Source organism: Hippopotamus amphibius, chromosome 17, assembly GCF_030028045.1.
Source record: "Hippopotamus amphibius kiboko isolate mHipAmp2 chromosome 17, mHipAmp2.hap2, whole genome shotgun sequence".
Taxonomy (NCBI): Eukaryota; Metazoa; Chordata; class Mammalia; order Artiodactyla; family Hippopotamidae; genus Hippopotamus; species Hippopotamus amphibius.
Window position 1 is genome coordinate 38631887 of NC_080202.1, and position 567116 is coordinate 39199002.

The window sequence follows — 567116 nt, forward strand, 5'->3', positions numbered from 1 at the left end:
TTCCTTCCAGAAATCAGAACAGCTCCCATCGGGAAGAAGCGTGCTGGAGTTTGGGAGTGGGATCCATGATGCTGTGCAAGGCATTTGGCCACAATGGGAACTGCCCCACTGGCCATGTAGACACACAAGGGTCATAGGTGCTCTGCGGGTCGGGCAAGGGCAAAAATCACCCTCCTGCCAGCCAGCAGTGCTGGGAACCCAGAGTGTTTCAGTGCCTGGCTGCCTTCTCTCATTAAGAGAGCTCCATAATGGACCTTTCTGTCCTTCAGAAGCTTGAAAAGAACGCTGCTCCCTTTGCTGCATTATCTTTTTACTTTCTCAAAATCTGATATGATTTCTCAAAATCATAGCTCTTCCTTTCCTGGTGTGTGAAGGATGCATACAGACAGCTGAGGGCCAGCATGTCTCCCACTCTATTATTAGCATCCTCACCAAGGATAAACCATGAAGCATCTGGAAATCCATGGTCCAGTGGTTGAATGTGCCTGGTTATTTGCAGACTCCCTACCCCCACCTCAGGAGGCCCTGTACTTAAACTAATTTCCGCATTGTGCGCACACGGGATGAAACCCGCGCCCCCTGCAGTGCAAGCGCGGAATCCTAACTACTGGACCACCGGGGAAGCCCTAAGCTAACGTCTTTCTTTGACCGCTTCTTGGTGACATGCATAAAAGGACATGACTAAGCGGAGACTGTGATTTAATATTTATTTGCTGCTGATATTTTTTACTTTGAATGAGGGTGAACTATAGGTTTTCATTTGAAATGCTCTTCAGAAGCAACCCCAACTCATTCCAGGACAGAACTCCCTTAAAACCAGGTTAAGTCTGGGAGCCTAAACTCTCTGCCCCAAGAACTTCCGGCAGAGCTGGGGAGATGCAAGCAACTTTCTAGGTCAAGGTCTTAAGTATAAAGTCCCTCCTTCCCGCACCAGCTTCCTCTGTCCCAATCCTTCTGGAGGCTTTGCTTTTCAACAGAATCCAACTGAAGTTCCCTGCTGGGTATGTTTCAAGAAGCCCTCTCTCCACCTTGTTTCTCTTTAATGGCTATTAAATTCCAGCTCAGACTGAGGAAAGATATTAATCAGGCAGGCCCCGCCTTTGGAGGTAACTACTGGCACTGACAGAAGACCAGGCCAGTGAATACAATGGACATCAAATGTGCCATTGGAATGAAGAGCCTGCACGGTAGACGTGGCCACGCACAGCACGGCTTGCCAGGCCCAGGCTGGGCCGCAATTGGATAAAGCCCGTGACACGGGCCTCACATGTGTTCGATGCAGAAGTACCGGTTCTCAGCAGAAAGGGCAAGTTGGGGGAGCGAAGCCTAAAAATGCAAAAATGCAATCTGCCCACGAGTTCTTTCTTCGCCTCTCATTTGGCTTTCTTCTGATGCCAGCATGCCAATCAGTGGCTTGCCAAAAGGGCTGGGAGCAGCCGTACCTGTGTTTAACAGATGGAAAGAACTCCTTCTTCAGACTTCCAGAGCACAGAGGCTGGGGCAAAATATGCTGAATCCATAGCCTTGAGGACCAGCTCTTGAGTCTATGGACCCTGGAATACAGCAGCCCCAGTCTAGAGCTCCGTTCTCTGGTGTCATATACAGGGGTGTAAGGGGACCCGAGAAGGGCCTCTGGCTGTCTCCAGGTGGGAGGGGACCTCTGAGGCAGCTCCAGAGTAGACCATTGAGAGACTCAGAAGGGGAGACCTCTGGCATCAAAACAGGATGAAATTAGGTTATTATTCCTTAAACACTCAGTGTGGTTGCTTTTCTGCCCCTGCTTCAATATCTGGTGTGATGGCCAAACTGTAGCTCTGACACCACAGACCACGGGCTCCTCCTCCCAGCCAGGGTGTGTTCAGAGGAAGTCAAAGAAAGTCACTTCTCTGTTTTGCTTCGACTCGTGTTTTTTGAGGTCCCCAGGTCTTCCTTCCTGTCCTTCCAAGGGAGACTTGGCGCGCTCAGCACTGCTCAGCCTCCACGAAGCCTTCCTTCTCGTGGCCTGAGGGCTCGACTTCTGTGTAGGTGGAGTGGTTGGGGTGGTTGCGGAACTTCATGGCCGGCCAGTGGTGAGGTCTCCGCTGTGGGGACACAGACGCAGAATCAGCGGGCACGATCCCACCCACTGGGGACCCTCCTCCCAGGGGGACAGCTCTGAGCACTTTTCAAGGGTGCTGGGGGACAGCTCTGACTCTCTTCTCAAGGGCGCTGGGGACCTACTGTGAGCCGGGTGAATTTAGGGCCTTTCTCCGAAGGCCCATTGGGAAACCAGCTGGGAGCCCCAGGAATTGGGAAGGAGGAGGTCATTTTAACCCTTGCCATGTGGACTGCAGGACACAAGGTGAGAAGCTCAGCAACATACCAAGTGGAGCCCTGAGACTCTGGAAAGTGAGGGAGTGGGTAAGAGATGGAATGATCTGGGAGGCTCTGGAAATGCCAAGAGAACCCTCCAGACAGTACAGGTCCTGCATCAGAGCTGAGGAGCTGATGAAAATGCAGGTTCCCGGGCCTGCCTCAGACCTTCCCGTCTCATCCCTGTGGCTGGGGATCTGCTGGTTCCCCGGGTGAAACCAGGTTGGCCTTAGTAGGTCTTAGTCTTAACTTAAGAATGGTTAGAATTCATAAGAAACAGGCGCATCTAACAGAGAGGAGGGAACCATCGAGGCTGCTGGGTGCTGAGGTCGGAGGCTTGTGACCCACGTGGAGCCCTGCCGTCCCAGAGGCCCCGTCGCTGTGGGATTCAGACAGCTGGTCAGATGCCGAGAGTGGGGGGCTGGGGCAGGGGCCGCTGAGCCCTGTGGCCCAGAGCGAAGGGGCCCAGGCCTCACTTCCCATGCCGCACCTCAGGCTGGCTCTTCTGAATCCTGAGACGTTCCAAACTGCAGCATCCTCAACAGAAGCTCCCAGGGAGAGCAACTCTTACGATCACTGTGGCCTGTCAAGTCTAATCGAGAAACGCATATGGCAGGCCAAGAACTGATGTAGACCTCAGTTCCATCGTGGCTTTGAATAAGCACCAGGCCTGGAATTTAGGTGTACGCGACCATAAATCCCTGGGGATGGTTGCACACCCACTCAAGGGGCGTGTGAGGCATTTTTGGCCTCTTTCTTTCCTCCGGGGACTGTTTTGATTTCACAAATGGGGGAGCAAAAGCAGAGGCCCTTCAACAAGACAAGGGGGCCAGAGGAGTCTTGAGAGGCCAAGCCCTGGGGGGTTAGGGACGCAAAGGGCCCCCACCAGTGCGAGGTGCGCCCAGATGGAGACGATGAAGTCCCTCAGGTGGCAACAGGAGCCTGGCATGTGGCGGGTGAGGGACAAGATGGGGAGAGGCAGGTACCCTAAGGCTGGGGGAACACGGATGCTGATGCAGATGCCAGAGAGGCGGCCCGGTCCTGCACTGACCTCGATGAAGAAGAGTGCAGCGTTGGAGGTGGGGTGGCCTTTGATGTAGATCCCAGCCAGGATGATGGCCGCCACGAGGAGGACGGCCAGCACGATGCCCACGATGGTGCCCAGGTGCACGGGGGGGCCCTTTGTCTTGGGGGACAGGTTGTTCTGAAGGCCTGCGGAGAGACCATCAGGTCAGGGGAGCAAAGTGTGGGTCCACGGAGCCCTGGGTTCTGACAAAGTCCCAGAGATGAAAGCCGACAGGAGCTTCAGGTCTACTTATCAAATACATGAAAAGGTGGAGCCGGTGGAACCATTATGAATATGACATTAACTTTGTTCTTAGCACGGTTCAGGTGGTTTTCCAAAATCACTTAAAAGTTGCCCAGATGTCTACTAAGGGTCATAAACATTCTCGCCAATACCCATCCCATGTACGTCCTTTTAAGGAATTCACAAAGGGCGTGTGATGGTTAAGAGCTGGGATCTGGAGTCTGGCTGCCTGGGTTCAGATCTAGGCTCTGCTGCTCACCCGCTGTGTGACCTTGGGCAAAGTGTTTAACTTCTCTGTGTCTCAGTTATCATTTCTGTAGAACAAGCATAATAATGAACTACCTAATAGGGTTATTATGAGGGTGAGAATGAGGTCATTCATGTCAATCGCCGAGGACCGTGGCTGGTATCTGGGCAACTTTAATAAGTGTCAGCTATTATGATAGGAAAGTGACCACATTTTCACCTGTCACTGTCCCCTACCAGATTGTGACCTCCTGGAGGGCAAGGACGGGGTCTTATTCAGCTCTGTGTTTTCAACTCTTAGGAAAAATGGCAGACCCATCAGAGGAACTCAATAAAAGAAATGAACTAGATCCTCTGAGGGCTAATAAACCAGCAGACACTCTTTGAGAACATCCCAAGCATTTGAAATACACCCCAGGAGAAGACTGGGTATTTTCCATAGACTATCAAGCTGGAGGCTCATTCAGTCCAACCCCTTTCTCGTCTGGCTGAAGGAATGGAAATACAGAGAGGTGATTTGTCCAAGGACACAGTCAGTGCCAGCCACCAAGAAACCTAGTTCCCCGATATCACCTGGGGTGGCTTTTTGCTTCTTCTGCCTGCCGCAAACGGATGTGGAGATAATGACATAGAGAAGACAGATGAGCGTGTAAGCAACAGAAATGTTGAAGCCTTTTTACATCGCTGGTGGGTGGAATGGGAGTCAACAGGGGGTGGAGGTTTTTAATAAGATGTTGCGTGCAGCCAGAATCATTGTGTTCCGCACCCCCTTTCCACTGCAAGCAGGAAAAAAACCTAGGGGAGAAACTACCCCGAGGCACTCCTGTGCGTGGTTCGTGCCTCTGTCTGCCAAGAGCTGGAGGAGTTGCGAAGACACGCCCCAAGCTGGCCTCTCCTGAGCTGGCCATCAGCCCGCAGCCTTCAGTGACCCTGCTGATCTGAGCGGCAGAGCTTGGGCTGATGAGCACATGGTGCGGAGTAAGGGGAACGTGCCCCAGCGCCCCCTACGTCCCCCCAGCCCAACAGACACACATGCACACTCACACCCACTGCCCCCAGGGCAGCAATGGCTCCGTCTCCAGTGGGAGACCCCATCAAACTGCCCCTGCTCTCCTGCTGGAGGCCAGATAACAGTCTCCCAGCCCCTGGAGCTGGAAGGCTCTTCCATCTCCCCTTTGTGGTAGTTGCAGCAAGGGCTTAAGCTGGCTCTGGGCAAAGGGTAGGGGAGCTGGGGTCATTCCTCAGTCACCAGAGAGGAGATCATCCCCCCCAGGCAGTCCTGGGGGCAGGGGACCCCACCTTCTGGCGCCCTGTAAAAATTGTGGTGGACAACTTTTGTCTACTCTCTGCCAACACAGGTTGGGAATCAAATGCAACATGAGTGAGAGAGGCCGTTCTCCACCCCTCATTGTCTGAGAGGCCCCTGGGGACGGAAACCAAGGCCACGCCTGCCCTAGCTCAGCCCTCACCTCCTCCTCTCACTCACATCAGGGCAGTGGATACTCAAGAACACAGACGCCGGGAGAAGAACTACAGGAGGTTCCTGGCTGAGATGAGAAATGTCTAGGTGTAGATTTGTCCCTTCAGTCTAGGGGATCTGTGCCCAGAAGCCCCCTGCCCTCCCACCCAAGCAGGAGGTCTGGGAAGCTCAGGCTGCCGTGTTTCCCCCTCCCCTACTTGGAGTGAAAGCAAAGAGGCCAGGTGACCGATGAACCCTCTTGCAGGGTGGGTCCAAGGGGCAGTGGTCTGATGAAGAGGGGCAGGTAGTTCTGTACTCACCGTCTTCTCCTGCATAGGGATTCAGCTTGGTGTCATCTTCAAAGGGAAAGGAGAGAAGGCACAAGATTAGTGGAATCATGATGGCCTCTGTCACTTTAGGTCTGGATGAGACTTTAGGGAGGTTCAGTCCAACCCTTCATTTTGAAGGCAAGGAAACTGAAGAACAGAGAGGGGAGGTGACTTGCTCAAAGTCACACAGCACTGTAAAGGTAAAAGGCCACAGAGAAGCCAACTTTTCCTAGTGTTCATTCATTCAACAAATATTTATTGAGTGTTTACTAGGAGTTGAGCATTGGGAGTAGGTGCTGGGTGTAGATGTGATCTCTGCCCTCAGGGAGTTCACAGGTGCAGGGAGGGACAGAGGGACAATGAAAATTCAGCACAGTGAAGTTCTGACTAGGGGCCTCAACCAGAGGAAGGGAGTCAGGAAGGAGGGATGAGATATGAGGCAGAGGAAAAAGGGTCCCAGACAGAGGGGAGAGCAGGGGCAAAGGCCCAGAGTCAGCAGGAGTGGCCAGTAGAGAAATGAGAAGCAGTTCAGGGACTTCCCTGGTGGCACAGTGGTTAAGAATTCCCCTGCCAATGCAGGGGACACGGGTTCGATCCCTGGTCCGGGAAGATCCCCTAAGCCCGTGCGCCACAACTACTGAGCCCACGCACAGCAACTACTGAAGCCCTCACGCCTAGAGCCCATGCTCTGCAATAAGAGAAGCCACTGCCATGAGAAGCCTGTGCACCACAACACAGAATAGCCCCCACTCTCTGCAGCTAGAGAAAAGACTGCGCAGCAATGAAGACCCAACACAGCAAAATAAATAAAATCATTTTTAAAAAGCAGTTCAGAGCAGCTGGAGGGTGGTGAGGATGTGAGTGGGGGCTGCTGAGAGTGAGGCTGGGGGCACGGGGATAGCTGCCTGGAAAGCCAAGTTGAGGGATTTTCACAGTCTCCTAAGGGGCAGTGGGAAGCTGAGGAAGGACGTGAGGAGGGGTGTGTGTGCCGCAAGATCGAATCTGTTTGGAGACTCCCCAGGGTATAACACACTCCCTCTACACCTCAAGGAGTGTATTCTGCAGCCTCCTAAATAAGGTCCAATGGTTAACCCTTCCTGTGGTTCTTCCCCACAGATTCCTATGGGGAAAGGACAGCAAGAATTCCATGTCAGGATAATGCTCTGGATGACTGGAGATTACTGCTTCAAGCACCAAACGTTAAACCAATGGAACCTTCCAGAATGTAGGGCCTGCAACATGCACTTCGTTCCTCCTCCCTCTCCAGCACCTCTACCATCCTCCACATTTTAAAGGCTTCCACTGGCTCCCCTATGTTCACAGATGTTCAAGGTCCTTCTCAGTTTGTCCCAATCTTTCCTTCTGTCACTCGCCACCACTCAACAGCATGTCAGTGGCCCAAACAAGCTACCCAAGGCTCTCCAGACCTGGGAGCCCTCTCAGGTCTGTGAGCTGCTGCATATACTGTTCCTCCCGCAGAGGATGCCCTTCCTCCCCTTCCTCTTTCAAAAGTCCCACTGCTGAAATGCCCCCTACGGGGCTGGGGCTAGGGTGACACAAGTGACACAGGTTCTGATCCTTTTTAGAATTTTTTGAAATTTTGTTTATTGTGGAATTTTTGGTACTAATTTTGATTTTTACAAGTATTGCATGAAAAGATTATTTCTCTGAATTATTCCTTTTTTTTTTTTTTTTTTGGTGCCTCTTAATAAATTTTATGCCTGCATTGAGTGGCTCACTTGCCTCAGCCTAGTCCTGGTCCCGGCCCTGTCACTTCCCAAAGGACAGCTAGGTGTGTCTTCCCCTGTGTCCCACTGCATTTGGTATCTGTTTCTGCAGCATCTTGGGTCCCATTGATTCCATAGGCTGTGGGCCTCTCAATACCCAGCCTATTCACACTCCCAGCGCCTGCACGTGGCATCCTGCTCTGCTGTCCATTTCCAATAAATCTTCAAATATCAAAAAATCACATTAGATAATGAAAGAGTAAACCATAAGAAAATTTAAAAATGGTCCCCCATAGGGCTTTCTAGGTGGTACAATGGTTGAGAATCCGCCTGCCAATGCAGGGGACAGGGGTTCGAGCCCTGCTCCAGGAAAATCCCACATGCTGCGGAGCAACTAAGCCCTTGCGCCACAAGTATTGAGCCTGCGCTTTAGAGCCCATGAGCCACAACTTTTGAGCCCATGTGCCGCAACTACTGAAGCCTGCATGCCTAGAGCCTGTGCTCCACAACAAGAGAAGCCACAGCAATGAGGAGCCCGTGCACCACAACAAAGAGTAGCCCCCACTCATTAAAAAAAGCTCGCACGCAGCAATGAAGACCCAACACAGCCAATAAAAAAAAAAAAAAAAGCTCCCCCATAGAGGAAAGAGGGAATAAGGTGGAGGGGAGAAAATTAGAAACTAAATTTCTTTGAATACAGCTGCTTTTGTAGATTTGACTTTGGAACCATGTTAATTATCATTTAACTGTTACATAATTATAAAAAAGTTAAATTTAAAAAGCACCGCCAATAATTCAAAGTAAAATAAAACAGAGTTTAGGCATATAATAGAAAAATACGTTTTCTTCAGGAATTTCAATACACAATGTATTTATATATGCCTCTGATTTATTTTGTGACTGCAAGTGAGTTTATTTCATGACTGCAAGTTGAAATGATGAATTGCTTTCTCTAAACTGACCAAAGTAACCCTAAACATCATTGGACAAATTAACTTGATTGGAATCAACTTGTTTTGAATCTACACCATTGGAAATCCATTGTAGCCCAGTCCACATCTACCCTTGCAGACAAGACCTACAGCCAGTCCCTCCCACAAGGCGACTGAAGGTGACCATGCTGTGCCCACAGCAGCTTTTCTCCCACTCACCGAGGCTGGGCGTCCACGGAAAGCAGACTCATTCCCTAATTAATGGATCGTGGTCCAGGCCCAGGAAAACTCACAGAGAGAAGAAAGGCGTGTGATGCCTAGTGAACGAGTGGTCATTTTCTCTAGTTAGTGGTCACTTCTTGCTGCTACCAATGTGTTCTCTTCAGCCGCTCATCAGATGAGCCATTCTACTGCACAGTTATTCCAGGTCAGCGCCTGTCTGTCCTTTTAATAAAATGCATGGGCTTTGTGGCAGCTGCTTGCCACTGCGAGGTCATTCTGGCTCAGTTAAGTGGGCAGCATTTAAGCACGTGAACAGCTCTTAAAATCCAGCCCCCGTACCTCCTGCTCCCAGGCCCTCTCCATTCCTCTGGCTGGCTGGTGACAGAAGGGGTCCACGCACCCTCCCTCAGCCGCTCCCACTAACTCCTTTTTTCTCCAACTCTGCCCTGACCAGGTGGGTCCCCCTGGCTGAAGCACTGTGTCCCCTTCATTCACAACATCTTCCTGGACCCCAAGATAAACGGTGCCTCCAGCAAGTCTCCCTGTGTGACCTATAATCACACAGGCAGGGGGTGACCCAAACCTGTCCTCCCAACACCTTGAGAGTTTGGGATGGGAGGGAAGTCTTTATCAAATTTTCTTTTCTTTTCTTTTTGGCCACACCACGTGGCTGGCAGGATCTTAATTTCCTAACCAGGGATGGAACCTGTGCCCCCTGCAGTGGAAGCATGGAGTCCTAACCCCTGGACTGCCAGGGACGTCCCCCCTCCCCAATTTTTTTTCCTATGGAGGTAACTCGGCAACCTTTACCACCCCCTCCAGGACGGGAAGGACATGTTTTTCTGTTGGAGGCTATCACACAACACACAAAAATGACACATTCCTGGGCGGATAGACGACACACACGTGATCAAACTAACAGAACACGCTGCCTCTGTGCAGGGACGGCCCATGAGGGCCATAACCCGGGAGGAATGGGGACTACATCCAAGTCAGGCTTTGGATCCAGCCCCCGGATGCCCTGTGCTGGGCTCTGCACGCCCACCACAGCCCCCCTTCCGGCCTCAGGCGCGGCGGCTCACCCAGACAGAAACCTCTGAGCGAAAGGCTGGGTTCTGACATAGGGGAGGCGGCGGGCGGCCCCCAGCCCTCTGGGCCCCGACTGAGCCCTCGGGAGCACATAGGGTTAACTCAGGGGTGACTGGCCAGGGGTTATTCCTTTTAAGTGGAGCTTCCTTTAACTGGGACGTTCTCCCCTGGGCTCCATTATTAACTCCCTGAGGGCAAGATCGCCTCCTGCTCCTTTTTCATTTAATTTATTGAATCCTCCACAGCAACAGCAGAGGCTCTGCTCTCCATACGTGCGTCTTAACCAGCTCCTTGTTAGTCCCGGGCAACTTCCACTGGAGGGCCCAGAGTGCTGGGAGCTGTCCGAACCTGCCTCACTTGCTCACCCTTCCCTATTTTTCCACCCATGGAATCCATGAAGACATGCTTCTATTTTCTTTTCAGCACTGAGAAAGGCAGTGGGGTCAAGGGGCAAGATTGCTGCTTTTGGAGCTCCATGAGACCTGACTCCACCTCTTCCTGGCTGTGTGACCTTGGGCAAGCCATCAACCTCTCTGAGCCATAGTGTCTCCTCTGTAAAATGGGGGTCAAACAGCATCAATGTACAGGCTTGTTAGGAGGAGTGAGTATTAATGGGTACATAAGGTCAGCAGCCCACCTGGCACATGGTCAGTCCCCGTAAATGTCTGCTCTTTCTATCAACGGTTCACTTCTCTCCAGCCAGGTCCATGGGTTCCTGTTCTGCAGTTCTCTAGGCTGCACTTAGAAAGGCAGGGGGGCACCACGGAAAAAACATTCCACCACTGAGCAACCTACTTTGCCCCTTCTGAGCCCATTTCCTAGTCTATAAAATGAGATTGTGGATGAATAATGTTTAAAAATATTAACTTTTTTCTCCTTTCCTCCTTTCCATTTGCCCCTTTCAAACAGGTGATCTGGCTCAGGGGAGGCGGTAAGAGCCCACAAGTCTTTCAGTCTTAGACTCAGGGCAAGGGGCTAAAACCTAGATGTCATGTGTTGAAAAAGGATTAGGTAGGAATTTCTTCTCGGAAACAGCCAAAGAATCCAAGGAGCCTGCACGGGCTTCGGCCGCAGCATGGCTGGACCCCTGGGAGCTTCAATAAGACCCCAGGCCTGGGTGAAATGGAGCAGAACCCTATGGTCCTTTGCCCCCCATGTCCTCAGCCTACCTTCTGTCTGTGGAAAAACTTTAGCCAACGAGTAAGTTTAATCAGAGATGTGAGAAAATGTGGACACAAGGGAAAATACTCCAACAAGACTAAATAATAATAGTTTGGCCAGTAAGCATAGTCAAAGACCTTCAGTTCCTCTTCAAGGGCTACAGATAATATTTTGAGCCATATCCTGTGAGCTGTCTTATAGACACTGAAACCCCCACCAGGTGGAAGAAATGAACAACATGATGACCAGATAGTAGCCATGACATAAGCTGCCACAATTCTGAGAACTGGCCTCAAAGAAATGGGAACAAACCGACCCTGGAACTAAAGACTGTGTTAAGTAGCTACTCAGACATGAGCGGGTCCCTGGATGGGGTCATCTTCCCCTCCCCACCTGGCCACTGGTGACCATTACCTGCCCAGAGAGCCTTCCTTTTTGTGGTTAAGGACCGCTAAGTTTCCAGCCTTATCAGGACCAAGCAAGATATTAAAAACCCAGTGGGGTTTTCCAAACCACCAGTACCAGTTGGCGCAGGTGCACCCAGACCTAAGAGGTGGCTCAGACTAATGCAGGGTTCATTATGCGGTATTTATTACAAATTAGCACTGTGGTTCCCCACCCCCACCTCCATTTCCACTTGGGTGCTTATGGGCAAGTGCCTGCACACAGGGAGAAAAGTTATATAACCTAAAGCCGTCAATCAGCTTGTCGATCCAATGGTGCAGGACACAGGGAGGAACCTTCCACCGTTTTGAAATACCCAGCCCTCACTGTGGGGCCGCTTCTAGTTCCTAGACAGTCCACTGTCCTCCCTTCTTGAGAGTGTACTTTTGCTTTGCTTAATAAAACTCCTGCTGCTTAAAACTGCTCTATGTCTCTCGATCGAATTCTTTCCCTCGAGAGGACAAGAACCCAGGAACCACCGTTCCACTGGTAACACGGGGATGGCAGAGAAGGCCCCGGGGACAACCAGGCCTGAAGAAGCAGAGATGGATCGGCAGCAACCCAAGATGGTCAGAGCTGCCCCACCCCACCCTCTGCCCACTGGATGTCACAGGAGCGGGGAGCCAAGCCCTAGGATGGCAGGGGTGGAACTCCCTACCATGCCAGCTCAGCAAGGGGTGGGAGCCAGAAGGGAAGTCAGAAAAATTAGGCAGGATTTCCCTGACGTCCGAGAGTGTGGACTGAGTTCATCCTGCTACAGGGATGCTAAGATCTCACAGGTTCTCTGAGGATTACTATTAAGATGAACTGAGATAGTACGTAAAATACCCGGCAGTGTGCTAAGACAGTAATTTTTCCCCTCGACACAGTGAATTCCGTCCCACAGCCCTGATGTGGGCGTGGTGCCCACTGGATCTAAACCTGGCTTCTGCCTCTCACCAGCAAGTGCGGTAATCCCCTCAGGGGCAGTGATGCTCCAGGGTGGCGGCCCCTCCCCTCCCTTACCTTCCGTGGTGAGGCTGTCGATGAAGAGTGAAGGGGAGGTGGTGGTGAGGTCTCCATCAAAGGGGCTGAAGGAGCTGTCGGGGGAGGACGAGGAGGAGTCCTCCTCCTGGAAGTCCTCACACGTCCTGCCCTCTGCCTGCAAGAGAGACCCCCTGTTGCCCTGGACAGAGGCCTTGCTGGCGGCCACGCTGCACACAGAAGCATGGTGGGGCGCTTTCATCCCTCAGCGGCCAGAAGATTTAAGATTCCGGTGCATGGTCCAAGCATGGTAATCTAACCAAAGCTGGGCTCTGAATGCATTGAAGATTTCCACTTTATCCTGAAAGCGTTGTATCTTACAGGGCAATTTATCTGTCAGCTGCTTCGAATCCTTTCTGAAGGAGGGAGCTGAGATGCCCATCTTAAATAAATAAAGTGAATCTGTACAGTCACCAACAGCCAACATCAGAAGTAGGCTGCAGGATGGACAAGGGTTTTTTTTTTAAGGCCAGAAACAGCTCACTCAGCCTTACTGATAAAACAGATGGTGGTGAGCGGATAGTATTAGTCCCGGGGGTTCACATTTAAATGCTGGGCCTGGCACCTTCACCATCTCACCAGCTGTGAGCTGCAGGCCAAATCACTAAGGCTCTCTGAGCCTCCGTTCCCCACTGTGATCAGTGGGGTCACTGGCCCCCAGCTCCTGGGCTGTGTTAGGACTAAGTCAGAGCAAGTGCAGGGCAGTGTGCGGTGAAGTGCTGGGCAGCGTGCCACGTGCTTGCACTGCAAGAAGGGACGGAGGGCGGAAGGGAGGGGGAAGGACGCATGGATGAATGGGTCTGTGTCAGTATAAGGTGTGAGAGTTGGATGCTCCCCACCCAAAGTGTTGAGCATCCTGGAAAATTCCAGCAGTGAGAAGGAACCTGTATGGGATTCTAAATGGGAGGCGCCGGGAACAACCCTCCTCGCTCCCAGAACCACTGCCTTCCTCAAATGCCGGAGGGCTGGAGCCAGGACAGCTGCTTCATGGACATCACCAGGTGCACAGCCTCCTGGAAGATCCTCTGTGGCCAAGGCCACACCCAATGTACCCTCTGTAAGGACCAAAAGAGCTCCTGGAGAGCTGCCGCTCCAGGCCGAGTCACCAGAAGTGCTGACTCAGGGACCCATCGAGCCCTCGAAAACCTCCCATGTGGGTCTAATTGGCTCCGAGCAGACAGGGAGACAAGCCCCAGGCGGAGGGGAGAATTTCACCAAGAGCCAAAGATGCCGTGAGAGGAGCTACCAGGGCTAGTTGCGCTTCCCCACACCTGGCTCACTTAAGCCTCTCACCTCCTGGGCACAGCCGTAGGACAGCCACTCCTGGCGGTAGCGGTCAAAGCCACTGGAGCATCTGCAGGGGAAACCAAAAGGCCAGAGGTGTGATGGGACTGACAGCGAGGCCCCCCGCTTCGCCTCTCCCTGTGCAGTTACAGCTCTCTGATGATAGCGAGGAGGCGGCAAACCTCCCCAAGACCCTGGGTGGGTGCCCCGGCACCAGGTGGCCATGGGAACAAGAGTCAGACCCTCCCGCCCCCTCTGCTCCTTTCCCGCAAAGGAGGGGAAGCTATCTGTGGCATCCCCACCCTCCTCCTGACCCAGCTCCCCAGGACCAAGGCCACATCTGCCCAGATGTGGTGTGTGTAGGGAGCTGACAGAGGGTATGACCTCTAATGACCTTTAAGGCCCTCCTGACTCCGGGCGGCCATGAAATTACTGAGAATCCAGGGAGTTCACACACATGTTCTCATCAGGGGAAAGTCTTACTCATTCACCAAGCCCCCCCTTCTTTTGTGGAGGAGCCTAAACTTGTCAAGGAGGGGCAGGTCCGAGGGTGGACATCAGCCAGTCTGGCCAATACCCCCTGTGTGACCGCTGAAGGGCAGAAGTGAGGGTCCTGCCAGAGACTGGGAGGCATTAAACACTGGCTAACAAGGGTCCCCCGAGAGGACGTTGCGCAGCTCAGCTGGGCTGGAAGACGTCAAGTGCTTCCCCAGGGAAGGGGTGGGGTGCGAGGATGACCAGGGAATGTTCTCCATGGCATCATGCTGAAAGTTCCCCTCGTCACTCTGGTTCCAGGAGAATCCACCAGGCCCTTTGCAAGCGCAGGGACCTCTACACAGGAAGATAATATCACCAGCCTCCAGTGCTGAGAAAGGATTCGTGGCTGGTTAACTCTGCACCAGCGACTGCCCTCCCATCTGTCCAAGACCTGGTGAGGCTTTCAGGAGCTTTCAGTCTTTCCATCTAAAGATGCGTCTGAGCTGCTCCTTCGGCAGCAGGGATGCTGAGACGAGCCACCACACCCCCCTCTCTCTCGGGTCCTCCATGTGCTCTACTTCGAGGGATGGAAGATTAGGGGCACTGTTGGGAGTAGGAACTAAAGTTTCTTTCAAGCTAAACTAACTGGTTCTTTCAAGGACTGAGCCTTCGATAAATGTCTAAGAGCATCCCATTCCAAGCCTGGGGCCAACCAACCCAGGTGCAAAGGAGAGGGCATGAGAAAGGGCCATTGTCTGAGCGCCTCCTGAATGCCAGGGGCTGCCCCAGTCACACGCTGCTCCTACGCTATGCCACGGGACCCTCACGACGACACTGTAATAAGGCAAGGGTTATGCCCCTCATTTTCTGAGTCAAATCTTGGGTCAAGGTCCCCCGTAGACTCCAGGGTGGGCCATGGTGGGGCAATGTGGGATGAAAGAAAAGTACCTGCATGATAAGTGAAATCATCTAAATCAGATTCAGCCCCAGTGCAGGGAAGGGAAGCTCTGGGAGGCTGCAGAGAGCAGAGCAGGTGGAGGGGAAGCCGAGAACCCATGTGGTGGCTTCAAGCAGCTGTTGGTGGGAGAGACCATGGTGGCTGCCCCCCTGCGCCAGCCCTGACCTCTGGCTTTTTAGGAACCTAGAGTCAGCTCTCAGGTGAAGCTGAGGCTCCAGAGATCTATCAAGAAGGGGCCTGCGCCTGGTGAGCCCAGGCCCGCGGGCATCCGGGGACAGGATCCCTGATAGAGCTTCTATGTCTCGTAGCTGACATACCCCAGCAAAGGCAGTGTCTACACCCAAAGCCCTGCTCTCCCCTGACCAACCCTCATTAAACTGTCACAGTTTTCTGGGTTTGGGCATATGCATTAAGTGGGGGTGTATCGAGCCAGGGTTTTGCTTTCATCTGACCCATTTTGCAGTTCTCATGGCTCAGCTGCTGTTGACTGCTGAGTCACGCAGTGGCAGCTGCCCTGGCGTTCCAGGGCTCATCTGAGGTCATCTGGATTATCTCCTCACACTCAGACAGTGGCTCTCAAACTTGAAAGTGCACAAGAAGGACCACACCACAAAGCCCCACACCAGGAAGAACCAACCCGGGGTCCACCCTGCGTGCCTTTCATATGAAGGGACCTGAACGCTTTGCAAAAATACTATTTGGTATTTGAGGAGTTAAAATAACAGGGATGTTCCTCACCCACATCTCCCTGAATCACATAACCCCAGCCCATTTTACAGGGAAAACAAACTGAGGCCCCAAGAGAGTGAATAAGAGCACAGCTGGTGGGAAGAACAGCTGGGAGGTCTGATGAGGGTCCCTCTCTCCTCCCAGTCCAGAGCGGTGTCTTATGTGCTAGGCACGCTGCCTATAAAGGCAATGGCTTCTATTTCTGCACCAGGATATTGGAAAGGGGCAAAGGAAACACTGACAGAGGCAGGACAGCTGCATAGAACTCAGAGCCCCTGTAATTTGCAATTTTTCAACATTGCCTTAAAGGCTCTTGGAGTTCACAGGTTTTCCCACTCTCATGGGATCCCTAGTCCCCAAAGAAATTCTCTTTTTTTCCCCTTGTCATTTATTTATCTTGGACAGGAGAACAGGGCTCAGATTCTGAGTCTAATCTGTGAGGAAATGATTTCAGAACAAGGAGTGGAAGATGAGTCGGATGTAAGAACTTTACCCCTGAACTTGAATCTCATCCAGAATTTTCCCTGCTTCCAAAACCAAGCAAACACAGCTTTGTAACTTGCCCCAGCTTCCCACAGATGCCTGCAATATCCACACCCCTGGTTTTCAGGAAACCCTGTTGTTGCGGCCTGAGAAAAAGCTTTAGGTGGTGATGTGGGGTCATGGAGCAACAGGTCTTAGGCTCATCCCATCTCTGAGCTGGCGGACCTCATGCTTGTTTGCAGATGAGGCACCACGTTAAAATGTAGGCTCTTGGGCTTCTCTCCCCCCTGCATCAGGGGGCCGGGGGTGGGCCCCGAGAATCTGCATGATTAGTGTAAGCCCTAGCTGATACTGGGATGCTCGCAGCTGTGGACCACTCTTTAAGAAGGCCTGCCTGAGGATGAACCAACCCTCCCAGGTGTGCGGAGGGAGCTGCAGTAGCTGGAATCTCTGAATGGTCTTCCAGAAGTCTAGCGTCACCACGGAGTGACACGGTCACCTTGATCGGTCACAAGCCTCAGGGAAACACTCCCTTCCATGATATTCTTGTCCTAAGCAACACAGTAGCACTGGCCAGAGATATCCTCATGTTGGCAATGAGGCCCTAGGCAGGGAGGGGGGCCGTGCCACCATCTGCCCCGCTGCACAGTCTGCCTGTGGGAACCAGAGGGTGAGCCTGGTACAAACCTCTGGAGGACATGGCACCAGCTGCAGTTGAAGGTCAGGTCTGAGGACACGCAGGCATCACAGCTCCGATGCTGCAGGCAGGCTGCAAGAGAGAAGGCAGCGACCCTCAGCACCAGCCCCTCCCCAGGCCTCCGAAAGGTGTACCTTTCCTGAATGCTGCGTCCTTGCAGGACTCTGGAGGCTCTGTTCAGCAGGGACCCTAGAAGTTTTTAATGCCACCCTCACTTGAGTCCAGCCTTGATCCTCCAGCTCGCCCTCTCTACCCTCCCTTCCTCCCTCCCTCCTTCCCTCCCACCCTTCCTTCCTTTCTTCCTCCCTCCCTCTCTCCCTTTCTTCCTTCCATCACCAGGGAGTCAGGCCCAGAGCTGGTGCTGGCAATTCAGCAGTAAGACCTGGTACCTGCCTTCTTGGGCCTTACAGTTATATGGGAAGACAGACACTAAACAGATCATCAAACAAAAATAACTACATCATTATCACTGTGATGAGGTGTACAAAGGAAAATCACAGAGTGCCATAAGCACGTACAAAGGAATGGCACCTAGTCTGGAAAGTTGTACTGCTGGCCCGTTGCCTACAATTACAGGGTTGCAAAGGGTTTTTTAAAATCGAGATATATTTGACATATAACGTCGCGTAAGTTTAAGGTGTACAACATATGGATTTGACCCACTGATACTGCTGTAGATCGGCACTGTAGCATTCACTAATGCCTCCATCACTTCACTTCAGTACCATTTCTTCCAGTGTTGGAAACAATTAAGGTCGAGTCTCTCAGCAACTTTAGTGTTTGTAATACAGTTGTGTTGCCTACAGTTCCTGGAAGGGATTTAAGATGCCCTGGTTTGAGCAGCTAGCACTCCCTGCTCCTGAAGACGGTTTGGGTGGCAGGACTGCCGTCAGAGGCCCGCTCTTGGCCTCTCCAGCTCCATCCAGGGACGTCTGGGGACTGAGTTTTTGAGAGTAAACCAGGCCAGGGATACAGAATTCCAGTCCTTTCCTCTCCCTCTCCTCTTGGAAGTGAGCTACTCCAGGGGGTGTGCTGACCTCTGCTGATCTAGGCTTAAATCTTCCCTGGAGAGGGACCCGACCTCTTGGTGCCTCATTTGTAGAGGAGGGATCGGGATGCTGTCTGTGCGGCAGGCCAGCTGTGAGAGGGTTTAGGACAGTGCTGGCCACACGGGGAGCCAGGGAATGCGACTTGTTATCAATGCTGGTCCATCATTCCCTTCAATATACTCATCAGGTGCTCATTCTTTCTTTTTTTAATCAATTAATTAATTTATTTATTGGCTGCGTTTAGTCTCTGTTGCTACATGCAGGCTTTCTCTAGTTGTGGCGAGCAGGGGCTACTCTTTGTTGTGGTGCACGGGCTTCTCATTGCAGTGGCCTCTCTTGCTATGGAGCACAGGCTCTAGGCGCGTGAGCTCCGTAGTTGTGGTGCATGGGCTTAGATGCTCCGCGACATGCCGGGGCTCGAACCCGTGACCCCTGCATTGGTAGGCAGATTCTTAACCACTGCGCCACCAGGGAAGTCCCTCTCAGTCTTCCTTTCAACAAATATTTATTGAATGTCTACCAGGGGCCCAGCACTGTCCCGATGCTGGCGATGCAGCGTGAACAGGAAAAGACAGAAGCTCTGCCTGCACGGAGCCTGCAGTCCAGTGGAGGAGACAGCCAACAAATAGATCCACCTAGGGTTGCCAGTGGTGAGAAGGGCTGGGAGAGAAGTGGAGCAGAACAGGGAGGTGGAATGACGGGGGCAGGAGGTGTGTTTATTCAGGGAGGTTGGGGAAGGCCCCTGAGGAGACTGAGAGAAGGGAGGAAGCCAGCCTGGCAGCTCTCCTGAGAGAAGTCCAAGCCAAGGGGCCCCTGTGTGTGGAGGCCCGGGAGAGGCACATCCCAGCGATGCTCCCAACAGCAGCCAGAACATGAACCGGCCAGGCAGAGTGGAGAGGGGGAGGGTGGTAGGCATGGGGAGTGGTGGCAGCTGCTGGAGGGTGCGTGGACCCCTAGCAGAGAGGGCCGGGAGCAGGAGGTATGGGGGCTGGATTTTAAGAGCTGTTCACTTGCTTAAATGCTGCCCACTTAAGTGAACCAGAATGACCTCGCAGTGGCAAGCAGCTGCCACAAAGCCCATGCATTTTATTAAAAGGACAGACAGGCGCTGACCTGGAATAACTGTGCAGTATAAGGGCTCATCTGATGAGCGGCTGAAGAGAACACATTGGTAGCAGCAAGAAGTGACCACTAACTAGAGAAAATGACCACTCGTTCACTAGGCATCACATGCATTTCTCCTCTCTGTGAGTTTTCCTGGGCCTGGACCACGATCCATTAATTAGGGAATGAGTATGCATTCCGTGGACGCCCAGCCTCGGTGAGTGAGAGAAAAGCTGCTGTGGGCACAGCGTGGTCACCTTCAGTCGCCTCGTGGGAGGGACTGGCTGTAGGCGGCACTGTGTCCTCTTGTCTACCAGGGCTTTGCAGGCTTTGGAAGGGCGGAGGGAAAGCCATCGACAGGAAATAAGCAGGGACTGGCTGGGCCCAAGAATGAGAGCGCTCTGGCTTTTTTGTCCTCTGGTGCATCTGGAGGGTCTAGAACAGTGCCCATCGTGTGGTAGGCAGGTAAGTAAAGTTTATGGACTCGATGTACAGTTGTTTTTGGTATTCCCATTTTACAGAGGAGGAAACTGAGGCTTGGAGAGAGTCACAGAGCGACGAGTTGGGTTTGTACCAACGTCTGCCTGAGCCGAGAGCCTGAGCTCCTAGCCTTGAGGTCCCCCTGTGGGAATCCCCCTCCCCAGCTCCCACCTTCACCCCAGGCCACCTTTTCATGAGTCTCTTGAAACAAACAAAAAAAAAGAAGGAGAAGAAGAAGAAGAAGAGGGACGAGCCATGGATTGCAATAGCTTAAAGATAGACCAGCCACACCTCTGGAAGAATTTTGACTCAGTCCTCCCCTACCCAAAGGTAAGGGAGAAAGCCTGGGGCTGTGGGGTGCAGAGTTTTCTGAAGACAAAGCAAACTGGCCTCCCAGGGGCTCAGATCACAGGCTTGGTAGCACTGTGCCCCCTCCTCCATGGGAGCCCATGGCCTGGTCATTCCCAGCAACTCTGGAGACCCCTTAAATGGCTCCAGTCAAACTGGGAAAAAACCCTGGGAGCCTCGTGGGGTATTCATAAAACCCACTGACCTTTATTTCTCATCTGTATTTCAGATGTCCTGTGTGCTATTAAACGCTCACAGAATTCACTGGAGGGGTGGGAAGTGGCTTAAATGCATAGACAGTGTCCTAGAAACACATTCCTATGATGTTTCACTTCTTCCGCCCAAGCAGTGAGCCCCGCCCGTGGATGTCCTTGCTCCCAAATGCAGTTTATTCATTCCTGGGACTCGAAGTTTGCTCTCACCAGTCCTTGAGGGAGCCCTGCCTAGGGGGAGGGTGACTAGGGTGGGGACAGGGCTGGAACGGCAGGTGTCCTAGCCCTGTGACTAGGTGTCAGGGACGGTCCTCTTTTCCAGGGGAGGATACCTGCTGGGACATGGCCTAGCATTCGAGAAGACCCTTCCTCCTCCTCTTTCTTCACCCCCCCGTTCCCAGAACCTCCAAGGAAGAGGTAGAGGAGGAAAGAGAGGCAAGAAATGCCCCAGGTGATAGGGAGAAGGTCATGGCTTCAGAGGGAAGCTGGGAGGTACCACGAAACAGGAGAGGAAATTAAAACTCTCTTTAAAAATACAAGAACGAGAGTGCTGTCCTTCCCTCCCTCTCCCCAGCCGCCCTGACCGTATCCCGAAGGGCATCCAACCCCTATCCTGCGGCGTCCACAGCAGCAGCTGGGGCCTCGGCCACGGTGTGCCTTCAATGGCAGGTGAGCGGGGTGCAGAAGAGGGACAGGCCTGGGCCCCCTGGGTCTTGGAGAGCTGCCGGCTAAATCTCTCTACTGCCTTCTGCCTGTGGACGCCAGCATCGTGCCTCCTCTAAGGAAAATACAATGCTAAACTTAGGGACCCATTCGGTTCCTAGATTATCTTTTCTAGGAGCTCAGTCTAAGTTCTCAGAGGCACCTCTCTCCTGGGTTTCAATTATGTTTTGGTAACAATAACTGTCACATATCAAGCACAAGCATGACCTGAGCCTGGAATGTGCCAATTAACGTCTGAGCTTTCGTTTACATCCCCAGCTCTACCTGCTGTAGTCCTAACCCTTATCGTAGCCCTGGGAGGAGGGTGGTGTTAGGCCCATGTTACAAATGAGAAACGGAGGCCCAGAGAATTAGGTGGTGGTACCCAGACTGGGGACAGTGGTGGGCCTGGGATGGAACTCAGTCTCGCTCCAAAGCTCTTTCCAGGACGACAGAATGCCTCCCCCCATCAGTGGGAACAACCCCTACTTACTTGGCAATGGGGTGAACTCCACGGCAGACGTGCTCGTGACCTTCCTGGGGTCCAGCTCCACACGGTGGTATTCGAAGATGGTCCTTCGCCGAGATTCTGAAACAGAGGCAGAGCCTGTCATCAGGAGTAGCTCATGGCCAGAGGGCTTCGGGCCCTGGACCTGGAGCCTGATGTGTGGGCAAGAGATTATAGTGAGTGGAACTGGGAGTTAGTATGCAGCCACTGAGGGCAGGAAGTAAACCCGTCATCCTGGGATAACTGTGTTGAAACTGTGGGGAGACAGGAGAACAGGAGTTGACCTTGAGGGGAGAGCTTTGTGTTATAAGCAGGTTAATACCACAGAGGCCCAGCTGTTCCCGGGGTCAGGACACAGGGGGTCCACACTTTCCCATGCCTCTGTGCCTTCACAGCTGCTGTTCCCTTGACCCATAATGTTCTTCCACGCTTTCTCTTCTTGTCCAGCTCACCCTTCCAGATCCAACTCAGGGCCACTTCCTCTGAGCAGCCCCCCTTGACCAGCTCCCTCTTATAACCCTGCTCTGCCCCGTGCCCTCCTCCCACTGCACTTGCCACATTGTGTGGTCATTAGGGTCGATTTGGAGGGTGGGGACCATTTGACTGTGATCATCTGGTCCTGAACTTGACCCACAGTGAATACTCTGCAAACATCTGCAGATGGGCGGGCTGAACTTGGAGAACTTCTCCCCTCCTTGATGGAGGGGACAGCAAGGTTCAGGGCCTGGAGCCAGGCTTATGTCCTGCCTCGGTCCCTGCAGAAACTTCCTACAGGACCTCAGAGTCAAGAGACCTGAATTCTGAGTCGAGTTCTGCTCCTGACAAGCTGGATAACCTTAGGGCCTCAGTTTCTTGTCTGCGAAGTAGAAAGACATTAACATCTGCCCCAACACCTTTGGGAGGAAAAAGTTGGAATTGTAGATGAAAAGCCTTTTCCCAAAATGGCAGTCTGAGACGCTCTGATATTTCCCACCAAACCCCCGTGACCACCTAAGAACCATGACTTGGGGATGGTTTCCTTTAACTCCAAAAGGCAAGCAGCCAGCCACTGAGCTTCGTCAATGAGTTTTCCCACGAGAGGAAAGGGCCACTTAGAATTTGATCTGCCCAACACCCCTTCTTCCTTCTGGAAACACAAGGAACTGCCCCCAGCTCCTTCCTACATGTGGTCTGTGCTGCATTTTCTTTCATGACTCTGCCTCCCTGGCTGCACAGGGATTGGTCCAGGGCTGGGCACCTGATGAAGTCAGACCAATCAGAGATATTCCCTGGGACTTTTTAACTGTAACCAGGAGGCCCTTTGCTCTCTAGTAATAATGCTGAGAAGATGCAAGCTCAGGGTCCGTGAACGGCCAGTGTTCCAGTCTCAAAGGGAAAGCCAGAGGCTGAAGCCACCTTGTGGAGAGAAACATGGAGTACTGGTGGCATTCCAGGCTCTGGACCTTTCCTGGTCCTATCTTCTCAATTGTTCGCTCTTCCTTTGGTTCTTTGGGCTACTTTGGTATCCCCAATGCACCCCTTTTCACTTAGGCTAGTTTCAGTTGGGTTTTTGTCATTAGAAGCCCAGAGTAGATGAGGATATAAGTTTCTTACTCAGCTGAACGTGATTTGGAGGAAAGTTTCCCGAGGTGGTAGCAGAACTCAGTAGGGGCATCTATGAAAAGGAGGGTGTCCTGTGTAACCACTGGGTGCCTCGTCCTGAATGAAGAATCTAGGGGAGCATCCATTGCGCAAAAAAAAAATCTCAGCTACGTTTCTATCATTTATTTATCCTCAGTCTTGGAACTGTTCCCTCCTACTTAACCCAGGATTGAACCCTGGGTGGTCTGACCCCAAAGCTTGCTCTCTTCCCACCAGAGCCCGCTGTCCTGCTGCAGAGCCTGGGGACATCTCAGCCCCGAAACATCCGCTACCACAGAACATCCTTGAAATATTCTGTGCAATGAAAAGGAAACTGTTCTGGCGCTGGTGACCACAAAGCTACCCTGGAACTAAACAGGAATCTGCTGCCCCACCTCAGAGGCCTGCACTTGAAATGTGAGCACTACACACACACACGCACACACACACACACACGCACACACACACAGACACACAGAGACACACATACATGCACACACAAGCACACACACACACACACATGCACACAGAGACACACACATACACACACATGCACACACAGACACACACACATGCACATGCACACACATACACACATATGCACACACAGACACACACACATACACACACACACACACATGCATACACAGACACACACACACATACACACACACACACACACACACAGAGGTTTCTTTTTTTGATACAAGAAAAGCCACCAAGCAGGGGTGTGTCTGAAAGAGATTGGGGTGAGGGAGGGCACCTTTCTGTAATTCAGCTACCCAGAAGAGGCACCAATTTTCAATTCACCCGAAGGCCTATATGTGCTGCAGGGCCCTCCCTGTGTGACACCAACTGCTGTGTGAAGGTGGCGTGGGCTTTGAGTGAACCTGGGGGATGTGAGACATTAGGCGGCGGATGGGGAAGTTCCAGGCAGCCTTTCACAGCTCCATCCTACCCGCTACGCCCAGGGGCCACCTCTCCTAAAAAATCACCGCTTTTAACACCGAAATGGAATAGGAGAAAAAATACACGTGAAACTCCAGGTCTTCCAAGGTGCCTGAGGCCATGGGGATCTAGACTCTGCATAAACATTTCTTCCTTTTTTTCTTGGCTGCACCATGTGACTTGTGGGATCTCAGTTCCCTGACCAGGGATGGAACCCCTAGCCTCGGCAGTGAAAGCAGGGAGTCCTAACCACTGGACCGCCAGGGAAGTCCCCCATTTCTTCCTTAATCTGCCTCATCCTTCAAGGCTCAGCTCAGGCCCTCCTTGAAGACATCCCCCACCCTCGGGCACAGTTAGCGGCCCCTCCTCTGAGCTCCACAGCCCCCTGCGCACTGTCCAGTGTCAGCGGTTTCACAGCTCAGTCGACATTTACTTTGCTGGCCACGTGCCCTTCCCCACCTGCAGGCTGTGAGCTCCCCAAGGGCAGAGCCTGCAAGTTATTTGTCTCGGTCCCCCAGCCCCTCACACCAGGCCCTGCACAGAACACAGTCTCAAGAAGGGACTGTGAATGAATGAACGGCTTACAAATAGGAAAACCCCAGCAACTTATTAGAGCTTCAGCCCGCAGCACAAAGGAAGAACGCCCTTCCTCCCCAACCCACCACAGATTACGGCCTTTCTCAAAAGGGCAGCCCTCGACAGGCCACAGAAAGCCAGACCCTTCTGAAGGTAGAGCTCAAAGCAGGGGAAGAATTGGCTTTCAGGGCTTCCCCACCCTGCAAAGATGTAAGGGCGGAGCTTGCCCTCGGTCAGAAGGAAGGTGCAATGGGAGGACAAAGGAGGTCGGGGTTGGGGCACGCACTTGTCGTGGGAGTCGATTGCACGGAGAGAGACACACACACGGCAGCTGCGGAAGGCGGGGCTCCCAGCAAGCCCCACATCAGAATCCAGGGCTAGGTCTCCCCACCAGCCAGCTGGAGAGCTGAGGTGCGGACGTGCCTCAAGTGAGGGTACGGCCAGAGATGATCAGACATCCTCCAAAAACCAACACAGCCCTGCCAGCAAGGGTCGCGGAGATGTGGGTGGTAAGAAGGGGGTGGAGGGTGGGTAGGCGGAAACATGTCTTTGATTAAAAATATTTGCTCACTTCAACTGCCAACTTGTACTTGTTTAAGTGTCTGGTTCAGCAATCTTGTATTTCTCGATAAACAGAACCCTTAACGTCCCTGGCTGTGTTATTTGCTTTCAGATTATCTCGCCAACATCTGGGGCTCGCCCGAGGACGATGACGTCCATCTGTGTAACCAACGAGATCCCTGCCGGAACCGAGCCGGTGGCCGCCCCAGAACCACATCTCTGGCAGTTTGAGCCGCTCTGTTTTATATCTGCTTCCACTCATCAAATATTCAGAAATACTAAGGTCCAGACATGGAAAGCCCTGACGTGCAATCAGGAGATGTTCATGGCTCAAAAGAGAGGTTGGCGTGTCCCGTTCTGTTTCCACACCAGACACCAGCGGGAGAGGGTTGGTTTGGTCAGAAGAAATCAGACTCACAGGTCCAGCCACAAACTTCCCTCCAAAATGGATATAAAAAATTCTAAGATGCTGGTTCAGGAAGAAGTTTTCACTCACTCGTTCACGTCTTTCTTTGCCCATTTGGTTATTCATTTCATAATCATGAATCGAGCCCCAGCACGGGACCCCAGAGATCTACACGATGAGGGTCCTGTACCCCCAAGGGGTTTTCAGCCCAGGATGGGAGGGAGGCAGGAGAGTCCTCCTCAGCACAGAAGTAAAGTAGAAAAGGGCAGAGAGAGGAGAGGGGGTGAGAAACAGCAGTGCTCACAGAGCAGAGTAGAGGGGAAAACAGAAAAGTGAAAAATGTGGCGGGGGGGGGAGGGCGGGGAGTGGGGGGGAGGGCCCCAGGATGGATGAGAAGCTACAGTGAAGAGCACTGTAAAGGATCCTTTATCAGGAGCGAGGAGAAGACAAAACGGGCCAGAACTGGTGATGACACTCTGCCCCCGCTGCCCGGCCACTTGGCTGGTCCTTCTCACTGCTCTGCAGCCAATTCTTCAGCCTCCTCCTTCCCCACCCAGCGGGCCAGCACCAAGGTACAGCACAGGCCTCTGCCACATTTCTCAAGGCTGCCTTTGAAAGGAAAGGAAAGTTCTGTCTTGGGCCATCCGAGGCCATTCTGGGGTTAGCCAAGGGGCAGGCTACACTTTAGAGCCCTGAATAATGAAATCCTCATTAACGGATTCCATGAATTCAGAATCTCTGTCCGTTTTGACGTTGGCCACCCTAAAGTTGCTTTCATAATGTTTATGAAAGAAAGAGTTTCTTAAACAAGTGAGGAAATTATATTGATTTCTGGGGGCCCCTCCAGTCAAATAAAGAGTGTGTTTTGCCTGCTTCTACAAACAGACGCTGCTAATCTGAATTTTTTCTCTGCATCAAAGCACACTCTGCAGACTCTCTGCTCCAAAGCCTGAGGAATGGTTTCTGCTAGGAAGTAATGGTAAGAGAAACTCTGGCTGTTTTCAGCATTTCCTTCTCTCAGCCCCAGGACAGAGACTGTGCAGAATCCTCTTCACCGTCAGACAGGAGTGGGAGGAAAGTGTTTGGAGCCTGCGAGGAGGAGAGAGTTCCCGAGACAGGGTTGGGTGGCTGGGGGATTCTTGAAGAGTGGGGAGTAAACTCACAGTGCCCCAGGCAGGGAGGAGCCACGCTGGGGACAAGGGCAGTGACATCACTCATTCTCTAGGCCGGGTGGGCTGGAACAACGGGAATATCTGCGGTGAATATCGTGGTGATAGGGTCTGCAGACCACAGGCCTCTACTTGAACTCCTATCATGGTTTTTTGGAATTTATTGTTATTTTGCAGCTCAACCAAATTCAAACGAATTCCCTGCTTGCTGGGTTGAATATCAGACCCAGAGGAATCTGGTCGCTCAGCCACATGAAAGCCATTGCTCCGAAAAGTAGTGGCTGTAGCCCATTTTAAAACCCAGTGGGGCTTCCCTGGTGGTCCAGTGGTAAAGAATCCGTCCTGCAATGCAGGAGATGTAGGTGCAATTCAGGGGGTGTAGGTTCAATCCCTGGGCAGGGAACTAAGATCCCACGTGCCAGGAGGCAGGTAAGCGAGGGGCGCAAGCGTCACAACTAGAGAAGAGAAAAGCCGCATGCCACAACTAGAGAGAAGCCTGCACGCCACGGCGAAGAGCGCATGTGCCAAAACGAAGACCTGACGCAGCCAAAATCAATCAATTAACTAATTTAATAAATATTTTTTAAAAACCAATGAAGGCCATGGATACTGCCCCAGAAAAACGCATGCATGTGATATGCTCCACCCGCACCTCAATGTTCCTTCTAAAGTCCATGACTGCATCCCCAAGCTGAAAATTCTCTGACAAAAAGATGCAATTATCAAAGCACTCACCCCCAAACTCAGATGTCAGGGTTATCTGCTTATTCTCACTTAGGGTCACCAGAGCACAGAGGACAGGGTCTCTGCTACACCCAGTCCCTTCAGCACTCACTCTCGAGCTGTTACTCATTTTTTTGAGTGCCTGCCCTGCTGCAGGCACTGAGCTAAGTGCTAAGGCCACGGTGAGCCTGCAAGGAGCTCAGAACTAGTTGAGGAAAAGATGGATGAGCAGGATGGTGGCATGAGTTCTATATTAAAGCTCTTAACAAAGTGCCAGGGGGACGGAGGAGGAAGCTATGAATTCTGCTGCATGGAGGAGGCAATATCTGAACTGGACCAATGGATGAGTAGGATTTTGCCAAGTGGTAAAAGGACGGGGGGTGGGGGGAAGGGGAGTGCATTTTACATGAGGAATTGCATCGAAAGGTACAGAAAGCCCTTGGCATGTTTGGGGAACATAGGGCATGCAGGCCAGTGCTGCCTGGACAGGGTGGTGGGTGACAGGAGGATTCGGAGACGAGCCTTTAAAGGTAGGTTGTGCCCATAATGTACATGAGAAATATAATTAAACTATTGTTAAGTTATATATGAAAGCGGTTAAGAGAGTAAATCTTGAGAGTTTTCATTACAAAGGATAAAAAATCTATTTTTTCTATTTCTTTAATTTTGCATCTATGTGAGATGATGGAGTTTCACAAAACTTATTGCAGTCATTTCATGATGTATGTAGTCAAATCATTATGCTCTAACACCTGAAAGTTACACAGTGCTGTACATCAATTATATCTCAATAAAAGTGAAAGAAAAAAAAAGTGGGCTGTGCCCAGCTGCACAGACCCCAAATGTCACCGTAAGGACTTTGAATTGATGCTTTGGGCTACAAAGAGCCAGAGGATGGCATGATCAGATTTGTCTGGCAGTGACAAGAAGGAATGGGGGACAGAGGGCAGGGAGACTGGAGGCCAGGAGCCGCTGGGCAGTGTCTGGGGGTCAGGCATGGGCTTCCCTCGGCTGGGGTGGACCCAGCACCTCTAGAACAGCAGCTGGAGTCACCGAATCCGGCAGCCCCCACAACAGAGCCCTTGCGTCACAGAACAGGCGCAGCTGTCCTCCTGTTGTTTCAGGTGGGCTCTGCTTCCTCCCCCGCCCCTTGTTACCCCACCTTCCCACATGTCCCTGGCTTGCTCTAAAACAGCCTTTCATCCCAGAATCACAGAGGAGCCTCAGATGCAGACACTCCCAGGGGCTCTGACTTCCTCTAATTCACCCTCATGCAACAGCTGGATCCAAAACACATTTCCTGAGACTCCGCCGCTGGGCACAGAGCCCTGTGAGCTGTGAGGGAGGCACAGACCTGCCCCTGAGAGGCAGTAATGCACGGGGAGGGGCATGCACCACGGACACCAAGAACGGTCCTTCCCGCAAAAGAGCCTGAGGGTGCGCACACAGGGCTGTGGGTGTCCGGGGAACTGAGGAGGAGAGGACTCACCTTTCTGGGTGGCACGGGAGTGGGTCAGAGTGAGCAAGTCTCAGTGGTGGACCCCAGGGTTTAAAAGACAGAAGACGAGGGTTTCAGTTCTACCTTTCATAGCTGTGTGAAAGGAAGTCATGCCACCTCTCTGGGCTTCCGTGTCCTCATTTAGAAAGTGACAAATACGCAGACTTCATTTACAATGCTGTGAGGATGATCCAATAAGATACTGTAAAGCTGTGTCTAGGGGTGGGATTGTAATCAGCGAGGTAAGCAGCCCCTAAAATGGCCCCAGCGATCCCTGTCTCCCGGTATTCACACCCTGAGGAACCCTGTCCTGGGCATGGGCTAGACCCAGTGACTTGCTTCCAACCAGCAGAACATGGCAAAAGCGACAAGGACCGCACGTCTAAGATGAGGTTACAAAAAGACTCTGGCTTCCATCTTGCTCACCCTCTGTTGCTGTCTTCCTTGCCTGCTCTAACGGAAGCCAGCTGCCACGTTGTGAGCTGTCCTATGCGGAGGTCCACGTGGCAGGAACTGCGGGGGAAACTGAATCTTGCCACAACCACGTGGAAGCTCTTGGAAATGGATCTCCCCGCAACAGTCACTGAGGTTACCCTAGCAAACCCCTCGAGGGCAGCCTGTGAAAGACTGGGAACCGGAGGACCCAGCTAAGTCATGCTTTCCTTCCTGATCTACAGAAACCCTGAGATAATGTTTTAAGCCTCTGAATTTCAGCATACTTTGCTGTGTGGCAATAGCTAACTAATACAACCAGGATGATACTCCTTAGCAACCAGCTCATCACAGGCCTTAACCAACCTGTTAGAGCAGATGCTGACTGGGGCAACAGAGCGGGGTTTGAGCTACTCGCTGGAGCACCGGAAGCTCAGTGGGGGACAGTGGAGGGGCAGGTGAAGTGCTGGGATTTCATCGTATGGAAATTCTCACAGAAGGGCATAAAAGTACCCGTTTGTAAGAATAGTCACTGTAGTATTTTTTTTTTTTGAGTTAACAATCTCTCCCCTACTTTTCTTTTTTTTTTTTAGGTTTCTTTTTTATGACTTTTATTGAGATATACTTGACATACAATAAACTGCATATATGTAAAGAGTACAAAAAAATTTAAAAAACTAAAGTGTACAATTTGATTTTTTTTTCTTGTTAGTAATGTATATATGGCAATCCCAACCTCCCAATTCATCCCACCCCAATCACTGCAGTATTACTGTGGTAGTGAAAGACTGAAACAACTGAAAAGTCTATGTCCAAGGGACTGGTTCAGTTAAGGTACATCCATGCAATGGGCTATCACACAGCCGTTAAAAAGAATGAGATGTGTGCCGATGCAGGATGATGGGCAAGACATACTTTGTTCAGGAGCAGAACAGAGGACATCATATGCCGTCATTTGTGTTAAATATATGTACGTACACTTACCTGGAGGCTTGTAGCTCTAGAAATACCCAGGTAACCCTGGTTGCCTCCAGGAAGGGGAACTGGGGGATGAGGATCAGGGATAGGAGAGAAACCCAATTTTCCTCTCTCCTGAAACCCCTGTGATGCTCCTTCTATCATCTGGGGTGGGGAGGCAATTATGCTTGTGTTCTGGGAGGACTCATAAACCCTAATTTGGTGTCTCTGGAGATTTTCTAAATGGAGGGTGTGCTGAGTGAAAGGGCCCTGGCTCCCCTCCCCCTCCACCACCAGAGCAGTGCCTCCCACTGGAGATTTTACTGGAAAAAGTAATTCCTCTGCTTGAATGAAGAAAAATTGGTGGGACTTCCCTGGTGGCACAGTGGTTAAGAATCCACCTGCTGGACTTCCTAGGTGGCGCAGTGGTAAAGAATCCGCCTGCCAATGCAGGGGACACGGGTTCAATCCCTGCCCTGGGAAGATTCTACATGTCACGGAGCAACTAAGCCCATGTGCTACAACTATTGAGCCTGCGCTCTAGAGCCCGTGAGCCACAACTACTGAGCCCATGTGCCGCAACTATTGAAGCTCATGTGCCTAGGGCCCGTGCTCCACAACAAGAGAAGCCACTACAATGAGGAGCCTGCGCACCACAATGAAGAGTGGCCCCTATTCGCAGCAACTAGAGAAAGCCCGTGTGCAGCAACGAAGACCCAATGCAGCCAATAAATAAATTAAATAAATAAATTAAAAAAAAAAAAAGAATCCACCTGCCAATGCAGGGGACACAGGTTCGAGCCCTGGTCTGGGAAGATCCCACATCAGCACAGCAACAAAGCCCACAACTACTGAGTGCGTAGCTACTGAAGCCCCTGCGCTTAAAGCCAGTGCTCTGCAACAAGAAAAGCCACCGCAATGAGAAGACTGTGCCCCCCATCGAAGATGAGGGCAGCAATGAAGACCCAATGCAGCCAAAAATAAATATGTAAAATTTAAAATAAATTAATTCTATTAAAAAAAAAAGACCTAATGCAGCCAAATTAAAAAAAAAAAAAAAAAAGCCAGAACTCACTCTGCTCCCCCTTTAAAAAAAAACTGTTTACTTATTTATTTATTATTTGGTTGCACAGCATCTCAGCTGCAACTCTGCCCCTTTTCTTCCCTTGGTTCCCACTCAAGTCTCTGCCACCCCTCCACTCCCCGCCACTGCCATCCCCCCCCCCCCGCCCCCGCCAGCCTGGTTCAATCTGAGCTGCGTCCAGTCCCATCCAGGGATCTCCATTGATCCCTGGGGTCTCACCTGGTACATCCGGGGATGGATTCAGAATCATGAAGGCATCTGACAGGCCTGCTTTGACGGGGTGCTGGGATGAGCTGATTTCCAGGATGGGCATAGGGATCTGCAGCAGGGAGAAGAGGCTCTGTCTACCCCCCAAACACTCTTGGACCCGCCTAGACTTCTCCTCCAAGCTCCGGACCCATCTGCCTGCTGGGCATTGCCTCTGGAGGACTCAGACATCTCAAACCCAATGGAACCCCAACCAAATTCCAAGTCCTCCCCACACCATCTCCAAACACATTTCCTTTATCTTTTGTGAATGGCACTTCCATGCAGGCCAGAGATCTGGGAGTCACCCTCGGTCTCCACCCCACTTATTTCCCTCCTCCCCCACCTACTGCATCTCCAATCCTGTTAATTAGCCAGCTGACTCTCAAATCTATGCAGTTCTGTCTGTCGCCCCCACTCTACCCCAAGCTGGCATCGCCTCTCTCCCACATCACCTCCCAGCATCCCCTCTGAGCTCCAGCCCTCTGCTCTCCACTCCAAAGCTAGAGTGGCCTTTTCCAAGGCAAATCCGGTTGTTCCCCCCACCCCCTCGCCCTCACTCTCTCCCCTCCTGCCAGGCTGCCTTCTTTCAGTGCTTTGTACCAGCCGTGCTCTGTCCTGCCGCAGAGCCTTTGCATGTGCTTTCCTCGTTCTTGGAATACACGTCACTCTCCTCTTGGCTTCCTTAACTCCCACACACTCTGCAGACCTCAACCCTTTTCCTCAAGAGAGCCTCCCCTGACCCCTGCTCAGGTAAAAAGCCACATAGAAGGCTTTCCTGGCTTCTCTATTTAGGAGCACATGTCACAGTGGCAATTCTACAGTCGTCCCCACCGTCACTATCTATCCCCCCAGCCAGACGCACAGCTCCACAAAGGTGGGGCCAGGGGCCACCTTATTAACTGCTGTGTCCCCGGCACCACACCCTGCGTCTGGGCACTTGGCAGGGTCTCGACAAATATTTGCCGAATGAAAGAAAGGCCGTCCCTGCAGCTGTGCTCACTCACCTCTTTGTAGCCGAATACAATGCGGCCGTCTTGGTGCAGAGCTGCCTGGAAGGTGAAGCTGCCCCTGTCCTCCCGGCCCTGGAGGTAGACGCGGTTCCACTGAACAGCAAAGACTGTCCCTGGTGAGGAGAGCAGAGACCTGGCTGGACAGGGAGGCAGTGCGAGGGGCAGGGCCTTGCGGAAATGGCGGCCAATGTGGGTGGGCCACCGGTTGGCTTCCTTAGGGATGATGGGGGCAGTTTGCAAATTTGACAGGAGGCAGGAGCTGGGCAGCCCACAAACAGTCTGACTTCCAAGCTGAAGAGGAAGCAGAAGACTCCGCTTCAGCCTCTCCACCCCTCTGCTCCAGGTACTGTGACCGACCATCTCCAACCCCCCGCACGCCCCCTCCTTCTTGCCTATCCTGACCCCTTGAGATGAAAAGGAGGAGAAATAAGAGAAACATCTGCTCTCCTGGGGTGGAAGGTAGGTGTTCAAGGGACAACCTGGTGAGAGTAAGAAACAATAAAGGTCTCTGATATTTGTTTCACCTCTACTAAGAGCCAAGAGCTTTCATTGCATTACCTCATCAGGTAGCAGGCATTTTGTCCCCATCTTACAGGTGAGGAAAATGAACACTGACAGGTAGGGTGGCTGCCTTGCTGTGTGACTGTGGGCAAGTCCCTTGCACTCTCTGGGCCTTGGGCTCCTCTAAAGGGGCTGGACCAAGGGAGCCCTGGAGCTGGGTGACTTAAACTCTGAGTTCTGATCTCACCATTGTCAAAGTAAGCAACTGTGGAGTTGTCGGAGTAGCCAGGGTTGAAGTTGGCCATCAGTGGGGCCACATACTGAGTAGCCGTGAGCATCCGATGGACCACGTCACCCATGAAGATGAAGCCTGCGGTGGGAAGAAGTGTAGATGAATTATCAGAGTTGGCCCAGAGGGGTTGCTTCCTCATGCAGGAATATCAGTGTAGACAGGGCTGGAAGCAAGTCTTGCACCTCTGTGCCCCAGCCTTACATGGTGGGCCTGGGTCTGGCGGGTATGGAGCAAAAGGGCCCCGGACCAGAGAAGGTTCTCTCTGCCCCTCCCACCTCTCTCTGTCCCTTGGAAAGTGCACAGGAATCAAAGACGTGCTCCTTATATCAATGGGGAGCCTGGTCCCAGGAAGCAGGCTCTTAGTGCAGTCTCCTCCCTCTCATTCACAGACTCAGAATCACAGGGGCCAAGGGACTGCCCACCCTGGCCTGCACTGACCCAGAGGGAGAGAAACACACACACACACGCAAGTCAGCCGATGTAAGGGAGATGGTCTCAAACACTCATGACCTCCCTCCTGAGAGTGGAGTCCCAAGAGAGCCACATGTGGGACCTTCCCAGTCCATCTATAAAACCATGTCTCCAGGGAGCCTTCCCAGATAGGTCCCAAGCTCTGGCTGAAATCTCCACACCCTCTCCCAGCCCCATAGATAAGGCCTTACCTCCGGTTGCTATGGTGATCTGCCGCAGAGGATGCCCATAGAAAGGGAAATCAAAGGACAAGACCACTCTCTGCAGGGGACGGGAGAGAGTCAGCATGGGCCAGCCTGCAGGCCAGGGGGCTGGGCACCCACACTGCCCCATGCTTATCTGGATGGGGTTGGGGGTGCAGGCATGTCCAGGGCAGGTCCTCAGGACCACAAGTGGGCACCCCAATTCTGGTCAAGCCCCCCATGATCCCCCAGAAGGCACTTCCCAGGCCACAGACCTCAAGCCACAGCCATGCCCACTGACCAGGTGGGGTGGGCTGGCCCCCAGCCTCCCAGCCCAGGGCAGCGCTGCCAGGGACTGGGGCACTCACCGAAGCCTGCCGGTGGGTGTTGGAGAGGATTCTGTGAACTTTCACTTGGCTCTGGTTGGCCTTGGCCACGTCCACCCACAACTCCCGGCTGCGGGGCTCGCTGGGACCGTAATGACGGGACACATAGTAGTTGTGGTTGTCCTCCTGTCATCATCCAAGACAGAGCCCACAGGAGCGGAGGCGTGAGGAATCAGGATGCCAGCTACCACCCTCTGTACCTCCCCAACCCAGATATCTGGATACGAGAATTCATGGCGCTCCCAGGGGGCCCAGAGAGCTGGTTTAGGCCTGGGAGCCCTTTGGCTCCCCTTGGCCCTGGATAGCTCAGTACCTGTCCCCTAGCCATGCTGCCAACAGCTCTGGCCCCAGCTAAATCCACACCTGCTGTATCCATGCTCCATCCTGCCGTCCCCAAGACAGGCCAAGAGGCTTTTCCTTTAGTCCCGGAGTCCCCCCCAGAGCACACCCAAGGCAGAACTCAACGTGGGACGTGAGGGAGCAACAGATAAGGCAGCCTCAAACAGAGCCCTTGTCTTCAGAGAGCTCCCAGACTGAGGGGGAGAGGAAAAAACTGGATCTCAGAAGCCGCCAGTCTAAAGATGGAGGCAGACCCTTGATCTTGGGGCATTGCTAGTCTGATGGAGGAGGTGGGACTTACGCAAACAGAATACACAGACACAGACCCCCCCCCCCCCAGCAGAGAGATAAGACAGAGCCCAAATTAGTCACTAAAGGGTTGAGAGAGAAAAAAGAAGCAGCAATGATGCCTTCGGGATGTATTTTGAAGCTTTACTATGTGCCTGATGGGGATGGAATGAAAGAACAAACCAGAACCCAGAGGGCTGGGGGTTAATTCTGTAAAGCCTCTCCTATACAGGAGCATTTAGGAGCCGGGTTTAAAGGAGGCTGGAAAATGGGCAGCAGGAAGAGTGGAAGAGCCCGGGGAGGTGGCCGTGTCAAAGCATTTCAGCCCATCCGGGAGCGCCAGCCGCCAGCCGTAGGAGGAGAGGAGGCAGAGTGGGCAGGTCCACTTGGCCGCTGCCACAGAAGTGGAGCTGCTGACCCGTGCGGAGCCCTGGGCGTCGCGGGTCACTAATCAGGCTGTCGAGCAGCCGTGGCTGCAGACACAGCAGAGCCGCCCATGTTCTTCCTGCCACACTGCCAGCTGTCCAGCCAGCCCTTGCCCTGCACCCAGCGTGAGCACGGCCGAGGGACGCCTGCCCTCTCCACCCGCCCGGAGGCAGACTCTGCTCTTCTGACAAGTGCCACACTCTGGGCACCTGGGGTCGGGGAAGGGCTCGGGGAAGATGAGCAGGAGACACATGGGGTTGGGGTCGATTTCCCACTGCCACTGCCTGGTTCCTCCCCTCCAGCCTCCAGATTGCTGGCCCCTCCACCCCATCCTTAGCACAGACGTCAAACAAAGCTAAACAAATCTAAAACACATACAAGGCCACAGCCCTCTGCTCTCAAGCCATCGGGGACTCCCACTGCCCTGGAGACAACACCCAAACCTCAGGCTCACACACAACGTCTCACCGTGGGCCACCCCGACCTTCTCTCTAGTTTCACTTCTCTCTCCCACTCTCCTTCACCTTGCGTACCCACTCACCGGACCCATTCCCCGACAGTCTGAGGCCATCAGTGGTCACTCATGCCTTTGCACACACTGATCCTCTGTCTAAAATGACCTTGTTTTCTCCCCCTGGCAGATCCCTACTTCCTTCAATGCTCAGCTTAAACATCACCTTCTCATTGATCTTCTTCCCAACTTACCCAATGAGGACCTCTACCATCCACGGGAGTCCTCAAGGGATGACTTGTGGGTGCTATTTGTGAGAGTCACGTGTCTGTGAGTCTGTTTCTGTTTTGTAGATAGGTTTATTTGTGTCATATTTTAGATTCCATATATAAGTGTTTTCATATGGTATTTGTCTTTCTCTTTCTGACTTACTTCACTGGGTATGATGATCTCTAGGTCCATCCATGTTACTGCAAATGGCATTATTCCATTCTTTTCTGTGGCTAAGTAGTATTCCATTGGGGGAAAGGTGGTGTGAGAGGGATGAATTGGGAATTTGTGATTAGCAGATGCAACCTATTATGTATAAAATGGATAAACAACAAGGTCCTACTGTACAGCACAGGGAACACTATTCACTATCCTGAGATAAACCATAATGGAAAAGAATATAAAAAAAGAATGTATATACATGTATAACTGAATCACTTTGCTGTACAGCAGAAATTAACACAACTTTGTAAATCAACTATACTTCAATTAAAAAAAAAAATCACCTGCCAAGAAACAAAGCCCCTTGCACGTGAACTCACGCAAAGACGTGAACAAAGATGCCCAAGAGAAGAGCCTGATGATCTCCAGCCTGCTTCCTGGGAGTCACATGGTGACTGGTTTTTATTCCACCTCAAAGCAAAAACAACAGGGGGTCCTGACCAACACCGTGCATCTGACAGTCTGCAGGACCCCAACTCTGAACCCAGTTTAGGGTCAGCTGCAACCACTTGCCACAGCCACGGCTACAGCTCAACTTCTCTCTCCACTAGCTCCAACGACGGAGTGGTTTATTAAAGGGTGTAAGTTAGCCTAAAATTTTGCCTGAAGAAAGGAAATGAAGTTTAGATGCTATTTGGAGCATCATTTAAATGTCTACTTCCACACACACCCCCACCCCCAGCTCTGAGCCCCTGACACACACAGACAGGCAAGATCAGCCCCGCACCCGTGGCTCAAGATCCCTGAAATCTTGATGCCTAAGAAGCGTTTGCCAAGGTGAGGCGAGGCCTGTGCAGGGGGCCCAGAACCTTCCTTTTGCCCTTTTATAGGAGAAGAAAGAGAGACCGGTGCCTGGCACAGTCAAAATTTTGGAAATAAACCTGCCTTCCTAATTCCTAGGCTTTTTATGATGTGTGGGGGAGGGGGACATGAGTGGCCAACAGAGCAAAGCAGCATCTAGGTAGCCTCTACTCCTTTTGAACACACAGAAGGTTTAATTGTGTCCCGCATAAAGCTCTGTTCACGTCCTAATCCCCCTGCACCTTGAATGTGATCTTATATGGAAATAGAGTCTTTGCAGATGTAATTAAGTTAAGATGAGGTCACACTGGATTAGGGTGGGCCCTAAATCCAATGACAGGTTCCTAATAAAAGAAAAGAGAGGGAGATTTAGATACAGAGACACAGAGGGGACACAGGGAAGAAGGCCAAGTGACAACAGAGGCAGCAACTAGAGGGATACAGTTTACAAACCAAGAAAACCAAGGATTGCCACCAGAAAGGGGCCACCAGAAACTAGGAATAGGCGAGGAAGGATTCTTCCCTAGCCTTCCTTCAGAGTGAGCATGGACTTGCTGACACCTTGATTCAGACTTCTGGCCTCCAAAACTGTGAGACAATAAATTTCTACTGTTTTAAGCCACTGAGTTTGTGATATTTTGTTACATCAGCCCTAGGAGGCTAATACACATGCCCAAAGGTGTGTGTTGCTGTGCCTCACGTGGGGCAACCCTGAATGTCTCCTCCTTCCATGCCACCACCATGCTTAGAACATTCTGCGGCTTCCCAGTTGCACTCAGATTGAAGGCCACGCTCCTTATCATGACCTACAAGGCCCTGTGGGGCAAACTCTAGACATTGCCTATCCAATATTCATTACCCCTCTTTTTTATTAATAGCATATTGATTTTGTAGCAAGCAAATTTGACTGCTTCTCCCTCTTGCCTTTGCCCTTCTCCTTATTGCTGCCTGGAATGCACATGTGATGACTGGAGGTTCAACAGCCATCTTGTGAGCATAAGGACAAGAGCCATATCCTAAGGATAGTGGAGTGGAAAGTTAGAACCTGGGTCCCTGAAGGGATGCTTGTTAAGTCCTCAGATTCAGGGCTCTGTCATACTCAAACCTGAATTCTTCCTGATGCATGGTAGTCTGGCCCCCACCCACCACCTCCACCTTCCCCCTTGCTCTCCATGCTCCAGCCCTGTTGGGCTTCTCTCAGTTTCCGAATCACTAAGTGCTTGCCTGTCTCAGGACCTTGGTTCTTCCTGTGTCTCAAAACCTCTCATTCAGTTCAGAAGCTGACTCCGTGCGGTCCTTCAGATCTCAGCTCAATGGTCACTTCTTCAGGAGTGCCTTCCTGATGCCCCTGTTACACTCTCACTGCACCTCAGGCTTCTCCCTCTCAATGCGTTGCACCCTTGTGATGACTGACTTGACTTTTTTTTTCTGGCCACTCCGTGCAGCTTATGGGATCTCAGTTCCCAGACCAGGCATTGAACCTGAGCCCTCAGGAGTGAAAGTGCAGAATCCTAACCACTGACCACCAGGGAATTCCCTCGACTTGACGTTTAGATTTGTTGTCTCCACACTTGTCTTTCCTGTAAGACCATGACTTCCCCACAGGTAAGGTCAGCTTTCACCTGTGGTGTTTAAGCAGAATATGTGCTCAGTTGGAGGCTATGATAACAAATGAATGACCATTCATAGTTTCAAAGCAGGACCATTCAAAGCATGGTTTGTCGAAAGCCTACTCATCCTTTGCTTAACTAGTGCATTCTAGTGACCAGGATGGGATGGTATTACCAAACAAAGCAGGACGGCAGCTCATGGGGAACAGATGCCGTCAGGTCCAGTGGGAGTCAGTACAGCTTCCACCAAGAAACCTGAGAGGCCTGTATTTATTTATTTATTTTATTGGAGTATAATTGCTTTACAATGTTGTGTTAGTTTCTGCTGTACAGTGAAGTGAATCAGCTCTATGTACACATGTATCCCCTCCCTCTTGGACCTCCCTCCCACCCCACCCCTATCCCACCCACCTAGGTCATCACAGAGTACCGAGCTGAGCTTCCTGTGCTCTATAGCATGTTCCCACTAGCTATCTATGTTACGCAGGGTAGTGTATATACGTCAATCCTAATCTCCCAATTCATCCCACCCTGCCCTTCCCCCGCTGTGTTCATGTGTCCGTTCTCTATGTCTGTGTCTCTATTCCTGTCCTGCAAATAGGTTCATCTGTACCATTTTTCTAGATTCCACATGTATGCGTTAATACACGATATTTGTTTCTCTCTTTCTGGCTTACTCCACTCTGTATGAGGTCTGTGTTTAAAACTGCTGCTTGAAAGCTTGGAAAGCGGTCTGGTTTCCATCACCTGATTCCTGGGACTCGCCTGGTCAGAGCATCCACCACGCGTTGGAAATGAGGGCCCCTGCACAGAAGCCACGCTCTGCAGTTGTGAAGCCCAAACTGACATTGACACGTCTCTTGCTGCCTCATCTAAGAGGCTTTAAAGGGTGGGGTGACTGGGGATGTGTCTCACCAGCCCATTGCTCTGAGTCCTCGGTCTATGAAGGACAAACAGTCCACCACCCCAGCCGGTGCTGCTCCACTGAGGAGCCGGGTTGTGTGCTGTGAGGGGATCCTGGGACAGCATCGTCTCATTCTTAGAGTTCCCAAGGAGCCTTCCAATGGCACCTCTTAAGTGACAAAAAGTCTTCATCTGTGCTGACACAAGGAGAGTCAGACACTAAAGCAGCTGCTGCCTCTAACTCCCAGGGAGGGACCCTCTCCAGTGCGTCAGCAGATCCCTGGGCGAGCACAGGCCTCTGTACCTATGGCTTCCCTGCTCAGGCCAGCTGGGCTGAGGCTCTGCTTCCGGCCTCAAAAGTGCCAGGTGCAGCTGGCCTGCCAGGGGAAGGACTGCCTCAGGGGACAGCGCCATGCAGAATCGGCCACAAGTCCCTAACAGGCCCCAACAGACCACCTCTCCTGGCACAGACTGACTCTACCTCCAGGACAGTGAGGCTGGGAGCTGTATCTATTCCGAGCCCCGGCCTCGGGAGTGAGGCTCTATGGTGATGGGTGAGGCCAAACCGCAGCCTAGAGAGCAGGCCACAACTTGGAGCTGCAGTCACTCCTGGGCAGAGCCGAGGACGAAGCTCTCAGGGGTTGGGGGCGGTGCTTAGGAAAACAGGAGGAAAGAGAAGGGAAGCTGGCCTCTGCAGAGCTGCGACTGCTGTGTGTGGCAACCCTGGGAGATGAGTGCTAACATTGGTCCCATTTTATAGGTGGGGAAACTGAGGCCCACATAACTCTCTGAAACCAGGTCAGTCTCACTCCAAGGCAGTGACTTTTCCTCTGTCCACTGTTTCTCAGGTCCTTGAGTGACTGCCCCACTGAAAGGCAACTTGGGCTGTTTATCAGTCATTAGTTAAAATTTCTCACATCAGAAGAACCAGGGTGGATCCATTCTGGAGCACAAAGCTCAGGGACCATGTCCCGTTCCTCTCCTCCCCCTCAGCACTTACCCAGCACAGGGCTGGCACCTGGTACATGGTAGGTACTAGGGATCTGCTTGCTGAGTGAATAAAATCACCAGGACCCCACAGCTGACGATGCTGAGAGTGTGCAGTGTGACGCCAACATGGACAGCATCCTCCCCGTCACTGATGGCAGGTGACACAAAAGCCACATGTGAAGGAAGCAGCTGCCTCCTCTGGGAATCCACGTCCGTGGAAAGCATTCCCATCGCTGGGACATCCTGCGCACAGGAAAGCACCTCCAGCTCCTCATCTTCTTTTCCTGAAATGCTTGTACCATCACCTTCGGCGGCCCTTCCAGTCAGAAAACTGGAATTGCTGCAGTGGTGGCTTGGAGCATGTCAGCTGGGCTCTATTCCTGGCCAGACTGGGGCAAAGTAGGAGGAGTTTGAGATTGAGGAAAGGGGAGAGGATAGAAAAACAGTTCTCTGTCAAAGGAGGAAGGAAGGAAGGAAGGAAGGAGGGGAGGAGGGAGGGAAGGAGGAAGGAAGGAGGAATCAGGAAGCATCTCCTGATTCCTCAAGCTTTTCTCCAAGGCAGTGAAGCTAAGAGGGGACAGGCCTTCAGCCCATGGAAGGGAAACGCTGGCTTCACCTGCTCAGACACGGAGGAAGTGGACTCGATCGTGTGGCTAAGAGTCCAGCAGGGCAGCAAGTGTGGAACACGGGGTCTCTGGTGTCATCAGGGCCTTGTCCTAAGTATGACTGCTGATCCACAGAAAGCAGAAGGAAGCCAGCCCTCACATCTGGCTTCAATAAACGTATGCTGGGTAAGTGAAAAAGAGACAGAATTGAGGAGGGTCTCGAAAGACAGAGAGAGCAGCCCTGGTTCCCAACAGCTTTCCAGGCCCCTGAGGTCAGGCTGTCCTTCATCTCCAGCCCTTGGATCCTGTGACAGCTCTCTGCACCCTCTCTATAAACCTTTCCCCTGAGACAGCTCGAATGGCTCCTTAGAACCAAAAGAGAGCTAACGAGAACAGTCTTGCTCATGGAGTGATCAGAGGAAGGACTGTCTGGGATACCCCAGACAGTCCTTCACCAGCACAGACAGCAAGAATCTGCATGAGATGGCCAACAAACACATGAAAAGATGCTCAACATCACTAATCATCAGAGAAATGCAAGTCAAAGCCACAATGAGGTATCACCTCACACCAATCAGAATGGCCATCATCACAAAGTCTGGAAACAACAAATGTTGGAGAGGGTGTGGAGAAAAGGGAACTCTCCTGCACTGTTGGTGGGACTGTAAGTTGGTACAGCCACTATGGAAAACAATTTGGAGGTTCCTTAAAAAACTACAAATAGAACTACCATATGATCCAGTAATCCCACTCCTGGGCATATACCCAAAGAAAACCATAATCCCAAAAGAAACTTGTACCATAATGTTTATTGCAGCACTCTTTACAATAGCCAGGACATGGAAGCAACCGAAATGCCCATCAACAAATGAATGGATACAGAAGATGTGGCATATATATACAATGGAATATTACTCAGCTATAAAAAGGGATGAGATGGAGCTATATGTAATGAGGTGGATAGAACTACAATCTGTCATACAGAGTGAAGTAAGTCAGAAAGAGAAGGACAAATATTGTATGCTAACTCACATATACAGAATCTAAAAATGGTACTGATGAACTCAGTGACAAGAACAAGGAAGCAGATACAGAGAATGGACTGGAGAACTCGAGGTATGGGAGGGGGCGGGGGGTGAAGGGGAAACTGAGAAGAAGCGAGAGAGTAGCACAGACATATATATACTACCAACTGTAAAATAGTCAGTGGGAAGTTGTTGTATAACAAAGGGAGTCCAACTCGAGGATGGAAGATGCCTTAGAGGACTGGGGCAGGGAGGGTGGGGGGGACTCGAGGGGGGGGCGTCAAGGAAGGGAGGGAATATGGGGATATGTGTATAAAAATAGTTGATTGAACCTGGTGTACCCCCCCCAAAAAAAAAAAATAAAAAATAAAAATAAAAAAAGAATCTGCATGAGAAGAGAGAAATGAGGAACCAAATTTCTGGGAGAATTTTTCCCTGGCAACACGCTGGCCACCGTGTTTTTTTCTTCTACAAAGTCAGTCACCACTGGCTTCTTGACGTGGTGGTGGCTTGGAATTCACCAACCTTGGGGGTTCTTCCCGTCTGCCACTGCAGGTCCCTGATCATGCTACCACTGGCACCCGCAGTTTTGATGGCAAAGTCCACCCATGGCAGAGACTGATAACTGTTTCAATAACCATTCTCCCTTTCTCCTTTATAGCAGAATCTCCCAGCTTTAGTTAGGCACATGGGCACCCAACTAAACCATGTTTCCCAGACCTCCTTACAGCTAAGTGTGGCTACATGACTATGTCTGGCCAATGGAAGATGAGCAGAATGACTGCCCTTAATAGGAACTGAGGGGCTCTCACCTTGCCCGGTTCCCATTGGCTGGGACGCAGATGTGATGCTGGGAGCTGAAACAGCCATTTTGGACCACAACATGCGAGGCACATGTTGTAGGAGGAAGCTGGGTCCCTAACATCATAGAGACACTACATCAACTCCTGCTTACTTATGCTCATGCTATTACATGTGAGAGAAGAATAAACTTCTTTCATGTCTAAGTGCATTGTCAGTTGGACATTTTTAACACAGCTGAATCTGTATTCTAATTAATACATGGTCCGAAGTGGCCTCCTCAGGGCGGTCAATCTGAAGCCTTCTTCACATATTCCGTATAGATATGTCTCTCTCTCTTTTTTTTTAAATTTATTTATTTATTTATTTTTTTGGGGGGGTATATGTCTCTTGAAAAGGATTTAGAGGCTGTGCCTGGCAGTGAACTCGCCTGAGGGGTTCACAGCCATCACCTCATTTGACCTGTTGTCTGTGGGGCAGTCCTGTTACCCTAGAGGGCAGCCCTCCAGGCACTGGGGACTGGAGGCTAGAAGCTGAGATAGGGGTGACCTGACATTACAGAGGGTCAGGGAGCATAGCACTAGCCAGACCATCTGGCAAGTCCACCAAAGGGAATTACGTTTCCTTGAAATGCCTGCAAGAAGCCCCAGTCGATAAACCACATTTATTTTGGAAGGCAGCATGATGTGGCTTTCAAACATTTTTGGCCATGGAATCCTTTCTTCCAATTAATCTTCCATGGAGGCGGAATACATAAATCACATCAAAGTAAGGCCACTCTGGGAGAATGAAAGAGAGGGCTTGGAGCCCAGCCTGCTGTGCTACTTCCCCACCACCCTCCATCCCACAGCAGCCCATGAAGCACCTCTGGGAACCCCTAGGGTTCCATGGGGTACAACTTGAAAATCACTGCTCTAGGATCAAGGGCAGGGGCTGTGGAGTTGGCCGACCCAAGTTCAAAAACTAGCTCCATGACATACTAGTTGGTGTGAAACATTCCTCTCCTCTCTGAGCATCAGTTCCCTCGTCAGAAACCTTTCTCACAGAGCTCTTGAAAGGATTAGACAAAACATATCAACGTAAAGCTCTTAGCCCAGTGCCTGGTCCACAGTAGGTGTTTGCAAAGTGGGAGTTATTATGATGATTCTGTTGGACCTTTCCAGGAAAGGTCTTGATGGTGGAGGCTGCCTCCTTAAAACCATCCCCAGCTCCATCTTCAGCGCCTGCTGTTACAATGTCTCTTCTGCCTCAATTATTCATGCCCTGTGCCTGCCAGGCACTTCATTTCTGACAGCGGGACAGCATTTACCTTGGCTGGGCTCAAGACGTTTCTGGGCAGGAACTCTGGCTAAGCTGTCACCATCAGCCACCACCTGCCAGCCAACTGGCAGGTGGAAATGCGGCGGCAAGCAACCAAGGGCACCCTGCAGGGGCTGTTGAAGAGGCCTGCCATGCTGGTTAGCATGGGGCACCAGGCAGCTGGGTCCAACCCAGGACGTGCTGAGGGGGTTACTGGGGGAAGGGGCATTTCCCTGCCTCCACTGTTCTAGGCGGCCTTACAAGGCCAATGGGAATATTTTCTTTTTTTTTTTCTTTTTTTAAATTAATTAGTGGTTTATTTATTTATTGGCTGTGTTGGGCCTTCGTTGCTGCACACAGGCCTCTTCTTCATAATGCGTGGGCTCCTCATTGCCATGGCTTCTCTTGTTGTGGAGCACGGGCTCTAGGCGTGCAGGCTTCAGTAGTTGTGGCACATGGGCTCAACAGTTGTGGCTCACAGGCTGTAAAGTGCAGGCTCAGTAGTTGTGGCACACGGGCTTAGTTGCTCGGCGGCATGTGGGATCTTCCTGGAGCAGGGACCTAACCCGTGTCCCCTGCATTGGCAGGTGGATTCTTAACCACTGCGCTACCTAGGAAGTAGGAATATTTTCTGGATCCCTGCTACTCAAAGTCTGGTCCAGGGACCAGCAGCACCAGCATCACCTGGAAGCTCACTAGAAATGCAGAATCCAGGGCCCAACCCCAACCCTGCTGGATCAAAATCCTCATTTGAACAAGCTTCCCAGGGGATTATTTTGCACAATAAAGCTTGAAAAGCACTGGTTAAGAAGCACCCTCTGTCTGGACCAACACATCACTCATTTTTGTCTCTGAGGACTCCGAGGGCAGAATGACCTGGGTTCTTGTCCTGGCTCTGCCACTCACTAGCTGTGCAACCTTAGACAAGCACTTCACCTCTCCGTTTCCAGATAGTACTAGAAACACCTGCCTCCTGGGGTAGTTGGGTGGATGAAATGGAAGACCATAGAGTGAGGCCAGCACTCAGGGAGGGTCCTTTAGTTTCCCTTACCTCATGCATCCACATAATAACCTCCATCTGCCCTCTGGAGGTATTCAAGCCTCGGGCTGATATAAACCACATGGAACACTTGCCATCACAGAAGTGCAGAAAACAGGTCTCCTGGACTAACCCGGGAAGGGAGGGACCCAGGCTAGACAAAGGGGCATTTGCATGGTGCGAGGGCCTGGGCTAAAGAGGCGTCAGGGTAGGTAAGGCTGACCTGAGAAGGTCCTGGAAGTAGGGGTTTGGACAAGGTTTGAAAAGAGGGCGTGAACTGACTTTCTAGACAAAGCATTTTTTAATACCCCCCCACCCCACTTGATGGAAATGGAAGAATCATCTTATCCTGACACTGATTCTACATGTGGGCTTTTAGAGGAGTATCAGTCAACCAGAGACTTTATTAGCATCAATATATATCATCTAACCACAGAGAATTAGGACAACAAGGAACAACAAAAATAAAAACAGGCCTCCCCCATCCCTCACCTCGTCCCGTTCTGCCATATTTCCTTCTAGTCTTTTTCATATGGCTGTAATTTCACGTGGTTATAATCTTGCGGACCATCCAGTTGTGTGGACTGCTCCTGTCATGTTTCATAACTGAAGTAGTTTTGATGTTGAACATGGTCTTTTAACCACCATTTGTAAACACATCATGGCCATCTACTCAGAAGAAAATCTACAATTTTATTAACTTTTTCCTTGTTGTTGGGCATTTAGTAGCTTCCAGTTTTTATGCTCTATTTTTCTACTTTTAAATACTACTGTGATGAATTTGTTGATACACTTTCCATACCCGGGATTATTGCCCCTGCTTCAAAGCCTCTGATACAAAGCAGCACTTCTCAAACTTAAATGTGCATACGAAACACCTGGGAATTAGATTCTGCTTCTGCAGGTTTGCGGGGGCCTGACCTTCTGCATTTCTAACAAGCTCTCACCATACGCTGAAGTGTCATGTGGATATGACAAGTAGCCCCTGAAGCTTCAAGGCCAGGAAATCCTCTTTTGTTGCTGGGATCCCATTTTTGTACTTCCAGCTAAGATCTAGGGGGGAAAGCGCTACCTTTTTTCCTAGACCTTTCTGGTTAACTTTTCAACCAAATAACAACCAATTTTTATAACAACTCTATGAGGCATTCTCAGTCCCACCTTACAGATGAGGAAACTGAGGTTTAGAGTGATGATGTGGCAAAGATACACCCTGTCTACTGTATTGGGACCAGAGTAAGAGGACCAAGTGTCCCAGTGTGCCTGAGACTGAGGGGTTCACTGTCAAAATCAGAACTATCCTGGGAAAAGCAAGATGGTTGGTCACCTTGACCAGAGCCTAATTCAGAGTCAGCTAATGTTTATCATTTGCAACCCTGGGCCCCTTTATGTAGATTACTGTATGACACCTTTGCAATTACACCTGGCAATAGCATCCCCATTTGACAATGAAGAAATGGGCTCAGAGGGGTTAAGAAATTTTCCCAAGACAAGGGAATTCCCTGGTGGTCTAGTAGTTAGGACTCCATGCTTCCACTGCAAGAAGGCACGTTGTTCAACCACTGGTTGGTGAACTAAGATCCTGCAACCCGCACAGTGTGGGCAAAATAATTTTTAAAGAAAGAAAGAAAGAAACTTTCCCAAGACAAATAACCCAATTTTTTAAATGGGCAAAGGACTTAGGTAGACATTTCTCCAAAGAAGATATACAAATGGCCGACAAGCACATGACGAGATTCTCAACATCATCAGTTATTAGGGAAACACAAAGCAAAACCACAATGAGATACCAGCTCACATCCACTAGGATGCTATAATTAAAAAAAAAAAAAAGGAAAATAACAAGTACTGGCAAGGACATGGAGAAATGGGAGCCCTCATACATTGCTGGTGGGAATGAAATACTGTTCAGTCATTGTGGAAAAGGGTTTGGCAGTTCCTCAGAGTTAAACATACAATTACCCTGTGACTCAGCAATTCCACTCCTAGGTATACCCCAAAGAGCTGAAAATATGTATTCAAGCACATACACGTATACATGTTCACAGCAGCACTGTTCACAAGAGCCAAAAGGAAGAAACCCAGATGTCTATCAACAAATGAAGAGATGAACACACAATGGAAAATATTATTCAGCCATAAAATGGATGAGCCTCGAAAACATTACGCCAGGTGAAAGAAACCAGACAAAAAAGGTCACATACGATATTTCATTTACATATGAACTATCCAGAACAGGTCAATTCATAGAAATAGAACCTATGTTGGTGGTTCTATTGGTGACAACCAGGGACTGAAGTGGGTGGGGAGCCTCTGCCTTAAAAGGTCCAAGATTTCCTTTTGAGGTGGTGAAAATGCTTTGGAACTAGAGGTGATGGTTGCACAACTTTGTGGGTATATTAAATGCACTTCACTTTAAAATGGTTAATTTTTTTTTATGTGAATCTCACTTCAGCAAGAAAGAAAACCAACCAACCAACCAACCAACCAACCAGCCGGCGGGAGGAAAAAGAGGTCAACAAGAGGGACCTGCGTGGGAGACAGACGGCCTGGACCTGAGCAGCCAGCAGAGGGCGCTGTGGCACTCTTACCGAGCGGGGCGGGGGAGAAAGCGGGACTGAGTACCCATCACGTGCCTCGCATTTAGCTCTCGTCTCAACTCGGTAAGATCAGCACCCATCCTCCCCTATTTGGGAAATCTGAAGCTAGTAGGGGCTTGAAACGCCAGGTTCATTAACGGAGGGTTTAAGTGTCCAGCCCAAGGTCAGCAGCTGGTACGTGCCAGATCGGAGGCAAGGAATGCGGGACTGTCCAGTGAAGACTGGACACGTGGACTCCACCTCCCATCTCCCTGGACACTCCTTCTCACAGAATCTCTTATCTTCTGTCGCTTCAAAATGCAGCTCACGACTTTCCCTCCACCCACCTCACCCTTCACCCCCAGGAGTCTTCCCCCACCAGCCTCCTTACCTCATTCTTGCCCCTTAGCACCGGCGCTCGCATGGGTGGGTTCTTCCACGAGCAGCGCCTGGGGCTCTTCATGTGTCGGTGCTACAAGTCTGTCTGTCCCATCTGCCCTAGGCCCTTCGGGAGGTCTCCTTTTGGGAACTGCCTCCTTTGGGAGGGTGTAGAAACTAGCCAGGCATTGCGCTCACTTGTTCCTCTCGCTACCCAACTGTCTTAGATGATGTGGTCCCTGTCCAGCTGCAGGGTCCCTCAGCACTCCTGGGCCTGCTGTGGTGGTCGGATGCGCTGGGAGGTTTTGCTTGGGCCACAGAGGAGAGGAATTCAGGGAAGCTGGGCCAGGGGGCAGACTCGGGTAAGAGGAGGGGAGTGAGAATTTTCTATTAAGGGGTGGACCTGTTCAGTTACGGGGGACCCTCCACATGTGAATGCTCTCAAACTTGGTTCCTGCCCAGCTGTGACCCAGCCATAAACCACAGAACCAAGAAAACCTTTAATTTGGATTTGGAAATCCCCAGCCTTGAAGACAGCCCCCTTCAGCCTCTTGGAGAATAAACTGTGGTTCTTCCCAGATTTCTGACTTAGCACTAGGACTCTCCCCAATCCCTCCCTCCCCCACAAAATTTCCAGGATCCCCAGGGCCTCAGGATTGGTCTTGGTGGAAAATCTCTGGAAAACTTGAGTCCAGACAAGAATCCTATTTCACGGGGATGTGGTGGTAGAGTGAGCGTGGGAAGAAAATCCAAGGAGATGGCTCTGACCAGGAGCCTCGGAGCTGCCAGCTCATCCTGGGAGCACAGGCCGGGTGCCTCAAGGCCTCCAAAGCAAGAGGATTTGAGCTGGGAGGAGCATTGTGGCGAGGTGGCCAGGCAGGAGATGCTGGGCAGAAGGGGTGGGGCCAGAGGGGCGACAAGGAAAGATGGGCAGAGGGGGCTGGGCCAGAGAAGGCCTGGGATGGAGGCTGGGCAGGGGCGCTGGGCAGAGGGAGCTGGGCTGGAAGGAAAGCCAGGGCCAGGAGGTGGGCTGAGGAACAATGAAGGAAGATGACGGGACTCCAGGGTGGGTGGTAGGGAGGCAAAGCAGATGGCAGCCCACCTGCCAGGTCCTCAGCCCCTTGATATGGCCCCAAAACAGGGGGAACCAGAGCCTGGTTCCTGTTGGCACAGATTAGACTAGGATATGGATAAACAGTTGAAAGCCAAGAAAACTTTCTGAAACAGACCAAACCAAACTTGCTGAAATGTCCCTTTCCTGCCACTTCCCTCTTGCTCAGCCCTCTGCTGCCAACATAGGGTTTCCTTCAGCCAAAGAGACCCCAGCTCTCAAGAGACGCAGACCAGAGACACAGGAAAAGCAGGCGTCTCTGGGCCCCTTCCCAGGGCACCTGCAGGGGCCCAGAGGGCCCACCACCCAGGGTAGGGAGAGCCCTCAGCCCGGAGGGTGTGGAGGTCTGGCTGTACTAAAGGGGGGCGATTGTCACCTTCCCCCACTGAGCGTGGCTCAGTGCAAGGCGGAGTAGGAGTGGAGCACAGGCCCCCGTGAGGATTCGGGCACGAGACCCCCCGCGTCGCAGCGTATGCACATGTGTCTATGGTGCGTATGCGCACAGACATTCTTTTACGTGTGTGAGAACACGCAAGTCAGTAGAGTTGGGTCCTTTGAGGCCACTAAGTCCAACAGCTCACCCCAGGCACAACCTCTTCTCTTCAACGACCCTGTCTTTCAAGGCCTCTGGAGATGAGGAAATCCCTACTTTCTTTGTTCCTTCAAAAGTGCAACACCCACCAGGCACCAGGCACGGCGACAGAGTGATAAGACAGTCTCAGGTCTCATGATGCCTCGGTTTCAGGGGAAGACAGGTGATAAAAACAAATAAATAGATAATTCAGTGCAGGAAGGGATATGAGCTATGAAGGAGAAGAGTCTATTCCTTCTGCCCCAGTCACAGCCCTGCAGCTACTAGAAAACAGACACATCTAGAAGCTTCACTATACCAGGCTAAATACCCCGAACTCCTTCAACTATTTTGGACTACTCTGGTCTCTAGAAAGCCATCTGAAAGGGGGCACAAGCTCCTCAGCTGTGGTCATGACAAGAAACACCCCGCAGGATCCCCAGAGCCCCAACCCTGGTCCCCGAGTTTCTGTGGGTTTCCGTGAACACAGCTGGCTTCCCCACCTCTGTCCTAGGCAGCCGCTCCTCACTCCTGACTCTTCCCGGCCCACGGGCAGTGAGGAGCCCCAAGTCTTTGCCTCATGAACCGCTGCTAAGTCACATCTCTCCCACCTTATTTCAAACTGAAGTGCCAGGATTTATAATTATCCCAGTAGTTTCATCTGGCCTGAGGCCAATTATCCAGCTGCCGAGGAGGACTTCCGGTTCCTAATCTGACATCTGAACTCTCTTCCAGCTAAGGGAGAAGGCTGATCTAAAAGTCAGATCCTCCAATCTTCTGGGCAGGGCTGGGGCACCCCTAGCACAGTCAGAGGGGCTTCCTGCCCAGGTGGCCTTGCTCCTTCACGTAGACTCGATGTGTGGCTGCTGAGGGGGCCACCAAGCCCCCAGGATTGTGGAAGTCTTGCGGTCAAGTACAGCCATGCAGTGCCTGAGAAAGCCTCACCTTCCGGTGATCAGTCTGGTAACCAATTCTAAAACTGGTTTGAAATGTTACAGCTCACAAGTTCCCACACCTAAAGAACCATCAAGATCACTTGGGGGGGGGGCGGGGGGACAGGGGGGTAACGTCCCTGGTGGCGCAGTGGTTAAGAATCTGCCTGCCAATGCAGGGGACATGGGTTTGATCCCTGGTCTGGGAAGATCTCACATCCCAGTGAGCAACTAAGCCCGTGCGCCACAACTACTGAGCCCATGTACTCTATTGACTGCATGGCGCAACTACTGAGCTCGCATACTGCAACTACTGAAGCCCGCGTGCCTAGAGCCCGTGCCCAGAAGCCACAACTATTGAGCCTGCATGCCACAACTACTGAAGCCCACACGCCACTGCAACATGAGAAGCCTGTGCACCGGAATGAAGAGTAGCCCCCGCTCGCTGCAACTAGAGAAAGTCCTCACAGCAGAAGACCCAATGCAGCCAATAAATAAATAAGTAAATAAATTTATTTAAAAAAAAAAAAAAGATCATATGGGGGCCAGTCCCAACTGCCAGCTTTAGGTCGTGGAGCCTGCAGACTCTTGAGCTCCAGGATGGTTCATGCTAAGAGCTGAACCCTGAAGAAGTACTTTGTAGGCTACCCTACTAATACTAACTTTGAATTGAAGACAGTCGAACTCCCGCCCTTAAAAAATGGAGAGGCCCTGCTGGAAGCTTTGTTCTTCACCGTGGATCCTTACATGAGAATTGTGGCCAAAAGTTTGAAGGGGGGTGATGTGATGATGGGAGAGCAAGTGGCCAGGCAGTTATTTCCATTTGTCCCAGTGCTTGGAAAATACATCTCCCATTTACCTCCTGCTGGGCCCTGTTTCTGTGCACCACTCCTACAATTTCTTCAGCCTGGGTGGGTCACTCACTGTTTGACCTTGCAAATAACTTGGGAAATCTGCCCTGTTCCTGACTAATTGAGAGGGAGGGGAGAATATGAACTTGTCATCATTTCAACTTCACTTTGCTACCCTTACTTTTAAGTACTAAAAAGATCTGTATTCATCCAGTTACTGATTATTGTAAAAATTCAAATGAAAATATATATCTTGGGGCGGGGCGGGGAGATCACATGGGGGACTTTTAAAGAAACAAATTCCCAGGCTCCAGTGTTTCTCAACCAGTCAGTCCAGGGTGGAGCCCAAGAATCTGTGCTGTTTTTTAAACTCCGGGGTTATTGAATCCATACTGGCTCTTAATGACCCCCGCTGCCCTTTCTGAACGCCCACAGACGATTGCTTCCAGAAGGCCACGTCTCTGTGGCTCTCTTCTGCAAGGGCCTCTCTGCGTAAGGATGGGGCCGTGGCCCTCTGACCGTGGTGTCTGGCCCAGAGCAAATACCAGTTCTCTACCCAGTGGCCCAGAAAAGCTGGGGATGGGGACAGGGTGAGTCTCCAAGTGTTCCCTTACTGGGGGTCCCTTTCCTGCCCTGGCCCTCCATTCCATCATCCCACCGTGGCTCTCTGGTTCTGCGGGACGGAGAAGCCAGGGCAGGATGGGAAGTCAGCGGCTCCACCTCAGCGTGATTAGGGTGAGGCGAGGGAGACACTGACCTGGGATGTAACATTTCAAGTGGCACCAACAAAAAGAACTTCTTTACCAAAGAGAAACAGACTCACAGATTTCAAAAGCGAATGTATGATGACCGAAGGGGAAACGTGGAGGGGGCGGGGGGGATAAATCAGGAGGCTGGGATTAACATATACCCACTACTATATATAAAATAGATACCCAACAAGGACCTACTGTATAGCACAGGAAACTCTACTTGATATTCTGTGATAACCTATATGGGGGACTTCTCTTGGTGGTCCAGTGGTAAAGAATCCACTTTCCAATGCAGGGGATGTGGGTTCGATCCCTGGTTGGGGAACTAAGATCCCACATGCCACGTGCCACAGACTACAGAGCCCACGTGCCTGGGAGCCCAAGTGCCACAACTAGAGAGAGGCCTTTTGCGCCGATGCAACAGAAGATCCTGCCTGCCTCAACGAAGATCCTGCCTGCCCCAATTGAGACCCGACGCAGCCAAAAAAATAAATAAATAAAAATAAGTGAATAATAAAATAACCTATATGGGAAAAGAATGTGAAAAAGAATGAATACATGTATGTACGTAACTGAATAACTACGTTGTGCACCTAAAACTAACACAACATTGTAAATTGACTATATGCCAATAAAATTTTTTTCAAAATTAAAAAATTTTTTAAAAGTGGCACCAACAACCTCAGTCATCAAGAGAATATTTTAATGCCATATATTTTTAAATCAAATGAATTTAATTAGTTAAACGGATGCAGAAAAATCCATGATGAACAAAAGATCAGCATTTTAAATAAAGACAGGATCAGGAATGGTGCCAAGCCACATTGGAGGCTGAGGTAAAAGGAAAAATAAGTCACAGAAATGATGCAGAAAGAGAGAGTTCAGAGCATGTGTTACCCTGCTCCCTCCCTACCAGGCTGCAGGCTGGCCCTGGTCCCTCTCCCACCCCCACAGCCCCTGTCCAGCAGCCCCTCCTGCAGGGACACCACAGCGCTTGCTACTTTGGGGAACCACCCTCCCTACCAGCTCAGGCTCACATGTGGAGGTCTTAGCTGCTCCATGCTGCAGCTTTTCCTAACGTCTTCTCTTCCTTCACCCTGCCCACTCCTGGCCCTCCCGTGTACACTGTCCCTGCGTTAAACTGTGGGAAAAAAAAAAGAAAGAAAGAGAGGGAGGGAGGGAAGGAGGGAGGAAGGAAGAAAGGAAGAAAGGAAGGATGCAAGAAAAAATATTAAAATTCTAAAAATATCCTTAAGAGAGAAAAGCAATTACATCCATGACACAAGAATAACAGGAGACTATTTTTTAAAGAAATGATCAGAAAAGAAGAAACAGATCTTGGAAATGAAAAATATGATAGTAGGAAAAAAAAAATCGGTAACATTAAGAAAATAAGGTTGAGAAAATCTCCCAGAAAGTGGGTCAACAACAACAATTACAAGCAAACTAACAGACAGACAACAAAAAATGCAAAAGGATGGACAACAGAAGAGAGAAGAAAGTTGGGGGATCTATGCCTGAGATGGACATCTAATCAAGGGGTCTGGTAGAAAGAAGAGAGTATGTAGAGAGAAGGTGAGCAAAGCAATAAAACAAGAAGACTTTCCAGAACTGGGGCAGGGAAAGCAGGTATCTACAAAGATCAGACCTCTCAACAGTGACATCGGAAGCCAGAAGACCATGTGAGATGCCTGCAAACTTGTGAAGGAAAATTATTTTTAATCTGGAATTCTATATTCAGCCAAACCATCAATCAAGTGTGAGGACAGAATAAAGGCATTTTCAGACATTCAAGTTCTCCAAAGAATTTCTCTTCTTCTGTAACCTTTCTCAGGAAGCTAAACAAACGAAGGAGTGATGTGGGAAAGAAAAGACACAGGGTCAAGAGAACAGGGCGTCCAGCAAGGAGAGAGACGAGGGAGTTCAGGGATGGAGGAGAGGGAGGTCCCAGGATGGCTGTGGGCAGGCAGGTGAGCACCGGGCCAGGCTGGAGAAGGATGACAATGGGAGAGAGGTTTTCAAGACAAAACAAAACAAGACCAAAAAAAAAAACCCTTATAAGTTTGACCACACCAAAAATTATATTTGAGGCCAATGGATGTTTAAGAATATATAGCCATGGGGACTTCCAAGCAGCAACTAAGCCCAAGCACCACAACCACTGAGCCCTTGTGCCACAACTGCTGAAGCCTGCACACCTAGAGCCCATGCTCTGCAATGAGAAGCCAGCAACAAACAGTAATCACCATTCGCCACAACTAGAGAAAGCTCGTGCGCAGCAACGAAGACCCAACACAGCCGAAGATTGATTAATTAATTAATTAATTGAAATATATATAGCCGTGCTAAGTACAAAAAACTAAGCAAGTAGGTAGGGCTGGGGGCAGGACGAGCAAAAATGATGCGAGAACATAAACAACGATATTACCCTGATTGGATTAGTGGTGGACAATATTTACCTGATTATAATGATAGAAAGCACAGCATATGGACCTAATAATAATATTGAGAGCCTTAAACCATGCTTGGCAGAGTGTATAAAAGACAAATCTTCATCTACACAACAGGCAATCAACAGATAATGTCTAAACGGATTTATCAAGAGGCAGCAGTGTAAGCGAATTACTTAGAAATATGGAGGTGACCGCCAGGAGAAAAGCCCAGAGTGGCTGGCACCTTCTGAGCGAGGGGTGGGCAGGCCCGGAGGGGAGGGGCAGACTGCTGTGTTTTATTTTCTGATTTTAGCACTATTTGATCTTTTTGACTGCATGCACTTCTTGGATTTAAAACATTGGTTATTAAAACATAAAATAAAGGAATGCCAAGAAGCCCGTCTTCTTGTTGCGTCTCCTTCCATTGTTTTTCTGCAACCTGAGAATCTACCCTCTTCAGTCGCAGCCGTGGGCACCTCTGCACTCAGTCATTGGCACACTCACACTCACATGATCACACACACACACACACACACACACACTCATCTCAGACACAGCAGCCCATGGTGACAGACACACAGGCAAATGGACATAATACAAAATAACCCGCAGACACACACATGATTACAGATTCTCCCACAGACACAGAGGCCCCCATCAACCACCCAGATAGCCAGCTGGGGAGCAGGGCTGGCGCTACAAGGGCGCCACTTTCTCCCTGCTTCACCACCCTCAGCACTGCCCCAGGCAGAGGAGGTTTTCTCCCGCAGCATCACCCTAATTGCTTTCTCCACTCAGAGCGCCCTGCCCTGAGGCTGAGCAGCCAGAGCCTCCACACCATTAACTCTTCGGGGCCACATGGTCTGTAGATGGTGCAGAAATGAGGTGGGGTTGGGGCCACAGCTGGCAGCCAGATGTGACTAGTAGCACCACCTTCATTCAGCTTTTAGCGGAGGCCCTAAGAAGTGGAAGAGTCCAGTGTCTGGAACCCTGTGGACATGCTGTGCATCCTTGAGCAAGTTACTTCACCTCTCTGGGTCCACAAGGAGGTAGGCAAGCCTATGAAGCTCTGAGATACTAAGATTTTATGGTCCAGGTGGGCCAGGTTTCCATCCCCTCTCCCTGGGAGCCCTCTCTCCATGCTGACCTTCAGGGCCATCCCCAAAGGATACACTTGTGTGTCTGACAAGTGCACACGGGGCACCTGGGGGGCCCCCCACCGCCACTTCCCTCCCCCTCCAAGTCCCTCCAGGACTTACCACCACCCTGGTTCCGTTATCCGGCAGTGTGTCAATGGCCAGGGTGCCCCCACCCAGGTCCTGGCTCAGCTGAGTCCTGTCTGGCTCCGACACCTGGCCGGGGCTCTCACGGGCCCTCCGATTCCAGCCCTGCATGCTGGTCCTCTGGGCGGCCCCTCCAGAGCCTTGGCCTGCATCCTGACCTGGGAAGAGGGGACAGAAAGCTGAGTCCTGACAGTCAGAGTGAAGGCCCGGGAGGAGCACAAGCCCGCTTACTCTGCAGAAGCCCTTGGCCCCCCTGCCATCGTTGAATCTAGGGACACTGACGGCCAGGGCAGGAGATACCCAATGCCACACGCTTTGCATACGTAACACTTTTAGTCCTCACTCTAGCCCTCCACCGTAGATATGGTGCTCTCCATGTTGCAGACAGGAATCAGCAGCTCCCAGAGGTAAAGAAGGTCACACAGCAAGTTAGGGATGGAGATAAGTTTCAAACCCAGGCTGATCTGCCCCCAAAGGGGTGATTATCCTCGACCTCACTGGAATCATCTGGGGAGCTTTAAAAATTCCTGGTGTCTGGGTTCCACCCCAGAGATTCTGATATAATTGGTCTGTAGTGGAGTCTGTGTGTGACGAATCTTAAATGATCCCCAGGGGTGCTTTTGAGAAGCCCTGGACCTAACACGGCAGACAAGGGTGAGAACAATTGCTCTGGAACATTCCAAACCAGTTCCCTATTTCTCTGCCAGAAATGGCACATAATCCCACCTTCCAGGGGACTCCAGGGACTAGAAGCCAGAGAGCAGAGTTCTTTTAGTTCAGGGCTTCTCATCCTTGGTACTATTGACATTCTGGACTGGATAATTCTTTGTTGTGGGGGACTGTCCTATGCATTGCAGAATTTTTTAGCAGCATCCCTGGCCTCTACCCACTAGATGCCAGTAGTCCCTCCTCCCAGGTTGCGACAGTCGAAGATGTCTCCATAGTGGGGACCACTGTTTAGTCTTATCACTACCTTCAGACACCTTGGGCAAGTCACTTTCCCCATGAAACAAGGAGCTTAGACACCAACAATGATTGCAAATAGGTTTCATCTCAAAAGCTATCTGCAATTGATTAGTGACAGCCAGGAGCACTGTAATTGTGAAGAATTCTGAGGTTCCATTTGTGGTGAGAAGGAAAGACTGTCCTGATCAATGAGCAAGGTCCGCCACGGGCACAGGATTGAAGAGCGGCTGCACGCAGGCCATCTAGCAGATGTTCCTCAACTCAACGTTCTCTCCAGTTCCCACTAGGTCATTAAATGTATTCCAAATGACACAGAAACCATGCTTTTCCATTTCAGAAAGATTTATGCCCCAAAGATGTATCTTATACTGTCTTTCCAATTGTCACACCTACCATGGACGTGTGTATGAGACACAGACCACCAGATGGGTGGAGCTGACTTTCCCTGTGATCTCCATCAGTTTCAGGCCTGCCCTGTGTCAGAGGCCCTTCTCCACCTCGGCCTGCCCTGCCCGCTCCCCAGAGCCCCTGGATATAGCCCTCTCTCCTAGAGCATCTGCTGGTGGTCTAACTATGTGCCTGTCTCCCTGGTAGATCTGAGTTCCCCCAGGACCCTCCTATCTTCTACAAATTGTATCCTCGGTGCCTCGCAAACAGTAGGTGCTCAATCCCTGCATAATTGAGGACACAATACTGGAGGTAACTTGGGAGCCAGCAAGGACAGAGGTTGAGAAAAGGCTTGGCCAGGACCAGGCCCGGGGCTGGGGCCAGCACTCTTTGCTGTGGGGCTCTAGTTTGTCATTAGACATTTTATCCAATTAAGTCATTCTTGGCTGCTGGTGTCTGCTGGATCCTCGCCGGCCCCCTCTCACTCCCCTGCCCCTAATCGCAACCAGATGCTCTGGAGAAGATGGGGAAAGGGTGGTCTCCAGACCCCTTCCCCAAGATGCCCACTGGCTGAGAGGGACCTGAGCCCAGTGCTGGGAAGGCAGTCTGCCTGTGGCCCAGCCCCCAAGCCAGGGCTGTCTTGCCCCTCTCGGGTGGGGCCCCTGCTGCCTCTGGTGACAGAACTGTTTGTGCTGGGCTGGTCTGCCCAGCTCCCTAGGTCCTCCTGCAAGAAGTCCTTGAGGCTGGGCAAGAGCCAGAACAGGAAAGGAGTGTGCAGAGCAAGTAGAGGAGCTCAGCTGGCCCGGAAAGGGATGCTGGGGATCTGCAGGCATCACAGTCCTGCAACTGAGACAGGAAGGTGCCTAGATGGTGGGGGCCTGAGGCCTGGGGAGAGAGCAGAGAGAGGGGCCCAGCCAGAGTTGGAGCCAGGGAGGGCACACCTGCCACCCACAAGCTGTGTGACCTTGGACGCATCAGTTTGCCTCCCTAAGCCTCAGTTTCCTCATCATGAAAATGGGGATGATAATCATGCCTATGGCACTGGCCACACCTTGAGCATCAAGGAAGAAACATAAATGAGAAGGTTTTATAAATAGGGAGGCTCGGGGCCAGGACCAGAGGCAAAGTGTCCAGGAAGGAGACAGGGGCAAGGGACAGAGAGGGAGGTCGCTGGGGAACCTGCCCCACCCCGGCCTAACCTGGAATCTTGCCCTCCCCACCCCCACCACATCTGCCTCCCTGACACCCTGCCCCCTCCCAGTTGGCTAGGATGGGACATCACCCCCTCAGCTTGCAGAAGGAGCCAACACAGCTGGCTGCTCACGTGTGTGTGTAGGGGCCCACGTGCACACACACATTAGCCTGAAAGCCTGGGCCCTCCTCCAGCAGGCTCACACACGTGTCACACACCTATCCAACCCTGGGCCACCCCCTGCTCTGCCTTCTGCCTTGCACTGGAGAACTCCCTCTTCCCAGCACCCGTTCCCTGCCCCTGCATGTGAGGGTACCTGCTGGTGAGTGATGGCGGGAAGCTTCCAGAGCACACGCTAGTCATGCATTCATCCATTCCACTACCGCTGACACCAAGTAGCATACAGTCTAGTGGGATGTCCCAACAGTGAGAGTAATAATAAAAACAACAGCTACCTTTTAGAGAAAGCTTACTCTGTGCTGGCACTATTCCAAGGGCTTTAAACCCACGAACACATTTAATCCCAACAGTCGCCCCATGAGAGAGGTACTAGTTTTAGATCTATGTTACAAATTGGGAAACTGAGGCACAAGGACATTAAGGAATCTCCCCAGGTCACACAACTAGTCTGGGACAGGATTTGCACTCAGGCACAGAAAGCACAGCCTCTGCTCAGACCACAGTATGTGCAAGAGGTGACCGGCAATGCCAGGCTGTGTCCTACGGTGCAGCCCCAGGGCAGGGGGCATCGGGTGCCATTGGGCCCGAACCTGAGAGCTTCCCCAGCAGACCGTACCCCCTGGAATGCAGGGGGACAGTCCAGTGGTAGTGCCCCAACCCTCTTCTGGTGCCCCTGCCCTGCTCTAGGGCAAGAAGCCACAGGCTGACTTCAGGAGGCTTCGTCACACCCGCCCAGCCCCTCGGCCAAGCCACCTTCATCCCACCTATCACCCAAGCTTGCCATTCCAGCCCCATGGCCGCCACTCAGTCCTGGCCACCGTCACCTCTTTCCTGGTGGCTACTTCAGCCTCCACCCTTAATGCCCTTGGGCCAGTCTCCCACCTGCCTGCCAGAGCATCCTATCCAGAGGACAAACTTCATTCCATCCCTCCCATGCTTCCCTCTCGCCGTGACCCTTCAGCTGAAAGCCTAGCTCCTCCACGCTGCACTTGAGCCCCTTTATGACCAGATCCCTGCTGGCTTCTCCAGCCTCCCGTCTTCCTAAAGCCCTTTCCAGGACGCAGCCCTACTCTCTCTGGCCACGGGGCTCCACACATGCAGTTTTCTCAGCCTAGATCACTCTGCTCCATAAATAAATCCTTCTCCTGATGAGCTCTTGCTCATCCTTCAAGTCTCACGAGATGTCACTTCTTCCCAGCACCTCCTCTGACGTTTCTGCCCCTCACCCCAAATGCTGCGTGCACTGTCCCAGCCCTGATCCTGACATATCGCTGCAACCTGTGCAACCACAGGCTCTAGGTGCCTGACATAGAGCAGATGCTCATCAAGCACACATGGACGATGGAAAAGACCCTTCCCTTGTAGCACAGCCTCACCTCCACGTAGTATCACAGCAATAAAACACAGGTTTGCAATCAGACAAGCTTGCGATTGAACTTGGAACCTATCGCTTACTGACTGTGACACTGGACAAATTGCATAATCTCTCTAAGCCTCAGTTTCCTCCTCTGGAAAATGGAAATGATGAAACCTACATCTGCCAAGTCATTCTGAGTCTGTAACAAAACAATGGGCACGAAGAACCCAGCAGAGTCCTCCTGCCTTTCCTGGGTTTCACAGGAGGACCAACTTTCTGAGGGGCCCAGGGAAGGCTCCAGACCCTGAGCTGAAATCCCACCTCTCAGTTACAAAGGTCCCTACTGCATCTTCTTCCCTCCTGCCGGCAGGCAGAAACCCATTGAGGACCCTGAGAGGGAGGCATGAGGAAGGGGTAGTGAGAGATGGCTAGTAGCTCAGAAGAAAAGGGGGGAAGCGAGGAGAAAAGAAGAGTTTGCCTCTCTGAGTTTCTCTCAAAGGGACAGACTGGGGTCTGTGACGCCCCTCCGATTTATCACTCACTCAATACATGTTTATTGAGACCCCACTGTGTGCCAGGCACCGGGCTGGGGCAACAACAGGGCACAGGCAGACACAACGCCTGTGCCCGTGAAGCTTCTAGTCCGGAAAGACACATGCAAAATGAGTAATTCAGCACAGGAGACAATGTGAGGTAGCGAGAAGGGTTGCGAGGGAAACAGAAGGACGAAAGGGCTGGGGGTTGTTGCTACTCTGGACAGAGCTCTCGGGGCGAGCCTCTCTGAGACGTGGCCCTTGAGCTGACCGAGACCTGGATGAAGAGAAGCGAGTTACCGGAAGATCCCAGGGGACAGCAGCCTGAGGGTGTTGGGGGACGGCCCGGGCAGAGTGTGAGCAGGGGTGGGGGTGGGGAGGGGCTGTCAGATGGCCACTGTGAGAAGTCTGGATTTCAGTCTCGGTTTGTTTGGAGGTCCCTGGTGAGCCGGGAGGAGGCTGGAAGCAGAGTCATGGTTACGAGGGGCCCTAGAGGCAATCTGGTCCAAACCTCATTTTATGGATGGGGAAACCAAGGGTCAGAGAAAAGAGGAAGCTGCCAGGATCACCAGGGGTGCTGGGCCTAGTCTCCTGACAGCCAGGAAGACATCTCCAGCTGCTTTTTCCTTCTCTGTCTGCTGTAGGCACTTTCGGTTTCACCCAGACCAGATCTTGAGTGCCTCCATCTCTCCCCTCAACCCGCGCCGTGCACCCTTTCTGTCCATCTGTCTGTCTGTCAGCCTCTGCTGGTCTCCCCCACCACCTGACTCATCTTTCTCCTGCTCCCGTTTTAATGATAGATGACGTTTCAAGGCTCCACTAAACAAGCCGATTCATCAAGAGGGAAGGGAGATTTCAGCTCCGTCCTGACCACCCCCAGCCGTCAGCGCAGAGGACTCGGAGCCTTGGGGCTGGATGGTAGCATCCCTCAGGTCCAACTCCAAGCCGCCCTTCCACCGGTCATCAAGGCTGCACCACCAATCGGCGCAGCCATCTCCCAGAATGTCCCATCCCCACATCTGTTCTCCCCAGAAGACAACCCCCTGCCTCCACACAGGGCCCCTCTCAAATCCAGCCTGGCCTTGTGAAAAAAGCACAGCACCGAGAGTCAATAGCTGCTCCTGCTGGCTTCCTAGAGCTTCCTTAGGTCTAACCAGTCTTCCCTGCTGCAGAGAAAGTCCATTGCTGCTGGCTGAATCTCTGTCAAAGCTGAGGAGACAGGATGTCCTCTACTGAGAGATGTGATTCAAGTCCCCACCTGCCCCCTCTTTTTGGCCTCCCAGGGTATCTACTCCTCCAACCCAACACTGAAGAGGCAGCCCTCAACCAGGCCTGTGTCTGGCCCCCATTGCCCAGCACATCCTTGTTTCCTCCCACTGCCCCCTTCCCCAACCTTCTCCATGGTTCTCCCAACTCAGTCAGGTTCAGAGCTGTCCCTCATCAACCCAGTCACACTCTAAGTTCAGAAGTTCCCACCAGGCTGGGTTTGCAAGGACCTCAAAAATTGACGTGTCCGACCCATTCCTTTTTCTACTGAGATTAAAAATTTTTTTTCAATTACCCCAGACACATCATAACAAATCTGAAAAGGAAAGACAAACATTAAAAAAGAAAAAAGATCTCTCATAATCCCATCACCAGGAGTCAAAGATTTTGCCCAAGCCTCAGAGGAAATAGGCCCAGAGAAGGAAAGTAACTTGCTCAAGGTCACACAGCAAGTGAGATGCTGGGACGAGAAGCCAAGTCTCTGGCCACGCTCTGTGTGGTCTCTCTGAAAACTGGTGGTTCTGCACCAGCAGCCTCTTGCCACATCAGCTTCCACTGCCCTCTGCCCACACCCTCCTTCTCAACAGGGACCCAGGCCTGTCTCAGCTACATTCAGGGATCATTAAAGTCAAAACACTGTCACTGATGCTGTACCTAATGCCAGCACACCCCTGAGACACAGCATCCCAACTACAGCATCCCCCTTGCCAAATCCTCCACCTGCTCCAGCCCATCTGGGGGACATCTACGCCAATGAGGCATGGAGCTCTATCTTCCCAATTCTCTCTGTCAAGAGGCTTAACAGCAATTACCCACCTCCCCAACTCCAGAGAATGTCTGTGTACATGCGGAGGAAAGTGGAGAATATAAAATTACTTGTTGAAAAACTGTTCTCCTTTTACAACAGGAGGGACTCAAGGTAGATCTCAGAAAGGACTTCCAGCTGGGAGCGATGATTGTAGAGAACTGCTGTGGGGAAGAGAAGTGTGCAAAATAGGACACCCCCTCCCCCAATCTAGAGCCAGAGCAGTTAAAGGCCAAGGGCCACCAGGGCAGAGCAGAGCAAAGCAGGAGTGACAGGAGGACCCTGGAGGCTAGGGGTGGGGGAGCGGCAAGTTGCTTCTTTCTGGGCCCAGGGCTGCTCTCCAAGGACCAAACAGAAAGAGGAAGGCATTAGGCCCCTACTGCCCTTGTTGGAGGAAAGGTGCTTGGTCTCCTCCATCGTCCTGGCTGCTCCCACCCAGCCCCAAGCCTGGGTCAGCTTGGGAGTGGGGGCAGGGAAGAGAAAAAGGAGGCAAAACTGGAACAGGAGGCATCCCAGACTCTGCATCCCGTCAGAATTCAGCCTCATCCGGTGTGACCAGGGGTCCCTATGACTCTCCCACTGTCCCCCTTGGGGCTAGAGCCCACTGCCTTATGGATCCCCCTCTCCTAGGGTCCCTCCGGTGTTCTTTCAGGGGGAAAGGAGAGATCCGGGCGTCAGTGTCTGATGCTTCCACCCTCGCTCATACACCCTGTGTGTTGAGGAAAGTGGGGTCCCTGTCCACCTGCCACAGTCCACAGGGCTCCTGGCCTCCCGGGGACACGACCCCCTGTGCCCCCAACATCGCCAGCCTGCCGGTACATGTCCCCCACCCCAGCCCCGCCCCCGCCCCTGCCCCACCCCCGCCAACTCCGGCCAGTCCTACCTGCTCCGGGCTGGGGGCTCAGCGCCCGGGCAGCCTCCCTGAGCACCAGCACGAGGAGCCAGAGCTCGGCCCGCATGGTGGGGGCCGGGACCCGCCCCCGGCCCGCAGCTGCCCCGGCCGGGCTTGGGCGGCGCGGTCCCCCGGGCCGGCAGGCGGAGGGGTGGGCGGCGGAGAGGCTGCGGGAGAGCGCGGCCGGCGAGCAGCGAGAGCGGCGGAGCGCCAGCGGGAGGCAAGCGAGCCGCGCGGCCTCCCGGAGCGGGAACCGGGGAGGGGGCGGGGCGGGGCGGGTGGGGGGGGCGCGGCGCCTCCGGAGCTCTCCCCGAGTCTTCCCAAGCCCTCCCAGCCCTGCCCGAGAACTCCCGCGGCCGCTCCCAAGGCGGGGGGGCCAGAGGACGGAGGAGGGGGACAGGGCGGGGGACCCTCGGACTGGGAGAACCCCCGAAGAGCATCAGCTACCTCCACACCGCACCTTAGCTCCTGCCTTCCTTCCCCTCCTCACTCCCCGGGGGAGAGCGATGGAGAGAAGGCTCGAGCGGCCAGACCCCAGGAAGGGACTGGCGCCCTTTCCTGGAACCATGGGCCCCTACCATCCACCCCCCGACCCAGCTCCACCAGGCTTCCCGACCTTCTGGGCTGTTCCACGGAGTTGTGTGGGTTTCTGATGCCCGCCCCCACCCCAGGAATCTCCCCTGGTAGCCGAGGCCTTAATTCCACGCCCTCCCATGGCTCCTCTCCACTTTATCCCACCCCCATCCCTCATTGCCAGCAACGTCGTGCCCCCCCCCCCCCCCCGCCCAGCAGACATGGGGGTGGAGGGGGCCTGGCTCACCCCTACTTTGAAATAACCAGGACCCATTCCCACCCCCAGAAGGTAACCGAGGCCACCCTCGTCTCTGGGGACCCCAGGCCTCCTTAGGGCCCGACCCAGTCAATCTTTAATGCCAGCCCCAGAGCAAGGAAACGTCTCACCAACTGCCACCACCTTATAGCAGGCTCTGGGGAATAGATCACTTTTTTTTTCCCTCTACCAGAACAGAATAAAAATACCCGCAATTTAGGAGATTTAATAGACGGCAGGGAATCAGGTCAGGACACGGAGGTGCCTCTTCCCTCCCCGACCTACTTCGTGCGATGGCAAAAACCTCGAGCGCTGGATGGAGGGAGGATGAGGGGCGAGGCGGGCGCCCTGACATATACGGAGTTGGGGTCCTAAAGACTCTCTAATCTTTCAGAATCCCAGTTCCTCCTTCCTCAGGACCCAGGGTCCCAGAAGTGACCTCCTCCAGCCCTAAGCCCTCTATTCACTTACAATGGGACAAGACAAGGCCTGTCTGTAAGTTCTTCTTGTTATCTCATTTAAATTGCGAGTTTAGCTGTGGCAAATACATCGCTATGATGCTGGGATGGTGACAGCGAGAAAGGCTTTGTGTGTGTGGGAGCAGGAGGCCTACGGAAACTCTCTGTACTTTCTGTCCAATTTTGCTCTGAACATAAAACTGCTCTAAAAATTAAGTTTATTAAAAAAAATCCAGTCCATCTGAAAAAAATAAATAAATAAATTGCGATTTTGCCGACTCTTAGGATGAAAAAAAAGACTGCTGCTTCCAACTGTGGCTTCTTGCTGCCCTCTAGTGGGCACGTGACGAGCTGCAACGCGCGTGTTTTGCGGTCTTCCTCACTTTTCCGGATCTGCCCCGGAACTGTCCGCGACCTCCCACTCAGCCAGAAGGGTTCACATCTTTTTGCCCCTACCTCCCGAGAGGTCAAGGTGAGAGGTCCCAGGACGGAATTCCAGCTCCGGCAGCCCCGCTGTCTGTTCTGAAAGGTCTCTTGGTAAGGACACAGGCTGAAACAGCAACGTGTAAATAATTAGAAGCAAACGACGTGTAAAATTTTTTTAATGTAAACTTATAGAACTTGAGGGTACATCAGAATCACCTGGAGAGCTTATTAAAACATAGATTTCTGGGCCACCCGCAAGTTCAATAGTTCTGAGATGAAGCCAAGAATCCGCATTTCTAACACGTTCCCAGGTGGTGGTGCTGTTCTCGGTACCACATTTTGAGAGCCACTGCTCTAGAATTCCTGTTTTGTACTCTCACCGCTCCTGATCCGCCCAAAATAGAAGTGGCGAAGGAAATGTCAACACAAAATTGTGAAAGAAAAAAAAGAAAAATCTATAAAGAACATTGTTGCTGGAAAATCTGAATTTGGTACGTTAAAACGACGCCAAGGGGGCACCCGGATTTGAACCGGGGACCTCTTGATCTGCAGTCAAATGCTCTACCACTGAGCTATACCCCCTCTGCCGATTGGCAGACGAGAATGAGTAGCTAGTGCTACTCTGGCGCACGCGCTGTGACACGTATGAACAGAAGTAGGGTTCAACGTTTGCAAGAGATGGAGAGAATATACATTTCAAGAGTTTATTCATCTGGTTGCAGGGTTTGTTTCCTGAAGCTCTGAACTAAAGAATTCTGATGACGTAAGAAAACTGCAGTTTGGGAATGTGGGAAGGGAAGTCCCTAGAGATTCCTCACTTCAGGGGCCTTCCTTTGGGCCTGAGTGTCCCTTTCCTGCCCTGCAAGAGTTCCCTTACAGTTTCTCTTGGCGTCCACCTCTTCCTCCTACACGTTCTCGAAGACTGCTGCCTCCAGGCCTTCCTACCCCAGTCCAAGCCCGGTCTTTAGAAACTCAGCTTCTCTTCCTCCCAACAGCAGTTGTGGTCCCCGCGCAGGCCGACCTGCACATGCTCCGGCCTCCTCCCTACCATTATGAGAATGGGAATTTGGGTTACAATCCGAGAGGCTGAGGGCGTGGTCTGGCAGGCCCGGGGATCCCACCCTCAACCGCATGCAAAACAGGTCAGCAGCGCTGGAGGATCCTTCCGCTCTCGCCTGTAAGGGAGCTTCAATTAGGTGCACTGCAGGACCAAGAAAACACGAAAGCCCTAGCGTACCGAGGGGGCACCCGGATTTGAACCGGGGACCTCTTGATCTGCAGTCAAATGCTCTACCACTGAGCTATACCCCCGTGACGCTGTCGAGCTCACAGTTAGAATGAACTTCAGTGGAATAAGAGAATAATATTAATTTCTACCTATTACGTTTCTCTTTGACAATAACCTAATGGAAGCAACATAGAATCTAAAAGGGGATATTTAGAATTCCTGAGTTCTTCCTCCACAATCATGCCTTATGGAAACCACAGGGTTAAGAAATCCTGAGCCCTCTATATCTGTGTCCAGACTCTCACAGAGATGTCAGTACCTGACTTGGGAAGGGAAGAGACCCACTGACCCCAGAACCATCCCAGGTCTAGGGTAACAGCACTGCTCCCTGTACACAGATGGGCAGCCTGGGTTTCCATCCTGTTTCCAGCTCTGCTTAGATAGGACCCCTGGGCTTTTCCAACCCCTAAGGGCCCCTCCTCCGTGAGTCAGAATCAGACCACTCCTTCCCCGAGGCCCAGGCAGAGCCCAGAGCTCTGAGTCCTGGCAAGTCCGGTGTCAGCCACCTGGCAGAGCCAGTCCCCTAGCCTGATAGACCCTTGAGGCAGGGCCCTCCTCCATTTCCAATGTGGATTTCCCCTGCCTGACAGCTTTGTATGAAAACCAAAAGCCAGTTTGAGGCACAGGCAGAAGGAGCAGGCAGATATAAGAGGTGAGCAGTTTTCAATGGCATTTACTACACCTTCATAAAATTCCTAATACAGTGTGAAAAAAATCACTACCAAAAGACAAGCGAAGCAAATGCTGTAGGAATCTGGGACATTTGGGAGGAATGGGATTCCCGCTGGAAGGACACTGGGAGTGAAGGTATGGCTTAAAGCTCAAAAGCTATGGTCAGAGCCAGCATCTCAGAGGGAATGGGAGGGTGGGGGAGGAGTGGAACGCCCTACAGTGTGAGAGACTGTCCCCGGCTGGGAAGTCCTGTCATCCATGCTGTGGTCCGAGCGCTGGTTGGAAAAGAATTTCCAGACACAAGGCAGAATGCAGGCAAGATAGAGTTTATTAGAGAGAAGGTCGCTGTTTAGAACAGCGGGCCGACTTCCTGGTAACCAGGGAAAGCTGACCCTGAGCATGGGTTGCTTGCCTGTTTTTACAGCCAGGGACCCTGCAGTTATCTGCTGACTGGGCAGAGAATGTATACTTTTAGTGTGCTGAGCTGGAGCAAAATGGGGCAAGTATCTTTCCTTATATGGGATGGGCAAGGGACATGGCACGCTGCTTGGGAAAGTGTGGGACATTGCAATTGTTGCATCGTACAGAGAGGAGCCTGTAGCTCTTTGTTCCGGCAATTTTGGCCCTTTGAGTCTATCTTGTTCTTTGTCCTTGGAGCACACCACACCCTCCACCCCCTCCCCTCCCAGCTTTTGGCTCTGCTCTCCTCCCCCTGAACCGACCCCTTCACCTTTCTGGAATCTCCTTTGACCAAAGGGTATGGGACAAAGACGGTTAAGGGGCCAGAAAGCTGGAGTGGGGGTGAGGGGGTTAAGGGTAGGGTCCTAGGATATAAAGAATGATGCCAGGGGTCTCTTACTTTGCCTTCCATTTTTCCTACAGAGAGGTTGAGGGCTGAGGGGAGGGGGCTCCACTTCGCAATCCCCCAGCACATCCAACAGCTTCCCCGGTGTCTCCAAGAAGGATACCCACTGCCATGGAGTGAGGGGCAGCTTTTACTGCTGTCCTGTCTGCAGCACTTCAGGGCACTCAGTCTAGCTCCTCAGTGGGGGGTGGGGTGGACGGCGGCAACCTCACTGTCCATAGCTGCCCCTGGTCCCACCAGAGAATCATAGAAAAATAATAAATAGTCACTGGGTTTTCCACCCACATAGTCCAGGCAAAACCCTCAAAGTTTCTGGTTGGCCTCAGTCTGGGCCATTAGTTGACAGTGGCCCGAGACTGCATCCACTGGAGCCCGGCAGGCAGCCTGCAGGGAGGGAGGAACAGGACAAGGATCAGCACATCCCATGAGGACATGGCCTTCCCACCCCCAGTCCCGCCCACAGCTAGCTGATGGAGCAACCACATTTATATCCAATTTTGTGTTCAGTTAAAAAATATAAACAGATTGTGTAACTCGCATGTATCAGGTACTGTGCTAGGGGTCACTGGTGAAAAAATAGACATGCCCTCTAGGGCTTACAGTCTGGCAGAGGAGATAGATATTAAACAAATGATCAAATAATTCTCTATCAATATGTACTGTGACAAAGGTTAGAAAGGAGAGGTACAGAGGCCTCTGGATGTCTGGGAGTTAGGGAGGGCTTCTTTGAGGAAGAGGCCTGGAGACCCACCTTAGCGATGTCTTTGGGCAGGGCTCCAATGCCACCTTCCCACCTGCTCCATCACTGGGTCAGTGCCAGGGTGGCTTCAAAGGCTTGGGAAGCGGCTCCTTAAGCAAGTTCTTCCCTTACACTGTGAGCAACCCCAGAGCAGGCGTGGGGTCTTGGTCACGTGTGTATCACTTGGCACAGTGCATGGCACGGGGGGTTACTTGGGAAATGCCAGTTGAATTGAACTGACTGTGGGTTGGGGGAATGGGTCCTCCCGATCCAGGAGTTGGCAAGGACACAGCCAGAAATGTGTGGTTCCTTGGGCTGGCCTACCTAAAGTCTCCCCTTCTTCAACTGGGCATCCAGGCCCCCACTCCACTGCGACTCCACTTGAGAGGGAAGAGGAAAGGGAATTCTCCAGGCCTGATTCGAGGCCCTTTCTGTGTGCCCATGACCTAGCACCTTCACATCCTTCAGGTGTTTAATCAGCAGAAAGCTTCTCGGCAGCCTCCCCCTGGATACCTTATCTAAAATTGCAACATGCCCCACAACATGCATCCAAGCTTCCTTTCCTATTGATTTTACCCCTTATCACTTTTTAACCTACTGTATATTTTTCTTATTTTCCTTGTTTATTGGCTATTTCCCCTCCACTAGAAAGTAAGTTCCACAGGGCAGGGATTTTTTGTCTGTTTTAATCACTGCTGCTTCTCGGGTGCCTAGAACAGTACCTGGCACAAAGTATAGTCATTTCTCCATATCCGTGGTGTCTGGTTCCACAGACACCAAAATTCTCAGATACTGAAGTCCCTTATCTAAAGTGGCATATATTTGCATATAACCTAGGCATATCCTTCCAATTACTTAAAATCAACTTCTAGATTACTTATAATACCTAAGAGAATGTAAATGCTATGTAAATAGTTGTAAATACAATATAAATGCTATGTAACTCTTTGCTGCCACATGGTAAATTCAAATTTTGCTTTTGGGAATTTTCTGGCGTTTTCTTTTCTGAATATTTTCCATCTGCAGTTGGTTGAATCTGAGGATGTGGAACCCACAGATATGGAGGAAGGACTGTAGGTGCCCAATGAATGTTAAATGAATGATATCATTTATTCTCTATAGAAACTCTGGGAGGGAACAGGTATAATCACCCTCCCCTTTACAGATAAAGAAACTCAAGGCCGAAAAGAGTCAGTAATTTCTGCTTGGAAGGCTTGTCCCCCAGGTCTTCCCATGGCTGTCTCTTCATTCAGGTCTCAGCTCAGAAGTCACCTCCTAGTAGAGGTGGTCCCTGACCAGCAGAGCTAAAGCAAACCCATCCCTGTTATTCAGTTTCACTTTCTTCAAGCACTTCTCAGTGCCTAAAATGTTTGTGTTTGGGTAGAGTGTCACCTCTCTCCTCTCTCCCCACTAGAGCAAACCCCTGGAGAGCAGGGACCCTGTCTTGCTCACCGCTTACCCACAGCATCTTAACCGTGGGGAGGTGCTCAGCTGTCTTGACCCAGGAACTAACTGGGAGCCAGATTCTGACAGAAGAGAGACAAGAGAAGGTTCTGACGGTCAGCACCACTGGGTGGGCCAGGCCCTGGAGGTCCAGGTGGGATAGCCACTAACCCTTCCCCGGTGAGGGCACAGCAGCCCTGTATGTGCCACGGGTGGTCTTTGATGGCACTAAGGGTGAGGAATTCGGAGATCTCCACTGTGGTCATGGAGTCCTTCATGTCTTGCTTATTGGCAAAGATCAGGACGGAAGCATCTCGTAGAGCCTGTGGACAGAGGAACCCAGTCCCGGTCAGCCTGCCAGGATTCAGCCTCCCTTCCCACTGCCCCATGAGTCCTCCCTGATTCCCCTGCTTTCCCAGCAAGAGAAGCCCATGCCCAGGCGGGGCAGGGATGGAGGCCCTGCCCAACAGTAACAACCACATTAAATGACACTGACAGCTCATGGAATGCCTCTCAACCAGCTCACAGAATCCTTAACAATGATCCCAGGAGGTAGGAATGGAATGATCCTCCCCATTTATACCTGGGGAAATCGAGGATTAGAGAGGTGAATTAACTTGCCTGGAGTCCCGCAATGAGTGAGAAGTGGGGTCAGAACCTGAACTTGCAACTCTGGCTTCTGTGATCAGTTGTGCTGATGCATTATTGCCCTTTACCTGGGGTAATCTTGCCCTGCCCAAGCTGCTGGGATAGAGGCTCTCAGAGACTAGAGCATCAGGAATGACGCTCAGAGAGGCTAAGTGAGCAGACTGAGGTCACACAGCTAGTACACTGGGTCCTCTCCCAACTGCAAGGGGCTTACCTCATGGGCCAGCATCTTATACAGCTCCTCCCGAGTGGTCAGCAGTCGATCCCGGTCTGTGCTGTCAATCACAAGGATGATGAACTGGCCGGCAGAGGAGAGTTATGAGTGATGGGCTTTCTCTTCGATGAACGTGTCTCCTGCCCACTGTGCTCTGTCCTGATGTGAGCCCCACAGAAAACAAACTGTCCAGTCTCAAGACCTCACTGCCCAGTCCCATTTGAATTCCCTTTTCTACCCAGACCCGGGGTGGACAGAGCACAACCTCTGATTGTGTGCCAGAGGTTATGCCAAGCACTGGGCATTCATGACTCCATCGAGGCCTCACCACAACCCTGTGGAACCGGAACTATTGCTATTCCCATTTACACCCTAGGAGACCGAGAGTCAGGGAAGTAATGCATCTCACGCTCGGCCACACAGCCTATGAGTGGCAGTGCTGGAGCTTGAAAGCAGCTCTCACTCCAGGAGTGAAACCACTGGATTCTGCTGCTGCCAGAATGAGAAAGGAAGGCCCCCAGAGACAAAGGGCCTACCCCATCCAGTGCAGCAACCAGTACAAGGCCAGCAAGCAGACAAAGCTGCCAGGAAGTATTCAAAAATTTTAACAGGCTTTGCGCTGCATTAAATACTTGACACATCTACAGTAGCTCTTGTTTTACTATTTAATTTTCACAACAACTCAGGGAGGTCGTTATTATGGTCTCCATCTCACCATGGGGGAACAGAGCCTCAGAGAGGCTTGGTTAAGTGACTGTCTAATATCACACAGCTCCTCTTGCCCAGGCACCTGCCTCACCTCAGTGTTGGAGTAGTACGTGTTCCAGGTGGAACGCAGAGTCTCCTGTCCTCCTATGTCCCACATGAGGAAGTGGGTCTTTTGCAGAACAATCTCCTCCACGTTGCTACCGATGGTGGGACATGTGTGGACCACCTCATTCGTTAGGCTGGGGAGGTAGGAGAGAGTACCAAGTGCTCAGCCCAGTCCACTCCCAGCTCTGCCTCCACCTTAAGTCAGGCTGAATCTAACTCAGAACAACTCAGCCCAGGTTGACAGAGCCTCTGCGGGCATGAGGGAATGCCAGCAGGAGTGAGACCAAGTCCTCCCTGGCTTGGGCCCCAGAGAGGGAAGACTCAGAGCAGTCTCCCCAAACTTTAATATGCAGCTGAATCACCTGGGAGCCTTGCTAAAGTGCAGACTGTGATCCAGCAGGTCTGGGCTGGGGCCCAGCATTTTGGATTTCTAACAACTTCCAGATGAGGCAACCCCTGCCAGCCTGTGGACCACACTTGGAGTAGCGAGGGATCCGAAAACGGAGGCGATGCAAGTGAGGGCCATCAGAGAGGGTCTCGGTTTAAAATGACTTAGAAAACACACACGTTTTTATCTGTAGGGAAGGCCTCTGGAAAATCTGGCAAGTCAAACTAGGATTTACGAGTGAAAGGGAAAATTACTTTTCACTATATATGCTTGTATTGTTTGAATTTCTCTTTTCTTCTAATTAAAAAAATTATATATATTACTTTTTCAGGGGAAACTTTTCCTAAGTAAATACTCTGGAGGTCCCAAACAGGAAAGAGGCCACCCAGAGAGTGAACATCGGGAAAAGATCCGATGGGTAATTACTCAGCACTTGTGCCCGGCTCTGCTAGACCAGGAGCTACAGAGCCCAGGCAGACCCAAAGCTGGCCCTGCCTTGGGTTTTGAGGAAGGGGGAGAAAATGAAGACCCAAGACTGGGGTGCAGGAGTTAGAGGGAGAGACCTGACGCCAGGGGGAGCGAAGAGCAAGGAGACCACCCGGCAGGTTCGGACAGCGTCAAGCCCGCAACCGGGTTTGGCAGGGGCCAGGGGGTAAATGGCGGGGAGCAGTGGGGTTGCTTATACCGAACCGGATGCGAATGCCTGGCCGAGAAGCCACTGAACTGAGGGGCCACTATACCAGGAAGGTCACACAGCGTTCCGCCAGTCAATCCTCCAGGCTACAAGGGAACCAGAGAACCCAGGGAAGGGCTCCGGTGATTGGTCCAAATGCCTGTCAGTCTGGTGGGAAGGCCCAGCTCCCCCCCCCCCCCGCCCCCGCCATGCTAGAGTCACTTACAACTGGTAGAGAATGGTGGTCTTTCCTGCATTGTCCAGTCCCACGATGATAACCTTGTGCTCTGGAGGCATCCGGGGGGAGGGCAGGGTCAGGGTCAAACCCGATGGCCAAGAGACTGTGTGCTCCACTAGGCCTCCCGAGAAGGAGACAAGTGTTCCCGGCAAGCCGGGGGACATCTGCCCACCGTACTACTTCTGCTCCCCTACCCCCTTCCCCCACAAAAAACCAACGGGACGGATTTCTTTCCCACCCGACCGGGACATCTGCGCCACTCCCGGACAGTGGGAATGAGAGCTGAGACCCACATTCTCCGCCTCACATTTCCAGAAAAGCGATTGTGCAAAAGGTCCGGGGCTCTCATGGCTTGCCAAGAGAAGGGGTCTAAGGAAGAGCCGAGAGCGAAGTCACAGTTGCAGGAAACCGGCGAAGGCGTTTAACTGGAGGAAGGAGGCTCGCCCAGCCCTGCGCCCCGCGGCGCACCGAAGCGCGCGACCGCCACCGCCGAGGAGTGGGCGGGGAGGGGGCAGGGGAGACTGCGGAGCAGGCGGGGAGCCCCCGCGCAGGACCCTCCGAGCCTGAGGTCCCCCATCGCATCCGCCCAGACGACCCCAGACTGGGGAGTTGGGGGGGGGGGGGAAGACAGGTGGGAGCCAGATCAAAGCGGCCGCTTGGATGCTCTGGGAGCCCCTTACCCTGTTTCCCGAAGATGCGCATCAACTTGGCGATCAGTTGTCCCATGGCACGTCCCGGGTCAGACAGGGGTAGGATTCGGGGGCCTTCAGGGGCCCGGGTCGAATCCGGGTGCTTGGAACCCCGCCCCCCTACACCCCCCGGGGGGGGGGAGGGCCGGGCAAGCTTTGCCTATGAGGTCATGGAAGCCCCATGAGTCCATCCCCTACGGGAGCCTGGGAATCCCTTGGGACGCTGGCCCTCACAGTGACAATGAGCTACCTGTCCAGAGCCCTGGAGGTGCAAGGAAAATGGGGTCTAGACTTCACATCCTCCCCATTACCCTGATAAAACCCCAGAGTTCTTTGGGTGGACTACTCCCCACTGCAAATCAAAGAGACCTAGCACAGGGGGCCACACCGGATGCCAGCTCTCCCTTCTCCAAGTGCCATGTCTGGGGGACTCGACAAACAAAACCCTAGGCCACCCACCTTCTGCACTTTACTAGCTGTGCGAGGCAGACAGGGCCCACAGATCCTTTCTGAGCTAGGAGAACATTCTAACCCTCAACAGGTCTCTAGTTGTTTCACTAGTGCGGGTCCTGTAGGCCTACTCAGAGTGAGTCCCTTTGGAGAGGAGGAAGGCGTCCCCTCCTTTTGCAGGTCCCCTGGTGATAGGCAACTTCTAGGAGCAAAGCAGTGCTGCGTCTATGGTTCACTGACAAACCAACTGCTCGGGCACAGCTTTCTGATTCCCAAGGGTGGGCATCTGAAAACAGGGATGGTGCAAAAAGAGAGATCTCTCAGCCAAAGACCCTACAAAGGGGTCCAGGATACTAAGACCCAGCTGAGGAGAGCCTGGGCCAAGAGAGAGCCAAGCTGGAGGTAGGAGAGGAAGGGGGAGCTGCTTGTCATTGTTTGTGAATTTCCTTCTTTGCTTAAACTGGGAAAAACCAGAAGACAAAAACAGAAGTGGGGAAGGCAAACCAACCTCGGACTGAGGGGGCGATTAAGAGAGATCAGTCGCCACACAGGAGACTTGGCTCCTTCCAGCCTATTACCACTGCCCTCCTACAGCCCATCAGTGCTCCCCTCCCCGAAGGGAGCAACTCTTTAACTGCTCTCCCTGCCTCCCCTTTACCCAAAGCATCCTCCTCACAGCCCTATTAACCTTCCTAAATCACAGCTCAGAGTCTGTTACTCCACAGCTCATAAACCTTCGATAGCTCCCTATTGCCCACTGGATTCAGATTAGTCTCCTCACCTGACATTGAAGAGCCTCCATGAACAATCCCCACCTGCCTCTGCAGGTTATCCCCGGTGCTCTGCATCCGTGGTCCTTGCCCACACATGTCCAACTATGATTTTTGCTTCTGTGTTTCCTCCACCTGGGTTCCTGAGTCCCTTTAGGTACCCACCATAAAAGCCACCTACTTACTTCCCAAGCCCTGGTCTGGTTCTCCAGCCAAATGACGCTTCTTTCTACACTGAGATGATAACTGGCATGTCTGCTTTCCCCAATCAACTGTGAGTCCTAGGGAATTCCCTGGTCCAATGGTTAGGGCTCTGCAGTACACTCTCACTGCCAAGGGGCAGGTTTGGATCCCCGGTTGGGGAACTAAAATCCCACAGGCTGCATGGTGTGGCCAAAAACGAAAGCAAAAATTGTGAGTCCTAGAGGGCAGGCTTATGTCATGCTCACCTGTGTACCTTGCCCCCCTCCCCACCCGACCCAGCGCCTGGCACACAGTGGGGATGGTTGCTATTGGACTGAAGGGCCGTAAGTTAAGTTACAGCCTGAGAAATGGTGTTTGGAATATCTAAAAGGAGAATGAGCACAAGCTGAAGAGGATTGATGAAGGCTGGGAAGTTTGTGGAGAGAAGAGGGAACAGTTCACTAAATACAGGATTTTCATCCCACCCAGAGTGGTGCCCAGAGTTAGAAGGAAGGAGAATTGACTACCAGAGCCCATCTGGGCTGATTCCATTTCAGCCCTAGGGAAAGAGGAGCTGGGGCTGCGCCTGGCTGGGGTAAGCTAGGGGCATAGAAGTGTGCTGGGGGAAGCAGCAACGTTGAACGCATTTTTACCATCTGTTTCCGGGGGGCGGTGGGGGGCCGGGGGAGGGGGGAAGGAACCTCTTCATGCACCCTGCCCCCACCATCAATTGCAGAATTGAAAGTGACGGTTCTGCTCTCTGGAGCACATTCAGTAAACAAACAAGAGCTGCCTCTGTTGTGAGGCCCAGAGCCTAGATCCTATGGGGTACTCGTTCATTCATTCATTTATTTGACAAATGTGAGTCAGGAATTAGGAACACGCCAAGCAGACAAAACAGACCCTGTCCGGGTCTTATGGAGTTTGCCATCTAGTTAGGGAGACAAATGCACACACCAAAAAACAAAAAACAACCCCCAAAATCCCCTGAGAGACACTAAGCCGGAAGGCCTGATTTAGAAGGGAGCCAAGCAAAGCACACCTCTCTGAGGATGCGATTACTGGGGCTAAGATTTTTCTCGAGGGTACTGGGCTGGAAACCACCCCAACTTCTGCCCCACTCCCAGGTCCTGGTGGCCTCAACTCAGCACATTTTTAGAATGGTGGAAACCTTCAGTCTCTCCAACCTCAGCTCTACTCCTCAGTAGATAGAACCTACTCAAAAGACAGAAGCAGCTGGTCAGGGAGGGAGATAGGAGGGGGCCCCAGAATCTCAGTTCCTGAGTCCCTGTGGCAGCAGCACCAGCCTTTCTGGGCCTGGTCCCAGCCGACTTCATGGGTATTGAAATCCTCACGTGTTGACAACCACCAGCGTGCTTATTGTGTGCTGGTTGAGAGCTCGTGGTTACCAAGAGACAAGAATCTCTCTCTCCTCATTTCTCAATATCTCCTAGCCACCTAGAAATGCCCCTGCCTGCAAGTTCTGGGCAAATGCAATTTCAGGCAGAAGGCATGTGGAGAAAAGACAGAAACATACTCAGACACCTGCCTCCTCCTCCCCCACACCCCTCCCCTTGCAAAAGCTGGGGCATCCTGGACCAAGGGAATTAGCACAAGACTTGGGGTCATGGACACTACAGAACTTGAAATCTGAAGATCTCAGTTCAAGTCCTTGCTTGATGGCTATGTAACGATGGACAAGCTGTTTAACCTCACTGACCTTTATCTGTAAACTGAAGCTAATGATCCCTGCCTTTGATTTAAAATACCAGGCTCAAAAAATAAAATAAAATAATAAAATAAAATACCAGGCTCCACTGCAGATGGAGTTCTCTGTGGAGTCCCAGACCAAGCCTGTTTTCTGCTCTTCCCCTCTTGGACATTCTCCCTTAAACCCACCTTGTCCAAAGCTTAAATCCACCTGGTCCAAAGCCAAATATCATTTCTGCCTCTAACCTGTTTTTTCACCTGCTTCCTCTATGTCTGGGAAGACCATCACCCACAGTCACCCCAGATGCCTCCCTTCTTCTCACTAGCCATCTCCACTCGCTCTCCAAGAAGTCTCAGTCGAAACTGCTAGATGTCTCTGGCAGCCACCACCTCCTTCCCCATTCCACAGCAAACCCTCCTCATCTCTCACCTGGAACAGTGCAGCTGTTTCCAAGCTAGGCCCCACTCCAACCTAGGCTCCAAACTGCAACTGAGGCAATCTTACCCATCGCTGCTTACAGTCCTTCAATTTCTGCACACGAGCTTCAGGACAAAGCCCAAACTCCCTAACACGACTCAAGGCCCGCTGTGACCTGCTCCTGCTGACCCCTCTCTTACCACCTTGAGAGCACACCTGGCTAGTGAAGTGCCAAGAACGTGTCATGCATGTCCCCTATTTCCTCTGCCTTGAACCCTCTTCTCCTTCTCTGCCCAGGTTAACTCCTAACGAGCCTTGTAGACGCCACTCAAGCCTCACCTCCTCCACGAAGCCCCTCCTGATCTCCCCAGGTTAAGGCAGGGACCCCTCGTCCAGGTTCCCCCAAGACCCACTGCTTTCCGCATCAGAGAGCTTGTTGTCCTGTCCTGAATTGTCTGGAGCTCCCACTTAAGACTTGTGCCTGGTACACAGTCGATGCTCAGTGAATGTTTGCTCAGTGAATAAACACAGGAAAGAAGGATCGATTCCACTGAAAGGCAGAGGGAAGAGCGCTGCGATGGGAGGCAGACAGGGCTCCAGTCCCAGCAGTGCTGACTTTGCCATCCCCTCCCTGTTGACTGTGGGCTAGTCACTCGACCTGTGGGTCTGCCCAGTTCCTCTTTCCTTGGGTTTGCTAAGCCCTCATCTGAAGGGTCTGGATGTCTGATGCCCTCTACACACACACACACACACACACACACACACACACACACACACACACACATTTTTGAGCAGGAGCATTCAGGTCCACTACCCTAAAAACAAGAACCAGGAGAGTGGGGAAATGGTTTGCGGGTGCTGTGTGAGGCACGACACACGTGACAGCAGTAAGCACCGGCCATTGCGAGCCCACATCCTGCCAGCTGATGAGGGAGGAACCGCCGGCACTGTCACCTGCTGACTTTCTTCCTGACTTTCAATCCTTCTCAGTCTGGGACTGGGAGAGTTCCCGCTTCTCTGCCCCTCCCCACAAACAGACCTCCCCCCCTCCCACAAGGCTGGTTAGCAGGGGCTGGCGGGTAGCTGTGGAGGCGTCCGTGGGGGGAGCCGGAAGCTCAGCCCATCCTTCCCTGGGGAGCAGCTGAGGCCACAGAAAAACAAGCACCTGCCTCTAAGACAATGTGCCAGTGGCTCTGGCTCCGACTCCCTGAACAAACCCCGGGACACCCCCCACTTTGTCTCAGCTTGCAGTTTTCCCTGGCTCTACTTATGGGGAGACTGGACGGGCATGAGGCTCTGGGCTGAGCGGAGCCGAGACTGGCCGCGCAGCTGCTGTCAGGCTTGGACAAGTCAAAGGGGCACAGCTTACTCCTGCACCCACCCCTTCGCTCTCCCTCCCTGCACATCGGCAGCTCCCACACACCTAGGCTGGCAACCGTGTGGCAGGAACAAAGAAGCAGGCTCAGGAGGCGGCCGCAAAGGACAGGATGGCTGTTTTATATGTGGCAAAATACTTCTCCTAGGGAAGTACAGACGAACAGACAGACAGATGGGGGCACAGGACACCAGACAGGGAAGGGGAAAAGTTGGGCAGTGGTCTCTTCTAACCATATGTGGAAGCTGCACCCCACCCTCGGGTGGGGGGTGGGGTGGGACAACATTGGCACAGGAGGTGGCGAGACAGGCATGAGGTGCCCATCCCTGAGGCGGGCAGCCGGGCAGGGCCCAGTCCTCGTTGGCACAATCGGCTCTCTCTGGCCCAGCTGGGTGCTGAGGGGTGGGGGGCAGGGCTGCTGGGCTATGGGATGCTAGGCAGAGGGACACTCCAGGGCAGAGGGGGTACCAAGGCCTCTCCTGGGGGGAGTGGACATCGGTAAAGGACAGGATCACAAGAGGCAGATACAGAGCAGCAGCAGCAGCCGCCAAGCCCCCCCAGGGGAAACCCGAGGTCCCGAGGCAGCCCCTGGGCTGGTGATTACCTCCGGGGCACCAACCCACAGGGCCTCTCCCCTGGGGCCTCAGGATGAGAGTGAAGGAGCAGTTTTTTGGTTTCAAAATGAGGCGGACCAGAGTGTTTCTGTGGGCTCCGCACCCAGGTGACGAAGGGACGGGGGGCTCAGATGCAGAGGGGCCCCCTCTTCTGATGGCAGCAGGCAAGGGATGTTGTAGGCAAAGCTCATTCCTGGGGTAGGCAAAGGCTTGAGGCATGGAGGTGGTGGGGCGGGTAGCAGCGTCTCGGGTTGCCCCCTCCTCAGGGTTCTAGGTCCTGGGCTGGCACGGGGCACAACCCCTGATGCCTGCCAGCTTCTCCTCAGACCTTCCCGAAGACGAGCTCCCCATGGGGCTTCCAATGCTGTAGCTTTCACCTCCCAGGCAATGCTGCCAGGAAGCTGGAGGGAGGGGTGGGCATGGTGAAGGGCCCTGGATCTGGGGTTTGGGGGAAGAGAGCCCTCATGGGAAAGAGTGTAGTCTCCCACTCCAGGAAGAGCCCCCCCCCACCCTTCCCAAATACTCCAGGTTGGAAAAAGAAAGGACCACCCCATTTTAGGACCCTCAATTAGAGCCGGGAGTGGGAGGAGTTAAGGAAGTGCACCTTTTCTCTGGGTGAAGGGAGAGAGCCCCCTGAGGTGGGGAAGGGGGTACTGCAGAAAGGTGGGCATCCCCCCACCCATCCACAGCAGGTAGGTAAAAAGCTACCGCTGAGGCTTAAGGGACTCCCAGGAGCTGGGTGGGATGCTACCACCAAAAAAATCCCAAACATGGAGCAAAGGCATCTGAAAGGAGGGAGACAGCGCCCCCTGGAGGCAAGATACATCCCCAGTGGTGAGCCCCCGCCCCTCCCCTCCCCTGGGCTGAGAGCCCTTCCTCCCACTGTGTGGCCCCTGCCCCTCAGCGGATGTAGACACCCCGCCCCCAGCCCTCCAGCTCATTCTTGTTGCGCCCCAGCACTGGACCCCTGCCCTCGGCGCAGTAGCGGGCCTTATTCCGGCCGCGGTTCCTGTTGTCGGTCAGCTCCTCTTCATAGTCTTCCTCCTCATCCTCCCAGGATCCCTGTCGAGCTGGTGGGGTGCCGCCCCCTGCAGGGTCTCCAAGCCCTGGCCCCTCGGAGGGGTCAGTCTCCATGTCCACACACGAGTCTCCCAGCTCCGTGTAGGCAGAGTTTCGGTTGCCAGGGGTGTCGGCATCAAACGTGTCTTGGCGGGACAGTGCCCGCAGGGTGCCCGCCCGGCCTGGCGGCTGGCTGCTGGGGTAAAGGCCTGGGGGCTGGCCCAGCTCTCCCGGGTACTCGTGCACGCTGGCGTGCTCCCCAGTGGCCCGTTCCAGCGACTGGTCCCCGGAAGCAAGGTAGGGTCCCTGGTTAGCAGACAGACAGCACACACCATGCAGATCAGGCAGGAGTGAGAGAAACACAACAAAGCAAGGCAGGTTAGTGAGGGCACCGAGACACCCAGCCTGGCTGAAGGAGGAGGGTGCTGGCCCTAGGGGATGGGCAGCCGGCAGCAGGCTCTGGAGCCCAGCCAGACAGCTAGAGGACAGAATTCAAGGCATTTACTCCTCCACTAGGAGAGCGGGGGCGCCCGACCTTCCTAAGGTGTGAGAAGGTGTGAACTCTCTCCTGGTAACCATGGTAGAGAGTCCATGAACAATTAGTCATCACTTCCTCGAGGCACTCATTAATGCTGTCTTAGGCTAAATCATCATTAACAGCTCATTAGTACTGCCACTCGTTAGTGCTTGATCGGGTTAGTCATTGCCCCAGTTTCCCAAATATACTAAGGGGGGATTTCAGCCAGCTCCTTCAGCCAAACCAAAGCCCACACTTCCCCCCACCACGTTCCCTAGCCAGATGACAAAAGTTGAAAGGATTCCTCCCCTTCCCCCAACTAAGACTCAAAGCTGCAGGCTGGGGAAGGCTGATGGTCTCTATCCCCCACTGGCAACGATAAGATGGCCCAACGTCCTCAACATCAAATGTCACATGAAGATGGCCATGGGGTGGAAAGAGGCCTGGGTTCTAGCCCCATCCCCTGCCACTTCAAGCTGTGTGACCCTGAGCAAGTGACTCCTGTCTCGTGGCCCAGTGTCTCTGTGGTGGTGTGATAGGGATTAGACTAGAGCAGCAATTTCCAAATTATTTCCTGGAGATCTGGGATCGGTGGACAGGGCACAGAGTGCTTCAGGGGTCCCCAAGGAGGTGAAGTGGGGCCAAGCCACTAGCTCCCTCTGAGCAGAGCAAGGATGCCTTATTTACATACTGAGCTTTCACATAAGTTTCAGAGAACAAATGGGCTCTGGTGCTGAAAACGAATTTGAAAAGCAATGGTCTAGAATGATTTCATGGCTTTCTTCTGGCTCTAATCTGGAACCCAATACTTTTGGTTTGACCTCAGAGATAGGCTCCCACAGAAGGAGTTCAAGGTAGGGTGGGACGCCCACAGGAGGGTCTTTCCTGGAAACTGTTTGGGAGAAGGGTGGAAGGTTCTGCTTCAACTCATAGAAGACGCTTCAATTTGGGTCCCTTCTGAGAAGCCTCCTGAGATTAGGGCTCTAGAGGATAGGGCAGTCTCTGGTTTTAATGGCCCTGCTCTGTAGGACTCTCTGGGTCTGAGGGCCCTTGGTCTGTTGCAACGAAAATGCTGTGACTTCTGTTGGGTCTAAAATGGGTGTAGAGTCCAGCAAACATACATTGGTTTTCCTGTTTCTTCCTAGTCACTTATCTTACAAGGCCCCCCAAGGCAGCAGATATAGTCCTATGGGACCAGCCCAGGGAGCTTGCCCCAATCCCATCAAAAACCACAGACACCAGAAGCTGCCGCTCACCACATTTTTTTACAAAATAAAATTCTTCCCTTCCTTCCCCATGTTCCCTGCCTCAGTTCGGAGCCCTGGGTGGGAGGGGAGATGGGCGGGGCACCTACACAGTGTGCTCCTGCTGCTGGGGCACGGCCCTGGCCCGCTGCGAGGCCTCCAGCCCGCCCCAGAAGCTGAGATTTCTCCTGAGTGAGGTGAGCACCTGTACCTGGAGGTTGGAGACAGGGGCAGGGCTGGCAGCCAGGGCTGCAGTAGCCATGGTGCGGTTCAGCAGCGGATTGGGCGGAGTGCTGCTGGGCGGATGTGTTGCCTTCCAATAGGCTTCCAAGTACTCGGCCAAATGCTCGCAGGCATCCTCCAATTGGTTCTCGTCCAGGATGATGTCAAACATTTCCTGTGGAGGCGGGGTTAAGGGCGGGGCTGGGATGAGCTGGGCGTGACCAAGGGGTGAGGGTGTGGCCTGGGGCAGTGGGTAGAGTCAAGGGGTTGAAGGACAAAGTTAAAAAGAAACCTCTGGATGTCCAGGAAGAGGAGCGCTCTCTTAGGTACATAAATCGACAGAACTAAAAGAAGTCTTGGCACCCAGATACTCCAACTCCCTCATTCTAGATATAAGGCAACCAAGGTGTGGAGAGGGGCTTACCTCCCCACAGAGGAGTGCTTTGGGGACTTGAATGTCCAACACTCTTTTGCCAGAAAACCCGCCTGCACCTCTGGCCCCAGCCCAGGTGTTCCTGGTCACTCACTCGTGCAGGCCATGGGAAACCCAAAGAACCCAGACGTCCCCCCTTCCCTTCCCCTGGGTCTGAACACTCACGGGGGGACACTGCGCCAGCTTCTCCGAGGCTGCTATTTGGACATTGAGGTGTTTGGACTGAGATTTCCCTCGAGACTTGATGAGCCTCTGAAGAACCTGGTTTGTGGGGGGAGAAGAGGAGCTAGAGGGTCCCTGCAATGCCCCAAGCCGGAGAGGCTCGTCCTGGTTGGCGCCAGTGCGGAGAGACACTAGCAGGGCCGGGGGATGTCCCATGACTCTCAGCTCTGGCCACCTCTTCAGAAATGACCTCACCAGTCCTGTGTCCATCCTACATAATGTTCAGGCTCTCTCCTGGGTCTCAGGCCAGCCCCTCCTGGGAAGGTCCAGCAGTGGCTGTATGAAGGGCAGTGATTGTCCTTCCCAACCCCTGTAACCTTCTCTGTAGGCTTCATTCTCTGGGCCAACTTCCCCTCCACGTTAACAGCAGTAGCCATCCTTTACAGGGACATGTGCTGTGTACTGGCACCATTCTGTGCTTTTTTACACAATCGATTCATTTAGTCCTGACGATAATGCCATCATGCAGCCCCTATTATTATTCTCATCTCAATAATAACAATAATAATGATGATAATAGCTAAACATAAAGCTACAACCTTAACTAAGTGATCAAAGTCAACAGCACCAATGATACAACAAACCGACATCCTGTGCTTCCCGATGCAAAGCACTCAGGAGAACACATGGCTTTGGTGATATCCCTACCTGAAATGCAAAATCTAAATCTCATCATGGGGAAACATCAGACAAACCCACACTGAGGAACAAGGTACAAAATAAGTGATCTGTACTCTTCAAAAATGTCAGTGTTCAAAAGAAAGAAAAAAAAGGTCAGTGTCATGAAAACCCAAGAAAGGCTGAGGAAATGTTTCAGCTTAAAAACTACTAAAGAGATATAACAACTGAATGCAACACATGATCCTGGTTTGAAGGGGAAATTGCTATAAGGGCATTATCGGGACAACTGATGAAAACTGAAGATGGAGAGTATTTTAGATAAGATTTCTTGAATTTGATAATTGTTTTGTGGTTATGTAAGTTAATGTCCTTGTTCTTAAGAAATACATGTTGAAATATTTAGGGATAAAGGCATATAATATCTATAACTTACTCTCAAATAGTTCAGGAAAAAAGATATATATAAGCACACATATATATAATACATATATACGTAAAGATAAAGTAAATGTGGCAAAATGTGCAAAATTAGTGAGTCTGAGGAAAAATTAAATTGTATACTTTAAATGGCTGAATTGAATGGCATTTTATTTCAATAAAGCTGTTAAAAAAGTAGTGAACCTGAGTGAAGGGTATTCAAAGATAGTCCTTTGTACTATTCTTGCAACTCATGTAAATTTAAAATTATTTCAACATAAAAATCTAAACAACAAAATAGAATACAGTGCTTAGTAGGTACCAGGCACTTCGCATGGTTAATTTTTTTTTTATTTAATCTTCCCAAGCACCATCTGAGGATTCCTATTTTGCAAATGAGGAAACTGAGGCAGAGAGGTTAGGTGACTTGCCAAAAGAGCACAGAGTTGGTAAGTGGTAGCCCTGGTACCGCAACTCAGGCTGTCTGGTTCCAGAGTCCCCACCCTTAACCTCAGTCAGTGCTCAGTGGGGGCGATGGAAATGTCTGTTACTTTCTAGTTCACAAAGTGTTCCTGCATCCATTATCTCATTCGATCCTTTCAACCACCCCAGGAAGTATGTAAATCCTATCACCCCCTTTATGCTCATTAGAAACTTAGGACTCAGAAAGATTAAGAAACGGGGTGCTCAGGGACTTCCCTGGTGGTCCAGTGGTTAAGACTCTGCACTCCCAATACAGGGGACCAGGGTTCCATCCCCAGTCAGGGAACCAGATCCCACATACTACAACTAAAAGATCCCGCATGCCGCAACAAAAATTCCACAAAGGGCAATGGAAGATCCCGTGTGCCGCCAAATAAATAAACATTAAAAAAAGAAAACAAGACAAAACTGGGTACTCAGCTCCCAGGGTGCTAGCATGAGATGTTAGCAGTTACCACCTCTGGTTGCTTTCATCTATCAGTCAGAACTCTGGGCTCTTTACATCGTTACTTCCAATCCTCTCAATAATAACATAAAGATTATAATTCCCATTTTGCAGGTAAAGAAATTGAGGTGTAAAGGCTAAATAATCCCCCAAGATCCCAAGTTCAATAAAATACAACAACCCAAAAAACCAACAAAAAAATTTTAATTAAATAAAAATAAGCCAATCAGAGCTAGGATTTGAACCTCATGCTGTCTTCTAATTTCAAATCCTTCACCTAAGCTCGACTTCCATGTTTCTCAAACCCCCACTAATGTCTAGGAGGGAAAACTAATGGAGCTGTTATATGACAAAGAAGTAAATCAACCCTCCTACCAATTTCATCTCTGTCACAGCCTACACGAGGGCAGTGCGGCAAAAAGGGCTGAAATCAAAAGACAGGCCAGGTCTTTTCCCAGCTGCCAAGCAGCTGGGTGCCACTGGGACAGAAAGCACAGAATTCTTTCTGTTTTCTGGACTGAGGATGGGAGGTCAACAAAGCAGAGACAGGGGACTGGCCTGCATGACCCTAATAGTAATACTTAAAATAGTTAATACATGACGAGGTATATTATACCAGACCCTTTGCTAAGTGCTAAGTATTCACATTAGTTGAATCTTCAGAGTATCCAGACAGTGGAGTTTGACAGAGACAATGGGCTGGAGGAGATTAAGTCACACAATGAGTAAGCAGTACCTGCGGGTGAAACACAGGCAGCCCAACTAGAGCGCTTCTGTCCCCAGTAGGGTCTGACTCCTGCACCCACCTTGGGAGAGGTGATCTTGATGTAAACAATGATGGGGGCCAGTGAGGTCTTGGAGAGCTGGGCTGGGTGGTTGATGGTGTCGGCGTCCAGAGCAACCAACTGAAGGGTCCGGGCTAGCTCGAAGATTCGCTCGATCTCGCTCTGAACCTCAGCTGGGGGAGTGGAGTCATGGGGAAGGGGGAAATGTAAGGGGGCCTCCCCAGAAGGAGGCAGTGGGCAAACAGAACATTTCTGGAGATGCCCCCCTCCCCTCCCTCCCACACCTGGCCCCAGAGCAGGGGTGGGGGGTGGAGTTAATGGGTGGGCTCACCCAGGCTGGAGCGTGTGTTTGAACGCTCAATGATGATGTGTTTGCTGGGGTTGTTGAGGACTGAGCGCTTAGCTAGGGAAATGTCCGCTGTCACACGAGTGATGGAGATCCTGGGGGACGGGGCGAGAGGAGTCAGGGGTCAGGGTGGGCTAGAACATCCTGCCAACTCCGCAGGCTCCAGGGCAGCCTCTTATCCCTCAGGGCAAGAGTTCCAGGATTGTCATCCAAGCCATCCTGCCCAACCCCAGCAGCAGAGAGTCATGGTGGGAGTGGAGAGCCAGCTCCCAGGGTCTTACCTGCCATCAAACCGATGCTTCAAGAAGTCAAATAAAGCTTTCTGCATCATGTCTGTAACCTGAGGGTGGGGGAAGGGGGAGGAGAGCTCAGGTGTTTAAAGCCCCTCAGCAAGGGTGGACTGCTAGGTGACATTGCCCCATGACATTCCGTTTTCTCCTTAAATCCCTGACATGAATGAGTCCCTGTTGCAGGGAGGGGGCAGCCGTTCTGAGTCTGAGGGGCCTCCACTGGGGTCTCTGATTCCAAAGATCCTTTTAGGTGGCATCTCTGGGAGGACTTTTCTGGGGTTTTTTTTGAAAGGACTAGACCTTTCTGGGGTCTCCCTGTGGGTTGGGCCCCCATGGAGCAGGGGAGTCTCTGAAGGTCTGTAGCCCTCTGGGGAGGACACTCTGGGAGGGCCCTGCTGGGGGAATCTCTCTGGGATCTGAAGACCTTTCTATGGAGTCTTTCTGGAGGTCTGGGCCCCTCTGGGTCCACTCCCCTCTAGGGGCTCCTACCTCATAGCCCTTGAGCGACGGTCCCACCAGGATGATGGGCCTCATGGAAGGTACCACGTCATAGGGGGGCACATGCTCTGTCTGGGGGGGAAGCAGGGAGGGGAAACCCCAGAGTGGAGATGGCATTAGCCCCTCTTCCCCCATCTCCAGGCTCCCCCATGCATCCTTTCCTCCCCTTGGTCCCAAAGCCCAGATGTGGGGATTGGGATGGGGGTGGGGACATATGGCAAGGGAGAACCAGGCAGGGTGGGGGAAAAAGGGGGGCAGATATGGGAATGGGTGTTAGAAGGTCCCCCTAGCTCATCCCAGCGGGCAGGGAGGGGAACACAGAAAGCTGTGATACTCACCGACTTCTGCTTCTGTTTGGCTGGGTCCAGAGATTGCCAAGAGGAGGGAGGGGGAGGAGAAAGGGGAAGGTACCCAGGCAGGGGCAGAGGGCAAAGGAGGAGCCGGGACAAGAGAGGGAGGGAGAGCGGGCAGACGAGGAGAGATAACAGAGCATGCGTGTTAGTGACAGACAGAGCCAGAGAGAGGGGATGGGACCCCATGCCAAGGGGGAGCCAGAGGTGGCCCTGGATCAGGGCTGGGAGCAGGACTGACAGCCAGTCCAGTGACCTTGGGAATATTCAGACATCCTCTACCCCCTTTCTGGGTCTTGGAAAAGAGCTGGGAAGAGTGACAGCCCCTAATTTGGTACACATCTTCTGGCCCCAGTGCAGGCCAACCTGCCCATTTTAAGGGTACCCTTAACTGTCCTGCTGTGCAGCCAGGAGATCCCTGTGTGCCCACCCCAGCCCCACGGAGTCTGAAAAGGGCAAAGAAGGGTCACCATTCCACTTTCCCCTTCACATGCGGGGGTGGGGGCAAACATGGAATATCCCACTGGTAGTGAGGGGGAAAGGTCAGGTTTCATTACCACCAGACCCTGCTTTCACTTAGGGGGCGGCGGCAGCCTCCTAAGAGAAGGGGTGCTTCCACTGCAAGAACCATCCCTTCTGGGGAAGGGGCCCAGGGTGGGGCTGTGTGTGGAGACAGACGTGCCCAATCTTGGTGCCATCCTACCCTTCCCTCCTCCTTGGCAGGAAGGCCTGATCCGCACAGAATCAGGCCAGTACCACATCTGAATCCACTGCAGCCCCCCTCCCCCTGCCAAAGCGCCGGGCTCTGACCTCCCCTCTTGCAAGAACCCAGTAAGAATTACCTTCTTGAAGAAGGGGATGCGTTTGCCGTGGGGAGGCGGGGTGGTGACACTGCTAACACTAGTCTTGGCAGAGCCACTCTGCTCGCTGAGCTCTGCCTCCTCGTCCTCTAACTCTAGGGGGTCTAGCTCAAAGGCTAAGTTAGTCATTTCATTACCTGGACCGGAGAATCAGGATGAGGGAGGAAGGAGGCGAGGTGGGGAGGAGTGAGATGGACATGGAGACACAAGTACGAAACGCAGGGATGGGATGGGGAAAAAAGAAAGAAGAAGAGGTGAATGGAAAAGGGCTGGGAGAAATGAATGGGGGGTAGGGGGTGGGGGAGTCAGGCAGAGAGATGGAGCTACCAAAGAAATGGGAGAGGAGAGACATGAGAGAATGGGCGCTGACTGACAGGCCCAGCCTGTGGGGTGTCCTGCTCTTCATGGAGAGGGTACCACTGGATGTGTCTGGAGGACTCAAGACTGGGGTACCCACGACTGCAGGGAAAGGAGGGGACAGGCAGTGGGGAGACCACCCCACCCAGGAGCTCCACCCCAGCCCCTGGGGTGGCGGCGGCTCTTACCACTGGCAGGGGGCGTGGGGCGGCGGGTGCCAGTCACCACGTCTCCCAGACTGGAGCTGGAGTTGTCACCTGATTTGCTGTGTAGGCAGAGAGGCAAATGGAGCCGTGAGCAAAGAGGTGGGCGCAAGGGTGCGGGATCTTGTTCTCTCACAGGCTGGCCCCCCGCCCCCCGCCCTCATTTGCCAGCCCCACTGGTGATGCCACAGGCAGCTCTGTGTCCTCAGGGCAAAGCATCAACCCTTTGGGGCCTACTCCTGGCTAGCCGGCCTCTCCCGGGGGTGCCCTGCCCCCAGCCAGACACCTGGAGCTGAGGCGGTTCTGGCGCAGCTTCTGTTCCTGCAGCAGGCGCAGGCTGTCCAGTTTGACAGGGCTGGGGATGAAGCCAACCTCACAGCCCTCCTTCACCAGGCGCCCGATCCACCAGTCATTATTGTATTTCTGCAAACAACAACGGCAGGTGGGGTGGGGGAGACCAAGAGGGAGGTTAGAGACACAAGCCAGCAGCCAGCTCCAGGGGACACCACCCCCAGACTTGCCTACCCTGCCCAGGGCATGGCGCCAGCCTCTGGTTACAGCCCTCGATTCTTAGGACTCTCCGAGACCAGCATCCTCTCGGGCCATGGACCACCCCCACCCCCAAGCCCATCCCTGTTCTCAGGGTCCTTCCTCCCCCATGCGCCAGCTCTACCCTGGAAAGGCAGGGAAAGAAGTAGATGCTCACACCGCCATGTGCCTGGCACACGGCCACCCCACTGACAGGCCTCAGCACAAACCCTCCCAACAGCCTTGTGACCTAGGCCTTACCATCCCATTTTACCAATGAAGAATTCGAAGCCCAGAGAGGTGGAAAGATTTGCCTAAGGTCACACAGCAGATGTAGCCCAGCTCTGCTTGGTTCAGACATCTTTTTCCACTAGAGCTCTGACAGCCCCTTTCTGGCACCCGCGACCCTGCCCTCCCTCCAGACGCCAACACATCCCCACCTCTTTGATATGCAGGAAGTCCTTGGGCTCAAAGGTGATGGCCACTCCCTGCACAGGCACCTCATCCCCTGGCGATGGGTTATAGCCAACATTTGTCCGCACAGCAAATGCCACTGGCTTGGTCTAGAGGGGAGGATGACAACCAGAGGGTTAAATCACAGTGAGATGTACAACTTCCTGGTGGGGGTGGTGACTATGGAGAGGTTTGTTTTGTAAATTGTTTTTTAAAACATATACTGGACACACTACTACACATAAAATAAACAACAAGGACCTACTGTATAGCACAGGGAACTATATTCAAAATCTTGTCATAACCTATAATGAAAAAGAATCTGAAAAAAGAATATGCATATATATGTACAACTGAATCACTCTGCTGTACACCTGAAACTAACACAACATTGTGAATCAACCATACTTCAAAAAAGCTTTTTTAAAAACAAAAGCCTATACTGAATGGCTTATGCAGTTTTCTTATGTGCATATTAAATTTCACAATTAAAAAAAAAAGAAAGCAAAAAAATAGAACTCATTCCTCTCAGGGTGGAGGAGGGCATCGGGGAATCATAAGTATAGGTGGTAGGGGAGCCGAGAATGACACCAAGAAGGAATAATAATAATACTAACAATAACGATGATAACAATAAGTAACAGTAATAATAATGATAGCAGCTACTGTTTAGGGTGACAGGTACTGTATTATACGTTTCACATCTACAATCTCATTTATTCATTACAAAAACCCTATGACGTTAAGTACTATTACCATATTACCATATTCATGGATTTTTTTTCTTTTTTCTTTTTTTCCCCACTGCACCCTGTGGCTTGCAGGATCTTAGTTCCCCGACCAGGGATTGAACCTGGGACCAAGGCAGTGAAAGCGCCAAGTCCTAACCACTGGACTGTCAGGGAACTCCCACCATATTCATTTTAATGAATGAGGAGACTATAAAGTTCAGAAAGGTTAAGGGATTTGCCTAAGATCACACAGCTAACAGGAGTCAGCCCAGAAAATCTGACTCCAGAAATGAGTGGAAAATTTTAGCTCTTATTATGTGTGGAAATTAGGCACTTATTATACTTTATAAGGAGGCAGGTATTATAGCTTACATTTTACAGGTGAAAGCGGCACATCGGAGGGGTACGTCAGCTAGGAAGTGGCTGGGCCAAGGCTTGACCCTGGGTCTGTCCAGGCTGTCTCTAAGGCATGGGGTAAGGGAAATAATGCCAGCACAGCCCCTCCCATCTTTCTCACCTTGGCTTTCTCGAGCTGGGCTAATGCCTGGCGCTCTGCCTCCTTCCTTAAGGCTTCCCGGTCCTCCTCCAGAGACACGTCAGAGTCCGACGGACGGCTGGTGTAGGACTCTGCTGAGCCCTGAAAACAGACAGGGCCAGCTCAGGGCCAATGCGGCCTCCCCAGCTCCTGGGCCTCGGCAGGTGCCCGTCGTGGATGTCTCAAGCCCCAGCCAGCGCAGCATGATACCACAAGGGCTAGGAGAAGGTGGTATTAGATGGGAAGAGCCAGAGAGTGAGGTCTGCAGGCCCCTGGGAAGAGTGTGGCCCTAGAAACGGTGAGAGCAGCAAGCAGGGGATTATGGCAGGTCCGAGGACAGCTGCTTGGGGCCCAGGGAGGGGTGGGAACCTGATAGGGGCACAGCACAGGGGAGGAGTGCCAAGGGACAGTCTCCACTCCCTGCTCCTCCTTCCCTCCCCTGCCCCTGGCACCGGCTGAGACAGACTCAGCACAGGCCCAGGGAGTCCTTCCAGGGGCCGCAGCCACCAGCTTAGGCCTGAGCTCTCTGCACTGGCGGCAATGGGCAGCCTGTCTCATGTGCTAGGGCCACACAAAAATGTGCTATTTTCTGCTCAAGAGTGAGGAAAGATAGACTCCTACCTCCTATGCCAGAAGCTAGGGAGCCCCAGCCCTCAGGCTTTCATAAGATACAAAAAGAACCCAAGATTCCTGGGGTGGTGCAAGAAGAAGAGGCAAGTTAAGAGAAGAGCACGCGCAGGTCTTTCCCCAATACTAGGGCTGCCGGCCGCCGGGGTGAAGGCAGAAGTTTGGGTGTGCCAGGAAGCAGGCCTTGACCACCCCGACCATCCCAGAGCACAAGCAACTCCCTCAGCGGTGCAGGCACATGTGTAAGACACACACAGCCTGTCCAGACCCAGGGCGTGAATGAACACGCTAGTTCACGGATGTGCTTGGATGTGCAACTTCAAGTGTGCTTGGGAGGGTATGTTCCATGGTATGTCCTAGTGTATATGACTGAATGCATACAGGTACACGTGTGTGCACATGGGGGGTGGGCACCCTTGGTGTCTGTGTCTCTGAGGGCACGTGAGGGCAGGAGCCAGGAGGTGTGGATTTGCGTGACTATGCAGTGGTGGTTGTGCTACAAAGGGCAGGAGGGGACGTGAAGAAAGAACAAGACTGCAGAGGTGAGGGGGTTCTTTCCTGAAGACAGGAAAGGGTCACCTGGCCAGGAATGCCCATTAGCTTGGTACGGAGGGAAGCTGGGAAAGAGAGAAGACCAAGTCCCACCTCCCCAGAGCACCCTGGTCATCAGAGAATGCAGCTGCCCCTCAGTTTCCCAGCCAGATCATGAAAATGGGAGATTCAGGAGGGGAAAGGCCGGGGGAGGAGGGGAGGTTACTAATAGAAGCTGGAAAAGAGATGCAAAGGAAAGACAGTGAAAACCAGTTAATCTGCCACTCTCCACCCCTTCTGACGGGAGCACACAGAGTCAGAGAAAGACAGATGCTGGGAGAGCCAGAGGAACAGACCCAGAGATGGAGTGGCAGAGAGGCACTTACTGACCCCAACACACACACACACACACACACACACATACAAACACACACACACCCCCAAAATGGCGGGAGACAAGGAAACAGTGAGGAGGCAGGGAGACAGGCTGGAGTGAAGGCCTCCCACCAGCTTTCCCGAGGGGCTGCTCCCCCCCCCCCCCACCTTCACTCCATCCCCAGCTCACCACTACAAGGGTCCGGTTGGGCGCCTCCATCCCGGCGCCCTCCGTGCCTGGCCCTGCTGGCCTAGGGGGTGGCCCAAACTGCCCGTTCCCCCAGGGGGCTCAGGTTACAAGCAGAGTTGCTACATGTGCAAACTGCTAGGGTATATTTAGCTCAGAGATGTGGCAAGGACTGCCCCCCCACTCCCTACCACCTACGGGGGGTCAGAGCTGGGGAGCTGAGAGGAGGAAGGATTGGAGACTGGGGTCTGATCCCCTGGGTCGGCAAACACTAACAGAATGAGGCACTTTTCTGTCAAGAGGGGCTCCATTGAGCACAGTATCGTTCTTCCTAGCCCCAGCCCTGGCCCAGTCCTGCAACACGAGGGATGAGGGAAAGTTCAAAGAAAGGATTTCCTGTTCATATGTATACTTAGGAGATGCTGGGATGAAGGGCCCCTTTCCTAAGCCTCTCAAGTCAGGCCTGGGCTCACATGTGCCAAGTGTTGTGGAGACAGAAGAATCAAAAAGAAGGGCCTCACTCCAATCTGTAGTGGATCTTCCTGGCATCACCCTCTCTCTCCTGGCCCAGGGGGGTGGACTTCCCTACTGTCCTCTGCCCTCATGTGCCTGCCCATTTTTCTTCAATGTACTCCTTTCCTTGTCTGATCCTAAGCCCCTCTCGCCTTTTTTTGGGTACCAGGCTTTGTTGAGATGCTCCGTAGTCATAGCAACCTCATGGCTCTGTCACTGCTTCTCCCTGAGCCTGAGATGGCCTGGGGTTGAGAGTTAGAACAGAGATGAGAACGGCACCTTCCTGACGGAGAACAGAAAACCCCAGAAAGCTATGTGGTTACACTCCCCCACTGCATTCAGGGGTGCTGGGCTAAAGGCCTCTCTAAAATCAACTTCCTCCTGCCTCTCTTCCACCTCCCTCAATACACTTTCTCTCTGCATATTAAAGAACAGTCACATCTGGATGTGAGAAGGGTGTTTCCCGGATCCATATCTAATCAGGGCTCCAGGGACCCAAACGTCCTGGCTCCTCATTTCTTAGGATCTGCCTCTACCCCATGCTGTCACAGATTCTGGGGGAGGACATGGAAGGAGACAGCCGGCAGGGGGAGTGGGTGACAGCCTGAAGCAAGCTAGAAGGAGGCAGGCCAGGCTGTCCCTGAATGAGATGACGCAGGCTGGTGCCTGGTGCTGGGGGAGGGGCTGGGCGGGGGCTGAGAGAGTGGGTGCAGCTGACAGTATATGCAGAGGAGGTCATGGGGTATAAGGGTGATGGGGTGGTTCTAGGCAGGTGACAAATGACATGTGGGAGGGTTCCTAGAGAAAGCCTCAGACCCAGCTCACCAATCCTGGTCTCCACCAACCAGCCACCTCCCTCCTCTCAGCCCAGCCTCCCCATTACCTGGCGGACAAAGCTGTTGGATGTTGTATCCGAGGATGTGCTCCCATCTGACCTTTTGAACCGCCCTTTCCTCTTGCTGTATTTGCCCTGGAGAAGCCAGGAAGGGACAAGAGTAGAATCAGAAAGGCCCTTTCCCAACCCTCATCCCATCAGGCCCAGAACTACAGCCAAGCCTTGGAAATAACATTCCCTGATCTCAACAGCCCGCCCCTCTATCTTCTTCCTGAGATGGTACAGCCCGAGAGGGAGGGAGGGCCCAGGCCACAGCCATGGGGTGGGGGACAGTGCAAGAGAACCCTAGGAAGCACACACAGAAGCCCCCAAACCAAGCCAGAGAGGTTGGGAAGGGGGAGGCGCTGAGAAGCTGGAGGCTCATTAGGCAGCAAAGCTAATTAAGATGCTGGGCAGGCTGCAGAGGCCTCAGGGGGAAGGGAGAGGCTGCCTGCAGCGCTGGGGGTGCAGAGAGAGCCCCCGGGAAAGTCCCCCTCCTTCTCCTCCTCGGCTGGAGCAGTGAGGGGCTGAGTGTGCCTGTGGCCCCCAGAGAGAAGAGGAATCGCCAAGCCAGGCCCAGCTTGGCTTTCCCCGTGCCCAACTCTTGCCTTGTTTTTCGCAGAGTGGGGAGGGGAGTTGCAGCTCTTGGAGACCCACAACTAGATTCCCAGGGAGGGGGAAGGGGCCGTGGAACAGTATTTGGGAAGCAAACATCTAACCCCAACCCTGACCCACGGGGGCAGATTTAGCACCCTCCCTCCCATCCTGGTAGGACTTTTTCTCAGTCTCCTCCTCACAATCACAGTGATCATAGCTCTCCCCAAGGAGGCAGGAGGGATCAAGCCCTCTAACCCTCAGCTGCCAAAGCCCGCGTTCTCTCCCCATGATACCCACCAGGCTCCATCAGTGTAAATGCCCCCTGGCCCAGCCCTGAGATGAGCCTAGGACACAGCCCCCACAGGGCCTCGGGGAAGCTTAGCCCAGTCCCACTGGCTGGGCCCCTGGCTTGGGTGGAGTGAACACTGCCTGACCTCTCAAGCAGCCACCATTCAGGTATTTCCAGGCCTCCTGCAAAGGAGGCTGCTTCTTTGCCCTCCCCAACTTACATACCCGCATTGGCTCCCAGCTGGTCTAGAGTTGATGGGGAGGATAATTGAGGATTCAGGCCTTCCAAGTGCCCCCCACCCCGCCCCCAGCCTCCATCCTGGAGTTTCTTTGCCAAAGAAGCTAGATAAGCCATGACCAGACTAGAGGCTCTGGTTTCTTGGGCCTGAGTACAAGGAGGAGGATGGATAGGTGGGAGAAAAGGGCACCTGGGGACCCTTTGAGAATCCTCCCTCCCATCTCATTCTCTCTAACCAGACATATATCCAACCCCTAGGACTGAGGATCCCTACAAATTTAAGTGGATTCCCCCAGTGAGCCCCAGACTCTCTTTCACACCACCACCACTATCCCAGGCTAGGAAAGGGAGTGGCACCCAGAGGGACAAGGGACAGCTGAAAGGAAGGCCCCAGTCAGCTGCCACCCAGGCTCCAAGGGGCCTGGGGTGGAGAAGGGAGGTATTTTTAGGTCTGATCGCCTCCCCCCCCCCCCCCCCCCCCCCGCAACGTGCCCATCAACCACATTACCATGGTGGTTAGAGCTGCTTAAGGTCCGCCACAGCAAAAAAAGAGTTAATGCTATCGTAGCCTTGGGGTGTTGCCAGATTGGAAAGGAACGTGTCCCAGAGAAATCCCCTGGCACGACCACCCTAGACCCTGCTGATCACTCCGTGGGCACCCTCCACACCCAAGAATACCCCTTTCTGGGAGTGACCCAGGGGCACAGGAAAAGTGCGAGTGGGGATGGGGCAGCAGACCTCTTCTACCCCAGGTAACACAGTTTCCTCCCCTCCAGGACAGTGAGTTGGCATCCATCCAACTTTCCAAACTTTGGAGGTTTTCTGGGGCTGGGGGGGGGGGGGAGGGATAACGCAGGTGCTGGGGGAGGGGAGGTGGTCCAATATCGGGGTGGACATGAAGTGGCTGAGATGGGGGCCTGGCCGAGCTGGCCCCTTCCCCACCCTCGAGGGCCAGCGTCTGCAGCTCTGAAGGCCTGCCGGCACCGCCCTCTGACCACCGCCTCGGCCATCTCCCAGTGCCACCCCCGCCCCACCCACACCGGCCAGGCGCCCCTGAGCATGCTCTGCGTCGCCCGCTTTGCCTGAGCTCGCTCTCTAGCCTCCCTCAACCCCCGGATCCCCCCGCCAGCACCCACACTCTCAACCCACTGGTGCCGGCACCCGAGCAGCAGAGACCCTGATGCGGGGGAGAGGAGGCGGCGAGGGTGACAGGCGGCCCAACCGCCCCCTCCCCGCTCTCAATACCGCAACAGAACTCCCGGCCAAGCGCCCGTCAATCATTCACCGGCAGGGATGGGGGGCGCGCAGCCCTCTCCCCTCCGCGCCAGGCATAAAACCCCTTTCTCCCCTGCCCCCCTCCATCCGACACCACAAGGTCCGCAGGAGCAGCCCCCTTCCCTCGATCCCGGCCACCACGCCTCACCTGTGGGCTGGGGTCGAAGACCTCCATGGGAATCTCCTGGGAGGATGGGTAAGGCCCCCGGGACATGCTGGTCTTCTGGACCATGGAGAGGAGCCTTTCCTCCGGCCGCCGGCCCGGCCCAGCCGGGCGCCCTCAACGCATAAGAGAGGCCGTCGGAACGGAGAGCAGCGCAGCCAGCACCCGGTGCAGCCACCTGGCCCGGCCTTCGGTTGCCCTCTTCCTGCCTTCGCTCCCTCCTCCCGCTCGCTCCTCTGCTGCCGCCGCCTCCTCCTCCCCTGAAGGCTCAGCATCTCCCCCCGCCCCCTCCGCTCCCACCCGCCCCTCCCTCCCTCCCTCCCTCCCTCCCTCCTCCGGCCCCGGCCCCGCCCCTCGCAGCCCCTCCGCTGGCTGCGCACAGACAATGGGAGGAAGGCGGGAGGGACGCACGGCTCTCCCAGCGCGCGCAGGCCTCCCTCTGGCCTAGGGTGAGGGTGACCCACTCTAGGGGAGATTAGAAACTCGCCAAGGGGGTTTGGCAGTGCGGTTTACCAGTGGATGCCAAACGCCGGATGGAACTGAAGCGCGGATTAGCATGGCTGGCGCCGCCCCCCCCTTCCGTCCCAAACCGCTCTTCCGAGCCGGTCTACCCATTCCATTCCAGCTTGGGCCACCGGAACTTCCCTTCCCTGGTGATCCTAGGACCCGGCTTTAACTCTTTTCTCCCCATTGTGCTCCCAGGCCGCCATGAACCAAGCAGAAAGGCCCGTCTCTCGCCAATATGGTGGTGCTGGCGGGTTGGAGGCTGAAGCTGAGGTGGGGAGGGTGTCCAAAAGGAGGCTCAGCAGAGACAGCAACAAGAAATCCCAGGGACTCAGGAGTCCTATTGCCCAAGCCCTTCCAAAAGGCCAGGGGTGGGTCTGGGTGAGGTCTGTGTTCTCGGAAGAGGAAAAAGGAGGAAGAAATGTGGAGCTGAGACAGGAGAGACTGACAAAAATCAGATATAATGACTTTTTTTTTTTTTCCTTCCCGGTATTTTGGCTGCGCTGTGCGTTCCCTGACCAGGGATCGATCCCAGGCCTCCGCAATGAGAGCTGGGAATCCTAATCACTAGGCCAGCAAGGAACGCCCAGATCTAGTGACCTTTGACCTAGAAATGCTCTCCCTTCATCCCTGATTTAGGGACAGATACCCAAGGCCTGGGCCCCACCCACCGTGATCTGCGGAGAGAAAAGTTAGAGATTCTGGCAAGAGACCTTAGTGCCAATTTGGTTCAGGCTCTTTCTGGTGGTGGCCCAGGACAGATCAGTACACCTCCCCTGTAAAATGGGTTTGCTGGTCCTGTGGTATCTTTGTCACCTGGGATTACTGGAAAGAAGAGGGAGAATTAAATGATGGATTGCTGGGGTGTTTGGAGATGCTGTAAGGTGCTGTGCAGGGGTCAATCATGACAGCAAAACCTGTTACCTCCTTTCTTGACCCCTTCCAGGGCTCCACAAAGAGGAGAGATGAGAAGTAGCATGAAGATTTGTCCAGGTTCAATGACCCTAAAATAAGCCAACCTGGGAATTCCTTGGCAATCCAGTGGTTAGGACTCCACGCTTTCACTGCCAAGGACCCGGGTTCAATCCATGGCCTGCAAGCCAGTGCAGCCAAAAGTAAAATAAAATAAGCCAAACAGCTGGGTTCTGCTGGAGGGGAGACTGGAATACACTGACTTCTCCTTCTTACCTTGGGTTTTGCAACAAGTAATGGCCAGCCTAAGATCCAACCCTGAGCAGGGCTCCCATCTTCCCTTTGGGCACAAGAGAGCCTGGCATGACAGAGAAGTCATGGGTTTGTAGTCAGAAAGACCTGGATTTTCAATTTATGCTACCTCACTCAGCTGTAAAATGACAATGACATTGTGTTGTGAGGATGTGGCATAAATTTTGCGTCCCTTCCTCTTTTTTTAGGGGGGGGGGAGCATGTGGGAGCAGCTTGTGGGATCTTAATTCACTGATCAGGGATGGAACCCAGGCCCTTGCCAGTGAAAGTGCAGTGTCCTAAGCACTGGACTGCCAAGGAATTCCCTTCTCTTTCTTTTTTTGACCTTCTCAGCTCTATTTAATAGCCAGGAAAGTTCAAATGATAGATATGGGGTTACCAGCTGGAGCAAAGCAAGGAGTTGGAGCCAGAACTCAGATCTGTTTCTTGGACCCCAGGAATGTTCTTGGGGTTTTGCCTTAGATGCTCCAGATCAAGAGGAAAGAACTATGAGAGGTCCTGTCATTCGATTTTTTTTTTTTTTAAGACTTTCACAACTATTCATTCACTCACTCGCTATATCTCAGGTGCTTACTATGTGCAAAGCTCCATGACCTCTTGAGTACAGTATGAGCTAAACCAAAGACTGGTTTCCCACTATCAAGGAGCGTGCCTTCTTTTACAAGTTGCAAACGTTAACTCATGTGATTTTCACAACTAGACGACGGATATATTAGAACTAAGTACACTATACATAAGAGGAAACTGAGGCACTAAGAGATTAAGGACCTCAGTGGCTCAAAAACATAAACTAATGTCTTTGGTGATCTGTTTTGCGTTCCAGGGGCTCCCAATTATTAGGAGAGTGAATAAAAGGTTGCTTTTCCCTGATATCTGCCCTCATTCTTCTCTGTTGGTTCATTTTTTCTTTTCCGGGTAATAAAACATCCTTCCACAGAATCCAGTACGCCTACGAAGAGTGGGCCACTCTAGCAAAACTACTTTATCGCGGCTGCGCAAGCCAGCTGACTTCCGGCTTCCACTACCCACGTGAGCAGGTACCCTTGCTGCGCATGCCTAATAGGAAGTCGGACTATACCACTTTGCCATACCGAAGGGAGATATTTTCTATGTTTTAAAGTTTAAAACCGATTCCTGATATTAGACTTCTATTATTCCGGGTCTTTACAGAATATATAAATAAGTTTATGGTGGCGGAAGATGAGAGAACCGGAGGGAAATACGGGCGAAAGCGGAGCAGGGGATGGGCTCTCCCCTTCACAGATAATGGGAGGAGCCTGGAGAGAGCAAGTTCTTTCCTTCCGTCGCTGCGGCCGCAGCCATGAGGTAAGGGCCCTCGGGTGTCTGATCTCGGATGATTGCTTTGATTCCTGCTGCGGGGGGACTGCGGGGCTCGGTACCGCGGCCCGTACTGGAAGAGACGGGGTGGAGGCGGCCGTGAAGCGGCCGGCCCCGGAGCTTGGAGTAGGCCGGAGAACGCTAGCTCCCGGCCTCGGGGGCGGGCGGGGAGCGTCCCGGGAACTCGAGGCCCCGGCGAGGGCGGGCTCCGCGCCGCACACGTGTCTGAGGCGACCCACGCGGGCAGAGGAAAGGCGGCGGCGGAGACTAGGCTGTGGCCCCCTTACTCGCTGGGCCCATCTGTGGCTCCGGGCCGATCTCTGCTTGCATGTGACGTAGGACAGACCGCGAGTAGGCCCCAAGCCTCTGACTGCCGAGAGTGAGGCGATCCGTAGCACTTTGATGCTTTGTACCCCGTAGATCTCTCATAAGAAAAATTTTAAGGCTAGTTTATTACTGGAATAAGAAGAGGAAAACGAGCCCAGTAAGCAAAGGACTAGACTGACCAGCAGATCAGGCCCACTAGCCTCGGATTCTTCCCGTTAAACACTTGTCTTTAGTTCTGGGTACCAGAAAGGGTATAAGCTCCCTCTTTTCATTCCAGTTTTATCTGTTAGTCTGGTTTCCGAGGGGAGAAAACTGAGACTCAGAGATTTAAGACATAACCTAGACTTCCCTACATCCCAGGGTGGGCTCTTGCCGCCTACAGGAATGCATAGCCAAGGCTTTAACAAAGATCTTTACGTAGGAAAGTTTCTTAATCTGGGGGTGCATTGTGGGTGGCAGAAATCTGAGGGGAACATGTTTGTATTTAGTACTAAATGCATATACACACACAGTCCCTCCCCCCTTATGTTTCACAACATTAGAAGGGCGGATCTTGCTGGGGGTGCTCATTCTTGCCCCGGAATGATTTCCAGGACCTGATAGTGTTTTCTGTTTGTCACAGTATGCTCAGGCTTCAGAAGAGGCTTGCCTCCAGTGTCCTCCGCTGTGGCAAAAAGAAGGTCTGGTTGGACCCCAATGAGACTAATGAAATCGCCAATGCCAACTCTCGTGAGTTCTTGGGTTCTAAGTCCCTTCTTCACCCTACCCCTTTCTCATGCAGTGGAAGGTGACAGTTGTGCAGTGGAAGGTGACAGTTGTGTTGACTGTTAATAAACCTATGAGAGCTCATAGTGGGGGGGCAGGGGGAGTGGTCTTATAAAATGGAGGAGTCACAGAAGTAGAATGCCAGAGGTTGTCTTCCTGCCATTTGCCAGAATGACAGGATGGAAGTTAATGGAACCAACCAGGGTTGTGTTCATAAATATAGCTAGAGTGGATGTTTTATGGGTATGTGAAGGGTATGTGAAGAAACAGTGCAGGGACTGGGGGGGCTGGGTAGAGATGGCCATGGAAATGTTGAAGTGATGAATTGGGAAGACTTGGGGCCTCAGATTTTATTAGAGGCCTGTTCACATATAATTCAAGGTAGTAAGACAAAAAAGTATTCGGTGACATTTGCTTAAAGTGGTAAGGCAGACTTTTTTTTTTTTTTTTTTTTGGCACACGGGCTTAGTTGCTCCCTGGCATGTGAGATCTTCCTGGAGCTGGGATCGAACCCGTGACCTCTGCATTGGCAGGCGGATTCTTAACCACTGCGCCACCTAGGAAGCCCAAGGCAGACTTTATTCAGGATAATTGCAGTAGTTACCAGGACCACTGCAATGGGGTTTTACTTTGGGGAGGGGGGGGGCGGGCGGAGTTGAGTTTAAATCAGAATACAGCTTAGGCAAGTAGGACTTTACAGCCAAGGAGCACGGTGTAGGGGGTCTACAGATGGAAAATTACTAAGAGGACAATAAACTATAATGGAAAAGAATGTATGTATATGTAGAATTGAATCACTGCTGTACAGCAGAAATTAACACAACATTGTAAATCAATTATACTTCAATAAAATAAAAATTTTTTTAAGAAGAGAGAAAATTACTAAGAGGAAACAGGGGTGAGGGGATTTCCAGCTAAACTGACCTGAAAGGATTCTTTCCGAAATCAGGCCTGGGTGGTCAAATATCAGGGGTAGGGGTTTCTTCTTAACTAACTTAAGTAGAGTTTTTGCTAAAACTAGAATTTCCAAGCAAGTGTACAAGATAGGCCTAGGAGAAGCTTCAGGAGCCTGATGAAAGTTTGGTCAAGCAGAAATCTTTGTCAATATCAGGGAAATTCTTTACCTGTTTGGGTTTGTGGTATGTAATGTGTTCTCATTAAATCCTTATTTTAGACTGGTTAGCTAATAGGTGAGACAAAGGATCTGAAGGACTAGGCTGTGTTTGTATACTATTTTGATCACATATCCCCAAATGTGTATATTTTGAGTGCTATAAAACATCTAAAAGGGTAGAGGTTTTATGTTTTGTTTTTTTAAGAAAGAAACAGAAATTCCCCAATTTCCATGATTTTTGAAAACTGGGGATATGAGCAACGTCTCTGGCATGTCCTCTTTGGACTCTGGGCTGTGATTGGTGTACTTGGGGCTAGGCCCCACCTGACTCACCAGGTGCATTGTGGTTTCCCAGGTCAGCAGATCCGGAAACTGATCAAAGATGGGCTGATCATCCGGAAGCCTGTGACGGTCCATTCCCGGGCTCGATGCCGAAAAAACACCTTGGCCCGCCGGAAGGGCAGGCATATGGGCATAGGTAAGTATGTTCTTCCCTGTACTCCAGAACTTAGGGAATGATAGATGTTTAAATCTAGACTGGGATATTTTCAGAATCTTTTCCCATTTTGACTCATTTTGATCCCTTTTCTTACTCCATGATACTTGGTGTGTTTTTCTCTCTGCAAATCAGAAAGTTGGCACTGGTGTTGGAATTGAAGGTATTGGTAGAAAGATGTCACATTTATTGAGCACCTGTAGCTTGCCAAGGATTCTACTGGATACTTGGGAAATGTTGTCCAGTAAATCCTAAGGTTTATTTCTAGGTTCAGGACGATCTAGGGAGGTGAAGGTCACACCACCTTTTAAGCCCTTCCAGCTTACTGCCTTGGTGCATGCCCTGTCATATCCACATTCTCTGTGACATGAGTGGGGAGTAATTGCCTTGTTTTGTGCTTCCTTAAAAATTGAGATACTTGGGATCTTCATCTGTGAAATAGAAATAATGCTACTTAAAATGAGGTACCACTCTTGGCAGGTGGCCCAATAAGTTAAAAAGTGTTTCAGAAATTGGTAGCTATCTGTGACCCGTCAGCTGGCTGCAGTAAACCAGACGCACTTGCAGTGGGCCTGACTTTATCTTCCTCATAGGGAAGCGGAAGGGTACTGCCAATGCTCGAATGCCTGAGAAGGTAACCTGGATGAGGAGGATGAGAATTCTGCGCCGGCTGCTCAGAAGGTACCGTGAGTCTAAGAAGATTGACCGCCACATGTAAGTACTTCTCTGGGGCCCACCCAGACCCATTGCTGCTTTGATGGCTTGTTCTTTACATGGATACAAGCTCTGTTTCTTTGGCCTTGGGGAGAGAGCCGTGTGTCTTGGGTTTTTCTAAGAAAGTTCTTCTCTTCTGTCCTGTTCACCTGCCAGGCGAGCTCTTCTGTCTAGATAGAAATTGTGTGCAAAAAGTCTTGGTTTGGGGGAAAAAAGTCCCTGCAGCAAGAAGACAGAGAACAGGAATCGTACATGCTTAGGGGCCTTGTGTAGAGGAGCAGATCACAGGCCAACCGCTATGTTGATCCCGTTGCTGACCAGAACTCTAATGCTTGTACCCTACAGGTATCACAGCCTGTACCTGAAAGTGAAGGGCAATGTGTTCAAAAACAAGCGGATTCTCATGGAGCATATCCACAAGCTGAAGGCAGACAAGGCTCGCAAGAAGCTTCTGGCGTAAGTTTCTTTAGGAATTGGCCTCTGACATGGGGGCAAGTTCTGAGACATTAAAATGTGCTAATGCCTAATTTGACTTACATGCAGTCAGTCTGTCCCGAATGCAGTTGTGTTAGAGGCGTATGCTGCTCTGTCCTGCACATGCCCTCACACCACCTGCCATCAGTGTCCGGGTAGTGTGGGGGCTGTGGGTTAATTGAGGCAGGAGCTCTTGGTGTCCCCAGCAGCTCACCCATCTTCTCTCTTCCGTTACCCAGGGACCAGGCTGAGGCCCGCAGGTCTAAGACCAAGGAAGCCCGCAAGCGCCGTGAAGAGCGGCTCCAGGCCAAGAAGGAGGAAATCATCAAGACTCTGTCCAAGGAGGAAGAGACCAAGAAATAAAGTTCTCTCCCTCTTCTCTGTACATAGTGGCCACAGCAAATTGCATAGATCACTCAATAAAAAACAAGCCTTTGTCTGCCTACCTCTCTGCTTCCAGAGTTTCTGGCTGCTTGGTGGGTCTTCACTGTTGACGGGGCCAGAACTGAGGACTGGGATACAGACCCTTCCCTGGATTGCTGCTTCATTCGTTGCCTCCTTGGCTCCTGGTCTCTGGTCAGGCTCATACCCCTCCATCTGTGGGTTGTGGGGCCTACTTTGAAGGGAGGGGAGGAATGGCTTCTACCTGGGCCTCAGAGACTGCTTCAGAACTGCCTTTTACAGCAGACATGGCACAGACATGGTCTTAAATGGTGGCTGGGAACCAGTATTCAGTTGTGACATGAGTTGTCATATTATTTAAAGACAACAGAAAATAGTATGCTTGCAGTCCTGAACTGCACTGAGGTTCAAGGTTGTGGTCCCCACTTCAGAACTCCAGGACAGTGGGAGTTTGAATCACCACCAGTCCAGAAGATATGATTTGGGCTTGAACTGCTGAGTGCTACCTAAGCTGTCTTTAGACAATCTTGAGATAGAACTGAAGTTCTCCTCTTGAGCATCCCAATTTCTATTTCTAAACATTTTCCTGCCCTTAGTATTGTTTTCTGTTTTGTTTTTTGGTTTATAACCATCAAAAAATAGCCCAAAGGAAAAAAGCCTCTCTTGGCAGAAATTGAAATGGAGGCACATCACATAAATACATGTCACAGCCATTTTGAGTTAACTCTTTACAAACAGGAAGTGGGTTTTATTTTTCCTCATAACTGGTAGTAATAACCAATGAATTTTTCAGTAGAGTCTGCTCTATGAGCCAAGTACTGAGGGACTTGACATTGACTTGTATTGATTCTTGATCTTCACAACATTGTAAAGTAGGGTTTTAAGCTCCATTTTGCAGAAAAGAGCTGAAGCCACGTGTTGAATTCAGCTGTTCAGCCTGAACTAATTGTTGCATCATTGGGGGTGGGGAAAACGGTTTCAAGACAAAGTAAAATAGGACTTTGTAGACTGATTACGGAGGACTCAGGAAGAAGGCTGCCTTGGTCCCCAGGTCTCAAGCTTTGGAGGACTGGGCAGCAGATGCCTTTGGCGATCAGAAGGAACCAGTTGCGGTGGGGAGAATGCCTGGAAGAGCTGAGTTGAATATTTTGAGTGGGTGGCAGTTTGAGAGACAGGTGTCCAGATAGAAGAGGTCAGCCGGTTGAATAAAGGAGTATCAGCTAAGGTAGCCCAGGTGAGAAGTCTGGGGGGGGGAATGTTGGGCACAGCTATGACTGGCATGTCCTCCTGGTTACCTCTGCCCTCCACCCGGCTCCTGAGGAACTTGTTTTTTTGCGGGGAGTGATGTGAAGGCCAATGAAGCAGGGGGTGTGGGTTCGATCCCTGGTCGGGGGAGCTAAGATCCCATGTGCCTCTCAGCCAACCAAAACATAAAACGGAAGCAGTATTGTAACAAATTTAATAAAAACTTCAAAAGCGTCCTGCATTAAATATATATATACGTGTATATATACATATAATTTTTTTATAATAAGTGATCCGTGGGGCAGCAGACCTGTCCCTAGCTCTGCCTGTAGTGTCCTCGTCCAGTCTGGACAGGTGGAGAGGTGGGTAGCCCAAGGCAGGGAAGCCCAGACGATACCCACCACCACCCAAGTGCATCAGAGCCTGGGGTGAGAGGACACTGATTTGAGGTTTCCCTGTTGCCACCACAGCAGCCTGTGCATCATGTATCCTTAGGCTCTAAGCCTGTCATTCCAAGCGGGGAAGCTGTGGCCTGGAAGGAGAAGGGCCTTGGCCAAGCTACTTGGAGTTATGAGACACCTTCTTCCCAGGCCTGGACCAGGGGAGGAAGGGCACTGAAGGCTGCCCACCTCCACCTCCTCCAGGCGGTAGAGGGTTGATGAAAAGAAGAGTAAGGACCTTTTACTGGGGCTCCTGAGCCGCCAGCACAGAAAACGGTTTCCACCGTGGACCAGGAGGTGGTGCTGTTCTCTCACAGGTCACTGAAGGTGTAGGAAACTGCCTCATTTTGGGGGGAATGGTTTGGAGGGAGGTCGGAGTGTGAAGGAAGTGTTGGGTTGTAGGAGCCTATCACTTGGGGAGTCTTGCGTGTAGTCACTTCTGTCTCACCCCAGGCCTAAGGTTACCTCTTTCCACTACGGGCCTCTGAACCTGCCCCAGGTCAGTGCCTGAGAGGGTCCCCTACGCAGGCAGATCCCCTAAAGTAACTGCTGGGTCTCTTCCAGGTCCTGGAGCCTTGTGAAATTCTGATGAAAAGACATGTCCATTCTCTCAAGGGCTTGCAACTGGTCCCATCATATAATTTTACCCTTTAAAGAGGCTCATGGCCCCCAGGTAGAGACTCCATGAGCAAGTCCAGCTCTATTTCTGGAGAAGGAAACTGAGGCCCGGAGGGGCCAATGACTCCCCAGAACCCCAGTGTGGCTTGAACACTAGCACCCACCTTTGATTCCTCCAGCCCAGACGTGGGAGGGAGTGACAGGGGGCTGCAGCCGAGGGGTACGGAGCACAGCTGCTGCTGCAGGGCCACGAGCTCGAGAAGGGGCACAGAGTCCTTGGTGCTCTCTCTGAGGCTGAGACGGACCACCTAGACTGGCTCCCCAAAGCCCAGGGAGGGTTGAGGCTGGAGGTACGCACTGCCTCCCCTGCACTCTTCAGCAGGTCCTAAGCATTGGGGAGGGGGTGTTAAGAAAGGGGGAGGGGTAAAAAGAAAGCTGAAGGGGCCAAAGGGAGTGGTGCTAGCAAGATGGGTGGGGTTGCATAGCGGAGTCCCTCCGTGTCTCCCCCCCACCACCACGTCTGATACCCATTTCCCTGCCCTTTTAGGCCTCTTATCTCTTGCCCCCAGACCCCCCCTCTTTTTGCATCTCCCCTAAACCTAGATAGCCTCAATCCCCACAGGGTACATGCCAGGTTAAGCTCAAGCTGAGGTGGGGGGATGCAGGGCATGTGTGGGTCAGACAACAGAGCCAAATGGTGGGTGGGCACCACCAGCAGGTTGCTGGGCATCCTCCGCCCCGAGCCAATGGTGTTGCTGGTCCTGCCACCCCCGGAGTTGGCATAGAGGAGGGCAGAGGCTACAGTGGGGGCACCAGCTGTACCCAGCCCCAGGCTGTGAGCATGCTGTCAGTGTTTCAACCGCCCAAAAAAGCTGCTGTGCTCAGCAGTGCAGCAAATGAGCTGGGGAGGAGGCGGGGGTCCAGGCCAGCTGCCGGCTGGTGCAGACACAAGTGGGTGTGCAGAAGGTTTGGCTGAAAGGCTCTGACTGTCTCCGGTGGGGTGGAGTCTTGATCCCTGGAGCCCCCCCGCCCAGCATCTCAAAGTGTCTCAGTTTCCATCTTGCTGGTTTAAGGCACTGAGTGACCCAGGGTCGAGTGGGGGAACAGCTGAACAGGAAAGCAAGAGAGAATTTCTGAGTCCAGCTTGACCATTAATTTACTGGGTGACCTTGGGCAAGTTACTAGTCTCCTCTGGGCCTCAGTTGCTTCATGTATAGAAGGGGCAAGGTTGGGCTGGATAATCTGTGAGCAAGCCACCTAATATCTCTGTGCCTCAGTTTCATCATCTGTGCAAAGGGAACACCACCACTTTCCTCACTGGGTCCTTAGAGGATAAAATAAAATTAAGTTCCCTGTATAGTTTCCCAGGCACAGTAGGTGCCTATTTGTGTGAGTTCCCCTCTTTTTAAGCCTTTGGACTGGGTTTGTGACCCCTTTATCCAGTCCCACAATCTGGGGCCCTGGGAAGGGGGGATCATCCTCATTCTCCTCCCCGCCTCCTCCGCACCACCCCCAAGCTCTAGAGTCAACCTTGGATGAAGCGGCCCAAAGGAAGAGTGGTAGGGTCCCCAGGGTCTGGTCCCACCTGTCCTACTTTTGGTTTGGGGGTGGGGGTCTGGAAGGCAGAACCGGATGGGTGCCTACCCGGAGGAGCAGGCCCCCACCCCTTCTGCATTCTGGCAGCGGCGTTGCCCTGGCACCCCCGCAGCCTGCCTCTAGCTCCCTCTGCCTATAAATAGCACGGGACGTGATCGCCTTGGCGATGACGCGGCGGGGCATGAGGAGGGGAAAGAGGCAGCTCTGCCGGAGCAGGTGGGCGGCGGGCACCCATGCGGGAGGGGCGCCTCCGCGGCCCCCTTGCGCCAGGCTCCCGATGACGGGCGTGATTGAGTCATCTCTGGGCCCCATCATCCGCGACTATCCTCGCCACCAACGGATCTGCCTCGGGCTTAGGGGGCTGCGGGGGCGAGACTGATCTCGGGTGGGTATTGAGCCCCTCAGACCCTGGGTATGGCTGGTCTCCGAGGGCATCTCTGGCTGGGCAGGGACGGTCCGGACGCGGAGGTGTGTGCCCGCCCCCTGCGTGACGCAGGTGTGGTGCGCATCGAAGGAGAAAGTGACCGCAGCCCCACCCTCTCTGTCTTCAGCGTCCCCCAAACCTCCTCCCCCACTTCCTCAGATCCCGCCTGCCTCAGGCTGCTTGGGTAGAAGGGAGTGAGGAGGCTTGGGGACCCTCATTGTCAGGTCCAGCCCGGCCCCCACACCCCTCCTCTCGGAGACGAACACGTTCTCTGACCTTCAGGCTGTCCCATTTTAGTACTTCCACTGCAAACCCCCCCACCCCACCCCATCCCTCTTCCCTTCCTCTAGCCCAAGCAGATAGATACACAGAGCAGACAGGTTGGGACAACAAACATTTAATTAAGGGTCTGGGGGCTCAGCAGTGCCCCAGCAGACCCATCATGCAGCCTCATGTACAGTGGGCAGTGGGCCCGCCCCGGGGGATGTTGCTGGGGGGGGCCTCATGGCAGCAAACAGGGCAGTGTGGCTTGAGTCCCCCCCTCTGCGAGGGAGGAGTGGGGCAGGGGCTAGTGGGTAGGAGGGTGTGTCCCTCCCACTGCATGGGAGGGTGTGCCCAGGATGGGGGGTGGCGTTGGCTGGCACAAGGGCACAAGAGGAGGCTCTGAGCTTGTGGGGGAGAGGGCGGTTGGCACCAGAGAAGAGCAACCTGCAAGGGAGGGGTCCTCTTTTGGTACCCTCACCCCACCCTCAGCATGCCTGCCCTCTTCCCTTCCTGGTGCTCAAACAGAATTCTTTGTCTGTCTCCCACTCCCTCTTCCTCCCAGGGCTCTGTGTCTGGGACAAGAGAACAGGTGTGGCCAGAAAAGGGATCCCTGCAACGGCAGCCCTAACCCTGCAGAGCCTGGAGAGAGGGGTTGAAGGAGGGCCATTGCGGGATCAGACCTGAGGGTGGGGTTCCTGGGGCAGGCCTGGTGAGGCCTGGGACAGGAACTGAGCTTTTGGAGTCCCGACAGTGAAATGGGGGTTGTTTTGACAAGGCGTGGGCTAGTCTTTTGTTCTCAGTTGGTTTTCTGTGTGCAGGCCGCTCTTGGGTGTCCTTTCCCAGTGAACAGGGAAGAGTGAGGCTGTTCTGGGCGACTGTCTTACTTGAGGGGACAGTTTCTGATTTACCACACCCTCCCCAGGCCTCAGCGCGCCTCTTCTCTGTCTACCCAGGTTTCAAGTAATGGGAGAGATAAACACAGAGCTTTCCTGAGAATTGATGGAGTGACCAGCATCCTCCCGCAGCCCTGAATTCCCTCCCCACCTAGAGCTGGGGCTGAGGGACTCAGGAAGGCACCTTCCCAAGGCCCCACTTCAGAAGGGGCAGCTGCAGGGTCACAGGCACAAAGACCCAAGCAGAGGCTCTGTGAGGAGAGAGGAGCTGTCAGGCCAGCAAAGGTGCTGTGGGCAGGAGAACGCTCTCTGGAAGAGGCAGCAGGGAAGTTTCCCAGGAACTTCCTTTCAGGGCTGGACTCAGCATGGCAACTGGACTGGGGGCGTCTGGGCACTGGGGAAACCCACCTGCAGTCTTCACATTCCCTCCCACTTTCTCCTCCTCCCCACCCCCAAGTCTCAGAGCAGCAACCTCCTCAGGGCACCCCAGGACCCAAGAAGGAACACCTTCCTCAGTGCAGAAGGCTCCCAAGTCATGGTGCATGGCCCCTAGGAGAGGGGCAGAGGGAGGGAGTGGGCAGATGCCTGCTCCCTTCCTGGGGCCAGAAGCGAGGGCCGGGCACAGGCAGGGGTGGCTTCTGGGTTCTCTTGGCTCCTCTCAGATCTCGGTCAGGGCATCAGCTGGCACCAGGCCCCGCTTCCTGCCACTGCTGACGCGAATGAAGCCGTCAGCATCCTTGCTCCTGCTCATGCCCACACAGATCTGAGCGGGAGAGACATGAAGCTGAGGCCTGGCCCTGCCTGCATCCCTGGCCCCGAGTCCTGCGGACGGCTCCCAGGGGGCCCATCCCAGCGGATGACGGGACCCGTATCAGATGTGGTTGGAGCCGGGGTGATGGGAGCAGATCCCATGAGGGTGCAGTGTGCAGCAGCAAGACCAGGCAGTCAGCAGACACCGAGCAGCACTTCGGGCCTGGCCTTTGAGATCCGCTGATCTAACGCCCCTGACAAATTCTCATTTCACAGAGGAGGTAACAGGGGAAAAGGACTTGCCCACGGTTCACAATAGCCCGAAGGCGGAGCCAGCATTCAAACCCAAGGCTCTAGACTCCTAATCCAGTGCTCCTCCTCCTCCCTGTACTGTCTCTAACATAACTCGAGCCCCCTACCTGTGTTGGCCACCAGCCCCAATTCCCAGAGGAGAGGACAAGAGGAACCTGCAGTCCCACTGCTGCCTTTTTTTTTTTTTTTTTTTTGAATCTGAGTTCCCCGACCAGCAATCGAACCCAGGCCATGGTAGTGAAAGCCCAGAATCCTAACCATTAGGCCACCAGGGAACCTCCCAGTCCCACTGCTTCTGGCCTGCTTTCCCTCCTGCTGCCAGGCTGCAAGCATCCTCCTCCAGGGCGCGCGCCCTCGCCGCCTCCCTCCTAAGCCCAGCTCTCCAGCCATGCAGGGCCTGGGCCCTCACCTGGTTCTCCTTGAGGCTCATGTAGCCTTGTTCCTTGTTCCCGGAGAAGGGTTGGCAGCAGCGCCAAATGTTCTCGCCTGGCCTCACCCGCTGCACAAAATTGGCTGGGAAGAAGCCAACCCGGTCGCCAATCTTGCCCTGGAGATGAGGCCGGCGGTGAGCGCCCATGCCACCCTGACCCCTGCTGCTTTCTCTAGACCTAATGCCCACTCAGAGCCAACGCCGCCATCCTCCAGATCTTGCGTTCTCTTTATCTGAGCCCCTACTGGGGTGGCTTCTGGGCTGGGAAGGGCACGAGGTGGGCAGAGGGACAAGGCCGGGGCGGGGAGGGGCAAAGTCAGAGCAAGACCTGAGGGTGGGTCTCGGCCTGGCTAGGGCCGGTGGAGGAAGGAGGGGAGGTCTTTGGGGCAGCGCCCTCTGAGAGTGGGGCCAAGTGAGGTACCTACCCCTCCCCAGCCTCCGCTCCCCACCCTGCCAGCTCACCTTCCACCAGTCCTCGTTAGAGTCATCCACCAGCGTGATCCGGTCTCCAGGCCTGGGACAGGACAGCAAGGGTAGCACACGGGGCAGGAGAGGTCTGCCTGCTCTGCATCCCAAGAGTCCTCGGCCCCCAGGTCCCCTGCCTGACCCCCTCAGCTGGGGAGGGGCCTCGATGCCCTCGGAGGATCCCGAGTGACCACAGGTACAGCAGACACTCCGCAGGACAGGGGCCGGGCAGGGCCAGAGACGTGACATCAGCACCAGTCCCTCTTGGACTCTGGCACCTCTGTCTCCTCTTTGGGCTCAGTAGCCTCCAGCGTACCAGGAGACGGTTCCTGAAGGTCCTCATCACACTCACATTCCCAGGACTGGGAGCACGGAGCCCTGAGGTGGGAGCCACGCAGCTGCCTGCGGGGGCTGGGCCGCTGGAGGACTTACTGCAAAGCCAGGTCGTTGTTCTCCTGGGGCAGAAACTTGTAGAGCGCGACGTAGGAGTACATGGGTCCCACATCCTTCCGTAGGGGGGGCCTGGGGACCTGTGGGAAAGTTCTGGGCCGTTGATGGGAGAGAGACACCTTTCTCACTCCACCCGCGCTCCCCTTGCCCTGACGTTGCCTACCCTGGGGGCTAGGAGACGGAACACAGTGCTCCTGGGTCAGTGACAGGGAGAGGTCAGACTCTCCTACCTGCTGTGCTCACACAGCGCTGAAGGGACTGGGCCAGGGATGCAGAAGGGGGATTCTCCTCTGCCTGCTGCACCCTAGAACTGCCCACCCTTGAGGGAGTAGGAGTGGGGTCCGTAGGCACTGGGTCAGTTGCGGGAGTGGTAACACCCCTGCTTCCTGTGCCTACTCACCCCGGCATTGCCCATCCCTGTAGACTGAGGATAAACGATGGAGCAGTGGTACTCCCACTCAGCATTCTCTCACCCACCTAGGGATCAGTGACAAGGAGAAGGACATCCCCTTCCCGCCTGGCTTGCCGGGGCTCGGTGCCAGCCCAGCCTCACCTGCTGTCCAGGGCTCTTCTCCTCTGGTCCTGACCCTTCACTCTCGGCCGGGGCTGTGAATACTGGAGATGCCAGGGTGGGGCCAGGGTGTGAGGCAGCAGGCAGCGGCACGCACTGTGCTCCATTCCTGCCCCTGGTCCCCAACCCCACTCACCACTGTCGCCAGGGCCCTCTTCTGAGCTGCGGATGCTGCCTTCCCCATCCTCGGTCAGCTCATCCCGCTCGCTCTGGGGACACAGGGAGGGAAAGTCTCGGCCCCTGGTCTCCCCCACCTTCTGGGACCCCTGACCCTGAGGCTCCCCTTTGGTGCGCCCCTTACCAGGCTCCGCGTGGGGGACTCAGAGGTGCTGCTAAAGCTGGAGCGGTTCATCAGGGCCAACGAGGTGCCATAGCGCAGGGTCTCATAGACAGGGTCCACCTTCCTGCTGGCCCCTGCCGAGGAGTCGCTGTCAAGGCCGGGTGCCCAGCTGCCAGCCTTGCTCTGCCCTGAAGCCCTGCATCTCAGCCCCAGCTGCCCTGCTCAGCCTGCCCGAAGCTGAACCCTGCATCTCCCCTCACCTGCCCCTCTCAGGTCTCCCTCATGGCAGTGAGAGCTCCGTGTCCTCCCACGGGGCCCAGGCACAAATTGGGAGCATCCTGGCTCCCTTGCCTCCACACAGCCCATTTTCACTCCAACACCTCATTCTACCTCCCAAACATGTCTAGAATCTGCTCACTTCTCTCCATCTCCACTGCTACCAGCCTGATCCAAGCTACCAAACTCTTCCCTGGCAACCATCAGAGCCTCCCAACTGGTCTCCCTGCTTCCACTCCAGCCCCTCCAATCCACACAGTAGCCAGAATACTCTTGTAAAAACACAAAAATTGACCTTAGAATAAAGTCCAAAGACTTGTGGTTACCAAGGGGGAGAAGGGGTGGGGGAGGGATGGATTGGGAGTTTGGGATTAGCAGATGCAATCTATTTATATAGAGAATGGATAAACAGCAAGGCCCTACTGTAGAGCCCAGGGAACTACATTCAATATCCTGGGATAAAACTTAATAGGAAAGAATGTGAAAAAGAATGTGTATATATGTATAGCTGAATCACTTTGCTGTACAGCAGAAATTAACACACCATTGTAAATCAACTATATTTCAATAAAATAAACTAAAAAAAGAAGAGAGAGAGAATAAAGTACAAAGCACACTCCTAAATTGGACCCCAAGGCCCTGCACCCAGCATCCCATCTCACCCTCTCACTCTTACTCCCAGGGCCCCAGCCTTGTCATCCTTTCTTTAACTCTCTCTCCCTTCCTGCCTCTGGCCTACCTTCTGCCCACACTGGTCTTCGCCAGATCCTTGCACTAATTCCCTACCCTTCAAGTCTCCCGGATGCCTTCTTTGTCTCTGTGGGTGAGGGCAGAGCCTGCTTTATCCTCTTTTTATTCCCTATCCTTCTGTTTCAGGCATAAGTGATGACGTGTATGATTGTCTATTTCATGTCTAGCTCCCTTACTAGACCATGAACTCCACCTTCTGCAGGGTTGTGTTCTCGTGTCTAGCACAGCACCTGGCACTTAAGAGATGCTCAGTTAAGTGTTTGTTGGAGGATGGATGAATGAATAAACTCTACACTCAGGATAGGAGCATCCAAAGAAGGAAAGTGGGAAAAAACAAAACAAAACAAAACAAACGAGCAAGAAGGAGAAGGAGGAGAAGAAGAAGAAGAAGAAATCTAAAAAAAAAAGGGAGTGGTAGCAGTGCCAAGAACAGGCAGTGCCAATGTGACTCAGGTGCCCATCTGTGGAGTGCGTGGGTCTCTCATCACACCACTGTGGGATCAGGGGCAGCAGTGGACACTCACCAGTGGGTGGGGACTCCTTGCTCATGGCAAAGGCTGGTGGCGGCTCATGAACCAGGAGCGGGGAGCTGAAGTTGCGGCGGAAGGAGGAGGACTGTGGCAAGAGAGGGCAGAGAGAGGGCACGGGGAGGTCACGGCCCCTTAAGAGCTTGGCCTTCCCCAAGCCCGAGCAACTTCCCACATGAGGAACCAGCCCTGCAGGGCACTCATTCCCCCACATGCCAGGCCTGGGAGCATCAGCCAGCCACCTCTGTGTGGTCTCCACTCACCGTCTTGCCTGGGCATTGCTGGTGGGAGATCTCCTCAGAGCACCAGAGGTGGACGCTGACTTTGCATGTCTTACACCGCAAACCCTGCTTGGAGTTTCCTGGGAAGAATGTGGGTTCGGCAAGAGGGAGTGGTCAAGAGAGGCTACATCCAAGGGAAGGAGCGAAGGAGGCAGGTTAGGGTGTGAGGGAGCATCCTCATGTCAGCCTGGGCCCTAAGCCCAACCCCCACAGTCGGGGTGGAGCTGGCTCTGAAGCCTGAGTTTTTAGTAAAACACAGCAACGCTGGGCTCCCACCCTCCCACAGGGGTACTAATGTGTCTGCCCGGGGGAGGGGAGCAGTTAGGATTGGGGACCCTGAATGGCAGGAGCCCAACATCAGGCAGTCTGTTCCTTGGGCCCACACCCCACACCCACCCCAGCCCCTTCTGTTGGGGCTACGACCCACAGGCACCTACCCACAATGAGCTGGTGGCACAGCTCACAGGGGCTAGCTCGCTTGAAGACGTGTTCCTGGAAGCTGTGCAGCCTCACTGGTTTGAGTGATGCCAGGGGTCGTGGGATTGGGCAGGGGGATGGGGCGGGGGTGGGCAGGCCCCTGTCAGCAGATGCCAGCGGTGGAGAGGGAGGGGGCAGTGGGGTCGGGGGCGTCAGCAGCACCTCAGTGGGGCACTTGAGCTCAGAGCCTGAGCGAAACAAGAAGTTCTCCATGCTCTTACTTCGGAGGATGGTCTTGAGGGAAAGTGAGCGCTTGAACCGCTGGAGCTGAGAGAGGAAGAGGGGCTGTGAGCCTGGAGGGGGCTGGCGCCCCAGGATCTCTCCTTGGCCAGCAGCAGCCTGAAGGCTGAGAGCCAGAGGTGAGACCAAGTACTGAGAGAGGCTGCCAAGTTCCAGAAGGTATGTCACCATCCCAGGTGCCCACAAGAGCCAAGCAGGGAACCACCTTGAGCAAAGGAGTTCTGGCTGGACAGGCATCTAATTAGGAGTGGTGGGGACTGTGGCAAATTGGACAGCCAGCGAGTAGCTGCTGGTCTCCTCTAGCCAGTTGAGGCTAGTCCGTATGGGCAGCCCAGCATCGCCAGGTTCCCCAATTTTTAAAAGGACATCTAGGGATTCCCTGGTGGCATAGTGGTTAGGAATCTGCCTGCCAATGAAGGAGACATGGGTTTGATCCCTGGTCTGGGAAGATCCCATGTGCTGCGGAGCAACTAAGCCTGTGTGCCACAACTACTGAGGTCCACGCGCCCAGAGCCCATGCTCCACAACAAGAGAAGCCCCCACTCACCACAATTAGAGAAAGCCCATGGAGCAACGAAGACCCAATGCAGCCAATAAATAAATAAATAAAACTTTTAAAAAATAAATAAAAATAAAGACATCTAGACTTTTTTTAATAAAAGTAATTTTAATAAAAAATATTAATCTATTTCATGAACTTTGAGATTTATAGTCAGTTAAGAGGGACTCCCTGGTGGTTCACTGGTTACGACTCTGCGCTTCCATTGCAGCCAAAAAAAAAAAAAAGGCAGTTAAGAAATCTAGACTTTTATGTGAAATTGAATATAAACAAATTCAAGAGGCCTTATTTCCTTTTTTCTTTGCAGAAATGGTAGTATACTATTTCTCCTATGCCTTGCTGTTTTCATTTAACAGTAAATCTTGGAAATGATTCCATGCCAACACACAGAGCGTTTCATCTTTCTTTTTTTATGCCTGCACAGGAATTTCGTTGAACGGCTATACCATTTACTTGAGTTAACAAAGGAATACTTTCAGGGCCAAACATAACACACCAGGTCCTCAGCTCTTGAACAGGGAGGGAGGGAGAGGTCGCCCTGGACCCTCATCCTCAGGGCTGATTCTCCCTCCACAACATCTCTCCGGCCCATCCACTGCAACACGTCAGCACCCCCAGAGCCCTGCCCTAGTTCAGGTTCCAGCACCCTGTCTGGTTCAATGTCACAGCTCTTTGCCTCCACCCTGCCCATCCCCACCTGTTCTCCATGCAGCTGCCAGAGAGGGGATCCCTGACCCTGCAAAAAACCTTTCATGGCTCCTCAGGACCCAGCCAAGGCCCCTGTTCCAGCCATGAAACGGCACCTTGGCCAAACCTGCTCTTCCACCGCATGCCTTCCACCTGAGCCCAATTGTGAGGACTTGAACTCATCCGTGTTTTATGCCTCTGAGCTTTTGACATGTTCGTCCTCTTGTCTGCTTTATCCAATTATTTCCCGCTTTCTCCTTCAGGGTTTCCTGTGACTCTTCCTCCTCTGGGAAGCTATCTGTTGTGCAGGAATTCCATTCAGTGGGATGGGCTTCTATGATACCGCAGATCAGATAGATGCTGTCATTTACCTCTCACTCCTCCAGGAGGCAGTGAGCCCCTGGAGGGCAGGGAAAGTTTCTTCAAATCCCCATAATGGGCCTCAGCACATAGTAGGTGTTCAGTCAGTGTTTGTTGAATAAATGATGAACAAGTGGCTGGAATCCTAAATGAAGTTCTGGAGTGCAGGGTGGATTCTGGGGTGAGGCCAGAGTTACTTCCACTGCTCACCCAAACACACACTTATTCTGCCTGGAGTGAGATCTGGACCTCTCTACCCAGATCCTTGCTCCGCTCCCCACTCCTGACCTGTTGAGAGCCCTTACTGCTTGCATTCCTTTCTACCAGTGATAAAAAAAACAAACAAATGGGGGAGGCGGGGGGGGGGGGGGCGCGGAGGGGCTGGACTTCCCTGGTGGCTCAGTAGTTAAGAATCTGCCTGCCAATGCTGGGAATACAGGTATGATCCCTGGTCCAGGAAGATCCCACACACCGCAGAGCAACTAAGCCCATGTGCCACAACTACTGAGCCCGCATGCCTAGAGCCTGTGCTCCGCAACAAGAGAAGCCACTGTAATGAGAAGCCCGTGCACCACAACGAAGAGTAGCCCCCACTTGCCGCAACCGGAGAAAGTCTGCATGTAGCAACAAAGACCCAACACAGCCAAAAAATGGGGGGTTGCAGAGGTCTGGCTCTAGGCAGGGAGATTTGGCCAGGGTTCCCAGCTGGGACACCAGACAGCCTGTGTGCCATGGATGCCAGCTTGGCAACCGTGCCAAGGGGATGGAGGTGGTGGCCCCTCTAGCCCAGGGGAGGCCAGCAGGCCACATGACAGAGGGGGAAGCAGAGGGGGAAATGTTTGTGCAAAAGGCGGGCCCCAGTATGCCAGCTGAAAGGCCAGAGCCCTGGGGTGACTGCCATGCTGAGCTGCTCAGCTTCTTCCAAATCCAGCTTCCTGGCCAGCACTGTGGGCTTCTTTGTGTGTCTCTGAGAAGCAGGGCCCCAGGCCCCAGCTGCCTGGGCATTGGGGGCAGAGGTGGAGGCCCAGAGAGACAATTAATTAGAACACAGATATGTTCTATGGGCCAAATATGGCTCTGGGGGCTCTGACAGGCCCAGAGGGGCGGGTGAACCACCCACTGCTCTGCCCAGGGGCTGTGGGCACAGAGCACAGGAAGTCTCTGGGAGGATGGGAGGGGGTGGGGGCAAAACGCAACCTGCTGCCTGAAGGCAAGTTTCTTTACTTCCTCTCTCTGAGCTTCAGTTTCCCCGCCTCCAAGTCAGGGTTAGATGCTCTCTCAGCAATACAGGCTCAAGTTCCCAAAGCAAAAACCTAAACTTATGAACATAATGAGGGGCTGTCATTGTCAGAGTCCTGGAATTGACATGCAGCATCTCATTAACCCTGGCACCACCCTGCGAGGTGGTGACAATTATTGTCCCACTTTTCAGATGAAGTCACTCACTCATGAGTCCTCAGCTGCTGAGTGGCAGAGGCGGGATTTGAACCAGTGGCTTTGGCTGTGGAGTCCAGGTAACCAGGAGCTCCCTGCCTTGGCCCTCACATCTGCCCCTTAGTTGGGCCATGGGCTTGCCATGAAATGTAGGATTAGAAGGGACTTGAAAGACTGGGCACTTAGAACAGTCCCCACCCCTCACTGATCTGGCCACATCCCTTCTGAATTGTTGTCTGACTCTGTTGGTCACCTCTTGTGACGGCAAGCACACCCTCTCTTGGGACAGTCATTCCATCTTTGGGCAGTTGCAGTCGCTGGAAAGTGCTTCCCTATATAGAGCTAAAACTGGCCCCCCTGCCTATCTGCCCTTGTTCCTCCCTTGGTTCCAGAAAGAGCTACTCCCATCACACACATCAGTTCTTCAAATATTTGAAGACATCAATCACGTTACCCCCTCCTGAGGCCATTATTTCCAACGTAATCCTCACAGGATGAGATTTCAAGCCTCCCTACTCTCCAGCCTGTGCCCTTTCCCGGTCCCCGTCTGGCCTCAGTGCCAAGAGCCACCTCTGCAGGGTACCAGAGGCCTCTGGAACAGAGTGTTCCCCAGCATCAGGGCAGCCCTGACTCTGCCCCAGATTCCAGGAGAGTGGAGAAGCAGGAAGGAATGCCACCTGGGGTGGTTGGCAGATGTCAAGAGCTATGGCTGGAGGGCAGATGGGGGCATCTCTGCCAAATGGCTTAATGCCTGCCCACTCCAGAGACATCTGGCTTGGCCACCCAAACCTCATTTTGGCTCAGCCTGGCCAGGTATTTCCACTCCTGGGACTCCTAGTTTCCAGAGAAGACCTCTCTCTACCTCCCCACCCACTATCTTTTTAGTGCTTCCGCTGTCCCAGGACCCATTCCCTGGCATGAAAAGAATTTGCCACACATCCTGGCGAGCTGGCCCACCTGGATCCCATTGCCTCTCAAAGCACCAGGAGCTTGTCTGGCTTGGAGCCTGGACCACCAGGCCTGTTATTCTGAATCCCCTCCTGGAGGCAGGGCCCGGCCTACCTGCCTGCTCCCCACCTCTCCACACCCTGGACAGTCCCTTCTTTCCTCAGTTCCCACCAGCTCCTGAAAGAGCACCAGGCAGGTGGCAGAGGGTGGTGGCAGATGTGACATAAGCTGACTCAGAGCACAGAGCTGGCATGGCAGGGGCTTCCCAAGGATGACACCAAAGGGAGTGATGGCAGGCCCTATGTAGTAGGATGGGATGGGGACACAGCGAGGTCGAGGCTGACATTGGGACGGTCGCTGTGTAGCTTGGGTGCAAGAGTGATACCCAACCTTAGGGTGAGCAGGAGGCTGGACTTGGGCTGGCAAGAAATCCCCAGGGGCCCCAAACACTGATGAATAAGTCTGGAATGTTGACTTCACTGCCTAATAGGCACCAGCCACTTCAAACTGAGCTGGGTGGACAGCAACCAACCCTCGCCCTTCCTTTTCCTCCGCCCCTACAGTCCAAAGACAGAAGCTTCTTTGGGGCAAGTGGAGGTGGGGGGATTGAAGGAGGCTGCCAAGTGTTCTGAATTCTCTCTCTGCCCACCTCTGCCCTCCTGAGTACCTTCCCCCTGGCCTGCAATCCAGCCTGTGTTGTTATCACTGAGTCCTTCATAAGTGAGGTACTGGGGAGTGGGGCAGAGGGGCAGGGCTCCAACTGGCCTGGCACAGAAGGACCAGGTCAGGTGTGTACTCCCCTTCCCTGCTCCTCAGATCTCCATGGCTCAGATCCAGAGGTGATGGCATGGGACAGTCCTTGGGCTGGGAGGAGGGCGGTACAGTCCTGCCAGGCCCTGGCTGCCCCCTCCCCACACAGCTGAGCTTTCAGCCTGCAGATTGCTGAGGCAGCACTGCCAGAACTCCTGCCTGCTTTCGGAGAGCTCTTACAGAGGGGGCTGAGTGGCCAGGCCATGATGTGGGAATCAGGGCAAGACCTAGGAGGCCCTCAGTCCCCTGGGAAGCAAGCAAGAGGTTTGTATGTGTCTGTCCAGGGTGACTAGAAGGCAACTAAGGTCAGGGGCATTGGAACTCAGGATGGGGCTCAGGTCCCTCAGGATGGGGACTCTCTGCTTGAAAGAAGCTGTCACAAGTATTCTAAGCAATATTCTGCCACCCCAGCACCTCATAGTTAAGTCTGTGGCCTGAGAGCCCAAGGTCTAGTTCTCAGAAGGGAGCAGAAGGTCAAGTGTGAATCTGAAGACTTGGTCATGGAGACCCACTGGGTCCCTCTGGTTTAGGGATGGGGAGCCTGCCTGGGGTGCCTCAGCCAGACACCATCCACTCTAGCCCTACTCATCTTCCCTTGGTCACTCCCTTGATGACCTTGACCTTGAATTAACCTCATATCCTTGCAGGGGGTGGAGGTCAAGACAGAATTAGGAGGAAGATGGGCATTGGAAAGAGCAATAGATGAGCTAGCGATACCAGGGGGAGCCAAAGACCCCACCCATTTCTGGTCCTGGCTGCCTCCCTCCTCATCTGGGTAACAGAAGCCTGGTGGCAACAATTTACCAGGGTGGAAGGGAGAGTAGTCTCGGCCTGAAGTCTGGGGATGGGGCAGAGAGAGCACTGCCCCTTCTTCTCTCCCCATCCGCAGGTCCCCCGCTCAGGTTGCTCCCCGCAGAACTTCTTGCGGGTCAGCACCTAGAACTTGGGGTTGTGGGGGGGCGCGCTGAATGTGAGCAGTGTTCTCCCCCGCCCCACCCCCTTCAGCGCCAGGAGTCTGGGCTCCGCCTGACTTCATTGGGGAATAATTTATTCATTGTGACTCCCGCAGGAGTAACACTCATACATAATTAGGGCTAATTGTGACATTCATTAATTATGATGACTTCCCTTTCTGCTTCTACCCGCTCGCCGCACCACCCGCCACCCCCACCCCGTTCCGCTGGCGGGGTGGGGGGTGGGGCTGCCTGTCTTTCTGCTCGGGAGCCGCAACCACAGTCCCTGGGTCCCCGCCCGTGATGGCCCGCGCTGCCGCAGCCCCCAGCGCGAACTCAGAAGCTGCGCACCGCACCCCCGAGCCTAACCCGGTTGGGAGGTGGGGAATGCAGGACTGCGGCGGGTCAAAGAGAGGCATCTAGAGAGACTCAGATAAACACACGGAGAGAAACGCACACAGAGAGATACCAAGACAAACAGGTTGTAGAGACATTTTCAGAGAGACACAGGCAAAGAGAGAGGGACACACTGAGCTACACAGACAGAGACTTGGCGGACACGGTAGGCGTGCGCCTCGCACTCTCACTCGGGCGCGCACACCGGCCCACACCCGCTACACACCTCTACGCACTCCCTCCGCCTTCGTTGCGCCGACTCCCTCCAACAAAGCCGAGTTACAGACATCCTCCCAGGAGGGTAGCGGTGGAGCGCCCGCTGATCACGCGCGCAAGGGCGTGTCGTGCTTGTGCGGTGGGGGCTCCTTGTGGCCCCTCGTCACGAACCCGCTGCCCCTGGGTCGCCGCGCGGAGCCTTAGGGACCACACGGGCCCCGCTCCCTTGACCCCAGGGCACCCGAGGCCACAGTGGCAACCGCGTCTGGAGGAGGGCGCCCGGGCTGGGGGCGCACCGGGCAGGGGTCCAGGCCTCGCGCCTCCCGAGTTACCTTGCTTTCCTGGAGGGCAGACACTGTCCCCGGGGGGGTGTGGGTGGCCGCGTCATCCGGTTCATTCTCCTTCTCGCTCATTTCGGTCATGGTTAGGGAAGAGGGAAAGAGAGGGTGCCGAGACCCGACGGCAGCTCGGCTGGAGGCAGGCGTCTCTCTGGGACCCTGAAGCCCTTCTCTAGAGACTGCCCCCCAGTGAACCCCAGGAGAAACCCGCCCGGGCAAAGCACACCCCTGCTCCCGGGTGCGGGCGGAGAAAGTTCCCGGGTTGGTGGCTGAGAGGAGGTAATTACACGGAGCCGCGGGAGCAGGACGACCCCAGGAGTGAGGACCAAGAAGCTGCTTGGAGAGAGGGGAGGAGGGAAGTGGGGACTCTGAGATGAGCCGAGGGAGGGAGCAATGGAGCTGTCAGGGTCCGGCAGGCTCCCGTGTCCTCTGCGCCCGCCCTCGACCCCCTCCCCTTCCCCCTCCCCCTCCCCCGAGCACCCGGTGGCCCCTCCGCCCTGTCCTCGCCTCCCAACTTTGATTTAGGAGGTCGCCTGGTCCCTCCCTCTTCCCTCCGCAGCTCCCAGGCGCCGCTATGCAAATCAGGTTCTCAGCTATTGGTTGCCGCGGTGGCCAGGAGGGCGAGCTGGGCGGAGCCTGGAGGGGTGCCACATGATGGGGAGGGGCTTGGAGGGTAAAGAAGTGGAGCGAGCAGTTTTACCCGAAAAACCCGGAATGGGGGGCGTGACAAGGTTGAAGGAAGTCTCAGGAGATCATACTAGAGTCTGGAAGAGTTGAGGGGAAGAGAAATAGATTGGACCTGGAGAAAGATAGCTGAGAGTGAGATGAAGGTAGGACTTCCTGACAGCAAAGTGAAGAATGGGGACACTTCGGCCCCATTAACTGGATGTCTCTTTGCCCTGGTGACACCCTCTCCAAACACACACATCCTTGGACTTGGACTATGAGGTAGGGGTTTCCTCAGCAGAGAATGGACAACTGAACATCATGAGTCAAAGGCCAGCCCTGTCCTGGAAAGCAGGACAGCTATGTTGCTTTCCAGTCTCCTTGTCTGGACTTCCGCAGAGAAGAGGTCTCAGTCCCCACACTTGAGGTTCCCAAACCTTTCCAAGACACACCCGCCCTAAAGATCCTACAACAAATGGAGTTAGATGGGGGTAGGGAGAGGTGAAAGGGAAGAGGGTTCTTCCCTCCAAGGTGTCCTCTGTCCACGTGATCTGAAGCTAATACATTTTCCTGCTCTTTTCCCAGCTTCCCCTCTTGCCCCCTCTGGCCCTGATCAAAAGGTCCAGCTTCATCTGTGGGCCTATCCAAGAAACTGGAGGTAGGTTGGAGGCTGAGAGAATCCTTCCCTGGGTGTGGGTGGAGAGACTTCTGGGTCTAAGTCTCCTTCCTTCTCATCTGCTCTGGGTGATGAGAGGTAGGTGGCACTCAAGAGGGTCCTGTCTTTATGCCAGCCCTGGAGGAGGGGCTGAACCCTGTGTCCCCCCTCCCTCCCACCCATGCACATAGCCATTCATGAGATCTCTCTCCTCCTGAGGGTGAGCTCATCATTGGAGCTGCTCAGGTTAGTGCTTCCAGGAATAGAGATTTGTTTGCCACCAGCAGAATTAGGACAAGGGCAGACAGGAGGGTTTGCGGTTGTGGGGGCTTAGGCCCCTCCCCCTCCAGATCCACACACTGCAGACTCTCTGAGTGCTAGATGTCCTGAAAGGAGTTTCAGTAGAACCTGGTCTCAGCCCTCAGACCAGTTTCCCCAAAGGCCCATTCATTACCAGCTGTTCCCCTTTGAGGGCCACTCTCCTCCCTCCTGCCCAGCACAGGTCAGCCCAACAACCCCTCCCTAGGCAACTCAGACTTAGGAATGCTTGGAGCACCCTGAGATGGGGTCATCAGGCCTCTATCTCTGTCTGTCTTGGGCTGGAACAAAGAGGGGCTTTGTCTGTGTTTGTGAGGCCTCCTGGGGGGAGGTAACCCTGTTTCCCTCCAAAGAGCAGAGGCTCTGGGTTCCTTCGAGTCCAGTACCTGTGTAGTCACTAACTCACTTGACCTTGGGTAGGAAACTGTTAAAGCCTTGATTTCTTCATCGCCACAGTGGAGACTGTGCCTACCTCACTGTCCCGAGACGGAATGAGATAGTGTAGTACACCACTTAGCTCAGGGAAGACACACACAGAAAGTTCATTTTCTTCTTTCTCTCCTTTCTTCTGGGAGATCTGTCTCTTCGTAAGTCTTTTTTCTGAGGTAGAAGAAACCGCCTCCTTCCTTCACTTTCCTCTGTTGTTTGCAGCCTGTTATTTCATGGGAAAACTGACCCAGAGGGAGACTCTGACTAGACATAGAAAAGAATTCCCAGGGGAATCAGTGGTACCGGGGACCAAGGAAAGGCAAGGAAGTCAGTGGGCCCTGGTGCCCATCTGGTCTTGGTGTTAGAAACGTGAGGTGGGGCGAATGTGGAGGAGGCAGGGGGCTGGATCCCATGACCTCCGGATGTCCTTTCTGGCCCGTAGCCTTCCTGGTTCAGAGCGGTCTTTCAGGAACCAAATCTGAGTCATTGTCTCAGTGCTGACAGTCCCCACTGCAGTGGTTCAGAGATGGGGCGGGAGCAACCGGGCTTGCTTCTCTTGGAGCAACACCGTCCATCTTAGAGTTGGAGGGCAGAAAGGAGGGGTGGGCAGAGCAAGGGGCAAGGTGGTCCAGGAGGATGAGAGGGAGCCACACTCTCAGCAGGGCTCTCAGACAGGAAGTCATAATAGAACTACCAGGGGGTCTCTTACTGGGAGAGCGGAGTGAATGAGCATGGGCGCTGGGCCCTCCGGAGCCTGGGGACAGAGGGATGGACAGATGACTTCAAATCTGCGTGTGGCACGATGTCCAGCACATGAAGAGAACCTGGTCCTCATTCTGGTCTGCCCTGTTTTCCTGCTCTGTGACCTTGGGCAGAGAGCTATCCATCTCTGGAGGGTCTTTGGCTTCCTTCTCTCCAGATTGGCAGAACTGGACTAGATTACTTTGAAATGGGGAGTGGGATTAAATGGGGGCATAATTGTATATCTCTTGGTGTTCTTATGAGGATTAAATGAGTTAATATATGTAAAGATCTGGACAGAGTAAGTGCATGATGAATAGTTATTATTATTATTTTATTTAAAAAAAATTTTAAGGATTCTAGAGACTTCCCTGGTGGTCCAGTGGGTAAGACTCCACACCCCCAATGCCGGGGACCCAGGTTCAGCCCCTGGTCAGGGAACTAGATCCCACATGCTTGCCACAACTAAGAGTCCAACCTGCGGCAACTAAGACGAGATCTCAGACCGGAAGTCATAATAGAATTACCAGGGGGCCGCTAAGACCCAGCACAGCCTAAATAAATAAATATTTAAAAAATTTCTTAAGGATTCTTAACCTTGGGCTTGTAGGTGAGTTTCAGGGAGTCCATGAACCCCTTGAAGCTGTATAAAATTTTGGAGGATAAGCATTTCCTAGGGCAGAGTCCAGAGCTTTTATCTGCTTCTCAGATAATCTGAGATCCCCAAAAGGTTAAGAACCGCTGGCCTGAATGACCCCAGGGCCCCTCCGCTGAGGTGCTGAGATCCTCTTGCGTGAGGGATTGCCTCTTCCATAAGGACTGACCTATTTTCTCCCATAAACACCTTCGGTTCAAAGCCCCTCCCTGCTGTGGCCTCTGCCCCCTTGGGTTGCCAAGGACAACCCAAGCGGAGCACCTGAGTGGCTGGCCTCTCCCTCCAGCTTCCGAATCAGGGCTCCTAGGGTAGGAGAGTTCGTCATGGTCGAGGCCAAGTCTGGGTTCTCATCTCCCAGCTGGGGAGAGGAAGAGGGCCCAGGCTCAGCGGGGCTGGGAATGCAGAGAGCACAGTGAGAGGCCTGGCCTCGCCCCGTCTCCCCTACGTCCCCCTGCCAGCCCACCCCAGGGCCCCAGAGGCAGATACCGCTTTAATGAGCTAAGGCCCATGGCAGGCATCGGTAATTACGATTCTATGGAAATATAGAAGGCTCTTACGCAAGTGCCTGACATACTTCCTGGCTGTGGCATCTGGGACAGCCAGGTCCCCGGGGGCTGGAGGAGGGCCCCTCCACCCCCTGCTGCCACCAACCCTTGGAGCTCGGGACACTGGCATAGGGCCACCCTCCCATTGCCTGTGGCACTGTCCCTAACACGCCCTGGGTGAGCTGTTCTCTCTCTCTGTGCCCCAGGCTCCCTGGAGGGGAACAACATGGGCTCCAGTATATGCAGCCCCTCCTCCTCCACCACCAAGTCGAGGCTGTCCAGGAGACCTGTTTCCATGGGAGGGGGATAATGGTTTTGGCGATGTTCCCCTTTCCTCCAATAAGAAAACCTCTCTTTCCATGAAGATGTTCCCTTCGATTCTGTTTCTTTTCCCCTTGAGGCTGGAGACTTGGGGCAGCAGCCTGTGGTGGAGGAGGTCACAGCCCCGGCTGCCCCGCCCCAGGCCCTATGCCAGTTTGCCTACTCTCACCTCCCCTGACTCTGATAGTGTCCTGAAGCCACCGCTTTCTTTCTCTAGTCCATTCATCGTACTCACCCACAAAGTATCTGTTACCAAGGTAACAGCAATGCCATCACTTTGGGGTAGCAAGGAGGTGGAGCCCAGTGGAAGGGAAGGGGCTGTTAGGGGTTAGAATTTTGGAGAGATGAGCTCTGAGGGCCCCAAACTCTTAAAGGAGGATCTTTTGCTGCAGAGGGGCCCCAGGCACAGACTGGGGTGCAGGGTGCTGCTGAGAGTTGGTGGAAAAGAGGGAGGATGAAGTCTGGAAGCAGCTGGATCCGGATGTTAGGGGTGAGGGTGACTGGGGCTTACTAAGTGGGAGAAGCATGAGGGTGACAATGCCAAAGAGATGTTGAGACAGGGAGGATGGAGCCAGCCTGCAACTCCTCCCTTGGGATTCAGCCTGTTAACTTCTCCTGGGGAGAGGTTTTCTGGCTGGGAGAGTCTAGACCCAGTTGAAACAGCAGCTGGGGATCCTGGGGCCAGCCTGGGCCCACACCGCCCCCTGTAGACTACACAGAAAACAGCGCTGGATGTTTTCCAGAGAGGAGTGTGTAAGTGGGGCTTTTGAGGGTCTACATTTGACACATCTAAACCATGTAGTCCTGCTAAGTTCCTAGAGAGGTTCTGGGCACCTAGGGTGCCTGCTTCCTGCATTTGAGGCCCTTCTGTAAATCCTGACCCAGAGAGTGCCAATAATGCAGAGGGCTCCTCTGAGCAGACTTGGGGGTAGGAAGCAGTGAGGACAGAAATGTGCCTTGAGCTGAGTTGACACTCCATCTAGAAGACTGGAGGCAGAGGGGCCAGAGTATTCTAGGCAAAGGGAACAGCCTGGGCAAAGGCACAGAGGTGTGAAACAGAATAGACTGTTCTGGAAGCTGTAGGTAAGCAAGGGGGGGAGGGAGTGGTGAGAGGGAAAGGCGGAAAAAAGCAGACAAATGGTCTTGGATGCTGGGCCAGGAAGATGGGTTTTCCTGCACAAACAACCTTCTCAAACTCAGTCATTGGAGCCCAGGTGAACAATCCAGGGGTACCATGGAGGCATGGGGGCAGGGGGTGGGTAGGCAAAGTGGGCCACTCAGAACGTGATAGGAATTTAAAGTCATGGCTCTATATTAAATGTTTGTGCAAGCCTTGCGTTTGACTCCAGGAATATCCATGTTGGTTTTCCTACCAAAAAAACGATTTTAAGCACTAACCATGGTGTACCACTGATGCCCTGGAATGTGGGCGTGGTTACCCAGGGGTTTCCATAGCCCAGCTTGAGAACAGCGCTGAGAGTGATGGTGGTATGGTCCTTCCTGTGTCTTAGGAATATCCCTCTGGCTCCCAAGGGCAGCAACATGGAAACAGAGCCAGAGTAGTGGGCTCAGGGTCTTCTGGCCAAAGACTTCACTGTGGGGATGGCCAGGAAGGAGTCCTGTGTCTTGGCTTGGGTGCATGGCAATGAGGTGACTCAGGTTCCAGCCCTCCCTCACTAACTAATAGCTACAGACAAATCACATAGACTGTAACTGGGGACCTTCCTACTTCAAGGGTGGTTGTAACGTGCAGTGGGACATGGAGGATCCCACACCCTTAAAAAGCTGCTTTCCTTGCTTGCAGTGCCTTTTTTTTTTTTTTTTTTTTGCCACACAGCTTGTGGGGTCTTATTTCCCCGACCAGGGATTGAACCTGGGACCTTGGCAGTAAAAGCACAGAGTCCTAACCACTGGACCACCAGGGAATTCCCTCCTGCAGCCTTCACTGCGGCTCATCCCAAGGGAACTCTCACGTCACAGCCATATCTGAGGAGACAAAAATCCTGTTTCCTGCTCTTCCTGCCATTATTAGTGCTCCCCACCCCCACCCCATCAAAACCGCAGCAGCCCAGCCAGTGTCATTCGTATTCACTCATCCTCAGGGTTGCAGGAGTACAACAGAAAATATTTTGTCCCCATTTTGCAGTTGGAGAGGCTGAAGCTCAGAAAGGCCAGGGGTCCCTGCCATCCAGGTCCCGGGGTCTGATACTTCTTTGGGAGCTGCTGAATAAATAACTGCACGAATGAGGAACACTCCCCCCAGTCAGCCCCTCTTTCTTTGGGGGAGGGGTAGTAGACCTCCTCCTCCAGCTGCCCAGGTTGGAAGGTTGCCTGGAGATTCATTCAGAATTCCACACACGTTTGTCAGGCAGAGTGGTTATAGTACAGTCATTAGGAGCAAGGACTGTAACCCGGTGGCCTGGGTTCAAACCCTGGCTGTGTCCTCTCTTAGCTGTGTGACCTTGAGATGCTACTTAACCTCTCAGAGCCTCACTTTCACCATCTGTATAATGAGGGGAGCGGTGATAATAGAATAATAGAAAAAAATAGCATCTATTTTAGAAGGTAGACTGAAAAGCACTCTGAAGTCATACTGAGCACGGAAGAACTGTTTGTTAAATAAGCAGACCCTCTACACTTATAAGTGTTATATAAGTAAACCTATACTTTTAAGTGTTAAATAAATAAACCTGTATGACGTACTAGGCATTGGAAAAGCGTAGAGAAAAAGACACCTGCATTTACCGGGGGCTCAATTGTTATCTCATTCATTATTATCCAGCCCTGTGGGGTAGAGGCTCTCACCATCCCTTTTTCATAGTTGCAGCATGAAACTCAGAAAGGTTAAATTACTTGCCTAAAGCCACCCAGTTGCGCTTGCACTCAGGGTCTATCTCGAGAAACATACCCTTAACCCCAACACCAGCACACTTCTTAGTCCCTACCCTCAAGTGGCTTCCACTCTGGTGGGAAAACAGACATTAGACAAATTACACAAAGAATAAAATGCACATCGGATGAGTGCTATGAAGGAATTTGGTGAAGGGCAGAGACGGGACATGGGGAACATAAATGCCAGCTGGCTGGGTTGCAAGAAGGCTTTTAAGTTTAAGAAGGAGGCAGTACGTTTGAAGCGTGAACAGAGTACCTTTCCAAGGTGAGACTTACTGCTGGTGAGAGAGACTCTCAGGAATGAAAGATTGGGGGTGTTTCCTCGAACTCTGGGGGGCGCTGTTTAGTGCGGTGCGCTGTGGAGCTGCTCACCCAGAGCTCTCAGAGACAGTTTGCTAGGAACAGGGACCACCTTCCTACGGTGGGGGCGTTTATGTACACAGACACACAGACCACACAGGGATCGCCGTATGGTATTGCCAGCTTCCTGCGTGTGTACAGGTGTGTCTGAAAAATTGTGCTCTCATCTGCGCTGGAACGAACTGGGAGATTAGGACTGACATGTATACACTACCATGTGTGAAAGAGATGGCTAGTGGCGAGCTGCTGTATAGCACAGGAAGCTCTGCTCTGTGCTCTGTGATGGCCTAGATGGGTAGGATGGGGGTGGGGGGTGGGTGGGAGGGAGGTCCAAGCGGGAGGGGATACATGTGTACATAGAGCTGATTCACTTCGTTGTACAGCAGAAACTAACACAACATTGTAAAGCAATTAAACTCCAAAAAAAATAAATAAAAATAAAAATCGGGCCTTCTCTCCGGTCTGCCCAGCCACCCACCCCGGATCGGGCGCCACCATGCCCAAATGCCCCAAGTACGACAAGCAAGTGTACTTTGCTGAGCCGGTGACCTCCCTGGGGAAGGACTGGCATCGGCCTTGCCTGAAGCGTGAGAAATGTGGAAAGATGCTGACCTCAGGGGGCCACGCTGAGCACGAAGGCAAGCCCTATTGCAACCACCCCTGCTACGCAGCCATGTTCTGACCCAAAGGCTTTGGGCGCCGTGGAGCGGACAGTCACACTTTCAAGTAAACCCATGTTTTGGAGACCACATCTCTGGCCCCTCCAGGACGATGGCAGGCCCTCCCCACAGGGGCCTGGGGCTCCCCTGTAGAACCCCATGCCCTCGATAAACCCAGACACTTGGAAAAATAAAAATAATAATAATAACAATCATTTCCTTGGAATTCAGTGCCCAGAACTTCTGACCACTAATGTAGGGGTAACAGGGGTGCCTGAGCCTTGGACAGGGCAAGATTCCACCCACCCAGGTACCCTGCCCCAGGTCCCACACACTAGTGTGAGGGAGGGACAGAGAGAGAGCCTGTTACATAGTAGGCACTCAATAACATTTTGTTGAATGAATGAATGAATGAGGAACACTCCTCTCAGCCCCTCTTCTCTGAGGGAGGGGTGGGCTTCACTCTCCAGCTCTCCAGATCGAAATGTTGCCCAGGATAGAAGACAAAACAAAACAATACATTTTGGTTAGAAAGGAAGACAGACACTGACTTATTTCTCAGCAATTTTTATAGCTAAAAAGTTACTTCCCAGGCTTTCCTGGTGGTGCAGTGGTTAAGAATCTGCCTGCCAATGCGGGGGACATGGGTTCAATCCCTGGGCCAGGAAGATCCCACATGCCATGGAACAACTAAGCCCATGCACCACAACTACTGAACCTGCACTCTAGAGCCAGCAAACCACAATTACTGAGCCCACAAGCCACAACAACTGAAGCTCGTGCGCCTAGGGCCCGTGCTCCGCAACAAGAGAAGCCACCACACTGAGAAGCCCATGCACCGAAACGAAGAGTAGCCCCCGCTCACCGCATCTAGAAAAAGCTCGCATGCAGCAACAAAGATCCAATGCAGCCAATAAATAAATAAATAAATAATTTTTTTTAAAAAAGTTACTTCCTTGGCTTAGGGAACCCCAAGGGTATTATTAGGACTGGGTTATCCCATGCTCTAGAAAATGATAGAACATTTGGGGTATGAAATTCACATGTGTTGGTGGAAGTTTCTGGGACAGTCATGTCTGTACCCCCAGAACTAGCAAGGGACACCACCAAGGACACTGGGGTTAAACCCTGGGATAAGATGCAACTCCACAGAATTTCCTAGGATCCTCACTGCCACACTGAGTGGGAAGGAGGCCTTGCTCCCATTCTACCGATATGGAAAGTGGGTTCAGAAATGTGTCTCTGCCTCTTGGGGACCTCAGACCACACCCAGAGCCCGAGACTCCTCTGAGTGGGAAGCCTGGACCAGAAATTTCCTGAGGCCTCTCTGGGCCTGAAGATGGGCTGTTTATACCCTGTGCTGTGCTGGCCCAGGAAGCAAAGGGAAAGAGAAGGGTGGGGGCTGTGAGTGACCAGGCTCTGTCTGCCTCAAGCCTGGCTTTTTTCCTTAGAGAGAGCGAGCCAGGAAAAACCAGGAACAGGCCCAGCAGTGCCTCTCTGGGGCCAGAAGCTCAGAGACTCTGAGATGGGTGGAAGGAGGGAGTAGCCGCAGGAGTAGGGGAAAGGTGGGACTTCCCTGGTGGTCCGGTGGCTAAGACGCCAAGATCACCATGCAGGGGGCCTGGGCTAGGTCCCACCTGCTGCAGCTAACAGTTCTCATGCCGCAACTAAAAGATCCCACATACCAGAAACGAAGTTCCGCCGTGCCACAACGACGACCTGGTGCAGCCAAATAAAGAAATATTAAAAAAAAAAAAAAAAAAAAGAGTAGGGGGAAATGGCATTCAGAGGGGGAAGGGGGAGGGTACAGACAGCTTTGGAGGTGGAGGGCTTGCAGGGGTGGGGGTGGGTTATGGAGCTGGAGTCCCCCCTCCCCTGGTGTCCTCGAAGGGGACCCACACCAGCCTCCACATTTTTTCCATCCTCCGTAAGAAGCCTCCCCCTCCACCTGCTCTTCCTGCTCATCCCGTCTGCCCCACCGCCACCTCGACACCCTGCTCCCCACAGGCCAGGGCCAAGCCCTGTCTTCAGACCCCTCCTACTCCCTTTCCCCTGGCCTTCCTAGGATCTTGCTCTGTCCAGCCTTGGAGGGTGCCATGGGGAGCCTCCTGGCCTTGAATCCAGCTTTGGGCGACGGGTGAGTCTTGAAGTCTTGGGGAGCTTGGGGACTCAATTTTCTTTGGCTATTGGCAGGAATGTTCCCATCCCCTTTTTCTCCCTTTGTTTGGTTTCACAAGGGAAGAACGTATATCACAGGACCAACGGCCAGGTACCTGGAGGTACTCTGCCCATTGTGTGTGAAGTGGGCATACTCTTTGGTTTTCCCTCTCCCCATAAGGAAGCCCCCCAAGAATCACAAAGCTTGGATACTTAGGGTTACATGAGGTCAGGCTACATCTTTAGAGCCCTGTCTGTGCTCTCGGCAAGGTCCTTATCTGTTTACACCAAACACAGTAGTGGGGGATGGGAGCAGGGGACCGGGGCTGACTGTGTACAGTGACAACAGGGGCTGAGCCTGGAGAAGGGGGCCGTCCCCCAGGCAGACTGTATTTGTCCATAAACACAGTCCACCCCAAGCCCCAGGGCAGAGGGAGGGCAGAGAAACCAGCCCAGCTGGAGCGCCTCTCCTTCTCCCTCCCTGAGAAGGGGCACCCCCGGGCCCAGCCCCTCCTCCTCACAGGCACACTCTCCCTCCCAGCACCACCCCCTGAGCTGTTTCCACAGCAAGCCGGACTGTGTTCTGTAAACTCCAGTCCCCTATCCAGGGAGCCCCCAGCGATAGGACAGGTGTCAGGCCATCACTGCACCTGTGTGTGCTGGGGGGGGGGGGAGGTCAGGGAGAGCAAAGGCCCTTTTTAGGTTCAAGTGATGTTTGTTTGTCCTGTCCCCTGGAGTGGTCAGGCTCCTACTCCCCATAGGGTCCTGTGAGGGGTCTGGGCCCATGGGTCTCCAGGACGCTACGTAGCTTATGGATCTGGGGCCAGTCTTTTAGCCTGAGGGTGCCCCTCACTGTTTCTGGGCCTCTTGGAACGGAGGGGGCGTGGACGTCCATCCCCGTGGCTTGTTCTGCTGCACCACCGCCTCTCCTTTGAGTTCATGATGGGTGGGGAGCCCTAGGGTTGCCATTCCTCAACTCCCCCCAGCTTGGGCTGCCTATTAGGTCCTGAGTTTCCTAGAGCCCTTGTCGCTCAGCCAATAAGAGGCCGAGACCTTGCCCCACCCTTTTGTGGCTACGCTCCTGTGTATAAAGCCTGAGGCCCCAGGTGGATGGCCCAGTGGGTTCAGCCCAACCCAGTGCTGAGCTCTCTGTGACGCAGCTGGTCCTGCTCCCTTTCTAAGATGCTGTTCTGGCACAACCAGCCGGAGCACCTGTGGCCCAGCCCCGGGGAACTGTACCCTGGGCCACCAAGCAGCTTGCTCAGGTAAGGGCCAGATCCCCTTCCCCCAGTCCCCGAGGAAGGCCCTGCTCTGAGTTGAGAGGGACATGGTAGGGCCATCTCTTTCAAGCCAAAGGTTATGCTCTTGGGTGCTTTTGAGGGTAGGGAAGTGCTCACATATACCTGGAGTTTAGTGGGTCCCAGGACATCTCAAAACACCCTAACTACCCACCCACTCAATACACTCGTGTTGGTCAGGCACTGGGTGTCAGGCAAGCCCTGAGGCTGCTAACAAGTAATCGATAGCAGCTGTTTGCAAATGTTTGGTAGTTTCTGGGATGTGCACCTTAAGGGACGTCTGCTGGAAGCCAGAGGAGCTGACTGGGGGCCCCTTAGGCCCTGGGTGCTGTGGGGGTGCCTGCTACAGCACACCGCAGGCTCCCTGGAGTGAGAACCTGGCAGAAAGATCAGAGCCTCTTAGAGGATGGGGTGCAGAGGGCAGAGAGCCAGCAGTGCCCTCCTCTCCCTGGCAGGGAGGCCTTGCCCTTGCCCTACCTGAAGCAGGAAGAGCTGCCCAGCATCCCCCACGCAGAACCGCCCTGCCCTGCTTTCCAGTATGTGCTCTGTGCAGCCACCTCGCCGGCTGTGAAGCAGCAAGAGGAGACCCTCACCTACCTGAACCAGGGTGCGCTGGGCCTGGGGAAGGAGAGGGGCGAGTGGGGCAGAAACCCTAGATGCTGGCCCCGGGGTAGGCTGGGATCTGCCCCCCAGGATGGGGCTCACACATCCTCTTAATCTCTCCCAGGCCAGTCCTATGAGGTACGCATGCTCTGTAACCCCAAACTGGGCGATGCCACCCAGGTGTCCCGGCTGCTGAAGGTAGGTTGCATCCCCTCCCAGAACTGGCAAAGGCTGGCTATGACTATCCCTCTGGGCAGAAAGCCAATGTCATCACGGTGATGTCATTGTCAAGTAGAACCCTCTCAAGTCCACCTTTCAATTTGACCTTCACAGCAGCTCAGTGGTGGGCAGGAATTGTTGAGGAAACAGGCACAGTGAGGTTAAGTATTTTCTCAAGGACACAGAGCCAGGAAGTAGCAGTACCAGGATTTAGAAATACATTTACATAGCATTATTTACACACACAATTCCTTCTCTCAAAAAAAAAAAAAAAAAAAAGAAGTATTTGTTTAGCTCCCATTCTTTGCCAGAAACTGTTCTATGAGCTAGAGATTCAGGGGGAAAGAGACACACGTGGTTTCCTTCCTCAGGGGGCTTACATTCTACCGAGTGAGACAAACATGTAATTACACAAATTACTAACATATGCAATTACGAACTGATTTTCGAATCACAAACTGATAAGTGTGGCAAAGAAAAGAAACAGGTAGAGTGACTACGAGTGGGAAGGGATTAACGCCTCCATTTTGCAGATGAGAAGGCTGAGGTTCTCGGTTACTTCCTCAGTTTCACAGCTTGTAAGCAGCAGGTGGCATCTGGACAGGGATCTAGTGGTTCTAAGTCCTTATGCTCCCCAGGGGTGGGAAGCAAGGTGGGGGAGAGGCTGGAAAAGTTGGCCTGCCCCAGGTGTGGGAACTAGTTCCCAAATGCCCAGCCTCCTTCCTGTGCCCGCAGAGTGTGGTGCGTGTGGTTTTCCATGACCGGCGCCTACAGTACACGGAGCAGCAGCAGCTGGATGGGTGGAGGTGGAGCCGGCCTGGGGACCGCATCCTGGACATAGGTGAATGGGAGGGACCAGGGACCCTTTAGGGCTGCTTTCTGTCTTAGAGGCCCTTGCAGATGGGGAAGGCTGAGCCCTGTTCCCTGCCTGCCACCCTGTGCCAGCAGATGTGCCGCTGTCTGTGGGGGTGATAGAACCCCAAGTGCTGCCCTCACAGCTCAACACAGTGGAGTTTTATTGGGACCCGACCAAGAGGACCTCCCTCTTCCTGCAGGTGAGTCTGAAGCTCGGACAGGGAGGAGGCTGGAGGGCAGATGGGGGTGGCAGCGGCCTAGGTGGGAAAGGAAGATGAGTTTGGGGTGGGGGGTGGGCAGCAATAAGAATGAACCACTTCCAGAAAGCACCTTGAGGGAAAACAGATGGATAAATGTTGGTCGAATCTCACCAAAGGGAAGGACTGGTTAAACATTAAGGCAATGGAAGAAATTACAAAACATAGGGCAGAATTTAGCTTCATAAAAAGGAATGGTCTGCAATACACAGGCGAAATTAAAAGCAGACATCAAATGGGAAAAATAGTTTCCACATGACATATAATGTGTTATATTTTAAATATATAAAAAGTTCTCATATATTAAAAAGAAAAAATAGATGAAAGCTCAATAGAAAAATGGGCAAAAGATATAAACAATTTATAAAGAAGGATACAAATTGCTAATAAATGTAGACAGTTCAAACTCACAAAATGCTAATAATGCTAATTAAAATTATAATTAAAATGGTAATTAAAATGGTAATTAAAATTAACTGGCAAAGACTTTTTAAAAACTATTATTGCTAAAGTTTGGAGAGACAGAACCCTCATATTCTAAGAATGTAAGTTGGTGCGCACATTCTGTAGGTATGTGGCATGTGGGCAAATTATATTAAATTTAATGTTCATACTCATTTACCCAGTAGTCCCACTTCAAGAAATGTATCCTAGTGCAGTGTTCAATAAACACACAAAGATATATTTACCAGCTACTCATGCTAGTGTCGTTTTTCTATATTAAAAGATTTTAAATAATCAAAATGTCCGTCAGAAGAGGATTTACTTTGAAATAAGTGTTTAGTACAGGTTTATAATGGAAATTGTGTAACCATTAAAATGATGTCTGAGAAATATTTCATGACAAGAGAAACTGCTTTCCCATAAGTAAAGGCAGAATACAGACTCGTATTTAACGTTTGATTTCTATTTTGTAAAAATAAAAGTGCATGTGTATACAAAAGTTGTGGGTCTTTCTTGCTCCTTGCCCAGAGAAAAGATAGGGAGAAACAATACTTGAAAGTTAACAGTACGATCTCTGAGAGGTGGGGTGATGGGAGATGCCTGTCTTCTTTACACTTTTTCAGCATTCTCCATATTTTCTATGTTGAAAGATTTCCCCTTTTTTTTAAGATTTTAATATGCCTCAGTTTATCTTTATTTTTTTATTTTTATTTTTGGCTGCCTTGGGTCTTCATTGCTGTGCGCAGGCTTTCTTTAGTTGTGGCGAGTGGGGCTACTCTTCGTTGCGGTGCACGGGCTTCTCATTATGGTGACTTCTCTTGTTGTGGAGCATGGGCTCTGTAGGCGTGTAGGCTTCAGTAGTTGCAGCATGAAGACTCAGTAGTTGTGGCTAGCAGGGTCTAGAGTGCAGGCTGAGTAGTTGTGGCGCAGGGGTTAGTTGCTCCGAAGCATGTGGGATCTTCGCGGACCAGGGATCGAACCTGTGTGCCCTGCACTGGCAGGCGGATTCCTAACCACTGTGCCACCAGGGAAGTCCGCAAGATATCCTTTTATAATCAAGCAATATTGTTAAAAGTCACCTGTAAGTCCCTTTTTTGAGTGTCCAGTATAGTCTAAGCACCTGGACTAGGAGTTAGGTGGATGTGGCACCACTTCCTGGCATGGACCTTGCCCAGGTCACACAATCTTTGTGAGCCTCAGTTTCCCTACCTGTAAAGTTAGATCCTTTAGCTGTTCTTCACAAGACTGTGGGAGGGCTACTGTGGGTGTGCAGGTCAGGAAGTCTTCCTGGAGTAGACTGCTATGTTTAGCAAATAAAATACAGGACACTCAAATTTGAATTTTAGATAAAGATTTTTTTCTTTCTTTAGTATAAGTATGTCCCATGCAATACTTGGGACATATTGAAACCAAAAAAATTGTTTCTTATCAGAAATTCAGATTTAACTGGGCATCCCGTATTTTAACTAGCAACCCTATCCTGGAATGGGAAGTATTGGCTCAGATGTGAGTGGGGAGAGCTTTCCCGGTAGAAGACGCTAGGGAAAGCTATGCAGGTGTATTGGGGTGATGATTAGGCTGGGTGGGTGGGTCAGTGGGTTCACTGATGCGGGAGAGAGAGCAGCCATGCAGAAAGGCTTGACGTGACTCTCTTTAAATTGCCTGAATGCCAGGGTCAGGGACTTTGCTTCTTATCTCATAAACTTGGGGAGCCACTGAGGGATTTTGAACAAGGGAAAGAACCTAATAAAGTTATGCTTTAAGAATAGACACTGGTTGGGGATGGAAAGTTGCTGTGATTAATGGCTGACAGGTAACAGGTAACAGGTTTCAGGTGAGACCATTTGAATGTGGGTGGGACCTGGAGTCACACTTCTTTTCCACCTCAGGTTCACTGCATCAGCACTGAGTTCACTCCTCGGAAAAAAGGTGGAGAGAAAGGTGTCCCCTTCCGCCTTCAGATTGACACTTTCAAGCCCAGTGACAAGGAGCTTCCCCCAGAGCACCTGCATTCAGCTAGCTGCCTCATCAAGGTGTTTAAGGTACATGCAGCACGGGGGCTCTCTCCCCTCCCTCTCAGGGCTGTCACCCTGCCTTGCTAGCTGCATGCAACTGGTTCTGCTTTGGGGCAGACCCTCAGCCTCTGGTTCCTGTCTCTGAAACTTTCCTTCTCTGTACACAGAGAGATGGGGCTTGGTCCTTTTCTCAGACCCCCCCCCCCCCTCATTAATGAGGATGTGGGCAGGTAAAGAGGGCCTCTGAGGTTTCCTTGTCACCCTCCTGTAGCCCAAAGGAGCTGACCGGAAACTGAAAACTGACCGGGAGAAGATTGAGAAACAGCCCATGCACGAAAGAGACAAGTATCAGAGCGCCTGTGAGAGCACAGTCTTCATGGAGGTGTGTAGGCTGGGGGGCGGGGGCGGGAGGGGAGGTCTTCTGGAGAAAAGATCCTCATTGTATGTGTGAGGAAACTGAGGCCTCAGGGGCTGCGACTGCTCCAGGCTCATCGCAGCCCCCCAGCGATTCCACCTGTTTCCTGCGAGTTCAGACTGCATCGCCTGTTGTTCAAGACTCCCAGGAGCTGACGCCTTGCAGGCTGCCTCTCGTTGCCCTGCCATCGCTGCCACCTCACTTCTGCTCCCTCTGCCTGGAGCATCTCCCTTCCTGCTGTAGCTCCTCCAGGAAACCTCCCCCAACTCCCCCAGCCAGACCTGCAGGCTAGTTGACTCTCTTCTTTGTGTGAAAATTTGATCTACTTGTCAGGGACTCCTGGGGCAGGGACCAAGTTTGGCCCAGGGCAGGCCAACAGCCACCACTGCCTCCCCCCCCCCCCCCAATGCCCAGGCTAATCTTGCTGTGTGTTTGCCTGCAGTGTGCTCCGTGGCCAGAGCCCAGTTCGGGGTCCCACTCACCTCCGAGCCCTCTTGCTCTGACCTCCCCCCACTCCTGCAAGCTCCTGTCCCCGGAGAGGTGAGGCAGGACGAGCACCTCCTGTCAGCCCTTGGGGGTGAGAATGAAGAGAAGAGCCCCTCAGCCCAGGCAGCAGGGGAAGGGCAGGCCTGAGGGTGCAGCTGGGGATTATGTGGGTGACACCAGGACAGGCCTGGGGAAGGGTTGGGGGGGGGGGCGGGAGACCGACCCCACTGCTCCCTTGAGCCCAATTCCCTGCTCCCCCACAGGCTCTGCTCATCACCACCATTCGCCTTGGACACCTTGGGCAGCAGCCCAGTTCAAGTGAGTCTTTCCTTTCCATACCCCTCCACCCCCTATTTCGAAGCCTTCTCAGCAGTTTTATCTCACGCTGCAGAATAGGGTGGCCCTGCCCCCTGGTGGGCAGATGTGGTATGGCCACAGATTGCAAAATGGTTCCCTGATGGTGCTGGGCACTGCCCTCCGGGAGGATGGGCCTCCCCTCTCAGACTTGGGACTCCCAAGGGCAGGGGCGTGTGTCCCCCCCACCCTGTTCTCAGTGCATGGGTCCATGGTGTTATCTGGACCACTCTCTTTATGCCTCAGGATCTGAACCCTGGAGCCTCCATCCTAGAGACACAGCAGTGGTTGCATCGGCACCGGTTCTCCAACTACTGCCGGCTGCTGGCCAATTTCACTGGTGAGATTGGGGTCTGGTAGGAACCAAACCTGTAGGGGACTGAGGGCAGACACTCAGGCAGGAAGCCTATCTCTGTCCTGGCTTGCTGTGTGCCCTTCAACTAACTTTTATTTATTTGGAACTAAGAGTTGAAAAGTACTATGCTTGCTAGGGTCTCTTCTCCTGTATTATCCCATACACTTTGTACACTACCCCTGAGGACAGGGCTCAGAGAGGTTAAATAACTTGCCCAAGGACACACAGCTAGCAAGTGGCAGAGGTGGGATTTGAATCCAAGTCTGGCTCCCATGTCTGGACATTCTAAGGCTATTTGTAGACTAATGTTGACTAATGTAGACTAATCATCCCTTGCCACCCTTGATCCCAGGGCTCCCTTCCCCTAAACCAGCCCTGTCTGCCTCTGCAGGCACTGATCTGCTGAAGCTTACCCGCCAGGACCTTATCCAGATTTGCGGAGCTGCCGATGGGATCCGTCTTTTCAATACTCTAAGAGCCAGGTGCTGGGCACTGCCAACCAGGGTCCCCTTCCCCCTGTAATGGCACTTACCAATTCAGCTGGCAGTCCTGTTTCATAGAATGCTCAAGCTGAAGGCACCTGAAAGACCACCGAGCCCCACTTCTCTCTTTTTACCAAGGAAGAAACTCAGGCCCAAAAAGGACAGTGACCTGCCTGAGGTCACAGAGCAAGCAAGTCTAGCAGAGTCGGGCTTAAAAGTTAGACTCCTGTGATTTCTTTCTGTGGCCATCCCATCTGTATCGCTCAATTTCTGGGGACAGGGATGGATTTTTCTCATCTTCTCTCCCCCCAGGGTCCAGCATTTACTAAACGCCTGAGAAAAGCTTGGTGACCCCTCTCCTTAGAGACCTGGGTGGAGGTGGGGTTTCTCCCAGGGATGGGGGCTAAACTGCGACCTATTAGTTCAGATATGAATGTAGACTATTTTCCTGGCCCAGGCCCATCCGTCACCGGCTGACCTTATATGTCGCTCAGGAGGCCTCTAGGCAAGAGAACGAGGTTCCTAAGAACCCCGACTCAGGTGAGGTTCTGGCCTCTTCAGAAGACAAGAAACTCAGGTGTGGTTGCATGAAACCTCTTCTGGCCTGGGGAAAGGGTGATGCTCCACCATTCCTGGGACCCAGGATACCCCTGGCATTCCCATCTCCCATGACTAGATTAGTCTTCTCCTTCCAGGATGACCCCCTGGGTTTATTCCTCCATGCTCCACACTCTGACTCCATCCGATTGTGTCATTCTATCATATGGTGTCCCATCTCTTCTTTAGATGGGGGGTTCCTCTCAGTCTGAGGACTCTCCAAAGGTGAGGAATAGGAGGTGGAAATGAAGTGGATTTATCACCCAGGCCCTCCCAATGAGGCTCTCACCTTGTCCTCTCCTTCCTCCTGGTATTTGGGGCTCCGTCTGGGCCACAGCCCCCACTGACTCCTGCCCATGCCGCCCATACCCCCAGGCTTTTATCAAGAACTCTCTCTGGATGAACTCAGTGCTGTACAGCTCACAGGGAAACTGGCTGAGCTCCTGGGCCTCCCAGCCAATCGGATCCATCGTCTCTTCCACCAGGGCCCTGGGGGCATCCTCATCCTCCTCAGCGACCAGGTATACAGGCAGCGGTTCCCTGCAAGGTCCCACAGAGGCTGGATCATTCTTCCAGCCTCAGGCCTGGTCTCCCCTCCTCTGTCCTAGCTTATTCCTTTCGGTTCTAAGAACAGAATTGTCTTAGTGACCCCTTCTCCCTTGCAGGTGGTTCAGAATCTTAAGGATGAATCATACTTTGTGGCTGTGGTGAAGAAAGGTAGGGGTTTTAGAGGGAGAGGAGTGTGTCTGGCAGGCCCTAGAAAGGGTAAGATTGTTTATATTGTCTCCTAAATGAGATCAAAAGGTTCCTTGAAGGTGTGTTGTGGGTGCTGTGTCCCAATCAAGTGGTAAACTTCTGCTGAATGCCAGCTTGGTGTCAAAGGAACAGAGTCATATAGCTGAAAGACAGCTATTTATTGCTCAGGAAAAAGTAACTGAATAAATGCATTCCCATGAGGGAAAAATACCCTAGTTTCAGGGAGTTTATTAGAAGGGAAGGGAAGGCCCCTGCTCCCCCCGCCCCCCAGTCATACAAGTCAGAAGGGCAGATGCTTGGACATCCCCTGGAGCGGAGCACTTCTATCAGCTGGCTTGTGGTCCTGGTTGTTCACATGCCTGTGCTTTATCCCTGCTCTGTGCTCCAGTACCCGGGGAGGCTCCCTGAAGAGCTGGATTCAGGTGGGGCTGGAAGAACACCTGGATGTGGCAGATGCACTGCAGGCTGCTTGGAGGTTTAGGAGCAGCACAGTAGTGGTGACTGGGGGGCCCATTTCATCCCAGTGGTGCCCTTTTTTTTTTTTTACTGCTTTCAGTGCAGAATCCAGATGGCTACTACTTGGTTCTGACCTAGGCCCCAGGGGTGCCCCGCTGCAAGAGGAGGAGACTGGTGCCAGCCTGGTTCTCTGGGGTCCTGTGCTCACCGGAAGCCTTGTTAAAATCCTCAGCTACTTCACCAGGCCTCAGGTGAAGAGCCAAAGCATCATGTGTCCTACCCCTGGGGAGGAGACAAGCAGCCCCCAGGCTCACATTTCTTTCTGCTCAACAGCAAGTTGTTGGAACACCTGAGACACAGCCTGCCCTGCTGAGCGGAGCTGGCCAAGCCTGTGAGGCAAAACCCCTGGCAATATGGATAAGGAACTTTTGCCCAAAGCAGTGCTGCTGAACAGAGTGCTTTAATTCATGTTTATTTAAAATTTTACTCACCTCCTTTAAAATTAAAAGTCAAGTATATATGTATGTATTCAGCGTGTTGTCCAATTTTCTTGGTGTCCAATTCTCTTGGTCCTCTTGGGGAAATGTCCTCTGCTTAAATATATAGACCAGGGCAAGGGACGGAGTCTGGGACAGAGATAGAAATAAATCTGACTGGATTCTTTTCCTAATTAGTTTGGGCAAAAACTAATCACTAAAGCCTCCAAAAGATTATTCAACTATTAAACCACTGTGCTTATTTAAAACTTCACTTCTAGAGACTTGGGAATTACTATAGCTATTCTTGAACAATGAGGCTATAGAGCTTTATTATTTTTTATTTAAAAACTGTAGTTGAATTAATCTTTTAAATTTTAGGTGTTAACAAATCTTGCCCTACATTAAAGTTATAATTTCCTATGAATGTTTTTCAAAGTTTAAACTTTAATTTTGTTTCAGTTTTAGGCTTATAATCTACCTGAAAGTGATTTTCTTCGTGTATCTCCTTTTCCGTGTAGAAAACCAAATTTATATTAAGTACTTTTTAACAAGATAAGTGATTTGGGGCCATATTTTATTCTGCTCATCTTTTTTCATCCCCTTCCATCAAAATTTTTATTATGGAAAATTTCAAACATACTGAAAAGAGGAAACCCATTTGCATGGAGTGGAAGACAGGCCAAGATGCCTTTATTAATCATTTACCCCATTTATCATTTACTGATCATCTTTGGTGAGTCCTAAACCTGGTGGACTCTGGTTAGGGAGGGCAGGAAGGAGGACGGTTCTAAACGCTGGCTGAATTAACAGGACTAAAGGACAGGGGAAAGGAGAGTGCGCTTTCAAGTTCAAAGACCTAGAACTTGCCTCCCTTAAAGGCCAAGGCTGCCTCAGTATGGACAAGGAAGCAGGCACCTGCTTGCACCCCTGGAAGGGACTGTGGGACTCCACTGGCCCTAGATGACCAATCTAGACTAGGCCTTTACCTTATGCAGGACGAGCAGATTTCAAGTGAGGCCTATGATTCCACAGGGCTCCCCAAAGGTGTCTCAGGGCAGGGTAGATACCCCGAGATTTAAATCGAGGTTGCTGATTTGGCTCCGCTGCTCGTCTCCACCAAAAGGATCGGGACCCTGTTGCATTAGCCTTTACGTATCTCTCAACCTAGGAGACTCTGGCACAGACCAGATGCTGAAATACACTGAAATGAAGCCAATAAAAGCAGGTAACATGTGTTCACTATGTGCCACTATTATTGCTTTTAATCTTCACAACTCTAAAGCAGGTACTGTTATCCCCACCTTACCAACCAAGAACTGAGACAGAGGGGTTAACTGGCGGAGGTCATGTGGAGCTAGTTTGTTTAATTATCGCACTACATCCTCAATCCTTCCTAGTCCAGGTAAGGGCAATGCTTTGCACAGATAAGGGATTCAGGATGAACTGTTACTATCAAATTAAGATAAAGGTTTTTTAGAAACTTTGATTTATGTCCTCCGTTTTTCTTAGAGACAAGTGGAGTGCAGGGTATTAAATAAAGGCTATTGAAAAGGTACTAAATAAAGACTATTAAATAATAAATGAAGGGCACTAACTAAAGGATATTAAAAAAAAAAAATAAAGATGCCAAAAAGAAGCCCCTTCACTCAGTCTCAGGAGCGTTTACAGATCAAGGGCTCAAGGAAGTTAAGAACCACGGCTCCAAGTCAGGCTATTTCCGCAGCAAAATGAAAAGTCTTCACAGCTTATTTCCTTTAATTACATCATAAACCAAAAATTAGAACATACAGGAAACAATAATAGTTACATAACAATTTACTTTATATATTTATATATAAAAAACATTTTTTTTTAGTCCAAAGATTTTTAAAGCAAAAGGAATCCTCTACTGCCACCTTGGATTTTATTTTAAATAACCCTCCCTCCCCCCCCCCCACCCCCCCATCCTCAAGCGCCGAAAGTATTGGGTGGAAACACAGTCGCTTGGACAGCTAATGGAAGCTGGTGTTAAGTCACCACGCAGGGAACTGTGTTGGCCCCAGGGACTGGCTAAGTGTTGGGGCAGGCCTGGTGGAGAAATAAGCAAACAGCAGCTCCCACACACTGAAGCTCTCACTCCAGGGCAGGCCCAATGGCTGGAGAAGGCTTTAGGCCACACAGCAATGTTTCGGATCAGACCCTGCCAGTCAACCATCCTCTGCATTTTACCCCTTCCTCAGGGGAGTGGTGATGCAGGCGGGGCAGTGCAAGGGCAAAACAGCCTGATTTGAAGATAAAAATATCTCCCACAGCACCATTTACCCATCCATCTCTGTCCCCAAGCAGAGTCTGACAGGCAGGGGTAGTCCTCACAGTTCTCTGAGCTCTGCACAGGCCCCGTTTCTCAGGTCTGTGCTCTCAGGGTCACTGGAAGGTGGGCAAAGGTGAGGAGAGCAGTTGGGAAACGACCGAGGCAGGTTACTTGGAAACAATTCCCGGGAGGAAAAAGGAGGCAGCCAGAATGGGAGGCATATCTGAAGGGAGATCGTAAAACAGGAATGGAGAAAGGCAAAATTAAGAAGACCTTTCCCTCCCTGTAGTTACCCTTCGGACTGGGTAGTCACAGATCCTCAGGGGCCAGCTCTGAGAGCTGCAGCATGGTGAGAAAAAAACAAAAACAAGAACAAAACCACGGGCATCTTATGATGAGCCCCATCTCATGGATCTTGCATATGTTAGAGGTTAGTGTATAATTTGGGGGAAGGGTGGGGAGGAGAGTAAGAGAAGAAATCTCAGGCTCACCTCTTCCTGTACTTATTAGAAATTAACAGTCATCAGAGAAGCATAGATAAATTATTCTTAAGGGAAGGAAAAAACTGATGTAAACCCAGAAAAGTAGCAGCAAAGGTTTCACTTATTACACACATCTATTATATAGCACTAGGGAAGAAAATCATTCAAGTCTTTGGGGGAAAAGGTAAAGTAATTAATCAAACCATGCCAGTTAGAGACTCCCTTTCAAGTTAGGATTTTCTAAGACTTTAGGTTCTCATTCACTAGTGCCATAAAAAAGAAAACACAAAATAATGACTTCAGGGGCTGAGAAGGGTTAGGCTAAGGAAAGAAACACATACACGTATGTGAGCAGCAGTGTGGTACAGATTTGAATTAATAAGAACAAGTAGTATAAGAGACAACGACAAGCCAAAACTTAGTGGGGCAAAGCTTTCTTCCTCCACTTTAATTAAAAAACAAAACCAAAATCACTTCAAAGATTTCCCTGGGTTCTCGGGGATATGACAGAAGAGAACAGGTGTGTTTGGACACCTCTCTTATCTCTCCCTGGGGTGGGGATTCTCATTTACTGCCTACCTGCTCTTGTCCTGGCTGGAAACCATGCCCAGAAGGCACTGGGAAGCACTGGTGGTATTCAGTGATGCCAATCCCCACCTGGATGACACCGGTTAGGTGTGTAGAAAGTAGAAGCCCTCCTTGCCACTAAGAAGGGTATGGAGTTCACGAGATGGAGAGGAAAGTAAATCTACTCACATGTGAGGCAGCTGTTTCTACATATTCAGGACAGATGCTTGTACCTGAAGTAGAGCACCCCCGTTCCAGAAATGATTCTCTCCTTTACTTTGAATCTCAACTACCATTTCCCCACCCCAGTTCTTCAAAACAAGACACTGAAAAACACAGAAAATAAAATGGGTCAATTGATCTAGTTTTGGTTGTTCATGGTTCTTTTCCCTAAAAGGGCAGTGAACCACCCTGGTTGAGGAAGCACTGAGTCTCAACACCTGTGAACCAACCTCTACCAAGGGCTTATTCAATAAATACACCAGGCAGAGATGGAAGAAGTGCATTATGGAATCTTTCTTAACACACATGTGAGCTTGTCCAACAATTTTTTTTTTTCTGAAAATTAAGCGTAACTCTCTTGGGCTCCAAAGATTCACTCAGACTCAGCTGAAAAGTTCTTACTGACTTTCCTAAGGATCAGACTTCAGAGATGCAGCACTGATGTTCTTAAGAATAAAAATGGGCAAAATAGGTAGATTTGCCTTGGGGGGGGGGGGGGGAGGTTGGGGCTGCAGAAGCCCTTCGTGCAGAAAACTCACTTGCCTCCAATGGTAGTTTCTGGCAGGTAGAAAGTTTGTCCCAAGCGAGAGGGCAAGGTTAGAGCAGCATGTTCTTTGCTGGAGAACCAAGATGTTAAGTTTGGGCATCTGGGTATAGCAAATACAAGCCAAATTTTATTCCCAAATTACCTGGGTTAATTATGCCCTGTCGACATGGTTGTATACAGCTTTCTGTATCTTCCAATCTTCCAATTAAAATCTATGGTAGAAATAAGGGTGAGGAGAGGCTGAGACTCCTAAGCCCCTCACCTCCTAACCCCCTCACCTCCTACCACTTCAGGGCTCTTTGGTCCAAGATCATTGTAAAGTGGAGGGTTCTGCCTCAAGACCTCAAGGTGCCCAGTGAAACATCCGACATGTCTTCTCACACAAGACTGGACTAATTCACAGGGCCTGGGTTTGAGGCGGTTAAAGATCCTAGAACTGGTGGGCAGACAGAGAAGGCAATCTTTTTATAAAATGTTCCGGAAGCTCAACGCATGCCACTGAAAGAGTCTGTCAGCCAGGATGCACAACAGGGAGAGAAATCTCATCTTAAATCATGCACACAAGGAGGGAAAAAGCAGAACAGACCGATTTCCTTTAAACTCTTCCTCTCTCACCGGTGGCGGCTATCATGTGCAATCTGACTTTCAATAAACGTTAAATGGACAGGGGTCCACCATGATCAGGTGTTCCTCCCCTCTAAACAACACAGTCACCAAGGATATGCTGCCCACAGGCAGGCAGAAAACCACCTCTTTTCCAGGGACACTCTCACACTTCTTAACAAGTTCACACCAAGACAGGTTCCAACTCATACCCTGTTTAGCCCCCCATGGCATTAGTGGATTATCAAACCAGCAACAGTGCATTTTACAAGGCCATCAGAAGAAATAAAAGAGCCTGACTGCTATAGCATTGTAGTATACTGCTATACGGAACCAAACAGTTTGGAAAGCCCAAAGTAAAGCATCATAAAAATATTTACCAGGTTTCCCTATAAAATGTGATATGAAGAATATGAAAAATTTCTGACTTACATGTCTGCTAAATCAACTTAATGGATGTGGAAATTTATAAAAATCACTTAAGAAATACTTTTACACCCACTAAAGAGCAGAATAGTAAGGGAAAACATTTTTTACATAAAGCACGATGTTTTCATATTCCAAACACTGGAAAAAAAAAGGATGAAGCAAGATCCTGTTACTCCTCACATCTAACAGTGAGATTTCAAATTCAGTAAGCAAACATCGAAGATCACTCAGTGAAAAACGGCCTGAGCAACATGATAGTTACTGAATTCAAGGCTGCCCAGGATACTTAGCTCACATCAGGACAAGGATCCAAAGAGGAAGCTAAACTGAAGACATGAGAATAAATTAGCAGCATCACTGGGAGTGAGATGGAAGCTTTAAATAGAGGGCAAGGATGGGTATAGGAAGGAAATGTGAGAAGTCAATGCCAAAAAAAAAAAGTCTGGAATCATCACCTTGATGGGGCCAATGAAGAAGATGTAAAAGATACTGCTGATGCTAAAAAACGTAAGGGGAAAAGGCTGCTCAGAAAAGAGACGATCTGGATATATAATAACTTTGAGGGCACCTTCTTACTTATCCCAAATCTCTTTTCTCCATTCACTTTGTATTTGAGTTCTTCTTACATCTGTAACTTTATTGGATTTTCAAGAGTGTCCCTGATGTTGAGACAGGAAATATTATGTTCAGATGTCAGGGCCCTTTCCACCTGACCAAAACTTACCATGTTCTGGGTTCTCAAAGTCCTGGTACATTTCATCAGCTGATATAGGTTTTAGATTGGCATAAAAAAAATGTCCTTCTAAGTGTGATGGGCCTGAAGTTTTCTTGAGAAAGGAACAAGGCTCCTGCCTGACCATTTACATGACAAGGCTGCACACTCCAGGGCCTTTCTTCCCTCACTTGACTCGGTTCTTGGCCCAGACAGGCAGGGCTTGCCTGCACAAGTAAACATGGATCTGCACGTGGCTACACTCTTTGAGAAGAGAAACAGCATTTCCAAGACCTTCATGTATTGGTGAATAGGGTTTTTTTAAATAAAGAAGTACCCCAAGAGCTTCAACTACTGGGAAATTCAAATCCACACTCACTAATAAATCAGGGTTTTGTTCAGGCACTATTTTTTTTTTTTAATTTGTAGATTAGAGCAGCTGCCCCCTAAATATTTTCCTTTTTAGTTTTGTTTGAATGAGGACCCGGAGATCTGAACATTATCAACCACATCCAGGTGTGTGTGCACACATGTATATTTGTATATGTCGGGTATAGCCAGGAGAGTGGGATTCACTTTAAAAAGTATATTCCTGATAATCTGAAAAGAGGATAAGGGAAGGGAAATGAAAAACACATGTAATTTGAGCTTAAAAGGGCACAATAATAAAATAGGATTTAAAATAAATTTAATACGTTAAATAATGGTGAATAGTACAGATTCCTAGGACCTTTTCAACTGATTGCTTGTGGAAAAACAAATCACACTTTATTCTTACATATGCTGGTAGAACCAGCATCTATGCATTAAAACAAGCCTTTCAACAGCCTGGAACATGTGGAAGATGATCGAAGCTTATAGTGGACTGCACATTAATACCCTAAAAAAAAAAAAGTCACCCTATTAAAAATCACGTAAGGTCTCTAACCTTGATGTTTAGAAATCTACTTCTTGTACTTCAGAAACTCATTTTATTTCCTTCATCCTCCATGATTTCATTTTTTTTTTTTGGTGGGGGTAGTTTCTTCTTTGAATCATGGGCACTGAAGACCTTGCCCTCAGCTCTGGTGACCACAGTGGGAAGAGACACTGAACCCCCTACTTCCTTTCAATGTGCTCTTTCTGCTGCCCCAATGCCTTCATCTGGCTACTCTGGCATTTCATTCACAGAAACTCTGTAGCGCAAGAGAGATACGGCCAAGAGGTTCTGGTCCTTTGAGGCTCCAACATTAGATATGATACCATCAACACTGACGTACAGTTGACCAGCTGTGATAGGGTCATTCTTGAATCCCTGATAGGCTGAAACGGGGGGAAAAAAGAGAAACTGCCCAGCTCAACTGCACAACTCCTCTAGCAGCATTCCTGCTAAAGCAGAACAAACTTCACAGACACACATCTGAGATGCCACTGATCACACCTAGATTTTGGTGAATACACGACATGTCTGAGCTTGGGTGACGGCGGCTTTCAGGTTCAGTTTTGGGATTTGCCATTCCACCCTTTCCTAATAATGCATCTCTCTCTCCTCATTAAGTTAGACGGAAGGAAAAATGTGCAGGGGGAATACGGGGCGCATCATGCATATTATCATTTATCACAAGATATAACAGAAACCAAGAGGCAAAGTTTGTTTTCATCAAAATAGTCTTAGCTCAATTTCTTCTCATAATCTTTCTTGCTTTTGTTATAGTTTCCCTTCAGACTGGCAAAGATTCAGGCAGGGTCCCCTAATGGTAAAATTTAGAATTAAAAAAATATTTATTGATAATGTCTCTTTTAAAAATGTTTGGTAACCCCAACTAATCATCCAAAATGCAAACTGTAAACACAACAGCAGCAAAGGAGTAACAACTGAGTGTGAGTAAGCAGACTATGAACAGATGACAGACCAAGCAAGAGTGCAGGAGGGAGCAACAGAGAATGAAAGACAGGTATACAGTGTGCTACAGAAAGTGACAATTTGAGTGAATAGCTCATCACATTTGGACCACAGCGATTTCAATGCAACCATTTAGGAAACCTCTGGGCCAAATACTAAAACACAGGAGGAGGAATGGACAAGCCTTCTCTGTGAGCATGTTCAGCATGTTGGCATGGGAACAAGGAAGCACAGAAGCTCTGTAGTCATCTTACAATGGATGGCTACCATTGATAGGATGCAAAGACATTTTCTCTCTGGTCCCTGGATACAACATGTATTGTTTTTTTATGCGTTCCTTGACCCCAGAGGACTGCAGTTGCTGTTTCAAAATTGCCAAAGAAACCCCTTAAGTAAATAAAGAAACCACAGTAGCAGTAACACTGGGTTTGCTGGAATGCCCCCTTCCGTCTACCTTGCTTATGATTTTCTTCTGGGCACATCCAACAGGAATGGTTAAGTTTCACCAATCCACGTGATAAAGCCAGCACGAACTCAGTCCCCTGGTCACAGAGACAGAGTGGGTGGGGGTGAGGGTGGGTACGCGCATGTATGTGTGGCTCTGGGGATCTGGACGCTGCCCTCACTTCGTAACCTTTGCCTGGAACACTGGGGTCGCTTCCAATGGAGATCCACGGTAACTCTAGAAGTGTCATTAAATATTCAGTTCACCAAGGCTGACCACCTCCATTGTCATAGGATGATGCAGCATCTGCAGAAGCGCTGTCTGCTGCCCCCTACTGATGGGGGTGGAGTGACAGGTGCGAAGTAGGCGTGGACTTTAATATTGGGTAAATGGGTCTGAAATAAAACAGAAACATTACTAAGAGAAAGGGCTTACACAGAAAGAGCAACATAGCTTTTCAGAAAAACCACTGAGGGACTGAGTGGACATGAAGGCAGGGCAGAGGCTGAGCACAGACAGGATGTTGAAAGACCTGGGTTCTACTCTATACCATCCCAGGTTATTCTAAGAGACCAAATCAGCTCACATAACTTTGGTACCTGCTTCCATAATAATAAAACTGGAGAAAAAATTCATGCTAATCTCTTAACCTGTCCTAAAGGGATTCCCAGTTGGATTCCCATAACTGGAAGAAATTATATAAGCTTAAAAAATTAATTTTTTCCAAGTCATCATGGACAATGTTTCTTCCAATATTTTAAAAAACCTCATTATCCTTTTAACAACACGCTTCTAATTTTTACTACATAGTTTCTAAATTCTTGCTATGTTCAAGGCACTGTGCCAGTTATGTAAAAGGGGTGCAAAGATGGTCAAGATGAAGATCCTGCTCTTAGGGGACTTATAGTCTAGACATGCACATGAACAGCTAAATTAGAGTGGGAAAGTGCTAAGTGAGGATTCAGAGGTGGAAGAGACTCTTGACAGAAACCCTAATGTACGGAGGCCACGGAAAAGGCTCTGGTTGACCTGTGGCTCTCCTCCTCTTTCGGTGTTGAAGAGACATGGGTGCAAGGCCTCCCCACTGCAGTTATGTTCTCAGTCCTCTAGGTCTGAAGGGAGAGATGGAACTGAAGTCAACTGGAACTCAAGATGAAGTGTGCTGCTCCTTTACGCACTCAGATGCCATAAGGCCAACATGATATTTTCAAAGGTTGGTTGTAAGCACAGTGCCTTCCCCACAACAGGTGTCAAGCAGATGTTCCAATAAATGTCTGTTGAGCTGAATAATCCAACACATAGATTCATCTAGTCTTTGATAAGCTCCTTGCTGGCAACCTGTGTTTCAGTCATTTGGCTATACATGGGTCTCTCTATTACGAAGGATGAGGCAAAAGGAAAAGGTAAAAAACTACATGATCCATTTGTTGTCTTAAAAAACTAAGAACCCTAGCAAAAGAGTTTGATATGAAAGGAGATACAAATTAAAATTTTAAATCCCAATTAACTAAATTTTTTTATATTATTCCTTTTTATCACATAGAACCAAAATCTGGCATGTGCTTTTTTGACTCTCGGCATGCTATCAGAGAGACTCTGCTGGGAAGAGACCTACTTTTCGTTTCTTCAGTGGTATTTTCCTACTAAATTGCTATCTGGAACAACAGGTAAGAACTATCTACCTCTAGGTTTGCTCTCCCATCTTTTTTTTCTCTTTGCTGAATGGCCACGTAAATATAAATAATCACAGGAATCTGAACCTAAAAAAAAGGAAATAGAGGGGAAAAAAAAAAGAAAGAAGGAGAGGGTCCTGAGAACACTAGAGGTAGTGGGTGACGCCACCATCTTTACCCTGAGTCTCTTGATTCCAGCCCGTGTGATTTGCTGGCAGTCATAGAGTTCTATCCGCTCAAGGCTGTGACAGCTCTTCAAGTGCTCCAGGGATGCATCTGTGATTAGGGGGCAGTTGTCCAGTTCAATCACCTCCAGCTGGTCATGGGCGCAGGCCCCATTCCCCAGGTGACGAATTCCATCATCTGTGATCAGCTCACAGTGAGACAGACTCTGCAACCAAACAGAGCAAGGAAGGACACTGAAATATTTAATGGCATTCTTCTAGCCATGGGCCTGTGTGCAACCAGAAAGGAGAACTTTCTGGTTTGATTCTGAAGTATATGGAGCAATCACTAGAGCCATCTGTGAAATGAAGAATGCATACTAGAGTTGCTGGGGTTCTGCTTTTGACAATCAATGATCAGCATTTCTCTGTGTGATTCTAAATATAGTTTGTGAATTCCTATAATGGCTGTGAAATAGTTCATAAACAAAATAAGATCTCTCCCCCCACCCTCTCCATACACAAATTATTGATACTTTTCTTCTCTACAGGGACAAGTGGGGCTCAAGCTTTTCTTGTAAAAATTTTTCTGGAATTTGAACTAAATATTGAATACCTGGTGCGGGGGCATGCCCACATGTTAATTAATCTAAGATGATTCTTACACCTGTAACATGTGGTCACCTCTTCACTTTACAACTTTTCCTTAAATCCCTGGTTCCTCCACGCGAAACTCAGAACCCTTGACCTAAACATAGTCATGCGCCACAAAACACCAAAAATGAGCCTGCACACAGAACAGTCAACCAGAGTGCTTTCTCACAGTGTTACCGGACGCAGGAGCAGAGAACTCCCCCAGTAAAGCCTTTATTGGCTCTATTTTATAGGAACATTTGGTCCCAATGTAAAGCAAACTGTATTTGCTCCGGGATTTCTGGAAATTTAAGCACCATTCGATTTGAGTATAATTCATGTGGGAGGGAGAACTCATACTCTCCATGTCAGTTTTCAATCTCCAAGCATTGATACAGAAAACATTTAACTTTTCCAGTTTCTATCTCAGTTTCTCCCTTCACGCAGGACCTCCCTTGGTCCTCTGTAAGTTGACAATTTGGAGAAATATGCTTTCCCAAAATGGTAGCCAGGCACCAAGAAGAAAGTAAGAGCTGGGTGTTGATTAAATTCAATAGATACATAAAACTTCTGAAGTCAAACTCACCAATACTTGAAGTCGAGGACAGTGTATAGAGAGTTGGATTAATGTACTATCTGTTATCTGAAAGACACACATAAGTTTATTTTAGGTACAATTCCAAAAAACTCATGGGCCATACCTCATTCTTGACTATACTTGTTTTCTAGACTGAAATCCTGATATCAATCACCAAATAACAGAATCTTAAGGTTGAAATCCCATCAGCTAACAGAACCTGTTCTTTTTTTAAGATCTTTTATTGAGATATAATTGACATACAATAAACTTCATATACTTACAGTGTACAATTTGATATTTTTTTTCTTATTAGTAATGTATATGTGGCAATCACAATGTCCCAATTCATCCCACCCTATCCCACCCCCTACCTTACCCCCTTGGTGTCCATGTGTTTGTTCTCTACATCTGTGTCTCTATTTCTGTCTTGCAAACCAGTTGATCTGTACCATTTTTCTATATTCCGCACAGAATCTGTTCTTTGAAAACCCACCCGGGCTAGGCTTAAACTCATCTAGTCATCTTTGAACAGGTCTGTCAAAAATTGTTTTTGAAATAAGTGAAAATGTGTTCCCTCATAACTTCTACCCACTGGACTTTGTTCAACCTCCTTAGAACCATCAGAGAAGTGAATCAGAAGACACTGCTCCATGAAAAAAATTAACGTAGGAACATCCTCAGATTTTTAGATATCTGGCCCATATTTTTAGAAGCCATGTCACAACACAGGATTGATAATTGGCATGTCAGTTATTTTCCCCAAGGGTGGCAGAAAGAGGCTGCTGGGTTAACTATGAACATTCAATAAGGAAGAAATCCTGAAGGAAGAAGAGTCTTTTACAGTTATCTTAGGACAGAAAGTAAATCAGTGTTTCTTTTCAAATTTGTTTCCAATTCTGAGATTATTATTATAATACACAATTTCACAGGGGCTAAGAAATGGCAGGGGGTGCGGGACTGGAGTGGGCAGGCATGTGCACATCACTCAGAAGGACTAACACTGGGAAAGACACACAGGACACTCAGGCATGTGCAAGAGACAGACAGATGTGAACAAGTTTTACTTTAATAAGAACTAACAGGGACTGAGTAGTGTCCGGATAATAAGAAGTTTAGAAAAATTGGCCTATATAGTTTACTTTAGTAACTTCTCTTCTTTATTTTTACCATTAAAAAATTCACTGCTCTATCTTCTTTTTAGGAGTCCCCCTTTAAAATTTCTCCCCAACCAACTAATAAGCTCAAAGCTCTTAAAACTGGTAATAAAAGAAATTGTTGATGAGGAGATAAGTCTGCCTGCCTGAAGGACAGGGTTCCATACAGAGTTGGGTCTTCAGGATTAATGATGTAAGGGACTCAGGGTCCAGTTAAGCTAAAAAGGGGCAGTCACATCTATCAGTGTGCTGGGGCTTTTATTATTTACTAGCATTGTAACCCTGCAGGTCTAAGGAAATATCTTAGTGTCGGCATGGTCTAAATGCCTGAGCCTTCTTTCTTTCCAATGGTAACCTTGCTGACGGCATGTATTTTCCTTAGCAAAAATACCACAAGCACCTCTGCCTGGTATGCCTGGAAGACACCTCAATAAATGGAGTCAGCAGTGTTGCAGGCTCCACATTATACTAGGGGAGGGAATTGAACGTTCTGATGTGCACGTATTATGTAGGTTTCTATCATACTGTATTTCTGAGTAAAAATCCACAATCGTACCTGAACACACTCTTCCAGGTCCATCTTTTCAAGCTCATGGCAATTCTACAAAATACAAACCCAAACATTACAGTATAAACATTTAAAATATGGGAAAAAATTAAGGTCGGAAAACTAAGAAGTAGTATCAAATGGACTGATGAAATCTTAAGAGCTTCCAAGTTGGTGTCATTCTTATATCACATCTTGCCTTATTCCATTAATTACACATTTTTAAAAGGCCTTTATCACAGTGAAATTTCTCAATTACTCTCAAGTATCTAATATCTTAGAAGTCAAAGGGAATACATTTCCTGAACATTAATACTGAGCTAATACAGAGATCCCTGAAACCAAAAATACTTTAATGAAAGTGATTTCTTTGGAAGCACAGATGGGGAATTTGTATGTCCTCAGCTACTTATGCCATGGGCTGCCTCCCCGCCTCCACCCCCCCCCCCCCCCCAATTAGTATTCCACTGATCTGTCAGAAAGCAAATGCCCTTCTCCATGTTCCGTTACGCTGGTCAAAGACAGTGTAATTTAAAATACTATTATTATACAGTGATTTTTAAAACACTCCAAGTACTAAAATCTTATGGAGAACACAGAAAATCTCCTAAAATCTCTCCATTTAAATCAGGCTTATACATTTCTTCCGACATTACTCTCGTCCACCAGTTGCATACCAAATAACCAAAGAAGTTTCTTTCACAAAGCACTACGAAATTCCTGCTGAGTTTAACTCATAATCTTATGAAAAGGTGGAAAATCAAGTCTCACAGAGGAGGGTCATGTTCTCCACTGCATGTCTGCCTTTCCAGAGCAGCTGCCTGTAGCTGCAGCCCAAGAACGCTCCGGAACACCAGCCACAGAGATGCTCCCCCACGTTCCACACCCTCCATTCTGCTGCCATTCCGCATTTCCCTCATTGCTCATTCTTCTGCAATAAAAACGTACTGAACAAAACCTATAGAACCTGAAGAAAACACTTACCCTGGCCAGAGTGGTAAAGCCTACGTCTGTTAATTGAGAACACCTTGCCACTTCTAATATTCTGTTAAAAAAAACAAAGTGAAAGTCAATCCACGGGTCCCTGAAAACTGGGTTTATTAAAATAGCAAGAATTTATAAAAACAACCTCCTATTCCCTAAGGACTATATAACACAGAGTGACATTCACAGCTAAGCAAGTCTGTATACAGATCTTGCTATTTGTTTTCACGGAGTCATCATAAAGTGGTCCTGTAAATACCACATTTCAGGGTGATGCAATCAGAAGAACATAATAGAAGCTTGTAGTTAATGCCAAAATGCATGAGAAATGCATTTAAAAGCCTTCTTGATGGCATACTGCTTACCCCCAGAGGGCAGCCAGCTCCTAGAAAACAAAGGAAACGGAGATAAACACTCTGTCTCAGTTAATCTATTGCTAAAAAGTAAATTATTCTTTCTCCCTATTTTACATGTAGGTTCACTCAAACTTAAAGAGCTTTTAAAAATACTGTGAAGGGACTGCTTAATCACAGGCCTGTCCCAAATATGAAATTCTGTACTTAAGAAAAAAAATACTCTAAGCTTCCTGCCTCCTCCCACAGTCTCCCAGGGAGGCCCAGTGGAGAGGGGAGTTGAGCTGGCAGCTGCTCTCCTATTCAGGAACTGCTGAACATCACCCCAAATACCAACCACAGTGTTGGGGAATCAAAAGTAGTAGCTCTTTTCTGTGAAAAGTCTGGTGGTGTCTGCTTGACAGTACCAAAGAACATCATATGTCTGCTTACAAATTACTTCAGCAGTTGACAGAAAGTACAGGTAAAGCACAAGGAATCATCATGAACTGACAATTAAAATGCTGTATCTAACGGGAAAGTATGATCTGACTGAACCCAACTTTTAAATATCACATTTAAGAGCCTTTCTTTTCTAACAAGAAAATAAACCATGAAGGAGAATGGAGCTGAACACCACTCTCTTTAAAACAGAAAAAAGTAATGTGTAATATTTTTGAGAGAGAAGACTGGCTACCTCCCTAGCTCCTAAATAGTATTCTACTCTAGGCTTCTGATACTACAAAGGCCCATGGCCAGGCGACTACAAAAAAAGTTTTAAGAAAGTTTTTATTGGTTTACAATGATTATTATATGTAAGACAAGTGGTTTCACAGGTTCTGGAGCTAGACTGCCGGAAACTGAACTCTTGGCTCCTGCACTTACTGTGAGACCTTGAACAGGTCACTTGACCTGTGCTTTGGTTTTCTTACCTCTAATATAGAGATAATAACAGTGCCTATATGGTGTTATGATTAAATGAATTAATATTTGTAAACCATTTAAAACAATGGCTACTATGTTTAATATATAATAAATACAAGTTTTATTTTAAAGAACAAAAAGTTACATGGGGCTCATCCCTATTTATTACAAAATAGTATGCTGTGTGTGCTTACAAAATCAACATGGGCTTGACACCATGTGCATGCTGACAGTAAATATTCAGCCAATCCTGTATTTAGGTGGAGAAGAGGAGCACAGAGAAATAAAGCTTGCATGACGAGGAGGAGCTGTTCTGTCTCTTTAAATACTCTCTGCCATGTATCTGGCTGGCATCACTACTACAATATAAATGATCACAGAGTGGGCTTCTAAAAACTTTCTTCAGAAAGAATTACACGAAAGCATTAATAAGAGAAAATGCCTTTATTTCTTTTCTGAAGGAATGAAGTACTTGATATTGTTCTAGTATGGAGAGCAAGAAGTAGAAAATGAGGATTATTACCCACCCTGGTCCAGGCCAATTACATGTAATCAAATGAGGTACAAAGCAAGTAGGTGGGCATCTGAAAGGGTAATAGCGGCCTTGTAGTATCTACCTTAAAAAATTCAAGGTTCCAAAGAATACATATGAGTGAAGGAGGCCGCCGCTCCTTTCCCCTGATTTTTGAGATAAACAAGAAATGTTTACCTAAGCCGTGGGCAGTTCTGACCTAAAGCGTTCAGGATGGCATCTGTGATGTTGGAGCAGCCAGAGGCACAGAGGGACTGTAACTTATGGCACCCTCTGCATATAGTAATGAGACCTTCATCTGTGATTTGCTAAAAAAACAAGAGGGAAAAAAACCCATAGTTATTAGAAACTTAGCAGAAGATAAAGGCAGAAAAAAGTTACCTTTGTGAAGTAAGTGTCAAAAAGAAATACAAGCAGATTTGATATTAACCACGTAGCAGACCTAAAAGAAAATGAATACACTTTGTTTTTTCCTTCCAGTTCCTTTTGATTTAGTTTTCAAGAGAACCTGTGCTCATTTCTGGTGCAAAGGGAAGAAGCTATAACGGGGTTCTTCTAACCTAATGGGACTGGGAACAGATGGGGTGCATCATGGTGTAGGTTCAATTAAATGATTTTAAAACCTAGAAAACAGATCAAAACAGCAGTATTTTAATAGGATAAATGCATTTACAAGTTCAAAATTGATACTGATATTAAGTTGCTTAAAAAAAAGGAACAACCTGTGGATGACAGCTGCCATCTCATATCAACCACAGACCCATTTATTTCTAAATTTTAGTTTTATAAAGACTACCCTAATTTAATGGAGATAAACAGTTGTATCCAGCTCAAATATAACTTTAAATTATTATTTTAAATTATTTAAAAATAATCTGTTCTGACAGATTCGCTAATTTTGTGTAAGCCTCAGAATAAAGCTCTCCTGTCATTTCCATTTAATCAAACAGTATTCTCAGGTTGCAAGGACAATTGGGGAAAAAAAAAATCAAACTTTAGATATTCATTGCTTAAATCAGTATGTTCTCAGTATTGCAGAACTGAAACAACGTACAGATGAAAAAAGGATGCTAAGGCAGATACAAGATCTGTCATGAGAATAAACTGATGAGGCATAAACACATGTAGAAATACCTTTAAAAAGTGCCACACAAATGTGATGTATTGTTATTACTAAACAATGATAATTTTAAGAAATGTAAATAAAGGGAGAAACAGCAATCCATAAACGTGCATACTTAGCAGGCCAATGGAGTCTGTGTCACACAACATTAAGAAAATATTGGGAGAGCCGTGCTGCCTTTCCTTTCTTAACGTTTTAAAGTCTATAAGGGATTACTGAGGAAGAAAGATGAAGAAAGTCATGTTACCAATACTTTAAATTTTTAAAAGAGTAAAATCTACTAAACTTTCATGTTTTCAAATTAGTCAAGAAAAAGAGACTGCATTTAAGCGTGTACTTTGGTCACTTTGATAGTTTTGGGCAGAAACTTCAAGAAGTTTCATGAATGCTGAGAATCATTTCATCACATTGTACAGAATGACAGAAGGAATGACTCATGCCCTAAGATCTGGGTGAAGGGGTGTAAAATAAACATATGACAGAGCTGGTTCGTTATGCTTACCAAGTGGTTTCTGTCTGCTGGAAGGGTAAAGGAAATGAAACTAAAATGGCAAATGGTACATATAGTATATACGTATTTATGTATGGGTGTGTGCTTGTGTGTGTGTGTGTACATAGTATATCTATATACACACATGTATACAGAGTGCATGTGTGTACATGTGCATAAATGAAATCTGAAGATACTCAAGAACAGTGTTTTCCTATCACTGTAAGATGATGGTTTCATGTTTACAACAGTTGTGTAAGACCTTTCTTTCAGGCCAAATATTTGTTTCATAAATGAAAGTAGACAAATTCCCATAGTTAGCAACTATGGGAATCAAAATATCATTCCTTTAACTCAGTCTCTAGGAGCCTCTTAAACACATCATTATCAGCACCACCCCTTAAGGGCTGGAAGGGCAGGGCACTTACTTAAATTGCACAAAATGTGGCCCTGTATGTGTCACCTTTAAACTAAACAACCACTATGCTCTAAAGTTTCAGGTGACCAAACAAGGAGAGAGTATAATAAGCAGAAGGCTTAGCAAAAACAAGGAAAACCCTCACCAACTTTTTTCATTGTTATGAGAGGCTCTCATTCCAAGGCAACACACACATGTAATTTTCAAGGCAAGAGAGAAAAGCTAAAGGTATATTGTCAGTGCTCTAGGATCCTGAATAGTTTCAGCAAGTTCTCTGAACAAAATTCAGGGAGGTTGGGATATACACAAAAAAGTTGATAGTCTAAACAAGCCAAATGTGAACTACAAGCACTACTTGAAAATAATTTCAAAGGTACAATTTACTTGTCATCTGCTTGTATCAGTGGTTCCCAATAGTCATGACTCACTGATAGATTTTAATTGGTGTAACTGCAATTAATTTACCAAAAATATGTTAAGTGCCCAAGTTTGTGAATAATTTACTTCTCAAAAGCAGAATTTTCCTAAGTAGAAAAGAAAGGGGTGGAATTACAGCTTAGCTTATTTGCAACTCTGCATAAGCTACCCTCTATCTCATCTATGTCAAAGCCCCTAGGAGTGAGTGCTGTTGAGCATGTAAAAAATCATCTATGTTTATTGTGTCCCCAGGGTTGAAGTTGACAAACTTCTGGTCTTTATGACTGAAAACTCTCACAATAATATTATTGAAATGAATTACTAATACAGAAGAACTGTGGGAAGGACTGCTTACTAAGCAAGTCTGTAAGTTCAAAGTCACCAGTTCAGGACAGTGTGCACCTATGTACTTGAGAGCTTCATCTTCTAGCTAGAAAGATTAAAAAAAAGAAAAAATTATTACTGACATTGTTTAAAATCTTAAAACATTAAATCTTAAAGATTTAAGAGTGGACACACTCATCAACACATTGTAAATATAGCCAACCAAGTTTCAAAGGAACAATGAACCAGCAACAATAAACTATGACCACATAAATGTGTAATTCATATGATTAGTACAGTTATCAGCATTTGTTATCAGTTCTGATCACATCAAACTCATATTATCACCAAATCAAGGGAAAGATAAAATAACATTGCCTATTGTTTATGGATTTTTCTTCTGCTAAATATGCCTCGCAGTATTTTGCTGAGGGATTTTGAAACTAAAATAACTTTCACATTTCTACACTCCCTGTAAAGTTTCTTAACAATAAACTTTTGGGAGCAGGAGTTAAGAAAGAAATTTGCAGTTTATCTGCTGCTGGAAGATCAGTGCTACGCGTACAGTGCCGAGAACAGATGGCAAGCAATTGACTATAAGGATGCATCCCAATCAATATTTTTCAGGATTCCATAAATAACCAGAAGCTCAAGCTGTTGTTTTAAGGCAGTCATACTTTGGAAGCTCTGTTTTAAACAACAGAAACCCTCCTATCATGGTGAAAGAATGGGGGCATTTTTTAATAGAATACAAGGCATGGTTTTAGCAACCATTAATAAAATAAGGTAATAAGAGCCTAGCCCTACTTTGTTAGTCACTTCTAAACCCACTCTTGATCATTTCCTTCCGGGTGTTGTTACCATGTCAACTCTTTTTTTTTTTCCACTGTAAAACACTGAGACATTAAAATTTCTAATGACAAAATATGTTGGATTTTTGATGTGACTGGCAGGAAATAAGCATCACTATAAAATGTAGGTTGCTGTATATTTGGCACATTTAAGAATAGCTCTTGGTAGTTAAACAACTAGTGGAGACTGCCAAGACTGTCTTCTTTGTCCGTTCAAGGTCTCAGGCAGTGACAACATTGCAAGTCTTTTCAGGTTAAATTACACGAAACCCCTCTTGCCTATGGAGCCTGTTCTGTATGATTTTGTCTCCCCTCAAAAATTTATCTTTAGTCAGGCAGGTGTTAATTCTTCTGTTTTTTCACTCTAGGGAAAACACTTTAATCTTTGGTAAGCATGGGTCTTTGGTCAATAATACACAACTACATATCTCTCAAGCCAACATCTTGGGCTGCCCACCAAGTTCATGGTGCCTCTATCATTCACAAGTAAGACAGGGAGTATTACCTGTGTGCAGCCTTTTAAGAATAAGGCTTTAAGACCTCCACAGCCTCTCACTAGTGCTTGGATACCATCCTTGGTTACTTGGTCACACCAGGAAATGTTTAATTGCTCCAACAGTGGACATCCCTCACTTAGGATAAAACAAAACGAAACAAACATATGACTAGATCCAATTCCAAAGGCACCAAAGTCTCATTTTATTGGCTATCTAGTCAGGGACATATTTACTTAATGTAGATTCAGAACACAGGCAATTCCATAGTAACAAGAGGTGCATTTATCAATGCTTGCGGTGCTCATGTGGAGTGACTACATCGCTAGGAGGGCAAGCTCAAATCCACCTTAACTAACAAGCTCAAGCACAATGTTGTTTTTCAGATATATTAGATTTTTATGGAGCTTTATATTTTTCAAAGTATATTCTTTTTGCACTTATCACAAATTTAAAGGTCTCTAGATAGGAAATGGAAACAAGGTGACTTGTTCAAGTTAACAGAGTAATTAATAAAGTGTCAGATTCAAACTCAAATTATCAAATAATTCGAGTACTTATCAAAGTAATAATGAAGCCATTTAAAATTTTATTTTAAAAATTACAAAGGATCTGTAAAATTTTCTTTTCTGGGCAGAGAGTTTCCACAGGCTGAATTTAGGATGTATTATATTAGATCTCTGTCTTCTATCAAACACTAGCTTCATCTTTGATCTTTGATTTCACATTTAAACTATGGAAGCATCCCCAGCTCTATGGCATTCTCTGGAAAATACTGCTTTAATTATTTTATAAAATAAAGCCAGGGGATCTTGGTTCAAGTTCATTCTTCAACATTAATAGCGTGACTTCAGGCAAGTCACTTCAGGAAGCCTGACAGAACCTCTCTTAGACCACGATTAGCAATAGCCCTTCTATGTTTTCCCCAAACTAATGCACTCATTTCTACCATAATACTTATCCCGCTGTAATACAACAACACACTTGGTGTTTATTTTCTTCTACTAGACTCTGAGCAACTTAAGGGCAGCAATAATATCCTGTGCAGTTACCTCCCACGGTTGAATCACACACAGTACCTGGCATTCAAAAATGTTTTAGATTTTCTTATCTGTAAAGTGTCTGTCCTATCTATCTCACAAGATTTCCAAATAAATGAGATCATTTATGTGAATTACTTATGAACTAAGATCATTCATGTGAATTACTTATGAACTATAAATACTGTTATACTATCTTATTTATTATCCTACACCAGCCTTAGATACATGTTCAATGTTCATAAGGAAGGTATAGGAGCCACATTTTCAGATAACTTACACTCTAACTAAATTTACATTTCATCTCTTAATAGCTGAATTCTTACTATTCATAAATGTAACTAATACATGGGACCATTATCATTTATAAAAGGCTGATAAAAAAGTAAAAGGACAAAGACAATGGGCATTTCACCCTCCTTTTAAGATATATCTTTTTGTAACGCACTTTTAAAAAATATAGTAACATTAAAACAATTAAACTTACTGAGCGTTTACTGTATATACTGAATCCTGCTAAGAATTTCATTCATGTACAAACTGTATTATTCTGTTCATAAATCCAAGTTATCTCTATTATTTCACCTGAATGTGTCCTGTAATTTGGGCAAGTAGTAAAACAAAAGATCTATTTTGAACTATAGTACATATCTATAAAACAGTTTCCTTCAATTCCAACTTTACTTCAGTTATTAAAAAAATAAGTAACTGTTCTGATTATTGGACATTCTTGTAAGAAATTTACCTCAGAGCTTTTAGAGACATGTTTGTTATTGATGTACAGGAAGCCAAGTCAAGGTGCCTGAGTTTGGAACAGAACTTGCTAAGGCTAGTACATGTACTGAAAAATGGGAAAAGGAGAAAATAATGAGTAAACAAATAAGAACACATCCTACTAAGGATATTAGTATAATATACAAATATCATACACAATTCTCAATGAACAAATAAGAACACATCCTTAGAATACCATACATGACTCTCATGTGTTACAAGAACTGTAAAATTTCCATACCCCAAATAAAAGCAGTTATAAATCCAGGGACCTTTCATGTTGAGGAACAAGCAGGTTCACAAAGGATAAAAAAAGCTGTGCTGTGTATGAGAATGTGCATGAGGGGAAGACAGTGCTTGATTCACATTTGGAAACGTTAATAGCTATTGACAGCAAACTACATTTGTGCTGATAGGAGATCATCAAGCATTTTGTAAATTCAGGAACACCAGAAAGGTAGTTAGTACCTGCTAGCAAGTGGTGAAACATGAAGCCCAAAAGCTCTGTCTCTGCTTTTTCACTTAAATCTTTTTCTGCACAGATAACCTTTTGCATGGCAGTAACGAAATAATCCGATTTTTGCAAGGTATACAGAGGATGGACCAGTGCTAGGCTGAAACAAGCTAAGCTATGTAAATTATTGTCCACGTTTATTTACAAATTCCTTAAAGGCTCTTTTCCCCACAGTGGTCAAGTTCCTCATTTAAAATTTTTTTTAATTACAGAAAATCTCAAATATACTCTAGAGTGAATAACAGAGAATGCACATGTACCATCATTAAGCTTTGACATTTATCAATGTTCTGCTATTGCTATTTCATCTATTTCCCTCCTTTTTTTGTTCCAGTATTTTAGAGCAAATCCCAGAGATATTACTTCACCTGTAAATATTTCAGGACATATTTCTACTATATAAGGATTTTAACTCTTTAATGTCTGACACCCAGTCTATGTTCAAGTCTCCCCAACTGCCTCATAAAGCCTTTGTCAAATTGCCTCTTGTGGTTTTATTTTGCAATTTTATAATGAACACCCTTGTGCTTGTTAGACATTTATCTTTTTCCTTGGTGAAATAACTATCTAAGTGCTTAGGCCTTTTTCTCCCTTGTTTGTTTTTTTTAATTTTGTTATGTTTTTTAATTAATTAGTTTATTTTTTGGCCATGCAGTGCAGCATGCGGGATATCTTAGTTTCCCAACTAGGGATCGAACCCATGACCCCTGCAGTGGAAGGGTGAAGTCTTGACCACTGGACTGCCAGGGAAATCGCAGGCCTATTTTTAATTGGATTGCCTTGTTATTGATTTTACGAATTCTCTCTATATTCTTTTTTTTCATCTTTATTGGAGTATAATTGCTTTACAATGTTGTTTTGGTTTCTGCTGTACAACAAAGTGAATCAGCTATATGTATACATATATCCCCATATCCTCTCCCTCTTGAGCCTCTCTCCCTCTCTCCCTCCCCATCCCACCCCTCTAGGTCATCACAAAGCATATATATTCTTGATACACATTTTCTTTAATTTCTCTCAGTAATGTTTTATGGTTTTCAGCGTAGAAATCTGGCACTTCTTTCAGATTTATGTTACCTGGATATAAAGACAGTTTTACTTCTTTCCTATCGGTATGCTCCTTTTTTTTCTTTTAAACTTACTGCATGGGCTAGAATCTTCAATAGAATGTTAAACAGAAACATCCTCGCAGGACTCCCCTGGTAGCGCAATGGTTAAAGCTCCACGCTCCCAATGCAGGGGGCCTGAGTTCGACCTCTGGTCAGGGAACTAGATCCCACATGCATGCCGAAACTAAGAGTTTGCCTGTCACAACTAAGGAGCACGTGTGTTGCAACTAAGGAGCTGGCAAACCGCAACTAAGAAGCCCACCTGTCACAACTAAGACCACCGGGTGAAGCAAAATAAATAAATAGATAAAGCATCCTCGCTTTGCTCCTGACTTTAGGGTAAGGCATTCAGCCGTTCACCATTAAGTACATTGTTAGCAGCAGTTTTTTCAAGTAAGCTTTTGATCAGATTAAGGAAACTCCCTTCTCTTCCTAGTTTGTTGGATTTTTTTTTTTGGGGGGGGGGGTGGTGGTGCCCGCGCCACTCGGCTTACAGAATTTTAGTTCCCCAACCAGGGACTGAACCCAGACCCTGGCAGGGAAAGAGTCCTAACCACTGGACTGCCAGGGAATTCCCTGTTAAAAATTTATCACAAATGAGTGTTGGATTTTGTCATGTGCTTTTACTGTATCTAATGATGTATTAGTTATCTATGTTGCAGAGCAAATTACCTCAAAACTGAGCAGCTTAAAACAATATTTATTATCTCACAGTTTTCATGGGTCAGATTTTATAGGCACAGGCAGCTTAGCAGGGTGACTCTGACTCAGGTCTCTCACAAGGCTACCATCAAGGTGCTGGCCACAGCTGCAATCATCTCAAAGGTAACCAGGTATGGAATCCCTATCAGGCTCATTTAGGTGGGTGTTGGCAGACCTTAGATGATTCAGTTCCAAGGTTTTTGATAGAATTCAGCTTCTTGCTGGCTGTTGGCCAGAGACCTCAGTTTTTTGCCACATGGGCTTCTCCACAGAGCTACTCACAACTGGGCAGCTTGCTTCCCCAGAGCAGGGGAAAAAAGTAGAGCAAGATAGAAGTCACAGTCTTTTTGTAACCTAATCTCCAAAGCGATATCCAATCTCTTTTGCAGTATTCTATTGTTAGAAATGAGTCACTAGGTCCAGTCCACACTCAAGGGGAAAAGATTACAGAAAGGTGCAAATATGAGGAGGTAGGGATATCGGGGGGGCCGTTTTAGAGGCTGCCTATCACAGTGAGATGATCATGTGGTTTCTGTCCTTTATTCCAGAGGGTAGTAAATCTCACTAGCTGCTTATTTTTATATGGCCGCAAGTCAAGAATGGTTTTGGCATTTTTAAATGGTTGAAAGAAAATCAAAAGAAGATACTATTTTGTGACGTGAAAATTAAATGAAATTAAAATCTCAGCACCATGCAATAAAGTTTTATTGCAGCACAGCCATGCTCATTTGTTTATGTACTGTCTATGGCCACTTTGTAAAATATTGGCAGTTTGTAATACACTGGCATAGTTGAGGAGCTGTGACAGAGACTATATGGCCAACAAAGCCTCAAATATTTCCTTATCCAGCCCCATACAGAAAAAGTTTGTTGATCTCCGCTTCATTCTACTATTATGAAATATCACATTAACTGATTTTCAGATGTTAAACCACACTTGTATTTCTGGGATAAATCCCACTTGGTTAAGATCCAACACTATTATATGCTGCTGGATTCAGTTTGCTAAAATTTTAAGTATTTCTGCATCTCTGTTCCTGAGGAATACAGCAGACTTCCTTTTACTGTGATGTCTTTGTTTGACTTCGGTATCAGAAAAATACTGGCTGCAGAGAACAAGTTATCAAGTACTTCCTCTTTTACTTCAGGAGTGAATTTGAGTATTGGTGTTATTTTTTCTTTAGATATTTGATGGACTCACCAGTGAAGTCATCTGGGCCTGAGCTTTCTTTGTGGGACAATTTTGAATTACTGAATTCACTTGCTATAGATCTATTTAGATTGTCTATTTTTTTATTGAGTCAAATTTGGTAATCTGTGCCTTCACAGGAATTTATCCATTTCACCTGGGTTGTCTGATTTATTAGTATAAAGTTATTTATGATATTACCTGATAAACATTTCATCTGTCATTTGGATAAAGTACTTAGTTCTCTCCTTCATTCCTGCTTTTGATAATGTCTTCTCTCTTATTCTCTTATACTAGGTTTGTCAATTTAAAAAACTTTTTTCAATGAACCAGCTCTTGGTTTCATTGATTTTATTATTATTACTGTTTTTGTTTCCTATTTCACTGACATCCAGTCTAATCTTTTTTAAGATTTATAAATTTATTTATTTATTCAATTATTCATTAACTTATTTATTTATTGGCTGCACTGGGTCTTTGTTGCTGTGCACGGACTTTTCTCTAGTTGTGGCGAGTGGGGGCTACTCTTCCTTGCGGTGCACAGGCTTCTCATTGTGGTGGCTTCTTTTGTTGTGGAGCATGGGCTCTAGGTGCGTGGCTTCAGCAGTTGTGTCATGCAGGCTCAACAGTTGTGGCTCGTGGGCTCTAGAGTTGTTGTGGGCCTCATTAGTTGTGGCACAGGGGCTTAGTTGCTCTGCAGCATGTGGGATCTTCCTGGACCAGGGATCGAACCCGTGTCCCCTGCATTGGCAGGCAGATTCTTAACCACTGCAACACCAGGGAAGTCCTTCCAATCTAATCAATTTTTTCCTTCTTCTGTTTGCTTTGGGCTTTGCTCTCCTTTCTTCTATTTTCTTAAAGTTGAAGGTTATTGATTTGAGTTTTCTTTCTTTCCTCGTTTGTGATATAGGAATGCAGAGTTGTATCATTACCTTGACTGAATCGCATATATTTTGGTAGCTTTTCATTTTCATTCAGTTCAAAATTATTTAGAAGCATGATGCTGAATTTCTAAATACCTGCGCTTTTTCCACATATTGTTCTGTCATGAATCTCTAATTTAATTCTCTAGTTCTGGTCAGAGAACATAATTTTTTTTTTAAAGAAATTTCATTGAGATACAATTGACACACAATAAACTGCATATATTTAAAGTGTACAATTTGATATTTTTTTATTAGTAGTAATGTATATATGGCAGTCCTAATCTCCCAATTCACACCCCCCCCACCCCACCCCGCTTTCCCCACTTGGTGGAGAACATACTTTGAATGATTTTAATCTTCTTAAATTGATTAAGGCTTGTTTAGTAACCAATCTATGCTCTATCCTGGAGAATGTTCCAGTATGTTTGTAAAGAATGTTTATCCTGTAATCATTGGGTGGAATGTTCTATCTGCATAGTATGCATTTTTCCATCTGTTTACTTTCAACCTATCTGAATCTTTGAATCTAAAGCATGTCTCTTGTAGACACCACATAGTTGGGTCTTGCTTTTTAATCCATACAGGCAATCTGTCTTTTGGGTGAAGTGTTCAGTCAGTCTTACATTTAATAAAATTATTGACATGGTTGAATTTTCTCTCCCATTTTGCAATCTTTTTCTATTTGCTTCATGCTTTTTTCAAGTTTGTTTTTCTGTTTCTCCTTTACTGTTTTCCTGTGTTAAGTGTACTGTTTCAATACTGTTTCAATTCCTCTGTTGATTTACCTTTTTTCCCTATTTTCTTATATAGTCTGCTCATGGAATACAATATGTATCTTAATTTACCACAATCTATTTCAAAACAATAACTTACTTCTCACAAAACATAATCCTTTTGCTTCAATACATAATGGTTCCCTCCTCTCTCCTTTGTGCTATTATTTTCATATGTTCAAATACATTTCATATATTGCTTCTATATATAATATAGACCTAACAATACAGTGTTGTAATTATTGCTTTACACAATCTTCTGTTTTCTAAAGAAGAAAAGATATGAAAAAAATTAGTCTTAGATTTACCCATATACTTACCATTTCTGATGCTCTTCATTTACCAATTCCTATGGATCTGAGTTACTGTTTGGTATTTATTTCCTCTCATCCTGAAGGGCTTCCTTTAGTATTTCTTGCCAGGCACATTTACTAGCAACAAATTCTCTCCCTTTTTGTTTATCTGGGATTGTATTATTTTGCCTACATTTATGGAGGTTAGTTTTGCTAGATACAGAATTCTTGTTTTTTTCCTTTCAGCACACTAAATATGTCACATGGCTCTGCTTTCCCATTGTTTCTGATTAGGTCACCCATTAATCAAATATTCCTTTCATATACATGAGTCGTTTTCCTTCTGCTGCTTTCAAAAATTTCTCTTTGTTTTTAAGTGTTCAACAGTTTGGTCCAAATATGTCTAGGTGTGGGTATTTTTATCCTTCTTGGGGTTCATTGAACTTTTTAGATCTGTAGATTAATGTTTTTCATCAAATTTGGTAGGTTTTCTGCCATTAATTCCTCACATTTTTTTTCCTGCCTCTCTCTGTCTTGTCTGAGGTTCATTCCAATTCTACTCTTGATGTTGTTCCACAGGTCTCTGAAGCTCTGTCCATTTTTCTTTAATCTTTCTGTTCTTCAGACTGGATGGATAATTGCTACAGATCTCTAAACTGATTGATTACCTGTGTTTCTGGGGCTTTTTTTGCCCCCTAGCTTTACGACATTTAATTGACATATAACATTGCGTAAGTTTAAGGTATTCAGTGTGATGATTTGACACACATATATGTTGTGGAATGTTTACCACAATAAGGTTAGTTAACATACTCTTTACCTCACATAAATACCATCTTGTTGTTGTTATGGTGAAAAACATTTAAAATCTATTCTCAAATATACAATACAGTACTGTTAGCTATGGTCACCATGCTATGCATTTGATTCCTGGAAATTATTTGTCTCATAACTACAAGTTTGTATCCTCTGATCAACATTTCTTTCATTCTGTTCTGCTATCTTTAATGTGCTATTGAGACTGCTAGTGAATGTTTTATTTTATTATTATTTTAATTAACTAATTAATTGGCTGCACTGGGTCTTCGTTGCTACACCCAGGCTTTCTCTAGTTGCAGTGAGTCAGGGCTACTCTTCATTGTGGTGCATGAGCTCCTCATTGTGATGGCTTCTCTTGTTGCAGAGCATAGGCTCTAGGCACGTGGGCTCCAGTAGTTGTGGCACACAGGCTCAACAGTCGTGACTCACGGGCTCTAGAGCGCAGGCTCAATAGTTGTGGTGCACGGGCTTAGTTGCTCCACGGCATGTGGGATCTTCCTGGGGCAGGGATTGAATCCATGTCCCCTGCATTGGCAGGCAGATTCTTAACCACTGTGCCACACAGGAAGTCCCATGAATGTTTTAGATACAGTACTGTATTTCCAATTCCACAATTTCCATTTGGCTCATATTTTACAATTTCTATCTTTTAATTGATATTCTCTATTTAACAAGTCATTATCATCATACTTTCCTTTTGAAAAATGGGTGTATAATTAACATGTAACATTATATTAGTTTCAGGTGTACGACAAAAGGATTCAACATATTTATATATTGCAAAATAATTACCACAGTAAGTCCATTCATCACTATACATAGCTCCATTTTTTTTCTTATGAAGAAAACTTTTAAGACTTACTCCCCTTTAATTTAAAAAAATCTGGTTTCAGTGTACATAACGTGCACATATTTTAATTAAGTTTATCCTTAAGTATTATATGTTCTTGGATGTTACCATGAATGTTGCTATATTTAAAATTTCATTTTCCAATTGTTCAATGATGGTATATAGATACAGAATTGGCCATGTTTCCTGTGAACTTGCTAGAACCCTATCATGCCATTTAAAAATTTTTTCACCTGTATGACCCCGCTTTTTCTTCCCTTATTGTACTAGGTGGACTTCCAGTACAATGTTGAACAGATGTAGTAGACCTAATATCCATGCTTTGACCTTAAGGGGAAAGTGTTCAGTATTTTATGACTAAATACAATGTTAACAGCAGGTTTTTCATATATACCATTTATCAGGTTGAGGAAGTTACCTTCTAGTTTGTTTAGAGACTACATCATCAATTTTGTAAAATGCTTTTTCTGGAGCTATCGAGATGATCACGCGATTTTTTCTCTTTTATCTGTTATTAAGTTGGAACTTAATAACAGTGATTTTGTATGTTAAAACAATCTTACATTTCAAAGATAAATCCAAATTGATTATGATTTATTACGGTTTTCATACGTTGCTGGGTTCAATTTGATAATATTCTGTTAAGGAATTTTACATGTCCATGCGGGATATTGGTCTGTAGTTTCCTTTCCATGAATTTTTGCTTTACTTTTGACATCATGGTCATGATGATCTCATACAATGAGTTAGAAAGTCTTCCCTCCTCCTCTATGTTTTTTAAGTAAGTAAATTTATGTATTTATTTGTTTATTTATTTATTTATCAGCTGCACTGGGTCTTCATTGCTGTGCACCGGTGTTCTCTAGTTGCCACGCGTGGGAGCTACTCTTCGTTGTGGTATGCAGACTTCTCATTGCAGTGGCTTCTGTTGTTGTGGAGCATGGGCTGCAGGCAAGCGGGTTTCAGTAGTTGTGGCACACGGGCTCAATAGCTGTGGCTTGCAGGCTCCAGAGCTCAGGCTCAGTAGTTGTGGCATACAGGCTTAGCTGCTCTGCAGCATGTGGGACCTTCCTGGGCCAAGGTTCGAACCCGTGTCCCCTGCATTGGCAGGCGGATTCTTAACCACCTCGCCACCAGGTAAGTCCCTCCTCTTTTTTTTTTTTTTTTTTTCTTTTTTTTGTTTTTTTCCTCCTCTTTTTTTAAAAAAGATTATTTCTTTCTAAAATATTTGATAGAATTCAGTACTTTCCAAGCCTAGAGGTTTTTGTTTTGGTTTTTTGGCTTTTACTTTTTGGTGGTAAGGTTTTAAATCATCAATCCAGCTTCTAAAGATATAAGGCTATTCAGATTTTCTATTTCTTAACAGTTTTGGTAATTTGTGTCTTTCAAGGAAATTATCCATTTCATCCAAGCTGTCAAATTTATTGGCATAAAATTGCTCATATCCTCTTATTATCCTTTTAATCTGTGTAAAAACTACTGATATTTATTTTACAGTCTTGTACTGGTGATGTGTGTCTTCTTTCTTGACTAATTTAGACAGAGGTCGATCAAGCTTATTGATTTTATTTCAAAGAAATTCTAGTTTCATGGATTTTTCTCTACTCTACGCCCATTTTTTTATTTCACTGATTTCCACCATTATCTTTTTCATTTCCTTCCTTTCACTTATTGTGGATCTACTTTTCTTTTTCCAGTTTCCAAAGGTGGAAGATTTGATTTTAAACCTTTCTTTTATAAGATAAGCATTTAGAGCTATACATTTTGCTCTAAGCACCGCTTCTGATGCATTCCACAAGATTCAAATGTTGTATTTCCATTATCACACAGTGAAATATATTTCGTAATTTTCTTTGTAATTTATTCCTTGACTCATGGATTATTCAGAAGAGTGATACTGAGCTTCCTAGGTGGCGCAGTGGTTAAGAATCCACCTGCCAATGCAGGGGACACAGGTTCAATCCCTGCTCCAGGAAGATCCCACATGCCCCGGAGCAACTAAGCCCGTGCACCACAACTGTTGAGCCCATGTGCTGCAACTACTGAAGCCCACGCGCCTAGAGCGTGAGCTCCACAACAAGAGAAGCCACAGCAATGAGGAGTCCATGCACCACAACGAAGAGTAGCCCCCACTCACCGCAACTAAAGAAAGCCTGTGCACAGCAAAAAAGACCCAACAAAGCCAAAAAAATAAATAAATAAAAGTAATACTTAATTTTCAAAATTTCCAGATATATGCTATTTGATTCCTACTTTAATTCTGTTGAGGCCATATAATACACTCAATATGATCTCAATCATTCTAAATTTGCTGAAATCTGTTTTATGGCTCATTATTTGATATGTCTTGTTGAATATCACAGTAACAAAAAGAATGCTTTCTGGTATAGCATTCTATGGCATTTAGGACAAGTTCACTGACAGTGTTGCTCAAGTCTTCTATAGCGTTAACTTTTTTTTCTTTTTTTTTGGTCTACTTGTTTTATCTTTACTGAAAGAAGAGGGTACTATGTAATATCTTTTCCATCTACACTTTTTCCTGAAGTTTACATCACCTAATGTTAATAACCATTCCAACTTTCCTGTGACTAGCGCTTGTAATAGTATATCTTTTTCTATCCAGACCAGGGATCGAACCATTGCCCCCTATAGCTGAAGCACAGAGTCAACCATGGGACCACCAGGGAAGTCCACCATCCTTTTACTTTTTACTTTTTTAAGAGACAATTTCTTTCTTTTTTTTTAATTAATTAATTTCATTTTGGCTGTGCTGGGTCTTCATTTTGGCGTGGCGTGCGGGCTCTTCACTGTGGTGTATGGGCTCTTCATTGCAGTGCACGAGGGCTCTAGAGCACACGGGTTTAGTAGTTGTGGTGTGCAGGCTTAGCTGCGGCATGCATGTGGGATCTTACATCCCTGACCAGGGACCGAACCTGGGCCCCCTGCACTGGGAGTGCTGAATCTTAACCACTGGACCACCAGGGAAGTAACCCCCCCATCCTTCTACTCTTAATCTCCATATTGGGGGGGTGGGGGGTGAAGGGGAAGCTGAGACGAAGTGAGAGAGTAGCATAGACATATATATACTACGAACTGTAAAATAGATAGCCAGTGGGAAGTTGCTGTATAACAAAGGGGGTTCAACTCGAGGATGGATGATGCCTTGGAGGACTGGGACAGGAAGGGTGGGGGGGAATCGAGGGAGGGAGGGAATACGGGGATATGTGTATAAAAACAGATGATTGAACTTGGTGTACCCCCCAAAAAATAATAAATAAATAAAATTTTAAAAAAAAGACTTACATTAATCTCCATATTATCTCTAAGTTTTCTTGAATTCTTGAGCATATTTGTAATTGCTATTTTTAAACCCTTTATTGGTCAATTTTATAAACTGTCCTTTCTGGGTCTGTTTCTATTGACTAGTTTTTCTTCTGTTCCTTCTTCTGGTATCATTTCCTGCTTCTCTGCACGTATTGTAATTTTAAAAAAATATTTAATTTATTTATTTATTTAGGCTGTGCTGGGTCTCAGTTGCGGCACACGGGATCTTCATTGCAGCATGTGGACTCCTTAGTTGTGGCATGCAGACTTCTTAGTTGCAGCATGTGGACTTCTTAATTGTGGCATGCATGCAGGATCTAGTTCCCTAAACAGGGATTGAACCTGGGCCCCCTGCATTCGGAGCACATAATCTTACCCACTGGACCACCAGAGAAGTCCCTGTACTGTAATTTTTTATTGACTGCTAGAAATTCTGTCTGCTACACTGCTGAGTGTCTAGACTTTGTGTCCCTCTTTAAAGAATGTTGAGTTTTGATTTGGCAGGCAGTTAAGTTAGTTGTGAATCAATCTGATCCTAAATTTTTTCCTTTTAACCTTTATTAGGGCAGGTCTAGTTTAGTTCCACTACCAAGGTGCGACCTTTCTGAAGTCTCTATTAAATGTCCCAAGGTGTTCAATGAGCTTTCTCCATTTTGGGTAGTGAGAACTTCTCCCAGCCTTATTTAAGCTCTGGCAATTCTTCAATTCACAGTTTCCCATTAATTGTTCTTTCCTTATTAGATGTTCTTTGCCCAGCTTTGTGGGAGCTCAATATGTACATATTTAGTTAACTACTCGGCCAAATTTATGTAGATTTCTACAGCCCTTTTTTTGAGTAGCTCCCCCCTTCTCCAGACACATATTTAGCCACCCTGATCTCCCTGAACTTTGATCTCTTTCTCTTAAATTTAGCCAGAACTTTGTGCTCTGCTTGGGTTCCTTCTCCTTTGTCCCCTGCTTGGTTTCCTTCTTCTTGTGCCATTTTCTCGAAAATGCCACCAAGCAGAAAGCCAGGGCAATCATAAGGCTCACCTCATCTGTTTCTCAGTCCTGCTCTGCATGTTGTCCAACATCTCAGATTGCCTGTTTTCTATGGTTTATACAGTTTTAGAGTTGTTTACAGAAGTAGGGCAGTGACTGGCACAGCAGAAGCAGAAGTCTCCACCTTCGATTTGTATCCTTTTTCTTTTAAACTATGTTTAATATACAGTAAGTCCCCTACATACAAACCTTCAAGTTGTTGACTTTCAAAGATGTGAACGTGTGTTCCATCAACCTCAGGCATGAATGAAACTGCAGCTTGCTCTCCATCTCCTATTGCTGACGATCCTTCAGCTCTACCACCTCCCCCCTCCTCCAGTCAGTAACTCTTCTTGCCTGTTCACTCAATCCCCCAGCCCTCGTATGCCAGCTGTTGTACTGTACTATTGTACCTTTTAAGGTACTGAACTGTAACATTAAAAATGTTTATTTTTTGTGTTTGTTTTTGGAACGACTCGTTCGTATGGAGGGGACTTACTATATTAATAGTCACGAGAACATACAATTCTGAACATTCTGAACATTAACCAGTGGTTATTTGATGATTTTAAGATGCTATGGTTTTTTTAAATAGGAGTGGTAAAGTTAATGTGCTTATATTAAAAGCTTTTATCTTTCAGAAATACATATTTTAGAAATGCATATTCACAGATTAAATACTAAGACTTTTTTCAAAATAAGATAAGATGAATAAGATAAAAGGGCAAGAGTACAGAAAAAACAAGACTAGCCATAAAGTGATAATTTCTCAGTTTCCAATTTGAAGCTGGGTAAAAGCTTCACTATACTATTTTATCTATATGGGCATATATTTAAATTTTTTCATAAGAAATCAAAAGCCAGTAGAAGTAATACCTGGGTGGTTATACCTTCAAACTGATATGGATAGGTTCATGTGTTCCATTTCGTTTTTAATTTTTAAGGACTGCTTTGATTTCTTTTTCTTTCTTCTTTTTTTCTTTTTTTACACAGCTATTAAAGTAAAATTATAAAACACAATCCTTCAGAGGTCTCCCTTTCATTTCTGTCTCTTCATGTTCTCTCTCTCCCCATAAGTAACCATTTTTGATCATTTTTCCATTGTTTCTTTTTGAAAATATAAATAAATATAGATATATATTATCTAAAGTAAATGTAGGGCTACTGGTAGAGTCTTAGTTGGGGAAGGGGTTAGTTAGTAAATTTGTCTCTCATATTACAGGTTGCCAAATCAATCCATAGGAACAATATTTCTTAGTAGAATTAACTAATAACCTCAGTCCCTGTTTTTCAGACACTTTCTTGAATTAAAAGTTAACAAGTTGTGACCTCAAAGAAAGGAATAAAATAAACAATGTGTACCCTGTGCTTGGAGTGTCTTCTACTTTCCTTCTTTCAAGCAGTTCTAAAGAGCCCATCTCTTTCATGAGGCCTTTTTGAAGAACAGGAAGATCCACTGACTAATCTTGGTCCCTCCCTGTGCAAACATCTTCTTCACCACCCATTAGGCAACAATTTCCCTACATAATATTTAAATGTTATTTGATACATGTTATTACCAACAGATCCTTAGGCTGAATGTTTTTTATTCTACCTTTTATGTCTATTGGGTCTGTGACACTGAACTCTCAAAGATGGAAGATTATGCTTTCTTTCTTTTATGCTGTGACTGACACAAGACACTGTACATTTAAAGAGTCTTTATAGATTACTCCAAGCTGTGTTTAAGATTTTACATCTTTTTATAGAATTATCTGTTTATGTGTCTTTTAAACACTAGCTACTAGTTTCTTGAAATGTAAGTAATCCTAGTAATTTATATTATTAGTATTCTCTACTGCACGTTCACTGACTATAATTTCTAAGTTTTATTTTAAATATCAAGACAGAATTTGAGCTGAATTCCAAAATAAGCATCTTGTTCCATTTTTAACTTTAAAGTCACTTTCTCTGGGCTTCCTTGGTAGCAGAGTGGTTGAGAATCCGCCTGCCAATGCGGGATCACGGGTTTGAGCCCTGGGCTGGGAAGATCTCACATGCTGCAGAGCAACTAACCCTGTGCACCACAACTACTAAGCTTGCGCTCTAGAGCCCATGAGCTACAACTAACGAGCCCATGTGCTGCAACGAAGAGTAGCCCTCGCTCGCCACAACTAGAGAAAGCCTGCATGCAGTAACAAAGACCCAACACAGCCAATAATTAAAAAAAATAAAAACAGTCAGTCTCTCCTTGTTAAAACACCTTTCCTCTATAAAACCAAAATGAAGTTTGCTAAATATATTTAGTAGCCTGCATTAAAAGCTAGTACAGACAGAACACAAGAGGCTATGACTTACTCTTCTAAAACATAAAATACTTACGCATCTGTAGTCTTTGTACACCCGTTGAGATTCAGTACTTCAATGTTCCTACAGTTTTGTGCAAAGGTCCTTTACAGGAAAGAAACAAAGTAAAGGGTGTGAGGTAAAATGGGCACAATTCTTGGCATTAAAAATATAATAGAAGATACCAATAATGGTAATACTGGATAATTGGTACAAAAAGTTGTTTACAATTATGAATAAATTAAATTCAACCATAAACTTTTAAACATAAATCTTTTTGTCAACCAAGGTTAAAATTATCCCAACTTCAAGTAAACAAACTTAAAACAATTTACCCAAGGCTCCAAACAAACCATTTATAATATGGGGAACCTGGCTTTTGAGGGGGAGCACTTATTCTTGTTTTATTCTCAAAACTACACATCCACTACTGGTTGTGTTGAAAGCAATGAATGTGTATTTGAGTTTAGAATAGCTTAGGAATGTGACAAGTATTCCAGCCTTCTCTGGGTGAGATGGTGATGTGTTTGGTGTTGTCTTCACTTCGGTCAAGAAGATCATTTAATCGATAGTTATGTTTTTACCTTAATGCGTTGTCTCCTACTCCAAGACACCCACGAAGACTTAACTTTCGTAAAAAGCCCCCACACCTTTTTGAAATATTCTCCACTACCCGGCCCTGTAAAAAAAGAAATGGGTATACAAAAAGATAAGCCACCACATTGTTTCTGAAAAGACCACATCCTCATTTTAAACAGGCTTCTACTCATTTTAAAGACCTAATTAAATCAACAGGAAATTTTCAACCTGCTGTGAGAAAGCTTTCCTGATTAACCCATCTACTTGAAACATGCCTAAACCCTATATTGCTATTTACTTTGTTCATCTTGTAAGATACTCTGTATCTGAGGAAATGGTGCTCTGTAGTTCTCTTATGTCACTGTATCAATGTAGATTCCCCTCCTGATTAAACTGCAGCTACTAAAGGACATTAACTCTCTTTATCATTTCTGTGTATTTACTATAATACTCTAAATACAGCAGAGACTCAATGAACGCTTCACAAAAGCTTGCTGAATGATTTTGTGGGTCATGTTGCTTTAAACATTTACATCTATGAAGATTAGAGAACTGTGAAAAATATAAAAATCCAGCATGTCAGTGGGTATTATTTTAAAAGTACTTTATGGGACTTTCCTGGCAGTCCAGTGGTGAAGACCTCACCTTCCGATGCAGGGGGTGTGATCTGATCCCTGGTCGGGGAGCTAAGATCCCTCATGTCTCGCAGCCAAAAAACCAAAACATAAAACAGGAGCAATACTGTTACAAATTCAATAAGAACTTTAAAAATGTTCCACATAAAAAAACAGAATCTTTAAAAAAATTTTAAAAGTAAAAGCACTTTATGAAGATAGTGGAAAGTTCATGTGAACTTAACTTCTTACATGGATCCTCAAGACAACTACGCTTCACTAGAGTTAAAAAAAAAAAAACAAAAAACAACCCAATTGAAAGAAAAAAAATCTAAATCTAAATCTTATTTAATACTTATAATACAGCGAGGAAGCTGTTATTCCCATTCTCCAAATGAGAAAATCAAGCACCTCAGAGCTCATATATAGGTTAAAATAATTTATGCTTAAGCCATTCTTCTCAATTTTAGAGAAAACAGGCAACACTGAGAGATAAAATATGGGGGAGAAGTGAGAAGGGAAAAAAATCTCTCCCAAATAAAAGTAATCCAATTCATTCTACATAAACTATCTGTAAGCTCCCACAGAACCCAAAATGCTCATCTAGAAGAATTTATGCAAATATCATGCCTCAATAAGTTAACTCCACTTATTTTTCTTTTTTCTTTCTTTTTTTAAAAAAAATTATTTATTTATTTTTTGGCTGCGCTGGGTCTTTGTTGCTGTGCATGGGCTTTTTCTAGTTGTGGCGAGTGGGGGCTACTCTTCATTGCGGTGCACGGGCTTCTCATTGTGGTAGCTTCACTTGTTGCAGAGCACCGGCTCTCAGGAATGCAGGCTTCAGTAGTTGTGGCACACGGGCTTAGTTGCTCCTCTGCGGCATGTGGGATCTTCCTGGACCAGGAATCGAACCCGTGTCCCCTGCACTGGCAGGCAGATTCTTAACCACTGCAACACCAGGGAAGTCCCTCCACTTATTTTTCAATAAAAAAAATATAAAAAGACTTCCTTAAAAAGAGCAATAAACACAGGTTCACATTTCCACCACAAAAATAAAAACAAAAATTTTTGAATCCCATTAATACTAAACAACTTAGTATTATTTCAGTAAAATAATTTTGCTCATTCTCAAAAACTGAACAAGTTCTTGGGAAAACTGCAGGCTCCCATGAAGTTCAGACGCACTGAAATTAATTGTTTCTCTCTCCAGGGAAAGGAGATGTATGTAGTTGGGGCTAATCTGTTCGATGCTGTAATTACATTCTAACAAGAGAAATGGGGCCACACACCACATAATTATACCTCAATATCCCTCTGGAAATCAAACAGGTCAATTCGCTGCCAGTTACTGCCATCCAGAGCCAGAACATTCCAGGCCTATTTTGAAGAAAAAGAGACAGAACGAGCAGAAGCTGAATGAAGGGGGAAAGCTAGCAAAATTCAAGTTCACAATTAAAACCTACTAATGACTGAAACTGACCAAAATATTTCTCAGCACCCCCACCATTAACGCTCCCCAAAATCAGTCTTATTTCTGATTCATACTTTATTCTCCAAGTAAATTATCTCATATATGAGTGGGTACAGAAATTAGTAGCTACAAAAGATATTACATTAGGGGGCTGGGGAAGGACAGGTTGTGGTAAGTATCATAGCCAGAAACTGTTTTCTAACTGGAGTTTCCAACTGCAAAATGAGATAATCCAGCTGATGAAAAGCAAGTCTGTTACTCTATCCCTCAACTAGGAACAAGGTGAGTGTGAACCAAAGAAAGAAGACGGCACTCTGAATGTACTGCTAAGTTATAAACTTAGAATATCATCTATCACTACAACAATTCAAAACACAGATGCAATATTGAAATTCTGAAAAGGAAATTGCAGATACACTTATAAGCCCCAGGTAACTATCACACAATCAGTAAGAAAGATGTCAGGGTTATGAGGGTAAACAAAGTTATTGTTGTAGAAATCTTTAAGGTTTTCTCAGGATTTCAATGTTAATTTTCTTTTTGTGGTTTCATATTTTTCCAACAGTTTCTTAAATCACTCCATGGGAGATAAGAGATAAAACTTTTAAAGATCTTATGTTTACTAGATTCTTGGGCTAACTGTACCTCTGATTTGGTTTGATAGTTCTCATTTCCTTATACTACTTTCTCTAGCAAGCAGGAAACACGCTTAACTGAGACTAGGGAATGACAGGTTCCTCTCTAGAGTTTTGATGTGTGTTTTTTTTTTTTAAAGCAAATTAAATACTTCAAGTACAGAGAATAACAGGCTAACTAACGATGTTCCAACCGTACAGATTTAATGAAAATTGGCATTGTGCTTGCTTTTAACTTAAAACACATTAAGAAGGAAGAGGAACCTGAACATGAAAACAACAATCAACATTCTTGAGATGAGACTCTGCAACCAAACAAGTTTAGACACTTGTCTGGGAATTTTGTTTCTCAGTGATGACCTCAGCTTCATATGGAGACAAAAAAGAAACTCCATTCATTTGTACCAGCCATGACTAAGACAACCACTCAGGTACCAGGAACAGAAATGTCATAAATAGAAATCATCAAAATATGCCTGATTGTTTCCTAAATTGCTGAGATACAAATTCAGTATGGCTTTTAGGATGCAAAAACTACATTAAAGTTAGCAAGATGAGGTGAATTTTCTAAGGCAAGTTTTGTGGGGGTTTTGTTTTTGTTTTTTAAAAGGAAATTAGTGATGGAACTGTGAAGGACAACCTGTGTCCACTTACTCTGCTATAACCGTATTACATACTCAGCACCTAGGACTATACCTGGTACATAGCAGATTCTCAATAAATATTTGTTAAATAAGCAAAAAGCCATTGTTCTGTTTATAAAAAAATGATAACTGTAGGTACTCATTCATTTTATTATTATATATAATGTATTACAAAAGAGACTAGGAATGGTTCATAAAACAATTTTCTCACAACAGAGATTCTATTCTTAATATTAGTGGCAGCAATAAGATTATGATGTTTTACTGTTTTGTCACTGTTTTACTGTTTTATCAATTGACAAAAATGGATCAGTAAGAGTAATGCAGAAACTGACTTTGAGAATGGAATTTGGTTTGCTCTACAATTTCTTAAAAATTAAATTCTAGCTATAACCTTTTGAGAAAAAAATATAGGGAGATATCAAGAGCCTTCCATGTATGTACATAAAATGAACTAGGAAAACCTAATGAAACACTATATTATTACAGTTCTGAGTAAAGCCTAATCTTTTAATTTGCATATTTAATACTTCTTCCTTGAAAATGCTTCCTCTGTTTATATTATACAAATAGTCAAGAGTCTCAAAAAATTAAAGTTAGAGACAGTACATATAGTAGAATTCCACTGTAGAATTAACATGGGTTTGCGTATGCCATGGGTGAAACAACACCCTTGGAAACATAACATACAACTACCACCTGAAGTAAATACTTTGCCTACTACAGAAGCTGATTATCATTAGTATCAGGAAGGGATGCTCTTGTAATCATGTCAGCCATTCTTACCCTGGAGACCTGAGCACAGCGACACAAGGTAACAACATCCAGAAAAGAAAATATCCTAAAAAGAGATGGAGGAAAACTTTATTATACGATGAATTAGTTTCTTTTGATTTTTGCTCATAACTAATTGGCGATGCTATTAACACATGCACCAAAAGGCAGAAGTTCTTTAAACAATAACACAAAAAGCTGGAGCAACTGACAAAGATTAATACTGCTCATATAACACACAGAGGGAGAAAGTAATCTTTTACTTGATAATGTATTTGTAAGAACCATACGAGTTCATTTATTCACATCAAGGGATGCTAAAATACTTCTGAAACTGTTTTTTTTTAAGTAAAAAAACAATGTCCACATTCTGGTTATCAAAAGAAATAGGCTAGGGGAGGGTTACCTGTATAAAGAATTTTACAGTTATGAAGGAAAAAAGATAAAATATCGATAACACCTAAAAACTAGCAACTATAAAATGTTAAATCACTATATATTTAATTCCAATTTGGGAAATTATAAAACTCATTTAACACATCAATGCCAGGAAACACTTACCACCAAATATTTTTCTCAGTCTTAGAGAGGTTAAATATTTATTTTGAAGTATTATTATTTGAAATAGTTAATCTGCCTAAAGGATGATAACTCTCTATACCATAAGCCACCTGTAAAAACAGGTCAGAGTATCCTGGGAATAAAGTGAATGGGTCACTTGTGCTTAAAGTTCTCCTTACTCATGAACACCCTTAGAGATCATTTTGATCCGAATAATAAATTGAATCCCTTCCACAGGTGGCAAAAGGCACAATTTAGCATGTACTTTAAAGATGATATTCCTTAAGCAACCTAAATGTCCACTGACAGATGAATGGATAAAGAAGATGTGGCACATATATACAATGGAACATCACTCAGCCATGAAAAGGAACGAAACAATTATTTGTAGTGAGGTGGATGGGCCTACAGTCTGTCATACAGAGTGAAGTAAATCAGAAAAACGAATACCGTATGCTAACACATATATACATATATATATGGAATCTAGAAAAATGGTACTGATGAATCTAGTGGCAGGGCAGAAATAGAGATGGAGACATAGAGAACGGACTTGAGGAAAGAGCAGGGGAAGGGGAAGCTGGGATGTAGTGAGAGAGTAGCATTGACATATATACACTACCAAATGTAAAACAGATAGCTAGTGGGAAGCTGATGCATAGCACAGGGAAATCAACTCGATGCTTTGTGACAGACCTAGAGGGGTGAGATAGGGAGGGTGGAAGGGAGGCTCAAGAGGGAGGGGATATAGGGATATATGTATATGTATACATATAGCTGATTCACTTTGTTGTACAGCAGAAACTAACACAACATTGTAAAGCAATTATACTCCAATAAAGATAAAAAAAAAAAAAAGACATTCCTTGAGATTGCTGGATACCTGGAGTGTTACAAAATGGAGGTCAGGAAGCATTAAGCTGGAGATGAATGAAGGCTACATTTTCTATTCCATTATTACTCTCAGTAAGCTTAATAGAACAAAATTTTGTTATTTAGTGATTAGAGGCTGTGAATCACATTTTAGAACTTGGAATAAACTGAGTTAATAATTACATCAAACAGAATGTTATGCGTATTTTGTAAATAAAGCTTTTTGAAACCTTTTTTTAACTTGGGTAATATACATAACATAAACCTTACCATTTAACTATTTTTAAGTGTATAGTTCAATGGCATTAAGTACATTCACACTGCTGTGCAACCACTACCACCATCCATCTCCAGAACTTTCTCATCTTCCCAAACTGAAACTCTGTATACATTAAACAACAACACCCCACTTCCCTTTTCCCTGGCCCTGGGCAATCACCACTCTACTTTCTTTCTCTATGAATTTGACTACTCTAGGTACGTCAGATGAGTGCAATCACATGGTATTTGCTCTTTTTTGACAGGCTTATTCCATTTAGCATAACATCTTCAAGGTCCACCCATGTTGCAGCATGTAATATCAGAATTTCTTTCCTTTTTAAAGCTGAATAATATTCCAACGTATATGTATACCACATTTTCTACATCTGTCCATAGATGGAAAGGTTGAATGCCTTTCTTGTTCCCTTGAGGCAGCCTTGTTATCACCCTGATGGCTCTCTTTAATAAAGTAAATGTCCCATCTTTTTAAATACTGATTACAAAAACTCCATTCCCAAATAAATACACATACCCCAGGTACCTCAATTCCTAAAACAATGTTTCTCTAATGCAACAAACTTCTTACACTGCTTAAATGCTGCTGCTTCTTCCTGTCATCCACTACATAGTGCCTTTATGTGGAGCTTCATAGTCTCAAGATCTTGTTTCTGCCAAATCATCACTAATCCCTGAGCAATCTGTATAAATATAATATTACACACGGCAGGGGCAAAGGAGAAAAATTTTAGATAACGATCCTAGCTAGACTTTAGTAACCTTTCAACAGAAAGGTTCTCTACAAAATAAAGCATAATAGATAGACATGAAACCTCAGGCTAGAAGTTAAACGCAGACTTAGGAGACTCTCTGAAGCACATGTCCCAACAATCATAATTCCATTCTTAGAATGTACTGCTTGGGGTTCTTAATGTCAAAATTCCCATGAGTTGGCTTTTCACCTGGGTTTGATATTATGGTACATTAAAAAGTGAGAGAGAAAAATACAGTTGCTGTGCTCTTCTATCAGGCAATAAGTCCTGATGTGGCTCCCTGGTGAGATGGATGTGATAAGCCTCTGTGCTTAAATCCCTTCTACCACTCCACAAGCAGTCTGTCTAAATGTCTGCTATTATTTAGTAGCTTTTGACTTCTGTTTATTCTACGTACTTGACAGTAGAGACAATTACCTTTAGAAACCCAAGTACAAGGATTGATGGGATAAGCTGCCAGAGTATTAGTTACAGTGATGGGGGGGGGGGGGGAGGGAGGACAGAGAATGGCGAGGAGAAGGCTCACAGTGAACATTTATTCTTCTAAATATGGTAATATTAAATAAAAAAAACAACTATACTTATAAGTATGCATTTGTAGGATAAATCAAGGGAAATGATATTGATATGTCTCTATGATAGGCTAGAACAATAAAACTACATTATACTTAGAACCTTCCTGCTTTTCATCATCTTCGGGCTTGGTACCTTACATTTTAACCATTTACATAATCCCTTTTTGAGGATTCCTATTATCCATAACCAGAATGGTTACGAGCAAAGAGATAAGAAAACTGGAGTAGCAATACTCATATCAGATAAAATAGACTTTAAAATAAAAAATGTTACAAGAGACAAGAAAGGACATTATATAAAGATCAAGGGATCAATCCAAGAAGAGGAGATAACAATTATAAATATATATGCACCCAATATAGGAGCACCTCAATACATAAGGCAAATGCTAACAATTATGAAAGAGGAAATGCAAGGCAGAAATAGAGACACAGGTGTAGAGTACAAACACATGGACACCAAGTGGGGAAAGCAGGGAGGGTTGGGGTGGAATGAATTGGGAGATTGGGACACCAAATTGTACACTCTAAATATATGCTGTTTATTGTCTGTTAACTGTATCTCAATAAAAGTTCTTAAAGAGTTAAAAAAAAAAAAAAGAAAGAAAACTGAGGTAAAATGAAAGGTCTATTATTGTTGAAGGATTCTGCTTGACTGCTTCAATAAAATTGCTCCCCCATTTCTTATTAACAGGCTACTGAAAAACTGGCCTAGCTCTGCTGCCCAGGTGTAAGCAAAGTGGGCCTCACCTTCCCCATTCATGCAAAAAGACTTTGGCCAGGTTTCTGAGACATGATATGGAAGAAGGCAGGGTCTAATTATAAATAAATCTTATTGCTGTATAAAAAAAGAAGAAAAAAAACGCCATCTGAACCCTTAATACTAGATTCTTGGAGGAGAACATGGGGCTGGCTGTTAAATACCAAGAGTTGATTTGGGGATATAGTTACCCATGGTATGGTTCTGCAAAAAAGATTTATTCCCAACTTCCTTTGGCTTCACAGTCTTATGACAAAAACCCCAAACCTTCTTGAGCAATAACTCTCATTTTATTTTATTTTATTTTATTTTATTTATTGGTTGTGTTGGGTCTTTGTAGCTATGCATGAGCTTTCTCTAGTTGCAACGAGTGGGGGCTACTCTTTGTTGCAGTGCTTGGGTTTCTCACTGTGGTGGCTTCTCTTGTTGTGGAGCACTGGCTCTAGGCACATAGGCTTCAGCAGTTGCAGCACGCAGGCTCAGTAGTTGTGGCTCACGGGCTTAGGTGCTCCGTGACATGTGGGATCTTCCAGGATCAGGGATGGAACCCGTGTCCCCTGCACTGGCAGGTGGATTCTTAACCACTGCGCCAGCAGGGAAGTCCAATTCCTCTTAATATAGTTCTTTTTATTAAATAAATTTAAAAAGCATAACAAGGTCCTGGAGAAGGTATAACAAAATGAGTAATTCCATTCGTATCATGGGGATATCTATGGGCACAACTCTTTTGGAGAATAATTTGACAGTACCCACTAAAAAAAAAAGACACTACATCCTGTAGAAGCAAAAGTATGAGTAAAGATAGTTATCAGAATGTTTATTGCAGCATTATTTGAAATATCAGAAAGTTAGAAAATGACCTTAATATACATCAGTAAAAAATGTTTTAAATATATTGTGGTACAAAAAAAAAATTGCACTTAGCAGCCATTTAAAAGAATGAGACAGAGCTACATGAACGGACCTAAAAAGATGTCAATGATTATTAAATGAAATAAACAAAACCAGTTGTAGAACAGTTTTTATATGTTTTCATTTTTGAAACATGAATATACATGAATACAGGCATATAAATATTCTGCATATTATATATCTAGATATAAGAGGATATATGTTAGCTTTGTGGGGGAAAAATAGGCTTTGGGGGGTAGTGTTGAGAGAGCAGGAATAAGGAAGCCATTTGTTTATGATTTTTCATTTTTTTAAAGTGAGTGATTTATATTTTATTTGTTAAAAAAAATTTTTAAGGGCTTCCCTGATAGCACAGTGGTTAAGAAATCCACCTGCCAATGCAGGGGATATGGGTTCGCTCCCTGGTCCAGGAAGATCCCACATGCCTCGGAGCAACTAAGTCTGTGCATCACAACTACTGAAGCCTGCACGCCTAGAGCCCATGCTCCACAACAAGAGAAGCCACCACAACGAAGAGTAGCCCCTGCTCTCTGCAACCAAAGAAAGCCCATATGCAGCAATGAAGACCCAACGCAGCCAATAAATAAAAATAAATAACTTAATTAAAAAATTTTTTTAAGGCACTAGATGCAGATCGTTGGCCACGTGAGTGCTAAAGCCTGCTCTAAATGTAGAATTCTGATACTTGTCTACTGTCTGGCAGAAGCTATACTACATTTTCAAAGTTGCAAACCTCCTATTCCTCATAAGAGACCATCAGTTTGCAGAATTTGTTCATTAAAACTATATGTTAGTGTTTTTATTAGCAGACTACAGATGTAGGTTTGCTAGGCCCCTTTTCTACTGGGATGTGTCATCTTTGTTGCAGTGGTTGGACACCCAACTAAAAATGGGTGGCCTATTACTATGGGAGGGAAATGGAACATTTAAATAAAGTCTCTGCCTCCAAAGAAGCAAAAAAGCAGATATGCTAGGTGGAAAAAAGTAAAATCCTGTGGAATATAATTCACATTCTAGGAAAGGGAAAATATGTTTCTCATCATTGATTGGCATTCTTGAAAATGCTCCTGACATATGGATGAATGAAAAACACAGGTTGAATAACAGCACGATGCCATTTAAGAAAATTGATAAGAGGACTTCAGGTATAATTATGACATTACTGTTATTAACCATGATCTTGTGAAGAATTCTTTCAAAAGCAATGTATGCTACCTGTAGCTATAATGGACTTATTCAGGTTTGACTCTTTAGACAAGAATGAGTTATAAGAGCTCTCTATACATGCTTGGTTATTAATGCAAACACAAAGATGACATCTTCCACATTACTATCAGAGCTGGTAAACACAATCTGCTAGATCAGATAATCTTCAACCTCTTAAATTAGGGCTGTGCTTTGGTCCCCCATTTCTTTCTTTCTTTTTTTTTTTTTTTTTGGCGCACGGGCTTAGTTGCTCCGTGGCATGTGGGATCTTCCTGGAGTAGGGATCGAACCCGTGTCCTCTGCATTGGCAGGCGGATTCTCAACTACTGCGCCACCTAGGAAGCCCCCCCCCCCCATTTCTTTTAAACTTGAATATCAAAGCAAAATTGCTCTTAAATAAACCAGATGCACAACTCTGGCCATAAAGGAGAGAAAAATAAGTCTCCTATTCGTTTTTGAAATGGCCTTATTTCAAATAAGAAATATGCAGAGGACACATCAGACAACTGGTCTTGTTATCCAGCTACTTACAGTTAACTATTATTTTAACCAAGGTTATATTCAGCAGAAATTATGCAAACCTAATCTATTCATATCTGGTAATCCCACACACCACACTAAATCATTTCGTCCCCTAGGTGTACAAGCAACTATTACTTTATTATTATCGGGACCGAGTCAACGCGGAAGTCGTCTTTCTAAGTGAGATGCACTATGGGAATGTTAATGAGGTTTTCTTTGACCATCTTGAGCAACTAGCAATATCACCTTCTATGAACATTTTCCAGGCAAAAATCAGCTTAGCTCTGATCTGTGGTATAGAATTTTGAGCAATTCATTAACCATTTGTTTACATGCTGAAAATAATTAAAAATTTTTTTCTTTTCTGACCACACCACTGCACGGCTTGTGGGATCTCAGTTCCCCAACCAGGGATTGAACCTGGGCCACAGCAGCGAAGGCCTGGGATCCTAACTACCACTAGGGAACTGCCAACAATTTTTTTTCCAAAAATAAAATTTTAAATTAGTTATCTATTTTATACATATTAGCATATATATGTCAACCTCAATCTCCCAATTCATCCTACCACCAGCCCCGGCTTTCCCCCCTTGGTGTCCACACATCTGTGCCTCTATTTCTGCCTTGCAAACTGGTTTGGAAATAAAATTCAATGCAATAGTAGATAGTGCTTTTTTGGGGTGAAGTCATGGTTAGGCTTTTTATTTTTCATCAAGGATGACAAATCTACCACCTGTTCACTTGGTTTGAAGCACAGGAATCAATCAGCAATCCACAACTGAGACTATTTCTACTCTGGAACCTCGTAAGAAACATAGTTGTGGTACTACACTAATCGTATATAAAGTCCACATTTACAGTGATACTTATGGAAAACCATCTGAAGGACATTCATGATTTTGTAAGTATATAATGTTCTATTTGTGGTGGGCACTTTGATTGACTCTCCAACATCCATTTCATCCCAGTTAATTAGTCTAACCCTGTCACAGTGATTGGTTCAGGCCTAAAAGCCAATTTGGGCTACTGAGATCTGAGAAGAGGCTTTATTGGGATATCAATGCTAGCCCATCTCTCCCCTCAGAGTGAACAAAGATACATGGCTGTTGCAGTACTTGCTGGCATCCATCCTATGCCCATAAGGAAAAGCAGCTTTAGGACCAAGCTGATGCTATTCACGGCAGAATACAGAAAGAAAACTGCTGAAGACGCTGCAGATCTCCTAAATCAATTAACCTTAGGAGGGAGGTAGCCTGATCTATCATTGTTATTTCCCTTTTTTTGTCGATTTAATTTAATTTTTATTTTACAGTGGAGTATAGTTGATTTGCAATGTTGTGTTAGTTTCAGGTGTACAGCAAAGTCATTCAGTTATACATATACACATATCCACTCTTTTTCAGATTCTTTTCCCATGCAGGTTATTACAGAATACTGAGTAGAGTTCCCTGTGCTATACAGTAGGTCCTTGTTGATTATTTTATATACAGTAGTGTGTATATGTTAATCCCAAACTCCTAATTTATCCCTCTGTATTTCTTTTTACATGAGGTAACCTCCCTGTTTAAGCCAAACAGTTGGAGTTACTTGCAACTGAAAGCAACCTTGGATCTACTGGATTGTCAGAAGCATGAAGTTTTTTTTTTTTTTGGCTGCATTGGGTCTTGGTTGCTGCTCATGGGTGTTCTCTCTAGTTGCGCTGAGCGGGGGGCTACTCTTCACTGTGGAGCACGTGGCATGTGGGATCTTCCTGGACTAGGGATTGAACCCATGTCCCCTGCATGTCCCCTGCATTGGCAGGTGATTCTTTTTTTTTTTTTTCTTTCAGTTTCACTGTTTTTTTTTTTTTAAGGTCTTGGGTTTGTTTGTTTGTTTATATTTTGGGGCTGCATTGGGTCTTTGTTGCTGAACGCAGGCTTTCTCTAGTTGCGGTGATCGGTGGCCACTCTTCACTGCAGTGCACAGGCTTCTCATTGCGGTGCCTTTTCTTGTTGCAGAGCATGGGCTCTAGGCATGTGGGCTTCAGTAGCTGTGGCATGCGGGCTCAGTAGCTGTGGGACACAGGCTTAGCTGCTCTGCAGCATGTGGGATCTTCCTGGACCAGGGATTGAACCCGTGTCCTCTGAACTGGCAGGCAGATTCTCAACCACTGTGCCACCAGGGAAGTCCCAGAAGCATGCAGTTTTGAAAACTGTTTTAAAGGGTGCTACAAGATGTGACCACATGAAATCTGTGACTGATTCAGCCATGGAAGTTTATCCACCAAATCTAAGTAAACTCCCATTTGAGAAATTTCTTAGAAACTAGTGCTAGGAAGCATGCTGTTTTTATGGACTAATATGTATATTTCTTATTTTCTGTTAAGAATGATATTTCATTTATGCTATCAAGAAGTTTAAAGTTAAATTTGAGACCCATCTATAGTAATTACATAGGTTACAAGGGTGTATCTGTTTACTTTCTGGCTTTGATTTTCTACTTTACATTTCTCATGGTCCTGATTATTTATTTGTATTTATTATATTTGCTCCTTATCTAAGCCACTCCAGATATTCTGGAGACAAATTAAATTAGTAAATAAAATCAAACAGGTTTCAGTTACAGCTGACATACTGATTTACATATATTAGATTAAGATATACGTGAAATACTGCTAACTCATAAGACATCAATCACCTCAGTACAAAATATTTAAGCCAAGAGAGAATGTGTAAGAGTACAATTGTCTGGATATACGGCCAAACCTCAACATCTATCATGCACAGCTCTTTTCTAAAGAGTTCTATATCAACTACCAGGTGATAATGCCAAGTTGGTATCTGACTGAACCTGGATGGACACCTGACTCAAAGGTTGCCAATCTACAGGACAACCTCTAGGCTATATGATGTTTTGGCCCCAAAGCTCTTTATTTCAGTATCTGAGAGGCCTTATGTTTTCTTTTCCCACGGGTACTGGTAAACCCAAAAGAGCTAAATATAATACAGTCTCTCTTTCACGGCTTTATTTACTACATATGTGTTGATGACTTCTAAATCATGCTGATAAGCTTTAGACCTGTATATACAACTGCCTTTTGACAGCTCTACTTTGATATTCTCAATTGTCAAAACTGAAGTCATTTTCATTGTTTTCCTCCCATTAGCCCTGCTTCTCCTTGTATTTTCTTTATCTTATTGAGTACTCCCATTATCTACTTAGTAGAAAGCAAAAAACTTGAGCATCATCTTTCACTTCTTTCCAATACGTAACCGAACTAGCAATGCATCAAATCAACCAGCAAATACGTCACCAATCATAACTCTTAAAAATCTCTTGATCAAGTCTATTCTCTCTAGCTTATTACTATTATGGGGTTTAGGCCATCATTTCTTCCCAATAAAGGGCAGAATTTTGTTTTAAATTTTATATAAATAAAAATTTATTATATAATTGTGTATTTTACCACAACTATATTTATTATTACACATGTATTTTAACTTATATTACCTATTATAAATTAAAATAAATTAAATTTATATACAAGATAAATATATATGAGGAAATTCACGAACCATAAAATTTACTGTGTTAAAGCACACAACCCAGTGAGTTTTAGTATATCCACGTTGTGCAATCATCACTATCTAATTTCAGAACATTCTCATTACCCCTAAAAGAAATTTTGTACACATCAGCAGTCACTCCCCATCACCCCCTTACTACAGCCCCCAACAAACTGTATCTCCATGGATTTATTTATTCTAGACATTTCATATAAATGGACTAATACAGTATGTGGCCTTTGTGTCTGGCTTCTTTCACTTGATGTGTTTTTAATCATACATTTATGTTGTAGCACATATCTGTATTTCATTTCCTTTTATGGCTGAATAATATTCCATGATATAGCTATCTCATAGCACACTTTGTTTATCCATTCTTCAGTTCATGGACATTTGGATTGTTTTCACTTTTTGGATATTATATAATGCTGCTATGAACATTCACATATAAGTTTTTGTGTGAATATATTTGAGTACAAAAGTAGAATGCTACGACTTCCCTGGTGGCACAGTGGTTAAAAATCTGCCTGCCAATGCAGGGGACATGGGTTCGATCCCTGGTCCAGGAAGATCCCACATGCTGCAGAACAGCTAAGCCCGTGCGCTACAACTACTGAGTCTGTGCTCTAGAGCCCATGAGCCATGACTACTGAGCCCACTCGCCCAGAGCCCATGCTCTGCAACAAGCGAAGTCACTGCACTGAGAAGCCCACACACTGCAACGAAGTGGAGCCCCCACTCACCACTAGAGAAAGCCCGCGTGCAACAACGAAGACCAATGCAGCACCCCCCACCAAAAAAAAAGTAGAATGCTGAATTATATGAGGAAGGAGAACATCCATAAGGAGGGTGACCTAGTGAGATACTGAAAAGGAGGGTGAAGGAGTAGCCTGGTGTGGGATGTCACAGGTTGAGGGGGCTGAGAAAGAGGTCTGTGTAGGTGATTCAACATGAGGAGTTCAAGCCCAAAAGTGAGAGTGTCCATACACTGGGGTGACCTAACATAAGGTGTCAGTGCCTGGACCACGTGAAGAGGGCATCCATATGGAGCAGAAACCCACCATAGGTTTTGGAACCCAAGCAGAGTAGAAGAGTGTCCATGCAAGAGGAGGGGAGTGGTCTGGCATGAATTTTGTGAACCCAGTGGCGTGAAGATGGAATCCTAGTGAAAGGGAGCAGCAGTCTGAGATTGGTTACAATCAAGAAGTCTGAGTAAGGACTGTCCTGGTGGCGCAGTGGTTAAGAATCGCCAGCCAATGCAGGGGACACGAGTTCAAGCCCTGGTCCAGGAAGATCCCACATGCCATGAAGCAACTAAGCCCATGTGCCACAATTACTGAAGCCCTTGCACCTAGAGCCCGTGATCCACAACAGAAGCTCCTGCAACGAGAAGACCTCACACTGCAATGAAGAGTAGCCCCCACTCACAACTAGAGAAAGCCTTCACGCAGCATCGAAGACCCAACGCAGCCAAAAATAAATACAATTTTAAAATAAAAATAAATAAATAAAATGGTTACTTAAAAAATAACTCTTAAAAAAGAATAAGTCTGAGTAAATAACAAAATATATTAAGGATAATGACAGATTTGTCACAGAAGGGAATTCAAATTTGGAAAAGGAGGAAACTAGACTTATATGGTGTTGGACTGGAAAATACAAAATAAAATATTAAAGACCTACCAATGGGCATCAGCTCTGCAATATATTCTAAAGGTTCAGGATGAAAAATTTTTTTTACTATACTGCAACTTTTCTGTAAATTTGAGATTGTCAAAGAAAATGCTCTTCACCTTAATAATCCATGTCTAAGATTTTATCCTAATGAAATCATAAAGGATGGTTTCAAAGACCCAAAAGAAGAAAGATCATTGTAGCTGTGCTATGATAGATCATTGGGGAAACACCTAGAGTCTAACAAGGAACAGATTCTGAGAACTGTGGTAAGGTTAGGAACAAGACAAGAATGACCAACAGCATAACCTTCATTCAACATTTATTTTGGAGGTTCTAGCAAAGCAGTTATGCAAAAAAAAAAAATTACTATAAATAATTGGAAGAGTTTTGTTTGTTTTTTGGCTGGAGATACAAATATATAGAAAATCTAAGAAACAACTAAAAATTACTAGAACTAATATTAAAGTGGATAAAAGATGAAAAATTGATAGCTTTCCCTACAACTAGCAATAACAGAAACAGAATGAAATTTATTCAGAAACTGTATCATTAAGGACATGAATCAAGAATAATTAACAAAACACAATGTTCTTGGATAGCAAAACAAAAAGCAAAAAAGTTAATCCTGTTAATTCATAGTCACAAAAGAAAAAAGGTCAAGTCATTAGTGTCCACAGAGTTCTTAGTTATATTCAGCACTCTGTTAGGCAGAGAGGAAATTCAACAATATAAGACAAGATATTTGCCATCCAGTAGCTTACAGTCTTGTAGAAAGAAACATGTAGACACAGGGCAGCTTATGATTAACGAATATAATGTGTGACCTGAAACTATAAGTGCTGCTGAAAGTAGTAAAACAATGGGATCAATATGGGTGGGGACAGAGTGGAGGAGAAAAGGTTTTTTTGTCATCACCCCTCTTTTCTCACTTTATAATCTAATTTCTATCTTTACTACTCAATTGCAGTTGTACCCTGAAGAATACTAATGGTTTTCTTGTGCTATCCAAAGGCCATTAACAGTCTTCTATAAGCCTTATCCTGCGATCCTTTATTAAGAACCTCTTCTTCTGGCTTCTCAGATACCATCTTGGATCTAGCACTTACTATACTTCTGTTTTCAAATGAAGGTATTTCCCAAGGTTTAGTTTGTATGCTTTTGCTTCACTCTTTACAAAAGTGTGATTCATGGATCACTTTCACCAAGATACCTAGAGTGTCCCATAGAAATATAAATTCCTGGGTTCTCGTTCAGACCTACAGATTCAGAATTTCTGAGTGTGGAGCCCAGACGTCTGAAGAATTTTTTTTTAAAAAAACACTCTCTCCAGGTGATTCTTACTAATATTATAAAGGTGACTTATTCCTTTCAAAAACATTCATAAAAGCTGTGAATTTAGAGCTCAGCAATTCAGATATTTTAAAAGCAAACTGCAGAACAAGTACACCTTCATGTTTTTAACCCCCTGATCACAGACTGAAATATACCAGGGTAGAGAGATGACAACAGTGCATGGCAGCCAAGTTTTATCATTAATTTACAAATTCAAATCTCTAGATGAAGATGAATCTTTTAGTTAACCCATATCCACTGACAAAAAATGAATGTCAAAGATGGCATCTGCCTGAGATTAAGATCTAACACTCAAAAGAAGTCAAGATCAAGACTTGTTCTCCAGGGGCTTCCCTGGAGAACGGTGGTCCAGTGGGTAAGACTCCGCACTCCCAATGCAGGGGGCCTGGGTTCAATCCCTGGTCAGGGAACTAGATCCCGCAGGAGTCTGCACACTGCAACTAAGAGTCCACATGCCCCAACTAAGAGTCCACATGCCGCAACTAAGAAGTCCGCATGCTGCAACTAAGACCCGGCGCAGCCAAAATAAAATAAATATTAAAAAGAAAAAAAAGAATCATTCTTCAGTCAGAACTCTCGTTAGATGATTCAAAATGAAGAATGGGGATGGAGGAGAAAGGTGGGGGCAGAGTGACACATCTCCTGTAGTACAGATCTGACTTCTGAAACCATGTTTGTTTTACATAGTCAGAAATAAACAAGATCGGTTCTACTTCTGGTCACAGTTGAGTAAGCTTCCACTGGACTAACCTTCTAGACACAATTTCAAACTGAACGAAACATAAAAACAACCATCTGAAGGCAATGGAGAGTGAACAAATGCAGGTAGCTACTAAAGGGGAAAAGGGAACAACAAGCAACTTTCCAGGTGTTTCGTTTTGTTTTTTCATGGGTTTTATCCTGAGGGCAGGTTACACTTGGCGCCCTTAGAACTTGGATGGAAATCTGTGAAGGAGAACCAGAGAACAGAGTCTGGAGCAACCACAGGCAGTGGGAAGTTAAGGAGAGAAGGGAGAGAGCCAGAGGGAGGTGAGGGAGCACAAATCCTGTCCAAACCTCTGGGTGACCTCTGAATACTCCGTGTGTGGGGCAGACTCCAAGCTTATAAGGTTACATTTCAGGCGCCACCCACAACAGGGGACACCAAGTTTGTAGGTTGGGTACAGCCAAGTCACCTATCTGCTAAAAACAAATAAAAAAATACATTGAATAAGGATGGAAAGGAAAACCCCAAACTGAATACAGAGATGAATAAAATGAACTATATTTTAAATGAATAATGTAAAAAAAGAGAACAAACCAATGTAACTTTTGAACTCAGTATTTTCTGTATATCACCAGGCAGAAGACCAAAAACAAACTCACACCAAAAAACTATAAATAATGAACTCTAATTAGATTTTTTTCACAATGTTATGGATTAATTATTTCAAGTGCATTCTAAGATTGAGTAAAATAAGTAAACATATTGTAGATAGAGTCATATTTCTCCCTTAGAGAAGAGAGTTATAAATATGGAAAGGATGAGAGCTAAAATGAGCCCTATGGTATTGGACTGGGATTGGGGGTGTTAGTATAAACTGGTTATGTAAGAGAATTGTCATTTTTAATCTATCTAACCATCTATATATAGGTACAGATAGATATAAAATTGCATAAAGATGCATCCCCAAACATGTATTTCTTAGCTCCACCTGATAAGAAGATCTATAAGTAATGATGCTCCAGTAGCAATAAGCATAGCTAAGGTAGAGAACACAGCTTTTAAATACCTGCAGATTATTTATAGAATGTCCCTCATGAGTAAATTCAGTTGGTGTAGTTTTGTAGGAATACCACAGAAATAATATAGCATCCTTCTCACTGTTCATATCATAGGCATAAGATGTCTGTTTGTCCCATTACTGTCGATGTTAACTTTGATCATTTGGTTAAGGTGATAGCTGCCAGATTTCTCCACTGTAATGTTACCATTTTTCCCTTTATAATTAGTGAGTGTGCCCATATGTGTTTGGGCTTACTTCTGAGTTCTCTATTCTGTTCCATTGATCTTCCTTTCTATTTTTGTGCCAGTACCATACTGTCTTGATCACTATGGCCTTGTAGTATAGTTTGAAGTCAGGAAGCCTGATTCCACCAACTCCATTTTTCCTTCTCAAGATTGCTTTGGCTATTCGGGGTCTTTTGCGTTTCCATACAAATCGTAAGATTTCTTGCTCTAGTTCTGTGAAAAATGCCATTGGTAATCTGATCGGGATTGCATTAAATCTGTAAATTGCTTTGGGTAGTACAGTCATTTTCACGATGTTGATTCTTCCAATCCAGGAACATGGTATATCCCTCCATCTGTTTATGTCATCTTTGATTTCTTTCATCAATGTCTTAAAGTTTTCTGCATACAGATCTTTTGCCTCCTTAGGCAGGTTTATTCCTAGGTATTTTATTCTTTTGGTTGCAATGGTGAATGGGAGAGTTTCCTTAATTTCTCTTTCTGCTCTTCCGTTGTTAGTGTATAGGAATGCAAGAGATTTCTGTGCATTAATTTTGTATCCTGCTACTTTACTAAACTCATCAATGAGTGCTAGCAGTTTTCTGGTAGAGTCTTTAGGGTTTTCTATATATAGTATCATGTCATCTGCAAAGAGTGACAATTTTACTTCTTCTTTTCCAATTTGGATTCCTTTAATTTCTTTTTCTTCTCTGATTGCTGTGGCTAACACTTCCAAAACTATGTTGAATAACAGTGGTGAGAGTGGACACCCTTGTCTTGTTCCTGTTCTTAGAGGGAATTCTTCCAGTTTTTCTCCATTAAGAACAATGTTGGCTTTTGGTTTGTCATATATGGCTTTTATGATGTTGAGGTAATTTCCTTCTATGCCCATTTTCTGGAGAGCTTTTATCATAAATGGATGTTGAACTTTGTCAAAAGCTTTTTCTGCATCTATTGAAATGATCATATGGTTTTTATCCTTCAATTTGTTGATATGATGTATCACGTTGATTGATTTGCGTATATTGAAGAATCCTTGCATCCCAGGGATAAACCCCACTTGATCGTGGTGTATGATTTTTTTAATGTGCTGTTGCAGTCTGTTAGCTAGTATTTTGTTGAGGATTTTTGCATCTATATTCATCAGTGATATTGGTCTGTAGTTTTCTTTTTTTGTGACATCTTTGCCTGGTTTTGGTATCAGGGTGATGGTAGCCTCATAGAATGAGTTTGGGAGTGCTCCGCCTTCTGCAATATTTTGGAAGAGTTTGAGAAGGATAGGTGTTAACTCTTCTCGAAATGTTTGATAGAATTCGCCTGTGAATCCATCTGGTCCTGGGCTTTTGTGTGTTGGGAGATTTTTAATCACTGCCTCAATTTCTGTACTTGTGATTGGTCTGTTCATGGTTTCTATTTCTTCCTGGTTCAGTCTTGGAAGATTGTATTTTTCTAAGAATGTATCCATTTCTTCCAGGTTATCCAATTGATTGGCATATAGTTGCTTGTAGTAGTCTCTCATGATGTTTTGTATCTTTGTATCTTTGACAAAGGAGGCACGAGTATACAATGGAAAAAAGACAGCCTCTTCAATAAGTGGTGCTGGGAAAATTGGACAGCAACATGTAAAAGAATGAAATTAGAACACTTCCTAACACCATACACAAAAATAAACTCCAAATGGATTAAAGACCTACATATAAGGCCAGACACTATCAAACTCCTAGAGGAAAACATAGGCAGAACACTCTTTGACATACATCAAAGCAACATCCTTTTTGACCCACCTCCTAGAATCATGGAAATAAAATCAAGAATAAACGAATGGGACCTCATGAAACTTAAAAGCTTTTGCACAGCAAAAGAAACCATAAACAAGACTAAAAGGCAACCCTCAGAATGGGAAAAAATAATTGCCTATGAAACAACGGACAAAGGATTAACCTCCAAAATATACAAGCAGCTCATGCAGCTTCATACCAAAAAAGCAAATAACCCAATTCACAAATGGGCAGAAGACCTAAATAGACACTTCTCCAAAGAAGACATACAGATGGCCAACAAACACATGAAAAGATGCTCAACATCACTCATCATCAGAGAAATGCAAGTCAAAGCCACAATGAGGTATCACCTCACACCAATCAGAATGGCCATCATCACAAAGTCTGGAAACAACAAATGTTGGAGAGGGTGTGGAGAAAAGGGAACTCTCCTGCACTGTTGGTGGGACTGTAAGTTGGTACAGCCACTATGGAAAACAATTTGGAGGTTCCTTAAAAAACTACAAATAGAACTACCATATGATCCAGTAATCCCACTCCTGGGCATATACCCAAAGAAAACCATAATCCCAAAAGAAACTTGTACCATCATGTTTATTGCAGCACTCTTTACAATAGCCAGGACATGGAAGCAACCTAAATGCCCATCAACAAATGAATGGATACAGAAGATGTGGCATATATATACAATGGAATATTACTCAGCTATAAAAAGGGATGAGATGGAGCTATATGTAATGAGGTGGATAGAACTACAATCTGTCATACAGAGTGAAGTAAGTCAGAAAGAGAAAGACAAATATTGTATGCTAACTCACATATACGGAATCTAAAAATGGTACTGATGAACTCAGTGACAAGAACAGGGAAGCAGATACAGGGAATGGACTGGAGAACTCGAGGTATGGGAGGGGGCGGGGGGTGAAGGGGAAACTGAGAAGAAGCGGGAGAGTAGTACAGACATATATGTACTACCAACTGTAAAATAGTCAGTGGGAAGTTGTTGTATAACAAAGGGAGTCCAACTCGAGGATGGAAGTTGGCTTAGAGGACTGGGGCAGGGAGGGTGGGGGGGAATCGAGGGGGGGGCGTCAAGGAAGGGAGGGAATATGGGGATATGTGTATAAAAACAGTTGATTGAACCTGGTGTACCCCCAAAAAAAAAATAAAATTATAAAAAAAAAAAAAAAAAAAATTAGTGAGTGTCCTGTGGTGAAATACTTTGAGACTATGTAAATATCTTGGTTGTCATCAAACTTTAACTCAGTAGTTTGATTCTTGCCTGAAACAGTTAATTACTGTTCTGATTGCCAAATGGTGATTTTCTAATTCCATCATTACTTCTACATTTTATTAGCTGGAATTCTCTAAAGAAGAGTTTTCCCTTCTATCCCATTTTTTCCTTTATTAATATCTATATATAGACTCATAGATTCCTATTTTATTCAGTGTGTTGTAATCCCATTTGGGTTATCCTTGTTTTCTGCTCAAAATGTTTCATACTTAGCCAGTGGGAGCCCTGTATGGTTATATGTTATGTTCTTGGACTATGTCGCCATCATTCTTTGAATATATCCTTGTTTTTTGACACAACAAGACATTCTAGGACTTTCTGTACTTTTCCTGACCCAGTCCTGAAATCAGACATTTTTGCAAGGAGCCTCAGGGATGTTTTTTAGTGGAGAAAAAAAACTGTTGATGGCTATAAAAGACAAAGAAAGACTGAGGGATTATTCAAAATTAAAGCCATCTAAAGAGAAGTGACAGTAATTGCAACCTGTGATCCTAGACTGCAGTCTGAATCGGAAAGAAAAATATTTTTTCTCCTCTTACTATAGAGAACATGAATAGGATAATTGGTAAAACAGGGGTAAGGTCTGTGGACTACATAATAGTATCATATCAATATTCATTTCCTCATTTTAATTACTGTACTGTGGTTACATAAGAGAATGTCTTTGTTTTTAGAAAATACGCACTGAAGTCTTGGATGAAAAGTATGGTTTGCAACTTACCATACTTCAAATGGTTCAGAAAAAAACAGTGAAAATTATAATATAAGTAAGGTAAAAGGTTAACATTTGAGGAATCCAAGTAAAAGGTTTATGGAAATTCTCTGAACTACTTCTGCATCTTTTCAGTAAATCCAAAATTATTTAAAAACAAAAAGTTAGAGAAAAAAAGTGAAAAATGTTAAATCTCAAAGGAGTGAGAAGTAAAAATACAAACAACAGCCACTGGCTTAGTATCAGCTACACACATCTAACTGGGTCATCTTGTGTTCTGCAAGCTAACTCCTACATCCAAACCTTGTACAATAATACAATTAACATGCAGAAACACATAAACTTCAGGAAACAAAGTGACTGTTAAAAGATTATTTTCTAAATAATGTTTTCTTCTAGGGTACTCCTAGAAGACTCATATTCCTTTGTCCCCAAGACAGTCCTGATCTAGACAGAGACATGATTTTAGGGCTATTAAAAACTAGCTTCACAATATCAAGCTGAGCCTGATGGGAGTTCATGGTATTAGGATGTTTAATGATAAGAAGACAAAATGGAGTTGAAAAAAAATAGTATCTTCGCATACCCAGGTGGCTCTTAGTATCAAAACACTAACAGCTCTGTATGTCCACGTATATACATGACCTACACAAAGGCAGTGTGCCTAATATGTATCTTATTAATAGTCCATCACTACCATGAATCAAGGCAGCACAGGAGATGCTACTGGCTAAGAAATTTTGGAGCCAAACAAGAGCTGAAGTCTCTCCCTGACAGAACTAAAATAAAACATCCAATTTACTCCTCAGAGTATTTTATTGTTGTTGTTCCTCCAGGCAATGGAGTGTTAGGCTTGGAAATATTAAAATAGCAAATGGCGGGACTTCCCTGGTGGTCCAGTGATTAGGACTACACGCTTCCACTGCAGGGGGCACAGGTTCAATCCCTGATCGGGGAACTAAGATTCCACATGCCACGTGGCCCAGTAAAAAAAAACAAAACAAAACTAAACAAACAAAAAACAAAAACAAAATGGCAAATGGCAATTATGAAGCAACAAGCAAACCAGGGAGGGGATGAAGTTCTATAGACAGGCAGCATCCAATTTACTAATGGACTGTATGTGCAAAGTCTGTAAATTCTCCAATATAAACAATATCACAAATGACAGTTTGCTTGCCAGGCAAGCCTTAGGGGAAAAAAATCCTAAACTACAATACTATGTATTATGCAAAAGAGCCTGAGCCTCAAATCTTGTAGTATATCCGAATCAAGGACTCTTGGCCTCTGTCCACAAAGGAGAAACAATAATCTCATATCTGAAATGTTCTCCCTCACTCTCCTTCTCTGTCCAGCTAGTCACTACTTACCCCAACTCAACTCATGTCTCATTTCCTTGGAAGCATCTTCTGAACTCTCCAAGCTTGGTTGTAAAGTCCTACATGTGAGCTTGCTGTAATGCTCTAGGCAAACTTCCACTGTAGCTTTATATTGATTATTTTCATGTTGGTCTTTTCTACTACTCGCTGAGCCTCTTGAGGACAATGACTCCTGTTTATTTCTATATGCAACATAATGCCTGGTACACTGCATGTTTGCTCCTACTGTAAGGTTTAAACAAATTTCAACTATGTAACTTTCTGGAAAAACCAAAACTATGGATATCAAAAGATAAGTGGTTGCCAGGGATGAAAAAGGAGAGAGATGAATTGGCAGAAAACAAAAGATTTTTAGGGCAGTAAAAATACTACGTATGATATTATACAGATGGATGTGTTATTACACATTTGTACAAATCCATGGAATGAACCCTAAGGTAAACTATGGCCTTTAGATAATTATGATGTATTCATGTAGGTTCATCCTTGGCAAAAAAAAAAAAAAAAGAAGAAGAAGTGCCATTCTGGTGGGTTATGTTGATAATGGGGGGCAGGGGTAGGAGGAAGATGCATGTGTGAGGCAGGGGGTACATGAGAAATCCTGGTGCCTTTCTCTCATTTTATTGTAAACCTAAAACTGCTCTAAAAAAAACAAATTCTTTAAAAGAAAGAAAGTTGAAGGAATACAAAGTACAAGAATGAGGTCTGTAGTAATTATTAAACTTTGCCATTCTGCTAATGCAAAATTCTCCCACCAAGAAAACATATAGATTAATTGCAGTAGCAAATTCAAGTGAAAATGCATCATGCATACATGGTATAGGAAAAAAAACCAGCCTAAATATATGTTTATAGTCATATACATAACAACTGTGTTAAAAACTGGTATAAAACAAAATCTACTGATTTATTTTTCTTGGTATTTAATAAAATTTATTACTTCGACTCCTTCCCCTCCAAAAGGTTTACAGGAATATAATCTAATTATTTCTTGACATCGCATGGCTTTCATAAAGAACATCAATTGTCATCCTATACAGTGAAATCCTCACGGGTAACTAAGTAACTAAAACTTCTCCTCGTTAAACAAACAACTCTGGACTGTAATGGTTTTGAATCTCACTATTTTTAATTGAAATAAAACTGACTTATAACACAGTATAAGCTTCATGTGTACATTATATTTCTACTTCTGTATACCCCATAACATGCTCACCACCAAAAATTTATTTTCCATCCATCCATTATACAGTTGACCCCCTTTACACCTTTCACCCTTTCCACAACCCCTTCCTGTCTGGGGACCACTGCTCTGTTCTCAATCCTACGTGTTTATTTTTGTTGGTTTGGTTTTTTCTTTCTCTTTTCTCTCTTTTTTTTTTTTTGGCCGCACAGAGTTGCACACAGGATCTTAGTTCCCTAACCAGGTGCTCCCTGCACTGGAAATGCAGAGCCTTAACAACCAGACCACCAGGGAAGTCCCTTGCTTTTGTTTGTATCCCATTTTATTTACTGCTATTCATAATCAAATTTGTATTAACTGTGTCTAAAGAAAAAAAAAAAAAAAGAAGTAAATAGGGCCTGAGAAATGGCTGGTATGCAACCCCTGAGTAAAATGCACATTCGCTCTTCCAGCTTGCTTCCTGTTTCTTTGATTTGTTCTGGATAATTGAGAAGGCTAGAAAACTAACTGCTCAGTAACAGCAATACTGGTTTTCTGTTCTTTGATTCAGGAACATCTGCCAATGCACCTTAAAGCTGAGAGATGATCACTTTTGGTAGTCTTAGCATCTAATCACATCATTTTATGGCTTATGAGTAAAAAAATACAATCAACAGTAATATACATAACATTTTCATTGCACTTCCTATGTGCCAGGCACTCTTCTAGTAAGTACTTTACATTTATCAACGCTTTTGATCCTTAGGATAACTCTAAGAGGTAGGTACTAAAATCTTCAATTTACAGACAGAATCCAAATGTTCAGATTCCAGAGTCCACATTCTTAACCATTGTGTGCCTTTAAAAGTAAGAAAACACACACATCCCTATCAGCCCTGAACTCCTGGCAATTAAACTGAATGAAAATCTACTAGATATCATCAATGTTGTAAGCTTCCTGAAACAGACTATAAGAGCGTGTATACAGAAAAGAGTTAACACAGCAGGCCTATCCTTATTATAAAGGCCCACCTGCAATGTTGACCCTTGCATGGCATTTGAGAACTTGGATTGGGGAGGGTTCCCACTACTCCCTGATAAGCTTCCCTGGTAGACAACATTTTACATTTTTTGTCATAACTTATTTCTGGAGGAATTATCACATCCTGTGTGACTCCACTGGGAAAGGACTCTTATAAGAGTACACCTGGTTTCCTCTCTATTTCACTCCATGTACCTTTTCCTCTTATTAATTTTGCTTTGTATCTTTTCCCTGTAATAAACCACAGCCCTGAGTATGACTATATGCTGAGACTTGAGTCCTCCCAGTAGATCACCAAACCCAGAAGCAGTCTTGGGGGCTCCCAACACAGCATCATTATCTATTCTAGACAAAAAATCCCAGCCAATCCATTCTTTCCATCCAAGTTCAGAAAGCTCATCTACTAACTCACACATACGTATTACATATTTCATGACGATTATGACCCAACATTCCAAGAACTGAAAAATTAATGAAAAAATTTCAGATTCCTAAAAGTAATGATAATCCTCATTCTGAAACTGCACTTTGTTTTATAGCTGAAAGGGCACATGTGGGCTCAAGCCGTCTTACCACTCACGTTATTTTTACAGTTATCAATATCATCCTCAGAAGCAATCTTTGAGAAACAAGTCATTTTAGGTTAGCTTCTGGAAAACACGCAAGACTCTGTCTTATAAACACCGACATTCATTTTTCAAGAGGTACTCCTAAATAAATGCATATGGTTCTGCTCTGAAAGGAAGTACTGTCAATCCTGCTACCTGAATTTCACATTATGCAAGCAGTGGATTCCAGCTTGCTAGAGCATTACTAATAAACTTTGTTTCAAAAGGGAAGGAGGAAAATTAGTAAGTAAGTTAAAGTAAGTTACAGTTAAGAAAAAAACAAGAATACTCCCTTAATTCACTGGTAACTTGGCTGTGGCTCTGTAATTACAAGAAAATAGTATGGCCCTAGCAACACAACTTTTCTCCTTGTAAACTGATATATGTTGGACCAAATAATGTAATACGTAACTTAAAATCTAATCAAACCAAATATTCTGTGCTACTTATTAAACTGTATTTTTTAAAATAGCTAATACGCTTAGTATGAAATTCCAAACACACACACACACAAATTTAAAGACACAAAAAGGCTGAACAATAAAATGAGTAATGATAACTCACAAAATAAAACAAATATCCAGGAGCCCATACTGTTATAAATAATAGAAGTGAAGGCTCTTCCTTATAGAAGAATTCTAATTAATAAGTGCAGGAAGAATTATAGAAATACAAAACCTTGGCAAACGTAACAGTGGTAACTGTTTCAGGGAACATCAATGGATGCTAAAATTAGTGGATAAAAATTTGTAACAACACATAGTCTTAACATATCTCCCCACAATATATTTATCAAGCTACTTAAACTTCTTAAAAAAATAAAGTTCTTAAGGAAATATTACATTCAACAAATTTCAAAAAATTACAAATGCCCTGGATAGACTTTATTAACATTTATACTAATCAACTGTTATCTGTTTAGTGTAATTTCAAAGGTACCACAAAAGCCTCTTTCCTATTTGGCCTAAATGGTTTAAACAAAAAGTTGACCCCACTGCCTCAAAGAGAGCCTCAGCCAACCCGTAGCTTCATGTAATGATAAGAAAAAGCCACTAAGATTTAGGAGTTGTCTGTGGTAACAAAAATTGGTTGATACAGAAATTCCTCTTTATCCAATCTCCCCCCAAATACCATCTGCTTTGGCAACGTTACAGCTCATCAACAGGTATTAGAGTAAAAGTCAAAACAGTGGCTAAATCAAAACCACAATGAGATATCACCTCACTTCTGTTAGAATGGCAATTATCAAAAAGACAAGAAATAACAAGTGTTGGTGAGGATGGGGAGAAAAAAGAATCCTCATACACTGCTGGTACAGCCATTATGGAAAACAGTATGAGGTTCTTTTAAAAAGTAAAGATAGAACTACCATATAATCCAGCAATTCTACTTCTGGGTATTTATCTGAAGGAAACAAAAACCCTAACTTTAGAAGATATCTGCACCCCCATATTCATTGCAGCATTATTTACAATAGTCAAGACATGGAAGCAACCTAAGTGTCCAACAAACAGATAAAGAAAATGTGAGATATAGATACACACACATACACACACATTTATATGTACATACATACACACAATGGAATATTATTCAGCTCTAAAAAAGAAAGAAATCTTGCCATATGCAACAACATGAATGAACCCTGAGGGCATTATGCTACATGAAATAAGTCAGAGAGAGAAAAACACATACTGTATGATCTCATTTATATGTGGGATCTAAAAAAACAAAACAAAAAATGGAACTCATAGATAGAACAGATTGGTGGCTTCCAGAGGTGGGGGGTGGGTAAAATAAAGTGGCCAAAAGGCACAAACTTCCAGTTATTTATAAATAAGTCCTCAAAATGTAATATTCAGCTTTGTGACTATGGTTAATAATACTGCAACATATGTTTAAAAAGTTGCTAAGAGAATAGATCTTAAAAGTTCCCATCAGAAGAAAAAAAATGTTGTAACTATGTGTGGTAATGGATTTTTTTTTTAGATTTTTTTTTTTTTTTGGATAAGAATGTTATTGAATTTGTTACAGTATTGCTTCTGCTTTGTGTTTTGGTTTTTTGCCTGCAAGACATATGGGATTTTAGCTCCCTGACCAAGGATCGAACTTGCACCCCTTGCCTTGGAAGGTGAAGTCTTAACCACTGGACTGCCAGGGAAGTCCCCATTTTGCAATATATACAAATATTGAATCACTATGTTGTATATCTGAAACTAATAGATTATATGTCAATTATATCTAGAAAAGGAAGGAAGGAGAGGAGGGGAGGGGAAAAGAGAAAGAAACAGTGACTAAAACCAGAAAGGGCCTGGGCAGGCAATACTGCAGTGTAAACAATTACAGAAAATGTTATCTATGTTATCCTCATCTCTTGCCTGGATTTCTTTAATAGCTTTCTTATTGCTCTTCACTCCAGTCTCCCAATCTGGTTGGCACATAGTACCCAGACTAACCCTTTAAAAACATAAACCAGGGCTTCCTAGGTGGCGCAGTGGTTAAGAATCCGCCTGCCAATGCAGAGGTCACGGGTTCGATCCCAGCTCCAGGAAGATCCCACATGCCGCGGAGCAACTAAGCCCGTGTGCCAAAAAATAAATAAATAAATAAATAAATAAATAAACAAACAAATAAATAAATAAAAATCTGTCAAAAAACATAAACCAGATCATGTTATTCCCCTGCCATATCATGAGAGGTCTTGTAGGCCACAGAAAGGAATCTGAATTTCACAGCAAAAACAGGAAAACTCTAATAAAAAATAAAAACATAACCACAACAGGATGTAGCCAGTTACCAAAGAGTCAACTAATTTCCCTATATCTTACTGAGTCTTAAGGTAAACTACTGTAGTACAAAATAATGCTTAATATTGAAAATAACTGTCTTAGTGTACTGAGTTTATGGCAACAGTGAAGAACATAACCTGTTTTAAAAATATTTTTCTTTAAAATGGCTAAAATTTCACTTAAATTTGAGGGATACTCAAGATATTCAGGATACATTTTCCAATGGCTCTGGGTAGTCTAGGATGTTCTTTCAACTATAGTCAACCAGCATGTATGTATGTTTTGCTTTCACAGAAAAAATCCATTCCAAGTTCAATTCAGTTCTTTTTTCTTAGCATCTTCAAAGTGTAAGTCCTACATAAAGATTTGTAGGATTTAGTCCCTGCTTCCAAGGATCTTGCAATCCAGTGGAGGACTCAGCATGCAAATACTTAGGAATGAAAGGAATACTCTTTACCAGCACTAGGGCAAGAGTATTTTTCACCCTGAAGCAGGGACTGGGCTGGTTATAGGCTAGACTGCAGTAGCAGCTATGAGCAAGAAAAAAATGCCCCTGAACACAGTAACTTGTTAACTTCTAACATTTGCAAAGAGGATGTGCCTTTCTCAGTCATGACATTCTACAAAAGTGAATAAAGAATGGTATGATTATGTGCCCAAATAATGGGCACTAAAATAACTTCCCTGTTTGCCTGTTTCTTCCCAGGTGATTCCTAAGTCAGAGGTACATAAATTGGGAGCTGTGTGTTTTGTTACAGGTGATCCCAAATGCAGTTTCTAAACATTAAAAATAAGGATGGTAAAATCATAACTGTAATAGAGGAAACTTTCAAATAACTTGTCTTCTTAATTTATAAAAGGCTGTAACTAATAGAATAAGATTATTTAACAAGACTCTATAAATTTTAAAATTCAGATAATCCAGATCTTATACATATATGAAAATCAGCAACAAGTCTCAAATTTTTTTAAACAGGCAAACATGATACACACACACACACACACACAAAACAACATAAAGTTAGACTTACCGTAATAGGAGCTCTTTGGGAAGTTTTTTATTGATTACAGCTTCATCGCTATTTGAGAACATCTGCAAAGACAAAATCATTGTGTCAACTGTTATTTAACATTTTTTATGTTCAACTCAACAGTTTAGAGGTAATCCTCTTAGGAGAAAGTGAATAAGTACAGTGGGTATTATAAGCCAAAGTCATATTTTCAGAAACTCTTTAGGCTAAAAAATGTCTGAGGTATTTAATTTGTTCCGTCTTTAGAAGAAAATGAACTAACAGCAGTCAGAAGGATGACATTATGTGCCAGGGGCTGTTTTAAGTGTATTGATGTATTGAATCTTCATACTACCCTTAATCTTCATTTTACACACAAAGAAACTGAGTTACAAAAAGTTTACTTGCTTATTAAAATCACATCAGTACAGAGTGACCATTTAAAAATGCCATTAAGGTAAGGTTATTCTCCAAATCTAACTCACATTTATTTGTTCACAGAGATGTTCAGAAACCTAGGACAGGGAATGTTCTCTTTCAAGTTTTATATATCAAGCAGAAAACTAATAATGCTTCATAACCACCACCATACGCATTCTGGATGCACACAGGATCATTTAACAAATTAATTAAATAACTCACAACGGGGACTTTTAAACAGAGACACCATTTCTTCCACTATAAGCCTGTCTAGTAAGCTACACTAAAAAAAAGACAAAACCTATATATCCAGTAAAAAGTAAGTAAAAACAATACACGTCTCTGAAGCTGAGAGGAATACATTCAGTCTCTGCTATTAAGTATTACATAGATGCATCCTGACTTCATACAATGAACATTTACTGAACACCCTGTAAGTATTAGGCACTTTTCTGGGCATGAAATACAGAGACAGTAAGATGTTATCTCTGTCCTTAAGGAGCTCCTGCTCTACAATGAAAAACACAGAAACAAACAAATACTAATTTTGAACTGGCATCAAGGAGACAAGCTAGAACTATATTAAAATTATAGTTCAAGTAAAAGATGATGCAGGTCTCTGTAAAATTACAGGGGCAGTGGAAAAGGAAAAAAAACTGGAGAAAAGGATTTTTTAATTAATTAATTAATTATATTTATTTATTGGCTGCTTTGGGTCTTCATTGCTCCATACAGGCTTTCTCTAGTTGCGGCAAGCAGGGTATACTCTTCATTGTGGTGCACAGGCTTCTCAGTGCGGTGGCTTCTCTCGTTGCAGAGCACAGGCCCTACGTGCATGGGCTTCCGTAGCTGTGGCATGCAGGCACAGTAGTTGTGGCACACAGGCTTACCTGCTCCATGGCATGTGAGATCCTCCCAGACCAGGGATCAAACCCATGCCCCCTGCATTGGCAGGAGGATTCTTAGCCACTGCACCACCAGGGAAGTCCCTGGAGAAAAGGATTTTTAAAGAAGCTACAGGACTTGCTGATGAAAAGTTGGATCATCTACCAAGTTTCAGTGCAGGAAACACACTATGTTATAATAAAAGTAATGCTGTTGCCTGACAATTACATGTCCCAAGAAATCACCTGACATCAAAGAATAATCTGCTCTCCTCAAATCTCTACCCATTAATGGAAGCTATTAGGAAAAAATCATATATCTCTTCTATAAGGCAGACTTTCAAAATGAAGCCATCATATTTCCTCCTAAACAGGTTCTCAAATTCCATGGTTTCTAAGACTCTACACTATTATGATCATTCTTCTCTAGGTACACTTATAGGAAAGAAGGTATGAAGGAGTTATAAAATATACCCTGAATAATCTAGGGTTGATGGCACAACAATGTCTTGCAAAGATAGCTCATGTATCAAAAATTGAGACCTGCCTGGGGGACTTCTTAGCACACAACATATATCTTAAGCTTGAGATCTTTGGAAAAAAATCAAGTTTGTAAGTAGAAAATAATATCACGAAGCACCCAATACACTAGACTATGCCCAACTCAAATCCACAAAATATAAAAGATAAACATTTTTATACTAGAAATGCTAAGCTCTTTATCTTGTATATACAAAGTATTTAATTGAATGCTACATATCTCACCCAGCAAGGCACTTTGCTCACTTGAATATACATGGTCATTAAATTGATAAAAAATATAAACCTGTTGTGTGCTGTTCACATGAACTTGTACAACTCTAGATATAAGAAGGAACAAAAATCACACCCAGTAGCAATTTTCTTCCCCTAAGTCAGTCTAAATAGACCAAATGCTGTTGTCTCTGTAGGAACATGAGGTATATGAAAAAAGAAAAGAAAAAAGGAATAGACAGTGTCTCAGGAATATCTGGGAAACATTATATGTATAGGATATCTGTCCAGATTTATATTTCCCTCCCCTACCTTCTGCACATATGTATCCTACTCGAAGTTTGCAAGAAAAAGATCAGTGGTTCACGAACTGTGGTCGCCTGACTAAAAGCATCAGCATCAAACAGGACCTGTTAGAAATGCAAATTCTTTGGCTGTACTCCAGACCTACAGCTTCAGAAACAGGGTGCTGGGGGTGGTGGAGGGAAAGAGGAGCAATCTGTACTTTAACAAGCCCTCCAGGTGATACTGATGCTTCCTAAAGTTTGAGAACCAATGGACCAGATAAAATAGATCGAAGATCTCAGGACTTAAGAAATAGCAGTTCTAACACATAATCAGAATATTTTTTTATTTGATGTGACACAGCAATGGAGCTTAGAAAATAATCCTAAAATAACTTAGACACATTAATTTTAGATGTTTTCTGGGAAACCCAAATGGCTTCTGCTTCAGTTCATGGTATTGTTTGTAAAATAAATGTTTCACAGAAGCAATAGAATATATGTTTTAGATATCTTATTATTTCAGCTGAATCCAAACTCTAGGTTTCTCATACAAAATACCAATTACATCAAGGATATAATGAATTATAACAAATTTGTGAAGGTTTTAGATATAATCGTTGTAGAGAAAAATCACTGTTCAAACATTTGACATTCTTAGGTTATCTGGTTTCATATTAATGTGTGGATATATCATTATGTATTTTAATAATCTATCCACAAACAATTACAAGGACATGGTCGGGGGGGAGAAGCATGAGAGCAACTACACTATTATTTGTTTCACCCCTAAACAAACAAAAACAAGACACTGCGACAGCTCCCCCGTCTTATAGGGATAGGATATTCTTAAATATTCAAATTTTTAAAAATCTAAGTGATTTGGTTTGTCATACATTAGCATTTATTGTTACTTTGTATAAAAATTTGTTTTTCTATAAATCACCTAGCTGAGAAATATAACTGTGAAACCACCTGTTACAAACTGTACTTATAACACAGAGTTCCTGAATAGTAAGAAGCATTTTTTTGCCTATTATTTCAGCCTTTCTAATCAGTTTCAAATCTTTGGCACATTTGGGGAATTAGTTTACTAATATAATAAATTTAAATGCTTAGCACACAAAAAAGACACAGGAAACCAATTCAAGAGGCTTTAAATCCAAGGTCTGGGTGGGAAATGGCAGATGGGTTGAACAAAGGAAATAGGAAAAGAAATACTTTCTCAACAATGACCCCTGCTGATTAAATTATAGTCACCAACCCCAAAAACAGAAATTAAAAGGTGACCTATATTATTCAAGCATTATGGAAGAAATACAAAATTTAACACGTATTTTGGCATAGAATACTAGTATCCCCCCATATCCTCTCTACTTATCTAGAGTAACAGAATACCCAATTTTTAGCTAGCACATGGCTGTGTAGAAAGAAGACTTTATTTCCCATTACGTTTTGGTCAATGAGATGGATGTAAGAAAAAGTGATGTGTGCAGTATCAGGAGTATCCTTAGTGAGAGAGAGTGTGCCCCTTCTTTGGTCCTTCCTAAATTATGCTGCCTGAAATGTGGTTAGGATGACCGAACTCCATGTTGTATCATGAAACTGAAAGCTACAATTTAGAGATAAGCAGAAAACTAGAAAAAGCCTGCAGATGACTGCAGAGACACCATGCCTTTGGACTTTTATACGAGAGAAAAATAAACTTCTAACATATTTAAGTCATTTTTAATTTGGGTCTCTGATACATGCAGCTACATGTATTTACTAATATATTTTTATTTTAAAAGGTAATTTCTGTTTTGCAAAATGAAAAGAATTCTCAAGACAGGCTGCACAACATTGAGTGCAATGAACGCTTAAAAATGGATAGGGGGACTTTCCTGGTGGTCCAGTGGTAAAGAATCCATCCTGCAATGCAGGGGACATGGGTTCAATCCCTGGTTGGAGAACTAAGATCCTACATGCAGTGGGGCAACTAAGCCCATGCACTACAACTACTGAGCCCATGCAGCTCAACTAGAGAGCCTGTGTGCTGCAAACTACAGAGCCCATGAGCTCTGGAGCCCATGCGCCACAACTAGAGAAGAGAAAACCCGTATGCCACAATTGGAGAGAAGCCCACACTCCACAGCAAGCTGCAATGAAAGATCCCACATGCCGCAGCTAAGACCAGACACAGCCAATAAATAAATAAATAAATAAATAAATGACTTTTTTAAATGTTCATTATAAAAATTCACAGGATGGCAAATTTTATATGTATTTTTCCACAAATAAAAATTTTTAAGTTCTTTTTCACATTTTAACATTTCTGAATGTAGGAAGCATCTTACAATTAAAATCAAAAGCTTTTTTGTGTGTGGTATATAAAATAATGGTGCATTTTATAAATCACAGCAACTTTTAATTAAATACAGTAATTAAGTAAAGTATGACCTATAGGAGGAAAACAGAACTAAAACAAAACTGAAGGACCCATTTGCTTTTCTCAAACAAGCTCTGTGCTTTTTGCTCATGCTATCTTCCCTAGAGCACCTGTGCAACCAAACTTGCCTATTCTGTCAACAGAAATAGATTAATGCCCATTGGACATGCTATCTATGCCATGAAACTTTTCCTAATCACCCTAACTGGATGTGACTGTTCCTTCTCAGATAAAAGTCCAAAGCACCCTGGACTGATGTGGTGTTCATTATATCAGACTGTAAGCTCTGAGAGGAAATGGGCCTTGTCTGTTTAGTTCACCCCAGTAGTTGGTAACCAACACAATGCCTAGAAATTCCTGAACCAATAAATGTCATTTTTACTAAACAGATCAGGAAATACTTTTTGACTGTAAATTCCCAGCAGGCAACTATGGTTTTTTCCACTTTGTATCTCAGTAGTGGAGAGGATAGGAGGGGAGGGGGAAAGAAATTTGATAAACTGAATGTTACTCTAAATTCAGCAAATAACATGCAAATGACATCAACACAGCAACAGACTGAATATCATTACAAAAAATAACAATTAAAATATCTGAAGAGGGACCTTCCTGGTGGTCCAGTGGTAAAGAACCCTCCTTCCAATGTAGGGGACGCAGATTTGATCCCTGGTCAGGGAACTAAGATCCCACAGGCCACAAGGCAACTACACCTGTGCGCCACAACTACCGAGCTCATGTGCCTCAACTAGAGAGCCCACACGCTCTGGAACCCGTGCACCACAACTAGAGAGAAGCCTGCGTGCTGTAACAAAAGATCCTGCATGCCTCAACGAAGATCCCATGTGCCACAACAAAGACCTGATGTGGCCAAAAATAAATAAATAAAAAATCTTAAAAAAAAAAAATGAAGAAAAAAGTTTGAAGATTCAATTTATGGCTCGTTTATTTCAAGGGATAAGATTCATTTCTTGTTTTTTTTTTTTTTTTAAAGTTGGTAATAATTGCTAGGTTTTCACCATCATGGGATATCATCTGTATACAGCATCTTTAGCAGCTTTATTATGGCATAATTCACATATCATAAAATTCACTGGTTTTAAGTGTACATTTCAATAATTTTTAGTAAATTTATAAAGCTGTAACCATCACTACAATTCAGTTTTGAAGAATTTCCATCACCCCAAAAATATCCTTCATGCCCATCTGCAATCAATCCCTGTGCTCATCCCCAGCCTCAATCAACCATTAATCTGCTTTCTGTCTCTATAGATTTTCCTTTCTGGGCATTTAAAAAAGTGGAATCATAAAATATGTCATCTTTTGCAACTGGTTTCTTTTATTCTGCATGTTCTTTTTTTTTTTGGCACACAGGCTTAGTTGCTCTGTGGCATGTGGGATCTTCCTGGAGCAGGGATCAAACCCGTGTCCCCTGCATTGGCAGGCAGGTTCTCAACCACTGTGCCACCTAGGAAGCCCTCTGCATGTTCCTTAAGTTCATCTATGCTATGGCATGTACCAGTAGTTCATTCCTTTTTATTGTTGAATAGTAGTCCAGTGTACGGAATTCCATATTTTGTTTATTCGTTCCTAGCTGACAGACATTTGGACTGTTACAATTTTTTTTTACTATTATGAATAATGCTGCTATGATCATTCTCATACAAGTCTTTGGGTTGAAATATGTTCTCCTTCCTCATGGATAAATTCTAGGTGGAGAGTTTCAGGGTTGTAGCATACGGTTAAGTTTATCCATATCTTACCACCCCTTGTTGTCTTTTTTATTTCAGTCTCGTGGTTTCAATTTGCATTTCCCTAATTACTAATGCCGTTGAGCATCTTTTCATGTGCTTTTCAGCCATTCAAAAAACTTCTTTTGGGACTTCCCTGGTGGTCCAGTGATAAAAGAATCAGCCCTTCAATGCAGGGGATGCGGGTTCGATCCCTGGTCAGGAAACTAAGCTCCCACATGCCGCGGGGTAACTAAGCCTCTGCACCACAGCTACTGAGCTCATGCGCCTCAACTAGAAAGCCCATGTCCCACAATCTACAGAGTCCACACGTTCTGGAGCCTGCACACCACAGCTACAGAGCCCACGTTCCCTGGAGTTCACACGCCACAACTAGAGAAGAGAAAATCCACACACCACAACTACAGAGAAGCCCATGCACTGCAGCAAAGAGCCCTCATGCCACAACGAAAGATCCCGTGTACCACAACAAGGACCCAACGCAGACAAAAAAATAAAATAACATAAAATACTTATTAAAAAAAGAATTCTTTGGTGAAATGTGTATTCAAGCCATTTACCCTTTTGAGGTGTTTATCTTCTTACTATTGAGATTTAGGGGCTTTTTATATATTTTGAATACACATTCATTATCTACTCTATGACTTGGCAAATATTTTCTCCCATTCTACGTGTTGTGTCTTCTATTTCTTTTTTTCTGTGTATGTGTGTCTTCTATTTCTTAATTGCATCTTTTGAAGAACAAATATTTTTAATTTTAATGAAGTCCAATTTGTCCTTTTTTTTTAACAGATCATGCTTTTCATATCATATATGTGAACTCTGCCTAACCAAAGGTTATACGATTGTCTTTTAATTCAGAAATTTTTAAAGCCATGCCTAGCCTGACGCTCAACTAGACATAATGGCCTCTAAGAAGCTAAAGGGAATTATGCCACAGCAGAGAGACACAACCAAAGTAGGGAAAGGTTTGTCTTTAAAAGAGTTATAATGATGTTAGCTTTTGGGACATGGAATAACACAAATCAGAGTTATAGACAATTCCAGAAATGTTAAAGGAAGTTGTACCTGCTGGCTACAACTACAACAAGGGACAGAGACTATTTAAAATGAAAAGAGGCCTCTGGGCTCCCAACTTTCTATAGGGCAGAAGTACCCTGAGAAAGCTACTTAGCTTCATAAGATATTTCTTATGTAAAAGGAGAGACCTCTCAGAAAGCAGTGTTAAGAGCTCATAATGCAGTACCAAGAATCAGAGAACAATGGATTCAGGAACAATTCCCAGGAAGCAGAACTGGGCCCCAGTCAAGCCACATTTCCTGCTTCTGTGTTACCAAAAGTAGGGTCCAGCTGTTTGCCACTTGAAAGCCAATACTCGAGGGGCAAGGCTGGTGGAAAGTAAAGTTTGTTTTACTTCAGAGGCCAGTAACCAGGGGAGAGGGTGGACTCATGTCCAAGGCCAACTCCCTACTGACAATCAGTGGGCAAGAGCTTTTAAAGGGGAGTTTCAGGTGTGCATGGGCGGAGGTAGGGGGCTACATGCAGAAACAGCACTAACATCTCTAATAGTCATCTTGAAATTGGTCATGAGGTGGTCTGATCAGCATCATCTTGACTGTTTTAAGTACAGTTAATCTTCAGTTCCAGGGTCTGTTTGTTCCCATTTCCTTAAGACCAGTTCTCAGAATTGTGGTAACTTATATCATGGCTACAGTCTGGTCATCATGTAGTAAACTTCTTTCACCTGGTGGGGATTTCAATATCTTACAAAACAGCTCAGAGGATATAGAATATTATCTATAGCCCATGAGGAGGAACTAAAGGTCCTTGACTTTGTTTAATAACTGAACTAATATTATTTGGTCTTATTTGACTGTTTTCCTTTGCTTCTGCATTTTCTCAGTTCTCTGATTAAACTCTTTGGCTAAAAGTTTTTCTACAGACAAAAGGCAGGCAGAGCACATGGTGGTGGGGGAGGGCCATAGGGTCCTGCTCCATTTTACCTGGAGTAGGTGACCATGACAATGTGTCTGCTAGATTCAGAGGTGATACTGACAAACTGTTATGTGCCTCCTGTCACTCCCCCTTTTTAGGGGGAATGTATATTACCGTTATTCTATCTCTGTGAATAACAGTGTATGATGAGTGTGCGGGGCAGATAACTTTTCTTTTTAGTCCACAGGTCTCTGGATAAAGAGGAACTGCAGGTGAGGACCCTCATCTACCTCTAAATCATATGCAGATAACAAGTTACAGGTATTTACCATTATTTATTTGTATATTTATACAGGTTGTTTTTGGATATAAGATTTTGGAGGTCTTGGGAGGGAATGCTTTGCATGTGACAAGAATGCGAATCACTGGGGCCAGAGGGCAGACCATGGTAGAACCTTATAATAAGGGCCTCCGAAGAATCTTATCTCCTTGCTACAATACCCTTTTGCTGCACCTCCCTTCAAGAGAGGGAGTCTGTTTTCCCAGCCTTTGCATCTGAGTTCACATGATGACTTAATCTGACCAAAAGAATGTGGTGAAAATAACACTGTGATTTCCAAGCTAAGCCTTAACCAAAACTACCTTCTTGAAACACTCCTGCCACCACGTAAGAAAGCCCAGACTAAACTTCTAAATGACAGGACTTGTGGAAAAAGAGTACCAGGTGACAGTGACACCAAGGCCTCAGATGGTGAGGCCATCTTAGACACTCAAGTCGCAGTTAAGCCACCAGAGGACCTTTTTGAGTGACTAACAAAAGAGCTGCCAGGCTGAATAATTGTTTCAAGCCACAAAGTTTTACAGTGGTTGTTAGACAGCAAAAACTATGAAAACAGACTCTACATTTAAAAAGTTTATAACTTGTGATCTAAATTTCATAGATTTGAATAAAATTTGAGACATACAGAAGTAGTCCCACATAGGTAAAAACTTTTGGTGGGAAGAAAATTTCTGGGAGAGATTAAGAATGCACCGTCATAAAGAAATCCAGAGTTGAAGCTTCAGAGATGTTTTTAAAACGATTTTTTCCTATAGTTTTTACTGAGTATGCCATTCCCTCACTCAACCGACACCAGATGTTTTTCCAATTGGTTAGTTTTCTTGCCAAAATCTAAGAGGAAAAACATTTTTGTACAGCTAAATAAACCTGAAACAAAATAAGTCTGTAATTCCTCCACCCAACATCTTGTCCCTAGCAGAAATATAACTGCTTTTTAGAAGCAAACTGCTGCCAGTGCATTACCATCTCATGACTAAATTTATCCTAAGAAAACACCAAGGAAGGGATACATTTAGAAAACAGATACACTACTTAATAGGTCAAACTTTCTGCTATGGACACCTTCTAATATCTGACTCAACATTACAAGCTTTCTTTTAGCCTGACCTCTGCTTATTTAACCAAAATCAATAGTCACTATCAATTCACTGCTTTCAGTCTAAGATAAGTATAGACTTTTACCCTGTTCTCTATTGAGAATTTCTTCCACTTACTCTGTTTTAACTATCCACAGCAATATTCTAGAGCACCCACATGCCCCAACTACTGAGCCTGCACACTCAGGAACCCATGAGCCACAACTAGAGAGAAGCCTGCACTGCGACAAAGAGTCTGATCGCTGCAATGAAAGATCCCACGTGCCGCAACTAAGATTCAACACAGCCCCATCAATGAATCAATCAATCAATCAATATCAAAAAAAAAAAAAATTCTAGAGCACAGAGGACTCCATGAACTTTGGAGAACTACTGGATATGACTGGAACTTATTCTGGGTGCTGCTCAATCCTGGAAATCTTCCATGCCCTACTGAAAACTTCTTTTGAAGGTATGAAGTGAAAGGAAAGAATTTTAAAGTCAAGGTGGCACACTGTAAAACAACTATACCCCAATAAAAAAAAATTAATAAATAAAAATAAAGCCAAGGTGGCAATATAATTACATGTCCTTCCTTTTTCTCCTCCACTTACCCCAGCTCCACCCCATTATATACACACAGAAGAAATACCAGTAGATACAACAAGGCCATGATGGGATCTGACTCAGGATTAGCAAGCATTTAACTGAATTTCATATTCCAAAATGCCAGAGGGGGTGGTAAATCAAAGGAAAAGTAAGGTTTGATTTCCTCATGTACAAATTCTAGTCAATGTGCCAGAAATTGAAAACTGGCAGAATCTGTGGAATTTTCCAAGACATATGTCAGATAGTAATTTAACAACTCACTCACAAACACACATTCTAAATCATCTTACTGCTATGGAAATATTTCCAAAGCAATGGTATTTTAATACAGCCATGTTACTTATTTGTAGAAAAAGCATTCCCCTGTTTTAGATAATATAAGAAACAAAGCACACAGTACCCTAGATATCCTAACTGCATGCCAGAAATTATATTTTAGATTTAAAAGGAACCAAAAGAAACAATATGTTAAATCAGAACAAAGATTCTTTAAAATGGAAGGGAAGAAATAACTTTGTAAGACAGTCTTTAAGGAAAAGTGATACCAAGTTAATAGACCAAGGAAATCTATTAGACTTCTTAGGCCATGATATGAACAAGACAGTGGTGCTATTATGAACAAGACAGTTAAACAAAGGATGCATGATATAGCTAGATATTTGGCTGTTATTAGTTGATATACGTATCTAGAAAGAGGTCTCTATAATATACCATACAACTCTATAATATACCATACAACTTAACTGAATTTTTATATAAAAAGTCAACCAAGACAAAAGGACATTGGAAAAACAATAGGGTAGGGTCTTCCTTACCCCTATATCCTATTGAATTTTCTAGGAGGTTCTTTTGATATTTACCTCTGTTTTTCTAAATATGCTTGATTTATCAAATTTAGATATTATTTACCGACATCCTGCCAAGGAATCTAAGTATTTAGTTTCAACCTCTACCCCCAGCCTTCATATCCTATGTAATTATATGACAATTTTTGTTTCAATCAAGAATGAGTGTGAACGTAGTATTGGACAGATACTGAGTGCTGAGCCAAGCAGAACAACAGAACTCTTTCTCCCTACAAATTAATGAGCACCTCATTTTTCTACTTTCTACATATTTTTAACTTTTCCTCAAATGCTCCAACATCTGTCACATCGCTATCAATATTTTCCATATGCTCAAACACACGAGATACTGTTTTTTCCTGGAGGCATACCTTCCCAGAACTCTTTGTTCTTTCTTCTGCTTCCGGGAGGGGTGGGGGTGGGGGGGTGTCTCTAGACTAAGCACAGAGCTATCACCTTGGGCTCTCCCTTGGCTCTTTTCTTTGACCGAATTCTGAGTTTTGGACCCGATTTCTTTTCCCTTCCTATTTAAGAGTAACATTCACTAGTAACTTATGGGGCGGGGAGGAGGGGGATGGCTCATGAGAATTGAAATTCTGGTCACTTGCATATCTAAAAATATCTTTATCCTAGACTCACATTTGATTGATAATTTTGCTGAGAATAAAATTATAGGTTGGAAATCCTTTCCACTGAAGATATCTGAACATACTGTTTAACGCATTTCTATCTTCCTATGTTACTGCTGTGATATGTAATGCTATTCTGCTTCGTCCTTTGAATGAAACCTCTAGCTACTCCTTCTGGAAGGTTTTAGTATACTCTCTGTATCCCCAGTTTACTGAAATTTCATAATCAGTCCTCTTGGTCTGTGTCTTTTTTATTCTACAGGGTCTTTCAACTTGCAAATCTATGATTCATTTTTGGAAATGCTTTGGAAATTTGTTGGTATCATCTCCCACTATTTTCTCTGTTCTTTCATGCTCAAATTTCTATTTGTCAAACATTGGACCTCCTGGTCTATCTTTAATTTTAGAATTATTTGTCTCCTATTTCCCTCATTTGATATTATTGTTCTAATTCCTAGGAAACTGCTTCAACTTTACTTCCAATCTTTCCACTATTTTTTTTTGGGGGGAGGGATCATTTTTTATTTCCAAGAGTTATTTCTTATTTATTGCAAGAGTTTCAAAAGAGCATTTCATTTCTTAGCAATTAATACCCCTCCCCACTGCCCTACCCCCAGTTTTTTCCCCTCTGCTGTCTACCCTGTCTCTTTTATTTGTTTGGTCTCTCATCTTGGAGGCTTTCCTCAACTATCAGGTTATCCTCGGCTGTCTACTCCTATTCACGCCATTAAGAAGCTATATGGAATTTCACTGTTTGGCTTCATATCCCTATTCTTTTTATACACCTGATATTCTTGGAGCCAGAACCCTCAGCCTCCATTTTCTTGGAGAAAAAAATGCCCAGTTTCCTAGAGGGAGAAGTAGTTTACACAGGATTCAACCACTTCATTAAAGACTTTCTTCAAACATCACCTACTTTTAATCTCAAGCCTCATTCTTGTATTTTCACTTTTTACTACCAAGTGTTGAGTCTTTTTGGAGGTTTTGTAAACTTGCTTGCTAGTCTCTGCAGACAACCCAGAGTGTACCTCCCTCTACTTAGCTAAATCACTTAACACTTCTCTACTAATTTTTTTATCTTTAAAAAATTTTTTTGACATTTTTGTCCCTGTGATCTTATACTTCTTTTTATTTTTTTATTATAATGTTAGTGCTATTTGAAAAGAAAGGACATAAATGAAGTCAAACTCCCAAGTTTAACCAAAATTCCCATGCAGTAGTTTTAGATATCTTGAATAAAGCCATAAGTATATTTACTGAACTTCTGGATACCATGAAACTCATTAGAATAAATAATAACCTTGGATAACACAATCAGTGTTCAGCATGATTTCAAAAGGAGAGTATCAAAAAAAATGGAGAGTATCAAAAGGAAACTAAACAGAGTAAATAAAAAAAAAAAACTCACTAAGATCAAGCAATCACTAGTTATTTAAATATGAAACTAGAAACCTGGTTTCACCAAAAGAGGGAGTTTTAGTTTATCATGAGTGAGTTACGTGACTTGCTCTACAAATTTGAAAAGAAAAGAAAAACTACAATCTTAGGATATATTTATGGAAACCAGAGGACCAGACCAAGGGACAAAAGTACTGTACATTCTGAGTGGTTGTCACTAACTCTAGTGTCACATTTAAGAAAGGAAATCAACTAAATATCATTTAGAAACTGGATCCCAGGATATTGAGAGGTTCCAAAGCTAAGTTTTGTGGAAAATGGTAACTATAAGAATATTCAAAATGTTGAACAGAAGAACATTATGGCTGCTACTGAATAGCTGAAGAACTGTCCTTTACAATCAAGTAGCTCTATATTGCTCAAGATAACCAACCTAGGAGAAGTGGAGACAAAGTGTTTAAGACAGATTTGGCTTAAATACATATGTAAAGCTGTGAGCTCTCTCCATTACTGGTCAGTCAGCCCTTCCAATATCAGGGATGTCATAGAGTAGATTCCTTCATTGAGAAGGAGCTTTAACTAGATGACATTAAGCTTGGTACCACTAAAGGAAGACAGAAATAAAGAAACCAAGAGTCAAAGAAGGTCATTATATAACGATAAAGGGGGTTGATTCATCAAGAAGATACAAGTATAAATATTTATGCTCCTAACACTGGAGCAACTAAATAGATAAAGCAAATATAACAGAACTAAAAGGAGAAACAAACAGCAATACAATAGTAGCAGGGGATTTAAATACTTCACTCTCAACAACAGATCTTCCAGAGAATCAATAAGGAAACAAAAGATTTGAACATCATAGACTAAATGAATCTAATAAACATACAGAGAACAGTCCATCTAACAGCACCAAAATACACATTCCTCTCAAGCATACACAGAACATTTTCCAGGACAGAACATCTGTTAGGCCACAAAACAAATTTCAACAAAAATCAGTAAGACAGAAACTATATCGAGTATTTTTCCTGATCACAATGTATTCAGACATGTGTTTTCCAACACCCAAGCAAAAACTCATTTCTTAGCATATACTGAATGGGTGTCCTACAAACTTAACTCAATTCTGATACTATCTACCAGGAGATAGCATCAGATCCCACAGGTTAAAGGCTCAGTCCCACAAGACTGCCCCCAGTTCAGACACCAATTGCAAGCCCACAGTGTTCCTGTGCTTCTGACCAACTGGCTATAAACTGAAGGTTCCTGCAACTCACTTCTCAGGTTCAATTAACTTGCTAGAAGTGGTTCACAGAACTCAGAGAAATATTAACTTATGTTTGCCAGTTTATTTAAAGGATATTATAAAGGATTCAGATGAACAGCCCGATGAAGAGGTACATAGGGTAAGGTCTGGAAGTGTCCCGAGAGCAGAAGCTTCTGTCCCCATAAGAACTGGGGTGCACCATCCTCCTGGCAGGCAGATGCCACCAACATGGAAGCTCTCTGAACCTCATTCTTTTGGGTTTTTTAAATGGAGGCTCCAATACATAGACATAATTGATTACATCATTGGCCATTGGTTACTGGTTCAACCTTCAGCTCCTCTCTCCTCCCCAGAGGTGGGGATGGGGGAGATGGAGAGTGGAAACGAAAGTTCCAACCCTCTAGAGAATCATGGTTGGCTCCCTGGGCAACTGGCCTCCATCATTCAGTTACCTAGGGGCTTTCAAAAATTCACCTTATTAACCTAAATTCAGGTGTGGTTGAAAGGGGCCTGTTGTGAATAAAAAGACACCCATTTCACCTTTATGGCTCTGAACTGAGGACAAAAGACCAAATGTATGACAAAAGGTGTTCCCACTGCTCTTATCACTTAGGAAATTACAAGGGCTTTGAGGGGTTGTGAATCAGGAATCAAGAATGAAGACCAAAATATATGTGTTATAAATCACCATATCATAGGCATGAAACTATAATTCAGTAAGAGAAGGAAAATCAGAAAACTCATACATACGTGGAAGTTAATCAACACACTACTGAACAACCACGATCAAAGACGAAATCAAAAGGGAAATCAAAAAATATCTTGAGACAAAAATGAAAATGCAACAAACCAGGGACTTGCTTGGTGACACAGTGGTTAAGAATCCACCTGCTAATGCAGGGGACACAGGTTTGATCCCTGGGCCAGGAAGATTCCACATGCTGCAGAGCAATTAAGCCCATGAGCCACAACTACTGAGCCCACGTGTTACAACTACTGAAGCCCGCATGCCTAGAGCCCGTGCTCTGCAACAAGAGAAGCCACTCCAATGAGAAGCTGGCAGACCTCAATGAAGAGCAGCCCCCCACACACCACAACTAGAAAAAGCCTGCACACAGCAATGAAGACCCAATGCAGCCAATAAATTAATTAATATTTTAAAAAACCAAACACAACAAGCCAAAATTTATGGGATGCAGCAAAAGCAGTTTTAAGAGGAATGTCTATAACTATAAATGCCTACATTAAGAAAAAAGGAAGATCCCAAATAAACTACCGACATTTCACCTCAAGGAACTAGAAAAAGAACAAACTAATAAGCCCAAGGTTAGCAAAAAGCAATAATAAAGATTAGAGCAGAAATAAATGAAACACAGAAAGAAAACCAATATAAAAGATTAATGAAACTAACACTTGGTTCTTTAAAAAGATAAACAAAATTAACAAACCTATAGCTACACTAACCAAGGGAAAAGAGGGGACTCAAATAAAATTGTAAATGAAAAGAAAAAAGAAAAGAATTGTAAATGAAAGAGAAGACACTACAACCGATACCACAGAAATATAAAGGATCATAAAAGACTACTATGAACAATTATACCCCAACAAAATGGATAAATCCCTAAAAACATGACCACTTGCTGTTAAGGTAATTAAACAAGGAGGTAAATAGACTGAGATGGTTCTAATGCCCTGGTAGCCTATGAAGCAAACCAAAACCTAAGCCAGCGAAAATGCACTGGAATCTGAGAAAATGAAACTTAAGAACAATCTCAAATAAGGCAACTGCTTAAGATACAGCCAATCAAATAATTACTTTGCTTCAGTGTCTTATCTATAAAAATCCTGCCTGTAGCTCCTGTGTGTGGGGCACTTCTAAAATCACTTCTGGATTGGTGCTGTGCCATTCAAACTGATGTTTGCTCAAATAAACTCTTCAAAATGTTAATGTGCATCAGTTTTTTTTAATACTTCCAAGACTGAATCATGAAGATGCAGAAAATTTAAACAGACAAATAATGAGTATGGAGACTGAAACAGTAATCAAAACCTCCCAACAAAGGAAAGCACCAGACTAGATGGTTTCACTGGAAAATTCTAGGAAGCATATAAGGAACAATTAATGCCAATCCTGCTCAAACTCCTCCCCAAAAACTGAAGAGGAGAAATCACTCCCAAACTCATTTTACGAAGCCAGCATTACCCAAAGTGAGAGAAGGAAACTACAAGAAAACTATAGGCCAATAAAATAACAGCAAACCACATTCAAAAGCACATTAAAAGAATCATACACCATAATCAAATGGGATTTATCCCTGGGATACAAGGATGGTTCAATGCATACAAATTAATCAATGTGATGCACCACATTAACAGAATGAAAGACTAAACTGATATGATCATTTGAATAGATACAGAAAAAACATTTGATGAAATTCAACATCATTTCATAATTAAAAACCATCAACAAGCTGGATATAGAAGGAATGTACCTTAACATAATAAAGGCCATATACAACAAGCCCACGGCTGACATCACAATGGTGAAAGGCTGAAAGCTTTTCCCCTAAGATCAAAAACAAGACAAAGGTACTCTAAACACTCCTATTCAGCACAGTACTGGAAGTCCTAATCAGAGAAATTAGGTAAGAAAGACATAAAAGGCATCTAAATCAGTCCATCAACAGATGACTGAATAAAGAAGATGTGGTACATATGTACAATGGAATATTACTCAGCAGTAAAAAGGAACAAAATTGGGACATTTGTAGAGATGTGGATGGACCTAGAGACTATCATACAGAGTGAAGGAAGTCAGAAAGAGAAAAGCAAATATCATATATTAACACATATGCGGAATATAGAAAAATAGTACAGATCAACCGTTTTGCAAGGCAGAATTAGAGACACAGATATAGAACAAAAATATGGACACCAAGGGGGGAAAGTGGCGGGGGGGGGGAGTTTGGGGTAAGATGAATTGGGAGATTGGGATTGCCATATATACATTACTAATAAGGAAAAAAAAATCAAACTGTACACTTTAAATATATGCAGTCTATTGTATGTCAATTATATCAATAAAAAAAGGCATCTAAATCAGAAGGAAGAAGTAAAAGTATCTCTGTTTACAAATGACATGATCTTATACAGAAAAATCTTAAAGACCATACCATAAAACCATTAGAACTAATAAACTCATTAAAGCTGCAGGTTACAAAATCAGCATATAAAAATCAGTTGCACTTCTATACCCTAAGAACAAACTAGATGAAAAATAAACAATCCCATTTAAAACACTATCAAAAAATAAAATAGCTAATAACTCTCCCTGACTTCAGACAATACTAAAAAGCTGCAGTGATCAAAACAGTGTGGTATTGGTACAAAAACAGACATACGGATCAACGGAACAGAACACAGAGCCCAGAAATAAATCCACACACCTACGGTCAATTAATCTTCGACAAAGGAGGCAAGAATATAAAATAGGAAAGAGACAGTCTCTTCAGCAAGTGGTGCTGGGAAAGTTAGACAGCTGGATGTAAATCAATGATGTTAGAACACACCCTCACACCATACACAAAAATAAACTCGAAATGGCTTAAAGAAGTAAACATAAGAAATGAAACCATAAAACTCCTAGAAGAGAGCATAGGCAAAACATTCTGACATAAATCATACCTATGTTTTCTTAAGTCAGTCTCCCAAGACAATAGAAATAAAAACAAAAATAAACAAATGAGATCTAATCAAACTTACAAGCTCTAGCACAGCAAGGGAAACCATAAAAAAAAAAAAAAAAACCAAACCAAAAGACAACCTAAGGAATGGGAGAAAATATCTGCAAATGATGTGACCAACAAGGGCTTAATTTCCAAAATATACAAACAGCTCATACAACTCAACAAAAAAACAAACAATTCAACCGAAAAATGGGCAAAAGATCATAACAGACATTTCTCCAAAGAAGACATACAGATAGCCAGTAAGCACATCACTAATTATTAGAGAAATGCAAATCAATGCAAATCAAAAATACAATGAGGTACCACCTCACACCAGTCTGAATGGCCATCATTAAAAAGTCTACAAATAAATGCTGGAGAGGATGTGGAGAAAAGGGGGCCCTCCTATACTGTTGGTGGGAATGTAAATTAGTGCAGCCACTAAGGAAAACAGTATGGAGGTTCCTCAGAAAACTAAAAAAATAATTACCATATGATCCAGCAATCTCACTCCTGGGCATACACCCAGACAAAACTACAATTCAAAAAGATACATGCACCCCTGTGTTCACAGCAGCACTATTCACAATAGCCAAAACATGGTAACAACCTAAATGTCCATTGACAGATGATTGGATAAAGAAGATGTGGTACATATATACAATGGAATAATACTTAGCCATAAAAAAGAACAAAATGATGCCATTTGCAGCAACATAAATACAACTAGAGATTATCATACTAAGTGAAGTTAAGTGAGAAAGAGAAATACAAATACCATGTATTACTTATATGTGGAATCTAAAATATAGCACAAATGAACCTATCTACAAAACAGAAACAGACTCACAGATACAGAGATCACACTTGTGGCTGCCAAGGGGGACGAGGAGAGGGAGAGGAATGGACTGGGAATATGGCATTGGTAGATGCAAACTATTACATTTAGAATGGATAAACAACAAGGTCCTACTGTATAGCACAGGAAACAACACCCAATCTCCTGGGATAAGCAATAATGGAAAAGGATACTAAAAAAAGAATGTATATATGTGTAAAACTGAGTCACTTTGCTGTATAGCAGAGACTGGCACAACACTGTAAATCAATTATATTTCAATAAAAAAATTTAAAAATAAAATAAAATACCAAGCAATAAATTTAACCAAGGAAATGAAAGATCTGTACATAAAAACTATAAGACATTGATGAGAAAAACTGAAGACACAAATAAGTGGAAATATATCCATGTTTATGGACTAGAACAGTTAATATTGTTAAAATGTCCATACCACCCAATGCAATCCCTATCAAAATTCCAATGGCATTTTTCACAGAAATAGAAAATCAATCCTAAAATTTATATGGAACCACAAAAGACCCTGAATAGCCAAAGCAATCCTGGCAGAGAACAAAACTGGAGGCATCACACTTCCTGATTTGAAACTACAGTACAAAGGTTTAGTAATCAAAACATTATATACTGGCATAAAAACAGACACACAGACCAGTGGAACAGAATCAAGAGCCCATAAATAAACCTATGAATATATGGTCAACTAACAGTTGAAAAGGGAGCCAAAAATACTCAATGGGGAAAAGACAGTCTCTTCAATAGATGGTACTGGGAAAACTGGATATTCACATGCAAAAGAATAAAATTGGACCTCTAAATTACATCACTCACAAAAATTAACTCAAAATGGATTAAAGACTTCAATAAATGTAAGGCCTAAAACTCCAAGAAGAAAATATAGTGAAGACACTCCTAAACATTGGTCTTGGCAATAATTTTTTTGGATATGACACCAAAAGCACAAGAAAGGAAAGAAAAAGACAAGTGGGACTACATCAAACTAAAAACCTTCTGTACAGCAAAAGAAACAATCAACAAAATGAAAAGACAACCTATAAAATGGGAGAAAACATTTGCAAACTACATATCTGATAAGGGATTATTATCCAAAATACATAAGGAACTCATATAACAATAGCATAAATAAGTGACTAAATAAATAAATAAATTTTTTAAAATGGGCAAAGGATCTGAACAGAAATCTTTCCAAAGTGTATGGAAAGGTGTTCAACATCATCAGGGAAACACAAAGCAAAACCACAATGAGATATCTCACATTTGTTAAAATCACTATAATCAAAAAGATATGAGCTAATAAGTACTTGTGAAAAGGTGGAGAAAAGGGAACATTTGTGCAGTGTTAGTGGAAATGTAAATTGGTACAGCCACTATGAAAAACAGTATGGAGCTTTCTCATAACATTAAAAATATAACTGCTATATAACCCAGCAATCCCACTTTAGGTATATACCCAAAGGAAATGAAATTACCACCTCAAAGAGACACCTTAATCTCCATGTTCATTGCAGCATTATTTACAATAGCCAAGATATGGAAACAACCTAAGTGTCTGTCGACAGATTGATAGATAAAGAAAATATGGTTTATATATATAATGATGTTTGTTTTGAATGTATTTTATTTTATTTATATATATATAATATTTATATATATATATATATATATATAATGGAATATCATTCAGCCATAAAAAAGAAGGAAATCCTGCCTTTTACAGCAACATGGATGAAACTCGAAGGCATCATGCTAAGTCAAATAAATCAGAGAAAGGCAAATACTGTATGATCTCACTTACAAGTGATACTTGCCAGGGTCTGAGGAGTGGGGGAAATGAGAGAAGGTGGTCAAAGGGTACAAATTTCCAGTTACAAGATGAGTAAATTCTGTAAATCTAATCTACAGCATGGTGAGTATAGTTAACATTACTGTACTGTATACTTGAAAGCTGCTGAGAGTAGATCTTAAAAGTTCTCCCACAAAACAAACATCATTGGGACTTCCCTGGCAGTCCCATGGTGAAGACTCTGTGCTTCCAATGCTGGGGGCATAGGTTTGATCCCTGATCGGGGAACTAAGATCCCACATGCCATGCGGTGCAGCCAAAATAAAATAAAATAAAATAAAAATACATTTAAAACGAACATCATTAACTATGTGAGGTGACAGATGTGTTAAACAACCTTACTGTAGTAATCTTTTTGCAAAATACACATATATCAAATCATCATATTGTATCCCCTAAACTCACACAATATGTCAATCATATCTCAACAAAGCTGGATACAAAAAGAAAGAAACCAAACAGGGAACCAACCTAAATAAAGAAATGTAATTTACATAGGAGTATAGAATATACTAAAATAGGTTTACATTTAGTTATTTTTCTTAAACACTAAAAAAGAATCAAAATTAAAATCAATAAAACTGAGGAAAAAGCAGGCCAGTGTCATTACTGGATGTACAAACAAATTAGGACTTAACCCAGAACACAGGCTTGTTAATTCTGTTCTTTGGCAGTATGCTTGATCCTATCTCCCCAAACCAGTGGTAACCCAAGACAAAACAAAAACTATTAGAACAATTATAATTTTCATAAATCTACATGTATTCCATTTTTAAATGCTGGGATTGTACCCTTCAGATTTGGTGTAAATCTGTCTTTTGTTTTAAAATATCAATGGTATATGACATATAAAAAAAAGTTGGCAACCTTTTATTAGTTAGCCCCCCTCCCTTTTTTTCTCCCCATTTTACTAATCCAAGGCTTTTGTAGATTTCCTTGAATGTATGTTTTAGGGGGCAGTTCTATAAAGAATTTGGTCGTGAATGACTTTACGAGGTTGTCTGCCAACAGCCATAAAAAATGAACAAAAACATGTTTATAGATTTAAAAAAATATCAAATGATAGGCACAAGCCTGTTGACACATAAGCAGAATTTTAAATTCAGCTATCTATTCTCTGGGGCCTTCTCTTACTAGGAGGAAGATTCTAATCTCTTGCCTGCCTGATGGAATTCTGGAACTAGGTGAGGGAAGGAGACCAGGAGGTTCCAACTGTTCAGTGTGGCATCTTAGCCTCACTCTCCTCTGGGCTTAGGGTCCTATGTCCTGAACTTCTCACATTCAATTCCTCCAAAGAATAATCTCCTGAATTCTGTTAAGTCTGATGGCAGTCATTGAACTGATCAGAGTGAAGGGGGTGAATATGGGGGTGGTGGTGGTGGTGGCAGAGAGGAGGTCCATCTCCCATTACAGATTTTCAGACAATGCCCCCTGTTCTCAGCCTCCATCTGTGGTTTATGGTACTTCCATGTTCTGAGCTTTTCAGGGGTCCTACAGGCAAATCATGATCTGTTTCTTGCCAATACTCTCTTCTATAGGGTTTGACCTTCCTCTCCTCTGATAGGTCACTCACTATTTCTTTTTGCTTCCCTTTTTCCTATACAAGTAGGATTACAGATGTCTCATCCTTTCAAAGATGGAGTTTATATCCCTTTCTTTAGGTGATTTTCAAAAGAGCCTGAAAATGATTTTACTTTGCCATCTTAAAACCAGAAAGGGATGTTTTTTGTAATCTTTTAAGTCTTTTAACTTTGAAATAGAACCAACTACTGTTCAAGGGCTAAATGTTTATGTTTGATAATAACCCCCAAAGGATAACACAATTGAAACCAAGAACTGAAATGCCCAGTTAAATTAGACTACTATCTCTTTTTCAAACAGAGACTATACTGTCTCATCTCTATGGCTTTGTATCTTCTACCTAGAAATCAATCCATTTTTTAAATGCTCTGCTCCAATTTCATATCCTCCACAAAAGCTTCAATAATCCTCTCTCCTAGAAGGGAATGCCTTTTTACCACTTCAGGTTTTCATGAGAAAGAATTTTCTCTAAACACACTCCTGAGTTCTTTGCACTTCTTTACTTACAGAGACAGAGTAACTTATCTAAACTTATATGACTAGCTAATCTTAGAAGAATGAAGGGCAAACTTGGCTCATCTCTGTGCTTCTATCTTTTCAAGGTGTGGAGCACATTCACCACTTACTTAGGGCCAGACTCTCCCTTGTATAGGGAGGGCTGAATCAATAAAACACTGCTTGGAGGCAGGTTACTCTACCTAAAGGACTTCAATTAAAAGGCAAATTTGGCTCACATACTGAAAGGCGTATCCTCCAACCTGGTCTCTGTTAGTAATAAAAGTGGTATTTTGACCCCTACCTGCCAGTCTTGTTTTCTCCATTTGTTCAGAACTTCAGAATAAGGATAAGGGATGCTTTACCTGAAACCTCTTCAGAAATCCCAATAATCTCTAGGTAGAAATGTTTTCCTACTTTCCTATAATCCAGCACTTTGCTTATAGTTTTATTATAGATATTAAATTCTGTCTTACTGTGTTGACAAGTCTTCTAACCTACTAGGCTGTAAGCTTTTAGAAAGTGAGTTAACCACAATGCCGTACACATGAAAAATCATAACAGAAAAACTTGTTGCACTGACTGAGGGTTAAATGTTTCTTTAAAAGAAAAGTAAAGAGAATTTTATGGTTTCTTGCTATTTCAGGTTGTACTCATTCTAAAGTCACAGCAACCACATATCAAGACTGCCAGATTATAATTAATCTTATAACTAAGATGTTGTTTTTTCCTTGTCAAATTTCCTCTATAATATGTTGAGTCATCATCACCAGTTCTGGTTTTTGTCTGCATCCTCTAGGATTTTTAAAAGCTAATTACACCTCCTATAAACCTAAAACTGAAAATAATTCTGTTTACACTGAGATGAATTCAAATGAAATGGGTAGAATCTAAGCTGATCTCTCAAGATCGCTTTCTATACTATAGGACAAAGACAATAACCACTCAAATTCACTGTAGTAATCAATCATCATCAGTAAGAGCAGTGGTTAAAAATAAGCACATAAAAATGATTAGAAGACAACATGGCCAAACTAGTGGTTGTAGTCACTCTTCTGCAAAATAAAAATTAGAAATTGAGAAAGTACATTTTTAGTATACTTGGAGTATTTCAAAATTAGGGAACCAGAATTGGGTCTGTTCTAAAATCTCAGATCAAAGGTGTGCTCAGAGGTGACATCAGCGAAAATGGTGAAATAAGGAATTTTGAAATCCCACCTCTCCATAAAAGTAACCAAAAACCTGGCAAAAATCAAATGTTTTTGAACTTCAGAAACTAACGTAAGGCTTGCAACAGACCAAGGAGTGTATATCCAAGAACAAAGGCTGAACCTCGGTAAGAACAGAGAGCTTTCTAGCATTTTAAGTTACCCCAACCCCCAGATCTGCAGTGGCAGTATCTTGAAAACAACAGCTTGCATTGCTGATAACTGAGGAGCCAGGACAGATCTCATTTTCAACATATTGTAATTATTTGTCCTGACCTGTCTGGTTGCTCCCTGGAAGATCGGAAGATCAGCTCAAAACGCTCGTCTTTATTTTGCCCAACTCCACTTTGTTCAAAAATTTACAGGCAGATGTTTTAGTCACTGCGGCCTAAGGAACAGATAACAATTGGGGCAAACAACAGACTAACCAAAGAGCTTGAGAGGAAAGGGCTAGAGAATGAGATGTCCATAAGGGTACTGAAAAGCTCCAATATATTCCTGGGAGTCTAGAAGGCCACATAACACGCCCAGGGTTGCAAACACACTCAGCAATGACCTGAGAAGGCCCTAAGGTGTCAATTCTGGTTGATCTTGAGGCGTTGCAGAAACAGGAAGTGAAGGCTAAGGTATAATTGTAAACTGCCTGGCTGAGTGCTGAAGGCATGCCATAACATGTACAAAGAGCTCCTTAGCAAAGAGTGAGAGAATTTCTGGTTCCAGATGTTTAAGGAAATCTCTGTACAATCATTAGCTGACTACTAAGCTAATGGAACAAAGATTTCAGTGGCCACACACGACAAAGAATACAGAGTTCATAGAACTAGTTCAGAAACAGACACTAAACAAACAAGCAATACTACTACAATAAGCAGCATCAACAAACCCAGGAGAGGAGAGAATGTGAAGTGTAGAGCTGCCGTATTTTAATATTCAAAATGTTCAGCTTTCAACAAAAAATTACAAAGCACGCAAAGAAAATAATTTACAAAGCAGCTATATGATGAGTCTAGTATTCAAAATAAATAACTCTCACAACTCAACAACAAAAATACAAATAACCCAACTTAAAAATGTGCAAAGACTATGAATAAACACTTCTCCAAAGAAGATATACAAATGGCCAAAAAGCACATGAAAAGATGCTCAACATCATTAGTCATGAGGGAAATATAAAGCTAAATCACAATGAGATACCACTTCATACCCACTAGCATGTTATAATCTGAGAAAAAGAGAAAAAAAGGAAAAGAATAACTGCAAGAATATGAAGAAATCTGAACCATTGTACATTGCTGGTGGGAATGTAAAATGGGCAGTGGCTGTGGAAAATGGTTTGGCAGTTCCTCAGAACATTAAACAGAGAATTACAACATGACGCAGCCATTCCACTCCTAAGTACATACCCAAAAGAACTGAAAAAAGGTTTCAAACACATACTTATTCATAAGAATATTCATAGCAGCTCTATTCACAACAGCCACAAGGTGGAAACAACCAAAATATCCATTAATAACTGAATGGATAAACAAAATGTGGTATATCCATACAATGTATTATTCAGCCATAAAAAGGTAAACATGCTAAAACGTAGATGAACTTTGAAAACATCATGCAAAGTAAAGAAGCCAGTCACAAGAGACCACATATTATGATTCCATTCATATGAAAGTCTAGAAAAGAGAAATCTACAGAGACTGAAAGCAGATGAGTGGTTGCTTAGAACAAGGGAGTGACAGGGGACAAGGAGTAATGAACAAAGGGTACAAAAGCTTCTTTTGGAAGTGCAGAAAATGTTCCAGAATTGACTGTGGAGGCAGTCTGCACATATCTGTGAGTATACTAAAAGCCACTGGACTGTATACCATAAAAGGGAGAACTTTCTTGTAATGTGAATTATATCTCAATAAAAATTTTAATTTAGGGGCTTCCCTGGTAGTACAGTGGTTAAGAATCTGCCTGCCAATGCAGGGGGTATGGATTCCATCCCTGGTCTGGGAAGATTCCACATGCCACAGAGCAACTAAGCCTGTGGGCCACAACTACTAAGCCTGCACTCTAGAGCCCGTGAGCCACAACTAATGAACCCACGCTCAGCAACTACTAAGCCTGCGGGCCTAGAGCCCGCGTTCCGCAACAAGAGAAGCCACCACAGTGAGAAGCCTGTGCACCTCAACAAAGAGTAGCCCCCACTCTCTGCAACTACAGAAAGCCCACACGCAGCAAAGAAGACCCAATGCAGCCAATAAATAAAATAAATTAATTAAAAAAAATAATGATAATTTACAAATGTGTACTCAACAAGCTTTCTGAAGAAAGATAAAAATAAATTCACAGTAAGCTTCTCCAGAACTCGGAAGACAATGGAAAAATATCTTTAGAGTCCTCAGGCAAAATAACTGCAACTGAGAACTTTGTACCCAGCCCACCCTAAATGAATCCAGCAATGAGGAGGAAAAAAAGATGTTTCCACACAAAAGTAATTAGGTAAGTTCACCACCCATAGGTCCACAGTAAAAGAACTTTTTAAAAAAGCTCCACTTTCAGAAGAAGAAAAGTGAACCAGGTACTTCTTTTGCTTATAGGAGTAACGGACCAGATTTTTTTCATGAGCCTTCTAAGGACCACTAAAAATTTTGGTGAAATATTTTTAAAAAATAACAATAATAATAGTAGTTTTTTTAAGGCATGGAAGAGCAAAAAATAGTATAAAGAACTACCAGTCCAAAATCTATAATGTGAGAATCCAAAGTAAGCCCAGCACTCAAAAATAAAATGACTTTCCATCAATACTACTGGATAAAATTAACTTAAGGAAAAACTCATTAAGAGTCAAAGGAAAAACAGATACAGAGAAACAATTGATCAAGAAAAGGAAATGTAACATTCTTTGAAGTTTATATAGCTAACAACAAACCTTCAAAATATATGGAGCAAAAACTGCACTATAAGATGAAATAAACACATTTAGACATGGCCAGAGAACTTTAATACTCTTCTCAAAGAAACCAAGAGACAAAATAGACATAAAGTTAATAAAAACCTAGAGGATTTGAATACCACATATTAAGAATCTAAGAGATATGTGTAATGAACTGAGTCAAATAATAACAATAACAAGCTTATTGAATGTATACTGGCAACTTTGTAAACACTTTTTATATATCATTTAACTCTTACAATGACGCTAGATAGAAAGATTCTATTGTTGTCTCCATTTCCTAAATTAAAAAATTGAGGTGCAGAGATTAAATTTCGAAGTCACACAGCTTTAAAAAGCAATCTCAGCCAAATATGAACTGAAAAAAAATCAGCTTTGCATTAATTCAACAGTACTACATGTCCGTAATTAGGAATCGGTAAGACTCTAAAAAAATAATGGATCCTTGATGTTTTATTGGACAAACACTATGATCCCTTTCAAAAGTGTCACCAGCCCTTTTGAAGTTTTCCAAGTTTAAATCTACTTTTTAAAATTTTACAAGTAGAAATATGAGAACCCCTTTGTACTTAGGGTTTCACCATTAGGTTTTTCCCTCTTCTATCTAAGAGCCTTGTTTTGTTTCCTCTACCTAAGGATTCTGAGGCCTTCCTCTTCTGTTGATCCATTGCAATTTCATATTTAGATATAAATAGAAAAACCACAATTTTAAAATATGTTAAGAAAATGAGGGGGGACTTCCCCAGTGGCACAGTGGTTAAAGGCTCGGCGCTCCTAATGCAGGGGGCCCAGGTTCGATCCCTGGTCAGGGAACTAGATCCCACATGCATGCCACAACTAAGAGTTCACATGCCACAACTAAGGAGCTGGCGAGCCACAACCAAGGAGCCCGCCTGCTGCAACTAAGACCCAGAGCAACCTAATTAATTAATTAAAAAAAGAAAAAAGAAAATGTATTCTGGTCTCCAGTCTCTACCTGGTAATTGCTGCTCTTCCTCCTTCCTGCAATGCTCCCTTTAGAAAGATAATCTCATTTTAAAATTTTGTGTCTGTGATTCCCTCCCCCCCCCCCACATCAAACCCAAGCATTCAATAAACAAAACCTTACTTTGTTCCAACACAGAATATTTGCAAAAACTGATGATGTACTTGGCCACAAAGAAACTTTCAAAAACCTGTTATCTTATAAGCCACTAATTCACTTATATGTAAAACAATAAAATTAGAAATGAACAACAAAATAGCCCTTTGAGATCGATATACCTGCAATTTTAAAATAGACAGGAAACAGCAGAGCTTTAAGATTTGAACCCAGTCAGTCTGGTTCCACTGTTTTGCTCAAACTCTAAAGTTCTTCTAATTATTAGGCTCCAAGTCTGTGTTACCCCAAAGTGTGGTACTCAGGCATCACCTTTATATATCTTAGAAATGCAAATTCATGGGCCCAGGTGATTTGCCAGTTTTCCACGTGATTGTTAAGCAAACTGAAATCTGAAAATCACCTCTCTAAACCAAAGCTCTTAATCCTGGAAAAACCTCTGCTTCGGACTCCTTATAATGTGAGATACTGAACAATTTATTCTTTAAGCCACTAAAAGGGTTTTCTACTACTTGCAGCTGAGAGCGTGCTAACTGGATACAAAAATGAATACACAAATCAACACACCAACTTTACAGCTTCCCTAATGACAGTAAATCCTATCATTTCTACCTTTAAAGTACATTCAGGATCCAATTACTTCTTACACCACCCTCACTATCAACTTCATACAAGATACCACCGTTACTTTTCTGAATTAATCTAAGAACCTTTAACACCAGTTACATACTACTCTACAAAGCAAGAGTGATCCTCTCAAAGCCTGATGTTCCTCTTCTGCTCAAAAATCCCTATGGCTTCCCCTGTCAGAATAAAATCCAGAGCACAAAATGGCCAGTAAGTCCACTTATGATCTGCCCTGTTCTCCCATGCTCCCCACCTGCCCCACCCCCAACTCAAAACTCTCTGACCTCTTCCCTACCACAATTACCCAACCTCACCATGATCTGGCCACAGTGACTCACCTGTTCGTTCTGTTCCTAGAATACCTCAAGCACACTCCCACATTCATTTTTGCATTCCTCTGCCTGTAAGGGTTTGCTCCATCGTTTCTTTAAGTCTGCTCAAATGTTAACCACCAGTGAGGTCTTCCTTAACCATTCTATGTAAAATATGAACCACGCCCAGCTCCCTTCCTCTTTTTCCTGTCCCTCATTTCTGCCCATAGAATTTATCAGCATCAGACACATTACGCATTTACTTTTTTATGTTTCATGTCAATTTCCCTTCATTAAACTTTACATTCCATTTGGGCAGCATTTTGTGTTCTGTCTACTTTTATACCCTCAGCATCTATATCAGGCACACAGAAAGTGCTCAAATATTTGTTGAATGCATTAATGATTAGAAAGTGTAAAAAAAAAAAAAAAGAAAATGTAACAGAAAAAAAAGCCCATTTGTAATAACATCAAAAACTATAAAGTATGCAGAAATAAAAGGAACAAAAACTGTGTAAGATCTTAAAGGAAGAAGTCCCTACCATGTTCTTGAATGGGAAGGAAAACATTACAAAGATATAAATTCCCTCAAATTAATGTATAAGGCCAATTAATTAAAATTGTGGTACTGGCAATAAAAAATAGATGAAAGAAACAGAACACAGTTCAAAACAGACCTCTGAATTCATTTAATTAGTTTTATGATAGAAATGGCATTTCAAAACCAGTGGCGAGAAGATGAACTATCAATATGGGGGAAAATTCAGTTAAAACTCTACCTTATATAATAAGCTCCAGGTAGGTTAAAAACTTAGATTTTACAAAAATTAATGTAACAAAATATGAAAGAATATTTATAATCTTGGGATAGGAGACACTTTTTAAAATAAACACTGAGACAACCTCATTCAATGCAAACCTTAATACATGGGTATACAAAGGGTTAGTTTCCAATATGAAGAATGCATAGAGAGATTTTAAAAAAAGACACAACCTAATTTTTAAAACTTGACAAAGGATAAAATAAGCAAAAAGAAAGAAAAATTTCTTTCTTATGGAAGAAATACAAGAAATCAATAAAACATGAAGACTAAAACAGGAAGATGCTCAACTTCAGTAGTGAGGGAAATACAAAATTCACTAAAACACAATTTTCCTTCTATCACTGAAAAATTTTAACGTTGGGAAATATCACATGTTGGTAAAGATGTGGAGAAAGACGTTCACTCACATACTATGGGCCAACACATAAATTAAGAAGGCAATTTGACAATATCTGATAAATGTAATAATCATATATTCCCTTTGACCCAGAAAACAGAAAAACCTCTTCTTGGTATTTAACATAAAGAAACACTTGCACATCCCCCCAAAAATAATAAATAAATAAAATTAAAAAAAAAAAGAGACACTTGCACATATATAAAAACATCCATTGCATTTGTGTTTGTAATGAAAAGGAAAAAACCTGAAGATCCATTAATAGCTAGCTATATAAACTAGAATATTCATATAATGGAATATTATGTAGCTGTGAAAAGAAATATATCTAACAGACCTCTAAGACATGTCGTAGTTAAAATTTCCGAATGCCAGACATAGTATGAGGCTACTTATGTAAACACACGTACAGAAAACTAAGGCTATGTAAAAGCACAGAAAAAGACTTGCAAGGACCTCATCAAGTTTAAAACTGGTCCTTATCTCTCTCTCCCTTATTTTTCTTTTTGGTTTCCCCCCTTTTAAATTAATTAATTTTTTTTGAAGTATAGTTGATTTACAATGTTGTGTTAGTTACTGCTGTACAGCAAAGTGATTCAGTTATACATATACATACAGTACATTCTTTTTTTTTTTAATTCTTTCCCATTATGGTTTATCATAGGATATTGAATATAGTTCTCCGTGCTACACAGTAGAACCTTGTTGTTTATCTGGTGCTTATCTCTTTAGGTGAAGAAGATCGGGATTACGGGCAGTATAAGAAGGAATTATATTCAAAATGTTTTAATTCTTAAATAAAAATTTATCCATGTATTTCTTATGTAAATTAAAACTTACAATTTTTTAAAAGACGAAAAAAGCAAGTTTCTAAACCATATGTCCAGCATAATTTTGTTTGTCCACAAAATGGAAGCATATTCATACATAACAATATAGAGATACATAATTTATAAAAGGATATATATTAAACAGTTAATAATTGTTCTTCTAGAGGATGGGGGGATGGAGGAATTGCTTTTCACTTGAAACTCACTTTATGGTGAATGGTAAATTATAATTTAACTTCTCTTCCAAGAACAAATACTAAAGCAACAATTTAACCCCCATTACCGGTCCCAAATTAAACCACAGGCCTATAACTGTCGTATTTTTGCAGAAGAGAAGTGGGCAGAAGAAAGACACATCCCTTGAAACACATTAAACTGAGAAAACTGAGGCTACGTAAGGACAGCTAAAGGGGATGATGCTAAAACTGACTTTGTCTAAAATAACGGTACTCTTCACAGAGATTACATGTCATTTAATAGGCCATAGTCCAACTCAGTCACAATAATAAAAGCTAAAAGAGAGTTTACTTAGCTAATTCTTGTTTAAGTTTTACTTAGATTTCAATTTGATCATTTCCTTTTCAGTACCACTGGTGTTAAGCAAAGCAACTACCTACAAATACTATTTGGCTGACTACGCACCTTCAACCTGCATGTGTACCCAGACCCAATTCCACAAGAGAAAAACATTATTTCCAGTTAAGATAATGTGGAGCATATATATTCTCCCCTGGTTCCCAGTCCAATGCTGAACTGAATCCTGTGGTTTTTTCATTCTGTTAATTCATCTCTGAAACAATACTGTTACTGGAAATCCTAACAAGACCCCAGTCACTTGACAACAGCCAGAACATGTAAAGCATAGAAAAGTAAAACTGGATCTTAGGGACTTCCCTGGTGGCGAAGTAGATAGGACTCTACATTCCCAAAGCAGGGGGCCTGGGTTCGATCCCTGGTCAGGGAACTAGATCCCACATGCATGCCACAACTAAGAGTTCGCATGCCATAACTAAGGAGCCAGTGAGCTGCAACTAAGGAGTCCACCTGCCGCAACTAAGACCTGGCACAACCAAATAAATAAATAAAAACTGGATCCTAGGTAGGTAGGTAGTATTGTCAAGACTAAAAAGGTAAGGTAACGAATTGTCACACATTTCACATTTCATATAAATGTATATTTGATAGCTATTAGAAAGGTCAGATAGATCTTGGCCGTAATTCCAGAACATCTTGCATTTTATGGATGGTATAATTTTTAATGTAAATTTCAAATTATTGAAATAATTTATATACTCTAGAAGATGGGAATATTGTTTCTCGGTGTTCTTTCTGATATTAAATTTTTTTCTTCTACTAAACCTACTTGATCTTTTATCTAGAAATGTCTGTTTATTCATAAAATACTATGTCCTAAATTTTTATTATTTTTCACTCAACAGTGGTATATTGCTACCTTTCATCTTTAATAATATATTGTGATAAACTGAGTAAAATGCCACCCAGACTTTATACATCAAGCCTAAGAACAAAACTTGCAAAGAGGGACTTCCCTGGTGGCATAATGGTTAAGAATCTGCCTGCCAATGCAGGGGACACAGGTTCAATCCCTAGTCCAAGAAGATCCCACCTGCCACGGAGCAAATAAGCCTGTGCGCCACAATTACTGAGCCTGTGAGCTACAACTATTGAGCTCAAGTGCTGCAACTACTGAAGCCCACACACCCTAGGGCCCGTGCTCCGCAACGAGAAGCCACCGCAATGAGAAGCCCGCGCACCACAACGAGAAGCCCGTGCACCACAACAGTAGCCCCACGTGCCGCAACTAGAGAAAGCCCACGCACAGCAACAAAGACCCAACGCAGCCAAATATAAATAAAAATAAATAAAAAGCATTACAAAAAAACTTGCAAAGAGGCGGAACATGAAGCCTTATAAACTTATATTCAAGATTCTACAAATACTTATTATAGTATTTCACTTCTAGTCTTCATGAGGAAGAATTATAGTAAAGGTAAACAGATCAGTTTTACTCAACATATGAATGATACACTAACAGCTTTTGGTACAAATGTCATTTATTACCTAGGTATCTGAAAGGAATTTACAGCTTGGTATGATTTATCCAGAATATTTGTTCATGGTTGTTTAAAAGTTACTTAAGTTGGCTAGTAAGCCAAAGCACACGTTCAATGCTCATGCTTTGCAGTCCCCACAAAATTAACTTTGCTCAATTCTTGGGCCACAAACTCAAGTGTTAATCAATCCTAACCAAACATCTTATAAATACCTGCTCTGCATCAAAGGAATAAAAATGGGTAACTGTTCAAAACAACCCATTCTCAGGCAGTAAGTATAAGAGATTTAAGGCAACTGGATTAAAGTTCTGGCTTTTATACTTAGCTATTTAATGTTGGGAAAATAGCCTTTCAGAGCATCTGCTTTCTTATCTATAAAATAGCAGAAAAATATCTTCTGCCTAACACAAGATTTTTTTTAAGTTCAAATGAAATCATAAATGGGAACATGTTCTTTAATGTGTAAAAAATTAATATTAAGTTGTTACTTAAGACAGTTCAAAATATCTGTCGTACTGAAAGGAGGTTAGCAGGATGCCGTCCATACATGAGAGTCAGCATTACTCAGTCATTCATAAATTCCTTAACAAAATGTATTCTTTGCTTTAAAAACAAATGGAAATGGGTTCAAGCCCTGGGCCAGGAAGATCCCACATGCTGCAGAGCAACTAAGCCCGTGCGCCACAACCACTGAGCCCACGCTCTGCAACTACTGAAGCCCGCATGCCTAGAGCCTGTGCTCTGCAACAAGAGAAGCCACTACAATGAGAAAACCCACGCACTGCAACGAAGAGCAGCCCCCACTCGCCACAACTGGAGAAAGCCCATGCGCAGCAATGAAGACCCAATGCAGCCTAAAATAAATAAATAATAAAATAAATATTAAAAAAAAAAAAAAAAAGGAAAAATATGTGTGTAACTACTTACTATGTAATAAATTCTTGGAACTACTGGTGAAAGTATTACTTTCCTGTTACTCTTTTTCTAACCTTGTTTAACTTCTGATTAAATCTGAGAAATGTCCAACTTTAGAGAACAGCAGTTACTCTGATTAGCTCTATTATTAGTAGTTCTACTGTTTTGTTTCCCTAAAGATGTACCAGTAAAACCAAAGAAATTACTAATGAAAACTTTTCCCTTGTTGTCCCTGGTACAAAGAAGTGTAAGTAATTCATACTTGTATTTAAATAAATTCTTATACTTGACAGTATAGTGCTAATATTTTTTAAAAGCAGGCTCAATGGATTTTTTCTTCTAAAAGCATTAAATAAAATGTAATGCATCTCATATAAGCAGTATGAGGATCACAGAAAGTGTGAATGCTTTTCATGAAATTGGTTCTTATCACTCTCCCATACAGTTATCACTGCATTTACCAGAACCCACTAAATTATTTTTCTCATGCAACTTTCTTCGTAACTAGACTACAAACTCCCTGAGGGAGACGATGCTTTGGCACAGCTTTGTACCTCTAACAACTATCAATATCTGACACATATTGGTGCTAAATAAAATGTGAACAGAACTGAACTACCAATAGCATGCCCTGGCTTTCTATACTGAGATTTTCTGTGCCCTGGACAAGGTCAGATAAGCTTTGCTGAGTTCCCAGACATATCTGTTCTTGATATTTTGAGAGGCTGCAGTGTGGTGTGCTGGTTTCATTAGTGAAACAACGCATTTAATCATGTAAAATGTACAAGTTGTAAAATAACTATACACTATACATTGCTCTTGTTTCTAGGGCTAAAACATCTAGGATAGGATAGAAACTTAAGAAGAGGTACTGGTTTTACAATGGCAAATCCATAGTACGTAAATCGATTTCCCCATGGAGTTCAGATTGCAAATGCAAGTTACTTTGCATCTCTTATCCCAATGTTTCAAGGGATTAGTACTGTACAAAAAACTTCACTAGTGATTCTGATTACACATTCAAGTTGTAACTTATTTATCTCTACTACTCTAATATGGAATTCAGCTTCCATAAATTAAATTTAGTTTCATTTACTCCTCCTTAATGATGTCCATTTAACTCAGGAAGTACTATTAAAAAGTTAAGAGTTCTAGGTTTAATCTTTTTTGTTTCTACTGAGGTATGATTGGCATACAACATTACATTAGATTTAATCTCTAACATTAATCCAGTTTGTATTAAGATAGGGAAATAGATATTGGAAATCTTATTTTAGAGCTGTAAAGACAGAGAAGTAAGTGGCTTTCTTCAGTGTTCAGTGTGAGTTCACAGTAGCGCCAACATTAGGTCCACTGAGTTCTTGATTTCTATATTTAGGCCAAACTTTTCTGTCTGGACCAGAAACTGATGAGCTCAGATGAAATTTATGTCATTTAGGGCCCATAATCCACCTTTTGAGGCAAATAATCTAAATACAATTATTCTTTCTTAAGGAATGTGTTGACCTCAGTAAAACTGCATTTTTTGTTGTATAGATCTAGATTTGGGAAGCTGCTTTTGTATAACTCCAGTCAGCTGTGACTAAGAATGCTTAATATTAAGTCCCTTATCTTCCTAAAGTTACCATTCATGATAACATGTTAGGAAAGTTACATTATTAAATAAATGCTTTAACTTATCCAAGGACACTTCCAAAATATATCAGGCGTCCTTCCTACAAATGGGTTACAGAGTAAGTTATGATATGATTTTTGCAACATGAGTGTCTTTACAGGAAGGACATGTAAATAATTTTCAAAAAAACCTGATAAGGATGAGTGTGGGGAAAGGATATTAGCAATGCAGTGCTCTTTTTAAAAAATAAATGCATCCCTACTTACTTGTCCATGTTCAATGACATAGCTTTATTTTCTACATATCAGAGAAGGAAGAATGACCAGTTTCTGAGGTAAAAGCTGTTTTTTGTTTTAATAAATTTATTTTATTTATTTTATTCATTTATTGGCTGCGTTGGGTCTTTGTTGCTGCACACAGGCCTTCTCTAGTTACTGCAAGTGGGGGCTACTCTTCATTGTGGTGCACGGGGCTCCTCACTGTAGTGGCTTCTCTTGTGGAGCACAGGCTCTAGGTGCATGGGCTTCAACAGTTGTAGCACACGGGCTCCATAGTTGTGGCTCCACGGGCTCCAGAGCACAGGCTCAATAGTTGTTGTGCACAGGCTTAGTTGCTCTGTGGCATGTGGAATCTTCCCAGAGCAGGGCTCAAACCTGTTTCCCCTGCATTGGCAGGCAGATTCTTAACCACTGCACCATCTAGTAAGTCCAAGCTGACTGTTTTAAATGTCAATTTACAATTTGGTTCCAGATTCTCATCTTAGGAGGCCTTTATCCACATCTGCCTAACAATGAATGCAATGATGGTTACAGTATAAACCCCACACTGAAACACTATTAAATTATTACTGTTCAACTACACTGGTTAAAATTCATAGGTGTTCCTGTTCAATAAACCCAATACACCAGATGAACCAGATGAAAAGAGATCATTGGTTACATTCTTTCCTTTATAATAGACTTTTTCCTTTAAACAGTAAATTCCTTTAAAGCATTTAAAACAATGATTTATAAAAAGTCTACTCAAAAACACTTCCACTCCACAAAGTAATAATAGGCATCATTTATTGAGCCCTTATTGTACAACAGACCATTTGCTCAATGCTACAAAAACATCATAGAATTTAACCTTTACAATCCAATGTAGTAGGCTTTATACCCATTTTTTAGATACTGAAAATTTGAGACTCAGAGAGATTAAATGACTTGTCTAAGGTCATATAGATGGTAAATGGCAAAGCCAGGGTTCAAATTCAGACTTCAAAGCTAATGCTCTTAAACAGGTTCTCTATATATAAATATATAAATTCCATAAATATTAAAAACTGAATCATAACACACTAAGCTCCAGGATATCACACAATCATTATATCCATTCCTCACTCCCTTGGCAAAGGTCATTTGGACAGATATACCATATCTGTATATACATATATGGTATACACATACTTGTGGTGTATATATATACACCATATTTTTTGTCTTTTTCTTTTGCCAGTGTCCGCTTCCATTTTTATCAGAATTCAGGGCAAAAACAAGCAGGAATCCAAAGAAGAATACAGGTTCAGGTCACAAAGGCTACGCCTTTTGTGTTTACTAGCAGTTAAAAACAAAGAAATGTGAGAACACTGGCAATAAACTGAATATCTTATATCTAACTCACAGCAAGTTGGAGATTTATTTACAGAGAATCACAGAATTTCCATGCTAGAAGGAACCTTAAAGTTGAGACAGTGGAGGTCCAGAAAGGCAACTTACCCAAGGTCACATAGATACACATGTGTATGTGTATATAAAACACATATATGTGTACCTCATAGTTCAGAAATTATTTCCCCCTGTAAAATCCTAAAGACATCATCTTAACATTTTCATTCTCTCCTTACTCAATTTCAAAATTAGAACATTAAAATATATAGATGATCTTGTTCGAAAAAATAAGATGACAAAAAAAGGATAACATTCTAACAGAGAACTCTAGAAAACCTTGTAGCTAACATTTATAGTCAACATAAATTATTAATTTTCAAGGAACTGTAAATCCCTTCTCTCTCTCTTTTTCTTTTTTCTTTTTTCCCTTCACCCCACCCACCTCAAGGAAAAAAGAAAACAAAAACCAAAACATATCTGGCTCTTTTTTGGTAAGTGCAATTTGGGATACAGGCAGTTGGCAATGAACTTCCCTGGGCCTAAACTGTCAACCAAGGATGACAGAAGCATAAAAGAAGAGGTACTCTACATTTAAAAACCTGCCCTAATCTAGAAACTTTACTGCTTTCCTTTTGCCTGTCCTTCCTGCCACATAAATTCTCTCATTCTGCATACAGTAAAACAAACTCAAAGCACTCAGAATAGCTATACCTATGGTATATTCTTATTATTGCAAATTATAAGTAAAACTGAGAATGCTTTTCCATATTTTACTTTTAAATGATTGTGAAATTATATCTGCCTGCATCCTTCAGTTGATGAGAAAGTTACACTCACCAACAAATACCATAATAGCTGGTACATGTGATTATATAAAGTTGGGCAGGCATCTGCTATATTGCCAACCTTCACCTCCTTGTTATTAAATATGATTTCTGTCTTAGCACCAAAGTAATGCATAAGATCAATTTACTATTTACTTTCACAGTGTTCTATTTCCCTTTTTTAGTTTTTACTAGAAATTCCTGGAATCAAGGACAAAAATGATGGAAGACATTGCCAATGTTTGTTTCATAACTGACTAAATCCTTGTCTACCGTGTTTTAATAGGCAACTTTTACCTCATAGCAACTCAAAAGACAACAAAATGGATTAAAATACTTACATTTCCACCTGATTACAACTGTCAGGTATGAGGCTTATTAAAGCCAACAGAATATCATAAAATCAAATTGGAGGAAATACGATTTGGGAATAAAGAGGTTACTTACCTACAGCTTTAAATCACATGCCTGCTAAATAGTTATTTGATACGTGCTGAAAATAACTAGCCAGCAAAGCCATTCTTTTAACAGAAATAGTCTTCAAAAACTAATGCAAATTTGTTTTGGATTTATTACATTTGAACACACACCTGTCTTTTTAAAGTTATATAATTAAGCAACATGAATCAAGCAAAAATACTACTGCATAGTTCAATACCACCACCTATTGTTAGTTGCTATTAAGTCAAAATTTTTATCAAATGGATCCAAGTGCATTAAGACATAAAACTATAAAACCACAGTTGGATGTCTTCATATTTCTGAGGCAATTTTTGGGTGGGGGTCTGATCTAAGAATTCACTAAGTCTGGGATATTAAATATGAAAACAGGGTGAAGACAACTATGCACAAGCAGCTAAATTTGGTCAGTTTAAAGGCATTCTTTCTTCTTCCTCCCTCCCTTGGATTTTCCTGGTGTAACGGAATATTTTATTTTGGACATCTAAAAATACCCCTGCAAACCACAGTACTAGTTAGATTACTGAAATTTTTAATTTAGTTTCCAATCTGTCATCAGTTGGGAAACAGTAATCTAAGGGCTAGGAATAACAAAAGTACTCATTAATTTGCAAGAAAAATGAAACCAAAATTTGAAGAGACAACTCTGGGGATGAAAATAGAAGGATTTTTAAAATTAAGATTAAAAAACAACACCAATGCTAACAGCTAAAACTAACAAATGGCCTAGAACATGAAGACATGACTTTAAAGGTGTGGATACTTCTGACAGAAACACTGCTTTAATGAATGAAAATCGTCAGTGTAGAAACAGATTACATCTTAAAACGTAGGATTAAATATCAACCACACATTTTGTAGTTTTTGCCAAGTTAAAAAAATTTAATGACTTAACAGGAAGCATAATTTTCAATACATAACTTATTTTATGTTTATCTTATGTACTGTAGCAAGATACAAACATATGTTTATCTTTAAATAATGAATGACTATAAGTACATGATATAATGTACTATGCTTCAAAAGGATCCATGATTGTACAATAAAGAAATATCAGTAACACTATTCAAAAAACGACAGACTGTCTGAACAGGCCTAAAAAGCCCAGACTTCTAATTTGGATTGTCTATGGTAATATTAGATAATTGCCTTCAAACCAATCTCTCAAGTGTTAAAAACAAAATTCCTTAGTTTTACTAGTACTCTTTCCCATCGCAAGGCCTTTCAAATAGAGTGAAACAAATGACTCTCACCCACTGGAAAATATATATAACATTTTCTACATGTACCAACTTGGAAAATATGGTTATTTACAGAATGTTCTTTAGATTAGAAGATAAAACCTTAAGGGAGAAAAAGGGTCATTACTGCAGTCTTAACTGTACTGTGTGACTGAGCCTACAAACTTTAACAAAATACTGGAGTGATTATTTCAGAAGAAATGACCAAGGTCGGCTTTTATTCAAAAGTTACAGATTCATAGGATCTGGAACAAAAGGAACCTTAATAATTGATTCTAACTCCCTTTCTCTTTACAGAGTAGGTAAATGCCCAAACCAGAGAAGTGAAAGGAGATTACCAAAGCTATAGTTAGTTGGTGACAAAAACCAATATTAACTAATATCCAGTTCTCTTAACTCCCAATGCAGTATGTTCTTTCTACCACAAAAGTTTATGATTTTTCTTATTTTGGACAAACTGAAGCAATACAATGAAGCAGGTAAAAAAAATTACAACCTAATCATACAAACTGTAATATTATAGATTTATCAGAGCAGCAGTGAGGTATAATGAAAAACAATAATGAACATGGATTCAAAATACCCCAACTGGAACTTATCACTTCCTAACTATGTGAATCTTAACATCTTTAGGCACTGATTAAACTGTAAAATGGTATGTGAATGTCAGTGAAGGTTACCACTTTTTTTTAAGTTATACTTTTTAATAAATCCAAATAAGATAGAATTTTTCCCCCAATAGTACTACATTCTTATAATGGAGCTACTAAGAGTATGACAAAGTGGAGAGGATTAACTGAAAAAAATCTAAACTTGGATTCAAGCGCTAGCCTAGGTATTTACACGTGTCTGTCATTAACTTCACTATGTTCAGATAACATTGGTTACAGTACTTAAAATGAAGGATAGCTGTATTCTCTCGACAGGAAGAGCAAAATAGAACATACTGGATGGAGAACTTTAGGAAAGCTCTTTTCCACACATATTATGGGCTTTATGCTATGTTATGCTAAAAACAGAGCAGAATGATAGAGTGGAGTAAAAAAAAAATGCAGATTGGAATCTTGGCTCCCTAACATACTAGCTGTGCGACTTGAATACCTCTCAGGCCCTAGCTTTCCTCAAAATAGAATTGTGAGCATTAGAAGGAACCAAGGTAAAACATCTAGCTCAGTGCATCTGGCATACAGGACACATTTAATAATCATTATTAAATTTGAAAGGAAATTATCAAATTTGCCACAAAACAAAATGTACTACAAGTAATACAAAAGTATTTGAATGAATTTCAATTAAAAGACTAAAACAATTCAGTAAGCATTACGTTAACTTATAAGGGTTATTACTGTATAGATTTAATGCCAAAATGATACAGCAAAGAACAACAATAATTTTCACAACTCCGTATCTTTTTAAAACTCTTCTATCCAACAGTCATCTACTTCGCTATTCTACAGGATACTACACAGATGCCTAACAGGTGCTCTTCTCCGATGATTTTAACTTAAAAAAATTTTTTTTTCTACAGCTCTATCCCTGAGTGTGAGATTTAAAGTGTGTGGCCTCCACTTACAACATCCAAAAAGCATAATATACAGAATATTCCCTAAAAAAAGATTTTAAACAATTAAATAGAAAAACGATAAGCTTTAGTTATCTTCTTTCCCCCAGAAAAAAATGTGGCCAAGGAAAAAAACAACCTTTCACTTTCCGTATTAACCATAACTAATTTGAAATTAGTTGCTATGTATGTGCTATAGAAATCTCCTACACTCACAAAAACTCTCAGAGCTGTTTACAATCATAAAATTATCAGTCTTTTAGAAACCTTCTGTGATTTTGGAGAATTAAAAAATAATTTGATGTAAATGTTTTAGATATGAAAAGCCTGCTTTTTATCTTATTTACATCTTTTATCCATTGACAGTAAATATGTAAAATGTTTTCATCGAATTAGCAGTATGTTTATTACTTACTGAGAGACCAAAAAGTTTAGTTTTTACCTGTAAATTAGGTCATTAAGGGGTAAATGACTTTAAGAAATATTCAGATAATGAAACTCATCAACACATATCATTTCCAGTCCCTTCTCATTTGTATTTCAGCATGAACATTTCACGTAATAAGAGTAGCTTTTTGTTTACAAATAAACACTTTAATCACAGTGTAGGAGGGGTTTTCCCTCCCTCATTCTTTTTAACTTCTCAGACACATTCAGAAAACTTTAGTTACCAGTTACGTACCAATCAAGGTAAACAGAGATGCTTAATAAAGCAATACGTTTTTTTCTTATCTCAGCACCATCAGTACAGATAAACTACAAATTAAAATATAAGATAATTATAAAAACAGGATTCAGCAATGCAATTTTAAAGCACAAACTACAAAAGAACTCTTTCCAACAACTACTCACAGAACCTAAAAGTAAATAGCAAAATGATAAAGAGCTGACTGCAACGGCAAAAGGCTATCCACTCAATTCTTCAGTATTTGGGTTTCCCTCTGAAGATTTCTGTTAACTGCTAAATGTCTCCTCAGAAATTTTAATGACAGTTTGGACTTTCAAAGTAGCACTGAATATGAAACCATCATAAATTAAGCTTATTGGGGGTCTCTGCACTAGGGCAACATAAAGTTCTATTAAAGTAGACACCAAAACATATCTATTATAAAAATTTCTTCCCATGATTAAGTTAAATATGAAAACTCTAAGGAGACCAATTCCCTGATTTTCTCCACTCCTGGCCTGCAACAGTAACATTGTAGTTCTGAATTCAAACTCTCCCCAAACACTCCCTGTCTTGATCTTTGTGGGTAACTTAAAATATTTTTCCCATAAGCATAAAAAGAAATCAAAGAATAGACTAAACTGAAGACCCTTAGGTAATAATTTCATCCTCTGCATCTTGTTGGCAAGTTTCCTGAAACTTCTGTCTCACCGTCTTACAATTTCATCCTTAGTGGAAATGAAGAGAAACACCAAGTGAGATGTATACTGAGCTGCGAGTGATCCTAGGTCAGCCTGATTCTCTGCCAAAAAAAGGCCAGGTAACATTTACTCTTCTTGCTGTGGTTTCTTTCTCTTCCTTATCCCCTCAATAAACCTTCCCGTATATTACTACACTACTGTAATTCACCTGTAGCTCCGATACTTCACTACCCAAAGGAATCACTTCCTGACAGACTACTCTCTAAAGGCGCTTTCCGATGTTTTATTTCCTCATCCATTCCTTAATTCCATTACTATAAACCTCTCTCGCCAAAGGTGGAGTTCTTAGAGACAAAGAGACTTGAATGGATCTTCTTAAATGGTCTCTCAGACCTTCGTCCCAACCTCAAAGCCTGTACACATCGAAGAGTTCCCAGAAACAATGAGCTACAAAAGTACAGACTAAACGGGAAAGAAGAGGAAGTATCAGAACAATACCCAAACCAAACACAGCACCGAAAACTCGTGGTCTTCTCTATCGTCTCAGTCTACCACCCCCACTTCCCCAGTTTAACCAAGGTCTCTTAAACTCGGAGAAAAGCCCCCTAGCCCATAAATTCCCCCTCGCTTCACGAAGAAAGTGGCAGAAAGAAAAGAAGCAAGCTCCCTCCGGTCGATCGGAGCTGTGATGCTTTTTCTGCCGGGTGAAGGGAGGCAAGCCATGGGCTGTGTAAAGAATGGAAAGCTGAGTGATACTGGGGGGAGGGGGAATTAGGGCGCCAGAGCTAATCCCCCGCCGGGGCCCCGCTGGTGGAAGAAGCAGAGGGCAATCGGCCGGGAGGACGAGGGAAGCCAGGCTGCACTGGGCTTTCGGGTCGCGGGAAAGGGGAAAGAAGTCTCGCAGCCCCAGCGGCCGAGGGGTGACGGCGCCAGGCAAGGGAAGAGGCTCGGTGCGGAGCGAATTCTGCGGGGCACCAGAGCTGGAATCGCCTTCCTCACGCCACCCTAGCCCCCATCCAAGCGCACACCTCAAACCTGCTCTTGGTCACTCCGTTCACGTCCCTCCTCATGGGGCCGGCGGGTGCGGCCGCGGCCGGGCGCTGCGGCGTGCGGAGTGCAAAGATGGGGAGCCCCAGGCAGGCCCGGGAGTTCCGGCACCAAGAGGAGGCAGAGGAGCTGCGAGCAGGGGCCGTCGGCGGGGAGGAGAGACCTCTCGACTCCAGCAGGGCCTCCTCCACCTCCCGCGGTGGTGGCGACGACTGCTCGTCGCTAGCTCTTCTCTCTCCTCAGCCTCAACTTCAACCCAAAACAAAAACACTCCCCACCTACCAGCAACGCCGCTCCTCATTGGACAGAGTCGCCCGGGCCTCGGAACTGCGTGGGGAGGGAGGGGGGGAGGAGGAGGAGGAGCGCGCGGCGGCGGCGGCGGCGGCGGCGGCGGCGGCGGCGCAAGACCACCCCTCCCCCACCCCCGGGGGCAGCCGGCGACCATCCGCCGGCGAGCAGCTAGAGCGCGGCGGCAGCGCGAGCCCGCTCTCGCCTCCAAGGCAGGCAAGCCCACCGCGAGAAGGAGAGGCAGGGAAGTGCCTGTGTGTCTGTGTGTATTTGTGTATGGGAGGGGCTATGGGGCGGGTGCGAGTGCGCGCGTGCTCGCCGACCCGAGAGAGAAAAGAAAGCAGGACAACTGCCCGCAGCACCCGAGCCCCCTCTTCTCCCCTCCGCGGGCAAACAGCACGCACCAACCCATCAAGCACTTGAGCTGTCTTGTCCTCCCAGCCCCCTAAGTCTTGTCGCTTCCCCGGTAGCCTGTGCTGGCATACATGTCCTTCCCAGCCACCCAACTCCCTTCCCCTATCACTCACTGTCGCCTTGAACCCAAAGTGCAGCAGGCGGTCCCTGCTTGGAGCCATTTTCCTCCTCTCTGGTTGTCTGTAGATTGGGGCAGTGCTGCTGCCGCTGCCGCCGCCGCCGCCGCCGCCGCCGCCGCCGCCTCCCCCGCCCCCGTGGATTGCATTACCGGGTGTTGCAGGGAGGCTTGGGGGGCCGCTGTGGGGCGTGGATCTCCCTGTGCATGGATCAGGAGGACCGGGGACAATTGCGCCGTCCTCTGCTCCGGGGACGTGCGGCGAGGCCGCAACTCGAGCCTTGGGGTCAGGGGGTGCAGTGCAGGAGCTGGGCGACCATTCCTTTAGCTGGGGGAGGGGCGCGTTTTGGTGGAGGTGGGGGCGGGTGAGGCTGAAAGGCCTTGGCTTCCCCCGCCCTTCCGCCGCCCGACCGCCACTGGCACCCAATGGGCTCTAGTGCCTACCTGCCCTCCAATCAGGGCTCTGGTTGGTGAGAACTTGATCCTGACGCCACTTTGGCGGGAGAAACAAGCGTGTCTGAACTAGTAGGCGGGTGCGCTTGCCCAGTGGTAACATTCATTCTCTTTCTGTAGAAGCTAGATTGTGTCATCGTATTACATACTTTAGCAACGTCAGCTCTCAAGGTCTCGAAATTTATGATCTAATTCTATGTCGCTCTACCGTTAGAGCGACTAACTACAGAAATATATCCCAAAGATAAAATATTAGAAACTGTATCATAAATTATAGCAGTCCTGGCTGAACCACTTCTAATTGTATTCCAAAGCTGATGAGTTTGTCTTCATACTTTTCATTTGCACTTTCATTGACTGGCTTATTATGAATGTCTGATTAAGAGATGAGCTTATTTAAGAGCAACCAGTGCTGGAGAGTTTTTAAAATAGGCATATTTTAGCTGGAAGGCTTATTATTCAATCTGTCAAGCACTTTTTAAAACTAACTTTTTATCCTAGAAAGGGCTTCCTAAGCGAGGAACCCAGCTTCAGAAACTCATTCTTAGGCCCACTAAGAGTGTTACAGCCTCCTCCTGTCCCAGATACTTTTAATGTTATTGCTTCACTTCAGTCAAATAAAAACAGCCTTTTCAGTTGCAATCTCACCTAAGAGCGGGTTTTCTCCCAGCAAGAACTACTGATGAATTTGGTGACAAAGGCCTGCAAAAGATAGTAAAACTGGCTTGAGCAGATAAATCAGATGAAAACTTAAACAGGTCCATTTCCCCAATTTCAATTATCCTTTCCAGTTAACCCATTTCAAGTTATACTCAGGAAAGACTTTCACTTTGTTAAATTTTTTTTGATTAGCCTTTTAAAAAGCTGAATAAACAAAAATTATTCAAAGGTTAAAAACTTATTACACATAGGCATGTTGCTTTTTATCAAAGAAATTTATTTGCATGTAAATAAACACATTTTTGTAATGTTTCGGGGAAAAAAATCCCACAGATTTTTGTCTACTTTCAAAAAAATGAAAAACCCCAAAGTATTTACAGAACGGCCATACGCACAGAAAATCAAATTTGAAAGATTTTTTAGAAAAGACCCTCCCCAACTGCTCCTGATGTACATTTTTAAAACTCAAAATTTAAAGCTCAGCATGTTTCCCAACCTACCTTCTGAGATGTTAAGTACTTCCTACCCCTCAAAAAACTAACTCAGGGGTAGAAATAAGGGGGAAGGGAGATGGGAGAAGAAAAAAAAAAAAAGAAAGAAAATGAGATTGCTTAGGGATTGTGAATAATGAGTTTCCTATAATGGCATCTGCTTTAACTGACTTGACTGGATACTATGACTCACTGGCTCCCTGGAAGGTTTCTTTTGAGAATTCATAATAGAGCTGCCCTAAATTTTCAGACCTAGGCCTTAAGGAAAATCCTAAGAGCCACCAACCTCAAGCCTAGTTTTGGCAACTGTATCCTGCTTCATTTCCACCAGCCCCCCCCCCCCCCCAATACTTGTTTTAGAAGAAATTGATTTTTGAACCAGGAATCTTCATGTACATCAGAGCAGGTTTTGACCAAGAACCCCTAACATGAAGCCAAAAGACAGAAGAGGAATCAGGTCAAACTAAGAATACATAAGACACCAGCAGCAGAAGATAGGTAGAAGTTGACTTCATGTCCTTGCCGTCTTTTGAAACAGAAGAATGAGTACACCTAGACAGGAGGGAGGTGTCCCAGGCTTGGTTTATTCTGCCTCTTCTCCTCCACCCTGTGGAGAAATGCAGTGCTCCCTGGTTCTCAGGCAGGGTGAAGCAGTTTAGCCCCGGCTCCCTGTTAAGCAAGTTCAGATGCTGGGTCAGTGTGTGGGGTGTGCCCATCGACAATTCAGGGGCTTATCCTTCATCCAGATCCTAACTCGGGATTCTTTGATCTGGGATGAAGACAGAAAGAGAGAAAAAGCTTCCCAGTTTACTCATTTTGGTATTTGTTGGCTCTGCTTGGGGGAGCTGAGCCCCTGATACTATGCAGTACATTCCCCATAAGATTTTCCCCACCCAGACAAACTTAAAAACCATTTAACTTTTTTTTTTTTTCCCCACAGAAACCAATGGGATAGGATTCAAAACTAGGTGAGAAACTTGTGAGAAATCCAACCTGGTTGTATGTCTGAGGCTGCTACTGTATCAGCATCACAAGATAAAGCACTCTGGTATCACCTTGCCCATGTCCTCCTTAGTGTCACCCAAGACATTTGACTCTGATACGGTAACCGATAACTTTTCTTGCTCCACTTTGCAATGTTTCGTTTCCTACTTCTCATTACCTTGGGACACAAAAGTGGCAGAGTTGTTGAGAGCTGATGACCAGAAAAGGGAGAACACTAAAGGAAATCAGAGATAGTCAGGAAAGAAAGCCAAAGCTGATTTTCCAACTCTATGCTAACTCCAACCTGCAGAAAGCTGAATATAGAAATCGTCTTCAACATCTGATGAAGTCACTCCATTTATGACACACACACACATTACATGAATCACCTGGCTTTTTTTTTTTTTTTTAAATCCAGAAGAGTTGTGCTGGGGATCATGCCCCGTCCTGCTGATACAGATCCTGAATGGAATCATCAGGAATGGCACAGTGCAGGTGTCAAAATCAAAGTAAGGCCGCAGAATTTTGAGAGGACCCTCCAAATACTGAGAACTTGTGTTGCACTCAAATGGTCTCCTGGATTTCTATATTTATGAGAAGGGCTTCTTATTGATGTCCCCCGGAATCCAGACTCAGACCTGTTCCTCCAAAAAGGTCCAATTGTGTTGCTACATAGTAGCAAAAGGTTTATCTTCATGCCCACCTAGCATTCCAGGCCACTATTACTTCAAGTGAGCTTGAAACTATTTTAAGTGAACTATGGCTGCAAATTTTTTTTACTGTTTTATCTAAGGGAGCATACAGTGGAGTGATTAAAGTCTGGACTCCTTATCCTTGTGATGAAGGGAAACAAGGAGCCCAGCTTTCAGGAATGGCATCAGTTCTCCTACAAACAAAATGCTGGGATATGGACTTTTGGCACACTGTAGAAATAGGAGAACTATTAATTCTGTACTGGTTTTCATGCCACTGGATCAGGGAGGTGTCCCACTTTTAAACCTTACTGCATTTGAAAACATGTTTACATCCCAAAAAGCCAGCCCAGCTTTCTTTAAAAGAAAAAGAAACTGTAAATCAATACCTCCACAGAAAGATAACTCCTAATATTCCTATGATGTCTGAACTCTATGAAAAACCTCCTAAAACAAAAATAGCATTTTGGTTTCCTACTTAACTCCCAAGGTGGCTCTGACTAATCTGCTTTGGCTTGATACTACAGTACCAGCACAAGCTACAAGCTCCCTACCACCAAATAAGCCTCCTCCTTCCACCTCCCATCATTTTGAACCCTGAACCTCATAGAATTAGAAAAGAAACACTGTATAAAAGCAAACAGATAAAGGGTTAAAATATTACAAATAAATAGCTAAAATCATCTTCCCTCCCTAATCACTCCTAAGAAACAGACACCAAACATTACTTAAGTGTCCAAAATGACCAAAGTCCTTCATTTGCCCATGCCTCAAATGGACAACTACCCAAAGGTGAACAACCTTCATGCAAATGCATCAAGGAATGTATTGCTTTTTCATTTTCTGCCCAGCCCTTCAAATACATGCACTAAAATGAGTTTAAAACATGGCCTAAAAATGGAAAAAGGGAGAAAAAATATATATGAATATTTCCCACAAAACTGTTTCCCACCCTTCCCTTTCCCTAAGCCCTTCCCACCCCCTCCCTTTCATAAGCAAGTATTTTAACTTTTTTTTTTTTTTTCCCCTGGCAAAGGAACAAGTGATTCGTGGTAACGAGAATCAAACCCTATGGTCTCTTTAGCAAGGTCTGGCTATGCCTTTCTAAATTCACCCCACTTGGTGTCGAAGCCATGCCATTTAAGATTCTTAAACACAAAATCAGACCTGTCTGACTCACTCCTTATGATGATTTGCCTATACACTTTAGTTTTTCTCTGGCCATGGTGTTTGCTTTAAAAAGTAAGGTTCTTAGTTGCCAATCAGGGCCACATCCATAAGATCATCATCTTCCTCCCCAATCATAAAGTCAGGGCTGAGCCTTGAGGGCCTGTCTGTAGATAAGATTGTGTTACTTGTCATAGACAAGGACTGGTCTGACGAGATGGGTGATTTAGACCAACTCTCTGGCTTGATGCTATGAGATTTTTTCTTGTCTCGATCTTTGTCCCGGTCCCTATCTTTGTCTTTTACTCTCTTCTTTTCTTTTTTGTGCTTCTTATGCTTCTCTGTGCTGTATTCTGGAAGAGGTCGGATGCCATCATCTGAGCTGGGACTGTTCTGATAAGACTTCTCTGCTATGGAGGAGCCTGACTCACTTTCACTGTCCAGATTCTGGGGGGTATATGCTGGTGACTTACTATGGCTGGGAGAGCCACGCTCATGCTTCGGAGTGGAACCACTGATAAGTGGAGAGCCATAGTTTTTAGAAGAGGCCATCTGAGGCCTGAGCCCTTCTCCACTACTTTCCCCAGGTTTCTGCAGAGTCACTTTGGCTTTAATGCTTGGGGATCCCCCATCATGCTTGCTGATGATAATTTTTGCCACACCTGTGCTCCCCACATTTTTTGACTCTGAGGTCTTCTTAGATGAATCCACCGAGCCCCCTGAGGTGGAAACCTTTGATTTGTCTTTTTCACTTTTCTCACGCTTGCCCTGGAACTCTCCTCCTGACATGTTATGTTTGGAGGACACAGGATGGCTCGAAGAGTTTGTGCTCACCCCCATCTGGCCGTCCATTGGGTCTTCACTCCCAGGGCCACTGGCGACAACCCCGTGCTTCAGTTTATCTATGACAGCTGTTAAGGACGGCTTCTTATTTCTGCTGGGAGACTTCCCTTTGGAACTCCCATGCTGGTTCTGAGAGGATGACATGGAAGAGCCACTTGAGGAAAAGGAAGAGGAAGATGCTGTACAAGAGTTAGATGATGGGGGAGTTTTCTGAGACAATGAGCCTGAGGATCCTAACCCTGAAGATGACTTCATACCGGTACTTGAACTAGTTCCAGACATGTGAGAACCACCAGAACCTGAACTGATAGGGGACTTAGCTTTAGAGGATGGGGGAGTCCCAGGAACAGGCTTCATTGGAGAGGAGAGCTTATCAGAGCCTCCAGGTGGCCTTGAATGGGAAGGGGATATGTTTGGTTTACTTAAAGAAGGATTCATAAGTGATGATGGCTTTCCTTGAGGTTTCATCTTGGTGCTGCTGGAGCCACTGCTCAGTCCATGCTTGGTAATAGGAGAGGAGCCGGGCTTCCCGCCAGACTGGGATGAATTTTTGGACTGGCTAGATCCAGAAGACCCTTGGCTAGAATACATACTGCTACTTAACTTGGAACTTGATGAAGCTTCTGATTTACTGCCTTTCATCTTGCCTGAGTTGGAAGCAGAAGACGAGGAAGAATGGCTATGGTGGCTTTTACTTCCCGAGGAAGACACAGAACCACTGCTGGTATACTGACTGTGAGAGGAGGGCTTGCCCACCATCACGGTTCCCTTAGGAATCTGAATAGTGATTTTAGGAATGGGTGGTGTGGCAACACCTGGGGGAGTCTGAGATCTTCCTGAACTGCCTGGAGATTTGGATCCGCCTGAACTAGTAGGTGGGGTGAAAGGTCGGTTAGAAGAACTGTGAGACGGAGACTTTCCCTCAGTGTCTGCCTTCTTCCGCTTTGGAGGCTTATCTTTGCTTTTGCCATCATTAGAAGGGGTTCGACTGCGCTTCCCTGGTTTACTTTCTAATCCTGGCCCTGATAGACTACTATTACTGGTGCCATTGCCTTCCTTTACTCTCTTTTGAGTCTTTTCTTTCCCTAAGTCCCCAGTGGTCAGTAAAGGACTCTGGCTACCACTGTGATGCTCCATAAGATCTGTAGAACCCAAAGCCTTACCAGCCACTGCTATAATACTGAAATCAACTGTGTCAGCTTGGCTGTTGCCTTTAAACTTAGTCTCCCCGTTATCACCTCCAAGCATCGGCACCCCCAAAGTATTCAGCGCCTGAGATGCAAACCCTTTGAAATCATCATTATCTCCACTTTGGCTGCTTTCATCAAAATATTCTTCTCCAAAACCACTTTGGCTCTGGCTGTTCAGCAGATCAGGATTGAAATCTACTCCATCAGGAAAAAAATGATTGGTAGGAGAGTCACTACTGGGGCTTCCAGCAGCATCTGCAATAAGGTCAGCTGGATCAGTGTATGGATTTTCATTATTATTGGCTTGAAAGACATCAGGGTCAAAGAGGGCACTCTGAGAATGCCCAGAGCTTGAAGAATCTCGAACAGGGGTGCCAATGGGTGGACAATCGTCACTAGTGCTGGGAAGCTTAGAAGCTTCTTCTGCAATGTCTGAGAGGATATCAGTTACATCTGGGCCAATGCTGTCTGAACTGGACAGTCGGACCATCCTTTGAATACTGGGTTGGGGGTGAGGTACTGGTTGTGGGTAAGTTGTTGGGGGAGTGCTACACTGGCTTGGAGCTGGAGTGATGTGTGGCGTATCCAGCGTGTCAGCTGTCATGTTGACATCAAAGATAGGGTTCTGTGAGTCAACATCCATTGAAAATAGCTCCCTCTGAAAGTCATCTTCAGTCTGGTGCTTGGGTTTGTCAGGTGGTAATCTTGATGACTTCTTCTTCTTCGTCTTGTTGCTTCCTGAGCACATTTCCATCCGGGGTGAGCCGGAAGAGGAGTTCTGCCTTTCTAAAGGACTGCTTCCATAAAGGGTTGAGAAATCCTGGGCAGGATTATCTTTAAGAAGGTTCATGAGCATCGGGTGGTTCTTGGTGTTGCCGGCCATCGAAGAGACAGGTGGCGGCGTGTGATGAGGAGGGGTCGGACTCGAGCCAATGGTAGACCCCCCGTTCCCTGTGATTTGCAACAAACTGGTAAGAATTGGGTTCTGAGACACCTTGCTGAAGTCCTCCCCATGGCCCACCGACTCATGCCGATCTTTGATGCTCATGCTCATATTAAACAAGGTGGTAATGGGACCCCCCGGAAAGGTGTTGGTTGGTGTAGTGGTACCACTCATTGGGTTGTTGCCTGTGGTCATGCCATACCCTGGGCTGCTAGCCGGGGGCAGGTTCTTTTTCACCATGTCTTCAACTGTCTCTGCAATGAGGGACAGTGCTGGGGTGTCGGCCTGAATGGTTTCAGCTTTCCTCCGAATAGCCCTCATCGTCACAGGGATGGACATACATCTGTAAAACAAATGGAAAAAAACAAAGTTAACATTGCACTAGCTGCAAACGAAACCAATTTTTTATTTGGGAAAACAGGCTTTAATTTCACCTGAGACTTAGATATGCCAAAAGGTTTGCAATAAGCAGTTTTCAGGTAAGGCAAATAATCCACAAGGAAGGAACAGTTCTATGAAATGCCAGAGCTCTGGATAAACTCATTCTAAAAAGGATCTGGAGGGAATTTCCTGGCAGTCCAGTGGTTAGGACTCCACGCTTCCAAGGCAGGGGGCACGGGTTTGATCCCTGGTTGGGGAACTGAGATCCTGCAAGCCACACAGCTTGCGGGATCTGGACCAGAGACAATCATCAACCTCTTTTGAAGTGCCACCAAAAACAAAGCAACTGTAAACAAGAATCCAAATAATTAGATACCATACTGAACTAAAATAAAACCGGTAATAATGAACTCAGTGAGAAAATGCCCTCCTTTGGAGGGCTTCATGTGTGATTAATGGTATATATAATTTATCTTAATTGATGAACCACTAGAAAAATCTCTTGACCCATCAAGTTCTAAACTTTAATGGCTTAGATCACCCCAGAGCTATACTGTGAAGAGTGCTACCACTGGCAGGAAATCTTTTATATTTTAAAGCAAAGTACTTTTTATGTTACAGATAAATTTATGTTTATAAACATGTTTGAAAATATTTTGTTCTAGCCTATGTCAGCAACCTTTCTTAAAGGACCAGGTAGTAATATTTTAGACTTTTGAAGATCATATGGTTTCTGTCCAACTACTCTGCCATCTCAGCTCAAAAGCCACCATTGACAATATGTAAATGAACAAGCATGTGTTGTGTCATTTACAGGCATGTTTTATTGTGTTCCAAAAAAATTTATTTACTAAACAGATCACTGGTACCTACTCTAAAAAAATCTTGAAATTACATATTAATATTTCTGGAAAGCTGACTGGCTTAAGTATCTTCCCACATACTGACATCTGACATGATACATGTGTTTAAAAAACAAAAACAAAAACAAAAAACCAGGAAAAGTGAAAAAAGATCTCATAAAAGAAGCCTAATGCTGGGCCTGAAGTTACCTACCTTACTTCCTACTACTCTTACAATGAGATTTATAAAACCAAAAGCTCATATTGCTTCTGGATCCAAGACCAGAGAAGGGTGAATTCAAAGCAGTGACTAATGCTTTTCTCCTACATTTCCAATTCACTCTAATATTGAAAACTACATTCCTTATACACCTCTTAATGGGACTCTGATGGAAAAGGGCCGGTACTACCTTTGAACAACTTTGGCAATGAAGTCATCTGTGCAGATGAGTGCATCTGACAGCCCCTTGTAGAGTTTACAGCTCACATGTGTTGAGTCCTGCACATCCATTACCACTGAAAGACAAAATATATAGGAGGTATTTAAGGCAGATTCAGCTTCAGTTCCTGACTTTTCAAAAATAAAGGGACCAAACTGCTGCCCTGAGAGAGGTGCTAGCCACCCACATAACTCACCACACACCAGGGAGTCATTCACGGGGTGCTGAAAAGACACGCTGAAACGGGACTCTGAGAGGGGACACACTTCAAATTGGAGGAGCCCAGGAGAATCTAAAAGGCAAAGAAAAGGATCATAAAATAACCAAATAAAAGACTTGAAACATGTAAATAGTAATCATTAATTATGAAATTCTTTCTCTCCCTCATTGGAAACTAAACCTCACACATTTTTTTTTAACACACAGAACCTACTATGTCACCCACAGGTGACTGAAGGAATCAGATTCCAAGGAATCTACCAGTTTATGTTATAAATACTCCAAAACAAAGAAGTAACTAAACTTCAGTTTTTAAATTGAAGGCATTTATCCCTAAATTGATTAAGTCCTTGGCAGATATAAACACCCTGCCTTGAAAATGAATTCTGAAAATAAATGTGGCCGAGAGAGAGGACTTCCCTGGTGGCACAGTGGTTAAGGATCCATCCGCTAATGCAGGGGACACGGGTTCGATCCCTGCCCCAGGAAGATACCACATGCCGCGGAGCAGCTAAGCCCGTGTGCCACAACTACTGAGCCTGCGCTCTAGAGCCTGTGAGCCACAACTATTGAGCCCATGTGCCTCAACTACTGAAGCCCACGCGCCTGGAGCCCATGCTCTGCAACAAGAGAGGCCACTGCACTGAGAAGCCTGTGCACCACAAGGAAGAGTAGCCCCCGCTCGCTGCAACTAGAGAGAGCCCGTGTGCAGCAACGAAGACCCAACACAGCCAATAAAATAATTTAAAAAAAAAGTTATTTAAAAAAAAAAAAGAATCCACCTGCCAATCCAGGGGATACAGGTTCAATCCCTGCTCTGGCAAGATCCCATATGCCAAGGAGCCACAACTACCAAACCTACACGCTAGAGACCATAAGCCACAATTACTGACCCCACGCGCCTAGGGCCCGTGCTTCACAACAAGAGAAGCCACTGCAATGAGAAGACACGCACCACAACGAAGAGTAGCCCCCACTCGCCACAACTCGAGAAAGCCCACATGCAGCAATAAAGACCTAAAACGCAGCCAAAATAAATAAATTTATTTTAAAAAGAAAATTGTGGCCAAGAGTTTTTCTATTTGATAAGCAAACATCAGAAACACTAACATAAACCCTGCTTTCTACCAGTATACAGCTGTTAGCTATACATTCCATAGTTTGGTAAGCACAGATTTAGGGGCTACAATCTAAACTGGTATATTTATGCCAAATACACTTATATATAACTACCATTATTGGTTTCTAAGCAAAACAGGCCGACAGCCCAGAGACAAGGATTATATATTTTCTTGGGAAAAAGCATGCATCTCTGTAGGACTAACTTCATAACTATCTCACAAATACACATTTTTAAATGCCCTGAAGCTATGTGAATTCTCCTAGGACTGAAATACAGGAAATAGAAGGGTCACAGGGACACTTGCACATGCTCTGTCATTATTCCAACTTTATAAAACTTCATTTCTAAAGCAATTCTTATTCCCATAAAAGATATCTCCTGATTTACCTTCCCTGTTTCTTCTTGCCTACCATTTGCGCTGATACAGCTCTATCACTGAAGTGCTTTACAACTAAAGTAAAAAATTAACTATGGTTAACTAGAGCAGCCAAAATTCACATCAAGATTTCTAATAGCAAACTGTTTGAAAAACATCAGCATTCCAGAATCCTGGGAGAAAAAAAGAAAAGGGCACACAGGTCTCATCCCTTTTAAAGCTATATGATTAAGTTCGCCAAAGAATGGGGAGAAGAAATATACTCAGGACTAAAACATGGGAAGCACTGTCCTAAATTTAAATTTAAATTTAAATATCAAGAACTCTTCCTAAAGAATCCCAAATTCTACCTTATATATCTGCTGCAAGGTTCAGGCCCTTAGGTACCCAATTATATCACTGCATGCAGGAAAAGAGTTAAGTCCATTGCAAAAAAATCCAGTAGTTTCTAAATGCCAATTTATAGACTGGTTCCATCAAAATTATTCATGGAGTTTAAACTAGATTCCCAGCTCCTCCCACAGAAGTTCTAATTATGTGCATTTGGGTGTGAAAACCAAATATCTGTAGTTTTAAAAGCTCCACGGGTGATAAGATGGGCCACCAAATTAGAGAACTACTAGAATAATTAGTTTCCATTTACCAGTAAGTATATCAGAAGGAAAGGCAGTACCTTCTTTCAGAATAGTTCTTTTGACACAGCTTCCAATTAGGGTATTATAGGCCACTTGGTGTCTGATCAGATTCAGGATAAGAGGAACCCGGCCAGGGTGCTGAAAGGTGATTTTGCTAACTAGGGTTCCCTGTAGACTTCTACCATCTGGAAGAGGAGCATCCCTGTTGAGGAAATAGCAGTGCTGCTGACCTGGAAGAGCCTGGACAAAAAGAACAAAGAGAACAAATGCTATTTACTCACGCATTGTATTCCAACCACAAACCATCCTGAAAAAACCCTACTCCTCAAAAATCAGCAATTTCTTGCTGAATAATAAAGCTCCACAGTGAATTCTTTGGTCAGCTTATGTTAAATGCCAATTACTCACTCGGCTGAAAAGACCCCTTTTTGTAAATGTTCTGCTATTGGTCTCCTAACCTAGCTAACATAAAAATTACCTCAGAAATCTGTATAAAAGAGGTCCCTAAACCATAAGTGCAAAATCTATATTTTTAATAACACCCTATATAGTTATAACAGAGCCAGAATTTGGAAACTTTTACTTTAGTCCAGACTATTGACAAACATTCAAATAAATTTAAGTCCAGATGTGGTTTTAAAACCTTTAAGTGGGCTTCCTAGGTGGCGCAGTGGTTGAGAACCCGCCTGCCAATGCAGGGGACACGGGTTTGATCCCTGCTCCAGGAAGATCCCACATGCCACAGAGCAACTAAGCCTGTGTGCCCAAAAAAAAAAACAAAAACCTTTAAGTTATTCATTCCAGCACTTTCTTCTCTGTTAAGTACTTTTGATTATAAGCTCATGGCACTTGAAAGAACTAAACAGCAAGAATTTTTTTTTTTTTTTTTTTTTTTTATTGGCTGCAATGGGTCTTCGTTGCTGCACACAGGCTTTCTCTAGTTGCTGCGAGCGGGAGCTACTCTTCATTGTGGTGCGCAGGCTCCTCACTGTAGTGGCTTCTCTTGCTGTGGAGCATGGGCCCTAGGCATGTGGGCTTCAATAGCTGTGTTACATGGGCTGAAGAGTTGTGGCTCACGGGCTCTAGAGCACAGGCTCAATAGTTGTGGCACACAGGTTTAGCTGCTCCACGGCATGTGGGATCTTCCCAGGGCAGGGCTTGAACCCGTGTCCCCTGCACTGGCAGGCAGATTCTTTACCACTGTGCCACCTAGGAAGTCCTAAACAGCAAGAATTCTTAATACCTGCTTATAAGCTTGTAAAAGTTCAGAATACCATTAAGACACTTTCACCTGAAATTTCAACAATGAAATTGTACATTGTTTCCGGACTTGGAAGCTTGTGCTCTTTCTTCAGTATGTTTCAGAGATTTCCGTAATTTTCTGCCTGACTGAGGAAATAGGACATGATCCAGCCATCCAAAAGAATGTCCTGACCTCAGTAATCCTATAAAAGGGAGATTCTGATCTTGGGTCCAAATGTAATCTACAACAATCCATACAGCCTTACTTACAGCATAAAATCGCATGTTGTGATTCAAAGGTACGGGGTCAGGATCCTTTGACAGCTCAAACTGAGTGATCAGTTCATAGAGGGGTACATAAGTTGGTTGGGTTTCAAACAATGGAATTCCTAGGAAAGCAAAGATCAATATAATGATCACAATAAGATGAAAACACTGACAGCTCAGTTTTCCCTTCATGAGTTCTAAGTCATTCACCCATTTATTCAAAAAGTACTTACTAATAAACATCTACTAGTACAAAGCACCATGACACCTATACCCATCAATAGTTTTTTGAGGCCAAGACTGAAAGAGGTCTAAGATAATCTGAATTTGACGATTGCTTTTTACTTTTATAATAACTATTAGCTCCTGATGCTTCTTAAAACTCACCTGTGCAGTTCTGAAGTTTCTGAACAAATGCTCTAGATACTGGGATCGGCTGTGGAAATTTCAAGAAGAAACAGGCAGGAAGATCAACACTGTTGGCACTGGTGATTGCGGAGAAGGAGGGAGTCCTTCAAAAAAAAAGAAGTGGAGGATTGGGATTTTGAATTGATGTGAAAATGAAAAATCTAAACACTTATTCTTATACATGTCTGTATCATATAAACACATACTCATAAAAGCTATCAAAAGTTCCCTCTCTGAACTTCCTTCCCCCAATTCCAAAATATCCTATTTTTTAACCCTAGAGTATCTTATCAAACATTTATCCTGAAGCATGTTCTCTAGTTATTACTCCAGCATAGCTCCAAATCAACATATAGTCCCATAAGAAAATCCCATAGAGCAATCATTAAACCAGTGGAAGCAGCACAGTTCTCTTCCTTATCTCTCAGAATAAGAATGTGTTCTATGAGCAGACTTCAAAGAGGAACATGCAAATATTGAAAAGAGAAATTAAATGAATAAAACAAAAAGCCCATCTCTAGAAATGGGGGAAGAGCCAAGTCAAAGTAATACCTGTTTCTTACTGGGCTCAAAGTTGAAAAAAATGGACTTTGCTACCCTAGAATTATATTTAACTTACCATTTGTTGTCAACTGGATGTGACCCCATAATTAACGGTGCAATTGGGAGTTTATACATAGCAGATGTTCCTTCGATTGTCACTGATGCATTCATGCCCAAAGATCGAGGAACTGCGAAAAGGAAAGAAAAATGGTATTCTCCAAAGTAACACAAATTGTAAAGACCTTAACATTAAAAACAAAAAAACAAAAACAAACAAAAAATACCCAAAACACCTAACTTCTATATAATTTGTCAGCCCTAATTTGTTAGATACTATAATACCTATATAACTTAGAAATCCTAGAAGTTACCTTCCTAACCAACCAATATTTCTGTCAGTAAATAAAACAAAATACAGGAAACAATGCAGTCCAAGGAAAAAAATTTTTTAAAGCTCATTACCAATATTTACTTATTTTCTTCAACTTGAGAATGCATTTAAATAGAATTATGATTATAGGATAATCAATGAATTCAATGATTGAAGTTAAAGGGGATCAAATGAGGTATTAGGCCATTTCTCATTATATTTTAGTCTATTAAAGTGCAAATACAGGGAATTCTCTGGCGGTCTGGTGGTTAGGACTGCAGGCTTTCACTGCCAAGGGCACAGGTTCCATCCCTGGTTGGGGAACTAAGATCTAGCAAGCCACTCGGCACAGCCAAAAGAAAAAAGCAAATACAAAGTAAGATCCATTATTTTAGTTTTTCAGTAAGTTGGCTAATTTCTTTACCTTTAAAGTAATTATTAAAGGGGATTATTTCAAGTCAGATGGTTTACATTTTTTCATTCACTCATTTACTTATTCAAAAGGAATTATTAAGCTTTTATTATGTATGTATGTGTACATAAACATACACATATATGTACGAGTGTGTGTGTATGTATCAGACGCAAACTCTGGTAGAAATGGAAAACTTTGATAGGGATGGCAAATTTATTTGGGAGTAGCAAACCAGAAAGTACAGGCAGGCCTGGACATTCAAATTTTTTTAAATATTTTTTAAACACTGACCAAACCTTCAGTTACTTTACAGTGAAAGTCTTACCATTATTCTCATGCAAAATGATAGGGGATGTAGTCTTATCATCCAGCAGGTCAGAAGGAGAGGCATAATACTTCAAGTTCATTAGATGACCTGTGCAAAATAAAACTTATCACTACTTTTTTATCAGGTAAATTACAAATAAAGAAAAACATTCCCATTCCTGTAAACCTATATACAAGAAAATAGTTTCAGATATGAGGACTCATGATCCAAAGCAGCTTACTAAATATGACAGAAGCATAAGTATTGATTCTAGCAGCAACAATTTACTTCACAATTAAAAAAAAAAAAAATTAGGGGTGGGCAGGTGTTGACACCTCAGAAACCATTAAAAAATACACAAATGATAGAGGGATAAATTAGGAGTTTGGGATTGGCAGATACAAACTACTACAAATAAAATAGATACACAACAAGATCCTACTGTATAGCACAGGGAATCATATTCAATATCTTATAATAAACTATTATGGAAAAGAATATGGAAAAGAATATATATATGTATAACAGAATCACTTTGCTGTATACCAGAAACTAACACAACATTGTAAATCAACTATATTTCAATTAAAAAGAACACCACCACAAATGACTGGTAATTTTCACCTTCGGCTTATAAACCCAAGGCACAATTTTAAGTAATAACCCCTCAACTAAAATTAGGCATTTTTCTAAACAGGCAATATAGAATCACATACCCCCACTTCTTGGAGTGAGATAGCCAACACTTCCATGAAGAATCTTATCCAAGGGACCAGCATTGGTTGCTTTCCTGCGAGACAAATGATCAGGTTTGCTTATATATTAGCATGCACTGTGATAATGAGTTCAGTTCTTAAACATCTTGTAATTCTATCCTAATGACTTTGTCTTGTACTTGGGCATTTAACAATTGTATTTCACCTTCAAAGTGAAGGGATTATTTCTAAGAATACACCAGTATGTAATATGGTGAACAAAAACCACAACTATACTATTATTTATCAGAAGGGAGGCCAGGTTTGACAAGTCTTCTGATGAAATTTATGGAATACCAACCAACAACTTAGGGATACTGATACTCAAAAAATGGAATGCAATCATTTGGGAAGTGAAAGGATATAGACAATATGTACAATACAGGTAAAATATAGATGCATAGTAACATACATCTATAATACATATTAAAAAAATAGGGGACTTCCCTGGTGGTCCAGTGGGTAAGACTCTGTGCTCCCAATGCAGGGAACTAGATCCCATATGCATGCTGCAACTAAGAGTTCGCACGCCACAACTAAGAAGCCCACATGCCGCAATGAAGATCTGGCACAGCCAAAATAAATAAATACTTTTTAAAAATAAAAATAAAAAAATAGGAGTCTAGTAACCCACAGACAAAAAGCTTTAAGAACAAGGTCAAATAGAATTGACACTTCAGCCAGTCTTACCAATACATAACTGCCATTTTAGACAGATCCTGTTCTAAGGATTGGAGAGCCAAGTACATTTTAGTCTTCAGTTTGCTAGAAAGTAAATAAAGAGAACAAGAACTAAATAGTCGACAAATATACATATATATACACACACAGAAACACTAAAAGCCTAGAGAGCAAGTCTACCTTGGAGGCAACTAAAATATCTATTTAAAAAACAAAATAAAACTTTAAAATGTTATAAAAATAAATCATTAGTGATCTACCAAAGATAATTTCTATCTCTACTTAAAAGAGCCAAGCAGGTAAACAGAATCCCAGGTAGCGTAAAAATAAAAATGACAACCCAGGTCCATAATAATTTCTTTCAGCCTAGAAATCAATATGTTGAAGACATCTCAAGGATTAGAGTCTATCTTCTAGCACTATGATTCATTAATGCAGATATTGTTTACTTAAAATACCTTTAAAAGACATTAAGTTGAAAGCTGAGCTATCAGTATGAGTAGAAACTACAAATGAGCTAGGGCAGAACACGTGGCAAATTTCTAAGTACAAAATGGTTTATAGATTTATACTAATTTTTCCCAAAAAAGCAAAAAAATAAAAATACTTACTTGTCCCCTGGAAGGTTATAAAGATTAACAAGACCCTTCAGGTGCTTAGAAAATTCATCAAAATTTTTTTCCCTGTAAGACATTCAGCAAAGAGGGGAGAGGGAAGAGAATAAAACAAATAATTACTACTCAATCTTATCAGCAAAGTGCCAAAAATCATGGCTATATAAAACTAATCTTAATAATCTGCCTTACTCTTTTTCCCCCAAGTTTTCTAGAATCAATCAAAAGTAGCAAAAGAAAATGCAATGTATTCCTTTCTCTGCCCCGCTTTTCTGGAGAAGCTGCTAAGTGGCAATATAAAAGACAGTCAAAAAGACCTGATAACTCATATACTAATTTGCTCTTAAGCAATGAGAATTGGTTTAAATGAATCACTTCTTCTCTTCTTAATTTGTAACTGAGATGACTGGATGTCATGAGGAAAAAAAAAACTTTTGGAGAGAAAATGGAAGTGAATAAATTGGGAAGAGAGAACACTCATGTATATGGCAACGTAAGAGCAGAAAAGGAAAATGAACACTAGGAAAGAGATGAGAGACCTAAGGAAAAGGGGAATGGGTACTGTGGAGGCAAACAACATATTTCAAAATGTTCCTATGACTAGCTTTACCCCAGGAAAAAGAAACTACTACCATGAACCCTGGCTTCCTAGAACCTAACATTCAGGCAAATAAGCTTTTGTGGGCAGGAATCCAACGCAACTCAACAATTCTCTCTACATCTTTTTTCAAACTTAAAAAAAAAAATGTCTCTTGAAAGCTGTATTGCTCTGACAATGTCAGATACTTGGTCAGGCATTTATTGAACACTTATTGCCCAAAGTGCCATGAAGACACTAAAAGGAAACAAGAGCAGCAGCAAAATATATTCCCTATCTTAAAAATACCATCGATACGAAGTGACTAAAAATATCAGACTAATAAAGACTAATATTCTAAGGTTCCCACTTTCAAATATGCCTACAAATAAAATTAACTTTAGAATACCATCAGTTCATAAATTGGTACAGTCTCCTACTGCACATTAGAACGAGAAACTGTTTTCCTAGACTATTCTGGTAATACACCTTTGCTAGACTTAACTGAGTTAATGAAATCATAAAAAGTTATTTTTTTCATTGCATTGCAATTTTTCTAAGCTCGTTCAGGGACATCCCTCGAGGATCAGTGGTTAAGAACCCGCCTGCCAATGCAGGGGACGTGGATTCGATCCCTGGTCCAGGAAGATCCCACATGCCATGGAGCAACTAAGCCCATGTGCCACAAGTACGGAACCTGCACTCTAGAGCCTGCAAGCCACAACTACTGAGCCTGCGAGCCACAGCTACTGAAGCCCAAGTGCCTAGATCCCGTGCTCCACAACAAGAGAAGCCACCACAATGAGAAGCCCGTGCACCACAACAAAGAGTAGCCCCCGCTGGCCACAACTAGAGAAAGCCTGTGTGCAGCAATGAAGACCAAATGCAGCTACAAACAAACAAACAAACAAACAAACAAAATAACAAAACAAAAAAAACACAAAAACTCATTCAAATTTGCTGCATTTGGCTATAAGGACATTAAACTAATCATTGAGAAGGCTGAGTGTAAATGTAAAACTTATTTCCCCAATATTAACACCCTTTCTAAGACTCCTCCATGTGATATCTGATAACCTCACTATATTTAAAACATAAAATTGATGTAATGACTTTCTCAAATTCCCAGAGAGTTAATTCTGGGTTTAAATTTAAGCATGGAAATTTCCATTCAATTCAAAGAGAAAAAAGCCAATGGCAAAAAACATCAATTACTAAGAGAGACTGTCTTCAAGCCTAGCACTTTACTATGATGGGACCCATATACCTTAAATATAAAACAATTTTTCTCGAAGTTAAAGTGAAAAAAAGTTCTTTTCATGGTATAGAATCAATTTTCTCAATCCTCCTCTGATTCAATAATTAGATTCAATTTATTTTTGTTTCACACAAAATTCCTAAGGTTAGCTAAGTAGTTCTCAACCAGGAGTGATTTTGCCCCCCAGAGGACATCTGACAATATCTGGAGATATTTTTGATTATCATAATTCAGGAGATATCACTAGCAAGTAGTTGAGAGAGACCGGGGGATGCCGTTAAACATCCAACAATGAACTGGGCAACACCCTAGAACAAAGAATTTCCCAATCTGAAGTGTCAATGCTGTCAAGGCTGAGAAACCCTGGGATAGATGAAAGAGGGTAAAAAATCAAGGTAAGTCAATTATGAAAGTGAAGAAGTACAGACTCTGAAAAATCTTGACTCAAGAAAATAAATTTGTTCCTCAGGAAAGTAACTTCTGACCACCCTTAAAACCTAGCTATAAAGAACAGCACTGTAGGGCTTCCTAGGTGGCGCAGTGGTTAAGAATCCGCCTGCCAATGTGGGGGACACAGTTTCAATCCCTGCTCCAGGAAGATCCCACATGCCTCGGAGCAACTAAGCCCATGTGCCAAAAAACAAACAAACAAACAAACAAACAAAAAAGAACAGCACTGTCTGCCAATTATCAGGGAACATAAATGTCATCTGCTCACCTTAGCTGCTGTACAAGCTCTGGACAGCTCTGAAATTAAAGAAATTATGTTAAAACTACCTTAAGATGCTTGAAGACATCAAACGTTTTTCTCTTAATAACATGCTTTATAACAAACATTAAAACTATAAAGGTCCTTATATTAAGATATCAAAAATATCCTCTTCCTACTTGTAAACCATGGGGTTGGGTCAGGAAATTAAAGATCAAAATATATGAAATAGTTTATAAAGGAATCAACTTTCAGTTGCTTGTTTAATAACATTAGGACCTCTCTCTAAAGTGATCTTTGGAATCCATATCCAACTGTATGGTTATACACATTTTACATTCTTATGACAGGGTTTTTCAGAGACATTAACTATGTATAAGATTATCTGTCCTTGATTGTAAGTTCTTTGAGGATAGCATAGGAACTTTATTTGTATCCCCAGCACCTATTGTTCAATTGCAGCTCATGTTTGTTGATATGAGATGGAAAGTGTTCCTCTGGTGCTTCCTCTTGTCAAAGCCTTTGGATGATGTCAGAGATGGACCCAGGTTATACTAAATCCCACTCTACAGCTACTGATGTTGTAGCCCATCACATCATCTCTACAGTGGCTCATGAAAAAAACCTAAACCCAAGCTATTTCAAACCCCAACAATTCCTTTTAAAATTAATGTCCCTAAGTAAACCCCACAGATTCCAGTGAAATATCAACAACACATACCACAGGATTCTCCCCATGGTGAGCCACTTTTACATCACAAAGCTGTCCTGCAGGATCTAACTGCATTTCCACATAGAACATATCTGACGTGATGTAACATTCAGTGCCACTGGCACTGAGATGAGAGCCCAGTCTAGCAGGAACAAATCAAAACAAAAATTAATAGAAGACACATAAATAAAACCACCCAAAGTCAACATTAAGTTAAATTATTTCTGCCTGCAGATACACTACTTACCCATTCTGTCTTGCTATAGATTCCAAACGGTCAGTCATTGCTGGTAAAGATGTTACTACAAAAGGTGAAAAAAGGAAATCACAAACGATGTTCCAAATAACTGTATTCTTCAGAGACAGAAATATCCTGAGAAGTATATCTATCCTTCCAAAGCCATAAACACATTCAACAGTTCAAATGCTTATAATCTGCACAAAGTTCATTGGTAAGGCTTAGCTGAGGCCTAAGCAGTAATAAGAGTCAAAAAAAAAAAGATCTATTTGAAAAAAATTATTGGACCTTTCTCCTCTCTTTTTTTCATTACTCATTTGGGACAAGTTATCTTTAATTTAAAGAAGACACATTTAGGGGTTTCCCTGGCGGTCCAGTTTAGATTCCACGCTTCCACTGAAGGGGTCGGGGAACTAAGATCCCATATGCCTCATGGCATGGCTAAAAAACTTAAAAGAAAAAAAAAAAAGACACATTTATCTGCTAATGCTAGAATAAGGACGATTACCACCAAAACCAGCATAGAAGCAAATATTCTATGTTCATAGTGGCATTATTCACAATAGTCAAAAGGTGGAAACAACCTAAGTGTCCATCAATGAATAAAAGTATAAACAAAATGTTACTTTGCTTACATACAATGTATACATACAATAAAATATTATTCAGCTTTCTTAAAAAGGAAATTCTGATATATGCTACAAAATGGATGAACTTTGAAGATATTATATAAGCCAATCACAAAAGAACAAATACTGCATGATACCACTTATATGAGGCATCTAGAGTAGTCAAATTGATAGAGTCAGAAAATAGAATGGTGGTTACCAGGAGTTGGGAAGAGGGGAAATGAGGAGTTATTGTTTTTTTTTTTTTTTTTTTTTTGGGGGTACACCAGGTTCAATCAACTGTTTTTATACACATATCTCCGTATTCCCTCCCTTCCTTGATGCCCCCCCCTCGAGTCCCCCCCACCCTCCGAGTTATTGTTTAATGTGTACAGAGTTTCAGCTGGGAAGATGAAGTTCTAGAGATGGATGGTGGTGATGGTTACACAACAATGTGAATGTACTTAATGCCACTGAACTATATATTTCAAAGTGGTTAAAATGATAAATTTTGTTATATACATTTTACCACAATTTAAAATATTCAGCTGAATCAGTTTCATTTGCGATACAGTAAAATCTTTCTACTTTCATTTTCCTTCGAAAACAGACAGAAGTAGTAATTATAAGCTTGAATAATCAAGCTCATGATTTGAATTTTATGTTTGAAAACATTCTTTATAAACACTGTAAAAAATCTCTTAGAGTCAAAAAGTCCACCTTCTTATTGAGTTAGTTAGGAGAGAACATGTAAAGGGGTTTAAAAAAAAGGACTTTCTCCTGCTATCTGCTATTTTATAGCTACCCTTCATCAACTAACTTTTGAGTCTGTACCAGCCTCCAAAATGCGATAAAAAATAAATGTTTTAAATGAACTGGGAGACTGGGTTATCAAACTGTACACTCTAAATATATGCAGTTTATTGTAAAAAATAAACAAATAAAAAGTTAAAAAAAAAAAAAGTTCAGGTAAGAGCTCATCTCAACTCCATAATGAAAGCAAGAACAACACCTAGCACAGAACGCTGTCCAATCTCAATTTATATTTCTAGTGTAAGTATAAAACAGTCTTTCCTAAACTGGGGGGGTGGGGTGGGGGAGTGTTAAGAAATTAGCATATTTCAAAGATGTTTACAAACCTTTGAGAGCTTTCTGCAGTGTCTCCAAACAGCTGACCAAATGTTGGTGCCCTCCAGAATTCATCACAACCCTCTTCTCCTATATTAAGTAGGAAAACATTTGAGGTAAAAATAAACCAAGCCAATAGTGCTCTGGGTAAACATACACATTATCCTAGAAATATTTCAGGATAGTCTATAGATTATAGTATGGTCTATATACTGTATATTTTCTATATATTCTGGATAATCTATAGATCTTTAACTGTTACTATATCCATCCATCCAAAAGAGGAAAGGTGAATATAATCCATGTCCATATCCATGAAAGTAGAAAAAGGTGTTTCCAGATCTAGGACTTCCCTGGTAGTCCAGTTGGTTAAGACTCTGTGTTTCCAATGCTGGGGACTCGGGTTCCATCCCTGGCTGGGGAACTAAGATCCCACATGCTGCATAGTGCAGCCAAAAAAAAAAAAAAAGACCTATACCAAAGGTATTTCCAGATCTAAAATAAGATAACTTTAAGATAACTAATAAGGTGATATGCATATAATCTAAGAAGTACAACTAGACCTTAGTCAAACTAGATTGACTCTAAGAAACAGGATACATAGTCCAGAAAAAGCCAAAGAACAAAAAATTTAGCATAGTTTTTCTAAACCTACCCAGAGAAGTTTCTCTCTGCACAACATTCTAGGCCCCAAAAGTATGAACACTTTTATAATACAAGGATAGTTTTTCAGGCTTTTCCATGCCCTAAATCCATCTCTCTTTGCTCTAATTCCACCCTCACAAACATCTGACTAATTAATAATCTGGCTTCCTTTGTACCTTGAATAGACAAGGACTTTATCTACTGCTCTGGACAATGGATACCAGTATTTTGGTAACTGGCAAAACAAACCCTCTGTTGTAAATTAATAATCTAGCATTCTGATTTCCATGTTAATCTACTGAGATTTTGTTAGTATGTCAGTTGTTGAAAACTCTTCAAAATCTTTTATATACCAATAAAAGTAGATTTCTGAATCTGGAAAAGTGAGAAGTAGACAATGGAAGCTATGGTGACCAAACCAAGAACTGGATACCAAATTGTACACTCTAAATATATGCAGTTTATTGTACATTAACTGTATTTCAATAAAAGTTCTTAAAAAAAAGTAAAAAATAAAGTTAAAAAAATAAGAGAAGGTCTTAGTAGCCACCTGGAATCCCTCTATCTCATGATGTCTCTCTAATGACAATATCTCTTATAGACCACATTTCAAACTAGAATATAGCTGCCTTATAGTATAAAAATGACAACCTCTGAATACCCAGACTGGAAAAAATGCCATTCTTTAAGACTTTTTTAAAAACCCAAAACACCTTTTTTATGTACACAATCTTAAGCCAGAAGACATCTGTAGAACTTAGTTATGGAAATCTTTTAGCAACATGACACTTTGGTGTCCATTATCTCATTGATCCTTACAGCATAACTGTGTGAAAAAGCAACCTGGTGCTGTGTGCCTCCATTTTCCAGATGAGGAAACTGAAGGTCAGAAAATACAAATAATTTGTCCAAGGTCACGTAGGTAGAAGTATTGGAGTCAAGCCTAAAATACAGCAAATTCAGTTCTTTTACTAGTGCTATACTGATATGAGCTTTTTTTTTTTTAATAATTAGTTTTTGGGGGGTGCTGCATTGGGTTTTCATTGCTGCAAATGGGCTCTCTCTAGTTGCGGCAAGGGGGGGCTACTCTTCATTGCAGTGCGAGAGCTTCTCATCACAGTGGCTTCTCTTGTTGTGGAGCACGGGCTCTAGGCACTCGGCTTCAGTAGCTGTGGCTCGCAGGCTCAGTAGTTGTGGTTTGCAGGTTCTAGAGCACAGGCTCAGTAGTTGTGGCACATGGGCTTAGCTGCTCCACAGCATGTGGGATCTTCCCAGACCAGGGATGGAACCCATGTCCCCTGCATTGGCATGCGGATTCTTAACCACTGCGTCACCAGGGAAGTCCCGATATGATCATACTAAACTCTGATAAATCTACTAAACTGAACTCACTCTGGACCCAGTGTAAGATTTGGTAGAGGAAGGGGTACTTTCATTGAAGTCTAACATGTATACAGAAAAGTATATGAATCTTAAGTGAAGAGATCTGTGAATTATCACAAAGTGAACACATCCATATAACCATCACCCAGGTCAAGTCATATATCATTTTACTACCACTGGAATCATATGGATGAACTTTTAACCTCCAGCCTCTACCCTCACCCACTCCCTGTATTCCACTTAACTAAGGGCTCCCCATACTGGTGAATGACTCAGGAAGGAGAAATTGTACTGTAGAGAAAGAGGGTCACAGAGAAAACAGGTGAAGTTAATTAAAAATGAATTGCAAACTTTACTAGCAGTATAGATACAATGACAGTATTAACAAAGTAGAATCAAGGAGCTTGATGGGAAGTGAAAAATAGATGTCTCTCTATATCAGTCTATCACGTGTATCTTTTTTTTTTGGTGGCAGCACTGCAGGGCTTTTGGGATCTCAGTTCCCTGACCAGGGATTGAACCTGGGCCACGGTAATGAAAGCCAAGAATCCTAACCACTAGGCCACCAGAGAACTCCCTATCATGTATCTTTTATAGGTGTATTTCTTAGCATCTTTGCCTAAAGTATCCCAGTGTACTGTAACTCATGATTAATACAATTTTATAAATATTCCTCCTTCTTAGGTAGACTCTTAAAAGTCGAAAGCCACCATGTACTTATGATTTTATGAGATATAAAACCGAAGACATACCATAATAACTAGTTAGAAAAAGTCTACAGAGGGAACTTAACTTATTAAATAATTATCTAAGCACAACACTTTAACCACTTCACCACAGTCCTCACCATGACTTGACGCACAAGCTTAATGGTTTCACTCCAAGGTCTATTTTGGTTAAATTTTGCATGGAGCCGTTCCAGGAGAGAACTCATCTTACTCAGCTTTTCCGACTCTAAGATATAAATCAGAAAACATTATTAGCAACTCCTCTTTCGAGACCTTCCACAGTTTTTCTTGCAAACAAAACTCCCATACTTCATCCTGGTAAGAACTCAGTTAAAGTCTTTTCCAATATCATTTACTTCAAAACATACAAAGAATTCATTTTTAATGACAAGAAGACACACAAATTATAGGTCTAATCTACTGAACACCATAGAAGGGGACTGCTATCTATTCAAACTTAATGAGAACCAAAAAAGAACCATCTCTAATCCTGTTTGAGGATCAAGACTACCACTTAGTGACAAAATAATTTCACGATAAGTGTGAAATCCCTTGCATGACATATGTGGAGCATACATTTGAACATGGCCTTACTATGGTTAGTTGGTTTTCAATGTGAAAATACAGACTTTCTAAATTTTTTCACAGAATTTTCAGAGATCAATTTATAAGTATTATCAAGAAAACAGGCTTTATTTGCCATTCAGAATTTTCCTATTTGAATTCAAACTAAAACTATATGAACAAGGAAGATGTCAAAGACTAAAGAATGAGTTTTCAGCAAAGGTAAGAGAAAGATAGAAAAGAATGGCTCCTGGATAGTGTGTGAAGGAATCTCCTACACCCTCCAACACTCCTGTAATTCTTGTAACTACTTAACGTGAGCAAGGACCTGTGCTGGAGACCACCAGCAGCGCAAAAACACAATATGCCTGAGATGACATCTGTGAGGGGGTGTGGATAATAATGTGAAAATAACCATCACACAAAGCAAAATGAGATATGCTCTTAAAAACAGGGACACATTACTATCGAAATTCAAAGGAGGAAAAGTTTGTAACTAGTTGTGGGGATGTTAAAGAAAAGGTGTCATTGAAAGAGGAACAGAATGTCAGCAATCAGAATGGAGGTAGTGACATCTTCTAAATCATGATTCAACTCCTCCCTAAAATGCCTTCATCTTCTGGAAAACTGTTTTTTGGGCTATTTCAGCCAATTTATGGTTCTGGAGAAATGTTTGGCAAATCCCATTTTTGAGACTCATACATTCAGGCACTCTTTTATATGCTGGAGATACAGCAGTGAGCAAACTAGACAAAACTCCTGCCTCATGGAGTTCCCATTTTACACTTGTCATTCCTCTGCACCCAAGGAGTATACCTTTTTTCTTCCTCTCCTTCAAAACACACCAGCTTTCTTTCCCTTCAGAAGCCTGGTGATAAATATCTTTTCATAAATGCCCTAATGAAACATTTTTTGAGCACCTATTATGTGCAAAGGGCTATACAATGATGAGTAAGGCAAGATCCTGATCTACATAGCTCAGAGTACAATGAAGAATACAAGTAAATAACAGTGAGCTGTATAAATAGAACTATGCCCCAAATGCTAAGAAAGCTTTTAAGCTGGAATGTGGAACTTTAGAGAATCTAAGTACGGTTGTTTTTCAGCAGTTCTGAGTCAGTTCAGACACTGAAAGACTGCAATTCAACGCATTTTTAAAATACACAATAGTACGAGATCTGAACACTGTGACATTCTTGAGAACTGCTGACTTTTAATACCATAAGGAACTAATCATTTCATTCACACCAAAACATCCTCTAGTACTTTGACATACAGCGCTGTTTTACTGTTTTTAAGTCATCATTCAGACTTTTCCGGAAGGAGCAAGTTTCACATTCACTCGCCTGGTCTCCCATCTCTTTAGGCTAAAAATGCCCTGAGGCCCACATGATCGCCCCTAGCTAAGCAGGAAACCTTATCAGAAGTTGGGAGCCCCCAGCTTCCCAAAGTCGAAGGTCTCCATCACCAAGGAAGGCAGTCAGAATCTAAAACTCACACATATCCCGCCTCCTAGACTCTGAGCCCTCGGGAGAGCGGCCCCCGCGGAGGCATAGGCCCTCCAGCTCCCCTCAGAGATTGGCTCTCCCAACTGTGTCCCGCCCCCTGCTTCCCCCCTCAGTCACTCACCCTCGGTTTCCCCCTGAGCCTTCATCCTGACGGTGGGGAGGGCCTGAGTCCTACACAAGAGGATATGCCCTTCCCACCGCTAATGGAGGAGCCAAGTTGGTTCGGGCTCCCGGGACGCAGGGCACCTGCAGTCCCCACTCTTCCCGGGAAGGCTCAGTCTGAAGTCCCCGGCGGCAAGAAGAGAAGGGTGCTCGCGGCCGCCGCCATCTTCCCCAACGGAACTTCCCAAAGATCGCGAGATTAATCGTGATCCTGCGAGAGAGAGGAAAAGGGCTGGGCACCAAATATCGCGAAAAATGGTTACTACCTTGCTTCTCGCGAGATTCTGTCTACCCTGCTTTCTCTCTCGGTTGTCACAGACTTCTGGGCTCTAGGTATGAAGCTTGCCTGTTGGTAGTGTTTGGCTCGTCTGTGAAAATTGGCACTTTTGTTTTGGCTTTTAAGCGGTTTGCAAATTAAAATCCCCAGTTCGCTTTACTAAAAGACTAAATTTTCGAAGAATATTGGTATCAGGAATATTTTATTAAAATATTCGCTTTCTTGAGATACTAGATGGAAAAAAGACGTGGGGTCTTTGTAATACGACGTCCCAAGCTAGCCCAATACACTCAATTTCCATTTCCTAATTTTCTTTTTAATTTCAGAAATATTTTTCATGAGCAATTACAATATCTTTGAAGAGCTGGAAGATTTTGGATTAAGAAAAGTTTGTTTCCAGCAGTCAGATCATCACATGCTGTTAGTTGCATTTAGGATCCCAAAGGTGTTCACAAGTGATTATATCTTTTTTTGTAATCATAGTGAAAACAGTTTAGTTCATACTGCACACTACAAATCACAAACAATGAGTAGTCATATCTCTTGTATCAGTAAATCCTCACAAAGAGAAATCTGGAGTAATGCCGAGAAGTTCGTAGTCACTGAAACAAGAGCCAGACTAAAATACAGTTGTGCTAGTATTGGGTGGCAGTTGTGTTAGTATTGAGTGGAAGTTCTTAAAATAGTTAAAGCTACTATTTTTTTTTAATATTCTTTTTTCCATACACATCCTTGAGAATAACTGCTGAAAAGTTGGATTTTACCTAGTTTGCTATAAGGATATTAAGCAATGGATTTCCACTGGCTCTTCAGTCTCAGACTTTCCCTGTGTTTCAAAAATTATATGCAAACATCCTCCAAAGCCATTCCAGCAGCTGGCTACAGTTCAAATGAGCAGGCACAGCAGTGTAAATTTAATAAGAACAAATCTTTATTTGCCACATGTTTATTGCCACAAAGATATCTATAACCACGCTCCTTGAAAGTAGAACTTAAGTTTTACTTCTTGTCTATTCCTCTTAACCTATTCCTTTCAGTCATTACACAGTGAGTTTCTTGGGACAGGAATTGCCCCTCATTTCTTTTTATTTATTTATTCATTTATTTGGTTGCGCCGGGTCTTAGCTGTGGCATGCGAACTCTTAGTTGTGACATGCATGTGGGATCTAGTTCCCTGACTAAGGATCGAACCCCGGCCCTCTGCGGAGTCTTAACCACTGCACCACCAGGCAAGTCCCCTCTGCCCCTCATTTCTGAATCCCCAGCACTGTACTAGCACAGTCCTAGCACTGTACCTGGACTTAGTAGCCAAATCTTTTACTGGGCCTAAAAAGCCTTTCTAGACCCAGCTCTTCTCCCCTTGCCAGACCCCAGCCACACTGACCTTCCACCTGCAAACAATTCCTTCACTCCTTCCTCTCCCAAGGTCCTTAAACAGGCCTTTTTAGCAGCTGGGAGGGCTTCCCCTACCCCACCGCCCTCACCTCACTGAGGCCCTCTTATTCAGATCTCAGTGTAAATGTCTCTTGCTCTGGACTGGAGAAGCAAGCCTTCTCTAACCCCTGACTTAATCAGGTCCTTTGTTACACTATTTCAAATTTCACTTTAATACCAATTTCACCATCAAAATGAATTAAGTACATTTTGATGTATTCAATGCCTGTCTTCCCTGCTAAACTATCAAATCCAGGAGGGCGGCTATACTGGGTCTATTTCTTTCGCTGCTGTCCAGTGACATTGCCTAGCCTAGCTCTTGACACATGTCAGAGACTCAATGCATATTGTTGGGATAAACTGATAGGGTTGTCAAATAAAAAACAGAACATTCAGTTAAATTTGAATTTCAGATAATCAACAAATTATTTTTACTGTAAACTATGTTCCAAATATTATAGAATGTAAATCTAGCAATCTTAAAATTGATGAAGTACAGAGAGCATTTATCCAAGTGAGAATTTCCAAAGGTAATTCATATTTAAAATGCTGTGGGAATTCCCTGGCAGTCCAGTGGTTAAGAGTCCACACTTTCACTGCCGAGGGCCAGGTTCAATCCCTAGTCAGGCAACTAAGATCCCACAAGCCAAAAATAAGTAAAAACAAAAAATAAAATAAAATGCTGTTTCCTTTCCTGTTATCAAAGTGTTTTTCATCCAACAAGCATCTATGGAGTCCTAATACTTGTGTATTAAGAGCTGGTAATATAAACTTGAAAACACAGCCCCAACCCTTGATGGGCTCACCTGATTTAGAGTTCTGAAAATATGACTGGTTACTGCAATTATAGAATAAATTTTTGTTAATTTATTCTTATGCCCAAAGTATCACTGTTGGATACACAGCTACACTTCCTCATGGAAGCTCTCTGTGCAAATAAACAATAATGTCTGTACTAACTGTAGCTAGGAAATGTTAAATCATATAAAACTTAAAAACAAAATAAACTTTACCAAATTTTAGTCACAGACTAGAATGTCATTATTTCTCATCTGAAAATGCAGCTGAAATGACATTGTTGAAAAATTTGTACTCTAAAAGTAAAGATAGGAGAGACGTGTCATTAAATAAGAAAAGCATTCAAGGTACACATAGGAGTACTTTTCATGTATACCAAGAAGAGGATGATGGACAAATTTTAAATGACTAAGCTTTGAGGGAGACTTCAGAGGACTCTAAACCAAAGTCTAACAAATTGGCCTTGGGTTAGGGGAAAATTATTATAACTTTAGTTAAATATTTCCTCTTGTGTACAGCCTAAGGAGAAGTTTTCTGACCTGCTTTGGGGGATTTACAGGGAAACTACACTCATCACCTGACTGATCACCTTGGGCTTCTCAGAGTTGCCCTGACTCCCTACTCTGGGAGGTTATGCAAATAAAGCAAATCATGCAGTCCTGGAACTTCAGAGTTCAAAGTTTTTCTCCATAGTGAAGCAACGCTTATTTTACAAGGGCACAATTCTCACCAGTTGGGCCAATCTCGGCAGTTTACAGTAGGTTTTCTTTTGGTGGTGGGGGGCGATGGTCTTCATTGCTGTGCGAAGGCTTTCTCTAGTTGTGGTGAGTGGGGGCTACTCTTCCTTGCAATGCAAGGGCTTCTCATTGCAGTGACTTCTCTTGTTGCAGAGCATGGGCTCTAGGTGCACGGGCTTCAGTAGTTGCAGCACAAGGCCTCAGTGGTGTGGCTCACCGGTTCTAGAGCACAGGCTCAGTAGTTGTGGCGCATGGGCTTAGTTGCTCTGCAGCATGTGGAATCTTCCCAGACCAAGGCTCGAACCCATGTCCCCTGCAATGGCAGGCGGATTCTTAACCACTGCGCCACCAGGGAAGTCCCATACAGTAGGTTTTTTTTTTTTTTTCCCCATACAGTAGGTTTTGCATTTAAAAATTTAGACGCACTCAAAATGGCTTAAAGGCTTAAAGACGTGACACCATAAAACTCCTAGAAGAGAATGTAGGTGAGACATTCTCTGACATAAATCATAGCAATGTTTTCTCAGGTCAGTCTCACCAGACAATAGAAATAAAAGCAAAAATAAACAACTGGGACCTAATCAAACTTATAAGCTTTTGCACAGCAAAGGAAACCATAAAACAGAAAGACAAGCTACACACTGGGAGAAAGATATTTGCAAATGATGAAACTGACAAGGTCTTAAATTCCAAAATATACAAACAGCTCATACAACTCAATAACAAACAAACAAAATAGCAAAACAAAATAACAAACCAAATAACCCAATCAAAAAATAGGCAGAGGGACGTCCCTAGTGGTGCAGTGGTTAAGAATCCACCTGTCAGTACAGGGGACACAGGTTCGAGCCCTTGTCCAGGAAGATCCCACATGCCATGGAGCAACTAAGCCTGTGTGCTACAACTACTGAGCCTGTGCTCTAGAGCCTGAGAGCCACAACTACTGACTCTGCATGCTGCAACTACTGAAGCTCACACACCTAGAGCCTGTGCCCTGCAACAAGAAAAGCCACAACACTGAGAAGCCCACTACAACTAGAGAAAGCCGGTGCAGGCAGCAATGAATACCAACACAGCCAAAATTAATCAATTAATTAATTTAAAGAAATAGGCAGAATCCCTAAATAGACATTTCTCCAAAGAAGACATACAGATGGCCAACAGGCACATAAAAAGATGTTCAACATTGCTAATTATTAGAGAAATGTGCAATTCAAAACTACAATGAGGTACTACCTCACACCAGTCACAATGGCCATCATTAAAAATCTACAAATACAAATGCCAAAGAGGATGTAGAGAAAAGGGAACCCTCCTGTGCTGCTGGTGGGGATGTAAATTGGCGCAGCCACTATGGAAAACAGTACAGAGGTTCCTCAAAAAACTAAAAATAGAGTTGCCATATGATCCAGCAATCCCACTCCTGGGCACATATCTGAACAAAAGTATAATTCAAAAAGATACATGCACCACTATGTTCATAGCAGCACTATTCACAACAGCCAAGATGTGGAAACAACCTAAATGTCCTTTGACAGATGAATGGATAAAGAAGATGTGGTATATATACACACAATGGAATACTACTCAGCCATGAAAAAAGAATGAAATAATGGCATTTGCAGCTACATGCATGGACCTAGAGATCATCATACTAAGCAAAATAAGTCAGAAAGAGAAAGACAAATACCATATGATATATGTGGAATCTAAAATATGACACTGAGAATTCCCTGGTGGTCTAGTGGTTAAGACACTGCACTTCCACTGTAAGGGTCACAGGTTCCATCCCTGGTTGGGGAACTAAGATCCCACATGCTGTGAGGGATGGCAAAAGGAAAAAAAAATGACACAAATGAACTTCTCTACGAAACAGAAACAGACTCACACACATAGAGAACAGAGTTGTGGTTGCCAAGGGGGAGGGTGGGTAGGGTTTGACTGGGATTTTGGGATTAGCAGATGCAAACTATTATATATAGAATTGAACTGGGACTTTCCTGGTGACATAGTGGTTAAGAATCCACCTGCAATGTAGGGGACACATGTTTGAGCCCTGGTCCAGGAAGATCCCACATGCCATGGAGCAACTAAGCCTGTGTGCCACAACTATTGAGCCTGTGTGCCACAACTACTGAAGCCTGCATGGCTAGAACCTGTGCTCCACAACAAAAGAAGCCATTGCAATGAGAAGTGCATGCACCATAATGAAGAGTAGCCCCCACTTGCCGCAACTAGAGAAATCCTACGCAGCAATGCAGATCCAACACAGCCAATTAATTAATGAATTAATTTTAAAAATAATTGAACTAAGATCCCACACAAGCCCTGCAGCACAGCCAAAAAAAAAAAAAGTGCAGTGCTTAGCATTAAAGAAAGAGCTGTCTCTGCTCTGTCATTTACTACTAGTGCAAATGTTCTCCAGCTCCTTCTGAGTCTCAGTTTCAGTCTTTAGTAGTTGTGTATAGTAATACCCATCCTGGCCACCTCATCAGGTTATTTATTTGTTCAACTGATGTTTATTGACAGGTTTAAAAGAGTTCTGTGGAAAATTGAAAAGTGCTGTAGAAATATAAGATATTATTAAATTCAGTAAAAAGCTTCATTCATTATTCATTCATTGGGGGTTTCTAATCTGCTTTAACAGGCAACAGACAGATAATTTAAAAAGTTTCTGTAAAGCAACTATTCTCCAATAAAAATTAACTTTAAAAAAAGGAAGACTTTTTTGAGGGGGTTCCATTGACAGAGGGATGGATAAAGAAGATGTGGTACATACATACAAGGGAATATTACTCAGCCATAAAAAGGAATGAAATAGTGCCTTTTGCATAGATATGGATAGACCTAGAGACTGTCATGCAGAGTGAAGTCAGAAAAACAAATATTGTATAATATTGTTTATATGTGGATTCTAGAAAAATGGTACAGATGAACTTATGGGCAAAGCAGAAATATAGTCACAGATGTAGAGAACAAACTTATGGTTACCAAGGGGGGAAGAAGGGGTGGGATGAATTGGGAGATGTATGTACACTACTATGTATAAAATACACATAATGAGAACCTACTGTATAGCACAGGGAACTCTACTAAATGATTTGTGATGACCTAAATGGGAAGGAAATCTAAAAGAGAGTGGATATGTGTAGCTGTACAACTGATTCACTTTGCTGTACAGCAGAAACTAACATAACATTGTAAAGCAACTATATGCCAATAAAGTTAATTTAAAAAAAGAGAAAGTTTCTACTGCTGGAATGACGGTGGATTAATTTGAATGATGAATTTTATTCTACAAGATTTTGTCTGACACATCACTACAATTCCTTCTGCCATCCTCACTTTTCCATTTTACTGTGAGTTGTGGGTGCATCCTGGGTCAAAAACTTGATCTCATTTAAAAGATAGAAAAAATCAGAGTAATTGTGCTGAACTCGTGTCAGTGCTTAATAAGATAGACCAGTCATTTCATCTAATTGGCTCATTATGTCTTATGCCATCTGCCTTCATGTTAGACACTGGTGGAGACCTTTACATCCAGGCCCTTTTCCAGCAATGAATGAGGAGTTACCACACCTGAGTTCGAGTACTTTATACTCTTTTTTCCTTTTTTTCTTGATAATATTAATTTTACTTCCAGAGATGATTAAAAAATTGTCATGAAAAACTTCATCTTTTTTTTATTTTTTCTTTTTGGCTGTGCCACATGGCTTGTGGGATCCTAATTCCCCCACCAGGGATGGAACCCGGGCCCCTCGCAGTGAGAGCACTGAGTCCTAACCACTGGACTGCCAGGGAATTCCCCATCTTTTCCATTTTTTTTAATGGAAACTTGTGGACTCAAACATTTAAGTAAAAAACTTTTTTGGTATGCATGTGACCCAAAGCAACAAGAACATTTTCAGGGAGTGACTTTGAGAGTAGATTTTTCTGCCTTCATTCAGAATGCTTTCTGGCCCCTAATTTACTGGCTGATCTTCCCATTGTTGCATATACAAATCCTGGCCTCTTCCATATCTATTCTTCCTGGCCCAACTCAAACCTCCTACTTTCATGAAGCTTTCTCTTACCACTCCCAACCTCCTTTCGAACTCCACACTTCCCTGTGTCATTCTTGTGACATTTATTACCTTATATCTTGTGGTATGAATACACTGCCTACATCCTTCTTGAGGGCCCTCAGTGGACACTAGTACATGGAAAAGGAACTTGAAGTCTCATACATATATATTTATTGAAGAAAAGAACGAGAAAGCTTGGACAAGTCAGTTAGCTTCTCTGTTCCTTAGTCTCCTTACTAACACAACCTATTTCAGAGAGAAGTTGTGAAGATGGAATGAGTTAGTGTGTGCTAAGGAATTTTGAAAAATAAAAACTGAGAGGCGGCCTTCCCTGGTGGTGCAGTGGTTAAGAATCCGCCTGCCAATGTAGGGAACATGGGTTCGAGCCCTGGTCCTGGAAGATCCCACATACCGCGGAGCAACCAAGCCAGTGCACCACAACTACTAAGCCTGCATTCAGGAGCCCACAACCCACAGCTATTGAGCCCGTGTGCCATAACTACTGAAGCCCGCGTGCCTACAGACTGTGCTCCACAACAAGAGAAGCCACTCCAACGAGAAGCCGGGGCACACCAAAGAAGAGCAGCCCTCACTCGCCTGCAACTAGAGAAAGCCCATGTGCAGCAATGAAGACCTAGCTCAGCCACTAAAATAAATAAATTTTTAAAAACGAGGGGCAATGTAAGATACTTTTTCCTGTTCATGAATACTGTGCTTTTCTTGTTCATAACTATAACCTTCTGTGTGAAGATAAAAGGCTAAATGATTCCAAAAGAGCCATAAGATGTTCTCAAGAGGTGATGAGCTTTCAAGGTTCTTAAGATTTTAAACAGAGTGGAGCAGGGTATTGCCACACAATGAAAGAGCTTGTACTTTAATGTCAGACATGAATTTTAATCTCTTCTTTGGCCCTTGCTGGATTAACTTTGCTACTCTGAGTAATTTACTTAATTATTCTGAGTCTGGGTTTCCTTATCTGTAAAATAGGGATGAGGAAACCGTGTTTTGCAGGATGGTATGAGAATTAGTGATAATGCACGCAGTAGTATACGCTATATAAGTGGGGAGAATTATTAATGTTTAGGGACTTGGGTTGAAATATCCCCACATTCGCCCTTCACAGTGTTGACAATATTTTCATCCTGGTATACAAAGGAGTTGTTTTAGAGTACGAAAGCTAGTTTAAGCCGGAACTTGGGACTATGTATTTGTTCAATGAGTTATCAATAAAGTTTCAAATTAAAAAAATCCTCCCGGGTCCGTTTCAATAAAGTTTTGCTCAAATGGGGAGCTGGGATCGTATCGCGAGAATCTGGCGGAACGCGTTTTTGGCTCGGGACCTGCTCTCGCGTTGTTTGAGCAAGCAGTGGCGAGAGGTGAAAGGAAGTATGAAATACCGCGAGAGTACCACAGATCCTCGCGATATTTCCTGGGATTACCCCCTCCCCCCCTCCCCAGTGCCGTTTCGGTTTAACCTAGTGTGTGACTGTGAGTCTGTGAGGGAGCGAGTGAGTGGGTGAGGTATTGAGGTGAGGCGGAAGCTAGAAAAGGGGCTCCCTCAGGAGCGAGGGACAAAGGGGGCGTGAGGCACCTAGGCCGCGGGACCCCAGCGACAGGAAGCCGCCCCGAGCCGGGCTACCGGGTAGGGGAAGGGCCCGCGCAGTCCTCACAGGGCCCCAGAGCCGGAGTCGGCCCCACAGCTCCGGGCCGTCGGCCTCCTACTTCCTCGACCTCCCCGGCCCCTGGGCCTGAGGACTGGCTTGGCGTGGGTAGGAGGGGAAACAGACTCGAGCGGCTACCCGTTGTCTCGCAACTCCACTGCTGAGGAACTCTCATTTCTTCCCTGGCTCCTTCACCCCCCACCTCATGTAGGAGGGTGCCGAGGAGTCGGGAGGGAGGAGGAGCCTGGGCTACCGTCTCTTCCCTCCCCACCCCCTAGTAGGGGCGCTTTGGTAGGCGTGGGGCTGGGGCTGGGGGGGAGGGTGGGGGTTACTTTTTGGAGTGCTGGGGAACTTTTTCCCCTTTTTGAGGCCAGGGGGAAGGGAATGCCCAATCCAGAGAGACATGGGGGCAAGAAGGACGGGAGTGGAGGAGCTTCTGGAACTTTGCAGCCGTCATCGGGAGGTGGCAGCTCCAACAGCAGAGAGCGTCACCGCTTGGTGTCGAAGCACAAGCGGCATAAGTCCAAGCACTCCAAAGACATGGGGTTGGTGACCCCCGAAGCAGCACCTTTGGGTACAATCATCAAACCTTTGGTGGAGTATGATGACATTAGCTCTGATTCCGATACCTTCTCTGACGACATAGCCTTCAAACTGGACCGGAGGGAGAATGATGAACGTCGCGGGACTGATCGGAGTGACCGCCTGCACAAACACCGTCACCACCAGCACAGACGTTCCCGGGACTTGTTAAAAACTAAACAGACAGAGAAAGAAAAAAACCTGGAAGCCTCCAGCAAGTCGGGATCGATGAAGGACCGGATATCAGGAAGTTCAAAGCGTTCAAATGAGGAGAATGATGACCACGGGAAGGCGCAGATCTCCAAAAGCAGCAGCAGCAACAAGGAATCCAGGTCATCCAAACTCCATAAGGAGAAGACCCGGAAAGAACGTGAATTGAAGTCTGGGCACAAAGACCGGAGTAAAAGTCATCGGAAAAGGGAAACACCCAAAAGTTACAAAACCGTGGACAGCCCCAAAAGGAGATCCAGGAGTCCCCACCGGAAATGGTCGGACAGCCCCAAGCAAGATGATAGCCCCTCAGGAGCTTCTTACGGCCAAGATTATGACCTTAGTCCCCCGAGATCTCACACCTCTAGCAATTATGACTCCTACAAGAAGAGTCCGGGGAGCACCTCAAGAAGGCAGTCAATCAGCCCACCTTACAAGGAGCCTTCGGCCTACCAGTCCAGCACACGGTCACCGAGTCCCTACAGTAGACGACAGAGGTCTGTGAGTCCCTATAGCCGGCGACGTTCTTCCAGCTATGAAAGGAGTGGCTCTTACAGTGGGAGATCACCCAGTCCCTATGGTCGAAGGCGGTCCAGCAGCCCTTTCCTGAGCAAGCGCTCTCTGAGCCGGAGTCCTCTCCCCAGGTGAGCTATTTGTCTCACAGTCCGTTCTTTCTTACGGTGGCTTGTGAGGAACTGGTGATTAGACATGTTAACATTTTGTTGAAGCCCCCAGTGTTCACCATTAACTAGAACACTTTGCTATTGGCTGGTCATCATGTAGGTGAGTCTGGTCTCCTCTTAACCCAGAATTGGAGAAGTGGAGAGTTCACATATCTACAGCTGCTAAAGGTAGGTACTTCAAGAGGTGGAATCTTCAGTTGTAAGCTCCCCGTGAGAAGAATAATAGGCTTCAGCTTACTGAGTGCATAGGGTTGATACTGGTTCCCAGGTTTATCCAGCTGTTTCAGTTGCTTTGTCTTAACTTTTTAAAAATCACTTTGGTATTAGTGCTTTAGGCTTCATTGGGACCTGATTGGAGATGTAAAAAATTACAAATTTTCATTTGTATTATCTCGAGGCTATTTGCCTTAAGTTACCAACCATTGGTGCTGTCCACTGAGTTTCCAAACCTGTAAGTTTATTTCCTAATTGACAGTTTTTGGATAACTTACAAAAGACTCCTGTCTTTTATCTGATGTTTCTAGTGAAAATTCAACCAATTAGTTTATTTTCCCTTTTAAGTTATAACCTAGCAGAAACTGGTTCCAAGGATAATTTGATTTCCTTTACAGCATCACCATTGACATATTTTGACCACAGGCAAATTTCAAAATCTTTTCTCTTAAAAATTGGTAATAGTACCTTCACTGTGAATTTTTGGTGAAAAAGGCATGTTAGCTTGAAATTTAATTGTTGGAGTGAATTGTCTACAGAAAACTGTTCTTGTTCCTAGGTGATGAGATGTACCTCCCTCTTTGTAGACTTATCATTTTCCACGAAAGCAGAACTTGGGCTTTGGAGTTATACCTGAGGTGGAATCCTAATCTTCCTTTGTGACCTTTGGCATATAATTTAATTTCTGTGTGTGTGAAATGAGAATAATAACTACCTACTTCTAGAGTTGTTGTGAGGATTAATTAGTAAATATGAGTGCATAGCCAGGTACAGTGACTGGTACCTGGAGCCAGTCAGTAAATTCTATCAGTGAGTGAGGAAAATGTTGTTGAACGCTAGTAGAAAAATTATGCTAATTTGAAGAAATCCATGCATGTCTTTTACATGTCAATGTGAGTAATTTTTGCTGAGTTAAAGTTATAATTATTCATAAACTAGTTTGAATTCAATCAAGCGACAAGAGTTCCCAGCTGTCAGAGTCTAAATTTCTTTAGGCTTTTCCCCTCCATTTTATTGCAATGTTTCAAACACAGAAAAGTTGAAAGAATTGTAGTGAGGATCCAAATATGTACCACCTAGATTCTGCAGTTAATATATGCTATCCATTTTATCATCTCTATCCATCTTTCCATCAAGCCATCTTCATTTGTTTTGATTCATCTCAAAGTAAGTTGCAGACATTAGTATACTTCACTGTAGACACTTTAGCATGTACACCATTAACTAGAGTTCACTTTTTTTTTGGAGGGATGAGGAGTAAATTTATATACATTGAAATGGATGTCTTAAGTGTACCATTTGTAAAATTGCTTAGTTTTTTAAGGACGCCTAAGAAATATTCTCAGAATATTTGTTTTCTTGAGGGAGTAGTTTCATTAAGGCTGTTCTGAGAATTGTGATTGTTGTGGGGTTTAGGAATACAGAATTGCATTGAGGCTAAAACACTAAAGTTTCAGTAAAAACTACCACTTTGCAATGATTCCTCTTGGATTCAAATCTCAGGTTCTTTCTTCCTCTACTCACTTAGTTGGAACTAGTGCAGTAATGGTAAAAATAAATCAAGAAAAAGTTGGAGACACAATATGATAGTATAGGACACAAATATAAATACTACCTAATAACCCCGGAGTCACATGAACGTTTTTAGTTGGCTTGAAAAGAGCGTTATATGTTTGTGTGCGTAATGTAGGTATTTTCCCTTGTTCAGTTTCTTAGAGTCAGAGTAGAAGAACATAGAGATCCCTTTTTTGGTATTCTCTGTTTTTTTTGTTGTTGTTTTTTGGTTTTGGTTTTTTTCCTTGAGAGAGACAATCAAAATTAAACAAGAGATTTCATTTTTAAAGATTGAAGAGGCTTTGGCAGAAACTCAGGGTCATGCATCCACCAAATTAATGGTGATTAGTAGCAATTTCATTTCAAATGAGTGGAGCCTAACTTAATTCAGGGAAAAAAATACATTTGTTTTTGCAGACAATTTTTTTTATTGTTGCCTGCAATTTACCTATTTGTTGTCCCCTTTTTACCCCCCCTTTTTCCTTGAAGAGTGGATCTGGACCTCACATGTGACGTTTATATAGCTTATGGCCATCCAAATGTCCTATTAACAGTAGGCTTCTGTTGAGAAGTTGAAGGGTTTGTAGCAGAGTTCATTAGCAAGATTTAGTCATGCTGAAAGATTAAAGAAACAGTGGTTTGTAGAGCATGGTCTCTGACATTACTTAGTGTTTTCCTGAGATAATGTTAGTTTTAGCCCAGCTTGTAATTCAATCAGAGAAAACCTCTTGTTATAGCCACTTATTTTGCAAGAGAAGTATTAGTTTTCTTAAGGGTAAGTGGATATGTGGTAAATCCACTTATGTACTTTAAGTGTTTTATATCCTCATCTTCATGTATATGTTGTTTTCAGTATTTTGATGATTCCAATGATGACTTTATATTTTAATTAACTTTTGGAAGAAAATTTCCAAAAAGCATTATAGGTATAAGAAAAGCATGACTATCATGTGAGTTGTTTCACCTACCATGTATATGCTATTTGTTTTGATACATTTTGAATCACCTCAGTCTTATCAATGATCAAGTGTACAGTGAGATACTGAAGATCTGGAATGGGAACAGTTTGTTTTAAAGTACTGGGCAAATTATGTTTCGTCCAGTCACATTTTTCGTGCTAATTTTTTCCCCTTCCATCGAGGCCTGAGCATATTGGGCTTTATTTAAAAAGCAAAAAAGAATTGATGAGAGCTTGGGTTTTAATTTAGAATAATCTGCCTTATAGATTCCCAGATTTTACTTCCCAAGCCTTTCTTAATAATGGAGAAAATAAGTTGAACATGCTGTATGAATTCCTAAAAAGTTTATTGGGAATCATTTTATATTTGAAAGTACTAGAAGCCACCATAGTTTTAAGAATTTATGATAAATTATTTTGGTAAGACAGTTTCTCTGGTTTATCAGAAACAGAGAAACCAGTTTTTGTAAATCCTAACTCTTGTATCTTGGGGGTTTGTTTAGTATAGCTCCAACTTAGTTATAAACTGAGGCTGCAAGGATCGAAATCTTTTCCTGGGATTTGTCAATTAAATAGCTCTCTAGTTAAAAAAATTTAGGTTTTGGTGAAGTGTGCTAGTTACTTTTAACTTCCTAACTGATATAACACACGTTTAGCGTTAAGTGTGACTTTTTAAAATCATGTTTTTACTTTATCAGATATTTAGACCAAAATTCTAAAAGTAATCATTGTGAATATGGGTATTTTCTAACATGGGAAAAAAAAAAAAAACCCATCCATCTTCCTTCAGTTTGAATAAGTAGTGGATAATTTTTAGATTACATGATTGAAATATGTTGCCATGCAGTATTTATTTCCTTCTAATTTTTTTAAGTAAAGAACAGTTTTAAATTTATAGAAAAATTGTGAAGCTAGTACAAAGAATTCTTTTATGTCCTGAACTCGTTTCCCCTATTGTTAACATCTTACATTTGTTAATGAACCAATATTGATACATTATTATTATTATTTGGTGGTACCTAATTTATTTTTAAGATTGCTAAATACTCAAAGTGGGTTTTTTAAGTTACAGATCTTCATAGTTTGTTTAACTGATCTATTCCATATTGCTGTAGTCTATCCATTTTAAACTTTTTTCTTTTTCCAATAGAAAATCCATGAAGTCTAGAAGTAGAAGTCCTGCATATTCAAGACACTCATCTTCTCATAGTAAAAAGAAGAGATCCGGGTCACGCAGTCGACATTCCAGTATCTCACCTGTCAGGCTTCCATTGAACTCCAGCTTGGGAGCTGAACTCAGTAGGAAAAAGAAGGAAAGAGCAGCTGCTGCTGCTGCAGCAAAAATGGATGCAAAGGAATCCAAGGGTTCACCTATATTTTTGCCTAGAAAAGAGAGCATTTCAGTAGAAGCTAAAGATTCAGGCTTGGAATCTAAAAAGTTACCCAGAGGTGTAAAATTGGAAAAATCTGCCCCAGATACTGAAATGGTGAATGTAACACATCTAAACACAGAGGTCAAAAATTCTTTAGATACAGGGAAAGTAAAGTTGGATGAGAACTCTGAGAAGCATCCTGTTCTTAAAGATTCGAAAGTACAGGGAACAAGAGACTCTAAACCCGTAGCACTGAAAGAGGAGATTGTTACTCCAAAAGAGACAGAAATGTCTGAAAAGGAGACCCTTCCACCTCTTCCCATAGTTACTTCTCCACCTCCTTTACCAACTACTACCCCTCCACCTCAGACACCCCCCTTGCCACCTTTGCCTCCACTACCAGCTATTCCACAGCAACCACCTCTGCCTCCTCCCCAGCCAGCATTTAGTCAGGTTCTTTCTTCTAGTACTTCAACTTTGCCCCCTTCTATTCACCCAAGGACATCTACTCTGTCCTCTCAGGCGAATTCTCAGCCCCCTGTACAGGTTTCTGTGAAGACTCAAGTATGTGTAACAGCTGCTATTCCACACCTAAAAACTTCAACGTTGCCTCCTCTGCCCCTCCCACCTTTATTACCGGGAGATGATGACATGGATAGGTAAGTCCTGTAGTTAACTGGGAAATGTTAACCCCTCTTGATCTAAGTGTAATATATTTTTTGTTCTCAAGCTTTGTCAAAATTGCTCTAATGCATGGCTGTTTCGAATGCTTTCACGAATAGGAAATGCTTTTGAGTTTGGTTTTCAGTGGAAAAGTCCTTATGTATGACATTTTTTAGGAAAAGAGAATTACAATTTGAGGTCTAGTAACCCTTTCTCTCATAAGTATATTTATGGGTAATTTTGATTCAATTTTTAAAAAAAGTCATGTGTTTCTCTCCTTAAATTTTTATGTTGAAAATTTTAATATTAAATAGCTGCATAAAAATTAAGAATATAATTAACACCCATATACTCTTCATCTAGATTCACCAGTTGTTAATTTTTTGCCACATTTGTTTTAACTGTAGATAGCATGACATTTCTCAGTACTTTAGCATGTCTCTCCTAAGAAGAACATTTTCTAGGACTTCCCTGGCAGTCCAGTGGTTAAGACTTCACCTTCCAATGCAGGGGGTGCAGGTTTGATCCCTGGTCAGGGAGCTAAGATCCCACATGCCTCTAGGCCGAAAAACCAAAACATAAAACAGGAGCAACATTGTAACAAATTTAATAAAGACTTAAAAAAAATTTTCCTATATTATCACAATACCTTTATCACCCTAAAAGTTTATCATTCATTTATTAAATAATATCAGTAGCATATCAATGATAATAATATTAATATCAGTGGTCCCTAAAATGTCTTTTATAGCTACTTTTTTTTTCTTCCTGACGCTTTAAAAAAATTAATTATCCTGTAAGAAGCAAAAGAACAATATGTGGAATCTTTGCTAATTAGAATATAAATTCACAGTGGGGTGATTGGAAGAGCTCTAAATTTAATGACTCCTCTGAGTGTCCAGAACTGAAATGATTTGAAACATGAATCTGATTTCATGGAAGGCATTAGGAAATACATTTGTTTAATTTCTTGGCAGGCCTAGCTAGGCAAGTACCACCAAACAAACATGATTTATCAGTGACATATGCTGTGGCAATCTCTGTGTTGTTGTTTTTTTCTATGGAGATTCTGCCCTCTTGTTCTGGATGATATGAGTTTCACTTACTGCACCAACTTGCCTTGTAAGCACAAAAATAAGTATCATCTCTTGCATCCCAGACCAATTCCCAAGCTTCCCTTACTTTCCTGGTGACATCAGTAGCTTGAACAGAGATACATTTCAGCCCTTTAGGTCTATATTTTTTCAGACTACACTCTGCTCTTTTAGAAGGTGCACATGCAATAAATGAGGGGGAAAGAGATTATTTAAAAGAATAGCTCCATTACTATTCATAGCGGTAAATCAGATTTTAAAGAAAAATTCCACCTGCTGTTTCTAATATTAATAGGTATTTATGAATTCTGCCACATCCTGAGAACTACAAAGAAGGACAGAACCTGAAATTTATGTAGAAAAATTTGTTTGAGGTACACAATATACTTTTCATAGATACAAGCTGTATATTTTTATAGTTTTTATTGGAAAAGAAAATAGTTGAGTATCATCCAAAGGGAATCTAGGCCACTGTCTATCCACAGGGAGATATCCACAGGAACCTTGTTTAAATATTAGTTTACATAGTGGCTAGGACAATATCAGTGCTAAGAATCTTCCTTTTGAAATGTTTACTTGGCTAACCAAATAGCTGTTGAACCTACCTACCATGTGTCAGCATAGAGTACAGATTTCCAGAGATGGAACAATTTTGATAGAAGGGACATAGGAATTTCTGTCTTTCAGATCACAGATGAAGGGTAAAGACCATTCAGTGCTTATTTGAGTATGTGTAGCGATTTTAGAAACGTGTAAGAGAGAGAATGAAGTGAGAAAAATTATTTTTGTTATATATTAATTCTGATTCTGAAAATATAACTATTTTATTAATAGTCCTTATTAAAGGTAGAAAAATGGAAGTGAAGATTTCTTCCACTATCTGTTTTATTTTTTCATTGTGTACTAATTTAAAATTCAAGATGTTCTTTTGTTTTTCTTTTATTTACTTACTTGGTGCTGTGCTATCCATGTACCAGCTGCACCAATCTTTCACATAAAAAATATTTATTTTTTAAATTTTTTGGCCACGGCACAGGGCATACAGGACCCTAGTTCCTCAACCAGGGGTCAGACCCATGCCCTCTGCATTGAAAGCGTGGAGTCTTAACCACTTGACCACTAGGGAAGTCCCGAAAAATAATTTTATGTAAGAAAACTTTTAGGAAGAAATCTGAAAGTTGTACATGGAACTCATATTCCTCTCTACTTTCTCTCATATGAGGCTGCAAGAGCTTAAATGTTGAGAATGTGACTTACCCATCTTTTTATTGTCTACAGTGCTTTAAGCATAGAACATAGAATGCAGTCATTAAATATTGATTATTTGAAAAAGTAAAACTGCTGAAGGAGCCAGGGTCAGGGCTTGTGTGAAATGACATCAGGCATGTACTAAAGAAATATGCCACATGGATGACATAAAGCTTGTTATTAGAGGATTTACCCTTTTGAGAAAAGAATGAAACTTTTCTTTTAAATATATATATTAGGCAGGACTGTATTAACCCAAGTATCAAATGCAGGAGTGAATTTAATGGTATTGCAAAAACCTTTCTGATTCATGGTCTACAATTCTTAGTTTCAAGAAGCAAAGGCTGCCAAACATCCACCTCGATACAGTACGTTCTTCGTGAACATAGCTATTCATGGGGATCTGCTGCTTTTTAGGAGGTCATCTGTATACTCTTTTTTAAATTTTCAGTTAACCATGTAGGGTTCTTTAAATATTGTTTTCTTCTCTATCTTTTTGGTAGCCTGGTTCGTTTGGAATTTTATCAGACTTGAGTAGAGTCTACATTTTTTTTTTTTCTGGTAAGATTTTTTTTTTGTATGTGGGCCATTTTTAAAGTCTTTATTGAATTTGTTACAATATTGCTTCTGTTTTATATTTTGGTCTTTTGGCCACGAGGCAAGTGGGATCTTAGCTCCCTGACCAGGGATCAAACCTACACCCTCTGCATTGGAAGGCGAAGTCTTAACCACTGGACCGCCAGGGAAGTCCCCTACATTATCTTTAAAGGCTGTATTTTTAAAGTAGTGAACACTTGTAGAAAAGACCTGTGTAAACATTCAGATTTGATTTTAGGATTTCGCTAAGAGGATGCTTGTTTTCCACCAGAATGCTAATAGAATGTTTTTATGTATTCACTCAAATTTTTAATATTTATTTATTTTAAAAATAAATAACTTTTTAAACAACCTGCTTTAAGGGGAAGGAGGTAAATGATCATATTTAAAGTAGTTGATTTTAAATTTTGAAAATTAATAATTAATTTTTGGGAATTCCCTGACGGTCCAGTGGTTAGGACTCTGTGCTTCTACTGCAGGGGGCCCGGGTTCCATCCCTGGTCAGGGAACTAAGAGCCTGCAAGCCCCTTGGTACGGCCAAAAAAAAAAAAAAAAAAAAAAATAATTCATGTTCTTTTTGCATAATTCATATGTAAATTCATACTTTTTTCTTTATTAACAATAAAGACTTATTAGAGGTGTTTACATTGTACCTACAGATTAAATCCCCACATCATAAATTCCAAGAGACCATCCAGATTCTAAAATTTGAACATTCTAGAACTTGGCAACTTTTTCTTTTTTTTTTTTTTTAAATTATACACGAGCGTTAATGCAACCTTGTCACCACATGTGAACCTGTCTACAGGTATAAATGGAGAATCAGGAAATACTGATATTGATAGGGTAGATCAGTACTTCCTGATACTGAATCTTCAAGTAATGACGTAGATGTTCAATATCTGTTCCACTATGTTAGACCCTCTACATCTACCGTATGTCCTCAGAACTATATAGAGCTTTATTTTAGTGAGTGCCCTACACTAAAGGCTAAATTCTAATGTTGTTAAGCACTGCAATTTTACGGGTCATCCCTATTCCAAAATTTTGGGTACATTTGGAATTTGTTGAAACAGAATTTGACCTTTATTTACCTTATATGCCCTGAATTGATAGTATGTATCCCATCACTCACTCTTTCTTGAAACAAACATACTAAAAATATAATTCAGAAGCAATGTACATTTTCACAGTGGCAAACAATATTTGAATTCAAAGTAAATTTTGAAGAAAACAAGACATAAAGTATGGACTGAACTTACATGAAATGGTGAAAGAATTCAGATAATTTGATTCTAGTAACACAGAACCAAGATGGAATCTGTTTCTGAGTCATGAGGAATTGAAATTTATAAAAAATGTTTTGGGGACTTTCCTGGTGGTCCAGTGGCTAAGACTGCATGCCCAGGTTCGATCCCTGGTCAGGGAAGTAGATCCCACATGCCACAACTAAGGCCCAGTGCAGCCAAATAAATAAATAAAATATTTAAAAAAATATTTTGACATTAGTAGTTGAGAAATTAGATTTTTTTCTCCAAATGTCTTAAAAATTGGGGAAATTTAAAAAATCTCTGTGGCATCCAGACTCAAGAATTTTCTGGTAACCGGCTTTGTTCCCAGGGTAGAAAAATCTTAGTGCAAATTATAATAATGTTGTGTGTTCATCTCTATCAGTAATTTAATGCAAAGTTTCAGATGATCGCTTTGCTCTTCATTGACTACCCCATTGATAAGGTACAAACTGTCAATAGATTCTATTGTTCTGTCTGATTTATGAGATTAAAATGATTCAAATTGGTAGAAAGTAGCTTTTGAGATTGTTTCACACACAGAGGACAGTAGTATGCTTTAAAAAGATATATTGCAAGGAATAGATCTGTCCTTTATGGTTCTATTTAAGTATTCATGAAAGAATTTTTTTCAATAACCACTTATTGAAAAAGTAGAGGAGGTTCCTACCGTGGTTAGAATTCTCAGGTCCTTTTTAATCTTCTGATACTCTGATGGAATACAAAAGACTATCTAGCATGCTTTTATTTGTAGGCATGAGTTAGTATGCTGCACTGTCTTTTCTGAGGACATACATAGCACAAAATCCTTCCTTTCCTCATAAATAGAGGTGGTTAAAAAATGGGATCTGAAAACTGAATTTTCTAATCTACTCCAGAAAAGCCATCACTTTTGTTTCCCCCACCGACTATTATGATTTGTTGATTATCATGAGAGGCTGTCTGCTACCAGTGCTTTAATGGTTCTGAAATAGTCTCTTGGACTCTTTCTCCTTATATTTTTAATTTGAGTGTTATTTATCCATTTTGGATGTTGGATATGGTTGCCTTTTGTTTCCCAGCTAGTAGAGTAAATCAGTATATTTTTCACTTATTTTGATTTCCAGTTTAGCTTTACTTCTTACAAAACACTCTAAGATACTATTTGCTTTTTCCAAGTTTCTCTCCACATCTTTTAGTAACATAGTAGTACCAGGTGTGCAAAAATGTTCGTGTTTTTTCTATAACATCTTATGGGAAAAGCCCCAACAAACTTTTTGGCCAACCTGATATTACATTGTTGGGCTTTTGATCATTATTTAAATCTTTGCTGGTTAAAATATAGAGCAAGTTTGGTGTCTTCCTGAGTCGCAGTGTTGCTTTGCAAATTTAAGATTATAACTTCCTGCGTTTTTTTTCAACTCAATCAAAATTCAAATAGAATCTTAGGAAGGAAATTAAAGCTTCTACAAATAATACCCCAAATTTTTTATTGTTTTTTTAATATAAATTTCTTTTTGCAAAATCCAAGTCTCTTTAATTGTGATAACCTCCATTTTTATGTTATATTACTGGGTTTTTTCCCTTAAATGTAAAATCTTTGTGATTTTTTAATAGCCAGACATTATAATGTTTGAAAAGTTTTATTTGCACATCGTTTAAGTAATTGTGATCTTTTTCTTTTTTTCCTCTCTGTTGTTTAGTCCAAAAGAAACTCTACCTTCAAAACCTGTAAAGAAAGAGAAGGAGCAAAGGCCACGTCACCTACTCACAGACCTCCCTCTCCCTCCAGAGCTCCCTGGTGGGGATCCATCTCCCCCAGACTCTCCAGAACCAAAGGCAATCACACCACCTCAGCAACCATACAAAAAGAGACCAAAGTGAGTTTTTGGAGGGACCCTTCCTTAATTACAGCTTTCTTCCTTACCTTTGGACCATAACCATACCAGTAGGATCATAGAGGATTAGGCCTAATGTAGGATAGAAATTAGGCTTTATTTTAATGGATAAAACCCTTTCATCTGCACCCACAGATACCTTGTTGTGTTTTTTAGAAAAGCAGTAATTTCCCAAATCCCAGAATACCACGAACATTGATCCCACTGTATCTTTTCAGTTCATAATACTTAGAGTATTATAGAAGAAAAAAATCCTTTTATTCAGAGGGTGTCAACCGTGTACACATTAATGAAGAATTAATAGATGTGGGATTTTTTTCCCCGAACTACGTAAATTGCCATGCCATAAATATAGTAGAATCTGAGTGTGATATTCTGATTGTTAGCATTCTTCTCTTAGTAATAAAAATAGTTGCTATTTATTGAGCACATATTATTGCCAAAGTTTTATATTTTGCTTTCATAGTAACCCTATGATGTAGGGATTATTTTCCCATTCTGTGGTTGAGGAAGCCAGTACTCAATAGAGGTTAGAAAGTAAGAAGCAAATCTATTAGTATTTGATCTTATATCTTGCTGAAGCAAAAAAAAATCTGTCTTAGCCACTGTGAGAGACTGTTTAAACTATTTCATATCATTTGATTCTTGCCTTTTTTAATAAACTGATAAAAGACTCAGGAGCCAGAGAAATCATCATAAAAGAATTCTGTTTTGTTCTTTGAATATATTTAGGGAATTCCTTGCTGTGGTTAGGACTCCATGCTTCCACTGCAGGGGACATGGTTTTGATCCCTGGTCGTGGAACTAAGATCCCACAAGCCATGCAACATGGCCAAAAGAAAGAAAAATTAAAAAGAAAAAAAATAACACATTTAATTTTTTTAAATAACTTTTTTGTTTGTTTTTATTTTTGTTTTGCCTCTTTTAGAATTTGTTGTCCTCGTTATGGAGAAAGAAGACAAACAGAAAGCGACTGGGGGAAACGCTGTGTGGACAAGTTTGACATTATTGGGATTATTGGAGAGGGAACCTATGGTCAAGTATATAAAGCCAAGGACAAAGACACAGGTAAATATTGCCACAAAATTCTAGATGTCAGAAGGTTAATAATTTAGCAGTACTGATGTCTTAAGTGGATTTAGCAAAAGTAAACTTTGAATTCTAATTTGGTCTCCAAAAGTTACTATATAGACTAAAATTTTCCAAAAGAACAGTATAATTATGACTGTCTAAAAACCTTCCTCTTTCTGATTGTCCATTGTAAATGTTTTAATAATAAGCTTGCTGGGAATTTAAGAGAAGGTAAAAAAAAATTTGTAAGTTGCTCTTTGTTTGGTAAGGGGTTAGTCATTGAAGATAAAATGAAGTAGTTGAATTATTGGTATATTTTAATAATACAAAATTTTTAGGCCTAACTGAATATTGAATTAAAATTGTAAAATCTTTAAAAAATCAATGGTAAGGAAGGGAACATGGGAATTTTTTTTTTTTTTAATATAAAAGTTTCTGGCATGTAGTTTTTTTTTTTAATTAATTAATTTTTTTATTTGTATTTTTTGCCTGTGTTGGGTCCTCATAGCTGCTCTCGGGCTTTAGTTGTGGCGAGCAGGGGCTACCCTTCGTTGCGGTGTGTGGGCTTCTCATTGTGGTGGCTTCTCTTGTTGTGGAGCACGGGCTCTAGGTGCTGGGGCTTCAGTAGTTGTGGCTCACAGGCTCTAGAGCACAGGCTCAGTAATTGTGGCACACAGGCTTAGTTGCTCTGTGGTATGTAGGATCCTCCCGGACCAGAGATCGAGCCCATGCCCCCTGCGTTGGCAGGCGGATTCTTAACCACTGAGCAACCAGGGAAGTCCTGGCATGTAGTATTAAAGTAGGCATTAAATCTGTCTTTCAGAGCAAGAACATCTATTGACTGATTCATGATGATGGCCAAAAAATGCTAATTGTAATTTGTTGTAACAGGAGAGCTAGTGGCCCTGAAGAAGGTGAGGCTGGACAATGAGAAAGAGGGCTTCCCAATCACAGCCATTCGTGAGATCAAAATCCTTCGTCAGCTAATCCACCGAAGTGTTGTTAACATGAAGGAAATTGTCACAGATAAACAAGATGCTCTGGATTTCAAGAAGGACAAAGGTACTAGGCAAAGAATCATGTTTCTCCATGGTAGATTGGTACATCTTATTTCCCTTTCTTAGCTTGTTTGCCTGTTTGCATTTTTTAACAGGTTGTACTAAAGCCCAGCTTCTTTCTTTAATCCGTATCAGAATTAAGATGTTAACAGATTGCTCTTGTGCTGAACAGTGCTTATTTTATAAAATATCTGTTCTTCATCAGTGTACTCAAACTTTTAGAATCATCATTAATCATTAAAATTAGAATCTGCTGTAACACCTAATAAGGCCAGCACATAAACAGTATAAGATACTCCTCCAGCCAATGTTTTGAAATGTTTTTTTCCTGTGTTTTTTTTTGTTGTTGTCTGTTTTTTTTATAAATTGTAATAACAATAATGGAAATTAAAACCCAGATTTGACAGTTATTCTCATTCATCCTTCCTTTGTTTATATGCATCCTTTTTTTTAAATGTAGTTTTGTACTCATACAGTTTCGAATCCAAAGCAGGTATTTCTAAAACAGTTTTCTTCAGGTCACATAGTGGTTTGTTTCCCTGAATTTGTAACTTTTGACTCTGGGGGATAAAATTGTTGGTTGTTTCCATACTTATGTTTGAAATAGTCTGTATATGACATCCAGCCTACATTTTTAAAAATAAATCTGAAGATTTAGAGATGGGTAACTGTGAAGAGATGGCATCTTTGGATATTGCCTGGGATGTTAAGAGAGAACATGATTGAATTACATAAAATTAGGAAGGTAATGGATAAAGTTAAGTTGGACTTTTTCACAGAGCCTCAAATATATTAGCACTAGGGGTGTAATACCTCTTGAAGTAGTTTTAAAGAAAATAAAAGGAAATTCTGCTTAGATAAATTTATGAAAGTTAGATTGGAATAGAATTAAGTATACTAGGTATATTTCTGGGTGTGTTTTCTTAACCTTTTCTGATTATAAATATAATACAGTGTATAACTAGTTTCTGTAAGGATGCGTAAGTGAATGTTAATTGGTTACTTCTGGAGAGGTGCTTAGTTTTCATCCATGCCATTCTGTACTGTTTAAATAATTTACCATGTACTGTTTAAATTGTTTTTTAAAAAACCATAAAATAATAGGGGACTTCCCTGGTGGTCCAGTGGTTAAGACTCTGCTTCTACTGCAGTGGGCGTGGGTTCGATCCCTGGTCAGGGAACTAAGATCCCACGTGCCAAGTGGTGCAGCCAAAAAATTAAAAGATTATGTTAATCATAAAATTATAAGTAAATGAATGGATGGATATGATGCATGCCCATTGTGGAAAAAATGAAAATACAGATGCGTAAGTAAAGGAAAATGGCAGTCACTTCTCTCCCACTCCCTTCCAATATACCACCGTCCATAGAAGATCACTGTAGTGTTAGCATGTTGGCATATTTCTTTCTAGTACTTTATATTTTATATATAGTATTTTTTTAACATAACTGAAATCAAGGTGTATTTAATGCTTTATAACTTGTCATAAGCAATTTCCTGTATCATTAACATGTTTTAATAATTGTGCATAAAGATAGATGAATCCAGATTTATTTCACCAGTCCTTGTTAAGCAATTACTTGCCAGTTTAAAAAAAATATTATAATAACACTTCATTGAGCATCTTTGTGCATAAATCTTTGCATTTTGATTTATTTCTTAATGTAGTTTCCTAGAAGTAGAATTATTTGGTCAAAGGAATTTTCATATTTAATGTTAGATTGCTGTTAAGAAAGTAATAATTTGTGTCCCACCAGTGAGTCCCATCCCACTTTATCCTCCCTAGCATTGAGTTTATCTTTTTTAAAAACTGTCATCTTACCTGATATGTGAAGTATGAATGATATCATTGTTTTCGATTGCATTCTTTATATTAATTCTGAGTTTTTCCCATGTCTATCAGTTTTAGTTGTTTTCTCTTTTTTGAGTTGTCCCTTTGTTTACCCACTCCTCTTTTGCAATTTTAGTGTTTTCTTAATTTGTATAAGGGCTTAGCTAAAGCTAAGATATTCCTTTAATGCAGTAGTTCTTAACTTTTGGGGGGCCATGGACCTTTTAAAATATTTTGTGGATTCACTCTTCAAAAAAATACATTTAAAATGTTGTATGCTATTTCAGAGAGTTCAAAGAGTCCACGAAGCCTACCCTCTAGACTAAGAATCCTTGCCTTTATGCTACTGAGAGAATTTTAGACTGAACAGATCATTGTCTAACTAGGTCTAGTATTTCTTATGTTACAAAAATTTGCCTGTATCATGCACCCTGCTGAAAGCGGAAAGATAACGTGGATTTCAAATCTTTTACAATTCTCTTAGTCTTTTATCTAATTTTAAATTTAGGAAGTTGAATTAGGTGATTCATTTTTCTTTCAATTCTTGAATACTATAAATTTCATTAATAATTTGTACTAAATGTACACCTGGCATATTATGTGAGTGCTGTTAACTAGGGTAAAGACTTCTACAAAAGTAGTCTTAAACAATGTGTAACAAATGGGCATGGTTGTGTGCTATAAATAAAACTTTATTTACAGCAATATGGAGACGGGATTTGGCCCAAGGGGTCTATAATTTGCCAACTGATTTAGATCATAAAAGACTAGTTATACAACCTAATTGGGGCAGTTTTCCTCTTCAAGAAATAAGTAGTCCAAAGAGCACTTGACTGTGTGTCAGAAGATTCATTCAAATAGTACTTCTGTTATTTATTATTAGAATGGGCAAGTTATTCAACTGCTTGAGTTTCATGTATAAAATTAAGTGTTTTTTCCAGAGAGCTTATGGTCAACTCCAAAATTATATTAAAATTTGAGGCATTGTCTTTTCAGCATCCTTTTTCTCGTTTTTAATTTTTTCTTTCATTCTACATAGGAGCCTTTTACCTTGTATTTGAGTATATGGACCATGACTTAATGGGACTGTTGGAATCTGGTTTGGTGCACTTTTCTGAGGACCATATCAAGTCATTCATGAAACAGCTAATGGAAGGATTGGATTACTGTCACAAAAAGAATTTTCTGCATCGGGATATTAAGTGTTCTAACATTTTGCTGAACAACAGGTAACATAGTAACCATATGAGACTAAGCATTTTCTCCCTTTCTTTTGACACCCTTGGTGTCAGCTAGTTAATTACTAGGTAGGTAATTATAGGTAGACCCAATAATGCACTTTTTTGTATTTATGTACGTCTGATGTCTGTACCTTAGGAACAACTCGTGATAGGGGTACTCTGATCAGTAGAATCTCCAGACACAATATTGGTAAGGAACTACAAGAGGTAGGATTGTAAAGTTTTTTTAAATGCAGACATTTTAGAGAATCACTCACATCCTACAGGAATATTCAGAGAGCTTTTGCTGTAGTTAGTAAATAATACTTTTGTGGTCCTAGGCAAATTCGAACACATTGAATTCTTAGTGAAATTCTCCTTTGTTTAGTGGGGAGAAACATACCTGCTCTTTTAGCTGCTCTTGAGACTTTCTCAGTTATCAAGTTTCAGAGTAAACACAGATGTATTCAATAGCTGGTGACTGACCTTTCGGCCCAGCACTTACTCCTGGGTTTTAATAGTGTAGACAGACAGGAATTTGGTGAAGAACAGTGTTAATTCTTCAGAAGTTTTTATCATCTGCTTTCTTCCTCCCTGGCTGTTTGTCTAAATTGCGTTGGTGATATCAGTTGTGTTACTCACAGTAGTCTTTGGTAATAGCCCTACATATTGAGGAATAAAAAGCAAGTCTGGTGCCAAATAGGCCAGTGTTTGGTTCTGTAGGTAACTAGGCTGTTTGTAGCCATCTTTGATGCACCCTTTGTTTTAAATATTTCTGTTCAGTTCTGTTTAACAAACATTATCTAGATGGGAGTATGGAATGATTGTGACATATTTCCTGTTTTTGTGAAGTCAGGTGACCAACTTTTCAGGGTTGCCCAGGACTCTCCTAGTTTTAGCACTAAAAGTCCCACAAGGAATGGTTGGTCCCTGGAGAGTTCAGAGTTTAGTAGGGAAGCTAAACAGATAAATTGCTCAGTTCAGTAAACATTTATTAAGCTTTTTTTTTCCATTGATTTTGGGAGCATCTGGGAAGATGCAGTCTTGAGGAATGAATAGGAATTTATCAGAAAGACTGACAACAAAGGGTTACGTTTCTAGACAAGAGTGCATATACAAAAAGCACATGAATGTGGAAATAAAATAGCACGTTATGTTTGGAAAACTGTAAAGGAGTCAGTACCGCTAGGGCAAGAAGAGTAAAACACATAATGGCAAGAGATGAAGCTGGACAGTTGCAAAGAGCCAATTTAAAGATCTTGTATATCTCGCTAAGGAGTTTAAATTTTATTTACAGGTGACAGCCATTGAGGGGTGCTGGTTAATTTTTGTTTTTAAATTATACAGCTGATGCATTATTTTATTAATTGTACAAATTATTGTAAAATTATTAGTTGTACTTAAATACCTTTATGAGACAAAACATGGTATTAAAATATCATTCCTTTCTGGGGACTTCCCTGGGGGTCCAGAGGTTAAGACTTCACCTTCCAGTGCAGGGGGTGCAGTTTCGATCGCTGGTCGGGGAGCTAAGATCCCACATGCCTCATGGCCAAAAAACTAAAACGTAAAACAGAAGCAATATTGTAACAAATTCAATAAAGACTTTAAAAATGGTCCACATCAAAAAAAAAAAAAATCTTAAAAAAAAATAGCAATTCCTTTCTGTCCCTATCACTGTGACCCACCACAGTTCTCATTAAAGCTGGGTTTGGTTAATCTGTATCCACAGTAATGATGCTTCCAAAACTTAATGATGATGGCTTTCATCTTGCAGTTTTCTGGACTATAGTATTAATATACTTTCTTCTGTTTCTTTTGCTTCTCTATCAGGGGATATGTCAGGCCAGGGAATGACTGCAGTCTTGCTTGGTGTCCTTTCTTGTGGGTCAGGCCTCTCTCTGTCCCTGACTTCCCATGTTCAGGAAGCTGATAAGGTTTTAGACTAAAGTGAATTTCCTTCTCAGGCTGCTAAGCAGGATGCAGGAGTTTCATGGTCTAGTCTGATCCAGCCAGCCTCTGCTCTTGCCCATTTAGTTCTGTCTACACAGAGACTTCTAGGTGAGATGGCCTAGAGAGGAGTCCTCAGCTGGACAAAGAAGAGAAAGCAGTTCATGAGAGAGGGAGGAGAGCAGGACTGGGCTCCATAATGTTTATTTTATCTTAATTACACAAGTATGAATGAGCATAAATGAGACCAAATTATTTTAGATACAGTCTTCTGTTTTTGAAAAGTCACTACGTGGTCACTATATAGGTGTAGACTAGAGGCAGAGAGACTTATTAAGAACAGCATCAGAAATGATCAGTGCTTGAACTAACCAAGGCATTGCTAGTAGAGGATGGACAGGATGGACTTGGTAGATCAGTAGACTTTGATGAGTGAATAAATGGTGGGGAATGAATCCAGCTACTTTAACCCACAGATCTCTGACTTAAGAAACTATCTACATGAGTGGCACAATGGTCAATATAGGGAATACAGAAAGAAGAGCAGGATGCATTGGGGGAAGAGTAAACACCTTTTGGATATGTCTGTTATATATCCAGGGTAATGATATCAAATAGGCAAATGGTCACATGGAGTTTCAAACTTGCAGTGTAGATTCAGGAGTTATCGAGCATAGAAGAGATGTGAGAAGATGAAACCCGAGGGACTGGTTAGATAGATAGGGAGAAAATTAGGAAATATGAATGCAAAATAGGCAGGTTTAAGAAATGAGTGGTCATAGATGTAAGGTGATGCAGGTAGATTTTAAGACCCAAGGAGAAACGCTGAAAATGAAAAAATCAGTGGTAAAACTGGGGGGTTAGTGGGTGGGTAGCACAATTAATGGGAAGGTGATTGTAGGTATGACTTTAATTTTTTGTTTTTATTAATTTTTATTAAGGATGCAGAGGTTTGAGTATATTTAAATGCTAAGAGAAAAGAAAATCAATAGAGATTCAAGAAAGAACCAAAGTAATTTAAGGGGACAAATTTCTAGAGGAGATGGGGTCAAGCCCAGAGGTGGTAGTACTAATTATCTGTGAACAGGAAAAGAGATTGACGCACTTTTTCTGTAATTAAAGGGAAAGGAGAAAGCAAGGTTAGAGGTGTGAATAAGTTTATAGGTAAAAGAATGTTAAATAGCTCCCACCTCATGACTTCTGTTTCCAATGAAGGTTATTTACTGAGAGTGAATGGGGCAGGGGGTGGATTAGGAAATATGCTGGGTGCTGGTGATGTTTAGGTCTAGCCTGATTTTCCATAACCACACATATATTGCCATTTTAACTTTTAGTCATACCATAGTAGGACTTGCCTTGAGTCTTGGGATCAAAGTAAGAATGCCAAGAAATTTGAGGAAACCTTTTGTCTCAATATCGGGCTCAAATCAGCTATTTCTTTCCTTTTTGCTTTTCTCAGAATTTGTGTATAAATTGAACTTAAAATGTGATGAGGTGTGGGACAGGTGTGTAAGGTGCCCATAATCTTTACTAGGAAGGGTAAGAGTTGATTTAATGTAAAATTTTGTTGCTAGTAGTTTTTTTTGTTTTAATATTCTGTCCCATTGCTCAGACTTTGAGGAGCAGCTCCTAGAATAGCCTCCCTCCCCCCTCCTTCTATCTCACTTTTCTGCTTGATCTGAGCTTTTGGGCACCTGAGATATCCCCAGTCCCTTAAAAAAGGTGAACTGGCTTTTCATTCTCAAGAGGTAACACAAACTGTATATGTGAATAAATAGGCTGCACAAGAATTTAGATAAATATGATTAATCCAGAATAGTTAATAATGGTTTTTAAATAGTTCCCCAAAATTTTGTGTTGCATTTTGTGAAAATATTACTTATCACTGTCAAAGACAGAATATTTAGCAGAGTGAAACGTGGATGTGACCCCTTTAAGGGAGTGGTTCTCAAAATGTGGTTCTCAGATCAGCACCATTGGCATCACCTGTGGGCTTGTTGGAAATGCAAATTCATGGACCATGACCTACTGAATCAGCATCTCTAGGAATGGGGCCTAGAAAACATTTAACAAGCTTTCCAGGTGATTCTTATTTCAAATTAACGTTTGAGAACCGCTCTAAAGTCATAGTTGTATATCTTTATGGTATAAGAATTGATGACAGTATGTTGGTAGAAGGGGCCTTGTTCATCATAAAGATTGTTCAGATCAAAGGTATGTTCTCTGAAAAAAATCTGTTATAGGCACAGAATTGTTGCAGTTTACTTTTGGTTATGAAAAATGTCAAATTAAAAGAAAAAGTTTTGAGACACTAATTAATAATACATATATAATTAAAGTTTTACTATATTTGCTCCCTTTTTATTTTTCTGCCTGACTTATTTTAAAGTAAATTATAGACATCATTATGTTTGACCCTAAATACTCTGATAAAATTATTACCCATTATCTTCTAACAGTCCATATTTTGTATTTTTTCCGTTATGTCAAAAATGTCTTTTGTAAGGAGTTCCCTGGCAGTCCAGTGGTTAGGACTTGGCGCTTTTACTGCTGTGGCCTAGGTTCAGTCCCTGGTCAGGGAACTAAGATCCTGTATGCTGCATGGCGTGGCAAAAAAAAAAAAAAGAAAAATCTTTTGTAAAGCTAGTTTATTCAAACCAGAATCAGTCAAGGATTATGAACTGAATTTAGTTGTTAGGCCTCTTAAATCTCTCTTTATCTAAAATAGCCCTTTCCTTTTTTCCCCAGTAATAAGTATTTAATCCAGCAGCTTCTAGCCACTGTTGTTTGCCAAGAAATAAAAGAAATATTTAGTTAAGGAGTCAAATCCAAAAGTACAGCAGTAGTCCGAAAAAACTCCCTAAGGCTTTGTATAGTAGAGTAGTCAAAGGAGGCTTAATCTGGGAGAGTGACCATTAAGAGTAGAACTAAAAGAGCAGAGGTTAAAATTCATTTTTGTAAATTCCTTTAACTCCTAAATTAGCACTTGACTTTTTAGGTATAATTTGGAGGCTGCTGTTGTTGCTTATGAAAATAATTATTTTTGTTTTACAGTGGGCAAATCAAGCTAGCAGATTTTGGACTTGCTCGGCTCTATAATTCTGAAGAGAGGTGAGTCATTCATCAAAATTACTTGTGAGAAATAGGAAAGAATCTTTTTTATTCTTGGATATGTTAGTATTCTACAAATTGCAATAACTGTCAGAGTTCCCTAATTTCCTAAATGTTACCACCTAGATTTTAGACAGTAAATTCTGTCTAAATTCTTAAATCTGCCTTAGACTAAAATAAATCAACCCAAATTGAAATGGAAGGTATTTCTTCATCACCTTCTGTCCAGTTTACTTTTGAACTGTTAGGTTTCTGTGGAGCTATTTTGATGATCCCATCTTCAGTTGGCAGCTATTTTAATTTGCATTTAATTGTACAAGTATTTTTCATCAGAAACCATTGTAACCACTGTAAATTTATGTCACGGTTGTGTTTTCCATTTTAGCCGCCCTTATACAAACAAAGTCATTACTCTGTGGTACCGACCTCCAGAGCTTCTGCTGGGAGAGGAGCGTTATACACCAGCGATAGATGTTTGGAGCTGTGGGTAAGGCTCTTTTCACCTTTCTTTTGTTTGTAACTCACATACTGTCGAACTTGTATCCTGTTTTATCTCTACATTGGCTTTTTGCAACTCTTCTTTCAGTTCAAAAGGATAGGAATCAACTTTTAGCCAGATTTCAAAGAAATCTGTTGAATATTTCTTAATGTCAGACATAATCTTTTTTTAACATTTCCTCAATTGTCTTTTTTTTTTTTAAGTTTAGTTTGAATTTGGATCCAGATACATTCAAATAAGATTTATAGATTGCAGTTATCTCAAGTCTTTTAATTATAGATTCCCCCTCCATCTCTCTTAGGTTTTTTTCTTCCTTCTTATAATTTTTTTTTTAAAGAAAATGGATCATTTGTCCTACAGAGTTTCCCAGTCTTGACTTTGCTGATTGCATCCTCATGGTGATTTTTTAAGCATGGTTCTCTATTCTTTTTATTTCCTATAAATTGTAGGTGAATTCAGGTTTGATTTCCAACACCGACTGACCCTGAAACTATGGGTATTTTACAGGTGGTTTTGAGTACTTCGGACAGATTACATAGTCACTTGCACATCAAAGTTGGGGGTAGGAAGCAGTGGGAGCCTCTGCCCAGAATATAGGCAATAACTGGGTGCATTATCTGTAGAGAATTTACAGACAATTAAAAAATCCATTACAAGTTACTCTGCTTTTTATTATCCTCTTATACAAGCAGTTCTAAACAATATCTAATAAAATATTCATCCCTATTGGAGCAGATTTACACATACACCACTTCACATAATATGTAATTCTCTTTTTGAAATGTTATTAGCTATTAATGATCCACATCCATCAATTCATTTGTGGTTGTTTTATGATAATGATATTCTAATCATTTCATTCTTTCTTGGAATAAAGGTAGTTTATCTATTTGGCTAACCTTGGGTACAGATGATACGGAAAAGGTTTAATTAGGGAATTCCCTGGAGGTCCAGTGGTTAGGACTTTGTGCTTTCACTCCTGAGGGCCTGGGTTTGATCCCTGATCAGGGAACTAAGGATCCCATAAGCCACGTGGTGCAGCCAAAAAAAAAAAAAGTCGGAGAAGTTTAATTAAAGGTTTAATTCTTTCATTTTATTTTGCCAGTTTTCAAAATAATGAGTTGACTTGCTATTATCCTGCAAAGATGACCAAAGAGAGGTTTTTTGGGGTTTGTTTTTTAGTTTCATTATGAACTCGTGGATTTAAACATACTTGACATGTTTTAATTCATTATAGTTATCATGCTCATTCCTCTTCAAACTGTCCAGTCTTCGGTCAGTGGGAGTTTATTCAGGTTAATTCTTGGGACCTTTTGATTCAACCATAGTAGTCTTTGATAGCCTTCATTGTTTTCTGGTTCTAGGTTCATCCTGTTCATTTCCTGCCACAGACCTGGAATTGGCCATTTCTCTAAAGAATCTTATTTCCACAATTTGTATGTTAGAGGCATAAACATTTTATTTTATTTATTTATTTTTTTTGGCACACGGGCTTACTTGCTCCGTGGCATGTGGGGTCTTCCTGGAGCTGGGATCGAACCCGTGACCTCTGCATTGTCAGGCGGATTCTTAACCACTGCGCCACCTAGGAAGCCCCATAAACATTTTAAATGGGCTGTGTTAATTACATGTTTCTTACGCTGTATGATTTATGCATGCACACTGACCTTGACCTCCATATTTTAGGATTCTGACACATATACTTCCCAGTGGAGCATGTCACTTTTTTCCATTCTTTCTTTCCTCTATTAATGTCATTCTTTAAAAGGAGCACTACAGGGCTTTTATTTGAAAATTCAAAAGAGTGATGGAGAAGGAGCATAATTTCTGTAGTGGCCTACCCAATTCAAATGAAGCTTTAGTTAAATTTTACTGACTCAAGCTGGGCGTGTTTGTGTTCTGGACTATTTGCTTTAACGGTATTAGCATTTAAATTGTCACAACTAGGCTCTAAAGTTAACGCCCCATTAAGATGCTCAGGGAAAGTTCATAGCTCTGTTGGTACTATTTCTGTGCAGCCTGCTACCTCAGTGCAGTAGCAAAGTGTTGATTACATAATGATGTCTTCCCCACCAAAGGACTGGAAACTGAAATAAAAGAAAAAGCAAAAACACAATTGGAAATTAAAATTATAGAAAATTATACTTTCTTTAAAGCTCAGTGACTCTTTGAATTGAGATTTTGCTTGACTTTTGATATGTACTTACTACTTTGGTGATCCATGGTAGTCTCTCTGAAGATATTTTTTGGGATGTTCTTGACAGAATTAATTGATGGAGCAGTTCAGTTTGAAAATCAGGGGAGAAACCAGAAAGACTAGTATAACACATTATACGTAGAATCTGAAAACTCAGCTGGGTTTGTCCTTTCTGCATTTTATTTTACATGTTGTGATAACGCTGTATTTGGAACTTGATTTGGCAGTTAATAATGGAAACAAATTTTACTTATACTTTTCTTTCTCTGGATAAGGTTTGAGACAATATTGGAAGTAAGAATTTTAAGTTAAGTGCTAAAAGAAAGGTGCTAATAACTTTAAAAGCTAGGTTTGTTTGCTTTCTCAAATTTTGTCAAGCTAAAGAATTTCAAAGTTAAACTATATACAGTCATCCCACAGGGGGTTTGGTTCTAGGACCCCCTGCATCCAAAATCCGGGGATGCACAAGTCTGTTATATTAAATAGTGTAGTCTTTGCATATAACCTACACACACCCTCCCACATATCCTCCAGTATACTTTCAATCATCTCTGATTACTTACAATACCTGATACAATGTAAATGCTACATAAATAGTTGTAAATACAATGCAAATGCTGTGTAAATAGTTGCCAGTGTGGCAAATTTAAGTTTTGCTTTTTGGAATTTTTTTCCTGAGTATTTTCAGTCCAAGGTTGGTTGAATCGGCGGATACAGAGGGCTGACTGAAAATATTGATTTTGGGAGTATTTGTAAATTTATCTTATTTCAGAGCACAGGCCAGAGAAGAGATTCGTTGTTCATTTTTTCTTTCCCCACTTTTTGAAAAAAAAAAATATTTCAGGCATACAAAAAAGTATAGAATATTCATGTAATTTTTTCATGTTTTAAACTTATTTTGAAATAATTTCAAATGTACAGAAAAGATACTAGAATAATACAAAGAACTTTAGTATAGCCTTTGTCCAGATACACTGTTTTTTTTAACCTTTCAGTTGAGATTTACAATAAACTGCATATATTTAAAGTGTGTAAGTTTTGACATGTATACACCAGTGAAACCATCACCACAACCGAGGTAATGGTCACCTCCAAAATTTTCCATGTACTCCCTCTTTATTGTCCACAGCATCCCATTCCCAGGCAACCACTGGTCTGCTCTCTATCACTTTAGATTGCTTTCCATTCCAAAAATTTTATGTAAATAGAATTATACTATTTATGCTTTTTTTCTCTCTGGCATCTTTTACTCAGCACAATTATTTTGAGATCATTCATGTTAGATTCACTAATTTTTAACATCTTGCCACATTTCCTTTTATATTCACATATGTATATATTATATGATATGTATATATATTTTATATAAGTACTTATATATAATACAACATACAAAGTATATAGAATAAAATGTGTGTTTATATATGTATACCATATTTCTTTTTCCAGAACTGTTTGAAAGTAGTTCTATATATCATGCTTCTTTCCCTCTTAATATTTACTTATTATAAATTTATTTTATTTTTATTTATTGGCTGTGTTGGGTCGTCATTACTGCGTGTGGGCTTTCTCTAGTTGTGGCGAGCAGTGGCTACTCTTCTTTATGTACAGGCTTCTCATTGCAGTGGCTTCTCTTGTGGAGCACGGGCTGTAGGCACACAGGCTTCAGTAGTTGTGGCATGTGGGCTCATTAGTTGTGGCACATGGGCTTAGTTGCTCCGCGACATGTGGGATCTTCCTGGACCAGGAATCAAACCCATGTCCCCTGCATTGACAGGTGGGTTCTTAACCACTGCTACCAGGGAAGCCCTCGCTCTTAATATTTAATGTACTGTTTCCTAAGAACAAAGGTATTCTCTTATATAATCACAGTATAATGATCAAATTCAGGGAATTTAACATGAATACAGTGTATTTAATAGAGTACTTTAACCTACATTCCATACTCTGGTTTTGTCAGTACCCACATAATGTCCTGGAAACAATACCTCACCTGATAGAGGATCCAGTCCAGTCATAAATTACATGTTTTCATTCTTTAATCTGGAACAGTTCCTTAGCCTTTTTTTGGTTTTGATTTTGGCTGGAATATTCTGTAAGTGTTCTTTTTAACTTTAGTTGATTTACAATATTAGTTTCAGGCGTACAACATAGTGATTCAAAATTTTTGTAGATTATATTCCATTTAAAGTTACTATGGGGCTTCCTAGGTGGCGCAGTGGTTAAGAATCCACCTGACAATGCAGAGGTCACGGGTTCAATCCCAGCTCCAGGAAGATCCCATATGCCACGGAGCAACTAAGCCCATGTGCCAAAAAAATAATAATAATAATAATAAAGTTACTATGAAATATTGACTATATTCCCTGCTCTGTACAGTATCCTTGTATCTTATTTTATACATAGTAGTTTGTACCTCTTAATCCCCTACCCCTGTCTTGCCCATCTCCAATTCCTCTCCCCACTGGTAACCACTAGTTTTTTCCCTATATCTGTGAGTCTGTTTCTGTTTTGTTATATTCATTCATTTGTTTTATTTTTAGGATTCTACATATAAATGATAATATACAGTATTTGTCTTCGTCTGACTTATTTCACTAAGCATAATACCCTCTAGGTCCACCCATTTTGTTGCAAATGGAAGAATTTCATTCTTTTTATTTCAGAAGTGTTCTTTTTAAGGTGTTAACATTTGTACTTACATGAACCCTGTTTGCCTCTTACTGATAATGTTAATTTTGATCACTTGGTTAAGGTGTTTTTTCCCCACTTAAATATTTACCAGTTTTAATAAGTAATTTGTGGAGAGATACTTGGAGACTATGTAATTATGTCAATATAGTTTTGAAAGGCCTTTTCAAAATGGTAAAAGTGTTTAAGTGTAATATATTTGAAAGTCCTATTAAAACTGATCCTGACTGATGACAATAAACTTTTCTTTACAAATACAGTGCCAAGAGGGCTGTGTATAGTGCTCTTTCTGCAGAGCAGATGAATGAAAAAGGCTAATATTCTTTCTATTGCAACTGCTGAGCATCTTTGTAAAATTGAAGTGTGGGTTTTTTTAGTGTTTAGTTATTTCCTTAATTTACAGTGGAATTGGTAGAAAAGGACTCTTGACTCCTTTTTTCTGCTTATAGACTGTCCTTTATAGGTGGCAAAAGTTTGACCTACCAGCAAATCTAAATCCTTTATACTGTTTTCACTGCAAGAAATATTTTCTTTTATGAAGCTCAGGCCCTGAGTTTTGGCTTATTTAGTATATCAGATGCAGCCTCTGATATATTGTAAAAGTTTATTGAGATACACTTTAAATAGGCTCCAGGGACTTCTCTTCTGACCTCTCGATTTTATTCTTTCCAGATGCATCCTTGGGGAACTGTTCACAAAGAAGCCTATTTTTCAAGCCAATCTGGAACTGGCTCAGCTCGAACTGATCAGGTACAGCTGTGCATGTGCTCTGAGTGCCCAGGGGTGATAGGTAATCTCATCCTCTAATTTTTAACACTTTACAGTCATTCTACTAAATGATTTTATGCTCCTTTTGTCCAAGTAAGTTTCTCTTCACTCAATCAAGTTTACTATATATTTTGTCATGGACTATGTACAGAAAGAAGTTGTATTCCACCTACTTCTTAGGGCTTTCTTTGCATATTTTTTATTAGTTCTTCATATAAAAGCATCCTGTTTTCAGGATAGCTGTTCCATTCTTACTGAGGTTAGATTAAGATCAACTTTATTCGTTAAGCATTCACTGAGCCTGTTCTATAACAAATTCCTATCTCTGTTAAACATTAGGATTCAGAAATAAATACAATAGGTCCCTGCATTCAAAGAACTCAGAGCTTAGTAAGTGATGAATCATGTAAACAGATAATTATAAAAGAGAGCCCTTGGGAAGGTCTGGGATTGGGGTGGAATTTGAGTTTTGTTTTTTGTGTGTGTGTATTTGTGTTTTTTGTTGTTGTTGTTGTTGTTTTTCAATAAGATTAAAGGGAAGAATACAACAGGCTTATGTGGACTTTTTTTTAAAGGTGGTACATAACTCATTATGTGTTGTGCAATAAACTCAGTTTTCCATCAAAATTCCAGTCTTAGGCTCTCTTCTGCTAGGTTTCCCTTTAGGGGCATTATAGGATCAGCTCAGCTCTTTACAATTAATAGTTAATGAACAGAACAAAATTAGTAATGAAAACCTATGTGGAGGATTAAGAACATGTTTTACAAAACCAAATATGTGAATCATTTTGGACTATTATACCAGTATTTTCTCTTCACTATCTTGTAACCAGTCTTTCTGTCCTTAAAGCAGTGAGGTCAGGTTTTACCTCTCTGCATGCCTTTTAATTTAATAAGCCAAGATCTCCCAGACCTGAGCAGGTAATAATTTCTTCTAGAATCTCCAGAATTTATGATGCTGACCCACTCACTTCCTTGTTCTTGCTTTTTGCTTTGTTTTCAGTCGACTCTGTGGTAGCCCTTGTCCAGCTGTGTGGCCTGATGTTATCAAGCTGCCCTACTTCAATACAATGAAACCGAAGAAGCAATATAGAAGGCGCCTACGAGAAGAATTCTCTTTGTGAGTTTGACAAATATGTACATGTAGTTTCTGTGTTTGGCTGTTGTTTGGACTTGGCTTTTTCCTGTGCTAGGGATTAGTGCTGTCCCAATTTATTATGGTAACACATCATAGGAAAACATTTTATTTTTGAGCAATATGAGTTTTATTGTAGCGCTTTTATAATTTTCTCATATGAAGGCTTTAGCTGATAGAAAACCATTTTATTTTGAATGATACATATGTTTTCTCATGGTTCTTTTGATCTTCCTAAGACAAAAAGGGAATGAAACTGATGGCCTTGTGTTTTTTACGTGTATTTCTATTGCATTTCTTGAATCCTGTGTGGAAGCACACCTGCTTGTTTGTTTAGCCAGGTTCCAACTCCCTTCCCATAGTTTTACATAGAGCTGGAAATTCAGAGACCTTTGACACAAGGTTACAGGTTTAATAACTATGGGGTCATTGTAAACATGTTCTTTTTCTCTTCCTTTCCACAGTATCCCTTCAGCAGCACTTGATTTACTGGACCACATGCTGACGTTAGATCCTAGCAAACGTTGTACAGCTGAACAGACCCTACAGAGTGACTTCCTTAAAGATGTTGAGCTCAGCAAAATGGATCCTCCAGAGTAAGTGCTGGTGGCCATGTAGTGACCCTAAGATGATAAACTCAAAATAATAGGTTTTTTAAGAAAGGAACTGCAGTGGCCAGCCAAATAGAGAGGTGTCTTTGAGTCTTATGGTTGATAAGAGGTTTAATGCTTTATGTTTTCTTTCTTTCTTTTTTTTAATGTATTTATTTATTTGGCTGCACTGGGTCTTAGTTGCGGCATGCGGGATCTAGTTCCCTGACCTAGGGATCGAACCCAGGCCCCCTGCATTGGGAGCATGGAGTCTTAACCACTGGACCATCAAGGAAGTCCCTATGTTTTCTTTTTAAACAAGGAATAGATTTAGACATGTTATTTGTTATAACTGGACCCATGCTCTCTTCTTTTGTCCCTGGATCCCCATCGTATTGCTGTATACAACCTCTTTGAAAGTATTCCTTCTAATTTTTGCTTTTAACCATTTCATCTTTTTTAATTCCCTGTATCTGCAGTGACCATGGTATTCCACACATGCAGGACAGTCCTAATTTTAAATAGTTTGTCTCACTATCAAGCCATATGTCCTGAATTTTGATACAGAAAATATGGTCTTTGAATGTGCCCTTCTTCCATCAGAATCTCATTAATTTCCTGTATCGTATGGGCTCCTCAGAGGTTCTACACTCACATCTCACATTCTGATAGATAAAAATCTTTGTCACTGACAGCATTACAGCTTTCATGTCAGAGTGTTTTGGGAATTTCTTTCTTATAGAAACACTGTGTATGTTAAATATACGGGATATTAGTACACGAACAGGTAATAACTACAAATCTCATAATCCAAAGAAATGTTCAAATTCATTTATTGAGTTTGAATATTGATACATTGAATGTGATTAAAATATGTAAACTTTTTAGTAAAAATTGGAAACTTGTTATAGAGAAATTTTGGCTATGGTACTCTTTATTATGGGAAGATTTAACATACTGGAATTTATTGAGCATAGGAAAGTCTGGAAATATATTAAAATATACTAATAAACCTCGCAAGTAAAAATATCTAGTCATGCAAATTCAGTGAGCAGAAAGAAGAAAGAACCAGTTTCTTGGTCCTTACAGACCAAGTAACACATAAGTTGATTTTAGATAGAGGTGATTTAATCATGATATGCTCGTGTGGTTCCAAGATTTAAATTTCCACCTTGCCTGGACTTTTTGTAGATATTAACAAGGCAGTCACTTCTGTTCTATTTATTCCCAACTGAAACTTGACCAATAAAGGTCTCCTTTATTTTTGTTATGCCAAGCAAGAACAGTTATAAAACTTAGCTATTTGACTGTAATATGGGCATTTGTATAGTAAGTGTGTCCCTGGTATTAGCAAGATCTTCATTTCTCACTGTAGAAAGATATCCTTTGGGCTTTTGGATTTTTAGTTTCTCAGACTGCCATATGCCATGATTCTATTTATGCTGCTACTATCTGTTTACTAACTTTTCTGGTTATTTTTATATTTTCCTTATCCTTTCCATTTCCCCTTGCTCTTTGCCTTCCCATTTTAATCTCTTGTTCCTCCATTCACTCACTACTGCATTCCCACACACATTTCCCATTTTCTTTTGTCTTTTTCCAGCCTCCCCCACTGGCAGGATTGCCATGAATTATGGAGTAAGAAACGGCGACGGCAGCGACAAAGTGGTATTTTGGTAGAAGAGCCACCTCCACCCAAAGCCTCTAGAAAAGAAACTATCTCAGGGACAAGTGCTGAGCCTGTGAAGAACAGCAGCCCAGCACCACCTCAGCCTGCTCCTGGCAAGGTGGAACCTGGGGCTGGGGATGCAATAGGTCAGTGCTGGGATGGAGCCTTTGTGCTTTTATTAAGCACTTGGCAGATTTTGAAGGTCAAGTGCAAGGATTTGTGTGTGTGTGTGTGTGTGTGTTTTAGTTTTTAGCCACTGAAGCATTAATAAAGAGGTTGGTATCTTCATTATGCGAAGAAGGAAATAAACCCAGTTTTGTACATGTGGTCTAGAAAACTTACAGTAGATTATTTTCCCATCCTGAATACTCTATCTCAGTTCGGTGTACGACATAAATCAGTGAATTAGGTAAGCTGAATTTAATTTAAGATTAGTTTACCCATGGCTCCCTAACACATAATTGGAGCCCTGTTTATGTTAGATTTGATAAGACCTTCTTAGAATTTAATCATAAATCACAATTGCTAAATGTAGTTAGTTCTATAGACTATTTGATCTAAATATATCAAAAACTGTGTAATAATGAATTACTATAAACAACAAAGTAGCTCCTCTGTGGTGTAACCATTTTTTTCTGAACTACGGCTATTCCTTCCTTGGCTCACTTTTCCTTCTTTGTCCACTTAAAACAGTGGTTTTCAATGCTGGCTGCACAGTTAGAATCATCTAAAAAGCTTTAAACATAAACACCTCTAAACAATTGCCAGATCTCTAGGGATGGGACCTGAGGCTTCTGATTTTAAAATCTCTCCTGTTCTGATGTACAGTAAGGGTTGAAAATCACTGACCTTGAAGAATATAGATAAAATGAAGTCACTTTTACTCACAATACAGAAATGTTTTGACTAGTCCCTGTATTTTTAAGTGAAAATGTAAAGAATAATAAATGTGTCATGACAGTTGGAGGCATAAAAAATGAGACATTCAAAATGAAACTTCATTCATTGGATATTGTAAGTTGCTGTTGCCAACTGAAGAAGGCAAAAGTCCTTGCCTTGCCTCATCCTCTTATATTGGCTCCACTGTCTCTCCACAGGCCTCGGTGACATAACACAGCAATTGAATCAAAGTGAATTGGCAGTGTTATTGAACCTGCTGCAGAGCCAAACCGACCTGAGTATTCCTCAGATGGCACAGCTGCTTAACATCCACTCCAACCCAGAGATACAGCAGCAGCTGGAGGCCCTGAACCAATCCATCAGTGCCCTAACAGAAGCCACTTCCCAACAGCAGGACTCAGAGCCCACAGCCCCAGAGGAATCTTTGAAGGAGGCACCCCCTGCCCCAGTGGTCCAACCTTCAGCAGAACAGACAACCCCTGAAACTGCAAGCACACCAGCTGACATGCAGAATATGTTGGCAGTTCTCTTGAGTCAACTAATGAAAACCCAGGAGCCAGCAGGCAACCTGGAGGAAAACAACAGTGACAAGAACAGTGGGCCACAGGGGCCCCGAAGAACTCCCACAATGCCACAGGAGGAGGCAGCAGGTAAACAGACCGGTCATGAATCTCATTGAGCTCAGGTGCTGTTGATCCTCTTAAAAATCTCTAACATTTTCTTTTTCACATCAGTGGCCTCAGTTTCAGTTTTTCTGTAACCTAGTCTACAGGAGAACATAGCACCAAGTGATGTATTTCTTGCCCAGCTTCTTTTTTTTTTTTTTTTAAAGAACTTTTATTGAGATACAGTTAACATACGATAAACTGCATATATTTAGAGTGTACAGATTGGTATTTTTTTTCTTATTAGTAATGTATATGTTTGCCCAGCTTCTTTTATTTAAGTCTCAAAGCTTCTTAAAGCACCTTTCATATACTGATTGTTTTTCCATTTTTCCATTTCCTAGGAAGTAGGTAAGTAAAGTCCCTGTGTTCTCACACAAGAAAACGACAACTGTAGCTAATGATGCATCTTGAACCTCAGTGTGTGTGGTGGCTAACTAGTACTAGCACTTGAAAATCTGCCTTCCAAACAAACCATTATCAGATTGTACAAATAGTCACTTGTACTCTAATATAAATGCTAGATACCAGAGTCTTAGCAGAAACATACAGTCAAGAAAGCCCTAAAAAATGTCATTGTTAATCTCCCGAAGAATGATTTGAGAAGATTTCTAAGTAGATAATTAACACTGTACATTTCCCTTCCAAAAAAAAATAGCATATAAAAATGAATCTGTGTTCCAGAAAGAGATAATTAAATGGACCCTAGACTAGGAATTGGGCATTATATTTAAAAAAATCTGAAAAAATGAAATATGTATACTTTGATCTCACATGACCACAGCACACAATTTATTGGAAGGAAAAGAAGTTTAAATTTTCCAGTCGATTCTGATTCACAGTCTTTACTTGCAAAATCTTTACTTAACAAAGTGTTTTCAACTCCTTGGAAATTTTTGCTGTCCACGAAGACCCCATGAATTGGGGAATGAGAAGATTTACAAGGGCTGAGGGGGTACATTAACCTTCAACTTTTAGGGTGTTGCATTCACGTTTCATATGGGCTGCTGCAGAGAGTATATGCCTTGTTTCTACTGGCATTTATCATGTGTGAAGTTTAAAAAAAAAACTGAAAGGTAACATAAATAAAATTACCCCTTTATAGATAGGGAAACTGCAATCCAGGGAGTTTAAATAAGCCTGCCTCTGGTCCCACTGCTGGAAACGTTATTGGCAGAGGCAGAACTAGAATTCCTATACTTTCTTAATGTGTTTATTTTTAATGTGTTTCTTAATTCACTTTGCTATTCTGTCACAATAATTCCAATTGTTTTTAAGAGACTCCAGGACGTGGAATAACAGAGAAAGCAAATCTAGAATTAAAGTAGGCCTTTTTGTTTCATCTCTCACTGCCACCCACCCCCCAACCAAAAAAAAAAATCAGCTATAATCAAAATATCTGAAAGAAGTTGTTCAAGTTAAATGGCATAGTGATTGAAAGAAATTCACCTAATAATTGAACCAATAAGCTATCAGCCAAACGGTGAAATTGAACTAAAATTAAGGCCTGGCACATGGACAGAAATTGTTGGATTTCTTTTCAGAGGAGAGTAAAAATGTCATTCCTAATGATTACAGTCACTTCCGGATTATCCAGTTGGTGTCTCTCCTATGTCTCTATGTTCTTGTTTCTCCCCTGCTACCTTTCATTTGGCCATTTTACTGTTCATTAGCACTTCCACCAGAGGGCAGACTGAGTTAGCCAGAGAAGGTAAAAATCTGTACTTTGGCTACTGTTTATCTATTCTAAACTTGTTAGGAAAGGGTTTTGGTTGAAATCTAATGAGTAAAATGAAGTTTTAAGTTATTTGTATATTTCATTAATCCCTCCCGCCATTGGTACAAGCTGTTAAGGATTGGCAATATTGTTAACACTTTGAATCTTATAACAGTATTTTTTATGTGATATTTATTTTTAATTCTCTTAAGATATTTTATTAACCTTTAATAGTTCTTTACAACCCATCTGCCTTTGCTATTTTGAAATAGTTTTCATCATCTCATACATGTGAAAGAATGTGAGCTCAAGAATTAGTTCTATTGAAATACAGCTAGGCTGTTTACATAAAAGGCAAAGTTTAAATATGAAAAGTAGTATAGATGGAAGAAAGTAAGTTTAGCTTTGTCCATTTTTGTAGTTAGGCATTTTAAAGTTGTTTGCCCTTAGTATTAAAAAACAAAAACAAACAAAAAACCTTGTGTTTCATTTCATGTATAGACCAAAAATACTTTTAAAAATAACTGGTATGTGATGTTCTTATGTAGTGAGATATGTAGTATTGACAGCAAAAAGCTCTGAAATCCATAGATATTTTGTAGTCCGGTTAGCTCTCCTTTTTCTGAATGTCTACTTTTCAAGTTGTGAGTTTTCTGTAGCTAATTTTTTGTCCTCTAATTCAGTTTTCTCTACCACCTAGTCAGCCAGCCAGTCTAACAAGTAACTTGGGTGGGTACTGTATATAGGAGGACCAGCTTGTCCCTGTACTGTCCTGGTTTTAAAACTGAAAGTTAGCAACCTGGGAACCCCTTAGTCCCAGGCAAATTGGGACTGTTGGTCATATAGCACTTACCTTCTTGTATGTTACATATAGCACCAACCTTATCCTCCCACTGCTCAACAATTTTGTAGTGTTTTCAGAGTACTTTCATCTGCACGCTAAGGGCATGCTTACTTTACTGATTGTTTTTGCAAAATATAATTGTGGTAAATATGCTACCAAAATACCTAATTATAACTATAAAAACTACTTTTTGGCTTGCCTAAGTAATGACTTTATATCACTATCTCAGACAATAAAGAATTGATTAAATGGACATTTAAAAATATGCTCCCATAGGGAACAGAAAAATCAGTCATTTGAAAGATATCGCAAAACTTTGTCTTTTCTTCAGCAGGGTGACTCCCAACTCTAAAGGCACAGTTCTGACTGTACTTGGTTTTGTACGTCCTCAAACTCACGCCGTTTTACATTTCTAGTCTCTTGCCTTGGCAGGAGTTCATTATCAGACAATGATTGCCATGGTTAGGCAGATTTAATCCAGCAGTGGGTGACAAAAAGTCTAGGGAACAGTTCTAGTAAGATCTTTAGAAAGAGTGTAGTATTAGTTCAATACATTTCTAAATAACTTGTTTCTTGTCGCTGAATCCAAGATAAACAGATGTTTATCAGTAGCCCATTCTGTATGATATTGCTATAGTGATTTTTTATAATTACTGTAACATAGGAAGCTGAATGACAGCATGGTGGTTAATATCCTTTTCTTCAGAAGGTGATTATGGGGAAAAGGGACTCAAGTTGGGAGAAGCAAGTGTATATCTATATATGACGGTAATGAAAGGTTTTTACTTTATTTCATCTCTCCTGTGTATTCTTTTAGTTCTGTTTCACGTGTTAACCTTATATCATCAAACATTCTGTAAAATGTGTTAGGTAAGTCCATACAAGGTCTCCTATTGTACAGCAAGATTGTGTCCTAGATATGTGACCACAGCATATGTATTGTTCCCTCTCATCTTCCTCCTTTCTACTTTATTTTCATCAATGTTTTGATCCAACAGCAAAAAGGGGCGGGGAGGCTGCCAACAGCCTACATATTAGAACAGTTCCTTAAGGAAGGAAATGGAGGAAATCTCAGACAAAAATCAGGACAATCACTTGAAACATATGATCTTTTTACACCAGCTGTTAGATCCAGAATGCAACTGTTTTACTTTTAATCACTTGATTTTATTTGTAAATTGCGATTTCCTGATCCCAAGGTTTTATTCTTTATATATATATATATATTTGGTTACTTGTGTTGATATTTGTTTGTGTTGGGCAGTGTGTGTGTCTGTGTGTGTGTGTGTTTGTGTTTATAATCACATGTGATTTTTAAGATGGTGTTTAAAAGAAGTAACCCTTCCACAGCATGTCCTCCTCACATTCTTCCACCAGAGAAGAGGCCCCCTGAGCCCCCCGGACCTCCACCGCCGCCACCTCCACCCCCTCTGGTTGAAGGCGATCTTTCCAGCGCCCCCCAGGAGTTGAACCCAGCCGTGACAGCCGCCTTGCTGCAACTTTTATCCCAGCCTGAAGCAGAGCCTCCTGGCCACCTGCCACATGAGCACCAGGCCTTGAGACCAATGGATTACTCCACCCGACCCCATCCCAACAGGACTTATGGAAACACTGATGGGCCTGAAACAGGGTTCAGTGCCACTGACACTGATGAACGCAACTCTGGTCCAGCCTTGACAGAATCCTTGGCCCAGACCCTGGTGAAGAACAGGACCTTCTCGGGCTCTGTGAGCCACCTTGGGGAGTCCAGCAATTACCAGGGCACAGGGTCAGTGCAGTTCCCAGGGGACCAGGACCTCCGTTTTGCCAGGGTCCCCTTAGCATTACATTCAGTGGTTGGGCAACCATTCCTGAAGGCTGAGGGAAGCAGCAACTCTGTGGTACATGCAGAGACCAAATTGCAAAACTATGGGGAGCTGGGGCCAGGAACCACTGGGGCCAGCAGCTCAGGAGCTGGCCTTAACTGGGGGGCCCCAGCTCAGTCTTCTGCTTATGGAAAACTCTATCGGGGGCCTACAAGAGTCCCTCCAAGAGGGGGAAGAGGGAGAGGAGTTCCTTACTAACCCAGAGACTTCAGAGTCCTGAAAGATTCCTTCCCTATCCATCCTTTCATCCAGTCCTCTGAACCTTTAATGAAATCATTTGCCAGAGCGAGGTAATCATCTGCATTTGGCTACTGCAAAGCTGTCTGTTGTATTCCTTGCTCACTTGCTACTAGCAAGCGACTTATAAAATAGTGATGTTGGCACCAGTTCCCCCTGGATGGGCTATAGCCAGAACATTTACTTCAACTCTACCTAGTAAATATAAGTAGAGAATATGGAGGGGGTCATTAAATTGAAAAGTAAGTGTTTAATTAGTTCATTGCCTGCACTTCTTGAGCAGAAGAGAAAGGAAACAGTTTCAATTTTGAGATGGCACAGGAGAGGCTCTCTTTAGGTTTTTAAAGTTTTGTTTTTTTGTTTTTTTTTTAATGGTTTCTTTTGACTTTAGGTGTTTTCGTTTTGTTTTTTAAAGAGAATAGTGTTCACAAAATTTGAGCTGCTCTTAGGCTTTTGCTGTAAGGGAAACAGTGACTGGCTGATTTAAATAAATGTTTCCTTCCTCTCCACCATCTCACATTTTTGCTTTCAGGTGAACTCTTTTTTTTACCCTATTGAGCATCTTGAACATACCTTTTTTCCAAATAAATTACTCGTCCTTAAAGTTTGCTCCACTTTGAGAAAAGACATGCCCCCTCTCCCTGCACATGAAGCAGGTTGTAGAAAGTGGCATTCTTGGGCAAGTAGGTAGACTTTATCCCATCTCTTACCTTTTTTACCCCATCTTTATAGAGTTTCTCTTCCTCTCGCTCTGTCTGTCTTTTTTTGAGGCATTTGTTTGGAAAAAATTAATTGTTGAGATGCCCAAGAACCTGGGATAATTCTTTACTTTTTTTGAAATAAAGGAAAGGAAATTCAAACTCCTATATTGTTCTCTGTAAATTTTCAATTCTAAAATTTTTTTGTTTTTTTTTAAACCATGTTCTGATGGTGAAGTTGATTTGTAAATGCAAACAGCCTAGGACATTGCTGCTGAGCTAGAGTAGGAGATGATGCCTCCATACCTGGAGGGCTAGTAAGATCAGTTAGCATACTGTTTACACATATATTTTTATGTCAAAAAACCTTTGAAACAGAGCATTGTAATATTGTCAAAGAGGAAAAAAATACATCCTGAAAATATGTGGAAATGTAACTTAGTTTAGGGTGGATATTTTTCTGAAGATGTATCACTACCTGAGACCCTTTTTTAAAAAATAATTTTAAAAGAGCAGACCATAAGAAAGAACAGTATTGACATATACACATCTCAGCATGTATATCCTGCCAATTCTTTTAGGGATTTTCCTCGAGAGAGATTTGATTTTGGTTTTGGTAAAAAGGGGTTAAATTATGACTTCATGGCAAGAATTTTGCCTTATTATAAACAGAAAATGGAAGAGGGAAAGGCTTTCAGGGTGGGATAACCTGGGAGGCTTCTCATTCTGGCTTCCAGTTCTGTGTGAGTACCAGCATATAATGTGTTTTTAAAACATGCACATTTATATAACTTATCTGCACAGACCTAGACCTTTGTGAAACGTAGGTTAGCCCCATTTTACAAAGAAAAGGCAAATATATTTCAGCATCTTCGGGAATAGTTTACAGAACTCAAGTAAAGTTTCATGTTTCAATGCCAAGTTCTTATATTAAAAAATAAACACTACTTGTAAGAGAGAGGTGCGTTAATTATAAAACAAACAAAAACAAACTTTAAAGAAATGAAAGAAGAACCCTCTTCTGATATTTACATGAAGACTATTTTCCCCATTATTGAATTTTCAGGCAGATATCCGGTGTGTGTATTTCTTTATTATTCTCTGGGTTTTGGTCTGGCATTGCCCTCAGGGCCAAACACTGATTAAAAAGAGAACCTTATAGCCATTTTGGCATTGATGGCTTTTTATACCAGTGTGTCCAATTAGATTTTCTAGGGTCACTGACATGCTATTGGTAAATTGCATTAAAGTTCATCTGAACCTTTTGTCTGTTGACTTCTTAGTCCTCAGACATGGGCCTTTGTATTTTAGACTATTTGAATTAGAGGCATTGAGCCCCACTCTCCCATTTTTGATTAAAGAACTCAAGCCTGGGATACTTTCAAAAGTATCCAGTGAGAAAAATTGGTTTCCCATCAAATATGAATAAAATTATCTATATATTTTAATTGTATTTTGGTTATCAGCAGTCATCAATAGTGTTTTTCCCTGTCCACCCCTTATTTTTAATTATGCCAAATACTCTAAATAATATACTTAAGTCTCCACTGCCCCATCCCTACTGCTAGGGAAGGGGGTGCGTGTATGTGCTTGCGTGTGTTTGTGTATGTATGATCCCATCTCAACCCCCACCCCCGTTTTGGGAGTCTAACCTTTAAAAAGAAAAAAAAAAATTTTGGACTATTTCTAAAGGCAGAGGGACAAAGAAACTCACATATCCTGTAATCTGTGTGGAGGATGAAAAGGTATTTGTTAATTTTTCAGCTATGTTATCTATAAATGTGACGGAAGTAAAGGTTTGGCAGAGTTTCTACTTGGCTATTAGAAAATTACAAACCCAATTAATTATATTCAAAAGTGGCTTTGGTTTTGTTTTAATTATTGAACCATGGGAGATATTAAGTCCACTAAATACATTATTTTGAACAGATGAGAAATCTGATTCTGTTCACAAATGAGAGACAAAACTGGTTTGACCATGATCACTTTTGTGGTTTTGAAAACAAATTTGCTTCACCCAGTTTCTCTAGTTTTCTCTTCAACTGTTCATAGGAATGATAAGGATTTGAAAACAACATCAGGCCTATATGTTTAAAAGCAGGGCAGTTAGCACAAATTTGTTAGTAGGACTTCTGTTAGCTTTTGCCATAGACATCGCCCAACCACTTTGTGTGTGTTTGTGCGCGCGTGCGTGTGTGTGTAATGAGCATATATACAGTACTAAAATGGTTACCAGCAGGTTTTGAGAGAGAATGCTGCATCAGAAAAGTGTCAGTTGCCACTTCATTCTCCCTGATTTAGGTTCCTGACACTGTATTCCTTTCTCTCTCTTGTTTTTGCCCATCGGGTTTACCTTGTCTATGTACAGATATTTTGTAATATATTAAATTTTTTCTTTCAGTTTATAAAAATGGAAAGTGGAGATTGGAAAATTAAATATTTCCTGTTACTATACCACTTTTGCTCCATTGCATTTACTTCTTAATCTGTACCCTTTGAGCAGATTTAATTATATGTATAAAGGGCATTTTTCCTCCACTTTATCCTAGGGATTCTTTGTCTCAGAATCTCTGTAGACTCAAACTACCAAAAAAAACAAAAAAAAACTTCTCAGGGTTTGAAGAGGTGCTTCAAAACACTAGACTAAGAACTAGAGAATAAGGAACTGGGGGAAACCATAAGATGTGATTTTCTAAAGTAGAAAACAGTTGCACAAAAGTAATGATGGTGCCAGGCCATCAAAAGAGTTGAGCTTCATGTACCCTGACTCCTCCTGAAAGGAGAGGTAAGTGGGTTTGAGCTCAACTGTCATCAGAAGTTGGTAAGAGGCTGTTTAGACCAAAAAAATAGTGTCTTAAATCAGAAACCCTCACCCCCACACCAGTTCCTGTTTTACCATGAGTAGGGTCAGTGTGGGGACGGATTAGTGTTCCTAGCTCTGTTGAGGTTTCATGATACATTGTCAATCCAGGAAGTAAGTCAAAGTTGTTTATAAGGGTAAAATGCCTATTATTTCCAAAATCTTTTCATGTCTCCACCTGAGGAGAAAATTGCTTCCCTTTTTCATGGTTTAGGACACTGAGGACTAAACTTTCCTTTGTTATATGTGCTGCAGTCGTGCTAGTTATGACATAAGTAGGCAGAGGACAGGGGAAAAAAATGCATCAGGAGACAGAAAGGAAGAGGGGAGATAGGTATCAGGAATTTGTGAGTGGAGTAAGCAATCATACAAGATAAAAGGGGACACCAGAACAAGGAAGTTAGGAAGAAATCCAGTTCAAAAACGTGATGATGAGGGCTGCCAGTTTGTTTTTGAATCCCCACAGTTTAAGATGTCCCCTTGCCTGTGGGCTGTCATGTCTTTACCCAGAAGGAGAATGGAGAGCTCAAGATTGTTCAGATTCCTGGAGTCCTGTGTTCCTAATTCGCCTCCAGAGAAAAGGAATTCATTTTTGATCTTTATGTATTGCACGTTCATGACCAAGAGTGTGAACTTCAACCTAATAGAGAGTATTGTTTCCACTTCACAGCGATGGCTGTTTTCAATTCTGGGCCTGAAAGTTGAGGACCTAACTAACCTGGACTTTTTTCTCTATCACACTGAAGGCTATTTCTAAGTAAAAAGCATACTGTTCAGTACCTAAATTTCTTAGGCACTGTCTTTTCCTAGGCAGACATCCTTAAGTGTGGTATAGTTAATGCCTCAAGGAAGTTAACAGTTAATGTTCTTTGTGCTGAACTGGGATTTCCATTGTTACTGAAGATTGCCCCGTAGCTTGACTTTTTTTTTTTTTTTTTTTTTTTGGTATCAAGTTACTTCTCTGTTCACAACTTAGTCATCAAGGGCTAAGTGGAATGGAAGTGGGGAGTTCCTCAAGTGAGTAAATATTGAAACATTCCAAGGGAGAAATGGAACTGCTAAGTCTTCTGGTTGTCCTGAGAGCAAAGGTGAACATTCCTGGACACTTTGGTTAATTTTACTGTCCAGGTGTGGCATTTCTAGTGTTCCTATATAGTTTTCGGAATACTCTCAAGTGAGGAATACTCTCTAGTATTTTTAAGCTGCACCCCTCACCATGTGCAGCTATCTCTCTGTCTCCTGTCCACCCACTTCCTTTCATTTCCTATTTTTCTCTCTTCTCTCCCTCACTACCCAACTCATGCCTCAGTCCTGCTAGAGATATTGATTGCTTAACCCTGCAGGGTATTTAGAGTTATTGCTGTTTTGTAGTTTCGAAGGGTAGTGAGAAGCAATTCAGGAGACAATGTCTATTCCAGATCCTCAGCTTAATGGGGTGAGAGGTGAAGGAGAAAGCAAAATAATTTTCTTATTGCTAAGAGCTATGAAAGGAGCTTTTAACTTATGTTGTATGGGGTACAAGAGATTCTTCAACTGGGCAATCTTCACTTCTTCATTCTCTTCCCTCATCCTGAGACTGTTGCTTTTGCTGATGCTATTTCGAAGCTCAGTTGCAGATGGTGTCTATAGGAAGTAAAGCTTGGTGAGAAGAGAACCCTGCTATCCATGAGAAATCAGATAAGGGTTGCTTTGATGCCCTGGTAATTAATCACTAGGTTGCCAAAACGCTTGACCACTGGATTGCTTTCACATCTCTATCTCAAGAATTAGCCCAGGTCTGAGAGAAGGAGGCTGATACGCACTTAGTCTTTAATACTCTCTAGGTGGGTAGTTGTTAGTGAAGCTTTCTCAATATGCAGCCCTCAGCCGCATCATACTTCTGGAATGAGAGGGTATAGCCATGAAGTAAATATATTTAGACATAGGTTCCCTAGGACCTGGAAATAGATGGATTTGGGGATGTTTTGCTCTGACATGGTTGTAACCTGAAGATCATGTTGACAGTTCTAAAAGAATGAAGGACGTTTTATCCAAGCAAACCACCTCTGAGGAAGGCAGGGTGGAGAGACCTTAAGAAGGCTATAATGTAGCAGAGCTAAGTGAAGCGCAGAGCCTGGGTCTTTGAAAATGTCTTGTCTTTAGTTTAAGGAGCCTATGTGATGGGTTGTCTCAAGGAGAGGATCCTTCTTCCTCTTGTGTTTGGTGAGGGACACCCTTGGTGAGGATCAGCTTGTAGACAGATAACCCTCTCCAGCAAGGCTGACGCAATTTTGAATGCTTTCGGCCATGGAGGAAAGAGGCTGAATTCAGAGAGCTAGAGAAAGCTTAGGAGTCTGATCCCTTTTATAAATTCAGGAACTTCTAGGTTTGGCCTTGTGTCAGTAATTGCAATTTCTGTTAGGGGACCAAAGGTCTCATATAAAATGAAGCAATATGAATGAGAAGGAGATGGAAATGATGGAAACAGGAGAACCAGAGGAGTCTGGTAGTGGGGCTGCAGAAAGAAACAGTGTATAATTGCTTATAAAGAGGAGATACAGATATGAGGGTGGAAGGAAAAATTATGGTTGGGGTAGGTTCATGATTCATTTCAAGGAGGCCCCATTAAACAGTAAAGCATCCTCTTGATTAAGGTAGTGTTACCTTTATGGTTGGAGGATGGGCCTGGAACCCTTAGGCTGGGGGATGCTATGCAGACAGTTTCACTAGGGAAGCTACATTATATTAAGCAAATAATTTACATCAAGGACATTTTGCTTAGCACTGCTATCTACATAGTTCAAGAGAGTATTTCAGGAATAAGGAGGAAATGATATGAATACATCAAGCTAAAAATTATTTGTATTTTTGGAGTTCTAAAACTCTCCTGCAAGTGGTTTTTCTATGTTTTAGATCAACCTGGAAACTAATTATTCCTCTCCACTTCATTTTAGATCCAAGTGAGGATGATGCATAGAAGAGCAAACAAACCAGAATGTGTGAATTAGAGTCACAGAATGTTAGAGCTACAAAAGGACATTAGTTTGTCTAGTTCAGTGCCATTGTTAGCCAGTGAAAAAACAGACCTAAAAAGTTTGAGAAAGTGTTGGGAGGAAGAAGGGCGAGAATGGGGAACTAACATTGTCTGAAAACTAGTATGTGTCAGGTACCACAGTACCTTTAACTTTTATTATCTGGATTATTAAGCACCTTGAGGCTAAAGGTTAGAAAGAATAAAAGGCAAATCCTAATTGTCCTGAGCAATATGTAGGAGATAAAGGTGGGTGGCAGATCATTTTTTTCTGTCTAATCACACAGGGCTAAACTAGAGGAAGTGGAATCAGCATTTGAGGGTGAGGTTGATCTAAGGAAGTACTTGCTAAGGAGTTGAGACTCATGAATAACTTCTCTATTGCTTGGGGCCTTCCAAAAATGTGATGGTCAGAGGCAGGCTGGAGGCAGGGCTGGTAGGAAACAAGATTACTATTGCCTCTAGGATTGATTTGCATTCTAGAAAATCAGGTCATGACCTGAGAATATAGGATTAATCTTAGAAATAGGGAACAAAATGGGGCTTCTCCTCCTAAGGGGTCTTCAAAGAAAAGAGTATATATACACTATGAATTAAGAAGATAAAATCCTATGGTTACCATACTTTTTTTGTTTGTTTTGTTTTTTCTTTTCTTTTTTTTTTTTTTTAAGGTTTTTGTTTTGTTTTGCAACACACTTTGAAGCCATGAAATAATTTGTAATTTTGGAAAGAGTCAGTGCCAAGTTCAATGTTAGTAAGGGCAGGTGGCAGCCTGAAAATTGACATTGAGAATAAGATTGTATTTCTTGTAGTTGTCTGGTATGATATCCCAAGAGTTATACCATGGGCTGCTTCTCTGGGAAGCAGTAATATCATTAGCTGGATCATGTCCTATGTAGAGGGCAACTTCTGGGGAAGATTATGGGAGGGGTCCCACATTTAGAAAACTTCTGAGTCTAGTGACTAGAGATGAGTCTTATACCTGGGTGGGACGTGGAGAAATTCGTATTTATAAGTCAGCACATTAATGCAGGTTATGAAATAAAATAGTAACCTAGTATAGAGGGAACCAAAGCAAAGAAATAATCAGAAAAACTGGAGTTAACCAGAAAAGGTTCTTTGAAGGTAATGAAAATAGAGGACATGAAACAAAAGAAGATGATCAGAGGAAGAAAACGTGTTTTATGCAAAGGGCTATGAATGGAATAGTCATGGTAGCACGGGAAAGGACTATTAGGACATGAAGTTGGAGGAGCAATCTTGTTGGCCTGAGTGAGGAATGTGAATTTGATTTGGTAAGCAGTAACAGAGCAGAGCATGATGAGATGGATATGATGTTGAGGACTTTTGCAGCTATACTAGGTCACGGAAGCAGGAAAGCTTGCTAAGATATTATTGTCCTTGTCTAGATGTAAGGCCCTGAGAGCCGGACTAGCTTAGAGCAAGGGCAAGGAGAAGAAAAGGAGGGTGTCAGTAGAATAAGCAAGGCTTGATGATAGTTTGGGTGTGAGGAGAGGAATAAAAGAAGGCAATAGCCCCAGGACATATTTATGCTGTTGATGGTGATGAGAGCTTGGAAAGAGGTAGCTGCTTTGTTTTTAAAAAGTAGAAAGTGTTTATTAACCAATTGATGGGATATGTCTATGTTCAGTATTGTCGCGTCTAGGAGGAGGCACAGCCCCTGGAAAATAGTTGAGCAAGTACTGTGTGCCCAGATGACCACCGGCACTCTCCCTTTTTCAGGTTGGAGAACCAGGCGAAAGAGAGTTTATTCCTGGGTGTACCCGCAGACTTCAAGAATGCTATTCCACTCTGGATCTGGGAAAGAAAATACAGCTTTTTGCCAGTTTCTTCCCCTTTAATGCTTTGAACGTGGGGTATGACGAGCCTGTGGCAGCATGTGCCTGTGGATGCACAGTTCTCTGGCTTGGTTCTTGGAAGGCCTTTTTCTCTCCTCCCTGGGGGTCATTTGTATCTCTGGTTCCTGCTCCCAGAGCCATAAAGTGGGAGCCCCCATTTATTAATTGGGTTGGGACTGGGGAGGGGGTCGGCAGGGGACTCTTTAGTGCAGCAGGCGGGGGTCTTCCCGAACGAGCCCATTAGCCAGCCCCAATGGCAGCTGAGACGGGGCCGCAGCCAAGTCCTCTCGGTTTCAAAAACCCTCCATCGCCTGCAGCAGATCAGAACAAGGCCTGCGGGAGCCCTTAGCTTCTGATTGCAGCTGTGAGGAAGGACAAAACAATTTATAGGAAGCCAAGTAGCTCCTGTCTCACTGTCTCTTCCTTTCTGACTTTGAGGAGGGGAAGACTGAGATGTGGTGTCCCCTCCCACTAAAGCTTCTTACAAGACACATATAGGCCAAAGTAGGAGAGAACAGGAGTGAGTGTATATGCATTGATTGGTTATTTACATCTATACTCTGGAAGTGTTTACACGTCCTTGCTTTCTTCCACCCACACACACAGTTGTATTGGCTAAGCAGTTATATGGGGCTTTCTAGGGTGAGGCCAAGTGTGTGCTCGGACTCTTAAAACAGTCTAAGTTGTGTGCTGGGGGAACATTATCATACTCTTTCCTGCCCTATACCTGCCTTGTCTCCCATCTGCTTTGTCAAGATTCAGGGTTAGAGTTAGATCACCTTTTTAACATCTTGTCTTCATAATAAAAGGAGTTTGGCCTCCTACTGGAACTCACTTGTTTGTCCCTTTAGTTAAGCCAGCATGAGAAAGGCAGGCATCTGCAGGGGAGCTTCTTTATGCGGTGGCCCTGAGAGGAAGGTGTGCAGGGCAGGAATGTCTCACTTCCTGGTGGAAGGACACTTGTGTCTTCTTCCTGATGGAATCATAGATGGCCAGAGCTAGAAAGGAAACTAGAGACCACCTCATTCAACTTCTCAGTTTACCGAGCAAGAAACTGGGGCTTAGGGAAGGGAAATGCCTTGTCCACAGTCTCAGAGTGAGTTAGTGGCAGGCAGCCAAGACTAGAATCCAAGAGTCCAGAATCTTAACCTGTTGAGTATAGAGCCTCCAGTTTTAAGATCATCAATTCCTGACAGCCCTGTGCTTCCTCAAGAAAGGAAGGTAGGGCTGTGAGATTTTGAGGGAGGAAGGACAGATTGAGGGGGAAATTTACGTTAAAAAAAATTAGTAGAAAAACTGAGAAGCTTTATTTTTACCTCAAATACTAATCTTTCAATGATGTGCAAATTGTACAACTGTAATTTTTATTTAGAGTCAAGAGCTCTGGTTCATTGGGAGGCAAGTGGCAAACCACAGCCAAAGATCCTGATGCTTCAGAGTTACCCCGAAGTTCAAGGAGCTCGTTGTCAACCTCTCCAGAGGTTGGATAGTAGGAAAAGATCCTCAGAGGCATTGTGAGAAATTTACCCTAAATCTCAACTCAGGCTCCTTTGCATTATATTATAGCTATATTGAAAAACAAAATCGGAAGGAAAGGAGAATGAAAACATCTCACTTGCTGGGAAACTAAGGGGAATTGCTGAATGAGAGAAGGAATTACAGAACTCTACGTAAAATAAGATCTCTGAGAGTACAGGCAAATGGTGGTGGGGGACGGGGCTCTTCTCCCCCCTATTTTTTAGTTTTAAGTTGTTTGTTTTCTCCTTCGGTGGAGCAGAAGGTAGGTGGTGTGTTCAACAATGACCTAAGCCCTGAATAGTGTGCTCAATGGGCTGACATGCATGGCAGGTTCTAAAGTCATCTCACTCTGGTGCTGAGACTCCCTTCCCCTCTTTGCACCTCTCCCAGATGTTGCCACAGTCCTTTCCAACGCTTATTTTCTGAGCATATGAGTCTGGGAGCCAGTGATGAGCAGGGAGGGGAATGCTAATGAGTTCCTAAACTCGAAGCAGAGTCTTGGAGGGAGTAAGTCAGCTTAGAGATAGAAAGAATTATAGGTCTAGGCCAGAGGGGCAGGGAGTTTGCAAAATGAGTATTGACTGCTGATGACAAATAGATCCCAGTACATATCTTTACATTTTCTCCATCACACCTTGGTTGATAGCACAGGAGGAATGTGGAGTTGGTCCCCATGCAGATTCATCCCTACACAGGGAGTGTATAGACCTACCTGCCCAAATTGCATCAAATCCACTCTCCCACAAACCTCCTTTCTATCTCACAGGACCGTTTTCTGGTCTCTGAGTCTTTCTTGAAGAAGCTGTTTTGGATGAGAGAGCCTTCAAATACAAGCAGGTTATCTGATCTAAAACTAGAGGCCCTCCTTAGAGTCACTTTCTTGCGTTAACTTTCCATTAACTTTGAACATTCATTGCCTTTTTTAATTCTGGGTTTCACAGCTTCTATTTCTGTTGAATTCCTAACTTTTAAGTATAGGAACCATGGTTTTTACTTTTATCAGACTGGGAGCTAGTTCCCTGGAGGTAGGAATCTTAGAACACTTACAGCTCTCTTTGGGAGCATACTTAAGGTTCATCTGAATCCTTCTCAGCTCTGTGAATTAGAAGAGTGGTGACCATCACCATCACTTTACCTTCCAAGGCCATGCTCCTGGATGAAAGACCATAGACCCTTTTTGGTGTCTAATCCCTTATCTCATGTCTAATGTACCCTGTCATTTTCTTTTACAGGTGGCAGCCGCAGTAGGAGTGATGGCCCCTGAGGAATTTGGTAACGTCCATCAGTTACCTGACATCTGGAGCCCTGGCAAATTCTGTCTCTTTATCACAGACTTTAAGGCCAGGTAGGGGCCTTAAGCCAATCAGAGGCCACTGGCCTGCTTTTGTAACGGATTCACACACACACACACACACACACACACACACACACGAGTCTCAGGGAAGTTCTTATTCCCAAAGATCTCCAGAGGAGTTTCCTTAGCTTTTTTTTTTTTTTAAGTTCTTTTCCATCATGGTTTATTACAGAATATTGAATATAGTTCCCGGTGTTATACAATAGGATCTTGTTGAATCCATTCTATATATTAATATAATAGTTTGCATCTGCTAGTCCCAAACTCCCAATCCAACCCTCCCCCACCCCCTTTCCCCTATTCTCTATGTCTGAGTCTGTTTCTGTTTCTTAGATAAGTTCATTTGTGTCATAGTTTAGATTCCACATATAAATAATATCATATGGTATTTGTCTTTCTCTTTCTGACTTACTTCACTTAGTATGATAATCTCTATGTCTATCCATGTAGCTACAAATGGCATTATTTCATTCTTTTTTTTCTATGGCTGAGTAGTATTCCATTGTATATATGTACCACATCTTTATCCACTCATCCGTTGATAGACATTGAGGTTGTTTCCATGTCTTGGCTATTGTAAATAGTGCTGCTATGAACATAGGGGTGCATGTATCTTTTCAAATTATAGTTTTGTCTGGGTATATGCTCAAGAATGGGATTACTAGATCATATAGCTCTATTTTTGTTTTTTTAAGGAACCTCCAGACTGTTTTCCATAGTGGCTGCACCAATTTACATGCCCACCAACAATGTAGAGAGTGTTCCCTTTTCTCCACACCCTCTCCAGCATTTGTTATTTGTAGACTTTTTAGTGATGGCCATTCTGACTGGTGTGAGGTGGTACCTCATTGTAGTTTTGATTTGCATTTCTCTAATAATTAGTGATGTTGAGCATGTTTTCATTTGTCTATTGTCCGTATGTCTTCTTTGGAGAAATGTCTATTTAGGTCTTCTGCCCACTTTTCAATTGGGTTGTTTTTGGTTTTGTTGTTGTTGTTGTTGTTGCTGTTGAGTTGTATGAGCTGTTTGTATATTTTGGAAATTAAGCCCTTGTTGGTCGCATCATTCACAAATATTTTCTCCCAGTCCGCAGGTTGTCTTTTTGTTTTGTTTATGGTTTCCTTTGCTGTGCAGAAGCTTATAAGTTTGATTAGGTCCCTTTTTTTTTTTTTTTTTTTTTTTTTTTTGCTTTTATTTCTGTTGCTTTGGGAGATCCTTAGCTTTTTCTTGACCCTGTTATGGTGTCCTGTCTTCTGATTAGCAATTCCTCCCTCCTGGTTGGAGTGGGTAACCCCCTTTATTGGCATTGGTGATCCATTCATTCCTGTTCTTTTCTCTTCACCAGCTGTGCTAATGAATATTCCTCAATAGTGTGACACTGCTATTGGTTACTCTCAGCCTCTCTACAACACCCGCCCCATTCACCCATTACCTCATACATACACACAGCCCTGCCTTCTTCTTCTTCTTCTTCCTCTTCCTCTTCCCCAAGAAGCTATTTTCTCTTTCTTTCTTCTGAGTCGGGATAGGGCATTGATGCCCCTTCTTACTACCTCTCATCAGCTTCTCCACCTCCTTTCCAGGTTTGATGGGAGATCCCCACCCCCCGTCCAAACACTGCGCAAGACACCAGAAGTAGAGGTCTGCCAGCCTGCTTATTTCCATCCTCAATGCCCAGCACTGGGCAGGTCACCAACCTACAGTGCCTACCCCATCCTTGCTGCCAGGTAGGTATTCTCCTCTCCGTACCCACCAACCCCAAACAGGGTCATATTTCTCTCTGGGAATATTTCTCTTTGTTGTTAAATATCTCCAACAAGGGGAAGGCCTTGGTGACTCGGCTCTGCCTTGGTGACTTCCAGCCCTAGTTTTTAGAGAGACCTTCCTAATGTTAAGTCTCCATGCCCTTTCCTGTTGTTCAAAACCATTTCCCGCATTTAGTGGGTATGGGAAGAAGGGAACAATAAATGGATGGTATTTGACACTGGAGGGGAAGGATCTAATGACAGGCAGCCCTCCTCTCGGGGCTGGAAGCCTGAAGTCCTAGATGTACATTCGGTCCAGTGACCTGGCATCCTTGGGGAATACTTGAATCTTTTGAGAGAAAGGTTTTATATGGTGTCCATTTCTGAGGACAGGATCTCAGACTCTAAGAGTCTGTCCTTATTCATTCCCAGACCCCTCCAGGAGGTAGCGAATGGACTGTTACAGGGCAGAACCCATCAGTAGGTAATATGCCATCTCGACCTCAGGTGGCAGCTCTTGTCTGGCACTTGTATGGAGTTGGCACGGGTGCCAGAGCCTCTCCTGCCATTGGAGTTGACAGCTCACTCTTTTGACCTTAGGTCTCCTCTCTCAGCAATACCTCTCTCACTCCTGCAATCCAGACAGCACAAGCGGCAGGCCTAAACAAGTGCCAGCTCTGGGGAAGGTGCTCCCTCCCCTGGTAGGCACATACCTTGAGTTGGAGGTGAAGCAGTTAGGATGGGATGGAGGGAGGGATAGGGTAAGTGTTAGAAAGTAGGAAATGTCTCTGGAAGTGGTTGAGCGGTAAGTATGCTTTGGGTACCTGGAGTACCCTGTCTACCTCTCTGTCAACCTGGATGTCTGATCCCTCAAAGCTGCTGGGCTGCTTGGCTAGCTGCAGTCTTGGTTTCTGCCACAAGAGGGTGCTGCTGACCAATTAAAACTCCTGCCCCTCCTCAGACAGTTTGGGTGAAGGGAGGGGGGACACCGCAATCTGCTCCCAAGACAGGAGTCAGAAACACCCCCAGAGAGCCTGAGACCGGGGCCCCAAGGAGCCAGAATAATAATTAATTGTTCTTCCACTTGTTCTTCCTTAAAAATGGCCTGAGACCCTGAATGCTCTTCCCCTGTCACTATGTTCCCAGCTGAATGTGGGAAGCCCCCCAGCTCTAGGCACCAAACACCTTGTACAGATGTTTCTCTCCTTCAAGGTGTAGCAGGTTCCAGCTGTCCACCCCGCTGTCCCCAGCCTCTAAGTCACTTTCCAGCCCAGAGGGTGGAGGCATCTGGTTTTTCAGAGGATAAAAGAAGTCTCTTATAGTTGTTTTAAGAGAAGCAGCTCTTGAAGAAGTAGATCTCTTAGGAGAGAGTTTTGGGGAAAGGACTCTCTCAGAGAGACTGAGAGAGTAGGAAAATTCAGCCTTCTATGCCCCCATCACCTCCCCCAGCACAAACCTGCAGAGCTCAAGATGGTCCAGAGAATGTTTGCCCCCTGAGTGGCTGGAGAATACGTGGGACACTCTGGGGCTCTGTGCCAAAAATGGTGTCAGAAAGCAGGATGGGGATGGGGGCTGCTTTGACCCTTGATCCTCATGCCACCCCCATACTGTGTCATGGCTCTGCTAGGGATCCATGTGGCCATGGAGCCCTTCTGGGGATGAGGTGTCCCATATTTGATCCTCAGTCTCCATGAAGCCCTTCCAGGCTGAATAGGCTAAGGGAGATGACAGAGGTTCTCCTCCTCCCTCCTACCCCCATGCCCGAGGGCCCCTCCCCAGGAGGACAGCTTGATTAAACAGTCGGTGCTGCTGGAATTGCTGCACAGCTGGCGCTCCCCCCAGCACCCCGAGCAGAGCAGCAGCGCAGATTAAAATCTCCAATTAGCGTTAAAGTGAAGTGAGGAGGTACTGAGGCTGCCAAGGAGGCCAGGCGGGGGCCCTCGGTTGGCAGATACCCCCACTACTGCCTGAATTCTGAGTACCACCCTTAGTCACCCCTTTTTTCCTAGCACCTCTCCCAACAGCTCTCAGTGCCTATTAGCTTTGCATTGCTTGGGGCCAGAGGGCTTTAGAGGGGTGGAGGGTGGGGCAGATGTCTTACCTGACAAAATGCTGGGGACAGCATACATGTGGAGAAGAAGGAGATGCCTTACCCACAGCCTGCCAGTTTGAGGTGACTTCACACTACTGGTGCTTCTTTTTGCCTAGAGAAAGGGCAAATAGGATAGGTCCCTCCAGATCCTCTTACCTATAAGGTGCTGCCCACACAAATGTCCATGCTTGTATTATTTTATCTTATTTGACCCATCTGCTCCACCCAAATTATGGCTCCTTCCTTCATCCCTCTATTTTTAACTCAGCTTTCCTGTGGGCAGAGGCAGGTACAGGCTGCCTTGGGAGCACTGCCATGCCCTGTCACCTGGGTCCCAACCAGCTTCTTGTTATCTTCTTTGCAGTTTGGGGAAAAGCAGGGATACGCCAAGAATGGAGGCCTCAGACTCTCCCAACCGCTGAGCATCGCACCCCCTCTTAAGGGCCCTCTACCTTTTACACTTCTCCCCTTCACTCACCAAACCAAGAAGGAGGGCAGTGTAGTTAGCCACACCCTTTGACTTCCCTCTGCCCCTTTAAGGGAAATGGAAGTGGGTACCCAGCTGACTGAACCTACTCACACCTCCAGAAATTAGACACCAGGGCACAGTGCCACCCTCCCAGGCTGGCACATGCTACCCTGGCAGAGGTTCAAATGGCTCCCCCCACACACACCGAATACCCCCACCCCTCTGTCTTCCTCTTCTCTCTCCCTCTTTCTTCCTCTCTCTCTTTTTTTCTCAGCTCAAAGCACAGCTGAGCCTTAAAAGGGGGGTGGGGGGACCAAGCTGGGGCAGGGGGGTGGAGAGCTCCAATAGCACGTTTTCACCTGCCATTTAATTGGATGTATTTTTAATTAATGGGACCTCAGGGACCAACATGAGACAATCTGATCTCTGAATAGGGACAGGGGAGGGACTGGGTAAGGGAGGAGGATTGGGCCACTGGGTGCGGTTACCAGGAACCCAGGCCCATCAATCACTGGCCACTTTGCGTTCTGGCATGGAGGATAGTGAGGTGGAGGAGGAGGGGAGGCACTGGGGAGAGGTGCCGGGACTTCCCCGCAACTGCCAGGACCTTCAAAAAGGATGGAAATGTACCGGTTGACTCAGTTCTGGGCCCCCAAATTGCAGCCAGGATATTAGGTAAGGCTGTTTTCTTGTTCCTGAGGTTTTGTTCAGTTGAACTTTGTCCCAGTGAGTGCTATAAAATTGTGAAAGGAAGGTGGGACAGAGCTTTGAGGTCCTTGGAGGGGAAGACAAGAGCAAGGGACCGTAGAACCAGGGACTGTGGGGAGAGGGAGGAGAAGGGCAGGGTTCAGAGATATTTCTGTGTGTTTAGACATAAAATAAGTGCCATGGAGATTACATGCAAAACAGCATGCAAATGAGAGCTGGTGCCTTTGGGGTATGAATCATAGACCCTTACTGTTGCAAGGAAGAGAACTTGGAGCTCATCTTGCCAACCCATTCATTTTACAGATGTGAAAACGGAGACCCAGAGAAGGGAAATCAGTTGAATCCTGTCCTAGAGTTGCTTTTGTTCCTGGATTTGGAGAGTTCCTGGGAACACAGGGAAAGGTAGGTAGGTAGGGTATGGGGAGGAAAGTCAAGGGAAGAGGGTTGGCAGAATATTATTCTCCATAGCTTGGAGTCTCGTGTCTCTGGCCCCTGAGTCTTGGAAGCAACTCAGAGGAATCAGGTAGTTGCATTATTGGGGGAACATTTCCCTTGTACACCCTTTTCCCGAGGTCATCTCATCCATTCCCTTGCTTCCAAGTAGACAGATCCCCTAGAGCCTCCCACTCCCATGAAATTTTACCATATTCTAAAAGGTCCACAGGGAAGGAAATACACCAACTTCCCCAGTTCCTTAACCAAGAAATAAATCCCCCAATGGTGACTAAATATTGAGCTTTTTCTGAGATCTTATCACAAGCTTCTCTGCTGCAATATAAGCTGCTAGAGAAAACTATGCTAAAAAATGTAGCGAGGAGTGGTCTTGTGTCCTATGTCTAAGCGGAGAGGAGAGACAGAATTGAAACTCAAGGTTCTGAAAGCTGAGTCAGAAATGCCCCTGTATTCGCACAGTGCCATGGCCCAGAGCTTTTAGTCAAGCTCCATCTGGCTCTGTGCAGTGTTGGTGCACACTGGAGAGAGGGACACATTTCCAGCTGTCCTCATCCCCCACCCCTACCTCCTTCACTATTCAGACATTAGAGTTAAGAAAGAGTGATGGAGAGAAGTGGCTTGCCCACCAAATTGCCAAAGATGGCATTTCCTGGCGTCTCCTTCCTTCCTCAAAAAATTCAACATTCTTCTTTCTGTGCTTCATGAGACTAAGTTGGGGTCAGGGCAAGGATGGGCACAGAGTTTGAAAAGCAGTATGGGTAGAAACTTTGTCATACTCTCCAAGCCCCCAATGCTTATCCCCTACTCCCAGAATTGTCTTCTCCTCTATCTTAGTACACCATTTAATATCTCCAGAGTCCCTAGAGAAGAGCAAGATGTGCCTCTCTACATGCCCCCAGACTCACCCTGCCCTGTCCCTAGACCCCCAGGGTCATCTCCTAGGCTATCTAATTCTCTGCCTTTTCTACTACCAGTAAGATGAGAAGGGCCCCCTTGCATTGCCTCAAGACAGTCTGGATAGACCCCATCTAGTTCCTGCCCTGCTTCCAAGGAACTGCAGGACTGGGGGTGGGGGAGGAAAACTGTGCTAGGGAGTTGAAAAGGAAGATTCTCTTGTGGAGGGTGATGGGGGAGAAGCCTGAAAGAGGGAAGAAGATAGAAAGGGGAAATTTGGAAACTGAGGCCTGTATTCCCATCTGTGGGGCTAGCTGCCTAATGTAAGGTAGGCCATTCGTGTTGAGTGTTGTTCAGGGGATTTATTAGGTGGCTTCTGTTCACAGAGCTGCTGTTTCTCCTCTGCAACAGAGAGCAGTGGAGAAGCATGCAGTGAAGAAAGGAGGGTCGGGCTTTCTGTAGTCTCTCTTTTTCACCTTTTGTCCATCCCTACTCCAAGATTAGAGGTATACTGGAGGGGCTAAAAGGCCCTTAAAGCATTCAATCTAGATTCTTGATGTTTCTGTAAGGAACAAGACCACCCTCTGCTCAATCCCCACCAGCCCTGCCTCACACTCCCAAGGTTTAGCCAAGGGTATGAGATCTACAGCCCTGGAGTCAGAGCCTGGAGCCTGCTGTGGAGGGAGCAAGAGGGAGACTGCTCTGGAATCCAGGAGAAGCCCTGAGTTTTAGCACGGAAAGAGGGACAGACTTGAAGTAAGTGGAAGGCAGAGGTAGCAATACCCAGAATCCCCTGCACTCTAGAGAAGAGGGAATTGTTGAGGAGCTTATTGTTGGCCCAGGGTTTAGCTTTTATGCTGATGGGACTCCTTTCCTCTTTCTCCCTCAGTGTATCCCATTGAGGGTGAGAGAGCTGGATGTCTGAACCTCCCACCTTGACACCTCGAAGGTTATCATGCAGATCCCCTCTCTAGCTCCCAAAGCCATGGAAGAGGTGAAGGAAGATATTTCAGAGGTGGCAGTGCCATAATGTCCATCAGTACCCAGGGAGAGAAGCCAAGGAGAAGAAACAGTGACCAGAGAGGGAGCCAGAAGGAGATGCCTGCTCCTGAAACAGCTTTCTTACCCCAGCCCCTCCCACGCCCCCTCTCACGTGTCAGCAAGGCTCTGTGCCCGCGTTGTGCCAGCTCTCCTGGCTGGTGACCCTGCTTTGCCATACCGGCAGCTGGCCCTCTGCTCTAACACAGAGCACATGCTGGGGTATCTCACACTGCTTTCTAACTCATCCCACTGTGTCTGGAGTGCAGATTCCTAGGGATGAAGGAGGGGGCTGTGGCCCTGTGAGTAGAAAGATGGTGGGCTCTGGGGCCCTTTAGGTGCGTATCTGCCTGGCTGGAGCGGCTGTGGGGAGGGAGAAGGCTGCTGGCAGCTCAGCTGAGCTCAAGGTTCTGGTGACTCATAGCAACGGGGGTGGCTCATGAAAACAACAGAGAGGAAGGGGGTCCAGGCCTGTTTGAGCTCTCTTTTGCCCCATTTCTCCCCCACTCTGAGCTCTGTAGATAGAGGTCTCTCATCTGGACTGTGGGGCAAGGAGAGGTCCCAGCTAAGAAAGAGAGAGGGAAATGGGAGAGAAGATAGCAGGGGAGGCTGAGCGTTCCCAGGGAGAGGCTTCCCAGTGAGGAAAGGATAAGAGAGGCTAGTTATTCTTGCTCCACTGTATCCACGGGCTGCACAGAGGGTACTGTGCTGGGGCAGCTCAGCACTCCTGGGCACCTTCCAGGAAAGGGGCTTTCCAGGCAGACACAGCTACTCCTCCCTGCCCTCACTTACCTGCCCAGAGGTCTGGGTACCCATCTGACACCACATGACTTAGAAATTTAAAAAAGGGGTTGGGGGGCACTATTATAAGACCAGAACCTGGAATAATTATCACTTGGTCTCAGCACTCTCTTTGCTGGAAACAGAAACCATGATCTTCAAAGGTGCAGATTTTCTCTTCCCTTACATGTCAGGTGGGCAATGTACATCTTCTCCAGACTTTCTGAATCGGGGGTAATGGAATACTGTGTTTGAGGTCACACCAGCAGAACAGAGCCAGAAAGTGGACCAGGAGAACCAGCCATGCCTCTGACCACAGTCCCAGGGTCCTCCCTGTTTCAGCAAAAGGAAATAGGGATCTTGGATACCAGTGTATCCAGATACATAATAAATATCCTCCTTCTAACCTCAGAGGGGAGTTCTCTGACAGAGCCTAAGTTTTCATTTGCCTATTTCTGTTCCTTTCACTGATGGCAGCTCTGCTGTCCAGCTGGGATGAGGGGCCCTCTGCTGGGATGCTTCTAGGGATCCAGAGACCGTTTTAGTTGAAGAAAGGGACAGACCAGCTGCTCTTCATGTTGGGAGATGGGACCAGCTCCACCCCCCAGCTCTCCCTGGCAGTATCAGGAGCTCAGGGGCCCCTGCTGGAACACCCAGAATAAAGCTCAATCCTGAACTGAACTGACGTATCACCTGGCTCTGGTATGAACGTGGTGCTGTGAGGGGGGTGCACATGTGGGTGCATCATGTGGGGGGCAGGCAGGTGTGGGGAGTTCAGCCCCAGGAGATACAAGGATCACTCCTCAATACCACGTGTTCCCCTTCTTAAACCTTCTCCTCAGTCCCCCTTTTATTCCGCCTCCCTTCAGTTGACTCCACTCCTGGCTACCTCATGCTCTGCAATCTGAGAAGACATGGTAAGTATGAAAAAAGAAAAGTATATTCCCTATGCTTTCCCCTCTCTTACTCTCCTCTCCTCCTCCCAACTCCCAGCGAAGAGTTACCCCATTTGACTTCTTCCTACCAGTGAATGCCCTCAGGATCTGAACCTGGAATCCCCAGCCTCTACAACCCCACTTCCTCTGAGAATGCCACTCTGGCTCTGAGACTGACTCACCAGTCCTCGTCCTCCACATAAGTATTACCAGGCCAAGACAGGTGTGTCAACTGGCACCAAGGGCCCTGACCTGAAGCAAAGCGCAGCCCTAGGGGTACAGTGGGGCTTGGACCTAAATGCGTATATGCCTGTGCATTGGGCACACTGGTTTATTAGTGTTATTTCAGCATTGTGATGCAGAGAGAGTAAGTGTAACAGCTGCTCCTTGCTTGCAGTGTTTATTGTTACCTAGAGACAACCTCCTGGCTTTTTCCCAGCTCCCCCTCCCCCCCCCCGCCCAACCCCCTCCCTGCCAACAGTCCTGCTCTCCCCACACTGATGGGAAATTTATAGCTTGCCCATACCATGCCTTTAACCCTCTCCTGTCCATAAGGTAGGTGGGTCATGGAAGCCAAAGTGAGCAGGGGGCATGCTTAGGCCCCAGCAGGGTAGAATAGTGCGTGGAGGAGGGAAGGAAGGATGGAGGGAGGGAAGACACCTCTTCTTCCCAATCTATATCTAGACTCAGGCCCCAGTTTCCCTCCTGGCTCTCATGTTGAGAGAAAAGAGCTTTGGACCTAGTCTTGGGATCCCAGGCTCCTCATCACAAGATTATTCTCTTCCCTGGGTATCTAAGCACCCCAGTTGGGCTGTCTGATCCTGAGCAAGTACAGCAAGGTCATATTGAGACAGGAGGAGTAAATGTAGAGTGGCAGAACCCCCAGATCCCTCCTTTCTATAGAGATGTCGTATTAAGACAAACAAGAGGCGTTAGCATGAGGGATGCTGGCCAGACCTCCATAGCTGGGTAGATGTCAAACATGAAGCTGGCTGCTGAGCCTGCTGGAGAAAACTGCCCACCTTAACTTCACCCTGAGCGCAGCACTAAGGTCCTGAGAGAGTCCCAGGCCATCCTCCAAGCTGGTCTCCTTGGTCTGATTAGGCTACTCTCTCTGCTTTTCTTCCTGGTCCGTTTTCTCCTGCTCATCTTTTAGTTTGATACCTTGAGGAAGATCCAAGAGACCAAGGGAACTGAGGCCTCAACAGTCCTGGGGAAAGACAAACTCCTCTATCCCCTCCTCACCCAGGACTTTTCGTGGAGGGGCACCATGTCATATATTCACCATCCCTACTGTATCCATGGAAAAAGAGAGGAAAAGGGATTGGATTTTAGCAGAAAGGATAGAGGTTAGACATATGGAAAAACTTACTCATGGGATATAAGACTTCAGAATGGACCTACTTCTCTTTAGAGATTTTGCTTTTGCCTGGGATGAGTTTAAGTCTCTGTCTACCTGAGGGGCATTGGAAGAACAGGGGTACTTTTCTGGGGCTCCTCCAGATGTGGGCCTCAGTGTAGTTTCTTCCTCAGTTCTTCTAAATGTGGTATGTGTGGTGGTTAGATTGTAAGTTTTAGAGGCCGACAGCCTTGAGTTCCAATGCCAGTGCTGCCATTTACTATCTGTGCTACCTTGGAAAATCGCTTAACCTCTTTCAGCCCTCGTTTCCTTGTCTGTGAAATGCAGATAAACGACCTTTTAAAGTGGTGAAAGGAATTTAGTGAAATAATGTGTGTAAAGTGCCTAGGACATCGCCTGATATTGAGTAGGTGCTCAGTCAACAGTGGTTGATACAACAGTCTATTACTTTTATGGAGTCATCAGGGCTGACAGTGTGTCAAAGACTCTACGAGTCCCCTGGAATTATAGGCAAATGTGAGTGTATGCATATGCTGGAGAAAATGTTCATAGTTTTATTGATGATTTGGAACATGGGGTGGCAGTCTCCTGGAAAGGAAGTAGCCCTAATCCTTTGACTCACACTCCCAAAGAAGTCAGTTTCCCCATTCCCATGCCTCCAGCTAGGAGTTCCTTAGGTAGTGTTCTGCCTGGAAGTACAGCTTCATCTAGGATGGAGCTGGGAGAGACAGCCATTAAGGTAGCCACGTAGAGGAGTTCCCTGGTGGTCCAGTGGTTAGGATTCTGCGCTTCCACTGCAGGAGTTTCCCTGGTCAGGGAACTAAAATCCTACATGCTGTGCGGCACAGCCATAAATAAATAAATAGATTAATTAATTAATTAATAAAGCAACACAGAGCACTTGCTAAGCACTTTACAGTTTGTCAAGTGCATTTACCTACATGACCTCTTTTAATACCCAGAACATGACAATAAACTGAAGAGAACTACCATTTATTGAGTTCCAGGCATTGTGCTGGATGTTTGTTTGTTTTTTTAAGTATGTTTAAAGTATACAGAGTATTTCATCACCTAGATATGCCATGATTTATAAAGCTCATCCACTGTTTTAATCATTTAGATATGTTTACTGTTATAAATAATACCACAGTGAACATCCTATCACATAAAACTTCATGCATTTTTTTATAGTAAATTCCAGGAAGTGAAATTATTGGGTCAACAGATAGAAATATCCCCCCTCCCCATATTTATGATCATTTTATTGATGTACCATAATGAGAATATTTTTTAATCTTCCTCTTTGGAATTCTGCAATGGAAACACAAGGGCAGCCCCTTCTCTCTCCTATACCCAGTAGAAACATTAATAATCTATCATATCCTTTTTTAAAAACTGAGGTAATTGTAGATTCATATGTAGTTGTAAGAAATAATACAGAGAAATCCCTTGTACATTTTGCCCACTTTCACCCAGTGGTAACATTTTGTAAAACTATAGTATAACATCACAACCAGGAAAATTGACATTAGTTCAGTCCACCAGTTTTAGTCATATTTCCCCAGTTTTACCTGTGTAAGTGTGTTTATTAAGTTCTGTACAATTTTATTACCTGTGTAAATACATACATCTGCCACTACAGTCAAGATACTGAACAGTTCCAACACCACAAAGATTTTCATGTGGCCCTTTTATAATCACCCCTACATCACCCCCTTCTGAACCCTTGGCAACCACTAATCCATCCTCCACTTTTAAAATTTTGTCATTTGAAAAATGGAGTCACACACTATGTAACTTTTTAGGATTGGATTTACTCAGCATAATTCTCTGGAGACCCATCCAAGTTTTGGAATGTATCAATAGTTTGTTTCTTTTTTTCCATGATATGGATGTACCACAGTTTAACCATTCACCTATTAAAGAACACTTTGTACACAATGTTGTAAATCAACTACACTCCAATAAAATTAAACATGTTTTTTCAAAAGGAACACTTTGTGCTCTCACTTTGTACTCACTAGCAATTAGTGAAATAGCCCATTTTACTTGGTGTCCTGAGTGTTGTTTTATGTTTACAATTGTTAAGTTTCTTAACCCTTCAGGCATGGCACTGATTATTATTTCCGTTTCATAGACAGGGAAAATTGAGGCTCAACATAAATAATTTTCCCACAATCACATGCCATTAAATGGCAAAGAAGAGCTTGGAACTCAAGATAATAGGGCTCTTTCTACTACACCAGGCTTTCTCAGACCTTGACTAAGGTTGCTTGGAAGAGGGTGTGGGCAGAACCAGAAGAGAGGTGTCAGAGGCAGGAAGAGCATTGGAGCAGCCTGGGTCAGTTCAGGTCCTCACAGCTGACTTTGGTTCATAGTTAGAAGGGCAGTGTCATGAAGCAGGGGGCAGTGTGGCTTGTGCGCTTGAAATTGTTTCCCCTTTGCCACTTCAAGGCTGAATTGGATGGAGCCCATGAGCAATCTGCCCACACACCTGGAACCTGGAATGGGAAAGGGAGGACTCAGCCTTTGGGCTGAGGTTAAATGGTCAAGGCTGTCTTTGGAAATGTGAAGCTGAGTGTGTCTCTGATGAGGTCTGAGGAAGCTGAGTCCCATGACAAGTGAGCTCTCTATTCTGGGGCGGGGGGGGGGGGGGGGGGAGGGGAGGGGTTGGAGGGCAGTAAGGGAGAAATAGCTTTTTAATTTTTTTTTTTTAGTGTGATGGGGAACTATAGGTCATTTACACACACACACACCCCTTGGGTAGGCTCGGTGTCTGAGACATGGTTCAGGGAAATCAGTGTGGAATCCAAACTGCTAGTTTACCCTTTTGCCGCTGTGGCCACAGCCATGAGTATGCTCAGGCATCAGAAGAGGCCTGCCTTCAGTGTCCTCCACTGTGGCGAAAAGAAGGTCTGGTTAGACCTCAATGAGACTAATGAAATCACCAATGCTAGCTTCCGTCAGCAGATCCAAAAGCTGATCAAACATGGGCTGATCATCTGGAAGCCTGTGACAGTCCATTCCCGGGCTTGATGCTGGAAAAACACCTTGGCCCACTGGAAGGGCAGGCACATGGACATAGGCAAATGAAAGGGTACTGCGAATGCTCGAGTGCCTGAGAAGGTAACCTGGATGAGGAGGATGAGAATTCTGCGCCGGCTGCTCAGAAGATACCATGAATTTAAGAAGATTGCCCGCCATGTATATCACAGCCTGTACCTGAAAGTGAAGGGTAACGTGTTCAAAACCAGACAGATTCTCATGGAGCATATCCACAAGCTGGAGGCAGACAAGGCTCACAAGAAGCTTCTGGCAGACCAGGCTGAGGCCCATAGGTCTAAGACCAAGGAAGCCTGCAAGCACGAAGTGCGGCTCCAGGCCAAGAAGGAGGAAATCATCAAGATGCTGTCCAAGGAGGAAGAGACCAAGAAATAAAGTTCTCCCTCTCTTCTCTATACATAGTGGCCTCAGCAATTACATAGATCACTCAATCAATAAAAAACTAGCCTTTATCTGCCAAAAAAAAAAAACAAAAAACAAAAAACCCCACAACCCAGTTCACACTTAGTCCCCACTTTACCACTGCTCTTTCTGTCCAAATCATGGACAGCTAAATCAGAAGGACCTGGAGAAATTATTTGGTCTATACCTCAGCCTCTGGGCACTGGTAGAAGCTGACAGGTGGGAACCTAGAGTCAGCCCAAACGTGATGAATGGTAGAAATGCCAGCTTGTAGGAGAGAAAGTTTGGCTTTTCTCCTGGGAGCTATGTCTGGCCAAAGGCTGCCTCCTCCCACCTCCTGCTGGAACCAGATTTTTTACAGTTGATGTTACCATTGCTCCCTTGGCCTATTCCAGTGGCTGTGGTGGACTTATAACAACTTTCCCTGTCTACTTACAGCTCTGGAACCAGGCTGAGAGCACATATCACTCTTCCCTATCTCCCTTGGCCCATCAGAAATGACACATCTTCCAATGGCACCCTCCATCCTTATCCAGTAATTGCAGCCATGGGGGATAAACGCTGAGGGCTTCAGAATTTATAGGGAATACTTTGCATTGTTGACAGAACCAGAGATATCCATTTCAAACCTCTTTTTTGGTTGGAAGTTGCTTTGTTTTTGTTTTTGTTTGTGTTTTTTTTTTTTTTTTTGCCATGCCTGGAGGCTTGCAGGATCTTAGTTCCCTGACCAGGGATCGAACCAGGGCCCTTGTCTGTGAAATTGCAGAGTCTTCACCACTGGACCATCAGGAAATCCCCTGGGTGGAAGTTCTTAGACAAAAGGAGACCACTATTTACTGGCTCTTATCCACTCTGAGATTTCCTGATTGTCAGAGGTCCTGAATGTGAAGACAGCTACCTGCCTTTGAAGCCAAGATGGTGCCTAACCAGGAACCCTTAGGACCCCTGCTTCTTCCCTCCCCTTGGCTGCCCCTCTATTCCAGGTGCCCTCCTCTCCTGCCACCACTCCCTTCCCATTCCTCCTCTCTCTCTCTCTCTCTCTCTCTCTCTCTCTCTCAGCAAGTTTTTTTATGTGATTACAGGCACTGCATGGTAATTAGTGCTAAACTCATTTGCACAACTACAGTTAATTGGCTACAACAATTAATTAATGTGTTGGAAATTTGGCACTGGAAAAAAAAAGTTTGTCATCAAAAAAAGGGCAAAAATTGTAGAGTGAGATACCCATAAAAATCGAGGGCAGGCTTCAAAAGCCCAGCTGGGCCTCAAACTTCAGGCTGGCCTCAGATGCCTTTCACCTCTCAACTTCAACACATTTTCCTCTTTCCTCTTTCATTTTTTTCCCTCTTCCTTTCTTTCTCTATTTCTCTTCTTGCTCTCTCTCTCTTTTTTTTTTACAACTTAAGCAAACTCATTTCCTTGATAAAATATAGCATGACTAATGGCTAGAGCATGTAAAAATCATTGGGAAAATGTCCTTGGAAGACGAATGCATTTTCAGCAGAATAATTAACTTAATTAACAAATTCACATGCATATTCATCAGGCTATTAATGTCTTCTCGGCTCAGCTTGATGAACATTGCGGTAATAACCATCTCATTTACATACTGCATTCTACTGCGATCCAAAACAGAGACAACATACAGGCGTATACACACACACACGCGCGTGTGCGCGCACACGCGCGCGCACACACACACACACACTTGCACCACTACACACAACATGCCTCGGCCGCTTTGACTTCCAGGTTGGCTGGGGGAGAGAGAGAGAGACAGAGAGTGGAGGGGGTGGGGGGACCCCAACTGGGTGGTGTGATCTTCAGAGGGTCACGAGTGAGGTGGGCTAAGGCTGCCCTCATATGAATGTCTAAGAGAACTTTAATTCTCTCTCTCTCCCTCTCTCTCTCTGCCCCCACCCCGCCTCTTTTTCCTTGTTTCTTTTTCTGTGTCATTTTCTCCCTTCTCCTCTATCCAACCCCCCCAAACCATGTCTCTCTAGGGAAAAACTTGGTATCCGTGCCAACTTTTTCCCCCTCCCTTCCTCCCTCTCTCTCCTCCTTCCCCTCTCTCAACTGCTGCCAGCCGGCATCAGCGCCGAATTGCCATCTCCTTGAGCTCTCTGTGGAGCAATCTCAGAGAGCAGTAAGGTGTGACGCGGGGCTCTGCCGGCTTCGCAGCACCGCCTGCGGAAAGAGCGCAGGATGGTGGAGGAAGATTAAGAGAAATCGCGAGCAGGGCTCGGCTGCCATTGGTGTGTGCAAACGCCGAGGAGAAAGGGAGAGGGAGAGCGAGGAGGGGGGGTAGAAAGGGAGGGGGGATACCAGCAGCTGTCGGCCTAATTCTTCTAACACTCTGCTTGTGGTCATATTAGAAAAACAGATTATGCCCCTCGGTGCCACTCACTTATACTTGACATACGTTAATGTTCTATATCTCCATTCTCGGGGCTTGACGACAGTGGACTTCAGAGCTAGGAGGATGGGGATCTGGGTGGCCAAGGGGCAAAAAAAGACCCTGCCTCCTCATTCTTCCTGACCTCCAGCCCCAGCCTGTACTTGGTGTTTAGAAAGGAAGGCTGGGCCCAAATGACCCTGCTTTTTTCAGCCCCTTAGGAGGTGCAGAAGTCAGAGGACACCTGGAAGTCCTTTCCCCGAAAAGTCACTCCCCCTTTAGAGTCTTAATAGGTCACTTTAGGGTCAAGTGTGACCAGCTTTGTGGCACCCCCACCCCTAACTTTTCTATGGGCCCTCCCCCTCAAATCAGAAGTTGCGGTTCAGAGAAAGGGGTCTATGAAAGTTGGTGCTCCATGAGGGAGTTATAGAGAAGCCATAAGCAAACAAGCCAGGTTTGTTTCTGGGTTGCTGTGGAAACCAGGTTCCCTCCTCCTGGCAGGAACGGAGGAGTGCCTGAGGCCTTCCTCCTTCCACCAATCCTGAAGGCTATAAAGGCGGAGTTTGCTAAGGCCTGGGGAATAGGGCTGGTCTTGGAGGACAGATCAACCATTCCCCAGAAGCCCTGCCTGCCAGCCTATAGCCCTTTGACCCCCACCTTCCCTATTCTCTCACCTCAATATTCAGTCAAAGGAGGCTTTTTCCTCTAGGTGCCTTGTCCTCTATGGAGACCTGTTGCTTAGCAACCACTAGTGCCTTCTTCCTAATAACTTGCAGGGACTGAGAGATATAATATCTGTCTCTATATTCAGTTTCCCTCCCTTGTCTATTTATATTTAATAGCTGAAGCCCTGTCTTGGGTTCCCTTGGCATCTGTTTTAGAAGGAATAAACTGCAGCCTTATAAAGTTACACCCGAGGAAGAACTTCCAAACAGGGGAGAGTGGGAGAAAAGACTGGAGTAGGTAGGAAAACTGTGGAATCATACTGTCTTAAGTATAGGTAGAGGGAAAAAACTAATATTTAGAACTTGGAGTGTAGGGAGGGGATGTCCAAAGGGATTCCTAAGGGTCCACTCAGGACCTGGAATGGATGCCAACAGAGATGCTTCCTGGCCTGGCATTTTCCTCTCCCCACACCCTGCCCTGCCCCTCTGTCCTCACCACTTCCAGTCTGAAGCGCTCTCATGTTTCCATCTATGGGAGGCCCATCCCTCTGGGGATGTCCAGCTTTCTAATGTCTGAATGTTGGTATCCAGGAGGGGGTTGCTGTGTCGATGTGTGTCCAACAAGGCCTGGGTTTTTCAGGGAAGGAGATCTTCTGAGCTCTCTACTAGAAAACCCCAGACTTGACCTGGCAGTGAAGGTGGTACAGTAATTGATAAAAATGAGGAGCAAGGAAGGCCCAAGAGTAGCCTAGTGGCTGCACGTAGAGTCAGGAGTCCTGGATTTGGGTTCCCTCTCCTTACTTTCCTGTGATCCAAATTATTCACTTAATCTTTTAAACCCCTTGTTGCTGTATCTGTAGATGAAAAATAATAATAATGTTTACCTCCCTGGACTTTAGCAGGATCAGTTAACGTGATACGTGAAAGGAAACACTTTGGAAGCTATCAAATTTAACTAAAATATTATTTTAAGTTTTGGCAAAGGTCTTACTGCTGGGAAGAGGGAGACATCCTGAACCCAGCCTGGCCCTGGGCTTAGGAATGCCATTAGTTTGTTGGCCAGAAAAGTGTGGTTCTTTGCCCTCTGGTCAGTGGGGTAGGGAGCTTTAAATCAAAATCAACCACAAAGCTGTCTAGGGAGCGTGGCATGCAGTGTCCCTCCCCTCCCCACCTCCATTCCCAACCTCTGACCTCCCGTTCTTCCTGCCGATACCCTGCGCTGACCCTCCACCTTCTCTTCAGTCGGCACCTTCACCGCCATTGTGCTCGCTTTCAGACTGTTCAGTTTCACCCTCTGTACCCCCCTCCTCGGCACTTCCTCCAACCCGAGCCTTCTGTGGGAGACAGATGGGGTGTCTGCAATGGAAAAGGCTCTGGGCTCTACGCCGCCTTGGGTGGGCAGCCCCCCTCCTCATCTCTCCACTACTGCCTCTCCCTACCTAAGACACTCAGATTCACCCCGGGAAGCTTGGGGAGCTGCTGAGGCTTCCAGCTCTTCTCAGAGTCAGCCCCAGAAGCAGAGCCAGAATGCCATCTTTCTCTGAGACCTGGACCCCAGCCCCACTTCACGGAAGACCAACGCAAAGGATGAAGTAGACTGGGGGATGGTAGAGCTCTATGTAAAGGGACTAATGTGGAGAGGCCCAGAGTACCTCACTGAGGACTGGATGGCTGGGGTTTGGGGCCTGAGTTGACAGAGGAGGCTAAGCCTAGGCAGTTCCTTTGTTCCAGAAATCTGGGGTCCCTGGAGGGAGGTTCAGCTTATAGAGGGGGAAAAGGGAGCTAACATCACAGAGTACCAACTGTGAGCCAGGCACAATGCCAGAGCATTTCCATACCTGTACTCACAACTAACAGGTGAAGAGTCAGGGCAAATAGGTGTCTTGCGAGCTCACAGCATCTCTCGGTACAGCTGACCACCTCCTCCTTTGATTCGGTGATGTCACTGCCAGTTCTCCTACCACTCTAGCTGTTCTTTCTCTGTCTCCTTTGCAAGCTCATCCTCAGCTCCTTAGACTCAGCCAAGTCCCCCAATTATATACTTTCATGGTACTATATATCCTTCTTTCATGGCATTTAGCACAGTTATTTCCTACTTATTTGTGCAGTCATTTGAATAATGATTCTATTTCCCTCACCAGATGGAAAGTTCCACAAGGACAGTGACCATGCCTGTCTGTGTTCACCAGTGTGCTCACAGCATCTAGTATAAAGCAGCTCTTTGGTAAATATTAGTTGAATGAATGAAAAAAAATGACAAAAGGACATCTCTCTGGCTTAAACTCAGCTTCCTAGCCATTCCCCGACCCCAGAGCTGACTCACCTGCAACGTGTGGAACAAGGAACAGGGTGCCTGGGAGGCCAGGCCACCTCATTTTCCCTAGAAAAAGCTATCAGGACAGGACAGGCCAAGTCCCAGGATATGGGCCCTTGCCCTGCCAGAGCCTGGCCCTGCCTGTCTGCCCTGCAGCTACTCCAGAGATTGAGAGAATTCAAAGTCCCAACAACGTCTCCTCATGGTGGGGCCTGAAATTACTCGTGAGCTGGAAGGGAGGAGTTCCACTGGGGAAGGGTGCTCTGCATAAAACCCCTCTTTTCTGCCTTAGCTGAGACTGCAGAGACCATCTGCTACCACCCCTCTGTTTGTGTCTGTCTTCTTCCCCTGGGCTACAGGGAGGAAGGTGGTTTGACCAAGTGGGAGGGATAGATGGTAAGAGCAGCACAGTCCGCTTGTTCCTTGAAATATCTGGGGGGCTGGTGACGAGCCTCAGGCAGGTATTGGAGCAGAGGAACACAGGATCCAGCAGCCTCAAGTCCTTTGGAGCTGAACTCTCCAGACCCTGGGAAGCAGGGGTAGAAAATATGACCTCCAGGAGTGGCCAGCCTTCAGTCCAGAGCTTTATCTGACCTCTTTGCTGCCCTTGCCATCTGACCTCAAATAATATTCCCAAGTCTGCAAAAAGTTAGAGTTAGGCCCTTTGCTCTGCCTGGCCACTCCTCATTCTAGCTAACAACCCAGCCCAGAACCTCTCTCCCACCCAGCTCAGGACCACTACCCAGTCCTCATGGCGGCCTCTCACACAGCCCCCTTATCCTGACAGTGCCCCTCAGCACCCGGGCATCCAGGGTCATGGATCTGGAAGCCAGTCTAGGCAGTGTTGCTCTCTCTGACCCCACCTGTTCTCTGAGCCCCTAATGAAGTACGACAACTCAGGCTATGGGCCAAGTCCTTGTGTCCTCATCAAAGGCAACATCTGTCCCCTCCAAGAAGATAACCCTGTGGAGAGGGAGGTGAGACAGGCACAGGGTAGGAACCCCCATCCTTCCTGCACCCTCACCCTAGATTCCACTGCAGGCAGAGATTGAGGGTGAGGGCCAAGACAGCTGCAGAGGCCTACACTCACACGTGCCCTGCACAGGCCTTCATGCCTCTGAGCCTCTGAATATGAGGGCCCCTCCTTGACTCACCCAGCTACCTGGGATGCTGCTGCTGCCAAGCCAGCCTGCTTTTATTCATGCGTTGTTTTATTGCTGGCAAATGCTGCTGCTTGCCGCTGTTGGAGGCGTTCCTGCCAAATCCATCCCAACATCTTGGCCTGGCATCAGGGCGGCATGCTAATGTGGAAATTTAAAGAGCTGCTCGGCTTTAAATCGGAATTTTAAATGAGCAGCAGTGCTCCGGAGGGACCCGGGCAAAATCGAACAGTATCTGCTCCACCTTTCCCACCCCTACTCCCATAGCATCACCCCACTTCGTCCTACCTCTTCCCTTGACTTGGACACCAGATGAGGGAGTGGCATGGGACACGCTAGGAGAAGAAGGAATCGGTGAGAGATGGAGCCACCTAGGCCAGTAAGCAGTTAGAACCCCCCACTCAGGACCAGGAAGGGATCCACTGCTTGCTGTCATGGGCAAATGGAGTCAGGGAACCTCTATACAAGGGAGCAGGGCTGGGGATGGTGAAACTGCATTCCTACCCCACTTCCCATTTTACCAGAAAACAAGAAGAGAAGGCCCAGAGCGAGAAGAGAGAATGTAGAATTCCACGAAGACACTCACGTGCCACATACACCTGTGCACGCTGGGATATATACACACAGCTGTGCATGCAGGTCAGAATGCTTCCTGAGTCTCATTGCAGCATGTAAGAATGCACCTTGTACATCACTCATACATAAAGCATTATTCACGTGTGCAGGGCAGTCTTTCTTCCCATATCCAGGCCACTGTCCTAACCAGAGCAGGCTGGTTTCTGCAAGTTGCTAGCCAGAGCTCTGCCTCAGGTTTTTCCCTGAATCCTAATAACATTCCCCAAGTCCTGGCAGCTACCTTGAGTCAGCCGTAGTGGTGACAGAGCACTCTGCCAGGGTAGGGGACAGGATAGGTGACAGCAGCTCTGCCAGGATAGGGGTAGGGGGCACCTGAGCTCATCCTGTGTGCCTGTCATCACTACAGTGTGGTGCCTTCTCTGGTGACCATCAGGTGACAGGCTCAGACATCTCATCTGAGGGAGGTTCTGGGCATAGCCTTGGTTTCAGAGGGGAAAGGGGGCTCATGGGAAGTGAGAGAGGCAGAACCTGCACCTCTGTGTGACTCCCTTTCCTTCTTTTTATCAGAAAAACTTTATTGAGTGCCTACCCTCAGGGAGACACTGTGCTTAATTTAGCACAGTGCCTCATAATTGTCTGGACTGGGTTGATGACAGCCCCAGAATCTGGATGCGCTGTCCGCATTGGAGGGTTCACAGTAACTCGCATGGTAACCTCAACCTTATCCATGTTAGGCTGCCAGGCCGAGGGATGCTCCCCGACCTTCCCCAAGATTCCCACTCCCTCAAAGAAGGAGCCAGGTCTTCTGTGGGCTGGTGTGGCTGCCAGCCAAGAGGCTTGGGGCAGGCCTGGGGCATGCAGCTGGCACCTGCCCACCAGATCCCCAAGGAGCACCGTCCTCCCTTACTCTGTAGCCCCATTTAGATGGCCCCTGGGCTACAGGGAGATAGAGCTCACTGCTCCCCATTCTCAGAGAAAACCTTAAGCTGGAAAGCCCATCACCTCCCTTTCCACTGCAACATGCTCCAAGATCCTCCATCCAGATTAGATATACTAAAGATGCACCAGATAGTTTTTCTAGACAGAACCAAACACTTAATACAGTAGGGGTTGGGCTGGGGCTAGGTAAAGGGCCTTGAGGGGTGAGGCCTGGGCTGGAATTATGGGAGAAGTTGCTGAGGTCAAGAGATGGTTGAGGAAGAAGAACTCAATGGGAGTGAGATAGGACAGGGGGACATGAAGGGAAGGGGCTGAGTGAATCTGCCTCTCTAATTAGCAACATGCAAATAATATGCAAATAACCCACTCTTTGTTTAGAGACCACAGGGCCTGTGCTTTTTGGAAGTGGGCTACAGAGGGACCACCAGGCAGTGTCTCCGAGACCCTCAGATATGGGACACCCAGGCTCAAGAGAGGCCAGTGTGGCCATCTGGTTCAAGCTTATTCCCTGGATGGACTCTCTCTATGGGCCTCAATTTCCCTATGTGTGAAATAGCAGGACTGGACTGGACTCGATGGTCTCTAAGGCTTCTGTCCATTACTGACAGTCTAGGGTTCTCTGATCTGGGACCCAGTACCAGCCCAGGGCAGAGGGGTTGATTCCATTCTGTGGTGGAAGCTATTTGGCTTTCTTGCCCCTGTCTCCCACCTCAGCAGTTCTGTCATGCCATCCCCCATATCCCCATGCACCTGCCATTCCAAATGTGGGCAGTGTCCTGAAGGCAGTGTTTTCTCTTACTCCATACCTTTACCCACACTGTGTCCTCTGTTTGGAATGCCCTTCCTGCTTTAGCCCCTCACCTGGCTAACTTCTTCTCCAACTGCAACAGCCTTACCTACCTTACCCTTCCACCCTCTGGGCATCCCCATGCACTGTGTACATCTCTTATTTCCCACTAGACTGTGAACTCCTAGAGGGCAAGTACTGAGTTTTGTTCAAGACGGAATCTCCAGTGTAAATGTATTGGTTGCTGTAACAAATTCCCACAACCTTGGTGATTTACAACAGAAATTTATTCTCTTACATTTCTGGAGACCAGTCGTTCAACATCAGTTTCACTGGGCCAAAATCAAGGTGTCAGCAGGACTGTGCTCTCTCTAGAGGCTCTAAGGGAGAATCCATTCTCTCAGCTTCTAGTGGCTGCTGGCATTCCTTTGGTTCTGGGCACATCACTCCAATTTCTGCCTGTGTCTTCACATCGCCTTCTACTCTTCTATGGTCTATAATCTCCCCTGCCTCTCTCTTATAATGTGGCATTTAGAGCGCACTCAGGTGGTTCAGGATAATGTCTCTATCTCAAGATTCTTAACTTAGTCACACCTACAAAGACCCTTTTTCCAGATAAGGTAACATTCACAGGGATTAGGATTTGGACATATCTTTAGACTACCAAAATAAGCAAAGACATCTTTAAATTTACCATTCGTTAAGCATTTGCCATGTGCCAGACACCATATATACATTTTTCTCACTGCATTTAAGTCTCACAATAAAGGTATTGTGAAAGGCAGATATTAATGCCTCTACTCTACAGATAAGGAAATTGAATAAGGCTCAGAGAGATTGAGTCACCTGGCCAAACTCACATAGCTGATGAGTGACAGAGCAGGATTTAAAAGCAGATGAGCATGGCTCCAAAGCCAGCTTCAGAGCCTACCTCAGGCCCTGGCACAAATTTCTTACCTGAATGGATGTACAGAAAGAGAAAGACAGGTGGACAAGAGACAAGAAGATGGGGCCTAGCCTTCCTAATGATATTGACTCATGTTTTCTTTTGCCAGAGACCCCTTACCACCTCTTTACTCCTCCCCTATCACCCCTGACCCCTCATTTCAGAAACCTGGAATCTCCCCCAGTTTGCAGCCCCCTGCCAACTACTGCTGCCTAGAGGGGTGGCACAGTGCCTGGGCTTCAGGCGGGAGATATCAAATCACAGAACCAGAGGGACCTCTGGAGGTCCCTGCTTCTAGCCCTCTGCCCACACATAGGCCAGCCCACGAGGACAGGGCAGACACTCGGGGTAATGGGCAGCAGAAGGGAGACGTAGCCCTCTCTTGTTTCAGCTACCCTTTCTCCTCACTTCTTACACGATTTGTGTTGGGAAGTCCTTACTCAAGCCTAACCTTCCTGACATCATGCTGTAATGAAAACTGGCCAGGGTAAGAAGTCCTGTAAATCAGTCCTAGATTGTCCAAAACATATAATGAGATTTTGGCTAAGTCTCTTCACCTCTACGGGCTACTAATTCTTCATCTTTAAAATGGGATCGATAACGATAACACCGTCTCACAGAACTGTGGGTGTGTGGATAATAACGGGGAAGAAGCAGCTAACCCATTGCCTAGAGCAAGGCCGGTGCTGTGAGAATATTTTGTAACAGCCCCTCAGCCCTCATCCTGGGTAACACAGGGCTTTGCTCACCTCAGCCAGTCTGGTCCTCCTTGCGCGCTAGACTGTGAACTCCTCTTGGCAGGACCTCGTTCAATTTTTAATCACTGCCCATTCCCCTCCCCAGTGTCTAGCTCTTGCTTGGGCGCATAGCCTTCATCTACATTTGCTAAACAACGAGTGAGGGTATGAGTCGGACCCCCAAATCCCGATAGGCACAGAGCCTGACTCCCACCACCGAGGGCACGACCCTTGCTCCTAGGGTCCAGGAGTCGGCGGAGGCAAGGAAAGAGGCGCTGCAGCTTTAAGATTGCTCTCGGGCGTCGGGGTTGCCAAGGCGCGGTTGCCGGGGCCTGCTCGGAGCTGCGTCCTGCCTCCGCGCGCCGACTCTTCCGCCGCCGCCGCCGCCGCCGTCGCCGCCGGGCCGCGCCGGGCTCGGCTCCTCCGAACCGTCTGGCGGACTTGGCACCGGCCCCGGCTCTTCAGTGCCCCCGCGGTGTGTGGCAGGCTGCGGCTTCATTATCCTGATTGATTCCTCCTGCTCCCCGACACCGTGGGGGCCCCGGCCAGGGAAGGGGGGCCGAGGCGGCATCTGCGGGCCCCTTCCCCGGCCTTTGCCCCCAGTCGCCCCTCGTGCTGCCGGCGGCTCGGTGGCCTGCTGCGGCAGGCCCGGCGGAGCGGGGAGGGAGGGCCGGCCGGCCTTTGCCCCCTGGTGGGCGGGGAGGGCCCCAAGGAGGAGAGGAGCTGAGCCCGACTCTGCACTCAGTCCCAAGGGCTGAAGATGCTCTCCCTGGGCCAGGAATACCGCCAGCCTCCGGGCCTGCCCTCAGCAAAAGTTTTGCACCTTCCCCGGGAGGGCATGGATGGTTGGGGTGGGGACGGAGCACAGTGGTGGACTGAGAAATTCGGTAGAACAAGCCTTGGCAAAATGGGAGAGATGACATCTTCGAGGAGAACTGATCACGTGGACCAAAAGAGGGTGGCACATGTCTTATCAGATGCTTCCCTGGGTGCCCTAGGTAGGGGAGGTAGGGACTGCCCAAACAACACAGGACACTGCAAGGATCTGAGCTCAAAGGAAGGCCAGGGGCCTCTGGAGAACCTGTCCCCACATCTAGCAGGGATGGTCTGGCCATGAAATCCTGGCCCCTAGGAAACCAAGTGCTGAGGTGAGGGCTCAGTGAAAAGAGCAACTGGGGACCAGGCCTGAGATTAGAGGGTCTTCTTAGGTCAGCTGCTTGTTTTGTGACTTGGGCAGGTCACTTTACCTTTTTTAGCTTTGGTTTATTCATCTGTCAAATGGGGTTAACACTTCCCTGACAGTTGTCAATAGCGGAACGGGATAATATGTTGATGGCAGGACCCTACCTAAATTCTCTGGCAAGAAAGAGAGAAGAAGATGAGGGACTTCCCTGGTGGTGCAGTGATTAAGAATCTGCCTGCCAATGCAGGGGACACGGGTTCGATCCCTGGCCCAGGAAGATCCCACATGCCTCAGAGCAACTAAGCCACAACTACTGAGATTGCACTTCAGAGCTCACGAACCACAAGTACTGAAGCCCATGCGCCTAGAGCCCGTGCTTCACAGCAAGAGAAGCCCAAGTACCGCAAGGAAGAGTAGCCCGCACTCACCGCAACTAGAGAAAGCCCGGGCTCAGCAACGAAGACCCAATGCAGCCAATAAAATAAGTAAATTAATTAATTTAAAAAAAGAAAAAGGGAGATGAGGGGCTGGCTTCCATCCCTGTTGCTGTGTTGGGTGGATCCCTGCTCTCTCCTTGAAGGAGATAAGTCTCCATATGCTTACATCCCCTTTTAATTGGAAGAAGACCTGGAACCTTCCAGCCAGAGCTGCTTCCTTGTCAGGGTGGGGGGGCAAAACTTCTCTCCACCTCATTGGCATGGCATAGACCCTCCCTTCCTTCCTTCCTCTCTTCCTCCCGCCCTCCTTCCCTTCCTCCCTTCCTTCCTTTTTAAAAATTTTACATTTACCAGCTTATTATAAAGAATGTAAAAGAACAGCAGACAACAGATGAAGAGGTACACAGGGCAAGGTCCAGGAGGGTCCCCGTGGAACTGGGGTGCACCACCTTCCCAGCACATGGATACGTTCACCATCCCAGAAGCTTCTCAAATTTTGTTGTTCACGCGTTTTCACAGAGCTTAATCTGGCGTAGACTTAATTTCTAAATTCTCATCAGGTTCTCCACGCCTCTCTGGGTGAGGCCTCTCTTCCTACAACTCATGACAGTCTCCCTCTAGTGCCTGGGCCCTGTCCTATCCAAGGGCCAAACCTGAAATATTTCTTACATAGGCTAGGGCTTTTTGGCTAACTCGAACCTTTAGCTTTCCTCAGCCCTGGGAAGAAGGAAGCTGGTGAAGGATTGAGGCCAGTTTTTCCAGTGGCAGTGGCCTTTGTGAACCTGATCTGGGCCACTCTGGCAACTCAGTGTCTGTCTCTGGGTGTGTTTCCTCATCGGTGAGTTCATTCATTCATTCTTCCAGTCCACATTTCCTGGGTGCCCACACTGGTGCTCCTAGCAGGTGGGAGCGTGGGAACAACACAGAGTGGGTGGGAAGAACTCTGCTCTGAAGCCACTGACCTGGGGGCAAAACAGACAGACGCACACGTCAGCCTCTCCAGGACAAGGGTATTTACTTAAGGAGTATCTCCCAGATTGTAGAGCACGCTCCCCGCCTCCTTCCTGAATACAGCAGACTCTTGCCGTGGACGCTTCAGCCAGAGGCTAACGGCTTTCCTGTGAGAAAAGACAGATGCTAAAATTTGAGCCTGGGGCTTTTGTTTATTCTGTTTTGTTGGAATTATCTGTTTCTAAAACAGTTATGCGTTTTACTTTCATATTCAAGGTAAAAACACAATAAAAATTCCCAGTTTGGGAAAAAACAATGTTAGGGAGGATTTTTTCCCCTCTGGTCACCAGACATATCTAGGCATGCCGGGCTACCCAGGGCCCTTGATCAATGTGGCCTGCTGACCTGGCTGCCCACCTGCCCCGGGCTGGCCTGCTCTGTCCTTAGCGTTTGCAGGCCTGGGCTTCACTTCCTATTAATACAAACCACATGGGACCCTCGCTGTGGCGTCTCTAGGCAGAAGAGGGAGCCACAGCCGCCTAGTGGCTGCCAGGGAGGCTGGCAGGAAGGGGCATCTCCACCAGGCGTCTCCTGGGAAACAGGAAGCTTCCCAGAGAAGGGACATTTGGAAATAAAATCCTGCCTCTGTGTGTTTGTATGTGTGTTGGGGCAGGAGAGGGAGTTAAGAAACCCCCACCCAGCCCCCTCTGCTCTTCACTCTTCAGGGAAAGCCTCTCTCAGCACTTCTCCTCACTCCCTCCCAAAACTCCAGCCCACTCCCCAAAAACAGTGTAGGTTCTGCTGGACAAGTGACCCAGAAAATGTCCCTTCAGACTCATGATGCGGGTGGGGAAGAGCAGTGGACTGAGAGCCGGAGGCTGCCTGCCTCACCCTGTGGCCCTGGTCAGTTATACCCGCTTTCTGAGTCCTGGGTTCCTCTGTAAAATGAGGGTACTGGATGAGTTTCCCCATCATTTTTCATCCTCATGTTGGAGCTCCTCCACAAGGCCCAAGAATACAGTGAGGGCATTCTAGGCCATTCTTTTCTGCCTTTGGAGCAGGTACCTGATAGGAGCTAATGATTCCTTGTGTGACCTTGACTGGTCACTTAAACCATCCTGGGCCCTTCATCTGCAAGTTTATTTATTCTGGTATTTGTGGGTGCTTAATGAGAGTGAAGTCTACACTGAGAGGGTCCAGAAACGGCCCAGATTTCTATGAAAGAGGCATCTCAGCCCCCCATGCTGTCCCACACCAGAGACCAGCTGCATGCTATATATATTCCTTGACATGGAGCTGGAGGGCGGCACTGGAACCTTTTCTTCTCATAGTGCCCGAAGTCGGCCAAAAGAAGCCATGGTACCCCCTGGGGAATAGGGGTGATGGCAATGTCCCTGCCCCCTCCCTTCTCTCCCACCCACCTGGTTCCCTTTTCCCTTCCATGCTCTTGAGGGACCAAGCCCCCTCCCAGCCCAACCTACCCCTCCCCAATAAAATATGGGATGCCCGGATCAGGGACAGGAGCCCTTTGGAATCCACAGGCAGAGGTCAGAGATGCTTGAGTAGAAGCAAGCGGCTTTCTCCCAGCTGGAGCGCCCCTCTTCCTGGCTTCAATTCCTAGAGAGCCCCTTCCTCTAGAGACCTTACTTTCTGGGCAGGGAGGGGATTGCTGAGAGAGAACTCCATGCAGGAGACAACCCCCAAGACTCTTGGAAGAGACAGAGGAACTCCAGGAAGGAAGAGGGCCGGGGGCCCTGCAGAGACCCAGGGGCCCAGGCCTCCTTCAGGTGTCCTCTTAGGAGGAGATACTGTCTGGCCCTCATGGCCTGACCTGATCCTGTGGCTTCTCAGCCCTATGTCAGCCCCGAGGGAGGGGCCAGGGAGTTGGTCGTGGGAGAGAAGAATGGGGTTGGGGGCGGGGGAGTGAGGAGGGGAAGCAGCAGAAGCGGGGAGGAGGGGATGTTGATCTGGATTCTGACTGTCGCCTTTATTGGGCACCTACTGTGTGCCAGGTAATGGGCTCTGTTCCAGTTTTACCTAGATCATCTCATCCAGTCCTTACCCCAGCCCTGTGCCAGAGCTTTCCGACAGAGAAGGAAACTGAGACTCAGAGGCGTTATGTAACTTGCCCAAGGTCACAACTCGTCAGCAGTGAAGCCAGGATCCTAGCCCAGGTCTGTCAGCCTCCAGTGGGTTCTCCCTGCTGCCAGAAAGTCCTCCTCCTAGAAAAGCAGGTCTGGGGTTGGGGTTTTCAGTCAGAGCTTGTCAGGATCCCCAGAGGCAAATCTATTGTCATCTGCCCTCCTCCTCCTCACCCATCTGCCAGGCAAGTCGCAGGTGAGCCCCCTGCCACGGCCCCTGCCCCAGCCCCAGGTGCTAGCTCAGCTTTGCCTGGCTCCCTGCCTCTCCCTGGTGCCCCCAAGGTGGCTCTGAGGTCACCCCACACCCCAGTGCCTTCCATTCTGCACTTCCAGATCTCAGGATGCATAGGAAAAAGCAGGCAGAGAGAGGAGGTCACTTGAAGGTTGGAAGCTGGGGCTCTGGTCTCCGGCAAAAGATTGGGGGCCGGCTTATCTCCTTTGATTCAAATGAACCCTTTCCCTAACTCCCACCCCTCACCCCCAGAGACAGCCAGAGCTTTGCTTAGTTAATGAAATACAAAAGAAGGAGTCAGGAGGTGGGGGCGGCTGGAGAGCACTGGAAAGCAAGGGAGAGAGGAAAAGTTGGGTCTCTTCCAAAGAGTTAATGTTCCACAGTATGATCGATTAGGTGTCAGATGTAATTTCAAACCAATACAAGATGAATGGCATAATTTTCCCTCTCTCATTTTAGACAGAATTAAGAATCCATTAGCTAACACAAATTTTTGGCAAGTTTAATAGGAGCTCAAATCTACACTCGGAGAAAACGCTCCCTAAAGCCTGTTTCAAGCGTTTACTCCTCAGGCCCCTGGCCTCCAACGTCCTCCTGACCCTCACAGACCCGCTGTTATCTGTCCCCACGAGCCATCCTCTCTCCCTTCCCCTGGTCCCCCTCCCAGCCCAGCCCAAGATTAACTGACCTGACCCTCCTCACAAAGGCTGGGCCTGCCCACCATTGTCTTCCAGTGGCAATGGGGTGGGGGGACGGGGCGGAGGGGCTGGCTGTGGGCCCAGAAGAGGGGGGACGTTGTTGAATTGGCCCCAGGCTCCAGACAGACCCTAAGGAGAGGGGTGAATTGGGGCTTTGGGGCCTTTTGAGTCTCAGCTACTCCTCAGTTTCACCCCTAGAAAAGTTCTTGTTTTTATCCTAGACAAAGCATTACCTAGTACATAAGGGGGACTCCAACCCCATTCTTTCTCAAGATCTCTTACACTGACATACATTAATCCACTCTGTAAACCTGAGAGATGGGAAGAATAGCTATCATCCCATTTTATAGATGAGGAAATTGAGGCTGCGGGTGACAGAAAGAGGGGTTGATTGGAGTCAGCTGGGTCCAAGAGTAGCCCTTGGCTCTGATACTCACTCGCTTACTGGGGCCCAAAGGCATTTACTTCTGGGCCTCAATTTCCTCTTCTGTAAAATGGAATGATCATTAGTACCCAGCTCATAGAATTACCCTAAGGGACAGATGAGAAAATTCTTGATAAAGGAGAGCCTTCGTGACTGTCCATCCAGGTGGAGGTGCCAAGTGTCTACTCTGCACCAGCCTATGATTCAGCTCCCGCCTTTACCCTCTGAGCTCACAGCCTAGTGAGAAAGACACACATGCAGACCAAGCCTTGCCCTGGAAGGCAAGAGAGGCTAGAATAATAATTATGGTAGCTTACCTTTACTGGGCACTTTGTGCCAAGTGCAGGAGCAAATTCTTTGCAAGTCGTAACTCATTTTACTCCTCACACCCTTATCAGATAGATACTAGTATCATTATCCCACTTTTCAGATCAGGAGAGTGAGGCACAGACAGGTGAAGTAACTTGCCTGAGGTCACCAAGCTAGGAAGTGGCAGAGCTAGAATTCAAACCCAGGTATCCTGGTCCTAACGTATCTGGCTCTTAACCCAATGCTGAGCAGAGGTCAGGGCTGGGATGGTGAAGCACCAGAACGTGATTGAGCCTGCTCAGGGGTCTGGGAAGTCTTCGCAGAGGATGGTAGGCTTGAATGAAGTCTTAACTGATGAGTAGGAGTTTACCAGGAGGGCAAGGAAAGAGCATTCAAGGCAGCAAGAACAGCGTGTGCAAAGGCACTGAAAGAAGTCTCGGCATGGGGGATGGTGAGTAATGCACTGTGCCAACCAAAACATGGGGTTCGTGTGGAGGATGGGGAGAAACAAGGTTGGACAGGCAGACCAGCTTCTTCATCATGACAATCCTGCTCTAAAAACTGAGAAGTCTTTCCTATTATCTAACCGATATGGACAGACTTGCGTGCCATTCTCGGGAGTTACAACTTTTTCATATTGTTATAATAGGCAGAGCTAGCATCTTCCATGTCAAACACTTTATATCAATTGCCTTGTTTGTTCATTCAGTAACCACACTAAGCAGGTACTGTTATTTTATGTTTAAGGTGAGTAAACTGAGGCTCAGGGTCATTAAGTAACTTGCCCAAGAGACACAGCTAGAAAGCGACAAAGCTGAGCATCAAACCTAAGTCTGACCCCAGAGGCCTCACTCTTAATCCACTACGCTTCCTGTGTCCTGGGAGGCACTGGGGAACTTGGGAGGAATGTTCAGAAGAGAGTGATGGGTTTGGATTGAGTTTTAGGAAAAGAATTCTGTCAGGGTGTAGAGGTTGGATTGGAACAGAGTGAGACTAGAGGCAGGGAAGCCAGCAAGGAAACTGTTGCTCTGGTCTAAATGGAGAACAAGGTGGAAGAAAGGCCCTCCCTCATCCATGGGGATGAAGAGAGGGCTTCCTGGAGCCTAAGTAACAATAATAATAATAATTAAGTGCCTACTCTGTGCCAGGAACTTCCCATGAGCCATCTCCAACTCATATAATGCTATAGGGCAAATGTTATTAGTTCTATTTTACAGATGAGAAAGCTGAGGCTCAGAGAGGTTGGCGAGCTTCTCTGGAAGTTATAATCAGGAAGAGCTGAGACTGGCCTGAAGCCCTAGCCTTTCCTCCCGTCTCACTGCCAGAAGGTGGTTGGGCCACACATCAGAAGTCAGCTCTTCCCTCTTGATGTGGCTTTAATATTGTCTGGGATACATAGGGAGCTGGCCCTCCACTTTGGCCCCAGCAAGTGGCCTTGAGCTGAGGGATATGGAAAAAGGGATGAAGGGGAATGAAAAAGAGAAGTTGGAGAGGGATGAGCTCTGGAGATCTGAGCAGAGAGCCGGCAGTCATTTTTACCTATGATTTACCATTCAGGAAGATCTACAAGAAAGCATACAGGAAGATGAATGCATTTAATTCTCTTAGCCCTTAAGTGGGGAAAAGGCTTCATACCTTTACTTCATTTCCAAACTTTTGGGAAGTCTTTCCTGCTACCTAACTCCCAGCTCTCCTAATGGAGTTATGAACAACCCCAGTTTCCAGTTTCAAGGAAGAGCCCCTGCCCTTGCACCTAGCCATGAGGGCATACCTCCTCACCTTCCTCATGGGGATGGAGGAGGAGTCTATCTACTTACCTTCATGTCACTGCATCCCCAGAGGTGGGGTGGGGTGGCTAGGCTCCCACGGTATCCCACTGAAAGAAGGAAATGACCAGGCCACCTGGGCCAGCCTCACTTCAACAGAGAGGAGGAGGAATAGCAGTGTCTGAGGTAGGAAGATAACTAAGGAGGAGGGGGAGAACTCCTGGGTCTCCTGAAATACACCCAGGGTTCCTGCCTTGAAGGGAGGAGGGTCTCTGAGTTTTGGTAAAATTTAGTAAAATTCATGGGCATCATAGCCAATGGCATATAAAAGAAGCTATATCCCCGCCTGGGCTAGGAATTGTAGGAGCAGGGAACTCCTGGGTCATCCCAGGGTCACCCTAAGGAAGAGAACTTGGGGAGGGAGCTGGGGAGAATATTTAGAAGAAAATGGCTTCAAGGGAGAGAACTTGGGCTTTGGAAGCAAAGGGGCTCAAATTAGAAACCAGGTCTCCAGCTGCAAAGGCAGAAGTACCCGGAGCAAGTGTGTTCATTTATTCCACAGATTTTCATTGATATCCTACCATGTGCCACGCACTGTTTAAGGCTCTAAGATGCTTCATCCTTGCCATTAGGAAACTTATATTTTGGTTGAGAAGGCAGGCATAATACAAGAGTAAATTATATTTATACTAGAAGGTAGTAAATGCTATGGTAGTGGGGAGGTCATGAAAAGCTGATCTAGATTGGAAGGTGGTCCCATTTTTAGCCGCTCTTCTTCATCTGTAAAATGGAGGCAATCACACCTACTCCTCAAGATAAAGATTAAATAAAATAACATGTTTAAACCTGCTTTGCCCAATTGGAGCCACTAGCCACATGTGACTATTTAAATTTAAATTAATTAAAATTAAATAAAATTTAAAATTCATTACCTCGGTCACATTTAGCCACATTTAAAGTGCTTAATAACCTCATATTAGCTAGTGACTACCATATTGAACAGAACAGAAATAGAGCATTTCTTAACAAATGCTGGAGAGGGTGTGGAGAAAAGGGAACCCTCCTACACTGTTGGTGGGAATGTAAATTGGTGCAGCCACTATGGAAAACAGTATGGAGGTTCCTCAAAAAACTAAAAATAGAGTTACCATATGATCCAGCAATCCCACTCCAAGATATATATCCAGACAAAACTGTAATTTGAAAAGATACATGCACTCCTATGTTCACAGCAGCACTATTTACAATAATCAAGACATGGAAACAACCTCAATGGCCATCAACAGATGAATGGATAAAGAAGATGTGGTACACATACACAATGAAATACTACTCAGCCACAAAAAAGAATGAAATAATGTCATTCGCAGCAACATGGATGGACCTAGAGATTATCATACTAAGTGAAGTAAGTCAGAAAGACAAAGACAAATACCATATGATATCACTTATATGTGGAATCTGACACAAATGATCTTATCTATGAAATAGACTCACAAACATAGAGAACAGACTTGTGGTTCCCAAGGGGGAGATGGGGTGGGGGAGGGGTGGGGGAGGGATGGCTTGGGAGTTTGGGGTTAGCAGATGCAAACTATTATATGTAGAATGGATAGACAACAAAGTCCTATTGTATAGCCCAGGGAACTCTATTCAATATCCTGTGATAAACTATAATGGAAAAGAATATGAAAAAGAATAGATATAACTGAATCACTTTGCTGTACAGCAGAAGTTTACACAACATTGTAAATCAAATATACTTGAATAAAATAAATTTTAAGGAGAAGAAATAGAACATGTCCATAATTTCAGAAAGTTCTATCTGACAGCGCTGGTCCAAAGCACTCAACTCAGGGCCTGGCTCAAGTTGTATGCACAGTAAGTGAACATTTACTAGAGGGCTCCTCACTCCTGAAGGACTCAAGCAGTGAAACTGACTATTCTTCCAATAGCCTGCCTAAGACCATCCGTTTGAGGTTCTCCAGGGCTGAGTCTGAAAACTGAAACTGGGGAGGAGCCAGGGATTGGTCAGGGCAGAAGGAAAGTAGCAGGAGGGTCAAGTCTACAGGTTAGGGAGTTTGTGTTAAGGGTTGCCCAGAGGGTGGGGGTGAGGGGAATATGTGTCTGAGGCAGGAAAGAAAAGACAAACCAGAGGGAACAGTGAGGAGAAAGAGAAATCCAGGCATCTAAGATCTGGCCCCAGGATGGGTCTTCACTGCCAGCCCCTAGAGAATGGATGCCACTTTTGAGATCCTTGATCTCAATACCTTTATTATTGAGTTCATTCATGCATGCAACATTTGTTTACTGAGCACCTACTATGCACCTGGTCTTGTCCTAGGTGCTGGGAGTGCTACTGTAAATAAAGCGCTCAGGGACTTCCCTGGTGGTGCAGTGGTTAAGAATCCACCTGCCAGCGCAGGGGACACAGGTTCAGTCCCTTGTCTGGGAAGCTCCCACATGCCGCAGAGCAACTAAGCCCCGTGCACCACAACTATAGAGCCTGCGCTCTAGAGCCGATGTGCTGCAACTACTGAAGCCTGTGCACCTAGAGCCAGTGCTCTACAACAAGAGAAGCCACTGCAATGAGAAGCCCATGCACCACAATGATGAGTACCCTCTGTTCACCACAACTAGAGAAAGCCTGCGCATAGCAACAAAGACCCAACACATCCCAAAATAAATAAATAAATAAATAAATAAATAAATAAATAAATAAATAAATGAATGAATGAATAAATAAATAAATAATTTTTTAAAAGAATAATCACTCTGGCTGCTACACCAAAAGTAGACTGAAGCAGACCAAGGACAGAAGCTGTGGGCATCCAAGAGAGAGAAGATGGCAACTTGGACCAGGGTGGTAGCAGTGGGGAGATGAGAAGTACTCAGATTCTGGATTTATTTTGAAGGCAGAGCAGACAGATTTGCTTTTGAATCAGGTGCAGGTGTAAAAGAGCATTGTCAAGAATGACTCCAGGGTTTTGGGCTTAGAAAACTGGAAAAGTTGAGGAACTAGAGTCCTGGAAAGGAGGCTAGCCTGAGGGCACCGGTCAACAAAGGCAGCACCAGATCTCTGAAAGGAGGCAATATTATGAGTTAAGTTCTAAGAGCCTGGCCTTTCGATTTAGACTGTATCCCTACCACGTTGCAGAGCCTCTTGCAGCATCAGTTTTCTTAACTTGTCTTCAGGGAGCTGCAAAGACTGATTGGACAAACCTGACTCATTTAAGGTGCTGGGAGAGCATTTGTTTCTTCTCTTTCCCCTTCCTTCCTGACCTTCCAGTGAGACAGCTCTGAGCCAGGAGCCCAGGAGAGAATGAGGGGAAATACTGAAAACCTCAGGTCCCAGAGGGAATGCTGGACTGGGGTCTGAGCATTGCTTCCAGCTGTCTGAGTCCTGCAGCAGGGAGAGAAGAGGGAAAATATACTTGACCCCCCTGAACCTGAACTGCGGGCAGTTTGCGTCCTGTGCTTACACATTTTCTGGGGGCAGGAGGGCTGATGGTGACACATTTGGGATTGGTAGACGGTGATCTCTGAGCCAGTTCTTCCCAAGCCAGTGGGAGATTCTAGGAAGCCTTTAATTACTGCCTCAGAGTGGATGCTAGGTTAATGTGATGATTCGAAAGGTGTATTTTTCAATTACATTTAACGAAAAGATTTATAGTCTAGTAAAATATAATTAGGAGGCTGCCAGTAGACAGGCCCCCTGAGAGGCAGGAAGAGAGATGAGACAGACCCCTAATGGGGCAGGCTGGAGCCCAGGCTACAGGACCTGCTTACCACCCCACCCCCACCTTTGAAGATATCACAGCACTCATAAATTCAACCATTCAAAAACATTGGCTAAGTACCTGTTTCATGCGGTACCCAGAATTTACCACGGAAACAGAACAAATACTATAGTCCCTGCCCTCAGAGAGCTTACAGACCAGCAGGAGAGACAGACAAAAACCAAGTCAAGAGTTAAGTAAAGTACTGCAAAGGAAATAACAGAATGCTGAACTAGAGAATAACCAGGGCACCACTTTGGATAAAGGCATCAGGGAAGGTTTCTCATGGGGGTGAGGGGACAAACTGAGACTTGAAGGGTGAAAAGGAGCTGGTCACAAAAAGAGTGGGAGGGAGGCGAGGGGGTTGATTTGGGCCAAGAAAGCAGCCCAGTCCCTAGGGTGGGAAGGTGATCTTTCCAGTGTCGGCAGAGTGGAAAGAAAGGCCAATGAGGCTGGAGCATGGAGAGAGAGAGGCAGAAAATGACACTGGGGTGGGAAGTAGGGGCTAGACCCAGCAGGTAAGGAGTTTAGATTTTATTCTATGTGCTAAGGAAGCCTCTGCAGAGTTTTAAGACAGGGAGGGAAAGGCCAAGCTCATATTTTTAAAAGATTACCCTAGCTACTGTGGGAGACTGGATTGCAGGGGGGCAAGGTGGGAGGCTAGAGCAGAGCCTCAGATGAGAAGTGACATGATCTGGCTTTAGAGGGGAGGCATTGAGGAAGGAGAGAGGAGTCTTGACTCAGACTTGGTGAGAGTCTATATGGAGAATGAGAGGTAGGGAGAACTTAAGGATGACTCCCAGGATTCTGGCTTGTGCCATTTATTGATGGGGAAGCCAAGAGAAGAAACAAGAGGGAAGACATGTGGACAACATGTTCAGACTTGGAATGGAGACCCTCTAGAGGCTTAGAAGGTCTCTGAAGGACAGAGATCTGGCTACCCCACAAGAAGGTGATTCCCTCTCACCACCCCCCTCCTTTTCTTCCTAGCTTGCCCTTCAGCTTTTTTGCACATCTAACTTCCATTCCTCCTGCTGTGCTTGGGAGTGCATGCCTCTCAAGTTTGGAGAGAGAATACTGTCATTCATCCTCAGTTCCCTTTAACTGTCTAAACTCCTGAAATTCTACCACTAATACATACTATACTTGTATGTATTGAGCACCCACTATGGGTCAGACGCCGTGCTGGAAACTTCAGCTGCATTATTTCATCCAATCTGGCCAACCACTCTTTCCATGTTATTTTTTTTTAATTTATACTTTTTACAGACATATGTTTTTCATAGCATGCTTTTTTAAAATTTATTTTATTTATTTTATTTATTTATCTCTGCATTGGGTCTTTGTTCCTGCATGCGGGCTTTCTCTAGTTGCGGTGATCAGGGCTACTCTTCATTGCAGTGCACAGGCTTTTCTTTGCAGTGGCTTCTCTTGTGGCAGAGTATGGGCTCTAAATGCCGGGCTTCAGTAGTTGTGGCACATGGGCCCAATAGCTGTGGTTCACGGGCTTAGTTGCTCCGTGGCATGTGGGATCTTCCCGGACCAGGGCTCAAACCCGTGCCCCCTGCATTGGCAGGCAGATTCTTAACCACTGCGCCACCAGAGAAGTCCCTTCCATGTTATTAATATAACAATACTAATAGTGACCACTTAATGACAATTCTCTTCAGCTAAGCCCTTTACATGTACTGTCATATTTAAATCTCACTGAGAAATAACCTGCCCAGGGTCACAAAGCCAGTTAGTATTGAAACTGGGATGAGTAATCTAGGATTGTCTCCAGTACACCAGGCTCTCTGGGGGGGATGAGGACTTCATGGGGGAATGAGGACTGCATGACTGATGGAAGGGAGGAGCCATTTGGATGCCCTTCCCCTCCCCCTCACTCAATCTGTCCCAGTTGAAGCACAGAGGCAGCATTATCCTCCCAGACTTACCTGGGTGCAGAGGGCAGGCACCCTAATGATAACCCCATGGCCTGCGCTGCCTATTTATTGGGGAAGGAGCAGTTGTTATAGGAGCCACCAGACACTTAAAGTGGTTGCCTGGCGTTACTGGAGGGAAGTGTCCAGTCACATGATGAGGGGTCCTGTTCTGTGACACAAAGGGGTGTCTTGCCTCCCCCATACTCTAAGAATGACTTAGGTGTTTGTGTATGTGTGTATGCATTTGTGCAGGAACTGGTAAGAAAAGGGCCAGGTGATTTGTACACATGTGCAAGCCGAAATAGGCCTGCCTCCCATGTATTTCCCTCAGGTTATGTGTCTGTGAAGTGGTTATCTGGCTGCCTAGGCTCTCACAAAGGCAAATAATTTGTACATTTCTTCCTGCCTGTGCCTGGGAGTGGAGTTCATGCAGGATTGAAAGGGCCTGGCCCCACAGTTGAGTTCCGGGCTCAGTTCCCCACCTCTTCTTGCCTGTCTCCAGCTCCCTGCATCCCTCTCCACCTCCCCCCATGCCGGGCAGAATGCCCTCAGCCTGTGCCGGCTGGCACACATGCCACATGGTGCCTGGCGCACGTCTGGGCAAGGATGACGCCCCCAGGCCCGGCTGGGATACTAAGCCACCCGCTGCCTCCCCCACCTTCAGAACGGAGCGTCCCCATCCCGTCCCCTTTCTCAGCCAGGGACACAGGGAGCAGGCGGGGACACAGCACAGACAGATACAAACACACAGATGCACCCGGAGACGCCCACAGTAGTGTGCCCCAGAGAGGCACAGATACGGGCGTTCACACAAGCTTGAGTACACTCACATACACACACACACACACACACACGCACACACACACGCACAATCACACATGCCAAAAGAAACTCTTGGGCAGCCACACTTGCACAGATCCTGGCAGGCAGAAGAAGACCTGTTAGGCTCCTGGCCGTCTGGCCGCCGGTAAGGCAAACCCACCCGGTGCCTCTGTCCGCGGTGCTGAAATCAGGCAGTCCCTACCGAAGGAAGAAATGGAAAGCGACTTGGGATAGGTAATGGACAAGAAAGAAGGAATGGAGGAGAGAGAAGAGAAGGGAGAGAGAAATCCACAGGTAAAGGAAGGGGGAGAGAGAGAGAGAGAGAGAGAGAGAGAGAGAGAGAGAGAGAGAGAGAGAGAGAGAGAGAGAGAGAGTTTAGAAGATACCATGAGAACCAAGGTATTGTGAACACTGGGACAAGGAGAGGGAGGTGATAATGGAAGGTGATCTCAGCCCCCCATTCCTGCCCAAGTGCTCAAGGATTTATCCATTTTTGCCTTTCAGGGTCAAGAAGGAGAAGAGTTTGATAGGGGTACAATGGCATGTGAAGGACTCTGGATTTGTGGTTTCTGTTGACCTCCAGTTGTCCTTTTCAGGGTACCTTCTTGCCCTGAAGAATCTTAAAACAGTAGAGGAAGGAGAGAGACACCAGGGAAGCCCAATAATGACCCTGCAAATAGCTCCCCACATGATTTCTTATCCCAATTTGTGTTGGGCAAGTGGACAACAATGTTGATCTGGATTTGTTCTGGGGATTGCAGGGATTTAGTGACTGCTTAATGCTTATCCACAAGATTGGATTATGGGTTCCTATCTCCCTCTCTTGAGATAAAAACTTCCCTCTGGTGGGATAGCCTAGTAAGAATGGATCTCCCACCAGCAGCCTGTTAGTTGTGAAATTTATGAAACACGAATAATGCCCACTTTCCTGATTGAAAGAGGGGTAGATTCCAAGGACCAAAAGTTTTATCATATAACTAGGCAAGAGAGAATGAAGGGAAAGATGAGAGAGAGGAAAAAAAAGAGGAAAAGAGAAGAGAAAAATTGTGAAGTTGGACAGAAGGGTGAAAGAAGGAAGGGAAGAGGAAAGAGGTTGGAGAAAGAGGAAGGGAGAGGGTGGAGATGCAGATGGCAGGAGCAAGAGAGGGCATGAATGACCCAGACAGACTCCAGTGTCCAGGGAAAGGGCAGGAGAAGTATGCCAGGTGGAGCAAATTGCTTCCCTCAAGCTTTCCAGGGGCCCAGATTAGACTGGAAGCCCAATCTGGTCCCACAGCTGTTCACAATGGCATCCTTCACCCAGAGCTTCAGGCACAAAGATCCCATGGGCCAGGACTATGGATGTAAGGAGGAACTGCCTTAGCAAAGAGGGTCAGGTGCAATCAAATCAGCCTGTGTGGTTTCCCCGTGCGGAGGTGGGTGGGAAGAGTGGGTGCCTCCTTGGAGGTGTTTCACCTATTTGCACCAGTGGCAGGAAGAGAAAGCTGCATGTGTGGATGTTCACTGGAGAGTGGATATTTGCCTTAGGATGAGGAACAGGCAGAGGAAGAAGAGAGGCTGAAGGAGAGGAGTAAGTGGAAAAGAAAGGATGCTGGGTCTCCTAAAATTTTTTTGACCTCGTAATTATTCTTTCCTTTTTTTTTCTCTCAGGAGAGAAGAAGCCAAGCCTAGGATACAAACTGGGCATGTGTACCCCAGTGTCCTTATCTGTAGTACAGATATAACGAGAGTCCCAACCTCATAGGGTGGTTGAGATGACCATCAGCTTATGTATAATTGTCAGTTACCGATATATAATAAAGTCCAAATATATGCTAGTTTCCATGTTGTCATTGTATCTTGGTCTTGCACTAAGATCAGTTGAGAAGGGACTTCCTAGGTGGCGCAGTGGTTAAGAATCTGCCTGCCAATGCAGGGGACATGGGTTCGATCCCTGCTCCAGGAGGATCTCATGTGCCATGGAGCAGCTAGGCCCATGTGCCACAACTGTTGAGCCTGCACTCTAGAGCCCGTGAGCCACAACTATTGAGCCCATGTGCCGCAAATACTGAAGCCCATGCGCCTAGAGCCTGTACTCCACAACAAGAGAAGCCACAGCAATGAGAAGCCTGCGCACCGCAATGAAGAGCAGCCCCCACTCACCGCAACTAGAGAAAACCCGTGTGCAGAAACAGAGACCCAATACAGCCAATAAATAAATAAATAAATAAATAAATAAATAAAATAAATAAAAAAGATCAGCTGAGAAATCTTTCATGTTTGACTAGACCTTCTTTTTACAGTCTCAGGTCCACCTTTGGGCACTGTGGAAGACTGTGATTTTCCCAGCTTTTCAAGTTTACTCCTGAAGCAAAGGAGTCAGGAGATTTTCTGGGGTACAGAGGTGGAACCTCATGGTCTAGGGAACGGGTGCCCACCAGGGGCCATTAAGGATGTTTTCTTGGATTTCTGGAAAAAAGCTGGACCCAGGACCTAGTTCAGAGCCCCTCTGCCCAAGCTGGAGCCTCAGCACTCCACTCTGTTCAGTGCTGGTGCCCCTGCCCTGCTTAAGCCTGTACAGGAGTGGACATGCGGGGCATGTCTTCCAGACTGCTCTCCCAACCTCCATCCCTTTGCCTTTTTTCTACCTACCCCTCTGCTTCTTTCTTGTCCCCTTCTTTCTTCTCAGGAATCTAGTTGGGAGAAAAGGAATTCCCTCACTACTTAGAGGGGTGGGATTTCCCCACCCTTCACAGGCCAAACGGATGGTCTCATTCTGGAGGTCAAGGAAGCATGCAGGGGTTGGCATAAGGAGGGGTGAAGGGTGGCAGGGCAGCCCCCATGTCCTCCCATTCCCCCCAGCTCCTGTCTCATCACTGTCACCATTCAATCATAGCAGATGGTCTGCAGCTGTGAGCGCCAGCCCGGCACACAGGCTGGTCCGTGCCACTTGGGAGAGAAAGAAGAGAAAGGGAGGGAGGGAAGGAGGAGGGATGAAGGGAGGAGGGAGAGAGGAAAGGGAAGAAGAAGAGGAGGAGGAAAAGGAAGAGAGTGGAGGAGGAGAGAGATGACTTAAAGAGAAAGAAGACTTGGTACCTTTTATACCTCTCCCTTCCCAGCAGGAGAGCAGAGGCCAGGGCTGGGCTCACAAGCTGGGCAGTGCCAGGCGAGATGGGCATATGCCCTTGATTACTACCAGGACCGCAGGCCAAGCCTCTGCAGCCGCCACGGCCTCATAAATCAGTTTTTAAGTAGCAACCACATGGACATTTCCCAGCTGAGAGACCTGGCCTCTGTCGGCCCAACTAGGGCAGCCCTGGTGGAGGGGCAGGTGCCAGGCCAAGGCAGGAAAAGAGAGAGGTGGTCATCAAGGCTCGATGGGAAATGGAGTTGGAGCTCGTTCAGGGAAAACCTGGGGGCAGGGGCTCCAGCCAATAAGGAGTAGGTAAGAAGGTGACGTGCCCTTCAGTGGGTCCAGAGGCCCCCGTTGGGGCTCCTAGACCCTGCCCTGCATTCCTCTGGGGGAAGCTGCTTATAAGGAGGAGGTTGGTGCTTTCACTGGAACCTCCTCCCTCCAGGTCCCCCTCCCACTAAGAATCTGTGTGAGTGTCAGGGCTGCGTGTTTGCCTGTGCACTTGGGTATATGAATGTGCTCACAGCTCCTGGTGGGTGAGAAGGTTTGTCCCCAGTATCCAGCCCAGGCCCAGCACAGACCAAGTATCTGTAAAACTGCTTGAATGAAAAAGTGATCGAGTGTGAAGGGGGACAGTGATGTGTATTTACAGGAATTAGAGCATTCATATCTGAGTGTCTCTGAGTCTGTGTGTATGTGTATATGTGGAGGGTGTCTGTGGGTGCTCTGGGGAGATCTATTCTGACAGACATCCCTCCACGTCCTCCTTTTCAGGATCTCCACCTTACACAGCCCTCCCCTGGGCCCTGATTCTTCCCTTCTGAGGACCCACCAGTAGGACAGCAGCTCCTGAATTTCACACCCCCAGCCTGATCCCAAACTTGGCGTCCCCTCCTCCCGCCTCTGCAGGCCGGCGTTGGTGGGTGGGGGTGGAGGCTTGGCTGGGGTGGGGTGGGGGGAGGATGGGGAGTCCCGCCCCTGGAACCGCGGGCAGAGCCGGCGGGGTGGGGGCGCCCAGCCTTCTTGCACCCGGTGTCTCCTCCCTGGGTGAACAGATGTCTTGGAATTTTAGATGTGCTCTCCGCCCCTCCTCGCAATAACCTCCCCCCCCCCCCCCAGCTGGCACCGGCTGTGGTGTGGCGCCCTCCCTTCCCCCACCTCCGACAGCAGAACCGGCTGATGGATCTGGGAGCGCGGCCGGAGGCCTGGGCCAAGGGGTGGCGGAGGCCCGCGGGGTCGCGGCAGCAGGCTGTGCCGAGTCTCGGAGGCTCCTGGCGTGAAGGGAACCGGGTCGGCGCTGCCGGGTCTCCTGCCTTCTCTCGTCTTCCCTTCTGCCGCATCTCCCCAGCCCTATCTCTCTTCGGTCCTCTGTCCGCGATTTACAGTCTCTCTGCCCCACCCCAGAGCCCAGCCGCATCTATGCAATAACCCCCTCCACACAGAACCTCACACTTCACGGCAGAAACTCCTCCTGGCAACTTCGGCGGAATTCTTCCCTCCAGAGACCCTTTCCCCTGCATTCCGTGAGCCACCCCATCCCCAGCTGGCCGCCTGCCTGCCCTCCGTAGAAACCCAGAGTTTATCCGGAGAACATGGAGGGAGGGCAGGAGGGGAGGGGGCTCTAGATTAGGGAGGCTGACAGGCCGGTCGGCCCGGGCTGAGAGACACCCAAATTTTCTAATCACTGCTAATCAGTGAACAATCCAATTCCGCGGACCCCCAACTCGGGGAAGGGGGGCGGGACCCGTTGAGGGCAGGAGGGCGCCTTGGCAGGGCTTGGCATCCGGGTAGTGCCAGGCGCCCTCCCCCACCCCACCCCCACCCGCCAGCATTCCGAGGTAACAGGCATTTGTTACCCAGCTCGTGCCAGGAGCGATTGGCAGGTTCGAGTAGGCACAGTCATTCCGCACACAGATGTCCCTGCGCTCACTCTTCTGATATGAATTCTGTCAGCTCCAAATCTGAGGGAGATGAGCAGACAGCCACACAGACAGTTATAGACGGACACAGACACAGACGGTGCCATTGTCTGGAGGACATAGAACTCCACAGATATTTATTTTTCTTCCCTAAAAAAAAAATTGAATGAAAGAAAAATAAGAAAGACTCCTACTAATTTGGGGGGACGTGTCTGAACCCTTAAGAGGGGCCCTCACTCCTTCCATCCTCCCCTGGTTACCTGCCCAGACTTTTCCAGCCTCCCCCAGTGCCCCACAACAGCATCCCCGAACTTCAAATCATTGCAACTAGAGTTGCTGCAACCAGAGCCACCAGAGTCTGGGAGGTCTGCTCCCTGACCCAGGACTCCGACTTCCTGAATCCCTGCAAGTTCTAGAATATCACCAAGGTGTAGGTTCCAGCCTTCCAGAATCTCTGAAATTCAAAATTCCAGAACTTCTGCTCCAGGGCAAATTGTGCCCAGGGTCCAATCTTTGGATCACCTTCTCCATTAGAGAGGGGGACTTGGGCACTGTCTGGATGCCGTGGAATGGAGGGTGCCACATGCCTGGTACTCACTGGCTGCCCCCAGACTTGGCAACCAGCCCAAAACTCAACCTGCGCTTCGAATTAGGAATGCGAATTAGGAATGCGGAAAGGTCAGGCCCCCTGACTCCTGCCCCTTTCTGGCACTCTTTCCCAGCTCCAGTTCCCATCCTGACCCTCCACACCTGACCTGGCTATTCCACCTCTGCCTGCGCCCCCGTGGCTGTGGGAGTGAGCTGGTTGGTCACTGGGTGTCTGTGAGCAGGATGGACATGAAGAGCCACTGGGGTTTAGTTGTCCCTGGGCAGCCCGTGCTGGTGGAAGAAGAGGAGACAGGCAAAGGGGGTAAAGAAACTCCACAATGTCGGAAGAGAGGGCACAGAGGGGTTTGCCTTGTGGTTTGTTGGACTGTGTTTTTTAATCTTTCTTTCTTTCTTTCTTTTTTAAAGAAAAAGCCCCCATCCTGTGTCATCATTTTTATGGGATCTGCAATTCTGGCAAAAATCTGTCTTTAATTTAGCTGTCCATATAAAAATCCTCACTGTATAATAATGAACAGATGCCATGGAATTTAAGCTGGAGCCTCGGCTCCTCCCCGCTTTCCCCCCGCGCCTGGCACCGGGCACCGGTTGAGTGGCACAGACTGGCACCAACGTGCGAGCGAAGGGTGGGCAGGGGGCGACCTGGGCTCGGCGCCAGGGCGCTGGGGTGGTGAAGGGGTGTCCAGGCGCCGGGTTTGGCCAGCCGGAGCTTTTTTCGTGGAAGCACCAAGGGAGAAGTGTCTGAGGAATTTTTCTGTCTTTTTCTACAAAATGATCAGTAGTTAAGGATTTTGTTTTGGTTTTGCTTGGAGGCGGTGTGGTTCTTCTCAGATTTTTTTTTTTAAAGCACCGCCCTCCCCCCAGTATAAACCCCAATATTTTCGATGTTTTAATTGAGGTGTTTTTAACCCACCCCCAGCGTGGCGCCCCGGCCTCTGCCTCAGATCCCAGCAGAGCGCTAGTTCGCTGCAAGCGGGATCCGTTCCGCATCCGGCCGGCCCGCGGTACCCCGGGCGCCGGAGCCTCCGGGGACTCCTGGGCAGCTCCCGCAGGACAGGAGGACCCTGTAGCCCTCCAGGAGTGAGGCCGGACGTGGCATCTGATTAGGGAGCAGGAGAGAAGAAGGCAAGAGAGAAATCCCCACTTGCCCTACACGAGTCAGTCGCGTTTCCCAAGGGGAAAGAAAAAACTCTGCGAGTCCAGTGTCCCCTGCTGCCTCCGCCTGCGGTCGAGAAAGCAGGCATCGACTCAGGATTGAGGGGTTGGTTCTGAGCCCCCCACCCCCACCTCTTGCCTTTAATGCGACTCTGGCGAGAACAGATGTCCCAAGCCGGGCGGACTGCCCAGACCCCGCCCAGCTGTGCCCTTGGCGAAGACTTGGCTGAGGGTAGGAACCGGCACGCGGGTCCCCAAAGGGGCTTGGGGGCTCCCTCGACCCTGGCGGGACCTGACCTTGCAGCCTTGGCCTCCTGGCTGGCGCAGCCTCGGGCGGGAAGCGGAGCGCCCCAGAAAGACCCGTTCTTAATTCAATTAATTCCGAAAAAAGGAATGAGGCTCAGACGGAGGTAGAGAGAAGCCCAGAGAAAGGTTCGAATAACGGAACACCAGACACACACTGGGCCATGGAACCCTGCTGCCTTAGTCAACCCTGGGAAACGGCGCTGGGCTCTTGTGCTGGAGTGGGCAGGCGAGTTGGCAGCACTAGAGCCACACCCAGGGGCCCATCTGGGGAGCGTTTCCACCCAACGCTGTGCCCCAACTCCCTTGGCACAGCCAGCATCTAGGGGTTACCTTACCCTCTCCCCCTCTGAGGGCCCCAGCTTCCTCTCCCTGCACCAGGGGACTGAGGCTCCCATCCACTGGCATCTGCCCCCAGAAACCGGTTGCCCTTTGGCTTGTGAGCCCAGACTTGGTCTGGGCCTTCTCATGCTGTCACTCCCGAGTGGGCAGGGTGCTCCTACCCCATTGCTTTAGGATGGAGAAAATTTCAGAGAGCAAAATGACGCTCCCAAGGTGTCTGTGCCCTTTCTTACTGCTTCTCAACCAGGAAAACTTTATCCAGAATTTTAAAAAAATGCAGAATAGAAAGGCAGAAGCCATTTCAGGATTTGGGAAAAGAGGAGGGTTTCGAGGTTTTTCACAGCCCAGGTCATCACCTCCCCTCTGGGCCTGTGGCCAGTGCCTGGGCACCCAGCCCTAAAGAAAGAAAAGTGACAGTGTCTTGGGCTGTGAGCTGAGAAGCCTGTTGTGACAGCCAAGGCCTCTCTGTCCCTTCCCACATCTCACCAAAAGAAAAATCTTTCTCCTTTGAGCACATAGGGGCAGGGCAGGTGTGGAATCCTGGGCTGACCCTTGTTGTCACATGGAGGTCCTGGGAGTGGGGGTCAAGGCCAAGGCTGCTCAGGCCTGGCTTCCGCTGTCTCTTTCTTCCCATCTTCCTTGAGAATTAAACTGTGGAATCTAGAACTACCCCCTCAGTTTCAGTGTTCCCTCAAATCAACAGATTCCTTCAAGTAGCAGGCAACTTCAGGTTAAAGATTCTGGGGAAGAGGCAGAAGTAAAGGTTGCCCAAGAGGGAATGAAATTCCCTCTGACCTCCGTGGGAGATCCTTGCATCCCCCAGTTGTGGACTTTCCCATAAAAGGGAAAAAGAGAGAAGTAAACACCAGTGGAGTCTAGGGAGTGTCAGGATGTCCCTGTCGCTGACTCCAATGGGGCTCATTTTCCCTGGATTGTACTCAGTGATTTATTGAGCTGTCTCTCTGGTGATGAAATCAGGGCCCAGGGTTCCCCGGAGGTTCATTGGGGGTCAGGGTCCAAACCCCGGCTGGAATAGGATTAAACGGTGTGGAGAGAATCAGCAGTGCTTTCCCTCTCTTTCCTCTGATGTACAAATGGCCTGGACTCTATTTCCCGGTCATTTCCAAATGCTGAACTTTGAACGGGGGTGGGAAAATCAAGGGGAGAACACCCTCTTGATTGATCTCGGCTCCAGCCTTCTGTTTCACAGCCCAGGGGTTGAGCCGGGCCGGCCGGTTTGTGCTTGGAGATCCTGTTGCTCAGGCTAGAGCAAGGAGGGCGTGTGACTTCTCCTTTTGCCCTCTCCCTCCCACCGCTCTGGCCCCTTTTTGCACCCCCCCACCCCCACCCCACCCCCGCACACACATCTCCTTCAGTTCCTGGGGCTGCTTCGTGTGTGTGCGCGCGCCAGCGGGAGAGCAGCTACAGGAAAAGATCTGCGAGGGGGAGTTTGGGGCCGTGTGTCCGTGCGCATCTTTTTCTCCTGCTCATCTCGCCATCTCGCCAGGGAAGTTGAGAGTTGGGGAGGGGGGCGATGGGAGGATAGAGCTCAGCCGGAGTGCAGAGAGTGTGGGGGAAGGGTCAAGAATTGGGAAAAGGGCGGCTAACGTGGACGCCGGATTCACAGGAAGTGGAGGCGCTAGGGATCCCCGCCCCTAAAGGGGCCCCGGGCGCTCTGCCCACCTGAAGTGACCACAGACGCAGCTGCCCAAGAGTCATCAACATCATTGGAAAGGGGCTGGAATTCGGCTTCAAAAACAGAAGCGAGCCGCGTGGAAGAGCAAAGTGCAGGAGTCTGTGGCCTTACCAGGGAAGCCACGTGGAGGGGTTTTTTGCGTCCGGCCCCAAGCCACTTAGATGCCGCCCAGTCCGGGACTTTAGAGCGGGTTCTAGGAAATCAGCTGAATGGGAGAGAATCCCAATTAACCTTGCTTTTAGGGCAGGATAAGACTCAGGCCTCGGGATGTGTACCGAGTTCCTTTTCTCTCCAGTTGCCGCTGCCAGGCCATGCCCCATGCGATGAGCAGACCTGACTCCTTCAGATTTGGGTCTGAGGTGCTCACCTTGGTCCATATTCCATGCAAGAAGTGAGGGAGATTGAAGGTGGGCCGAAGTCTTTCTCCTAAGAATAGGAGTGATTTAGAGGTCTATAAGACCCTTCTTAGACCACCGACTGGGACGAATCCTCAGAACGAAAGGCCCAGTTCTAAATCTCACGCTAGAGAAGCGATCCTATGAGAATTCCAGAGAAGGCCGTGAAATTTTTAAAGGATTCCAGTGAAATTTTCTGAAAACTGCGGGAGTATTCCTCCCAGAATTCCAGCAGGCCAGGCATTGGGAAGGGCCGCAAGCGGCGTGGCGCTCCCCGGGGCCAGAGAATCTCGGCCTCCCTCAGGGGCAGGAAAGCGCGAGGCTGGACAAAAATCAGCACCCAGGAGCGGACAGTTCCCCGTCCGGTCCCTGCTCCGCCCCCAGCCATGCGGGGATGGAGGAAGGAGGGCAAGGTCTCTACTGGGCTGGTCATCTAGGGGAGCCGCCAAGCTCAAGGTCAGAGAGTATAAACCGATCTTCCCCTTCTTCAACTCCCTTTCCCTTTCCCTCTTTGTCAGGGTGCTCTCATTTGGGGTCTTGGGTCCAACTCCCATTTCAGCTCTAAAACGAGCAGAAGTGTTTTGGAAAAAATAATTTAAATAAGAAGAGTCAGGAACAGTCCAGTCCTGGTACTCCTAAGTGTGTTCAGGCTTTAGGACGGGAGTCTTTGGGACTTAGGCCCCTCTCCAAATATTGCAGTGGGCACTGGTGTCTGGTGTGTGTGTGTGGCGGGGGGTGTAGTTTCTTTCGGGGAAGCCGCTACCTTGCCTGAGATGAGGAAGCGGCTTGGGCTGAAGGACAGGCTTCTCCGCGGCGCCCTTCCTCTGTCTGCCTAGGTTGAGGGCTTCCTTCTACTGGGAGCTGCACCAGACAGGAAAAGTGTTGTCCTGATGTGAACCAGAGGGCTTCTCACTGCCCTGTCAGGGGAAGCTCGTGGCTAAGTCAAGCTCCACTCTATCTACCTGTGTGGCTCCTAGACTCAGACCCCCTCACAGAATTCTGGGATGTTCCTCCAACCTCATCAACACCCCTACAAATTTCAACATTCCTGAGGCAAAAATGGCTGATTCCCTTGAGTCCACTGAAACTGCAATTTTAAGACTGAAAAGATCTCTTCCATTAATATTTCAACCTCATAACCTGATAGTTTTTTTTTTTTTTAATTTAAAAACATCCCTGTCTGGCTCAAATGGTTGTCCCTTGATTTCTGCACACTTGTTTTTTGTAACAGTGGGCAGAGGGTTCTCAAATAACCAATTGCCCCCAACCCAGTCATTTTTCAGTGATGAAAAAATATTTTGTTTTCAAAAGAGGTGCGTGTGCATGTTTGGGAACTGAAGGAGTGTAATGAGAGTGCAATGCTTTGTGCTGGGGGCGTGTGTGAGTCTGTGTAAGGTCTGGGAGGGGCAGCAAGTGTAGCTGTCTCGGTGCCCAGTGGGTGGGTGGGTGGTGGTTTAGTGTGGGACTCCTACCCAGGAATGTCCAGGGTCCCTCTACCTGGCCACTGCACAGTCACTTGACTCTGTTTCTCCAACACCCGGAGTCCCAGCTCAATCCCCGGAATGAAATGAGGCCACCGTGAGAAACCGGTCCGGCTTTGCATCTCATTTACATAAATATTTATTAATCGTCATTAAACTGAACAGAAACACGCAATGCACTTCGGGTGTCCGACGGGAGTTTCATCTTCGCTACAAGAGGAAGGTAAAATTGCGTGTGAGTGTGTGGGTGAGTGTGTGGGTGTGTCGCCTGTGGGTTTGCATTTTTGCATCGTGTGTTTGGATGCCTGATCTCCTGCCTCCGGTGGGGAGAGGTTCTCCTTTTGCCCCCTTTTTGGGAAATCTCCAGAAGGAGCCCTCAGCCCTCTCTCTGCCCACCTGCCAGCCAGAGCCAAGAGGATGCCTCGGACAAGAACCCCTTCTCTAGCCACTGGAAATCGCCAGGCGCCTGGAGCCCACCGAGGCCCAGTGGGGCAGGGGCGGGGCTGCCTCCAGGTTTCGGTCTCCACCCTCGTCCCGGGAAGGGATAGAGTTGCCTGCGGGGAGGGGGTGGGGGTGTGCGGCGAACTCTCCTCCCTCTGCCCCCGGACGCCCTCGCCGGGGCTGCGTGTGCGTGCGGTGTGGTGTGCGTGTGTGTCTTTCATGCAAACCCTCCCTCCCCAAACCGACCCCCCCAACAGTTTGCCATTCCATACAAATTTGGAAACAGATTTTTAAAAAACATCAGGACGCACAACGGGGACGGGGCGGGGGAGGGCAGTGGCACTGGGGCCCCAAATCTCCGAGTCACTGATTGTAAGAACCTGGGGAGGGGAGGGGGCAGCGCCGGCCCCCACTTCACCAAAGTGCACAGATCCGCGCTTGGGCGGCGCGGCCCGCGGGCCGGGAGGGGCATCCCGGGGCCGGGCCGGGCCGCTAGGCTCAGTCAGAACCTCCTTGCATAGATATTTGTGTCTTTTTATTATTGGTAGTAGTATTTTTTGCCTTTTATTGCTTCTAAATGTTCTTACTGCGTTTTCTCTCCGATCCGGACTCTGCGTTCGGCCTCCGTCGCCTCTTAGCTTTTTTTTTTTTTTTTTTTTGTATGTTTGTTTGTTTGTTTGTTTAAAAAAGGGAAAAGGGGAAAAATGGATTCTAGTTACAAATTGTCTTGGCCTCTCTCTTTCCTCTCAATCCACATTCCCTCCCGCCAAAATTAAAATCACAAAACGCTTAGACTAGGGGTTGGGGACAAGGGCTACACGCCCTGACTTCTGCCCTCTTCAAGAAAGAGGGGGCGCCCGGCAGCTGGGTGTCTGTTCTAATAATAATAATAATAATAATAATAATAATAATAATAATAATAATAATAGGAAAACAGTATCCCACAGCTCAGCTGCCCCCTTACCAAAGCCTTTGGGCCTGCAGGGGGAGAGGGGAAGAGAAAACCTAAGTGCAGGGATTGGGAATGGGGTGGTGTCCAGGGAGTGCCCAAGAGGGGTCCCTGTAGAAGTACTCCCTGGGAAAGAGGAGGAGGGAATCCCTTGGGGAGAGAGAAGGCAGTCCCCTGGGGGAAGCGAGGCCCCTGGGACGGGACATCCACAGGTAAGAGGACCGCGCTGCCCAGGAGAGCGGCAGGACCGGCGGCCCGCTCCCCGCGCCCCGCGCCGGGGTAGGTGGGGGTGCCCCTGCGCTCGGGGGTCTGGGGGCCGGGGTGCGGGCAAAGGCAGAAGAAAAAGAAAGGGGCGGGCGCGAGGTCTCAGTTATGGAAAAACGCGTTGAGCTCCTCGTACATGGGGCCCCGGTCGTGGTGAAGGTGCATATCGTAAGACAAGAGATTCTCCGAGTGGACGCCCCCGCGCACAGCCGACGAGCCGAAGACCAGCCCGTGGCCGGTGGGCCGCGAGCCGGGCAGCGCCGAGTAGTGCATAGAGTAATGGTAGCTCTTCTCGTGGTCGGGCGACGAGTCCTGCTTGAGCGAGAAGTTGCCATTGAGACAGAGCGGGGGGCTGAGCGGGCCCTCGTATTCGGAGCTGTTGTAGTCCGGGCTCGCGCCGCCGCCGCCCGCCGCGGCGTACAGCGTCTCGTAGGCGGCGCAGTAGCCGTGGGTCCGCAGGGCGTGCGCCGCGCCGCTGCCCAGGCCGCCCGCCGCCTGGCACTGGGCGCCCGCCAGGCGCGAGCACGGGTACGGGTAAGGGTGCATGGCGAATGGGCCGCCCGAGCCGTGGAAGCGGCCTGTGCCGTCGGCGCCCTGCTCGGTGAGGAAGTTGCGCGAGTTGAGCTGCAGGCAGCCGGCCACCAGGTTGGTGGTGGGCTGCGACAGGCCCTTGCACAGCGTCTGCACGTAGGACACCAGGTCGGGCCGCTTGCCCGAGCGCAGAATCTCAGAGAGCGCCCAGATGTAGTTCTTGGCGAGGCGCAGTGTCTCGATCTTGGACAGCTTCTGGGTCTTGGAGTAGCAGGGCACCACCTTCCGCAGGTTGTCCAGCGCCGCGTTGAGGTCGTGCATGCGGTTGCGCTCGCGCGCGTTCGCCTTCTGCCGCCGCAGCTTGGAGCGCTCCAGGCGCGCCTTGGTCATCTTGCGCTTCTTGGGCCCGCGCTTCTTGGGCCGCTCGCCCTCTGCCTCGTCCAGCCCTTCCTCTTCCTCCTCTTCCTCCTCCTCCTCGCCCCCCAGCTCGCCTTCCTCCTTGACTTCGGCCAGCGCGGCCTCCGGCACCTCGTCAGCACGGAGAGGGACGGGCTTGGCGGCCCGGGCGGGCCCCGGAGCCCCCGGCCCCGGCGGAGGCGGAGGTGGCGGCGGCGCGTCGCCCTTGTCGCTCCTCGGCTCGTCGTCGTCGCCGTCGCCCCAGCTGGCGAACTTGGGCACGTCCGAGAGGAGACCGGGCTCGCTGAACAGGCGGGTCAGCATGGTGCCTGAGGGCGCCCGGCGGGCGGGAAGGGGAGACAGCACGGAGTTAGGGGCGCGCTGGAGTCATGCCGCCCCCACCCCCACCCCGCCTCCACCCCCGAGTCCGGTGCGGGTTCCTGCCCGGGGGGCCCTGGATGCCCACCTCCTCCTCTTGCCCCACCCCGAGCCAGCCCAGCCCAGCCCAGCCCCGATCGCCCGCCCGGGATCTCGGCCCAGGCCCTTTCCCCAGCGCTGGGCCCCGGCGCCACCCCTCGCCGGGGCCTCTCCGGGTGTGGTCGGGGACGGAGCAGGGGCTTTAGGGAACAGATCTCTTCGCCCGGGGAGGCGGCGCGGTCGCCCAGAAAGCCTCTGCTCTCCCGGCACTGGAGGAAGGCTGGGCGGCCGCCGGTGGGGACAGCTGCCCCGCTCGGCGGCTCGGGCGGCCCGGGCCCGTCCGCCCGCCTCCCCCACCCTCCAGCGGCTCTCACCCCCACGCTCCCTAATCCAATTTGCAACTTGGCCGCGCGCCGCCCTCGGCTCGGCCCCCACCCCCGCAGCCCCAATTCCAGAGGCGGGAGGATCGTCTCCTCTAGCCCGGCGTCCCCAGCTCCCGGAGCCGCCTCGGGGCGCCGAGGACTGAGAAATCCGGGCGTGGGGAGGAGACTGAGGGAAGCGAGCCCCGTCCGTCTCCCCTGCGGTCAGGGACCCCCTTCCCCCCTTTAAACTGCCTCCCTCCCACACGGCTCTTCAGATCTCGTTGTATTTCGGGATTGATGGAAAAAAATCCAAATTTGTTTGTTTGCTTCTCTCTCTCTCTCTTTCTCTCTCTTTTTTCGGTGGTGGGGAAAGGTCGAAGGTTCCTCCGGGACAACCATGGGCGGGGGGTTTCCCATCTCAGCCTCTTCACGCCCCCCCATGACCCTGCTTCCCCCTCCTCCCCAAGCCCATCGCAGGCAGAGACGCCTCCCTCCGCAGCCCACTGAGCTGCAGCCCCTAGGGGAGAGGGAACCCGGGGCGCCTCCGATGCCCACCCCATGAGGGGGCACCGTCCCAGGAAGGGGGGATCTGGGGACCCTCCTGTCGGCCGAAGAAGCTGCTCCCCCCCCCCCCCCAACCGGCGGGTCAGATCTAGCTCCCTTTCGGACAACTTACCTCGGAGAGGAGTCAAGGGGAGAGGGGAGGGGAGGGGGGGGAGGGGGCAAGAGAGAGAGGGGGGAGAAGAGGAATCTTCTCGCTTATTTCATTGTTCCCCCATCTTCAGGGAGCGGGGGCAGCGGCTCCTCAAGGCGGCAGGCGCCGGCGTCTTCAGAGCGCCATGCGAACCGCGGAGCGAGTGTGGCATCTCTACCAGGCGGGGTACCAGCCTCTATGCCAGGCCATATGGGCTTGGCACGTCACGGGCAGCAGCTATCACATGAGAGACGGTGATTGGCATGCGTCTGCATTGGGGGAGAGCCGGCTCCCCCGGGACCCGCCGCCATCTGTCACTCTCTACTCCAAAAAAAAAAAAAAATTAAATAAATAAAGGAAATAAATAAATATCTCTGCCGCCCTCCCCTCCCCGCCCAACGCAGGGAAAGCAGGGATTGAGAGGGAAGTAGGAGGAGTTGCCCCCCTTGGATATAGAGTCCCCCACAAGGGAATAATAATGGGGTAGCAAGGCTGGAAGTTGGGGGCTTTGATGTCCCCAATTCTATGCTCCCTCCAGGGCCCTTCTCTGTCCATTTCCTCCCTTGCAGACCCCCAAAGGTGGGTCAGGGACCAGACCCTTGGGTCTGGAGAAGGGACCTCTATGCTTGCCCCCATCCCCCCCCCCCAGGAGGATCCCTTCGGTCACAAAGGGACAGCTGAGGCCCCCTCCAAGGGTGGGCATGGGGGGCCTCCCTGGCCTAAGCCCCATAGGTAGATGTTGGCACCGTGCCATCCCTCATCCCTGTCTGCCCCTCCCCCACCCACCCTCACGCACACACAACATATGTGGCTGAACGAAATTCAAACCAAGGGAAAGACAGAGAAAAGGAAAGACTTGCCTGGATGTCTGTGCCTCTGCATGGGCGTGTGTGTCTGTGGGGACATGTGTGTATAGCTGTGGAGTCAGCTGATGGGAAAGACTTCCTTGGGTGTTTGGGGGTATATGTAGGTTGGAATGGGGATGGAAAGGAACTCTTGGGATAAGCCCACGCACCCACCATCCAGGGGTGGGAGAGAGGGCTCAGTCTGGATTCCTAACCCAGAAACGTCTCCCCCACCTCCTTCCCTGCCCAACACACTCTCCCCCTGCTAGACAAGTGACCATCCCACCAGTGGCTTTCTCTCCTGGCCTCTGACTTGCTTATTTGAGGGAAGAGGGGGCTGGGCTGGGAATTGCCTAAAGTTCCTGGAGGAGCCAAGCGCTCTCCTCTCCCTGCAAAAAAATACTGCAAGTACTGAAGCCAACTCCAGCAGTCTTGGGAGTGACCGGGGGAGGTAGGTCAGACAGGTGTCTTGATAAAGAAGGTAGGAAATTGCTGTTTTATCTTACAGCTCACCTTTCAACCCTCTCCCTGGGCCAGACACAGATGCAAATGGCACGGGTTGAAGGAGGTAGCTTTACACACACACACACACACGCACACACACAAAACTGTTCCTCACTCTGTGGTGCAGAAAATGGATACACAACCCCTATTCAGACAGAGTCATGTGTGTAAGCAGGTAATCACAACCAGGTGTAGAGAGCTCTTGTCTACACCTTTCTACACCTTTATGCAGACATTCGTGTGTTTCAAACCCACATTTCCTATCCCTCCCCACCCTCCAGCTACCATATGCTTAGACAATTTCAATCACATCTTCACCACACACACTTGGATGGCAACCACGTGCTAAGCACTTGTTGGTGCAAAGACAGGGGTTTCACCCTCAGTCTGGACAGGGACAGTTTTCTCCCTCTAGGACCTCCAGAAGGGGTCTCAGGCTGGTAAGATACTGATTTGATGCCTGGTAGAATGAACTAGGTTCTAAACAGAGGCACACACGATGGCTAAGGAGGCCTTGAAGAAGGAGGGCTGGCACTGTGTGAGCCAGGACCAGATACCAAAAGTCACCTCAAATCTTCCTTCTACAGAGGCCCATAGAGGGGAACTGACTTGCCCAGGACCACACAGTGGAGAGCAGAACTGGATCTAGAACCCAGGGACTTCACTCCCAGCCCAGTGCTCCTTCTACAGTCCCACAGTCTGCCTCATGGGTCCCCAAGGATGAGAAACCAGTGGTAAGTTTTCCTCCACTCATACATCCTGGTTCTGTGAAGGGAGACGCCCACCCACGTTCTGGCAGTTGGTCTGGGGCACTCTGGGCATGGCAGAGAGAGGGGCCAAAGGATAGGCCTCAGGTTGTCCACATTTGGGCACAGCCTCAAAGGCTTTACTGTCCCTTTACAGAGGGTGGGGGTCTTCAGTCTTGACACATGGCCCTTCTTGAGACCTTCTTGAGTCATATGGTATTTTGATTACATGCACATGCTTTGGGCTCTGATTCCTGGCCACCCTACTTAGCAGTTTTAAAAAATGCTGCATGCCTTGAGCAAGTTACAGAACAGCTCTCAGTCTTGATTTTCCCATCTGCAGAATGGGAACAATTATGCTACACCTCATAGGGCTGTTGTTCCTAATAAATGGGGTAATACATGTATTTAGTTTAGCACAGGGCTAGCAATAGGGTGTGCCTTCAATAAATGCCAACTCTCCTTTTTAAAAGCACTTTGTAAACTATAACATGCTTTATGCTATTAACTTCTTGCACATACCCCCTGACACACACTTATTCAGAATGCTTTGTCTACATAGGAACTGAGTTTTTGTTGAATTAATGGGTGAATGAATGGATAAGTAAGTGAATTAATGCTTCCTTGAGGTGGAAAGATACCACCTGCCCTCTCCTTTGGACACTGAGTCCTGGGTTAAGCCTCACAGGCCCCTACCAGCTCTGCTTTCTGCTCCAGGCAGGAGGCAGTTGCCCTCAGGATAGGGGAGCCCTTCAGAGGCCCTTCCATCCCTCCCTGATCACCTGTCAGGAATGACCTCAGCCCTCCTCAGTCCCCCGGAGAAATAGGCCTGAGGGGTTTGGGGGACACACCTGGGGGTGTGGAGAGCTTCGGCCCTCTAAGTCTGTTTTCTGCCCCTGTCTTTTCTTCCTTCAGAAAAATGGAACAAGTTTTTCTCACTCGACACATTTCAACTTTTTTTTAGAAGATACAATAAAAAAAAACAGGGGAAAATTGGAACAGAGGGAGGTGTGGGATGGGCCCGCCTTAGACATGGGCTTGAAAGAGGTATCACACACACGTGTCCACATACACATGAACAAGCGTGAACGTATAGGGACGTCCGTGCTCCTCTCTGTGCACCCAGAGATGCAGAGATGCGATGATGGAGAGACAGAGCCAGAAATGGAAGGAAGGAGACGGAAGGAGAAGGACACCCAGAGATGCCATCTGTTCCTCCCCCTGGCATTGGGGGAAGGGAGTTGGTGAGGGGCCTGGTCCCCTCCGGTCTCTGAGAAGGAAAGGAGAAGGGGAGAAGGGTGGGCACCTCGGCCAGGTCGGGAAGACTCCCATGTCTGCTGCCCACCCGCTTCCAGGGAGCTGGGAGCTGAGGGTCTGAGGTTCCCATGGAGACATAGCCCCATCCCAGGGGAGGCCACAGTCTGGGCACCTAAAATGGCTGCCTCCGAGGGGTGGCAGCCATTTTGTGCAGGCGCGGGTCCTGGGGGGTTGGGGTGTAGCGGGGAGAGAGAGGGAGGGGGTGGGTCATTCCTAAGCAGTCTAGGGAATCTTGCTCAGAGGACAGGAGACTGTTCTGTAAGACTGCTCTCATTACACCCCGGCTCCACCAAAAAAACCCAAAAAACAAAAAACCACACACACACACACAGATCTGTAAGCCTGCATTCCATTCTGACACCCAAAAAGACACCTAGCCAGACGCCACCACCGCCACCATCACCAGCACCACGCTCGAAATAAGATTGGTGGGGGCACGTGTGCGGGAGAAGGAGCCCTGATTCCCCACCAGACCCTGGGGAGCAGGTGGATGAGAACCCAGGTGTCCGTTCCCCGGCTGCAGCCATCTAACTCCATCTCCTGGGGCCTCTCCGGCTGAGGTGGGCAGACAGGTGAAGAATGAGGGCAGGAGCGGGGCAAGGAGGGGGCAGTGGGCTCTTCTCGCCCCCACCTCTGATTTGAGGGGAAGGGCAGGAGAGTGGGGATCCTCTGAGGGCCAGTGCTCCTGGCATTGGCTGTGCTGTGGGGAAGGGGGAAGGGGAGGGGCAGGCTGGCGCTGCCCAGACTCTTCCATCTATTCGGACACGCGAAGCTTCCTCCTGAAGCCTCAGAGCACGAGCCATCCTCTTCCCCAGCCCCCTGCCCACCTCAAGTCCAAAAGAACGATGGGGGAGGGGGACCTGACGCTTCTTCCTGGCTCTGGGGTGGGCACCTGCCCCGCTGCCCCCTCCCCCTGCCCGCCGCAGTGTTCTGGGGAGCGGCGGGCACGCCAGATGGCGTGGCTGAGAATGCGGCGACGTTGCCGGGAGGTGAGGGCTGGCACGGGTGATATGCGGCTGCGTGCCTTGTGGTGCCACCGGGGAGGGGGAGGGGGAGGACCAGGGAGGTGTAGGCCCCCTCCTCTTTGCTGACCTCCTGTCCTGACCTCCAGCTCACTACCAGGATTCACTTCAACTTCCTTTGCCTGCATCCTGGGCTCCTGCTCTGGGCCTGGGCCCCACCCAAAGGTAGGTGGGCACATGCCCACGGCGCCAGGCATGATCTGAGAGTCCTGGCTCAGACCCCTGCTGCACACCCCTCCTAACGTGGGACAGAGGGCGATGGAGGAGACCCACTTGTCCTCCAGCAAAGCCAGCCCCCTCAGGAGTCTTCCCTTGCTCCAAAAGTACAGTCACCTTTGCCCCAACACCTTTGACTTCCGGCTTCTGACCCCTGTTCTGAAAAGAGCTCCTTTTCTGAAGGGCTCTGGTCTCTGAGTCCCTTTGTTCATCAAACTCATTCTCATTCCTCACCAAGAGGGTTCCTGGTTGCACACCTCCTCCTGGGAGCCTTCCCTGATCTCCCCAGGCAGCTTTAGTACTTACCACCCTTTGTTAGGAGAAACCATTTACCCATGTCTCCCTGACTTGACCATAGTGGCTATTTACCTTATATCTCAGTAGTCTGGGGCTTCACATGTATAGAGTTGGTGCTCAATAAATGCTCCTTCCGTTAATACCTGACTGACTTACAGGGTTTGAGGTACTGGAGCCTTGCCCCAGAGAATCTCCTAAAGCAGTAAGGTCCAAGGTCCCCAGTCAAGCCCAGAGTCCCCAGACTCCTCCTCCTGCCTTTTGCACAAATTTCAGTCTGGGGTGAAGGACTTGGGATCCTGGGGGTAGGGGTCACAGATTCCCCTCAAAGTAGCTTTCAGAGAGAGGGCTCAAGGCATGGAGGCTGAGCCTGGCAGTGCTTGACCCCTATTCCCTGGGCACCAAGCTCAGGTTCTGAGGCTACATGAGGCCCCACACTGCCTCCGCCTCCAGGGTGGTTCCTGCCCAGCTGTAGACTCCCTTCTTGGGCCTCACACCTCTCAACAGACTCAGAGCCCCCTCTCTTTCCTCTCCCTACGCCACACCTGCCCTGCATGGAGTAAAAGCAACTCCCGAGGGGAGGGGAGATGCGGTCCAGGGACACAGATGAGTCCCACTCCCACTGCCATTTCTTAGCTTGTGCTACTCCCCAAAGCCAAGCCCCAGTGTCTCAACCCTTCTGCCTTCCGGACCTGGCCCAGGCTCTTCTCCCCTGGGAAGCTCGGACGTCCCACAGGCCCTCGCTCCTCTGGCTTCCCACACAGGGCCGAGGCTGGTCATCCTATGGAGAAGTCAGATCTGATCGTGGCATTCCCCTACTCAGGTATTTTCAGTGGCTCCCCATCACCCCGCCATGCTCCTCAGGGATATCCCTATCTGGCTTCTGCGCAATTCTCGCTCGATGCTTGTCCCTGCCTTGAACTCTGCCCCTCAGCCACTCTAAACTCCTTCAGCTTTTGTGAGCCTCATGCCTGTGAGTCGTTGCTCAGGCTGTGCCCTCTGCCTGGAGCACCCTCGCCGTTTTCTTCGCCTTTTAAGCCTAAGCATCATCTCCTCCAGGAAGTCTTTCTGGGTTAGGTGACCCTCCCCCAGACTTCCCTAATGCCTTCTGCACACCTTTACAGGCACACAAGCCATGACCTTTGCCTCATGGGTGTCTCCCACCTGGAAGGCAAGAACTGGGCCCAGAGACCCAAAATATCCTCAATAAGTGGTCGTGGCAACAAAGGCCCGTCCTGCCACTGCCCAGAAACTGAAGCTGCAGCCAGGGCAGGACACCTGCCCACAGGAAGCTCCTCCTCCTTTCCCCTCAGCCTCCCCACCAATCCCCGCACTGACATGGAACATCAGCCTTCCCCTCTGTAAAATGGGCATGATAATTACAATAAGATGCCTGCTAAGTATCAAAGGAGCTGACAGATGTGGAAGTGCTGCCTCAGCAACCACCCCATCCAGGTATGGCTGGTTTCGCCTCAAGCCCCTGATCAACTTTTTAAAAAAAATCTTTGTTCCTGAAGCTCTGTTCATCACCGCATCTTTGTTCTGCCTTTCTTGTCAGTTTTCCAAGTGAGCAGTTGGGATGTCCTGCCCTTGCCCCTGCATGGGTCCGCAGAGGAAGGCAGTCAGACAGACAAAGAGGGAGTTTGAGCTGGGCAAAAGAACATCAGACTTAGCAGGATCTCAACCTTGGTCAAACCATGTAACCCTCTGCTTCCTCATCTGTAAAATGGGACTAGTGCCACGTGTCCACCTGCTGTCTCTCTCAGCACTGATGGGAGGACCAAAAGAACAGCCATTATGAATTGTGCTCAGGGTGGTTGAGTCCTGATTGTTGGAGGATGTTGGGTGCCTGATGGGGCAGTGCAAGGCAGTGGGAAGAGCACAGGACAGGTGTGCATCCCAGGCTCTCTTTCCTCCAGGCGGGCTCTGCTTCGAACTTGCCCATGACTTGGGCATGTCCTGATTTCTTCCCTTGGAAATCAGAACCAGGGATCTGGACTCGGGACGTCTGGGTACCTGGTACCTGACAGTTCTTTGGTGCCTCCCTTGAGCCCAGTATCAGTGCATGGGGCACCTGAGACTGGCAGTGGGTACAGATGACCCACAGCTGCAGCAGTGCTGGTGCTCACAGGAGGACAGCCTCAGAGGGCCGCATGGGGGGGCGGTATAGGGAGGGCAAAGCCAGGGCAGGAGGTCACAATTTAACCAGAGATCTCTTGGCTTAGCCCCTGGGAGTCAGGAACCCAGAACAGTGTGAATGAGACTTAGCCACTATTTCCCTAGGTCAGTGCTCTGAGGAGTCAGGAGGGGCACAGGGAAGGAAGGGAACAGTCTAGGGGTAGGAGCCTCATGGCCCAATGCCCCGCCTTACAAATAAGGATACCACAGCATAGAGAGGAGAAGCAACCTGCCTGGTGTCACACAGTACGTGGTGACAGAGCTGGGGCTAGAAACTAGGACCCTGATTACCACTTTGGGGTCCTCCTGTCCCTGGGCCCTCAGAGTTCTCTGTAATACTGTAATATTTTGTAATCCATGAAAATGAAACAATGACAGCAGTAGTTTTATCTGTGCCAGGCCCTGGCTTCACACACATGGTCTTATTTCATTCTCACCGTGACCCCGGATGTGGGATTACTGTTACCTCCACTTAAAGACTAGACGCTGAAGCACAGAGAGGTTGAGGTTAAGGTTGCTGTGCCAAGGTCACACAGCTAGTAAGTGGCAGAGCCCGGATTTGAACCAAGTGCTGTCTCTGGGTCCAATCTCTTACTCACTTTTACAAACAGTGTTCCTTTCTCTGAAACCTGGGTGATCTCCACACTGTGGGACTAGCGGACTGTACAACAGAGAGGGAAAGGAGGGCGCCCTGGGAGGAACTGGGGCCAAGGACCTGCCTGTTATCCAGGACCCTACATAATGGGAGCCAGGGCCCCAGCCTGGGTTTCTGCAGTTCTACTCATGGATAAGTTTGGGGGGGCGTTCCCTCTACACAGGGAAAGGGGCAGTCACATCAAACACAGGTGTTCTCCATCCTGTATCCCTCCTCCCTCAGCTCCTTCAGGAGGTGCCTTCCTCACCCTTGCAGGCTCAGTGAGGTGCTTCCTTCACCAGGAAGTCCTCCCTGATGCCCCCTGAGGCAATGTCACTCTTTCCTCTGGCCCCTGGCTCCACGTTGAGCACCCGGGGATAGATGGGCCAGCTGGAACCCCAGCTTTACCACTTGATCACTCGCTACCTGCCACACCATTCTGTTGTTCGGCCTGTGAAATGGGAATAAGGAGCCCTGCCTCACAGAATCTTTGTGAGGACTGGAAGCAAACTGGTGTCCTGTGGGGAAGCACCTGGCACCCAGTGGGCCCCTGCCGCTCCTTCGCCCTGTCCTTCTCTCTCCGGCTTTCTCCCGGCTCCCTCCTCACCACCCGCGCCGCGTGGCCGGCAGAGGGCCTGGCTCGCCGGCCGCCTTGCTGCCCGCCGGGCTCCCTGGGCACGTGCCCCGCGCCCCCTGGGGCCGCGCCCCCTTCCGGGCGGCCTGGGCGCGCGCCCTCTGGCCCCGAGCCCGGCTCGGGCCGCCGGTCGTCTCCGTGAGGGGAGCCGCGGGGCGGCGGGGGCGGCGGGAAAAGGACGCTGCCCCTTTAAGGTGCCACCGCCGCGTGGCAGGGAAACAGCTTGTGCCAGCCCCATTCCGCCCGGCTCCGCTCGCAACAAGAAACACAATGCATAACAATCAGGCGCGCGCTTGGAGCCGTGCCACGCGGCGGGGGCGGGGCGGGGCCGCGGGCGGGGCGGGGGCGCCCGGGTCGCGACCCCCGACCGGCGTCCGGGGGCCGCGGGCCGGCCGGGACCCCGCGCGGCCGCTCGACGCCCCGCGAGGTGGCCCGGCGCCCCGGCGCCCCCCGCCTGGCCCCGCTCGCCTCCCCCTCCCTCCCCGCCTTCGCGCTCCCTACAAAGTTCATTCCCACTAACTCTTTTCCAGGCCACTTCCCCCTCACATCTGACAATCCGGGGCCCCTCATTCTCCCAGTAATCACTCCACTGCACTAATTGCACATGCAAATATGCAAATGCGTATTAATTAATTACTATACTAATTAGTTCTGTGGTATTTGCGAGTAATAAATCATTGGATGGGAGCGAGGAAGCTGGAGACCTGGCCCATTTTCATTCTGCATAAAATTTTAATGGTCTCTCTGGCTGATCCGGGACGGCAGCGCGCGGAGAGGCTCTTAAAGGGCCAGTGGCGGCGGGAAGGGGCAGGGGCGCGGAGCTCGGGGCGACCCCCGCCCTGGGAGGGCATGGAGGTGCAGCCCCACGCCCTGCAGCGGCGGTCTCCAGCCCGGGGTTGGCTTTTCCCCTCCCCTCCCTGGCTAAGGGTCCTCCTGGGTGGCTTCTAAGGAGAGAATCTTGGCCGGGAGGAGGAGGCCAAGCTCGGTTTCTTTAAGAAAGGAAAGAGGGCAAGGAGCTGTGAGGCCAATGCCAAGGCCCTTGGGGCCCCAGGAAGACAGAAGTGAAGACTGCATCTCCAGGATGGCTGAGTAAACTGAGGCACAGGACAGACCAAGCTTAGCGCTCACCCTCGCCTGTCCCCAGGGGAAGGATGCCTCTAGGAGGTCCTGGGTGCCCCCGTCTTGTCTTGTCTCTGGTGGAGGCCACCAAGCCTAGGGGTCCCTCTAGCTTTCTCTTTCCACATGATCAAACTGCTGCCCCGCCTGCGTGGGCACCAGCTGGCACCCTGGCAGAGCAGCCCTAGGTTTGAGTGGGCCCCCGGGACCCTGCTTTTTTTTCTGGGAGGTAGTCAGGACCTGGGCACAGGGAGGGGGCTGGCGGCTTTGCAGGACCATTGACTCAGGGAGGCAGAGGGCTGTGCCTCCTGATTGAGCCCAAGCCAGGGTCTAGGGGATGTCAGAGGTGGGAACACTGAAGAAGTGGAGCCTGCGGGCCTGTCCTGAGCCGGGATCCCCAATGCCAGGGTCTCCAGTCTGGTTCTGCTCACCCTCCAACCTTCTGCCATCAACAAACCCCTAGTGGGGCAAGGACTAAAGGGGGTCAGTGCTCCAGTGGGGCCCATAATAGTAACAGCAACTCACAATACTGTTAATTCTGGGAAACATTTGTTTAGCTGGAGGCCTGTTCTGAGAATTCAAGGTGGCTCACAACCCCCCGGTGACGTAGGTTCTACCAAGGGCCCTTTTATGGATGGAGAAACACGGGCACTAGACAGTTAAGCAACCTGCCCCCCGGGTCACTCAGTGGGATCTGAACCAAGATAGTCCAGTTCTGGCATTCGGATTCTTTCCACCACACTCTGCCACCTCTCTCTCCACCACTATGTCCTCAGCACCTGCTGAGAGCCAGGCCCTGTGCTAAGGATAAGAAATTCATGGGCAGTGTCTCATTCAACCCTCACGACAACCTGGGTGGTAGGTTCTGAGATTCTCCCCATTCTAGAGCTGGGGAAGCCAAGGCTCAGAGAGGTTGACTAAGTTGCTCTGGGCACACAGGGAGGCTGTAGCAGAACCAGGCTCACACCCAGCCTGCGTGACAGCAGAGACCAGCAGGTCTCTGGGGGTGGGGCAGGAAAGGGTCATGACAGCTACTAGAACAAGAGAAGAAATGGAAGGGAATTTGGTTAGACAGACTGTGGAGAGAACTTGCCTCTTGAGAGGTGGGGGCTCCAGGAGCTGAAGTGGGCTGGAAGCTTTTCCTTCTTTCCCAGGAAGTAGGCTGGGGAAAGGCCATGGTCACCTGAGTCAGAAGCAGGTAGGGGTAGAGGAATGAGGGGGAACAGAAGGGCCCAGAATGAGAGAGCCCAGTCAGAACCATAAAGCTCAGGAATCTTGGTTGTTTTTTTCTTAATTTTGTCCCCATAATACCTACCTGCCCCCACCCCAGGAAATCTCCTGAGCACCCCCACCCCAAGACTGGCTATTTGTAGGGAGCTAGAAGATCCAGCCTCTGCTCTTTCCAGCAGGGGGATGAGAAAGATAATACTGTCACATTACTGTAAGCACCTACTATGTGCCAGGCACTTGGTGTGTCTCAGGTTGCCTAATTTTCACCACAGTTCTGTAATTATTATCCCTATTTTATAAATGGAGACACCGAGGAAGGAAAGAGAAGTTAAGTTACTTGCTCAAGGTCACACAGCTAGTAGGTGGGAGACCGGGATTTGAACTCCTGACCTGGTGTGCTTTACCACACTGTTCCCCCTTTCCTGCTGAGCTCCTTGTGGCCACAGGGGCATGGCCACATTGACACTCTCGCCCAGCAGAGTCAGGGAACACAGTAGCAGCAGGCCTTTCACCCTGGGTGCCTTTGGAACTTGCAGATGCAAAGAACATGTCTCCTGTCTGCCATTCACAAGAACCCCGCCCTGCGTGGGTTTTCATGGTGCCTTTTATATGCTAGTGGAAGTTGGGCAAAGTGAATATTCTGGAGGCCCAGATCTCTCCTCTCATTATCCTGGGGATGAGTGTGTGTGGGCATCTCCCCAGAGCGAGGATGCTATCCCAGCATTCCTTGCCCCCTCCTACCCCCCACCCCTTGAGAGAACAGCAGGGTCAGTCAGTCTGTTAGCATCTGTCAGGGGGACCACCCGGATACAGGAATTGAGATTCCAGTGCACTCAGGGATGAGTCCAGGGTCCCTTTACCTCCCAGTTGCTCAGGGGAACTTCTCTAGGGAATCTGGACACCTCATCTCCCCCAGAACTAAGAAAACCTTTGACACTTACCCTCTGGGCCTGGGAGTCCTGGATTAGGGGTTGCAGGGCATTGGGAGGGATGGCCTTTGGGATGCAGAAAAATCATCCTCCCCTCTCTACTCCACTGAAGCCCAGAGAAGCTGGGTTTCATCTGGGTTTCCCCCACCCAAGACCAGTTCCTCAGAGATTGGGGGCAAGTTGGGGAGTTGGGAGAAGGAGGCAGGAGGGGCAGGCTGGCAGCTCTGAGCTTCTCCATGCAGCCCTCAGGGCCGGGTGCCTGGGCAGGAGGGGGGGCAGAGCAGCTGCTGGCGATTTATTAAGCAGTCACGGAAAAATTGGTTTATAAATTAACAGCTGTTTTAACTTTAGGGCCTCTTCTTCAGGGAATGGAAGCAGCCGACTGGACCGGGATTGGAGTGTGTGTGAGGCTGGTGGAGGGGGTGGGAGGCGGCAGGCTCCGGCAGCTGGCGTTCTTCGGGGGCAGCCTCAGCTGGCACCTCGGGGGGCACCAGGCAGTGGCCAGAGCAGGGGGTCTCCAGGTGCCCGGGGCTGAGGCTTCCCCTGCTGTGGGCTGCCGGCTTGCTCATTCTTCTCAACAGCATCCCACCTGGGGGCGCCAGAGGGCACAGATACCGCTGTACTCATGTCTGCCACCAGAGGGCAGCCTCCGCACATTGATTTTTTTTGATTCCCAACCAGATCGATCCAAACTGGGCTGAGAGAGAGAAACCTCGTCCAATGCTGAGCAAGAGAGAAGCCCAGTTCAGTGCATGCAAGCGATCTTCTTCTCTCCCATCCTGAATGTATTAAAGGCCGTAGTAAGAGTGAGAACTCTGAAGTCAGGCGGTCTGCCTTTGAACCCAGGCTCTGGGCAAAAGTTCTGAATCTCATTTGCCCCATCTGTAACGTGAAGTGAATCTAAGGAGGATTAAACGAGATAATACATATAAAAAGCCTAGCCCAGTGCCCAGCACAGAGTAAATGCTCCATATATGTCACGTGTTGCCAATTTCTAGCACAGAGTAAATGCTCTATATATGTCACGTTGTTGCCAATTTCTATGACGTATTTATCTATTCATTCCTCAATCCACCCCTTCTACAGCATGTAGTGCTACTGTATTCTGGGCACTATGGCAGGCAGGTGATGATGCAAAGACAGATGGTGGGTAGGACAAGTCTCAAAATAGTGTGCTAAGAGTTACGATACACCCAGTGAGGGGGGAGAGGAGAACATTGGGGGTGATGAAAATATTCTATATCTGTATTGATAGTGGTCACGTGTTGTATAGAAATGTTTCATAGAAATGTATATTTAAAATTGGTACATTTTATTGTACATAAACTAACTCAATAGAGCTGATTTTTAAAAAAGCACCCGATGTGAATTCATTGAATGGGCAAAGGGCTGGGTGATGGATGAATGAATGACTATGTGTCAATGAATGTCTCAGATGACTGCCCACCTGTCCCGGTGTCACCAATGTCCCTGCTGAGGGTGCCGTTGCCCTCTCCTCTCTGTGTCCACGGGTTTTCCCAGAGGCAGGTCTTGGAATCCCCAGCCGCTCCTTCCTGTGCCCCCTCCCCTCCCTGCCACCAGCAGTGGCAGGGAAAGATGCTCCAGTGTGCCCAGCTAACGCTCCCTGGCTTCTCTAAGGTTGTTTCCCGGGGCTTCCGGGGACCTCCCTTCCAGTTGCCACATGCCAACACAGCCAGCTCCACTCAGCTCCGTGGTACCAAGGTCAGGGGTGTGATGCCCCAGCTACAGACCAGCCATGCCAGCAGCGCAGCAGCCCAAACCCTGGCCGACTCCGCCACCTGCTGGCCCTTTTCGGAACGGCACCCCTAGCGCTCTAGAGAAGCTGGAACCTTTATTGAATACCGACCAGGAGTCCTGCGGTGGGCTGAGGACTTTATTAGTTTTATCTTTTTGAATCGTCACAGGTACCATGTAAGGTGGGTTTTGAGGCCCGAGGAAACTGAGGCACTATGAGGCTAAGAAATTTGTCTACAGTCACACAGTAAGTTACACATCTAAGATTTCGACCCAGGTCTGTCCAACTCCATAGCTTATGTTCTGTCCACGAGACTATATCTTGTTTGGGAGAAGGGAGGGAATATTCGCGATCGTCCGCTTTCCCCACCTCCTTCAAAGAGAGCAAAGGCTTCACACTTCCAGAGAAGGGTAGAATGTAGTGCCTCCTGCATGCTGGGCACTGTGGCAGGCAACAGGCAATGATACAAGGAGAAATGGTATGCTCAAAATGGTGTGCTCAGACCTGCTATACCTTAACAGACATCCTATGACAAACTTTATTTGTCAGTCCAAGCAGAAAGACCAATAGTTCACTCAGAGTTAAGTCAAACAAGGTCTTGAATTTGTTCCTTGGACCCAGCCGCCCGTGCTTCTAACTCAAGAATAATAACCGAGGAGTGGCATATTATTTTTACATCTCATTTGCATATGATTAATTCTAAGTCAAAGAGAATGAAGGTCACCCTGGCCCCTTGCTTCTTAGCCTCTCTGGGACGTGCTTGACCCTGGCCACTTCCCACAGCCCCTGCTGGGCTCCCGCATCCTCACCAGCCCCTCCCCACTCTTTGCCCCTGCCCACACCTCCCCCAGCTCCCAGAAGTCCCTTTCCCTTCCTCCTGTCACCCACGCAGCCCCCGTCACCTGACCGCCCACCTGAAAAACTTTTCCCCAAGTTCTTGAGAAGTCGCGTAGGATCCAGGAGAGAAAAATCAAAGTAATAAAACCTCATTTAATTCCTAACGGAGGGCAGAGCTGTGAGCTGCAATTATCTTAATGCTGAGCTATTTTTACTCTCTCTCTCCATCTCTGTCTCCTGCCTCTCTCTGTCGTGAGGCTTTCTCTCTCTCCCTTTGTCTCTCTATCTCTCCATGTGTTTTCTCGCTGTTTCTTTTCGATGTTTCCTACCTCCCCCTCCTTTCTCTCTCTCACCTCCTGTCTCTGTCATCCTTCCTTCCTGTCTGTCCCTTGTGCCTGTACCTCAGTCAGCCAGGTTCCGCCATCGCTCTTGGCCCCAGGGTTTAGCAGCCAGAGCTGTGGGTGCCTGGGCAAAGGTTGGGGGAAAGGCAAAGACCCTCCCTTCTACCCCTGAAGACCCCCATCTTCCAGGGTCACCCAAGAGAGGAGAGTCTCCCTTCCCAGCTGCCCCAGCCTGGGTCAGGGGAACTTTCCCTGATTCAAGGACAGCCAGATCTCCCATCCTTTTAACAGAACCTCTGTGAACAAGCCCACCCTGGTCAAAGGAGCCTCAGCCACTGTGGTCCCTGAGGCCCTCTCAGCTCGGATGGGCTCTGAGGTTCCACTGGTAGTGATGCCTCCCTGTCCCTGTGCTCTCGTTACCCATCCAGCTGTCCTCTGTCCCCTTCATCCCCCCCAGGACCTTCCCCCCCACCAGCACCGGGAGCCACAGGCCTCTCAGCCTCATCTTGGCCCAGTGGCCACTCGGGTTACTGCCTGGGCTGTGCCTTTGCTGTGCGCCTTCTGACCCTCAGGACCTCTTCATCTGCACTGCCAAATTGGTCGTGACCACACCCCACCACAAGCCATCTGAAGGAGGGGTCTGGGCCAAGCCAGGGGCTGCCAGAGATGCCCACACCCCTGAGCCAACAACCTGGCATCTGGCTGTTTCCCCACAAGCATAAAAGTCAACAAACACAGCGGGACCTGAGCCAGTCCTGGGGGTTGGGGGGTGGCCCTGAGCAGCCAGGGCTTCCAGCGCCCATGGGCAAAGCTCTGCCCTCCTGCTACCCTCTCCTCACCCCCAGAGTGGGCTCGGACTCTGGGACACTGCGTTGTACCCCTGACCCCATTTTCACAAGACTCCTCTGGCCTGTTGCTCCCTTCTCGCTCTGCCAAGGACCCAGCACTCCGGGGCTGGGAGTGGAAAAGTTGCCGGGTGGGGGAGGGGGATGCCTGACTGTTCCAGGCCTGAGCGTGACCAGGAGAGAAGAGAGCCAACACAAACAGAGCCCCAGGAAGACACACACATATGTACACATCTACATACACACCCTCTCAGCGCCACAGAGAAGCATTCAGGCCCTCGCCCCTAGGCCCACAGAGGGAAACACCGGCTCCAGTAAAGATACTCAGGACCCGGACAGATAAACAGGGACACTCCCCACCACAGGGCCATCTCCTCCCCTTTCCCTCCTCCAGAGACACACACAAACACCTCTGCAGAGAGAGAGAGGCTCACACCTCAGAAATGAGCACACACACACCTCTCCCCCCTGCTCTATTCCTGCACCAAACTCAACACGTGATGGCACGTGTACTAATACAGTCTGCCCCCCACACCCCCGACTCTGTCCCCCTGGGCTGGCTCTGTCTCCCCCTCATTAGATCTGGGGAGAAAAGGCAGCAGACACGTGAATCCAGGGTACATCACAGCAGGGACACATTTCCCCGCCCCCCCAGGGGAGTGCTCCCAGGATCACAACCTCATCCCCCTCTACTGTACAGGCTGGAGCTGTGGATACAGTACCCCCACCCCCCCTGCAAGCTGGTACAGCCTGCCCATCACCTTGACAGCCTCTGACATCCTCCCCCACTCCGCCCCCTCCCCCCCCCACAGTCTTCCCACGCGCTGCCACTCACACCCGCATCCTTGACACTGACACACTTACTCACATAGACTCACACACACTCTCACCACACCGACCCCCCTCCCCCCCCCACACACGCCCTAGCTATAGGCACCACAGGGCCCCTGGCACTCACTTTCACACACTCCCTGCCATGATGACTGACACGTGTCCTCCCACGCACAACCCGCTCCTTCACGCTCACTCGCTTTCTAGGACACCCCCATTCACAGCGTGACACGCTGGTGGTATTCTCTCCACGACCTCACAGGCCTCCCCGTGAAACTCCAAGTACCCAGGTCAGGAAGGGGTTAAAGCCAGAGTCCCGTGTCCCCGCTGCCCCTCTCCCCTCGGCCTCCCCCCATTATCCTCCCTGCTGGACTCCATCAATAATGCTGCTTCAAGTTCTGGGGGGACGGCAGGGGGCCCCCAGCCCGCTCCCCGGTCCCGGCTCACACTCCCCGCCCTCCTCCCGGCCCCGGGGGAACACGCTCCTCGGCGCTCATTGGCCGCTGTCTCCCGAGCCCTCCCACCAAGCCCCGGGGCGCCAGTCCCAGGCCGAGGGGACGGGCTGAGGACCCCGAGGCTGGGGCCGGGAGGGTGCGGCCCGGAGAGACGGAGCGAAGCAGAGACGCAGAGACACGCGGAGAGGGAGCAAGGGAGGCAGAGGCCGGGCGGAGAGACACGGAGAGAGAGCGAGGCCGGGAGGGGAGAGACAGCGCCCCGGACCCGCGAGCCGGGGAGCCCGGGGGGCGCGAGGGGACCGAGGCGCGGGCGAAGCCCGGAGCCCCGCGGGACAGCGGAGCCGGCGGCCGCCCCGCGCCCCCGCGCGCCCTCGGCTGGCCGGCGCGGTATTTTTATCCGTGCGCCAACAGCCCTCCAGCTCGTCCCCGCCGCACTCAGCGCGGGGGAGCCGCGCCCGGACCGCAGCCCGGGACCCCGCGGCGCGCGCCCGGCCCACCCGCCCGCCATGGACCCCAAGGACCGCAAGAAGATCCAGTTCTCCGTGCCCGCGCCCCCCAGCCAGCTCGACCCCCGCCAGGTGGAGATGGTAAGGGGGCTGTGCCCCAGTCCCGGGGGCGCCCCGCCCCCGCCCCCCACTAAACACCCGGGCTCCTCTGAGCTCTGGGGTCGGAACTGGCCTGGGGGACGGGGACCGAGGAGTCCCGGGCCACCTCGGACGCGGCGGGGGCGCGGGGCAGCGCTTGAACTTCTCTGGAGACTCGTGCAACTCCCCGCCCCCCCCCCCCCCCCCCCCCGCCCCGGGGCCTCGGTCCTGATCCTGGGGCGGGAGAATCCCGAGCGGCCCCGGGGAGGGAGGGCTGTCCTCTGGACCCTGCACAGTGTCCTCCTTCCCTAAACTCCCACGCGGACCACTGGTGCCGCTCAGATGTGAGAAACATGGTACACGGACCCATTACACAGAGCAGACCTCCGCCCGGCTGCCCCACGCTCTGGCTTTCTCTCTAGTTCCACCCTGCGTGCCTGGGCTGGGGTCTCGAGGACCTTGTCTGACCTTTAGACAGAGCCACCACGGGGGGTGGGCGAGGGTGGGGGGGGTGATGACCAGTCATCCCAGAAGTCAGAGGTCCTCACACAGACAGCTGAGTTCTCTGGACAGCCTTCCTGGGGACTGGAGGCCTCCAAAGGTGGGGGTCGGGGTGGGATGTGATGGAGGGAGAGAAGAGAGTTCTGCCCACCCCCAGCCCCCTCCCCCAACAACCTAGCCATTCACTTGTTGCTGAGATGCTGCCGGCACCCAAAAGAGCAGTGAGAATGGGGCCAAATCATTTTTGGGAGAGATAGGGGGCCTTGCGGGGTGGGTTGGTTCCCGGGCCCAAGCAGCTTTGGTCTGGAGGGCAGTGCTGGGAGCTTAGCAGAGGGAGGTGGCAGTTTCAGCTTAATTCACCTGGTTCTCTTTGTGCATTTCCCTGGAGCTCCAAGGGGACCTAATTAACTGACAATTGGTCTGATTGCCAAGCTGGGGGGAAGGGAGGCAGTTATTAGGAGAGCTCAGTGCCACCCACCCCCAGCCCCCACCCCCCAGCTTGACTCAAGTATCAAGGAGGGCAACTTTTTATTTTTTATGAGGACTGGGTGAAGAGTTCTGCAGCCTGAGAGATACTGCTAGAGGGACCCAGACCCAGGCCCCCAGAGACCACCCCCCAGGCCACTGTGGGTCTAGGGCTCAGGCCCACACCTGAGCCTCCGTGTGAGGTTGGAGGTGCCTGCAGTGCCAGGCTCAGCCTGCCTCTGCAGCTGGATCCAGTTTCTTTGGAGCCCTTGAGCTAACCTTAGGTGGGCAGGGCCACGTGGGTACCATGGCCCGTGGAGCATCTTCCACAACCAGCTTCGGGTCCCGAGGTCTGATGTCTTCAAAAACGGGAGAGGAAGGGCCTTGGTAGGGAAAGATAGAAAGGGAGGTGGAGGTTCTGGAGTAGCCGTGGAGTGGGATGGGCATTGGCTGGGAGCCACTGATGGGTTTTTCTTGTTCCTTCTCTGCCTTGGCATGCTGTGTGGCCTTGAGCTCTTTGCTGAACCTCTCTGAGCCTTGGGTTTTCAGCTCAGTAAAATGAGGGGGTTGGGTGAGCTATGGAGTTCCTTTCAGCTCTGACAGTCTTTGATTCAAAGGTTCCCTGGGGACTCCAAAGCACTGTTTGTTCCCTGCTGCCTGGGTGGGGGGTGGGGAGTGGGCTGCAGGTGTCTGTCCTGTCCCTCCCCCCATCTCTTTCTCTATGTCCTTAGATCCGGCGCAGGAGACCAACCCCTGCCATGCTGTTCCGGCTCTCAGAGCACTCCTCGCCAGGTGGGCCCCTTCCCTTCCCCTTAGTCCTGGCCCCACCCCAACCCTGATGCCTTCTTGGGGCCCCTGCCAAAGTCCCATGAGCAGGAGACTGAGCAGAAGATGCAGGGGGTGAAGGTCCGGGAGCCCAACTCCACTGGGTTCATTTATTGGCCAGGCACCTCCCAGTACCAGGAAGGAAAGGGCACAGAGACTGAGACTTTGGGGAAAGTAATTCGGATTCTTTCTCTCTTCTCTCTCCTTCTCCCTCTTCTCTCTTCTTCCTGGCTCGGTTCACTGGTGGCCTCCCTCAGAGGAGGAGGCCTCGCCCCACCAGGTGAGTTTCCAGGGGCAGCAGGAGGAAGGGATGCCAGGGCCCTTTGTGATGGACTGGACGGGCTTCCTTCCCAGCTAACACAGGGTGCCACCCAGGAGGATATTAGCATATCAATTGGCACCTCGGTGAGAGTGCCTGGTGCCAGGGTGCCACCAGCACCCTGCCCTTGTCTTTCCTCTGCCCTTGTCTCTCCACTGCTCAGACTCGGGCTGAGCCTCCAGAACCCGGGGTCCTGCCCTGAGCCAGGCCATGGCTATGGAGGCCCTCCCAAAGCCACCAGGGAACCTCAGCCTGGGTGCAGGACCTGAGGGGGCAGTGGTGCCTGGACCCGAGAGCAGAGGCTAGATCCGTCTGCCCCAGGGTTGCCCTGGTGGGATGGGATGGAGGGAGGGGAAGGGAAGCGGTCACTGTGAGCCCATTTAACCTGGCACTTCTTCAGCAGAGAGCCTCAGGAGAGGGGCATCACCTCAAGTCGAAGAGAACCAACCCCTGTGCCTACACACCCCCTTCACTGAAAGGTACTCTCCCCCACCCATCAGTCCGGCTGTCCCCTTGACCCCTGGAACTGGGCTGACATTGGCTGTGTATGTGACATGTTGAGCTTTTGTCGGTGGGGAGGCATAATCTCCCAAACCCTACTTAGAGACCAATTCTTTCTTAATTTGACCTTGTAAAAAGAAGGAGCCCAGAGGCTGAAAAGGGTGGCGTGGGTCTTAAAATCAGGTTGTGGGGTTGAAAGAAAAGAGGTATATAACAAGCAGGCATCCACATAAAGACTCAGCTCTGTGCCTCCTTTGCAAGCAAGCAATGGCCCACCTCCCCTCCTCCTCCGCAAAGGGCACCTTCTTTGGGCTGCACCCCTTGCTCTCCTCTCCCATTCCCATGCTATTTGCACAGGTCTGCACACCGATGCTTCTGTTCTTGCTTTTCCTTTCTATATCAAAAGGCAAGTCATTCCTATAGCACTCACTTATCGAACACCTAGTGTCTGCCAGGCCCCCGTGGTGGGCGCTGGGCAAAATAAGAGTGAGAATTGGCCTCAGCCCTCCTGGGGCCCTTCACCTCCAAGGGTCAGGGAGAGTGACAGAGGAGAGGGTGTTTAAGCTTGGACTTGAAGGATGAATAGGAACTCAACAGGTAAGCCAGGCACAGAGGGGCATTCCAGGGAGAGGGAGGAAGGTGTGCAAAGGGGAGCAGGTATGAAGTCACAGGGGGTCTTCAGGGCTGGCCTGGAGACTTGGCTTCCAGCGGGGGAGCTGGGGGAGATACACCTGCAAGAGAAGGTGGGACAGGTGGCGTGGGGGGGTCCTCTTCCTATCTAAGCCATAGGATGCCTTCCCACCCCCACATCAGCTACCACTTGAGGCTCTTCCTCCCTGGCCAGCCCCCTCCTCCCACGGAGGGTGGGAGGGAGGGAGACTGGAAGGGTGTGCTGTGAGCTCCCTGTGGGGTGGGTTTAATGACTTCCCAGCAACTGGCCAAGGTCAACATGTGCACCTGTCAGCCCTCCTGCCAGGGTTGGGAGCAGAGAGACTGGGAGGAGAGGAGAGAAGGGCAGGCATGCTTTCTCTTCCTCCAGGACAGGAAGATGCAGGGACAGCAAGTGGGCAGTGGGTTCAGCTTTTGGAAGGATTTCCTACCTGTAGGGATGTGGGGAAGGCCAGCCCCTGAAGCACAGCACACGTAAGGGAGAAGGTGCAGGAGAGAAAAAAGAAATCTCTCTCCTCCCCATCCTGGGCTGCGTGGGGGGCAAGTGGCTGTGAGAGGGAAGAACCACCCTTGGGCTCTTGATTGGAAACAGGGGCAGAGGGCTGGGGTGAAAAGGATAGGGCCAGAAATGGGCCCCCACCCCCACGGCCCCTTTGGGCTGTGACCTCGGAGGGTCTGTGTGGGGAGAGGCAGGGCAGTGGGAAGGGGCGGGGGTGGGGGTGGGGTGGGCTATGCTGGGGACCTTGGAGCTTGAAAAGGGAGACTTGGGTGGGGGGAGTTCAGGGTTACAGAGCTGGAGACAGAGAGAGAAGGAGACAGTCAGGAGGGGGAAGGGGAGACCCCAGAGAGCCCTGAGAGGCACGAGGCAGGCGGGCGCAGGCACAGGGCTGCACACACCTATTGTTGTCGCTGTGGCTCACGAACTGAAGAACTGAACTCTCCTCCCCCGGCTGCTCGAGCTGCCACCTCCTCTCCTCCCTTCCTCCCTTCCGCAACCCTCAGAGGACCCTTCTGAACCTGAAGGGCACTGTGTTGTAGGCTTCAGCCCCCTTCCAGGCAAGGGAAAGCACCTGGCAGGGTTGGGGATTTGTAGGGGGAGACACCCAGGGCCCCCAAGGAAGGGCAGACACAGAGTCTTGGCTTGAGGGGGGGGCTCTCCAAGGCCGCACTCTCGCACTTGGCTCAAGGTGAAGCTTTGCCGCGTCCCCAAGGACAGGGCAGGGTGATTTATTGCGTTTTATTGCCTGGGTAGCTTGCCCAGAGCCAGCAGGAGGCCCCGGGTGGAGCTCGGGGCGAGGCAGGGCAGCGGGGCAGGCACAATGCACTCTCTGTGCCTGTCCCCGAGTTGGCAGGAGTGTGGTGCCCTGCTCCCTACAAGGGAGCTTTCCAGCCTGGATCTACCCGCTCTGGGCTGCTGAGGGGAGGGGCTGCCTGCGGATCAAGAAGGAGCTGCAGCAGCCCCAGCCCCTAGCTCGTCAGCATCCGGTCTCTGGGCCTTGAGTTTAGTGACCCAAATGCTCTGCAATCCCCCCAGCTCCTGGCCCCCGCTGCCTCTGCCCTCGTCACTCCTCCCAGGGTCCCCTCAACCCCTGCCATTCTCCCAAGTCTTCCAGCCCTGGCCCCTTTCTCCTAAGCGCCAAGTCCTTTCCATCGTTTGGAAACTTCTCTCCAGCTGCCCACACTTTTCCCTTCCTAGGTCCTATCCCGGCAGGCCTTGGTGGTGTTGGGGGGGTGGGTGGTGTTTGCTGCTTTCTAGGTCCCTGCAGAGGGAGCTGAAGCTTGGGGATGTGGGTCAAGATTGTGGGGGCCGCCTGTGAGCATGCCACATTCCCCGCACGGACTTCACCGGCTGCAGACGATTATGTCCTTGGTCTCAGAATTGTTCCTACCTCTTAGAGCCTGGGGCAGAGATGTGTGGAGTAGCATCTATGATGGGGCAGTGCCAGGCAGCGGGGACCAAGCCCAGCATGGGGTGCTGGGCAGGATCGGGGTGAGCAGTGAGCCCTAGGCAGGCTGGGCGCTCCCCTAGAAATAGAAAGGGACAACCCCCCCAGGGCCTGGCCCCCAGGCCCTCTGCCTTCTGCGGGGGCTATAGCTGGTGGACAAGTTCCCAGCCAGGGAATGTTAAGCTGCTGCGGTGCCCGCCTGGTCTTGTCCAGCTTGGCACCCTATGGTGTGGGCAGCTGCCTGGTGCCAGCCTCTGGGGGACCAGAATCTTTGCACAGCTTAAGAGCCAAACAGGATCAAGAATCTACCCCCTGTTGCTCTGCCCTGGTCTGGCCCCCAGCAGGCTGACCTGTAGCCTTTAGCTTTTGAACTAGACCTCTGCAGGGGTTAGCTCTGCCCGCCGGCCCACAGGAAGGAGGCTGGGGGTTGGGCCACGTGCCTCTCCCGCTCCATGGGCTGCTTCTTAGGCCTGGCTGACCCTTGCCTTCCCGGTTCCCCTGTGTCAGCCGTGCAGCGCATTGCTGAGTCTCACCTGCAGTCCATCAGCAATGTGGGTGAGAACCAGGCCTCGGAGGAGGAGGATGAGCTGGGGGAGCTGCGGGAGCTGGGCTACCCAAGAGAAGAGGAGGAGGAGGAGGAGGAGGAGGAGGATGAAGAAGAGGAGGAGGAGGAGGACAGCCAGGCCGAAGTCCTGAAGGGCAGCAGAGGGTCTGGTAAGCTGAAGCAGCTGTGAAGCCTGGGTTCCACCAACCAAGGGTTAGGTGGGATCCTCCTTGAACGTCCTGGGACACCCTCTCCCAGTTCACAGTGTCTCACACATGTAAGCTGCGGGCATACCACAAGGACATCCCCACCCTCTCACCCCACAGGCCTTGCACGCGGTCTTACCTGACAGCTGTGCTGTTCCCATCCTTGACTCAGTCCTCCCAATCAGTTTTCCCCTAATAATTCCTCTCTTCCCTAAGAACTGAGGCACATGAGGTTTGAAGCTAGACCCACGAAAGGACTTCGCACCCATGGCAGTTGGGAGGGGCAAGGAGATGAGGACCAAGAGCGTCCAGTGTCCCCATCACATTCTGAACACAGGATGTGGTCTCTGCTGGGAAGCACAGGGCTGGTTGATAAGCCCTCTCCAGGAACCTGTGGTTCTCTCCCCCTTTTTTATTTCCTAGGCTGGAGGTGAGAGGGTGCCCTCTAGTGTCTAGATGGAGAATGTAGGATTCAAGAACCAACTGCAGTTGTCTGCACCTCCAATCCCAGCTGCCTGGGAAGAGAGGGGCCAGGGAGGGGCCTAAGACCTCCAAAGAAGGCCTCAGAGCTAGAGAACCCAAATCCCAAAATCTCCACAGGGGGTCCCAAGGCCCAGAGAATTCCTAGACAGGAAGATCTCAGCCCCTCCCAGGACTGTTCTTTCCATGCCCAGGCCAGCCACATCTATCCCTCCCAGTGCCCATTAAATGTTTTGGTCCCCTTATTTATGGGGCTGAAAAATAGCCAACCACCTCTGCTTGAAGTGTGCATCCCTTGAACCCCTCCCCCCCAAATGGTGTGGGCCTCCTCTCTGCATCGGCAGTGGGGGCATTGGCCATGGGAGCAAAACTCCAGTTGGAAGAGTTGAGTCAACTCCCACTGAGACCTCCCAGAACAGGTGAACAGGAGGTGAGAGGAGACTGTCCCCTCAGGAAAGCAGCAGAGCAGTGGGTCAGATGACAAGATGACCAAGGAGCAGTATCAATTGCCACCAATCCTGGAGTAGCTCCTAGGTGCCAGCGCTGGGCTGCAGGGTATTAACTATTATCTTATTTAAGCTAGTCCATGCAATTTCCCTCTTACCATCCCCTTCAGAGAGGTATCCAAGTCATACGGCCTGTCATTGGAAGAGCTGTCTTAGTCCAGTGCTCTCTGCACTGTACCATGATACCCTCAGAAAGCTCAGCCTCAGCCAGCTGAGAGACTCAGCTCCTGTTCCAGGACAGCCAGATGGGTACTCAGAGCCTGTGTTTTGTATCCCTTCTTTCACGTCCCCAGCTGGGCAGAAGACAACTTGTGGCCAAGGTCTGGAGGGTCCCTGGGAGCGCCCGCCTCCTCTGGATGAGCCTCAAAGAGACGGAAGCTCTGAGGACCAAGTGGAAGACCCGGCATTAAATGGTGAGGTGGGGGCTGGGGAGGCGGGGCTGGGATCTTCACGGACGTGGCCAGGCCCTAAGTCCCTCTGCTTGCCTTGCAGAACCCGGGGAGGAGCCACAGCGCCCTGCCCACCCTAAGCCTGGCACATAGGCACCCAGCCCTGCATCTTCCGGAAGGAAGTGGAGGGGGCATTGCTGTTCCCCAGAAACCCTCTCTGTCCCCACCCTATTTTGTACCCTTCCCCTCACTTGCTAGGGCTGTGGCTTCTGACTTTTAGAAGACTAAGGCTGGTCTGTGTTTGCTTGTCTGCCCACCTTTGGCTGATGCCCAGTGTCTCTGGGCACTTGCTGCCTGATGCCTACCCCTGCCAGTCATTCCCCCATTCACCCAGTGGGAGGTGGGTTGTGAGAGAGCTTGCATTGGGAAACCCAGGAAATGGGGGACAAAGGTTCATCCTTCACACTTCTACTCCCCAGACCCTCTCCCTTGGGCACAGGAAACCCATAGGGCAGGACCCTAAGATCTGGGGAAAGAGGGTACTGAGAACTTTAAGTGCCCATAGAGCCTTCTCCATCCCCTGGGGAATTCCAAGCTACCACCCCTCTCACTGGCTTCTACCAGGGCCCAGGATTCAGGCATCCTTTCCACAGCCTCAACATTTTGGAAATCTTCCCCTCATCACTAGCTCCCCAGCCTGGGTGCCTGGAAGATGGACTGGCAGACGCTGCTTTGTTGCGTTTTGTTTGTGCTTTGACGCCAGGAATGCCTTCTAGTATAAGTCCTTAGAGGGGCACACGGTGGGGGAGCCAGGCTCTCCTTGTCCTCCAGCTGCTCTGCCCTCTTCCCCTCTTCCCTGACTCCAGGCCTGAACCGCTCCTGTGCTGTAATAAATCTTTGTAAATAACTGTTGAGAGTCTTCTTTCAGGGGAAAGGAGAGGGAGGAGGTAACACGTTTCCCTATGTGGTGGTCATCCAAGGGTCAGGTCCTCGACCCTAGCGTCCAGTCCTCTAGTTTGGAGCCTTGACTAGATCCTGCTAGGGATGGCTGAAAGAGGCGGGCGGGGGGGCGCTGGGGGTGGTGGGGTGCTGGAGAGGAGTCCTTTAAGAGTAACTGAATTCCTCCCAAGGACCTGTCCCCCAGCCCCACAGGCCTCCCCACAGGAAGATCCCTTTTTTTCTCCACAGTGCCACGCCGTGTGGCCCAATAAGGATGATGCCCCTGGGCTTCTTTCCAATGCCCCTACCGTTAGGAAGATCCTTTCAAGCCTAACTTTAACTGCAACCCCCGCTTCCCGTCCTTGGGGGTGGGGCCCGAGGGCTTAGGGGGCGGGGCTGTGGTGAAGGGGCGGGGCTGAAATCCTACGCACGTCCGGGTTCGCTCTCGGGGGCGGACTCAGTGGCGGAAGCGGCGCTGCCAAGAGGTCCCCTTCCGCTCGGAGCCGCTGCTGGAGCTGTGGAGCCAGACTGCGGCTGGGGCTGAGAAGAGCCGGGGCCGTGGCTGACATGGAGCAGGTGGGTCCGCGACAGGTCACTGGGACCCGGTGGTGGTACGGGGGCTACGTCTTGCCAGCGGATCCCGCCTCCCTAGCCGGTGTCCGTTCGTGGTTCGGTCCGACCCTTCCCACACCCCCTGCGCCCCAGGTTCCGCCTCCTTCCTCTGCTTGGCCTCGCCCCACTCCGCGCGGGGTTCGGGGTTCCAGGGTCTCCGGCGCGGATCGTCCGCGGCCCCGCCCACTCGGGAGAGCCCGGGAAGGGCGTCCCGGATAGCCCTACAAAGCCTTCCTCTTCTCTGTGAGGGGAGAAGCGAGGGGACAGTATCTAGGAGTTAAAGGGCAGGAGTTGGATATGGGGAAGGGTCAGGGCCTGAGAATGAAGAGGAACACATCTACAAGTTCCTGTAGGTCTGCGTCGCACTGTCATCCGGTCTCCCTCAACTTCCTTTGGAAATGGCAGTGAATGACTTCCTAATTGACATCAAGAGGGCCCTTTAATATCTTTCTTGAGTTCTTAGAGGTGCATAACACCAGTGACACTAACTCGTGATTGAAGTAGTTGTTAGGTGCCCCTCGCCCCCTTTTTTAGCTTCCTCCGTGTCAGCATCCCCTTATTCACTTCCTCTTTCTCTGACTGTAGAAGTACCGTTTCACATTCTCCTCTCTTGTCCAACCCCTTACTCTGTACACGGAATCTGGATGGTCTCGTCTACTCTCATGGCTTCAGCTCTACACCACATAGATACCCGAAACACTCCCAGGTCTACATCTTCAGCAGAGGCCCTCCCTGGAGCCTCAGACTTGGCCATCCAGCTACCAGGTGGACAGCTCTACTTCAGCTGCCACTCACTGCATCTGAACTTGAACTCCTCTTTTCCCCTGCAAATTCATTCTTTCTCTGCCACCCCATCTCAGCCAGAAACCTGAGAATTATCTTGTACTTCTTCTCTTTTCTCATTCCCATATCTAAGAGGTGACCTAGTCCAGCTCACTTCCTGAACGTGCTTCACACCTGGTCCCGTGCCTCTAACTCTGTTGTTACCACCCTTGTTGATGTGTTTCTCACCAGGATGACTGCATTGACTTCCCAGCAACTTCCAGTCGTGGCTGCCTGCAACCCAGCCTCCAAACTGTAACTCTTGTGATCCTTTAGAAGCATCTCTCTTAATGTCACTCTCTTGCTTAAAACCCTTTGATGGTTTCCCATTGCCTATGGGAAAGGCTGAATCTTTAGCACAATTTACAGAGCTCTCAAAGATCTGACCTCTCCCCTACCCTATGTGTACCCCAAGGTCCAATAATATGTCGTCACAGGATGCGCTTACCGACACCTTTTGTGTCTCCATGCTTTTGCACACGGCAGCCCCAGTGCCTGGAAAGCCCCTTCTCCTCTTACCTGCTGGGCTACCTTCTGCTTGGCCTTCTGTGCTCTGCTCAGGCACCATCACCTCTGGATCACCTCCCCCTGCCCCAAGGCTAAATATTGCCCCATCTGCATCCCTGCAGCACCCTGTCCATCACAGCGTGATGACTGAGCATAGAGACTCCCGAATCAGACTTCCTGGGTTCTGATACTGTTTTGTGTTGTTGATGAAGTCAGTGCCTCGGTTTCCTCATTTGTCAAATGGAGATAGTAATGTGCCTACCTGATAGACTTATTGTGAGGATCAAATGAAATAGTGTATGTTTAGGGCTTAAAATAAATGTTAGCTATTACTGTTTACATAAGAACATTATAGAACAGTGGGTATGACTTTTAATTTTACAAAGTGCTCGAGGACAGTTGATGTGGCTTACTTCTCATTCTGTCCCAGAGCCCCAGAGCCTGACTCTTTGTCAATAAGTAAAATGCTGGGGTGAAGGGCATTGGGGGCAGGATCTGGATTTGTTGACTGAGGATTCAAAAGAGTAAAAGACCCAGACCTGATATCATTCTGCTCAGGAAATGAATCTGGAAATGGATAAATGTTACATGGCAAGCATTAATTCCAGAGAAGTGTACATGGAGCTCTGGGGACCCAAGCAAGAAAAAGGCCGAAGATGGCTTTCCAGAGGAGCTGACAATTAGTGAGGGGCCTCAGAGCGAGAGAATGAGTTTACCAGAGGGAGGTAGAGACCAGGTTGGGCTCAGAGAATGGAGAGCTGGGTCCTCTGAATGGAGAGCTCTCGCAGGGGAGGGGGCTGAGGTGGGCAGGAGGGCAGAGGCAGTCTCCACTGCCAAGGTTGGGGATTCTTTTCCTCACCTGGCCGTGAGAAAGTATCCCCTTGGGTTAGAAGCCTGCAGGGACCATGCACTGGGAGGTCTGGAGGCCTGGTACCCGTGTTTGGGGGCAGGTCCTTGCAGGTGGGGTCAGCATGCAGGCCTGTGGGCTGAGCCTAGGTTTTAAACCTGAATCTGGGCTTTTGTTCGTGCCTGGAATACCCATCTTCCTTGCCTCCCGCTGATAGATGCGGAGGCCTGGGTCAGATGGCTTGTCCTCCCTGTGGCTTTCCTGACCTCACCCACTCTAGCCTGGGTCAGATGCTCCCTTCTCTGGAAGCCCACTGTCCTTTGTTCGTTCCTCCCTGAAAGTGCAGATCACAGCATGGCGCTGTGCATTTCTCTGTCAGCCTCCCTCACCAGACCCGCAGCCCCTGACTATCCCCCAGGACCAGCACAGTGTCTGACACGCTGGAGGCTCTCAGTTCACGTGCTGTGGTAAACGGAGCTCTCCCACACCTAGACTTGTTTGGGGGCAAGAGTGTGGGTGGGACCAAAAGTCCTGTACATTTGACAGCTCACACTTATTGCATTGAACGGTAGAGATGGCTGGCTCCATTTTACAGACAAGGAAGCTGAGGCTTGGGAGGTGAAGTCAGTTCACTCAGCAGGAACTTAACCGTCTCTGACTCCAGGTCCACAACGGTCTCCCAGGACCTGCCACAGGCTCCCAGCCCCCTGAGGGGCAGCTGCCACATCAGTGGGACAGGGACAAAGAAGGCATCCCATCCGGCTAGTTGTGTGTCCCTCTGAACTTTTCCTGCCTGGGAAGAGGCTGATCCTGGCTTGTGTCTGGTCAGGGCTGGTGCCGGGAGGGGGCTGTGCTGAATCACACCCACCCCTGCAGGCCCTTTCCTCAAGTAGGCTGATAGGACTGAGGTTGCCCTGGAAGGTGACTGGCTCTTTCCAGACTGACCTTGAGAACTTGACCTCATTAGCCCCCGGTTTTATCCAACAGCACCAAGGGGTGGAGTGGGCCTGACTCACCAGCCCTTGAGTAGGCCAGGGGTCACAGAATCACAGAGCAGGGGGCATCTCTGACGTTTAACAGGGCCTGGCATGTGGAGGGAACTAGGGGCTGAGTAGGTCTCAGTTCGTTAGGATTTTCCAGTAAACTGTACCGTCAGAACCTCTTGGGCTGGGGAGGGCTGGGAGGGTACAGTGATGAATATGGTTTCTGTTTTGGCTTGACTGTACCCTCTGCACTTCCCCAGAAGAAAGGGAGAAACAGAGCCTGGCTTGGGCTTTGAGGTCTTATTTGTCGCTGCTGCTGTGTTCTCCTCTCCTTAAATTCCTACTTCCCCAGAGAACTTCCCAGGCCCTCTGGGTGGGGCAGAGTGGGGACCAGTAAGCCAACTGTGTCGAGGCGGATGGCATGGGCCACTGAGCCCTGAACTACAGGAGGGCCTACTGTATACTATCCTGGGTCAGCAGCTCCCTGAGGTCAGGGCCCATCCTACCATCTAGCGGTACTGATGGACCCTCAGTTTGGGCAGAGTGTCGTGCTGCGCATGCCTGGCCCAGGGCCCTGCCTCTAACACGGTACCCATGGCCCCTAATAGTAGTCATAGCTACTGTTAAGTGAACACAAGCACATTGCAAGTGTTTCTAATCCTTTCAATAGCTCTGTGAAGTGAGCACTCTACTGTCCCCATTTTACAGATGAGGAGACTGAGGTTCAGAGACACGCAGTGATTTGGTCAAGGGCACACAGCCTAATAAAGAATGGCCAGGTCTGCTGACCAACCCCCAAACCCACGCCCTTTCCATTATTCCAGGATAGGCATTACAGATCCACAGGCCAGTGAACCTACTAGATATGTGCTGTGCATGGCCAGACCCTGTGACCTGGCCCTCAAGGGCTTGAGGACAGATGATTTTGAGGCTCAAGTCTAGCATGTGGGGAGGGAATTACTGAGCCAGAGTCCTGAGATCTGGGCTTGGGGAAGCCTGAGGCTGAGGGTGTGGTTTGCCCAGGAGGTGACTTGTGAACTGGTGTCTGAAGGTTGGAGTCCCCCCCTGGGGGAGGAAATCATTCCAAAATGAGGAAACAGAGGGACTGGAGGCACAGGAGGGAGACCAGCTGGCCATGGTGTGCCCTGGGAGCAGCCGTGATCTGGAGAGTATTGGGGGAGGGGTGACCCCATAGCAAGAGAAGAGTCCTGGGGACCCTCGCTATCCGAGGGACTTAACTCCCCCCCAGTCCTCTCCCTGTGAGTCGGGGCTCAGGGAAGAGGAGGGGAGCAGCCACCCTGCTTGCAGGTGCCCAGGAAACCAGTCCCTCTTGCCTGCTGGTGGAGGAGGTGCTGGGGCTCTGGGCAGCACGAGACATCAACAGAAGGTGGAGTGCAGCTCCAGGAGAGGCTGGACAGGTGGGGCCGCTCCTCTAGGGCTGGGTGTGAGCGTGCACCTGTGCATGTGATGCTGTAGGAAAGGATGGAAATAGTCGTTCAACACATTTCCTGAATATTTACTGTGAGCCTGGTACCATTCTGGGAACTGGGCACGCAGCAGTGAGCGGAGCATGGGAGCCCCTATTCCAGTGGAAGAAGGCAGGCAGGAAACAGACCAGTAAACATGTAACATGTCTGGGGTGATGTGCGCCGTGAAGAATAAAGCAGGGTAAGGGGATGGAGGGTGGGGCTAAATAGGGGGTTCAGGGAAGGCCTCTCCAAAGCGACCAGAGTGACCACAGTGGAGGGAGGGGACATTGCAGAGACCTAGGGAAGGAACTCCAGACAGGACAGTAGGAACAAGAGTCCTGAGGTGGGAACATGCTTGATGTGTCAAGGGAACAGTGGGGGACTGGTATGGCTGGGGCAGAGGGTTCCAGGGGAAGAGGAGTGGGCAGGCCCCTCCAAGCTCCAGTCTCCTCATCTCCACAGCTCCTGGTCATGGGTGCAGTGAGTAAAGAAGAGGATGTCTGCAGGGGGCCAGCGTGGGCCACTGACAGCCCAGATTTGTTTCTTGTGAATGATCTGCAGGCCTGTTTGGTCTGCTGTCCTCCCTCCCCCAGCCAGCTTCCACCCAGGCTAGCCAGTGGCGGCAGGACACAGGCCAAGGCCAGCCTCCTCCACCCGCAGAGCTTCTTCCTCCTGCCTGTCTGTGGGTTCTCCACTAACCTGAGCATGAACAGGGACTCGACCCAGAGCAGCCCCAGCCCTGGCCTGAAGCCAGTTCCCAGAGGCAGGCAGAGCTCGGGACTGTTTCCGCCAAAGTAGAGACGGGGGTGTCGTGTTAGCTAACCCTTGTGCAGCGATCACTCTGTCGGCGACTGTTCTGGGCCATTATGTGTAATAAGTCACTTAATCCTTGTAATACCTCTAAGAAGTAGGTACTACTGTTACCCCCATTTTACAGGGAGAAAATTGAGGCACAGAGAGATTCAGCGACGAGTAAGTGGGAATCTAGGGTTTGAATCTTCTCCAGGCTTGGCCTCCAGCCCTTTCTTGGCTTCACAGATTCCTCCTGATTTATGCTGCGTTAGGGACCCCTCAGGGAAGCCCCCGTGGCCAGTGTGGGGCTAGGGCATCTCCTGAGGAATGCAGCGCGGGGAACGTGTTTTAAGCCCGTGTCTACGGTCCCCTCCGCCTGGGGAGAGGGTTTGGAGGAGCCGCACTACTCAGCAGTGAGAATCGTTTCTGGATGTAAATGAGACTTGTTCCGTCAGCTCGGGGTCACAGAGCACAGCTGGTGGAGGGAACTCCACTGGAACTTGTGCGAGTTGGCCCAGCCCTCTATGAGAGGTTGGGCGGAGGCGCGGGTGAGAGGACCTCAGAGGTGGCCGTGGTGGCCGTGGTTAATGTCTATGCAGCGCTTACTCTGTGGTACCAGGTACTGTTCTACGAGCTCCCCATGCACCGCTGTCTCCAGGGTCAATACAGATTTCTCATTTCCAGAGTGGTTTCCAGATGCAGCCTCAGAGGCTTGCCTGGTGAGTGAGGGACATTGCTCACACTGCAGACTTGCCTTGGTCAGGAAACGCCAGCCGGGAGCCGTGGAGAGATGGCTGGAGCTTCCGGCCAGGGGTGTGCCTGAGAAGCTCCCTGTCTGTGCCCCTGCCACCTAAGAACCATGGAAATCAGGCCCTGGGGGAGGCGGGGATGGTGGGGGCAGGCACCAGGGGGAAGGGGTGGTATCAGAGATCAGTCCTGCCGTGCGTGGGCCCCTGCCCTAGACAGAGCTGGTACAGGGAGCCAGGACAGCCCCTCCCTCCCGCGTTATCCCCTCCCTGGGGATGCACGTTTGCTGGAACTGCAGAAACGTGGCTCTTAGTGCACACAGATGAGGGAACCTGGGCAGAAGGCTTGGACAGCTTGCACTGGGTCAGCAGGTGAGTGAATTGTGGAGCTCAGATTGGAACTCAGGCCTTCGAGGGTGATTTTTCCTCACGGCCCTGTAGTGCGTAAGCCCCACACCCTCCTGCACCCCGCGTAACTTCCCTCTCACCCGAACAGCCTTGCCAGCTGCTTATTTCATCTCCACCCTCACTGACCAAGCACCTGCCATCCTTCTCAGGACACGTGCAGGAATGCCAGCCCTAGGAGGTAGCAATTATTGTTACCTTGTTTATTGTGGTGAAACACGCATAGGGTAACATTTACCATTTTAGCCATTTTTCAAGTGGGCAGTTCTATGGCACTGAGTATATTATTGTTCCCTTTATTTAATGCAAATGAAGAAACAGTCTCAGAATGGTTCTCTTTGCCCCAGATCGCATGGCTGGTAAGAGCAGACTGAGACGTGAACCCTGGCCTCAGAGTCCAGTTCTTTTTCCACAGTACCAGCTGCTTGCTGTTGTCTGCCAGACCCACCCAAAGCTCCTGCTGCGCTCGGGGCTAGCGTTTCTCCGGTCGAGTAAGAGGCCTGGGAGGGGCTGGGAGGGGCTGGGAGGGGCTGGGAGGGGCCCACCCCTCCCATTTGGCCACCACCCCTCCCGTTTGCCCACCCCAGCCCCAGCTTTCCCTGTGCCCAGAGACCTGCCTTGCCTACTCCTCCCCACCCCTCTTTCCCTTCAGACCCAGGAGGATAAAACCTCCAGTTTCCGCCTCCCTCCCCCCCACCTCCCCAAGCCTTAGCAGCTCAGCTTCCACAAACACACACGTGTCAAATCTGCAGCCAGCGCAGGCCGACTCCTTCACGCCACACGTGCTACTCCCCTCCCGACACCTCTGAAGGCGCTTGAGACGGGCCGGTGACAGCAGGCGGTGGGCTCGGCAGGGGGGTGCTGGTCCCAGAGGGCTGGGTGGCAGCCCTGCCGCCTCCAGTCTGCTGACACTCGTTCCGCCTCCCACCAGAAGGGCGGGAGGGTGGAGATGGGGCCGAGCTGCTCTGCAGGCAGCCGCCACCCTCCATCCTCCATCCTCCAGGACTAGTGCTTTGGGGACTGTTGAGGGCAGTTCCAGGCCAAGGCGGTGTTCACCTCTTAGATTGTCAGGTGGTCAGAGGGGAGCTCAGAAGCCTTTTGAAGTCATCTGAGTGAGTGATATATTCAAACTACACCTAAGGAGGTGCCTCAGGGGTGACCATGGATGGAGTTTGAGGAAAGGCTGACTGGTAGGTGGGGCTCTCTGTGGCCACTTCCTGTGGCAGGACCCATACAGTCCTGGTTTTAATGTGTTTTATACATTGAGGTTCTTTTTTTTTTTTGGCTACACCCAGGGGTTGAACCCAGGCCCTCAGCAGTGAAAGCGGGGAGTCCTAACCACCGAACCACCAGGGAATTTCCATATATTAAGATTCTAAGTAAGGTTTTTTTGTTGCTGTTTTGTTTTAATTTTCTCTTGCTTAAAAGAGTTTTTTTTGTGTGTGTTTGTTTGTTTGTTTCTAAAAGAAACCAAAAAAAACCATGGACCTTTTTTCCAGATAGAGAAATGGAGGTTTGCTGAGAAGGACTTGCCCAAAGTTATTCAGGGTTAGTGGCTGCCCCCAAACTGGGGCTCAGGTCTTAACGCCTGACCAGTGCTCATTCTCCTCTACCAGCTCTTGCTTATTTGAACTCCGAGTTTCTTTCATGGGGGAGGGTGATGTAGAACCCTTCTCTCTCTGACTCTTGGCCGGCCACCCTGACCCCTGCTTCAGAGCCCCCGTGCTTTGCTCCCGCGCACCCCTGCGTCGGCAGCTCTCCCAGGCTCCCCCAGCACCTCTGTTCTCAGCCCCCGTCTGTGTCTCTCGCTTCCACAGGGATGTCTAGGTGTGTGAGTGTCAGTGCTATTGCCACTCCGAGTGTGTCTCACACCCAAGCTGCTGCCACACAAGTCCTGTCCCCAGAGAGGGAGGGAGAAAGCCAGGGGGAAAGACAGGCAGACCTGGGAGCAGACTGGGAGTAGGGAAGCCACAGCGCCCTGCAGTGAGATAGGGAAGAGGGAGAGGGCAAAGGCAGGTAGGACGGAGAAGAGAGAGAGAGAAACACCAGAGAAAACTGGAGAGAGACTGATCCCATGGGGGTGGAGAGAGACTAACAGATGGGAGAGAGATGGAGGGGAAGACCCAGAGAGGGGGTGAAGTAAAGACGGACGTGGGAGAGGGTACAGAGACGCTTGCACAGAAAGGTAGAGAGGTAGCTTGTGAGAGAGACAGGAAGGAGGAGAGATGGAGACAGGTCTGGCAGGAGACAAGAGGGCTATTAGAGACAAGGAAATGTCACGCACCCTGGGGCTGTGGCCCTGTCACAGTGAAGGATGCGCTGAGCGTGCAGTCTGGCACCAGATCCAGCTGATGGGTGATGGGGGAGGGGGTCCCGTGGCCAGCGGCCTGTCACATCCCCTCTTCTGACTGCCACCCTCCAGAGCTGGACCCAGCCTTCCTCCAATACCCTCCACATGAGCTTGTCATGGGGACCCCGAGTGTGGTAGTGGGAGGTGGCCTTGGGCTCATGCCTCTGCTGAGAACAGCCAGCTCCTGTCCGTGGGCACAGAGGCAGAGGGAGGGGTGAGCCAGCTTGCCCAGAGCCCCTGTTGGCCACAAACTGGGGGCTTGTTTTGGATTTAGTAGATGGAGCGGGGCATGGCAAGCAGCAGACATAGCAAAGGTACGGAGGGGACGGTGAATCAGGAGGGGAGACTGGTTAGATCTTGCCTTCCCAGGATCAAGCACAAAGATCTAGGGCTCCCCTTCCACTGGCCCCCAAACCTGCCCCCTGGCGCTGATGTGTGAGAAGACTCAAGGAGACTCTTGATGGGGCCCCAGGGACTCAGGCCTCACCACACTGCATCAGCTCCTCTCTGGCTCTAGACTAAACCTTTCCTGTCCTCCCAGGGGACAGGGCATCTGAGGGCCCCCACCAGCAAATTGTTACAGCAGAGACCTTAGGCCTGGGGGCTGCACAGCAGGGAGGGAGTGCTCTAGGGCCCCCCCTTTTCTCTAGGGTTCGTGAAGATTTCAGCCTCATGGTTGCACAGGCAGGTAAGGGATGGGTAAGTCTGTTCACCTCTCCAAGCCTTGGCTGTCTCATCTGAAGAACAGGAGGAGCCATCCTTCCCTGTGTGGGCATGAAACATGGCCGTGGGTGCGGTGTTCTGTGGGTGCTGGAGCTCTGGGCGAGCCTTGGGTTGTGACTGGGTTTGTCCTGGTCCTCTCTGCTGTGTAGCGTGGAGCTGAGGGCCAGGAGAGCCTCTGGGTCATCCATTTATTCAACAATCAAGTATTCAGGGACTTCCCTGGTGGTCCAGTGGTTAAGAATCCGCCTTCCAATGCAGGGGACACCGATTTGATCCCTGGGTGGGGAACTAAGATCCCACATGCCTCAGGGCAAATAAGCCTGTGTGCTCTGTGCGCCAAAACTTAGAAGCCCACATGCCGCAGTGAAAGATCCCATGTGCCACAACTAAGACCCAACACAGCCAAATAAGTAAATATTTAAAAAAAAAAAAATTCAGCACCTGTTAGATGCCAGCATTGTGCTAGGTCCTAGGAGACAGCAGGGACCGAGTCAGGTAAAGGCCTGCACTATGGAGTTTGCAGAACAATCGGTAAGGTGGTACAGATGGTGAGAGTTCACTGAAGAAGGTAAAGCCCCATAAATTAACTGGGACTGGGGACTGGAGGGTGGGAGGCTCTGAGGAGAGGGCTTTGGAGCTGCCCATTGAAAGGACTGGGAAGAACATTCCACCCAGCAGGGAGAGCTGGGTCTAAGGCCCTCGAGGCAGGACCAGGCTGCCACATGTAGGGACCTAGAAGGCCCGGGTGGCCCAGGTAGTGAGACAGGGCCATGCCTTGTGAGAGGAGCAGTAAGAGGAACCAGGCAGAGCCCCGTCCTGCAAGGGCATCGAGGGGAGGGTGCTGTTATCCTCAGATCAGTGGGGAGCCCTTGAAGGGCTGTAAGCGGGGAATGGCAGGATCTGATTCATGTCCTGGAACGCTTTCTCTGGCTGTCTTGTGGAAAAGTGGTTACAGCGGCGGGAGAGGAAGCCTGGAGACACGCCCCTTAGGAGCAAGTTGGAGCGGCTGGGCCTGAAGTGGGGGTGGTGGGGATGGTGCTGGAGAGAAGGGACCAAGATGTCATCCTGCCATCCTGCCATCCCAGCCCCAGCATAGAGCACCCGGAGACTCTGCTCTAGGAAGTTCCTCCCAGTTGCCATGGATTAGGGGGTGGGAGGGTAGGGATGGCTGCTGGGAGGGAATGTGGCTTTGTGCTTGGAAAACAAAGAACAGAGCTTGGGGCCGACTTCTCTGGGGGTGGGGGCAGGCCCAGAGGCTATTGACAGACCAGAGGCTGAACCACAGGGCAGGGCTTGGCAGGAGCAGGCTGTGCCCCCAGACATCCGGGAGGATCCAAGAGGCCTCCAAGGGTGACCATGGGACTGCAAGACTGCCTGGGATGGGGAGGGGAAGAAGCAGGACAGAGAGGGATGCTCAGACCCCTCCAGCCTGAAAGTCAGGGCACAGAGGGAAGTTAGGCAGAGAGGGCCCTGGGCCACAGGGTTAGGCTGGGGATGGGGGGCAGATGAGTTTAGGAGCACATGGGGTCCCTGGGGGCTGTGTGTGAAGGGATGAAGGAGGTTACTGGGACCTCCAGGACCCTGACACGCAGGACCTGACCCAGCGGCCCTGCCTTCCCACAGCCGTGCCGCTGAGGCCCAGCCCTCTCCACCTGGAGGTGGGGGCCGCCAGGATGCGCAAGCTGTCCGGGGAGCTGGCCGGAGACCTGGAGCGCAGCCTGCCGGCCGTGGCCTCCCTCAGCCAGAGCCTCCCCTCGCACGTCCTCCCGCCGCCTCCCGAGAAGCGCCGGGCCATCTCCGATGTGCGCCGCACCTTCTGTCTCTTTGTCACCTTCGACCTGCTCTTCATCTCCCTGCTCTGGATCATTGAGCTGAACGTGAGTGGGGCCAAGGCTGGGGCCACAAGCCATGTTGAGGGGGTTGCCTGGGCCTCAGGTACTCTATCTGCCTTGTGGGAGGATTGCCTTGGGGCGGGGAGGGGGGGGATGTTGACTTCCAGGGAAAATGGAGAATGAGATGATAAAAATAGCTGTTCTTATCTTCCAGAGAAAGAAACTCAGGTTGAGTCGTTTATCTGAAGTCTGTCAGCAAGTATGTGAAGGAGGCAGGGTTTGAACCCAAACTGGCTCCAGAGCTTGGACTCTTGACCTCTGTGCCATACTGCCCCCTAGTGGACATTTTGGAGAACGGCAGAGGGAGCCCAGAGGGCTCTGGTTGAGCTCTTGAAACCTTTGTCTTCTTTCTGCTCTACATTGCTCTCTGGCTCCATTCATTCGTTCATTCATTCAACAAACATTTTTGAACCCCCGCTGTGTCCCAGGCACCGTGCTAAAAGCAGAGGGTACAGCGTGGAGCAACCATTAAAAACTCCCAGTTCCCAGGGGCGCCCAGCTCTCTTTCCCCATTTTGGGCATTCTTCCAGAGTCCCTCAGTTTGGCCTCTTGGATTTGGTGAGATGCCACCTAGCAGCCTGGAGACAGAGCTGCCTGTCAGGGCAGGGTCTGCCCCTCTCTCCCCCTGTGCACTGCTTGGCCAGCTGGCAGTGGGGCCAAATCTCCAGGTGCTACCAGGGCAGAACAGGACCTGACACAGAGGCAGGAGCTGTGGAACAGGGCATCCCAGGTTTGGTCCCGTCCCAGCTTCTCCTCTGTAGTAACTGTGTGACCTCAGCAAGGGACTCAGCCTCTTTGAGACTCCCCTTGTTCTCCTTGTACTAGGTGGGTCAGAGTTCTGGATGGTAGGTGCCCTTCCTCCAGGTCTCAGGCTCGGGTGTCAGGCAAATGATGACTGTTGCTAGAAATGAGTTTGGAGAAGGGACTGGTTTAGGGGTGAAGAGGGTTAGTTTGATTCTGGGCACACCGAGCTGGGCTCTGAGGGTGACTGTCCTTTGTGCACAGAGATGAGCTGGCACCTTCAGCAAGAAGGAGCCACAGCCACGGAAGACCTTTGGGACCATCTTACCATTGAGAGAGCTGAGGCCCAGCAAGGTTCAGGGCCATTTGAAGAGCTTCCGAGGTCTTAGGCATTCTTCCTTTGGAAGGTCCCATCCAGCACCAAGGCAGGCACCAAAGGTCACCGCCTTCCTTCAATATGTATATATTTTCTTGCCAGAAAAGAGCTGAAAAAAATTTTGATGATTTTACTTTTGAAACTCTGTCTGTATTGGTTGTAATAGCTTAGCAGTCGTCATGCAGACTTGGGAATTCTTGCAGAGTGAGAAAATCTAACCTCCAAATTGTTTTTAAATGTGATGAAAAGTTTCAGAATGCTGGATTTAATAGTTTGTAGAATTAACATAATGTTTCACTTGGTAGACAATTAAAGTTTTATTAATTTCCAGTTCTGTCATTTTATTTTCATATTTTGGGGCATATATATTTTTAGTTTTCTAACAGACTGTGTGTTGCCCAGTGGCTGCAAGGACCTTGGCTGGGGGTTATAAGACCCATGCCAAGGTCTTGTAGCCCCTGGCAAAGCAGGGGCTGGAACTCCACTGTCCTGAGTCCTGATGCAGTGGGCAGACTGGTACCCAGGCAGAGGGAGAGTTGTCTATAAAGAGAAGAACGGTGGAAGACAGAGCTCGGAGGGACACGGGCTGTCAGGGGTGGGAGGGGCAGTGGAGCCCAAGAGGGAGCTGTCTGAAGAGTAAGTGGAGGACCAAGCTGGGGTCGGGTGGGGTGTCCGGCCAGGGGCAGCAGGGCATCAGACTCCACAGGGCTCAGAGTGGTCTTGAGGTTGAGGCATTCGGTGGGGATATGTCAGGGGCTTGAGGCTCAGTCAGGGGCTGTCCAGATTTCTGGTTCCTGCGCCGAGCATCAGAATCACCTGGGAGCTTTATAACCATTCCAGGTGCTCAGTTCACCCTGAGATTCATACGCAGTATCTGAACAGCTGTATCTTTAACAAGCTACCCCGCCGCCCCGGCCCCAGTTCAGATCGCCTGCCAGAGATTAGAGGCCCCGTCCTAGGTAGTTTCGAAGGGTCTTCCCCTTAAGGGCTCCCAGGCTCCATTCCCCAGAGTCCCCTTGTGAACCCCTTCTCTGAGGGCTGGCGCCCCATTCCTCCTGAGGCATCAGGCTGCAGTCTAATTCTCGGTGTCCATCCAGACCCCTCACTCCCCAGCCAGGGTCTCAGGGGTCCCATTGAAAATGTGTGGGTGGCTAGGGCAGGGCAGGGGCAAGCACCAGTCTGCTCACTCTGCATGCCATTCTCTCTAGCAGCGTGATGGATTTTGCCCATTAAGCACAAATCTAATCAATTGATTTGCCACCTGGGGCTCCGTCTGACACCACCGCCCACCCCTGGCCCCCGTCATCCCAGATGGACGCTTGGCTGGGAAGATGGAGCACCGCAGGGTGGGAGGGAGATGAAATTATGTGAGAGAGAGGCTCCCAGCACCCTGTCTGCCAGCCCTACCTACCTGCATAGGGCTCATTGCCTCTCCTGAGCAGCCCCACAGCCCTGCAGCGTGCCCACGAGTGTCAGAGGCTCAGCGTAGCCCTGCCTCTCGGGGCTGCCTGGATCCTTAGAGAAACAGGAATCGTGCTGGGGTCTCAGGTCCCTGGCTGAGCTCCCCTGGTGCCTCGGGGGCTCCTTGGGTGGTAGCTGAGCATTTACAGCCTCTCCTCCAGGTTCCACATTCCCCATCTCCCGCCCCCTCTCCATCCAGGAGGACGAGCAGCAGCCCTGGGGACTTGGTTCTGCTTGCAGAACTATCCACATCTCTCTCTTCCAGACCAACACAGGCATCCAGAAGAACCTGGAGCAGGAGGTCATCCACTACAGCTTTAAAACTTCCTTCTTTGACATCTTTGTGAGTGGCCTTGGAGATCCTGGGGACAGAGAGAGCACAGGGGCGTGACTCTTTAACTGGATTCTTTTCTTCCTGCAACACACATCCTAATCTGATCAGGGAGACTGGGCTCCCACCTTCCGGGAGCCTTCATTATTCAGTTTCCTAAATGAGGCCTCACCTTCAGAGAGCCCTAAGTGGGAGGGGGAGACAAGACCCCTGTCCAGGAAGGTCACATCCAAATCATCCCCAAAGAAGCACTGAGTCGACCTTGGCCATTCTCTCTGGGGCGTGCACACCGTGTGGAGGGAAGCTGGGGGAGCGGGACTGGAGGGGGAGGCCAGCCTTCAGCAGGGGTAGGACCATCGGCCTGCCCTGATGGCTCCTCCCTCCGGCCCCCCACGCCAGGTCCTGGCCTTCTTCCGCTTCTCCGGACTGCTCCTGGGCTATGCTGTGCTGCGGCTCCGGCACTGGTGGGTGATTGCGGTAAGATGCCACTTTCCTGGCAGCTCTCGGGCCCTGGCGGGGCTGGTACAAGAGATGGGATGGAGGAGGACTCCCTCCCCAGCCTCTGTGTTCGCTCTCTCCCTCCCTCCCTCCCCTGGGCAGGTCACCACGCTGGTGTCCAGTGCCGTCCTCATTGTCAAGGTCATCCTCTCTGAGGTCAGTGGCTCAGGGTCTGGCTGGTCTGGTGGGCATCTGGCCTGAGAGATGGGCTCCTCTCGGGAAGGGACTGCTCCTCTGATTCTGGGTGTCTGTCCCTGTTGTCAGGGTTGGGGTGAGGGGGAATCCTGTCCTTTGAGATTTCTAAGGGATCATCTACATTGGCTTTCCCCACTTGCCCCTCTGTAACCCCGAGAACAGAAAGTTCCTCCTCCAGCCTAACCTTAGTTTATCCTGCTGCAGAATTCATTAATCCATCCATCTCAGAGGCGTGTGCCCCAGAGGGTCCCCACGTGGGTCCCAGGAGTGGGACGTAGGCCAGAGCTGGTAGCCCCAGGGTGGGGCTCTGGGTTTGAGGTGACCCCCTGCCGTGGAGCTCAGCCCTCTCCCTCCACAGCTGCTCAGCAAAGGGGCCTTCGGCTACGTACTCCCCATCGTCTCCTTTGTGCTCGCCTGGTTGGAGACCTGGTTCCTTGACTTCAAAGTCCTACCCCAGGAGGCCGAGGAGGAGCGATGTGAGTGCTGGGGGGTGAGGGGGTGCAGCGAGGGTCTCCCCCACCCAGGAGAGGAAAGTGTAAAGCATGAGAGCCAGCTCTGAGCTCTCTCACCAGCTCTGCCTCCAAGAGCCTTAGGGTGAGCCCGGGCCGGGGGGCCCCGGGCTGCTAGGGCACGACTGTCCTCGCCCTGGGATGGCGGCCGCCCGTGTCTGCCCCCCCAGGGTATCTCGCTGCCCAGGCTGCTGTTGCCCGAGGACCCCTGCTCTTCTCCGGCGCCCTGTCCGAGGGCCAGTTCTATTCCCCCCCAGAATCCTTTGCAGGTGAGGGCTGGTGGGTGGGCGAGCTGCCTGCAGGGAGGGGCTTTATGAGGAGCGGGTTGGCTGGGTCTGTTCTTTCCAGTCCTTCTCTCAGCTCCCTGGGGAAAGCAAGCAACCCTCTCCCACACACACTTTTATCCCCCCGCCACCATCGCAGCTGTACCCCCCATCACCCCCCTCTCTCCCCACCTCCTCCCATAGTCCTCTGTGCTTGTTTTCTGCAGGGTCTGACAATGAATCAGATGAAGACATTGTTGGGAAGAAAAGCTTCTCTGCCGAGGTATTTGGCCTCCTACCCCCACCCCGGGTGGGCACCCTGGAGAGGGGCCAGTGCTGGGCTCAGCTGGGTGGGCAGGGGCTTCCCAGCAGAGGGCAGACCTTAGGCGGCCTGAACGCCAGTGAGTGTCCATCTGGGTGTCTGCCCCACTGTTGGTCAGGCCCACTGGTCTGCTGCCTGCCTGGGGCCCAGAGGTGGCAGCCACAGCCGTGGCACCTGGTCCCAGGAAGCCCGCAGGGCCCAGGAGACCAGCCCAGACCCGGCATCTGGACATCTGGCTGAGTCAGGCTTCTGAAAGAGACGTGTGGAGTGTCTAGAGAAGGACCGGCCGGGTGTAGAAAGAGCAGGTGGGGTGCAGATCCCAGGCCGACCCGCTTCCTGCCTCCCGTCCCTGGCCAGGAACGGGAGTACATCCTGCAGGGGAAGGAGGCCATGGCGGTGGTGGACCAGATCTTGGCCCAGGAGGAGAACTGGAAGTTTGAGAAGAATAATGTAAGAAACCTCTCTCCTACCTGATCCCGAGAGTTTTCTTGTGGGGAGTTTTCCCTCCCTTTTCTGAGGCCTGGAACCATATTCCTGCCCCAGGAGAGGGGGCTGGGCCCTGGGGTCAGCCACTGGCTTGGGCTGGGTGAGACGTTCCCACCGCCCCTCCCCCTGCTTCCCCCCACCCCAGCCCCACCCCCACCTCCCTGCTGCTCTGCTCCCTGGGCTCCAGCTTTGAAGGGGAAGCCAGGCTTCTGCCCTGTGTCCGGTGTTTTGTTTCATGATCAAAACAATATTATCTAAAAAGATGGCAGAGAGCTTGGAAAACATCCTCGTCCCTTTCTCTGGCCAGCTCCTCTGGCAGCCCTTGTCGGCCTGGAGACACGGTCCTTCACGGTTGCAGCCGCAGCTATGCTCCTGCGTTTTAACTTGGTATCAAAAGCCTTTCTCGCCTCATTGCAGGATATTTGTCAGAACCAGTGTTGTTGTTGTTGTTGTTGTTGTTTAATTGAAGTATAGTTGATTTACAGTGTTGTACCAATCTCCGCTGTACAGCAAAGTGACTCAGTTATACACATATAGACATTCTTTTTTTATATTCTTTTCCATTATGGTTTATCCCGGGATATTGAATACAGTTCCCTGTGCTCTACAGTAGGATCTTGTTTATCCATTCTAAATGCAGTTTGCATCTACCAACCCCAAACTCCCAGTCCATCCCTCTCCCTCCCTCGCCCTTGACAACCACAAGTCTGCTCTCTGTGTCTATGTCCCGTTTTGTAGACAGGTTCATTTGGGCCATATTTTAGATTCCACAGATAAGTGATGTCATATGGTATTTGTCTTTCTCTTTCTGACTTACTTCAGTTAGTGTGATCATCTCTAGTTGCATCCATGTTGCTGCAAGTGGCATTATTTCATTCTTTTCTATGGCTGAGTCGTGTTCTGTTGTATATATGCCACATCTTCTTTATCCATTCATCTGTCGAGGGACATTTAGGTTGTTTCCGTGTTTTGGCTCTTGTGAACAGTGCTGCTATGAACATAGAGGTGCATGTATCTTTTTGAATTATAGTTTTGTCCAGGGATATGCCCAGGAGTGGGATTGCTGGATCATACAGTAATCCTATTTTTAGTTTTCTGAGGACCCTCCATACTGTTTTTCCATAGTGGCTGCACCAACTTACATTCCCGCCAACAGTGTAGGAGGCAGAACTGCTGTTTTTTAATGGCTGCTCAAATATCCCCAAACTCCTGGAGTTTTCTACCCTGAGCTGTTAAAAACCTGCCCTGCCTGGCACCGCCCAGGCTCCCCTCTGCCCTCCGCTTACCTCGCTGCCACCCTTCTGTCCCTGCCACAGGAATATGGGGACACCGTGTACACCATCGAGGTTCCCTTTCATGGCAAGACCTTCATCCTGAAGGTGAGTGAGAGAAGCGGTGTTCTGGAGCCTCCTGCTCTGCCTGGGACTCCAGGAAAGGGCCAGGGCTTGGGGGACCCTCCAGCAAGTTTCTCCCAACCAGGAGGGAAGGGCTGGTGTGCCCAAGTGCCTCTGGTACCACCCAGCCCTCTGCCTGCCCTGCCCCAGACCTTCCTGCCCTGCCCTGCAGAGCTGGTATACCAGGAGGTAATCCTGCAGCCCGAGAGGATGGTGCTGTGGAACAAAACGGTGACTGCCTGCCAGGTGAGCCGAGCCAGGGGCCAGCCTGGGAACCCCCCAGGCAGAGGCAGAGCGACATGGCAGATGAGGGTGCAGTCAGACCCCAGCATGGCCAGTGACCCCCCCCCCCCACCCAGGGGACCCGGGCCACGTCATTGGATTGCTCTGTGCCTCAGCTTCCCCATCTGTAAAATGGGAATGGTGGTAATAGTGCCTCCTGGAGAGGGTTGGGAAGATGGGAGGAGGAAGTGCTCAGAGCGCCTGACCCAGCGACTATGAATGGGAATGGCTCTTAATTAAGGGGCCTGAGGAGAGAGCAGACTGGCCCGGGGCTTTCCTGAGATGCTGGGACCCTTCCTTGGGGTTCTCCTGGAGTGGCTGCACTTCATATCTGCCCTGATACCCGCAGATCCTGCAGCGAGTAGAAGACAACACCCTCATCTCCTATGATGTGTCTTCGGGGGCCGCGGGTGGTGTGGTCTCCCCCAGGTGAGTGCCCCCCAAGCCGTCTCCTCTCAGGCAGGCTGCCTGCCCTTGGATCTTCCTGGCATCCCCTGACCTAACCCTACCCCCTCCAGGGACTTCGTGAATGTCCGTCGCATTGAGCGGCGCAGAGACCGATACCTGTCATCAGGCATCGCCACCATGCACTGCGCCAAGCCCCCGACACACAAATATGTCAGGTGAGCCGAGCCTTGCCTGGGGTCGTCCGTGCCAGCCCCTCCCCTGGTGTCTGTGGGGCCAGAGCAGAGTCTCAGTGTGTACAGTGAGCACTTTCTCCTGCCAAGGCTGCCTTCCTGTCCCCAGTCCCACTGCCTCTAATCCTGGTTATCTGCTGGAGGCCAGACCCACCACCAGGCTGGAGGGCAGCTCCCGGGTAGACCGTGGATGGGGATGAATAGGGACCAGCCTAGGCAAGGGGGCTGGGAGCCATGAGGTCACACTGGTTCAGGGGACCTGAGCAGGAGGCTCTGTGTTCTGAAGCATCACCTTCCTGCCTGAGGAGACTCTGGTCCCTTTCATCCCCTTCTCTCTGTCCCTTGGCCTTGCCTCCCTTCCTCAGCGCTCGGAAGTACCTCCAAAGGAAGAGGCCTTAGTCTTCCTGCTGCCTGTCCCAGGGCCCCCTCCAGTTCCCCTGCTGTCTAATCCTGGCACTTCAGGGGGCCTCCTCCCGGATACCCCACTCTTCCCCTTCCGTCCTGGGGTTCTGCAGAGAGTGCTGTCCTTTGAGCGTCAGCCCAGGGCTCTGGTCTCGCCACCACCGCAGACTTGCTGGGTGATGGGCAAGCTCATTTCCCCTCTGGGTGCCAGCTTCCTTATCTACAGAGTCAGGGGAGCTGTAGGTGAATTTAATGGAGATGGGACGTGAACCACACAGCTCAGGCCAGATGCCTTTGGAGAAGGCGCCCCCTGCTGGAGCCCAGTGGCACTGCAGTGCTCCCAGAGCTGGGCCCTGTGAGAAGTGCCCACCCAGCCCGCTCCCTCACCCTTACAGCAGACCTAGAACCCCTGGACAGACTAGATGAGGGCTGGGAAGGAGGTAAGCTCCCTGCCAGTGGGGCTGTGCAAACATTGGCAGGCTGTTTTTGGAGGATTCAAGCATCACATGGCAGGTGGGGGTGGAAGGCTGTGTCCTGAGGCCCCTGGGCCACCTGTCCTGGGCCCTGCTCAGGCAGGGTATAGGGGTTGCTAGACCAGCAGCTCCCTTCCCTCTTCCACGCTGATTCAAGGTGGGCCAAGAATGGGGCCAGGGTGGGAGTCGGGTTTTGCCTGGCTCCACTGGTGCCTGTCTCCTCAGGGGAGAGAATGGTCCTGGGGGCTTCATCGTGCTCAAGTCGGCCAGTAACCCCCGAGTCTGCACCTTCGTCTGGATCCTTAATACAGATCTCAAGGTGGGCATGCTGGGGCTGTGAGGCAGGCTCGGTGGGGTGGAGGGGACTCTGCTGTGTGACCTTGGGCGCTCCCTGCCCTGCTCAGGGCCTCCCCTACTCTCCACCTTCGTTCTTACTCCAAAACTGGGGACAGGGTCCAGATGGCCTTCTCGCCATGAGTTGCTGGAGGACCGGTGCCTCCCCTTTTACCTCTGACCTCCTAGGCCACGAGGAAGGGTGGCTGGCTGCCAGCCCAGCCCCTCCCGGGGTCTGCTTGACTCGTGCCAAGACCCGGACGGCATGTTCTTCCTGCCAGGGGTGGGGGAGAGGGCGGCCCAGGCTGCATTCCAGAGCTGCACCTGTGTTCTGGCCCAGAGCACCCCCTGCGCGTGCCAGTTGTTGAGGGGAAGCCCCTGCGGAGGGCTAGCCTTCCTGAAACGTCTTCGCGCCTCCCCCAGGGCCGCCTGCCCCGGTACCTCATCCACCAGAGCCTCGCAGCCACCATGTTCGAATTCGCCTTCCACCTGCGGCAGCGCATTGCAGAGCTGGGGGCCCGGGCATGAGCGTGCCCCTCGCCACCCTGCTGGCCAGGGCCTGTCGCCACGGCCTCTAGTGCCAGAGAAGGGGCGGCTCAGGCTTCCGGCTGCCCACAGAGGACCTGACCTCAAACACTGGGAGCTTCCTCCCATGGCAGCACCTTGGCCCCAAGCTGCCGCTCTCCACCGCGCTTCCCTGTGCCCGGGAGCCGTGGCCGTGGGCAGGATGAGAGCGCGAGCATCTGGACCCTGCCGCTGAGGCCAGTGGGGTCTATCCTGCTGACGTTTCCATGCCGTCCCTGCCTCCTGGAGGAGGAGATCCTCTGTCCCCTGCCTGGCCAGGGGCAGCGTCTGGAATGGGGTCCTCGGACTTGGTGGAGGAGGACCCTGGGCAGGACAGAAGTCAGGGCAGCCTCGTCACCCGCGTGAAGACGCAGGAGCCCCTCCATCTGCCTGCCCTCTCATCATGGTTTTTTAGGATTATTTAAAGAGTCTGCCACCTTTTTCCACTTGTACTTGTGGGGATGCAGGTGGCAGGTGGGAGTGGTGGGTGCTGGCAGGGAACCTGCCTCTCCCAGGTTCTCTCCAGGTTACTTCCCCACCAGGGCCTCCTTGGGGACCTTTGTAATTTGAGCCAATTAAAAACATCAACTAAAAAAAAACAAAAAAGCAGCCCTCCAGCCTGGCCTCTTGAGGGAAGAGAAAGGCAGTACCCGTGGAGGCGGGGAAGGAGCAACTGCCGCAGCCAACACATCACACACCCTCTCACCCTCTCAGAGCCAGTGGGGACCCGGTTCCTGGAACACCTCCCCCCCCCCAGCTTTCTTGAATGGTTCAGCTGGGCAGATGACTGGTCAGAGAAAAATTCCCCGCCTCCCTGCCAGCTCTCCTGTGAGGGAAGGTCAGGTTAAGGTCTCCAGGCTGGAGCTAGGGAGGCGGGAGTTAGGGAGAGAGGGAGAGGCAGGAGGTAGGGAGAGACATGGCAGGTCCCACAGCAGGCTTTGGTCGCTCCTGGGGTCCCAAGGCTGGGGTCTGGAGGGAGCCTGGAGGTGGGGCCTGGGCTTCCGGGTCACTGAGGCGCCTCTGGGATTCCAACCTCTGGGCTCCACTCACCTCCCCGCACTGCCCCATCACACTGGGGCCACCAGGAAACCAGCCCTCCTCCTTCCCAGCCTGCGGCTTCCTGAGGGGCTAACTTGCTTAGAGCTGAGGGTGGGGTGAGGTCCCCTCTTGGTCCTGGCTAGGTGTGTGACCCTGGGCAAATCTACCTCTCTGAGCCTCCATTTCCTACTTTATAAAAGCTTTTGCAAGATTAAAAGATACCAGGAGTCAGGCATAGTGCTCGGTAATCAAGAGGATGCAGTTCAGCCCGAGGTGGGTGAGCTCGGGCCTCACCGCTGGGTTCTCCTATCAGCTCCTGTTCCTGCCTCTCCTGGTGCCCTTTGCTTTGTTCAGCGACGCCCTCATCCATCCTTCCCCGTGCCCTCCACCCGGCGTGCCAGCTTCCAGAAGCACGTGCCACTGCTCTCCGTGCTGGGCTGTCCTGGCAGCCCTCCTACTGGCCTGCTCCCTGGGGATGAGAGCCAGGCCCCGCCCAGTGGCACCTCGGAGCTGGCAGGACCCAGAGCTCTTCTGGTAAGGCCATTGTGAAGAGAAGGTGGGGAAGGTGAGGCCCAGAGAGGGGTAGAAGCAGACCCATAGTCACACAGCCTATTTATGGCGGATTTGGGGCTGGAGCCACATCTGGCTGCCACTCCCTGGAGCCCCTGGGTTCCCATCTCACCCCACTTAAGGTGATGGAGGCCACCTCCCATACCTGCTCCCTCCACCCTGACTGGCCCAATGGCAAAGGAAAATACCTGGCAAAGGTTCGTGTCCAGGATCCCAGGTGTGGAATTAACTTCCAGTGCCCCTGCTGGCAGGGTAGTGGTGGTCAGGGGCCAGGCCTTTGGGTGCAGATGCCTGAGGACACGGCAGCACTGTCTCTTCTTGTTTTGGGGACGGTCAGGGGATGTGCCCTTGAGCTCAGGCAGTGGGGACAGGACCTGATGGCCTGGTACAGAGCCCAGAGGGGACCTTGGTTCCTGCTGTTTCCTGCTCTGGTTACAGACAAGTTGCTGTCCTCCCTGGGCAAGGGGAAGGGGTGGGGCAGAGGGCAAGTGCCAAGGTGGCACGAGGCTGGGCATGTGCCTGGTCCCAGACGGTGTCTGAGGAGTGTCAGACAACCGGAGGTGTCACTCTGAGGACCCCTGCCCCCACGGGAGCATCTTGATTTTTTCCGAAGTTGACCTCTGACCTGGGGGAGCCAGAGTCCAGGTACCCTAAGCCCTGCCCTGGGCCCAGAGTCCCCCATCAGTGAGTCTTGGCTCTGCTTTTAGCATCTGACGCCAGAGGGGCTGAAAATAGCCCCTGGCGGGGGGGAGGGGGCTATTTAAAGGGCCCGGGAGGGACAGAGCCCAGAGCGAGTGAGCAGTCATCATGGCCACTTCAGAGCTGAGCTGTCAGGTGTCCGAGGAGAACTGTGAGCGCCGAGAGGCCTTCTGGGCTGAGTGGAAGGATCTGACGCTGTCCACACGGCCTGAGGAGGGGTGAGTGCCGGCCAGTCAGGGGGCCCTCCTCCCCTCCCCTAGAGCACCCTTCCTGAGCCTTATGAGGTCAGAGCGCAAAGCCCAGAGGTTTTGGGGGGTGGGGGTCAGGAAGGTGCCTGCTGGGGAGAGCGAAGTGGAGTTGCCCCTCCAGCACCCCAGGTCCTGGCAGCCCCCGAGAGCCCTGCCACTCAGCCCGTGACTGGAGCGCAGCAGCTCTCAGAAGTTCAGCGTCCCCTTCGCCTCTCCTTCCCAGCTGCTCCCTGCATGAGGAAGACGCCCAGCGGCGGGAGACCTACCACCGGCAGGGGCAGTGCCAGGCGCTGGTGCAGCGATCCCCCTGGTTGGTGATGCGGATGGGCATCCTGGGCCGTGGGCTGCAGGAGTACCAGCTGCCCTACCAGCGGGAGCTGCCGCTGCCCCTCTTCACCCCCGCCAAGGTGGGCGCCACCAAGGAGGAGCGCGAGGAGACCCCCATCCAGCTGCAGGAGCTGCTGGCACTGGAAACAGCCCTGGGTGGCCAGTGTATGGACCGCCAGGACATGGCCGAGATCACCAAGCAGCTGCCCCCTGTGGTGCCTGTCAGCAAGCCCGGCGCCCTTCGCCGCTCCCTGTCTCGCTCCATGTCCCAGGAGGCGCAGAGAGGCTGAGAGGGACAGTGACTCGGGCTCCGCTGTGCCTGCCCTGGGCTGGGCCCTTCCCGGCTAGGGTCACGGAGGGGAGCTGCTGGCCACGGGAGCTTTGTAGTTTGCCCAGAGCTGGGGGCTCGGGGAGGAGGGAGCCAGAGGCCAGGATGCCTGGGTCTCCTGAGTTCCCAAAGGGAGGGGAGCAAGGACGGTGGGCACTAAGGGTAGAGAGCTGGGGGCCAGCACAGCTGCGTACTCCCAGGAGACAGGGCAGAAGATGGTGGTTGACGGCAAGAGGTCCCTGAGAGGAGTGACCCCAGTCCAGATTTCAGCTTCAGAGAAGGATGAAGAAAACGTGTAAGGGGATCTGGAATGCTCTGGGAAGGAGGCCTGGAGAAGACCAGAGAGAGGGGGATGTGGAGAGGGCAGAAGCAGGGTGGAGCCCCCAGCACCCTCTATTAGCGCTGCAATAAATGCTCAGTCACCTGCCAGAGTTTTGTCTCTTTCCTTGTGGTTGAGGGGCTCACCCATTGGTGTCGCCCTCCATGCTCACTTCTGGGAACAGGCCGTGCATCTGAGCTAAATCTGGCGGAGCTGGTGGGTCACCCCATGCTTGGCGGGGGGGGGGGGGTTGTTGCAGGGACAGAGCTGTAAACAGGGTGGCTGTCTGTCCAGTCCCCCTAACTCTGCTGTGCAGTCCTGGCCTCTGTGTCCAGTCCTCTGGCACCGGGCGGTGCCCAAGAGGCCAGTTGGCATCCAGGGTCTGTTTAAATGATCTCATGGAGAATATGGAGGGGGCTGGCACCGGGGCTGGCACCAGGACTGTCCTTAGCTGTGCCTCAGGGTGTGGATGGGGTCAGGGACCCCAAGGCGGACCTCTCTCTCCGCTCTGAATCCAGACAGCATCAATCCTTGGCTGGGGTCAGGTGTTGCACCCTCCCTGCCCTGGGAGCCCACGGTGGGTAGTTGGGGGTAGCGTGTGTGTAGGGGGGGGTCAGGTTCCTGTCTGTGACCCCTGCAGCTGTTGTGATGACTCATGTCCCAACCTGGCTGCCTGGCCCAACAAGAAGACACTTTCCCTTCGGGACCTGGTGGGGGGTAGTGGGACAGAGGAGGCCAGGGGCCCGTCTTGGCAGGGACTGGTAGCCTACCAGGGCCTAGAGGCACTAGACGTAGCCAGAAGGGGGTCCCCCTCAAGGAAGACCATGGAGACGGCCCTGCAGAACCCACTTCCCATTTGGGGGGTAGGAGGGGAGACCTTGGCATCCTGACAGCCTGGTACCTGGAGCGCCAAGCAGTCTGCAGGCCTGGCCTGGCCCTGCTCCCCCAGAGGGGGCTGGAGCGTGGGCGGGGAGATGAGAGGGGTCAGGCTCCAGACGAGGCGACACAGCTAATCCCTTGGCACCCGAAGGCTCGGATCGCTTCCCCTGGTGGCCCTGACAGCCCTGGAGAAGGCGCCCCGCGCCCTGCCCTTCCGTCCTCACCTGGGTCCCACGCCTCAAACGTGACAGGAACGTCCCGAGCATTCTGCCCCCAGCGGCCCCCAGATAACGTCTGGGAGCCCCCAGGGCCCGCGGGGGCGGCCCGGCTGTTCCGTTGGCTAAGTGCTTTAGCCCCGCTAAGTGCTTTAGCCCCGCTCGCCTCCCCTATCGTCGCTGCCATCTGACGGGCGGGGCCGGAGCTCCGCTCTGGGGCCCCGGGGCGACCGTGGCGGAGGCCAGAACGGACTGTCCTTTCTGCAGTCGGGGCGGGGGGCGGGGGGAACGTTGGAGGACGGGGACGGAAGAGAGGCCTGGAGGAGAGGTGGAGAAGGAGAGTTGGGGTGACCTCACTAAGGAAGGGGGGTAGCTGTTGGACAGGGTGTCACGGAGATGGGGAGCCTGGCGGGGTCTGGGCCCTTGGTGGGGCGCACTGGGAGCTGGGAACTGGGTAAAGGGCTAACTTGAACTCTGGCAAAAGAGAAGGGAAGGGATGCCAGGCAAAAGGGGTGAATGGCTGCGGGAGCTGGAGAAGAGCGACAGGGAGAAGCTGGGACTGGCGGGCGCAGGGGTCTAAGGAGTCTGGGGGTACGACCCTGAGGGCAGGGCGCGGGAGCCGGCCTTGGACCAGGGCAGGTGAGGGTGGAGGGCAGCCGGGAGCAACTGTGGAGCAGGGGCGGGGACCGATGCTCTCTGCCCCCCCCCCCCCGCCCCCCGTGTGTCTGCTGCTCCGACACTAAAGGAGATGGATGAGGTAGGGGAGACGCAGCGCGCGTGGCCCCGGGCGGCTCATTGCTCAGCCGCCGCCCCCGCAGCGGAGGGGTCGGGGCGGGGGTCCGGCCGCAGATAAAGCCGAGCGGGGGACACGGGCGGCCGCGGCAGCAGCATGAGCGGGACAGACCGGAGTCACGCTGCGGACGCGGCCCCCGACTCGGACCCGGGCCGGGCGGCAGTCGCCTCGGCCTACCAGCGCTTCGAGCCCCGAGCCTACCTCCGCAACAACTACGCGCCCCCTCGGGGGGACCTGAGCAGCCCCGACGGTGTCGGGCCTTGGAAGCTGCGCTGCTTGGCGCAGACCTTCGCCACCGGTGAGCGCGGGGAAACGGGACAAGAAGTCATCAGGGAGCCAAAGGGGCGCGCATGCGAGAGCCAGATGGGGGTAGGTGGTTAAGAGGTGAAAATAGAAGAGGAAGTGAGAGGAGAGAGACGGTGGAAAGAGGGTGGGGAGGGGAGAACACTCAGAATTGAGAGGTGAGGTTGGGAATGCAGAATGAGGCGAGAAGCTGCCGGGCACCTGAGATTTCCCCCACTTAATCCTCACTGGTAGGTGGCTATAGTTTCTAGTTGTGGCGCTTGAGTCTCAGAGAGGTTAAGTTCATTTCCCAAGGTAAGTCAGCAGATGTCAGCAGAGCCAGGACTCAGACTCTGGTTCATCTAACTCCAGAGTTAATGCTTTTTTCCGGATAGAGACACGCTTACAGAGAGAGGAGGAACAGAGAGAGGGAGAAGAAGCAGGTAAGGGAGGCAGGGACTGAGGCTGGGGGCTGCAGGCACAGGCCTAGCACCAGGACCCTCTTCCGCTGCCCCGTCCAGGTGAGGTGTCTGGACGCACCCTCATTGACATCGGTTCGGGCCCCACTATATACCAGCTGCTCAGCGCCTGCGCCCACTTTGAGGACATCACCATGACAGATTTCTTGGAGGTGAACCGCCAGGAGCTGGGGCTCTGGCTGCGAGAAGAGCCTGGGGCCTTCGATTGGAGCGAGTACAGCCAGCATGTCTGTCTCATCGAGGGCAAGGGGTAAGAGCTGGGGGATGAGGGTTGGGCAGGGGGTTTCCCATGGAGTGGCTGGTGGGAGGCAACAGAGACCTGGGCGAGGACAGTCCAGAGTCCTGGTCCTGACCCTGCCTTCTGCCCCCAAATAGTGAATCCTGCCAGGAAAAGGAGCGCCAGCTGCGAGCCAGGGTCAAGCGGATCCTGCCCATCGACGTGCACCAGCCCCAGCCCCTGGGCGCTGGGAGCCTGGCATCCCTGTCTGCCGATGCCCTGGTCTCTGCCTTCTGCCTGGAGGCTGTGAGTCCGGACCTTGCCAGCTTCCAGCGGGCCCTGGACCACATCACCACACTGCTGAGGCCTGGGGGGCACCTCCTCCTCATCGGGGCCCTGGAGGAGTCGTGGTACCTGGCTGGGGAGGCCAGGCTGGCAGTGGTGCCGGTGCGTGAGGAGGAGGTGAGGGAGGCCCTGGTGCGCAGCGGCTATGAGGTACGGGATCTGCGTGCCTACGTCATGCCTGACCACCTTCGGACAGGCGTAGACGATGTCAAGGGCATCTTCTTCGCCTGGGCCCAGAAGAAGGTAGCGGTGTGAGGCCCCAGCCCACACGGTGCCACTGGCCCTCACCCACCTATATTCCCTGTTATCTGAGGTGGCACCTAATAAAGGAATCAGTCCCTGCTGGTTGACGTACGTTCGGTCTGTGGTTCTCCTGGGAAGCAACGAGGGCCCAGAGCCCTCTCTTCTGTTGTGGGGGTATGGGAGGCATCAACCCTGGCCTTTTTTCCAGAAGCTTCCATGAAGGTAGATTTCTGTACACTTCCCAAACTAAGGCAGGCCAGGGTCAGAGGGAGCTCCTTCGGCATCTGTTGTGTGCCAGGCACCTGCCAGGCCCATTTGGTCCTCACACTTGGCAGTAGGTCCTGTTGTGCTGTTTGCAGGTGAAGCTCAGAAAGGTCAGGAACAAATAAATAGTAGTGGAACCTAATGGAGCCCAGAAGGGGAGGAGGGGGGGATAATCAGGAGATGTAAGTGGAACTTTCAGGGAGTGGTGTTACAATCCAGGCACAAAGGCCCAGGGAAGTGAGGGGGGAAGAGCAGGCACCAGCTCCCTCCCCAGCCCCCACTATGAGCAGGACCAAGCTCATCCAGATCTGCTGTTGCCCTGAATCTGGTCCCTGCCATCCCCACTCCCAGGGGCCTAGGTAGAGACCCCATCGGCCTGCTGCCTCCAGCGAGCTCTGTCTTCTTCCCTCCAGCCCACCCCCCTCACACAAATGAGCCGGAAAAGGGTAGGTGAGGCTGAGAATTGGTTTATTAAGAATGTCCCTTGCCACCCTCCTACCTTAAAATAGTTCTTAGTATCAAAAGAAGTTAACACAGGCCACCCAAGTCCCTGAAGTTGGAGTCCTAGCTTAGTGCCCTTACCCCAGGGAGGGGCAAGAGGGCAGGGAAAGAGCAAGAATCCAGACTCCCTGCTCCAATCACAGAGACTGCCTTTGGGTGGAAACTTTCTGGAGCTCCACATTCTATCCTTGTGGAGCCGGAATGTGCTATGGCTGCTGGAAACTGGCAGAGGTCACCTTTACCAGGGTGTAGGCACAGCATGGCCCCTGCCTGCCGCTGCGAAGACCAGAGACCAGACCCAGCCAAAGCCTTCTTCCCTCCTCCCTCAGACTGCCCCCTCCCTCCCCTGGGTCAGGCAGTGGCAAAGGGGCTTAGCAGGCAGGGCACTGGGCTAGGGCTGGACAACCATGTGTAGGCAAGGAGGATGCCCATTTTCCTTCCTCTGCCTCCCAAGGGTCTGATTCTGGGGGTGATCTTGGGTTTTGCAGGAGCCTTGTGAGGTTGGTAAAGGGGGGAGGGCAGAAGAAAGGAACACATATACACACACGCAGCCTGGACACCCGTACCCCCGCCCGATCCTGGGGACATCCTGCCTCTCTGCCTGGCCTGGGGCTGCGTATAAGGTTGGTGCTCAGTAAATGGCTGTTGACATGATTTGATCCCCTCCCCCCCACACACACACACTGTGGAGCATTCACACTCCCCTGCACTCACACTTGGTCTCTGCACATTCCCCTAACCCACACTAACCCGCTTGCCCCCCAACACACATACTTCAAAACCACTCTCATCCCCCCGACTTTCCACACTGCACAAGGCCAATGCTCACACACACCACACCACCCAACATCCCACACACCCCAGGACCACGTCCACCATCCCATCACCTACACACGTGGTCTCCCTTGCACACTCACTTGCAGGCTCCCAACCAGAACAGCAGCCCAGGGGCCAGAGGGATGCCTGTCCTGGGCTCTCTGGGGTCCTGGCCGTGAGGGGGAGTGTGATGAGGATTCCTGGGGGTCTGACTAGGGCAACAGTCTGGGTGAGACTGCTCCCCAATTCCAACAGCTTGGTCCCTCTAGATCCCATGCGGAGAATGAGAAGACCGGCCTTGAAACCTGGGCAGCCAAGAGCAAGCATCTAGTGCCACCTAGTGGTGCCCCAGAGGAGGGCACTGGGGTAACAGAAGGGGACTCCCCTATATCCCCAAAGGCCTGTGGTACCTGGTCTCCCAGCTAGACACAGGGTTCTGGGAACTGTCCAGGCAATGAGGGGATGTGAGGAGGAGGCTGATGGGGAGGGAGAGGCAGCCCTCCTCCCTGTGGAGCTCAGAACACAGTTCCAGCCCAGTTCAGCTCCAGGGATCAGAGGGGTTGCCCATTTTCTAGCCCCAGATGTTATGAGGCCAGGTCTGAACTGACATCAAGACCTGTGAGGGCCATGTGGGGGTGAGCAGGTTACATGATTCTGGGACCACAGCCCTCATGTCCAAGTTCAAGATGCTGAAAGGAAAAATATAAATCATCTCAAGGATTGGGGGGTGAAGAAGAGCCAGCAGGGAGGGACGGGATCCCCAAGAGAGCAGACCCACTTCCAGGGCCTTCAGTCCAGCTTGACCTTGGCTTCTGATTCCTTCAGCAGGTAGAGGCTGTCGTCTTCCAGAAAGCTGTGGGCCGAGGGAGGAGCCCACTGAGGCACAGCTCTGAGAGCGTCCCCTGGGGGCGGGGACGGGTGGTGCAGGCAAGTTGGCAGTGGGTAACCGGTGCACAGAGGCCTCTAAGAAGCAGGCAAGGAAGGGCACAGAGGAGGCAAGTGCTGGGCAGAGAGGAGCACCCACCTGAAGAAGAGGATGTGAACAGGGATGGTGCTGATGTGCCAGATGGCGTGGGCATCCAGGACCCAGAAGAGAGGCGGGAAGTCTAGCAGCTCGAGTAGGGACAGCCCCTGCAGCAGCAGGACCACCACCATGCACTTGCGCACGTGCGGCAGCCGCCGGCGGTTCCACAGGCACCAGGCCAGCCACCAGGCTGCGTTCACCAGGCCTGGGTGTGGGTGGGGACGGGGAGAGGCTCACTCCCTGGACCTTCTCTCCTCCCAACATCTTCCCTAGCCCCATGCTCTTTCACCCCAGGGCCACCCTCAGGGGCTCCTCCCAACCTCCCCTCTCCCCCACCCAAAATTCTTTCCCCTTTCCTCACCCTAAAGGTCATTCTAGAACCTCCCTCACTGGGAACAGCACCAATGTCCACCTCCACCCAAAACCAGCAGTTCTGCAGATGGTCCAGCACCGCCACCCCCAACCCCCGACCCTGTCCCACCTCACCGATAGCCACGTTGGCCGCCAGGTTGTAGCCATAGTCAAAGCGGACGAGGCTCAGGTAGGAGACGTGCACCGTCAGCATGAGCAGCAGGAGGGCCCGGAAGGCACTGGCCACGGCCGGGCGCTGCAGCCCCACGGTCCTGCCCCGCCACCCAGAGCTGCTCAGATGCAGGGCAACCCGTCTCCACAGCAGCATTTCCTGAAGCATCCCCTCACCCCAGCAGCAGTGTGGGGGAGCCACTGCCCTTCTCTCCCATCAAAACAGCCCAGCAGGGCAGGTCTCCGATCCCTGGGGGCCTGTGATCAAGTGCCACAGCTCCTTGGAATGGGCCAGGGCCCCCCAGTCCCACCGCAGAGTCCCTACCCAGAACCGTCTGGAGGGTATGTGTGTAGTGATGAAAGTCCTGGGACAGCACTCCCAGGGGAGAGACTGGTGACCCCTTTCCTGATTGGGGTCTGATTTTGCCCCACAGCAGCCAAGGCAGGCTCACCTGACACAGCACAGATAGATTGAGTGTAGGATGACAGTGGAGGCACAGAAGTAGTCCATTTTCTGAGGACAAGGAGAGCTGGATAAGGGACCAGTGTGAGGGGAGTAGGTGGTGGACAAGGCTTCACGGAGGGCAGGGCCCAGAGAAGACCCACCAGGGATGGGGGCGGGGAGGGGTGGCAGAGGGCCAGCCAGAGCCTAACATGGGAGTCCTAGGCTTGTGGCTGGTGGGGACGTGTCTCGTGTTCCTTTTATCTCTTGCTGTTTAATGCCTGAATTTAATAGACTGACCCCTGTATTTACATTAGGCAATTTTAAAAAAATGTGTTCGGCAGCAAGGCCTCAGAGGTATTGGTAGAGAGTGCTCACCAAGACTCCAGAATGTCAGAGCAGGAGCAGAACTCAGGTCTGGAGTTCAACAGCTGTGGGCTCAAGTCCTGCACCCCTTCCCTGGCTGTGTGACCCTGGGCAAGTGAGTTCACCTGTCCAAGGGCTCAGCTGCCACATCGGTTAAAAAGAGCCAGTAATCACACCTGCTTCACAAGGGTCAAGTGAGGCTCAAGTGCACTAAGAGGTTTAAAATGCCCGGCGCAGAGCAAGTGCTCGGTAAACCGAGTCAGCCTAAGAAGGAAAAGCCGGCTCTGCCCCACCCCTCCTGGCTCCTCCGGGACGGTTCCCAGCAGAAGAGGGAGTGGGAGGGGCGCTCACCTCCGTGAGGTCAGTGTCCCTGGTGTGGAAGACTGTGGACCAGAACCAGGCATTGAGGGAGACCTGAGGAGGAAGACAGCTGGTGAGCGTGCTGCCCCGAGGTGGGGAAAACCCCCCAGAGGGCTCACCTCCATCTCCCTTTGGGGAAGGGGATCTACAGAGCTGAGAAACATGCTTCCCTGGGCCCTGGAGCCCATGGACTGGACAGACCCGTGCCCCTCCAGCCCCACCCAGCCTGGGTCCCTCAGGCTCAGCCTCCCACCACCCTGAACCCCCAAGGCCACGGGGGCGGCAGCCTCCACAGGTTCCGGCCTGGCCTGGGAACCAGTTCCGGCAGAGCCGAGTTCCCTGGTTACTCAATGGCTAAGACAACAGCCCCCGGGGGAACCTCACCTCCTCCCCCAACTGGCAGGTGATGTCAGCCCCGCCTGGGCCAGGGGAGCCAGTGACCTCAGCCTCTGGGGGCGGGAGTGAAGTGGGTGGGGTGGAGGGGCTCGGGCCAGCTTGGGGCGTGTCTGGAGCAAGCAGGCAAGCAAGGGAGGGAGATCCAGCAGGTCCCACTGGGGCCAGGTCTCTGAGGAGGAGCCTGGCCAGCGGGGCCGGCCCAACCCGCCAGGCCAGTGGCTGCCGCTCGGAGTTCTGGGAGGAGCAGGGGAGCAGGGCTGGAGGGGCAGTGGTGGGCAAGGGCCCAAGGGAACGTTGGAGGCCTTTCTCCTGGGAATTAACTGCAAGGAGAGAGTACACATCATCTTGCAAATGAGCCCCAGCTCTTGTGGGAGCTGGTGCTGGCATTTTTCTCAGGGACTGCTGTACCCACAGCAGAAGCCCAGCTTACTGAAAGAAGGGTGGGCTGGGGTGGAGATACACACACTGGGCTGGGTGGAAGGGCTGGGAAACCAGTCAAAGGAAGAAAGAGCCAAGGTCTGGCCTGGAATGCCCTGGAGGTGCGGATGGATGTGCTAGGGTGGTACAGGCCTGCCAGAGATGGGTAAAGGCCAGGAGCTGCTCCCTTGGGTCCAGTGTACCAGGAAAGCTGGCCAGGCAGGGGACAGAGGCAGCAGGGTAAAAAGCCACTCTCCAGCTGGTATGCAGCAGGAAGGTCAGACGGGAAGACGCGTTCCCTATTGTGGCTCCAGGGGGCTTATGAGAAAGTGGAAAGAGCAATGCGGTGCAGGCCTGGGCTCTACCGCAAAGCTGGACGTCCTGGAGGCTCAGGGAGCCTAGCGTAAGCCTGTCTGGCCTGGGTCCAGGGCTGACTTGCTGCTTATGCTCCTCATGACCTGGGCAGCGGCCCTGCATTTCTGGGCGCGAGCTGCCCCCTGGGGACAGATCAGGGGCTGGCCAAAGTGATCCTCTGTCCCCTTCCCAGCCCTGATGTCAGGTGATCAGTCCAGCTGAGGCTGCTTCCTCCTTTGAGGACAGCCATCCTGTCCCATCCCTGGTGCCACCCCTTCCCCAGAGACGATAATGGAGGCATGGTCTGGAGGGTGGAAGATGGGACAGGATGGAGTCGTTTCTCAGACTCTGCTTCCACAGAGTCTGTGACGCTCAGGGTCAGCACGGGGAGAGAAGCAGGCTTGGGGCTGGAGATGGGGCCGGGGTGATCACGTGGGCCAGGAACAGGGACATCCTTGGGGAGGAGAGTGGCCCTGGAGCCCACGTGAAGGGGAGGGGGAGAGGAACACAGCAGGGAATGGCAGCCAGCCAGGCCTCCTTGTCACCCATGGCAGGAAGGGGGAGGTGACAGGAGGACTGAGCTAAGTGGCAGCTGGGGGGTTGTGGCGGGGAAGCACAGGGCCAGGGCTTAGCTCTACGGGACAGGGGTGGGGGGCTGCTTGGTCCCCTGTCCAACCGCCTCCCCGGGGTGCCTTCCACTTACAGAGACCCACCTGAAGCCTGGACTCTGCACCCCTGAAAAGTCCCCTCTCCCCTGGGGAGTGTCCCATTATGGGGAGCTCCTCTTCTGACCCTCTCCTCAGACTTGGGAGATAGTGTCATTAAGAATGCAGGCCCTAGGGCCAGACTGCCAGGGTTCAAATCCTGCCTCTGCATTTCCTGTGTGTCCTTGGGCAAGTTATTTAGCCTTGCTGGGCCTCAGTTTTCTCATCTGTAAAATGGGAATAATCATAGTATTGATAAGAATTGAATGAGCAATACAAGTACAGTGTGCAGCACAGTGCCCAGGACAGGGTTAAACATTAGGAGTTACTTCTCCCCACCGCGCTGCCCAGCGCGGGATCCTCACACCACTTCACAGATTTAAGGCCAAAGAGCCCAGTGTGCCTCCCATTCTCCCTGCCAGCCGGAAGTCTAGGCTGAGAAGGGGTGGTCTCCCCGCAACTGCCTAGGCCCATCCCACAGTTCCAGGCTAGGGGCAGGATGTCTGGAGCCTCCATAATGAGATGGACTCTGGGTTCACGTTCTGCCTCGGCCCCTGAATAGCTGTGTGATCTTGAGCAAATAACAGCTTCTCTGAGCCTCAGCTGCCTCACCTACAAAATGGGGTTAATAATAGCACCCACTGTGTAAGAGGGTTGTGAGGACAATGTCTGCAAAATACTGGGCACAAAGAAGCCACTCAGTAAGTGGTGACTGTTACTGCGGCCTGGCACACCCTAGGTGGCCTAGAAATGTCAGTGTCCTTCATCGTGTCCAGGGACTGACCCCCACCACCTCCCTTCACCTGACCCGGCCCCCTTCCTCAAAGGCTACAACGTTCCAGGGCAAACCACAGGCCCCAGGGTCTCTTGATCCCAGAACACAGATGCCACAGCTGTAGGAAGAGCTCCCCGCCTCACTGCTCCTGAGCCCCTACCCCACCAGGATGCACCGAAGAGATGCTACTTCTCTTCACTAGAGTCATCAAGACTCTAGCAAAGAGACAGAGGGCTGTGGAAGGAAGGGAGAGCCCAAGTGTACGGCTGCCCGCAGACTCCTCGGCCAAGCCTGAGTAGAATGGGGGGGCTGGGGGGGTAACTGGCCAACCAGACAGGCCAGGAGGGAGATGGGCGCCAAGAACTTCGCGTAAACACTGAGGAAAGGGGGAGGCCGGGGGCAGGGTGCCAACGAGGGTGGAACTGGAGAGGGGCGAAGAAGGCTGGGCAGAGGGAGAGCAGGAGGCTCTTTCAGTCTGTTGGAAAATAAGAAAATTGAGACAAAAATATCACAGCTGTGAAACTGGTTGGATGCCAAGGGAGCCAGATCTGTCAGGAATTCGACCCCAGTGCTAAGCCCCAGCGCTCGGGGCTGTCACTGACACCACCGTGGTGGGGACAAGTGGGTCTTTAAATAGCTCGGTGTCTCAGAAGTGGGGGAGGCAGAATGTTAAATATGCCGCCTGCTGCCATCCTGGGCCCCCCCAGAGGCCTCAGGCAGGGCAAGCCTGCCCCAGTTCACTCCTGAGAGAGAAGTGGGCAAGAAGTGGATGGAGACGGGAGAAGGGGGGCTTTTTCCACCATCAAAAAGGATTCCTTGATTTCTTGCCATTGCCTGTTCCACTGGCTCTTGTCTGACTGCAGGGAAGTCCTTCCTGAAGTCTAGCCATCATTCTGCTGGAGCCTTAACCTATCTCTTCTCCTAGTTTCCTCAGCAGAGGTAGGGTACAGTTAGTCCCCACCTCCATACATCATCCTGCAGAGACAGTCTGGGCTTCCCTGGCACTCTCACCCTCACCTCTACCCCTGAGGACCTTTGCTTGTTGGATGAAGGGGCAGAGAACTAGTTTGGCCTGGTAGCTTTGGCAGAGGGCAGGGGCCCCCGGTTCCATGAAGTCAAAATTCTGTGGTGGACAGTTCTGGTGGGCTCCTCCAAAACCTGGCCTCTGCCCAGCCCAAGTCCAGGTCTAAATGTCAAGGCAAGGGTTGACTTCTTGTGCCAAAACTTCATTAGCCCTGCTAAACTCCTGGAGAAAAAGACTGAGACCCACCCCCTCCCCAAGACCTAACCTGGAGCAGGTGGGGGGCCCTTCCCACCCCACCCCACCAGAAATCAGGAGCTCCACTTGCTCCAGAAAACCCAGCCCAGGACAAGGTCTACTGCCACACCCTCCATACAGCTCGGGATCCTTCCCTGCTGCACACACACACAGGACTAAAGACCAAGTGGAAAATCCAAACTGGATCATCAAAGAGAGTGTGGGCACTGAGACTCTGTCCCGCAAGGGCCTACGGGGGGCATGAAGGGGGGTCTCATGTCCCAGGACACCATATCCTATAGGGTGCCCTAAGACACAGGCCCCAGGCATCTGTCCTCTCTCAACCTAACACCCCCTGCTCTGTCCCTAAGGGTCCTTGGTCACACTGGACTGCAGGGTATACCTGGGAGGTACGATCCTCACCAGGAAGGAAGCTGAGCAGCAGATGCCAGCGAGATGAAAGACCCAAGAACCAGGGAGATCAAGGCGGGAGCTGTGAAGTGACCACTGGCCTCAGGCACACGGCATGAAGACAAAGGCTGGGACCCTCAGACAAGCGCAGCTACCCAAGTAGGCTCTGAGTTTTGTTCTGAGAGTTCAGGCAGGGTTGTCCTGTGCTACCAGGGGCAGCCGTGAGGGGCGGTGAGGCGATGGGCCAGACATGCAGCGTCCCTGGAAGAACCCCAAGGGAAAGGAGACAGGTGTGCTCTGCTCAGTTTTCCTACCCTTCCTCCTTTCTTGGCCAGGACCAAAATCCCTTCTCTGCGTGAGGCCTAAAACAGGAAGTGGTGGCTCTATCCCACCCATGCCCATGACAGGCTGGGCTGATGCCAGGGCCCTGCCTACACAGGAGTCCTTGCCCCTCAGCCTGGCACTCAGGGCCCTCTCTGCTCCATCTTACCTCCCTCGACTCCCCTTCATCCAGCCCCACAGTGGCCAGGCGGACCTTCCCAAGGTTGCCTGTCCAGGCCCCACATTTACCAGCATCTGCACCTTTGCTCCTGCTGTGCCCCCAGCCTGGAATGCCAGAATCCAACCTCCTCTCCCCATATACATACATGTCTAAGCCTGACCAGGCTTACGAATCCCGAATGAAGCCTCTCCTCCTCTCTGGGCCTCCCTGAAAGACTTCTCCACCCAGATGAGTGGTTTCCCCACCTCACCTCTGCCTGCATCCTGCCTCCCAGACTGGTGGGACCTGCACCTCCCACTCGGCTTAGCATCCTGGGGCAGGGGCTCCGGCTACCACAAGTGCTAACCCTTTTTTCCACCCATAGCAGATGCTCAGTGAACATTTAGCACAGCACATGGAGACAGCCCAGAGAGGGGCTAGGCGCTCAGGCCCTGGAGCCAGACAGCCCTAGATGCCAGCCTGTCTCCACTATTCACTACCTTGTTAGCTGTTAACTTTAGGCAGGTTCTTCCCCCTCCAAGCCTTCCACAAAGCTCACAGTGGTATTATGAGGATTAAGTGAGAAAATGTATGTACAAAACTTAGGACCATGCCCATCACGTGATCTGTGTTCCATGACGGATAAACATTATAAATATTTATTGAATAGAAAGTATTAGGGAGGAATAAAATGACCCAGAGGCTCAACAGCCTCCTTCCTGCCCTCCTTCCCATCCCCATCTCTCACGTCTGAGGGTTGGCCTGGACTTCCAGCACCCCGGCACTATCAGTTGCCCCAAGGTCCTCAGAGACCTTGGGGTCACCATATCTAGGGGTGACCTTCAATCTCATTTTATTTGACTGCAGCAGAATTCAGAAAGGCCTATTCTTTCCTTCCTGTTCTTGTCCCAGGGCTCCCCCAGCCACACGACGGCCTCGTTTTCCACCTGCCCCTCTGGCCACTCCTTCTGTCTCCATTGCTGGCCCATCCTCCTCTATTCAGCCATTAAGTTTTGGGGTCCCTCAGGGCTCCATCCTAGACCCCTTCTCTTCTCACCAAGGTTCCCCTCGGTGATCATGTCCACAGTCACCGTTTCTATCACTGTCTCCTAAGCAGAAGCACAGGGGTCATCCTCGATTCCTCTCTCCTCAGCCTAGGTTATCCGCGCAGCCAACGTCGGAAGAGTGCAGCCACTGGAGCCGGATGCCTAGATTCACACCCTGGCTCCCAGGGCAGGTTACGTAACCCTTCCAGTCCGTGGTTTCCTGGTTTGTAAACTGGGCACACTGATACGACCTACCTCCTGAGCTTGCTATGGTATTAACAACGTTCACAGTTATCAAATGCGTACAGTGGTGCCTGGCCCACAGTGACAGCTATATTTGTGTCTGTAAAATAAATACATTAAAAAAAATTTTAACGTCACCTCCAAAACATAGCTCAAATGCACTTCTCTTTAATATCTCCCTTCTGAAGACCTGTACCACTTCTCTAGTCTAGCTATGGGGCCCTACACTAAAATTACCAACCAGGCCCCGCATCTACTCCTGCCCCCTCCATCCTGGTCTCTACACAGTAGCCAGGATAGCAAATCTATCCATGAAGCTCCTTCTCTCCAACCCTCATCGCTTCCTGAGGCTTTGAGAGTCGAGATCTAAAGTGATACTGTGCCCCCCAGGCTCTCCATCCCCATCCATCTCCAGGCTCCACCCGCTACCCACCTGCCCACCTGCCTCATGCCCCCTCCCAGCTTCCTGCCTGGTCAGCCTCCTGGCCTTTCAGGTCCTCACACAACCTGCATTCTGTCCTGCCAGTGCGCATTCACTCATCATTCTGATTTGACGTCACACACCCCTTCCTCGCGGAAGCCTTCCCTGGATTGCCCGGTAGTGGTCTAGACCCCATCACACAGCCTGACAGCACCCAGCTATCCTCCACTGCACTTGCTGATACTTGTCCTTTTCTATTCAATTGTGTGCTCATGTGATTAGTACCAGAGGGCAGGGACCCGTCTGGTTTTATATACTTGTGGATCTCCAGCAGCCAGCAAAGAGCCTGGCACACAGTAGGTGCTCAATACCTGAATGAATGGCTGCTTTGATGGCAGGAAGGTGAGTGAGTGGGGGCTGTTTTCCTAAGGCTTACCGTGGTAGCTCTGATCTAGAGACGTCCACTGCAATCTCTTACTTTCACACCCTCCCCAAGGTTGTTGTGGTTCATATCTGTACCACAGTCCCTGCTTCTCACACAACTCCAGGCCCTGGATGCTGGCTCTTCTGACCAGTTGCTTTTTGAAGCTCAGAGCCCTCTCTGGATACTCAGATGGAACATATTTCAGCTTCTCCAGGGATGGTCTAAGACCAGGCTGAGCTCTAGATGGAGTGCTGTGGCTGCCACTCCCTGCAGGCCTTGGCTGGAGCTGGCAGTGCTGTGAACCCTCCAGAGGGGTCCTTGGAAAGGCCTGCGGTCCCAGAGTGCTCCCTACCACCCATCTCCCTTTTGTGTTTGCAAACTGCCCTACTGCGTGTTTTAGTGGCTCCTGCTTCAGGACAAGAACAGTGTTTCTTTCCTCTCTCCCTCGCTCTCAATCAGCCTGACCTAGGACTTCACCAGAAAGGGAAGGCCTGATTCAGCACCTTCCCTGTTCTCCCCAGGCTTGACCGCCCCATAGTTGCAACTTTAACCCTGGAAAACAGAGGGGAAGCTAGGTGGGTGAGAACGGGGACCTAAGAGTCTCTCGTTCCTGGATGAGGGTATAGAGCAGGAATCCTGCCAGGTTACCTACCCAAGCGAAGGCCACGCAGGTGGGGTACATAGGGGAGGAGGCTGGCACAGAGGTGCGGTAGCGGCAGAGCATCGCCAGGCTAGCCAGCCCATTGAGGAAAGAGGCCACAGCAGAAGCTGGCTCTTGGAAGCACAGGAACCGGTAGAAGGGCCACTGAAAAAGGAGCATATGGTGGGGGACCGTGGGGCAAGCAACGCCCAGCTGGCCCAACCTACCTCTGCTTGACCTGCTGTATCACCAGGTCCCCAGCCAGCTCCCCTGCTCTGGACCTTGGCCAAAGCCCCAGGTGCAGTCCCTCTTCAGGTCAACGAACTCCCCTGGAGTCCCTGGCTGCAGGTCATCCCTCTATCCTGGCCAGCACTCACAGCACTGGGAAGACCAGGCGGGCCAGTGTAGATGGCTCAGTATGGCCTGGCAGAAACAGCACAGACCTGCATCTAGAAGACACAGGAACTAGCCCCTCCTCTACCACTGACCACAGCCCCCTGAGCCTCAGTTTACTCTGTGACAACTGGGGAGAATAATTCTTGCCAACCTCAACGGTCTAGAACAAGATTGTATTGGATCAAAAGGCAACAGCAAGCAGTGCCTTGCTGGGCAGTCTGAGGGGATATTATTATTATTTTAATCCAAACTCCTATTGGAGAAGCGACAAGAAAGCGTGCGGGGGATGCTCAGGGAATTTGTCCCTGTAGCAAGGTGGGCACCTCAACCACCCTCAGCAGCCCAGGACCACTCCCTGAGGAGACCCCAAAGCCTCCCACATCGTGTTACCTCAAATCCAGAGGCAGGACACACTGTTCCCATCTGATGATATGAAAATCCGCATATTTTGAGAAGAACCGGTACCTGCCCCAAACACACGCTCACCACCCCACACCTCAGCCTGCTTGGACAGCGTGGTCCAACCAGAGGCATCTTAGTCCCACCACAATCCCACCATCTACCTACTCTGACCCTCCAACTCACCTTGCCGTGGAACTGAGGCACTGTGTGACCTTCCTGGAGGTAGAGGCCAACGGTGACCCACATACACTCATACTTACAGTCGTCCCGACAGGTCCAGCCTGAAACAGATAAATACGGCCTGGTGAACTCCCCAGCACAGGGAGGCACAGAACGAGCTCGAATGGGGCCCAAGCCCAAACACAGGCCAAGAGGGCCTGCAGGTTAGAGAGAACCAGAAGAGATCGGAAAATTCTAACTTCCTGCTTAGATGGAGGAGAGATGGTGTAGCATACACAGAAGGGAAAGGCATGTGTGTGTGTGTGTGTGTGTGTGTGTGTGTGTAGGGGGTAGGAGTGTACAGTGAGCAAACAGAGACATCTCTTCTCTTCTCCTTTCACCCCAGATGGAGATTTTGGCATCTGATGGACTCATCTGTGGACACCTGGGTTTAGGTGTGCCGTTCCTGAACACAGGATTTGCTCTCACTCACCGGGGGAAACCCTTCCCATCTTACACCCCACCTACGAAAATGAAGCCCAGATTCTTCAGTCTGACTTTGGAGGCTCCGTATCGCCTTTCTAACTTTATTTCCCATGACTCCTTTTCACACACCCTGCTCCCTGAGTAAACCAAGCTGCTGGATGTGTCCACATCTGCCCAGGGCTCCACTCTCTGTTCCCTCTGTATGGTATGCAAAGGGCGAGTAAAGAGAACAAACTTGTAGGCAAACAGGCCAGAACTGAAAACTCTACTTTATTATTTACTGGCTGTGTGACTTTGGGCAGGAAACGTAACTGCTCTGAGTCTTCTCATCTGTAAAAAATCAGTTTAAGAGAACTGACCTCAAAGGGCTGTCGTGAAAAATAGCTATTTTGACACCTGTCACACAGTAAGTGCCCTCTCTGGCCACAGGTCTAAATTTAATGCATCCATCCGGAAGCCCTTCCTTTCCAGAATGTTCCAAGATAATCACTGCCCCCACCTCTTCAAAGCCAGAGACGATTCCTTCCTCCCCTATATGCTACTATTACTTAATCCTTTGAGGCTCAAATCATCCTCTCCCTTGCCCTTGAGAAGGCTAAAGTCCCCTTGGGGACTGTGAGCTCCTAAGGGAAGACCCTGGTCTGATTTCAGAGTCTTTCCAGGACTTTGTACCCAGGAGGTAGTAAATGCCCATCTGACTGAATAAATAAAAAGTCAGTGAAGCTCCTGGCTGACAGGCTATCACCACCCTGGGGTTCCACTCACTCACACTCATAATGGACCCGGGGGAGGAACTAAGGCACAGATAAGGTGCAGTGACATTTGGGGCGAAAGGGGGGGGGGGGCCAAGACCAATGGGCGGGGCCTACCGCGGGGTGGGGCTTACCTGCTAGGCTCATGTAGATTGGCTGGCGGGAGCGGAAGTGCCTCAGTGCGCCCCCCGAGCAGTTCCGCTCCTCGCACCGGAGCACGCAGTCGCGGTACATCGGCTCGCGGTCGCCCTGCGAGCCGCTTGCTAGCGCTGCTGCCCCAGCAAGCAGCAGCAGCAGCTGCAGCAGCCACGCCGTCCGCCCGGCCATCTCTTCACCCTGGCCCTCCGCCGGCGGAGGGGCTTAGCAGCCTTCACTTCCGGAGTAACCGGAAGTGCCTTGTGTTCTTTCGTCTACTCTCCGTTGCCGTCCATCCCATTTTAAATAAAAGTTCCCGGATTTTGTGGGCCCTGCCCCGCCACTCACCTTAATGTTATCTGCAGGTAACAGACGACAGGGTTAGGGAGAGGGAGACACCAGGTGGGTTAAGAAGCACAATAAAGTGGTATTTTATCAGTCTCTTTATTTGAGGTAGGGCTGTTTTTCTGTCCCCAGCCTTGTCGGGTCTCCACTCCCTAATGTACCTGGAACTGTCCATTTATCACCATCTCCGCTGGCACCACCACCCTAGTTAAAAACATCATCGTCTGTTGCCGAGGCAGCGGCAGTAGCCTCTTAACACCCCCCCCCCCCGCCTTCTACTTATACCTCTCCAGCCCATGCTCCATTTCCAAAAATTCAAATTTGACCATGTCATCCTCCTTCATAAAATTCTTTACTGGTTCCCAGTTGCCTCAAGATAAAATCCTAACTGCACAATCCCTGCACGATCTGGCCCCTACCTACTGGTCTCCCTCATTCCTCTGCCCCAGACTCCCCTCAGGGGGGCCTGTCTCTCAAGCCCCCTGGCTTTATCTCGTCTGTATCACTCTTACTATCACTCCTAATGATTCTTTTAGCCTCAGCTTAAATTCTACTTCTGGGAGTGATAACACCTGGAGGGTAATATAACATACAGTGGTCTCTTTTCTCAGACAGGGTGGGGACCTCTGCTGTGGTGTTTACCATTCTACTACCAGCACTAGTACAGAATTTGCCTCAGGTTAGGCACTCGCTAAGAAGCGTTTTTTTGTTTTGTTTTTTGGTTTATTTGTTCTGTTTATTTGTTTGTTTAAGTGAATGAACAACGGAATTCATCGTAAGAATTTGGGTGCCAAACCAGGGCTGTCAAATCACCAGGGTGATTCAGACCATGCTGAGATAGGAGAGGTGCCCTATTTTAAGAAAAATTAAGAGGAGGATCTTTGGGAATAGGAGGACACTCGCTTTAGTATCACCCCTCCTCGCCACAGTGCCACCAGCACAAACACACACACCCATCTCACTGAGGCGTTGACGCCTTAGAGCTAAATGCATAATTAGTGTGTGTGTAGATTAATGACTGCTTTTCTTCCTCTCCACTCTTCACTCCTGGGTAACTTTTCCTTTTTATCTTGGGAGGTGGAATGAGTTGGAAGTAAAATTGGATTCTATTCATTCACTCGTTCAGCAAACATTTCCTGAGCCCTTAGCCCTAGCACCGAGGTAGGCAAGGCACAACTCCAGGAGGCACCATTCATATTGTATGTTCTGTGAATGGCGCTCAGGGGTGCCCCATTCACATTATATTTTCTGTGAATGGTGTCTTTTCCAGTTAAATATAATATGAATAGTGTTCCCTGGAGTGGGGCACCCACTTGATACTGTTTGGGAAGCAGAAATGAACAAAAACAACCACTCAGCCTCCAGGAGCCGACTGAAAACAATCGAGTGCTAATACTACTTTTCATCTGATGGATCAGTTCATTTTTTTCTCTTAAAATTTTATTTTTTAATTTTTTCATTGAAGTATAGCTTATTTACAATTTTGTGTGATAGATCAGTTCTTTTATAATACATCACTTTATTTTGTCCTTACTATAACGCTTGGATGAAAATTTTTATTAGGATCCCCATTTAAAGATGAGGAAATTTAGGATTAAAGAGGATGAAAATACTGATGAAGCAGGGATTCTCCCTTTGAGAGAACACTGAGGTAGAAATAGAACTCTTTTAAAACTTGTAAGGTTCCAATTTTGGAAGCGTGGTCCTAAAATTTATAAATAGCTATATATAGTTGAATTGAGTTGCAGTAAGTAGTTGACATATTGTTACACTTTGTACATATTTAATAATATATTTTTTTTGTAGTTTTCTTATATTTTGGCGCTAACATTGAAAATTTGTTCGTGTCTCAAACATTTCATAGGTCCTTGAAAACTCATGGCTACCTGCTGGAGAAAACAATCTTAGGTTAAAGGTAGAGAGGGCAGAGGAGATGTCTGTCATGTTGTCCTGATGGGAGATGAGATGGTGTTTCTCTGGGATGTCTCTCTCTCTTTTTTTTTTTTTCCAAAAAAAATTTTTTAATTAGTTATCTATTTTATACATATTAGCCTATGTATGTCAACCCCAATCTTCTGGGACATCTCTTGAGAGTTTTTCCTGCCAGAAGATCCCTACACAATTACCAGGCTTCTCCATCTCCCCACTTTTCAGCACAGAGACCCTCCTTTCCTTCGCCACAGAGCGCCCTCAGCTTAATCTGCTTTCTAATTTGCATTTGGATTCTTATGTGAGTCACAGCCTGCAAAGTCATTGATTCATTCCTTCAACTCAGGCTTAGTGAGCCCTACTGGGTGTCAGCTGTTGCACTAGGAAAAAGATAGGTGAATCAGAAATCCTTCCCAGTCCAGGGAGGAGAAAGACAAAGCAAACATTACAGTGTGCTGAGGGCTCAGGGACAAACTGACCATATCCGTAGAATAAAAATTGGAGGATAGTCTACAATGAGGGTCCTTAATTCATCAAATATGTATTGCAGTTTACCATGTGCAAGTCTCTGGGGACAGAGTGATGAGCAAAGTGCTGTCCTTCTCATGGTCTGAGGAGGCAATTAATGAGTACCAAACAAAAGACAGATAATTTCACTGCTAATGTAAGAGTACATAGTATCATCACTATGTAGGATCATTTAGCACTGTGTAAAATATACATGCCCTTTAATCCAGTAATTTGCATAGCCCCTCTAACCAGCAATTTCTCTCCTAGGTATATCTACACAATCTCTAGGTATAGCTACAGAAGTGCAAAATGGGGTAAGTACAAAGCTATTCAGGGCAGCATTGTTCATGATTTTCAATAGCCGCCCCCCCCCCAAAAAAAAAGGAAACAAGAAACTGAAGGAGATCCAGATAATTACCATGGAGTGCTAAACAGAGATTAATAAGAGTGGGGCAGATTGAAAAAAAGGTGTGTGTGGGGGGGAATTCCCTGGCTGTCCAGTGGTTAGGATTCTGCACTTTCATTGCTGAAAGCTTGGGTTCAATCCCTGGTCAGGGAACTGTGCAGCCAAAAAAAAAAAAAAAAAATGGGGCAGATTTGTAATGTACTGACATGGAAAAGCCTTCCTGATATTTTTGTATATCAGGTATAAGAACAGTATATATGTTTGTGTGCATGTGTGTTTACACATTACATCATGTAAGGAAAAATAAGAGTATATATTATATTTGTTATTTTAGAGACTATATCTAGAAAGTAAGAAGGTGGAAATAATCATCTCTGGGGAGAAGGGGAACTGTGTGTCTGGGTGACAGGGAATTGAAGGACAGTTTTTATTCTTGTACTTTGAAAAATTTGTGCCATCTGTGTACGTCATCAGTTAAAAAACAAAGGGAAAATGTGAAAAAAACAATTTCATGTAGTCACGAGCATAGAGTTATATAATTGGATACTGTAAGTGAGGGAGGGAGGGCAAGGGTGTAGGGAAGGAGGGGGAGGCCTGTGTTGGATTGGGTGGTCAGAGACCTTTTTGAGAATGTGAAGTTTGAGCTGAAACCTGTAGGACCAGAAGGAACCAGCTCTGCTAACACCTGGGGGCAGATTGTTCTAGGCTGAGGGACAGCCAGTGCAAAGGCCCTAAGGCAAGAACAAGTTTGGCATCTTTGAAAAACAGAAAAGAAGGCTGCATGGCTGGAAGGGAAGGGAAGGGAGACTGAAGCAAAGGCTTAGAGACCAGGTTTTAGCAGGTCTCAGGTCACGGTGAAGAGTTTAGGCAACAGGAAGCCATTAGGACGTGTTTTAGCACTGAAGCAAAGGAAATGATCTAATTTATGTTTAAAACATTTTCTTAAATTATTATTTTTTAAAAGAATTTTTAATTGAAGTATAGTCGATTTACAATGTTGTGCCAATCTCTGCAGTACAGCAGAGTGACTCAGTTACACACATATATATATTCTTTTCTTTTTCTTTTAAAGTTTTATTGAGATATAATTGAAATGCAATAAACTGCATATATTTAAAGTGTACAATTTGATTTTTTTTATTAGTAGTAATATACATTCTTTTTTTAGTATTCTTTTCCATAATGGTTTATCACAGGATAGTGACTATAGTTCTGTGTGCTCTACAGTAGGACCTTGTTGCTTACCCATTCTAAATGTAATAGTTTGTATCTACCAACCCCAAACTCCCAATCCATCCCTTTCCCTTCCCTGACCCCTTGGCAATCACAAGTCTATTCTCTATGTCTGTGAGTCTGTTTATGTTTTGTAGACAGGTTCATTTGTGCCATAGTTTAGATTCCACAGATAAGTGATATCATATGGTATTTGTCTTTCTCTTTCTGACCTACTTCACTTAGTATGATCATCTCTAGTTGCATGCATGTTGCTGCAAATGGCATTATTTCGTTCTTTTTTATGGCTGAGTTGTATTCCATTGTGTATACATAATACATTTTATTTTTTTATTTTATTTTATTTTTTTTTGGCACACGGGCTTAGTTGCTCCGCGGCATGTGGGATCTTCCTGTAGCTGGTATCGAACCCGTGACCTCTGCATTGGCAGGCGGATTCTTAACCACTGTGCCACCTAGGAAGCCCACATAACACATTTTAAAAAAAATAAATTTATTTATTTATTTCTTGGCTGTGTTGGGTCTCCATTGCTGTGCGCAGGCTTTCTCTAGTTGCGACAAGCAGGGGCTACTCTTCATTGCAGTGCGCGGGCTTCTCATTGCGGTGGCTTCTCTTGTTGTGGAGCACAGGCTCTAGGTGCACAGTCTTCAATAGTTGTGGTACTCGGGCTTCGTTGCTCCTCAGCATGTGGGATCTTCCCCGACCAGGGCTTGAACCAGTGTCCCCTGCATTGGCAGGTGGATTCTTAACCGCTGCACTACCAGGGAAGTCCCCCACATCTTCTTTATTCATTTATCTGTTGATGGACTTTTAGGTTGTTTCCATGTTTTGGCTCTTGTGAACGGTGCTGGCTATGGACAAAAAGACGCATGTGCATGTATCTTTTTGAAATATGGTAAGACATTTACTTTAGTATTGTGGGGAAAGGGGAGGATTGAGGGGGGCAAGAGCAGTAGAGGGAATATCAAAGGCCAGTGCTTTCTCCTAGAGAACTGACAGGGGCTTAGACTAGCTGGTGCTGGCGGTAGGAAAAGCTTAGATGTATTGGAAGAGGAATTGATAGATCTTAAAGACGATTGGATGGAAAGGGCAAGGAAAGAGAGGCATCAGCAATGTGGGTTCAGTAAATGAAATCATGTGAAACTGGGATTGTCCCCCCCACATCAGGGCTTCATGATTGCCACAGCTTTATGCTTCAGGAAGCTTCCTATTCTCCTCTTCCCCAAACCAAAAACCAAAGGCAAGACTGTCCTCATTCACACCCCAGTGGTCTGTATCTACAGCAGCAAGTGGGGTGAGCTTGAGGTCCTGAGGGCTTGAATGGAGCAGGAAGACCCAGTGCTTGTGAAACAAGGAATCTGGAATCTGCCAAAGAGATGACTCAATGGGGCTTTCAAGGGACAAGTGTAGGAGTTGAAAGGGTCGTGACACTCACACCAAGTCCTAAAACACTGTGGCCAGGAACCATTCAGTCCAAGTCTCTCATATTTCAGATGGCAAAGTGAAGCCTTATTCAAGGCCACACAGCCCAGCTACTGTCTGAGGACAGACCCCCAGATAGAGTAACCAGCACAAGCACACCGACAGCACAGGACACGGGATCATAGACCATGACGGCTGTGTGTACACAGGCCAAAATGCAAGCCACGGGTCGGTCCTTCCTGCTCCTGCATTAAAGCCAGGTGAGACCCAGAGCACAAGCAGCCTAGGGAGAAAGGGAGGCAAGCCCCCCAGGCCTCGGGCCTGCATTCCTGAGATGGGGGGGAGGGGCTGAGGGAGGCCATCAGCATTGCCCAGGGTCTCCTGTCTCTGGTGTGTCCCTTGGGCTCTGCTCCTTTGCTAACCTGGGGACCCCGGGCCCACAGAGTGGCCTCCCAGAGGTTAGGCTACAAGCGTTCTGAAATGGTCACCTTTAGGAAAGACAGATTTTCTTATCAGAATCTTCCAGATTATTCTCCTGTGGCCCCAGAGAGGCCTTGTGCCTAGTTTTGGGGGCCTCCTTCCAACTAACTAATTTCTCCAGCAAACCATGCCCCAGGCTAGAGGCCTTGTGAGGTAGGCCCCAGTGTGTGGCCTGGACCTCGGACTGTGGACCGCGTCTCCTCCCTTTTTCTGTTTGTTTTCAATCCTTTGACCCCAGGCTGGCTGGTGAGGTAGGCAAAGAGGAGGAGACTCTGGTGCCAACACACACACACACACACACACACACACACACACACACACACACACACACGGCCTCCGGTGCCCCCACTCTCAGGGGCTAGTCAATGATTGACTGGCATTTCACAGGCTGCTGGTTCCAGACCCTAGCCTGTTGACCCTTTGAGGTCACCTCTCTGTGCCAGAGCCCCTTCCTGCCTCTTCAGTGCCAGTGGTCACCTTTACTGCCTGCAAACCCAGTACCTGCTACCCAAAGTTCGTCTCAGGCAGTTCCAATGCGCTGCCCTCCGTCCTGCAGTCGCCCCTTTCCTCTGCAGTTGTCTCTCTCTCCCCAGGCCCCTCACTGGACCCTTCTGGCAAACTCTCAGGTTCCTCCAGCAATCCTGGCAGTCCCCTGGCCCCCTCCCTTCTCCCCCTGAGGCCCCCCTCTGCCTTTGTTCCTCAGACATCCCCTTTCCTTGGCTGTCCTGCCAGGCCCTGCTGGAGGGGCAGTGGTGGGGAGAAGCGAATCAGCAGTGCCCACTCCTGCCCCCCTTCCTCTCCTCTTGTCAAACACCAGACAAGGTTTTTTCCCCTTCCTTCCTGGCTCTGAATAGGCTCATTCTCTTTGGGAAACTCAGCCCCTCTGGAGCCTCCTCCAGGGCGTGAGTTCTGACCCCCGCTCCTCCCCCATCCCCACTCCAGCCCCCCTCCCGCTGGCTCCGCCCTCCCTCAGCAGCCCTCTAGGACCGAGAGCATTGTCTCCAGCCCAAGTTGCCTCCTGGGATCTGGGATGCGGGAGAGGGTGGGCTTGTCTGGCCAAGGCAGGAATATGGGGGTGAGGAGGCGGGCTCTTTGTGGAGGGAGGGACCAGTAGTTGCCCAGATTTCTTGGAGGACCCCCCTCTGACTCCTCTTCAGGGACCCACAGGGAGGGTGGGTTCATGCATCCTTGATTCTGGGCTCTGGAGCCAAATGGAGGAAACCAGTTTCATGGCTCAGTAAACTTGGGATCTAAGGGTTCCTATTCTGCAAAATGGGGAAAGATAACAACCCCCTCCTCAAGTGGCTTGAGGACTCAGTGAGATGAGGAGTGTGACTCTAGGACAGAGGGTGGCACAGAGTAGGGGACCCCGTAAAGGATGGTGCCACAGCAGCTTTCCTGGCAGGACGAACCCTCCCAACACAATGGCAGGGAGCACAGGGCCTGGGGGAGAAGGGATATCTCTAACCCTGACTTTAACACCCTGATGGTCTCTAGAAGCCACAAGCGTGGGCGCCCAGTGCAAGTCTTCCAGTGTGTGACCAGCAGGTGACTCTTGGAGCCAGTGCAGTGTCTCCTCTCCTTGAAGGGCTGAGATGCTGTGGGTCTGAGAAGCCCCTTGACTTGGTGCTGGGCTGGTTGATGGGGGAGGGTGAGGGGCTGGTTTTGCTGGCTGTTCAACTTTTCCCTCATTAGCCCTGAGAATGTCTTGGGCAAACTGGTTAACATATTTGAGCCTCTGTTTCCTTGCCCCTCACCCTTACCCTAACTCTAACCCTAGAAAAAATAGGGATATTGATGTCTATCCTGAAGGGCCGCTGTGTCCCCATACACAGCAGTATTTCTTGAACATTCATGACTATAATCCAAAGAATAAATTCATTGTACCTCACCACACAGGGCAAACATGCCCTCACCCCACTTACCTGCAGTCAATCTTCTATTCCATTCTATTTCTCAAACAAACAAACAATCAAACAAACAAAGACTTGTCTTGGGACTTCCCTGGTGGCACAGTGGTTAAGAATCCACCTGCCAATGCAGGGGACATGGGTTTGATCCCTGGTCTGGGAAGATCCCACTTGCTGTGGAGAAACTAAGCCCATGTGCCACAACTACTGAGCCCGTGTGCTGCAACTACTGAAGCCAGTGTGCCTAGAGCTGGTGCTCTGCAGTGAGAAAAGCCACCGCACTAAGTCCATGCACCGCAAGCAAGAGTAGCCCCTGTTCTCTACAACTAGAGAAAGCCTGTGCGCAGCAATGAAGACCCAAAGCAGCCAAAAACAAAACAAAACAAACAAAAGACTTGTCCTGATCATTGAACTTGGTTTCACAACCAACCTTCTAATGGATACTGATCTGCAGATTGAACATCACTGCTTAGAGCTGGAGGCAGACTTATCTTGGTGTTAAAGAGGGGTAAGCTTCAGGCCCCTCATTTGCATTTATGTGTCTAATTTTGTATTCATAACTTTGTTTTCCTTTTCTTAAAGAGAGTCCCCCAAGTTTCGTAAACTACAGCCTTCCATATACTACAGATCCTCCCCGGTATAACTAAACCTGAGACCACCTATTGTGCAATTACTATATGCTAAGTACTGTGCTGAGAGCTTAAGGAGTATTAACTTCTTTAACCCCTAGCACAGTATGCAAGATGCTATTTTACAAGTGAGCTGACTGAGACCCAGGGAGGCTCAGTCACCTACCCAAGGTCACACAGCTAACACATGGTGGAGTTGAGATTTGAACCGAGGTCATTCTGATCCCAGAGTGCCCAAGTCCCCTACCATGAAAGTGCCTGCCTTGAACCTTGCTAGGAATAAGGAAGCAGTTTAAGAGTTGCTAATGTTCTTCATTCTCCTCCCCCAGTAGGTGCCTCTGATCGCCTCTTGACCAGCACAGGCATGCTCCGGGCTGAGCATTCCAACTACAGTTGGCAGATGTAACAAATAAAAATAAGGATGCTCAGTTAAATTTGAATTTCAGATAAATAACTAATAATTTGTTAGGATAAATATATCTCGTGCAGTATTTTGTGGGTATTTCCAACAAAAACACACCGCTTTCCATCCCCACCCCCACTCCATCCCCCACCGGATCTTAGCACCTGGGTCAGGGGCTCCAGGTGGAATGCAGGGTGGGAAGGTGGAACTGAGCAGACTAATAAAAGGCAAGGGACTGAGAAGGAACCTTGGATGAATTGGGTGCTGACTGCCCTGTAAAGAAGGATGTTCTTTGAAGGATTACGATGTAGGTTTCTCCAATTTGACTCTCTCCCCATACTTGTAGACCCCCTTAAAAACATGCTTTTCAGACTGGAAAAGATACCTAAGATTCGAGAAGGTATACCAGGGAATCCTGGAAGCCGCAGGTTAAACGCAACACATCCCCCTCCTTGACTAACATTCTTACTTGAGGCTGTGCTGGGAAAACCATTATTTGACATTAAAACAAATAGGCATGTGATAGAGTAGGATGCAAACGGCCAGAAATGTTGAAGATAAAACCTGCGACTTGAAAAGAAAGTTAAGGATGGCAGGCGAAAGCGTTTGCCCCGGCCTCCCGGGGGAAGGGGGCCCGATCACCTCCTCTGCTTTGGGGCGTTCTCCGTGGAAACGGGTGAGAAGTGCTGCGGGCAACCCCGGCGTCCGGGCGCTGGGAGCGACGCACCCCAGGCCTGCGCCGAGAGAGGGAGAAAGTGAAGCTGGGAGCTGCCACTCCCAGGGACTTGCTGGAATGCGGTTGGAGGGGGGGGAGGAGGGGGGGCGAGCCGTGAGCGCGCTTGCTCCCAATCACGGGAGGAGGAGGAGGAGGTGGAGGAGGAGGGCTGCCTTGAGGAAGTACAGGAATGAAGTTGTGGAGCTGAGATTCCCCTCCATCGTGCCCGCAGAGTCGAGAGGAGCCCCCGAGGCCGCCGGCCGCCCCGGCGCTGGGTGCCCTTTCCGGCGCGAGCGCCCGGCCGCCTCCCCTCGCCCGCCCGGCGCCCTCCCCGCCTGGTCCAGCCGGAGCCATGGGGCCGGAGCCGCAGTGAGCACCATGGAGCTGGCGGCCTGGTGCCGCTGGGGGCTCCTCCTCGCCTTCCTGCCCCCCGGAGCCGCGGGCACCCAAGGTGGGTCTGGGGTGGGGAGGGCAGGGCGCGGCGCCGGGACCCCGCCGCCCGGGACCCCCGCGGAAGTCCCGGGGGCAGAGGGGCCATCGGAGCTCCCCGACGCGAACTTTCGGGCAGTCCGGGCGCTCAGAGCCGCCGGCCCTCGGCTCCGAGGGGCCAGAGGAGGTGGGGCAGGGGGGCGATTACACCGGCGCGGCTCTAGATGTCCCACCCAAGGGGCTGGCGCCTGGCAGACTCCGCCACGGCTCCGTCACTTGTCAAAAAAAGGTCTGTGAAGTGGTTCACAAAGTTTCCCTCACAGGGTGTCGTGCATGGCGCGCGCGCGTGTGGCTTTTCCCCTTCCTTGAGCCCCCTCAAGCGCCTCTCTCAAAGCCTTTCCAGTTGGCAGCCTCCGCCTCCGGACTGGACTGGGCTGGATTCCTGGGGGTCCCCTCTGCCCGGCCCCCGCCCCGCCCCCTTTCGGCCGAGTGGGCTGAGTGACTCCAGCTTCAGGCAGGATCGGGGTGTGGAGGGGGGGACGGGGGGGAAAGCAACCTGTCCCGCCAGAGCCGGGCAGCAGAGGGTGGCCAGTCCCACGGCAGGGCTGCTTCACGCCGCAGACTGGGGTGGGGGAAGGGGTAGACGTTTGTTTTGAACAAGTCTCCTTAGGGCGGACTCAGGGACGGTGTGCTTTGTGACTGGGAGAGCGTGGGCCACCGGAGGGGTGGCGGTGGGTTTCCTGGTCTGCGGCATAAAGTGGGAGGATTCGGAGGGAGGGATTCCTGGGCGGTGGGAGGGAGGGAGGGAGGCTAAGGAACAGGGCCAGATGCGGGTGTGCTTTGGGCCGGGTGGTCCTGCTTTTTCCTTTATGCTGTGTGTGGGGAAGGGGCGGGGGCAGTGTGTGTCTTGCCCCATCTGTCCATCTGGGTGCCATAACGAGGTGACAGCTAAGGTGTCCTGGAAATAGAGTCTCTGCCAGGTGCTGTGCATGTTTTGTCTGCGTTCCCTCCTCTCATCCTCAGAACAGCCCTATAAGAGAAGTCCTACTAGTGTGCCCGTTTTCTAGGCCAAGACCTGGGATTCAAGAAGTGAAGTAGCAGCCAGTAATTGGTAGGTCCCAGATTGGACCCTCAACCACACCTTTGAAATCACTGCGTTCGTCTACCTGGAACACTGTGGAGGACACAGCTCCCTGCATCGCTGGGTTGTGGGGAAAACATGGAAGGAGAATGAGAATGTTCTAGGCGTAGTGGGTGGTCTCCATGGATCAGGGAGTCTGGAGAAGGGGTGGGTGTCAGGCTGTCTGTGTATGGCCCACGGGCCCCTCTGTCAGAGCTTTGCTGTGTTATCTGAGGGGCGTCTACGCTAGGGTGTTCTTGAGTTGTGTGGTCTGTGTGTTTGTGTGTCTGGGCTTTGTGTGGCCAAACAGCAGTCTAACTGCTGAACTCTGCCCTCAAGGAACTCCCTCAAGAGTTGCTGTAAACAGCAGGAGGTGGCCTTATGCCGCCTTCTTTCTGAGGAAGGAGGCTCCTCTTTTCCTGGAGCCTCCCCTTCCCCTCCCTGTTTCCCAGGCGGGGCATCTTCACCCCTGACCTTCTGCTGGGAAGTGTGAAGCGAGGCTGGGCTGTCAGGACGAGGCACTTCCCTCATCACCTGGGGCTGGGAGTTGAGCAGGTGGAGGGCGGCTGGGTTGCTGCAGTGCTGGGATCTGAGGGGTCGGGTCTTCCACCGATGACTAGGGGCTCCCCAAGTCTTCCTCACCCCTCGGCCCGCAGCTCTGTGTGCAGAGGGAGATATTGGGTGTGTTGTGCAGGGGAATGGCTAAAATGGCAGAGCCCCACCCAGCTACCTCTAGTACTCCCAGGATGTGCCAGGGCTGAGGGCCGGGGCAGGAGTGTGGGGAAAGGGAGAAGGGGAAGGCCCAGAGGGTTGGGATTTTCTTTTCCTAGAGGTCAAGTTTTTGTAAAGTGCAGCAAACACATCTTGCAGAGCTCAGAGTTTAATTCCTAAATGATTCTCCCAACAGCCTCCTTCCTTCTTTTTGCTATCCTCAGGGAAAGTAACCTCATTTTAATATTCAAGAAAAAAAAATTGAAAGATAGGATCAAATGCCAAAAGAGAAAATACATTGTATTACAAAGTCAAATACAAAGCACTTTCATTTTCTCTTGGTTTAGAATTACCCAGACTCTTGCTATATGAACTCCTCTTGCCTTAACTTTTAGAAAATTACAGCGGGCTTCCTATTTGCCAGGTTCTCATCCGTTACAGTTTCATTTCATCTCTGCAACAATCCTGTGAAGTAGGTGCACAGATGAGAAAACTGAAGTTCAAAGAAATGAAGTGACTTAGCCAAGGCTTCCCAGTGACCCAGTAACATCCAGGGCATTTTTGGACTCTGATGAGGAGGCATTGAGTTGATCAGAGGACTTCCTAGGTGGCGCAGTGGTAAAGAATCTGCCTGCCAATGCAGGGGACACGGGTTCGAGCCCTGCCCTGGGAAGACTCCACGTGCCACGGAGCAACTAAGCCTGTGCGCCACAACTATTGAGCCTACGCTCTAGAGCCCATGAGCCACAACTACTGAGCCCATGTGCCGCAACTATTGAAGCCCACGCACCTAGGGCCCGTGCTCCACAACAAGAGAAGCCACTACAATGAGGAGCCTGAGCACCACAATAAAGAGTAGCCCCTGCTCGCAGCAACTAGAGAAAGCCCGTGTGCAACAATGAAGACCCAACACAGCCAATAAATAAATAAAATAAGTAAATTTATAAAAAAAAAAGAGTTGATCAGAGTCTTATTCCATTCAACAGGAATGGGTTAAGCAAAGCCTTAAGGGCACTCAGGTGGCCAGACAGGGGTAGAGGTGCTATTTTGTTATTCAGGTGAATGACTCCCCTAGAATGATTTAGGCTTTAGAAAATGGGGGTGAGCTGCCTATCCCCGCCCCCCACCCCCAGGTTCCCTCTCAGCTCTGGAATCCTCTCTTTCCTGGTACCATCCCGTGTCTACCTTCCTCTTGGGCCCTGCTGGTGTGGCAGGGGACTGAGGGCAGGAGCAGGGCAGAAGCCAGCGGGACCTACAGGGCTCCTGGTGATGGAGGGACCAGTGTGGGGCTGGGGCTGGGGGACTGGTGTAGGGCCAGGCTGGTTGTGCCTGCCCCTGGGTGCTGGGATGATCAGGAAAGAGATCTCCCTCTCTGCACTGTGGGAAACTCCCGTCTCTTAGGAGGCCACCTTTCCTCCCCACCCCTGGGAAGAGAGCCAAAGTAAGGTGAGGGGTGTGTGCTCTCTCAAGGAGTGGGAGAATTATTACAGTGAATGTTTGTGTTGCCTCAGCTCAGTTTACAAAGCCTTGTCATGTTTACAGGCTGTGTCTTGGTTCACTATCTCATCTCACCCTCATGTACTATCTCTGCAGAGAGTAAGAGTTGTTATGGTGTTATTATCCCTTCCTTACAGCCAAGTTCAGGTCAATAAGTATTCACTGAGTGCTTACGAAGTCACAGGCACTGCTGGGCATAGAGGTGAATCTGGTTTGGCCTCTGCCTTCGCGATCCAGGGACTTGATCAAGGTCACACTGTGAGCAGCCCAGCTAGGGTTCTGGCCTAATGACCTGAGCCTGGGCCCCTGGTCTGATACACCAGGTGCATGTGGTGGGTAAGTTCTGGAGTCACTGAATTGGGCTTTGGCCCCATGGATCTGGGGGAGGTGAGCTTTGGGGATGCAGGTAGTGTTCATGGAAACCAAAGGAAGTGTTGGCTTTCATGCTGGTGAGCAAGAGAGGTAGCTGGGGCTGAAGGCTGGTGGGGAAGAAAAAACCCACTTGAGAGCCTCCCAGAGCTGGGACCTGACCACTGACATCCAGCTAGACGGACATAGGGACCGTGACCAGCCTCTGAACAGAAGGCTGGACATGGTGACCTCAACTGGTTGGTCCCTTTGGTTTGGAGACTCTTGATTGGAGTTCATTCATTCATCCCACAAACACTTATCCAGGCTCACTGTGTCCCTGGCTCTGGGCTGGTCCTGCCTCACACTGACTTTGCCCCTGCATTGGCCCTCCTAAGGGGCAAGAGCTCTGGAGACAAAGAGCCCCCCTATCTGGAACAGGACCTCCTACCCACCCCCTGCCTAGAAAAATCAATGAGGGGCAGCGTGAATAAGGGGACCATGGAGATGAATGAGGAGATGGGGAGGGGGAGGGAGGTGTGGAGGGTCCTGGTGAAGGGGAGGGAGGTGGAGGTAGAGGAGGTGTCAGGTTGGGGGGTATTAGCCCCCAAGCCTCCAGCTCCCTAGGAGTAGGTCTCAGGGCCCCAACTTTACCACCTGTTGCAAACAGTTTTAATCAGACTCAAAAACAACCACAAACAAACTCGTGGGGTGGGGCTACTGCTCTTTCTGGTGTTCCCTCCCAGCTCAGCCACTCAGCCCTGCCCGGAGCCTATAATGTAATCAGTGGCATCAACAGAGCTGGTGTGTATTTACCTTTGCACAGGGTGTGGGGTGGGGTGTGTGTGCAGTTAGGCCTAGTGGAAGGAATGTGGGCTCTGAAGTCGGGCAGACTCTAGTTCAAATCCTCCCTCTGTTTCTCACAAGCTTTCTGACCCTGGCAGCCTCAGTTTCCTTCTTTGCAAAATCGAGGTTGTAGTCCCAGCCTCTGGCGGATGAGGCTTCACCCAGAGTGCCTGCCGGGTACACAGTAGGCGCTCAGTTGATGCAGTGGCCTCGTGTTCCCGTGTTGTTTTCCTATTGCCTGGCTACCGCAGCTGGTGTCCCTTATAGGCAGCAGAGGCCACAGGGGGTGGAGACGGGCCCCTGCCCTGGCTCTGCTGGTCCCTGTCCCGGGCTTGGGCCAGGGCCTTGGGGTCTAGGCCTGGAGACAGCTGTGCCTACAAAGCAGCTGAAGCTGCCGAGGCCGGGGGAGGTCCTGGCAGGGGCGTTATTTTGGGCCTGGCCTGCCACCCCCGGCTCCTGTTTCTCTTGGGAGTCTGGGGGGAGGGACACTTGAGTTCTATTTCTCGGCTCTCCCCTTCCTCCCTCTTTGCTTCCTTCCCTATCTAGCCAGAGAGTTGGGAACAGAGACCACTCTGGGTGTTCCTGGGAGGCTGCCAGCTCACGGCCGTTGGCCCAGGCCAGAGCCCTGGGGGCTCGTCCCACCAGCCTTTCCCCCGATTTCTGGAGGCAGGGGCTACCTCTTATTACCCCCCAGGATTTGGCCTTAGGCTCCAAGCTGCTGGGTGAGCAGGAGCCCTGGTGTCAGACCTCAGAGTGGTCTACTGTGCTGTCCCCCTGCATCTGCACAGTAGATTCTCCCACCTCCGTGGGAGGTGGCAGGGGGACCAACAGAGTTTCAGGGCAGCTCAGGCACCTGTGGGTGTGTGGATCTGGGGGTGCCCTCCACCCACCTCCCCCGGCACACCCTCCTGGGCAAGACACGCCAGGTGATTCATCTTCTCACCAGAGCAGAAAAACAAGTTCAGCTGGGCACTTTACTCTCCCCCCTGCTGGCAGGCATGGTGCCAGCTGCTGCCCAGAGCGCCCCCTTACCAGCGCTCGTTTACCCTTTCTCGTATCCCTGGGCTTAGTGAGCACTTCTGGTCTCTGGGACACTGGGCTGGGGTCCAGGTGGGCTGAGCGGCAGTTCATCTCGCTGCCCTTTGGCTGGTGGTTGGCCCCGGGCAGGTGCACAGAACTGACGTAGTGCCCTTGTGGCAGGAGTTTCGTGGCATAGATTCTGCCAGCTGGTTCTGGAGTCCCGCCCTGAGGAGGTGGCAAGGGGGAGGTACCAGCGTAGGAGCCTTTGGAGTAGGCCGCACTCTGGCTCAGCATCTGCAGCTCAGGTCTGCTTGCCCGTAGCTGGGATCTGATGCTTCTTTTCTCTGCCTGGGGGAATTCCAGAAGTCCCTACAGTGACCAGGCCCCTGGGGGTCCCCATGCCCCAGCTATTACTCCAGCTGACCCCCAATCCCCACTTTCCGGGTGGCATTGCGGGGGTGGGTATTGCTTGCTGGGAGGTTGGCATGCGGGTGGCATTGTTTGCTGGGGAGAGGGGCAGGGGGTATCCAGAGGATTCGTGATTCATCATCGCCTCTCTTGGGGGATTTTTACTCGTTGGCCCTGAGTTGTGCCTTTGGGACAAAGGGAGGCTTTCTTTGCCAGCCAACACCCTGGATCAAATGGGCAAGCTCCCTAAGGCTGGCACAGCGGGACCCCCTCTGGATGCTCAGGATGGGCCCAGTCAGGGGAGCCTCTCCCCTGATTTCCCTCCTCTTCCCAAATTTGCAAACTTCCTTTGCTGTTGCACGTTCTGTGGTTACAAGGGACACGGGGCGGAGGCAGGGGGGTCCTTCCATCGTGCTTTCTCGCTGTCTGAGGTGGCATGACTCTGGGGAGTGGGTTGGCAGAGGTGGCCAGGCTGGAGAAGCCCACTGGGCCTCGCGCGCTGACCCATCTTCTCTCTCCTGCCAGTGTGCACCGGCACAGACATGAAGCTGCGTTTGCCGGCCAGTCCCGAGACCCACTTGGACATGCTCCGCCACCTCTATCAGGGCTGTCAGGTGGTGCAGGGTAACCTGGAGCTCACCTACCTGCCCGCTAGTGCCAGCCTCTCCTTCCTGCAGGTGAGGCCCTTGGGCAAAACCCAACCAGGCCCTGATTCCTGCTGGCCTGAGCTCTCTGCTTGCAGATGGGTGGTAGACGAGGCTTCTCCGCCGTATATTTCCTCTTTTGTTGTGGCTCCTCAACTGGGAAGTCCTTTCTGATGTCTAACCCCTATCCATCCTACTGCAAGACCAGTTGACTCCCTCTCTACAATGTGGCTGGCCCGTGGACATCTCTGGGTGGAATGCATCCATTCCTCTGCTAAATTTCTTGCTCTCTTGCCAGCATGATCACCTTCCCTTGTCCAACTGCCCCAGCCACTGTCTCGCTCCTACCTGGAGTAGTGAAAGGGCTGGTGGGTTCCAGGTCCAGTTCTGCCACTGACAAGCCATGTGAATGCTGGCTAGGCCCTTGGCTTCACTGGATCTCAGTTTCCCTATCTGTATATTGGGAGCAATAGGCATGCTCGGACTTCCCCCGGGGGGCCCATTTTGAAGGTCAAATGGGAAATGTATATGAAACAGTCAGGAGAAGGAGCGAAAGTGGAAAGCAACCTCTGGGTTGTGTCCATGGTGCCCCGGAGCTGGGCCACGTGTGTGAAGCTTAGTCTGTCAAATTGCAAGCATCATCTCGTCCAGGCCTTTCCTTTACAGATGAGGAAACTGAGATGCAGAGGGTGGGGCACTCGCTCACAGTTTACAGAGTGCTTCCCCCACCATGATCTTTCTTGGTCCTACTAGAATCTGGTACTACAATCTGGTGCGGGGAGGTAGGGAGCGGCCTTGATCTCCATTTTATGCCTGAGGGAGCAGGACTGCTCAGTGTCTGGGGGTCTTGCCTAAGATCCCCAAGCACAGGGTAACCTTGAGGCAGCCTTGCAGGGGTGGGGGGTGGTAGTGGTCTAGGGCCAGGACCTGCCTCAGCCCTACGCTGCCCTGTCCCCTCCCAGGAGATCCAGGAAGTGCAGGGCTACGTGCTCATTGCTCACAACCGAGTGAGTCAGGTCCCACTGCAGAGGCTGCGAATCGTGAGAGGCACCCAGCTCTTTGAGGACAGCTATGCCCTGGCCGTGCTGGACAATGGAGACCTTCTGGACATTGCCGCCCCTGCTGCAGACACTGCCCCAGGAGGGCTGCAGGAGCTGCAGCTGCGAAGCCTCACAGGTGGTCATCCTTATCATTGAAACTTTCTTCCGGTTACTGAGAGCTGCCCGGGGCCCCTGCTAGCCATGGGGAGGCTTTGTGTGAATCAGAACTGGAGTCCCTTCTGGATGGATGCAAGTGGAGCTAGGGAAGCCGCCCTTGTGAGGATTCGAAAAAGACTTCCCTTCTTCCCAGAAAGTCACAGCTTGTGCCAGCACACATAGTTTGATAATTAGGATGCAGGCTGGGTTTTTGCCCACTCCTTGGCTGAGTGCACGTGTACAGTGAACAACCTGTGTAACTGTACTCAGCAGCCCTGGAGCTGACAGTGTCCCAGACTCTGAGTGCCAGGTGCTTTGCATGTGTAATCCCATCTCAGTCATGCTGTAATCTTGCAAGGGAAGCATCAATGTTATTCTCATTTTACAGATGAGGAAACAGGTTTACGGAGGTTAAGTGACTTGCTTAAGGTTACACAGCTTGTTAGTGGTGGTGAGGCTGGATTTCACACTCTCTCTTAACTGCTTAGCAATGTGCACAGAATAGAGGTGCAGAAGAGGATTGAGTGACATGGACAACTCCTCCCCAGATCTCCATTTGTTCACACGTGTGTGCGGTATTGGTAGGGCTAAAAGATGCTGAAGGAGTCTTCTCCGCCCCCTGAGGAAACCGGGGCCCGTTTAGGAGGCCTGCTCCCCTTTCAGAAGGCGGGCGGGCCCCCTGGGAGGTCAGAGGATGACAGATGGGGCAAGAACCCCCTGATTATTGCCCGCCCCACAGAGATCCTGAAGGGCGGCGTCTTGATCCAGCGGAACCCCCAGCTCTGCCACCAGGACACAATTTTGTGGAAGGACATCTTCCACAAGAACAACCAGCTGGCCCTAATGCTGATAGACAGCAACCGCTCACGGGCCTGTAAGCCATGCTCCTCCCCACCTGCAGCCGTCTCCCTTTCTCACGCAGCCCAGCGGCCCCAGGCTCCTGGTTTACTCCACGCCCCCTCTGCTGCCACACTAACACCACCCATTCCTCTCTCCCGCTGTCTCTTCATCTCTGCGGTTCTCCGTCCTGTCTCCCTCTGCTTCTAGAGCGTGCCCCTGGTTTTGGAGTTCTCTTTTCCAGCCTGGGTCTCTCCCTCGCTATGCATTCTGCTTCCCAGTCTCTGTCCCTCTCACTGCCTTTCTGTTGCTCTCCCCAGGCCCACCCTGTTCTCCAGCATGTAGAGCTCCCCACTGCTGGGGAGAAAGTTCCGACGACTGTCAGAGCTGTGAGTTAGAGGGAAGCCTAGAATCTGGGGGGCAGGGGCCGGGTGGAATAAAGGTGACATGGGTGTGGGAGGGGTGCCAGGCCTCAGCATCCTCCCTGGGACAAGACGTCTCCCCAGAAGGTGATGCTGGTGAGGAGCCGGTGCCTAGGCTGCCCCCCAGCTCTCATCCTGCCCTTTGCCTGACAGTGACTCGAACCGTCTGTGCCAGTGGCTGTGCCCGCTGTAAGGGCCCTCAGCCCACCGACTGCTGTCATGAGCAGTGTGCTGCCGGCTGCACAGGCCCCAAACACTCTGACTGCCTGGTACGTGCCCCCGGGGCCCCAGTTCTCGGGGTGCAAGGGGAGGGGCATCCCTGCACACCAGGGCAAAAACAGCCCAGTGCCCACCAGCTGCCTGTCCCCCAGGCCTGCCTCCACTTCAACCACAGCGGCATCTGTGAGCTGCACTGCCCAGCCCTGGTCACCTATAACACGGACACCTTCGAGTCCATGCCCAACCCTGAGGGCCGTTATACCTTCGGCGCCAGCTGCGTGACTGCCTGTCCTTGTGAGTGCCCAGGAATAATGTATTTTTAGTAGTTTTGATGAGGAGTTTGGTTTATGGAAATGGGAGCCTGTTGTGAGTACTGTCTGCCCCTGGCTTGGAGAGCTGGTCGTGGCAGTTCGTGTTGAGCGGCCTTGTTTTTTCAATAGCAGTGGAGCCGTTGGCAGCAAAGAATAGCAGCTAAGAGCCCACATTCAGGAGCCAGACTGCCTGGGTTTGAGACCTGGCTCTGCCCCTTACTAGTCATGTGGCCTTCTTGCTGCATCTCGGTTTCCTCATCTGTTAAACGGGGACCAAAATAGTCCCACCCTCATCAGGTGGTTATAAAGTTTGAATGAGTTAATATTTGCAAAGCTCTTATAACTGTGCCCAGCTGATACTAAACAGCCCTAAATATTAATTTTTATTCTGTGGTCTAGATAGATCAGAGTTGTATTTACTAGCTCCCCTATTTACTGATGGGCATTTAGGGACTGGCCTCAGAACTGGGGACCTCTCTCCTCCTCTCACGGGAGACCGCAGTGGGCTCTGGTGTCCTGGTCGTTCCCTCCCCCTGGTGGGTGAGAGTACAGAGTGCAGAGCCAGGCCATTTGGGTTGAAATCCCGGCTCCTCCACTTACCAGCATAGTGACCTTGAGTAATTTACAGAAAACTCTGTGCTTTAGTTTCCCTTTTGGCAAAATGGGAATCTAACAGTGCCTATCACACAGGATTGTCGTGAGGAGTGGACGAGTTTCCAGGGCTCAGATACATTGTAAGGGCATTTCAGTATGGGTTGATATCATTCTTATTGTACTACCAGGGCGTGGTCACACGGCTCACGGTTGGGGGGGGGGGGGGTGGGCGTGAAAACCCAGGGCACTTGAACACACGATCTCCATCTCCTCAGACAACTATCTGTCTACTGACGTGGGATCCTGCACCCTGGTTTGTCCCCTGAATAACCAAGAGGTGACAGCTGAGGACGGAACCCAGCGGTGTGAGAAATGCAGCAAGCCCTGTGCCCGAGGTACCCAGTGGCCACCCTCTGCACACCCAGCCTGGCCTGACCCACTGGGCCACCCTCCCCCAGACCCTCCTGGGACCCAATCCTTTTCTCCCACTGACTCTGCCCCTGGCCCTCCCTTGAGCAGTCCCACAAATTCCCCCATGTCTCTGCCCATGTGGGGAGGGGCTATGTGGCCCCAGGAGGAGGCTGTGGACAGGACCCAGGAGGCTGAATTCCTGGTGCTCCACGTGGAGGCTGAGATGGCCCCCTGCCGCCCCCCATCCCCACAGTGTGCTATGGTCTGGGCATGGAACACCTGCGGGAGGTGAGGGCAGTCACCAGTGCCAACATCCAGGAGTTTGCCGGCTGCAAGAAGATCTTTGGGAGCCTGGCGTTTCTGCCGGAGAGCTTTGAGGGGTGAGGATACTCGGAGTGAAGGGTGGGCACATGGCCTGAGGCAGCATCAGGGCAGTCACTGAATCCTGAAGCCCCAGAAGTGGTGGCGTTTCTGAGGGACAGTGGGAGACAGAGGTGGGAGGCCAGGGATGCATAGCAAGCAGGTGGCAGACCAGCAGGGACTTTGGGGTGGGGGGCATTTTTCTCTCTTTTTTGGGGGGTAGGGGGTGGTTGGTTTGTGTTTGGCTGCACCACACGACTTGTAGGATCTTAGTTCCCGACCAGGGATGAAACCCAGGTCCTTGGCAGTGAAAGCGCAGAGTCCTAACCACTGGACTGCCAGGGAATTCCCAGGATTTTTCTCATAAATGACATGTTAACCATGAACATGCACTTGTATGGAGGTCACACCATCCAGATAAAGTAAAATTCTCTTTACATTCATAGTAGCTTTGTTCATCATGGCCCCAAACTGGAAATAATGCAAATGTATATCAATAGCTGAGTGAATAAATAAAGCTGACCCTTGGACATCACGGGTTTGAACTGCCGGGTCCACTTAAATGTGAACTTTTTTCAGCAGATCCGTACTGTAGCACTACGCGATCCGGGGTTGCTTGACTCTGGAACCGTGGATGCAGAGGGCTGATTGTAAAGTTATACTTGGATTTTTGACTTTGTGGGGGGTTGATGCCCCTAACCCAGGCATTGTTCAAGGGTCGACTGTAAAAGGTGGTATATCCATACAGTGAAATTCTCAGCAATAAAAGAAATGGCCCACTGATACATAGAATAACATGAGTGTGTCTCAAAAACATTATGTTAAGCGAAATAATTCAGACAAGGGAGAGTTCACATTGTATGGTTCCCTTTGTTCTAGGATAGGCAAAACACTGTGGGGTCACAGAAATCAGAATAGTGATTATGCCAGGGTGAGGGCCTGGAAAGGGACACAAAGGAAATTTCTAGGGTGATAGAAATGTTCTGTATATCAGTTGGGGTGGGGGATACGTGAGTGAATGCATTTGACAAAACTCATCAAACTACACACTAGAAATCTGCAATTTGTTGTATGTGAATTATACTTCAATAAAAATATTTATTAAAAAAAGGGGAAGGACTTCCCTGGTGGTGCAGGGGTTAAGAATCCGCCTGCCAATGCAGGAGACACGGGTTTGATCCGTGGGCTGGGGTAATGCCACATGCCGTGGAGCAACTAAGCCCATGTGCCACAACTACTGAGTCTGCATTCTAGAGCCTGAGAGCCACAACTATTGAGCCCATGTGCCACAACTACTGAAGCCCATGCGCCTAGAGCCCATGCTCCAAAACAGGAGGAGCCACTGCAATGAGAAGCCTGCGCACTGCCACAAAGAGTAGCCCCCGCTGGCTGCAACTAGAGAAAGCCCACACACAGCAACAAAGACCCAATGCAGCCAAAAAATAAATAAATAAATAAATTTTTTAAAAACAGAGAAAATTTCTTTCAACACTTCCTCCACCTCTACTCCCCTGTCTAGAGGAGATCACTGTTAAAAGTTTGTGTGTTCTTCTAGACCATTCATACATATATAGACACACGCATAGAGAAATGTAGTTTTAGTAACGTGGCGGGGAAGGTTGATTTAAAATGGGAGCCTGTTGTGAGTACTGTCTGTCCCTGGCTTTGGAGAGCTGGTTATGACAGTCTGTTCATGTCCAGCCACCTTGGTCTTTCAATAGCCGTTGAGCAGATGGCAGCAAAGAGTAGCAGCTAAGAGCCTAGGCTCGCCTGGGTTTGAGACCTGGCTTCTACTACTTACTAGTCATGTGAACTTCTTGCTGGGTCTCAGTTTCCTCACCTGTTAAATGGGGGCAAAAATAGTCCCACCCTCATAGGGCGATTATAAAGTTTAAATGAGTTAATATTTGTAAAGCTCTTATAACCATGCCCAGCAGATACTACATGCTCCTAAATGTTAGTTTTTTGGTTTTTTCTGGAGGGGCTGCACTGGGTCTTTGTTGCTGCACATGGGCTTTCTCTAATTGTGGTGAGTGGGGCCTATTCTTTGTTGCGGTGCATGGGCTACTCATTGTGGTGGCTTCTCTTGTTGCAGAGCATGGGCTCTAGGCCCACAAGCTTCAGTAGTTGTGGCATGTGGGCTCAGTAGTTGTGGTGCATGGGCTCAGTTGCTCCTCAGCATACGGGATCTTCCCGGAGCAGGGCTTGAACCCATGTCCCCTGATTTGGCAGGCAGATTCTCAACCACTGTGCCACCAGGGAAGTCCTAAATGTTAGTTTTTCATCTGTAGTCTGGATAGATCAGGATTATATTTAATAGCTCCCATCTACTGATGGGTGTTTAGGTATTTAATTAAAAATTTTTTTTTAATTTTTTTAAAATTTGGAAGCCACTCTAGCCATGTGGGCTTCAGTAGTTGCAGCATGCAGGCTCAGTAGTTGTGGCTCATGGGCTTTGTTGCTCCGCAGCATGTGGGATCTTCCCAGACCAGGGATCGAACCCATGCCCCTTGTGTTGGCAGGTGGGTTCTTAACCACTGCACCACCAGGGAAGTCCCTAATTTAAATTTTTTTAATTTAAATTTTAAATTTTAAAAATTAAAAATGTTTAATTTCCTTAGGTTTTTTATTTTCCCTCTGACAAGTAGTTCTCCCTTGTACATGCCTCTGGGAATAGGGGCCAGTGTCTCTCTAGGCCACATTCCTAAAAGTAGAGTTTCTAGATCAAAGGATACAAATATTGTTTTGATAGATCCTGCCAAACAAGAGCCTGGGCTTTGAAGCTCAGAATGGGAACAGGCAGGCTTGATGGGTAAAGGGTTTAAGTGGAGGGGGAGATGGAGGAGGATGGCAGGGCCGGCTTGTGGGGAGTCATGTCCACTCCCTACTTTTTTTTTTCTTTAAGAACTTTTATGAAGATATAATTGACATACAATAAACTGCATGTATTTAAAGTGTACAATTTGATTTTTTTTTTCTTATTAGTAATGTATATATGGGAATCCCAATCGCCCAATTCATCCCTCCCCAACCCCCCACCCCCACTTCCCCACTTTCCCCACTTGGCGTCCATACGTTTGTTCTCTACATCTGTGTCTCTATTTCTGCCTTGCAAACCAGCTGACCTGTACCATTTTTCTATATTCCACATATATGCGTTACTATACAATGTGTTTTTCTCTTTCTGACCTACTTCACTCTGTATGACAGTCCCTGGGTCCATCCGTGTCTCTACAAATGTCCCAATTTCGTTCCTTTTTACAGCTGAGTAATATTCCATTGTATATATGTACCACATCTTCTTTATCCATTCATCTGTTGATGGACATTTAGGTTGCTTCCATGACCTGGCTATTGTAAATAGTGCTGTGCCCACTCCCTTCTTGGCTCTTATGACTTCTCTCCTAACCCTCTTTCTAGGGACCCAGCCTCCAACACTGCCCCCCTACAGCCTGAGCAGCTCAAAGTGTTTGAGTCTCTGGAGGAGATCACAGGTGGGCTCTGTCTCTCTGAATCCTGCTCTGATGGGGCTGGGGGTCCTTGCCCTCTCCCCAAACCCCTAGCCTCACCCTGTGCCTGCAGGTTACCTGTACATCTCAGCATGGCCAGACAGCCTGCCTGACCTCAGCGTCTTCCAGAACCTGCGAGTAATCCGAGGACGAGTTCTGCATGAGTGAGCACCAGGGGAGGAGGCCTGATGGGGGAGGAGCTGCCCCAGGAGGCCTGGGGGAAGCTCTGGGTGTGTAAGGGGGAGAGTGGGAGTTCTTATTCCCCGGCGACTCCAGCAACCTTTTCATGGGAGTTTGCAGAGTGTGCTGGGGACAGGAGGAAGGCGAGGGTGGCCCTTGCTGACGGGGGAGGGTCAGCAGTGCACGGCCCCCCTGCATCTGAGCACTCCCTCTCCCACAGTGGTGCCTACTCGCTGACCCTACAAGGGCTGGGCATCAGCTGGCTGGGGCTGCGCTCGCTGCGGGAACTGGGCAGTGGGCTGGCCCTTGTCCACCGCAATGCCCGCCTCTGCTTCGTGCACACGGTGCCCTGGGACCAGCTCTTCCGGAACCCCCATCAGGCCCTGCTCCACAGTGCCAACCGGCCAGAGGATGAGTGCGGTAAGACAGGGAGCCCAGCGCTGCATGTGCCCTGTCCGCCAGCATGTGGGTGCGCCCACCAGCCCCTGGCAGCGGCAGTCTGGGACTGACTTGTGCACGTGCACTGCCCGTCCCTGGCACACCATCCTTGACACGGCTCTGGCTGGCCTGGCCTCTTGGCACGGCTTCTAGCTGGGTCCTGCCACACTGCCTTGGCATCCCTGCCTTCCCTTTCCTCTCTGTTCCTGGAACCTCGAACTCTCTCTCCCTGCTTTGCTCGGCACCTGTTCCCACCTCTCCAGACCAGAGCCATGCCCACAGACTCTTTCCCGGGCTCCCTTGGATCTGGAGCTTCCCTTAAGAGTCCCCTTTGACCCCTTCCTCCTCACTGCAGTGGGCGAGGGCCTGGCCTGCTACCCGCTGTGCGCCCACGGGCACTGCTGGGGTCCGGGGCCCACCCAGTGCGTCAACTGCAGCCAGTTCCTTCGGGGCCAGGAGTGCGTGGAGGAGTGCCGAGTACTGCAGGGGTACGCGGGGCGGAGGAGGGCGTGGCTGGGGTGGAGGGTGCACAGGGGCTCCTTCCAGGCCCCTTCACCGGCCATCCTCTCTTCAGGCTCCCCCGGGAGTACGTGAAGGACAGGTACTGTCTGCCATGCCACCCCGAGTGTCAGCCCCAGAATGGCTCAGTGACCTGCTTTGGCTCGGTGAGGTGCTGGTGGGCCCAGAACTGGGTGGAGGGAAGCAGGGTGGGGTTGGGGGGTGGGCTGCCAGGGACCTGGGCGAGTCCAGTAAAATATCCCTGGGGAGAGCTCCAAGCTCAGACCTGAACAGTAGGAGGGTGGAAGGAGGCTGGGATGCTGGGGATGGCACGAGTTTCGGATCCTGAGACCCTTCAGACCATGCCAGGGGCCCAGGGAAGCCTGTGCTCTTGGCTGTGGCTGTGCCAAGGTGGTGGGACCTGGGGGCTGAGGCATCAGACTACCTGGATTCAAATTCAGGCTCCGCTTCCAACCTCGGTTGGTGGTTTCATAAAATGAAAGTTATACTAGTACCTACCCCGTTGGAAGGCAGTAAGAATAAACTTAAGGGTTGGCACAGTGCCTGAGCACAGGAAAAACGTTTCACAAATTAGTTACTATTATTACTTGCTGTTATACCTTAGGTAATACACTCCACCACCCTCACCCCCGTCCCCCCAGGTCCGGGGGTCAAACTTTGAAGGTGGGGAGCTGGGTGCAGAGCAGGGGCAGCAGACACAGCAGGTCTGGGGCTATCCCAGGAGCAAGGTGAAAAGTGTTGCCGAGCAGCTGCGGGAAGTATACAGGGCACCCAAGAGCCTGATCCCGCTGCCCTGGGGGTGTCGGTGTCAGCCCTCCTCCCTTCCTCCCCTCCCAGGAGGCTGACCAGTGTGTGGCTTGCGCCCACTACAAGGATTCGCCCTTCTGCGTGGCTCGCTGCCCCAGTGGTGTGAAGCCTGACCTCTCCTTCATGCCCATCTGGAAGTTCCCAGATGAGGAGGGCATATGCCAGCTGTGCCCCATCAACTGCACCCACTCGTGAGTCTGAGGGCCTTTTCCACAGAAAGAAAAGCTTCATTCCATTCACTCTTGGGCTCTTATTGTAAAAGTGGGACAACTGCCTTTGCTTACCCCAAGACCCTTAATTTTTCATATCTTTTTTTTCTGATCACAAAAGTAACATGTTGTTAAAAAATTTTAAATTAAAACATGAAAGATAAATGAATAGTATTAACAGTTCTATCCCACTGTTAATCCCTTGCAATGTTTTTCCTCCAGTTTTTTTATCTGTGCAGATGCTAACATGTATTAATATTATAACATATAAAATATGTTTGTATACTATTATAATTCTCCAGTTTTTATCTGAGCACATTCTAGTATATATTTCTTTTTATCAAAATGGGATCATAGACCATACATATTATTTGCAAATTGCTTTTTCTCACTCAACATTGCAATTTTTCTTGCAATGTTTTTCTGTGTCCTAACAGTGATCCGCCCTGTTCTTTTTATTTTTTTTCACTTAGTTGTTTTTAATTACACATGGAATATATGCATACATTCTTGTGATACACATTTTCAGCAATATCAAAGTATAAACACTGTAAAGCAGAAGTGCCCTTTCGTCCGCTCCCCCACCCACCCAGCCCCTCCCCTCCCTGGGGAGAATCACCAGGTCACTCTGGTGTGCTCTACACATTTACATAAATGCATTTTACATATATGTTAGGTTGAGTCCTATAAGATTGCTGTTTTTGGAAGTCAAAAATGATCAAGAAACAGCAATTTTATCCAGCTCATCTATTTCTCAGCAATTTCATCTGACTCATACATAATCAGTTTTGGGTTTTGGGTTTGTGCATTTTTTTTTTAAAATTTTATTTATTTATTATTATTTTTGGGGGGGTACACCAAGTTCAATCATCTGTTTTTATACACATATCCCCGTATTCCCTCCCTCCCTTGACTGCCCCCTGTGCATTTTTTAATGTAAATGGGATCATACTCTACATGTAGTTCTGCACTTTGCTTCCCCCTCCCCCACCCCACCCCCCTGGCACTTTATGTATCTTGAAGGTTCTTTCTTCTGAGTGCACATGAACCTACCTCCTTTTTTTTTTCAAACTACTCAATCTGCAGTATGGATGTCGTATTATTTAACCGTGTCCTTGTCCGAGGGATATTGATTGAACTTGTTTGCCCCCCTTTTTTTTTTGGCAGTTTATTGCATTTGAGCTCTATGTACAAGCAAGCATCTTGTACATGCCCCCTAGTGCACCGGTCATGGCATTTTCAGTGTCTATCCTGAGAGGTGGAACTGCTGGGTCACAGTATTGCCAAACTGTCCTCTGCGGAGCTTCTGCCCGACTACTACCCTGGCATCCTCTACAGAGGGGATGGCCAAGCTTTTGGACTTCATGCTCCTGCAGGCGCCCCCCACTTCCTATCCACGACATGGAGGTGCACGGGATGCGGGTTTGCAGACTGGAGAAGGCCTCCCCTGTGGGGTGGTAGAAAGAGGCCTGGTGACCTTGAGCCCAGTTTCTGTCTTTGTCAAATAGGCATCATAACCCAGCCACATCCACCTCTAGGGATATTGTGAGGCTGAAGTGGGTGCAGGAGGTGGTCCCCCAGCCTTGTTGACGAGACTCTCTCTCTCCTGCAGCTGTGTGGACCTGGATGACAAGGGCTGCCCTGCCGAGCAGAGAGCCAGGTCAGCCTGGTCCCCAGGGTGCATCCCACATTGCTCCTCAGTCCCCCCACTGGCCCCTCGGTGGTCACTGCTACAAGGAGGGGGTCTCCAGACATGACACATGTCCCTCCCCAGCCCACTCTTCCACTGTGGATCTGCCTTTTAATTACTTTCAATCAGTGGATGGAGGACCTGCTCAGGATGCTTGGGAGGCAGGGAACAGGAAAAGGTGGTGAAGACATCCAGCACTTCCCCACCCTCCAGTAGCTAGGGGTCTCCTAAGGGACACAGGCAGCCTTCAACTCCCTGGGACTCAAGAGAAGAGAGCACAGCTGCAGCACTGAGGATGGGACAATGAAGTCTTAACTGGGGGACCTCAAGGAGGAGGTGGCATGTGAGCCAGGTCTTGAAAGAGGGGCAGGTATGTCACTTGTATCAGGAGGAAAGCAACCAGGCAGCATGGTGGAGGGGTCAGGACAACCTAGGACATGCTTGCTGAAGGTTCTGCTGCAGTGGGCCGCCGAGTAAGCTCAGAGGAGGGAGTAAGAAGTGAAGTCTGAATCAGGTCAGGGCCGGATCTGGAGGGCATAGGCTCTCCCTCACCATGAGGCCACAGGCCCTGTGATGCCCATCACTGCCATCGTTGGATTTGATTTCTAGGCAGGGGGTGTTTTGGGAAGGGCTTTGGGGAGAAAAACAGATTGGACTCTGTCCTAGGTAAGCATCTGTCCATGACACAAGCATGTATTCGAGGCCTGTGATGTGCCAGCCCTTGGCTAAGCAGGGGAGGGGCAAGGATGACAATGATGTAGGGTCAGCACCCAGGAGGTCCTTCTATCCCAGGATGAGCTGAGTCTTGAAAGATGACCTCGTGCAGAAATGGTGGTCCAGACAGGAGTAACAAAGCCTGGGGGGTGTGGAAATCATGACCTATGGGTGAAAATTTTGGCTAGAATAGCAGAATCACTGGATGCATGTTCCTGGGCCCCACCTCATACCGCAGTCAGAATCTCGGGGGTGGGGCTCCAGACTCTTGCCTATCCACAAGCCCCCTGGTGACTTTCGTCAGGAAGTTTTGAGAACCCTGGGCTAGAGTCAGGGGCAAGAGCACAGACAATTTGGAGATGTGGGTGGAGATGGTTTTGAATGCCCAGCAAGGAGTCTGGACTTCATTCTGGAGGCAGTAAGGAGCCAAGGGAGGCTTTAGAGTAGGTAAAACAGGGTGGGAACCTGTGGGTCACCCTTCCAATTTCCCTTTCCAAACGCCAGTGACCTTCATGCCCCTCCATGGGACCCCTTCATCCCTCCTGCCCCAGACCAGTCCCCAATCCCTGACCCTGGCTCCTGCCCCCAGCCCTGTGACGTCCATCATTGCCGCTGTGGTGGGCATTCTGCTGGTCTTCGTCGTGGGGCTGGTCTTCGGCATCCTCATCAAGCGAAGGCGGCAGAAGATCCGGAAGTACACAATGCGGAGGCTGCTGCAGGAGACGGAGGTGAGGCGGCCTGAGGGCCTCTCGCTTGGCCTGGGGTCTGCGGCCCTGCCCACGGCACTGACGCACCCCCCCCTCACCCTAGCTGGTGGAGCCCCTGACGCCTAGCGGAGCGATGCCCAATCAGGCTCAGATGCGGATCTTGAAAGAGACGGAACTGAGGAAGGTGAAGGTGCTTGGATCCGGAGCTTTTGGCACCGTCTACAAGGTCAGGGTGGGGCCAAAGTCCTGGGGTGGGCGGTCCCAGAGGATGCGTCTGGGTGTGGCCAGGGTCCTGTTGGGAAGACAGCCAGGGGCTGGGGGCGGTGCTGTTGGGCAGGGCAGTTACAGATAAGGGGATTGGGAGTGGCGGTGGGCCTAAATGGTGAGGTTGTTGCTAAATACTGGGGTTGGCCCAAGGGTGGGGAAGGGGATCGGGGGCAAAGGTAGTGACCCCCTGGACGACTGCAGGCTGGATCTGGCCCCGCCTTCTTCCTGCTAACATCCTCCTCCCTCTGCCCAGGGCATCTGGATCCCCGATGGGGAAAATGTGAAAATCCCAGTGGCCATCAAAGTGTTGAGGGAAAACACATCCCCCAAAGCCAACAAAGAAATCTTGGACGTAAGCCCTTCCACCTTCTCCAGCTGGAAGTACAGGGGGGACCCCCCAGCTGCAGGTCTGGGCTCTGAGCTCTCTCTTCACTGGGGTTTTGGGAGACGCTTTGTGATCCCCCAAACTTCTACTCTTAACCTCCCTACTCTGTGGGCCGTGGTTCTGGTTTGTGATGAATGGGGTTGGATTGGGTGAGAGTCCCCAGCCATGGCTTGGTCCTCCGGAGGGGTGTGCGGTGGTTGGGAGTTAGTGGTTTCCCATACCCTCTCAGTGTGTACCCTTGCTCCCAGGAAGCATATGTGATGGCTGGTGTAGGCTCCCCTTATGTGTCCCGCCTCCTGGGCATCTGTCTGACATCCACGGTGCAGCTGGTGACACAGCTTATGCCCTATGGCTGCCTCTTAGACCACGTCCGAGAACACCGTGGGCGCCTGGGCTCCCAGGACCTGCTGAACTGGTGTGTGCAGATTGCCAAGGTATGTATCTCGGGGGCCGGGGCTCTGCAGGTGTCCTTGGGAGTAAGCCTCTGTCTCCACTCAGGGTCAGGATTGGGAAGGTTTCCTGGGAGGGTTTTGGCAGAGCAAGGTCCACAGAGATGCCTCCGACCCCAGGGGATGAGCTACTTGGAGGACGTGCGGCTCGTGCATAGGGACCTGGCTGCCCGGAATGTGCTGGTCAAGAGTCCCAACCATGTCAAGATTACAGACTTTGGGCTGGCCCGGCTGCTGGACATTGACGAGACGGAGTACCACGCGGATGGAGGCAAGGTTAGAGGAGGGAGCAGAGTGAAGCAAGAGGGAGTGGGGTCCGGCCCCTGGGAGAGCTCAGAATGGCCACCTCCCCACCACACCTGGCTGGAGGACTTCCTTCTCTGCTCTCCCAGGTGCCCATCAAGTGGATGGCGTTGGAGTCCATTCTCCGCCGGCGGTTCACCCACCAGAGTGATGTGTGGAGCTATGGTGTGTGATGGGGTGGGTTGGGAGGGTGGACACAGAGCCGTGGCCCTAGGGGGGATGTGGGTGGAAGGATGAGAGCTGGGATGGGGCAAATTAATGGACGCCTTAGCATGAATGTGGGGAGGAAGGAAGGGGCTGCCAGTGCTGCAGTCTGCCAGGGACTGGGGAAAGACTGGGTATCTCCTGCCCTTAGCACTGCAGCCCTCCCCTCCTCCCCCCATGGGTGTCAGGCTCTTGGGCAGAGCCTCTGGGGCTCAGTACACTAAAGCTCCCTCTGGTCCCCCCCACCTCTTAACCCTGTCTCTGCCCCAGGTGTGACTGTGTGGGAGCTGATGACTTTTGGGGCCAAACCTTACGATGGGATCCCAGCCCGGGAGATCCCTGACCTGCTGGAGAAGGGGGAACGGCTGCCCCAGCCCCCCATCTGCACCATTGATGTCTACATGATCATGGTCAAATGTGCGTGGCTGAGCTGAGTCGGCTGCTTGGAGGAGGAGTGGGAGGTCCCGGGTGGAGGGGCCTACAAGGGGCATGGGAGGGGGCCAAGAGCAGGATGGTATGGTTAATGGAGCCTCAAAAGGGTCTCACTTCCCTTTACAGCACCAGTCCAGAGGAGCTATCAAGGACCAGCTAGAAAGAGATTTATATGCAAAATAAAAAGGGAAAACTAGTAGAGATTCTCAAAGGTTCTGGCTCAGGATCCAAGTCTGGTACCTCTTCTCTACCACCTGAGGGCTTTGGACTCAGTTACTAAACTGGGGTTGTCTAGACCAGGGGTGGGGCTGGGGTGAGAGGCGCTGCACACAGGCTGCAGCCAGAACTGAGATGCTGGGCTCCTGCCCACCCCCAGGTTGGATGATTGACTCTGAATGTCGGCCGAGGTTCCGGGAGTTGGTGGCTGAATTCTCCCGCATGGCCAGGGACCCCCAGCGCTTTGTGGTCATCCAGGTACTGGGCCTTTCCACGCCATCCCTGCCTATGGCTAAGAGCACTCTCCCTTAGAGGGAGGAAAGGGAGATGATTCCTGGGCCCCAGGCCTCCAAGCCCAGCCCTTGCCTGACTTGGCAGACCTCTGGCCCTCCCTGAGCCTCCCTCGGGAGGCTGTGTGCTGGGCTGGCGAGAGGCTATCACTCTGTCTCCCTTCTCCCAAGAATGAAGACTTGGGCCCTGCCAGCCCCTTGGACAGCACCTTCTACCGCTCGCTGCTGGAGGATGATGACATGGGAGACCTGGTGGATGCTGAGGAGTACCTGGTACCCCAGCAGGGCTTCTTCTGCCCAGACCCTGCCCCGGGTGCTGGGGGCACGGCCCACCGCAGGCACCGCAGCACATCCACCAGGGTCAGTGCCCCCGGTCACACTGTGGTGGGTGTGTCTGGTTACCTCCTCCGACCCCAGTGGACTCCGATGTCCCCCAACCATCACCTCTCATGGAGGAGACCCCATTACCCCTAAGAAGGATTCCTACTGCTTTCCAACTGTGACCCCATTCTTTCCGCAGGGTCTTTCCTGTGACCCTGTCACCTCTCTTGGAGTCTCCATCATGAATGACCCCTATTATGACCTTCTCTGTCATCCTCAGAGTGGCGGCGGTGAGCTGACACTGGGGCTGGAGCCCTCCGAGGAGGAGCCCCCCAGGTCCCCATTGGCGCCTTCCGAAGGGGCCGGCTCTGACGTGTTTGATGGTGACCTGGGAATGGGGGCAGCCAAGGGGCTGCAGAACCTCCCCCAGCATGACTCCAGCCCTCTACAGCGGTACAGCGAGGACCCCACAGTACCCCTTCCTCCTGAGACCGATGGCTACGTTGCCCCCCTGACCTGCAGCCCCCAGCCCGGTACGAAGTCCAGGCCCTGGCTGAGAGGTTGGGGGGTGGGGGCTGGGGGTGCAGAGCCCAGGGCGCACTGTGGGGGCCGTGGCAGCCGCCAAGACAGAGGGGTTCCTGCCCCCAACGAGCCTCCTCCTCTTGTCCTTTCAGAATACGTGAACCAGCCAGAGGTTCGGCCACAGCGCCCGTCACCCCTAGAGGGTCCTGTGCCGCCTCCTCGGCCTGCCGGTCCCACTCTGGAAAGGCCCAAGGCTCTCTCCCCTGGGAAGAACGGGCTTGTCAGAGACGTCTTTGCCTTGGGGGCTGCCGTGGAGAACCCCGAGCACTCGGCACCCCGGGGCAGGGCTGCCCCTCAGGCCCACCCTTCCTCAGCCTTCAGCCCAGCCTTTGACAACCTCTATTACTGGAACCAGGACCCAGCAGATCGGGGCTCTCCACCCAGCACGTTTGAAGGGACCCCTACGGCAGAGAACCCCGAGTACCTGGGTCTAGACATGCCCGTATGAGCCCAAAGGCCAGGGCCGCTGAGGCCCTGCTGAACCCTCAGGGAGGGTGGAAGGCCGGACTTCTGGCCCACGTCGGGACGAGGCAGGAGAGGGCCCTTGGATCACGTCCAGGGGAGCCTGCCATGCCAGGAATCTTCCTTCCTACTCCACCTCCTAGGTGGCTGAGGGTGGCCCACGGTGGCTGGAAGAGGGGGCCACACCAGGGAGTCTTGACTGATTTTGGAGCCCTGCCCTCGCCCACTCTAGGGTCCACTGGATGCTACAGTCACAGTCTCCTTCCCTGAGGGAGCAACCCAGCCTGACTTCTTCCAGATCCTTGGCACTGAAGAACTTAGGGAAGCTGGGCCTAGAAAGGGAAGAGGCCCCAAGGGGGTGCCTAGGAACTAGAGCAACCCATTCCGAGACTGTCCCCGGGACCTCGCTCTGCCCCTGGGAAGAAGGGAATGGCAGCAGTGCCCAGATCCAGTCCTTGTACAGAGTGCTTTTTTGGTTTTGTTTTTACTTATGTTTTTTGGTTGTTTTGGTTTTTTTTTAAAGATGAAATAAGGACTCGGTGAGAGTGGGTATTGTGGAAGTGGGGGGGAGTCCCTGGGGTTGGGAGAGGGATGTCGCTTCTCCACACCCGCTTTCTCCATTTGCAAATATATTTTGGAAAACAGCTGGACACCAGCCTATCTAGGGGTAGCTCTGAGCCATCCCTTTACGGCTCACCTCCTAACTCACACTCAGCTCATCTTTCCTGGAGGGACTGGCTAGGAATCCTCGGAAAGCTTGAATGAGAAGCATACTTCCAGTCTCCCGGCTCTTGGATTGGGGGAAAACTGGGAGTTGGGATTCTGATCTGAGAGCCCTTTGATGACCTGATCATTCTTGCTTAGAAAAAAAGAAGTCCTAAGGCCACCCACCAGAATGGGGTAATTTCCTCCCTGTAGGTAGGGGGAGTCAGGGAAGGATGGAGGAAAGAAGATGCAGTGTCTACTGTGTGACTCAGTGTCTACTGTGTGACTCCGAATCATTGAATTAGAAGTAGCTATCCAGAAAAACCCCACCCAGACAGCACAGTCAAGTTGGTGGTATAAAGGCTAGGCTGGCCTCTGTCCCCCTCACCTCCCTCCCCACAGTCCCAAACTGGACATAAAAACACATACTAGTGGGCACGGGTGTTTGCAGTGCCACTTTATTGCCAATAGCTGACATTGCCTGGGGCTAATGGAAAATAAATTAGAACCATGGTAGCATCTGATAGGTATGGCTAAGCTGGAGAGGGGAGCAGGTTTTTGTGGCACTGATCCTGGGAAAGGGGTATAAGGTGGCTATGGAAATGTCCATGGAGAGGGTCTCTTCCACCCCTAAGACCACAGAACCATCTATTCCCTCCAGGTACCCAAACGGGCAAAGTGGAGGCCAGGGTCTCTTAGCTACCAAGAGCTAAGTGCGGTGGGAGAGGCAGTGGGGAGCCCTCAGCAGGACCAAAGGGGCGACCAAGGCTTGGACCCCAGAAGAGCAGGAACTCAGAATCACGTGTAGTCACAGGATGACGCAGGGAGGGCGGCTATTGGTGATCTTTTCTAGGGGCTCTCCGTTACTGGCTCTTCGGATGGCCTCAATGAGCTAGAGGGCAGAGATGTGGAATGGGATGATTCATTTGTTGTAGGGGCAGGGTGAACCAGGGGGTCTTCCCAGCACTGCAAGTACTCACATCTTTCTCATAAGGAAAGCCTCCATTCTCCAACTTGGAGAACACCAGTTGTCCATTGATTTCGATCTCAAAGGCCCCTGGTATTGAATAAACGGATGAATGAACTGTATCCTGAGAAGAGGCAAAAGTCAGGGGAGGCCCTCCAGAGGGGGTCCCTCCACACTTCTTAAGACTTAACACTGGCTCCTTCATGTCCTTCACCGGCCCCATCAGAGACTCTCAACGGCTTCCCAACCCTGGTTCAAGCCAAAGGAACCTAAGGGAGGAGTGACCTGTGTGTTACTGAGTTGAACTTAACTCAGTAAAGGGTTCCCTCCCCTCCAACCCTACACTTCAGTCTCACCCATTTTTCCCCACAGGCTTCATCTGTGACCCCCCTCACCTATGGAAGGGGACTCAAGTGGGCTGGACATTTTACTATGTGCCAGACATTGCTGGACACAACATAAAACAGCCGATGTCAGAGCTAGAAAGTGGTAGAGCTGGATTTAGAACACTGACTCGGCAGGTGTTCTTTGGCCTCACCTGTGCCTCCCAGGCGCGACTCGATCTCTATGCCAGGATACTGCTCCTTCACGGCACTCGCCAGCTCCAGGTAGGTCGCTTCGAAGCCGCAGGGTTCACTAGGGAGAAGATACCTTGAGGTCCGCTTGGGTTTCGGGGAAGGTACCTCCGGTGGACCCACCCTCGTCCGGCCCGGATCCCCCCACTGGCCGGAGCCGCTCACCAGTACTCAACCACGATGCGGACCCCACTGCCCGGTTCGATCTCCCCGGGAGGGGGCGCTACGGACGTCGGCCCTGTCTCCCCGCTCATTGCTGCCGGCTCCCCACTGCCGCTGCTTCCGGGTGTGACGCGACGCCGCGGGCACGTGACGAGGCGGGGCGGCGCGTTTCGTCCGGGCGCCCCCTGCAGGCGGCTGCAGCTGCTATGTTTGACTCCGTCACGAGCTGGAGGGGAGGGCTGGGCTGGGCTGGGCTGGGCTGGGCGGATGCGCCCGGACCACCTTTCCTGGCCCGCGTTTTCAGCGCCGGACCGTCCCTGCACCTGGTGTCCGCTGGACTTAACTGTCTTATTTAATGAGATGTCTTAGACAGCAGAGTGCTTTCCAGTTTACAAAAAGAAGAGAAAGTAGAGCAAGCGGACGCAGGGCCTGGGGTTGGCTGATGGTCTGGAACAGTCGCCATTTCTTGCCAACATGCTGATGGTATTTTAAACCACTCCATAGTTACGCACTCAGGTGTTTCTGACTCAAGCTCTAAACTGCAGGCGCAGCCTGGGCAGTCGCCGCCTGTCGCCTGCCTTTGGGAACTTTAGGCTTTCAGGTTTCTATTTCGCAGGCTGTGTGCTGCGCACCCAGTTCCAGAACCTCCCCGTCTCATCCTAGTCCCGCTGCAGAGCTGGCTTCTTTATTCCCATTTTGTAATTAGAAACGGAGGCTGTCTCCCCGCCTCTTCTCTCCTTGGAGTCCCACCATCGTATCCTCACACTCATTTTTAAACAATCCAGTGACTTATAGAGTTGTGCAGCCATCACCACACATTTCCAACAAGATAAAAAAAAGTCCCACCTGCATATTTGTAGTCAATCCACCTCCCAGTTCCAGCCCTAAGCAACCACTGATCTGCTTTCTGTCTCTAAATTTGTCTTTTCTGGATATTCATATGAATGAAATAATGTGGTCTTTTGCTCTGACTTCTTTCACTCCCTTAAAAATTTCTGAGGTTCATCAATGCTCTAGCCTGTAACAGTAGTCTGTTCCTTTTAGTTGCTGAGAAATAGCCCAGTGTATGGATGTACTCTTTTGTTTATCCAATACCGGTTCATGGACATTTGAGTTTCCAGTTTGGGGCTATTTTGAGTAATGCTGCTGTGAATGTTCATGTGTCTTTGTATGTGCATGTGTTTTTACTTCTCTTGGGGAGATTCCTATGAGTAGATTTCTACAGGTAGAATTGCTAGGTTGTATGGAAAGTTTATGTTTATCTTACGAAACGGCCAAACTGTTTTTCAAAGTGGTTGTACCATGTTACATTGCTACCAGCAATATATGACAGTTTGTTTCCCCATATCCTTGTCCGCACGTGTTGTCTGTTTCTTGCATTGTAGCCATCCTGATGGGAGTGAGGTGGTTTTAATTTACATTCCTCTAATAACTAATAATCTTGAGCACCTTTTCATGTGCTTATGACCATTCGTATATTTTATTTGGAAAAACATTTATTCAAATCTTTTGCTCATTTTTAATTGGGTCATTTGTCTCTTTAGTGTTGATTTGTAAGAGTTCTTTACATACAGATGACCCTTGAATAGCACAGGTTTGAACTGTATGGGTCCACTTATATGTGGATTTTTTTCAATAAACACATAATACAGCACTATACGATCCAAGGTTGGTTGAGTCTGAAGATGAAAACTGCATAGGGAGGGCTCACTGTAAAGTTGTCCTCAGATTTTTGACTGCTCAGGGGTCGTCAGTGCCCCAACCCCTGTATTGTTGGAGTCAACTGTATTCTGGATACAAAGTCCCTAATCAAATATATGACTTGCAATTGTTTTCCTCCAGTCTTCCACAAGTTTGTTGTTTTCTGTTTCTTTTAATTTTCTTCATAGTGTCTTTTGAAGTACAAAATTTTTAAATTTTGGTGAAGTATAATTTATCAATTTGTTGTCATTTGTGCTTTTGCTGTTTTATCTGAGATCTCTGCCTAATCCAAGGTAGGAAGATTTTCTCCCGTAATTTCTTCCAGAAGTTTTATAGTTTTAGCTCTTACATTTAGGTCTGTGATCTATTTTGAGTTAATGTTTGTACACTGTGTAAAGGAAGGATCTAAATCCATCTTTTGGCATGTGGATATTCAGTTGTCCCAGGATCATTTATCAAAAAGACTATCCTTTCCCCCATTGAATTGCCTTGGCACCATTGTCAAAAATCAGTTGACCAGAAATGTAAGGGTTTTTACTTGGACTCTTGATTCTGTTCTATTGATCTATAAATCTGTCCTTTTTTGTTGTTGTTTCTTTTTTTTTTAATTTAAGAAATTCAGATATAATTTATCCACAGTACTACACATCCTCTTGAGTGTACCGTTCTGTGACACACACAGTTGTAATACATCCACCACCATGACCAAGATACACAACATCTCCATTACCTCCTCACAAGCTCCTCTGTTGTCAACCCCTCTCCCTCCTCCCCAACTCCAGATCTGCTTTCTGTCCTTAGCATTCTGCCCCCTCCACAAAGTCATATAAATGGAATCCTACAGCACTCAGCCCTCTGAGTCTGGCTTCCCTTTCCAACCTATCCTTCAACATCCAGAGTGATTTTTCCAAAAAAATAAATCTGCCTCCTCCTCTGTGCCTCTACTTAAGCTGAGATGGACCCTGCAGGGTCTGGCCTCTGTCCATAGTTCCTGCTGGTCTGGACAGACAGGATGGATGGCCCTTAAACCTGGTTTACAGAACAGCCACCTGAGGGCTTGTCAATACCACACATTCCTGGGTCTTGGCCCCAGAGACCAAGATTCAGTGGTTGGTGAGGGGCCCAGGGATCTGTTTTTCTATACAAGCTTAGGGAGATTTGGAGGCTGTGGTCACAGGCCACACTTTGAGAAGCACAGCTGAGTACAAAGCCTTTCCCCGCACCTTCCACACCTGCTCAGCTGCACCTGTGTGGCCTCTTCTCCTTCCTCCTCCACCCCACTCTGCCTCGCCATGCTCTGTCCCCTTTTGCCAAGGGCTTTGAAAGGTGTTCCCTCACCCCCATTCCCATCCACCAATCCAAATCTCCTCCCCACCCTAGATGACTTCCCCTCTGCTCAGTTGTCACTTCTACAGAGAAGTCTTCCCTAACTCCCTGGGTAAGTCATTCTCCCACCATAGTTATCTCCTGTCATTTCTTATTATTTGTGTGATTCTTGGATTAAGATCAGCCTCCCTGATTGGGCTGCGTGAAGATAAGGGCAGGATCTGTTTTGTTGCTCACTGTATCCCCAGTGCCAAGCATGCAGCTGGCATACAGTAGGTGCTTAACAAATGTGAGTTGAGGGCATGAAGGAATGATTGGGTTGTCTACTGTGTTTGGCACAAGCTGTCCAGTGGCCCAGGTGACCTTGCCCCCTCCCCTACATCTTTGCTTAGTCCACTCATACTGGTTTTTCCAAGGAAAACCCAGTTTGGAGAAAGTTGAGCCTGGAGCTACTCCTCCGAGGTCCCCGGGGGCAGACCTCTTATCACCCCAATGAATTGTTTGTTTACCCAACTGTCACCCATTTGGGCTGGGAGGTGGCTGCTGCCTTTGATCTCAGCCTCCCAGGCCCTCTCTCCACCCTTGTGTTTGCCTAGTGCTGAAGGAGGCATTAAGGGGAGTCCCCTGGCACCTGGCCAGAGCTTTCCCCAAATCACTCCTCCCACTATGAGACCTTGCCTGACCCCTTCGATTTTAAGAGAAGATGAGACCCTGGACTTTGCTTAGAAGGGAGGATATATGCTGGGTGCCTCTGAGGGGCCAGGGTGCAGCCTGGGTGGCCAGACTGTGGCTGGAGGTCAAGGGTCAGGCCATGTTGCTGGACATCCCTCGGGCTGGCTTCCCTCTTTCGCGGAGTGCCCTTTGCTTCAGGGGGGGTAGGACCCTGAGCAGCAGACCAGCCCCCTAAATTGGCCAATGAACAGGCCAGGTTTGGGGAGGGGCCGTTTTCCCTGAACTTCCAGGCCCCAGCCCCTCCCTCCCAGGTCGTGAGGACTCTAGATCTTCGCTCTCGAGGCTGTTCAGTTCTACTCTCTCTTCCCTGGCACCTGCTAAGAAGGACAAAAACAATCCCAGCCCGCGTAGTGTCAGAGAGTCCCCGCCCATCCTCCTGTGCTTCCTCCTCCCATGTCCCTCCCTCAGGCCCCGCCCCCACCTGCCCAAGGTAGTTTGTTTCTTTGGGCCAGGAGCCTGGACAACAGAGCTCAGCCTCCCCCGACTTCTACGTCCAAAGTCAGGACACTCTCCTACCACCTGCAGAGAGGAGGGAGCAAATCTGAAATTAAATCCAGGTATCTGAGGTTCCTAGACAGAGCCGCACTTCGAACCCTGTGTCCTGCAACTCCAGCTGGGGCTCCTCCAGGTAAGGGGACCGAGATCGGTCCCAGACGACAACCTGCTCCCACCCCCAGCCGCACCAGGGCCCCAGGCTGTGCCAGTCTCAGGGCCAGGAGCTGGCTGGTTGGCTTCCCAGGTGGGCAGGACAGGCGGCTGCCTGGCTCCCCCTCCCCTCCCTCCCCCAGTGATGTCAGGCCAAGGGCGGGGACAGGAGGGGGACAGGTAGTTAAGGGCTTGGCGTCTCCCTCCCTAAACCGGTGGCCCCAGCCAGGTGTACCAACAGCCAGGGTCCAGGTAAGGACCAGAGCGGGCACTTCATCTTGGGGGCGGGGAGCACAGGCAGATCCCGGGTCAATAGGGGAAAAGCTTCGGCCTCCTGCTGTTACTCTAGCGGCCTCACTTTCTCTTTTCCTCCAGTCTCCCATCCTGCCCCCTCCTCACCATCTGCCCTCAGTCTTTCCCTATTCTCATTTCCTGTTTTCCCCATTCTTTCGTCCCTCTCCGCACCTCCCCCTCCCTAACCTCCCCTACCCCTAACACACACACAAACCAGCTGATGGGGCCGGGGAAGCAAGATACCAGATTCTCTCCTCCTGGAGACGCGGCTTTCCCGCTGAAAGGAGCCCCTCCCCACAGTCCCAGAAAAAGAGAGCTCGGAGAGGAGTCCGAATACTGAGGAAGCGGCCCCACGTCTCTCTTGCTCAGTCTGACTTGATCCCAGTTTGAGTTCCCCCCAGTCTTTATTAGAGACAGACGTCTCCGCGGGGGTCAGGGGGACACCCTCCAATCTGGAGGGCAGTAAAGGAGAGGGGTTCTCTAAATTGCTAGAGCTCCGTCTGTCTAGAACACAGGAACACAGGGTCCTGCCCTCGGGTGGGAAGGTGGGGGTTGGGCAGGCCCGGTGGGGGTGGGGTCCCTTCTGGATTCAGAAACGAGTGGTGTCTGTAGGCTGGAGGGCTAGATGCTGGGGAGTCTGCCGCGCGGTGGGGCCTGGGGAGAGTGTGTGCGCCTGGGTGGGGGGCGCGGGGTGGGGAATTGCCTTATCTGTCTGAACAGGCTGGGGAAAGACCCGGGTCCGAGGCTGGCTCTCCCTGGCACGCTGGGGATGGAGAATGCACCTGCCCGCCATCGTCAGGCCTTCCAACCCCACTGTCCCTCAAGAATGCCCCCTCCTGGTCTGCCTGTCCTGGACTCTGCTCTCCCCTCTCCCCCCTTATCCTGCTGGGGGGGCCCCCCGTGAAGGCAAGCCGTCTGTAATGATTAACTCCACAGACACTCTAGCATTCTTCCCAAATTAAACTTTAAAAAGAGCTGCCCCCCTCACTCCCATTGGGCGTTTTTTCCCTAGCGAGGGAGTGGGTGGGGCCTCAGGGTCCGGGGCCCTCCCCCCCCCAACTCCGGGTCATCTAGGGGTTTCCCGCCTCCTCACCTGGGCCCTCACCCTGAGAACTCCCCAAAGGTAAAGCCTTTCCCCCCACACTAAATCCCGATGGGGGCGAGGGGTGGGGTCCTGGGCCAGGAGGGGGCCTTCCAGCCACGTCCAGGCCCCAGCTCAGGCCACTGCGCTTGAAGCCCCTCCCCCCACCCTGGGAGGTACCGAAGGTGGCCTTGTTTTCCACCGGCCCCATACACTGGGCCCTGCCACCCGCCCTCGGGGCCAGCCAGGTGGGGCAAGATTCAGGAAGTAAACAAGGAGGCTGGAGGCCGGGAGGGCGGGAAGGAGGGTGGGGCCGGAGCCTGCAGGGCTGGAGAGGCTACGGGGGAAGCCGCAGCTGGGATTCGTAGGAGGGAGGGGACAGATTGATTTGGGGGGTCGATTTCTTCCATACAACCTTCCCAGGGCCCCGGTTTGAAAGCTTCAGAGCTCTTGGGGTGGGGGTGGGGCTGCCCAGGCAGGACGGCTGGGACCCCGATCTCCTCCTATGTCTTCTCTTTGGTCTTGACTTGGCCCACTCCTGTCTTGCCTTAGAAGGGTCTGCAGAGCCGGATGAAGGGATCTGAAGGCTAAACCCATCTTGAGTCAACCCTCCTGCCCAGAGGCCAGACTCTGGTTTGAGTTAAATCTACCCTCTCCCCTTCCAAACGCTGCCCAGATTCCTCTTCCCTCTGGGATGGGGGAGGACCCAGTCCCCTGGGCCCCAGACCACCAGGTCCCAGACCACCCCACTGTTGGTCTCCGGCTTCCTGGATCTCCTGCAGCCCCTCCCCTTGCCAGAGTTTAGACAGGGTGGGAGTGTGGGCCTTGTGTTTTGGTGTTGATGTGCTGGTGTCTCTTGATGTTTGATGGTGAGTGTCTTCCCCTTCCTGGCAGGACCCTAAGTCCCCTCCCTGGCTCTCCCTCCGGGCCTTTCCCTCTCTGCCTGCCTATGTCTGTTCTCTTGTGTGTCTTGACTTTCTACTCCTGCCAGAGGACGCCTCTGGCCAGGACACCCTGGAAAGTGTATTCATTAAGAAGGAGCCCCATCCCCCAGGGGTGGATGAGGATGAGTTCCCCGGGCCAGCTGAGTCCTGGGTGCTAAGGGGGGGCCGCAGCAGCAGAATGAAAGTCTGGTGGCCCCAGGCAGGAGAAGGAGCCCTGTGTGTTTCTTTAGGTTACCTTGGGTACACCGGGGCACCCCTCAGAGGTCAGGTCCACTCCAGATGGGCTTCTGAATCTAGGCCAGGCCTTTCTCCTCTCCCTCCTGGGTGAGGGGGCTCCTGGGCTGGGTAGTGGCTACCGGGGCCCATTTCAGGTCCCACCTGTACTGGAGGAGTTGGAGGTAGGCCAAGGGTGGGGAGGAGGAGATGATGTCGGAGGAGCCTCAGTGGGGGCTGCCGTACCCTCCCCCCACCCCACGCATCCTCCTCCCCCATCCTGTTCCTGGCCCTCCCCCATTCCTCCCTGGCTGTCGGTTGGGGGTGGGAGTGGAGGGGGTGGGTAGAGGCAGGGTTGTTTGTGTTTCTCCTAAGCCAGGAAGTTGTGCAGATGAGTCAAGGTTGAATGGAGAGCCCCAGGCAGTGCTGTCCCGCCCCACCCTGACTCACCTGTCCCCCAAATCTCCTCATGCCCTCACTTAAGTGTTGGGGACCTGCCTCATCCTGGGGGGGGGGGAGTGTCAATCCCAGGTGCCTTAGGCACCTAACAGCACCAGCCCAATGTCTGGAGAGCAAGCAGGGGGCTGAACTGTGAGTCCTCCCAGGTCTTCCCAGGTCTCAGCCCAGCCGAAAAGGGTCTTGGTTCCTGTGGAGGAGGGGCCTGCCATGCCTCAACCCTCTCGTGGGCATCTTTGCCCCATCTCTGCTATCCTTACTCGTCCTGGATGCCTGTGTAGCACCTGTGGGTGATAAGACAGGGGTAAGACCCTGGCCTGCCTGGGATGCACGGACATCTTCAGACCAGCGGGTGGATGAGACAGGTGCACAGTAATTGGCGCGGAGGCCCCAGCACAGTGCCCAGAGGGAGCCCTCTCCGTGTGAATGTGGAAAACCCAGAAAGGCTTCTCAGAGGACGTAGCTCTGGCATGGAGGCCTCAAGATGGTTGGGTAGGAGGAGGGGTCTGGGGAAGGCACACAAGGTTTGGGGGCTGCTGGGGTGAGGGCCCCCAGGCTAGCCTTCTCCCTCCCACCACAGCTGAGCCCGCCTCCTGCCCTCCTGGTTCCTGTCCTTCCCCACCTCCTCCCTCTCTGTGCATCACTCAGCACTTGGGCAGGCGTTGCCACAACAGGCTCAGGCAACAAAGCGCTGGAAAAACCTGGGGCAGAGCCCAGAGGAGTGAGCGCTCCACGTTCAGAACTGAAAGGGTGACACTGAGACCCTGAGCCCCACACCGTCTGTGGGTCACGGAGTCTGTTGCTGCTGCCAGGCTTGTGATGGGGGCACCCTCACAGCTCTGCCCCTGGGCAACCTGGGGCTAAGAAAGAGCACTGGACTTGGAGTCCACTGGGTTCCACTCCCTGGCTCACCTGCGATGGGGCAAGAATGCTTCCTTCTTGGGGACTCAGTGTTCCCTTCGGTAAAATGCTCTGTCTACCCTTCCCCAAAGGCTCCAGGGAATGCCAGTTAGAGGGGGAGCATGGAGGTGCTGTGTGAATTCAGAGGGGCGCCTTGACAACAGGGTGAAGTCAGGAAGTCTGCGTCCTCTTGGCCCCTCTTTCCAGGACAAGGGGCACAAGAGCAGCTGCATCAGCCCCCTCTTCTCCCTCAGATGTCATGGAGCTGGGTCTGTCTCCACCTCATCTCAGCAGCTCCCCAGAAGACCTGTACCTGGCCCCTGGGACCCCTCCTGGGACTCCCCCGCCTCCCGATGTCCCTCTGTCTGGGGAGGTGAAGAGGTCCCAGCCTGTGCCCATTCCAACCAGCAGGTAAAGTGAGGTGACGGAGGCTGGGGGCGGTGGCAGCGCCAGGGGAATGCACAGAAGCTTGCAGTCAACTTCTCTCCACCCCCATTCCCCCAGGAAACTTCTTCGAGAGGAGGAGCTGCGGTCAACCTCTCTACCCTCCATCCCCAACCCCTTCCCGGAGCTCTGCAGTCCTCCTTCACAGACCCCCATTCTTGGGGGGCCCTCCAGTGCAAGGGGGCTGCTCCCTCGAGATCGAGATACCAGCTGCCCCCATGTGAGTTGTCCTGGGAAAGAGAAGGCAGGGAGCAGGGGGTGCTGTGGGACGGGGTTGGATATAGTGCTGCCTTGGAGGAGGTAGGAGGGTTTGGTGAGGGATCCCTGAGGGTAGAGCAGACAGGGGACAGGAAAGAACCCTCCTTTGCCCTTCCCTGAGTCTTCTGCTATTCCTGGGGCACAGGTCATAAAGGTGTACAGTGAAGATGGGGCCTGCCGGTCGGTGGAGGTGGCGGCGGGCGCCACGGCCCGCTACGTGTGTGAGATGCTGATACAGCGGTCTCATGCCCTGAGTGACGAGAACTGGGGGCTGGTGGAGTGCCACCCCCACCTAGCACTGGGTGAGTTGGGGTGCAGGGGGCTGCCTGGCCCGGGAGGCAGTGCTCCCCACCTTGGGCGAGGCAGGCGGCTCATCTGGGAGGCCTGGCGGGTCTCCACTGACCCCCGCTTTTTGCCTTTGACCCCAGAGCGGGTCTTGGAGGACCACGAGTCGGTGGTGGAAGTGCAGGCTGCCTGGCCCATCGGCGCAGACAGCCGCTTCGTCTTCCGGAAAAACTTCGCCAAGTACGAGCTATTCAAGAGCACCGCAGTGAGTGTGTATGAAGGGGGTCTGGGCACCAGGACACCCTGATCCCCACGCTGGAGTCTCAGTCCCTGAGTCTCAGCTCCTTTCTCCCCCAGCACTCCCTGTTCCCAGAAAAGATGGTGTCCAGCTGTCTGGACGCACATACGGGCCTATCCCACGAAGACCTCATCCAGGTGAGGGGACACCCCATTTCACGGCACATCCATGACTCCCCAGGATCGCCCAGTGCTACTTGGCCCTTAAGCCTGTGCCTTCCCTCGGTGGGGTGGAAAGCTCAGCGCAGCCCTAAGTGACTGTGGACAAGTCACTTTCTCTGCCTGAGCATCAGTTTCTCTGTTAAATGAAGACAATAAATGTATGTGGAGCACCTCCTGCCATGAAGGCAGGTCCTTGGGAAGGCCTTTGTGTCCGTGTGTATGTGTGCATGCGTGCGTGGTTGTGTGTGTGTGTTTGGCCACCTCTAGGTCTCTCACCCTGCTCTCCTCTGGCCTCAGAACTTCCTGAATGCAGGCAGCTTCCCAGAGATCCAGGGCTTCCTGCAGCTACGGGGGTCAGGACGCAAGCTTTGGAAACGCTTCTTCTGCTTCCTGCGCCGGTCTGGCCTCTATTACTCCACCAAGGGCACCTCCAAGGTGAGGTCTGGAGGGTGACAGCCCCAGCCCCTCGGACACCCCATCCCCGGTCCTTCTAGGAGCTGCCCCTTCTCTGTTAGAACTCCTGGACCTTTCACTCTCTAAGCCCTGAGACCCTCAGCTGCTCCTCTTTCCCTCTCAGCTTACCTGCCCCAGGATGTAGCAGTGGGAGAGGCAGGTGAACTGAGTTCAAGTCCTGGCTCTACTTCTATGTGCTGCGTGACCTGGGGCACGTCTCTGCTCCTCTCTGGGCCTGAACTCTCCCCAGCTGGCTTAGGGGGGCGGTGATAGGGGGATAGGGTCTGCCTTTACCAAGTCTTGCTCACTTGTGCTCCGCAGGACCCAAGGCACCTGCAGTATGTAGCAGATGTGAACGAGTCCAACGTGTACGTGGTGACCCAGGGCCGCAAGCTCTACGGGATGCCCACGGACTTTGGCTTCTGTATCAAGGTGAAGAGGCTGGCCTGGCCTGGGAGAGAGCGGGAGCTGCTCAGGCACCAGGGTCCTACCTGGGGCTTCTAAGCTCCCTCTGGGACCCCCAGACTCCTCTCCCTGCACCCTGCCCTGCCCCGTGGAGGTGGGAGACGGGAGACGATGTCTGGTCCTAAAGGCAGATGCCGGACCAGCCAGTTTCCTCTCCCCGCAGCCAAACAAGCTTGGGAATGGCCACAAGGGGCTTCGGGTCTTCTGCAGCGAGGATGAGCAGGGCCGCCGCTGCTGGCTAGCTGCCTTCCGCCTCTTCAAGGTGAGGTCCTGGCACTGGCCTGGGGGGCTGGCCCTGCCCTCGGGATCCCCGGCGTGAGGGAGGAGTTATAGCTCTGCCCTCAGGAAGTCTCCAGAATGACGGGGCATGACAGCCTTGCTCTCTCAGAATCCTTGGTCCAAGGCTGGAGTCACAGCTCTAGCTGCAGGACAGCCCCTTATCCGGGGGCGGAGAGGTAGCCCCGCTCTTGGGGAGTCCTGGGCGTGGGGGGCACCACAGCCCAGCCCCCAGCACCTGCTTGACCTCTGTCCTTTCTCTCTCCACACCCCAGTATGGGGTGCAGCTGTATAAGAATTATCAGCAGGCACTGTGTCGCCACCTGCGCCCACCCTGTGTGGGTTCCCCGCCCTTGGTGAGTGTGTCCAGGCATGTTAGCGGTGGGCAGAGTGGGGGAGGCACCCAGGCTCTGCACCGGGGACACTTGGATCCTGTGTTGACCCCTCCCCCCATCCCGTCCCACGCAGAGAAGCGTCCCAGACAACACCCTGGTGGCCATGGACTTCTCCGGCCACGCTGGGCGTGTCATCGAGAACCCCCGGGAAGCCCTGAGTGCCGCCCTGGAGGAAGCCCAGGCCTGGAGGGTGAGGGGTCTACCTTCATCTGCATGTTTGTCGTGGGGACCTGCTCTCCATATGGGTTTCCGTGGAGCGGGAAGAGGAAGGCGCGGGGTGAGGGAGGCCCTCAGCTGCGGAAAGGGGCTCTGTATTCTCGAGGGGCTGGTAATGCTCTAGCCACGCCCTGATCTCCCGTGCCCCCCACTGCTCTGCAGAAGAAGACGAACCACCGTTTCAGCCTGCCCACCCCAAGCTCGGGCGCGAGCCTCAGTGCAGGTGGGTGAGGGCTCGCCGTCCCCAGGGCTGGGGGCTGTGGTGGCTTCTCTGAGCACTCCTCATGGGGGTGGCTAGAGTGAGGGTGCCCGCCCTGGAGTGACTGCCCGTCTGCCTCCCCTCACCCCAGCCATCCACCGCACCCAGCCCTGGTTCCATGGACGCATTTCCCGCGAGGAGAGCCAGCGGCTCATTGGGCAGCAGGGCCTGGTCGACGGGTAAGGGGCGGGGCGGGGCGGGGCGGGGCGGGGCGGGGCGGGGCGCAGAGCCGGGGATAAGAGAGACCTGGGTCAAGGTGGCAGCCATGTGTCCTCGGGTAACGTTGCCCTGTCTCCTGGCAGCGTGTTCCTGGTCCGAGAGAGTCAGCGGAACCCACAGGGCTTTGTCCTCTCTCTGTGCCACGTGCAGAAAGTCAAACATTACCTTATCCTGCCGGTGAGTAGTCCCAGGTCCCTGCAGTGGAGACGCAGGACTCCCAGCAACCTGGCCTCCTCGCCAGACCCCCTCCCCACCCCGGCCCCCGGTGTGCCTGGGGTCTCCCGCTCTTCCCCGTCTCCTGCACAAGCTACAGGGACCTCAGCCCCGGCCCAGGAGGGAGCTCCTCCGGCCCGTGCCCCTCCCTGACCTCCCACCCCCTATGGCTACACCCCAGAGCGAGGAGGAGGGGCGCCTGTACTTCAGCATGGACGAGGGCCAGACTCGCTTCACCGACCTCCTGCAGCTCGTGGAGTTCCACCAGCTGAACCGCGGCATCCTGCCCTGCTTGCTGCGCCACTGCTGCACCCGCGTGGCCCTCTGACCACCCCACAGGCAGCCCGCGTCTCAGCCCACTCCGGGCTGCCCGCCCCCTCTGCTCCTAGGGCGGACTCGGAGGGGGCAGAAGGTGGGGCCAGGAACATCGTGAATGGCTGGGGGGCTCTCCCACTCCAGTTTTCTCCTCTGCTCCTTGCCTCCTTCGGGCAGAAAGGGCTCCCTGCCCAGTCCACCCTCAACTTTTCCTTCAGGGAAGGCAGTTGGATGGCCGTCTCCCCATCACGGTGCTCCTGGGCGCTGCTCTGGGCCAGGGCATGACGGGAGAAATGGGGGCAGCCTAGGTGGTCTTTACACCCCACATTTTGTACAGACTGAGAGGCCAGTTGATCTCTGTTTTATACCAGTGACAGTAAAGATTATTTTTTGGTACACCTGTGAGTTCTGTCTCGCAAAGCCTAACTGGAGCGGGGCGGGGGGGGGGGGGGGGGGGGGGGGCAGGAGAGGCGCGTACCAGTCAAGGTCTTGGGAAGGTGTCAGAGGGATTGTGGCCACATGCCAGCCAAGCCTGGATGTTTCTGGAGGCGCTCTTGGTCATCCGAGAGTCTCGGGTGCCCGGCATGGAGCCTGGCCCATAGTGGGTGCCCGAGGATTGCTTGCGAAATGAGTGAATGGGCAGGGGACTGTCATCCAGGTGAGCTTTCCTGACAAGACCTAAAGCTATGGAGGTCACTCTAACAGGGCCCGGGAGCTGGAGGGGAGTCAGACAGCATCCGTGTCCTCGGCACGTCCTGGGCTACCTGATGGGATAACGAGTCCCGACAAACATACAGTCCGCCACCACCGAGTCACACAATGACTCTGTTACCTCACCTCCAACAGGTCCCTGTGACGACCCGCCCCCACCCCACCCCCCAATCCCGCTCCCTCTTCCCCAGCCCCAGGTCTGCTTTCTGTCCTTACAGTTGGTTCTACACCCCCTAGAAAGCCGAATGGAGTCCCACGGCACTCGGCCGTCTGAGTCGGACTTCCCTCTCCAGTCTTCAACATTCAGAGTGATCCCCCACACCTCCACGTGAGCCCAGACAGATCCTGCAGGGTCTGGCCTCTGCCCACTGCCCATACCAGTCTATGTTTTTGTCTTAGTTTTATAGTTTCCGCTCTTAGATGATGGGGGAGTTTTATAAGAAAGGTATCAGGACTTCCTAGGCGGTGCAGTGGTAAAGAATCCGCCTGCCAATGCAGGGGACACAGGTTCAAGCCCTGCCCTGGGAAGATTCCACATGCCACGGAGCAACGACGCCCGTGCACCACAACTATTGAGCCTGTGCTCTAGGGCCTGTGAGCCACAACTACTGAGCCCATGTGTCGCAACTATTGAAGCCCACGCACCTAGGGCCCATGCTCCACAACAAGAGAAGCCACTACAATGAGAAGCCTGCGCACCACAACGAAGAGTAGGCCCTGCTCGCTGCAACTAGAGAAAGCCTGTGTGCAGCCACGAAGACCCAACACAGCCAATAAATAAATAAAATAAATAAATTTATATAAAAAAACAAAAAAAGGTATCAGATTGGCAACACCTGAACTGCTGCTCAATCTTCAAATCACAAAGAGACCCTCCCTCCAGATATGTGAATCTCAGTGAGGCATTATTTTTGCCAAGATATCAAGCTCCCTGGATCCAACGACTAATAGTTTATCAGAAATAAAAGGAACAGAGGAACACGTGAAATGACACATGGGGATACAATTACCAAAATCCAGATTAGGAAACTACAGAACAGATAACCCAGTTTCTTCAACAACAAAAAATTACAAGAAAAGAAAAGATGGGGATTCTCTAGGTTTCAAGAAATTTAGACATCTATCAAGCAGATGTAATGTGTTGACCTATTTGATTCAAATCCAAACTAGCGAACTGTAAGAAGCATTTATGAGCAATTGGGGGAAATTTGAACTCTGATGAGATATTTGATAATATTAAGGAATTATGGTTAACTTTTTAAGGGGTGATAGTGGTATTGTGGTTATGGTTTTTTTTTTTTTAAGTCTTTATGTTTGAGGTTCATTCTGAAGTATATATGGGTGAAATGATGTCTCAGCTTTGTTTTTAAAATAACCCAGAGGTGGGGCTTCCCTGGTGGTGCAGTGGTTAAGAATCCGCCTGCCAATGCAGGGAACACAGGTTTGAGCCCTGGTCCGGGAAGATCCCACATGCTGCGGAGCAACCAAGCCCGTGTGTCACAACTACTGAGTCTGCGCTCTAGAGCCTGCGAGCCACAGCTATTGAGCCCAGTGGGCCTAGAGCCTGTGCTCTGCAACAAGAGAAGCCACCGCAACGAGAAGCCCACGCACCGCCACAAAGAGCAGCCCCCACTTGCCGCAACTAGAGAAAGCCCGCGTGCAGCAACGAAGACCCAACGCAGTCAATAAAATAAGTAAATAAATAAATAAATAAAATAAATTTATTAAAAAAAAAAAAAAAAACAACCTAGAGGTTAAGGGAGAGAGTGTGAGTATAGTTATGGGTTGACCATGAGTTTGAATCCTGGTAATGGGTACATGTGATTCGTTAAATTAGTCTTTAATTTTGTATAAGCTTGCAAATTCTATAATAATTTTAAAAAATTAAGTGGAGAATCTCTCCCCAAATCTTTGAGATTTGTTGGGCACAAGTTGGTGGGATCCCATTTTGTAGGTGAGGAAACTGACTCCTCAGCGAGGAGAACTGCCCCAAATCACAGTTAGTGGGAGAGCCAGGTCTCTTCTGCTGCCCCTCCTTGGCTGACTTCCAGATGGAATTCCTGAGCAGCCTGTAGTGGGTCCTCCCCTGGAGAGCTCCTCCCTTCCCTGCAGTCCTCTGGCTAGCAGCGGGGTTGCGGGGGGTGGGGGGGGTAGGGTTGTCCTGAGGTGACCTTGAGAAGGACCAGCCACCACAGCCAGCCCTTGGGCCAAGTTTGGCAGCCCCAGCAGCCACTCGTGACGGAAGCACCCCCAACCTTGGCTAATCCCAGGCTGGGGAGCCAGGCCCGTTAGACAGAGATGGGCAGAAAGGCCTCCTCCATCCTCAGCCTGGCATCTGCTGGGGATTTACCCTGAAGAATTTACCGCAGTGCAGGTGTGAGAGGGGTGCAGACTTTGTTTCTTTTTTGGCAGGATTCGAGGAGGCAGTGACCAGTGCAAACTGCTGCCTGCCACCTGCCACGGTTCCCGGAGCCATCCCATCAGTGGTTGCTCCCCGGGCTCGAGCTGGCTGGTACGGGCTGTGTGCTGGCCACAGGTGCCCAGGGCCACTTCTGAAGCATGGGTGTGAGGGGTCCAGGCTGCGGTGAGTAAAGGCGTTAGAAGGAGTCACCTCTTAAGCATGTCCAAGGAGTTAGGCTGCATAAAAACAGGACAGTGTCCCCTCACAGCCTGAGGCACGGGGCAAGAGACAAAGCCCTTCTGTGTCAATCAGCTAATTGGAGTTTGTGAGACAGAGATCATTCCCATTTTATAAATGGGAAACTGAGGTTCAAAGAGAGTCCCCCCCCGACCAAGGTCATAGATACAGTAGGTCAGACTCAGCCCATCTTGGCGAGTGGTGAACAGAGTCCTTCCCTGCCCTGTCCTTTGTTCTTTGTCCCCTTCCTTCTCAGTGCCACTGTGAGGGACCTGGACTACTGGGGGCCTTTAGAGGTAGCAGCTGGCTCAGCCCTGTGCTGGATACTGGAAATCAGCAGCTGGACATCCTTGGGGAGTGGCTGATAGATCGCTGGCTTCCTGGAGGAGAGGCAGCAGCTGAGAGTGTAGGGGACAAGGGCCCCTCAGCTTGCAGAGGGACCCAGGGCAAAACTGCCCAGCTCTGAGGATGCAGCATGACCCACAGAGGCCAGACAGCAGAAGGGACTGCCAGGAGAGCTGCAGCGGTGGAGAGCAGAGGCCTGTGGTTATGACGACATCTGGGCTGGTGGAAGGAGGCAGGGCAGGTGGTGCCTGCCTCAGATAATGTCTCTGCAACATGAAGTTATTGGGTTTGATTATCTTAAAAAATTGTGCTTGTTAAAGAACATTTCAGAAATCAGAAAAAGACTTTGGAAAAGAAAAGGGAATCCCCCATATCTCCCCCTGCTGAGGAGGCCGCAGGCACTGAGAGTGGGTGATTCAGGGCCCAGATGGCAGGGGGCCGGCCCTGAACGGCCTGGAGCACATCATAGACACCGACTCCCATGGCTAGTGTGGCTGCTGGGAGCCTGGCACCACGGTACAGAGCTGTCCTTGGCAGCACCTGGGCCTGTAGGAGGGTGTGGCCACAGGGTTGGCCTCCCTGCCTGCTCAGGTATGGAGGGCAGGGAGGGCTGGTGCCAACTTTCTGGATTCTGGGAACAGGTGGGCATGATTCTAGGAGAGCCCATCTCTCCTTTGTCTGTCATGCAGACAGACAAAGCTCTGGCCAGTTCATTCTCTCCCTGCTCCCCAGACATCCTGGTCAATGAGATCTATGCAGCTTCCAAGTTCATGGGCAGAGGGCCTCCTGGTACAGGCCTGAGGGTTCAGTCTCGGGTCAGTGACCCTGCCTGGCTCCTTCCTCTTGCTCCAGTGCCAGGCACATCGAGGAGGGAGGGAGGAAAGGAGAGAGGCAGGGGAGCCCAAGGACACTTGGAAGGATCCTTTCTTTTGAACTGTCTACATGAGCACTTTTCAAGGGTTCCAGCAGGGGTTTGGGGGCAGGCTGGGGAGCTTTGCGGGGAGCACTGCCTTTATGTCTGGGAGTTCAGCTGCATGGTGTATCTGGGAAAAAAGGCTTCCACTACTGAACCACTGATCTGGTCCCACAGGCAGAAAAGAGGACCCAGAGAGGTCAGGGGTTGGTCCAACTTGCACAGAGGTGGGGTGGGGATTGGGGGTCTGTGGTAGAACCTCAGTTGTGGGGCTTGGGTGTGAGGTGTGCATTAGTCTCTTCAGACAGAACTTCCAGGTGTGGGGGGCAGTTGGGAGAGGAGGGAAAAGAGGGAATTGGATCTTAGGGAAGTGGGATGTTGCAGACTGGTATCTAGAACCACAGGGAGTGGGCGATCCTGGGGGCTGAGGCTGATCCTCAGGGGTCCCCCATGACCTCCATACAGGAAGGGGTGTTGGGAAGTGGATGTACCATTTGGGCTGAGAAGGGTTGTGCTGTACCAGATCCTAATGAGGCCTGAAATTCAATCCCTTGTGAGTTGAGCTATGATGGCGCCTAGCGTCCTCTTGCGGGGCTGCGTCTGCCCCAAGGAAGGGGCAGGTTTTTCTTTCCTGGGCACCTGGAGGGCTATTTAGCCAAAGCTGTGTTTTCATGGTAAGCAGTTTGTTTTTACTTGGATTGGGTTTACCTTGAGGTGGTTTTGGGGAGACTGAGGGAGAGTGGGAGACCGATGTCACTCTTTTAGGGCCACCACGTGGATCCCTCTAAGGTCTCCTAGGCCCTGTGACCTTGGAGTTTGAGGGGAAGCTGTATGAAGGGACAGAATGGGCCACATGTACCCCCACAGACCCACAGCCAATGATGTGTTCCCCTGCATCTACCTGCCCAACTCGCACCCTGAGTTAGATCCATGACAGGGTAGAAGTGCGCATTCCTACCAGACATACCCCAGTTTTCCGAAAGATTCCAGGGTATCTCCTTTCTCCCAGCCTCGGCCCACCACAGCCCTCTTACACCCATCCGTCCCATACAGGTTCCCACTTTTTGGTTCCCTTCTCCCAAGCTGAGCCATCCGTGACCAACATCTAAGGGATGTGCTGGGGGTGGGAAGGGGCGGCTGGGTGAGTAGGAGTGAGGATGCACCCAGGGACCCATCCAGCAGTCGGTCTGGCTCCGCCCTTCCTCCCCTCCTCTACCCCGCGGAGCAACCCCGCCTGCTCGAGCCTTCGCGGAGCGGCGGGCACTCGTCTCAATAGAGCCCCCTCCGCCTCTGTGGCGGAAAGGCACCCCCGCCTCGCCAGGGGGCGCGTTTGGGGTGGGGTGCAAGACTTTCAGCTCACCCGGCCCCGCCGACGTCGCCGAAGATGCGCCGTCGATCCCCGGGCCAGCGGGAGGAGGCTCGCGCGACGCCACAGCAATGAGCCCATCCGTCGCGGGGCAAGGGGATTAGTTTGCTCTTCATTGCGAGTCGGTGGGCTGGGTGAAGGCCTCTAGAGATCAAGCGGGTGGAGGGAGGTCTGAGCGCCGCATCCAAGCACCTCGGGGCCTCTGGGAGCGAAGGCCGGACAGGTCCTCGCGGTCGCGGCGGCTTCTGGTCCTCCGGCTCCCTGGGAGCCGCGTCGCCGCCTCGCCACAGCCCCGAGCCGGCTCAGCCGCGCTGCTGCAGTGACACCCAGTGGCGGTGGCGGGAAGTGCAGGCGCCTCTCCCTCGGCTCCCGTTGTTTTAAGGTCCGTGCCTCTCGAGGTTCCCACTCGTGGTTACGAGCGGGCACCCCCAGGAGAGAAGGCCTCGCTTTGCAGACTGCCCCGCGGGGCACTTCCCCTTCCCCTCCCCCAGTTTCCTCTCCTGCAGTCGCGCGAGCGCTGGGAGATCCTGCAAGGCTGCAGTGCCCGGAAGGGCGGGGCGGGGCGCAGCGGCGGCGCTGGGCTGTGACCCTGAGCAGTTTCACTTCTGGATCCTGCTCGGGGTGTGATGGGAGAGTACCTGGGCTGGGGGGGGAGGAGGGGGGGGACACACGGCTCGCCGAGGTCCAGCGCTCAGGACCCCGAGGAAAGGATGGGTTTTTACTCCTGGGGTGTCACGCGACCCACGCCTTCCTCCATTTTCCACTCCCCCCTCGCCGCCCCATGGGTTCCACTCCGCTGTCCCCGGAGCCGCCGCTCCTCCCCAGCAGCCGCCGCCTCCGCGGGGGCTGCCGACCCCCGGAGAGGCCCCGAGCGGCGTGGGCGGCGGGAGGAGCGAGCTGTGAAGCCGCAGGCGGGGGGTTAGGCTGCGGGCTGCTGAGACGCCGGGCTGTTTCTCAGAAGCGCAGCCGCCCCTCCCCTCACACCCCCCTCAACTCCCACCTCGCACCGCACCCCTTCCCCCTCCACCCGGCCTTCGCCCTCCTCCCCTAGGCACCCCGAACCCGGGAATCTGGTGTCTGAGTCCACGAAGAGTGAAGAGGAGGTCCTGAGAGAGGACAGGGGCCCGGGGTTCAGACCCAGCCTCCCTGCCCATATTCAGCCTCCCGCCACCCCACTGTCCCTCCTTGTCCCCAACCCCCCACGCCTACCTTGTGGGCCGGGATTGGAATTTTACAGAACGGTTTTCTACGAGCACTTGGGAAGACCATAGGCCGCCATCACCCAGGCTGCAGCGCCCCACCTCCCTCCCAGGGAGAGAAGGAAGAGGGGACAGAACCTTCTTTCTCTCCTATTCTTGTTTCTGGATAATGGGGAAGGCCTGGCTGGAGCAGTGGGGTTGAGGCCAGGCTGAGTCTCTGCTGGAAAGAACTTTAGAAATCCCTGACTCCAGGGAAAAATCAAGTCACAGAGAGGGAAAGCAAAGTGCCCAGGGTCACCCAGAGAGTGGCAGGGCTGGGATTGCAACCCAGGAGTCCAAGTACTCAGCTGGAGTCTGCACAGGGCCGGCATTTGCTTTACCCAGACTTCAGAGCTTTGCTGGATTCCCTGACTCTGCCTGCTTTCCCCCGACGCACAGACACACACAGACACACACCCACCCACCTAGGAGTCTAAGGAAGGGCAGGTAAGGTTTGTGAGGGAGAGGGAGGTGGAGGTGCTGAGAATGTGATTCCAGTGGGGGTAGCATGGGGACTGAGCCGATGGAAGGAGGAGCCTGGGGGAGGAGGTGGCATCTGCCCCCCTAGTTCCCATCCACCAGCCGCCCCCAGGGCTGTGGTTTATTTGACTAGGCAGGTCTTCTGGGCCAGGGGGGCCTGGGTGGGGGTTGAGGGGAAAGGCAAGGTGATGGGAAAAGGCTGCTCTGGGGCTTCCTGCCCCCTCAGTCCTGGGGAAGGGGGGCAATTTACATCACCCGCAGGCCCTCCAACCTCCATTCTTTCCACTGCAGGCTCTTTCCTTGGGTATGTTCATGTTATTCTGGGGGAAGGTCTGTTATTTGGGGGGAAGGGAGGCAGCTGCCTACTTCACAGGTCAAGACAGAGTTAAAAACAAAACCGCAGCAAATTCAACACCCCGTGTCCTTCAGGGACTTTCCATGACACCTTCCTTCCCCCCCTCTCCCCCAAGCCAGGGAGTACCTCCCCAGAGGGCCTCCCCACCCCAGGTGCAGTGGCTTTTGGCTTTTATGCAAACAACTGTCTGACTGGGAATGCTCTGCAGCCCGACCTCGTGTCCCTCCTGGCTGCAGGAGCTCCTCCACCAGCCCTCAGTGGTCCTGGCCTTCCCAGAACTCTCACCCCCCACTCTTCCTCAGACTCTGGATTGTAAGGGATGGGAGGGAGGGAAGGAAGCTAGGTCCTTGTCCCCCTGCCTGCCCTCGGGTGGCAGTTTCCTGCAGGCGGAGGTTTGCACCGCAGCCTGGGTGAATGGCCTGGTTGTGTTGAGTGATGGGGGAGGGGGAGCGGGAGGGTGCAGGTGTGGGGTGGCCTCCAACGCCAGGCCCACCCCCCCACACCCTTTCTAAAACATCAACTTGGTTCCCAAGAGTTAGTAAAGGAAGCTGTCCTCAAGCTGGAACGAAGTCCATTCAGCCCCAACCCCAGCCCCAGCCAGCTGCTTAGCTTTCTCCTTGGCAAAGGGGGAGTCTCCCTGCTTCCCTCTTTTCTCTCTGAGCTGCTTCTGCTTTGGGAAGGGAGTGGGGATGGTGAAGGCCACAGACCATCCTCTCCAAGGCTGAAAATCAGCTCCTGAGGGACCATTTTTGAATATATTTAATGCTCCAATACACAGGCAGGCTGTAAAGCCGTTCTTCTCTCCCTGGCCTCTGTGTTGAGACAGGAAAATCAGCTGGAGAGCCTCAGGACAGTCTAGTGGTTCTGAAGGGAGGGAGATGGTGCTGAAGACAGAGCCAGTGAAAGCTGCCACCAGCCTGGCCCCACATGAGCTAGTCCCTACCTTCAGAAACATCTTCCTCCTGCCTCATCCACAGAGGAGGGAAAAGGTAAGGTGTTCCAGATGAGGCTGAGCAGAAGGCCAAACCACCCCTCAGACCCTTTTCTGACCTTTTCTGAGAGAACAGAGGATATCAAGACAGGAAGAGAGCCACATGAAACCAATGCCATTCTCCTAGGAGTTTGCCCCCAGCACCTGAGGTTGGGCCTCCAAGACTACATTTCAATGTGGCTGAGTTCAACTGCAAGTTGAGTTTCCCAGCATAGATGTTTCTGAGACCCCAGAAATGGAACAATCAGGACTTGCCTATCTTTTAGGAAGGATCCCTGCTGGGAGGGAGGGTGGGGTGGTGTCTTGGAAGTGGGAGACACCGTGCCCAATGTGTTGCGCTTGTCGCGTCCAGGCCCCGACCTCCTCAGGTCCCCTCAGTGAACTAAGGGCGAGTGGAACCAGAAGCCCACCATGGGGGGTGGGGGCCAGCAGCAGGATACCAACGGCAGGTTCAGCCAGGCATCAGGCAAGATGTTTTATTTCAGCGATGATTCTGTTTATCTAGGTGCTTGAACTTTAAGAAAGAGCCAGAGGGGCTAAATTAAGAAAATATTCCTAGGGGCAGAATTAATTCCGTTTTCTGACAGCAGCAACGACAAATAATAGGCATGCACAACGACTAATTTTAAACACACCAGTATTTTTTTTTTTTTATTTTTCAATGTAAAAACCAAACATAATAAAGAAACTTTGAAAACTATCAGCAGGGATTTTTTTGTTGTTTTTTTGTTTTTTGTTTTCTTTTTTAAGCTCTTTATTGGAATATAATTGCTTTACACTCTTGTACCAGCTTTTGAGATACACCAAAGTGAATCAGCTGTATCTATACATATATCCCCATATCCCCTCCCTCCCGCGACTCCCTCCCACCCTCTCTGTCCTGGCCCTCTAAGGCATCACCCATCATCGAGTTGATCTCCCTTTGTTATACAGCAACTAGCAGGGATGTTTTTGATGGAGGGAATGGAATGCATTCATTAGGGTTCTGGCAAAGTTAGCATTGCTACATTTCAGAAGCTGATTTTTTACACAGTTTTTACAGAGGGGTAGGACACGCCAGTGTTCCAGGGGTCAGACTCCAGGTAAAAATCTGAGCGGAGTCAAGAGGGAAGGTCACTGCTGGGCAGGGAGGGCATTTCTGAGAAACCCAGATGAGAGTGCTGTGTGAGCACAGGCCGTGTCAAAACCACTCAGCAAGGTCTCTCTCCCTCACTCCTGGTGGGAAGGCCACCCTGAGCCCCAAACCACGTTCCCTTCTCCACCCCGCCCCTGCCCCGTCATTCTGCAGACAAGGGTCATCCACAGACCACACGTGTGGTGGCTTTGGCAACCAGAAATTAAAAATAAGCTATGGTTTTTCCAGTAGCCAAAATGATCCCTCACCAAAGCTCACAGACTGAGAACTTGAGCATGCAAAACCACAGTCTGGGTGAAGGGATGTCTGCTTTTCAAATGACCTGCTAATTCTTTGCAACCCACAGTAATTTGGTTTCTGTGAACCCACAGAAGCAGGCCCACCGAAAAGGGCCTTGTCTGCTAACCTGGAAAAGTCCTTGTGTAAATGAGTCACTGGCAATGGGATCAGTCATTTTTAAGGGTGCCCCATTTTCCTAACATGTCAAAATGTCTGTTCTCAGTCTTTTTAGGAGAGGAGGCAGCAAAGCTGCCCCCACATGTAGAAAATGAAGAGGCCCCCCCAGATGCATGGCATGAGCTTGGGAGAAGGTGGGTGGCATCATGGGACTGCTCTCCGGGCTTTCTAGAGTGGGGCCAATGGCGAGAGGGACAGTGAGGGCCATTTGAGCAAACTCTACATTGCTTGGAAAATTAATGGTTGAGGGCTCGTAAGACAGCGAGGGAGCAAAGCTAGTCTACTTCCCTGGCTGCAAAGCCATGAAGCATCTGTACCATGTGGTTCATACACACTGGTTCTAAGGTTCAGGCTATTCTTCACTCAGGCATTAAAACAACATGAAGGAAACACGCGTGTTAAGAGATCAGTTGCCTCCATTGGCAAGTGAATTACTATCATGGTCCTAGTATGGTCTTTGAATATTTCCTGCATCTTTAAATTCAAATACAGTACATATAGTGGAAAATTTGCAGCCATCCAACATAATCCGCCCCCTCCGCCACAAAAAAACAAAGTAACATTACCAAATAGACAAAATTACATAAAACCTCACAACTGTCCTTGGGAGGTAGATATGGTTATGTCCTTACATTTTTTTAAATCAATACATTAACATTCCAGTTTCAATAACAACTCAGTATCAGCATATAAGACAGTCCACTACTGTAATATTCAGAGGAAACTTGCCTCCAGCTTCTTCAAAGTGCAAAGACCTGTTTCTCGTATTGATGGCATGGTGTGGGACAGGCTATATACAGCTTAGGTAAACAGAGGTACAGTCTTGTGCTCTCAGCTCACACAAGTCGAAAGCCTACACTTCTTTTCTAGGCTCTTCCAAGTCCACAGTCTCCAACCCTGGGTTCACTGATCATTCTCAGAATTGTTCAGTCTGTTAGGCTTAGAGAAGAGAGTCTTTTCCCTGGGATGGCCCAGGCTTAGCATTTGGTTTCAGGTAAAAATTGTCCTCTTTACAGGCACTTAAATCCCAAATCATTCTGCTTTTCTGAACTCTGCCTATAGAGATTCTTTGAACTATACTTTCTGTCTGAGCACAAAAAAAGCTTCTAATTCTTTAAAAGATAAGAGAGATCACTGTGTGTCTCTTATCTTCTGCATAGCCTGATTCTATTTTCTAGGATGAAATTTTCATCACTCCACTTTCTTTTCTCTTCTTGAGCTCAAACTCCGAATTCTGAGTCTTTGTCAAAGAGCCTGGACACTCTGAGGACTCAAATCTTGAGTGTCACAGAGTTTCCAAATCTCCACTAGAGACCAACGTACCTACTCACAGCGGGGGGTACACTTTAGAGTTAGGACTTCAAACACTAAACATTTCACATTTCCATTACATCTTACTGCCTGTCCTGGGATATATAGCAGAAGTACTGCTTTTTTCCCCTGAAAACATTCTAAACCATACATTTAGCTGGGGGAAAAAAGCAGAGGAGGAGAAAAGGAACAGTGATACAGAGGCTACTTGGAAAAAATGTTATGTCGATGTGAGGTTTGTTAATAACACAGTGTTTCAACTGAGTAAAATTTTGTGTTTTTAAACATTTCTCTTTGCAAAAGAAATCTGAGGTAATTTTATACCTGGGTCTGGCAAAATGTTAAGCTTCGCATTTAAAAGGTGAGACATTTTGTCACTGACAAACTCAGAAGCTGAGTCAGGAACAGTTCAGAATGGGTGAACAAAGCATAAGATTAGCTAATCTGTATCACGGCTAATATCTTTTGGGGAGAATGACTTAAGGAATCTAAAGACGGGTGGATTTGTTAATATCTTTTTTTCCCTGGTGGTGGTGGTGGAGGGTAATGGGGGAGACACTTCTATTTAGTTCTCTGCCAGGAGGGAACACCTGTGCAACAGTTCAAAGGGCGATACAGGACATCTGGAGGGCCAGCTCTCATCCTTCTCCACCCTCACCCCAATTCTGCCACCTTGGCTGTAAGGGAACTTTTCATGGGTTTAGTTCCTCAGATTTTGGCCTCGCGGGTGTGTGGTGGGGGCCTGGCTAATAAGAGGGTTGGTGGGAAATGGAGAGAGAAGACCTACGAGGCTCACGTTCACAGGGACTCTGGCTGAGAAAGGAAACACGCTGTGGGAAGCGGCCAGGGAAGCTGACCGTCCAGCAGGGTCAGATGTGAATCTCGCCCTGCCCTCCACTCTAGGCATCTTGCTAAGGTTCTCCTTCAACTTCTTCCCCACCCCCAGCAAGGGATGGGGTTAAGCAGGATCAGGAATGCCTGCAGAAGTAAGTGTTTGCCTGTGTTGTGGTAACCACTGCACACCACCTGGCTCAACGTCAAGATTTAAGAATGTGGAGTTTCCACATATACATTTCTCTGGACTTGACGTGTCCCAATCCAGGCTCAGAATGTGACAATGAAAGTGCAGCCTGTGTGAATGGTCACCCCACTCAGAAAACTGACCTCAGAAGAATGGAAATCATTCAGAAAATCCCTTAGTCACAGAGCAAATGAGGGTCATAGCTACAGAGACCCCAGGTTGGTGGGATGGGCCTTAGATTCACTATCTTAAGGTGTAGAAGTTGGTCTCTTCACTAAAGATATTCCCACTAACCTGGTGGAAACGCTTGCTTTCCCTGGCTTTCTCTCCTACGAATCCTTGCTTCCAAATTCTCTTTCTTTTGTCCCCTGAAGAGCCAACGGGATGTCTGATGTTTCAAGAATATAATAAGCAGCTCTTCTTTCACAATGGGTATAAGCAGCCTGGTGTAGCTTGGAGTCTGGGATTATGGAAATACAGTGATGCACTGAAGATGACACACCAAAACACGTCTCGTCTTTTAGCTGAAATCTCAAACGTGTTGGGACCATGGCCGTGGAATTTCACAAAATCTTTTTTCCTGAGACAGACGCCATGGTACAAAGAAGCATAAGCCATTTGTGCAGTCTGAGGGGGAGCAGTTTAATTACTGGCAGTACATAAACGAGTTGAGTTTGGGCCTAATGCATAAAGCCCTTTTGAAATACCAAGGCAGATACATAAAATGCTAATCCACCAGGAATTGGGGATTCTTGGCTCTGGTAGAAATGTTCACACAGCTGACTCAATTTGTAAATAGGCTCCATGAAGGTGTCCCTGGAAGCAGAATGTATTTTCCCTGACGTAGGTTCTTAAAAGGCGCGGGAGAAAGGCTTTGGCAAGCAGCTGCAGGTGCCCGTTTGTGTGTACACTCTGGGGCAAGATCGAAACACCTTCCTGTTTTTTGTTCCTCCCTACCATCCTCTTCACACTCACAACTCAGTGGTTAAAGGAAAAACTTACCAACACTACCATTTTCACACCAAAGAAATGTGAAACAAATATTCATATACATACTTTTCTGCTTAATACCCATACACGAAGAGGTTTAAACCAATAATTGCGGTTACTGCATAATCACATCAATTTCAAGCTGGAAAGGACCTTTGAGAACATAAATCCAAGTCCTAATTCTGTGGTTGAGGAAACTTAGTTTGAAGAGTTAAGTGATTTTCCCCAAGTCATTCTGCTAATTGGTGACAAATATGGAATGAGCAAACAGATTCTGTGACCCCCTATTCCAGTGCTAATTTTACAATTATTACAGCACTTTTCCTTGATAGCATGTCTCTCATAATTAAGGACAAAGATGACCGACACATCTGTGGAACCAAGATCAGACTTTCAGGAATCTTTGTGGAATACAACAGCTCCATTTAAAATGTGGGGGTGGGACCCCCCAACCTGCCTGATCGAGGAGAACCTGCCAGCAGAGGCGCTCCCCTCCTCATCCCATCCTAAAGCTCAGCTCTGACCACGGCGTCTATCCTTGACTCCTTTCCTGTGGGGAGGGGGAGGTAAGTCACACTTTTTTGGATTCTTTGGCATTTTTCTTGTCAAAAAATTCATTGGCAAGTTTGCTTTGGGTGTACACCAATACTCCACGAAGGAGATGAAAAACTTTCAGGCGGTTGTTCTTCCCTCCCTCCATCCCCAGTGGTGCTGCTAAACCATTTCCCCCTCGGAACCAAGCCTGCCAATCTCGACCGGAAATGGATGCCATCGACCACAGCAGACAACCTCCTGGAGTTCCAATCACGGTCTATATTTAAACCACTGGTTCTTCTGAGACAGAGTTTCTCCTATGCATGAGGGGTTTAACCCAGAGCAGCTTTTAGTTGGAGATGGGCAGATAAAGAATAGAAGCAGAAGTATCATCAGATACCTTGGATTTTTTTTTGCTCGTGTGATAAGAAGTGGATCTGATGTTTGGAGACTAGGGGGTTCAGCTATTGGTAACTTATTTTATAGCTGTTCTTTTCCTTACTGTTAGGCTATACTTCGGGATGGAGGGTATATATCCTAATCCTTTAGCCTGTGTGAGGTGCAGAAGGGCAAGGCTTCCCAGAGAGGTCAGCAGGTCAGCAATTCTTCTCTGTGGACCTGGGCATACGACTAAGAGGCTTTTCCACATACGGCTGGTATATCTCAGAAACAGTCTCATGCAGCACAACCAGAGGACTCTTCCAGTTGGCAATAGACTCCAAAGGATGCCTGTCTATTGCTGCAAGAGATAAGGACCAAACACTTCATCAGCTTTTAAATATCATAAAATTCAAGTCCCTCATGGGAAAACAAAGGTTTCATAAAAGAGGTAACATGATGTATCTGCAAACAACTTCTTAATGGGAACAGCATTTCTCTGCTGCCCATGTGAACGTGATCCGTCAGACAGTCAAATGGCATGCAAAGAGGTCTGGAACTGAGTTTGTTTTGAGAGTGATTTGTTAGTCTAGGGGTATTATCAGTTTTTAAAAATGATGCTGAATGCTCAGGTGCAAATCATCTCTGGGCCCAGGTCTTCACTTCAGGGTGGCTCTGTGTTCTCCCCTGGCTATGTGAGACGAGAACTCGTAGCGATCATGGCTTCGATATCCACACATGTTACACTCAAAAGGGTCGCGAAAGCCGTGGCAACCCATGTGAATAGTGAACATCACGTAATCCAGGAAGAGGACTCGACAGTGGTCGCACCGGTATACATCCATCACCTCCCCTTCTTTGTTGATCACTTTGATGGAGTCTCTCGGGCAGATGGGTGGGGGCTTGAGGAGTTCATAAGAGCGGGGGACCTCCTTCAGAAGTGGCATCCCATTGCGGGCCCGAGGAGGGACCATGTGATTCTGCTGGTAGATGTGATTCTGGCGTTCCTCATGGTTGCTGTCAGTGTCCGTGGAGTCGTGGCCACTGTTGTTGGGGGAGAGACCTCTTTCAGAAGGCAGGCTCTTCTCTGGCAGGTGGACGTTCTTCTTTTCCAGGTCCTGGGGGGCACCATTCGGCATCTCGGCACGGGTGAGGGCTATGGGATACATGCTGCTGATAACTGGGACCATCTCTGAGGTGGGAGCAGGTGGCGTCTGGACCAAGGGGCGCAGAGCTTCGGCACCGAGATAGCTGATGGCGTTATTGATGGCCTGGTCCATCATTCGGGTCTGGATCATCTCACTCTCTTTCTCGTACATATAGCTGGGATTGTAGCTGACGTCAAAGCAATGGCGCTTCTCACCTAGAACAAGGGAAAGAAAGAGTGACAAAAGGAATAACACAAAGGCAGAGAGTTTGTAAAAGTATTCTCTGCAGTCTCCTTGAAAAGTGAGGAAGGACAAGTTGCGTGCTCAAGAACACTCAGCCCAGGCAGAATGGTCCCACATAGTGCTGAAGTCAGGGGACAGTGGTTGACAGCACATGTTTGGACCATCAAAATAACTGAAACCAGCCGGCAAAAGGGAGAGTCAGAGATGTTACCAAATTGAGGCTACAATGTGAGTTGTTTCCACTGCTCACGTCAGAGGGGAACCCTGGAGAAAAGCCGCAAGAGAACACTAGGAGGGGGCTCCGGAGGCGGCCCGGGAGCTGCCAGTGTGCAGGAGCATGGGGGCCTCTGCACTTCTATTGTTCATGAACTCTGAAGACACAGTTAATTCCCCAACTCTTAGGTTGCTTGTTCTTTTCTGCTTGTAATACTAGGGAGCTGGGGACCGGAAGTGCTGCAAAAAGTGGGGATGCTCTGACCTCGGCAGTTTTCTAAATAGCTGCAGAGGCAGAAAAAATAGCCCCCAAAACTCTGACTTACCACTCCCTAAACACATCAGTCATCAGACTGACTGAGATTTAATAAAAGAGCTTCAAAAGTAGAGAGTTTTAGAAAGGCTTTCTTGATGAACGATCACGATGGCCTTTGTCCTCTTCATAAAGTGTGTTATTCTTCTTTTGCTTGAAGCGATGTATCATTAATACATACATGATCATAAGGACTTATCTCACACTTAACTGAGAAATTTATTTGTGGTCACCCTCTCCTACTTCTCATGTCAAACTGCTGAGAAATTTTGAAAACAGAGTTCAGCCACCTTCAGGGCGTGTGGGTGTTGTGTGTTAGAAAACAGAGGCTCTCTGGCCACAGGGAAGGCAGGGGTCTGCAGTGACAGCAGATGTGCTCAATGGTGAGTGGCTGGTAGAGGCAAGAGAAAGTGGGGAAGATGTGTCAAGGGCTGGAAGTGAGGCTAAGGTTATTGCTGATGCTTCATTTTGTAGACATTGGATTCTAAGAGATTTGCTGAACCATATCCTCTCTTCCCTAACATTTCCTAGGCATGCTGTGGTTCCAGAACGTGTCACTGTCATACAGTAAAGGCTTCAGGGATGAAAGAACACAAGAAAACAAAAAGGATTGGAAGAACCAGTTTCTGTTCTTGAGGTATCTCCACCCTAGGGGGAGAGAAATAAGACCTGGATAGATGGAACTGGAGAAAAATAAATGTTAAAAGCTGAGAAAGGGCTGCCTTGCTGGCAGCTTTTGATTTTATTCTAAATGCCATGTTTGAGGCGTTTAAGCAGGATGGGTAACATGTCTTCTGTAGAGAGAATTAAGGGACTTCCCTGGTGGTCCAGTGGTTGAGAATCTGCCTTCCAATGCAGGGGACATGGGTTCAATCCCTGGTCAGGGAACGAAGATCCCACATGCCGTGGCCGGGCAACTAAGCCCGTGCTCCACAACCACTGTGCACGTGAGCCACAATCAGAGAGAGAAGTTTGTGTGTTGCAACTAAGACCCAAACGCAGCCAAAAATAAAAAATAAATGAATATTTTTAAAAATAAAAAAATAAAAAGAATTAAAAGGCAAGGGCGCGTGGTTTGTAAATATACAAAGTGTATATTGAAGTGTTAAGGGAATGCCAAAAATTCAGGAGTGCTTGCAGAAGGGAAAGCGTTCTTGGAAAACCTAAATTTTGAGAAGGGTCTTGATGAACTGGTAGGATTTAGATTTTCAGAGAGGTAGAAGAAACATTCTAATCGAGGGAGAAGCGTGATCAAGACACACATGTGGGACCATCCAAGACATGAGCAGGGAGGAGTAAGAGAGTCTGGTTATAGCAATGTCAAGAAGTATGGAAGAAAGTATTTCTCAAACTTCACTTACTCCCCCATATTCTGCAATATCTACACCCCAGGGTGGTGTGGTGGTTGAGAGCACGAGCTCTACAGTCAGAAGGTGTGGATTCGATGCTGCCGCACTGTTACTGGTTGTGTGGCCTTGGGTAAGTGACTTAACCTGTCTGTGGCTCCGTATCCTCATGTAAAATGGGGGTAATAATTGTATCTACCTCAAATGGGAAGAGCTTAGAACAGTGCCTGGCACATAGAAAGCACTTGGTAAATGTTAGGGTTTTTATTTTGTTTGAATCAGCTCGCATTTTCTTTCTTTCATTTTTTGCTAAAAGAAATTTGTTTTTTAAGGAAACTTTATATCACTAACATAAACGGGAAACCAGAATCACTTGCCACAAATAGAAGGTAACTATGAAAAATAAAGACGACAAAACACAGCAATTTATTAAAGTTCGATCAGATACTGTAAGTACCTGAAGACAAAGATCCCCTCTCTCTTTGCTAAAAATAGAGATTACCGCGTGTGTGATTAGTGCTGAAGACAACTAGCAACTAATTATGTCTAAATCACTCTCCTTGGTATAATCAGGAAGACTGACAGAGAACTAAAAAGAAAATAACTTTCTTGCCATGTGGATCAAGGTTTTCAAATGCTCTATGAGCCTCCTGGTACTTTGCCTCCAACATTTTAGGAGATACTGAAAAAAGATAACACGTGGTGGGACCAAATGATGGGCATTCTGAATGACCAACTGTAGGGTTTAGATTTGGACAACCGGCAAACCTCCACATGCCCTTGAGCAAGAGAAGCTTGTGGTCAAAATGTTATTTTCAGGATATTAATGTAACAGCAATGTGTAAGATGGACCAGAACACTGAGAAACTGGAGACAGAAAGAACTGCTAAAAGATCGAATCTAATCAGATGGATTTGTCCTGTATCCCCACTACCTTAAGGCTGACCTGACAGCTGCCAGACAAATACCTGAGAGAAAAAATATGCAAAGAAAATCACTATGCCTTGGCAACACAATAAAAAGGAACATAAATGTAGACCTTTGCCAAAGTAACCAATGGTTCTTTTCAACTGCCAGATTGGATACGTCTCTGATGAAAGCTGTTTGGAAGAACGAGACTGAGAACATGAAAGCTGGCTAAAGTCACATATATTCATCCCCCTGAAAGTGACACCGAAATGATGAACTTTGGTTTCCTGGCTTTTCCAAGGTTACTGATGATTTTCCAGTGTGGTTGGCTCTACTCAGTTCCCCAAATACTGGGGGTCCCTGGAAATCTTTTTATCTTTTCAACCTAACAGAGAGGCTCCAGAAAGTTTCCAAGGTGGGGCAGGCACATCACAAACTCTGCTTTAATCTCTCCCCAAGAGTTTGTTTTACTTAACTAGGCCTACAGTGTCACAATCTATACCACCTGCAGCACATGTCAGAAAACAGCTGAGTGCTGAAGTTGTAAGAGGCAAAACAATAAGAGGAAAATCAACCCCTGGATGAGTGGAAATATGCGACTGAGTTCTGTGGTTAACGCGGACCATTGTTCATTGCTAAGAAGATGGGAGAGCCTCAGATCTTCACGTGCACGCAGCCTGCGCTCATCAGATCCCCTCATCTCCGAGTTACGGTAACTTGAGTAGTGCAGATGGTTATCAGTCACCTGTAGACACGATGACTCAACGTGTGTGAAACTCAGAAGGGGTAAGCTACAGTAATTGAGAAGCCAACAGCTCACGTTTCTTTAGTAACACACTCATAAAAAAGGTGAGTCAAACCACAAGAGTGTAACTGCTCCCAAACCTGCACGGAGCTTCTAGTCCAGCTTCTAGTCAAAATTGTACCACGCCTTTGAGTGATTAATGAGAGCAGCTTCAGGCTGGATTAGAGGTTTTCTTCCAATGATAATACAAATGGCAACAAGTCCTAAGTTTAGAAACCATGGCTGCCAGGTTGGGCCATTCCCTACCTGTGATCCCTTTGAAAGGTGTTAATCCCTACTGTCTAGGCTTTGGTAACTCTGAACTGAGCAACTGCCTGACCTGAATTGCTGCAATGTGGTGAGGGCATATGGTTGTTGGCTTCTAAGTGCCAACTTGAAAGTACAGAATCATAGCCTAAACCTAAAAGGGACCTTAGCTGAGCATGTGGATTTATACCTCTGCCTTCAGGATGGAGGGACAAGATCCACCAGTCTACTTCTCTACTTCACAGTACCGAGCACTGTGTCTTACATATAATACCAAGAAGAAGAGCTACTATTTATTGAGCCACTACTCTATATCTTAGGTACTTTGCTTACTGTCTCATTTTACCTAAGATGAATTATCATCTCTTAGTCAGATGAAGGACCTAAAGCACAAATGGGTTGATTAACCTGCCAAGGTTGCTCAGTTGGTATATGGAGAACCAGGATGTGACCCAAGGGCCCATATACCTCAGTATATGCTTGAGCATTAACTGCTGTTTCCTGGCTGCTACTTTGCCCGTGGCTGCACAACCCCACCACTAGCAATGACCAGATTCTCTGCTGGGATGGTTCCCATAAGCAGTAGAAAAGCAACCATGCTTTGCTCCATGTGGACCAGTACCATGCATTCGAGAAATATCTATGATGCACGAAGTTGTCATGATGTCCATAAGGTGCTTAACAGAGGACTGGCACATGTAAGCACTCAATAAGTGGTGGATCTATTGTAATAATAATAATTATTATTGTTAGTGTTATTCACCTCACACCATGTTAGGTGTTTTGGTTTTTTTTAAAGTGAGCACTTAAAAAAATAATTAATTAATTATTTTTTTTATTGGCTGCATTGGGTCTTCGTTGCTGCGCACAGGCTTTCTCTGGTTGCGGTGAGCGGGGGCTACTCTTCGTTGTGGTGCACGGGCTCCTCATCGTGGTGGCTTCCCTTGTTGTGGAGCATGGGCTGTAGGCGCATAGGCTTCAGTAGTTGTGGCACACAGGCTCAGTAGTTGTGCCTCACAGGCTTAGTTGCTCCGTGGCATGTGGGATCTTCCTGGAGTAGGGATCAAACCCGTGTCCCCTGCATTGGCAGGCGGATTCTTAACCACTGTGCCACCAGGGAGGTCCCCATGTTAGGTGTTTGAAGAATACAAATTTAATTGCAATCCAACAGGAGATGTAATATGCACACCATTTCATTACAAATTAGTATGCTTAATACTATGTGGTGGAACAAAGTATAGAGTAGCCAAGAAAGTGGAGAGAGAAAAATACAGACCATGTCTCAAATGTGCCACGTTAACATGGGACAATTATTAATTTATTCTTTCCTCTAAAGTCTCCTTGAAATCTGAGGTAGTCGTAGTGATAGTGGTGGAGACAGTTACATATATCACAAAAAGCAGACTGTTAAACTCTCCTTGAGTGCAGAGGGAGACCAGAGAAGAGAGAGAACTCAGGCGAGTATGGGAATGTAGACCACATGGAGGTTTAGCGGGCAGATGGGAGGGAGGGCATTCCAGACAGTGAGCATGGAAAAAATGATTACAAAGAAGTGGGAGTAGTTCATTACTGCTGAATTAAAAGATTAGTTGGCTGAAATGATACATTTAGAAAAGATAACTTAGAGACAGATTGTGAGACTCAGAACACCTGGGTGGTTTGGATTTTATTCCGATGGGGAGCCATTGAAAGATTTTTTTGAAGAGGAGGAGAAATGATTTGAATATTAGAAAAAAATAATTCCGATGTTACAGTCATCATGATGGGGTCATGGGATATACTGGGGTTTTCTTTAAGTTTCTTCAGGTTATTTAACTGTATCTGCTGATGCCTTCATACAATTTCCCAAGAATATCATCACTTACTCGTACTCCAAGCACATAGCCTCCCCCCCAAAAGAGGGCAGGTAGGTAGGGTAAATGGAATATCTGATGATGATGATGGCTCTGATCTCAATCTACATGAGAGACTTAAGTGGCTAACACCTCTTCCAGGAGGAGAAAAGCAGAGGGTAGGAAGCCACAGAACAAGAAGCAGGAAGGAGGAGAGAGAACAGAGAGAGCCGTGGGGGTGGTGGTGAGGAAAACTGAGCTGGAAACCACGTTTTGTTGTTGCAGAAGACTTTGTCCTCTGTGAGTCACTGTGAACTGCTATTTGGTTGTCATCTGCCCTGATGGAGTCACCACAGTTCTTTTCTCAAGAAAACACACCCTTAAGAGAGAATCCCTTCTTCAAGGATTTTTTCCCACCAGCTCTCAATGACTAGACCCTTCCCTTTCCAAAGCCCCTGTGTAGCGCACATGACATGCGCTGCTCTGGGTGACTTTCTGGGGAAGGAAGGCCTTAGACTGAAGCACTTTACAGACCCAGGCTCTGGCTCTGCTCTGTCACCTACTATCTGTGTCTCTCCATCATTCTCATCCCCCTTCCCTCCTTAGTAAAGGAACTTCACTGGGTGGTTCCTAATGTCCCTTCCAGCTCAAAAATGCTATGACTTCGGATGCTTATAGGATTAGGGATTTCGGCCCTTTGCGAAGGGACGGAAGAAGATACTTTTTTTTTTTTTTTTTTTTTTTCATTTTTTTCTCTCATATTTGGTCTGTATTTGATTCTTTTTTTTTTTTTTTTTTTTTGGTTTTTTTTTTTTTTTATTATTTTATTTTATTTTTTTGGGGGGTACACCAGGTTCAATCAACTGTTTTTATACACATATCCCCATATTCCCTCCCTTCCTTGACGCCCCCCCCTCGATTCCCCCCCACCCTCCCTGCCCCAGTCCTCTAAGGCAGAAGAAGATACTTTTTGCTTTTAGAAACAGGTACTAAAACTGCTTCCTGTCGTTCTGTTAACCAAAGCAGACAATTTCTCATTAGTTACTTCACAGGGAGAACCGACAGTGTTTGCCTAAGTGTCAAAACCTCACAACATGTTTACCAGGGGTGAGTGAGGTCTTTTTTTCATGTCCTTTTCAACATGAAAACTTCCTTTAATAAAATAATACATGAAATTTAAGAAAATAGGGAGATGCTATGGTAACCACTTTGGTCTGAATAACACATCTGTTTTTGGAGAAAGAATGAAAATCAGAAAAAGAAATATGCAGAAATGTAGTCATTTTCCTCCTCCCTCCAGGAGAGAAATCTGGCCTCTATTTTGAGCCAAGTATCTGAAGATGGCCTAGTTAGAAGTATAGTCAAGCAAGTTTGTAACAGGAGAATAAGATTCAGAAAAAAAGACAATTCCAAAAGGGGTTAAGTGCTAAAAGCAAGGTCTTCTTGACCTTTGGAAAGAACAACTATGAAGAATTATTTTGATGATGTAAAGATGCTGATTTCTAATGAACGTGTGTCAATTTATTTCCCATTTTATAGAAAGTGATCCAAAATGTCTTGGAGAATTAGGAAAAAAGTGATTTCATTTTTCTCCTACTTCGGCAACTTAATTTTACTCTTACTCTTCAACGGAGGCTTGTGTTTGTGTTTCTAAATGCATTTAGACTTAATCCAATCCATCCCTCTTCCTCAGTTCATCTCTAATGGATGAAAAATGCTATATATTGGTAATTATCTCAAGCCTGTTAGGAAAGTAACAGGCTGACCTGATGGTATAATTTCACCTTTACCCTCACAGTTCAAGAGGTCAGAGAAGCCAGGGTTGGTCTGAGTGCTGTGCAACTGTCAGCAAGGATTAAAGGCAGTGACTCATTCTTCCGTCACACTTTACCCATTGCCATTTCCCTGGCAGCTGAATCTTTTCAGAAAATGGTGACTTGGAGAGGAAATACAGGAGAGAGAAGAGAAGGAGGGAAGACATTAGCCCCATGTGTTTTACATCACTTCATCCCACATACTGCACAGTGTCATGATGTTCCTGTGTTTTCCCCCTGAGATTACTATTTTCTATCAAAAAGGTTGATTCAAAAAAAAAAAAAGAAAGAAAGAACGAAAGAAAGAAAAAAACAAAAAGGTTGATTCGGTTAAATTATTGAAGGGGTTCCTTTAACTTTTAAAAAATCTCTTAAGGTTCAGGGAATAAGCTAATGCTAGAAGATTAGACCAGTGCTTAGGAACAAGAATATCATGCATATGGCAGGAGCCGTATTAACCATTTGCATGATAAATGAACGGACAAAAGAGCGAATGAATAAGTAGTGACGTACTAAGTAAAATATATAAATGTTGAACTAATGCAGCTGTTTTATAGATCCTCAGATTAAATGACATCTTCCTAAAAAAACTCCTAAGTTATTATTATGGTTTATAACATAAAATAACATACAATATCTGTACAATAATATCTGTACAACCTTGAGAAAATAGTTATCTGAAGTCATACATATGGGCTTATAAACAAAAAGTGGTGCTCATAATTGCTGCCTTTTATAATTCATCTTACAGACTTGCAGAACGATAGAGCTGGGAGGGACCTTCTCGATCACTTCATCACCTGTTCATTCTACTCATTTCACAGATGAGTAAACAGAGGCCCAGAAAGGTTATGTGATTTGTCTAAACACACATAGTTAAGAAATGACTGAATTGGAATCAGAACCTGGGTCTTTTGGCTTCTAATCCAGTGCTCTTCCTACTGCACTTTACCACAATTTACAAAGAAAAAATTTCCCCAGCTATTCAGGGCCCTGAAGTCCTGAAGCTGCTACCTCAGCTCAAATCAAGAGCTAACTCTACTGGGCTTCCTGATTCCAACTCAGAGAGAACATGATGGTTCAGAAGATGAGAGAAATCAGTACCTACAAGATCAGCATCTCTCCTGAGTCTGGAAGTGGAAGAGTGAAAATCCTCTGCTCACAATGGTAATAAACAAATGGAACGGATCCCTGATGCAATAAGCACAGTGGCATGGACTTGGACATGTGAAACGTGTTTTTATACCCATGAAAATACCAAAGCAATGTTTATCTTATTAAGTAGGGCTTTAGCTCAAGGGCAGGTTTAGGGCAACTATGTGAACTAAGTACCTTCTCTCATATTTTAGTTCTCTTAGACCAGAATGCATTGACCATAACTGGATTGAAATTAAGTCACTTTACATTTTTTTTCTTGCTCGTTTCTCCCCATGTTCCTCTCCACCCACATCAGCTGCAGCAATTTCTACAGTCAAAACGTCCCCGAAATTAAATTACACTCATGGCATAGAATAATAATCCAAGCTTCCTTTTGTACTCCAGCCAGAACCTCTTCACATAAGTACAGATCAAAAGAGGTTATGAGCAATGTTTTAAGATAACGTCTTGGAATCACAACTGGTCTACTGTGCCTAAACTCCATATGGGAGTCACTACACGCCCCCCTGACATTTCTCACCAAGGAGAGGGAAGATGGTAAGGAGGAGAGGGTGTCTCTAAACTGAAATGCATCAATTTTAGTCTGACACAATTTATTCTTAAAGTGGCCAAAAGGATGCAAAAACATCTCAGCCAATCAACTTAAAATAAATAAGCATAAATCCAAGCTAGGTAGCTTTGAAATATACGGGTTCTTTCAATATATCTCTGTAATTCACATAAAATTTAAAAAACTAATTAGACCAGAAGTTTAAAATTACCTAGACCAGAATAAAATTTAACCAGATTTAAAAACCAGGCAGGCACTTGATTGAAAGCTATTGAAAAGCTATTGAAAAGCATAAACACAAAAGGATTGAAGTAAGCAATCAACAGCAGCAGCAAGTAGCTTTGGAAAAACAGACTGACAGGTTTCTAAAATATTATTGGTGTTGAGGGAGGTCTATTTTCGTGTGATAACTATTTTTGTTCAATATCACTGACTTTCAATTTATAGCAAAACCGATACATTCAATTCAGCTGCCTACTTCACAAATACAAATCTATTTTAAATATCATAGTCACATTTATGTAAACATCTGGGAGAGTTCAACAAAATATTTCTGCCATTTGGCAGTCCTAACACTTTAAAGGACATAATTATTTCTTAGCCATCTCATTCTTGCTGTATTTTTTGATAATGTGAAAACCAATGGTATAAAAATTAACTCAAGATAAATAATTAAATCAAACCTTGTTATTTAAGTCTATGTATTCCCAACCACTTTCTCTTAAAACCAATTCTCAAATTCAAGAAAATGTGGCAATACATTCTAGAGCATGAAAAAAGTTTGAGCATGATAAGGGAACCAACTTGTAAAATATAATTACAAAAGATTACAAAAATGCTATCTTGAACATCTTACTGGTGCAAATTGCACAAACTCTCTCATGCAACATATGTCATTCAAAATAAAGAGGAAGGAACAGCATTTTTAACACCAACTTCATTTAAGGAATTGGATACCAAATATTCCCATCTTCAGTAGTTGAGATTCTTTAGTTAAAATACTTTATTCTATTTGCTCCAGTTATCAAAATGAATCCCGAAGCATAAAAGTTATACAATGGAAAATCAATTACCTTATTTTACCAGAGATTAAACTAGGAAGGGCCTGTGTAGTAAGCATCCTATGTTATCTCATTCGAACTATCTGCTAACAACAGCAGGAAAAAGGGTTGTATTCTTACCAATGAATTTCTGAGGCATTGAGCTTTTTCGCTTTGCCACATTGCTTGCTAATCTGTCCAGAACGAGAGCTCTTTCACTTCCCATCTCTGCTTTGATGTGTCTTGCCTCGGCACTTGCTGGTTTGGAAAAATGAAAAAAGAAGAGGGAAAAGAACACGTTGATAAATGGAGAGAAAAAGAAATAAACTGGAAGGAAAAGTGTCAGAGGTCTGATGCAAACTCTGTTGTTACCTGTTATTACTGCTCAGATTCTTGCCTGGGGTACCTGCTGTGGTCAGTGAAGCCAACACCAGGGCACATTCAAATCTTGCAGTCTTATGCTGACATGGGAAAGCCCGACCCATCCCCAACCAGTACCTTCATTAGCAAGAGGAAGTATTAAATAAACAGCCTGGACGTGGTTGGTTGCAAAAAGATAGATAGATGGAGATCTTCTAACCCCCGATCAGCCTTCTTTCTGATTCTGAGTAACTGCGTGTGACACCTGCAGACTGATATAATTCTTCTTAACAACTTTGAAAAAAAAAAAAAAAAAAGGATGGTGCCCCAGATTTACTGCTCTGTTTATGTTAATAGCACTTTTGAAAATAGATACACTTACCCAGACAGCAAGAAATCTACTCAGTGATTTGTGTATTGAAATTCTGAGTGGTTTTTTCTTTTTCTTTTTTTTTTTTTCCAGCATACTCCTTTCAGTTCCTATCTTTTAAATTATACTTTTCTGGTCTCTGCATTATCTGTTTCATATGCTCTTCACATTTCAAAATTGTCTCAGTTAAAATTTCCCTGAGCAACACTTCTGTCTTGAAATTAAAGAGCAATTTGTATAATGCATCTTTATTATATTTCTAATGAAAAATGTGAACAAAAACTGCCTAAGAATATGGTCTAATTGTCAATCTACAAATAGACCTTTAAGTGGTATAGGTCTGTGGTTCTCAGAGCTGCCTGAACATCAGAATCACCTGAAGAGCTTATAAGACACACTTATGCCCAGGCACCCCTTCGGATCAATTAAATCAGGATCTCTGGTGTAAGGGCCCAGGCAACAGTATTTTTAAAGCTCTCCAGATGATTTTTAAGATGCAGCAAGAATTGAGAACCACTAGAAGAATACATAAATAGTGCCAAGATCAAATAAACTAAATTGGAATAAATATAGTACACTTTGGCCTGGTACAGCAGGCAGTACCCAATAAGAGTTTGTGTCTGAAGTTCAAAGAGATACCAGCTGCCCTAAATACAAGGCTTTAAAATTGAACACATGATGCTAGCCCAAGCTAGGGATCAGTAAACTCTTTCTGTAAAGGGTCAGATAATATTTTAAACTTTGTGGGACACATACAGTCTCTGTTCCATATTCTTTAGTTCTTCCTTGACCTTTAAAAATGTAAAAACCCCTGTGCACAAAAAGGCCAATGACTACATTTGGCCTAAGGGTCATAGTTTTGCTCACCCCTGCCCTAAGCAAACGTGTTGTGATGCTACAAACATTTCCCTCTGTTTTATCATAAGCATTTCAGGAGGTCCAAACTAAAATGAAGTATCCGTACATTCCTAATGTCTCTAAGGAAGAAGAAACTGAAATCAGTTTAAGTGACTAGAGTAAAAAGCGAGTGATGATTGCAGAATGGAATTTTTTCCTCCAAATACATACACAGATTTAGGAATTGTCAGTGCTCATTCTGTAGTTGAAGAGTTTGCTGTGTGAAGAGATTCTAATACATAGAAATAATGCCACAAGTTCCATGGTCTTTCAGACATTCAGACTGCAAACTGACATGCCCAGAGAGAAGAAAACTGGCCATCTCTGCAGTAAATGAAAGACAAAGAAAGACCTCAAGGGCAAGACTGTCAGGTATGGCCAGGATGAGAGACCAAAGCCAAATCAGAAAAAGAGAATTTGTACTTCTCTGGTGGCGCAGTGGTTAGGAATCCACCCACCAGTGCAGGGGACAGGGGTTCCATCGCTGGTCCGGGAAGATCCCACATGCTGCAGAGCAACTAGGCCCATGTGCCACAACTACTGAGCCCATGTGCTACAACTACTGAAGCCTGTGCAGCTAGAGCCCATGTTTCACAACAAGAGAAGCCACTGCACTGAGAAGCCCGAGCACCTCAATGAAAAGTAGCCCCTGCTCGCCACAACTAGAGAAAAGCCCATGCACGGCAAAAAATAAATAAATAAATATTAAAAAAAAGAAAAAGAATTCAAAGTATTAAATATTTTTCATTTTATTATTGGCATGCTTTTTGGTTCCTTTTTTTTTTTAAACTCCCTGCCAGTCATTACACAATAAATTATAAAGCTCAGGGTTTTAAAGATTCAAGAATAAAATGAAATCTGGCTCCAAAAATGAATGAGAATGACATGACCATATCTACGAGACTTTGTGAGTTTCTTATCAAAAATAATCCTATGCTCTAGAGAAATAAATCCCAGTCTCCATTTTAAGCTATAACATCACTATTTGTGTAAATGAAAACAGTAAGGGCCCGAGTGAGGGGACTGGGCAGCTCTGGGGCCAGTGGTAAAGCACTGAAAATTCAGCTGACCGATGGTTGTAAATAACGGGCACTTTAGTGACAGGACACTGCTGTTGAGTGAAGTGGGTCAAATTCTGTCCAGCAGAGGGATAGGTTGAAATGACCAAACAGGAAACTATTATACATATTATTTCCTTTCACACAAACCACCACCAGATGTGGCACTACCCAGAGCCCCAAGAGCAGAGAGATGAAAGACAAAGGCCTGGGATTTGAAATAAACTCCTGAGGCTGTTATAAGGAGGCTTTTTCTTAGAAGCATCAGAAAGGCAGCTAAGTTTGTGCTTTGACTAGGAACATTCATTCTGGTTCCAGCAACTTTGAGATGATTAAATCCAGGTAAGGGCCTCCTCCACCCCACCCCTGCCCCATGTATTTCTTATCAAAAAGATTCATAGTAAAATAAGAATGAAAAGCAGTAGTTTGGGAATTTTTAACTTTATCCCCATTTTACCACTACTCCTACTTAGTCCTTTCGTCATTCCTCTAATGGCCCCATCACTGGGGCTCCAGAGACCTGTCCGTCAATCCCAGGACTCACCACAAGCATCATGCTGACAGTTTACTTTTCCCATTTGGCTCTCAGCAGTCCCTGTCTACACTTTACCAAAGTCACCATCAATTACCACAAGCATCTTTCTGAGGACACATACTCTATATACTCTATATTTGGGAGGGTGCTAAAGCGGGGATACACTGACCTAAATAACGTAATTGGGGCACGTCACTAAATGGCAAGCTTCAGAGATAACATCACCTTTTATCCCTGGTTACTCAACAAGCTTGTCTTGACAGTCATTTCTAGGTAAATCTTACTCTGGAAATCAGTGACCAAAATGCCTGACATTTAAAAAGATAAAATTTGGGAGTGTTTATGGATATACAGATAATTTGAGGCAAGGGTGGAAACTTTCCCATCTTCCACAGCTATGGTTCGATTGAAAGGAATCCTCTGAAACTACTAATTTAGTAGTTTGCCATCTACCAACACCCCACCCACAGAGTCATTCGCTCAAAATACCAGCTCCAAGATCCCAATCCTCATTATACATGTGAAAACACTCCAGAGATTAAGTTCATCTTTACTGAGTTAACTGTGTTTTCTAACTGGCAAGTTAGGCAAAGGCTAAAGTTTCAATGGACTATGGTATACTCTCATTTTCTTTCCCAAACTCTCAGTCTTTTGCCTTGCAGTTGTTGGACAGCTGCTGTACCAAACGAGCACCCTTTAAAACACAAAGAAATGCTTTAGAGTCAAGACAATCTCTCTGGGATTACAGGGAGTTTAGGCAGTACACTAAACAGGGTTTAAAAAAAAAAAAAAGGACTTGGCATTTGGTCCTCTGCTTCAACTTTAAGACCCAACTGTCTATTTATACAAACAGTCTAGACTTGTTATCTTGCCACATCACATCTCGGAATGTAAGTGGAGGGAAACCAGTTTGGCAAGATAGTAGGGAACAAGATAATGGGTTTAAATGACGAAATAGGAAATCCGTTCCTGGGTGGTGTTTGGCAGTTTAATGTTGCAAGGGGTGGGTGTGGGGAATTATGGGATGGTGGCAAGGAACAATTTGCACATTTAGTTTATGAGTGAGCATAGTAGGAGTAGGACTATAATTCGGGGTCAATTCCCCTTCATCTTACTTGCCTACTAGTATATAGTGGATATACACATTTTCATTAGCAAAATGATTTTAATGACGTTGAAAAAATAAATAATAAAACTCATACAAAGTCAAAATTACAGAATAGGTTACTACCTTTAATCTCTGCAAAAATGTTAATAGTTTGTCTGGTTTTTAGTTAACTGCACGATGCCATTTCTATTTCAAAGCAACTGCAGATTTAACTATACAATTTGTTGTGTTTTTGTTCAAAATCCTTCATTAGATCTTTTTTTTTTAATTAATTTATTTTATTGGCTGTGTTGGGTCTTTTTTGCTTTCTTTTTAGTTGCGGTGAGTGGGGGCTACTCTTCGTTGTGGTGGCTACTCTTTGTTATGGTGGCTTCTCTTGTTGTGGATCACGGGCTCTAGGCATGTGGGCTTCAGTAGTTGCAGCATGTGGGCTCAATAGTTGTGGCTCACGGGCTCTAAAGCGCAGGCTCAGTAGTTGTGGCGCACAGGCTTAGTTGCTCTGCGGCATGTGGGATCTTCCTGGAGCAGGGATCGAACCCATGTCCCCTGCATTGGCAGGCAGATTCTTAACCACTGCGCCACCTAGGAAGCCCCCCTTCATTAGATCTTGAACTGTTAAATGGAGACAGGCATTGCTTCCTGTCTCTTCTATGGTGTGGTCAGCCAGTAGCTGATGCAGAGTGGAACAAAGGGGTGTTATTATGCAATAAGAATTGTCTAACAAGAGATTGTTATCAAAGAGTAAGGCAGGTTCTAACAAAAAAGTTACATAAAAATGTTGCCTTTTCGAACAAGTAGAATGAATACTACTTGTGAGTTAGTATTGATTTTTTAAAAAGAATAACCTTTTGGGAAAGTAGATATTTAAAACATTTTAAGCTTTTTCTTTGGACTGCTATTTGGTAAAAACAAATTTATTCTGAAACTCTCATGCTTGTATTATCTCAGCCGCAACAAGGAGAATGAAGATAAAAGGTTTTGATTCCTAGATTCATAAATAAATATAATTATTTATTTACAATTACTTTAAAAATCTTGTTATTGCTAGAACTCATTGTCATACAAAAATATGTCCGGCTCCAAGTGTTCATAATTTGTGTGAAATGAGGCTAAATGAATCTCTATACCAGCTGTTAGTCCCTTTCTGGAATAAGGATCGAGTTAATGAGAAAATGAAATCCATGGTCATCTATACTCGTTCTTCTTTTCATATATAGTCCATTAAGATAGCAGAATTGGAGTATCTTGATGGTGTTTGGTATAGAAACTTGGACTGAAGTAACGCTATCACATGTGTCTCTATTAGATCTTTACATTAATAGATCAAATGCTCAGTCACTTGTTGGATTATGAGTTCTTTAAGGGTAGAAGCTTAACTTCCACTCATCTTTACAAACAGCTCTGACACAGAGACTGGCACATGAGAATCTAATGAATGCTATCTGAACAGAAGAAAATGATTAGCAAGCCCAGAAGTCCTGTTGCCCAACACGATCTTTTGCAGATTGGTCTCCAGTCCAAGGCCTTTTCATTTGTTCTGCTTCCATAAAGGCCTGCTTCCTGACTGGGGCAGGTTTGTCCCAAGGCTTGACTCTCACATGAGGCTGCACTTCAATTTACAATAAGCCCTTGATGAATAAGTGCTACATCCATGGTGGAGCATCATCACTTTAAAAGTTAGGGATGAAGGGATAAGAGGTACCACTAGGGACACTGTATTGGTCAGGCTCAAAATGGCTCACTATGTCCAGACTGGGACTCCCCAATTTTAAGAAGAAAACAGAAATGGAAACCACGTAGGGAGCTGTGGCAATAATTAAAACATTGGCTTGTGTTTGACTAAACATTCTTTATATTTTGGATTTCAGGAAAAATCATGAGAACTGTTTGAAATATCAATAAGAGACACGATATGCAGTACTTATTATATTTGATTAAGCTGTGACTTTATACATTTTCTAACCTGAAACCACCACAACAACATATTTGTTTTTTTTTTTAAATCAAAACTTGCTGACTTAGTTAACCCTTTATTTTTTTTGCTGAGGCTTAAAGTGTGTTGCATGCATCCATCAAACCAGCCTATGAAACGCAAATTAACTCCACCTCTGTATTTCAGTATTTCCTGAATCATCTTATACCACTGAAGACAGCGAAAACAGTTCTTTTGATACTTTTCTAATTAGAAATTCCTAAAAAAAGGTCATGGGGATAGGAAGTAAGGTGGAAACCTTATTTCAAAATCAGTAATTTTAAACTTACTGTTCATAGAGAATATTTTATTCATTTTTTTCCCTTCTTTCAGGACAATTAAGACATATATGCATACATATGTGTCTATTAGTATGTGTATTACTCTACTTTTGCTAACTAGATAATACATAACCTTTAAAATACATATAGCTAGTTAAGCCATTTTTCCAAAAGTGGAAAAAACCCAAATGTTCATTAACTGATAAATGGATAGATGAAATGCAGTGAGTCCATATAATGGAATATTACTCAGCCATAAAAAAGGAATGAAGTACTACCACATGCATGAACCCTGAAAATGTCATGCTGAGTGAAAGAAGGCAGACATAAAAAGCTATATGATTCTATTCACGTGACATGTTCAGAACAGGCAAATCCATAGAGACAGAAAGTAGATTAATGGTTGCCTGGGGCTGCAGACAGGAAATGAGAGTGACTCTTAATGGGTACAGGGTTTTTTTTTTGGGAGTGACAAAAATGTTATGAAATTAGAGTGGTGATAGTTGTATAACTTTGTGAATACATTAAAAACTACTGAATTGTGCTTTAAAAGGGTGAATTATGTCCCAATATGTCTTTCAAAATAAAAAAATTGCTAATCATGAAAACAACAAAAGTTCTGGTGATTTAAAAGTCACTGAATTTTAGAGGTGAGGATATTGGAACCCATCAAACATTTCAGACAAACTATTGCATTCCGAATAGAATCATTAATATTTAAAGCAAGAAGGATTCAAGAGAGCATCTACTTGGAATGTAATAGATATTTGTAAGTTGAGAATTTTTCACTGTAAGAGCTTTGTCTAGTGTCTGAAATACGGAACTTCAAGGAAAGATGCCCCAGGTATTGCCTGACTAACCTTAAGCACGTTGCTTTAAGATGTCAAAACCCAAGTTTTGGTGTCTTTTTTTTTTTAGAGTAAACATTTCTCTTTAGAAATAAGGAGGAAATCCAACTCCTTGATAAAACTAAAGATGCCATCAGGATAAAAAGCAGAAGCAGTGCAAACCAACGGAATTCAGTTGGCCAGCTCCTTAACAACATAAAATAGGCTTTATCTAAAACAAAAGTTTCCTCTCACTCAAAACGGGTACAGTTAAACTACTCATGATTTCCACGCCATTTTTCCTGAGTTTCACATTATTTATGTCAAGTTTTTGTAATCTTTCTGTTTTAGAATGTTCAAACTATTCAACTACAATTACTACTGTCAAACACCAAATCCCACAAGGAGTTATACCAACTTTAAATAAACAACTGGTTCAAGTAAACAAATAGAAACATCAGGCAATCCAAGCTGCAAAACCAGACTGATGGTCAACTATATGGGTCAAAGGACAAATGCAGAGATGTGACACAAAAAAGTTTCAGGTTGTTTTAACTCAAGAATGAAAGGAAATAAAACCACAACTGATATATGGAAAGATATGCAGTGTTTCAACCAATTGCCACTAGGCATGTAATTCAAAACACTGAATAAAATATGAAATTCCCAGAACTGAATACAAGCATCACTATAAATCATATGAATAGACAAGTACATGATGTGGGGCCCTTGTGCAAAGAAAATCCTTGTGTTTTTTAAGGGACTCTGCCCTAGCCACACCTCGAGCTGCCTCTACCCTCCATCTTCGCCATTTCAGTTGATGGCAACTGCATTCTTCATCACATCCCATGTTAATCTGTCAAGAAATCCTGTTGGTTCTATCTTTAAACTATACTTTACAGAGTTAGAACACTTTGCACCCCCTCTACCATTACCAAGACACAATTTTCTCTTGTTTGAATTACTGCAATGGCCTCCTAACTGGACTCCCCAATTTCTAACCTTGCCCCAAATACAACCTACTCTCAGTAGGAAGTAGAGTGATTTTTTTTCAAATGAGAAGTCCAATCATGTCACCTCTCTGTTTAAAATCCTCTGAAGATTTTTTTATTTCATTCAGAGAAAAAGCCAACGGTCTGTACAATGGTCTACCAGGCCTGATAAGATCTGGTTTCCTATTTCCTCTCTGGCCTCGAGTCCCATTACTCACTCTGTTCCAGCCACACAGGACTATCTATACTTCTTCAAATTCAAGCCCCAAGGTCTTTGCACTTGCTGTTTCCAAGTTATCCGCAGGGCTCTCTCCTCATGCTTTCAAAGTCCGTTAAAATGTCAGCTCGTTGACATTCTTCCTGACTCACCTTCAGTCCCCAGTACCTGCTTCATTTTTCTCATTAGCAATGACTACCTTCTACCATTTAAGTTACTTATTCTCTTTGTTTCTAGTCTGTCTTTCCCTATGAAAATATAAACTCCATGAGGACAGGATTTTTTGTATTTTTGTTTACTATTGTATCCCACCACCTAGAATAGCAGATGCTCACTAAATATGTGCAGAATAGGTGTCGCATGAACTCACCAGTCTCACCCAGGTCAGTGCTCTGAAGAAATGTACGGCAGCGCTCCTTGTGCTCCTCAAGGGAACTTCTCTGCTTGTAACTCCTTCCGCAAAACTCACATTTATAGGGTTTCTCAACTATAAGGAGAGCAGAAGGGGCACTCAGTGACCCCCAGGGGTTACAGAGCAAACAGTATATTGGAAAACTGTCCACTAGGAATGAGACTGCTGAGAGAAGGATACTTGTGCACCTACATTACTTTTAAATTTAGTAAACTGAAATAAGGTTATGGCCTATGATTGACTATCATGTTAGAGTATTCTTTGAAAGGTCAGGCTCCTTTCACAAATGAAAGGATTTGGATTTAATGACCATCATGGAGCATAGTGTTTTGGTTCCATAGCCAATCTTGTTTCTTCAGGAAAAAAATAAAAATAGGAACTTTTTATTTTTCAAGGAGGTTAGCGTGGTTTAAGAATGAAGTAGGAAGAGATCCCGTATTCTGTGACATCCAGCTGGCTGTAAGTAAAGAATGCTGCAGTCCGTGGGAGTTAGCCATTCAGTCTTTTTTAGAGCACTGACATATTTTCATAAATGTAGCTTGTCCTTGCCCAGTGACTAGAGCAAAATCTGGGCTCAATCAATAAAAACTGACCTAACCAACTGAAGATAGTTTTGAATAACAGAAATAAGATGGAATTGCAAAAATGTCTTCATCTTCATTTCTAAGATAAAAGTTTCCTCAAAAGTCCATCCGTACAATCAGGCCACCTTTAACCTCCAAACTCTCCAAACGTGTTATTGTTTAAATTACGTAAGTAATAACTTCAACTCTCTATGCAGGGCTAGCCTTTCTGACTTGTCGATAAAATGTACCCCATGAATTTTTCAGAATTTTAGGGACTGAGATTTTTTATTTTCTAATCCTCTTGCTCTGTTTAAAACAGAGCCTTTGGGACTTCAAGCACTAAAAGATCCTTATGGAATCCCAAATTAAAATAAATGCAGGTTTGCTAGGGCTAAGAATGCTAAGTTTCTGCATAAATTGGAGTCCTCCAGAATCTGTCTTAAAAATGACTGCTGTTGTTGGATCTTACTTGGAAAAGGCAACAGAAAAGAACTATTCTAATTTTTTGGACCAAACTCAGTCTTAATTCATTGGTTTGAACCATGAGCTGTAAAAGAAACCCTTCTTTTGCCATTTACAATCTCTCATGGTGGGTTTCGTTGGGGCTGATTTGTTTAATCCTTAGTCTCTGAATTGTGACCAGCTGCGGGTTTGGGGCTGGGTTTTAGTCAAAGCAGAATGTGGATTGACATAAAAACAAACTTTTTTTTTTTCAATTAAAATTTTGTCAGATAACATCAAGAACATGAGGTCCCAAATTTGAAAATAAACTCAGTTTTATTTTTCTAGGAGGGAAATTCTAAATGTTGAAAAAAAACGTATCTTCCGTGGTTAAAATAAGGAGCGAAAACATCAAGACAGAACATAGCTTTTTATGAATTCTTATTACTGCTCATCTTTTAGAGATTAAAAATAAGCTGATCAAGAAGAAAATTGGGTTTAAGGAATGTAGCTCATGTACACCTAAACCTAATAGAATGTTATATTGTCAATTACATCTCAATTAAAAACAAAAAAATTTAGACCAGAATGGCCAAAACTCCCCAATTTAGCCCAGACTAGCCCAAACTAACCCCCAACAATGATTCATACCCAGTTTACAGTTTTACATAATTTACAAACTGCACATCATTTGCTTTATCCAGACTTTTGAAGGAAAAGTATGTATGTATATTTTTAGGCAAATAATCTTTTAACAAAGTTCACCAAAAAAATACTGATGGCTATATTTCTTTTTTTGTGCAAAAATTAAAAAAGCATTTTTATAGGGCAGGCTTTTCCTGTCTGACTGTGTTGTTCTCTAGGGGCGCAAAGATGGTAAGGAGATGATCATCCCCATTGAGCCAGACGGAGAGCAATTAATGCCTTAATGGAAGTGTAATTAGCCCTAGAGGTCTCTGCTGTTGTAACCCTTCAGAACCGGAGTGACAGATTAAACCTCCATACTTAACTCTTTCTAGTTTCCACATTGGGCACTGAGGAACACACATTTACTAGATATGGAACGCTCATTGCTCTCACTTACCAGAATGTGTTCTAAGATGACCTGTGAGTGCATCTCTTCTTTGGCATGCATAGTTGCAGAGGTGACACTTAAAAGGTTTTTCCCCTGTGTGCAGTTTAATGTGGCGGAGGAGGTTACCTTTCTGAGTAAAAGATGCCCCGCACTGATTACACTGGAATGGGCGTTCACCTTTAAAAAGGACAAAAAGGAGATTTCTGATCACCCAGCAAGTGGCGAAGCATATGCACAGATTAGATGCCTATGGCAAAAGCTCATTTTTTAGATAGTTTCTGTTCACATTGGGATCAGATGGGAGCTGTATTTCAAGGCAAGCCTAAGACTTACTTATGGAATCTTCTCTCTAGAAGAGAAAAAGCACTCACCTAGCAAGGCGACTTGAGGTACCATCCTGTCTTGGATCACAGCAAAAAAATAAGAGTAGCTTTAGAAGTGCTTTCTAGATTTAAGTTTTTACATTACTTAGCATTCCTTTTGAGTATAATCTCAGTCTGTAAATAGAGTCACAGACTGAAGTCCTAATAAGGTATAGAGAGCCAGAAATACTTTTTTTTTTTAATTGAAGAAATGCTTTTTAAAGTCTTCATATCCAAAATACAAAGATGAAATCATATGGGCTTCATGGCAGATGAAATCTACTGGGCTCAGTGTTATGTTTGTATGCATTTCTATAGACTGCCTTTTTGCTGTCTGAAAGTACATTTTTTTAAACTGTTAATAAAAACTATGTCCTTTCACCTACCAAATTTGAACCCAGTACAATAAGGAAATCTGCTTTTTTAAAAGTTATGCAAAAATATAGGAAAGATGCTTAAAAAGCATATCACACAATTCAACTCCTGCTTACTAACTGAGGAAAAATATTTGGCTGACCTAGAACACTGTGCTCCCTACAGTCTTCTTTTATTCATAGCATTTGCAGTATGTTTGCCAAATGCATGGTGAGGCAGGAATAAAATCACTGGGTAAATGGAAATGCGCAGAGAGAGAGAGACATCAGAATTATAGTAAAAATCAATGAAAGTAATCAAAAGGAAGCTGCAAATCCCACCAGTTCTTTTCTCGTGTGGTTGAATTAGGACAGGTTTCAGAACAATGGATAAAGAAGACTATTTACCAGTATGGCTCCGCTTATGAACCATTAAGACATTGAAGCTAATGCAGGATAATCCACACACATCGCAGTTCATCTTGCCACTGGTTGGCCTGCTGCTATCATACGAGACAACATGTCTCTCCAACTTAATGTTTTCATATTCATTATACTCTCTTGAATAGCTGTAAGGAATTTCAGGCTCTTCTGCATTTCCCAAGGGCTCTGGCTTTAAAACAGTCTCATCCCTTTCACTGTATTCATCTTTTACTTTCATTGAATCATCTGCAGGGAGGAAAATGCAAGAAATGAACAATGATTGTTTTTGGAGCTATCAAAGCAGCTCAAAGAGCAGAAACCCACAACTGACAATTAAATACCAAACAAAGCTAACAATATTGTACGTCTACAAAACAAGAAAACACCATTAGGATGATCACTCGTTATTTGAATTCAGAACCATAGTCAGGGGAAAACACAGACATGTGCGCGCAAGTGCGCGCGTGCGCGCACACACACACACACACACACACACACACACACACACACACACAACAGCGTTTTAGGCCATCCAGAAAATTAGAGATAATAGATTTTAGCTATGACTGTTCAAAGCGACTATGAAAAAAACATTTTGAGCAATTCTTCTCCAGTACCAGGGGAGAAGAAAGGTTTTCAGATTTAGTACCTTTTTTGGTGGCTGCAGTTACAAGGCAAGGTGATGTGCTCTTTGGTTTCAAGAAGAAAATACTGCTATAATTCTTCAATTGCATCCAATTTAAGCCACTAAGATTGAGAGTTGAGTACTTAATATGTTTTTTTCTGATTTTAAGCCGTGCTTTGCCTCTTCCCCTTTCAAGTATACGAACTGCTAAAATGAGTCTTATCTATCTCTCTTGGAACCGATAAAGAGACAGCACTGAATGTAGAGGAAGCTGGCAGTACTAGTGAAATAGTGTTGAGAAAGATAAAAGGAGAAGTAATCCTTTAACATAGCCTTCTAAGGAGTCACTTTCATTGACACAGGTAAATGAAGCTCAACCTAAGCAAGGTGAAGGGCACCTATACCCAAGTTAAGGAGGGCTAAACTCAAGGTCCTAGAATTGTAGGACTGGATAGGAGAGGTGGGGCCAAGTGAGTTGGCTGATCAGGTACTATCTCAAAAAAGAGTTGCAACACTCATAAACTGAAGAACATAAGAAGTGAAGAAGGCAAATTTATGTACTGATACTAAGAAAACCTAAATATTTGCCTGATGTAACAATAATAAATATTTATCAGGGATTTTTCATATATAAAGCATGTTGCATAAACGCTTATTTAAAAAGAATTCATTCTTAGAAATTGGAAATTGTAATGCACCATGAGGAATCAGAAATCAATGGAATTTCAGGGCTGGAAGGGAATTTAGAGATCATCTAATCCAACCCTGTTTTTCAGATAAGGAAATCCGGAAACAGAGATGTTTTTGGTGAGTAGTCCAAAGTTACACAGCCAGTTAATAGCAGATTACCTGTGATTAGAACACTGAACTTGGATTTGCCCTCACACTCTGACACATAAAGTCTAATTTGCTCCTTACTGTCATATTCCACACTCCCCCATCAATGGTGTAGACGTGAAAAACCAAAACACTCTGAAGAAAAGATATTTTAAAAAATGACATCCCTTCCAAACAACACCAGTAAGTGCAGCTCCTGCTGCCACACAGGAGGAAGTATAACTGCAGCTGTGCCTGGCTTGCTACCTTCTACTCAAGTTTCAATTTTCACTTCTATCAAGGTTACCTTTCATCTATATTAACTGTGTTTGCTTAATAGAGCAAGACAGGGCCTAACCACCAACAGAGGAGCCATTGCTGCAGCACTGTTCCACTGCTTCTCACCACGGTTCATGGTTCACAACTTTTCACTCTTTGATTAGAAGAGATGTAGGGCTGCAGGAAACATCCAACGTGTTTCAAATTTGCCCATCCTATGCATCTGGGTTATATATGAATTGGTACCTGTTTCCTACATGGAGAGAGATTCATTCCCTTCTTTCTCTGGACACAACCTGCCTGCTTTCAGATGGAATTTGTTTTCTTAAGTGGTTTTTGCTTTTAAATTTTTTTTTTAAAGAGAAGGATGCACCTGAGTCGTATACCCTCCTCCCTTCCTCCATCACTCCAGCTGTGGGTGATATCCCACCAAAGCTTGAGTGCTCTTCAGTTTGCATGTAGGCGTTTAAAAGAACCTCAACGGAAAACTTCAGCTACTGAAAACCAAAAACAGCATATAGAAAGGGCCAGCAGAAAAGGATCCTTTTCATTTTGGTTATAAAATGTTAATATGAACAGACTCAGGCCATTCTGTGGTCAGTGACAATTAAAAACTAGTAAGATCAATGTTTCAGATCTTTCTGAAAACACAAGACATAAGAGTGTTGCTCCTTCTCTCAGGATTTTGGCTTTAATGGGCTTGACCTAGAACTCAATACTACCCTGATCTGGCTCAAAACAAATTCTTGGCTTTTGTCCTTTAGGACTTAGCTGTAGAACAAGGAAGACAGTATTTGAAACCCAGGGCTTTAAGGGAACACATACAGGCACATGGACAGGGCATTAAGGAAGTCCCTTGGACTTACTGGACCAAAAGAGCTCCTGGCATAGTTATTGGTTTGCCCTTGGAGTCTTACCAGTTTTAGAAAAAAGACCTGGATGGCCTCTCTGCGTGGTTACTGGGGATCAACAATTCATTATAGTTTATCATGTGAAGATAAACAGAGCTGAATATTAGAATACATTAGTATCTAAGATACAAAAGAGATTCCTAAGAGATTATCGGGCTTAGCACCCAGTCTCCGAACATAGTCCACCAAAAGTACCTGAAAAGACACTAGTCTGCTCTAAGGACTAAGAGATTCATTTCATTCCTTGGGAGGAAAATTTATTGCAGCAGAGGAAAGGGGGCATGGGGACATTCTACTTAGTATCCCCTGAAAACATTAATAAACATATCTAAAATCAAACTTATCTTTGAACCCCAAACTGCTTCCAATTTATGACATCTTTATAGTCACACATGGCATCTTCCTTCTTCCATGCTCCAAGTCTTGAAACTGGAATCCTTTTCTGTCCAATCTCCACATCAAGTCAGTCTCCAAGACCTATAGATTCTATGTCCTCAGCTTCTCTAGATGCCAACTTCTCTTTTCTATTCCCTTTGCAATTTAGTTTAGCCTCTCATCCCATCATACCTATACTCATCCTCTCTCAACATTCCTTTCTAGATAGACTTAATATAAAAGTAATCTGTGCTTCCTATCTCTACAATCTCAAACCAATATAAAATTCCCTGTAATCTGGCTTCTGCCTCCATAATTCACTGAATCTGCTCCCCTGAAGATCGTCAATAAACTCCTGATTCTTAAATCCAATGGCCTTTTGTGTGCCATTCTCCCCAACTTCTCTGTAGCCCTGGATACTGTTGCCCGCCACACCTCTTTCTTCTGTATTCCTACTTCTTCATGAAACTGGACCTTCTTTCCTCACCCTTCTGATTGCTTCTTTCTAGCTCCTTCCCCCTGGCTCTGCCTCCTAAATACTGTCCTTAACCCTCTTTTTTCTTCCTTCCACACCCCCTCCCCTATGGCAATTTCATCCATCTTAAGGCTTCAATTAGCATTTTATATGATTAATCACCAAAGAAATATTTCCAGGTGTAATCTCTCTCCCCTTCTTCAGTCCTCTGTTCCCCAAAGCCTCCTAGGTATCTTCATAGTTACTCAGGTTAGAATCTTTACAGCCACTTTCCTTGCTCTTGTTTGCGCCCCACAGTTAATCACCCATTGGTTCTATTTTTGTACCCTCTCTCCAGGCTGCTTCTCCTCCCCACTATTCTGCACGCTCACTATCCCAAATCTCAGACCCTGACTGCTCTCCTATTGTGGTAGCCTCTACATTGTTCTCCCTTTCTCTTTCCTTTCCAGCTCTTCCTATACTCTGCCACCAGACGATTCTTGTAAACTACAGCTCTGGCCATATCGTGACCCTGTCCAAATTCTCCAATATTCTCTGCTGCCAACAAAATAAAATCCATACTCAGAAACAAAGAATTTTAAAAAAACCTTTCAACATCTGGCCCCATCTATCTCTGTAATATTGATTCTGAACACTCAGATCTTTAACCAAACTAAACAACTTCTGAGTATCCTTCCTTTTATTATTTCCACTGCCTAAAAGGTCTTTTCCCAACATTGCCACATGTCCAAATCCTACACATCTTTTAAGGCCAAACTAATATGCCATTTCCCCTTACTATACCTTCCCTGATCCCCCAGCTGCAAAATAATCTGTTCCTTCATTCTCTAACTTAAACTCCTCATCTCCCATATGGACATGTAAGCTATTTGGCATCAGAAGCTACACAGGTTTTTTTGGTTTTTTTTAAACTCAGTATCCCCTATGACACTGCTTCACCTGTATCTGTAAGACCAGAGGTTGTGGGGTTTTAAAATAGAAATTTTGTGGGTCCCAATTGGGGGGTGAGGACTGGAAACATGAATTAGAATTAAAAATATGCTTTCTAGGCAAATCTTATGCACAATGGAGTTTGAGAACCACTGCTCTAGAATCTGACACAGTGGTCTGCATAAAGTACATACACAATAAATACTTAATACATGAATACACCATTATGTTAACCTTCTAATTGGTCCACGGTGTATATGACCTCTCTTTTAGATTATATCCTATTGCCAGATTACTCATCCCGGGGTACTAAAACTCTTGTTCAGAAACTTTCAAGGACTTCATTCTGTTTACAGAATAAACTCCAAACTCCTTGGTGAGAGCTGTCCAGAACCTGCCCCAAGCCGACCTGATCATCTCATTTCTCACTAGATTCAGTGAATCATCCTTCTCTCCAGATTAGAACCTTGCTACTCAAAGTGAGGTTCCAGCATCCCCCAGGAGCTTGTCTGGAATGCAGACTCTCAGGCCTAACCCTAGACCTACTAGATCAGATTTTGCATTTCAACAAATCCTCAAGGATTCTTATACACATTAAAGTTTGACATGCACAGTAACCAACTTACTAACCACATTTTTCCAAGCCTCTTCTCCAGTCTTTCTTTTATCCAAAATGCCCTTCCCCACATCAACTTCTATTCAAACTTTCAGATGCTGTTTAAATGCCATTTCTTTTATGAAGTCTTCCTTGATATCTTAAACTAGCAAAAAATTGTTTCTATTTTCATAAAACACTACATGTAAAACCAATAATACTGTTCTACAGATTTATATTATACATCCAGAGATCTTTATCTTCATTTTTCCTTGATTTTTCAGTTGTCAGTGACTGGCAACACCTGAACTGTTAATAAAGGCAGAAAATCTTAAAGATCTGGCAAGAAATACTTGAATATACTTGAGGAGCAGCCACATAGTATCCTGAAGTCTTTCGTACAGTAAACAGACCTTCTGTAATGTGAATGATCTCCCATTGTAAATTCCAGTCTCTTATTATATATATCAGGTTTCTTAGACACATGACTTAAATTGCCACTTAAAAGACTATCAAGGGCTTCCTAGGTGGCGCATTGGTTAAGAATCTGCCTGCCAATGCAGAGGACATGGGTTCGATCCCTGCTCCAGGAAGATCCCACATGCCACGGAGCAACTAAGCCCGTGTGCCAAAAAAAAAAAAAAAAAAGACTATCAAGAATCTTCATAGGCACTAGCAATATTTTATTTCTTAAGCCAGGAGGTGGGTCCATGGACGCTTGTTTTGTTATTATTCTTTATACATGTAATTATATTTGCCTTTTTGTATGTATGATATACTTCATAGTAAAAAATGTTAAAGGCTTCCCGAGTAAAAATTTTTTATAATTGAGCTTGTGGAGAAAAGAACATACCAAACCACAAATTGCTGATAAAGGTAATTGCTAAACATTCCCAGAGGGGGGAAAAAGATGTCTAAATTGAATCTAACCCATAGAAAATGAGATTAAGCTGAACTTTCTAAAGGAGCTACTCTGGGGTACAATTGTTCCCATCTTTGTCTATGTTCTGGAGGCCTCTTAGGAAGATGACACACACTAACGCGCACACACACCCCCCAGAGAGAATTTTGCAGGCTGAAGAGAACAAAGGCTTGGCTCCCTGGGGCTGACGCACATGGTTTCATTTCCTGGGGTGAGGGTTATCACATGAAAGGCTTGCACTCCAGAGTAGACATTTTTGGTTTCACCTGAGACATTGCAAAAACAATGGGTCTTGGAAAGGATCCAACATCTAAATCCTTCAGGGGCAATAGCAGTCTCAGCCAACTGTGCCTCAGTTTGTTTTTACAGGCACATAAAACGCTCAGTTGGAGAGAAGAACCTATCAAAGATGGCAAACAGAACAGGCAACTTGGGTGTCTTGGATAGCATGTTTTTAGTATGAACTTCCCAGTGTAAAAAGCAGGTTCTTAATTTCCACTCTTAACTATGAGATCTCAGAATTCAACTCAAAGGAGGACAAAGTTTGGAGTAATAGCTTCAAGTTTGCCAGAGATATTGTGAGAAGGGACAAAACCTGATAGCGCCTGTTAGGGAAGACACAAAAGGGTGATGTTGTTTAAGTGTTTTACAAGGATTGGGGGTCATAACCATGAAATCCTCAGCACATGCAAAAGTCAACTGGATAACAAAGAAGCTTAATCATCTTAATGTGGCATTTTAATGATGCCACTGATTTGCTATGCCAATTCAGAGATAATGAGGCCCTAATGCTACAGATGTTCAGCCAGGCTAAAAGAAAGGGGGGGGTGGGCTTTTCGAGCATGCCATTTTCTAACTATCCAATTAAACAAATTGTGAAAGCATCTAAATAGTTTACCAGGTTTTGACAGCTGTTAATAGGATTTAGAAGCTTGAAGCACTAAAGAGCAAAATGGGAGATATATGTATTGTAGGTATTTAGTCTACAGAGTTTGTTGCTGTCACCCAATATAGCACAAATCGATTCACTAGAATAGAAGCTTTCCTTATGAAATTAATGTCTGTACTCCTTTCCCACAATGGCTTCTTTGTATTATGAACAAGAACACTGAAATTATGGGTCATTTTCATTTTCTAATTTACATTTTTATGTGTAAAGTGAGGAGGGAGGAAAACCAATATATTTTGAGAACTAAAGAATATGAAGTTTTAGTATTTTCTATTCAGTAAAATTATAAAGCTTCAATGAATACAAAACTTTTGGTAATTGATTTATAGTATCCATTATGTTTTCATTTTTCTCTTCTTTTTAAAATGACAGACATCTAGTAACTTTAAAACATCTATTTTAAAATTAGGGAAAAAATTGGAAAATGTGAATCAGACTAATAAGAGATAAAATATTGATATCTCAATAGCGATGAAATAAGAGGTAGCAGTTTGGATAATATTTGATTTGGTTTAAGTTCTCATTAAAACATATTCTTATCAGACTTTTAAACTTGCCCTTAAAGAATCAAAACTGGTAATCAGTAAATCATGTCACTTCAAATTCAAGAGCATTATCATGAAAACATGAAGAAACTTTCAGTTGCAAAGGAACCACCCTCAATTTTACTAACGACATTAATCTTTGTCTTATTATCTGACTATCATATAGCTCATTCATTGCCATAATAGTAAAAATAATTTTGCTTAATACTTTCAGTGCAATTCTTTGCTTCTCCATTAGAACAAGAGGAGATTTGTTACTTTTCACAACGGGAATGCACTACATATCAGCAGTAGGTGCAGTTATAGCTGATCAGTTGGGCTAAGCTCTTCAGCTACCATCGGGCCAGGTGAATTCTTTATCTTGAGTTGTGAGGACTGAAAAACACGATGTGTGGAAGTTCCTTCTAAGCTATAAAAAAAGTGTACAAGTACATTTTTTCATTTCTGTCCATCATAGCTATGAACTTTTTCTATTGATTAACCTATGTATTTATTATTTTATATTTATATTTCTGAGAAAGAGCTGCTATCCATTGAAAAATAATGATTGACAATACATTTCAAGAGGTTAAAGTTTTAGATGTTGCCTAGACATTCTAGAAATAGACTAAAATATATAACTGGTAGATATTTCATTTACAAATCCAGAAGAAAAAACTTTCTTCTCATTCATAATTTTCTTGTATAGAATATCCACTCTTTCTGTTAACAGAGTTCAATTTTAAAAATTTAAAGCATATTAAAACATAATTCTTAGAAAAATTCAAAAACTGTCATCCAAATACAATTAAATTGGTTAAAAACATTCTGTCACAACACCAAACTCAGGATCATGGGTAAGGGAAGAAATGAAAATGTCTTCATTATACATCCAGAGTATAAGTAGTTCTTGGTATAGATAGTACATGTATGTGTTATGTTAACTGTACGACAGGTAACATGTTTATTTCCCATATAGATTAGAAGTATCGTCAAAGCAGGGGCCAGAACCTAGAACTTTTGTGTCCCTAGAACCTCTCAGAGGTATTGAACCTCGTAGAACCTCGTAGGTATTGAATGAAGAAATGAATGAATGAATGAATGAACTCCTTGGGCAGCCTGAACCAGTTTAACGATAATAAGAAGGCCAGCCAAGGAAGAAGTCAGTTAATTTGCTGTCCCACCGCCCAACTTGTCTACAACAGTCTGAAGTCGAGCTGCAGTATGCAGAGCTTCTCCTCATGATACATTAGAGAAAGCCCCAAGCCCCTCAGTGATAATCAGTTTTCCAAATGATTTCTTTGCCTAGTGTGGTCTGGCTTTGGCACCCCCTACTCTGCTACTGTAGAACAGGATGCCACTGACCAGTCTCTGCTTATTCTTTTTTTTTTTTTAATTAATTTATTTATTTTTGGCTGCATTGGGTTGCTGCGTGAAAGCTTTCTCTAGTTGTGGTGAGTGGACGCTACTCTTCATTGTGATTCAAGGACTTCAGTGGTTGTGGTGCGCACGCTCAGTAGTTGTGGCACATGGGCTTAGTTGCTCCCCGGCATGGGGAATCTTCATGGACCAGGGCTTGAACCCATGTCCCACAGGCAGATTCTTTTCTTTTTATTGAGATACAGTTAACATACAATAAACTGAATATATTTAGAGCGTACAATTTGGTATCCCAATCTCCCAATTCATTCCCCCTCAACCCTCCCCACTTTCCCCACTTGGTGTCCATGTGTTTGTTCTCTACATCTGTGTCTCTATTTCCACCTTGCAAACCGGTTGATTTGTACCATTTTTCTATAGTCCACATATATGTGTTAATATACGGTATTTGTTTTTCTCTTTCTGACTCAATTCACTCTGTATGACAGTCTCCAAGTCCATCCATGTCTCTAGAAATGTCCCCAGTTTCCTTGCTTTTTACAGCTGAGTAATATTCCATTGTATATATGTACCACATCTTCTTTATCCATTCATCTGCTGATGGACATTTAGGTTGCTTCCATGTCCTGGCTATTGTAAATAGTGCTGCAATGAACATTGGAGTGCATGTGTCTTTTTGAATTATGGTGTTCTCTGGGTATATGCCCAGCAGTGGGATTGCCGCAGGCAGATTCTTAACCACTGCGCCACCAGGGAAGTCCCCAGTCTCTGCTTCTTGAACCTCTTCCCTGAACTCTATTCATTCCTGGTTCTATTCCCACGTCATTTATTTTCCACGTTTACTCCTCTTTCTCTGTCTCCTAGGTGTGAATGGTCTCCAGGGGTCTGTTTTTTGAACCTTCCGTTTTTTCACTTCACATATGCTCCTGATCCAACTTTTTGTTGCTAATGACTCCCAAATCTGTATTTGCAGCCAGTCCTCCCTGCTGAGCCCAACAGATACTTCCCATCACCTCTTGGATTTCTTATACTTGTTTCACACTCAACCTAGCTCGTTGTGTCTCTCTTCTGTACTTCCTTCCCACATCTGCTCCTCCTATGGTAGTCCCCATTTTCTCTGTGTAGTGGCTCCTTGATGTTAGTGTCTGTATATTATTCCACTGGTGCCCTTAACATTTAGCACTCTGCTGGGCACATAGTTCAGCAGCTGCTTACCAAAAGAATGGAAGGAAGGAAAGAAAGAAGGCAAGAAGGAAGGAAGGAGTAAACAATTATTTGTTCTTTGCTTCAAGTGCAAAATTAAGGTTGAAGATGTTTCCAAAATATTGCACAGATTGTAATTTTGCCTAAGGCTAGCATCTGAGGCCACAGCAGAGGAAAACAATAAATTGTATTTCTAACTTAAAGGTATACCGAACAGACCCAAAAGGGTATAACGGATTCTTGGGAGAGAGAAAAATGAATATAAGGATTAAGAATTAGAAGATTCTTGCTCTTTTAAACATTAAATTAATTAAAACAAAATATGTACAAAATAATATAAATTTTACCATCTGCTACATACTATTTGAACTTTTCTTCCTCTCTGCTTCCTCCATGCCCCTCTCTCTGTTTTGCAAATACTGGAATTAGAGCACTAAGAAACAATGGAAGGAACTCAGCACTGACTTGTCCTAGGTGAATGTACAACGTTAAAAGCACATAAGGGAATAAGCTATCTTGTCACTGGAACATGCTTGTCCCTGGGGGTAAAGTATAACTGCTTTATAGCTGCCCAGTGACACACTTCAAGGCTGCAAGCAAAAATCCATCCTAGCTCCACCAGAAACTGTGGAGGGAATATCGTCTGGCAGAATCAAACCAGGATGGAATCTGGCTAACAAACTGGAGTACATGCTCCTTTCCATTTCAAAAGGCAACTTCCAATGATCGCAAATAGAGGTTCTAATAACTGTCTTCAAATAGCACTGGAATGGGTACGAATAATTATAAGGGACAATAATATATTTCACTCTTATTTTGCCCACTGAAAATAGACTTGTATGTCTTTTTTTTTTTAAAGTTCTGATGAAAGAGCATGAACTTTGGAGTAAGACAGAATCTAGATTCAAGTTGTAATAACTAGCTGTGTGATCTCAGCAAGTCACTTGACTTCTGTGAATTTTCTTATTTGTGCAACGATGATAACATCTACGCCTAACAAGGTTGTTACCGTAATTAGGCAAAATAATGTATATAAAGGCTTGCATATTAGCTGACACATAATATCTTTGTGACCTTGGAATCAATTTCTTAGATTTGATACCAAAAGCATGATTCATAAATGAAAATGTCTTACAACTCAATAATGAGACAAACAACCCATTTGAAAATGTGAGAAAGATCTGAATTGGCATTTCACCAAAGAAATTATACAAATGAAAACAACAGGCAAATGAAAAGATGTTCAACATCATTAGTTATTAGAGTAAAGTAAATTAAAACCACAATGAGATACCTCTTCATACCCACTGGAACGGCTATCATCAAAAAGACAGATAATAATGAGTGTCAGCGAGTATGTGGAGAAAGTGGAACCCTAATACATTGCTGGTGGAAATGAAAATTGGTACAGTCATTTGGAAAAAAAGTTTGGCAGTATAATAGGCAGCCTTCTGAAATGGCTCCCAGTAACGCCTGACTCCTAGTATTCATATCCTTATGTAATCTCCCCTTGCATGTAGGTTGGATCTAGATGATTTGCTTCTAATTAACAGAACATGGCAAAAGTAATGGGAAATCACTTCTGTTAGTATGGTATAAAAGAATGTGACTTCCATCTTGTTCTCATTCTCTTTCTCTCTCTCTTTCTTGTGCTTCTCATAGCTTACTCCAACATGGCAAGGAACTGAAGGCAGTTTCCGGTCAACCTACAGTGAGGAAATGAGTCCCTCAGTCCAAAAACCTTCAAGAAACTGAATTCTGACAAGCACATTAGTGAGTTTGGAAGTTGATCCTTCCCTACTCAAGCCTTCAGATGAGGCGGCAGTCTGGATCAATACCTTGATTACAGCCTGTGAGAGACTCTGAAGCAGAGGACCAAGCTAAGCTGTGCCTCTATTCCTGAGATAATAGATTTGTACTGTTTTAAGCTGCTAAGGTTTGGGACAATATGTTGTATTGCAATCAATAACTAATATAGACTATTTCTTAGAAAATTAAACATAAATGTACCGTACGACCCAGCAACCCCACTCTTAGGTATCTACCCAAAAGAAATGAAAACCTATGTCCACACAAAGACTTGTACACAAATGCTCATAGTAGGATTATTCATAAAAGCCAACAAATGGAAACAATCAGAACATCCATCAAAAACAAAACAAAACAAAACAAACAAATTAAAAAAAGGGACTTCCCCGGTGGTCCAGTGGTTAAGAATCCGTGCTTCCACTGCCGGGGCACAAGTTCGATCCCTGGTTTGGGAATTAAGATCCCACATGCCCCAGGGCACAGCCAAAAAAAAAAAAGTCCATCAATTGGTGAACTAATAAACAAAATGTACTTTATCAATACAATAGAATACTATTCAGAAATAAAGAGAAACAAAGTAATGGTACATGCAACAACACAGATAAACTTAAAAACATTATGCTAAGTAAAAGAAGCCAGAGCAAAAGGGTAAATATTGTGTTATTCCTTTTATATGAGATGTCTAGAAGTCTGTAGAGACAAAAATCAAATTAGTGGTTGTCTGGGGCTGGGAGTAAGAATGGGTATTAACTGCAAACAGGTACAAGGAATTTTCTTAGGGTGACAGAAATGTTCCAAAACATGGTGCTAGTTGCCCAACTCTGTAAATTTACTAAAAATTATTGAATTGGACACTTAAAGGTATGTAAATTATAACCACACTAAAGCTGTTTTGTTGTTTTTTTAAAGAATACTATAAGGATTTTTTAAAAAAACCCAACAACTGAGAGCTAGCTACACTGATACTGACTCTGTCTCTAGAGGGGAGAGTTTAGCCGCTTTCACCAACTATTACAAGAAGCATTGTGACAAATGTAGCTTTCGAGCTATGATTAAGCTCATATGACAAATCCTCATAAGACTATCTTTAACTCCTTTTGTTCTTGTGCAACTAATTTCATGCCCTTTTCAAAGAATTTAATAAATGTTGTATTTAAAAAAACCACAAGGTATATCTGCTACGTGGCAGTAGGAAAAAGGCTAAAACAATCAACTGTAAGAGTTGGCCTCACAGGACATCTCCTATAGTACTTAATTATTTTATTATCCACTTCAGAGAATACCTAAGTAACTACTGATTTTTGTTCTCCTTCTAAATTGTACTAAAACCCATAAAGATCCAGATTTTCTAATTGTATTTGTTCTTTGTCACATTTTGTGCTTTTATGTCTTTTAATGTGTTTTTGTGTCTCACTTTCTATTCTGTTAATGGTTTATTATGCTTTACTAGGCTATGACTAGTACTTAATTAATGAGCACTGCCCCTGAACTACAAGTTAGCAGTGGTATAAAACACATGGGGAAGCTCTCTGAGGGTTTACTCAGGAATGCAAGAGTTCAGTTCTCCCATCAGAAAAGAAGAAAATAAAGAATTATCTTTTCTATATAGTCTAAGAGAGAGAACTAGTACAACCTGAAGGACTAGAACTGGAAAATCAAGTTAATGGTGAGTAAGAGTTCATATAAAAATGCCAGAAATAGTTCTGGGCTCCAAGCAACGAAGAGAGGTAATAAAGGTACATTAAAGTGGATGAGAAGTAATGGCCAGAAGCCTAGACAGACTTAAGAGAAGCTAATAAAGAGCCTTTCCTGTTTTCTCTAGGGCTGCTATGAACTTCCTTGAGGAGTAACAAAGGGTAACAAAGGCATGACTGGGATTTCTGCTTCTGCAGACGCAGGTGCAGGAAAGGCTGGTTCTAACAAATCTTGTCAACGTTTTTAATGCCACCAGACTGACTAATATAGTGAACTATCTACTGCAATCCCATTTTTACTTATTCAGTTGACATAATTAACAAATCTATTAAGGGTAAGGTCACAAATTATTTTTAATTATTAAAATGTGGATTTCCATATGTTACTGTTTAGACAGCATCACTCACTGCAGAATATAGTTTTCAAGACTGTCATTTCTGCAACCTCAACTCTAGATCCAACTGCAGTCGGTTAAAAAGCAGATTTCAACCAGGAAGCTGAATGAGAAAACATCTGGACCTAACAGTCAGAATGAGAAAGGTCACATGTTAAATCCAGATAATCTTGTTTATTGGTGTTTGAAGGTTATACACTAAGGGCTGGATTACCAGGGTCCTCCTTTAGGCCTGACTCTGACATCTTCATTCATCTGCTCTGTGTCTGACACTTTAAAATTCAAAGCTTTAAAACTACTGCACTGTCAGTCATTCCAAATGTAATTTTCCTAATTCCAAGCCTGACTACTATGTCAACCTATTGCTAGACTGCTGAATATTAAATGCTGGAAGAAACCACATAGCAGAATTGTCCGGGGCAGATGATGTCTATTCTTTTAAAAACTGTTTTCCAAATTGCCACCTGGCATTTTTCTATGGATGAATCACTTCCAACAGTCCCTATCAAAATTAAGAAAAAGGGAAGGCTTTTGAATCAGCAAGGAATACAATTAAAAGGTTGCCCAGAGGGACTTCCCTGGTACCTCAGTGGTTAAGACTCCATGCTCCCAATGCAGGGGGCCTGGGTTCAATCCCTGGTCAGGGAACTAGATCCCACACGCATACTGCAACTAAGAATTCGCACGCCACAACTAAGGAGCCTGCCTGCTGCAACCTGGCGCAACCAAATAAAAATCAATATTATAAAAAGAAAAAAATAAAATAAAAAGTTGCCTAGTATAGGGTTTATTTTTAGGTCAGTGATGAAGAAAGGGGGGATTGTGCCTATTTCATGATTTTTCATAATTAGTATATGTTATTTTATACATATACAGAAATGAACAAAAATTGTTTATGTTGGAAGCATAGAGACCATTACATATAAACTATTACAAAAACAGCAAGGTCAAGAAGACTTAAGACCTTATATACTTTGGTCAGGGCTTTTTTCATCTTTTCTGGGTTGTGGACCTACCCTTTTGAGAGCTATACTGTACGTAGAAAAATGTACACATACTGATAAACACAAAATTTCACACTGTTTTGAGAAATTTCTCAAACCTTGAGGTATCAAGTTTGTATTAGGCCTTTAAACAGGTTCAGGCTTAGATAGAAGTCTCCTTATGTTACATTTTATATACTTTACATGACAGCAGTTGATCTTCAAATGTTTTGCTTGAGTACTCTCAAAAGAGTTTTGAAAAATTATACTTCTCCCTTGCATATAATGGACATTAAGTGGATATTAAGTTGACATCTACAATTTCTTATCATAAGTTTAAAGTTTTTAAAACAAAAACACATTTTTGTTTATTGTAAATAATGGTTAAAACTGCTATTGCACCCTTTCAAATGCGTACACGTGGAATATAAATATTAGTGATTTGATTTACTCCCTGATAAATTTAAAAATACATAAATAAGCTTTAAAAAATCAGAAAATTTCTCCTTGAACTTCTGTTTCATTTCTCTTTTCCCATAGAATTTTATCCTTAAGTGCTAGTCTTTTATGCTTGAGTCTTCTATTGCTCATCTTATGATATGTCTCTACACCAAAACAACTATATATAATAATAAAAATATTTTTATGAAGTGCTATGTGTTTAAAAAAATTCTTTGGGACTGAATTATCATTACAATTACTGGCATACAATTGATGAAAACAATGTATGTATGTTATAAATCTTGATCAATAATTGTTAAATATAAAAAGAAAAACTTGTTGGGAATGCACCTCTAAATGAGATGGAGGGAGGTGGCACGCATTTATGGAAGTTTGATAAGAGGAATTATCTAATTGACCCTTTGTTTGGCATCCTAGAAATATTTACCCTTTAGGGCAGGGGTCCGCAATCCCCTGTTAGGACCAGGCCGCACAGCAGGAGCGAGCGAAGCTTCATCTGCCTCTCCCCATCGCTCACATGACTGCCCAAACCACCCCCCACCCCACCCCCACCCCATTTGTGGAAAAATGGGCTTCTACGAAACCAGTCCCTGGTACCAAAAAGGTTGGGGACCGCTGCTTTAGGGCAAGGAAGTAAAATTTGGGATGGGTGAGAGATGCGCCTTTCTTAATAAAGTGGAAAAGAATCATTGTGAAAGGGAAGGTGGGAAAGAAGAACCTCAAAGACAACAGCCTTACAGGGGAGATCAGTTTCAGGAAAGAGAACATAATGAAGGTGAAGACCTGGAAATTGATTCTCTTAAAATTATCCACATCCGTGTCATCCTTGGAAAGTCTCCCCATATCCCGGTTTGAAGAACACTCCTGAGAAAGACCTCAAGGCCAAAATGTACTCACATGCTCTTCTTCACTATACTTAATCAACTGACATTTAGTGAGCACTTGGGAACAGTG

General features: G+C 47.1%; 19 protein-coding genes, 4 non-coding genes and 2 pseudogenes across 64 annotated transcripts in view; 12 read left to right on the plus strand and 13 right to left on the minus strand.

Moving 5' to 3' along the window:
- Positions 1-696: 696 nt before the first annotated feature.
- On the minus strand, positions 697-64112 carry PLXDC1 (plexin domain containing 1). Of its 2 annotated transcripts, none has more exons than XM_057715625.1 (14): positions 63914-64112; positions 56321-56502; positions 34372-34515; positions 34013-34082; positions 33306-33428; positions 32552-32670; positions 31518-31617; positions 21310-21405; positions 16912-16993; positions 13587-13647; positions 12276-12411; positions 5687-5722; positions 3404-3564; positions 697-2081 (listed from the first exon to the last, which is right to left on the minus strand). In XM_057715625.1, exons 1-14 carry the CDS (start codon positions 63987-63989, stop codon positions 1962-1964), a joined length of 1506 nt encoding a protein of 501 aa, XP_057571608.1. In that variant the 5' UTR covers positions 63990-64112; the 3' UTR covers positions 697-1961. The 2 variants fall into 2 exon arrangements, with proteins under 2 accessions (XP_057571608.1, XP_057571607.1); XM_057715624.1 differs by having other exon boundaries at positions 56321-56523.
- A 2033-nt stretch (positions 64113-66145) lies between these two features.
- On the minus strand, positions 66146-66217 carry TRNAC-GCA (transfer RNA cysteine (anticodon GCA)). The gene has a single exon. It is a non-coding gene; the product is annotated as a tRNA-Cys (tRNA).
- Positions 66218-66874: 657 nt separating this feature from the next.
- TRNAC-GCA (transfer RNA cysteine (anticodon GCA)) lies at positions 66875-66946 on the minus strand. The gene has a single exon. It is a non-coding gene; the product is annotated as a tRNA-Cys (tRNA).
- Positions 66947-67911: 965 nt separating this feature from the next.
- Positions 67912-73923, minus strand: ARL5C (ADP ribosylation factor like GTPase 5C). 2 transcript variants are annotated; one of them, XM_057715957.1, is made up of 5 exons: positions 73605-73923; positions 72304-72451; positions 71505-71588; positions 70814-70965; positions 67912-68844 (listed from the first exon to the last, which is right to left on the minus strand). In XM_057715957.1, the coding sequence occupies exons 1-5, from the start codon at positions 73778-73780 to the stop codon at positions 68796-68798; spliced, it is 609 nt and encodes a 202-aa protein (XP_057571940.1). In that variant the 5' UTR covers positions 73781-73923; the 3' UTR covers positions 67912-68795. The 2 variants fall into 2 exon arrangements, with proteins under 2 accessions (XP_057571940.1, XP_057571939.1); XM_057715956.1 differs by lacking the exon at positions 67912-68844 and having other exon boundaries at positions 70358-70965.
- Positions 73924-79299: 5376 nt separating this feature from the next.
- Positions 79300-97371, minus strand: CACNB1 (calcium voltage-gated channel auxiliary subunit beta 1). Of its 4 annotated transcripts, none has more exons than XM_057714626.1 (14): positions 97078-97371; positions 94541-94627; positions 91407-91526; positions 90146-90268; positions 89464-89600; positions 89163-89239; positions 87746-87765; positions 87399-87479; positions 86901-86959; positions 86605-86714; positions 86295-86446; positions 83466-83561; positions 82857-83042; positions 79300-81190 (listed from the first exon to the last, which is right to left on the minus strand). In XM_057714626.1, exons 1-14 carry the CDS (start codon positions 97159-97161, stop codon positions 80726-80728), a joined length of 1797 nt encoding a protein of 598 aa, XP_057570609.1. In that variant the 5' UTR covers positions 97162-97371; the 3' UTR covers positions 79300-80725. The 4 variants fall into 4 exon arrangements, with proteins under 4 accessions (XP_057570609.1, XP_057570607.1, XP_057570608.1 ...); XM_057714624.1 differs by lacking the exon at positions 87746-87765 and adding an exon at positions 88600-88754 and having other exon boundaries at positions 79324-81190; XM_057714625.1 differs by lacking the exons at positions 87746-87765; positions 94541-94627 and adding an exon at positions 88600-88754 and having other exon boundaries at positions 79324-81190.
- A 2644-nt stretch (positions 97372-100015) lies between these two features.
- On the plus strand, positions 100016-104494 carry RPL19 (ribosomal protein L19). The gene is made up of 6 exons (XM_057714628.1): positions 100016-100146; positions 101108-101214; positions 102720-102842; positions 103454-103574; positions 103920-104030; positions 104288-104494. Exons 1-6 carry the CDS (start codon positions 100142-100144, stop codon positions 104409-104411), a joined length of 591 nt encoding a protein of 196 aa, XP_057570611.1. The 5' UTR covers positions 100016-100141; the 3' UTR covers positions 104412-104494.
- A 4854-nt stretch (positions 104495-109348) lies between these two features.
- STAC2 (SH3 and cysteine rich domain 2) lies at positions 109349-122767 on the minus strand. The gene is made up of 11 exons (XM_057715889.1): positions 122435-122767; positions 115460-115766; positions 115005-115102; positions 114739-114829; positions 113210-113322; positions 113045-113117; positions 112891-112952; positions 112320-112417; positions 111885-111936; positions 111402-111539; positions 109349-110693 (listed from the first exon to the last, which is right to left on the minus strand). Exons 1-11 carry the CDS (start codon positions 122522-122524, stop codon positions 110589-110591), a joined length of 1227 nt encoding a protein of 408 aa, XP_057571872.1. The 5' UTR covers positions 122525-122767; the 3' UTR covers positions 109349-110588.
- A 5855-nt stretch (positions 122768-128622) lies between these two features.
- Positions 128623-128695, minus strand: TRNAK-UUU (transfer RNA lysine (anticodon UUU)). The gene has a single exon. It is a non-coding gene; the product is annotated as a tRNA-Lys (tRNA).
- Positions 128696-130518: 1823 nt separating this feature from the next.
- Positions 130519-130752, plus strand: LOC130840936 (cysteine-rich protein 1-like; annotated as a pseudogene).
- A 3268-nt stretch (positions 130753-134020) lies between these two features.
- On the plus strand, positions 134021-142943 carry LOC130840282 (transcription factor CP2-like protein 1). Of its 2 annotated transcripts, XR_009049990.1 has the most exons (16): positions 134021-134103; positions 134592-134743; positions 134864-134937; positions 135694-135799; positions 135907-136013; positions 138404-138556; positions 138801-138911; positions 139387-139484; positions 139694-139748; positions 140031-140124; positions 140531-140621; positions 141079-141161; positions 141594-141739; positions 141884-141935; positions 142531-142681; positions 142764-142943. XR_009049990.1 is itself a non-coding variant. In XM_057715637.1 (15 exons), exons 1-15 carry the CDS (start codon positions 134021-134023, stop codon positions 142566-142568), a joined length of 1443 nt encoding a protein of 480 aa, XP_057571620.1. In that variant the 3' UTR covers positions 142569-142943. The 2 variants fall into 2 exon arrangements, 1 of the variants encoding a protein (XP_057571620.1); XM_057715637.1 differs by having other exon boundaries at positions 142531-142943.
- A 6831-nt stretch (positions 142944-149774) lies between these two features.
- On the minus strand, positions 149775-255239 carry FBXL20 (F-box and leucine rich repeat protein 20). Of its 6 annotated transcripts, none has more exons than XM_057714510.1 (15): positions 254987-255239; positions 209907-209968; positions 183116-183170; positions 180882-180956; positions 178971-179065; positions 178423-178491; positions 164514-164609; positions 162740-162866; positions 161415-161489; positions 158789-158919; positions 156824-156884; positions 155849-155893; positions 154145-154201; positions 152940-153152; positions 149775-151483 (listed from the first exon to the last, which is right to left on the minus strand). In XM_057714510.1, the coding sequence occupies exons 2-15, from the start codon at positions 209966-209968 to the stop codon at positions 151376-151378; spliced, it is 1269 nt and encodes a 422-aa protein (XP_057570493.1). In that variant the 5' UTR covers positions 254987-255239; the 3' UTR covers positions 149775-151375. The 6 variants fall into 6 exon arrangements, with proteins under 6 accessions (XP_057570493.1, XP_057570491.1, XP_057570494.1 ...); XM_057714508.1 differs by having other exon boundaries at positions 254832-255239; XM_057714511.1 differs by lacking the exon at positions 254987-255239 and adding an exon at positions 254299-254397.
- Positions 255240-256202: 963 nt separating this feature from the next.
- MED1 (mediator complex subunit 1) lies at positions 256203-282287 on the minus strand. 3 transcript variants are annotated; one of them, XR_009049966.1, is made up of 18 exons: positions 282054-282287; positions 279980-280086; positions 277116-277194; positions 275378-275432; positions 275140-275272; positions 274428-274456; positions 271872-271943; positions 271270-271344; positions 270541-270614; positions 269843-269932; positions 268809-268920; positions 268169-268293; positions 267785-267903; positions 266311-266512; positions 264116-264211; positions 263890-263995; positions 257431-262599; positions 256203-257206 (listed from the first exon to the last, which is right to left on the minus strand). XR_009049966.1 is itself a non-coding variant. In XM_057715197.1 (18 exons), the coding sequence occupies exons 1-18, from the start codon at positions 282076-282078 to the stop codon at positions 257132-257134; spliced, it is 4059 nt and encodes a 1352-aa protein (XP_057571180.1). In that variant the 5' UTR covers positions 282079-282269; the 3' UTR covers positions 256203-257131. The 3 variants fall into 3 exon arrangements, 2 of the variants coding, with proteins under 2 accessions (XP_057571180.1, XP_057571179.1); XM_057715197.1 differs by having other exon boundaries at positions 260115-262599; positions 282054-282269; XM_057715196.1 differs by having other exon boundaries at positions 256203-262599; positions 282054-282269.
- An 8591-nt stretch (positions 282288-290878) lies between these two features.
- CDK12 (cyclin dependent kinase 12) lies at positions 290879-381894 on the plus strand. 8 transcript variants are annotated; one of them, XM_057714858.1, is made up of 18 exons: positions 290879-292501; positions 296416-297297; positions 303212-303388; positions 304335-304474; positions 305369-305539; positions 308407-308596; positions 313592-313648; positions 314034-314135; positions 319708-319785; positions 320807-320923; positions 321403-321534; positions 323132-323343; positions 324295-324747; positions 328674-329023; positions 340603-340715; positions 342308-342451; positions 346042-346140; positions 381500-381894. In XM_057714858.1, exons 1-18 carry the CDS (start codon positions 291450-291452, stop codon positions 381591-381593), a joined length of 4563 nt encoding a protein of 1520 aa, XP_057570841.1. In that variant the 5' UTR covers positions 290879-291449; the 3' UTR covers positions 381594-381894. The 8 variants fall into 8 exon arrangements, 6 of the variants coding, with proteins under 6 accessions (XP_057570841.1, XP_057570842.1, XP_057570843.1 ...); XM_057714859.1 differs by having other exon boundaries at positions 328701-329023; XM_057714860.1 differs by lacking the exon at positions 381500-381894 and adding an exon at positions 347975-353156.
- On the plus strand, positions 300677-300749 carry TRNAR-UCU (transfer RNA arginine (anticodon UCU)). The gene has a single exon. It is a non-coding gene; the product is annotated as a tRNA-Arg (tRNA).
- On the plus strand, positions 354049-354936 carry LOC130839959 (60S ribosomal protein L19-like; annotated as a pseudogene).
- Positions 381895-392614: 10720 nt separating the features above from the next.
- Positions 392615-393763, minus strand: NEUROD2 (neuronal differentiation 2). Its single transcript, XM_057716405.1, has one exon. The coding sequence runs from the start codon at positions 393761-393763 to the stop codon at positions 392615-392617; it is 1149 nt and encodes a 382-aa protein (XP_057572388.1).
- An 18385-nt stretch (positions 393764-412148) lies between these two features.
- PPP1R1B (protein phosphatase 1 regulatory inhibitor subunit 1B) lies at positions 412149-420485 on the plus strand. Its single transcript, XM_057716257.1, has 7 exons — positions 412149-412229; positions 413924-413984; positions 414275-414297; positions 414740-414815; positions 417960-418166; positions 419482-419601; positions 419681-420485. Exons 1-7 carry the CDS (start codon positions 412149-412151, stop codon positions 419728-419730), a joined length of 618 nt encoding a protein of 205 aa, XP_057572240.1. The 3' UTR covers positions 419731-420485.
- A 467-nt stretch (positions 420486-420952) lies between these two features.
- STARD3 (StAR related lipid transfer domain containing 3) lies at positions 420953-444287 on the plus strand. Of its 2 annotated transcripts, none has more exons than XM_057715685.1 (15): positions 420953-421092; positions 432396-432649; positions 435508-435585; positions 435973-436050; positions 436174-436227; positions 436625-436742; positions 436946-437044; positions 437266-437321; positions 437718-437810; positions 439163-439225; positions 439391-439486; positions 439872-439951; positions 440041-440145; positions 441261-441354; positions 441792-444287. In XM_057715685.1, the coding sequence occupies exons 2-15, from the start codon at positions 432446-432448 to the stop codon at positions 441894-441896; spliced, it is 1323 nt and encodes a 440-aa protein (XP_057571668.1). In that variant the 5' UTR covers positions 420953-421092; positions 432396-432445; the 3' UTR covers positions 441897-444287. The 2 variants fall into 2 exon arrangements, with proteins under 2 accessions (XP_057571668.1, XP_057571667.1); XM_057715684.1 differs by lacking the exon at positions 420953-421092 and adding an exon at positions 429012-429078 and having other exon boundaries at positions 435442-435585; positions 441792-442034.
- A 23-nt stretch (positions 444288-444310) lies between these two features.
- TCAP (titin-cap) lies at positions 444311-445573 on the plus strand. The gene is made up of 2 exons (XM_057715686.1): positions 444311-444457; positions 444711-445573. Exons 1-2 carry the CDS (start codon positions 444348-444350, stop codon positions 445102-445104), a joined length of 504 nt encoding a protein of 167 aa, XP_057571669.1. The 5' UTR covers positions 444311-444347; the 3' UTR covers positions 445105-445573.
- A 1773-nt stretch (positions 445574-447346) lies between these two features.
- PNMT (phenylethanolamine N-methyltransferase) lies at positions 447347-449007 on the plus strand. The gene is made up of 3 exons (XM_057716348.1): positions 447347-447646; positions 448152-448359; positions 448485-449007. The coding sequence occupies exons 1-3, from the start codon at positions 447445-447447 to the stop codon at positions 448924-448926; spliced, it is 852 nt and encodes a 283-aa protein (XP_057572331.1). The 5' UTR covers positions 447347-447444; the 3' UTR covers positions 448927-449007.
- A 622-nt stretch (positions 449008-449629) lies between these two features.
- PGAP3 (post-GPI attachment to proteins phospholipase 3) lies at positions 449630-463342 on the minus strand. Of its 7 annotated transcripts, none has more exons than XM_057716073.1 (9): positions 463109-463342; positions 461761-461858; positions 461566-461598; positions 460792-460944; positions 453201-453263; positions 452494-452555; positions 452006-452142; positions 451520-451724; positions 449630-451397 (listed from the first exon to the last, which is right to left on the minus strand). In XM_057716073.1, exons 1-9 carry the CDS (start codon positions 463299-463301, stop codon positions 451067-451069), a joined length of 1275 nt encoding a protein of 424 aa, XP_057572056.1. In that variant the 5' UTR covers positions 463302-463342; the 3' UTR covers positions 449630-451066. The 7 variants fall into 7 exon arrangements, with proteins under 7 accessions (XP_057572056.1, XP_057572058.1, XP_057572062.1 ...); XM_057716074.1 differs by having other exon boundaries at positions 451153-451348; XM_057716075.1 differs by lacking the exon at positions 461566-461598 and having other exon boundaries at positions 449630-451348.
- Positions 463343-473205: 9863 nt separating this feature from the next.
- ERBB2 (erb-b2 receptor tyrosine kinase 2) lies at positions 473206-499365 on the plus strand. 5 transcript variants are annotated; one of them, XR_009049902.1, is made up of 28 exons: positions 473206-473543; positions 479997-480148; positions 481078-481291; positions 482051-482185; positions 482469-482537; positions 482724-482839; positions 482942-483083; positions 483970-484089; positions 484359-484485; positions 487886-487959; positions 488048-488138; positions 488375-488574; positions 488948-489080; positions 489167-489257; positions 489949-490109; positions 491740-491787; positions 493121-493259; positions 493342-493464; positions 493759-493857; positions 494139-494324; positions 494460-494615; positions 494732-494807; positions 495117-495263; positions 495655-495752; positions 495956-496144; positions 496386-496638; positions 496780-498049; positions 499194-499365. XR_009049902.1 is itself a non-coding variant. In XM_057714274.1 (27 exons), the coding sequence occupies exons 1-27, from the start codon at positions 473471-473473 to the stop codon at positions 497133-497135; spliced, it is 3768 nt and encodes a 1255-aa protein (XP_057570257.1). In that variant the 5' UTR covers positions 473206-473470; the 3' UTR covers positions 497136-498236. The 5 variants fall into 5 exon arrangements, 3 of the variants coding, with proteins under 3 accessions (XP_057570257.1, XP_057570259.1, XP_057570258.1); XR_009049903.1 differs by having other exon boundaries at positions 496780-497688; XM_057714274.1 differs by lacking the exon at positions 499194-499365 and having other exon boundaries at positions 496780-498236.
- Positions 498292-499688, minus strand: MIEN1 (migration and invasion enhancer 1). The gene is made up of 4 exons (XM_057714277.1): positions 499562-499688; positions 499360-499457; positions 498835-498911; positions 498292-498746 (listed from the first exon to the last, which is right to left on the minus strand). The coding sequence occupies exons 1-4, from the start codon at positions 499648-499650 to the stop codon at positions 498663-498665; spliced, it is 348 nt and encodes a 115-aa protein (XP_057570260.1). The 5' UTR covers positions 499651-499688; the 3' UTR covers positions 498292-498662.
- Positions 499689-503778: 4090 nt separating this feature from the next.
- Positions 503779-514168, plus strand: GRB7 (growth factor receptor bound protein 7). Of its 10 annotated transcripts, none has more exons than XM_057716443.1 (15): positions 503779-503945; positions 508105-508261; positions 508355-508514; positions 508698-508854; positions 508981-509102; positions 509195-509272; positions 509594-509731; positions 510071-510181; positions 510378-510476; positions 510766-510846; positions 510959-511075; positions 511264-511324; positions 511452-511539; positions 511663-511756; positions 511974-514168. In XM_057716443.1, exons 2-15 carry the CDS (start codon positions 508110-508112, stop codon positions 512118-512120), a joined length of 1605 nt encoding a protein of 534 aa, XP_057572426.1. In that variant the 5' UTR covers positions 503779-503945; positions 508105-508109; the 3' UTR covers positions 512121-514168. The 10 variants fall into 10 exon arrangements, with proteins under 10 accessions (XP_057572426.1, XP_057572421.1, XP_057572422.1 ...); XM_057716442.1 differs by lacking the exon at positions 503779-503945 and adding an exon at positions 505999-506206 and having other exon boundaries at positions 511974-512266; XM_057716441.1 differs by lacking the exons at positions 503779-503945; positions 511974-514168 and adding an exon at positions 505994-506206 and having other exon boundaries at positions 511663-511967.
- Positions 514169-527235: 13067 nt separating this feature from the next.
- IKZF3 (IKAROS family zinc finger 3) overlaps positions 527236-567116 on the minus strand; it is a 79244-nt gene continuing 39363 nt past the window's right edge. Inside the window, exons 4-8 of one of the 2 annotated variants that reach the window (XM_057715198.1) lie at positions 550821-551081; positions 549707-549874; positions 547574-547690; positions 538728-538844; positions 527236-528332 (exon numbers count right to left, since the gene is read on the minus strand). In XM_057715198.1, the coding sequence (XP_057571181.1) occupies positions 527629-528332; positions 538728-538844; positions 547574-547690; positions 549707-549874; positions 550821-551081 (1367 nt within the window). In that variant the 3' untranslated portion in view covers positions 527236-527628. Of the gene's footprint in view, positions 528333-538727; positions 538845-538958; positions 539076-547573; positions 547691-549706; positions 549875-550820; positions 551082-567116 lie in introns of those variants that run through there. The other variant, XM_057715200.1, reaches the window with a different exon arrangement.

What these genes read in the sequence shown, in the direction of transcription:
- PLXDC1 (XM_057715624.1), bottom strand. Translation starts at nt 63,989, where the DNA reads ATGCGGGCCGAGCTCTGGCTCCTCGTGCTGGTGCTCAGGGAGGCTGCC. An exon ending in AGTTGCTTACTTTGACAATG is followed by an intron (nt 32,671 to 33,305) that starts GTGAGATCAGAA and finishes TCTCCTCACCAG; the next exon opens with GGACAGTCTTTGCTGTTCAG. An exon ending in TCCCTATGCAGGAGAAGACG is followed by an intron (nt 3,565 to 5,686) that starts GTGAGTACAGAA and finishes GTCTCTCCGCAG; the next exon opens with GCCTTCAGAACAACCTGTCC.
- ARL5C (XM_057715956.1), bottom strand. Translation starts at nt 73,780, where the DNA reads ATGTCCCCCGGCTTGCCGGGAACACTTGTCTCCTTCTCGGGAGGCCTA. An exon ending in CGTACTACTCCAACACTGAG is followed by an intron (nt 71,589 to 72,303) that starts GTGAGGCAGGTG and finishes TCTGCCGGCCAG; the next exon opens with TTCATCATCCTTGTGATTGA. An exon ending in ATAAGATGCTGGCCCATGAG is followed by an intron (nt 70,966 to 71,504) that starts GTAAGCCCCTTG and finishes CTCTGTCCACAG; the next exon opens with GCTCTACGAGATGCTTCCGT.
- CACNB1 (XM_057714624.1), bottom strand. Translation starts at nt 97,161, where the DNA reads ATGGTCCAGAAGACCAGCATGTCCCGGGGGCCTTACCCATCCTCCCAG. An exon ending in GCATCCCCTTCTTCAAGAAG is followed by an intron (nt 87,480 to 88,599) that starts GTAATTCTTACT and finishes CTTCCCCCCCAG; the next exon opens with ACAGAGCATGTGCCCCCCTA. An exon ending in CGTCGCTCAAGGGCTATGAG is followed by an intron (nt 86,960 to 87,398) that starts GTAGGAGCCCCT and finishes CCCCACCCTCAG; the next exon opens with GTTACAGACATGATGCAGAA.
- RPL19 (XM_057714628.1), top strand. An exon ending in AATCGCCAATGCCAACTCTC is followed by an intron (nt 101,215 to 102,719) that starts GTGAGTTCTTGG and finishes GTGGTTTCCCAG; the next exon opens with GTCAGCAGATCCGGAAACTG. An exon ending in GGGCAGGCATATGGGCATAG is followed by an intron (nt 102,843 to 103,453) that starts GTAAGTATGTTC and finishes TCTTCCTCATAG; the next exon opens with GGAAGCGGAAGGGTACTGCC.
- STAC2 (XM_057715889.1), bottom strand. Translation starts at nt 122,524, where the DNA reads ATGACCGAAATGAGCGAGAAGGAGAATGAACCGGATGACGCGGCCACC. An exon ending in GTGCCACCAGCTCATTGTGG is followed by an intron (nt 115,103 to 115,459) that starts GTAGGTGCCTGT and finishes CATTCTTCCCAG; the next exon opens with GAAACTCCAAGCAGGGTTTG. An exon ending in CTAACGAGGACTGGTGGAAG is followed by an intron (nt 111,540 to 111,884) that starts GTGAGCTGGCAG and finishes CCTCATCTCCAG; the next exon opens with GGCAAGATTGGCGACCGGGT.
- LOC130840282 (XM_057715637.1), top strand. Translation starts at nt 134,021, where the DNA reads ATGCTGTTCTGGCACAACCAGCCGGAGCACCTGTGGCCCAGCCCCGGG. An exon ending in CCTCACCTACCTGAACCAGG is followed by an intron (nt 134,744 to 134,863) that starts GTGCGCTGGGCC and finishes AATCTCTCCCAG; the next exon opens with GCCAGTCCTATGAGGTACGC. An exon ending in TCATCCTCCTCAGCGACCAG is followed by an intron (nt 141,740 to 141,883) that starts GTATACAGGCAG and finishes TCTCCCTTGCAG; the next exon opens with GTGGTTCAGAATCTTAAGGA.
- FBXL20 (XM_057714508.1), bottom strand. Translation starts at nt 254,879, where the DNA reads ATGGCTCCAAGCAGGGACCGCCTGCTGCACTTTGGGTTCAAGGCGACA. An exon ending in CCCAAAGAGCTCCTATTACG is followed by an intron (nt 183,171 to 209,906) that starts GTAAGTCTAACT and finishes ATCTCTTTTTAG; the next exon opens with GATATTTTCTTTTCTGGATG. An exon ending in TGAACTTACAGACTTGCTTA is followed by an intron (nt 158,920 to 161,414) that starts GTAAGCAGTCCT and finishes TTGTTTTTTTAG; the next exon opens with CAAATCACAGATGAAGGTCT.
- MED1 (XM_057715196.1), bottom strand. Translation starts at nt 282,078, where the DNA reads ATGAAGGCTCAGGGGGAAACCGAGG. An exon ending in CATCCAGTTGACAACAAATG is followed by an intron (nt 268,294 to 268,808) that starts GTAAGTTAAATA and finishes TTTTTTTTGAAG; the next exon opens with GACTCCCTCCTTCTCCGCAA. An exon ending in ATTGCCAAAGTTGTTCAAAG is followed by an intron (nt 262,600 to 263,889) that starts GTAGTACCGGCC and finishes TTTGTTTTACAG; the next exon opens with ATGTATGTCCATCCCTGTGA.
- CDK12 (XM_057714858.1), top strand. Translation starts at nt 291,450, where the DNA reads ATGCCCAATCCAGAGAGACATGGGGGCAAGAAGGACGGGAGTGGAGGA. An exon ending in AGCCGGAGTCCTCTCCCCAG is followed by an intron (nt 292,502 to 296,415) that starts GTGAGCTATTTG and finishes TTTTTCCAATAG; the next exon opens with AAAATCCATGAAGTCTAGAA. An exon ending in ATAGATGTTTGGAGCTGTGG is followed by an intron (nt 314,136 to 319,707) that starts GTAAGGCTCTTT and finishes TATTCTTTCCAG; the next exon opens with ATGCATCCTTGGGGAACTGT.
- NEUROD2 (XM_057716405.1), bottom strand. Translation starts at nt 393,763, where the DNA reads ATGCTGACCCGCCTGTTCAGCGAGCCCGGTCTCCTCTCGGACGTGCCC.
- PPP1R1B (XM_057716257.1), top strand. Translation starts at nt 412,149, where the DNA reads ATGGACCCCAAGGACCGCAAGAAGATCCAGTTCTCCGTGCCCGCGCCC. An exon ending in CTCAGAGCACTCCTCGCCAG is followed by an intron (nt 413,985 to 414,274) that starts GTGGGCCCCTTC and finishes GGCCTCCCTCAG; the next exon opens with AGGAGGAGGCCTCGCCCCAC. An exon ending in CACACCCCCTTCACTGAAAG is followed by an intron (nt 414,816 to 417,959) that starts GTACTCTCCCCC and finishes CCCCTGTGTCAG; the next exon opens with CCGTGCAGCGCATTGCTGAG.
- STARD3 (XM_057715684.1), top strand. Translation starts at nt 432,446, where the DNA reads ATGCGCAAGCTGTCCGGGGAGCTGGCCGGAGACCTGGAGCGCAGCCTG. An exon ending in TCTGGATCATTGAGCTGAAC is followed by an intron (nt 432,650 to 435,441) that starts GTGAGTGGGGCC and finishes CTCTCCATCCAG; the next exon opens with GAGGACGAGCAGCAGCCCTG. An exon ending in TCCTTAATACAGATCTCAAG is followed by an intron (nt 441,355 to 441,791) that starts GTGGGCATGCTG and finishes CGCCTCCCCCAG; the next exon opens with GGCCGCCTGCCCCGGTACCT.
- TCAP (XM_057715686.1), top strand. Translation starts at nt 444,348, where the DNA reads ATGGCCACTTCAGAGCTGAGCTGTCAGGTGTCCGAGGAGAACTGTGAG. An exon ending in TCCACACGGCCTGAGGAGGG is followed by an intron (nt 444,458 to 444,710) that starts GTGAGTGCCGGC and finishes TCTCCTTCCCAG; the next exon opens with CTGCTCCCTGCATGAGGAAG.
- PNMT (XM_057716348.1), top strand. Translation starts at nt 447,445, where the DNA reads ATGAGCGGGACAGACCGGAGTCACGCTGCGGACGCGGCCCCCGACTCG. An exon ending in GGCGCAGACCTTCGCCACCG is followed by an intron (nt 447,647 to 448,151) that starts GTGAGCGCGGGG and finishes TGCCCCGTCCAG; the next exon opens with GTGAGGTGTCTGGACGCACC. An exon ending in TGTCTCATCGAGGGCAAGGG is followed by an intron (nt 448,360 to 448,484) that starts GTAAGAGCTGGG and finishes GCCCCCAAATAG; the next exon opens with TGAATCCTGCCAGGAAAAGG.
- PGAP3 (XM_057716073.1), bottom strand. Translation starts at nt 463,301, where the DNA reads ATGGCCGGGCGGACGGCGTGGCTGCTGCAGCTGCTGCTGCTGCTTGCT. An exon ending in TGCCTCAGTTCCACGGCAAG is followed by an intron (nt 461,599 to 461,760) that starts GTGAGTTGGAGG and finishes TCATATCATCAG; the next exon opens with ATGGGAACAGTGTGTCCTGC. An exon ending in ATCTATCTGTGCTGTGTCAG is followed by an intron (nt 452,143 to 452,493) that starts GTGAGCCTGCCT and finishes GTGGCGGGGCAG; the next exon opens with GACCGTGGGGCTGCAGCGCC.
- ERBB2 (XM_057714274.1), top strand. Translation starts at nt 473,471, where the DNA reads ATGGAGCTGGCGGCCTGGTGCCGCTGGGGGCTCCTCCTCGCCTTCCTG. An exon ending in CCAAACACTCTGACTGCCTG is followed by an intron (nt 482,840 to 482,941) that starts GTACGTGCCCCC and finishes CCTGTCCCCCAG; the next exon opens with GCCTGCCTCCACTTCAACCA. An exon ending in GAGTGCCGAGTACTGCAGGG is followed by an intron (nt 489,081 to 489,166) that starts GTACGCGGGGCG and finishes TCCTCTCTTCAG; the next exon opens with GCTCCCCCGGGAGTACGTGA.
- MIEN1 (XM_057714277.1), bottom strand. Translation starts at nt 499,650, where the DNA reads ATGAGCGGGGAGACAGGGCCGACGTCCGTAGCGCCCCCTCCCGGGGAG. An exon ending in CGCATCGTGGTTGAGTACTG is followed by an intron (nt 499,458 to 499,561) that starts GTGAGCGGCTCC and finishes TCTTCTCCCTAG; the next exon opens with TGAACCCTGCGGCTTCGAAG. An exon ending in GCTTTCCTTATGAGAAAGAT is followed by an intron (nt 498,747 to 498,834) that starts GTGAGTACTTGC and finishes TCTGCCCTCTAG; the next exon opens with CTCATTGAGGCCATCCGAAG.
- GRB7 (XM_057716435.1), top strand. Translation starts at nt 506,179, where the DNA reads ATGTGCTGGTGTCTCTTGATGTTTGATG. An exon ending in CCCACGAAGACCTCATCCAG is followed by an intron (nt 509,273 to 509,593) that starts GTGAGGGGACAC and finishes CTCTGGCCTCAG; the next exon opens with AACTTCCTGAATGCAGGCAG. An exon ending in CTGCCTTCCGCCTCTTCAAG is followed by an intron (nt 510,477 to 510,765) that starts GTGAGGTCCTGG and finishes TCCACACCCCAG; the next exon opens with TATGGGGTGCAGCTGTATAA.